The sequence below is a fragment of the Canis lupus genome, chromosome 27, assembly GCF_011100685.1.
Source record: "Canis lupus familiaris isolate Mischka breed German Shepherd chromosome 27, alternate assembly UU_Cfam_GSD_1.0, whole genome shotgun sequence".
Lineage (NCBI taxonomy): Eukaryota > Metazoa > Chordata > Mammalia > Carnivora > Canidae > Canis > Canis lupus.
The window spans coordinates 641420-1200663 of NC_049248.1; the positions used below are offsets into that span (position 1 = coordinate 641420).

The window sequence follows — 559244 nt, forward strand, 5'->3', positions numbered from 1 at the left end:
TTTGAAGGAACAAGATGCCATCAAAGCAGGAGCAAGAAACGACCTAGCCAACATACACATATACAATATACCAGGTACCTGGGACCAAATGCAACCGGGCAGCCACAGGCCTGTGCTCTCAGAGCTCAGTTGACAAGGCTCAGGGCATTGGCCTGCTACCTTCTTCATCCTTTCAGTCTCCCAGGGCCAGGCACCCATGGCCCCCTGAGAGCCCAGAGGCAATACTGAGCAGCAATCCTGCCGGGAAATTAGAGGCACCTGGAGAAGTTCATTACGGATTCCGGGCCTGGGGGGTGCAAGCAACTAAGGCACTGATAGGGAGGGGCCATGGAGGCAGCTGGGGATGTGACAAGGGAGGGAAGGGGGTGGGGGTATGAGTAGGCAGTCCCTCTCCTAGCCTTCCTTCCCCTTTGTGCCCCTTCAGGAGCCCCAGCTGTCAAGCTCCTGCTCCCCGAACCACCTCCCTCCACCTTGGCCTTGATTCCCAGCCAATCACCTGCAGCTGCACAGAGATGCTCGGGAGCCTCTGCAGGGACACCAAGGAATAAGTGCAATGGCAACCGTTTACTGAGAACTCACTACTGTGCCAGACACCAGCCCAAGACTTTTCTATATCCCATATATTTAAAATACAACTTTGAGGCAGGTATTCTCACTTTCCTTTATAGATAAAAAATAGGTAATCAGCAAGCTTGCTCTGGGGCCTGAGCTCAGGGAGAGCCACTAGCCGGCTTTCTTGGGGTGGCCACTAGTCCCCCTGCTTTCAAGCCCGGGAATGCTAACACCTTCACACTTAGGTTTCTGTGTGTCCTGAGAGCTTTCCTTGCTCATTCTGACTTTATACCTGATCAGTAGCTGTTCCCCTTCCTTTCCGTTACATAAGCAGGGATTAGGGCACCAAGCCGGTACCACTCACTGTGTGTAGAGGCAGTATTACCCCTTTTCTTGATGAGCCTCAGAGCAATCAGGTTATCTAGGGCCACAGAGCTGGGGAGGAACAGAGCTGAGAGAACAAGCTGCAAAGGCTGCATCCTAAACCCCGGGGATAAAGGCCTGCTGACCTCCCTCCGGCCACCCTGGGTGGCCTGCCCTGACCCCTCCAGTCCACAGGGCCCCTCTTCCCTCCAAATGCCCCAGCGCCCCTGGTTCGAGGCACACGCTGCATCAACGCATCCACCTGTTCTGAGCGCTCACTGCTGAGCCCTGTGTCTGTGCAAAGTGTGCTACTGAGCTAAGCTGGTGGCCCCTTCCAACTCCCGAGCCTGGCCTCTTCTCACTTTCCTCTCCCCAGCACTCTCCTTCCTGACTTTCCGTCAAAACCTGTCCTCTAGGATGCCTCAGAAACTCTCTTACATTTTTACAAAGAATAAAAATACATGGGGCGCCTGGCTGGCTCTGCGGGTAGAACATGCGACTTTGATCTCAGGGTCGTGAGTTCAAGGCCTCACATTGGGTTTAGAGATGACTTAAAAACAAAATCTTTGGAGCACCTGGATGGCTCAGCCAGTTGAGAAGCCGACCTGGTTTCAGCTCAGGTCACCATCTCAGGGTTGTAAATTGGGCTCCACACTCCGTGGGGAGTCTGCTGAAGGATCCTCCTTCTCCCTCTCCCTCTGCCCCTCCCCTACGCTAGCTCACTCACTCACTCATGCTCTCTCTCTAATAAATAAGTCTTTACAAAATAATTTAAAAATCTTTAAAACAAAGAAGAAAAAAACAACACATGAATGTGAAAACAACCTTGAAAAAGAAGCATAGGGGGATTGCCTGAACTGTAGTATGACCTACTTTGAAGCCATAACAATGAAAACCATGCGGTATGGCTGGAAGGACAAGCAGACGGATGGTGGGTGCCCCAGAAGGAGCAATCAGAGGGACCATGGAAACTCAGGTCATGATTAAGGAGGCCCCATGAATCTACAGGAAAGATGAATTGTTTCACAAGTGGTGTTTGGAAAGAAACTTGGCTCACCATATAGAGAAAATGAAAACAGTCTCCTTTGTAACACTACATATATAAATGTAGACTTGAGGTGAATTAAAGACCAAAATTCACAAAAAAACCCTGCAAATTTATAGACTAGAAAAAATGTAGGAGAAATCTTTAACCTATAGAGAAAGGACTTCTTTCCCCCCAGTTTTGTTTTTTAAGATTTTATTCATCCATTCATGAGAGACACAGAGAGAGAGAGAGAGAGACAGAGACACAGGCAGAGGGAGAAGCAGGCCCCATACAGGGAGCCCGGTGCGGGACTCCACCTGTGACCCCGGGGTCACGCCCTGCGCCGAAGGCAGGCGCTCAACTGCTGAGCCTCCTAGGCGGCCCAGGTTTGTAGGTTTTGACTCCCTCACGCCCATTATCACGGTACCAGCCACATAATTGGCCCCAAGAAACACTTGCCCACCATTGGGGAAAAATTTATGGGTAAAGATACCCTTTTCGTGCTATTCCTTTGTCCTCTACTCCTAGGTGACCTCCGGTGAAGTCCCCGGCTCTCTGTTAAGGTCCCCAGTACTTTCTGTTCAACCTGGAAAGAGCCAGGGAGTTGTCTCCCACACAAACCAGCCATGCAGTGCAGGTTTTCCCTCTAAGAGCTTGTGGTCTTTGAAGTGTGATCTGAGAGGCCAAGCGTTTCTCCCTCCCTTCACCGGTGCCCACGATGTAACCGCGAGAGATTCATTCACCTGCACTCACTACGTCACGTGCCCGACACCCTTTTTAGAGGCTTTTCCCTGAGCAGCAAAGAACACTGCTACAGGAAATCGAATGGCTCCTCCAGGAAGCTCTGAGACCTGAGACCCAAGAATCTGCCTCCATGCCTGCCCTGCTTCAGCATCAGCTGCTTTTAGCACTGTGGCTTTCAAACATTTTATTTTTTTAAAGATTTTATTTATTTATTTATTCATGAGAGACCCAGAGAGAGAGGCAGCGACACAGGCAGAGGGAGAAGCAGGCCCCATGCAGGGAGCCCGATGTGGGACTGGATCCCAGCATTCTGGGATCACGTCCTGGGCCAAAGGCAGGCGCTCATCCACTGAGCCACTCAGGTGCCCCTTAAATTGGATTGTTTATGAGTGTTTGTTTTTTGTGTTTTGGGGGGGTTTTGCTATTGAGTTGTATGAGTTCTTTATATATTTTGGATATTGACCCCTTATCAGATATAAGATTTGCAATTATTCTCTCTCTGTAGGTCACCTTTTCATTTTGTTGATGATTTCCTTTACTGTGCAGAAGATTTTCAGTGTGATGGAGTCCCACTTGCATGGTTTTGTTTGTTTTGTTTTGTTTTGCTTTTGTTGCCTTTATTTTTGGTGTCAGATACAAAAAGTCATTGCCAGGATCAACGTGAAGGAGCTTACTCTATATGTTTTCTTCCAGGAATTTTATGATATCAAGTCTTACATTCAAGTGTTTAAATCCATTTTTAGTCGACTTTTGTGCATGGGCTGATAGGGGTGTATTTTCATTCTCTTGCATGTGGAAATCCAGTTTTCCCTATACTTCATATTCCCTGCACTTTTTATTATCTTTTCCTCATTGAGTATTCTTGGCTCCTTTGTTGAAAATCAATTGATTACATGTGTGTGCATTTATTTCTGGGATCACTATTCTGTTCCACTGATGTATGTGTATTTATGCAAGTACCACATGGTTTTGATCACTATACATTCGTCATATAGTTTGAAATCAGAAAGCATGATAACTCTAGCTTTGCTCTTCTTTCTCAGGATTGCTTTGGCTATTCGGGTCTTTTGTGGTTCCATACAAATTTTAGGATTGTTTTTTCTATTTCTACAAAAGATGCCATTTTTGATAGAGATTTTGATTGAGATTTGATAGAATTTCGATAGCAATTGCATTGAATTTGTAGATTGCTTTGGGTAGCATGGCCATTTTAACAAAACTGATTTTTCTAATCCATGACCATAGAATAACTTTCCATTTATTCGGAATGTGCTTTCTTTCAATGTTCTATAGTTTTCAGTATATAGATCTTCTACCTCCTTGGTTAAATTTATTTCTAAGTATTTTACCCAATATTTTTACATTCTCAAAATGTAAAAAATAAAACCACAAATCTATAAAATAGAATAAATAAAGGAGAATATCTTTGTGACCTGTGGAGAAAAGGCATTTTTGAGTTATGCTTCAAAAGCAAAGACTATAAAAGGACGAAATGGATGAATCTGAGAAGTGTGCTTAATGCAGGATATGTGGACAGAGTTAACAGACCAAGAACAGATTGGAAGAAGATATTTATAATGTCTAAAACCAGTAAAGGGCCTAGCATCTAGAATATCTGAGGAACTCCTGCAAACTAATAAGAAAAAGACAAGGGACACCTGGTTGAGTGTCTGGCTTCGGCATAGGGCATGATCCCAGTCTGGGGATCAAGTCCCACATTGGGTTCCCTGCAAGGAGCCTGCTTCTCTCTCTGCCTGTGTCTCTGCCTCTCTCTCTGGGTCTCTCATGAATAAATAAATAAATTCTTAAAAAAAAAAAAAAGAAAGAAAGAAAAGGAAAAGACCCACAAGGGATATGTGGGCAAAGGAGCTAAACAGGTAAATTACCAAGGAGCATGGCCAGACAATGGTGTGTGCTCCCGTGCTCTGATCACATTTGCTCTTTCTGGGCACACGCTCTGTATTTTCTGGCTTCTTCCTCTGTAGCGATGCTGACATCATGACACAGGCACTCTCATAGGGGATATGAGTGGGAAGGCTGTGTGGCCTCTGCTCTGAGCCAGTTAGGAGTGAGCTCTGCACTCTATGCCTCTGCATCTTTGCCACTACAAGTGAAGAATTTGTGACAGCAGGGACCCTAGATGGAAAGCCGCTTGGATCCTAGCATCACCTTTTTGCACCAAAGGTGTCTCAAGAATTTTTTCTTGGCTGTGGGCTCTGGACCTCACCCCACCAAACCTCACCTATATTCCAAAACTGCATCAGTGGGATACAGGCTCCTGTCCATTTCTCCTCTCACAGGCATTCTTTGCTCTGGAGCTCCCTACCGGGATGGCTGTGACCTTCTCAGATCTGCTTCTAACGTCTGTCCAGTTCTTTCTCCCCTGTTTCCTTTTACAGGGCTCAGGCCTGCATTGTGATCTGAAGGTTTTCCCTGTCAAAGCTGGCTTCTTCCTCTCTCTCTCTCACAGACATTTTCTCCCTTGAAAAAAGTCTTGCTGCCCAGTTTTAGTGTCTGCTCACTAGAAGATACAAATTGATACTTCTATCCTGAACAAGGATGCTCAGACTCACTGCTTATCATGGAAATGGAAAAACAAAATAACAATGAGATATTATTTTGCATCTATTAGGCTGGCAAAATTAGCAACCTAGATCATGCAAGGTGTTGGTGAGGATGGAGGGATACAAGAGCAACAGACCCTGCTGGTGGGAATGCAGAGTGGGCGCCGCTGGGGAGAGTGACCTCTAGTACTTGGTCAAGTTACCCTTGCACCCACCCTCTGACCAGTAGTTCTGTTCCCAGGTAGCTCTCTAAAAAATATTCTCATCCATAGATACCTGGGTGGCTCAACTATTGAGCGTCTGCCTTGGCCTCAGGTTGTGATCCTGGAGCCCCGGGATGGAGTCCCACATCGGGCTCCCTGCATGGAGCCTGCTTCTCCTTCTGCCTGTGTCTCTGCCTCTCTCTTTGTGTCTCTCATGAATAAATAAATAAAATCTTAAAAAAATTTTCATTTACGCTCATAGGGACCATAGTTGAGGATGTTCCTTTGAGTGTTATTTGTCATGGCAGCAAGTTGGAAGCAATCTGGAGTTTTCATATATGGGGGAGCAGATGGGCAAAGTGCAGGGGCGCACAGTGGAGCACGCTGTGGCACTTAGAAGTGACACACATAGCAACACAGAGGAATCCTGAAAATACAGTACTGAGTGAAGAAAAAAATAAAATGAGATCTCTCATAATATGTACAAAACAAGAATATACTTTTTTTTATGAGACTTTATACAAACAAATGTTTATGATACATATATCACAAAGGCTGCCTCTGAGAGGCAGGTGAAGGGGAAAGGGGAAAAAGAGAGAAGAAATAAATGAGAAACAAGACAGGAGATGGACTGATGATGACTGTACTAAGAATAAGGCAGCATGATTTATCCAGGGCAGTGCACTTGAGACTTTTAAAAAAGAAACATAAAAGAAAAATATTCTTTATAAATTTAAATTTAAATTCAACTTAATTAACATATACTGTATTAGTAGTTTCAGGGGTAGAATTTAATGATTCTTCAGGTGCATATAACACCAAGTGCTCATCACATCCCCTCCTTAATGCCTGTCACCCAATTACACCACCCTCCCACCCCCTACCACTTCAGCAACCCTCAGTTTGTTTCCTAGAGTTCAGAGTCTCTTATGGTTTGTTTCCCTCTCAGTTTCCATCTTATTTTATTTTTCCTTCCCTTCCTCTATGTTTATCTATTTTGTTTCTTAAATTCCACATATGAGTGAAATCACATAGTATTTGTTTTTCAAGTTTACATAGTTAGCATGTCATTAGCTAGAGATCTGCTTTTTTTTTTTAAGATTTTATTTATTTATTCATGAGAGACACAGAGAGAGAGAAAGAGAGAGGCAGAGACACAGGCAGAGACACAGGTAGAGGGAGAAGCAGGCTCTATGCAGGGAGCCCGACGTGAGACTCAATCCCAGGACCCCAGGACCCTAGGATCTGAGCCAACGGCAAGCCGCTCAACCACTGAGCTACCCAGGCATCCCATGTCTTCCTCTCTGATTCCACAGGAGTTGGGAGCAGATGTTATTTTGCTATTTGGTTCATCTTCCCCAAACCAGTTTTCAACCCCAAGTTATCTTAACACAAGAACACCTTGAGGATCTGGATGTGATAGCCAGTAACCTCAATTTTCCAGACTCAGCTTTAAAAATGAAACAGTGTAAATGGGGCTCTGAACAGAGCTGTCAGCAAGCCACTCCCTACCAGGGTTGTGACCACACACAGGCTTGTGTGGGTATCTGAAGCTGGAGGGGCCCAGGGCTGGGCTCAGTTTTCTGGTGAGCCTGGATCTGGATGTATGATCTGGCCCAGGGCTAGAGCCTAGAAAGGTCAGGTCATAACAGGAATTAAGGGAGGCCCAATGCCACTCTGCCAGTTGATTGTCACCTAGTCTGTCAGAAATAGACAGTGAGGAGGGTCTTAAGGAACCCAGGCCTGAGAAGGGTAAGCTTTGCCCTTGACCTTGGAGCAAGATAATAACATAGTTTTGGATACAGGTGAGGTCTGGAGCCCAGAGCCAAGAAAGAATTCTTGAGATGTCTTTGGTGCAAAAAAGGTGGTTTTATTAAAGTCCAGGGACAGGACCTGTGGACAGGAAGAGCTGCTGCCCTGGGGTGATGAGTGGCTGATTATATACCTGGGAGTCAGGAGTAAGGAAAAAGGGAGATTTTCAAAAGAATTTCATATGCTAAAGAGGACCTACCAGGTATGAGAGGCTTTTTTTTTTTTTTTTTTTTTATTCATGAGAGACACAGAAGGAGAGAGAGGCAGAGACACAGGCAGAGGGAGAAGCAGGCTCCATGCAGGAAGCCTGATGTGGGACTCGAACCTGGATCCCAGGGTCACGCCCTGGGCCAAAGGCAGCCGCTCAACGCTAGGCCCCCCGGGGGTCCCCACATCTACCTTTGTAAATAGAGTATATCTCCAAAACACTCACATTCTGAGGGACTGGGAGGTTAGAGCTTCAACCTATGAAATCAAGGAGGACACAGTTCAGCCAATAACAGTGGCTTTCAGAAAGAATCCTATTCAAACAGCCTTGCTTCAGGATGTCTTTGAAAACACCACCCTCTTTCGGGGGCAATAAAGGGAACTTAGAAGGGGGGCTGTTTTTTGCGGAAGCAGCAGTGAGAAGCCTCAGGGAAAATGAATCTGAGATCAATGCCCTTTTAGCCCAAACCTCACTGGGTGTTGTGTTGGGGGCTTTTTGTTTTGTTTTGTTTTAGATTTTATTTATTTATTTATTTATTTATTTATTTATTTATTTATTTAAATTTATTTATGTTAGTCCTACAGAGAGAGAGAGAGAGAGGCAAAGACACAGACAGAGGGAGAAGCAGGCTCCATGCACCAGGAGCCTGACGTGGGATCCGATCCCGGGTCTCCAGGATCGCGCCCTGGGCCAGAGGCAGGCGCCAAACCGCTGCGCCACCCAGGGATCCCTTTATTTATTTATTTATTTATTTATTTGAGAGAGAGAGAGAGAAAGAGAGAGGGAGAGCGCATGCGCAGGAGGAGGGGGAGGGGACCAGGAGGGGGTGGGAGAAGCAGGCTCCCCGCAGGGCAGGAGGCCGGACTCAGAGGGGGCTCCATCCCTTGGGGCTCTATCCCAGAGGCAAGGAATTTGGGGACTGCATGGCCTAGATCCCACCCTGCAGGACAAAGGCAGTGGCCCCCACAGTGTTCAGGGTGAGATCTGGGCTCCTCACCCAGCTGCTCCTAGCCGCCCCCTTTGGCCCCGCACCTGCCATACTCCAGCTACATCCGGCTCCCCCTGCGCAGGCTGGTGCACCTGCAGCAGAGGCTTCCCCAGGCCACAGTGCTCTTTCTCCTCCTGTCACATCTTCTCTCTTTTTTTGACCTTCAGGCATCAAATTACCCAGTTCATGAGCCCCCATCTCTCTCTTGCCCTCCTAATGCCCTGTTTAGTCTTTTGCACAGCACCTAACACCACCTGATGTTTTTCTCGTCAACAGTTATTCCATCCGTGGAGCACCCGTGACTACCAACAAGCGTTTTCAGGACCAAGGCAAGAGCATGAATAAAACAAGTCCGTGGCCTCCTTGTGGAGATTATTTCCTAGCAAGGGGAGACACTCCAACACAAAGGAATAATTACATACCATGTCAGGTTGTGATAGGCGCTGTGGAGGAAATGCAGCCAGGCCCCAGGAAAGCATGGGGCTGAGGCAGAATAATAAGGGGGTGGCGGTCAGATTCAAGGTAAAAGAAGGTGCAGCTCATATAGAACTTTGTAGGCTATTGAAAAGGCCTTGGGAAACCACAGAGGATTTTAAAGAGTGGAGTGACACCATCTGACCTTTTATAAAAGAAGGAATAATATTGCAATAGCCTGTTGGGAGGCTATTGCAAGGACAGAGGGAAATGGTGGCAGGATCAGGGCACTGGGGGTGCAGGGGTGAGCCGAAGGGGTTGGTGGAGCTGCTGGCATGCTCGCACACTGCTGGTGGAAGTGCAAGATGGGACAGCCACTTTGAAAAACCGGCTGTTAGTAATAAAGCTGAACACTCCTCACCCTGTGACCCAGCAGTGCCACTCCTAGGTATTATCCTCAGTAGAAGTGAAAACACGTAGACACAAAGAGATTTGTAAGAGGGCAGCCCGGGTGGCTCAGCGGTTTAGCGCCGCCTTCAGCCCAGGGCGCGATCCTGGAGACCCGGGATCGAGTCCCACGTCGGGCTCCCTGCATGGAGCCTGCTTCTCCCTCTGCCCGTGTCTCTGCCTCCCTTTCTCTCTCTCTGTGTCTCTCATGAATAAATAAATAAAATCTTAAAAAAAAAAAAAAAGTTTTGTAAGAGAATGTTCGTAGCAGCGTCGCCGTGATCACCATGTTTGGGGATGCACGGAAGGGGGAGCGGACGCGCGCCTTCTGGAGACAGGAACACGCGAGTGCTGCCCAGGGCCGAAGAACATTTCACAGCACAGGGGGCCACGCTTGTGAAGATGACCAGGGGCATGGAAAGAATGAAATCCTGTTTAGAGTCCTGTTTAGGGAGGGAGAGAAGTCTGTCATCCATTATTCAAAGATTAGCAATCAAGCTGTGAGGGTAACAGGAGAGCTGAGTGGTGTTAGATAGAAGGATCACTAGTTATTTGCAATCAGTTAGAAATGAAACAACTCCTGATGAGGTTTGAGCCTGGGAACTGCTTCTTGGGGAGCATGATGTAGGCCTGGCTGGTCCACATATAGCACAAGAAACACACTTAATTAATAGTCCTAGAAATGTGCTCATGGTGCTAACGTATGGGTGCCAGAAGCGACAGAGCTTAGGTGGGCCAGCCTCCGCTGCCCACAGGAAGAGCACTGTCCTGGGTGCCGCACAGCTTATGCCCGCCCTGACTCCAGCAGTTACTCCAGCATCTTCCTTGGCAGGGAGACAATGTCCAGCTAGGACTGCCCAGGTGTCATCTGTTCCTGATCTCAGGTATCCTATGCCCCCTTCATAGAGGTCATCATTGGAAGAAATATATTTGCTAGAATGAACCTGTTCTTGCTCAAAATTTGTATTGTCCCCTTGACACCTCCTTCAGAGCCAAGTTAAACTGCATACAAGAAAACAGAAATTTCATTTATTATTATTTTTAGAAATTTCATTTAAAATTAGGTGCAAGATAAGGTTGGCCACTCTGGAAGTGGAAATTGGTGTGCTGCATCCATTCTTTATAGAATTGTGAAATTAGGGCCGCCTGGGTGGCTCAGCAGTTTAGCGCCTTCCTTCAGCCCAGGGCATGGTCCTGGAGACCCCAGATCGAGTCCCACATGCGGCTCCTTGCATGGAGCCTGCTTCTCCCTCTGCTTGAGTCTCTGCCTCTCTGTGTTTCTCATGAATAAATAAATGAATAAATAAAATCTTTAAAAAATAAAATCGCTTCTATTCACTGGTCAAGTGCAGCCACTTCCACGGTCCTGTGTGTGTTCACGACGTGCAGGAAGCGGACTTCGTGCTCGCGTCCCGCCCGCTGGAGTCAGGGCGCTGTCGGCGGCCGAGCCGTCGCGGGGCATCAGGCGCAGGGCGGCTGCAAGGCCCCGGGGAGCTCCGCGCGCCCCGCCGGACCACCCTACGAGCCGACGGCTCCCTCCGCGGCCGAGGGCGGGAGTCCACGGTACCCGCGGCGGAGGCGCCGGGCGGAGTCCGCGCCCGCAGCCCGCTCCCGGGGCCGGTCCCGGCAGCCCAGCCCGCGTCGGGGTTCCCAGGCAGGCGGGGGCGGGGCCGGCCCGGCGGGGGCGGGGCCGGCCCGGCGGGCGGGAAATAGAGGAAGTGGGCGAGCGGCGGCTGCGTACTCGGCTCGCCCCGGGACTGCCCGCCCGGCCCCGCGCCCGGCTCGCCGCCCTCGCCCCGCCGCGGGTCTCGCCTGCCGCCGCGGCTGCCGGGTGGTGAGTAGCCGTCTGCGCTGGGCCGCAGGTTCCGGAGCCCCCGCCTGCCGCGCGCGGCCTCGCCCCGCCCGGACCCTCCCCCCGACACGGTCGCGGGCCGCGGGCGCCGGGGATTGGGCGGAGGCGCGGCGCCAGGTCCCGCCCGCCCGGAGCGCCCGAGCCCCGCGGCCTCTCGCCCGCCCGCCGCCCGCCGCCCGCCGGGGCCGCCCCTCGGGTCCTCGCGGCACAGACGCCGCCGGAGGGGCTCCCCCGCGCGGGGGGCACTCGGGGTCCCCGGCAGGCAGGCTTCCCTCCCGCGTCCGCCGCGGCCGTCCCCCGGGGGCTGGAGAAGCGCGGGTCGCGGCGAGTCTTCGGACTGGCGGGGCCGTGTGGGCCGGGGGCGGGGGGCGGGGGCCTCGGGCCTCGGGCCTCGGGCCTCGGGCCGCCCCGCCTGCGGTCCGCGCACTGTCGCCGCGACTCCAGCGGCTGCCGGCCGACCTCTGACGGGAGAGAGCGGGGGAAGGGACGAGGCCGGGTCACAGCCTCACCTGGGCAGCGCCGGATCCGGAAGCTCCGCCCGACGCAGACCTTGGCCTCCGGCTCGGGGCACCCTCCCCGCTTACCCCCGCCCGGTGGGTCCAGGAGCCCGTTACACGCATGCGCTGGCCGGGGGCGAAGTCAGTGTTGAGTGACTTGGTGAGCTGACCCCACCGCTGCCCGCTGCCCGCTGCCCGCTGCCCGCGGGACCCTGGGAGAGCCCTGGAGCCCCAGCCAGCAGGTGGCCGGGCTGCGGGAGGGCGGGATGAGCCTGAGCGCAGCGGAGGCTTCTGGGATCGCACTGGTCTGGACAGGGTCGAGGGGCAGGGCGGGAGCCTGGGCCCCCACCTTTCCAGGCAGCTCCCTGATCCCACTGCCAAGCCTGCAGACCTTCGCTGTCTACAGTACCTCCCTTGGTGACGTTCCAGCCGGTCTCTCTGTGGAAGACAGCGGGGGGAGCTGCCTGCCCGGGATGCGGTTTGTCCACGTTCCATCTCCACCCATCCGAGGCGCGTGGCAGGCTGAGGAGGGGAAGGCTCTCCTGGGCGGGCCTTGCTCTGTACCATCTTGAGACCTTGAACCGGGGCCCTGAGAGTCCCCTGGGAGTCATCCGTGACTGTTCCTGGAAGATAATCTGATTTTGTAGCTAGAAGGAGAGTGGAGAGGGAGGGACTTCTGGCTTTAAAAGTTTAGGTGGGCAGAGCTCTGGTAAAGCATTGTTGGGGAGAGGACCACTGCCAGCCTCTCATCGCTGCTGTGCATGTGTGTGATCTGTCTGTCCCTCCTGCCCGGGGAAGGAGGAGGTCCCGGGGCAGGCCTTGTGCAGCACCTCAGAGGCACGGTGCAGAGGCAGCCTTCTCATGGGCCAGAGTACTGAGGTGCCCAGTGGCCGTGCTATGCTGGACACAGGGCAGTGTGGTTCCAGAGGGGAAGGGTGCTGTCTTGTGGGAGTGGAGCCTCACAATTGCCATTCATCGGGACATGGGCCTTGGTAGGTAGTGTGTGCTGCAAAGAGCTTCAGGATCATGGGGTGGGTTGCTGCTAGTTCTGTCTGAAGAGGTTAGGCTATCTTAAGTGGACTCCGAAAGATGAATAGAATCTTGCCAATTGGTTAAGATGGGAAAGTGCACACAGGACAGTGCAGGAATGCTGGGGTCAGGGGTGCCTAGATGGGAAAGAGGTATCTCTAGGTGGGAAAGGGGCACTGCATGCCCTGCTCTGAGGCCTTGCCTGGGGAAGTCCACAGCCTTAGCCAACCTGGGCAGACTCGTTGGAGGAACTGCAGGTTTCACCATTGACAACTGGGACTGGCCTGCCAGGAGCGCCGAGGCCATACAGAGGAGCAGGACATTGGATGATGGAGTCTTCCAGGGGCAGGAGTCTTGGCTTGTAGCAGGGCAATGAGTCACATCAAGGTGTTCTCTTTTTCCGTAGTGCAAGGGACCGTGTGTTCCTTAGTGGTATGCTAGCTCTGGATTCGCAGCTCCTGAGAAGACTCTAGAGTGTGGCCATTGGAAGTACTTTCTGTGGTTGTACTTCCGGTGACCATGACCATTTGTCAGTCTGGGGCTAAGGAGGGCAGGGCCAGCCTGGATGCCCCCTGAGGCCAGCAACCCACTCTACTGGGCCTCCTTGTGCGTAGGATCCGATGAGCAGCATCTTGGCTGCCACACCCGGCTGGCCACACCCTGGGCCATACATATCCTTGCCCAGAGCCACTAACTGGTCTGAAAAAGACAGCTAATTGAGAATGGTGGTAGCCTGCAGAGCTCACTGTGGGCCAGATGCCCACATAAGAACTTTATGTGCAGTAATTAGCTCATTTGGACATCACAGAAATCAGAAGCAAGGTTATCATCCCTGTTCTTCAGATGGGGAAACTGGGGTTTGGAGTGATTAAGTAACTTGCCCAGGGTCACAACTGAGGGAGTCAGACCCCCAAGTCCCAGCTCTAAGTGTTATATTGCACTAGCTGGATTTCCAGGCTACTCACTAGCCCATTTCCTGAATTCAGCCCATCTACCTCTGCACCTCGACACCCGTTAGACGTGAAGGGGTGAGGAGCAGAGAGGATGACTGTGGTCTTTCTGTGGACTCTCCTTCCCTTGTAGGCAGCTGGTGATGTGTGTGGGACTGGCTGAAGCTTCAGGGAGCAGTGCCCTGGACCCTCTGGGTGGGATTTTGGCTGGCAGGTTCCCCAGCCTCCCATCCCTGGGGCTCAATCCTTTCTGTGCCTTCCCCTCCTCTTCCCTTCCTGTCTGCAGAGGTCAAAATGGGGAAGTTTCAAATGAAAGGCAAACTCAGTCTGGATGAACCATAAAGCAATCATCGATTCTTGGTTGGCTTTGTGTCCAGGGCCCTGGAAGCCATGAACTTAGAAAATGAGGAAGTTTTTTTTTTTTTTAAGATTTATTTATTTATTTATTTATTTATTTATTTATTTATTTATTCATTCATTCATTCATTCATTCATTCATTCATTCATTCCTGAGAGACAGAGACAGAGAGAGAGAGAGGCAGAGACACAGGCAGAGGGAGAAGCAGGCTCCATTCAGGGAGCTCGACGTGGGACTCGATCCCGGGTCTCCAGGATCAAGCCCTGGGCCGAAGGCAGGTGCCGAACCGCTGAGCCACCCAGAGATCCCAGGAAGTGTTTTTTTTAAACTGCCCTCTCCTCTAGTAATCCTGTCCGGCTTGCTATTGGGTGTTGCAGGGGATGCCAGGAGGTGGGTTTTTATGACCCCCTCTGAGTTGTGGGCCAGGTTTGAAAGGGGACTGGTTGCTTTTAGGCACAACAGCTGGCTGGACCTGGACTGGCCCGTGTGGCCTGGCCGAGTCTGGCCTAGCGGAAGGGTGTGGGCTGAACAGCAGTGGGGCTGCGCCCTCTGAGGAGAGGCCTTCTGGGTCCAGGGTGTCAGGAGCACCGTGGAGATCTGGGCTTCTGCCTGGGCTGAATGGGGTCCCCAAGCCCGCCCTTAGTCAGTTCCTGCCATGCTGACTCGTGGGGCAGGTCAGCATTCCTCTGCTGACATGCTTGACAAAGCGCCTTTTGTCACAGTGAGGAGAGTGAGTGTGGTGGCCTGGGTGGAGGGCACGCCAGTCTTGAGAGCTCCAGATAGCCTAGTGGGGGGCGTCTGAGCTTTTATCTGAGGCCAGCAGTGATGTTGCTGTTTTTCTGTTCGTGGGCATCTGTGCATCTGTAGTTGGTTTAATTTGACGAACTGTCTCACTTTAATTCTCAGCCAAAGTGTGCAGTTGTGCAGATGTGAAACATCAGTGGTGAGGTGTTCCTCATGTATATGCTCACATCTAGCCATGTGTTCGGGCGGTCCGGGCCTGGGCCGTGTCCCGGGGGCTCCCGCCTGGATCTCCATGCCCTTGTGTGCACCCCCTGCCCCCCATCCCTGCCAAACCACAGCAAAGGGTAAGAATCCCACGAGGCAGGGAGTGTCCCTTTTTGCACGTAGGAGCAGTGAGATCCCATGGCAGGCTGAGCACCAGCTGTGCCCCTATATCTGTCCCCCTTCAGAGAGTCCCTCTGTGCCCTGGGAGTGCTGCTGGGCCCCAGGGACTTAGGGAGTTGGGGGCTTTTCTGGGGTCTCCATTTGTCTTTCCAGGGAGAGCCAGCTGGAGTCTAGGGGACTAGTGTTCAGTTAGGGCTTGGAGTACAGGAGCGGAGGAGGAGGTTGTCGCTGTCGCTGGGGGTGAGGTGGGGCAGGGTCCGGTGTGGGGGTGACACCAGATCCCCTCGGGTGGGAGTAAGTGCCGAATTGCTCTGCGGGCCCTGTGAGCCTCAAGCAGGCCTGAGGCCTGCATGTGGGAGGAGGCCAGCCGCCGAGCCCAGCGCCCACAGCCCCTCGGCATTAGTGTGGCTGTCCGCTGGGAGGCGCTTGCACCAGCCGGCAGCTCCTTGGAGATCGACAGGAGGAGGCCACCTTTGGGGATTCCTGAGCTTTAATTTTTTTTTTTTTAAGATTTTATTATTTATCAGAGAGAGAGAGAGCAGGAGTAGGGGGAACAGCAGAGGCAGAGGGAGGAGCAGGCTCCCACTGAGCAGGGAGCCCCACATGGGACTTGATCTCAGGACCCCCGGATCGTGACGTGAGCTAAAGGCAGCCACGTAATGGGCTGAGCCACCCGGGCGCCCATAGGTGCTAACTTCTGGTGAGGAAGGGCACTGTGTTTGGGACTGGCCTCCCACCTTCCAGGCCCAGCCACCTCTGTATGTGTGGTAGCAGGGGTTGGTGGGGAGGGGACAGAGGACCAAGGCCGGGCCCAGCAGCCCCTGGGGACCCCTAGCATCAAGGCAGGCCCTGCTATGGATGGGGAGGTAAAGGGCCCTTGACTGGAACCTCTTCAGAACTTTCCAGCAGATATTTCCTCACCCTGTCTTGGAGGGTGTGGGGTTGGCAGGCTGGCAGGCCCCTGGACTGGGCAACAGCACAGCATTGAGGGGAATGCCTCTCTAGCCCACCATGCTTCCTTTGCCCCCACCCCGAGTTCCCACCATGAGACCAGATGGCCCCCAGGCGTCCATCTGGTCTTAAAAGCTCCATTTCTCCCTGGAGTACCTCCTAGGATCCTTAGCAGTGTCCTACCTCCCAGACTCTTTCCTGGCTGCCTGGGGGGCTAAGTACAGGGCCCTTGTTGGTCACAACATCTCATTGGGATGGTGCTTATTAGTGTATAAAGTGATTGCACTGACTGCATTGACTGCATTTTCACACCCTGCACCCTTCCAAATGCAAGTTACTGCCCCTTTGCCCAGAGGAGGAAACAACCTGCTAGAACTCGGGAGGCTTGTGGCTTACCCACGGGAGCCGCTGATGTGCATACCTGTGGCCATCCTGTCCTCTTGCTCCATTCAGTTACCCCGCCAGCCAGCTCTGGCTCGGTCCCAGGGTGGCATGATCTGGGGTCTGACGGGGCCTTGGTAACAACTCTTTTCTTCTCCATGACTAAGCTCTAAGAGAAAGGCAGTTAGGGCTGTTGAGGGGAGAGGCTGTAGGACAGAGGCCAGCCTGGACATTTTGGAGCAGCCTCTGGGATGCCTATCTTGCTCCACCCATCGTGCACAGATCTTTCTGAGGCCCAGGGCCTAGGTGGGGGAGGGCAAGCAGGAGGCTCAAGGATGGAGGCCTCTGGTGTCCAGGATGGTGGGCTGTGGCAGACCTGAGTAGAACAGTGGACCTGTGTGATGGAATGGCCTAAGTTACCTGGCAGAGAGCCTCCTGCCTTTTTATAACGTCCTTCCTCAGGTTGCCTTTTGTTTTTTTAAAACCACTTTATTGAGATATTTCACATAACCTAAAGTTTACCCGTTTATTTTTTTAAATTTTTTTAAAAGATTTTATTTATTATTCATGAGAGACACAGAGAGAGGCAGATGTACTCGATCCCAGGACCACGCCCCGAGCCAAAGGCAGATGCTCAACTGCTGAGCCATCCAGGAGTCCCAAATTCACCACTTTATTTATTATTTTTTAAAGGTTTTATTTATTCATGAGAGACAGAGACACAGGTAGAGGGAGAAGCAGGCTCCCTGCGGGGAGCCTGATGTGGGACTCAGTATCAGGACCCAGGATCACACCCCGAACCAAAGGCAGATGCTCAACCACTGAGCCACCCAGGCGTCCCATATTTCTACTTTTTAAAAAAATAATTCTGGGTGATGCTGCTATGAACATTCACGATACAAGTTCTTCTGTGGGCATATGTTTTCATTTCTCTTAGATATGTGCCTAGGAGCAGAATTGCTAGGTCATTTGGTAACCGTGTGGAATTGTTTGAGGAACTGCCAAACTTTCCCAGAGAAGCTGCATCATTTTACATTCCCACCAGTGATGTGTGAGGGGTCCAGTGTCTCCACATCCTTGCTAATGCTTGCTATTATCCATCTTTTTTAGTCTAGCCATCCCTGTGGCTTTATTGTGGTTTTGATTAGTATTTTTGTAATGGCTAATAATGTTGAGCGTTTTTTCATGTGCTTATTGGCCATTTGTGTGTCTTCTCTGGATCCCATTCAAATCTTTTGCCCAATTTTTTTTTTTTAATTTTTTTTTTTAATTTATTTATGATAGTCACAGAGAGAGAGAGAGAGAGAGGCAGAGACACAGGCAGAGGGAGAAGCAGGCTCCATGCACCGGGAGCCCTGACGTGGGATTCGATCCCGGGTCTCCAGGATTGCGCCCTGGGCCAAAGGCAGGCGCCAAACCACTGCGCCACCCAGGGATCCCTTTTGCCCAATTTTTAATTGGGTTTTTTTTTTTTCTTTCTTTCTTTCTTTTTTTTTTTTTTTTTTAAGATTTTACTTATTTGAAAGAGAGAACGGGGTGGGTATGCCTGGGTGGCTCAGTTGGTTAAGTATTTGCCTTTGGCTCAAGTCATGATCCTGGGGTGCTGGGATTGAGCCCCGTGTCAGGTTCCCTGTTCAGTAGGGAGACTGCTTTTCTCCCTCTGCCCCACCCCCGCCCCCGCTCATGCATGCAGTCTTTCTCTCGCTTTCTTTCTATCTCAAATAAATAAATAATCTTTAAAAAAAGAGAGAGCACACATGAGTTGGAGGAGGGGAGCAGAGGGAGAAGGAGAAGCAGACTAATCCAAGTGCTGGCATTGTCCAGAAAAATTTAACAAGTTTATTTATAATTGCTATAAAGTTGAACTGCTGAGATGTGTTCACTGAAACATTTTGACTTGCATTAATTCTTTGTGTCCCAAATTTAAAAATTCATATACAAATGAAAACGGAAAAACTGCCAGTACCCTATTGTTCCACTTGCAGTCATAAACTTAGGTACCTATTGACCGCAGGAAAAGAGAATTTTTTTTTTTAATAATGAAATGTTTCCCATCATAGTGGATGGTTACAGACATTCTCCACATATGTGGCGAGCTAGCTGCATGTCTTCTGCCAAATTGTGACACATTTAGCATGGATAGCACACAGGTTGGCATCTTCGAAGAGGCCCACCAGGTAGCCCTCGGCTGCTTCCTGCAGAGAACCAGTAGCTGCACTCTGGAAGCGCAGATGTTTTGAAGTCCTGAATAATTTCTCACACCAGATGCTGGAAAGGAGGTTTATGGGTCAGAAGTTCAGGGGACTTCTGATAACATCTGACCTCTCGGGGTGCCACGGTACCAGGCCTTAACAGGAGGCTTCTTCACCCCTCTAGTCGAGGGTGTACTCTTGTGAGCAGCTTTTGTAGCCAGCTGCTCCCTGGTGCTCTCCTACCGGTGGGTTTGCGGGCAGTCTGCTCTGTAAGAGAGGCCTGCTCACCTACCCCTGCCTTTTCCTTCAGCTGGAGTTCTGGGAGCTAGAGGCGGTGCTGGTGTTGACGAGCATCTGTGGTGCAGCAGGGAACGAACACCTCCTTTTTTTCTTTTTTTTACGATTTTATTTTTATTTAATTTTTAAGATTATTTATTTATTTATTATTTTTTTAAAAATTTTTTTATTTTATTTTTTATTTATTTATGATAGGCACACAGTGAGAGAGAGAGAGGCAGAGACACAGGCAGAGGGAGAAGCAGGCTCCATGCACCGGGAGCCCGACGTGGGATTCGATCCCGGGTCTCCAGGATCGCGCCCTGGGTCAAAGGCAGGCACTAAACCGCTGCGCCACCCAGGGATCCCCGATTTTATTTATTTATTCATGAGAGACACACACACACACAGAGAGAGAGGCAGGGACACAGGCAGAGGGAGAAGCAGGTTCCATGCAGGGCGCCTGACGTGGGATTCGATCCCGGGTCTCCAGTATCAGGCCCTGGGCTGAAGGTGGCACTAAGCCACTGAGCCACCCAGGCTGCACCGATTTTATTTTTAAGTAGTCTCTATACCTAACATGGGGCTTGAATTTTTATAGCACTGAGATCAAGAGTTGCATGCTCTACCAACTGAGCCAGCCAGGTGCCCTGAGAGTTAATTTTCAAGAAGTCCAGTTTATTTGATTTTTTTTCTTGTATCACTTTTTTTTGGCGTCATTTCTAAGAAATTGCCTCACCCAAATCATGAAGTTTTATTCCTGTGTTCTAAGAATTTTATAGTTTTAGTTCTTGCATTAATTCTATGATCTGTTTTGAGTTAATTTTTGTATATGACATGAGGTAGGGGCTTGTGGATATCCCAGCCGGCCTGAACCATTTGTTGAAAAGACAAGTTTTTACCTTCCCGCTTTGTCAAGGAGCTGTCAACCATAAACATTAGCCTGTATTTATGGACTGTCATTATTCTATTGATCTTATATTTCCATATGAATCATGGGAACCATCTGTAACTTTTTGCAAAGAAAGCCAGCTGGGAGTTGGAGAGGAATTGCGTTCAGTCTGTAGGTCAGTTTTGGGGAGTATCACCATCTTAACCATAATTCTCCCAGTTTGTAAGCATCACGTGGCTTCTCATTTATTTTTTTTTTTAAGATTTTATTTATTTATTCATTAGAGACAGAGAGAGGCAGAGACACAAGCAGGCTCCTCACAGGGAGCCCAATGTAGGATTCCGGGATCATGCCCTGAGCCAAGGGCAGACGCTCAACCAACCTCCTGAGCCACCCAGGCGTCCCATGGCTTCTCATTTAGTTAGATATTTACTTTCAACAGTATTTCTAGCTTTCAGTGTACAAATTTTTTTTTTCAGTGTACAAATCTTATGCTACTTTTGTTACCTGTATTCCTAAGTGCTCTCTTTTTCTTGATGCTGTTATAAAGGTGATTATTTTAATTTCGTTTTTGGGTTGTTTATTGCTAGTGTAGAGAAGTACAAATAGATCTTACAATACTTATGTCCTGCAACCTTGCTGAATTCACTTGCTAGTTCCAGTAGTTTTTTTATTGGATTCCTTGGGCTTTTCTATATGTGAGATCATGTCAACTCAGTATGTTTTCAAGCTTCTCAGTTGATTCCAGTGTGGCCAGGGTTGAAGAGCCATGGGTTAGATCAGTGGTTCCCATGCCTTTGATAGGGAAGGGGGAGGGAACAGAGTCAGAGCACTTGAATTTCTAAGGACTTTTCCTCTGTGTTGTGGAGAAGAAGCTTAAGTAACCTACAACCTGGGATAATATTAAATTGAGTTAATGGGTAATCGTTATTTACCTAGATAATTTTAAAATAAGGCAGAATCTTGAAACATTGATTATTGGGTATAATCTTAAGGTTTTTTTTTTTTTTTTTTTTGAATGCTTTATCTTTGGCTAGTAATGGATGTGAGGAAGTATAAAAGGTGTGTGTGTGAGCAGGGTGGCAAGAGAAGTGGTGTTACGCTGGGTTCAGGAGCTGCACAAGTCTGCTAAAGCGCTCATGTGTGACAGACAGCTCTCAACTGCTAGTTCTCTGGGGAGCACAAGTCAATTACTTTGGTTAAAAGTGATACTTAATATGGATGCCAGAGAAAAACTTTGTGTATATGCTTTTCTTTTTCAAGCAAAAGTGTTATTTTTTTTCCCTCAAAATAGTATTTCTGAAACTTCTTGGTCTCTGGACTCTTTTACACAAAAAAATTATTAAGGACCCCCAAAAGTTTTTGATTAAGTGAGTTTTATCTATTATATTTTCTGTGTTTGAAATAAAAACTGAGAAACCTATTTATTTATTTCTAAAGATTTTATTTGAGAGAGAGAGAGAGAGAAAGAGAGCCTGGGCAGGGGGCAGAGGGAGAGGGAGAGGGAGACGCAGACTCCCTGTGAGCAGGGAGCCTGATGCGAGGCTGTCCCCAGGACCCTGGGGTCATGACCTGAGCCGAAGGCAGATGCTCAACCAGCTGAGCCACCCAGGCACCCCAGAACTGAAAACTTTTAAAGTATTTGTTGATTCATTTGAAAAGGTCAATGCTCATTGCTTGTTAACATGAATTTTTATAAATACTATATTTTATAAAAACACCACTTTTTGTGACAACAGCACTGTTTCATGTTTCTGCAAATCTGTTAAATGACTGAGTCTGAAAAGAAACTATGATATATGTCATAGCTTTGGCAAAGTTTGCTTATTTTGATGGTCTTGCTTTCTTGGTTTACTCACTGATGCCTTTCTGTCAAAATGAAACATTATTCTTTACTTTCGGTGTAATTCAACTGGATGGCAGAGATTCTGTAAAACAATAATTTTTGATACTTTATTAAATTATTGCTTAAAGGGAGAAAAAACCCACAAAGAACAAAGGCTCATCATTTATGAAAGAACTAAGGTTTTGTTAGTTTTATTAATAGAGAGCCAGCTCTGTTTCTCAGGTGCCCCATGATCCTATCTTAAATGCCCGGGGGCCTCTGAAAACACTTTTGATGTTGCCTTCCAAAAGTTGGACCCTAAATACAGAGATTTTTTTCAGAATATCTGTTACGCCTAAAACAGCCATTGAAATTTCTCAGAGTGCCCCTGGAAAATCACAAAGGTCATTCACCTTATAAAAAGAGAAATGCTATAAAATTAATTAGATTTGTTTAAAGTGCCACTCTTGTGAGGACTGCGTGAAAAGAATAGCTGTCAGATCAGAAGAGGTGCTCACTTGGGCTTTCCTTGGTTACGTTTGTGCAGATAAAATGTTAATGAATGAAAATATATTTCATAAAATGTTTGCTTTCTGGGAATGCCTTTCTGTCCATAATGTTTTTATTCTTAGGGGAAAGTGCTGAAATCTGTTATGAAATAGTTACATATTATACCCCAAAACAGAATTTGTCCTCCATTCTTTTTTTTTTTTTTTAAGATTTTATTTATTTATTGCATGAGGGACACACAGAGAGAGAGAGAGAGAGAGAGGCAGGGACACAGGCAGAGGGAGAAGCAGGTTCCATACAGGGAACCTGATGTGGGACTCGATCCCAGGACTCTAGGATCACGCCCCAGGCCGAAGGCAGGCGCTAAACCGCTGAGCCACCCAGGGATCCCCTCTCCTCCATTCTTATATTATCAGTTGGAGAAATTCATTAATCACAACCAGTAAGTGTCTGCCACCTGTAGATGATTTGTGGGGGGGGGGGGGGGGGGCGGAGGTTGTGTATATGTCTGTTGTGTATGTGTGTGTATCTCCAACAAAGGACAGAATCAGAGCCTTGTGAAAAAGGATGACGCCAGGTACCTTAAACTAGCAATACGTTAACACAGGTTTTTTTTTATTTTTTTAAGATCTTTATTTATTTATTTATTTTTTTAATTTTTTTTTTATTTATTTATGATAGTCACACAGAGAGAGAGAGAGAGGGGCAGAGACACAGGCAGAGGGAGAAGCAGGCTCCATGCACTGGAAGCCCGACGTGGGATTCGATCCCGGGTCTCCAGGATCGCGCCCCGGGCCAAAGGCAGGCGCTAAACCGCTGCACCACCCAGGGATCCCAACACACAGGCTTTTGAGCTAATGTGGCTTCAACAACTTTCCTACTACACCAGTGGGCGGAGTCAGGATTTTCAGGACATTTCTTCCTCTAGGTGAACTGCTGGCCTCAACCACTGCAGAACAGGGTGTCTGTCGGATTATGACACACCAGTGCGGGGAAACTGTGCTGTGGTGACTTGCTAGGAATATTGTGAATGTTTTCATAACCATTTTTTTTCTTTTTGAAGATTTTTTTTTCTAAGATTTTATTTATTTATTCATGATAGTCACACAGAGAGGGACAGAGAGGCAGAGACACAGGCAGAGGGAGAAGCAGGCTCCATGCAGGGAGCCCAACGTGGGATTCGATCCCGGGTCTCCAGGATCACGCCCCGGGCCAAAGGCAGGCGCCAAACCGCTGTGCCACCCAGGGATCCTTAAAGATTTTCTTTATTTGAGAGAGAGAGAGAGAGAGAGAGAGAGAGAGAGAGCACCAGCGCGTGAGCAGGGGGAGGGGCAGAGGGAGAAGAAAGCCCCTCCTGTGAGCAAGAAGCCCAACAAGGGGCCCCATCCCAGGACCCGGGACCATGACCCAAGCCGAAGGCAGTCGCTTACCAACTGAACCACCCAGGCAGGCGCCTCTCATTTCCATTTTCTAGGTACAGGCAGAAGGTCTCCTTCTTAAACTGTCTATAGTCTGTAACAGTTTAGTAGATTCTGCTTTGGGAAACTGAAATGAAAAATTTTATTTTATTTATTTATTTATTTATTTTTAAGATTTTATTTATTTATTCATGAGAGACATAGAGAGAGAGGTAGAGACACAGGCAGAGGGAGAAGCAGGCTCCATGCAGGGAACCCGATATGGGACTCGATCCTAGGACCCCAGGATCACGCCCTGGCCCAAAGGCAGGCGCTAAACCACTGAGCCACCCAGGGATCCCAAATTTTATTTTTATTTTTATTTTTTTTAAGATTTTTAAAATTTATTTACTCATGAGGGACAGAGAGAGAGAGAGAGAGACACACACACACACAGGCAGAGGGAGAAGCAGGCTCCACGCAGGGAGCCCGACATGGGACCCGATCCCGGGTCTCTGGGATCATGCCCTGGGCTGAAGGCGCCACTAAACTGCTGAGCCACCAGGGCTGCCCCTGAAATGAAAAATTTTAAAATGATACCTAGTTCTCTGCTGCCCTCCTGCTCCACCTCCCCCACCTGCCCCTACACCCTACCCTGGAATTCCTGTGAAGTCTCCCAAAATTGTGTGCTGCTATTCACATAGGTTCACTAAGAAGAATCTGTTCATTTATTTTATTTTTTTTTAAGATTTCATTTATTCATTTGACAGAGACCGAGCACACAAGTAGGGGGAGGGGCAGAGGGAGAGGGAGAAGCACACTCCCCACTGAGCAGGGAGCCTGATGTGAGACTCGATCCCAGGACCCTGGGATCACAACCTGAGCCGAAGGCAGACGCTCAACCACTGAGCCACTCAGGCACCCCAGAATCTGTCCGTTTAAAAAAATCTGTGGCAGGGTTCCTGGCGGGCTCAATCAGTACGGCATGCGACTCTTGGTCTCAGGGTTGTGAGTTCGAGCCCCACACTCGAACTCACACTCTACACCCAGGTGTAGAGATGACTTAAAAGTAAAATCTTTAGAAAAATTATAGTAAAACAGATACAATATAAAATTGATCATTTGAACCATTTTAAGTGTACAGTTCAGTGGCATTAATAAGAACTAATAATTCTCTAAAACAGGAATAATTCCTCATCTAAGTGGAACTGTGCAGTGTAGTGTACAACCATCACCGGCACCCATGTCCAGAATTTTTTCATCTTTCCAGCTGAAATTCCGTACCCCTTGAACAGTGGCTCCCCATTTCCTCCCCCCGCCCCCCAGCCCTTGGCAACCACCAATCTACTTTCTGTCTGAGAAGCTGACTACTCTAGGCACCATATATACGTGAAATTATATAACATCTCCCCGTTTGTAGCTGGCTTATTTTGCTTATTTCACGTAATGTCCTCAAGGTTCATACATGTTGTATCATGTGTCAGAATATTCTTTCCTTTGGAAAAAAAAAAAAGAATCTTCTTTCTTTTTGAAGCTGAATACTGTACCATCATATGGATAAAACCATGCTTTGTTTATCCATCCACCCATCTATGGACACTTGCTTAGCTTTTGTGAATCCTGCTGCTGTTCGTATCGGTGTACATATATCTGTTTGAATCCCTGCTTTCACTTCTTTTGTGTATATGCCCAGAAGCAGAGTAATACAGTATTGTATGAATTAAATCATATGGTAATTTTGTGTATGATTTGTTGAGAAACTGTTACCAAACTCAGGCTTGTCTGAGTTTGTGCACCTGATACACAGTAATCCAGTGTCTGAGGTTTGGAAGCAAAGGAAGGGCAATTATTATTATCAGAAGGGCACTCCAGAAAATCAGGGGATCATTCCCAAGGCTGCGTGGCACTATTGAGCCTAGGGATAGCATATATATTTGAGTGGAGGTTAAGGGGTTTCTTGAAACCTTAAGGGCATGGGTCTCAAAACAATCTGGAGGTAAGCAATATTCTGAACAGTGAGGCGCTATTTGGGACCTGGTACATCAAGACAGAGGTTATCATCTGGTCCCCATTAGGTTTCTACAATCCATGAGTAAACAGGGTGTAGGGATAAAAAGGTAAAGTTAATAACTGATGATGCATGAAACATAACTAGGGAACATAACAAAGTGGAGGTGAGTTAATAAAGCAATTAATACAACTATAGTTCTGCTTATGCTTTCAAAACAGGTCCAGGAACCAAGCGTTTGGCCTCAAAACTGCCATACTGTACTTTTTTTAAAACCAGGATATAATTGGACAAACTGATAAGCTTAACCAGGGCCTTACTTGGAATGTCATATTTCTGCATGATGCTCATGGAATCCGCTATGACAAACCACTTTTCACTCTATGGAGCCAGTGCCTTCAAAGCCCTTCCAGGAACCCTGCCTGGCCCCTGGCTTCTAGGGCCCTAGCTTACAGGGTGTTAGGAAGGTCACTTCCTGGCAGGCCAGGGAATTTAAGATACTTGGTGGGCCTGAATAAGAGAGGCAAGAGACTGAGTCTACACATGGACATAGCCAGACCGTATGTAATAGAACCCACCACCTGCAGCAGCCTGCCCAGGAAACTAACCCCTCCTTACGTGGTAGCTAGTTCAGGAAGGCAGCCTGCTAGAAATCACACGTCTGTCTCTGGTGACAATCCAGAAAGCTAAAAATAACTTCTCTAACAATTGGCCCCTAATGGCCCTCATTAATAACTGGTTTCCTACTGTTTGTCCTTGCTTCCAACTTAGGACCATCCAGAAAAGGCCAAATATGCACCCCTAACCAATCACTTTAGGGCACTTTAGGGCACACCTGAAGCCCCCTCCTTTTCTTCCCTGTAAGTCTTTGCATTCCTCTGCCTGCCTTTGAGAGTCTGCCAAATGCAAGTGACTGGATAAACAAACAGCCTTTGTTCCCAGTCGGTTGGGCTTCCTTTCTTTCCATAGGGGAATTCAGTCACATTGAAAGGAACTGCCTGTGAAACCTGCTGCAGTTGCTGAGGCTTGGTTTCCTGCCCTCAGGATCACAAATCAGGTGTTTAAAAGTCCCACCTGAGGGCATCCCCAGTGGCCCAGCGGTTTAGCGCCTTCAGCCCAGAGTGTGATCCTGGGGGCCGGGATTGAGTCCCGAGTCGGGCTCCCTGCATGGAGCCTGCTTCTCCCTCTGCCCGTGTCGCTGCCTCTCTCTCTCTCTCTCTCTGTGTCTCTCATGAATAAATAAAATCTTAAAAAAAAAAAAAGTCCCTCCCGAGATTACTCACAAAAGTCTCGGTTAAAAGTTGATTTTGTGGCCTTAGCAATTCAATATTTTGTGCTTTATATTTGTGTAAAAGAAACTTATGGAGGTTTAACTGGTCAGTGAACACTCTTGCTTCACTGATGTAAATTAAATTATCAGGCATGCGGAATGAGACCAGCCCTTACTTATGTCAAAAAACAATCTTTGAGATTATTATTATAGGCAGGAGGACTGTCAGGAAAAATCGTGACTTTGAAATGGGAAATAAAACCAACCTGAAGGTCTGACTAGTGCCCCCTTTTAGGTTTTCTTTGTTTTCTATTGTCTTTGAGTTATCGTATGTCTTTGTAAGTTGCAGAAAACTGATATAATGCAAATGGTTGTTCATAGAAATGCAAATGAACTGTCTAGTGGAATACCTTGTGATATTTAGTTTTGGGTCCATTTGTAAATTAATTTCAGCTTTCCCACTGCCTGTGGCTGGATCGTTGATTCCTTTGAGTGGTTTTAACATTTTACTGTTTCCTCCATTAAATGAGTTAAATAAACTTTCTTTTTTATTTTAAAGATTTTATTTATTTATTCATAGAGACAGAGAGAGAAGCAGAGACACAGGCAGAGGGAGAGGCAGGCTCCACGCAGAGAGCCTGACGTAGGACTCCATCCAGGGTCTCCTGGATCACGCCCTGGGCTGCAGGCGGCGCTAAACCGCTGCGCCACTGGGGCTGCCCAAATAAACTCTTTAATATGTGTTCGTTTAAGAAGGAAAAGAATAAGGAAATCAGCCTTCTTCAAACTCAGCATTTTTCTGAGGAGGACACCAAGGCCCAGAAAAGTGAACTCCCTTCCCTGCCCCTATCTTTTTCAGATAGCACTTTCTCTTCTGAATCCCCAGTCTGGGTCAGAAAAAAAACTATGTCTATTTTCGTAGATATACAGCTGACCTTTGAACAACATGGGTTTGAACTGTGCTGGTCCACTTATTTTTTTTTTTTTTTTAAGAATTTTTTAAATTTTTTTTTAATTTTTAAAAATTTTTTTATTTATTTATGATAGTCACAGAGAGAGAGAGAGGCAGAGACACAGGCAGAGGGAGAAGCAGGCTCCATGCACTGGGAGCCCGACGTGGGACTCGATCCCAGGTTTCCGGGATTGCGCCCTGGGCCAAAGGCAGGCGCCAAACCGCTGCGCCACCCAGGGATCCCTGCTGGTCCACTTAGATGTGGATTTTTTCCATACATAAACTTAGGCATTGATGAATACAGTGCAGTACTGTAAGCGTATCTTCCTGATTATTTTTTTAAGATTTTATTTATTTATTTATTCATGAGAGACACACAGAGAGAGAGAGAGAGAGAGGTAGAGGGAGAAGCAGGCTCCATGCAGGGAGCACAACGTGGGACTCGATCCCGGGTCTCCAGGATCAGGCCCTGGGCTGAAGGCAGCGCTAAACCACTGAGCCACCCGAGCTGCCCCCTGATTTTTTTTTTTTTTTTTTAGGATTTTATTTATTTATTTGACAGAGCATGATCAGGGGGAGCTGGAAAGGGAGAAGCAGGCTCTCCACTGAGCAGGGAGCCTGATTTGGGGCTCCATCCCAGGACCCTGGGATCATGACCTGAACTGAAGGCAGACACTTAACAGACTTGAGCCACCCAGGTGCCCTCCTGATGATTTTCTTGATGACATTTCCTTTTTTCTAGCTTACTTTAATTAAAAAATTTTTAAATTTATTTTATTATTTTTTTAAAGATTTTATTTATTGATTGATGAGAGACACACAGAGAGAGGCAGAGGCAGAGATATAGGCAGAGGGAGAAGCAGACGCCCTGCAAGGAGCCCGACGTGGAACTTGATCCCAGGACCCCAGGATCACAACCTGAGCCAAAGGCAGACTCTCAACAACTGAGCCACCCAGATGGCCCAATTTTTAAATTTTTTTAAAAGTTAGATTTAAGGCAGCCCCGTGGCGCGGCAGTTTAGTGCTGCCTACAGCCCGTTGTGTGATCTTGGAGACCCGGGATCGAGTCCTGCATCGGGCTCCCTGCATGGAGCCTGCTTCTCCCTCTGCCTGTGTCTCTGCCTCTCTCTCTCTGTGTCTCTCATGGGTAAATAAATAAAATCTTAAAAAAAAAATAATTTTTTTTAAAAGTTATATTTAAAAAAAAATTTTTTTTATTGGAGTTCGATTTGCCAACACATATAGTATAACACCCAGTGCTCATCCCATCAAGTGCCCCTCTCGGTGCCTGTCACCCAAGTCACCCCATCTCCCCTTCCATCTCCCCTTCCACTACCCCTTGTTCGTTTCCCAGAGTTAGGAGTCTCTCATGTTCTGTCACCCTCTGATATTTCCCACTCAGTTCTCCTCCTCTCCCCTATAATCTCTTTCAGTATTTTTAATATTCCCTGAATGAATGAGACCATATAATGTTTGTCCTCCGATTTACTTACTTCACTCAGCATAATACTCTCCAGTTCCATCCACGTCGAAGCAAATGGTGGGTATTCAGCCTTTCTGATGGCTGAGTAATATCCCATTGTATATGTAGACCACATCTTTATCCATTCATCTGTCAATGTAAAGGTTAGATTTATTCATTTTAGAGAGAGTGACAATGGGGTAAGAAACAGAGGGAGAGGAGAGAGAGAATCCCAAGCAGGATCCACACTCAGTACGGAACCCGATGTGGGGCTAGATCTCACAACCCTGAGATCATGACCTGAGCTGAAATCAAGAGTTGGACACTTAACCGACTGAGCCACTCAGGTGCCCCTGTAGCTTACTTTTTTATAGGAATACAATATATCATACATATAATAGGCAAAGTATGTGTTAATCAACTGTTTATGTTACCAGTAAGGCTTCTGGGGGATCCCTGGGTGGCACAGCGGTTTGGCGCCTGCCTTTGGCCCAGGGCGCGATCCTGGAGACCCGAGATCAAATCCCACATCGGGCATCCCGGTGCATGGAGCCTGCTTATCCCTCTGCCTATGTCTCTGCCTGTCTCTCTCTCTCTCTCTATCATAAATAAATGAAAATTGAAAAAAAAATAAGTTTAAAAAAAAAAAAAGGCTTCTGGTCAGCATAAGGCTATTAGTAGTTCAGTTTTGGGGGACTTAAAAGTTATATGTGGATTTTTGACTGCATAGGCATCAGTACCCCTAATCCCCACGGTGTTCAAGGGACAACTGTATATAGAAGACCTAGTTCTATCTATAAAAATGGATATAAATATATCTTATATATTTAGCTATAAAAAGATACAGTTATAAAATATAAATAGATTTAGATATAGTGAAAATAAAGGAAAACCTCACTCATGTAGAGTCAGGAGGCCAGCAGGGGGCACTCCAGGTGCAACCCTAGTAGGAGGAGAGGTATATGAAGGTCCATGCTTACTGTCCTGCCCCAGCAGGAGGACGGATGAGAGGACAAGTGAGCCCAGCCAGTGAGAGGCTGTCATAACTTAGAGAAGCCCCCAGTTTACTACAGTGGATTTTTTGTTTATAATGGCCCTTTCCCCTCCAAGCGTTCTTCTTGCAGAGGGCTTGTCTATGGTTTGCCTTAGCGGTTTAATTTTTTTAAGGTGAACATCTCATATGCACAGTTGACCTTAGAACAACATGGGGGTAGAGGTGCCAGCTCCCGCACTTCCAGCACTCCCCCATCAGAAACCTACATATAACTTTTGACTCCCCAGAAACTTAGCTGCTAATAGCCTACCATTGACTGGAAGCCTTCCTGATAACACAGTCAGTTAGCTTGGGCATCTCTGCAGCTGTTGAGGTGTTCCCTGCTCTCATTGGGCAGCCTCAGGCCTTAGCCTCAATTCTGAAATTTGAGGCGAAGTGCTGTCTTTACAGGGATGTCATGAAGAACAGAGAGAAGGCTGCAAGCAGAGGTGACCCTGGCACTGTGGCTGGTGTATTTGGATGTTGTTGGTACATGGTAGTTGCTGGCGTCCTGTGAGGAGTAATGATATTTGCCTTCCCTGCACCTTAGAGGCCTAGACTGATCAGGGTTGGGGAGAGAGGGTCTCCTAGGAATCAGCTGTGCAGAATGTCAAGTCCCAGGTTGCACCCATCACAGACACCTGAGACACCTGTCTCAGGGCTAGTGAAACCCTGGCTGTGAACATGCTAGGTAGCTGGAAAGCCTTGTCCAGAGGGAAGGCAGTGGCTTACGGCTTCCCCTTCTCATCTACCTAGCCATTTTCCCACTGGATCTTAGAAGTGAGAGGACATCAGTTCTTGGCTGCTTTGAGTTTTCCTTCTTACTGGCAACTCTGGTTAGGAATTGGGGTTCAGGGATGGAGCCATTGTTGACACAGAGCCTTTGAGGTTTTCAGTGGCTCTTCACTCCTGTATGCCGACAGCTGACCGGTGACTTACTGACTTTCTTCTTAAGTAACAAAGCAATGAAGCCAGAGGTAAACCAGATGCAGGCAGATACTCTGCCCTGGAGGTTTTTGCATCCCCTGAGGCCCTGCTCAGACGAGTGTGGGACTGCAGCCCCCTTTCCTAAAGACCTCCATTGGGCCACACTTCCCCAGGGTACTGTGGTAGTGACCCCAAGGACTGTGTGACCTGGGCACAGCCCAGCTAAGCCACAGTCAACTGTTGGCTCTGATCACCATGAGGCCTGTGCACACGCTGAATTTTTACATCTATTATCTCTGATTCTGGACTTAGTAGGAAAAACACCACACCGTGGTATTCATTGTAGTCCTGTTTGTTTATTTATTTATTTATTTATTTATTTATTTATTTATTTATTTATTATTTTTCATGTGACCCTGTAGTCCTGTTTTTAATGGTGAAAAAATTGAAACTGTCAGTGTCAAGTAATAGGGCTTTAATTGTATTTTGGTGTATATGTACGGGAGAACAGGGTTTTCAGTCTCAACACTGTTGACACATTGGGCTAGATAATTCTCTGTTCTGGGGCCTGCCCTGTTGCTCTGTAGGATGTTGAGCAGCAATCCCATTGGATGCCAGGAGCACACACTCCCGAGATAAACCAAAAATGCCTCCAGACATTGCACATGTTCCTTGGGGAGTGAAGTCATCCCTGGATGAGGACAAACCACTGCAAAACAAAACATTTTTTGAAAAATACCTATTGAAGCAGAAATGTGATCACAGTTTGAAAGTAGAAGACAGAGTCTACCTGAAGATGTAGGTGTATGCATTGTTAACCTTAAAATAAAACTGCCAGTTATTTTTACCAGCAAAAAATAGGTCTATTCAGCAATAGCAAAAAATTGCAATTTGGGACAAGCTAGCCAAGCCAAAGCCATAGACAAGTCCCTAGAACAAAAGAGAGGAACACTCTTACGGAGGAAAGGGAGAAGTTGGGAGGGCTGTTATAAACAAAATTTCATTGGATTAAACTGGGAATTTGAAGGATAGTGGCTTTTCATTGGCTGAGCTGTGACCGGCTCTCACTGGCTGGTGGGTACGGGGAAGCCAGCCTGCCTTCTTCCCTGGGAGGTAGTCAGGGGTGTGTGGCAGCAAAGTGGGTCTGCCCTTTGCAGCTGACAGGTGGCAGGGTGTGGGTGCTGGCCCCCTGCTGGCCTCCTAACTCCCATTCTAACCAAGGTTTCCTTTTATTAATGTTCCCATTTTCCCCTTTTGATCAAGATCTCTTTTTGAAAGCATTGCTGATCAAGAGTCAGGTTTTCCACATGAAGTGGTTTTGTTCCTCAGTGTGGAGAAGGACCTTCCCTGGTTGTCATGTCCTACTTGGGAGGGAAAGTGCATAGCAGTTGGAAACCACATAAGGCTACATTTGGTAACTAGGAGGGTTAGGACGGAGACCTCTCTGGCATTTCCCACCTCTAGTCTCTATCAAATTGTGAGCATTGGAGATCATCTTGAAGCACTGAACCAGCATCATGCTATTGGATACGTTGTTTTTAGAGTCTGCTGGACAACAAATTACAAAACTTAAAATAATTATATTTTAATTTCTGTTTGAGGAAGTAACATGAATTCCAAATTGTATGACAGTTTTAAGCCAGGACTCCACCTCTGAAAATAGCCAGCTGAAATATTTATTGGCACTCAATTCTGACATCTGGGAGAAAGGTTCTTTCTGCAGAACAGCAAAACTTAAGTGAGGTTTTAAAATAGTACTGTTATATCTCAAAACAACTGTTTGGGGCCAAATGTCTTATCGATAATCTAGCCTCTGAAGTTGCAAATTCAGAGACCTTTAATTTGGGTAAGAGTCCAGAGTCTGTTAATAGTATAGATGAGAGAAGGCTTTTGTGAATTGTGAATCTTCTTGACCCTCCAGAAAAAGCGAGTGAGAAATGAGTCACAGAATCATGATGAGGTTGTTTCCGAAAGGCCATAATCAAAAGAAGAGGTTCCCCATTTCGCAAGGGCTTGGGAAATGCAAACATGAGAAGACAGAGAAGCTGTAGTGAGATAAAGGCATACGAGCTTGCTCCAGACATCACGGAAAGCTGTCTCCTCCCCGTGTTGGCTGCTTCAATTCCAGGAGACCTTTCCTTCAGGTCAGCAGATGGTGTGCAGGTCCAGCCATGGTCTGGTGCTTTCTTTAGATGTGTCTTGTGAATCCAGGCATCTTTCCCCTAGAGTTTGATGGCATAAGAGTTGGTTAGCAGTCTCTGATAAGGTCAAGTCTTTCTGGAGGTGTCTTTTCCAATAGATAAAATCGTCCTGTTGCAAGATGTGATGCTTAAGGCTGTCCTCTCCTGGGAGCTCAGTGTGAGAAGATCGCTCTACCAACTTTAATACAGGCAATTAGGCCTTTACAATTTTGAAGTATATCTCCTTTTATCAACTGTGGGTTAGAGGAGGCAGGGGCCAAGTGCACTGGATGTGCTGTGAGTATCTCAAAGGGTGACAGTCCATGATTACCCATAAGGTAGATCTGAGATTTGGGAGGACTGGTGGCAGTGCTTTCAGCCAGGGCATTTGGAAGATCTTGCCAGCTGAGTCCCAATACTACTGTTAGTGTATTTGACTAACCCTGAGGATTCAGGAAGGTATGGATAATGAAAGTGTAAAACCAGTCAAACAGCACAGACTTGTCAAAGCACTTGATCAGTAAAATAGGTTCCCTGTTCACTTAAGTTTGAGAAGGCTCCTCAGATAAGGATAAGACCAGAAAGTAAGGAAGGAAGGACGGAAGGAGAGAGAGAGAGAGAGAGGGGAGGGCGGAGGGAGGGAGGGAGGGGAGGGAGGAGGGCAGGGAGGGAGGGAGGCGAGTGGAGGGAGGGGGAGGGAGGGGTAGGAGGGAGGGAGGGAGGGAGGGAGTGGAGGGAGGGAGTGGGGGGAGGGGAGTGGAGGAAGGGGAGGGAGGAGGGGGAGGAGGAGTGAGGGAGGGAGGAGCGAGAGGGAGGGCTGAGGGGAGCTGGAGAGGAGGGCGGGAGGATCTGAGGCTGACGGTATATGAGCCAGGTCGGCTCCGAGGAAGAGTGCCGAAGCCTTCCACTTCCTTTCATTCCTTCCTTCTTTTTTCTTTCTTTCTTTCTTTCTTTCTTTTTCTTTTTTTTGTTTTAAAGATTTATTTTATTTATTTGAGAGAGAAAGAGCACAAGCAGAGGGAGGCCTGACCTCACGACCCTGATGAGACCATGACCTGAGCCGAAACCAAGAATCAGACACTTAACTGGCTGAGCCCCCCAGGCGCCCCAAGGATAATCTTTTCTAACTGAATGTTAGCCACAGGAGAAGTGTTTGCCATTGTAAAAGGGAAAGCTTTGGTCACAAGCCTGTGACTGGAACATTTATTTATATCCATGAGATGGGGAAACTATATAAAGTCCATTTGTCTGAACAGCTTTCCCTGGATTGTACTTGGGACAGATGGGACCAGGGCAGTGGGCAGTTTTCTGCGGCCTTTATTAATGCTTTGCCGTCAGTACTGGTTCACGAATGTTGTCATTTTGTCAGTAGACCAACGGTTTAATGAATGTACGGTGGTAAATAGCAGAAATTTTAGAATTTCTGGTAAGGCTGGATTGTTCTTTCATCCAAACTGGAGTTCTTTTTTTATCAAACCATCTAATAATTATTACATTCACAATATTGTTTTTTCCTCTCTGGGTCAATTGGGTATCCGTGGTCAATTTTTTCAAATTTGCATTTGTGAGAATATCCTTTTGGAACACGACAGAGGTTTGACTACTGGTTTCCTTGAGAGTGTGGTTTTTGTTTTTGTTTTTTTGTAAAACCGTCAGCCAGGTGGTTTCCTTTGAATTCTATGGAGTTGAGTCTGGGAGTTGAGCCCAGGAACCTTAATAGCTGGAACAGCCAGTAAAAGCATGGCATCTAATAAATTGTGGACATAGGAGTCTTTTAAAATTGTATCTCCATTGGAGATAAGGACACTTTGTGGTTTTCATAATATTTCAAAGTCATGAACTGCTCCAGAAGCCTATGGACAATTGGAGTAAATGTTTGCAGGTTTATACCCTTGGCTAAGGTGCAAGCTTCAGTAAGGCGTGTAGCTCATCGTGCTGGGCTGACACGGCTGGGGGTAACAGTGCTGCTCAGTGACTTCAGGATTTGCAGTAACGCAGCCAGCATGATATTTACAATTTTCCTCTTTATCAACAGAGACACTGGGAATGCCCTGCATAGATCAATTACGGTGAAAAAAATCTGCTTTCAGTAGAAATGGATCTCAGTAGCATATGGGAGTTAGGGACAACAGGGTGCCGTGGGATAACAATGTTCTTTATTGCTCTGAGGTCCTGGACAGGCTTCCCTCCTTGGCCGCTGGGTTTTCTCACAGGTAAAACAGGGATATTCCCGGGTCTAGGGCAGGAAGTAATGAGGCCTGAGGCTGGTAATCTTCAGTTACAAGCTTAATGCCTTGAAGTGCTCGGGTGTCTTTGTTTATATGGTGTCGATTAATGCTGAGGAAGGTTTTGAGGAATCTCTTTGAATCTTGATGAGAGGTACACTGTGGATTCTGCTAATTATCAATTGAAGATTTTGCTCATAAGGAGGAAAGTAACTGATCCGATAGATAGGAGTAAATCTAAATAAATGATCAATGTCTCCAGACTCGGCTATAGCGCCATCGGAGAAGGAGCATCTAATTTTTTAAAATAAAAAAAATAATAAAAAGATGTCAAAGGATCATCTAATTTTTCTGGCTGGCTATTTTGATTACTACTGCCAAATTTTAGAATTACTTACCCCTTTGGGGAGAAAGAAATTCCAGTCTGGTACTTTTCTAAAAAATCTCAGCCCAGCAAGTGAAGGAGGGTGGAAGGAGAAAAGGTTGTGTATCTCTGAAAGGGTCCAGGCAAAGGAAATAGGTTCAGAAACAGGAACCTGTGGAGGCTTATGAGAGACCCTGCCTATCGGAAAAAGTGTTCCTGTACTCGGCAGTAGAGGCTGTGGGGTTGAGCACCGAGAGTAGAGCTCTCTTAGTGTGGACACAAGGATGTTAATTCCTGGTCCAGAGAGTGGTTTCTCCAAGCCAGTTAAGAGGGAGGATTGGGAAGAGCCCCTGTGGCTCCCTGGAGCCTCATCTTTGAGAAACAGGATCCCAGAAAGTCTGGCTTTGGGGCTAAAGCCCTTGGAGTGCTTGAGTTTGTAAGAGTCTTTTTTCTAGTGGCCTCTTTGCAACAAGAGCAGAAATGAGGTTTTGGGTTTGTTTAGAAACTGCATTTGCTGATGTTGCAAACTGAGAATTTTAGCAGTCTTCCTTTGAGGTGACTGACCTGGATGTGAGCCAGTGGCTCTGGCAAATTAACTGAATCTGGAGCAGATGTAGTTTCCATTCCATCTTAGTCCTTTTTAACTCAAGGAGAAAAACCAGCCCATTAACAAACAGATTTTTTTTTTTTTTTTTTAACAAACAGAGTTAAACGCTACCCAGGTAGATTCACATCAAAAGGAAGACCAGAACTTTCTTTAAAAACCTTGTAGAGTTGATTGTCATGGTTATGGACAGGTTCATCAGGCCTTCTGTGCAAGCCTAAATTTTGCTCCAGTCAACAGCTTAGGAGAAGCTACTGGAATTTCTCGTGAACATGTCCAATGAGTGTTTAGCACATTGCAAGTTAGGGCAAAACCACAGTAATTCACAAAGCAAAGGAGAGGACTGCTGGGGGAAGCTGGGAGGCTGCTGAAAGCAAAAAGCCCATTTTTAAGGAGGAAAGCAGGAGTCTGAGTATATTGGCCTCTCACTGGTGACTCGTGCTAGCCTCTCATTGGCTGGGTTGTTGCTGCACCAGAGGAAAGCCTTCCTTCTGCTGTGGTACTAGGTGGTAAAGTCGGGCCTTGCAGGCGCTGTCTCTCCCTGTTGGGTCTGACATTCATGGGGAGTTGGTTGGCTCCTGCTGGCCTTGACTCCATTCTAACCACGGTTTCCTTTTATTTTCACAGTATCAGAATCTGGAGAAAATCAATTAAATGTTTGTGTGAATTCTCTCCCCCCCCCCCCCCCCATTTTACAAAGATTTATTTATTTGAGAGAGAGCAAGTGGGCATGGGCATGCGTGGGGGCAGAGACGAAGGGAGAGAACCTTCCAGGGGACTCTGCTGCATGCAGAGCTGGCCACAGGGCTCCTTCTTTGGACCCTGAGATCGTGACCTGAGCAGAAACCAGGAGTGGGACACTTGACCGACTGAGCCACCTGGGCGCCCCACATGCGAATTATTTCTTGAGAGAATGAGGTGGAGGCCAGGGTTGTGTTCACTGCACCTCTACATTGGCATCAAACAACGTATCGACATGGTTTGGCTTCATGGTTTGGCCTATTTTCCTGAGGGACGTTTCTGGTTTGTTCCTTGTTCTGATTTTGATAATTGCTCCAGCTCTTGCCTCATGCCCTATGGAGGGCCTGTAGACCACCCATAATGCAGCGTTCTTGCTGGTTCCCTGTCTGTCCAAATACCTGTGAATGAGTCCTTAGCTCTGGGCCCCCTTTCCCCTCACTCAGCCAGGAGCAGGGTGGGGGCTCTTCCAGATTCCCAGCATGAGGGTGGGGGTGCAGCCTCTAGCTTCGCATGACCTGACGGCTGACAGGAGCACCCGAGACAGAGAGATGGGCAGATCTGAGAGTAACTGTGTCCCAGAGATGTGCGTGGCTGCTTAGTGGCAGAAGGCCTGTCTTCCATTGGTGCTGGTCTTGTTCTAGCTTCCTTTTCACGTGCATGTGGGAGCCTCACCCTTGCTTCCTACAGAGGAGTGCCTTGTCTATTCTTGTTTTCTTTTCTTTTTTTTTTTTTTTTAAATCTCTTCTGTGTTTAAGAACGAAGATAAAATTGCCAGATTTGGCTATTTTTACCCTACAAAGTGTTTGTTTCATTTGGTTCAACCTAATATTGTGTGTAAACACACATACACAGGCAAATACATTTTAAGATAGGATTGTATTGTTGAGACTGTTCTGCAGAAACCATTGTTCAGTCTGTCTTGAACATCTCTCTGTACTGATGCATGCGTAGCTCTCTCATCCTTTTCATGTAATGTATGTTCCACTTCATGGGCATAATCTTTTTGACCTCAATCCCCAATTGCCTTTTGTTGGTTAGTTGTTTATGATGGGTTATTTAGTTTCGAATATCTGCCATAAAGGAGCTTTAATCTTTTGTGTAATTGTCAAATATATAGTCTCTTTCCTTCTTTTTTCTTTCTCTCTTGGCCACCAAATGGTAAGAAAACATCTTGTTTTCAAAGCTTCTTTTTCTTTATATACATTTGATAAGAACTCTTTCTGTATGAACGCCATTGAAACCATGTGGCCTGTGGAGAGAACTGGCCTGTCTAGCTGTCTCTTACCCCCCAAACCTTATTCTCTCATCCCCTTAAGTCAGGATCAACACAGTGCACAGAGCACAGTGCACCTACTTCTCAGCAGAGTTGTGTGGAACAAAAGAGTTAATGTGAATGCTCTGAGGATAGTTGCGTGCTGAAGGAAGGGTTGTATAGTGGTTGTATTAGTGGTCATAGTAATAAAACAGTCCTTGAAAACTTCTCGGTGTACTTTATTGGGTAACTTTCTTCTTCTCCTTCTTCTTCCTCTCCTTCTTCTTAAGATTTTATTTATTTGAGAGAAAGCATAGTGGAGGGTGGGAAAGGGCAGAGGGAAACCCAAGCAGACGTGGCATTGAGCCTGAGCCTACTTGGGACTCCATTCTCACGACCCTGAGATCACAACCTGAGCCGAAACCAAGAGTCAGATGCTTAACCAACCGTGCCACCCAGGCGCCCCAGCTAACTTTATTCTTGTAGGAAATGCACTAATATAAGTATTCGCTTCAAAAGAATTCATAAGCTAGACTGCCCTGTTTGCCTGATCAGTGAGGTCTTATGACCGTGAGCTGCGGGTGGGAGGGCTGAACTCTGAGGTTGAGGACTGACCCTTGGAGCAATCAGTGCCTTGGCAAGTGTCTATAATGAGGAAAACCCCAAAGTGTTCTCACTCAGTTGCTGCCAGGTTCCATGCTGAGAAGGGAGCAGCCTGGGTGAGTGTGGTTGGGCTGGGTGGGGTGTGGCTTGGCTGCCGTGGCTGGAGACTGCCTCTGAGCCCGGCCCAGGATGGCTCCCTTCTTTTCTGAGGGTTCTGGAGGGGTTATCTCTGCAGGGAACAGCTGCATACCCTGTGTGTCTGTGTGTCCTTTTCCAGGCCGCTGACTTGGGACGTCCACAGAGCCAGAAGCAAGTCAGAGCCCTGCAAGGCTGCCCATGCCATGGAGTCTAAGGTCAGCCCTTGGGCTTCTTCTGGAGGAATGCTTTGGGAGGGGAGTGAGGATTGACTGGGACCAGCTTGTCCTTTGTGTGTGTGCTGTCAGTGTGGACCCAGCTGACCCCTCCTGTGGCAGTGCTGCAGAGAGGAGCCTCACATTCACAACTTACTGGAGCACAGTAAAGAAAAGAAAACAAAGACCTATCTTGTCTCCTTGGCTTCTTCCTTCCACCTTGTGCCTGGTCGTGCACTGGAAGGGCAAGGCAACTTTCTGATTCAGAACCATTTAGAAGCTTTAGAGTTTTTTGGGGTGATCACCCTGAGGTCTTATAGGTCACTGCCCTGGCTTCAACAGGATGATACCTAAATTGCCTTCTCTGTATTTACCTTTTAACTAGTTGGAAGAGAAAATTATAGCATATCATGTTAAAAGCTCTTTATTCATCTTCTTATAATAGAGTCTTTCTGCTTCTTTCTTTGCCAACTTCTGTAGAGGCCTCCAACACTAGGGGCTCTTCTGTGTCCACACTGTGTTAATCAACCTTTTCTCACTGGCCATTGTGGGAGGTATCTGCAGAAAATCTAAGGATTTGGTGGTTAGTAAACTTGGCCCACAGTTTCTGAATCCCTAAACATAGCAACATCTGGCACCTGGAAGGTTCTTAATGTGTAGTTGAATATTCTCCTGAAGGGTGGGAACCATGTGGTTTTCAGCTTGGTGGCTAGAGGGCCTGAGACATGGTGGGCTCAGCAGAGATGGTAGCTGCTTGGCCAAAAGACTTCAGCAGCTTCTCGTGTCCTGATGAAGGTCTGCTCTCTGTATCCAAACTTCCCTTCTGTTTGGTGCCGTTTAACCCTGCCCATTCTTGTCTTCTACGTGTCTACATTTCCCTTAGTTTTTCTTGTAGAGCAGGTCTACTGCTATACTATGGTTTATCATTCATTCAAGTAGGTTCCACACCCAGTGTGGAGCGCAACACAGAGCTTGAACTCATGACTCTGAGATCAAGACTTGAGCTGAGATCAAGAGTAGGACACTTAATGGACTGAGTCAGCCAGCCACTTAGCCAATTGAGCCACCCAGGAGCCCCTTGATCATTTCTCTTAACATACTTTTTTCTGTGATTTAAAAGGATAAATAGCTGTTAAATCCTTGCATCTTCTGAAACATCCATTTCAGCTTTTATCACTAGAAGATCAAAAAGGGTCATAGTTGGGCACTTGGGTGGCACAGTCAGTTGAGCATCCAACTTAGCTCAAGTCGTAAGATCCAGCCTTGTGTTGAGCTCTGTGCTCAGCAGGGAGTCTCCTTGAGATTCTCTCCCTCTCCCCCCACCCCTCCTACTTGTGCTTCCTCTCTCACAAATAAATAAATCTTTTTTTTTCAAGGGTCACGATTTTATATTTGGTTTGTCACAAGCTCTGTCTGTCCTTGAAATTCAATACTATCAACTCCTGAGCCTACTTTCTGATACCTAGTTTAGTCTGGTCTGTCCTTGACGTACTCATCTAACAGTGTCTGTCCAACTGGTACTGAACATTTGAGTTGTGTGGTAATTTAGCCCACACCCCTACCCCAGCCCTCCTTTCTTCTCTTCTAGCCAGGACATCTTCTTAAGGTAGAAATGAAAGATGTTCTTGAGTTTCTAAGCTGTCTTATGCCACCTGGCCTCGCCATACAGGAATCAGAAGTATTTGATACAGTAGAGCGTTTATGTGATATTTTCCCCCTTTTAAGAAATAATTCCAGAGAAGGAAAGGCTGAATAACAATACATAAGCTCCGTGTTTTATGCATTTCATTTATTTAAAACAATTTGTCCTCTAAAAACCATCCTAAAAGTTTCCTGAAATTTTTTTAATGAAAAATATTAAGGACTTAGAAGACAGAAATAAATGTGACAGCACCTTCATCATCTTCTACTTAGCTGCTCTTACAGTTGAGTAGGTATGTTTTACATTTATCTGGGCAGATCTCAGTATATCCCTAGTCTTGTGGATGATTCCCCCTTTCATTCTAGGTCTCTGATGGCTCTGCCACTGGTACAAGTACTCACCTTTGTTTGCCAAGAACACTGTCCCAAATTCAGTCAGTACCCCAGAAATGTCCCTCCTGGCTCCAGAGTACAGATGCTGAACTGAGTGGTGCTGGTGGATGGAGAGGTCGCGAGTGGAGATGGCCAGCCCCTCACGTTGGAGCAGGAGCCATCCTTCTATATTTGGACTGTAGTGAAAGGGCATATCCTCCTGAAGCAAACCAGCCTGCCCAAAGGCAGATGTTATCTGTGGTCACTACTGCCCAGTATTTATGGAAAATCTGCTAGTTGCACAATAGCATCTTGGCTGACAAAGGAGATTATGAAAAAGAGCTTCTGACTGCTGGATGCATAGCTGGTAGGGGGACTGAAGTTGCTGAAAAATACACGGGAGTTAGCAAAAGCATGTCGGTGTAAGGATGGCATCTAAATGATATTTGCCAACTTCCCTGAAGCAGCCTTTGGAACTTCCTCCTCCAAAAGCAAGGCATTGCAAATGTGGCATCTGCCTACTGGGTCCTCTTGTCCCCACAGGGTCATTCAGACATCTTGGGCCATGAGACTGTTTCAGGCCCAGCTGCCCCCAGCTCAGCTGCAGGCAGGGCCTCTGGCCCTGGACCAGGTTCCCTCACATTTCTCTGACTCCCTTTTTCTCTTAGGTGAGCAATGGCTCAGGCCCCCAGGATGAGCGTATCACCAATTTGCTAGTGTTTGGCTTCCTCCAAAACTGCTCCAACTATAACTTCCACGAAGAGTTGGAGCTGTTGGGCCGAGAACTGCCCGTGCCAGCTTACCTGAAGGAGGACTACGACGATGAGCTGCAGACAGATGGCAACCGGTGCAGCTACTTCCTGGATGGTGGGGCGAGAGGTAGGCATGTGGTGTGGCCTCCTCTGCCCCAGATATGGGCTTTGCTGTCTCCAGGAACATCGAGGGAACCAAAGTCCTGGAGGGGACCTTCGGGCTCAGTCTCCGCTTCCCTGAGTTCAATCCACTGTAGATATTTATGTCATATGGTGGTTTGGTCTGTACCTGAGGACTTCGGGGGAGCAGGCCCGCCCGAGTTTCCAGTCAGTTGAAATCCACTGTTTATGATGATTCTTTGTACAGTACCTTATGCTTTTACTTTCCTATGTATTGTGCTGTGATTATCCACAACACACCTAGGGTATTGAAGTGTTCTGAACCTAATTTCCAGGTGAGGACACTGAATGGGTAAATGACGAACCCCCAGATCAAACAACTGCAGGGCACAGTCGAGCCAGAACTTGGAGCCAGGCCTCTCTTCTTGAGCTGGGCTCCGTTGTCCTCCCAGGATCAGTTCTCCCAGCATATCATGGTTTCCAAGATTGCCTCACCTTTTCTCACCCTCCTCCCTGTGCTACCCCTTCCAACTTCCCATTCTACTCCTCTTTGCCATTGGTGCAGCCTCCACAGATGGAGGCCATCCTGAGCCGAAGGCTGGTGAAGCAGGACTGAGAAGCATGTGAGGATCAGCTCCCCCTAGATCTGGGCACATTGGAATTCCATGAGGAACACAGTCTTTGGGCCCGACTCCAGCTGTCTGAACCAGCAGGTTCTAGGGTGGAAAACTCCCGAGTGTTTATGAGCTATATGCCCTAGTTAGAATCACTGAGGATCTAGACGAAGGCCTCCCAGCCTAGCAGCGAGCTGAGTGCAGTCCTGCCTCCTGCCACCCAGAAATCTCCTGGCCTAGGAGATTGCTCTCCCCTCCAGTGGCCATAGGGGAGACCAACAGCTAATCTAGCCTTGGGATCTCCAACTCTATCCTAAATCGGATGGATGGGGATGTGGCAGGAGTTCCCTACCAGCCAGGGTGTGCCAAACATCTGTGCTTTAGAATCCAGCCATCGTATCTTCCGGGTGGCCCTAAACTTGAGTGAGAGCAACTAGTCACCTTTGGGAAGAGTTAGAGAGGGGATGAGGGGGAGGAATGACTTGGCTGTTAGAAGCTGCAAGGGTAACTACAAGCAGAGGCTGCCCCCTGGGCTGTCCTTTGCTCTTCTACACTGTTATTTGCCCTTAGGCTGCAAAACCTGGCTTGACTCAAATGGCATTTGCAAAAGTGATTATGGAGCTATTCACTTAACCTCACCTGTGGTAGAAAAGTGGCCTGTGGATTAAGTACCTGACAGGATTTGGCAGCAAAAGGCAAAATAGAGGCTGGGTACACCAGTGTCGCTGGTGAATTCATTTCCTCATCTGGCCGCTGATTCAGTCTGCCAGGATTCCTGAAGTTGCTGGAACAGGGTGGAAAAGCTTAGATCGGTGAGGCGGAGTCAGGACAGTGGGAGCTGTGTGGGCAGCGTGCCTACGCCGAGGACTCAGGAAAACCTTGGTGGCTGTGACTGCAGTTGAGCTGGCCTGTGGAGGGAGGGGTGCATCTCAGCTCTTTGGAAACAGGGAAGAGGGAATGGCCACAGCTTAAGCAAACACTTGCAACTGGAAAAACTGGGGCCTGTTAAAGGTGCTGTGAATAAAGTTGGGTTCGGAAGGAATAGGGCAAGTTAAGGCCCAAAGTGCTCTGAGACTCCATTGCAGCTTGTCCCTCCAGCAGGTGCGAGCCCATGAGGGAGTAGAGAAGTTACATCATAGCCAGACTCTGGGTCGTGGTTAGGACCGCAGTGGGGCAGGTGAAACACTGAGGGCACAGAATTTAAGGAGGCACTTGCTGCAGGGGCACAGCTGTACGCCTGACCCCCTCAGAGCCTCCTCAACTCTCACAACCCAGTGCCTCACTTGCCCAGAGTGTATGGAGAATGAGGAAGGGCCTGGAGGGTGGTGAGAGGGCGGCTCGGAGGTTGCTGTAGTGATCCAGAGGAGAGCTGATGGGGAACCCACACCCAGGTGGTGGCACTGGTGACGGTAGGACAGACAGTTGTGTCTGCACCTTGAGACAGTTGCTTGAGGATGGCTGCAAGCACTGGGGAGATTGAGATTTCTGTCCTGGGTAATTGAGAAGCCAGAGGGAAGGTGCAAACACAGAAGAAATACACAATTTAACGGAAGAAAAAACAACAGCTGACATTTATTGAGTGCTTACCAGGAGCTACATGCAGGATCCATTCATTAATTTGTGCAGTTGTTCTTGAGCACCTCCTGTGTGCCTTGCATTGTTTCCAGTGCCGCATATTTGACATTAAACAAAACATTTAAAAATCAGGAAGCTTACCTTCTGGCAAGGGAGTCAGACAAAGAACACAGGTAAGGCGAATGGCTTAGTCGCAAGTGTTGAGGAAGGAGGAGAGAGGCGGGGGGGGGGGGGGGGGGGGGGCTGGGCGGGGGCGGTGCATGCAGGGGTGTTGGTCTCAGACTCACTCAGTGGCACTCGAGTAGACAGACCTAAACAAGTGAGAGGAGGAGCCGAGCTCTGGTGGACTGGCGGACGGACGTGTGGCTCTAACCTGGTCTGACCGCAGAGGTGCCGCACTAACAGCTTCTGAGGCCCACACCTGTTCCATGATGGGGTCTAGAACTGGCGGCCCCGAGGGTTGGCCGAGGGTTGCCATCAGGTTCATGCCACAGCTGCCCATAGCCCCAGGCGCCCTGGCATCACTGTTCATTTCACAGACTCATGTTGACCCTGTGTGCAGGGAGAGGCCTGCTCCCCCAGTCTTCTGCTCACTTAGACCCTTCCTGGCCCCAGCACTTTGCCCCTGCTCCCCTGAGTGGCAGGGCCCAAGTCCTCATGCTGCAGCTCTAGTAGAACGGAGCATGAGCCCACTGTGAGAGCTGTGGAGACGAGCTGGCTCTGGTCCACAGCAGAAGCCCTTTCTTCTTCTGGCACGAGGTGGAGTGGGAGGAGGGCTCAGGTGGGAGCGTTGTCTGAATCTGCTGTGTCTCTGTGCCCCTGTCTGAATGTTTAGATTCCGAAAGTCAAGAAGAAATCATCCAGGATATCGCCAGGCAGCTCGCCCAAATAGGGGACAGGATGGATCACAGCATCCACCCAGGACTGGTGAATAACCTGGCAATGCAGTTTATGAATGTGAACCTATCGGAAGAAGTAAGTGAGAAAGTCCACCACTGCCTTTTCTGGGTTAGTCAGGAAGTGTGAGAACTTTTTCAGTGGTCAGGTTTTTAAAATATTTTAATTACAGTGTAGTTAACACAGTCTTAATAAGTTCCAGGTGTACAATCTAGTGATTTAGTGATAGACAGGACTCAGTGCTCATCACAGTAAGTGCACTCCTAATCCCCGTCACCTCTTTCATCCCCACCACCCCCAACTCCCTTCTGGTAACCAGCAGTTTGTTCTCTATAGTAAGAGTCTGTGTTTTGTGTTCTTTTTTTCCCCTTTGTTTATATGGCTTCTTAAATTCCACATGAGTGAAATCACATGGTATTTGTCTTTCTGTGGCTGGCTTATTTCACTTAGCATAGAACCCTGTAGCTCCATGCATGTTGTTGGAAACGGCAAGGTTTCAAATGGCTGAGTGATACTCCATTGTATAGATAGGCCATATCTTCTTTATCTGTTCATCAATTGGCGGACACACGGCTGTTTCCATAGTAGATAATGCTGCTATAAACATAGGGGTGCATATATCCCTTCGATTAGTGTTTTTATATTCTTGGGGTAAATATCCAGTAGTGCAGTTACTGGGTTGTATGGTAGTTCTTCTTAAAATTTTTTTTTTTTTTTTTTAATTTTTATTTATTTATGATAGTTACAGAGAGAGAGAGAGGCAGAGACACAGGCAGAGGGAGAAGCAGGCTCCATGCACCGGGAGCCTGACGTGGGATTCGATCCCGGGTCTCCAGGATCGCGCCCTGGGCCAAAGGCAGGCACCAAACCGCTGCGCCACCCAGGGATCCCTTATATTTTTATTTTTATTTTTTTTAATTTTTATTTATTTATGATAGTTACAGAGAGAGAGAGAGGCAGAGACACAGGCAGAGGGAGAAGCAGGCTCCATGCACCGGGAGCCTGACGTGGGATTCGATCCCGGGTCTCCAGGATCGCGTCTTCTTAAAATTTTTTGAGGAACCTCTATATTTTCCAGAGCAGCTGCATCACTTTGCATTCCCACCAGCAGTGCACAAAGGTTCCTTTTTCTCCACAACCTTGCCAACACCTGTTGTTTCCTGTTGCTGATTTTAGCCATTCTTACAGGTGTGAGATGATATCTCATTGTGGCTTTGATTTGCATTTTCCTGATGATGAGCATTTTTTCATGTGTCCGTTGGGCATCTGAACGTCTTTTTGGAGAAATGTCTATTCATGTCCTCTGCTCATTTTTTAATTGGATTGTTTGTTTTTTAGGGTTATGTAAGTTCTTTATATATTTTGGATACTGACCCTTTCTCAGGTATCTCATTTGCAAATATCTTCTCCCATTCCATAGGTTGTCTTTTAGTTTCCAGTTGTTAATTAAACCATCAAGTTCTGTCCTCTCTCTCCTCTCAGACAGATGTATGTCCAGTGAGGTGACTTAGTTCATGACTGCCTAAAAAGAATTGGAAATAGAATCATAGTATGGTTAATCGTCTTTGAGGAGAATTACTTAAAACTTGAGATTTAAGAAACCCGAACCTCAAGTCAGAGTCAAGATTTTGAATATATAAAGCCTCCAAAAAGATTAACAATGTTATGACTCCTCCAGAAATAACTTATTCTTTCTTCAGTTTTAGAGAGTTGAATAAAAATGTGAGTAGAGAATGTCAAGTCACCCTCGTGACAAAGAAAAGCGACATTTTATTTAGCCTGCTAGTCTTAACTTCATGGTTATAATCAATATACAAATACTAACAGAGCTTCTACCCCTTGCCGGGCACCATAAGGGTACTGTGTCCTTCCTTTAGAAACTTAGTGGGACAGAGAGCTGCCCCCAGGCTGTCAAGTCTGAGTCTACAGGAGTTCAGAGGAGACCATGGTTCTATCCTTTTGACTACCCACTGAAAATGCAAATGCCCCTCACCACATAGAAATATATTCATCCTCCAGGGTTCAGCCAGGTCAGCTTCCTGCCTGCAAGTAGGTGTATCCCTGCTCCAGGGATCACTCTCTGTCTGCTGTTCTCCAGTAGCTGTTGTAGATGTGGTCATGGTCTGCCTTAGGACGTCTCGCACAATGTTAACTGAATTTTGCATCTGAGTTGATGAGCTTGAAGGTCCTTCCAGGTCTGGTGGTCTATGGGGAGCTTCTCCCATGTAGGCAAGAAGGTGACATTTACCCCCTTCATCCCCCTCCCTGGAGCTGCGTCTAAGATATCTTGGGCAGTTAACTGTCCTTGACTTTAAGTACCTGAGAGGCAGGAAAGGACTCAGTCTTCTTTGGTTCCATGTCTAACGTGAATACACATGCTCAATAAGGATGTGTTTGCTGAATTAGTGTTCAACTGTAGGGAGTGAGTGAGCTCAGTCTCCCCTTTCCACTGTCTCTCAAAATTAACTTTCTCATTTCCTCCTCCAACCTCCTCAACTGGTTAATAAGTTCTTCTGTGTGAAATGAAAGCATGCGTCTTTCTACCTAACAGTGTACGGCTGTTTTCCTTTCAGAGGACAGTAGCAGAGTAAACCCAGTCCCATGTGACCCTGTTTTTACCCATGTAGGACAGAAGGAAGCATCTCGCTGCTGCGCTGGAGCAGGCCATGCAGACTTATCCTAAGGACATGGAAAAGGAGAAGACCATGCTGATGTTGGCCATGCTGTTGGCCAAAAAGGTGGCCGATCACACCCCATCCTTGCTCCGTGACGTCTTTCACACAACAGTGAACTTTATTAGCCAGAACCTGCTCACCTATGTGAGGAACTTAGTCAGAAATGTAAGAACCAGTGATGTCAGCTCCTTGGTGTCTCACTAAATCCTCTTGATCTCTGCCTCCTCTGCTGGTCTGGAAACCAGAACTCTCTGCTGCAGGGCTTCTTTCATCCTTTCTCCCTGTGCTTCTGGTGACCAAACCATAGGAAAGGCTATTAGGGATCCTCCTGCTCAGGTAGAAAGGCTAGGTTTTGTCTCTGTGGGAGACTTGTGTGGTAGAAGGTGATAAGGAGCACCTAATGCCCTTTTGAGCTCCGTCAACATTATTTTTTTTTTCATCAACATTATTTTTAAGACACATTACTATCAGAGCATACTTCATACTATATGAATACAAATCTTGAATCAAGTATTAAATCAAGAAATGTTAGAAGAGGGTAAGCTTGAACAAGTTCCTGGACAGCTTTCATCAACAACCATGTAAGATACGAGGGGAATAAATGGGCAAGATGTCAGTGTAATCTGCTTACCAAATACTAAAGGGATGAGGGGCGCCTGGGTGGCTCAGTTGGTTAAATGTCTGCCTTTGGCTCATGTCATGTTCCTGGGGTCCTGGGATCCAGCCCCGAGTTGGGCTCCCTGCTCAGCGGAGGAGCCTGCTTCTCCATCTGCCCCTACTTATGTGCGTGCTCTCTCTCTCTCTCTCATAAATAAATAAATAAATAAATAAATAAATAAATAAATAAATAAATAAATATTAAATATCTTTTTTATTTTTATTTTATTTTATTTATTTATTTATTTTTTTATGATAGTCAGAGAGAGAGAGAGAGGCAGAGACACAGGCAGAGGGAGAAGCAGGCTCCATGCACCGGGAGCCCAATGTGGGATTTGATCCCGGGTCTCCAGGATCGCGCCCTGGGCCAAAGGCAGGCGCCAAACCGCTGCGCCACCCAGGGATCCCTAAAATCTTTAAAAATATATACTGAGGGGTGAAATAATCTTCATTTCCTCAGACCCACTAAGATGCTTCTTGTCACCATAAGTGACTCAATAGATGTGAATATCCAGATCTCAGCACCATGAAAGCCTACGTTTTTGCACAAACTCCAGCTTTACTTCTAGTGATTGTGGCACCAGAGTCCTTAAGGTGTGAATTAGACTCGTTAATTCTGACTATTTTTCTTTTCTTGCTGTAGGAGATGGATTGAGTGGACACCTCTGCAAAAGCACAACTGGTTAAAACTTGATATGGTGACGACAGTACACCTGCCTCCAGCGGAGATGGAGCCATGGCCACTTAAAGTTTTTAGAGAAAATAGGCATAATAGCTATTTATTTCTTACTATTTTAAAGATGTTTTAAGCAGGTGATCCATTTAGAAATCTTTACATATAACATACTTGAATGAAAATGTCAGCTTGCACATATCTGAATGAGTTTTATAACCATCTTCTAAATCCAAATCCACTACACATTGTGCCTTTAAGTTATTTCAGCTGTATGGGTCTTCACTTGAAAATTAAATTTAAGAACAGATTGTAAGGCAGAAGAAAAAAACAAAATATTTTTTTTGTTTAAAAAATACCCCAGCTTTACTGTTTATTAAAATGTAATCTTGGGGCAGGCCTTCCAGCAGGCAAGATTGTGTTTGAGGAGAGAGCAAGCGCTGGATGCACATATCCTCACAGATGAAAATTTCCTCTCAAGATAGGGAACATCATAATACTAAGGAAGTAATAGTCTTCCCATTTAAAAACCAAACAGTACAAGAGGTTCTGGACTAAAGTTCTGTACTCAAACAATGGGAAAATCAGGCCTCAAAATGTCATTGTTTTTCAACTTGATTTCTTTTTATTTGAGTCAAGAAGGGCCTTAGGCAATTCAAAGGTGTGGAAGTGATTTAAGGCTCCAAGTCAATTGCAGTTTCCAAAATCAGGTAACTCAATGCACCTTTTTTTTCCAAGAAGTCAGAGCTTTGATAAAAATGTTAGACTGATGAACATACATCCCGTGGGAAAATACCTGTTAATAATCTTTTATATTCATTTTCCTCCCATATCCCTCAACTGATCCTTGCCCAAGAAGCTACATCTGAAGAAAACAGGCTTCTAGGCATAAAAGGTAAAAGAACAGTTAGACTTAAAAATTCAACAGTTGAGGTGATTCCCTTTCTTAGAGACACAGAATGGGAGTAAAAACACAAGTCAGTCACTTAGGAAGCGCCCAAATAAACCAGAGAGAGCTTACACCTAGAAACAGTGCAACACTGGTCTGTTCCCGGCAGTAAGCATTTCCTAGGATTCTGTTAAAACTATGGTGGCGGATGCTGGATCCCTATCACACACGCTGCTGTTCCACTTCGCAGGAGCAGTTGCTCCTGTGAATATGAGTGTGAACAAGAGTAATTCGGTACTAGGAAATACTGTTTTGTTGTCAGAAATACTTTTCTGTTCCATGAGGGTTTAATCAGAAGGGAAAAATGACTGCATAGCTCAGCATTACATACATAACACCCTAGGGCTGTGTCTCAGCCTGAGCATCTGCAGTAATGTTGAGAATACTAAAGGCTGGGAAGGCCACCATTTGGAAATAAATCTTCCAGTGACTCAACTGTTATGTTTCAGAGTGAAATTTTTTTTTGGAGGAGTCATAGTACAGTGGAAACAAATTGAATCACACATACATACATAGTCATCCACACACGTATCAAAACGTTCAGATTCTCACTAGGGAGAGATGCTTTCTTGCAAAAGGAACAGTTGAAGTACAAATAGTCAACTCTAGTGGAAAGAAAAGGGCGCCAAACAAATCATCCCAGACTATCTCTTATAATAACTTTTCACAGCATCCTTGCCTGCCATTGTTTTGCTTAAATTAACACAATAGACCACCATTTTAATGCAATTTATACACAAGTTTTGGTGTGAATTTTTTCCAGGCCAAGTTAGATTTTCCCAGCCATAAAGCAAAATGATCACCTCTTGTCCCCAACCAGCATTATGAAGAGTCCACTGTATCAAAAACAAGTGTTCCAGTCTTGGGTACATCCCAGCCACATATCCTGGAAGTTGGTGGATTTTACACTGGGAACATAATCCTTATGAACAGAATTGAAAATTTTTGATTCATTTTTAATTTAAGTACAGGATGTGCCTCATCCTGTTTTTTTTTTAAATATTTGAATTAAGCGATGGAAGCTCCTTAAAGAGAAACAGTTTTCTTCTCCAGGAGATGCTTGTCATATCTGAAAGTCAGGTAGACTATGCAGTCTATTCAGGTCACATCATTCTTGATCTCACCACTCAAGGTCTAGCACTAACTGCAGAGATGCTCAGGGCTGCCGAAAGAGTTACAGCACCACAGCCTGCTTTCTTTTTCCCGACAATTTCATTGTCACCTGGGAACCTGAATATGGAGTGTCCTTCGGATGTTATGATCATGTTTTCTGAACCTGAAGGCAAAGCAAATGAGTGTATTTTTTTCTTTTTTTTAAATGAGTGTATTCTTAAGACCACAAGGTTATCTGAAATAGTCCCTCTGAAGTCAAGGGCATAAGATTACCATATGAATAGAAAGAGGAGTCCATCAGTTCTCTTCAGATCTCACTTTATTTTATCCCCCAAGGTGTTCTCTCCCAACATGCTGCTTCTAACAGCACAATTCATAGATTTGAATTTGGTTTCTTTCCCCTGATGAAGAGTAGACTGGCCAAAAGGCAGATTAACAGGAGGGGAAAGGAGCCAAAATAGCCCACATAAATAAATTGACCAAATCAAGCTGTTAGTGAGGAGAGCTAATGGAAATTCTTACAGAAAAAGGAGATACGTGCACGTAAGTGAAATGTTTATGTTAATTAAGAAAATTACCATTTAATTCCAGTAATTTAGAGAAGAGAGCATTAGAACCAATACTAAGTTGAACTCCGTCAAGGAACAAGGTAGGAAGAGGCACTTTTAATGTGAAGGAAAAGAGAAACGAAAGAGTAGGATAGCAGGGAAAACAAAGGTCTAGGAAAAAATAATTCTATCTTTTCCTTTGGTGCTGGCCAAGGACCAAAGCTATGTCATACGATTGTCTCACTAGGAACCAGGTAGGAACCAGGAACCAAGTTATTCCAGACTCTGTAACAGGAAAGATTGTGCTTCAACTTCCTTTTATTCTTGGAACAAACTTAGTAAAATGTTGAGACTTCTTTTGTTCATAATAATACACTGATTAACCAATTTCTCCTAGGGGCGCAAAGAACACACTGAGCAAGATTACTATGAAGTCTCCCCTAAGAAGGTGAGGGGGGGCAAGGATCACGTTAGGCCAGTTGCTACTTTTTAACATATTACAAGGCCTTCCAAATATCCCTGAGAACGTTTCCAACCTGAGCTTACAGTTGGAGCAGCGGCCTGGCTAGAGCTATTGCAGTGTAAACATAAACATGTGGAGGACCCCAATGGTTTTAATTCACAGGAACATGGCAGGCCAGGCAGAGGCTAACTAGTCTTGTGTGAATAAAGGGAAGACAGGATGGATTGATATTTTAGTGACGTGACCATTTCCACTCTATGGAGCTGGATATATGAGATAACTAAGAAATAGTGGCTAAATTTTAAGAAATGGGTGTTCTATAGCCAAGGCTACTATGAACTACATTCCCCAGTATACTGAAGGTTTTTCACTGGAAAGTCCCCTTGTGTCAGCTTCTGAGCAAGATGTGCCTATGGTGGTGCCTGGCCAACTCTCCTAGGTCGGTGACCTCTTGGGTGCTGAGAGGCCAAACAACTCCTAGAGGTATCCCCCACCTACAACTCATGGCATAGGGGAAAAGGAAAATAAGGAACAGATGACAGGAGAGAAAGTGTCAAGGTGTTGCCTTCAAATCATTCGGAGGTTCCTGTGTCAGACTGCTTCACCCTTGTCTACAAGCAAAAATACTTATCTGACACGTTAACTGAAAGATGTGTACCAGCAGTAACTGCTAATTTTTTAGCCATAAGGCATCTCAATTCAATATTGAAGGGGAAAACATCTGGTATAATTAGAAGTTGAGAATAACCCTGGACATAATCTTCATTCTTGTTTCTGTAGAACATGCAAGACTAGAAACTTCAGACTAGACCACATGGAACCATTGTAGAAATCAAGAAAAATCTCTTTCAGTTCGGTGAGCTTGGCTGCCCTCCTGCAGTATACCATTGGCACAACCAGTTATAGGGAGCCTACCAATCTTGCTTGGCAGGGTCACAAAAATGGTAAAAACTGAAAAACACTAGACTTGGAGTCAGAAAAAATTCCCGACCTTGCGTTGGCCTCTCCTGTGCTAGAAGACCTTTGAAAAGTCGTTAAGCTCTGAGTAGGTTTCCTCACTCTGTAAACTGGGGATAAGGAATATGAATAAGAATCACAACTGTGATGGCACGTGAGGGCATACAAGAACCGTCCCTGGCAAGCTACATGTTCAACTATGTACTTGTTAAGGTTATATAGTGACCCATACTTTATAAGGAAAAGGATACCCTCATAGAAAAAATATGCACCCTAAAATCAGTGCCACAGCTGAACCTCCTCAGTGATGAATGGTGTAACAGGAGGTTATCACTAATAGCAGATCTCATTCCTTCAGAGAAGAAACACTTTTCTGGTACTGTGTTGCTGATGCTTTAGATGACATTCAGTAGCACCCCCTTATCCTTGCTAGTGGATGTCTGAAACTGCAGATTATAACCCTATATATGATTTTTCCTATTAGTATATCCCTGTGGTAAGGTTTAATTTATAAATTAGGTACAATAGAGATTAACAACAATAAAATAGAACAATTATACTGTAATGAGTCTCTCCCTCTCAGAATGTCCTCCTGTACTAATAATACTCACCTTGTCATGACATAAGGTGCCTATGCAATGAAATGGAGGGAGGTGGAGGACCAGGCATTGTGATGAGGCATTAGGCTACTAATGACCTTTTGAGGGTACATCAGAAAGAGGAGCATATGCTTCTGGACTGTGGTGGACCGCAGGTAACAACTGCAGGAGGCGACACTGCAGACAAGGGGCCTGCTGTCATGCTGGTGAGGAAACTGCTTCAGAGGCCAGAGCTGTTTCTATAAAGTAACCAAATAGTCTACAGGCTCTCTATGAAATACGATCACCACCTCAAGTTCTTTGAAAGATAAATCTGTAAAAATGACCTCAGAAATTAAAAGAAAAGACAAAATCTTACCTATAATACCTTTTATTTCTATGAAGCATCTCTTAAAATAATTTCAAAATTCTGTGGGCCGTGTCTATGTCATACCTTCAGGGAGAAATGGGTGTTCTATAGCCAAGGCATCACTTTTGTATTATTATCAGAGGGAATTAGCACAAAGGCTGCAGATATTAATTTCCACAAGAAATAAATGGTAGCTATGGTTCAAAAGACCCTTCCTCTGGGCTCCCTGCTCACTCTCCCAGAACAATGAGGGGGAGCAGCTGCATCTAATAGAGGAGATGGCACAGAGACGCGGGCGAGGGGAGGTGTCGAGAATGCCTTTTCATGGTCCATGCATGAACCAGATGGCCAACTGTTGCTTTCTGATTCCTAGAAAGCTTTCTAGAAGACAGTGATGATCACCAGAGGCCCCTGTAAGGCACGCTGTAGATACTGATTTCTTGGGGCCTAGAGTGATTATTTGAACAGGATAAAAAAGCACTTTTTAATTTTAGGTATTTTTCTCAAGAAATCTTCACTGGCTTTTGGACAAGTTTTCAGAAGTCATTACATTCAATAAAGCAATTAATAAGTGTTCTAGAGGACTTACACAAACTTGTCCCCAATAGTTCAAGAATGAGGAATGATAAACGGTATGTTCTTAATTCCACATCTGAGCTCCATAAGCAAGTTGGATTTATTCTGAATCTGCCTTTTACCTTAGATTCAGAAGTAATATAAGTTAGAAGGGGCGGAAGAAATGGTTTGCTGCCAGCCCCACCAAAAAGGAGGGGGGTGGGAGGTTGAGAAATACATTTTAATAGCCAAAAGGAGGAGCTGCTGTAAGAAGCAGTCCTTATCAGGGTATTCCCTTCCATTGCCAGAGGCAGATGGTAAGGAAGTGAAGGAGGAATGGGGACACTGACACATCCTATTACTCACGAACTAACAATTCTCTCTAGAGAAAGCCAATAGAAAAGAATATTAACCATTACCCTGCGAGATCCAATTGGCCAGATCACTTTGGGTTCATGTTAAATAGATGGGAAGATAAACGGGCATGTGGCAGCATCCTATTATACTCTTTGGATCTTTCCTTTTGTGGAGAACACAGACCCAAATATCCTAAGCCACAGATCGCCTTTTAGTAGCTCTGAAATAAAACTGGTTTCTATTTGTACTTAAATGCATGTAGCTAATGGGTTTGAGGATCCAGAGATTACAAGTGAACACTGGAAGGAAAATAAAAGAGAAAAAAAAATCAAGGTAACTCATCAGTTTGCTTTTACCTTACACAAACAGGAAAGTAGCAATTAGAACAGAGTAACCCCAGTGTCAGAGCCAACTGTCAGAGACCAAGGAGGAAAACAATCTTTACTACATTAATCCCATTTCCCCCACCTCACCTCTAGCTATCCTAATCAAAGTGCACCAAAACCCTTTAAATATCACTCCCTAAGACACTAAAACTCAGAACATAAAGATACAACTGCATGATGAAGCTGACCAAACACATTTTAGACCTTTCCTCGACCAACTTTTAAATAGTATTGCTTTAGGGAGAACATTTCATTTTTAAAAATAAATTGAAAAAAAAAAAAAAAAACATTTAAAACATCAAGTTTAAAAAAATAAAAATAAAAAAAATAAAACATCAAGTTTTGGTGATCAGGATAGTAAAGTAATTTTATTACAAATTTCAGGATCTAAAAAAGTAATTTGTTACATTTACTAAGATCTGAGATGACCTGTGTCAAGCATGTGTGTCCTGCACAGTGACACACTGATCCTCAGGCATGAGAAGACACACTCCCACCCCCTTTTAGGGATGGGATCGGCCTGATGAAAGAAAGTTATTCTGATTCTCAACTAGCACTTACTGATTAGAGTTATTTTGGTTTATCACTCTGGCATTTGGACTGTAAAGAGTTCTGGGAAGAAATCTTATTCCTGAACTCTGAAAGCCACACTAGAATCTCGAGGGTAGTAGGCTCAAGAAATTCAAGCTTCTCTTTTCCTACTTTTTATTTCAATGGTATTTGGGAGACTTTCTGTATTTAATAGGAGTTATGATTCAATTGGTCTGTAAGCCCAAGTATGAAAATCCTTATCACATGGCAAGAGACCGCAGAAAAGCTAGTTGACTCTTAAGAAGACTGAGGCCAGATTACAGATAGTGACCATCCAGCAACAGATGCTGCCAGCAAGTCACCATAAGCTCAGTAGCGTGGCCATTACACAAAAGGGCCAGAAGAGACCGCAATAGGCCATCTAAGTCATCCATCCCCCTGCTTGACAATGAGACAAACACCTGCTCCCTAGCAGTTACTTGCCCTTGCTTGCATTCACAGGCAGGGAACCCTAGGCCTCTTTTCTATTTATGTTTTTAAAGATGACCGAAGGCAACATCTTTACAAGGTGGAGCTGTAGGAAGCATGAGGGACTTAGCGGACACAGAGAAAGCACTCTCCCACGTGACTTTACAAAGAACCTGGGGGTGAAGAGGAGCAATCAGTACCTGAGAGGCAGATGAGACAGAAGGGGAGCACCCTCACACTACGGGCCTGAGAAGGTGGGCAAGAAAAGAAGAGCCACAGAGGAATGGCTGCGAAATACAGCATATTCATCAGGAAAGATGAAATCCCAAGGGCAGGAACGACTCAGTAGCTGAGGAGCCTGCAGCTAAGCCCTCTTGCCTGGGACTTTCTGTCCTAGGTTCTCCTAAGTTAACCCTTTCCCTTCTAAAGCTGGGGCTCTCCACAGGAACAATTTTGCCCCCAGGGGACATTTGGCAATGTCAGGAGACATTTCTGGTCGTCACAACTGAGGGCAGGGTGCTACTGCTATCTAGCGGGTAGAGGCCAGGGATGTTGCTGACCAACCTATAGTGCACAGGACAACCTCCTACAACAAAGAATTAATCATGATGTCATTAATGCCAAGGTTGAGAAACCCTGTTCTGGAAGGAGTACTTTACGTGGATTCCGAATTTGGCATTAGCCAAGGCCCTTGGAACTTACAATCAGACAAACATGGATGCCCTCTACCTGAAGCTCTATCATGTGGATCAATGTACTGCCTTATTAAGCAGAAGCCCCCCATTATCCAAGATTGTTCCACAAATGTCCAAATCAGCTGTTGGTGATTCAAATTCAGTCAGTACAGCTAAAATCTTCCATCTTCCATCTTTTTTGTCTTCTTTTGAAAAATCTGCTATTTCTTTCTTAGAGCCAGTGCTACTCCAACTGCCACTGCCAGGATGGCAATGGCAGCGGCCCCTCCAAACAGCAGTATAGACTTGCCCTCAAACAGTGGGATGGCCTTCTCTTCTCCAGCAGGGGAGGGGACTTCCCGAAGACCCTCTCTCCTCACATGTATCTCCTCTTCACTCAGCAGTGTTTCTGAGGGTTCCAGCACGGGGATCACTTCCTCTTCCAGTTGAACAGATTCAACCGTTGCTGCTTTTGTCTTCATCAAGTTCTCTTCTTCACCAAGTTCCACCAACAAAGTTGTAGCAGGGCTGACTTTCTCCACTGTCATCTCTTCTGTGTCAGGCTCCCTCATCTCCAGAAAGGAAGTGGCAGTGATATGCGGAAGCAAGGGAGCTGGTGCTTCGGGGAGTGCCTCCCGCAGCTCCTTGGCTGGCAAGACAACAGATGCCACAGCAGCCTCCTCCACACCTTCAGGAATTTCTTCTTTCTCCACATGAACAATGTCAGAATTAGAAGAGTTGTTCTCACTTTTCTCTCCAGCCCCGTTGCTATCTAAGCTTTTGACTTCTTCAGGATCCATTGCAATCTGCTGCCAGGACTCAGGACCTAGGGACACAGGGAGGCTTTCTGTATGCCAACTCTGGCTGGCAGACAGTGAAACAGGTAAGCTCTCCGACTGCCAAGAAGTGGTCACAGTAGGAGACTCTGGGGGACTGACTTGTCCAGAGTTGTCACTGGGCAGGATATAAATGTCGTTGCTATCCTCTGCAATGACTCCAGGATATTCTTCGTCCTCTGACTCAAGGTTAAAGACAGTGCCCTAGAAAAGGAAGAGGAGAGTCAATACAAAGAATGGAAACTACATTTAAAACAAATATAAATCTGAGGGTGCCTGGGTGGCTCAGTCAGTTGAGCATCTGACTCTTGGTTTCAGCTCAGGTAGTCATCTCCGGGCTATGGGATCCAGCCCTGTGTCAGGCTCCAAGCTCGGCACATAATCTGCTTGAGGTTCTCTCTCTCCCTCTCCCTCTGCCTCTCCTGCTTGCACACTCTCTCTTTCTCTAAAATAAATAAATAAATAAATAAATAAATAAATAAATAAATAAATAAATAAATATTTTAAAAAATAACTAAAGTAAAATAAATATAAATCTGGAAAAAAAGAATTCTCTCCTAGGGCAGCCCGGGTGGCTCAGCGGTTACCACCGCTTTCGGCCCAGGGTGTGATCCTGGAGACCCGGGATCGAGTCCCACATCGGGCTCCCTGCATGGAGCCTGCTTCTCCCTCTGCCTGTGTCTCTGCCTCTCTCTCTGTGTGTCTCTCATGAATAAATAAATAGAATCTTAAAAAAAAAAAAATTCTCTCCTAAACTGAAGTGCTAGGACTAAATACATTGTTTAAGCCTACCTAGTTTCTGGATTGAATGCATTTACTTGTAGATCACTGCAGAGGAAGAATTTTTAACAATCCATTCCTCTAACCAGTTTCCTTGAAACTAAAAAACCAAAATTTGATTTCCATATTTAACTCAATGTATTTATATTTGATGCAATAATTAATGCAAAGCAGCAGGGAAAACAGAGGCTCTCAAGGAATTTATCACTTAGTAGGGCAATGCTATCCCACAGTCCAAGTACTAGTAAGGGTTCAGATGGGGAGACGTGGACTTCTTTCAGTGAAGGTTGTAGCAGGCAAGCAGATGACAGAACTACTTGGAGAAACCAGCGTTTATACTAGGTTTCTGAAGGATGGGTCAGATTCCATGGGGAAAGCCATGCAGGAGACACAGCACCAGCAAAAGCACAGAAATATAAGAGGGAAAGAGTAACTCAGTTTAAGCAGTGCGCAGTGTACATGAAGAATAGAAAGTTCAGTTGGGGAAAGGACTGATCCTGGAAAACCTGACAGAAAGCTAAGAAATATGGACTTTATTCAATAGGAAATGGTTAGTCCATGAAATCTTGCAGCTGCACAATGACAGTCACAGCTCCACTTTAAAATTACTGGAGGGACGCCTGAGTAGCTCAGTGGTTGAGCAGCTACCTTTGGCTCAAGTCATGATCCCTGGGGTCCTGGGATCCAGTCCCACATCAGGCTCCCTGCAAGCAGCCTGCTTCTCCCTCTGCCTATGTCTCTGCCTCTCTGTGTCTCTCATGAGTAAATAAATAAAATATTTAAAGAAATAAAAAATAAATAAAATAAAATTACTGGAGAGTAGTAGCCTGAGGGATGCCAGAAATGCAGGACTCTTCTTTCTTTACACCAAAGTAATAAAAATAAATAATGGCAGTCTTCATTTTCACATTTAGCAGTTTAGTTCAACAGGATCCAGCAGGTGTTTATTGCTTATTAGGTACCATGTCAGGCACCAGCGTTATAAGGAAGAATGAGAGGAGACTCAATTTTTGTTCTTAAAAACTCACTGTCTAGATGTGAAGACTGACATATGAATAGCTAATTAATTTCCATGTGATTCAGAAAGCCTTAAGACAGAATACACACAGGACAGTATGGGACCCCAGAGGTTACAGTGTGATCAGGAAGGCAGGAAGAGGAGTGGCGCCTGGCTGGCTGGGTCGGTAGAGCATGTGACACTTGATCCTGAAGTCATGAGTTCAAGCCCCATGCTGGGTGTGGAGCCTACTTTAGAAAAATAAAGTATTTTCAAAAGGTGGGGGTGAGGGGCAGAACCAATGGAGTGTAATGTTCACAGGGACCTACTGAAAGTTTTACAAAAAATCTGGATGACTTTCAGAAATGCCACAGAGAATCTGAATAGGATTCTGTAAAGCAAATTAATTCCTATTTTCTTTTGTAATTATAGCTGCTATTTGTATGAAGTAGAATAACTATTCTTCAATCAAGACCAAAAACTTTGGTTTTTATTTTTTTAAGATTTTTATTTTATTTATTTATTCATGACACACACACACACACACACACACACACACACACACACACACAGAGGCAGAGACACAGGCAGAGGGAGAAGCAGGCTCCATGCAGGAGCCTGACGTGGGACTCGATCCCAGGTCTCCAGGATCACGCCCTGGGCTGCAGGCGGCGCTAAACTGCTGCGCCACCAGGGCTGCCCAAGACCAAAAACTTTCTGTACACATTAAGACTCTAATATAAATCAATAGTCCCTCTATCAATCCCACATACAAGGAAACCAGAAAAACAACTAAACAAATAACATGATCATAATGTCAACATTCTAACTGCCCCACATTCTACCTCAACCCTTCTTCAAGCTCCTAAAGAAGTCCCAGAGGTCATCAGGGATAGTCCATGAGTGAATATAACCAGGCAAAATAGTATAGTGATTAAAAATACAATATTTGTAGGAAAAGAAAAACTGGTTTAAATCCTAGCTCCAGAGTAAATCTGAATGCTTTGCTTAACTATACAAACCTCAATTTCTTCATAAATGGAAGATGACTGGCAAGATTGTTATATAAAATTTAGATAGTTTTTATAGTGCTTAGCATAGCACCTAGTACCTAATAAGCAATCAATAAATTATGCTGTGTTTTCATTATCACTGTTTTTGTTGCCATGGTTTTTTGGCTATTGTTTTTGGTGGTGTGGTGGTGGAACAAAGAGCTACTCTAAAATACCACCTAGACTAAAAATATTTTTTTTCCTCTGAAGATTTTATCTATCTATCCATGAGAGACATACACAGAGACAGAGAGAGAGAGGCAGAGACACAGAGAGAGGGAGAAGCAGGTTCCATGCAGGGAGCCCGATGTGGGTCTCTCATGAATTCAAAACAAAACAAAACAAAAAAGCTTGTTGCATCATATATCACAACGTCCCCCAATTCTGCTTTATGATAAAGTGCAAAGGTTTTAGAAAGTACATGATCTGGTCAATGCTTACCATCATATGACATAACCTTCAGCACTGGCTACTCTAGACTCTTGGTTCCTATCCTGCTAAACTTATTTCAGTTTTTCTGTTCCTTGAGTTCACCATTCTCTTCCTCACTTTCATGATATGCTGTGCCTGGATGCCTGGATGGCTCAGCGGTTGAGCATCTGCCTTTGGCTCAGGGTGTGATCCTGGATTCCCGGGTTTGAGTCCCACATCAGGCTCCTTGCGTGGAGCCTGCTTCTCCCTCTGCCTGTGTCTCTGACTGTGTGTGTCTCTCATGAATAAATAAATACAATCTTTAAAAATAAAAAATATATAAAAATTCTATTGTCTTTTTATTATTGAACTGTTAACATTTTTATCTTTTATTCTTAAACAAGACTACTACATATTTGGATATTAAAATAGATTGTTTAGGGGCAAGAATGCTTGTAAAAAGGGTTAGGCTAAAGGAAACAGGGGGTAAAGTACTAAAGTAACCAGTAGTCTATGCTAGCTAATAATCTTATTTTTAAATTTATTTTATTTTTAAAAATATTTTATTTTGAGAAAGAGAGCGTGCACGTGCAAGAGCAAATGGGATGGGGAAGGGCAGAAGAAGAGGGAGAGAGAATATCTTAAGCAGACTCCATGCCCAGTGTGCACAACGTGGGGCTTGATCTCACAACCCTAAGATCATGACCTGATCTGAAATCAAGAATTGGATGCTAGGGGATCCCTGGATGGCTCAGCAGTTTGGCCCCTGCCTTCGGCCCAGGGCGTGATCCTGGAGTCCCGGGATGGAGTCTCACATTGGGCTCCCTGCATGGAATCTGCTTGTGTCTCTGCCTTTCTCTCTCTCTGTCTCTCATGAATAAATAAATAAAATCTTAAAAAAAAAAAAGGGGATCCCTGGGTGGCGCAGCGGTTTAGCGCCTGCCTTTGGCCCGGGGCACGATCCTGGAGACCCGGGATCGAATCCCACGTCAGGCTCCCGGTGCACGGAGCCTGCTTCTCCCTCTGCCTGTGTCTCTGCCCCTCTCTCTCTCTCTGTGTGACTATCATAAATAAATAAAAAATTAAAAAAAAAAAAAAAGAAAAGAAAAGAAAAGAAAAAAGAATCAGATGCTCAACTGACTGAGCCATCCAGGCGCCCCTTATTTATTTTTAAAATGATCTGCCATTAATACTATTCCTCATTGGATTCCTCTCCCAGGCTTCAACTTCCCCCAAGTGAGACCTTCACAGCTATAGTATTATGTGATTTCATCTCTTTTAAACTCTCTTATTTCATCAGTTACAATGATAATGTAAAACCACTCAACAGTTCTGGGACTTGATCAATAACGCATGATAACAGAATCCCTTCACAACCAAACACAGCACATAAAGACTGTATACCCATCAATAGTAGAAGTCATTAGTTACAGATAGCTAGAAGATAATGCTTGTCCTACTGAAAAATACGAACTACAAATACCACTTCTACACCATTTCTCTATCTTATCCCTTTGTAAGTTTTTATTTTAGCTACATCATCATCATCCTTTCCATTTAATAATGAAGTACTAAAAACATCTCAAAATATTTATTCTTTTTTTTGTTTTAATTTATGATAGTCACACAGAGAGAGAGAGGCAGACCAAAGACAGAGACACAGGCAGAGGGAGAAGCAGGCTCCATGCACCGGGAGCCCGACGTGGGATTCGATCCCGGGTCTCCAGGATCGCGCCCTGGGCCAAAGGCAGGCGCTAAACCGCTGCGCCACCCAGGGATCCCTCAAAATATTTATTCTTACTGTCTCTTAATATACCAAAATATATTTTTCCCTTCCTCTTAACATTTTCTGTTATTACTCTAATATAAGCAATCATTATCTTTTACCAAAACTAATACAAAACACTCGGGTCTCCTTGATGTCATAATCCAATTTGGAGACAAAAGTTTCACTAGTCAGCTAAGCCAAAAACCTGGGAGTCCTACTTGATTTCTTCTATTCCTCACAGCAGTTTGCTTTTTTTTTGTTGTTGTTGTTTTTTAAGATTTTATTTATTTATTCAGGACAGACACAGAGAGAGAGAGAGAGAGAGAGAGAGAGAGGCAGAGACACAGGCAGAGGGAGAAGCAGGCTCCATGCAGGGAGCCCAAGGCGGGATTCCATCCCGAATTTCCAAGATCAGTCCCCGGGCTGAAGGCGGTGCCAAACGGCTGAGCTACCCCAGCTGCCCATCAATTTGCTTCTTATTGCTGGGAACTGTGCTACTTGGATGCCAGTGATAAAACACAAATCCCTAATCCCCAAAGGGTTTAAAATATAGTTTAAAACCTAGTAAAGGAGGGGTGCCCAAGCTGGTGCGGTCAATGGAGCATGTGACTCTTCATTTTGGGGTTAAGTTCAAGCTCCACATTGGGCGTAGAGATTACTTAAAAATAGGATCTTTAGGGCAGCCCTGGTGGCGCAGCGGTTTAGCGCAGCCTGCAGCCCAGGGCGTAATCCTGGAGACCCGGGATCGAGTCCCACGTCAGGCTTCCTGCACGGAGCTTGCTTCTCCCTCTGCGTGTGTGTTTGCCTCTCTCTCTCTCTCTCTCTCTGTGTCTCTAAGAATAAATAAATAAATGAATCCTAAAAAAAAAAAAAGATCTTTAAAAAATAAATAAATAAATAAATAAATAAATAAATAAATAATAAAACCTAGTGAAGGAGACAAATATGGAGTACTCTAGAAGCACGAAGAATAGAAACTTACTTGGGGACTCATGGAAAGCTTCTTAGAAGAGAGCAAAAGGATGCCTGGCTGGCTCATCAGTGGAGCATGCAACTCTTGATCTCAGGGCTGTGAGTTCAAGCCCCACGATGAGTGTAAAGATTACTTAAAAATAAAATTAAAAAAAAAAAAAGAGGAGAGAACAAGAGAGCTGTATCTTAAAAAATAAGAACTAAAAGACTAAAGAGATGAGAAAGATGCTCCATGGAGCAGGAAAGCATAAACAAAAGCGTGACACCAAAAAATATCACAGTATATTCAGGCCTATACTAGCTCTTCAGTATTCCAAAGCATAAGATGAAGAGTTAAAAAAAAAAAAAAAAAAAAAGATGAAGTTTGGGTGCCTGGCTGGCTCAGCTAAAAGAGCAGCTACTCTTGATCTTGGCATCATGAGTTTGAGCCCCATGGATGTAGAGATTACTAGAAAAAATTAAGTAAAATAAATTTCCTGTGAAGTTGTATTTACCTATCTCTTTGCCAGCACACAATTCCAATTAGTCATGCAAATCCTCTAACATTTCTTACAAAGAGACTTCTCTTTGCCACATAATTTATATACTCAAAGGTTTCTGTTTATTAAATCATCTCTTCAAGGAGCTCCATTTCCCCATTTGAAAACTAGAAAGAGGGCAGCCCGGGTGGCTCAGCGGTTTAGCGCCGCCTTCAGCCCAGGCCTGACTCTGGAGACCTGGGATGGAGTCCCACGTGGGGCTCCCTGCATGAACCCTGTTTCTGCCTCTGCTTCTGCCTCTGCCTCTCTGTGTGTCTCTCTCATGAATAAATAAATAAATTCTTAAAAAAATAAATAAAATTAAAAAATTCTTAAACTAGAAGGAAAGGCTCATATAAGGAATAATTTTACAAGGAGGGAAAAAAGATAGTAAAGTAGTAATAGTAATAGTATAAAGTAGCATGAGGTTCATAATTGTCCTTTATTGATTTGACTTTTAGTACATTTGTCTTATTTATCTGCTTTCTTAAAATCTCCAAATGAGAAACTAAATATGGCTCAGCAGCCTCAGTTCTCTACTCTCAAGCCCTGCAAAGTAGCTAAAAAAGAAGGGTAATGAGGCCTTGCTAAAGCTTAAATGTTAATGCATGGAAAACAAACTATCAATGTCTTTCTGAATGTAAAACAAGTATATGTTTCTACCTGATTAAAGGGGAATATTTTCCCCACACTCTTGCTGAGTTTGACAAAGATCTTGGTTTTACTGAAAAATGAATTCAACTTTCCCCCACCCTCAGTATGCCAACTCTTAGACAACATCACTAACTTAGAAGAGATGATCAGAACAGAATAGATGAAGCTAAGGTAGCAGCATCCAGCCATTAGAGAAAGGCTCAGTTTAATTTTTATAAACTAGAGTAAGTAGTGCTACATTTGAAATCTATTTCTAATTATCTGACTCCTGGAGAGCCTAGGTGGCTCAGTTGGTTAAGTGTCTGCCTTCAGTTCAGGTCATGATGCAGGGTCCTGGGATTGAGCCTCACTTCGGACTCCCTGCTTCTCCCTCTCCCTCTGCCCTTCTCCCTTGCTTGTGCTCACTTTGTCAAATGAATAAATAAAATATTTTTTTTAATAAATAAAATCTTAAAAAAATACCAAAAAACCCATCCGACTCCTTCAGTCACATGATATTTAGAATAATATATTATTTCTTCTTGGACACATTAAATGTTTTCCCAGGAAACCAAATATAAACTTTTTTAAAAAAGAGGTAAGGCCAATCTTTCCTTCCTTTTTTAAATTTCTTATTTAAATTCAATTTAATTAACATCTAGTATATTATTTATTTCACAGGTAGAATTTAGTGATTCATTAGATGCATATAATACCCAGTGCTGGGGATCCCCGGGTGGCTCAGCGGTTTAGCACCTGCCTTCGACCCAGAGCATGATCCTGGAGTCTCAGGATGGAATCCCACATTGGGCTCCTTGTATGGAGCCTGTTTCTTCCTCTGCCTGTGTCTCTGCCTCTCTCTCTCTCTCTCTCTCTGTGTCTCTCATGAATTAAAAAAAAAACAAGGGGATCCCTGGGTGGCGCAGCGGTTTGGCGCCTGCCTTTGGCCCAGGGCGCGATCCTGGAGACCCGGGATAGAATCCCACGTCGGCTCCCGGTGCATGGAGCCTGCTTCTCCCTCTGTCTGTGTCTCTGCCTCATTCTCTCTCTCTCTCTGTGACTATCACAGATAAATAAAAATTAAAAAAAAACAAAACAAAACTTTACTACCCAGTGCTCATTACATCAAGTGCCCATCACCCAGTTACCCCATCCCCCACCCCATTCCCTCCAGCAACTTTTTTTTTTTTTAAAGATTTAATTTATTTATTTGAGAGAGAGAGAGAATACAAGCGGGGGGGGGGGGGGGGATCAGCAGAGGAAGAGGGAGCAGACTCTCTGCTGAGCAGGGAGCCTGACTCGGGGCTTGATCCCAGGAGCCTGAGATCATGACCTGAGCCGAAGGCAGAAGGGGTTTCACTCACTGAGCTACCCAGGCAATCCCTCAGTTTGTGTTCTATAGTTAAGAGTATCTTATGGTTTGTCTCCCTCTCTGTTTTTGTCTTATTTTTCCCTCTCTTCCCCTAAGTTCACCTGTTTTGTTTTTTTTTTTAAAGATTTTATTTATTTATTTATGCATGAGAGACACACACACACACACACACACACAGGCAGAGACATAGAGGGAGAAGCAGACTCCATGCAGGGAGCCCGATGTGGGACTTGATCCCGGAACTCCATGATCATGCCCTGGGCCGAAAGCAGACGCTTAACTGCTGAGCCACCCAGGTATCCCAAGTTCATCTGTTTTATTTCTTAAGTTTCATATATGAGTGAAATCATATATTTGTCTTTCTCTAATTTATTTTGCTTAGCAAAATACCCTCTAGTTCCATCCATGTCGTTGTAAATGGTAAGATTTCATTCTTTTTCAAGGCTGAGTAATACCCCATTGTGTGTGCGCACACCCACACATATGCCCCACATCTTCTTATCTATTCATCTGTCAATGGACATCTGGGCTCTTTCCATATTTTGGTCATTGTGGATATTGCTGCTATAAACATTGGGGTGCATGTGCTCCTTTGGATCACTGTTTGTATCCTTTGTATAAATATCTAGTAGGGGATTTATTGCTGGATCATCTTTCCTTTCTTTCTTTCTTTTTTTTTTAAGATTTTATTTATTAATTCATGAGAGACACAGAGACAGAGACACAGGCAGAGAGAGAAGCAGGCTCCATGCAGGGAGCCCGACATGGGACTTGATCCCGGGATTCCAGGATCATGCCCTGAGCCAAAGGCAGACACTCAACCGCTGAGCCACCCAGGCGTCCCTCATCTTTCCTTTCCACTCCTATAGGCATTAGTCCAAATTTGTGTTAATCACAAAATAGGTGCCCCACATAAGAGGCAAGGCTTACGCTTGGCAAGGTTGCTCACTGTTCCCTACCCTGTACTAAATCCCGAAGCCTTCTTTTTTCATTCATGTAGATAATGGTGCTAACATTTTGAGAAGCAGAAAACATTTCACAAATATAACCAAAGATGTAAGACTTTTCCCTTAAAAACCGTGCATTCATACAAAGCATACATACCATTTTAGGGGAAATTTTACATTCCCTGAAACTTATCCATGGTTCCCAGCTAGAGACTCCTCATCTGGCTCTATCTGGGTCTGGCTTAAATTCTAACCCCTCTGGACTGAACCCAGTCCCCCTCTCTTATTTTCCTCTAATTCACAGCTCTGAGTCCAAGCTACACAAAATACTATGATTATACATTTTGTACCATACTTCTCACTAATTTTTTCCCAACTATTAATCATTCTCCAACTAGATTATAAACACTTCAAGGGGGATCCCTGGGTGGCGCAGCGGTTTGGTGCCTGCCTTTGGCCCAGAGCGCGATCCTGGAGACCCGGGATCGAATCCCACGTCGGGCTCCCGGTGCATGGAGCCTGCTTCTCCCTCTGCCTGTGTCTCTGCCTCTCTCTCTCTCTCTCTCTCTGTGACTATCATAAATGAAATTTAAAAAAAATAAAAATAGGGATCCCTGGGTGGCGCAGCGGTTTGGCGCCTGCCTTTGGCCCAGGGCACGATCCTGGAGACCCGGGATCGAATCCCACGTCGGGCTCCCGGTGCATGGAGCCTGCTTCTCCCTCTGCCTGTGTCTCTGCCTCTCTCTCTCTCTCTCTGTGTGACTATCATAAATAAATAAAAATTAAAAAAAAAAAAAATAAAAATAAAAATAAAAAAAATAAAAATAAAAAATAAATAAACACTTCAAGGGAAGAAAACATGCTTTAAACTTCTTTGCTATCCCCCTTGTAATGCCTGAACAGTGATGCTCAGCAAGTGTTTGACTAACAAGAAAACGGGTCCCATCTTTGGATATAAAAGAAGCACTGAACATTGGCTCTTTTGATTTTCTCAGGCACTGACAGGTACAGTTCTTTATTCATTTCTAGATTTCTAAGCATGACTGTACCTCAGTGTTTGTTGTCCAAGGTCACATACTGCTGGTGCTGAAGAGAATTCAAACTCCCCCTTCTGATTCAAGTTACCATGTTCTAGCTACCCAGAATGCCCTCCTCCTCAATTTTGCCCTTCTGAATCCTTCTAATTACTTTTTTAAAAAAGATTTTATTTATTTATTCATGAGAGACACACAGAGAGAGAGAGGCAGAGACACAAGGCAGAGGGAGAAGCAGGTTCCATGCAGGGAGCCCGATGTGGGACTCAATCCCGGGTCCCCAGGTCACGCCCTGAGCTGAAGGCAGCGGTAAACCACTGAGCCACCCGGGCTGCCCTTTCTCATTTCTTTTAAACTCTTAAATGAGAGGATCCCTGGGTGGCTCAACAGTTTAGGCCTGGCCTTCGGCCCAGGGCGTGATCCTGGAGTCCTGGGATCGACTGTATGGAGCCTGCTTCTGCCTCTGCCTATGTCTCTGCTCGCACTCGCGCGCTCTCTCTCTCTCTGTGTCTCTCATGCATAAATAAATAAAACCTTCAAAAAAAAAAACTCTTAAATGGGCAGCCCCGGTGGTGCAGCGGTTTGGCGCCGCCTGCAGCTTGGGGTGTGATCCTGGAGACCCAGGATCGAGTCCCACATCGGGCTCCCTGCATGGAGCCTGCTTCTCCCTCTGTCTGTGTCTCTGCCTCTCTTTCTCTGTGTCTATGAATAAATAAATAAAATCTTAAAAAAAAAAAAAAACCTCTTAAATGATTTATCTACTCTCTTTGTTCATAAAATATATAGTAAATTCTGTGTATGTCTTATATCACTAATTCTAAGTTCCTAGAGATTAAAGATATTTTTTTAAGCTTTATTTATTTATTTATTTATGATAGACATGGGAGGGCAGAGACACAGGCACAGGGAGAAGAAGCAGGCGCTAAACCGCTGAGCCACCCAGGGATCCCCAAGATATGTTTTTATAATATCTTCATTGTACTTTATTTTTTCTCAGCCCCATGCTATATGCCTTAGATTCCCACGCATATTATATTAATAGAATTATATATAATTAATATATTAATATATTATATAATCAATTATTCTGTTAATTATATTAACAGATTAATATTAATTTGGAGGAACTTGGACAAGCTGATCCACCTCATGAATCTGGGGTCTTTTCCACTGAGAAAAGCTGTCATTTCTTTTTGTGTGTGTGAATGCTGCCTTGGAATCACAAAGATGGAAAAAGACATGTACCATAACCTGCCGTTCTAGACCTGCAGGCCTCTCTGAAGAGGAAACACATCTGTTAGCCAACTTTTTCTACTATACACAGAGAAGAAAGTGGAGGTCTGAGCAGGACCAAACAGGTTCAGGACTGCCTTTTTTTTTTTTTTTTTTAATAACCAAGACTCAGTTAAGGATAAATCAGAAATGGCTCAAACACAAAATATTTGGAACATAACAAATAAAGAAAGTCCTGCTATTCTGAGTCATTGCCACTCTAAATTACCTAGGGTGGATCCTACAATTCATCCAACAAATGCTTAGCTGCTTTCCAACCTAAGTCTTTCACACTTAAAAAAAAAAAAAAAAAAAAAAAAAGATTTGTTCTATTTATTCATGAGAGACACAGAGAGAGAGAGGAAGAGACACAGGCAGAAGGAGAAGCAGGCTCCATGCAGGGAGCCCTTGAGGGACTTGATCCCAGGTCTCCAGGATCACACCCTGGGCTGAAGGCGGTGCTAAACCACTGAGCCACCTGGGCTGCCCTCTTTCACACTTCTTAAAGATGAGACTATACTTCCTTCCCGAAGCATTTCCTGATTAAGCTCTACAACCATCATTTTCTTTCTTGGAAATCTACAACACCCACTTAAAAAATCTGTACTTCACTATGCCTTTCTTGATACTTATTTTGAACAATTAAACACTTGGCTTCTCTATGTTTACGGTTGTGTTTAACTAGTAAACATATAATCAGCAAACTAATAAAATTTAAGAATTTTAAGATTAAAATCTCTGTTTCAAGGCGTCTATAATCTAGTTGGGGAGATTAGGTAACAGAGCAGCCCTCAAGCTTTGCTGTCCAATTAGATACACCTGTGAAAGTTTTAAGACGTCCTTATGCTGGAACACCTGGGTGGCTCAATCAGTTAAGCATTTGCCTTTGGCTCAGGTCATGATCCCAGGGTCCTGGAATTGAGCCCCACAGGGGGCTCTCTGTTTGGTGAGGAGACTGCTTCTCCGTCTCCCTCGGCCTGCTGCTCCACCAGCTTGTGCTCTCTCTCTCTCTCTCTCTCTCTCATTCTCTGTCAAATAAGTAAATAAAATCTTAAAAAACAACAACAAAGACTTCTTATGCTAAAGTTACAACCCATAACAATCAAATTAGAATCTTTGAAGGTGGAACCCAGGTATTGTATCTTGCTAAACGATCGGTATAACAGCTGTAATCAGTTTGGCTTCCTCACTATCCTACCCAAAGCCCAAACATACTCTAGCACAATGAAAAGAAAGAGGTAAAATAATTAAGACTATTGAGGGATGCCTGGGTGGCTCAGTGGTTGAGCGTCTGCCTTAGGCTCAGGGTGTGGTCCTGGAGTCCCAGGACTGAGTCCCTCAAGGAGCTTGCTTCTCCCTCTGCTTAAATTTGTGCCTCTCTGTGTGTCTCTCGTGAATTACAAAAAAAAAAAAAGACTACTGAGTGACTGTAAGGACATTCTGAGTTTGCTGATTCCTGATGAACCACCAATAACAGAGAATGACAGTAGGCCACAAGAATGAAAATAGCTACTCAGGGAACCATTTCTGTAACCTTGTTGAAAGAGTATACCTGGAAGTCCATGAGTAAGGAAGACCCAGTCACCAAAACCAGACCAATAATTAAATTAAAATTTCCTGTTGTATTTACCTACCTCTTTGCCAGAACACAATTCTAATTAGTCATGTAAATTTTCTAACACCTTCTTACAAGGGATTTCTCTTTGCCACATCATTTATATACTCAAAAGTTTACCTGTTTATTAAATCATTTCTTCAAGGAGCTTCATTGCGAAAAGAGAAATAAAGGCTCATATAAAGGATAATTATACAAGGAGGGGGAAAAGGTAGTGAAGAAGAGCAGTGATAGCATAAAGCAGCATGAAGTACATAATTGTCCATTATTGACTCTACTTTAGCACCCTTGTTTTATTTGCTTTCTCAAAATCTCCAAATAAGAAACTAAATGTGGCTCAGCAACTTTATAATCTTTTATCTTCAAATCTTGCAAAGTAGCTAAAAAGAAGGGTAATGAGGTATTGCTTAAGATTATAAATATATATTTTTTCATTATTGAAACTCAACATTTAAAAATTGGATTCTTTTTGCTAAGCTGGCAAGAGTGTTTACAGAATTATGCCATTGAATGAATCAATCACAGTCTATGACCCCAAGAAGCAAGTAAGACTACCCTATTTCCTCAAAGAAACTGCATTTGAGTTATGCGAAATAGTCAAAGAATATCAGTTACTCCAATATGACTAACTTAAAACTGCGTTGTTAGCCTTCCGTGAACATTTTCAAATTTTCTAAAAAAACTCAAAAAGCCACCCCCACCTTCCAACATTAAGAGATAAGGAAGGTAATTTCTCATGTTGTTTATTCTTAGTCTTAAAATCACATCTGCTTTCATTCTGTTCACACTCTACAAGTTCTGTAATTTGTTTCCATGCGGATGCTAAGACGCACAGTACAGCTGGATTCACAGAGCTGCCTTACAATTACAGAGCTCTTCAAACAGAAGGGTTATCCAAGGGTCAGAGCAGTCTCAAGCGCTCACTGATAAGAATTCTTGACAAGTTACTTATCTGAACTTCTAAAAACAGAAACTCATAGCAAGAACTGATTAAAAAAGCAAAAACAAAAATTAAAGAATCATAAAAGGCAAAAATTTTAATCCTTAGAAAGGAATTCTTAGTTGCTTTTTCTTTAGGGATGTAAGCCAAAACAAATCAATGGAAATTTCAAAAATTCCATCGTGAAGAAATAAGGAAAAAAAACAAGTAGAATTTAGGGTAAAATGACATTTTGCTTTTTTTTTTTTTTTTTTAAGATTGTATTTACTTATTCATGAGAGACAGAGAGAGAGGGGCAGAGACACAGGCAGAGGGAGAAGCAGACCCCATGCAGGGACCCTGATGTGGGATTTGATCCGGGACCCTGGGATCAGGCCCTGAGCCAAAGGCAGACGCTCTACTGCTGAGCCACCCAGGCATCCCAACATTTTGCTCTTATTTTTAACAGCTTAAAGCTAACAAGAGTTAAGAACACTCTTTGTTCCCTTGATCAATGAGTTTGTCAAATTACAACTTTATTTATTTATTTATTTTTTTTAAGATTTATTTTCTTTATTCATTCAGAGAGACCAAAGAGAGAGGCAGAGACACAGGCAGAGGGAGAAGCAGGCAGAGGGAGAAGCAGGCTCCATGCAGGGAGCCCGACGTGGGACTCGATCCCGGGTCTCCAGGATCACACCCCAGGCCGCAGGAGGCGCTAAACCACTGCGCCACGGGGGCTGCCCAAATTACAACTTTAGAATAATATACTCCCCAGAAGTCAATTCAGATTTAATTGCTTTTTGCCCTGTCATGGCCTTCCCCACCTTACAACTTATTTCTTACTTGGAATGTGACATTTTAATGAAGATTCACCAAAATATTTGTGCTCTTATGTAAAAAGCATTAAAGAAAGAATAGATGACCACTTAGACTTTCACTCCTGGGACAATTCATATAAAGCAAAAATATAAAATTAGAGGCCTCTCTCTTAACAATTATTGTTATTAGTGAAGAGTAGGCTTTCACTAAAAGATAAAGAGATTTTCTGGATGATATTTTGGGTAAAATTTAGCACATTAGGGGGAAGAACATCTACAAGTAGTGTTAGAGCCAGTCTAGCAATCTAAAATCATTGTTAGCACAAAATATTTATATTGTTGGAAATATCTTTTTAGTCTCACTGATAAACACAACGGAGGGACACCTGGGTGGCTCAGTGGTTGAGCATCTGCCTTCAGCTCAGGGTGTAATCATGGTCAGGGGATCGAGTCCCGTATCAGGCTCCCTGCAAGGAGCCTGCTTCTCCCTCTACCTCTCTATGTCTCTCATGAATAAATAAATAAAATCTTAAAAAAAAAAAAAAAAAAAACCCACAAAGGAGTAACTTGAAGTCACTCCCTTGAAGGGTTCAAAAACATAAAACCAACTATCAGAGTTTAATATGCACAAAGAACCAGAGAGCTAGACCTTTCTTTGAAAACAAAAAGAAAACAGAGGAAGCCAAGAGAGATTAAGTAACTTGCCCCAAGGTGTCTTAGCCTGAGAACTGCATGTCGGTAACAATGGATAAACCAAATGTGTACCAAGTGGCCTTCTCAGCATTTTACTGATATGAACCTAGTTAAATCTTATTATTATCCGTAATAAGCCATATTATTATTATTTCCATTTTAAAGATCAGGAAACAGAATCAACCAAAGAGGGCAACTGTTCAGTCACTGAACTGGATTTAAGCTCAGGCAGTTTACCTCCAGGGACCATGCTTTTATCAACTATGTTACACTAACTCTTAGGGAAGTCTCCAGATTGCCATATAGAGGTTTTCCCCTGAGTTTACAGCAAGAAATAAATAGAAAAGGTTATTCTTGTTGTTTTCTTCAAGCAAGTACACGAAGACATGCATGAAGCCCTTCCAAATAAAAAGGGAGAGAGAGAGAGAAGAAACTGAAATAAGGGGAGTATAAGGGGAGTATCTTTAAATAAATGTAAGATAAAATACAAATGTACTTTGGTTTTGGTGGTAGAACAAAATAAAAACAGCTTGCAGATCATTAAAAGAACCTTTTCAAAAATGTGCAGTACTGCTCTATTCTGCTTGTATTGACTGCATTTTGCTTCCCTTTTTGGGGGTTCACATCAGTTACAAATTATTCCACCACTTAAAGCAGTATTTTATCTTCAGGCTCAAGGCTGCTGACAAACTGAGCTCCTTTCCAGCTGAAGATGCTTTGGCAGAACTCCAAAGACCATATTTATTCCCTGGTAAACTCACCTTAGGGGACTCACCTCCCCTAAGATGTACCAACAAACCTTTATTATTACTTCTCAGCCTTTATACGATATCTATCTCTCAAGAATTCATTTTAAAAAATAAAAAGATAACTGCTCTTCTACATTCAGTCAAGCATATGCCTCTCAGATCACTATTAACCTAAAATGAGAAAATCCAAAGTAGGAAAGATATCCTACAGAATTTTCCACCAATTATGACAACCAAGACCCACAAAAAATATACTTTGGAATACAGTGCAGTGAATATTCACATTTGCATATAAAACATACAGGTTTCATGAAACAGTACTTAACCTCATTACACTAAAATTATTTCAGTTACAAAACCCACTTAGTGATTTTAGATCACAAACTATGTCACCTCCCAGAGTATAAAAATTCTGTTCTAACAAATTCTTACCTTAAAGTTCCCAAAAGATAACCTTCAAATATCCTTGATTATAAACAAAAACATTTTTTGTGGCTTTCTATTCTTAAAATATAAATGAGAAGTTTTAAGTCAGAGAAAAAAGGCAAAAACTAATTTTACTCAAAGTACTTAAATATTAAACATTATGGTAGACATCAGATGACATTTTCACCAATAATCTTGTATGTAATTTAAAACTCAATGTTTCATAGTAAGTATTTAATGTAGTACATAACATAGGAGAAAATAAGATTTAAGCCTTACCACAGTACTTGTGCTGCCCTTTTCAGGAGTCAGATTTACTTCTAATGTAGCAACATAATCCCAGGAAGTGAAAGACAGTGAAAAGAGGAGGGAGGGAACCAGGATGAGTCAGGGAGAATCATAATAGGACAACTAGGCTGTGCCCTAAGTGCGCTGCAGGGCAATTAAAAGACTCAAAGCACAAAGGAATCTTCAGACTCAGGAAGAGGAAAAAAAAATACACACTCTTAAAGACATATCTGAAAACCTGACATTTAAATATTTTCACAAAACACTGTTCTATCATTATTTTTGTGAGATGGCTATTCTTCCTGTTTTGTAATTGATAAAATTGAGGCTCAGAGAAGTTAAATGAATTCTCCCCCAAACACAAAGCTAATATTTGGTAGAGCTGAGGCCACAAATTGCCCTTGTGATTTCCAATCCTTGCAAACTCACCACTCTGCGGCAGAGTAAAAAATAAGGTGAAAAGAGAAAATAAACAAAAGCCCTATCTTCTAATTCTAATGCCAACGTAAACAAAAATAAATTCAGTTTTAGCTCTGAAAATCAGCTAATTGCTAATTACAGTTAAGATGTGTGTTCCTAATTGAATTTATTTCTAATTGCACCTCAAATAATCACTCCTTTCATCTTCTGACTACACTTGAACATATCTACTTGACAGCACAATAACATGCTACACATGATTATTTACAGTTTATAATTATATCTCCTCAGCCAGTTCTGAGCTCAAGAGTAGGGCCTGATTTTTTTTTTTTTTTAATATTTTATTTATTGGGACGCCTGGGTGGCTCAGCGATTGGGTGTCTGCCTTCGGCTCAGGGTGTGATCCTGGAGTCCTGGGATCGAGTCCCACATCAGGCTCCCTGCATGGAGCCTGCTTCTCCCTCTGCCTGGGTCTCTGCCTCTCTTTCTGTGTCTCTCATGAATAAGTAAATAAAATCTTTCTTTTTTTTTTTTTTAAGATTTTATTTATTTATTCATGAGAGACACAGAGAGAGAGAGGCAGAAACATAGGCAGAGGGAGAAGAGGCAGGCTCCATGCAAGGAGCCTGATGTGGGACTCAATCTTGGGAATCCAGGATCAGGCCCTGAGCCGAAGACAGACACTCAACCGCTGAGCCACCCAGGCGTCCCTAGGGCCTGGATTTTATTCAACTTTTGTATACTTAAAATCTAGAATGGTGCCTACCATAACATATGCAATCAAACAAGGTTTACTGCACAGTAAAAATTAATCTCTGAAGGGCTTAAACAGCATTACAGAAATTAATCTTCACAAACTCCTTATAAAATGGGCACTCAATGATTTCCTTAGAAACTAGAGTTTATAAATAATATGAAGAATATTCAAGAAAATGATTCAGGGATCCCTGGGTGGCGCAGCGGTTTAGCGCCTGCCTTTGGCCCAGGGCGCGATCCTGGAGACCCGGGATCGAATCCCACGTCGGGCTCCCGGTGCATAGAGCCTGCTTCTCCCTCTGCCTATGTCTCTGCCTCTCTCTCTCTCTGTGACTATCATAAATAAATAAAAATTAAAAAAAAAAAAAAAAAGAAAATGATTCATCTAAGGCCATACATTTAGACAGAAATAAACACCTCTAAGCCATTCTCCTCCTCGAGGAAAACCAAGAGAAAGAACAGGAGTTGGTGATGTGTATGAGCACTGCTCCACAGAACAGGCGCCCCAGCCTCTATATTCCATATAGATATTTCAAAGGAATTATACAAATGTATTTCACCCTCACATGATGGTGAGTCTCAGTAATAAGAAATGATTAGAGACGACTAAGCATCTTTTACATCTAAGGTACAAAAATTGTAACCATAGGACTTATGAGTCTGAAGAATCATGTCCATGGATAAAGTAACTAAAAACGAAATGAGATAAATCCTTGTCAAGTGTCAGCTTGAGGTCATTTTAACTTGTGGTTTGGGAAGCATGTAAGAAGCCTCCAAGTTGCCACTGCACCCTAACAACCACGAGTAAAGCTGCACAAACAGAAATCAGTAACTTCTCCTAGATCGTAAGAGAAGTGAGGTCATTGGCAAACTGCGGCCCCCAGGACCAGACTGACCGACAGGCAATACAGAGGATTACAACTTTACTAGAATACAAAATCAAAAGAGGCAACCACCCAGGAATCAGCGCTCAGGTAGGAGAACTGGAAGTGATGGATCACTGGAGTTTGGTAAGGACAAAACCGAGAGAGAAAACTTTGGAGGGACTTCTGGTTCTGATTCCACATGATTCCACTTGAAGTCGCCACTTCACCCTAACAAGTAAGAAACTGAACTAACTGAAAAATCCACAACTATTTTAGAATCTGTAAGATAGGTGATGGCATGGGGCAAACTGCTGCCCTCAGGACTGAGAGACAGACAGGCAGACATGGGGAGTCACAGCTTACCAGTGTGGGGACGAGCACTGAGGGAGGGAGACCTAAACCCAAGTGATGAACTATGCAGGCTCAGTATGGCCAATATGGAGTTTTTAACTCTAGGATACCCCATCATAGAAAGACCCCTATAATTTTGTGAGATTTACCTCCAGGAGCTCAACCCAGGGCTCTCAAAAAATACCAGAGGAAAAGCCCCTCGTGCTTCTGGAAAGGCGAGGAAAATAAACCATTCTGAAATACATCAGGGCACTCACTGTTTTTCTTAACAAGGACTGCCCTCCAGAGAAACTAATCAGAGCCTAACCAACACAGGGGTTGAGAAATACCCAGCTCAGCTCACACTAGCCATCTCACTCCACCTAACAGGAGAAGGAAAAACTGAGAAACACGTATGAAGTTCACAGTGCAGAGGCCATAGGCTCCGTAAAAAGAGTGACCTAATCATAGGGCTATACAATTTTCCTCTTTCCCCCAAGGCTTCTTCTTCTTTTAAAAGATTTTATTTTATTCATTTGCAAGAGAGAGAACACAAGCAGGGGAAGCAGCAGAGGGAGAAGCAGGCTCCTCGCTGAGCATGGAACCCAACACAGGGCTTCGATCCCAGGATCCTGGCATCATGACCTGAGCCAAAGGCAGATACTTAATTGACTGAGCCACCGGGGCACATCCCCTCCCAACATGGCTTCTTTATAGCAGCTCCTTTTACCCAGTACACCATGTCCAGCTATCAAGAAGAAATTACAAGGCATGTCTAAAGGCAAAAAACACAGTTTGAAGAGACGGAGCAAAAGCATCAGAACCAGACATTGAAGATGTTGAAATTATCACACATAATTTTTTTTTTAAGATTTTATTCATTTATTCATGAGAGACACACAGAGAGAGGCAGAGACATAGGCTGGGGAAGAAGCAGGCTTCCAGAAGGGAGCCTGATATGGGACTCGATCCCAGGACCCCAGGATCACGCCCAGAGCCAAAGGCAGATCCTCAACTGCTGAGCCACCCAGGCGTCCCTATCACACAAAGAATTTAAAGCAATTATGATGAATAAGCTAAGGACTCCTATGGGTAAAGTAGAGAGCATGCTGGAATAGATGGGCAACGTAAGTAGAGAGATACAAATACTAAGAAAGAACCATGAGATCAAAAAGATCTATGACAGAAATGAAGAATACCTATGATGGACTTATTATTAGACTAGATATGGATAAGGGAAGAATCTCTGAGCTTGAGTAGATCTCAATAGAAACATCCAAAACTGGGCAGCCCGGTGGCTCAGCGATTTAGTGCCACCTTCAGCCCAGGGCGTGATCCTGGAGACCAGGGATCGAGTCCAACGTCGGGCTTCCTGCATGGAGCCTGCTTCTCCCTCTGCCTGTGTCTCTGCCTCTCTCTCTCTCTATGTGTCTCTCACGAATAAATAAATAAAAATTTTAAAAAATTATAAAAGAAGCATCCAAAACTGAAAAGTAAAGACAACAAAAACAGGAAAAAAAGAACAGGCTATCCAAGGACTGCAGAACAACTACAGAAAGTGTAACATACACGTAATTGGAATACAGAAAGGAAAAGAAAGAAAGGAACACGAGAAATATTTAAAAGAATAATGAATGAGAGGAGGGCACCTGGGTGGCTCAGTGGTTGAGCATTTGCCTTCAGCTCAGGTTGTGATCCTGGGTCCTGGGATCGACTACCGCATTGAGCTCCCTGCATGGAGCCTGCTTCTCCCTCTGTCTGTCTGTCTCTCTCTCTCTCTGTCTCTCATGAATAAATAAATAAAATCTTAAAAAAAAAATGACCAAGAGCTTCCTCAAATTAATGTCAGACACCAAACACAGTTTCAGGAAGCTCAGAGAACATCAAGTAGAATAAATGTGAAAAAAACAAACAAACAAAAAAAAAACCTATACCTAGGCATATCATTTTCAAACTACAAAAAAGTCAGAGATAAAAAAAATCTTAAGCCAGAGTTAAAAGCATCTTACCAATAAAAGAACAAATATAAGAATTATATTGAACTTTTCCTCAGAAACCATGCAAGCAAGAACAGAGTGAACTAAAATATTTAAAGTGTTGAGAAAAAAAATCCCCACCAATTTAGACTTCTGTGCATGTGAAATTATCCCTCAAAAATGAAGGACAAGCAAAAATCTCAGACAAGCAAAAACTGAGGAAATGTGTTATTAGTAGACTTGCCTTGCAAGCAATGTTAAAAGAGTCTCAGAGTCTCACTAGAGAAGGAAAACAAGTATGTCAGAAACTTGGATCTCCATTAAGAAAGGAAGAGCATTCAGAGGGATAAGTGAAAGTAAAATAAAAATGTTTATTTTTCTTATTCTTAATTGATATACCTCATAATAGGTTGTTCAAAAAGATAATAGCAACTCAATTATGTATGCTTACATATATAGCATATATATGCACGTACATATATATACATACATACGCATGCTTATATAAGTGAAATAAGTGACAGCATTGACACAGAGATGAGAGAGAGGAATTAAGATTATTTTGTTATGATAAGGTACTCACATTACTCATGAAGCAGCACAGTGTTATTTGAAAGTGAACTTGGATTAGTTGTAAATGTATATTGCAAACTCTGGGGCAAGCACTAAAAAAAGTAAAAAGAGAAATGTAATGGATATGTTAAGAAAGGAAAGAATATGGAATCATATCACATGCTTAATTAAAACCACAAAAGGCAGAAAAAGAGTGGAAGACAAAATAGGAATAAAGAATAAGGGCAACAAGTGGAAAACACTTTTAACGAATATGACAGATATTAATCCAATTATCAATAATCACTTTGACCATCAATAATCTAAATGTACCAATTAAAAGACAGAACTTGTCAGATTGGATGAAAAAACAAGACCCAACAAGTGTTGTCTATAAGAAACTCTAAATATAAAGGGGTGCCTAGCTGGCTCAGTAGGTAGAGTATGCAACTCTTGATTTCAGGGTTTTAAGCTTGAGCCCCACATTGGGTGGAGAGATTACTTAAAAAATAAAATCTTAAAAAAAAAAAAAAAGTGAGACTACCTCTACCTATTAATTTAAACCGAGCAGACTTCAGAGTAAGAAAAGTTATTAGGAACAAAGAGGCACATTCCATAATGATAAAGGGGTTAAACATCCAAAAAGACATAATAATCTTTAATGTGCATACAACTAACAACAGAGTGTTAAATTATAGGAGACAAAAACTGATAGAAATGCAAGGAGAAATGAATGAATCCACTATTATAACTAGAGACTTCAACACTCTTCCATTAGAAATGGATCCAACAGGCAGAAAGTCACTAATGACATAGTTAAATTCAACAATACCAGCAATTAATTGGATACAACGGGCATCTATAAACTACCTCATCCAATAATAGCAGAATACACATTCCTCCCAAGCTCACATGGAATACTCACCGAGACCACATTCTGGGACATGAAACACACCTTTATGAATTTAAAAGAATAGAAATCATACAATGTCTATGCTCAGACCACAGTGGGATACAACTAAAAATCAGCAATGAAGATAGTTGGGAAATTCCAAAATACTTGGTTATTAAATTAAATAGTCTGAATAATATCTGGGTCAGAGAATAAATCTCAAGAGAAATTTTAGAATATTTTGAACTAAATGAAAATGAAAACATAACTTACAGGCAGCCCAGGTGGCTCAGCGGTTTAGCGCCACCTTCAGCCCAGGGTGTGATCCTGGGGACCCGGGATCAAGTCCCACGTCAGGCTCCCTGGATGGAGCCTGCTTCTCCCTCTGCCTGCATCTCTGTTTCTGTGTGTGTGTGTGTGTCTCATCAATAAATAAATAAAATCTTTAAAAAAAAAAAAAAGAAAACACAACTTACTAAACTTTGTATCAGGCAGTAAAAGCAATGCTTAGAGGGAAATTTATAGCATTAAGTATTAAATGCATATAGTAGAAAAGAAAGATTTTTTTTTTTTTTAAGATTTTATTGGGCAGCCTGGGTGGCTCAGTGGTTTAGCGCTGCCTTCAGCCCGGGGTGTGATCCTGGAGACCCAGGATCGAGTCCCACATCAGGCTCCCTGCATGGAGCCTGCCTTCTCCCTCTGCCTGTGTCTCTGCCTGTCTCTCTCTCCTCTCTCCTCTCTGTGTTTCTCATGAATAAATAAAATAAAGATTTTATGCAGGGAGCCCGATGTGGGACTCGATCCTGGGTCTCCAGGATCACACCCTAGGCTGAAGGTGGCACTACACCGGTGAGCCATCTGGGGTGCCCCAAAAAGACCTAAAATCAATCATCTAAACTTCCAACTTAGGAAACTCGAAAAGGAAGAGGCAATTGAATCCAAAGTAAACAGAAGAAAAGAAAAATAACAGAAATCAATGAAATTGAATATAGGAAATCAACAGAGAAAATCAATAAACCCAAAAGCTGATTTTTTAAGAAGATCAATAAATTCAATAGGAAAAAAGAGAAAACACAAATTATTAAAATCAAAAATGAAAGATGGGACACCACTATAGATCCCATGGACTTTAAAAGAATAATAAAGGAATATTGTACTCCATAATCACAAATTTGAAAACCTAGATGAGATGGATCCATTCTATAAAAACATAATCTACCAAAACTCAGACAAGAAAAAACAAACTGAATAAGCCTATATCTATTAAAGAAATTGAATCAATAATCAATAACCTTCTAAAATAGAAAGCACAGAAATGCCTGGGTGGCTCAGTATCTGACTCTTGATCTCAGCTCAACTCTTGATCTCAGGGTCATGAGTTCAAGCCCCACAGAAAAACAAAGAAACAAAAAACAGAAAGTACAGAAAACACCAGGTTCAAGACAGGTTCACAGGTGAATTACACCAAACATTTAAGAAAGAAATTGTAGTAATTCTCTATAATCTCTTTCATTTGTTTTTTTTTTTAAATATTTTATTTATTTATTCATGAGATACACAGAGAGAGAGAGAGAGGCAGAGACATAGGCAGAGGGAGAAACAGGCTCCAGGCAGGGAGTCCAATATAGGACTCCATTTCGGGACTCCAGGATCATGCCCTGAGTCAAAGGCAGATGCTCAACTGCTGAGCCACTCAGGCGTCCCTGCTTTTCAACATTGTACTGGAAGTCCTAGCTAATGCAGTAAGACAAGGAAATAAAATGTATACAGACTGGGAAGGAGTTGTTTAAAAAAAAAAGGAAAAAAAGACAACAGGTCCCAAACAGATTCACCTGAGCTAAACTCATGTCACCAACCAAGACTTAATACTTAACCTAACTGCAATTTCAACCTCCTTTAGGAAGGAATGTGATCGGGATCCCTGGGTGGCGCAGTGGTTTGGCGCCTGCCTTTGGCCCAGGGCACGATCCTGGAGATCCAGGATCGAATCCCACGTCGGGCTCCCGGTGCATGGAGCCTGCTTCTCCCTCTGCCTGTGTCTCTGCCTCTCTCTCTCTGTGACTATCATAAATAATAAATAAAAAAAAATTAAAAAAAAAAAAAAAAAGGAAGGAATGTGATCTTAACCAGTCAGTCTGGAATTTCCTAGTCAGTACTGGTAAGGTTCCTTTCATTGCCCTAAAAAAAGGTGACCTAGCCTGAAATAATCCTTTCTTTTGTTTATGATTTCCTTGTCCCACCTCCTTTCTATCTTTAAAAACTTTTCTTTTTCTGCAGCTCTTTGGAGCTCCTTTCTATTTGCTAGATGGGATGCTGCATGATTCATGAATCACTGAATAAAGCCAATTAGATCATTAAATTTAATTTAATCTTTGAATTTCTGTTATTTTACAGAAGAAATAAAATGGTCTTGTTCACAAATGACACAATCATCTATGTAATGAAAACCCAAAAGAATCCACAAAAATAACCTAAAACTAATAAGCAATGATAGCAAGATTGCAGAATACAAGGTTAATATACAAAAGTCAATCGCTTTCTTATATATTAGCAATGAACAAGTGGAACTTGAAATTAAATATAACAAAATGGGTACAAGATTTACATGAGAGAAACTATAAAACTCCAATAAAAGAAATAAAAAACTAAATAGAGATATTCCATGTCATGGATATAAAGACTCAATATGGTTAAGATGTCAGTTCTTCCCAACTTCATCTATGATTCAATGCAATCCCAATTAAACTCTCAGCAAATATTGATAAACTGATTCTAAAGTTTATATGGAGGGACTCCTGGATGGCTCAGCAGTTGAGCATCTGCCTTCAGCTCAGGACATGCTCCCAAGGTTCCAGGATTGAGCCCCACGTTGGAGTCCGGAATGGAGCCTGCTTCTCCTCCCTCTGCCTATGTCTCTGCCTCTATGTCTCTCATGAATAAATAAATAAAATATTTTTTAAAATAAATAAATAAAGTTTATATGGAGAAGCAAAAGACCAGGAATAACCAACACAATATGAAGAACAGAGTTGGAGCACTGACACCATCTAACTTCAAGACTTATATAAAGCTAGAGTAATCAAGACAGCATGGTATTGGTGAAAGAACAGACAAATAGATCAGTGGAACAGAATAGAGAGCCCAGAAACAGACCCACTTAAACACAGTCAACTGATTCTTGAGAATGGAGCAAAGGCAAACAATGGACAAAAAAGTTTTTTCAAACAATGGTGCTAGGACAATGCACAAAAACTAATCTAGACACAGACCTTATACCCTTTACATAAATTAACCTAAAATGGATCACATATTTTTTTTTCAGATTTTTTTTTAAAGATTTTATTTATTCATGAGAAACAGAGAGAGAGAGAGAGAGAGGCAGAGACACAGGCAGAGGGAGAAGCAGGCTCCACGCAGGAAGCCCGATGTGGGACTCGATCCCAGGTCTCCAGGATCAGGCCCTGGGCTGAAGGCAGTGCTAAACCGCTGGGCCAGCCGGGCTGCCCTGGATCACAGATTTTTTTTTTTTTTAAAGATTTATTTATTTATTTATGATAGACATAGAGAGAGAGAGACAGAGAGAGAGAGACAGAGAGAGAGAGAGAGGCAGAGACACAGGAGGAGAGAGAAGCAGGCTCCATGCCAGGAGCCCGACGTGGGACTCGATCCCGGGACTCCAGGATCGCGCCCTGGGCCAAAGGCAGGCGCTAAACCGCTAAGCCACCCAGGGATCCCCTGGATCACAGATCTTAATGTAAAACACAAAACTATAAAACTCCCAGTAAATAATATAGGAGAAAACCTAGATGAGCTTGGCCTTGGTGATGACTTTTTAGATACAACACTAAGACACAGTCAATGAAATAAATGACTCAGAAGCTGGACTTTATTAAGATTAAAAATGTCAGTCTATGACAATGTTGAAAGAATGTAAGCCACTGACTGGGAGAAAACAATTTCAAAAGACACATCTGAGGGGCACCTGGAGTGGCTCAGTCGGTTAAGCATCTGCCTTCAGCTAACGTTATGATCCCGGGATCCTAGGATCAAGCCTCACATCGGTCCCCCTGTTCAGTGTAGAGCCTGCTTCTCCCTCTCCCTCTGCTTGTCCCCTCTTTTTTTTTTTTTTTAAGATTTTTATTTATTCATAGAGACACAGCTAGAGAGAGAGAGGCAGAGACACAGGCAGACGGAGAAGCAGGCTCCATGCAGGGAGCCCGATGCGGGACTCGATCCCGGGTCTCCAGGATCATGCCCCAGGCTGCAGGTGGTGCAAAACCGCTGCGCCACCGGGGCTGCCCCTGCTTGTCCCCTCTGCTCTCTCTCTCTCTGACTCAAATAAATAAAATCTTAAAAAAAAAAAAAAAAAAAAGACACACCTGATAAAGGATTATTATCCAAAATATACAAAGAACTATTTAATAAGAAATCAACCTGATTTTAAAAATGGGCCAAACACCTTAGCCAATACCTCACCAAAGATGTACAGGGACACCTGGGTGGCTCAGTGGTGGAGCCTTGCCTTTGGCTCAGGGCATGATCCTGGGATTCTGGGATCGAGTCCCGCATCGGGCTCCCTGCATGGAGCCTGCTTCTCTCTCTGCCTGTGTCTCTGCCTCTCTCTCTGTGTCTCTCATGAATAAATAAAATCTTTTAAAACAACAAAAACGTACAAATGACAAATTAGCATATGAAAAGAAGCTCCACATCATATGACATCAGAGAAATGCAAATTAAAACAATGATGTGAAGTGGTGCAGCCACTCTTGTGAACTGGTGCAGCCACTCTGGAAAACTGTGTGGAGGTTCCTCAAAGAGTTAAAAATAGACCTGCCCTACGACCCAGCAATTGCACTGTTAGGGATTTACCCCAAAGATACAGATGCAATGAAACACCAGGACACCTGCACCCCGATGTTCATAGCAGCAATGTCCACAATAACCAAACTGTGGAAGGAGCCTCGGTGTCCATCGAAAGATGAATGGATAAAGAGGATGTGGTTTATGTATACAATGGAATATTACTCAGGCATTAGAAACGACAAATACCCACTATTTGCTTCAACATGGATGGAACTGGAGGGTATTATGCTGAGTGAAATAAGCCAATCAGAGAAGGACAAACATTATATGTTCTCATTCATTTGGGGAATATAAATAATAGTGGAAGGGAATATAAGGGAAGGGAGAAGAAATGTGTGGGAAATATCAGAAAGGGAAACAGAACATAAAGACTCCTAACTCTGGGAAACGAACTAGGCATGGTGGAAGGGGAGGAGGGCGGGGTGGGGTGGGGGTGAATGGGTGACGGGCACTGAGGGGGACACTTGACGGGATGAGCACTGGGTGTTATTCTGTATGTTGGCAAATTGAACACCAATAAAAAATAAATTTATTATAAAAAAATAAAAAATAAAACAATGAGATACCACTACACATCTAGTAAAATGGCCAAAATCTAACACCAACAACACCAAATGCTGGTGAGGCTATGAAGGAAAAAGAATACTCATTCACTGCCAGTGAGAATGCAAAATGATACAGCTTGGTAGTTTCTTACAAAACTAAACATACTGGGACGCCTGGGTGGCTCAGCAGTTTAGCACCTGCCTTGGGCCCAGGGCGTGATCCTGGAGACCTGGGATCAAGTCCCACATCGGGCTCCCTGCATGGAGCCTGCTTCTCCCTCTGCCTGTGCCTCTGCCTCTCTCTCTCCCTCTCTCTCTCTCCCCCTCTCCGTCTCTCATGAATAAATAAAATCTTAAAAAAAAACAAAAAACAAAAAACAAAAACTAAACATACTCTTACCAGACTGCACTCCTTGGTATTTATACAAAGAAGTTTAAAGCTCATGTCCACACAAAAACCTGCACACAGATGATTGTATCAGCTTAATTATAATCATCAAAACTTGGAAGCAATGAGATCTCCCTTCAGCAGGTGAATGGGTAAATAAACAGGTGATACATCGAGACAAAGGTGTGCTAAAAATCCAGGACTAAAAAGAGATGACCTATCACAAGCCATAAAATCAAGACATAAAAAAAAAAAAAAAAAAAAAAAAAAAAAAATCAAGACATAAAAAGAGGAAATTAAGTGAAAGAAGCCAGTCTGAAAAGGCTATATATCACATGGTCCCAACTATATAACATTCTGGAAAAGGAAAAATGATGGAGACAGTAAAAAAAATCAGTAGTTGTCAGAGGTAAGGTAGAAGAAGGGTCAAATAAGTGGAACACAAGATTTCTATAAAAGTGAAACTACTCTGTTTAATACTATAGTGGTGTATATAGGTCATCATAAATTTGTCCAAATTACAGAATATACACCAAGAGTAAACTGTAATTTAAACCATGGTCTTTGGGTAACAATGATGCATCCACATAAGTTCATCAGTTGTAACAAATGTACCTACCACTCTGGTAGGAGATGCTGTTAATGGGGAAGGCTATGCATGTGTGCAGGCAGGTAGTATATGAGAAATCTCTGTATCTTCCTTCGTTATTTCTAGGAACCTAAAACTGCTCTACAGTCTATTAAAAAAAATTCACACCAGTCACATACTTATAAGCCTCAAATAAGTGCTCTTCTCAATCCAGTACAATGGAAAAATCATCTCAAATATACTAAGACAAAAATGATCACTGAACATAAATCATAGAAAAAACAAAACTATCTGCAGAAATCCAAAAGGCATTTATGCCAGCCATTTCTTTTTATAATTCAGAGAACAAAATATTATTTTCCTCTCTGCATCTGCCCAGAGCCTTCATCCAACAGAGTATAGCTGCCATCACCTCCTCCTGCCTTTTGGTTTTCAAAACCAGTTCCAGTTTGACAGCTGAGCAGTTTGTTTTATCCTGACGTTGTGTTCAAGTGGCTGAAGACAAACACATTACCCATGGAAATCATACTTAGACTTTATATAACAGATATGCAACATCATGTAGACAAATTTTAAGACCTGTCAACAATGTTTAATACAAAGTACCTTAAAGATGATTCATGTTAAAAAAAAAAAAAAAAAAAGATGATTCATGTTGACACTTTGTATCAGAAGATATATTTTCACCAATTAGTCAAAAAAGCAATCTCTTGTTTTTTTTTTTGTTTTTTTTTTAATTTTTATTTATTTATGATAGTCACAGAGAGAGAGAGAGAGGCAGAGACACAGGCAGAGGGAGAAGCAGGCTCCATGCACCGGGAGCCTGACGTGGGATTCGATCCCGGGTCTCCAGGATTGCGCCCTGGGCCAAAGGCAGGCGCTAAACCGCTGCGCCACCCAGGGATCCCTCTTGGTTTTAAACACATGAAAAACTGTGTACTTAGACCTAAAAATGTGAAATACAGATTGGGCATTCAAAGTTAGAGATTAAAAACACATTAAAGGTATCCCTGGGTGGCGCAGCGGTTTAGCGCCTGCCTTTGGCCCAGGGTGCGATCCTGGAGACCCAGGATCGAATCCCACGTAGGGCTTCCGGTGCATGGAGCCTGCTTCTCCCTCTGCCTATGTCTCTGCCTCTCTCTCTCTCTCACTGTGTGCCTATCATAAATAAATAAAATAAAATAAAAACACATTAAAATCTTAAAAATTGGGCAGCCTCAGTGGCTCAGCGGTTTAGCGCCACCTTCAGCCCAGGGCGTGATCCTGGAGACCCAGGATCAAGTCCCACATTGGGCTCCCTGCATGGAGCCTGCTTCTTCCTCTGCCTGTGTCTCTGCTCCCCTCCCCCTTCCCCGAGTCTCTCATGAATAAATAAATAAAATCTTAAAAAAAATAAAATAAAATCTTAAAAATATTAACAAGCTAATTATTCCTATCGTTGTTCTTCTCTTTAGCACATACATTTCAGTTGAATAAAACAGATTCTTTCTCTGTAACAAATTATAATAACCAACAAACTTAAGATGTACTATATTATAATAAAACTGAAAATCGAGAAGGGAATGAATTACATTCCCTGTATTTTAATTCTTCCCTTGTTATAAAGCACCATGCAGGTGAGGAAGATTCTTGGGTGGAGCTACCATGAATACCAAAAGTGGCAATGAAAATGACAATGAGGAAAATGGGGGGCTGGTTCATGTACCTTCATCACCCTCCATCTACAGTGGAGACATGGAGGAGATTCTTTTGAATGCACAACATGAATCAGGACAGAGAAGTTCAAGGGGAAGTCCTTAGTGTGACAGTCCTTCCCCATAAAAAGATAGGCAGGTTATATGTTTAATGTAGAAATGCACAGCAGCACAGACCATAACTCTCAGTCAGAAGTTAGAAAAGAAAAGAAAGAAGTTGATGCTTTAAAGGAAAGTATAGACTGCATGTCTGACTGGTCCAGCAGGCCTGAAACCATCCTCCAGGGTTTCCACTTCAGTTTCCATTCTGTTTCTTGAATAGGAGGAAAAAGGAAACCAGGTAGAAAGGGAGTTTCTTTTCCCCCAAACACCATCAACAGATTATAATTTGGGCAACAATGCTATTGTCTACTTTTAGTGCCACCAGATTTAGAACTGCATAATTCATGGTATAAATCTTACTTTTGCAATATAATACCATGTCTTTCTTAAAACAAAATCAGGGAGCATCTGGGTGGCTCAGTTGGTAAGGCATCTGACTCTTGATTTCAGTTCAGGCCATAATCTCCACATCATGGGATCCAGCCCTGCATCGGACTCTGAGCTCAGCACAGAGTCAGCTTGTGAATCTCTCCCTTTCCCTCTACCCCTCCTGCCGTGCACGTGCATGCTCGCTCTCTCTCTAATAAATAAATAAATCTTAAAAACAAAAAGAACATAAACAAAAAGAACAAGGGGCACCTGGGTGGCTCATTCAGTTAAGCCTCCAACTCTTGGGATGCCTGGGTGGCTCAGTGGTTGAGCATCTGCCTTTGACTCAGGGCATGATCCTAGGGTCCTGGGATCAAGTCCCAATTCGGGCTCCCTGCCAGGGAGCCTGCTTCTCCCTCTACCTATGTCTCTGCCTCTTTCTGTGTGTCTCTCATGAATAAATAAATAAAATCTTAAAAAAAAAAAGCCTCCAACTCTTGATTTCAGTTCAAGCCCCATGGGGACTTTATGCTGGATGTAGAAGAGCCTGCTTGGGATTCTCTCTCTCCCTCTCCCCGTGCCCCTTACCCGCTCTCCCTCTCAGTCTCTAAAAAAAAAAAAAAAAAGGATAATAAATAAATAAAATAAAGTTAAAAAAAATGAAATCAGATTAGCAAATGATATAAAGGCTCTGTTATTTTGTTTTGTTTTTCTTTTTTTTTTTTTAATTTATTTATGATAGTCACAGAGAGAGAGAGAGAGGCAGAGACACAGGCAGAGGGAGAAGCAGGCTCCATGCACCGGGAGCCCGATGTGGGATTCGATCCCGGGTCTCCAGGATTGCGCCCTGGGCCAAAGGCAGGCGCCAAACCGCTGCGCCACCCAGGGATCCCCTGTTTTGTTTTTCAAGACAAAGGAAAGCTTCCCTAAGTTTGAATTTATAGTTATTAAAAAAAAAAAGAAAAGAGGAGCACTTTGCTAACTCAGTAGAGCATACAACTCTTGATGTTGGGGTCATAAGCTCAGGCTCCACCTTGGGGCTAGAGCTTACTTAAAAATACAAAAACAAAAACAAAGGACACATGAACACACAAATATGCCAGGCTATAAAAAACTATTTTAAGCCAAAAACTAGAAAGAAATGAAGAAATAATAACCAAAGTTAAAAGGGAGATAACAACTTCATACATTGTAAAGATTAAAAGAGAGAGAAAAAAAAAAAAGATTAAAAGAGAGGTTTTTTTGTTTGTTTGTTTGTTTGTTTGTTTGTTTTTAAAGAAAGGCAGTCTGGGAGCACCTGGGTTGGTTAAGCATCTGCCTTTGGCTCAGGTAGTCCTGGGATCGAGCCCTGAGTCAGGCTCTCTGCTCAGTGGAGTCTGTTTCTCCCTCTGCCGATCCCCTCAGCTCATGCTCTGTCTCATAAATAAATAAATAAATAAATAAATAAATAAATAAATAAATAAATAAATAAATAAATAAATGTTTAAAAAAAAAAAAGAAAGAAAAAGAAGAAATAAAGGCAGATTGCCACATGCAGCACCTCATCTGGATCTGTCTGGATTCTTAGAAGCTTGACTACCCTATGTTCTTCTATAAATGGACCAATAGAGCCTGTTTTGAGGTTGTAGCAGGGAAGTAAAACTACTCCTATACCTTTGATGGAAGAACAGTCCTCCTCTATCAGGGAAGGTTGTCCTCTTTGACCAAAGTTGTCCTCAAGAAGAATACACATGGAGTGCTGAAGGAGAAAGGATACCTGCTAGGCCAGCCAGATCAGTCAAATCAAACCTGGCAATCAGTGGGGTGACAGCTGTCATAGCCAGATCACCTTCATATCCAAAAGAGAGGATTTTTTTTTTTAAGAGAGGATATTTTTGAGACACTTAGAAATCTGAATGCTAACAGGATATCTAAGGATATGAAATCATTTTTAATTTTTTTGATGTAATAATGGTAGTGTGATTAAAAATAAAGAAAACCGGGCAGCCTGGGTGGCTCAGCAGTTTAGTGCCACCTTCGGCCCAGAGCATGATCCTGGAGACCCAGGATAGAGTCCCGCATTGGGCTCCCTGCATGGAGCCTGCATCTCCCTCTGCCTGTGTCTCTGCCTCTCTCTCTCCTTTCTGTATATTCTCATGAATAAATAAATAAAATCTTTAAAAAAATTAAAAATAAGAATTAAAAAAATAAAAATAAAAATAAAGAAAACCTTTATTAAAAAGAAAAAAAAAAAAAAAAAGAAAACCTTTATTTTTTAGTGATACATACTGAAAAAAAAAATTTTTTTTTTTACTTTTAAGTAGGCTCCATGCCCAGTGTAGAGGCTGATGAGGGGCCTGGACCCCTAACCCTGAGATCAACAACACCCAGGCCAAGATCAAGAGTCAGATGCTCAAAAAAAAAAAAAAAAAAAAAGAAAGAAAGAAAGAAAGAAAAAAAACGGAGTCAGATGCTCAAGCAACTGAGCCACTCAGACACTCCTGGATTTTTATTTTATTTTATTTTTTATTTTTTAAAGATTTTTATTTATTTATTCATGAGAGACACAGAGAGAGAGAGAGGCAGAGACATAGGCAGAGGGAGAAGCAGGCTCCATGCAGGGAGCCCGACATGGGACTTGATCCTGGGACTCCAGAATCACGCTCTGGTCTGAAGGCAGGTGCTAAACCACTGAGCCACCCAGGGATTCCCCTGAATTTTTTTTATTTTATTTTATTTATTTATTTATTTTTAAAGATTTTATTTATTTATTCATAGAGGCACAGAGAGAGAGAGAGAGACAGAGACACAGGCAGAGGGAGAAGCAGGCTCCATGCAACAAGCCTGATGTGGGACTCGATCCCGGGTCTCCAGGACCACACCCTGGGCTGCAGGCGGCACTAAACTGCTGGGCCACCAGGGCTGCCCTGAATTTTTTTTTTTTAATTCCAGTATACTAAATGTTCTATTAGGTTTAATTCCAGTATAATGTTACATTAGTTTAAGGTGTACAATATAGCGACTCAATTTTATATGGTACTCAGTGTTCATAAATTTATTCTTAATCTTCTTTACCTATTTTGCTCATCCCTCCATTTACCTTCCCTACCTACTGAAATATTTTTTAAATATTTTATTTATGTATTTGAGAGAGAGAGAGAGAGAAATAGCGAGAGGGACGCCTGGGTGGCTCAGCAGTTGAGTGTCTGCCTTCGGCTCAGGGTGTGATCCTGGGATCTAGTCCCCCATTGGTCTCCCTGCATGGAGCCTGCTTCTCCCTCTGCCTATACCTCTGCCTCTCTCTCTGCCTCTCTTTCTGTCTCTCATGAATAAATAAATAAAATCTTAAAAAATAAAGAAAATAAATAAATAAATAGCGAGAGAGAGCACGAGCAGGGTGGGGCAGAGGGAAAGGGAGAAGGAGACTCTGCTGAGCATGGAGCCCAATGAGGGGCTCGATCTCAGGACCCGGGGATCATGACCCGAGCTGAGGGCAGATCCCCAACTAACTGAGCCACCTGGGCACCCCTATACTCAAATTTTTTTTTAATTTTTTTTTAATTTTTATTTATTTATGATAGTCACAGAGAGAGAGAGAGAGAGGCAGAGACACAGGCAGAGGGAGAAGCAGGCTCCATGCACCGGGAGCCTGATGTGGGATTCGATCCCGGGTCTCCAGGATCGCGCCCTGGGCCAAAGGCAGGCGCTAAACCACTGCGCCACCCAGGGATCCCTATACTCAAATTTTTATACATAAAATTGTATGATACCTGAATTTTGCTTCAAAATAATATTAAAAAGAGACATTACTAGGGTGTGAATAAAGCATAACTGGCAATGAGTCAGTAACTGTTGGGGCTAAGTGATAAAAGTCATTATAACTTTAAAACATTTTTATAAATCTAAGCCTATTACAAAGTAATCTTATTTTGGGATCCCTGGGTGGCTCAGTGGTTTAGTACCTGTCTTTGGCCCAGGGTGTGACCCTGGAGACCCGGGACTGAGTCCCACATCGGGCTCCCTGCATGGAGCCTGCTTCTCCCTCTGCCTGTGTCTCTGCCTCTCTCTGTGTCTCTCATGAATAAATAAATAAAATCTTTAAAAAAAGTAATCTTATTTTCATAAATGATTTTAAAAGTTAAGAAGTCTGACAATATTAAGTATTAGGGAAGATGAAGAACAACAAAAATTTTTATTTTTATTTATTTATTTTTAAATATTTTATTTATTTGAGAGACAGAGCGAGTGAGAGAGAGAGCGCATGAGCAGAGGTAGAGGGAAAAACAGGCTCCCGCTGAGCAGGGAGCTTGACGCAGGGCTCGATCCTAGGACCCTAGGACCATAACCTGAGCTGAAGGCAGACATTTAATGGACTGAGCCACCCAGGCACCCTCCAAAATTTTTATATTTTTATATACTGCTGACAGAGTATAAGTTGGAAGACCACTTTGGAAAACACCTTGGCATTATCTTGTGAACTGAACACATCTATACCCTTGGACTCAGAAGTTCTACTCCCAAGTATATCACCAGAGAACAGCAATGTCTATAAGAGCAAAAAGGTGAAAATGTCTACTGATATGATTATAGAGAAATAAGTTGTTACATATCTACACAATTGAATACCAAACACCAACCAATATATCAACCCAGATCATGTATTCTCAATGCCGATCATTTTGAGAGGGAAAATAGTTTGGTGAGATGGGGGAAATCTTACAATCACTTGTGGCCCACCCTTCAAACAGCACCAGTACGTACATAAATAGATTTCTATCTGCAGTATTAAAATTTCATGGGGGAGGAAGGAGATGATTAGGATAAAAATGTCTAAAAAGGATCCTAAAAAATAAATAAACAGGATTCCTAAGGGAGTGATATAAAAAAAATTTTTGAAAAAAAAAAAAAAATTTTGAGAAACAATGACCAAGGAGAGTCTCAAGAATAAACAACATTAGGGATCCCTGGGTGGCGCAGCGGTTTGGCGCCTGCCTTTGGCCCAGGGCGTGATCCTGGAGACCCGAGATCGAATCCCACGTCAGGCTCCCGGTGCATGGAGCCTGCTTCTCCCTCTGCCTGTGTCTCTGCCTCATTCTCTCTCTCTCTCTGTGACTATCACAAATAAATAAAAATTTAAAAAAAAATTAAAAAAAAAAAAAAAAAAAGAATAAACAACATTGAGTGAAAAAAAAAAGAGTTTAGAAGAATACACACCGTATATTATTCACATAGAGCTCAGAACATATAAAATAATGTATTGTCTTGAGATACATATATATGTATGATTAAACTATAATAAAAAACCAAAACCCAAAACAGGAGTTATACTTGTGAAGTATGTAAGACCATGCTGAAATGTAGGAAGGGCATATGAAAAGATTCAAAAGTATTGGCTCTGTTCTTTCCTTCGACTGGAATGGCAAATATATAGGCATTCATTTTATTATTCCTTATCCTTTAATTATTTAAATATTTTTTGTTAGTACAAAATATTTCATAATTAGAACTAAGTAAAAGAACTATTTAAAAACACCTATCAATTTGCTGTAAGTAAAATCTTAATAGTGAAACCATATGAATAGTCTTGCCACTGATGATGCAATCAATGTTAGATAATATTAAATAATATTCATATTAAACCTATGTTGCTAAAAACAACCACAATGAGAAGCTTAACCTTTTTTTAAAGAAAAAAAAATATACATAACAGCTCATACCCAGCCACCTTGTTGAATGATGTACTCTGCTGCATAGTCCTCCAGATATGTTACACCAAACTGTAGCAATGCACTCAGAGGCTCTTGACCACGTCTTGTCAACTCCAAAAGCATTTGTTGTAGCAAAACCAGAGGCACCAAAATCTTCAATGCAAAGATGAGAGAGTAAAAAACAAACTGCAATTCTTATCATTCATTTTATGTGTTCAACTACTAGAAAATTATGACTTGGATGCAACATTATGGAATCTCATTTTTATTATAATAAAGGAATAAAATACTGACCCTTAACTATAATGTCTGTGAATAATATATGTAGATTTTATATCATAGGGTGGGAGAAATAATTATTTTATGAAAATAATTGGCTTGTGTATATGAAACATGTATAGAAAATTCACTGAAGGTTTTTTTTTTTTTTTGAAATGTTATTTATAATAGGGAAAGACTAGAAACAACACATCAGGGACTGGTTAAACAAATTTTGGCAACATATCATGTAGTTGTTAAAAAGAATTAGATTGTTTACTGCCCAATCACCAAGACATATTTTCAGTGAGGAAAGTGACAGGACAGTGTATATAATAATGGTAGTATTTGTGTTTAAAATACACATACACATACACACACACATTTGTATACTCATATAGTATCTCTGGAAAAATATACAAGAAACTGGTAATAGTGGTAGCCTAAGAAGAGAACAAAGTAATTGGCAACTGGGTGGGAAAAAATTTTCAATGTATACTTTTTTGGACTTACTGCATTTTGTATCATGTGCTTTTACTATCTATTTGAAAATAAGAACTTTCAGGGACACCTGGGTGGTTCAGTAGTTGAGCATCTGCCTTTGGCTCAGGTTATGATGCCAGGGTCCTGGGATCGAGTCCTGCATCGGGCTCCCAGAAGGGAGTCTGCTTCTCCCTCTGCCTATGTCTCTCTCTCTCTCTCTCTCTGTGTGGCTCATGAAAATATATAAAATCTTAAAAAAAAAAAAAGAAAAGAAAAGAAGAACTTTCGAAATTATCAGCTTTTATCTTATAAAACTTTAATATCTTTTATCTTATAAAAGTCACCAAAACCTAAATGGGGGGTGGGAGGGGTGGCGCCTGGGTGGCTCAGTCGGTTAAGCATCTGCCTTCATCTCTGGTCATGATCTCAGGGTCCTGGGATCCAGCCCCAGGTGGGGCTTCCTGCTCAGCAAGGAGTCTGCTCCTCCCCCTGCTTGTGCTCTATCTTTCCCTCAAATAAGTAAATAAATAAACAAATATAAAAACAAAACAAAACCTAAGGAGGTATTATTATCATTCTTAATAACCTTGTGGCTCAATATTTAAAAACTGTCAAAATTTATGACAGGGACACCTGAGAGTCCTTTGCCTTCCAGAAACAACTGCACATTGAAAAGAAGTAAGCATTTTCAACTAACCATCTGCATGCAATCTCTTTAGTCTAAAACATCAAGAGGTTTCCACATGCCTGGAAAAGGAAATGAAACCAATTCCAATTCCTTGTTACTGCCAAGGTAATAACTGAAGGATTACAAAATATTTGTGCAGGAGAGGACAAACAAAAAAGATAATGAGTTTAGAGTCTTACTAATATTATTGGCTTGTAAGTAAAAGCAGTCCTTAGGGAATCTGTATCAAAGTCTGAAAGAAAGAATGCAACAAACACGTATCTTCCATTTTTGATATTATAAAAGAACTCCAGTCCAAAATATATTTAAAAACGTTCTCAAAAACAAACAAACAAACAAACAAACAAAAAAACGTTCTCAACACGAACAGAGGGGTCTAGGCCTACAGAGAATATATTAGGCTTTCTTCATAATTAGAAAACCTGTCATACTATTAAAAACCAAAAAATCAAAAACAAAAAACCCTACCCCCAAAACATATCGTTCATCTACCCTCAGTATTCTTTCCTAGCAGGAGAGTAAGGTACAGCTTGTTGGTCAGTCCCGCTGACTCCTATCACAGTAATTTCAAAGGCCTAATTTCAAAACAATCTAATTTCCCATATTAATTTACTAATATGCAATATTTTAAAGTTATTCATGTTTAGCTCTATTACCTCTTAGGGAAATGAGTTGCAAACAGTTTTTTACTTGCTATCTAAAATAATACTTATTTTTATTTGTTCCAAATTTATCTCCTTCATGTATCAAAAAGTAGATGCCCGGGGCACCTGTGTGGCTCAGTGGTTGAGCATCTGTCTTGCACTCAGGGCAAGTGATCCCGGTGTTCTGATATGGAGTCCCACATCAGCTTCCCCGTGGGGAGCCTGCTTCTCCCTGGGCCTCTCTTTGTGTCTGTCATGAATACATAAATAAAATCTAAAAAAAAAAAAAGTAGATGCCATAGTTTTACTATATAATCATCTAGAGATAAATCTGTAATCCTCTTTCACGACCGTCTTAGTCTTTAATCATATTCCATCTCATTCACTATTTTCTTAGGCTGAAATTTACTAATCTTTTACCCTGTTCTTCATATGGCAATTCCTTTACTGCTTTGATCATGTAAGTTACCCCTTCCCAGATCTTCTCCATCTCAATTGTTATCTTTCTTGAAATGTTGTAACCAGAGTGCAGAAATTTCATTTTACAGAACTAACAAATTCTAATTGTAATATTCTTGGTGATATGTGTTCTGTCTCTTTTACTCATTTGACATTTATATTCAGGGACCTCTATGATGACATCCAGGCCCACTATCTTTTAAGTATAATTTAGACTGTCTATATAGTTAAACCCTTTGCCCTCTAATTTTTGTGATCACACATGAAACTTTGTAAGTTATTTCTAAAACTGATTCCATCAATTTGGCAGTGTACTATCCACAAGAATTTATCACCTTACACCAGATATTTTTTTGTACTCCCCCCCCCGCCAGTACTAGAAAAAAAAAAAAAAAAAAAAAAGCTTAAAAAAACAAAACAAAACAAAAAACTGGATCCCCAAGCATCCATTCCTAGAAGGTCCTCACTATTCATACTCCTAAGACTAAAAAGCAACGAGTCTTACTCTTTGAATTCCTCTCTGTAAGTCATTTCCTTACTGGATAATAGTAATCCCCACAACACATATAAATTACTTTTCTCTCCCACAACTTTTGTAAAGGAATGCTAAGTAATTTTGAGTAAGTATTCAAAAAGGAATACCTCCATTCATTGTCTCCCCATATTTACTATGTGGCACCTTCTTCCACTAAGTTAGACTTAGCACTATTATCCTATTATTAAAGAATGTATGAACTTGCTTGGTAAAAAAAATAAAGAATATTAACTTATAGCTCCGAGGATCTCCTCTCCAGTAGAATAGATATCTATGATGATAAAATACATATTTTGATCTATCATTTTACTATTTAGTAACTGTTTTATAACTTAACAATTGTAGTAAATGTCATAGCCCACAAATTTTATCTGTATTGATTGATTAGGTTTGAATGTTTGAGCATTATTTACTTCAAAATAAAATTTAAGACACAACCAGGCATTATTTATCACCCAGTGCTATGCAACAAGAAATATGGAACATTACCAATTAAGTATTCTTGCCAAAAAGATCAAACTTGAATATGATTAGGCTTCTAGATCTACCTGCCAATGAAAAGAAAAAATAGATACAGAGGAATATGACTGCAGTGATGCAGTCAATAAAATCCAGAAAGTAGGAAATTTTGGTACATATTTAAATTATTTTTCTAGGTATATACATTCCTACATTTAGACATGGACTTTTTTTTTTTTTTGGACTTCTCTTTTTAAAGGATCATAATAGGGGATCCCTGGGTGGCGCAGCGGTTTGGCGCCTGCCTTTGGCCCAGGGCGCGATCCTGGAGACCCGGGATCGAATCCCACATCGGGCTCCCGGTGCATGGAGCCTGCTTCTCCCTCTGCCTGTGTCTCTGCCACTCTCTCTTTCTCTCTCTGTGACTATCATAAATAAATAAAAATTAAAAAATAAAAAATAAAAAAATAAAGGATCATAATATTAATGTTTGTGACCAGCTTTTTTCCCCAGTTGATTTGATTTGATTTGATTTGATTTGAGTATTCTAGGGGCACCTGGGTGGCACAGTGGTTGAGTGTCTGCTTTTGGCTCAGGTTGTGATCCTGGAGTCCTGGGATCGAGTCCCACATCAGGCTCCCTGAAGGGAGCCTGCTTCTCCTTCTGCCTATGTCTCTGCCTCTCTCCGTGTATCTCTCATGAATAAGTAAACAAAATATTTTTTTAAAAAGAGTATTCTACTAAGACACTTTCAGAATCCCTATACAGATAAACTGATACTCAGTTTATCCCTAATGTGGCATGCTCTGTGGACATTTTTTTTTTCCTCTTCTCTCGGATGCGTGTTTCATTAGAGCCTTATTTACCTACCAGACAGTCATATTCTTTTCAGCCCTAGAGAACTTAGTAAGAGAGGAATATTGGATTCAGCAGAGCAAGTAATATTCTGAATGGCATGCCGCATTTATGTGAGATATTTATTCAAGCCACAGCTTTGGCCCTTGGTTCAGATAAGGGACTAAAATGAAGCAAAGAATGGAAAAATCAGATGAGTGAAGAGAGATAATGAAATCTGGGGTTTATTCAGATTTTTTTTCCTTTAGGACGACCCTAGGATCGTGGGGAGGAGAACATACATAAAATAAGGGAAGAAGGCTAGTAATATTAGGTACCTAAACATGTGTTGTTTGATATCCTAAGAAATACATCATAACCAAGCTCATTTTTATTTATAAAATAAATATATTTCAATATCTAAATAAGGGTGTGTTTTTTTTATTCCAAGAAAGGAAATGAAACAAACTATTTTATTTTTTTAAAGGTTTTATTTATTTATTCAGAAGAGACACACAAAGAGAGGCAGAGACATAGGCAGAGGGAGAAGCAGGCTCCATGCAGGGAGCCCCGTGGGGACTCGATCCTGGGACTCCAGGATCACATCCTAGGCTGAGGCAGGCTCAACTGCTGAGCCACCCAGGTGTCCCGAAACAAACTTTTTAAATAACTTATTTGCAGCTAAATAACACAGTAAAACCCCATAACGGTGACTACTTTGTTTTATTTTTACCTGTCTAAAGAATTAGATTTATTTAAATGAAACGAAAATGTAGTTTAAGGCAGCAGCTTATTCTTTTTCTTACTTAAATATTTTATTTAAATTCAATTTGTCAATATATAGAATAGTGACTATTTTGGAACAAGTTCTCATCTGTTAAATCTAATGCAGGGATCCCTGGGTGGCGCAGTGGTTTGGCGCCTGCCTTTGGCCCAGGGCGCGATCCTGGAGACCCGGGATCGAATCCCACATCAGGCTCCCGGTGTATGGAGCCTGCTTTTCCCTCTGCCTGTGTCTCTGCCTCTCTCTCTCTCTCTGTGACTATCATAAATAAAAAATAAATAAATAAATAAATAAATAAATAAATAAATAAATCTAATGTAATAGCCACTGTTTACTGAGTGGTTACTATGGTGCCACACAATGTGCTAAATAAGCATTTAACCTATATTACGTCATTTAAATCTAGTTAAATATATGAAGTTAGAATTATTAGATCCATTTCACATATGTGAAAATGAAGATTTAGAGGGTCACCTGGCTGGCTCAGTTGGAAGGTTGTGCAGCTTTTGATCTCAGGGTCATGAGTTAGAACCCCATGTTGGGTGTAGAGATTACTTAAATAAACAAAACTTAAAAAAAAATTAAGATTCAGAGAGCTTAACAAACTGTCCAAAGATATGATTCTAGTCTGTGGCAAAGCTGATATTTGAAACAAGTGCAATTACAAAGCCTATGATGCTTATTATTAAGCTATAATGCTTCCAAAGCCTGTATTATATAGTGATTAAAAACAATATATGTCAATTAGGTACGTAAAGTCACATGGTCTGTCTCATACTATTAACAGAATTCTAAGTAAAAGTCAAGGGGTGGTGGGATGGGTTAAATAGGTGATGGGGATTCAGGAGTGCACTTGTCATGATGAGTACTGAGTGATGTATGGAATTGTTGGATAAAATTAAAACTTAAATTCAGAGCAGAGGTGCCTATTTATAAAAATAATTCTGGGGTGCCTGGGTGGCTCAGTCAGTTAAGCGTCTGTCTTCAGCTCAGGTCATGATCCCAGGATCCTGGGATGGAGCCCCACGTCAGACTCCTTGCTCACAGGGAGTCTGCTTCTTCCTTTGCCTCTACAGGCTGTGCTCTCACAGGGAGTCTGCTTCTCCCTCTGCCTCTACGGGCTGTGCTCACCTTTTCTCTGTGCATCAAATAAGTAAATAAAATCTTTAAAAAAATAATAATTCTACTGAATTTTCTCATCCCTAGCACAAGATCACTAAGAGTCACACTTCTTCCTCAAATTGAGCTGAGCCTTCCTGTACTTACACTTTCTGCCTTTTCAAGTTGATAAATGGATAACACAGTCTGAGATCATGGATAAACAGTATGATACAGTGGAAAAAAAACTAAAGCTGGAATCAGAAGACCTGAGTTCTCAGCTCTAGTGTTGCTTCCAACATTTCCTAGTCAAGGTGTCCAGGACAATTGACTTTTTTCTCACTTGATCTAACTAAATAACAAGACAAAAGCTATAAAATCCATTCTGTTTTCTGTAAAGGATGGTTGTAATGATCCAATGAGATGTGACATGAGATACCTTGTAAACTATAAAACACAAATGGTATTCACTCATTTAAGAGAACCAGAACAACAACAACAAAAAAAGAGAAAAAAACAGAAGAAGCAGTCTCCCAAATGAAGCTCTTATTCTTTTTCACCCCAAGACATACACACAGGGTAGCAAACAACCATTTGGAGGTAAATGTCATGTCTAATACAGAGAAGTGAAGAAATGATGGAGAATTCAGAACAGAAAAGGAAGGAAGAATGGCATCCTATGGGACACATATTTCTGGGCCACCCATAATCTCACATCATTAATCAAAAAACCACTTTAATAAAAAACATCCACTTAACACAATTGGAGTTATGCATTAAATAATGAGCTCTAATAGTTTTTTCTTATATGATGTTAGCAATTTCTCCTGCACTTTAATCAACACACTAAAATCTTGTAAGAGAAAAGATAATTTGGTTAATACCTTATTCCAGCCGCTGGCATGAACTGTGGTCTCCAGAGTACATTCCCGATATGCCTGATATGTCACTGGCCTGTAGAGATTTTTTTTTAAGAGTCTGGGTCACAAAGAAGGAAAATTCTAAATTTCCAGATGAATAAAAATACAGTAACTATTCTGTGTTGAACTTTTTTGCTAAAGTACCAAAGAATATTCAGTATATTGATTTGTATGAGATGTGGCTTTTAACATTTGGTATGCATTTACTTCAAGCACTCCCTATAGGCTGAGAGGCATGCTATCAGCTTGGGAAAGCAGTTAATAACATAACAATAATGAAAATAATGTTTTTAAAATAAACTTAAAGTATTTGAAACTTATCCAATAGGATTTCCATGTTGCAGATAAACACACACTTGGGTTATTAAAAAAGATTAAATAGTTAACAAAAATGATCTCTTTATTAAAAGCACAATTTTAACTTTCTTAAAAGGCAAAAAATTTAAAACATTTAAAACTTAAAGAAATATGTCACTGAAAGACCTCTTAAACTGAGGATCTAAGGAGTTGGGCTAAAATAAGGCCAGTAAACGGAGCTCTATGTTTAACTTGGAGTCTTATGACATAAAATCCTGGAGGGCAAAGATAAGCTTTTCTGATTAATTCCAACTAAGTTCTAGTCACACCCAAAACTAAAAAACCACTGAGTGATGACAACAACACTCACTAATTTATTGAAGGATTTTGGGTACTATGTATAAGACTTGGTTTCATGTCTTAACAACAAATACTTAGTGCTAAGTAGCATATGAAAGCATCAATAGCCTGAATATCAGATTTAATAAAACTTACCCCTCACTTTTGTGGGCAAACTATTAACATATATGTAAAAAAGGGGAGGAGTCTTGCTTTTATAGGAATTTAAAATCCATTCCAAAGCCATTTTCTGCTTTGACTTGTGTCTGTGATCTCTTCAGCCTATGAATATTTATTTAATATGGAGGATAGCTACCACTTATTGGTGGCCTACTGTTCAGTTTTATATTTTTATATATTTATACTTTATATCACATACTATCATTTTACACATTAGGAAACTGAAGCTCAGAAAAGCTAAGAGTTTGGGACGCCTAGGTGGCTCAGTGGTTGAGTGCCTGCCTTTGGCCCAGGGCATGATCCTGGAGTCCCGGGATCGAGTTCCACATCGGGCTCCCTGCACGGAGCCTGCTCCTCTCTCTGCCTATGTCTCTGCCTCTCTCTCTGTGTCTCTCATGAATAAATAGAAAAAAGAAAAGAAAAGCTAAGAAGCTATCCCAAATCTACATAGCTGGCAACCAGCAATGCAGGAATTCATAACCAACTAGATCTGGGTCCACAGACCACACTACTCCTGTTTTATTTTATTTTTTTTACTACTCCTATTTTAAATTAGGATTCTGTAACATATCACAATAATGTCTTGATGCCACATGCGGCTAGTGATCATCTGAAATGTGGCTAGTGATATGCTGAAAGCAGACATACACACTAGATTTCTAAGACTTAGTAAGGAAAAAAGAATGCAAAATAGCTCATTAATATTTTCATACTGAGGACCTGTTAAAACTATAATATTCTGAATATATTGGGCCGAATAAAACATATTAAAAAAATCTTAATTTTTAATGTGGTTGTTAGAAGATTTTAAATTGCATATACGTGACTTGTATTTCATCTATTGTGTAGTGGTAGTCTACATACTTCAGGAACCAGTTCTGATGACACACATTATCCTTCTTTTACATAAGTCAATGTAAAATCAATACCACAGTGATGCAGAAAGGAGGTAAGGTATGTAGGATGACCTTTTTTTATAAGATGTTATATACTAACTTCCTGATATTACATTACCATTAAAGTAAGCTTAGAATTTTTAGAAGTCATGGGCTCAATAGGAGGAGGTAGTCATAAAACTTGAATTTCAGATACTACACAGTCTACCTATCCATATCCTCCCTCATGTTTACTTGTGTCTATCAGTCCCTTCACTTCCTCTCCTGAAATGTGTGATGCTGCTGTGGGTCACAGTAGTCCTTACTGGTAGTTTGTCTATCAGGCTAAAGTACTTTAGCATCTTTCAGAATGAAACATGATTTGAATCATTATATGTACACACATACATGCACATAAAAGATCCAGCAGACTAACACATTCAAAGGAAATCTAATACACAGAAAATCTAATACACAGATAGATCAGCCCTATCTAATGAGCTACCTGAACATAGCAAAGAAGAAAAAGGGGCAGGGGGAACTTCTTCACACTGCTAGTGCTTGGCTATGAAGAGTTCAGGATTATTTTCCCACTTAAACAAAACTGTTGGAAGGAGTAGGTGGTATTTTCCACCTTACAAACTATTCCTATCAACCTGTATAATACTTCTAGTTCACCATCAGTTACTTATTTCTAAGGTATTAGTGACAGAGCTTATTAACAACATTCAAAAGTAGATTACTGTGAAAAAAATTTATTCATAGAGAAGCCTGACTGTGATATACAACCAGAGGTACCAGTTTAAAAAATAATTTTGTCAGGAGTGCCTGGCTGGCTTATTAGTCAGTGGAATGCAGGACTCTTGATCTCAGGGTTATAAGTTCAAGCTCTGCGCTGGGTATAGAAATTACTTAAAAATTAAACCTTTAAATAAATAAATAAAAATTTTAAAAAAGAAATAATTATCTCAGCATTGAGGGTCTGGGAGGAAAATACCACCAAGTAGTCACCCGACTATAGATTTTTAAATATAATTTACTTTTCAGTGAAAAGATATCAACTTTTCCTATAAATTACTAAAAGGATGCCCAAAAAACACCTAATAACCTAAATGAATCTGTTCTTCAGAGAGCTTATAATATCCCAGTAAAGTTAAAATTAATAGATGGGGAAATTCAGATATCAAATGAAATGGTTTGCTTAAAACCACAAATAGTTTGTACCAAAATTGGAAACAGAATATTTGGTTTCTACTTCTCAGTTATTTTACTTCCAGTCCCAATAGCTCTTACAAGTTTTTTTCTTTTGGCAAAACAGTAGGTTTCTTCAAATCTTAATGGAACATCATTAAATATATATATATATATATATATGAAAATATAGCTCTTCTGATGTAAGAAGCATGGCACCCACTCATCCTGTCCCTCACCATCTCGGGTCCCCTATGCTTCACAGAACACTAAAAACCATTGCTGTACATCCAAATTTCCTTTTTAAGTTTTATTTTTAGCCACTCGCAATCTCTTCAGATTCATTTAAACTGTCCTATGTATACAGTTAAGAAAGTCCAAATACGATTTTCATTTCAGTATCCTATACATAATTTGGATTTTTATATTTGCTAATGTCACCAGGACACATAGAAACAAACCAAATTCTCCTTAAACTCAAACTTCTTCCCTCTAACAAATGGTTACATATGATATGAAAGTAAGGAATTACCTGTACCTACACCAGTAATTTGGCATCTGACCCTTTATAGTGAAGAAAACAGTCTTCATCCTGTTTTAGATGTCATTCTTCATTAAAACAAATTTTTTTCTAATTCATACCAATTCCTTAATGATTCTAAGTAAAGATTTAGAGGAAAAAAATTTTTAAGATTTACATTAAATGACTTGGTTCTATTTTAATGTGCTTTCACTTTGAGCTTCTTGCCTTTAGCTTGAACAGTCAAAACCACAGTTAGTAGAGAAGGTCCCACTATACGAATGTGGCAGCAATTCCAGACAGATGTGCGATCACAAAGTTTAGCAACATGTGAGATACCTAAAATACTGACATGATGTTAATTGCACATTGCAATGCATAAAACCATAACCATTATATTTATGTTGGCCCCTAGAGAGAATGATAGTAAAAAGTGGTCAGAACAAGTGAAATAGCTCCTATTTACATTTACAAAGCAGTGAAAACAGCTGCTGAAACCAAAGAGTTCAACAAGTAAACACAAATGATCAAATCCATGTCGGAACTGTTAAATCACCACTTTGATGTAAAAGCTGTCACTCAAAATACAAACAAAAAGCAAAGAAAGAAAAAGTAAAGTGAGAAGTGACATCGTTCACCTAAAACAAAGCCTTAATCAACCCAGTGCTGCAAGAGAAATCCAGAGACTACTTTAGAGAATCATGCTCCCACTCAGCAATGATAGTAACTCACTGGCTGAGGAGCATTTGCAATGCCTTTTGCAGAGGCTCTTTCAGTTCCTGTGATACTTTTTCTCCAAGATGAGCCAAGCAGTCTTCCACTGAGCTTTCTGGGTTGGCAGGGCTGAACACAGGAGAAGTATGACGGTCAAAGCCTGTGCTGGTGAAAGCTGAAGATAGGGTAAAAGAAAAACCTATTTTAATAAATAATATCAAGAATTGTGCTACAGGGACACTTGGCTGCCTCAGTTGGAAGAACATGGGATCTTGATCTCAGGGTCATGATTTCAAATCCCACACTGTGGAGTATAGAGATTACCGGGAAAAAAAACTTAAAATTTTTGGGGAAAAAAGTTGTGCTATTAAAACTCAGGGGATTGGGGTGCCTGAGTGGCTCAGCGGTTGAGCAGCTGCCCTTGATTCAGGGCATGATCCCAGTCTGGGGGTCAAATCCCACATCGGGCTCCCTGTGGGAAGCCTGCTTCTCCCTCAGCCTATATCTCTGTCTCTCTCTGTGTCTCTCATGAATATATAAAATATTTAGGAAAAAAAAGGTATTTAAAAATAACTCAGGGAATTAAGACATCTACTATTATAACCAACACTTATAAGCCACTTAAAAAGGTAGACAATCATTATGAGATATTAATCTTTCCTGGAACACAATGCTTAATAGGTCCTAGTTTAGAGATTTTTTTTTTTTTAAAGAAAGATTTTTATGGAAAACCTTAGTTTTAGGAGAACGAAAAGACAAAACTGACATGCTAAAATATACAAGCCAAGGGACGCCTGGGTCGCTCAGTCGATTAAGTATCCAACTCTTTTTTTTTTTTTTCTAAGAATCCAACTCTTGATTTTGGCTTAGGTTATGATCTCAGGGTCATGGGATAGAGCCTGTGGGTGTCAGGCTCCATGATCAATGTGGAATCTCTGTCTCCCTCTGCCCCTCCCCCGACTTACATGTGCTCTTGCTCTTGTTCTCTCTCTCACACAAATAAACTAAATCTTTGGACGCCTGGGTGGTAAGTGATTGAGGATATATGCCTTTGGCTCAGGGCGTGATCCTTGGTCCAGGGATCAAGCCCCACATGGGGCTCCACACAAGGAGCCTGCTTCTCCCTCCGCCTATATCTCTGCCTCTCTCTGTGTGTCTCTCATGAATAAATAAATCTTAAAAAAATAAAATAAAATACAAAATAAATTAAATCTTTAAAAAAAAATACACAGGGACACGTGGGTAGTTCAGCTGGTTGGGTGTCTGCCTTCAGTTCAGGTCATGATCCCAGGGCCCTGGGATCAAGCCCTGCAAGGGCTCCCTGCTCAGTGAGGAGTCTACTTCTCCCTCCTCCTCTGCCCCTCCTCCCCACTTGTGCTCACTGCTGTCTCTCCCTCAAAAATATTTTTTAAAAAATACACAAGCAAGGGCTCAGTGGTTGAAGAACTACCTTCCGCTCAGGTCGTGATCCAGGGGTCCAGGGATCAAGTCCCACATCGGGCTTCCCACAGGGAGCCTGCTTCTCCCTCAGCCTGTGTCTCTGTCTCTCTGTGTCTCTCATTAATAAATAAAATCTTAAAAAAAAAAAGAAATAAAAAATAATAAAAAAATAAAATACACAAGCCAATTTAGTATGTTACTACATACCAATTTCATGCAAGAATGATATATGGAAAGCAACTCTTGGCTCTATTATCCCACTCTTAGTATTTTTTTTTAATTTTAATTTTATTTTATTTATGATAGTCACACAGAGAGAGACAGAGAGAGAGGCAGAGACATAGGCAGAGGGAGAAGCAGGCTCCATGCCCCGGGAGCCCGATGTGGGATTCGATCCCGGGTCTCCAGGATCGCGCCCTGGGCCAAAGGCAGGCGCCAAACCGCTGCACCACCCAGGGATCCCAGTATTTTTTTTTTAAGATTTCATTTTTACCTTTATAGATATGGCACTTCTTCAACCAGATTCTAATCAGCTTATTCCATATGACAGGATGAGTCAATTACTTTCATTCCCTTTTTTAAAAAGCTTTTTATTAAGTTCCCCTCACCCCCCCTTGTGCTCTCTCTCAAATAAAATCTTAAAAAAAAAGTAAAAGTTTTTAATTTTAATTCCAATATAGGTAACATAGTATTACATTAATTTTAGGTATACAACACATGATTCAACAATTCCGTAATTCAATCCCTTTTTATCTTTTTTTTAAAAGATTTTATTTATTTGAGAGAGAGAGCAAGCAGGTACATGAGCAAGTGGAGGGACAAAGGAAGAGGGAGAAACAGACTCCTTGCTCAGCGGGGAGCCTGATGTGGGACTCAATCCCAGGACCCCAGGATCATGACCTGAGCTGAAGGCAGATGCTTAACGGAGCCACCCAAGCACCCCTCTTTCCCTTTTTAAAATGAACTTTCAGGGACACCTGGGTGGCTCAGCGGTTGAGCGTCTGCCTTTGGCCCAGGGCGCGATCCTAGAGTCCTGGGATCGAGTCCCACATTGGGCTCCCTGCATGGAGCCTGCTTCTCTCCCTCTGCCTGTGCCTCTGCTTCTCTCTCTGTGTTTCTCATGAATAAATAAGTAAAATATTTTTTAAAAAAATGAACTTTCAAACTTAATATTCCTGTACATGGATAAAATTTAAAACTATGAAGGTGATACAAGTATACAAGTTGTCTATGAAAGAGGCAACTACAGCTTCTCTCCTCAGCTCAAACTACAGCTTTTCATCTGCTTCCTTACTCCATGTTATAGTGCCATACTCTAACTGGGAGAAAAACAGGCAGAGTCATCATTGTTCCAAGGTACAAGTGAGATGTAGGGCACAGAATCCTAGTAAAGCAAGCAGCTAGCACCCACCCAAGAGTTACTAATAACCTCCATAATGTATTCACTGCATTAATCTAAAGTTTGCACCTAGAAGGCTACAAATTTTACTAAAGTGTGTATTTCTTTATAAAGTGTTTTCCTCCAAGAAAGATGCAAATGGCTACAAAGTTCACAATAATTTTGTGAGCAAACTTGAGAGCATCCATTTTAATAATCAGTCTAAGATAATACGGGGGTTTAATAAGTGATTGCATGTGATGCTTTGTTGCTTTTTTTTTTTTTTTTCATTTCTGCCTTCTGCTCATTTTACTATGTATAAGTGCTGTTATCAAAAGTGGACAAAGGTTGGGGTGCCTGAGTGGCTCAGTCAGTTTAGTGTCTGCCTTTAGCTCAGGTCATGATCCTGAGGTTCAGAGACTGAGTCCCCCATTGGGCTCCTTGCTCAGGGAGGAGTCTGCTTCTCCTTCTCCCTCTGCCTCTGCTTGTACTTTCTCTCTCTCAATCTCTCTCAGAGAAATAAATAAAACCTTAAAAAAAGAAAAAAATATTATCAGCATTATACATAACAGTCAAAAAGTAGAAACAACCTGAATGTCCATCAACTTTGTTTATCCATTTGAATGGATAAACAAAATATGGTATATTCACACTGGAGTATTCTTCCACTGTAAAATGGAATCAAGTACTGACACATGCTACCACATGGATGATCCTTGAAAACACCATGCTGAGTGAAATAAGCCAACCAAAAAAAAATAAATAAATAAATAAATAAAAAAAAAAAAAAAGAAATAAGCCAACCAGCAAAGACCACACAGTGTATGATTCCACTTACATACATATCCATAAAGGCAAACATAGAGACAGAAAGTTAGATTAGTGGCTGCCATGAACAGGGATGAGGACAAGGGTGATAAGAGCAGAAATGGAAAGTGACTGCTAACATGTACAGCATCTCTTCTTGGGATGTTAAAAATGTTCTAAATGTCGATTGTGGTAATGATTACACAATTCTGTGAATATACCAAAAACCACTCAACTGTATACTTTATTTTTTTTATAGATTTTTGTTTTTATTTATTCATGAAAGACACACAGAGAGAGGCAGAGACACAGGCAGAGGGAGAAGCAGCTCCATGCAGGGAGCCCGATGTGGGACTCAATCCCAGGACTCCAGGATAACACCCTGAGCCAAAGGCAGACGCTCAACCACTGAGCCACCCAGGTGTCCCTCAACTGTACACTTTAAATGGGTAAATGTGTGAAATACATCTTGATATAAAGCTGTACAAAAAAATCATTGGGCAAGATATTCAATGTAATTAATTATGGAAAGCAAAATAAGGAAAATCCAAATGCTCCCCGCAATTATAAGGGAATGATTGAATAAATATTCATTCAATATATGGAATTTCATGAAGTTAATAGAATAACTGTTTTTTTAAGCACTTATTTTATTATTGTTTTTTTAAGTAAGCTCTACACCCAACATGGGGCTTCAACTCACGACCCTGAGATCAAGAGTCAAATGCTCTACCAACTGAGTCAGCCGGGCACAGAGAATGAAAACTGTGTTTAAGGTTTATGATGTAATATTAAGTATAAAAGACATGCCTACAAAGTTACTTGTGTATTACTCTTACAGCTATCCATAGCATACATACATGCAAAAATGGAAGCACTTAGTTACAGTTCCCCTTTAATGTGAATATTAATTTTTAAAAATACCAATATAAATTAAACAACATGAAATGGAAACTACCTTAACATGACTGCTTAGTCTATTAAGTCCAGGAAAAGACCATCAGGTATAGTTTGGAAACATTTATAAACCTATCTTTCAGGAAAGAGAAAGGATACCTTGTGGTTGCACCCTTATAATACTATACCAATAAAGCTGTATAATGTTGAAAAAGCTCTACTGTAAATACCAAACCAACAATAAACCACATCAAACTCTGAGTCTACTAATTAACCAGAAAAATAAGAATAAACAGACCTTCAGAAATTTCTTTGTCCAGGGATTCTAGCTCTTCTTCAATTTCGGTTTTAACTTTTAATAAAACTTCTTGATCCAGGGGATGTGAAGCTATGAGGGAGAGAGAAGCCATTAGAATATGGGTAGCATTTTACCTATCTAAGTCAGAAAATGCAAATCAAAACTCATTACCAAGTCTACTGGGCTCGGAGATGTTTAAAGATGAGGAAGCTGAGGTTGGGTAGGTTAGACCACCACGAGAGAGGAGCTATGAACTCAACTCAGGTCAGTCTGAATATAAAATCATTAATCCAGGGGCACCTGGCTGGCTCAGTAGGTTAACTGTCTGTCTTCAGCTCAGGTCATGGAATCAAGATCCCAGGGTCCTGGGATCAAGCCTCCAGTCCAGCTCCCTGTTCAGGAGGGAGCCTATTTCTCCCTCTCTCTGTCCCTCTGCTTGTGCTTTCTCTGACTCTCAAATAAATAAATAAAATCTTTAAAAAACAAATCATTAATCCAGTCCTCCTCATTTTCTGTTTGGGAAACTAGGAAGGAAATATCTGAAACGTTTTTGGTGTAATAATAGTAAAAGAACCCATGGGGACGCCTGGTTGGCTCAGTGGTTTGAGCATCTGGCTTTGGCTCAGGTCGTGATTTCAAAGTTCTGGGATCGAGTTCCATATTGAGCCCCCAGCAGGAAGCCTCCTTCTCTTCTCTCTGCCTGTGTCTCTGCCCCTCTCTACATCTCTCATAAACAAATAGAAAATCTTAAAAAAAAGAACCATGAGAAGTTGTCTCAGTGATAAATGTCTTCGAAAATTGATATTCAAGGGCCCTTATCTTCACAACTTCATGTAAACTGCAGCTCAAGAGGAGGCCTGTTCCTCAAAAGATATATTTTCTAAATTAAGAGAACTATAAGAGCTGGCCACAAGCTATTATCATGTAGTAAGGTCTTGGCCTGTAGCATAGAACAGAGAACAAAGGGGAAGAACTCTGAAGGAGAAAATGAGACAAGATGCTTTAAAATCTACTAATTTCTCCTGCCACCGATATTTGGAGCAGAACCTCAACATTTCATCTAAAACACTGAATCCAAATAGGACACCCCAATACCTCTCACATTCAGAATATTTCCAGTGCTATTTCAATTATTTATTATCACTGTTTTGTACCATTGACAAGTTTTTCTTTATTTTTTAAAGATTTTATTTATTTATTCATGAGAGACACACACACACAGAGAGAGAGAGAGAGAGGCAGAGACACACAGAGGGAGGAAGCTGGCTCCACGCAGGGAGCCCGATGTAGGACTTGATCCCAGGACTCCAAGATCACACCATGGGCAAAGGCAGATGCTCAACCACTGAGCCACCCAGGGATCCCTCATTGACAAGTTTTAGAAAGAAATGGATCTGCCATTTATGTTTTCATTTTTCACAAGCCAATAAATGCTTGTAAAATGCTGAATTAAAAGATGGCCTTATTAATTTAGACCAAAAAACTTGATTTTTTTTAAGGATTTTATTTTTAAATAATCTACATCCAACGCGGGGCTCAAATTCACAACCCCAAGATAGAGTCCCTGTTCTACTGACTGAGCCAGCCATGCTCCCCTAAACCAAGAAAGTTGATCCCTCTGGCTTTAAAATAGCTTTGAAAAACAAAAGTTGAACGTTCCAACATTTCACAGATTTTCTGATTAGTTTTCAAATTTAAAGTTGATAATAGGGAATCCCTGGGTGGCTCGGCGGTTTGGTGCCTGCCTTTGGCCCAGGGCGTGATCCTGGAGCCCCGGGATCAAGTCCCACGTAGGGCTCCCGGCATGGAGCCTGCTTCTCCTTCCGCCTGTGTCTCTGCCCCCCTCTCTCTCTTTCTATGTCTATCATGAATAAATAAATAAAATCTTTAAAAAAAAAAAAAAAAAAAATAAAGTTGATAATAAATAAATAAATAAATAAATAAATAAATAAATAAATAAAGTTGATAAAAATAATTTTCCTTTAGGTAATATAAAACACTTTCCTTCTGAGCTGAGACTAACCAAAATAAATAAAGCTTAAAATAATTTTTTTGTAAAAAAAATAAAGTTCCTTAGGTATTTCTAGTTGAAGTATAATACAAAGGATCTCCTCAATGTCATTATTAATATATTTCCTTAATGACATTTCACTAATCATTTCTGCCTATTTCAATACCTTAGATGAAATTATGTACATAAAAACTTTAAAACATTACATAAACACAATCTCTTATGCAAAATTTGAAGACAATGTATCCTAGGAATAAGGTGATCTTCATAAATTTTCCTAAGCATAAAATCTTTTTTTTTTTAAAGATTATATTTATTTATTCACTAGAGACACAGAGAAAAAGAGGCAGAGATGCAGGCAGAGGGAGAAGTGGGCTCCATGCAGGGAGCCCAATGCAAGACTCAATCCCTGGACGAGGGATCACGCCCTGAGCCAAAGGCAGACGCTCAACCGTTAAGCCACCCAGGTGTCCCAAAAGTCTATCTTTAAAAGATAGGCTCCCCCCTAATTTTTTAAATTGTGGTAAAATACATGTAATATAAATTTTCCATCTTAACTATTTTTAAGTGTGCACTTCAGCTGTACTACTTACATTCATAATGCTGTGCTACCATCATCGCCATCCATTTCTAGAACTTTCTTACGTCCTTTTTTAAGGATTTAATTAATTAATTAATTTGAGAGAGAGAATGAGCACAGGGGGTGGGACACAGGGAGAGGGAGAGAATCCTCAGGCAGACTCCCCACTAAACATGGAACCTGGGATCCCTGGGTGGTGCAGCAGTTTGGCGCCTGCCTTTGGCCCAGGGCCTGATCCAGGAGACCCTGGATCGATTCCCACATCGGGCTCCTGGTGCATGGAGCCTGCTTCTCCCTCTGCCTGTGTCTCTGCCTCTCTCTCTCTCTATCATAAATAAAAAAAATAAAATAAAATAAACATGGAGCCTGACATAGGGCTCAATCCTAGGACCCTAAGATCATGACTTCAACCAAAATCAAGAGTCAGGTGCTTGCCAACTGAGCCACTCAGGCATTCCAAGAACTTTCTACATCTTGAAGAACTGAAACTCTAAACCCATTAAACAAGAACTCCCCATTTCTTCCTTCCCCTCCACCCCCCGACCTAGCTCCTGGCAAACTCTATTCTATCTTCTTTCTCTCCAATTTGACTACTCTATGTACATTTTTTAAAAAGATTTTCATATATTCATGAGAAATGCAGAGAGAGAGGCAGAGACACAGGCAGAGGGAGAAGCAGGCTCCCCGAGGGGAGCCTGATGCAGAACTTGATCCCAGGATGCCAGGGATCACACCCTCAGCCAAAGGCAGATGCTCAACCACTGAGCCACCCAGGCACCCCTACTCTATGTACTTTATGTAAGTGGAATCATACAGTACTTGTCTTTGGAGACTGGCTTATTTTGCTTAGAGACAGACTTTTAATAAATCTATTAAAAGTATTGTTAGGGGGGAGCCCGGGTGGCTCAGCGGTTTAGCGCCACCTTCAGCCCAGGGCACGGTCTTCGAGTCCTGGGATAGAGTCCGATGTTGGGCTCCCTGCATGGAGCCTGCTTCTCCCTCTGCCTGTGTCTCTGCCTCTCTCTTTCTCTCTCTGTGTCTCTCATGAATAAATAAAGTCTTTAAAAAAATAAATAAATAGGGATCCCTGGGTGGCGCAGCAGTTTAGCGCCTGCCTTTGGCCCAGGGCGCAATCCTGGAGACCCGGGATGGAATCCCACGTCAGGCTCCCGGTGCATGGAGCCTGCTTCTCCCTCTGCCTATGTCTCTGCCTCTCTGTGTGTGTGTGTGTGTGTGTGTGTGACTATCATAAATAAATAAAATTAAAAAAATAAATAAATAAAAGTAGTGTTAGATAATGAGAATTGATTTTCCTTTTATATTTTTTAAGATTTTGCTTATTTTAGAGAAAGAGCACGAGATAGGGGAGGAGCAGAGAGGGGACAAGCAGATTGAGCTGAACACAGAGCCTGACAAAGGGCTCGATCCAATGACCCTGAGATCATGATCTGATCCAAAATCAAGAGCCAAACTCTCAACCAACTGCGCCACGCAAATGCCCCTAATAGGTTTTCCTTTTAGAAGTAATTTGTAAACTTTTAGATGGCTCTACAACAACATTGAGTAATGTAACTACACTAGGTAAAGTGACCCACAGCACATATTGTGTGACATTATTAAAACAAGGCAAACACAGACTGGGGAAATTAACTTAAGGTCAATCTTACTTCTTTCAATGAAATTATCTCTCTCCTTCTGGTTTCCTGGAAGGCGGCTCAATAAAGTGGAAGATAAGCTTTGGCATCAAGATTCCAGCTCATCACTACATGTGGCCTTAGGAAAATAACCTTCTTAAGCTTCTCTCCTTATGTAAAGTGGGAAAATAATACCTACCTCAAAGAGATGTTGTCAAGGCTAATGAGATAAGTCCCATTACATTGAAAATGCTCAATAGGGAAGCCCAGGTGTCTCAGCGGGTTTAGCACCGCCTTCAGCCCAGGGCCTGATCCTGGAGACCCAGGATCGAGTCCCATGTCAGGCTCCCTGCATGGAGCCTACTTCTCCTTCTGCCTGTGTCTCTGTCTCTCTCTCTCTCTCTCTCTGTCTTTCATGAATGGATAAATAAAATCTTTTTAAAAATAAATAAACAGGGATCCTTGGGTGGCGCAGCGGTTTGGCGCCTGCCTTTGGCCCAGGGCGCGATCCTGAAGACCCGGGATCGAATTCCACGTCGGGCTCCGGGTGCATGGAGCCTGCTTCTCCCTCTGCCTGTGTCTCTGCCTCTCTCTCTCTCTCTCTGTGACTATCATAAGTAAATTAAAAAAAAAAAAAATTTAGGGCAGCCCTGGTGGCGCAGCGGTTTAGCGCCGCCTGCAGCCCAGGGTGTGATCCTGGAGGCCTGGGATAGAGTCCCACGTCGGCTCCTTGCATGGAGCCTGCTTCTCCCTCTGCCTGTGTCTCTGCCTATCTCTCTCTCTCTCTGTGTTTCTCATGAATAAATAAATCTTTAAAAAAAATAATAATAAAAATAAAAATATAAATAAAGAAATAAAGAAATAAAGAAATAAATAAAATAATCTCTTTCACCCAAAAACGTAAGAATTTTGACCAATCACTGAATTACACTGAATGAAAGTGTTTTTAAGAGAAACCCTTCTTGGGCACCTGGGTGGCTCAGTGGTTGAGCATCTGCCTTTGGCTCAGGATGCAATACCGGGGTCCTGGGATCAAGTTCCAAATCAGGCTCCCTGCAGAGAGACCACTTCTCCTTCTGCCTATGTCTCTGCCTCTCTCTGGGTCTTTCATGAGTAAATAAATAAAATCTTAAAAAAAAAAAGCGGGAGAGGGGGGAAGCGAGACGCCTGGGTGGTTCATCGGTTGGGCTCATCGGTTGGGCTCATCGGTCTTTGGCTCCGGGCATGATCCTGGGATCCAGGATCGAGTCCTACATCGGGCTCCTTGCAGGGAGCCTGCTTCTCCCTCTGCCTAGGTCTCTACCTCTCTTTCTCTCTGTGCCTCTCATGAATAAATAAAATCTTTAAAAAACATTTAAATTTTTAAATAAATAAATAAATAAATGGGAGGAAGCCCTTCTTTTACCTGCTGATAGTCCATCAATCACACTTCCAAGACAACTCAGAGTAGGGTAAAAAGAGTAGGCTGAAAGTTTTGGTCAGCATTTTGAGTTCCATAAAAACATTTCAAACTTGGGGATTCCTGGGTGGCTCAGCGGTTTAGCACCTGCCTTTGGCCCAGGGTGTGATCCTGGAGTCCCAGGATCCAGTCCCACATCAGGCTCCCTGCATGGAGCCTGCTTCTCCCTCTGCCTGTGTCTCTGCCTCTCTCTTTCTGTGTGTCCCTCATGAACGAATAAATAAATAAAAATCTTTAAAAAAAAAAATTTCAAACTTAACATCTGCTGGTTTGTTTTTGACTTGCCCTTAATCAAAAATACAGGGCACATAAAAAATAAAATACGGGCACTTAAACATTTGAGACTCTTAATTAGAATACAATCTGTTGAATCTTTTTTTAAAAATATTTTATTTATTTATTCATGAGAGACACACAGAGAGAGGCAGAGACATAGGCAGAGGGAGAAGCAGGCTCCATGTGGGAAGCCTGATGTGGAACTCAATTCCAGGACCCAGGGATCATGCCCTGAGTCAAAGGCAGATGCTCAACCACTGAGCCACCCAGGCATCCCAAATCTTTTTTTTTTTTTTTTAAGGTTTTATTTATTGATTCATGAGAGAGAGAAAGAGAGAGAGGCAGAGGGAGAAGCAGGCTCTATGCAGGGAACCCGACGTGGGACTTGATCCCGGTCTCCAGGATCACGCCCTGGGCTGAAGGCGGCGTTAAACCGCTGAGGCACCCAGGGCTCCCCATCAAATCTTTTCTCTTATAATGATTTATTTATTTACTTACTTACTTAGTTGAGGGGGAGGGGCGAAGGGAAAGGGAGAATCTCAAGCGACTCCCTGCTGAGCATAGAGCCCCACACAAGGCTCACTCGATCTCACAACCCTGAGATCATGACCTGAACTGAAATCAAGAGTCAGCTGCTTAATCAACTTAGCCACCCAGGTGCCCTGAATTTGTTTTTTAGTCTGACGTGAGAGGTAATTCCTCCATTTCTCTGCATTCTAGATTTTATCCTCAGAAGCAAGCTGGATCATCAGAGAAGTACGTACATGTAATGTAGGTCCACATACAATGTTAACTAATTGTTTTAACTGGGCTGCATTTTGGTGTCATTTCTTTAGCTTTAATCCAGAATCATATTAAGAGACAATGTTTTGAAAGCTATTTATGGTGACAGAATTGTGATAGAGAATATTATAAAAGAGGAATGTTAAGAATAAGACCTCAACTATTGGGATCTCTGGGTGGCGCAGCGGTTTGGCGCCCGCCTTTGGCCCAGGGCGCGATCCTGGAGATCCGGGATTGAATCCCACGTCGGGCTCCCTGCATGGAGCCTGCTTCTCCCTCTGCCTGTGTCTCTGCCTCTCTCTCTCTCTCTCTCTCTCTCTCTCTGTGACTATCATAAATAAATAAAAATTAAAAAAAAAAAAGACCTCAACTATTATCCTCCATGCTTATTTTTGAGAGTTTTAGTCAATGCCTGAATCAATTTTAGATTTGGGAAGATTACAAAAAAAAAAAAAAAAGATTTGGGAAGATCTGTAAAAAAAAGGCCATCCAGTTCCTCATTATATGAAGAACATGGGAATTAGAGAAGTTGAAATGACTTGCCCAGGCTCAAATAAATCCTATAAAAACAAAATTAGAAAGTAGATCTTCTCAGGGAATCTGGCTGGCTCAATCCATTGACTCTTGATCTTATGAGTTGTGAGTTTGAGCCCCACACTGAGTGTAGAGATTACTTAAAAATCTTTAAGAAATTAGATCTTCTGGACACCTGGGTGTAGAGATTACTTAAAAATCTTTAAGAAATTAGATCTTCTGGACACCTGGGTGGCTCAGTGGTTGAGCATCTGCCTTTGGCTCAGGGTGTGATTCCTGGAGTCCTGGGATCGAGTCCCGCATCAGGCTTCCTGTAGGTAGCCTGCTTCTCCCTCTGCCTGTGTCTCTGCCTCTCTCTGTTTCTCAGGAATAAATAAATAAAATCTTAAAAAAAAAATTAGATCTTCTGAAAAGTAAAATTATTACTGAATTCTAAAACATGGTAATCTTTTATATACAGTGAAAAATAAGGAATACATGAATGTTTTATCTGCCATTTGTCTCTTTTTGGAAAAATCTACATACCTAAAACTATACACACCTACATACCCAATCACACCACCACCAATACTACCACCATGCCACAAAGTAAACAAAAATAATGTCTTGGTTACCATATGCCTTACCCGCCAGATTAAAGAAAAGCAGCTGATTAAAGGAGTGTCTATTCTCATGAGACTAATGTGATGCTGATTACACACGACAAGTTGTCATACTTGATAATAAGCCATGTGGAAAACCTAAACCAGAAAAAGTCTACTGCTGTCAGGACACAAAAGGCTATTTATTTAGCTAACCAATGACCTAGACAGATTCAGTGATTTTCATTTAATCAATGCCCCCACCCCAGACTTTCAAAAGCAAAAAGCTACGCAGTAGCACCATGCAGCATAAATCCCCCACTATAAACCCAGAGAAAAATATTTCAAAGATAAACAGACTTTAGCACACCAAATCCCATCCACTTCAGTGTCAAATCAAGAGTCAAGTGAGTCAGCAATCATCATATTCCAGCCCTGAAATACACACAGGGCTTTCAAAGTGAGTATCAGATCAACAAGTTTAGAATAGTTCTATGGGCAGAGCAAAATACTTCCTACATCTATGGGTCTCTAAACTGAATGCACATTAAAATTACTGAGCAAATATATTAAAAATACAGATTCCCAAGCCCCATCATGAAGCATTTAGTTTAATAGGTCTAGAGTATGGCTCCATGATTTTATTTTGGGGGGATTTTTTTTAAGATTAAAAAAATCATTTTTAAGTAATCTCTATACCCAAACATGGGGCAGGACCGTACAAAGATCAAGTCGCATTCTCTACTGACTGACCTTGCCAGGTGCGCCCATGATCTTTTTTAAATAGCATTCAGGCGGGGATCCCTGGGTGGCGCAGTGGTTTAGCGCCTGCCTTTGGCCCAGGGCACGATCCTGGAGACCCGGGATCGAATCCCACGTCGGGCTCTCGGTGCATGGAGCCTGCTTCTCTCTCTGCCTGTGTCTCTGCCCCTCTCTCTCTCTCTCTGTGTGGCTATCATAAATAAATAAACTTATCTAAAATCTTAAAAAAAAAAAATAGCATTCAGGCAATTAGTCTTGACAAATACTGCTCTAGAAAACCCAAATAATTATAATCAAATTAAAAACATCTACCAAACATAAAAACAATATGGTTCCATTATTTACTCAATAGCAAAAACAAGTACCCCAAATGATACCATAGTAGACAGATGTTTAAAGGTAAAAAAAAAGAGCCTTTTGCCTCATTGCATCTGAGACAGCAAAGCAAGATGGGTCACCAGCAGCTCTACTGGAGCCATCCCAGGAAATTCGGCCAGGGTTCTCCTTCTTGCCATATCTGCTCAAACCTGTGAGGTCTGATCTGGAAATCCGGCCTCAATATGTGCCCCAGTATTTCCAACAGTACACAAAGGATAGAGGCTTCACTAAGCTGGATTAAGTGAACTTCCTTGAATAGGTCATCTAAGAGACCTACTTTAACTACAGAAATCTAACATCTGTACCTCATGCTAACTCATTGTTCATAAAAATACTTCAACTATGAATGTTTAAAAAACAAAAGTACAAAACAGCCAATCACAATGGTAGTTTTCAGGTTCCAGTGTTCCCACTCCCCAACATATCCTGCACAATGGAAGACAGATTTGAGACAGGACAGATTCCAAGGAGAAGAATGCAGGGAAATTTCATCATGCACCCACTCAAAATCTGGTTTCAGGATCAAATATCCATTCCTGATAGAAAAGCTGAGAAAGAATGAAACAGTACATATCTCTAGAAATAATGAACCCTGAATCAAAATCCGGGATGGGGTTATGAGAATCTGTCTTAAAAACTTGATTTGAGATGGCAATATCCTCCAAACTGGGTCTACAGATTCAATGCAACCCCTATCAAAATTCCAACTGTAGGGTACCTGGCTGGCTCAGGCCATGGTCTTGATCTTAGGATCTTAAGTTCAAACCCCACTAAGGGTGAAGAGATTACTTAAAAGAATTATCTTTAGGGCAGCCCCGGTGGCGCAGCGGTTTAGCGCCGCCTGCAGCCCGGGGTGTGATCCTAGAGACCCGGAATCGAGTCCCACATCGGTCTCGCTGCATGGAGCCTGCTTCTCCCTCTGCTTGTGTTTCTGTCTCTCTCTCTCTCTCTCTCTCTGTCTCTCTCTGTGTCTCTATGAATAAATAAATAAAATCTTAAAAAAAAAAAAAGGGGGGGGGGATCCCTGGGTGGCGCAGCAGTTTGGCGCCTGCCTTTGGCCCAGGGCGCGATCCTGGAGACCCCGGATCGAGTCCCACGTCGGGCTCCCGGTGCATGGAGCCTGCTTCTCCCTCTGCCTGTGTCTCTGCCTCTCTCTCTCTCTGTGTGACTATCATAAATAAACAAACAAAAAAAAAAATTAAAAGAAAAAAAAGTAACTGAAATACAGCCACACTCACTCATTCATGTATTATGTATGGTTACTTTGTGCTACACTGACAGAAACGGGTTACAACAGAGTGTGTACAGTATCGTCACAGCTCCATCATCGCAGCTCCACTGTTGCGTAGCGCTGTGTACCACAGTGACACAATTACAACCACAGGGCAATGCCACCCATATTGCCATACCACAATTTTTATTTACCCAACATGTCAAATCAAGAAAAAAAAAAGGTGGACTTTGTTCTTTTACGGCAAAATGGAATATACATTAGTTATCAAGTTAGATGGCAAAGTATTGTACTTACTAAGCAATGACATTAGAGCTCTGCTAGAAGCACATAATATCCGGATATTACCAGACTCATCAGAGTATTCCCAAGTCACAGGAAAGCAAGTCAGAAAAAATAGAAAATTTAAAATGGAACTTTTCATCATAGAATTACTTCATAAAAAAAAACATGAAAATGAGGCTGCAACCAAAGTAAGTTTCTATGTGGTTCAGCTGTTAGTCAAGCAAGGAAAGTCATTTACTGATGTCAAGTTAATTAAACTCTGTTCAGCTAAAGCAGCTAAAGATATGTGTCATAAAAAATAAGTTTAAGATTATTAGTCCTTTGGAAAAAAAAAAAAGATTATTAGTCTTTTGGAAAGAACACCTGCTCAATGAGTTGAGGACAATGGGAACAACATCAATAGTCCATTGAACTACAAGGCAAACAATTCTGAGTGGTTTTCTTCGGCTCTTTATAAACTGACAGTTGTCTAAACAGCTCAGCTGCTGTTTATTCAAGAGTCCATATCAAGTTTGAAGTGACTAAATAATTGGCATGCCTAACACAATAATTATGGGTGAGAATATTTTTTTTTTAAATGGGAAAACAGGGATCCCTGGGTGGTGCAACAGTTTGGCGCCTGCCTTTGGCCCGGGGCGCGGTCCTGGAGACCCGGGATCGAATCTCACATCGGGCTCCCGGTGCATGGAGCCTGCTTCTCCCTCTGCCTTTGTCTCTGCCTCTCTCTCTCTCTGTGTGACTATCATAAATAAATAAAAATAAAAATAAAAATAAAAATAAAAAAGAGCAAAAGTAGACACGCTCAACCGCTGAGCCACCCAGGCATTCCTAAATGAATAATTAAAAAAAAAAAAAGGTAAAATAGTTGCTCTCTGAGTTTGGTTATAAATTATAAATTAAATAACTGGTATCACATTTTCTTTTAGTAGTCTTTAAAAGTTATATTGATGTAATTTTATTAAAATAGTAACCTCCTTTGGGGTACTTAAAATATGACTTAATATTTAAAGACAAAACACACCAGGAGGTGCCTGGTGGTTCAATTGGTTAAGTGTCCAACTCTCAATTTCCGCTCAGGTCATGATCTCAGGATCCCATCTTGGAGCTTGCTCAAGATTCTCTTTCCCTCTTCTTCTGCCCCTGCCCTCCCAACCCACACTGTGTGCATGTGCTGTCTCTCAAAAAAACCCAAAAAACCAGAACACAGCAGGTAGTCACATTTAAGTATTTATTTTTTTTAATTCTTTTTTTTTTTTTAATTTTTATTTATTTATGATAGTCACAGAGAGAGAGAGAGGCAGAGACATAGGCAGAGGGAGAAGCAGGCTCCACACACCGGGAGCCTGACGTGGGATTCGATCCCGGGTCTCCAGGATCGTGCCCTGGGCCAAAGGCAGGCGCCAAACCGCTGCGCCACCCAGGGATCCCAGTATTTATTTTTTTAATTAAAAAAAAAATTGGGGGGGTGGACCTGGGTTTCTCAGTCGATTAAGCATCAGCCTTTGGCTTAGGTCCTGATCCCAGGGTCCTAGGATGAAGCCCTGCAACAAGCTTTCTGCTCAGCAAGGAGTCTGCTTCTCTGTCTCTATCTCTTTCCCTCTGCTCTCTCTCTCTTAAATAAAGAAATCTTTTTAAAAAATAGGGAAAAAAGAAAAAAATTTTTTTTAGATTTAATATATTTATTTGACAGAGAGAGCACAAGCAGGCAGAGTGGCAGGCAGATGGAGGAGAAGCAGGCTCCCCAAGGAGCAGGGAGCCCAATGTGGGGCTCAATCCCAAGACTCTGGGATCATGACCTGAGCTGAAGGCAGATGCTTAACCGACTGAGCCATCCAAGTGCCCCACATTTAAGTATTTAAATTAGGAATATGAAGACATCTTTTGTCATCCCTACTGTTAGAATGGCTACTAGATTCCATCATTTCTGAATTCTTAACTCTACCCTTTTTTGAACTAGAATGGAAGCAAATAGATTAGAACTAACTCCATAGCTGCAGTAGAAATCAATTGATAAGAATATTTATCATGGGAGGCACCTACATGGCTCAGCTGGTTAAGTGTCTGCCTTCAGCTCGGGTCATGATCCCCAGATCCTGGGACTGAGCCCCACATAGGGCTCCCTGCTCAGCAGAGGAGTCTGCTTCTCCCTCTTCCTATGCTCCCACTGTGTTCCCTCTCTCGCTCACTTTCTCTCTCAAATAAATAAAATCTTTTAAAAAATTTATGATGCTATTACATCTTAACAAATAAGATAAATTTAGACTCCAGTAACTGTTTTAACCTTCATTTGGTAAACTATTTACAGAAAAATATATACAACTTCACAATACAAAAAATTATGCTAAAAACTCTTAAGTCTATCAGATACAGGGTGTCTACATGGCTCAGTCAGTTAAGGTTGGACTCTTGATTTTGGCCCAGGTCATGATCTCAGGGTCATGGGATCAAGCCTCCTTTATCATGCAGAGTCTACTTAAGATTCTCTCAGTCTCCCTCTGCCCACCCCCCACCAACTCATGCACATGTGTACGCATATGCACACTCTCTAATAAATCTAGAAATTAAAATATTTTTTAAAAGTCTATCTGATAAATACATTGCTTAAATTTAATATCCTTGAGAAAAGTCAATTCAAGAAACTTAACTTTTAAAATAATTATGTAATTCTAATCTATGTTTTGTTAAGTATAAAATTTTGTTTTAAAGATTTTAGGGGATCTTGGGTGGCGCAGCGGTTTGGCACCTGCCTTTGGTCCAGGGCGCGATCCTGGAGACCCGGGATCGAATCCCATGTCGGGCTCCCTGCATGGAGCCTGCTTCTCCCTATGCCTGTGTCTCTGCCTCTCTCTCTCTCTCTCTCTGTGTGTGTGACTATCATGAATAAATAAATAAAATCTTTAAAAAAAAAATAAAGATTTTATTTGAGAGAGAGACAAAAAGAGAGCATGCACGTGGGTGCACAAGCGGGTAGGAGGTGCAAAGGGAGACAGACTCCTGAGGAGCAGGGAGCCAGATGCAGGACTCAATCCCAGGACCCAGAGATCATGACCTGAGCTGAAGGCAGATGCTTAACCGAATGAGCCACCCAGGTGCCCCTACTATGAAATTTCTTTTTATTTATTTATTTATAAGATTTTATTAATTTATTCATGAGAGACCCAGAAAGAGGCAGACACACAGGCAGATGGAGAGGCAGGCTTCCTGCGAGGAGTCTGATATGGGACTCATCCCAGGACCCCAGGATCACGACCTGAGCCAAAGACAGACACTCAACCACTGAGCCACCCAGGTGTCTCCCCAAGTATGAAATTTCTAAAGAAGGATAAAATTCTGTTTATTTACATGTACTTAGTACATTTTTACATGTACCAACAGCAATCATTTAAATCACCACACTCTTAAAAAGCATTATGCGTCTTTTCTGGGAATGGATTAGGGGGTGGGAATGGAAGGGATGAGGGGTTATTCTTTGATTTGACCTTATGAACCACAAAGTATTTAGATATATGTATTTTTATACGTGAAGTAATTATTACCACTTAATACAACCACCATAAGCCAAAGACAATACCTTGGAGTAAGGAAAGATTCTCTTGTAGCTTCCCCTGAGAGAGGAGTCCCAAGTAGCTGAGAACCACATATTTTGTTTCATAGTGAAATCCTAGAGGCACAGTAGTAGAGGACGCCATTGAGTTGGCTGGCAGAGCTCCAGAAGGTCTACTTACAGATGTGCAAACCTAAAAAACATAAAGGTATCTTTTCAGTTTAAAGTTTGTTACATGGGCAGCCCGGGTGGCTCAGTGGTTTAGCACCGCCTTCAGCCCAGGGCCTGATTCCCGGAGACCTGGGATCGAGTCCCACGTCAGGTTCCCTGTATAGATCCTGCTTCTCCCTCTGCCTGTTGTCTCTGCCTTTCTCTCTGTGTCTCTCATAAATGAAATAAACATATTTCAGACTTTTCTTCCCAATAATCTTTAAAAATTGTAACTTTAGTTTACTTACAAGTGAGAATTTATCAATTCAGATTTCAGATCAAAAGCAAATTTCCCCTTCTATATCTCCCTAGTTTCTGTTTTCACGTATGTGGCAAAAACACTAGCTATGTCTGTACCTCTCCTTCCACCCCAATATATGTTCTCTTATTTCTTTTATTGTTTTAAAGATTTCATTTATTTATTCATGAAAAAGAGAGGCAGAGGAAGAGGGAGAGGGAGAGGCAGGCTCCCCGTGGAGCAGGGAGCCTAATGCAGGGCTTAATCTCAGGACTCTGGAATCATGTTCTGAGCTGAAGGCAGATGCTTAACCAACTGAGCCACCCTGGTGTCCCCTCTTATTTCTTTTAAATAAAGCTTCCCAAGGGCACCTGACTGGCTCAGTTGGTAGAGCATGTGACTTGATCTCAGAGTTGTGAGTTCAAGCCCCATATTGAGTGTGGAAATTACTTTAAAAATCTTTAAAAAAATAAAAAAACAAAGCCTCCTAAATTCTAGCTAGATCCACAGCTACACAACTGCAGACCACATTTCCCAGTTCCCTAGGAGCTTACTGTGCCATACAATTAGCCTGAATCAGGGGAATACAAACAGAAGTTATGTGTGCAATCTGTGGGTCTCTCCTTAGAGACTCTCTCCTTCTTCCTATGGTTTGGAATGTGAATGTGGCAGAAAATCAGTTCTGACATGCAAACAAGGACACAATGTTAGGGGATGGTAAAGGAACAAGAGAGAAGGAACTGGGTTCCTGAATGACCACGTGCAGCAGAGTGGCCCTGCCAGGCTGGGCCAACCACTCGGGAATGCTATTGAAGGTGCCTCATTCTTTTTTTTTAAAGATTTTATTTATTTATTCATGAGAGAGAGGCAGAAACACAGGCAGAAACACAGGCGGAGGGAGAAGCAGGTGCCCTGCAGGGAGCCCGATGTGGGACTCGATCCCAGGACCCCGGGGATCATGCCCTGGGCTGAAGACAGGCGCTTAACCGCTGAGCCACCCAGGGATCCCAAGGCACTTCATTCTGAAATCTCTTCATAACGCACCCTAACTTGTACCCTAATTAATACAACTACAGCTTCTACCTTTTCACATGGACTTAGTAGCTATTTTACCTACCAAGTACCTAAATAGTTGTTTCAAACGTATTGTTTCCAAATAACTATTTTCTACTTAAACAATACTGCTTTAAGATCTCAAGAAATATCCAGTAAAAGAAAAAGAGGTTCAGATAACTAATAACATGAAAAAGAGGCAATGTTGGCAAAATTTAAGACCTATAAGCAAATTAAGAGAAATGTCTAAGAGTGATAAACAATGAAAAAATACATGCAGAATATAAAATACACAAAAGAAAATAGTGGCTGTATATAAACAGATAAAAAGAAACAACAAAAATATGCTTCAAATGGTTAAATACTGTCCTTAAAAAATGTATTTATGGGGACACCTGGGTGGCTCAGTGGTTGGGTGCCTGCCTTTGGTTCAGGGAGTGATCCCAGAGTTCCAGGATCAAGTCCCACATCGGGTTTCCTGCCTGGAGCCTGCTTCTCCCTCTGCCCATGTCTCTGTCTCCCTCTCTCTGTGTCTCTCAAGAATAAATAAATTTTTAAAAATGTACTTATGGTTGCGATTATCAGTATTTATTTAGGCTATCAAAAGGAATCCTAGGCGCAGCCTGGGTGGCTCAGCGGTTTGGCACCTTTGGCCCAGGGCGTGAGCCTGGAAACCCGGGATCGAGTCCCTCGTCAGGCTCCCTGCATGGAGCCTGCTTCTCCCTCTGCCTGTCTCTGTCTCTGTCTCTCTCTCTCTCTCTCTCTGTGTCTCTCATGAATAAATAAAAATCTTAAAAAAAAAAAAAAAAAAAAGGAATCCTAGCTCGACATTTAGAAGTCCCTATTGCTTCCTATCTTCAGGGAGGCTACCAAATTATTAAAAACAGTAGACCTCAGACTGCCCTGTTCAACTTTAAAAGTTTACTAACTTCAGAAAGTATTTCAAAATTATTAAAACATACTCCAAAGAAAGGGGAAAAGTGTCACAGCTTACATCACAGGAATGAAAGCCACACTCACTGTAATTACAGGATGTTTTATTCTGAAAAGCTCAAATATTTGATACTTTTACACTGTTACCATCTAATAGTGAGAAGACAATTTTAAATTTACAGATATGAAAAGGGATACCCACAGAGGTAAAATAAGTTTTCTGAGGCCTGTCAGGTACTAGCTAGTTGCAGTGCTGTAATGAATCTTCCCTTTTTGTTTTGTTTTTAAAATTTTTTTTTGCCTGCCTGCTTGCCATTTGAACCCAATTTCCTATGTAGGGAGCATCCAACATTGTGTCTGTCTTGATAGGAAACAAATCTCCAGCCCCCACTACAAAAGCTAAAATGAGCTATACTTTTTCTTTCCCATTGTTTTGTTTTGTGTGGCATGTAGGGTTTGGGATCTAGGTTCAGCCAAGGCAGAGACTCCTACTAGGATCTAGAATATGGAAGGACATTTAAACTAAAGATAATTCATGGAGAAGGCTGTGGTACTAGGTCAGCAGAGGCAGCAGGCATATCGGATAGCAGTGTTCTAACTCTTCTATTCCTTGGCCTGATCCTGGCCAACTCAGCAGCTGAGTCTCCCTTGGCTCCTGCCTGTTTCCCAAACCTAATTTTCCAGCTTTCCCATCCATTCTGTGAGCTACCCAATGCCCTTTTCCTGAGTTATTTTCCTGCTTAAATAAGCTAGAATGACTTTGTGTTATTGGCAACCAAGACCTAATTGGAACAAGGGCCACATTGGAACCTAATTTTCTTCAGACTTGTGAGGCAGTTCCCCAACAACTGTAATGCACTACTTTTATGTGAAGATTATGAAATTTATAGTTTAGAAAAATCTTCACGTTCTGCAAAATCCTCATATGGACCTAGTAATTACATCTACTGAAACAGAAGACAATGCCTTCTGATAACTGTGTGTTCATTCTACACACATTTCCTAAGATACAAGGTACTCTACAGACATTAGGCACAAAGACAGTAATTAAGATAAACCACCTGCCTTTCTGCAGTTTTTGACAAGTAAAGTAAAAATATGCAAATAAATCAAAATAAGGAAGTTCTGTAAGTCAGGATCCACGGAATAAGACAAGGCAACTCAAAAGAAGCAGGAAAGTCTCCCTGGAAAAGGGAAAAGGTAGGGAAAGGCTTTATAAAGTAAAATCTGAGCCAATCTGGAATATGAGTTAGGTTTTCATTAACTGAAAACCAGTGTACCATCTCAGCGTAGGGGGATGGAGCAGGGATGAGTTTTAGATGTAAAGACCAGGAAAAAGCACAGAAGTGTTTTGAAACGGACTCGAACATTAAAACTAAGGAATTTGACACGGCTAAATCCTAAGATTTAAGGAGGAGGATGAGGCTCAGCAGGTGTAAACAGCAGTCAACATTTGGCATGCTTTGTATACTGTGAGATTCTAGGAAACTTAGGTTTTATCCTATAAGCAAGGAATTATTTTAACCATTTCATGAATGAACCCCCTAAAACTGTATGTAGGGATCCCTCGGTGGTGCAGCGGTTTGGCGCCTGCCTTTGGCCCAGGAGCGATCCTGGAGACCTGGGATGGAGTCCCGCATCGGGCTCCCGGTACATGGAGCCTGCTTCTCCCTCTGCCTGTGTCTCTGCCTCTCTCTCATCTCTCTCTGTGTGACTATCATAAATTAAATAAATAAATAAATACATACATACATACATAAATAAATAAATAAAACTGTATGTAAATTCTGTGTGCATGAGCATTTTTTTCTGGAGAGAAAAATCACTCCATTTCTTTCATTAGATTCTCAAATTAGATCATGATGTAAAACAGGCTAAAAACTACTGTAGAACACTAGTAGGAACTATTGAAAGGCTTTAAGCAAAAGAAGCATTATCAACTGATTATATCCTAGAAAAATCATCCTAGAGGTAGTATAGAAGATTAAGAATAGAGAGTGGAGGGAAGGACACAAGTTAGGGGGAATATTGGAAAAATCTAAACAAGAGATATATGAAGGCATGAGTTAGAGCAAGAACACCAGAAAGAAGGGGATGAACAGGAAAATTAAGAACTTCAAAGATTTGTTAACTAACTCAGTAAGAGTTAACTCCAGGCAGCTGTTATGGAAAGTGGTGTTATTCCTATTTCTCAGAACAGATAATAAAGGAAGAATTGGTTTAGAAGAGGATAACGGGGGATCCCTGGGTGGCGCAGCGGTTTGGCGCCTGCCTTTGGCCCGGGGCGCGATCCTGGAGACCCGGGATCGAATCCCACGTCGGGCTCCCGGCGCATGGAGCCTGCTTCTATCCTCTGCCTGTGTCTCTGCCTCTCTCTCTCTCTCTCTCTCTCTCTCGCTCTGTGTGACTATCATAAATAAATAAAAATTAAAAAAAAAAAAAGAAGAGGATAACAGGTTCACTTTGGGGCATACATAACTTAAAAATACCTACGAGTTGTCCAAGTGAAGATGTACAGCAAGTAGTTAGACATAAAAGGCCTTATACTAAGAGGTCTGGACTGGAGATACAGAATTGTGCTCTGCATAGATACAAGTCAATGAAATTATCTAAGGAGATTGAATGGAGAGTTAGTGACCTCCAATGGGTAGGAAGTGTCAAAAGTGAGAAAGGGTATTACAGTTTGAAAAACCCATATTCAATAGATAGTTTCACATTGGAAAAGGGAACATTACCTACTGTTTTCATATTACAAAGTATAAACAATAAAGCTCAGTAAATCTTCAATCTTTTTTTTTTCTTCAATCTTCTCTGTATCAATGACTCAGTGCAGGGATGGGAGAGAAGAATAAATGCACCCATCACTCCCTACCCCACCACCAGAATAGAAGACAGAATTTTTTATGTATCAAAAAGAGACATGGTTTTAAAAAATATGTGGAGAAATACTGGCTTCATCTGAAAAAGAAACACCATTAGAATTCAGGGCAGGGCAGCCCTGGTGGCTTAGTGGTTTAGCGCCCCCTTCAGCCTGGGGTGTGATCCTGGAGACCCCGGATCGAGTCCCACATAGGCTCCCTGCATGGAGACCAGGGATAGAGTCCCACGTCAGCCTCCCTGCTTCTCCCTCTGCCTGTGTCTCTGCCTCTTTCTCTCTCATGAATAAATAAAATCTTTTTTTTTTTTTAATAAATAAAATCTTAAAAAAAAATAATTCAGGGCAAACTAACATTTCTGGAGTGGTCAAAAGTTGAGAAGCTGGCAGAGGCAACCTTTAAGTCTGGAATGGAAGAGTCAGAAAGGAAGCAAGAAAACCAGGAAAAAGAATGTTCACAGAAGTCAGGGAGGCACTTCAATAATAAGGTAGTGAAGAAATGTATGAAATGTAGCCACCAAAAAAATTAAAGTCTCAGGATAATGATCCCTAACAGGGCAGTTCCATTTGTTGGGCAGGGACAATGTCAGAAGACAGGGAGTTGAAGACTGAATGTGAAGTGAAAAGGGATAGAAAGTAGTTTTAGTCTATTCTTTCAAAGAAAGAGCCTGGTTGGATGGAAAGAAAAGAACAAAAGTCAGAGAGAGAGAGGTAAGTTTGAGAGTTCATTTGTTCTGTTGTTATGCACAACAAAAGAGTCTTAAGCATGTTTACACTCAGGGGTAAGAAGCCAATGAGATATAAATACAGAAAGCAAGGAATAAATTATGAAGTGAAGTTCCAAAAGAGAGGGGAGAACAGAGCAAATCAGTAACAAAATTTCAACTTTACAAAGTCTCAGAATAAAGAATGAGCAGGAATGAAGTAGTACTCCCATTTTGAATGCTTTAAATAAAAAAATTGATGTTCTCAAATTTGTTATATTCAAATTCCTGTACTTATAAAAAAATTTGTATCTGAAGACAATTTTAGTCATTCTCTGACCCACGTACCATAGAAAAAGCATAATTCACTGAATTTCCAAATTTGGTTTTTAGCCTAGTGCTCTTCAAATTTTTTTACAAATCCCAATTGCCCAACCATAAATGCAATCTTAATCATGGATTTCATAATTTTCCATCCTCCACACTCACTTTACTACCTGCGGTAAAGTTCTCAGCTCTAACACATATAACAGTACACATGTTGATATCCATACATCCATATATTTGATGCAGGATTATATTCTATTCAATCATTTTATCATTTCTCAATGATTCACACTAATGGAGAAGATGGTAATACAAATTCCAATCATTTAAGTTCAGTATAGTTTTTTTTTTTTTTTAAAGATTTTCATTTATTTATTCATGAGAGACACAGAGAGAGAGAGGCAAAGACACAGGCAGAGGGAGAAGCAGGCTCCTTGCAGGGAGCCTGATGCAGGACTCGATCCCGAGACTCCAGGATCATGCCCTGAGCCGAAGACAGGTGCTAAACCACTGAGCTACCCAGGATTCCCAAGTTCAGTGTAGTTTTTAGGCTTTAAATGTGTATTGGACAATCTAAGTATAAATATATCAGACCTAAATATGACAGACTTACAGTATTAAATATCTAACTTCTAATTTAGCTTTAGCTTCCAGTTAGCTATAGAGAAACAAAGCAGCTCATTCAGGCCTGTGGTTAGGTGGCAGGGTAGACAGACACCAGGAATGCTATTACGCACCTAGTGTGTTGGTATTATAGAACAAAGGGGGACACCTGGGTGGCTCAGCGCTTTAGCGCCTGCCTTTGGCCCAGGGCATGATCCTGGAGTCCTGGGATTGAGCCCGCACTGGGCTCCCTGCATGGAGCCTGCTTCTCCCTCTGCCTGTGTCTCTGCTCTCTGTGTGTCTCATGAATAAATAAATAAATAAAATCTTTAAAAAAAATTATAGAACAAAGGCATTGAGAATATGCAAAATATAAACTCCACTGCACTAGTACAGGGTCATGTACTCTAAGGGTTTTCTGAGAAGAGAGGGCATGCACTTCCTTTGCAACATTCTGTAGTGCAGTCAACAGACTTGCACAATGGGCTCTTGCGTTTTGAACAAATATAAATAAATTACATCTGCACAAGATCTCTATTTTGAAGCATTCTTCCACATGTTGTCATAGTAATCCTCTATGCTACAGGGAAAAGGTAAGTCTTAATTTTACTGATGGGAGAATCAAGAACAATTTATTTGCACAAAATCATACCGCTAGTTAACAGTGTAATCACTTGGTTAGGTACGTTGTCTTCAGTTCTGAACTCAAGGCATATTTACTGCATACCAGGCAATATGCTGGGTGAGAAGAATGCAGAGGTGAAAACACTAATAACAAGAGGAAGAAATGGTAGACAAAGTGTGTTTTTCAAAGGGACTACTGAAAGAAGCAAGTTTGTCAATTTTAAGAATGGGGCAAGGAGGGGCACCTGGGTGGCTCAGTCCCTTAAGCATCTGCTTTTGGCTGAGGTCATGATCCCAGGGTCCTGAAATTGAGCCTCAGGGAGCCTGCTTCTCCTTCTCCCCCTCCCTGCTGCTCCCCTACTGTACTCTCTGACAAATTAAAAAAAAAAAAATTAAAAATCTTTAAAAAGAATGGGGCAAGGGAAAAAAGGAAAAAGACAGATCGGATGAAAGGTAAACATGATCACTCAGATCTCTCCTGGAAGCAGGTAAAATGCTCAGGTTCACACCACTACTGCCTCACCAACACAGAGTGCATTTCTCCTGTAGGACATCTCAAGCTTCTTTTTAAATTATAAGAACATAGTTAATTTACTCTAAATCTTGTTTAGTAGCAGACTCTTTTAGAATTCAAATTAGGTATAAGTGCTCTTGTATCCTGAAGTTTAAATATAGTTTTAAATATAAAAACTCCTGGGCATCCCAGCTGGCTCAGCGGTTTAGCGCCACCTTCAGCCCAGGGGTGATCCTGGAGACCCGGGATCAAGTCCCACTCTGGCTCCCTGCGTGGAGCCTGCTTCTCCCTCTGCCTGTGTCTCTGCCTCTCTCTCTCCGTGTCCCTCATGAATAAATAAGTAATATATTTAAAAACAAACAAACAAAACTACTGGAGTGCCTGGCTAGCTCTGTCAGTGGAACATGCAACTCTTGATTTTGGTATTGTCGTGAGTTCAAACCTGGTGTTGGGCATAGAGCTTACTTAAAACTAATAAAAATTTAGAAAATAAATATAAAAACTAACTTTTGCACAAATCTAACAAGCCACTGACTATATCCGTTGTTACCAGCTGTTTCCTTCTCTGCCTTACACCTTTAGTTTGCTCCTCTATTAAGTTACAAGCAGGTGCCGGCCAAATGGACAGCAGGAGGAAGCTTGGAGTAATTTAATCCTATGTTTATACATTCATTTGGTGGTGTCTCCAAAACCAGGCAGAAATAAAACATCCTTCAGCAACAAATGTAACATTCACAACTTACAATAAATACTTTGCTTTATTTATTTTTAACCAGATTTCTATCATGAATACATCTGAATACATCATGAATACCAATGCAAATTCCAGGATGCCCGCACTGATGGTACTACAGGAATTAAAGCCTATTTTATGAACTATAACCAGAAGGTAGGTAGCAACTATTAAACTCTACTTTAAATTCTTATGGAAAGCAAATCTGCAACATGAGTTTTTTTAGTTGTTTCCCAAACTCGTCTGATCATAATCACCTTGGATGCTTGTGGAAAATAGACATTTCCAGGACCCACTTCAGGCACACTATTTACAATACCATAGCTTTATTGTATTCCTTAACTCCATTGAGCCAAAACAGAAATACATTACAATTTAACATGTTTTAATTATTTCAAGAAGCTTTGTTCTTAGACCATTTCCATCCACTAAAATTATAATAAGACTCATATACTCCAGTAATAGAGTTGAACAGATCCATAATCCATTTACAAAAAGAAAAATAAAAAATCCACAGATAACTCAATCACAAATCAAAACTCTGGAATTTTATTTTATTTTTTAAAAGATTTTATTTATTTATTCATGACAGAAATAGAGAGAGAGAGAGAGAGGCAGAGACACAGGCAGAGGGAGAAGCAGGCTCCCTATCCCGGCTCTCCAGGACCACACCAGGGCAGAAGGCGGGGCCAAACCACTGGGCCACCGGGGCTGCCCAAAACTCTGGAATTTTAAACATTAACAAAGTTTTTGGGTTACAAGATCTCAACTCTCAAGACTCACTGGTGGTTTAGTAGAGAGTTTGTTTCAAGTTCCACAAATTAAGTACAGTAACTTTCATTTTTAAAGATTCATACTTTATTAGCCCCTATTAGAATTCTAGGACTTTCTCTAAAATAAGAGAAGTAAAATTAAATAATCCTAATAAAAACTGTGAAATTTAAAAATCCACTTGACCAGGACACCTGGGTGGCTTAGCAGCTGAGTGTCTGCCTTTGGCTCAGGGCGTGATCACGGGGTCCTGGGATCGAGCCCCACATCAGGCTCCTTTCGTGAGGCCTGCTTCTCCCTCTGCCTGTGTCTCTGCCTCTCTATGTCTCGTGAATAAATAAAATCTTAAAAAAAAAAAAAATTTCACCCCACCCAGCTGAGAAATGCAACTGGGCAAACATGTCATTTTTAAAACTCAGCAGACACTAAATATTCTAGTGTAGACAGGCCCTTTCCTACTGAAACATGCTTAATTGAAATGCTCTAGTTCAATCTTGTTTTAAGAGCTGTCCCAAAATGTTTTCACTCAGCAGTTGGGATTCAAAGATAATGTACTTTATAGAGGAATGCTTCACTTTTCCCCTCTCCCCACAGGCACAGTCTTTCACAATAATTAGGCTTCCCATGTATATGTAGATAGCTTTATAAAAGGGAGGCATAAAATTCAATTGCTCTGTTCCACTCCCAGGTATATGCCAGAGACATGAAAACACATGTCTACATAAGACCTTGCACATGAATAGTTATAGCAGCATAATATTTAACAGCCAAATAGTGAAAATAACTGCCCATCAGCTGATGAATAAAGAAAATTCATACATCCATACTATGGCATATTGTGGCTATAAAAAGGACAGACAGATGCTACAACATGGATGAACCCTGATAACATCATGCTGAGTAAAAGAGGCCAGTCACAAAAGACCACATATTGCATAATTCTGTTTGTATGAAATATCCAGAATTGGTCAGTCCATAGAAAGTAAATCCGTGGTTGCCTAAGTAGGGGAGGTGAAGGAGACTGGGAATAAAAAATGACTAATGGGTACGGGGTTTTGTTTGAGGTTGATGAAAAGTGCGGCAGTGGTTGTACATTCTGTGAATATACTAAAACCAGTCCAAAAAAAAAAAAAGAGCCATTAAATTGTGATATCGGTGAGTTGTAAGTTATGTCTCAAGGGGACGCCTGGGTGGCTCAATGGTTGAGCGCCTGTCTTTGGCCCAGGGCATGATCCTGGAGACCTGGGATCAAGTCCCACATCGGGCTCCCTGCATGGAGCCTGCTTCTCTCTCTGCCTGTGTCTGCCCCTCTCTCTGTGTGTGTCTCTCATGAATAAATAAATAAAATCTTAGGGAAAAAAAAAAAGTTATGTCTCAAGATGTTAAAAAAAAAAACAGCTAGTCTGGTAACAGACCTCTCCCTTCAACGCTGTAATATATATTAAATAAGAATCTTGGTGATCATTTCTTTGGAATAAGATATGAATCAAAATGAAATTGAAAAATGATAAAAAGCAGGACAGCAAGATTGTTTAAAATTTGTTTTCTGGGATCCCTGGGTGGTGCAGCGGTTTAGCGCCTGCCTTTGGCCCAGGGCGCGATCCTGGAGACCCGGGATCGAATCCCATGTCAGGCTCCCGGTGCATGGAGTCTGCTTCTCCCTCTGCCTATGTCTCTGCCTCTCTCTCTCTCACTGTGTGGCTATCATAAATAAAATAAAATTAAAATTAAAAAAAAAATTTGTTTTCTATGTCTAAATTATTTCATAAGAGAGCAGCCCAGGTGGCTCAGTGGTTTAGTGCGGCCTTCAGCCCAGGGCCTGATCCTAGAGACCTGGGCCTGATCCTAGAGGCCCGGGATGGAGTCCCACATGGGGCTCCTTGCATGGAGCCTGCTTCTCTCTCTGCCTGTGTCTCTGCCTCTCTCTCTCTCTCTCTCTCTCAGTCTCTCATGGATAAAGAAATAAAATAATTTTTAAAAAATAAAGAAATAAAATATTTCATAAGTAGATTTTTAAAACAATGGATTATTGTTGCATATTACTTATCCTAAAAGTTTCGTGTATGAGATATTTAGTAGTGATTAATTGATGTGCTAGAGAGCAACATCTTTACAAAACTGGCTGGACTCAACTTTACATATCCTTCAACTCAATTCAATTCAACTAGTGAGGTACAAGCCTCCAAGAAAATGAATCACTTAAAAAAAAAAAAAAAACAACAACTGAAAGTTGTACCTGACCAAAGAATTTTCAGACCCCTTACCGGCCTATTATCAAATGGAGAACATTTCATAACGGCTTAAACAGTTTCAATTGGCAGGTGCAAATGCGCACGGCACACTTACCCAACTATGTATATGAGGTATAAATAGTTTACTACCTACAAAAACATGTGCTTAATTTTCTGGGAGATAAAAAAAGAAGGTACTAGAAGGGTGTGGCAACTCATCCAAGGTCACAACAAGTCAGGGCAGAGATCAGCATTCTGGTTTACACAAACCTCCAGAGGAAATCTTACCGACAATTTCGCAAAAAGACTTCGTTTGTTTTGCTTTACCATAGTAAAGCAAAAAAGGGGAGGGGGGGAGGCGGTTACCGTCAGTTCGGTTTAAAACTTCCAAAAAGACAGCGAGATCGCTATTTTAAATAAACAAATCCTGGTGCGGGGAGCGGGTAAGACAAAGGTCCCAGTGCCGAGTGTGTGAACGACTGGCCAGATCCTTCCGATTTCCAACCCAAGTTAAGCCTCAATTCGAAAACTCTAGGAGTCTTCCTTCCTAGCTGGTTATGAGGGGAAAACTTGGAATCTCGCTGGAAGAGCAAGAGGATAAATGTCAAAGGAAGAAACGCCTTAGTGAGAGCCGTACTTCCTCCGGGAATAAGGAGGCGGATTTTTCTGAGAAACAGACCACGGTCCCGACGGGCGTCAGAGCGGCCGTGAGCAAGGGCTGGCACCTCCGCGCCGCTCCGGGAAGGCACAGCGCGGACCCGCAGCGCCGACCGCCAGGCACTTAAGGGTCGCACGAAGCGCTCCCCTCCACCCGCGGCGCGCGCTGCGCCCCAGCCCGGCCCTGCACACGGGCGCCGGCTCTCCACGTGAAGGTCTCGGCGGCGAAGAGCGGCGGGGCCGGGCCGGGCCGAGGCGAGGCCGGGCTCCCCCGCTCCGGCTCCCCCGCCTCCGGCAGCCCTGCTCGGCCAGCGTCCGCGGCGGGGCCGCACAGGTCCGGGCGCGAACAAGGGGACCCCGAAGCTCTGAGGCCCCGGGCACGGGAGCGCCGCCCCACACGCACACCCTCTCTCAGTCACAGGCTCACGGACACTCACTCACGCGTCGTCGGAACCACCCGGGAGGCGGTGGTTCGGCAACCTCTGGACGGACACCTTCCTGCCCAGGGAAAACCGCCTGAAGAGCCGGACGAGGACCCGACTCTGCCTGCCCACAGCCTCACTCCCCTCACCTGGCCCTGGCCCCTTGCCCCAGAAGAGATGGAACGGGCGGCGGCGACGGCAGTCGTTTCCGACAGGGTCCCCCAGCGGCGGTAGCTGCTCCGACCCGCGGCCCTAATCTACCGCCGCCGCCATGTTGGAAGGTGAGGTCACCCCCGGCGTGCTTCCGTCACCGCCGGCGTCGGGGCGGGCCTGGAGCGTCCAAGAGGGGCGGCTCTGCTCCACTGAGCGGAAGCACGGGCCATAGAGGCCCGGAGGTCGCGTCGCGCAGACGTGACCCGGAAGAGCCGCCCTCCTAGCCGGCTCTTCCGGCGAGTGGCTCAAATCTATGGTTCGAGGGGGCGCGGGGGGCGACGGTCTTTGACGGCCGGAGGAAGGGCGGTGGGCTCTTGAGGAGGGGAGCCTTGGGGAGAGGAGCCGGCGGCCTCCGCGGAGAGGACCGCGGCTGCTCCCGCAGCGTGTTCGTGTGGATGTATGGAGCAAACAAGTGTTGAGGCTTACGTGTGTGCGAGCGAACGGCCTGGGGAGGTGTCAGCGTTCAAGAAAGCGGCTGAGTTCGCAGTCAGTTGTCGGGGAAGACGCTCCCTGAAATCTGGGGGAAATTTCTAGCAGTCGGGGGCGGTGGGGCCGGGAGGGCTCCGCGGGAGGGCCCTGCCTGAGCACGTGAGCCCCGGCACGAGCGCGGCGAGGGACGTCTGGCGGCGCCAGGTGCTCGCCCGGAGCAGGGTGCCTGGAGCGCGGCGCGCCTCGGGGTGCGCCTGACCCCGCCCTTCGGGGCGTCTGACGGCATCTCTCAGCCGTGCCTGAGCGGGACCCCGCGGCCTGAGGTACGGAGAGGACGCCGGGATCATGCATCTGGTTGTCACATCTTTCATTAGTCTTTTTTTTTTTAAGATTTTATTTATTCATGAGAGACACAGGCAGAGGGAGAAGCAGGCTCCACGCAGGGAGCCCGACGCGGGACTCGATCCCAGGACTCCGGGATCGCGCCCTGGGCCGAAGGCAGGCGCCAAACCGCTGCGCCACCCGGGGATCCCAGTCTTGTTTTTTAAATAACATTGACTTTTTCAAGCAAATTCACACAATGGAAATTATTCGGCAATAAAACAAAAAGGAATTGCTGGCATTGTGAAAAATTATCAAGGAAACCTCATTTAAAATAGAATCACTGGAGGTACCTGGCTGGCACAGTTGGAAGAGCATGCAGCCCTTGATCTCAGGGTCATGAGTTCCAGCCCTGGGTTGAGCCTAGAAATTACAAAAAAATATATGTTTTTAATAAAAAATAAGGGCAGCCCCAGTGGCGCAGCGGTTTGGCGCCGCCTTCAGCCCAGGGCCCGATCCCGGAGACCCAGGAGCCTGCTTCTCCCTCTGCCTGTGTCTCTGCCTCTCTCTTTCTCTCTCTCTCATTAATAAATAAATAAAATCTTTTGAAAAAAATAATAAATAAAACCGCCTTTAAGGACCACCTAGGTGGCTCAGTTGGTTAAGCGTCTTCTCTTGGCTCTGATCATGATCCTGGGCTTCTGGGATCCAGCCCTGCATGTGGCTCCCTGCTCAACCGGGAGCCTCCTTTTCCCTCTCCCTCGGCCTGCCTCTCCCCGTGCTTGTGCTGTCAAGTAAATGGAATCTTTAAAAAAGAAAAGCCAGAAGGGGGAGCTCTTATGCCCTATCAATCTGTCAATTGCGGATCCAATGATAAGACGTAGTGGAGGGTGGACAGGCCTGGCTGGCTTAGTCCTTAGAGCCTGCAACTCTATCTGGCGATTTTGAGGTCCATCCTCACACTGGGGATGGAGATGACAAAAATACAATTTCTAGGGCAGCCCCGGTGGCCCAGCGGTTTAGTGCCGCCTTCAACCAAGGTGTGATCCTGGAGACTCGGGATCGAGTCCCACGTCGGCCTCCCTGCATGGAGCCTGCTTCTCCCTCTGCCTGCGTCTCTGCCTCTCTGTGTGTGTCTGTCATGAATAAGACAGACACACACACACACAGAGAGGGGCAGAGACATAGGCAGAAGGAGAAGCAGGCTCCATGCAGGGAGCTGATGCACAACTGGCTCCTGGGACTCCAGGATCACACCCTGGGCCCAAGGCAGGCAGGTGCTAACTGCTGAGCCACCCAGGCATCCCTAAAAATAAATTAAAAATAAAATTTAAAGGGGTGTCTGAGTGGCTCAGTCGGTTAGACATCTGACTATTGATTTCAGCTCAGGTCTTGATCTCAGGGGCATGAGTTCAAGCCCCATGTTGGGCTCCACTCCAGATGTGGCACCTACTTAAAAAAAAAAAAAGGTGGGACGCTTGGGTGGTTCAGTGGTTGAGCGTTTGCCTTTGGCTCAGGTCATGATGCCGGAGTCCTGGGATCAAGTCCCCCATCAGGCTCCCTACAGGGAGCCTGCTTCTCTCTCTGCCTTTGTCTCTGCTTCTCTCTGTGTCTCTCATGAATAAATAAATAAATAACTCTAAAATGATAAAAAGAGAGATTTAAAAACAAAATTTAAGAGGGCATCTACAGGGGTAACTGCATGTCTCAGTTGGTTAAGTGTCTGCCTTTGGCTCCAGTCATGATCTCAGGGTCCTGGAATGGAGCCCCACATAGGGGTTCCCTGTTCCACGGGGCACCTGCTTCTTCCTCTCCCTTGTCCTTCCCCCTGCTCTTGTGTTCTCTCTCAAAGAAACAAAATCTTTAAAAATAGTAATAATAAATAAAGGGGCACCTGCATGACCTAGTTGGTTAAAGCATCTGACTCTTGGTTTCGGCTGGGGTTATGGGATAGATCCTTGAGTCTGTTTCTGAGCTCAGTGCAGTCTCTGCTTGGAATTCTTTCCCCCTCTCTCTGCCCCTGCCCCTGCGCTCACATCCGTGCTCTCTCTGAAAATAAATAAATCTTTTAAAAAAATAAAAAATAAAATAAAATTTTTAAAAAAAGAAGAGAGGATACCTTGCAAGTCCATATTACCTTATTACGCCAGGAGGAGGAGGATAGATTTTTCACTTCCTCCAGCAACAAACCAGCCAATGAGAAATCACACAACTTAGCTAATGAAAATCCACTATACTTGGAACTCCCAGTTTACTCAATGGATTTTTTGCTTATAACATCCCATTCCTCTATAATAGAGAGCAGTCCTCTCCTTTGTTCTCTTGAATGTCCTGAATTGCAATTCTCTGCTATTCTGAATAAACCCATCTTTACTAACAAAAAAATCCTGACACTTATTTTTAAGGTTAACATTACATGCGACAATATGGATTAATCTCAAAACATTGTGTTGAGTGAAAGAAGCCAGACACAGGGGATCCCTGGGTGGCGCAGCGGTTTGGCGCCTGCCTTTGGCCCAGGGCGCGATCCTGGAGGCCCGGGATCGAATCCCACGTCGGGCTCCCGGTGCATGGAGCCTGCTTCTCCCTCTGCCTGTGTCTCTGCCTCTCTCTCTCTGTCTGTGACTATCATAAAAAATAAATAAATAAAATAAATAAAAAAAAAAAAAAAAAAAAGAAGCCAGACACAAAAATGTACAAATTATGTGATTCCGTTTATATGAATTTCAGGAATAGGTAAAATTTAGTTAATGGTTATAGAAATCAGCACACTGTTTCCTCGAGGTAGAAAGTGTGGGATTAACTAGAAAGGAACTTTCTAGGATAATGGAAATAGTCTGTATCTTGATTGGGGTGGTAATCCCACATATATCAGAACTCATCTGATTGTAGACCTATGGAGATTTTTTGTTTTTGTTTAAGATTTTATTTATTTGAGAGAGATCGAGTGAGAGAGCACAAGCAGAGGTGGGGGAAGGGCAGAAGGAGAAGCAGACTCCTCTCTGAGCAGAGAGCTCTACGTAGGGCTCTGTCCCGGAACTCTGGGATCACGACCTGAGCTAAAGGCAGATGCCCAACTGACTAAGCCACCCAGGGGCCCTGGTCTATGCAGTTTATTGTTTTAGTTCTTGTTTTTTAAGTCACATGAAATAATTCTCCATGGTTATGTTACCAATTTGCTGTGTGGTTAGGTTCAGTTTTGCTTTTTTCCCTTTTTAATTTTATTTTTTGAATGCATACTCTAAGGATAGAACATAGGTCAATGAAACAAAATTGAAAGTCCAGAATGGGCAATTGATTTTTAACAGAGGTATCAAAAGACAATTCAGTCCAGAAAGGGTTGGTCTTTTCAACAAATGGTGTTAAATCATATAGTCCGCCGAGTGAAGGAAGTCAGTCGGAGAAGGACAAACATTATATGTTCTCATTCATTTGGGGAATATAAATAATAGTGAAAGGGAATATAAGGGAAGGGAGAAGAAATGTGTGGGAAATATCAGAAAAGGAGACAGAACGTAAAGACTGCTAACTCTGGGAAACGAACTAGGGGTGGTAGAAGGGGAGGAGGGCGGGGGGTGGGAGTGAATGGGTGACGGGCACTGGGGGTTATTCTGTATGTTAGTAAATTGAACACCAATAAAAAATTAAAAAAATAATAAAATAAAATAAATCATATAGTCCTTACACAGAAATTATTTTATTTTAATCACAGCAGTCTATGGGTTTTGGGTTTGTTTGACAGATCTTCTACTGATCTTATTATAAAATCTAAACTCTTAAAAAAAATAATAAGTAGGGGCACCTGGGTGGTTCAGTTGGCTAAGTGTCTGCCTTGGCTCAGGTCATGGTCCCAGGAATCCAGTCCTAGTTGGACTCCCTACTTGGTGGGGAGTCTGCTTCTCCCTCTCCCTCTGCCTCTCCCCTGGCTTGTGCATGTTCTCTCTCTCTCAAATAAATAAATAAGCAAATAAAATCTTTTAAAAAGTAAAAATAGGGACGCCTGGGTGGCTCAGTGATTGAGCGTCTGCCTTTGGCTCAGGGCATGATCAGGGCGTGACCCTGGGATCCAGGATCCAGTCCCATGTCAGGCTCCCCACAGAGAGCCTGCTTCTCCTTCTGCCTATGTCTCTCTCTCTCTGTGTCTTTCTTGAATAAATAAATCTTTAAAAAAATAAAAATTAGGGATCCCTGGGTGGCGCAGCGGTTTGGCGCCTGCCTTTGGCCCAGGGCGCGATCCTGGAGACCCGGGATCGAATCCCACGTCGGGCTCCCGGTGCATGGAGCCTGCTTCTCCCTCTGCCTGTGTCTCTGCCTCATTCTCTCTCTCTCTCTGTGACTATCACAAATAAATAAAAATTAAAAAAATAAAAATAAAAAATTAAAATTAAAATTAAAAATAGAATCTAAACTCTAGACTCTGGTTGTTTTATTCATTCTCATTCATCAGCTAGTTATTGAATTCCTACTATGTTCCAGGCAGTGTGCAGTGATATGGTCTCATGAAACTGACATTTTATTTTTTTTTTAAAATATTTTATTTATTTATTCATGAGAGACTGAGAGAGAGAGAGAGAGGCAGAGACACAGGCAGAGAGAGAAGCAGGCTCCGTGCAGGGAAGCCCAATGTGGGACTTGATCCCCGGACTCCAGGATCACGTGGGCCAAAGGCAGGTGCTAAACCGCTGAGCCACCGAGGGATACGCACCCCCCCCCCGTTTTTTTTTTTTTTTTAAGGTTTTATTTATTTATTCATGAGACACACAGAGACAGAGACACAGGCTCCATTCAGGGAGCCCAATGTGGGACTCCATCCCAGGACTCTGGGATCACGCCTGAGCCGAAGGTAGACGTTCAGCCACTGAGCCACTCAGGCGTCCCAATGAAGCTGACATTTTCTTAGAAAACCAGACAAAAACCTAAAAACAAAAAGAAAAAAAAATTTAATTGTGACCTGTCCTGAAGTAAACAAGTGGTTGGAATAGAAAGGAAGGTGAAAGTGATGGGGAACAAGGGTAGCAGGGGACAAAGCACTGCAGAGATCCCACAAACGACTCCACCCCCACCCAGGGTGGGGTATGTGTGACATTCCTCAAGAAGCTTCCAATTGTCTTAATGTTAATGCCTTGTTAGAGGGAAAAGCAATCTTTAACTTGACAATGGCAAGGCCTCCAGTACCTAGTAGGTCCTCCTTAGCATGTGAAAATCCTTTTGAAACCTCCCTTTCCCTTACTTCCCCAACTCTGCAGGTATATAATCAGCCACCCCTCCGTCCGTTGTGCTTTAATAAAGCCACCATTTTGCACCAAAGACGTCTCAACAATTCTTTCTTGGTCGTTGGCTCCGGACCTCACCTATATTCCAAAATTTCATCAAAAGGGTGCTTTTGAAAAGCTCTCTCTAAAGAGGTGATATTTTAAGTTGGGACCTGAAAGAATAAAAAGCTAAATGTTAAGTGGAGGAAAAGAATCCAGGCATAAAGCTTGATGTTTCCCAGGAACTGAAAAGTAAAGCTGATGAGGTGGCGAGCAAGGGAAGAGGAGCTGAGGTCAAACAAGTAAGCAAGGCCCGGGGTGCGCGGGGGGTGGGGGTGGGGGGGTGGGGCAGCACTCGCCCGGACCACGTGAGGTGTAGTACTCATAAGCAGAAGGAAGCCATGGCGGATTGTAAATTGGGAAATGGCTAGATGCCAGCTAGGTTTTAAACCACTCTTTCTGTTGTGTGGGAAATTGGTTGGAAATGGGTAGGAAGCACACGCACCTCAGTTTCACTGTTTTCTGGTATCATTTGTTTATTCTTTTTAAAATTAATTATTCAAGGGACACTTGGTTGCCTCAGACAGTAGAGCATGTGACTCTCTTGGTCTTGGGGTTGTGAGTTCGAGCCCTGTATTGGGTGCAGAGATTACTTAAAATCTAAAAACAAAAAAACAAAAACCCACCCAATTCTTGAACAAAGACAGAGATGATTTAAGTTTTTTAAAATTTGTTTTTAGTAAAATAAAGCCAAGGCTTGATCCCCCCTCCCTGAGATTGAGTCGGGCGTTTAAGTTCAAGCGTTAGTTTATTATGCTGATTCTTTTTTAAATTAATTTATTTATTCATGAGAGATAGAGAGAGAGGGAGAGGCAGAGACAGAGATACAGGCAGAGGGAGAAGCAGGCTCCATGCAGGAAGCTGGATGTGGGACTCCATCCTAGGACCCCGGGATCACGCCCTGGGCCAAAAGCACACGCTCAGCCGCTGAGCCACCCAGACATCCCTGAAATTACTTCAAAATAAAAAGTTGATATTAAAAAAATGTATGTACCCTTTGACCTATAATTCTATTACTAGGAGTCTATCCTAAAAATAAAGAAGCTTTCAAAAGTTCTTTGCATTTGGGGAAAAAATGATATTTGAAGCAAACAAGTCTGGGGGAATTTTTACCCTAATTTTTTGAATAATTCCCTTTGAGGGGCACCTGGGTGGCTAATCAGTACCCCTCAAAATTGTCCAGATCATCAAATAGAAGATGGGATGCCAGGCCGGCTGAGTCAGAAGAGCAGAGTGGAGTTTAGCCCACCATTGGGTGTAATTACTTAAATAAATAAAGATTTTTTAAAAAAGGAAGGAAAGGTTGAGTAACTGTCAGACGCAAGAAATTTAGCAGACATGACAATTAAATAAAATGCAGTATTCTGGATGGGATTGTGGGATAGAAAACGAGCATTAGGTTAAAACCAAGGAAATGTGAATAATTACGAAATTGAGTCAATACATCAATATTGTTTAATTAGTTGGGACAATGTGCCATGCTAATATATATCAACAATATGGGACTCTGTGTGTCCAGGGAGAAAGATCTATGAAAACTCTCGGCTCTATCTGCTTTTTTTTTTTTTTTTGCAAATATAAAACTTCTAAAAATAAAATCTATTAATTAATAAAATACTCCTGAACTTGTTTTCATTAAGGCCAAGAAAGCAAAATTGTAGATTCTGACGTTGGAGTAAATAGTTAAACTTAAAAAAAAAAAACAAAAACAAAAAAAACGCAAGAGCTATCCGGCTAAGAAAATGCACACAATTCGGCTAATTTCAGACGCCAGAACTCCTGAACCCTCCCTCGTACTGAGTAATAAGCTGTTGGGGAAACAGCTCAGGAGTCACGAGCCAGCGGCCGAAGCCACCAGAACCCGGCGGGAAGCGGCAGCCTGCGCAGGCGCCCAGCCGGGGCGGGGCGGGACTTCCGGGGCCTGCTCTCCTCCCACTGGCTGAGGAAGCCCACGGGGCGGGGCCGCTAGGTCACCTGGAAGGAACCGGAAGCCGGAACCCTAAGCCAAAGGAAGCCGACGCCTCCGCAGGGTTTTCTTTTCCTGCTCTCTGCTGTCGCCTTCCAGGCTGAGCTCGAGCCAGCGGCCTTCCGGCCTAGCACAGCTTTCGCCATGGCCCTCAGCGATGCCGACGTGCAGAAGCAGGTGAGGACCTGCGGTTGGGTCTGGCGAAGTCGCAGCGCGGGGCTGGGGTGGCGGATGGAACCGGGCTCGGGGCCGCCCAGAGGCCGTAGGAGGGTCCGCACCGCCGGCGTCCGGGGCCTGGCGGGCGGTCTGCAGGAGCGGGGGTACCGCAGCTCCGGGGTCTTCCTCAGCGGGCGCCGTGTGCGTCGCCTCCTTGGCTGTGCTGCCTCTGGGCTCCCCCAGGCCTTTCGTATTTTCCCGGGGTACTCGCTGTGCTTGTTAAGGCGGAGAATTGAAAAACACGGAGTGAAACGCAACCCGAATGCAAGGATTGAAAGCCTTTTTTTCGCTTGCTTTTTAACCCTGAGAGAAAGGTTCACAGTACTACAGAGAGTGCTGACGGGGGAGAGTTGTTTCCAATGTTGTTTTGAGGTCATTTATTGGACTGTTAATCATCATTTTGGAAGAACCTCCTCTGTCATAATTGTAATGGTTGGTCTCTCACTAGGTGTGTACGTTAATGTTTATTAGTAATAATGCAGAATTCCACTTCGGTTTATGAACACCAGCGCCGGTGTTTGGCACAAAGTAAATAAGTCAAGGGTAATGGGAAAGATTCTGGAAGTAGTGAACGTCATTTTTGCAAGGGTATGATCAGTCTTGGGAAATTTTAGGTGTTTTCTAGTTTTGCTTTTTAATGTGCCATAGCTTCACCTTTGCAGGCATTAAGGAAGTTAGACTTCGAAGGACTCCCAGTATAATACATCGTCGATAGGCTTGTAACTAACATGGAAGAAAGTGATTTCCGTTTCCCCTGCTAGAGATACTCTGAAACCAGCGTCCTTGAATTTAGTAGTCATGTTGCCAGTATATTTTTTCCGAAGAGGAAGCTTAATGCCTGCAATTTAGTCTTTACATAGTTTAGAGAACTAGGTTTATTTCTTTTTGAAGTACGAGGAAAATCTGTCTAAAGCCCACTCACTGGCTTATGAATCTTATTAAACGAGCAATAAAACTTTTTTCCTTGGATATTTCCATATCCTAGAAAATGACTGCATTTTATTTTTAGTCTACTATGCTCTAGGAATACTGGAATATTACTCAATCGGTGGCCTTGTGCTGATAATCACAAAGGGGAAATCATGTGACAAAAATAGCACTGATGCAGAAGATTGAGAAATCTTATAGTATTACAAAACAGTGGGTTTCTTACATTTATCACTGATGCTTCTGATTTTTACTCTAGGAAAAACCTGGTGCAGTGGAAAAATGCAGTGTCCTCCACATCTTCTAGCAGTCACAATGCTGATTCTTTTTCCACTTCCTCCTTCATCATCCCCCTCACACCTTTGTTATAATAAATTGAAGAATAAAGCTTCCCCCAGGAAAAATCATAATAACAAAAGTGGTGTATTTCATTGGAATCTAGACCAAAACCATTTTTCCTTTCAATAGAATTGAAAGATGGAGGAATCTATGGTCTCTACCCCTCCACACTACATGTAAGCTCCATAAGGCAGTGTGTTTTGTTCCCTGTATTCTTAGCAGTGAATAGACCAGGCACCAGGCACATAATAAGTGCTTGTAAATTGTGGATTCCCTGATTTCTTCCCCATTGTATGAAAATATTTCTATATATTTGCTTTTTGGTCTGGGGAGTATAGTTATTTACTTCATCAAATTTTTGGAGGAATCTGACTTCAAAAACTTAAAATCCAGTAGGGTTAGCAGGAAAAAGAACAGTATTTTTTATTTATTTATTTATTTATTTATTTATTTTTTTGTACAGGCCAGATTTTTCTGCCTTAGGGGTGGAGTTAAATGTCTTGAAGGGCTTGACTATTTTTCTTGTTGGAACTCTTGAAGAAAGAATATGGTCATGTTGGCTGTAAACAGGCTTCTCTGGCCTGGGTTAAAATGAGTGTGTTTTGCTCCAGGCTGTTCTGATCTAGTCAAATCCAGTAGTAGAGGGTCCAGCAGGAGTGATAAAAGCAGATAATGCAGGTTTGAATCAGCGTTCACCTCTATAGGCCTACTGTGCCTTGTAGCATTTATATAAACAACCTGTTTTGATTACTGTATTTAAACTATTTTTAGAATTCCAGCCTGAGTTCAGTAAGGTTTCAAACTGAACCTGTGGAGATACCATTCCTTACTATGAACACACACACAGATCTGGGGGACTAATCCTTTTAGCAAGGTCACAGTGATTTGCTATACAGGGCATCTCTGGACTAGGTACTCCAAATATTTCAAGGCATGAGATTTTATTTTATTTTTATTTATTTTATTTTTATTTATTTATGATAGTCACACAGAGAGGGAGAGAGGCAGAGACATAGGCAGAGGGAGAAGAAGGCTCCATGCACCGGGAGCCCGACGTGGGATTCGATCCCGGGTCTCCAGGATCGTGCCCTGGGCCAAAGGCAGGCACCAAACCGCTGCGCCACCCAGGGATCCCAAGGCATGAGATTTTATAAGTATTGTATTACCTATGAAATAGGCTTTGATTATCATAATTATTTGGGTTACTCAAGCATAGGGTAGTTGCTGAGAATTTTGACAAAAAATGGGACGCCTGGGTGGCTCAGTGGTTAAAGTGTCTGCCTTTGGCTCAGGGCGTGATCCTGGGGTCCAGGGATTGAGTCCCACATTGGGTTTCCTGCGTGGAGCCTGCTTCTCCCTCTGCCTGTGTCTCTGCCTCTCTCTCTGTTTCATGAATAAATAAATAAAATCTTAAAAAAAAGAATTTTGACAAAAAAGTCCCCCCTTTTAAAACCATACTGTTTTTTCTTTAAGACTTTGATGCTGTGAGGTTGTATTATTAATGCCCTTTTTATTTTTATTTTTTAAAATATTTGTTAGGGAGGGAGAGAGCATGCATGCATGTTCAAGGGAGAGGGAGAAGCAGGCTCTCTGCCGAGGAGATGAGGATTGCAGGATCATGGCCTAAGCTGAAGGCACTTTGCTAACTGAGCCACCCAGGCACCCCTATCAATTCCCTTTAAAAAAAAATACATAAAACTCATACCAAAACTTACTCATTTTAACCATTTTTTAAAGATTTTTTTTTTTTTTAAGATTTTATTTAATCATGAGAGACACAGAGAGCGAGAGGCAGAGACACAGGCAGAGGGAGAAGCAGGTCCCATGCAGGGAGCCTGATGTGGGACTTGATCCCGGATCCCCAGGATCATGCCCCGGGCTGAAGGCGGTGCCAAACCTCTAAGCCACCCAGGCTGCCCCATTTTTTAAAGATTAATTTTATTTATTTATTTATTTATTTATTTATTTATGAGAGACAGATAGGCAGAAGCACAGGCAGAGGGAGAAGCATATTGTTGAGCATATTCACATTATTGTAAAACAAATCCTAACTCTTTTGTACATCTGTACAGGAGATATATCTTTGTGGTACATGAAGAAGCTGGGAATTGTTTTCAGATTGTTAAACCTTAAAAAGTTCTTGGGTATCTCAAGAAGCTTAAAATACATACCAACAAGTTCTCATTCATTCACAAACGTTTATTAAGCACCCACTATAGTGGGAGTTGTTCCATGTTCTGGGGCTATGGTGATGTAAAAGAGAAGATCTCAGTATTCATGGAGCTTACCCTAAGTGGTAGAATTGATATACCGCAAGGAATTAGGGGCACCTGGGTTGCTCAGTTAAGCATCCGACTCTTGATTTTGGCTCAGGTTGTCATCTCAGGGTGGTAAGATACAACCCTGCTTCCAGCTCCAAGCTCGGCATGGAGTTTACTTGAGATTCTCTCTCCCTCTGCCCCTCACCCTGCATGTGCACTCTTTCTCTCTCAAATAAATGAATAAAATCTTTTAAAAAATAAGCACAATGATTAATAACTTAGAGGTTATTGATATCTTTAAAATCATCTCTTTTTTTTTTAATTCATCATTTCTTTCAGATAGAGCCCCTATGAAATGAAACTACCAGTGAGTTTGATTTGAGCTGTATTACTTGTATATTCACTTGGGCATTTTACATCTTCCATTAGAGACAGTATTTCATTTATGAGTCAGAAAAAAAGAAAACTTCATTTATGAGTCTAAAATTGGATTAATGACCCTAAGCCCCATTCAGAAGACTTCGGTGGAGGGGTGCCTGGGTAGCTCATTCAGTTAGGTGGCTGCCTTTGGCTCAGGTAATGATCCCAGGGTCCTGGGATCAAGCCCTGCATTGGGCTCTCTGCTCAGCAGGGAGCATGCTTCTCCACTGCTTAAGCACTCTCTCAAATAAACAGATAAGTAAGACAGACTTCAGTGGACTTTATCCTCTGATCTAAAGCCTTTTAACAGGAACGCCTGGGTGGCTCAGTGGTTGAGCGTCTGCCTTCGGCTCAGGTTGTGATCCCCGGGTCCTAGAATGGAGTCCTGCATCAGGCTCCCTGCATGGAGCCTGCTTCTCCCTCTGCCTATGTCTCTGCCTCTCTCTCTGTGTCTCTCATGAATGAATAAATAAAATCTTAAAAAAAAAAAAATAAAGCCTTTTAACAGGTACCACATCTTACAGTTTAGTTGCGGATAGGGACAAGTAAGCAAGGAGTTAGGAATATGCATTTAGGTAGAAGAGGTGCAGAGTGCGCATTAGTGAGAAGTTCAGAAAAGATTTTCCACAGGAGGTGACAGTTAAGCAAGCTGAATCCTGAGAAGTTAGCTAGGTGAAGGGAGAAGAGTGAGTATTCCAAGTGGAAAGCACAGCATATTTTTTTTAAAGATTTATTTATTCATGAGAGACATAGGCAGAGGGATCACGCCCAGAGCCAAAGGCAGAACCTCAACCACTGAGCCATCCAGGCACAGCATATTTGAAATCATGAAGGTGAGGAAGACAATGGTGAATTCAAGGAACAGAAAAACTGAAATAAGTTTAGCAGGATAGGAACTAAGAGTCTAGAGTAGCCAGTGCTGAAAGTTATGTCATATGATGGTAAGCATTGACCAGATCATGTACTTTCTAAAACCTTTGCGCTTTATCATAAAGCTGAGTTGGGGGACGAGTGTGATACATGATGCAGCAGGCTGTTTTGTTTGTTTTGAATTCATGAGAGATCCCAAAAATATAGATCTTTTAGAAAGAAAGGCAGAGACATAGGAGAGAGGGAGAAGCAGACTCCTCTCAGGGAGCCCGATGTGGTACTCGATCCCTGGACCCGGGATCACACTGTGAGCTGAAGAGCAGATGCTCAACTGCTGAGCCACCCAGGTGTCCCTGAAACAGGCATTTTAAAATATAAATATAGGGATCCCTGGGTGGCGCAGCGGTTTAGCGCCTGCCTTTGGCCCAGGGCGTGATCCTGGAGACCCGGGATCGAATCCCACGTCGGGCTCCCGGTGCATGGAGCCTGCTTCTCCCTCTGCCTGTGTCTCTGCCTTTCTCTCTCTCTCTGTGTGACTGTAATAAATAAATTAAAAAATTAAAAAAAAAATAAAATAAAATATAAATATATATATTTTATTTGTGTTTGTGTGTTTTTTTTTTTTTTTTTCATGAGAAACACAGAAAGAGAGAGGCAGAGACACAGGTAGAGGGAGAAGCAGGCTCCATGCAGGGAGCCCGACATGGGACTCAATCCCAGGTCTCCAGGATCAGGCCCTGGGCTGAAGGCAGCGCTAAACCGCTGAGCCACCCGGGCTGCCCAAAACAGGCATTTTTAAAGGATCTTTCTGGTTGTAGTGTAAAGTTGATTAGAGAGGAAATAACACTGAGGGCATGGAGACAAATTTGGAAGCTGTTGTAATAATTCATCTGAGAGATGGTGGTGGCAAAGACTAGGATGGTGGCTATAAAGATGGAGAGATGTGGACAAATTAAAGAACTATTCGAATAGAGGATTGAGGGGCACCTGGGTGGCTTAGTCAGTTAAGCATCTGCCTTTGCTCAGGTCTTGATCCCAGGGTTATAGGATCGAGCCCTTTATCTGTCTCCTAGCTCAAGAGGAAGCCTGTTTCTCCCTTTGCCTGCTGCTCCCGCTGCTCATGCTCATTCTAACTCTCTCTCTCTCTCAAATAAATCTTGGGAAAAAAAAGAGTTGATAGGATTTGGTGGTTGACTGGATGTGAGGACTGAGGTATGAGAGTCAAAGATGTGGGTGTAATCCTCAAGACAGAGACTAGAATGGGCATAGCAAGGGAGGTGGGGAGCCCCGGTGGCTCAGCGGTTTAGCGCCACCTTCAGTCCAGGGTGTGATCCTGGAGACCTGGGATCGAGTCCCATGTCAGGCTCCCTGCATGGAGCCTGCCTCTCCTTCTGCCTGTGTCTCTGTCTCTCTCTGTCTCTCATGAATAAATAAATAAAAATCTTTTTTAAAAAATGGGCAGAGGGGAGGAGAGTGATGAGCAGTTCATTATTGAGTGTGTTGGATTTTTAGATTGTTGTGAGTAGGCTATCTTAAAAAAAAAAAAGCAGTCAAGGAAGCAGAGAAGAGGGTGGCCCTCAGAGAGAACAAGGAAGTCATGGAAGCAAAGAGAGGAGGTTGATTTTATACAAGTAATGTCAGTGAAGTAGAGGGGATAGAAGTCAGATTGAAGTACATTGAGAGTAGGAGGTAAGAAAGTCGAAAAAGTTTGGAGCACCTGGCTGGCTCAGTCAGAGTATGCGACTCTTGATCTTGGGGTTAGGAGTCTGAACTCCACGTTGGGTGTAGAGATGACTTAAAAATAAAAAGTAAAAATCTTAACAGAAATATAGATCTTTTAAAAAGAAAGCTGAGAAATTAGAGACCTGTTTTATTACAGATGGAGAAGAGAAAAAAAAGAGGATGCTAACTGAAAGGTATATGAAGTAAAGGAGGTTATATATCCAGTCTTCCCTGCCCCCTTGACTCCAAGTTCTTTGAGAGTAGGATAATGTTGGGTTATACTGAATATTGCATCTGATCCATTTGGTGGAGCAACTTCCAGGTTGTAAGATAACTGAAAGCAGAGATTATTTCATTTATCCTGTACACAATGCCTGGCACATAATATGCATTTAGTAAATGGTTGAATGAATCAAAAAAGATCTATATATATTTTCTTGTTATATTAAAAAATGAAATAACCTTTTCTTCTTTCTTATAGATTAAGCATATGATGGCTTTTATTGAACAAGAAGCCAACGAGAAAGCAGAGGAAATAGATGCGAAGGTGAGATTCCATCTTCTAAGTTTATTTTTTTATTTTTTATTTTTTATTTTTTTTAAATTTTTATTTATTTATGATAGTCACAGAGAGAGAAAGAGAGGCAGAGACACAGGCAGAGAGAAGCAGGCTCCATGCACCGGGAGCCCGATGTGGGAATCGATCCTGGGTCTCCAGGATCGCGCCCTGGGCCAAAGGCAGGCGCCAAACGGCTGCGCCACCCAGGGATCCCTCCATCTTCTAAGTTTAAAAAGTTATCAAAATTTCATGTTGTTTGGCTTTGATAACAATAATTAGTAAAATTGCTTAATAGCACATTGCATAGTACTGCTAAGGATGTGACTTATCTTTAATGTTAAAAATAAATTTTCCTTTCTAAACATTCTGATTGCCAATAAGTATCCTGAAATTTTATGGTAGAGAGTAGACAGGTAATAGATTAATTTTCTCATGGAATCTGGAATCCAGACTTTCAGCATCTATGACTAATTATGATAGTTGGTTAGGGGAGAGTATAGTATGTTTATGTTGTTATATTTTTTTTTTTAAGATTTTATTTATTCATGAGAGGCAGAGACATAGGCAGAGGGAGAAGCAGGCCTGTGGGAAGCCTGATCTGGGACTCAGTTCTGCTCCAAGGCAGACAATCAACCACTGAGCCACCCAGGCGTCCCTTAAGATTTTTTTTTATAAAAGTAAAGGCTAAAAAAAAAAAAAAAAGTAAAGGCTATCAGGTGAGAGTATGGAAGCAAGAACTTCATTTTTCCTTCAATGACTCCAAAAGCAAGAAAGGAGAGAAAGTTCATTTTTATTTTATTTTATTTATTTATTTTTTTTAATTTCTATTTATTTATGATAGTCCACGCAGAGAGAGAGAGAGGCAGAGACACAGGCAGAAGGAGAAGCAGGCTCCATGCACCGGGAGCCTGACGTGGAATTCGATCCCGGGTCTCCAGGATCGTGCCCTGGGCCAAAGGCAGGCGCTAAACCGCTGCACCACCCAGGGATCCCAAGTTCGTTTTTAAAAACCTGTGTTGACAGGGGCACCTGGGTGGCTCAGGCAGTTGAGTGTCTGCCTTCGGCCTGGGTCGTGATCTCAGGGTCCTGAGATCCGGCCCCATGTTGGCCTGCCTGCTCAGCAAGGGGTCTGCCTCTCCCTATGCCCACTGCTTGTGCCATCTATCTCTGTCAAGTGAATACATATGATCTTAAAAATACATATAAAAAATAAGGGACCTCAGTGGTTGGGTGTTTTTGCCTTTGGCTCAGGGCGTGATCCTGGTCTGGGAGCCTGCTTCTCCCTCTCCCTATATCTATCTGTGTCTCATGAATAAATAAATAAAATATTTTTTAATAAAATAATTTAATAAAAAAATTAAAACCCATGTTGACAGTACAGTTGTCCTCAGGATAGTGGCCTAGGAAGCAGGTGGTGCTCCAGGTGCCAGGGTGGGACAGAATGAGGTTGGTGTTGCAGGAGGTGCAGGAGAAAGGCCCCTGGCAGGTTCTGCAGGAGGAGTCACATTGTTTACAAGCTCCCCCCTCTGAATGGTATCCTGAAGGGAAGTCAAGGGCACAGTGGTCCTCCATCGACAGGTTGCGGGCATTCTCGCAGTTCAGGCAGATGCTGCTGCTGTCATGGAGATGAGCCGCACAGTGCTGGCTCGGACAATGACAGTCGGCAGGATTGTCACTGTGTACCCAGACAGCTCTGAGAGCTCCAATGCAGCATGCCCCCATTCACAGTGCTCCTGAGCTCTGATGTAAAGAGTAAAAAATAAAATCTTAAAAAAAAATCTTTTAAGGAAAAGACTGTTTTGTCTATCACTAACACATAACAGCTGATAGAGTATTGTTTAATTTTGTTTGATGAGGGCAGCCCAGGTGGCTCAGTGGTTTAGCGCTGCCTTCAGCCCAGGGTGCGATCCTGGAGACTTGGGATCAAGTCTCGTATCGGGCTCCGTGCATGGAGCCTGCTTCTCCCTCTGCCTGTGTCTCTGCCTCTCTCTCTCTCTCTCATGAATAAATAAAATCTTTAAAAAAATTTTTTTTTGTTTGATGATCATGATCAGTTTCTTATTTTTTTTTTTAATTTTTTAAAGATTTTTATTTATTTATTCATAGAGACAGAGAGAGAGGGGGGCAGAGACACAGGCAGAGTGAGAAGCAGGCTCCATGCAGGGAGCCTGACATGGGACTCGATTCCAGGTCTCCAGGATCAGGCCCTGGGCGGAAAGCGGTGTTAAACCCAGGCTGCCTTCATGATCAGTTTCTTGTCTCATTAGTGCCTTTATTTCCCTCTGAGACAAATGTAGAAATTCTGTTTTATCTGATAAATGCATTCCTATTTCAAATACTCTTACCTTGTTTAACAGTCATCTTTATTTCCCATGCTAGGTATAGAAAAAAGCTGTTAGGCATTTCATTTATTTATGTATTTATTTTTATTTTTATTTATTTATTTATGATAGTCACAGAGAGAGAGAGGCAGAGACATAGGCAGAGGGAGAAGCAGGCTCCATGCACCGGGAGCCCGATGTGGGATTCGATCCCGGGTCTCCAGGATCACGCCCTGGGCCAAAAGCAGGCGCTAAACCGCTGCGCCACCCAGGGATCCCAAAATGGTATTTTTAAAATGTAGATCAGTTACTATAAACTTTTCTATTAAATATATTCTAGGCCAGGGGTGCCTGGATGGCTCAGTCGGTTAAGTGTCTGGCTCAAGTCCTGATCCCAGGGTCCTGGAATCGAGCCTTGCATTGCATTGGGCTCCCTGCTCAGCAGGAAGTCGACTTCTCCCTCTCCCCTCTGCCCCTCCCTCTTGCTTGTGTGCATGTGTGCTCTCAAATAAATACAATCTTAGAAAGCATATATGTATTTATTCTAGGTTGTCATTCAAAGCCTTTCTATATTTGATTTATATTTAATAATAATTTTTCTTACCGAGTGCCCAAAAATGTTGGAGGTTTAACCCAGGGATCCCGGAGGTTTAACCTTCATTTATATTTACATAAAGTAAAAGCCATCCTTACTGAATTCTGAGGAGGTTTAAGGATTTTGAACATGGTGACTAGGCAAGGGACACTTTGGGCTAATACTCTAGGTTTTCTGTGTTCTGTGCGCATTTGGTGCTATCATTGAGAAAACAAGAGGTACAGAAGATGACCTTAACACAGTAACAGTTGGAACCATGACAGGCATGTTGTATATATGTACCGGTGGTCTTCGAGGGGTAGCATGAAGTGGTCTAGCAGGACTAATGCTTGCTAGCCTCTGCACACTGTATAATAACTGGGAGCACATGAAAGCCTCCTTGTTCCAACAGTCACTCTGAAGATTTTAATAGCTTATGAATGGAGGAGACGTTAGTAGTCATCCAGGTCAATTTATGTGTCAGCCTAGAGTTAAAATAACTAAATAATAAAATCTTCTAAAAAAAAATTCTCTGGTCCCTTAGCATAATAGCCCTTTTTAAAAATATAAAATAAAAATTGGAAATTGTGATGAAGATTCATAGATAGGGGCACCTGGCTGGCTCAGTTGGTAGAGCATATGACCTTTTTTTTTTTTTTTTTTAAGCATATGACTCTTGATCTCAGGGTCATGAGTTCTAGCCCTGTGTTGGGCATAGAGCTTCTTTAAAAAAAATAAATTCATGGATGGTTGACCAGGACCAGCACTCCTTCCAGCCATTGAATTAAAGCTAAAACTCTCCGGTAGCTGAGTAATGTGGTTCTCCACTACTCCCTGAACTGGAAAACTACCTGCTACCAGAATTCAGGTCATGATTGTCGTCATCTGATATCACCAGATTTATTTAATGATCTGAAACTGTAATGTTGCTTTGTACTCCAAGTGAAAGGTAAAAATAGAAAAAAAATATTTTTTTAAGATTTTATTTATTTATTCATAGGCACAGAGAGAGAGGGGCAGAGACACAGAGGGAGAAGCAGGCTCCATGCAGGGAGCCCGATGTGGGACTCGTTCCCGGGTCTCCAGGATCACACCCCAGGCTACAGGCGGCACCAAACCACTGCATCACCGGGGCTGCCCTAGAAAAAAATTTTTTAAAAACTGCTCAGTAATTTGCACTGATAAAACAGCTTACACATATGTAACTTATTTTAAAAGGGCTATTAGATTTATTTATTTGGCCTATGAGGAAAGATAGATTGATTGATTGATTGATTGATTGATTTTAAAGAGAGGCACAGGGAGGAAGAGAATCTTAAGCAGGCTCCACATTCAGCCTGGTGCCCAACATGGGGCTCGATCTCACAACCCTGAGATCAAGATCTGCGCTGAAATCAAGTCAGATGGCTTAATCACTGAGCTACCCAGGCACCCGAAAAATACTATTTTTAATTCTTTTATAAGGGAGGACTAAGACTGAAATTACTTGACCAAATTTTTTTAGGCAGTAACCCAAATCTTCTAAACTCAATTCTATAGTCCCTCTAGTACGCAAGTGGATTAAATTTAGAATACATAATTTTTTTCACGTATTGAATCTTCTGAATATTTCCTATATAACTTTGTGGATGGGTACTCTTATCTTTTTTATTTTTTATGATTTTTTATTTTAGGTAGGCTCCACACCCAACTCATGACCATGGGATCAAGAGCAGCACACTCTACCAGCTAAGCCAGCCAGGTACCCCTGGTACCATTATCCTTGGTCAAATTTTCGGTTTTCTGGTTCATCATTTATGATGAAAATCACTAGTTATCCCTTTTGAGTAAATCAGAAATGATTTTTGAAGATAAGTCATAATAAACTTACTGTTTTTGATATGGAATATGGGGCTACCAGCTGTTTAAAATAAAACTCAAAATCTGGTGTAATGAATTAGTAATAATTCCTTGATAGGCAGAGGAAGAGTTCAACATTGAGAAAGGTCGTCTTGTGCAAACCCAAAGACTGAAGATTATGGAATACTATGAGAAGAAAGAAAAGCAGATTGAGCAGCAGAAGAAAATGTAAGTAGATCCTGGTCACAGTATTCACTAAGGAAACTTTAAAAAGTCAGTGGGACAGAGCAGGTGCTTTGGAGTCAGGCAGCTATGGGTTCAAGTCTTACTTGGACCACTTAAATACTTGTCTGACCTGGGACAAGTTGCTTAATTTCTTTTTCTTCATTTGTGAAAATGGAAGTATCACAGGATTATTGAAAAAAAGTTAGAATAACTGACGTAAAGATTTTATTTTCTCTTTGAAAATAAGTTGGTAAAAAAAAAGTTGGTAGAAATTACTGAATGTATTTCATTCAGGTTCTCTGGAGTATATACAAAGAGAAATATCTATACATACGTAGGAAGTATATGTATTGTGTATTTCTTTCACTGCAGTTTTTTTTATAATGCTCTACTGTAACTATTTTTCCATATCTTTTGCAGTCAGATGTCTAATTTGATGAATCAAGCAAGGCTCAAAGTCCTCAGAGCAAGAGATGACCTTATTACAGTGAGTAATTATTCTCTATTATAAAATTGTTCATTCACTTGCCTGTTACAGAGAATTCATTAGTTAAGAAGTTGAATGAGTTTTAGAGATAAAACATTTCATCTGCGAAATCATTATACTAGGTATCATAATAAATACAAAGTGAAGGGCGCCTGAGTGGCTCAGTTGGTTGTGTCTGACTCTTGATTTCGGCTCAGGCCATGATCTCAGGGTTGTGAGATCGAGTGCCATGTTGGGCTCTGCTGGGCTTGGGGCCTGCTTGGGATTCTCTCTCTCTCTCTCCTCCTCTCTCTCCCTCCCTCTCCTCTTGCTCCCCCCACCACCCCAAGGGGAAAGAAAAGTCTGCTTTGCCATATTAGTTTGAGTAAATTATTATATCTGAGCCTCAGTTTCCTCTTTGGTATCTATTAATTATGATACTTGGTTCAGAGGGCTGAGGTGTTTTTTATATTTATATATATATACTTTTGAAATTATTTAAAAATCAAATTTATATTTGGGCTCCATGCTGGGTTTGGAGCCTACTCTAAAAACTCCACGGTCAGCCCCGGTGGCTCAGCGGTTTAGCGCCACCTTCAGCCCAGAGCGTGATCCTTGAGACCCAGGATCGAGTCCCCACGTCGGGCTCCCTGCATAGAGCCTGTTTCTTTCTTCCTCTGCCTGTATTTCTCATGAGCAAATAAATAAAATCTTAAAAAAAAAAAAAAAAAGGAAACCTGGAGTCAAAATGACAACTGTGACAGCTACTGGGTAGTTGCTGTTATTTGTACAATTCAAGAGTTAAGAGACCTGTAACTTAAATATCTCAGCAGCATTCCTCAAGATGAGTGCCAAGGTTATAACACATATTGTTAAGTGTTGTAATTTGACCAGTCAATAGGTTTTGTGTCTGCCTTATCTAATTTTTTTTAATTATTTTTTTTTAAGATTTTATTTATTCATGAGACACAGAGAGAGAAAGGCAGAGATTTTTATGCTGCCCTTTTTTGGGGGGGAATGAGATTTAATAATATTAAAAGCAGAAAAGATAATCTAATCATCATGTAAAAGGTCATCTAATACACTATGGAAACACCTTTGGTAATTTCTACACCCAGTGTGGGGTGTGAGCTTCCAGCCCTGAGATCAAGAGCCAGCCAGGTGCCCTTGATGTGATTTTTTTCACCTACTTAAGTTGTATTTTATTTTTCCAACTTTTTTTTTTTAAGATTTATTTATTCATGAAAAATACAAAGAGAGGCAGAGACACAGGCAAAAGGAGAAGCAGGCTCCCTATGGGGAACTCGATGTGGACTTGATCCTAGGATCCTGGGATGAGGCCCTGAGCCAAAGGCAGATGCTGAACCATGGAGCCACCCAAGCATCCCTAACTTTTTTTTTAATCAGATTTTTTTAAAGATTTTATTTATTTATTCATGAGAAATGGAGAGAGAGAGGAAGAGGGAGAAGCAGGCTCTGCACAGGGAGCCGGTCGTGGGACTCGATCCCGGGTCTGTGGGATCATGCCCCGGGCTGAAGCAGCACCAAACCGCTGAGCCACCCGGGCTACCCCTTAAATCAGATTTATACCCAGTGTGGGGCTTTCGAGTCTCATGTTCTACCAACTGAGCCAGCCACATGCCCTATTTTTTTAACTTTTAAAAAATTTAATTTGAAATATTTATTGAATATATTCTTGTAAGCTGTTTTAAATCTTTTTAAAAATCCTTATAAATACAGGGGTGCTTGGATGGCTCAGTTAGTTAAATGTCTGCCTTTGGCTCAGTCATGATCTTAGGGTCCTGGGATTGAGCCCCATATTGGGCTCTGCACTGGGCGTGGAGATTCTCTCCCTCTTGCCCCACCCCCACCCCCTTACTCTCCCCCTCTCAAAAAACCAAAATATAATTATCCAAATTATCCATCATTTTCTTTAGGAGATGGGTTAGGGGAATTGGATTACATTTTATAACTTTGAAATACAAAGTAGCAGTTCAGATCATAGCATACCATCTCCCCCAAATTTCATAGACCTGTCAGTAGCCCAAGAGTTTATTTCCGGAATTGTTACAAACAAAATTCTCTTTCAATACTGGCATCATCTTTCAGTTTTCATTCTATTTTCATTTTATAATTTAGCTTAAGTATACTCTACCCCTAACATGGGGCTTGAACTCACAACCGCAAGATCAAGAGTTGCATGCTCTACCAACTGGGCTGGTCAGGTGCCCCAAGAAGCGTCATATTTAATAGATTGCTAAGGAAACATGAGGAAAAAGCAGTCATGTTGGAGGAGACTAAGAAGCCAAGGGAACAGAAAATTTGAACAAAATGATAATCTAATAGAGCATCTAATGTTTCCAAGAAGGGGGCAGCCCTTCAGTGGCTCAGTGGTTTAGCACCGCCATTGGCTCAGGGCATGATCCTGGGGTCCTGGGATGGAGTCCCACATCGGGTTCCCTGTGTGGAGCCTGCTTCTCCCTCTGCCTGTGTCTCTGCCTCTCTCTCGGTGTCTCTCATGAATAAATAAAATCTTTTAAATAAATAAATTCTTTTGCTGTTGTGGTTTAGTCTGCTTTGTGCAGAATGTATTTGAGAATGACTGTTGGTTATGGGGAAGATTTTGAGGCTCTACTTTCTCTTGAGCCCTCAGGGACTAGAAACATTTTAAAGCTAATCAGACTCAGTATAGTGGAAAGGGTAATAACCTTACAGTTTCTTTAGTAGATTCCTTTATTAGCAGTTACAATAGTAATGCCTCTGTCAGCTAAGTGCTTGAAAGGAAAAGCTGGCTGAGGATCAGTAAGTGGAAATAAAGCCAACCTGATACAACCATTGAGATTATTGCACCATGGGAAAAATGTGAAAAAGAAAGTGATGATCTCCTAATAATTACATATTTAGAAGAAAAATAATGTCCTTTTGGACATTTTGTTAACTGTTTTGGCTTTTTTTTTTTTTTTTTTTAAGATTTTATTTATTTATTCATGAGAGACAGAGAGGCAGAGAAACAGGCAGAGAGAGAAGCAGGCTCCATGCTGGGAAGCCCAATGTGGGACTCAATCCCGGGACTCCAGGATCACGCCCTGGGCCGAAGGCAGGTGCTAAACGCTGAACCACCCAGGGATCCCCATCTTTTTACTTTTTATTAAAAGCTTTTTATAAATAAATAAATAATAAGGAAAGGAAAGGATGAAAGCTTTTTTTTTTTTTAAGGGCAGCCCGGGTGGCTCAGCGGTTTAGCACCGCCTTCAGTCCAGGGCAGGATCCTGGAGACCCGGGATCGAGTCCCATGTCAGTCTCCCTGTATGGAGCCTGCTTCTCCCTCTGCCTGTGTCTCTGCCTCTCTCTCTGTGTGTGTCTCTCTCATGAATTTTTTATAAAAATTTTTTTTTAATTGGCTCTAAAGTGAGTACTTCTGATATTTAAAAATATCTTGGTATGTTTGTACTTAGTAGATGTCAAATAGATGTTTGCTTGAAATTAGATGCCTGAGTGAGTGTCAGAGTGCCTTCCCGTAGGCATGGGAGTGAGAGCTCACTACACATGCTGTGTCCTGCACAGCAGTGATTCTCAGATGGGTGAGGATCAATGGTAACTCTAAGAACCAAATAAAGGGCTTTTCCATATTGAGGGCTATTTCTTCCTCTCCACCCTTTCTCCCCAAACTCGAATTGGCATCTAGGTGAGCATGTGTCTCTCCTTCCTCCTTAAAGTACCAAAAACCATAGCTTTCCAAAGATCATACTAAGTAGAATAGACTGTGTAGAACAGTTTGAGTCAGAGGCATTATCTCTGCCTTTTAAAAGACCTGACTCGGGCAGCCCGGGTGGCTCAGTGGTTTAGTGCCGTCTTCAGCCCAGGGCATGATCCTGGAGACCCAGGATTGAGTTCCACGTCGGGCTCCCTGCATGGAGCCTGCTTCTCCCTCTGCCTGTGTCTCTGCCACACACACCACCCCCCCCCATGTCTCTCATGAATAAATAAAATCTTTAAATAAAAGACCTGACGACTCTTTTCACCAATAAGCCAATAAATGGTGAGTAATTTTCACTGTGTTCTCTCATCCATAAGCGATGTTTCCTGATAATCCTTTTTAATTTTTTGTTTTAGCTATTTTTACTATAGAAGTTTTTTTTTTAGGATTTTATTTATTCATGAGAGACACAGAGAGAGAGGCAGAGACACAGGCAGAGGGAGAAAGAAGCAGGCTCCACACAGGAAGTCCCAGGACTCCAGGGATCATGCCTTGAGCTGAAGAAAATTGAAATCATTGGTGGCTGGGGGGATGAGGTGAATAGGTGATGGGGATCAAGGAGAGCACTTTTGTGATGAGCACCAGGTGATGTAAGGAAGTGTTAAATCACTATATTGTGCCCCAAAACTAATATTATACTGTATGTTAACTAACTGGAATTTAAATAGAAGTTTTAGGGGTGTTTGGGTGGCACAGTCAATTGAGTGTCTTATTCTTGGCCCCAGGTCTTGATCTCAGGGTCATGCATGGGATTTGAGCCCCGGCTTCAGCCTCTGTGTTCAGTGTCAAATCTGCTTATCCCTCTCCCTCTGCTATTCCTTCTGTTCTCTTTTTCTCTAGAATAATAAAATCTTTAAAAAACTTTAAAGAGGGGATCCCTGGGTGGCTCAGCGGTTTGGCGCCTGCCTTCAGCCCAGGGCATGATCCTGGAGTCCCGGGATCGAGTCCCATAACAGGTTCCCTGCATGGAGCCTGCTTCTCCCTCTGTGTGTCTGCCTCTCTGTCTCTCTGTCTCTCATGAATAAATAAATAAAATCTTTAACAAAAAAAAAAAAGAAAATTGAAATCATTGATAATCTAGCATTCCAGAGGTAAACATTGTTGACACTTCATTCTCCATCCATATGTTTTTTTCTTAAAAAAAAAAAAAAGGAATTATCTTGCACAGCAGTCTTTTTTGCACAGCAGTCTTAATAGCTTTTTATTTAAATCTATGTCCTCAAAAAAAATAAATCTATGTAATGTAGCTCTTTCCATGTTAGTTAATTTTGTAGGTTTTTGGACTGATTGATAATCTGGGCCAGTTGAGCATGAACTCCCTGGAAGCTGTGATGTTGCTTCCTGCTTCCTTGTATCAATGTAGAGTACTTAACACAGCATTTGGTATATGGTGTATTTTGGAATGTGTGTTGAATGAAAACGGTGATGCAATGTGAAGCCATTGGGCATGAACCAGGACCATCCTCACAGTGGGTTCTAAGCCAGTTAACCCAGCTGTGTGGATAACTTTTTTCTTTATACCCCTTGTAGGACCTACTAAATGAAGCAAAACAGAGACTCAGCAAAGTGGTAAAAGATACAACCAGGTACCAAGTGCTGCTGGATGGACTGGTCCTCCAGGTAATTTATGGGTTTGACCTACTACGGGTAGCCACAGTTCTCACAAAATTGACAAGATGTGTTAAAGACCAGCTCTGTTTTGTTCCTATTTTTCATCTTCCTGCACTTTTTTTTTTTTTTTTCTCTTACTAGTCCTTTAGAACTTAGAAGTCAAATTTGCTTACAGTCTCTCAGCCTTAAACTTGCCTAATTTGAGGAGCATCTGGCTGACTGAGTTGGTTAAGCATCTGGCTCTTGATTTCGGCTCCGGTTGTGATCTCAGGGTTGTGAGACCAGCCACGTGTTGGGTTCTGTGCTGGGCAGGGAGTCTGCTCAAGATTCTCTCTCTCCTTCCCCTTTCCTCTCACTCTAAAAACAAACACAAATGAAAAAACTTACTTTGACTTCACCACTAAAATACTTGCTTTAGTTTTGTGGATTCAGACCAAAGACAATATACGTTTTAAATGTTTGCTGCTTGCTTGTGAATTCTTACGTTACTTAGGTTAATTATAATAACATTTATTTGGTTTCCAATTCAGTTGATTTTTTTTTTTTTCAATTCAGTTGATGTTAAGAGAAGATTTCCATATAAATTTTTTTCTGCCATTGGAGCACTGGATATACTTCTCTGTTTGTGATATAAAAGCTTCTTTCCATGTTCTCATACTATGTATTCTTTTTCCAAACTACATGAAAGAATTATAAAAATATTTTATTTTGGGGTAGCCTGGGTGGCTCAGGAGTTTAGCGCCATCTTCAGCCCAGGGTGTGATCCCGGAGACCCGGGATCAAGTCCCACGTCTGGCTCCCTGCATGGAGCCTGCTTCTCCCTCTGCCTATGTCTGTGCCTCTCTCTCTGTGTGTCTCTCATTAATAAATAATTAAAATCTTTTAAAAAAAATTATTCTGATGTTGAATTTTATAAATTGGGTTTCCTACTAATTGCATCTGATTGTGTCTTACAGGGTTTGTACCAATTGTTGGAGCCCCGAATGATTGTTCGTTGCAGGAAACAGGATTTCCCTCTGGTAAAGGTAAAGAGCTTAAAGAAGAAAACAGTTTTGTTTTCTTTTTTAAAAAAATATATTAAAACATTAGAGATGAAATGTGTGCTTTCATAGAGGATAGCTCAACCACGGAAATTAGAGGTATCTTGAACACATTACAGGTGGTAACTTAAGTGTACCTAAGCCTCTGATGTCTTTTCTTAAAGAGGTCAAGTTGCACCTTTGGAGTTAGTACCCTCCTCCCTTTTTGGAAGCTCTATCGTGCCATAATCTTTTGAAAATTCATCAATAAAAACAGCACTACTCGCTTGGAGCAAAGATGAGCAATACCATCTAAAAAAGACAAGCTACTCCCAGACTGGCAGGGCTTGGCTATAACCTAATGCATTCTGTAACTGGGGAAAGAAAGCGGGTACGAGAAAAAAGAATGTGGGTTTCAGCAGTGCAAACAAAACTGCAGGGGTTCCCTGGGTGGCTCAGCAATTTAACATCTGTCTTCGGCCCAGGGCGTGATCCTGGGGTCCCGGGATTGAGTCCCACACTGGGCTCCCTGCATGGAGCCGGCTTCTCCCTCTGCTTGTGTCTCTGCCTCTCTCTGTGTCTCTCATGAATAAATAAATAAACTATTTGGAAAAAAAACAAAACAAAACAGAACTGCAGTCCCAGAGGCAAATACTGAGGTGTTAGTCCATATCCTAAGAGAGAAGATGTTGGGTCTGGGAAATGGCCCCTGGTGCCATGGAAAGTCCTTAAAGGCTGTAGCATTAGGTGGGTGCTCTAGACCAAAGGGCCCTTGAATCAGAATGAACTCCCCTAGCTTTCATTCTGTATCATCGAATTGCCTTTAACAAAAAAAAAAAAAAAAACAAGCAGGAGGAGTGGTAGGGAGAGGGAGAAGCAGGTCCCCCTGCTGAAGAGGAAGCTAATGGGGAGGGGGGATCAAATTGCTCTTAAGGTTAGAATTCTTCCCTGCGGGCCGCCTGGCTCACTCAGTCAGAAGAGCATGTGACTCTTGATCTCATGGTTGTGAATTGGAGCCCCATTTGGGTGTAGAGGGTACTTAAATAAATAAAACTTGGTCATGATCTAGGGGTCATGGAATTGAGTCCTTCAGTGAGGAGCCTGCTTCTCCCTCTCCCTCCCTCTGCCTGCCATTCCTCCTGCTTATGCTCTCTCTCTCCCTCTGTCAAATAAAGAAAATCTTTATTTTTTTTTTTTAAGATTTTATTTATTCATAGAGACACAGAGAGAGAGGCAGAGAGGCAGACACACAGGCAGAGGGAGAAGTAGGCACCATGCAGGGCCTGATGTGGAACTCGATCCAGGGTCTCCAGGATCACGCCCTGGGCTGCAGGCGGCGCTAAACCGCTGCACCACCGGGGCTGCCCAAGAAAATCTTTAAATAAATAAACAAAATTCTTCCATGCAGCCTGCTTTCAGGCAAAGATTGAGTACTTAGTCCCTTAGCAATTATATATCTTACTATAAATTAATGTAATATGTAATGTAATCGCATTCTTAACTATAATTTGTCTCCCAAGTAACTTGTCCCCTAAGAAAGAAAATATGCCAGCTGGAGAACACAGGTGCCCATTCCCCTCACTCTCCACTATAAATTAATAAATTGTGAGTCTCATTTATAACCCATGCCAGTAACCTAAATCTACGTTTGTGCTGTGTCATTTATGAAGCCACAAAGCAGAGCTAGACATACCAGAGAGCTCCCCAAGGTGATGAGCACTCTATGTAGGCAGGTCTGAGTTGTCAACTGAAGTTCCTATAAGAAAATACTATTTACACATTTACTCATGCACAGTTATTTATTTAGATAGGACTTTCCACTAATTATGTTTTACCACACTAATTACAGTATAGCATTTTGTTTTCCTAGTAGGGATATTCTAGGGCACCTGTGTGGCTCAGTCAGTTAAGCATCTGCTTTCAGCTCAGGTCATAATCTCAGGTCCTGGGATCGAGCTCTGCTCTGCAGGGAGTCTGCTTCTCTCTCTGTCAAGTAAAATCTTTTTTTTTTTTTTTTTAAGATTTTATTTATTTATTCATGAGAGACACACAGAAAGGCAGAGGGAGAAGCAGGCTCCACGCAGGGAGCCTGACAGACTCAATCCCGGGACTCCAGGATCATGCCCTGGGCCAAAGGCGGTGCTATACTGCTGCGCCACCAGGGCTGCCTTGTCAAATAAAATCTTAAAAAAAAAAGTTGCTTGTACAGTTGGCTGATTTTATTTGGATACCTGTAGTTTTTCCTAAAACCTTTCATTATTTTCTGTTTTTCTAGGCTGCAGTGCAAAAAGCAATTCCTATGTATAAAATTGCCACCAAAAAAGATGTTGATGTCCAAATTGATCAGGAATCCTACCTGCCTGAGGAAATGTAAGGCATATTCCTGCTCTTACCATCTAAACTTCTTTCAATACGAGAATGGCCTTATTCTGGGTCTTGTTGAGAGTTTTCTGAGTCACTCTTCTCCATAAGAGTACAAGTGTGACTGTGTGCCACTTGTGACTCTTGCTGTTTTTCCTGGCAGTCCTGTGTTCTCCCTTGTTAACCAGCCAGACAGACATACTTTGAAAGTCTGAAAAGAGCTAGCATCCTCTGGTCACTTAATTTATTCTGCAGGGGCAGCACTAGTTCTTTGCCCAGAATTCAAAGCTGGGTCTAGATCTCTGTGTTAGATGGTGAGGAAGATAATTGAGTTTCTTAGAAATAAGACAAGTAGTCACGTATGATAGTGATTACTATATAGACTAATAGAACCTAATAGTTAGGTTCCTTAGATACAGAATTGCGAATGTGAGTGGTACTTCTGCCGTGAGGAAATGACAGGACATTTCTTAAAGATCCCTGGTAAGCTCGATGCAGCTGAGATCGGCAGTAGGCACTCTTGACAGGGTTAGAGCCAAGATCGCTTCTTCTGTGTCTGATGCCGCGTAGGCACGCATTGACCAACCTTGCAGAAAGTCCTTGGGACATGCGATCCTAGTCGAAAGCACCAGACCTAGGTTTGAGTCTTGAGTTGGCTTTTATTAGCTGTGGGACCTGGAGACTGAATTCCGTCATGTTTAAAATGGAATCAGCATTTTTTTTTCCATGAAGTGAAGAAAGGAGATGAGATCATACATAAATGTGAAAATGCTTTTATACACTGAGAAGGTATGTAAGCTAGTGAACAAAGCTTTGGTATTATCATTAGATTTAGATCTCTCTACTCGGCCACACTAGCAAATCTAAGCTTGCTAGTCTTAGACTAATTGTTTCATCTCACGGAGCCTTGATTTCCTCATCTCTAAAGTGAGATAATAGCACAGAATTCTTGGAAGTTTCAATGAGATCCTGTCTACATAGCACTTCCATGTGATACCTGGTACCTGCAATATACACAGTAACTCAGCTGTCAGTCATCGTTGTGGAGATCGAGCAGATGGGATATAAAACACTTAGTTCAGCATCTGTCTGGTAAAGAATGAGTTTCAGGGCAGCCTGGTAGTGCAGCGGTTTGGCGCCGCCTGCAGCCCGGGGTGTGATCCTGGAGTCCCAGGATCTAGTCCCACGTCAGGCTCCCTGCATGGAGCCTGCCTCTCCCTCTGCCTGTCTCTGCCTCTCTCTCTCTCTCTCCTCCCTGTGCATTCTCATGAAAAAATAAATAAAAACTAAAAAAAAAAAAAAATCCTCAGCAGGGCCTGAGGCTTGAGGCTTCATCCTCCCCACACTCCCCATGGTGATCAAATGTACTAATATTTCTGAATGGGAACATTCACTCTGCAAGGGATAAACGCATAAAGGTTCGTTAGTCACTTGCTGCCAGATGACTAGAGGTCAGTTTAGCTTTTAGAGATACACAAATTAACTTTTGTTCTGACAGCTTATTGAATTTCAGAATTGTAGATAAGGAGCTATAGACTTCTTCCGGTGCTGATTTAAAGTAGAATTTTAAATATTGTGGTTTTATTCATTTAAGTGATCATTTTATTCAGTCTGTTTCAGCCTGTTTACTTGTTTGTAAAATGGTGAGGATACCCACCAAGACTCCCATAGGGCTCCTGGGAACACAGAAGCCGTGATCAGCCCTGGGTTTTATGTGGAGCGAGCGCCTGGCACACAGGCGACATTCTCACATGTGGTGGTCTTCCTGCCCTTTCTCCCTCCGTGAGAACAGTGTTGTATCACAGACAGTGGGGTGAGGATTTCAGCAAAGAGCCAGCCACGTCCTTATGAAGGATATAGTCTGTTTAGAGAAATCAAAAACATGAAACATGCCAGGGGGAGGGAGGATAGATTAAGAAAATAATATTAACATCATCATCCATTAAAGTTTTCCAGAGAAAATTTGTAAAACTTTTTCCTAGGCTTTGTCACATAGCCTGCTTATTTCAAGAAATATTTGATAAAATTCTCGTGGAGCAAAAGAATTTCATTCCCGGAGGCTCCCTGTAATAGAATTTGACTTATCTGCCTTAAGGCTCGAAGTGCTAGGAACTTTGGAACGGGAATGCCAGGAGTGAGGTATGCTGGGGCCAGGACTTCCTCAGGGCGAGTTTGGCAAGATTACGGCGGTACCTTTAATCAGCTACACAGTACAGTCGTGAATATGGCCTTATCAGTACCCCTGGTAATTGGCAGGATTCTTTAGGTAACATTCAGATGGGACTTGATTGATTTGCAAACTAGGACTTTTCATTTTGTTGGGGAGATACAGGTGTTATAACATAAAATCAGATTGGCACGTAGCAGTCACTTGGTAAATGATAATCATTGTCAACATGCATACCTTAAATCTTCAGAAGCTTTCTGAATTTGTTTGAAGCTTTTTGCATAGGTTTTTGAACCCTGTAGAGTGTTTAGACCCTCCACACACCAAAATGGCTTTCTTCTCAGGGAAGAAGGTAAATGTACCATTTGTCCGTCTTCCTCCAATCTATAAAAATTGTTGTTTCCTGTGTTCTTTGTAGAGCTGGTGGAGTGGAGATCTATAATGGGGATCGTAAAATAAAGGTTTCCAATACTCTAGAAAGCCGGCTGGACCTCATAGCCCAGCAGGTGAGTATGGGAATACATCTCCTGTTACTTCAAAGTGGTGCAGAGAACATATGTCCGTTTGCTGGTATTTGGGGTTTGGCACTCTACATCTTGTGGCGTTTTCTTGAGAAGAATGGGGAGTAGGCACGCAGTGGCCTTTACTGCAGTGCTACCGTAACTGGAGCCTGGACTTGGGGTCGAACAAGGGTTTTGTTTCTTGAGGATTCTAATGTATACATTTTACTGCATGTGGAGGTGCTGATCAGAGTTGTTTCTCCGGTAATGATGAGAACTAAAGTACATATTGTTTAAAGGCATCTGCACAGGGCTGCTGGCTCTTCAGATATTTCCAGGTTTGTACAAATGAACTGTAGGAAACAACCCAGGAAAATTCAGGTGTCTCAAAATGCTGGGCCTCTTTCAGCAGTGGTAGGCTGCTGCTGGGGCAGCTGGCTTGTCTTAGAGTGAAAGCACTTGGACCTTCAGCCCTCAACCTGTGTCCCCATTAGAGTGGCCACTACCTGCACATGAATAAAGCAAAAATAAGTAAAATTAAGAATTGAGTCCCATGGTTGCACTAGCTGCATGTTGGATGCACAGTAACCACACGTGGCCAGTGGCCTCTCTATTGGACAGTACAGCCTTAGAAATTTGAAGTTAAATCATAAGGGTTTTTCAGTTGCCATAATGAACAAGTGCCTCAGCACAAATTTGTGTGTGTGTTGTCCTTGGTGCGTAGTAGACACTCAGTAACTGTTGAAAGAAAGAACATAGGTGATACTAAGGGATCATCTCTTCTCCCTACATTACAGTTTAACTGAAGCCTTGAACAATAATGGCTTTAGTTTGAGGTTTTTTTTCTTCATCCCCTTTAAGCATTAGTCAGTCATAACCACAGATTAGCTATTGGTTAAGTTTATTGCCAGGGATTCTGTTACAGTTTTTTTTGGATAAGTAAAGGTACAGACTTGATGCCCTTAGCTTTATGATTTCCTTCCTGGCTACATAGGGGTCAGTGGCTTGCCACTTGTAGTTAAGATACACAGTTTTGGGGCACCTGGGGGCTCAGTCGGTTAAGCATCTGACTGCTGATTTCCGCTCAGGCCATAATGGCAGGGTTCTGGGATCGAGTGCCACATTGGACCCCATGCTGAGTGGGAAGTCTGCTTGAGATTTTCTCTTCTCCCTCTGCCCCCTGCCCCACCCCGTGCGTACTCCCTCTTTCTCTCTCTCTAAAATAAATGAAATCTTTTTTTTTTTTTTAAGATTTTATTTATTTATTCATGAGAGACACAGAGCAAGAGTGAGAGCGCGCGAGAGAGACAGAGACACAGGCAGAGGGAGAAGCAGGCTCCAGGCAGGGAGCCTGATGCTGGACTCGATCCCCGGTCTCCAGGATCATGCCCTGGACTGAAGGTGGCGCTAAACCACTGAGCCACCCGGGCTGCCCTTTTTTTTTTTTTTTTTTTAAGAGATTTTATTTATTTATTCATGAGAGAGACACAGGCAGAGGGAGAAGCAGGCTCCATGCAGGGAACCCGACGTGGGACTCGATCCCTGGTCTCCAGGATCATGCCCTGGACTGAAGGTGGCGTTAAACCGCCGAGCCACCTGGGCTGCCCTAAAATAAATAAAATCTTAAAAAAAAAAAAAAAAAAAAGATGTGCAGTGCTTTCCAAATTCTCCAGTTAATAACACTTACTCATTAAAAAACTTATTTCTTCACAGATGATGCCAGAAGTACGGGGAGCCTTATTTGGTGCAAATGCCAACAGGAAGTTTTTGGACTAAACCTTTGGGAGCGGTAGAGTTCATCCACTGCTCTCCTGCTGTGGCATGGAAGTTTCTGACATTTGAAGAAACGAGATATCTGTGTGGCTTCCTCTTCCCTGTTCTCATAGTCTGTATTTGTCAGTGGATACTCTGTGTAACTAATGCCCTTATCCTAATTGTTGACAATAGAGAAAGTTTCACTTCATATAATCAGGAAAGTTCCTTTTTAGCTTATCTAAAAGTAGCACAACTTTCATCGGCTTGTGTAGTGTGAAGGTGAGGGTATCAGATGGTGGTCACAGGGGCTTCACCAAGTCTCCGCTCTTCCTCCAGTCTTCCAGTTCTTGAGCCTAGAGGGGATGTGTACGGTGATCTCTGACATGAAGTCTTTGCTCTTAGGCTTAAAGTGCATGGGGGCCGTGCATTCCTCCCAGCAGTAGTCGCTTCACCGCTAACCTGTTTGGGCCTAGAAGTGTTCCTCATCTGTAAATGTGATTTAAAACCTAAGCCATGAATATGTCTTATTTATTAAAACAAAAGGTTTACGTGGATGTCATTGTGATTTATTATATGCAAGGCACTGCAAGTCTCTGGTTTGCGAGGGTGAAGTTCTTACGGAGGTATCTAGAAAAGCAGCATTTTCCTAATCCCTGTAGCCTTTGCTGGTTGACAGCTGTCACTACTTGAAACCATTAGCCCTCTGTCCTCTGGCATTTCCTGCTCATTTTTACCAGACCCTTCTCCAGTAGTTGTCCACCCAGCCCAGGTGATCTTTTGTGCACACCACACACAGGTGTTCAGGATCATCTGTCCTCTGGAGGGTTTTTGACAGCTTTAGTGAAGAAATCATTTTAGTAGCTTCTATGACAGAGAAGAGCATCGAGGGCTCACTGGGGGAAGAGGGGCCACTGTGGTCAGGCCCAAACGCCTCCACAAAGGTCCTTCTCTTCATCTCCTTGCTCCTTAGTTCTTCCCCACTGACTACTAAGAACCCGGGGCGGGGCAGAGTGGGAGTCCAACCCGGGTCTGTCTCTATAGCCTGCACTCTCACTTGGTCCTCTGGGTAGAGAAAATGGCTCCTGAGCCGCACCACCTCACAGACCTAATGCTAGAGCTGAGGTAGGGATGCAGGTGAATACCAGCTCCGGCACAGGCCTAGTTACTCAGGCCCAGGCCCTCACCTTGCCAGTGTCTCCACAGCAGCTTGGGGAGGAACGGGGACACATGGGGACCGGGCTGCAGGGTGATGCCATGATGGAAACCCTGCAGAGTCGGAAGAGAAAGCACCCCTGTGGCCATCCCGGTGGCTCCAAGCAGCCCTGCCAAGAGCCCATGGTGGGAAACTGTGTCTGCCCGTTTTGACATAGGTCGGTTCTGAGAGGGATGGGACAGTAGAGGGCAAACCATTCACTGCAGCCCATCGGCTTCTCCCACTGATGACAAACATGAGATTTTAAAATCCATTTTATTTAAAACCGTGCTGCGTGGACGTTCTGTGCGAGCCATGCTGCAGTGGGAGGGGCGGGGCCGGGAGTGGCCTTGACTTGGCCCAGACCATCACTTAGACCCCCAGCAGCCATCCTCAATTTGAAAAGATTTGTTTGGCTTCAGACCAGGTACTGACTCAGGGCTTTCATGGTCCCCTTGAACTTCTGAGCCTCCTTTTCCCCAAAATCAGTGCAAGAACTAAGTTATTTAACTCAGAATTAACAAAAAACTAAATCCTCAAACCACAAGTATGTAGAGTTTGAGTGTGAAGTAAAAATGCAAAATGTAGAACAGCCCTTCTATCTTTACTACGTGTTAAGGACCTACAGTTAATACAAACCACCCATGGACTATTTTTGTTGGTGACAAGCAGGCAGCTGGAGGCTTCTGAGGCTCCCAGGGAGCTGTGGCCTCAAAGAAAATGAACGTGGATACCACGAAGGGCTGTGGGACCAGACCCAGCTCGCTTGTTAGGGTGAGAGTGTTTCTTCAGAGGCTGAGGTAGCACTACGAGGACAAAGTAGGAATGGGCCATCCTGCTCGACCCTCTGAGTAGAACAGGCTCTGGCAGCAAGGGGCCTGGGCTCCCGCCACCTCTACTCAAAACACTTTAAGATCCGCTCCCCAATACCAATGAAGTAGACCCCTTGGGCAATCCCGAAGAGAGGGGCGATGACGAGGGCCCGGCAGCCTGCTCCCTTCATGAAGGCAGATGGTCCCTCCTGAATCCAAAGTTTCCTGTGGAGAGAAGAGGCCTGTTAGCCGATTGGCCAGAGCGCACGGTGAACGGTATTGTGATATGCTCCCCTCTGACATTTGCGTGTCTCCCATGGAAGAGATGTCAGTTTGCACAGCAAGAGCACGCTCCCAGACGTGAGAAGCCTTGTCCCATCCGTCATGTGCAGTTTGGTTACTAAGCAGCTGTGTCCAGGCCATGGGAAGTCGGGGTTCCAGCTGGACTCTGGGAGAAAGATGCTGTAGGGATGTGAAGGAAGAGAAGCTCCCAGTACATCCTGTTTCTGTTGAGAGGTGAGTGGAAGGAACGGATTTCAAGGAAATCCAGAGCTCAGTGTGGTGGGGTGGAGGGGACCAGGGGACCGTTCCCACCTCAGCCTCCAAAGAGCTGCTGCGGTGCTCACCTGGCGCAGTTGGTGATCCCACTGTAGGTGTCCTCTCCTAGGCCTTTTTTCAGTGTTTGGATTCGAGTTTTCAAAACTAAAAAGTTAAAAAAAAGAGGTGAATGTTTCCAACATGAAGTTGTTGCCTGTTAGAGCCAGTATCCACAGAACCAAATCCCGAGGCGGGATCTGCTGCTGTGTGGCCCGTGATAGAAGGTCTTCCTCTCTTTGGGCCTCATTCATAAAACGAATCAGAAATGACACAATCCGGGGCAGCCCCGGTGGCTCAGCGGTTTAGCGCTGCCTGCAGCTCAGGGCGTGATCCTGGGGACCCGGGATCGAGTCCCACGTCGGGCTCCCTGCATGGAGCCTGCTTCTCCCTCTGCTTGTGTCTCTGCCTCTCTCTCTCCTCTCTGTGTATTCTCATGAATAAATAAATAAAATCTTTTAAAAAAAAAAAAAAAGAAATGACACAATCCTTCAGGTCACTCAGGCTGCAGAAGGGGCCGCTGGGTGTGATAGATGAGCTGGGTGCAGCACTAAAGTTAGAGGCTGCGGGCTCTGCTCAGGCCCCTCAACCACCACCATTAGCCTCAGGGTTGAAACCCTCCAGTGGGGGAGGAAAAGCTAATGAGACCACCTAGAAGGGGAGGAGACTCATCAGGGGTAAGAGAGTGAGCGAGGGTCCCCTGGGCCCCTGTGTCTGGCGGACCCTTGGTGAGCCTCTGCCAGTGGCCACAGGTGGTGACCCACAGGGGTTTTGTGGTTGGAGCTTAGTATGTATCCCAGACAGCTGTCCGGTGACCTCATCTGTGACGTGAGTCGACCCTGGAAGCCCTCCATCTCTGATGCACTTACCATCCAGAGGCGTTACTGCAACAGCAGCTACAGAACCTGCAACGCAGCCTGACATAAAGGAATGAGCAAAGGAAGCCTTCCCAGTCCTCTCGTTGAAACCAAGGTTGTTCAGATTTGCAAACAGTGGGAAGTAGATGATGGAGAAGGGAATGTCTCTGCAGGAGAGGAAGAGGGCACCCTGAGCCTGCTGCTGCGGGGCACCCCGCAAGGCCCCTAAGTGCCAGGGCCTGGCTGATGGTCACATAAGCCTGCATTTACTGCTCCTTCCCTGGCCCTGTGATGGTGTAGAGTGACAGGCGGCAGGCAGTGGCCTAAGGGGACTGCTGGGGCTGCCCCTGCCTCACTCCGCGCCCCCAGCACCTGCAGGCCCCAGGTGCAGAGACTGGGGGCACACTGTGAGGACAGGTGGGCTAAGGTGGGAGCCAGCGGGTTGAGCCAGTGACTGGTGACAAGCTATATAAGCTAAGTGTTGGGAGCAGGGAGCGAGCAGGAAGGTGAAGTTCATTTATCTACTGACCAGGTGATGGGAGAAAACTAGCACCTGGCCTGGGACACTCCTGATCCACTTTAAGGATTTTGGCTAGATAGCAAAGTCAAACGAGGGGTCTCTGCGCTCGTTCATTCATAAATGGTCAAAGTCCTCTTTAGGCAGAGCATCCTTAGGTGCCTCTGGGCCACAGAACATCAGTGCTCCTATGGTCTGGCTGCGGGAGGAGGGGCCTCCAGGTGGTCTCCCGGGTGCCCATCCTCGCAGTTCTGCCCAGTTCTGGACCAAAGAGGAAGCACGGAAGTCATTTGCTTTCTGGGGTTTGAGTGTTGTAGGAAGGATGTGAGGACAGAAGGGGCAGCAGGGCCCCGCCCTCTGTGCCCTGTCCTCGTTCCCCAGGGCCCTTCCATGTCCCATGTTCAGGAGGAAAGCCTCACCTGAGGAGAGTGGCACCCAGACCCTTGTAGAGACCAGCCAGGCCCTGGGTGCAGAGTAGCTCCCAGGCAATAAGGGTGGCAGACGGGCGCTTGTGGGTGGAAGCCGAACCTGCAGTGTAGGAGCTGGAGGAGGAAGGTGCTGAGGCCGAGCCCTGACAAACTGCTGAAAGGGAGAGGACAGAGCCCATCACAACCCAGGCCCCAGCAGGCCTGCACAGCACTTCCCCGGGAATGTGCCTCCCGCCTCCCAGCCCTGCGGCTCAGGGGGGACACTGACACCCCTCCTAGATTTCTGAGGATCGTCCTAATTTTATCTTTAAGTCATCTCTACACCTAACATGGGGCTCGAACTTAGGATCCCAAGATCGAGAGTCACGTACTCCACCCACTGAGCCAGCCAGGTGCCCCAGATTGTCTTCATTTTAGAACATTTGTTTTTAGCTCTAAGGCAATGTTTTTAAGATTGGTGTCTTCTAGTATGTCATGGGGCACTTCCCAAGGCCTGTGCAGCCCCCATAATAGGGAACTAGAGCAACACCTGCTCCAGCCCCCAGTTTCTTATCCTCTTGTTAGAGCTGTGTTCTTGATCTGGGTCTAAACCATGTCTAAACCACCTCTGAGCCTACTCACATAGCTTCGTCTGCTGGCACTTGGGGCGTCGCAGTCCTACTTTTGCCTACTGAATAAAGTGTGCCTCCCGCCTCCCAGCCCATAGTCCATTTATGGGCAGCCGTTTATGTATTTTGTATTTTGTATCATTTTGTAGAGCCTGAGTTTTCATTTTAGTTGAATAATTCAGAACCCATCACTTAATATGTTCAACACCTAAGAAATATTTCAAGTACAGCATTTCTGCTGTGGGTGAGTCCCATCAATGACCGCAGGATTCAATGCACGGAAATTGTGTGAATATAATTCTCACCACTTTGAGAAGCTTTGTCTAGACTCTAAGCCCTTGCTCAAAGGAAGTGATTTCATGTCCCCATTTTGTGTGGTAGCCAGGAGGGCAATAGCTCACGCTGAGCAGCTGGTGATGGCAATAGCGTCCTAGCAACAGTGAGCCGGGTCGTTCACCAGTGAACGCAGTTCTCCCCATTACTTGCTCTAGATGGACGTCATTCAACCATTCACTCATAGCCCATCTTTCTCTTCTTTTTACATGATTTAGGAATACTAACACTTAACCCGAGTCAAAAAACAAAATGTTTCAGAGCATTTACTCTTTGTGTATCACAACACAGGGGCTTCCCAGGGCCCAAGCCTTATTCTTGCTGCAGTTTGATGTACTTCAGGTGATTCTGACCCAACCTAGAAAGCTGGTTGAGTTCTAACATGACGTGAGTGCAATCGTGGGCTGGAGGACCTGGCCAGGTGCTGCCTTAGGCACACCACACGTTGGCTTATTTAATGTAGGTACTGCAATTACCTCCAAAGAGAAGCCCCCATCCCACCTCATGGGGCTGGCCTCCCTTCTGCTAGGCTGCTCCCCATGGTTCTTAATACATGCTTTGGTTCCTATAGCATTCTGTATTTGAGAGGACCAGGACCAGGATTTAGGAAAGGAACAAAAAATTCTCTTCCAGAGAAAACAAAAAGAACAGAAATGGTTCTCCTGTCCTTTATTATTCCTTCCCTCTACAGGCCAGCCTTCCAGAGCATACTATGGTATCCACTGAAGTGTTTGTGAGCAGGCTGCTGGCACCTCAAGCCTAAAGGTCACCATGATGTAATAGAGGTATTGGGGTGTTTTCTGTCCCTGTGGATCAAGTTTCTCATTTCTGCTATTTGTTCTAGAACTGGGAGTGTTGAAATCTAGAATAGTAACCATAAAATAAAAAGACTTATAGGGGCATCAGGCTGGCTCAGTTGGAGTATGCAACTCTTGATCTCAGGGTTGTGAGTCTGAGCCCCACATTGGGTGTACAGATTAGTTTTAAAATTTTTCAAATCTTTTTTTTTTTTTTTAATTTTCAAATCTTAAAAAAAAAAAAAGACTCCTACTGACTGGAAAGCTGACTAAATCATACAGTTTAGAAATGAGTGCAGAATGTAGAGAAATGTATTGTGATCACAGCCCTTTGTTAATCCCATGTGAAGTCAGGATCGGCCTCACCCAAGCGCCCAGCATCCTGCAGCTGAATCTTGAGCATTTCCATGGGACAGGTAACCACCACCTGGCACATTCCAGCTCCACATCCGGCCAGCATCTCCATCTTCAGATTCCGCTGCAGCCTGTGGGACCATGAGTTAGGCTCCTTCAGTGACAGGCCAGCCCTGCCACCCTACCCTGGCCCACCCACCAAAGTCCCAAGGACCTCTTTTTTTTTTTTTTTTTTTTTTGGTTAGGACCTTCTGTGCAAGGTGTTTAGCCTCATTCAGATTGGCTGTTGCTCACCCGGTGGGGTGAGTCATCACCTGGTGCTTAGACTCAGCCTCCTTAAAACATGAAACTGAATTTAAAGCAGGCTGCCAGGGAGGTAGCACCTTCATCAAGGTTGAAACTACCTATTGCAGGGATTGGATTGTCCCTGACCCCTTGAACAGTATCTCAAGGGCAACGGGGGTGGGGGTGGGTGGGGGGGGGGGCTTAGCGGTTTGGTGCCGCCTTTGGCCCAAGGCCTGATCCTGGGGATCCGGGATCAAGTCCCATGTTGGGCTCCCTGCATGGGGCCTGCTTCTCCCTCTGCCTGTGTCTCTGCCTCTCTCTCTCTCTCTCTCTCTCTCTCTCTCTCATGAATAAATACATTAAAAAAAAAAAAAACCCACATAGAAACAGACACACAGAGTAAGGGAACAGAATTGGAAACCCAGAAATAGAGACACTCAACTAATAGGTGATGAGGGAGCTGAGAACACTGAGTGGACAAATGACAGTCTTCTCGATAAATTGTGCTGAGAAATCATTCACCCGGAAAAGAGTGAAAGTAGACCCCCCAGCTTAGACAACTCACAAAAATGAACTCAAATGGATTAGAGACTTAAATGTAAGGCCTGAAACCATAGAACTCCTAGAAGAAAACATGGGGTAGCTCTTTAACACTGGTCACCTAAAGCACAAGAACACGAGCGAAGAGACAAGCGCGGCCACTTCAAACTGAAAAGCTCCTGCAGAGCAAAGGAAAGCACCAACAGAATGAAATGGCAGCCTGTGTGGGGGGAGATCCTTGTACATCACACGTCTGACAAGAGGTTGATACCCAATAGATAAAGAACTCATACAACTCAATAGTAAAAACAAAACTCACCACAAATAATCCAATTAAAAAAACAGGCAAAGGACCAGAAAAGATATTTTCCAGGGAAGATATTCCAATGACCAACAGATACATGAAATATGCTCAATATCACCAACCATCAGGGAAATGCACATCCAAACCACAGTGAGATAGCACCTCACACCTGTCAGAATGGCTGGTATTGGGACACCTGGGTGGCTCAGCAGTTGAGCGTCTGCCTTCAGCTCAGAACACGATCCCGGAGTCCCAGGATCGAGTCTCGTATTGAGGTCCCCACGGGGAGCTTGCTTCTCCCTCTGCCTATGTCTTTGGCTCTCTCTCTCTCTCTCTGTCTCTCATGGACAAATAAATAAATCTTAAAAAAAAAAAAAAAAGAATGGCTGGTATCTAAATGACACAATAAGTCGCCTCGGTGGTACAGTCAGGTAAGCAGTGGACCCTTGGTTTCAGCTCAGGTCATGATGTCAGGGTCCTGCGTTCAAGCCCAGCACTGGGCATCATGCTCAGTGGGGAGTCCACTGGAGATTCTTTCTCTTTCTCTTATTCTCTTTGTCTCTCCACACCACCCCACTGTCTCTCTCTCACAAATAAACACTTTTTTTTTTTTTTAAGGATGATAAATGCTGGCAAGGCTGTCACGAAAGGGGAAGCTTGTGCACTGTTGGTGGAAAAGTAAATTGGTGAAGCCACTATGGGAAACAGTAGGGAGTTTCCTCAAAAAATTAAAAACAGGGATCCCTGGTGGCGCAGCGGTTTGGCCTGCCTTTGGCCCAGGGCGCAATCCTGGAGACCCGGGATCGAATCCCACGTCGGGCTCCCGGTGTATGGAGCCTGCTTCTCCCTCTGCCTGTGTCTCTGCCTCTCTCTCTCTCTCTCTCTCTCTCTCTCTGTGTGTGACTATCATAAATAAAAAAAAAAAAATTAAAAAAAAAATTAAAAACAGAACTCCCCTACAATCCAGCAATTCCATTTACTGGGTGTGCATCCAAAGGAGATGCAATCGGTGAGCTATCTGCACCCCCACATTCACTACACCATTGTTCACAACAGCCAAAACTTGGAGACAGCCTGTGTGTTGATGGGCAGTTGGATGGATACAGAAAACGTGTATATACACCATACAATATTACTCAGCCATAAAGCAGAAGGAAATCCTGCCATTTGAGACATGGATGGACTTTGAGGGCATTATGCTAAGAGAAATAAGTCAGAGAAAAACAAATAGTGATCTCACTGACATGCAGAATCCAGATAAAATCAAAGTCACAGAAAAAGAGATTTGTGGTTATCAAGCCCTCCCTGGGACAGGAATTAGGGGAAGGTGCTCTGTAGGCACAAAGTTCCAGTTATAAGGTAAGCACTGGGATGGAATGCAGCATGATGACAATGGGTCACACTGCTCTACACTACATTTGATAGTTGCCAAGAGAACAGATCCTAAAGGTTCTCATCTCAAGGAGGAAACAACTCTTTGGGTAACTACATGAAGTGATGGACGTTAACTAAACTCGTCGTAGGTATCCCTGGGTAGTGCAGCGGTTTGGCGCCTGCCTTTGGCCCAGGGCGCGATCCTGGAGACCCGGGATCGAGTCCCACATCGAGCTCCCGGTGCATGGAGCCTGCTTCTCCCTCTGCCTATGTCTCTGCCTCTCTCTCTCTCTCTCTGTGTGACTATCATAAATAAATAAAAAAATTAAAAAAAATAAAACTCGTCGTGGTAAATTGTGTATCAAGTCATTATACGATGCATAACTATACACTGTATGAACTTACACAGTGTTGTGCTGCAGGGATATCTCAATAAAAAATGAAAGAAACATGTTCATCAGCTGTTGGTGAATGTACGTCTAGTCTATAATGGTCTGTCTGTCACGTAGAACTTTCACATTATAGCAGCTCATTCTCTCCTTTCACTTTCCACTTGCCAAAACGTACACTAACCTTCCACCATTTGTGTGCACATATTCATATACATACAGACAGGTAAATGGCACAGTCCTCCCCCTGTCCTGTCCCCCACAGTGTGTGGGATTTCTACCCCACGGCCCCTGCCTGGACATACTCATCCTCCATTAGCAGCTGCCGAAAGAAATCATTGGCTGCCAGCTTGATCGCCTTCTCTGGAGTGACCAAGGTTAAGTTCACTGCAGCCCCTGGAAGGAAAAAACGAGGACGGGTTAAGGCCATCTCAAAGGTAACACTTCTTGGGTTACCTGGCTAGTGCACTCAGTGGAGCCTGTAACTCTTGATTTCAGGGTTGTGAGTTCGAGCCCCATGTTTGGTGTAGAGTTTACTTAAAGATAAATTACTTAAAATTCACAATTCTTTGAGTCTGCCACTCATGTAGACAACCTATTCTCAGACCTAGCCAGGCAGGTTTCTGGGAGTAATTGGGGTCTAGTCGGGGAGGGATGTTGAGGAGGGCTTTTTGGCCTATTTTATAGAAATATGGAAGGCTTTTTCATCTTCCTACTTTCTCTCCTCCCTCCACATTTCCTCTTCTTAGGCCTGTGTTTCCTTTATGGGCTCATTGCTGCAGTTATTAGGAAGTTCTTTTTGTCCTTGTGCATCTTGCCCATCTCCCACAGTAAGTGAACAGTTCCCAAATCAGGCCCCAATAATCAGGTCTGAGGGGACGGGGGGCCAGTCTCCATTCCTCTGTGCTTTACTAGCCAGTCCCACTGGCAATTTTTGAGCCACAGCAGTTTTTATTTCATTCTATTTCTCAGGGGCACTAGAATTTCAGCTCCTTCTTAACTGAAGGAACTTTGCACCCATTTTCAAGCCCTAATCATGGCTATTTATGCGCCCTGGATGGGGCCACTGCAGGGGGCTCAGATAGCACTGGCTAGCGTCAGGGAAGAGCCACACAGTAACTCCCTGTAAGGAGCTCAAAACCCTTTCCACCTCTTCCCTGTCAGCCTCTTCCCCTTCTGCTTTCAGGGGCTGATACCCTGACAACCCTGAAGGGGCGGGGGGGGGGGGGGGGGGGGGGTGTGTGTGCAGAAGACCACTTGCTTCCAGCATGACTCAGACAGTAACAGTACCAGAATGGAAACCGGGACTTGATGCCGCCCCAAAACCTCACCATAACTGCTTCTGTCTCCACCAAGGAACAAGAGGGCTTGTGAAAAGCACATGTCGCTTTGGATCACCTGGTAGCCCAGGCCCCACCCCAGGAGTTCCCTGGGCAAAAGAAATACCATTTCCCAATGTTCTATAAGCCAGGGTACCATGGGCTGTACCCTCTTTTCTCATCTGGCCCAAGCAGGCCTCCCCCCAGGACACATGATAAGCCCACCTCGGTACATGCCCAAGAAGCCCTCTGCCCTGGCAGTTTTCATCAGGCAGTCCATCCTGGAAGCAGAGGGCACAAAAGGCAGTCAGTGGTGAGCGGTGGCTGTTGCATCAGCCCCCCACCCCAACCTGGTGCCCTAACCCTGCGGGCACACCCCCACCCCACTCCACCCCACAATGTCCGCACTCCTAGATAGAAACTGGAAGGGATGAGGCCCCACATCCCTCCCCAGGGTCCCCCCTCCCTATGCACCCCAGCCCCTCCCCAGTACATACATTCCTTTGTAGATGTCTTTTCCATGCTGGTTCTGCAGCCGAGTCTTGGCCAAGTCGATGGGGAACACACAGGTCACCCCAACAAGCCCTGCCACACCTCCATTGATGAGTTTTGCTGTGACACTAGGCGGCGAGGAGGAGGGGGCCACGGAATGACTGAGGAATGAGAGACGCAGGGGTTTGGAGGGGGCTGACTCAGCAGGCGGCGCCCAGCCAGGCGGGTGGGAGTGGGAGGGGCGAGGAACAGGAAGAGCTGCCCCTCCTGGGGCTTCAGCTCCACAGTAGAGACCCCCACCGAGGGCAGCACCTCCTAAGGCCAGCCTGGGGCTCCCTCCGCCCCCCTCCCCCGGGACCAGTTACAGAGACAGGTGAGGGCCTGGGGGCAGGGGGTTTGGCCTGGCCTCCGGGCATCGCGCTCACGGGGTGGAGCATCGTGTCCTGACTCTCCCCGGGGAATACATCCTCAGGCTAGGATGCCGGAAAGGCTTTTGGGAAGGAGGCCCAGAGTGCCAACTCTGTGCCCTGGGGCCCTCCAGGTGCGGGCAGTCCTCGGCTCTCCTCAGAGCCTCCACCCAGGGCCTGCTGTCTGGCGGGTCCCTGCCTTCAGAGCCACGTGTGGAGGAGTCGTCCACAGGCTGCTATTTTATTTCCGGCTGAAGTTCAGGCAGGGCAGGATTTGAATCCGGCTCCGCCGCTCACTTAAACAAGCTCCCTCCCTTGTCTGGCCCTTAGTTTTTCCCCTCTGGAAACTGGCCTCAAAGGATTTTGTGAGGATCAAAAAGTTAACGCACGTGGTAAACGGTAGCTATTATCTATAATAAGAGAACACGCATTTTTGTCAGTGAGGGCTTGTGGTCGTCACAAGATCGCCGGCTCAGGTGCTGAGACCGTCTGATTCCGGCACAAGTGAGAGAAAGCCACGCTCCACGCTCCACGCTCCACGCGACCTGCGACCTGCGCCGGGGCCCCGGCCAGAAGGTCAAGCCTCCTCAGTCTCCTTGGAACCCAGTGATATTTTCTTGTCTTTTCAAGCCAGGGGCACATTGTGGGCAAAATATTTGCAGGTAGATTAGCTGGAAATAGTTAAGAACAGATCATAGAGTCTCTCACACCCGAACGAACGAGCAACTTTGTGCAAACAGAGGTGTGACTGGAATTTTGCCACCCGAGAAGATGCAGTTCAAACGATTAGAAATTTTACGTGTGTATTTTGTTTACGAGGGGAAACGGAGTCTGGCTGGCTTCTCACCCGGCCTCAGGGGTCTGGAGGAGCAGGCGGCTGCTGCGCCGTCACCACAGCACCCGGCCCGGCGGCCCCGGCAGTTACCTCGAGTCCTGAGCGGACATTCTCGGCCGAGGCGGCTGCGTCCCGGGCTCAGCGCAGAGGCGACAGGGCCCGCGGCGGCTGCGGGTGTCACAGCTAGAAGCAAAGATTTTAAGAAAAGTTGCTACGGACTAGGAACCCCTCTCACGGGGTCCGGAACTGTGATAAAGCACTTGAAATGTTCTGAGGTCACTTTTTGGCTCTTAAAATGTGTTTTCTAGACTTGCTATGATCCTGTACAAAGACTAGACTCTTGAAGTCTCTGCACTTATTTATAATGGACACGGAAGGAAAGCACCACGGGGTGTCAAAAAGTCAAAGCTGCATTATTATTAATTATCATCATCATCATCATCACAGCTTCTGGGGAGGAGTCCTGGTTGCCGGGGCAGGGTCAGGAAGAGCTCTCCTGCTGCTCCCAGCCGCCTCTGCCCTCCAGGCTCCCTTCAAGCTGCTTTAGGGTCCCCCTCCACTTCCAGGCTCCTCATTGGTCCCTGAGGCTGCCAGTAATTTTCTGTTGTCTGCCACTATTTTGTTTGGGGGAAGAAAAGAGAGAGACCAATCTTTCTCTTGGTATGTATTGATCCATTCAGAAAAAAATTGACTGAGTGCCAGGCACTGACTGTTCCAGGTCTGGGGATACAGCAGTGACCCAAAGAGTACAATCCTAGTTCTTAAGGGCTTAGATTCTACAGGAGGAGAGAGACAATAAGTGAAATAAGTGAATCCTAGGGAAATTCTTCTTATTATTTTTAAAGATTTTATTTATTTGAGAGAGAGAGAGAGATTGAGAGCACAAGCAGGGGGAGGGGCAGAAGGAGCACGGCCTCCACTAAGCAGGGAGCCTGACCTGGGGCTTGATCCCAGGACCTGAGATCATGACCTGAGCCACCTGGGTGCCCCCCTAAAGAAATTAAATAGTGATAAATACTCTAGAGAAAAGAAAATTTGGAAGGGAAGGAAGATAGGAAATGCCAGTGAGGTAGGGGTTTGGTGGCTTGACCAAGAAAGGATTCTTTTTTTTTTTTTTAAGATTTTATTTATTTATTCACGATAGACATAGAGAGAAAGAGAGAGAGAGAGAGGCAGAGACACAGGCAGAGGGAGAAGCAGGCTCCATGCCAGGAGCCTGACGTGGGACTCGATCCCAGGACTCCAGGATCGCGCCCTGGGCCAAAGGCAGGCACCAAACCGCTGAGCCACCCAGGGATTCCCAGGATTCATTTTTTTTTAAAATATTTTTTATAGATTTTATTTATTCATAAGAGACAGAGAGAGAGACAGACAGACAGACAGACAGACACACAGGCAGAGGGAGAAGCAGGCTCCATGCAGGGAGCCTGACGTGGAACTCAATCTGGGGACCCCAGGATCACACCCTGGGCCAAAGGCAGGTGCTAAACCGCTGAGCCATCCAGGGATCCCGGGGAAAGTGGTTTAATTATGGATGTATGTTGAAGACAGGCCAACAGGATTGCCCGATGAGACACTCAAGGAGTAAATTGTTGGTCTGAGAAACTGAAAGAATGGTTTTATGGACCTAGAACATGTAAAAATTGGATCTGTTGGAGAAATAGGAAGCTGGTTTGCAGAGAAAGAAGCAGAAAACTGAAGCAAGCACATCTGGAAGAAAAACAGAAGATGGAGAAAGTCTGTTGTTGTTTAAAATCCCAGGTTCCAGTGACAGAACGGAATCTTTGGATTCTGTGACAGTCAACTGTCCTGTCAATCAACTGGGTCATTATTGCTGAACTTGCTAGAATGTATATCTGATACACCCACCCAAAGGGGCTTAATTATCCCCAAACTAGCAAATGGACGGAGGATTTGCAAATTACAGAATCCCTAATGCATGGATTCAGCAGAGAGAGAGCAGGGCCCAGGCTGGGGGGCTAGGGGCTTGTGCCATGCTACCAGTCATCTCTGAAGGCTCCAGCCCTGTCCTCCAAGAGCTGGAGCTTTAGGAAACTTGGGGTCAGGAAATTAAAATGTGCCCCCTGTTCTTTGAAACACTTATGGTTAGGAGAGAAAGATTCATTGTGATTCCAGGTGGCCACCTTAAAAATGAATAGGAAACAAATAAAATCCTTAAAAAAGGGGGGGTTCCTGGGTGGCTCAGTGGGTGAGCATCTGCCTTCGGCCCAGGATGTGATCCTGGAGTCCCGGGATGGAGTCCCGCATTGGGCTCCCTGCACGGAACCTGCTTCTCCCTCTGCCTGTGTCTCTGGCTCTCTGTGTCTCTCATGAATAAATAAATAAAATCCTTAAAAAAAAAAAAAAAAAAAAAAAAAAGGAAACAGCACATGTATAAAACCCTGTCAGTCTGAAATCAGAGATTCAAATAATTGAGAATCTTGCAGCCATATTCCCTGCTTTTTCTAGAACTAAATTACTAGTTTATAAATTGTGGTTCACTGGTTTTGGAACAGGGGTATTTAAGAGAAGCGAGAGAAATTAGGGACACCCCAGTCGCTGGGTCATTAGCACTTGCATGAGGCAAGTGTGATAATGGGATGTGATAATCTCTCCAACCTTCAAGGGCATTCACCTGTTGCCATGTCATGTACTTGGCATTGCAGGTTTCCACCTTTACCCCCCACCCCAAGACTGGGCCAGGCCACTGGAAGTCCCAGGCCCAGCAGTTCCCTTGAACAGACTTAATATTCAAAGACCATGCCGACAAGACAACATTTCTGGCACCGGTGAATGCATTAGCAACTGGAGTCAACAAAGAGGAAACTGACAATCAGCCAGTGAAGGTTTTAAAGGGGTTGTCACCATAAAATCCCACACTTGGCATCAGGGTCCAGATTTGCTGAATCCCTAAGTGACAGCCCAAGTGTCAGTCACTCTACAAATGCTCGTGGAGTGCCTACTGTGTGCCTGCAGTTCCAGGCAGCAGGGATATAGTTGAGAGCAAAACCAAGGTTCCCATTTTCTCAGTCTAGGTTTCCTGGCTCTAGCCCTGCTGGAAGGCTTGCAGAGTGATACAGCACCTCCTCCTCACCTCCTCACGCCCTCCTTCTTTCCATGTGGGACCTGAAGGGTCCCTGGACAGGGAAATTCTTCCAGCAAGCCAGGCCCTGAGGCAGCCATTTGCCTGACCAAGGAGGTCCCTACTTTGCCAAAGAATTTAGTATACAAATGGACACTCACTAAATTATCTCTCTTTTTTTTTTTTTTTTAAAGATTTTTATTTATTTATTTTGAGAGAGAGAATACAAGCAGTAGAGAGGCAGAGGGAGAAGCAGACTCCTCACCGAGTAGGGAGCCTGATGTGGGGCTCGATCCCAGGACCCCAGAATCATGACTCGAGCCGAAGGCAGATGCTTCACCAACTGAGCTACCCAGGCACCCCATAGCTCTCCTTTTTTTAAAGTTTATTTATTTTTTAGTGATCTCTATATTCAATGTAGGACTCGAAATCAGGACCCCAAGGTCAAGAGTTGTGGGCTCCTCTGACTGAGTCAGCCAGGTGCCCCTAAATTATTTAGTCTTTTTTTTTTATTTTTATTTATTTATGATAGTCACACAGAGAGAGAGAGAGAGAGAGAGAGAGAGGCAGAGACACAGGCAGAGGGAGAGGCAGGCTCCATGCACCGGGAGCCCGACGTGGGATTCGATCCCGGGTCTCCAGGATCGCGCCCTGGGCCAAAGGCAGGCGCCAAACCGCTGCGCCACCCAGGGATCCCTAAATTATTTAGTCTTATCACTTAAGGAGTGTTCTAGGACTACTGAACAATAATATTTCTTTTTTTTCTAAATAGAATTTAGAAAAATAGAGTATTTGGGAGTACTGCAGTAGTAATACTAATTCTTTAAGCACTGATACACAGAATTATGAGGATCTGCACCTGGAACTCTTTGGGACCAAGGAGGGTAAGGGCTGAATATATAAAAAAGCAAAAAAAAAAAAAAAAAAAACCACACACACAAAACCCCACAACTTTATCTGGATAACAGAGGCTCCCTGTCATTGCCTCTGGATGCAATATCTGGTCATGACATTGAGTTATCACATTGGGAAGATAAATGCATTTATAACTTGACATGTGATTATTGAACCATATTAGAAAGAAGAAACTTAGGGCTGCCTGGCTGACTCAGTCGGTAAAGCACTCAATTCTTGATCTTGGAGCTGTTGAGTTCAAGCCCTATGTTGGTGGTAGAGGTTACATTGAGAAAAATTTTTAAAAAGGAGGAAATTTGGATGTATAGCAAATGCTATGTGTTTGCATGTCCTCAGGCATCAAAGGGTGGTATGCAGTGGTACAACTGTTGGATCTCTTCACTGTCCCATTTCCAGGAGCCACCCCCGTCTCCCACACCACTCACCTGGTGGGGACTGCCATATTTTTTTTTAATAAAGATTTTATTTATTTATTTATTCATGAGAGACACAGAGAGAAGCAGAGACACAGGTTGAGGGAGAAGCAGGCTCCATGTGGGGAGCCTGACGTGGGACTGGAGGATCATGCCCTGAACCTAAGGCAGATGTTAAACCTCTGAGCCACCCAGGCGTCCTTGGGAGAGAACTTTTTAAAGAAAAAAGAACCTGGACTTGGCGACTGTGGAGCTGGTGACGGCCTCAAACCTGAGGCGCTGAGGGACCGAAATTTTCGGAAAGGGAGCTGCCCAGAGGCTCTGGCAGAGAAGCCAAGACTCTGGGAAGTCAGCGGGGAGGCACCCCTCGCTTGGCAGGCGGGACACCATTTTGCCAGTGAGTGGACCAGACTAGTTCTTGGACCCCTTAGATGGCTATTTCCAGAAGCATCTCTGCCCTGAGTGCATGTGTGTATGTGTGTGTATACACAAGGGGTGGTGTGTCCTGTTCCCCACCCTACTGCAAGCTCTGTTTTGCAAACAAGAAGCTGGCTAAGGATAATCTTGGGCAAAGAGCAGACAGGTCCTGGTGGGTTCGGGAGGGAGTCCACCTGGCAGTGCCCAGCTGGCCCACCTACCCTGTCTTGTCCAGATGCACTGCGCCTAATGGCAAAACTGTCACCCATCCTAGGAGACAGCCAATTAACAGATGCTTGGGTAGTGATTGGTTTTGTTGTTGTTGTTGTTAATAATGAACCATTATACTACTTCTTAAAGTATTGAAAGTACTAGAAAAAAATTAGAAAATTTGAAAAGCACAGAAAACGATTGCTTTTTAAAGATCTTACCTATTGGGCAGCCAGGGTGGCTCAGCGGTTTAGCGCCGCCTTTAGCCCAGGGTGTGATCCTGGAGACCCGGGATCGAGTCCCACGTTGGGCTCCCTGCATGGAGCCTGCTTCTCCCTCTGCCTGTCTCTGCCTCTCTCTCTCTCTCTCTCTCTCTCTCTCTCTGTGTGTGTGTCTCTCATGAATAAATAAATAAAATCTTTTTTTTTTTTTTTTTAAATCTTATTTACTTGACAGAGAGAGAGTGCAAGTAGGCAGAGTGGCAGGCAGAGGGAGAAGCAGGCTCACCACTGAGCAGGGAGCCCAATGCGGGGCCCGATCCCAGGACTCCGGGATCATGACCTGAGCTGAAGGCAGACACTTAACCAACTGAGCCACCCAGGCACCTACAGTAATTCAATTTTATTGTATTTTACAAAATTATTGGTCCATAATGGGCAGGGCTAAATAAGTCCATCATGGGTAGATAAAAGCTATCCTAAGTCTCTTACAGGCAAACAAGCCGCTGCTTGATCACTTGGGCGTCACCTACAGTCTAGGGCACCTGACAGCCTCCTCACTCTGCCTCCCCTCAAATCCAAGCTTTACCAACATGGCCAAGTAAACAGAAGGGCAAGTCTGGGCCCAACTGCCGGTCTGCCACTTTCCCATCTAAAGGGCATTGCTAACTTCCCACCACTCTTAGGACAGATTCCCAACCCTTTGCCCTGACCTAAACCCGACTTTCCTACTTGACCGTGTCTCCCAAATCACTCCCTCACCTACTCTCCCTGCCAGCCATCGGGAACTCTCGCTTCCTGGAACACATCACAGTCTCTTGTGTCCGAGGCTTGCACATGCTGTCCTGTTGCCTAGGACACTCTTTCCTCATCTCTACCTGAAGAATTACAAATTGTTTTTTGGGCTTCCTCCCCTAAGCCCTTCTTAAGCCTCTGAAATCTTGGCGATGAGTCCTCTTCTGTGATTCTACTTAATACCCAGATATAGCACATTCCGCGTTGTATTATAGTGGTTTGCTTGCTGGACTCCACCCCCAATCAGAAGAAGTTACTGGAAGAGGCAAGACAGTCCTAGGGTTTTACCCCTGGAGCCTGGTGCAGAGACATTCAAAAGAGATGTTGGAATCAATGAACCACGAGGGTGATTACCCCCTTTAACTTTGCTGTCAATCTTGTCATTCTCTTCAGCTGCCCTCATTTCTTCACACTGAGACACTCAGGGAAGAGGACCATTCTCTCTTCACCTTCTCTAATTAGCAGGGCAGGTGGGAGTTCTTCAGGGCTGAGCCCCCTTACACTAGCAGTGCCTGGGATATCCTATTATCAGGGAGTGGCCACTTCCTTCTGCCTACCTCTTTCCTACTGTGTGCAGCAACTGAAATGAGACCCTTTCCCACTGGCTGCTTTGACCTCTTTCCCAACTGTTTGCTAGACGATCTTTCCTTACCAACTCTAAGCTTGATGCAGACAAGACACTTACCTGCTTTTAGTAAGGAACCTCCCACCTTCTCTGGATGCCAAGACAGGCCAGATCACTGCTGAGTTGCAGGAAGGGTTGGTTTACAATCCTCTTTTGTTATGGGCCCTCTCTCTTCATGCCCACACAGCCCTTACACCTGGGGCAGGATGGGAGGGAAGGTGGTCACGAATCCATCCTCCTCTACGCCAGGTCCCCAGCCTCTCTCCCACCTCCCACACTGCAGACTGGATTTGAATGGAGCCTCCGTGAGGCCACTGTGCAGCCTAGCCAAGCCCAGTCCTACCTCCTCAGGTGGCAAGCAGGTGGCTGTTTACTTGATTGTGGTATGACTGGGACAAAAATTCAAGCTGCCAAGGCGTTGTTCAAAGCAGCCTGAGGGCGAGGGTGACAGGACATTCACCACCCACTCAGCGACCTGGAAGTCCAAGGGGAGGACAAACACTGGAAAATCAATGCAATGCAAACATGTCTGCCAGACTTTTGGGGCCAGAAGGTAACATCTGCTTCTCAGATTCACAGTCTCTTCCAGCTACAGGGATTGCCTGTTGCAGTGATTCTGTCTGTGCTCTGCCATCGGGAGGCTGCAGTGTGGATGGGGCAGTCATGGCACTCACAGATGTTCTGGCAGAGCTGTGAGCTCAGGGCTGCAGCAGAGGATCTCTTCCAGCTTATAGAGCTGGAAAGGGTTCAGGAAGTAGTCATGGGTTTTGGGCTTGAAGACTGAGGGCAGAGGTAGAATTGAACTCCAGCTTCTCTTTAGTGGCAATTGTGTAATTTGGGGGAAGGGACGAGTCAGTAGCGGGGAGAATAAAGCTGGTAACATGTTGGGTCCCAAAGGTAGAGGACTTTTTTCCCAGCCAAGAATTTGGAAGAGATGAATTAGCACAGGACAGACTTTGATGTCAGAGACCCAGGTTCAAATTCCAGCTTCCAAGTTAATAACTACCTCACTTTAGGCAAGTTATTTAAATGCCTTTCTTCATCAAAGGGAGGATTGAGGGGTACCTGGGTCGCTCAGTGGTTAAGTTTCTGCCTTCGGCCCAGGTCATGATCCTGGAGTCCTGGGATCGAGTCCCCATCGGGCTCCCCGCATGGAGCCTGCTTCTCCCTCTGCCTGTGTCTCTGCCCCCACCACCACCGTGTCTCTCATGAATAAATAGAATCTTAAAAAAACAACAACAAAAAAAGGGGGATTGAAATATCCACTTCATAGGACTGCCATGGGGCAGTAGAGCACAATGCCTGAGAATGGGATTTGATGTAAGCCCGCTTTTGAACTGGTTTGAATTCCAGTTTACTATTTACTAGCTGAGTGACCTTAAGCAAATTACTTCTCTGGGCCTGTGTCCTCATCTATGAAATGAGACTCATACTTAGATGTAGAGCATTCAATACATTTAGTACATTCAGCATTAAGTGTCTGGCACATAATAAGTGTTCGCTATGTGAGAACCTATTCCTCTCCCTTTGGTGGGCAATGGAAAGCTGATCCAGGATGTGGAGGAGGGGCCTACAGGGCACAGTTCAGGTTTATGGCAACACCAAGTGGTTTGGACAGGCTGAGAGATCACAGTAAGTCAGGCAAGAAATAAAATGAGAACCTGCATGCAGGGGGATGTGAGATTTCTGTGAAGAACCTATAGGGCTTGGCAGCCAGTTAAACATGCCAGGGACAAATATTGTCTGAAACATGGATCAGGGGATCCCTGGGTGGCTCAGTAGTTTGGCGCCTGATTTCTGCCCAGGGCATGATCCTGGAGTCCCGGGATCGAGTCCCACATTGGCTCCCTGCATGGAGCCTGCTTCTCCCTCTGCCTGTGTCTCTGCCTCTCTCTCTGTGTCTCTCATGAATAAATAAATAAAATCTTTAAAAAAAAATGAAACATGGATCAGCAGGAAAAGATGTATTATCATCCCAACTAGGAGCATCAGGAGTGGGTAAGTAAGGAGAGTAGAGGGAAGAAAGGTTTGGCTGGCTGTGGAGTTTCAAGTGGCAGTCACAAAACAGGAAGCAATGTGTACAAGAAAGAGTGCTATAAAAAAGAAAAAGAAAAAAGAAAGAAAGAAAGAGTGCTATCACCTCACACCTGTGAGGGTGGTATTATCAAAAAACAGAAAACACGTGTGGGCGAGGATGTGGAGAAACTGGAACTCTTGTGCATTGCTGCTGGGAACGTAAAATGGGGCAGTGGCTATGGAAATCGATATAGCAGTTCCTCAAAGAGTTAAAAAAAAACAGAATTACCATATGATCCAGCAATTCCATTTTTGGGTATATACCCAGAACTGAAAGCAGTACCTAAAACACATATCTGCACACTCATGTCCATCGCAACATTATTTACAATAGCTAAAAAGTGAAACAATCCAAATGTCCTTTAATGGATGAATGGATAAACAAAATGTGGTATATACACACAATAGAATGTTCTTTAGCCTCCAAAAGGAATAAAATTCTGCTACATGCCACAACATGGATGAACCTTGAAAACATGCTAAGTGAAATAAACCAGACAAAGAAGTACAGATGTGTGATTCCACTTACCTGAGGTACCTAGAATAGTTAAATTCATAGACTCAGAAAAGTCGTTACCAGGGGTTGGGGGAGAAAGGTGATAGGGGAGTTAGTTTAATGGGTACAAAGCTTCACTATGAGATAAAAAACTTCTGGAGATGGATAGTAGTAACGGCTGCACGATGACATGAATGTACTTAATGCAACTGAAGTAACAGGTAGCAGAATTTTATTCCTTTTGGAGGCTAAAAAAATTCCATTCCCAAATAAATAAAATCTAAACAAAAAACAAAAAAAAACCCCACACCACCCGAAACTGAGTGGGGGCACCTGGGTGGCTCAGTTAAGCATCTGTCTTTGGCTGAGGTCATGATCCCAGGGTCCTGGGATCGAGCCTCACATCAGGTTCCCTGCTCGGTGGGGAGTCTGCTTTTCCTTCTCCGTCTCCCTCTGCTGTTCTCCCTGCTTGTGATCTTTCTCTAATAAATAAATAAAATCTTTAAAAAAATGGTTAAAATGGTATGTATGTATTTTTATCATGATAAAAAGGAAGAGAGAGATGAGCAATGAAGCTAGTATATTACATTTAAACATAAATGGATGACATTGGAGGGAAATGATGTGAAAAATAAGATGTAAGATGTAGGAAATAAAATTGCAAATCACTTTGGTAAAAATTTAAAACAGTGGCAAATAAAAATCATAGAACAATGGCCACAGGGCCACATGGCGTCCATGTCCAGCAGAAACTTTGGAAAGGGTAACCAGAGCATGGCAAAAAGTCTGAATTGAAGATGTAGGTCGACCGCATAGAGGGGCAACTGAGGTTGCAGGTGAAGATAACAATCACCTAGAGAAGGTACATGAAGAGGAGAGAGAGGAGGGGAAAGGAGGCGAGCACACCTACGGGAATTGAGAGCAGGTAACCACGAGGGCTGGCCCTGTGAGCACCCGTGAGAACCAGTTCTAAGTCAGGATTGATCCAACTATCAGTCAGAGGCCAGGCAGAGGATGCAAGGGCTGTGAAAGGGGTCTGGCAGAGGCTCTGTGGAAGTCATGAGTTCTAGAAAGGTGGGGAAGAAGCCACATTGCAGTAGAGAAAAAAATGCTAAAGTTTAGATGGGGCCCCTGGATGGCTCAGTCAGAACACCATGCCACTCTTGATCTTGGGGTTGAGTTTGAGCCCCATGTGCAAATATTATTAAAAATAAACTTAAGGGGTGCCTGGGTGGCTCAGTTAGTTAAGCCTTCAGCCTGGGTCATGATCCCGGGGTTCTGGGATGGAGCCTACACTGGGGCTCTGCTCAGCGGGAAGCCTGCTTCTCTTTCTCTTCTCCCTCTGCCTGTTGCTCTGCCTACTTGTGCTGTCAAATAAATTCTCTCTCTCTTTTTTTAAACAAAGTATTTTTTTTAACAAAGTATTTTTTTAAACTTTTTTTTTGGGATCCCTGGGTGGCGCAGCGGTTTGGCGCCTGCCTTTGGCCCAGGGCGCGATCCTGGAGACCCGGGAATCGAATCCCACGTCAGGCTCCCGCTGCATGGAGCCTGCTTCTCCCTCTGCCTGTGTCTGTCTCTCTCTCTCTCTCTCTGTGACTATCATAAAAAAAAAAAAAAAAAAAAGTCACACTTTTTTTAACTTAAAGTATTAAAGTCACACTCGATCCCAGGTCACACAGAGAGAGAGAGAGAGAGAGGCAGAGACACAGGCAGAGGGAGAAGCAGACTCCATGCACCTGGAGCCCGACATGGGATTCGATCCCGGGTCTCCAGGATCGCGCCCTGGGCCAAAGGCAGGCGCCAAACCGCTGCACCACCCAGGGATCCCATAAATAAATTCTTAACAAAACAAAACACCTTTAAAGTCTGAATGAAGAGAGATAAATATGTAATATTTAAATGAGGAAACTGGAACATTTACAGGTAGGGAAGAAAGGAGGAGAGACTAATTGATAGCATGTGATCAGCATGCACATAGGAGAGGCTGTAAATGCAAAGCACAAGGGAAAGTCACCTTTGGTGAGAGGACATTACTGGTAGGAAAGTAAAAAAAATGAAGGTCTGGAAAAGCACAAAGTTAGAGGACCATGCAAGGTGGTCTCCCTCTTTAAATAACAAGGTCAGGGGGCAGCCAGAGTGGCTCAGTGGTTTAGTGCTGCCTTTGGCCTAGGGCCTGATCCTGGAGACTCCAGATCGGGTTCCCTGCATGGAACCTGCTTCTACTTCTGCCTGTTTCTCTGCCTTTCTGTGTCTCTCATGAATAAGTAAATAAAATCTTAAAAACAAAACAAAAAACAACAACAAAAACAAGGTCAGATCATTAGCGTTGGAATACAAGGATGGGTTTAAGACCTTACTGCTTTCATTTTTTTTTTTTTTTTAAGATTTTATTTATTTGTTCATGGGAGACAGAGAGAGAGAGAGGCTGAGACACAGGCAGAGGGAAAAGCAGGCTCCATGCTGGAAGCCCGATGTGGGACTCGATCCCAGGACTCCAGAATCACACCCTGGTCCCAAGTCAGCAGCTAAACCCCTGAGCCACCCAGGGAGGGATCCCCCCTTACTGCTTTAAAGAGCAATGAGCCTGTTAAGCAAGCAGAATCTCAGGACCCAGCTCAGATCCAGTGAACCAGGATCTGATCTTTTTTTTTATTTAAGATTTTTTATTTATTTATGAGAATGCACAGAGAGGAGAGAGAGAGAGGCAGAGACGCAGGCAGAGGGAGAAGCAGGCTCCATGCACCGGGAGCCCGATGTGGGATTCGATCCCGGGTCTCCAGGATCGCGCCCTGGGCCAAAGGCAGGCGCCAAACCGCTGCGCCACCCAGGGATCCCCAGGATCTGATCTTAACAAGATTCTCCAGCTGTTAAAGTCTGCAAGCCATTGGTTTTAGAGAGTGGTTTACAATGTTGACTGTGCGATAGAATTACCAGGAAAGCTTTGTAAATCCTGATGCTCAGGCTGTACCCCAGACCAATGAAAAAGTCTCTGGGGTAGTGTTAAAGCATCTGATTTATTTTTAAATGATTTTTTAAAATTTTTATTCATTTATGATAGTCACACAGAGAGAGAGAGAGAGAGGCAGAGACACAGGTAGAGGGAGAAGCAAGCTCCATGCAGGGAGCCCGACGTGGGACTCCATCCCAGGACTCCAGGATCACACCCTGGGCTGAAGGTGGCGCGCTAAACCGCTGGGCCACCAGGGCTGCCCCATCTGATTTTTTTTTTTAAAGCCCAGGTGTCTTATTTTGTCTCGCTTCTTTTAAGATTTTAAGTAATCTCTACACCTTAGGGCTTGAACTCACAACTCAAGAGATCAAGAGTTGAATACTCCACTGACTGAGCCAGCTGGGTGCCCCAAAGCCCAGATTTTTAAATCCTAAATGAGCAGCTTACACTGGTTAACCATTGGTTAGAGCACTGCAAAGCCAAACATAACTCACTAAAATTTGCTAAATAAGTCACAACAGCAGCTGTGGGAGAGGTCACAGGCAGTACACAGGATTTGCTGAACAGAAGGGAGGGTCTTGATGTGACTGGATGGCCACAACGGTTGGTTAAGTTTGGACTGCTCCTCCCCAAACACCCAACACGCAGAAGATGGGAGAAGATACAGAAACTTGGAGTGAGGTCTGATGGAGGAGCATGGGAGAAGAGGCAAGGTGTCTCAGTCCTCAAGGCAGGACTGGGATGGAGCAAGGTGGGCAGTGAAGGACTTTCTCAATTTTGCAGCTATTCTTGGTCTGCAATCCTCCCCCAGGCTTGGATTAGAGAAACATCCTTCACCTTTATCCATGTTAACCAGCAGAGTGTGGGATGAGTTTTAGTTTATAAGAATGCAAGGATGTGCATCCAGTTTGAATGAACAGCCTGCTCAGATGAGCTGTGGCCAACAGCATCTGTGTAAATGCCAGGGCCATTCCCATAGGTCAGTGTTCTCAAACTTCAGCTTGTATCACACCCACCAGGAAGGCTTATTACAACAGACTGCTGACACCCACATCGGTCTGCATCAGTAGGTCTGGCATCGGAGCCAGAATTTGCATTTCTAACAAATTCCCTGGTGATACTTGTGGTCCAGAGACTACTCTCAGAACCAGCACAGTAGGTTATGTGACCACAAGAAGATAGTCGAGACTCAGACCATGGCCTCTCCCAAAGCACACTCCAGTTTCTGCAGACCTATGCTGTCTCTAGGAAACATCCTCTCGGTACCACACTGGACAGGATGACTAGTGGTAGTTTGCTTTGTCTTCATCCCTAGAGTGTAGCCTAGTGGGAGCAGAACCAGGGGGAAAGGGGAAATAGGGACTCAAGCTGCATCAAGGACTCAGAAAAAAACAGGCAAAGAGATCACTGAATGGCAAGAGGCTGCAGATTGCAGGCCCAAATTGATGAGGGGCCAGGTCTGCACAGCCAGGTCTGTCCCAACCAAGGCTGACACACCCCACCTTCTTGCAGGGAGGGAATAAAAAAAAATAGCTTTCTACTACTTTACACATGTTCTTTCTAACACTTTAGTCAAATTTTTCTATATTGTTTTTCCTTACTATGAACTCTGAGCATTGGAAGCTATATTTTCCTCTTTGCCACTATTAGTAATTAGGCAAAGTAACTAGGCAAACAGCTGGTATTTAATACTTACTGAGAACTTGAGTCCGAGTTAATCAGTCTTCATCTTTGTTCTTGGGGCACATACAGGCCAGGCTTCGCTTGGACATCTTTGCCTTCCTACTGCAGACTCAATTCCTCCCCAGAGCAAAAACCTTGAATCCAATCCAAGGAACTGACTCCACTGCTTTAAAAAAATTCTAACTAGCGTTAGCTGGACAGAATAGAGCTACTCCTTGTCATTTGTTGTCCAGAACGGGGTTCAAATCCAAAACTGTAGAAGCAGGTAGTGCTTTTCCAAACCTGAAGACTTCTCAAGGGGATCTGAATTTCTATGCATGTCATGAAAGCGGAAAGGGGTTGGGATTCCAGCACATAATAGCCAAATCTGGGGGTTTTCCAGCTGCTTTCTTGGCTAGTACTTCACAGTCCATCTCACACTGAAGGTTTTGCTAAAACTGCCTAAGGAAACTAGGAGTGAGCACTGGCAGCAGAGAGGGGACTGGAACAGATGCACAATTGTTCATTAAAAAACCCCAGGGAAAAGCAGGAGGCCAGGGAAACAGATCCGCAGGCCCATCTACAGAACACCCAATGAGGGAAGGGACACTCAAGAGCTCTGTCTCATTCCCAGTTGGCCTAGAATCCAGCTGCACCGCCCCCCCCGCCCCCCAGAGAAGGTCCAGTAGCATTTCTTCCAAAAGCAACCCTTGCGTAACAATTTAATGACACAGGCCATTCACCTCTCTAGGAAGATTACAGGCTGAAGGTCGACCTCCAAGAGTCCAACCCTGGGTTATTTTCTCAGTTCTGTTAAAACCTCTCAGAGAATGTTATTTTATGGCAAAACGGAATCCTTAGAAGAGCTACTTGTTTATAAAATTAAGATCCCTTTCCTTCCCCAATGACAGGAGTTGGTTTAGAGACAGAAGACATTACTGTTTAATAAGAGAAGCACTTTGGATGTTTCCAAATGTCAAAGAGCAAAGTTCCACAGAGTCTTGAGACTAATCCTCGTTGACAATTTGTGACTTCCTTTTCCCTAAATCTTGCCCTGCCAGCTTTCTTTTCATGCTCCAATTTGAAGCAAGCAGCTCACCGAGTAGGGGGATTGTTGTGTAAGCTGTTACCCATGGGGCTTAACAAGTGTTAATGTCAAATAATAGTTTCAAAAATAGAAGTGGATTAACACTGTCCACTGTACCAAGTTTTGGAACACAACTGATCTGTGGAAGATACTTTGTTTTGGTTCCAAGGAGATAAATCTGGGAACACCCTAAAGGGCACTCAGCTAAGAACTAAGTTCCTATAACAAAATTAGCTGAAATAGTAAAAAAAAAATTTGGTTTTTGTTTAGTGAGGAATTCATGCCACAATAGGAGTGGTTGCAGCTGGGAATCCAGAAGTCAGAAATCAATTTTTTCATGCATTTTAAGGATGTGATACTAGTATGCACTGGGAATAGAGCTGATGCCGACCATGCTGGTGTCACAACTGCCAGGACAATCAAGGAAGCCAGGCCAGAGCAGAGTCCACCGGCCCTTGCCCCACCAGCACAAAAGGAGACACTGAAACACCATCTTACCAGTATCCTGTCAAATCTGGGGTTTACTAATGATTTTAATTTAAAATTGATTCAAAAATTTTTTACTTCAAATATTATATGGAAATGCAACTACTAAACTAGAACATGTGACTGACATTTTTTAGAAAAAATGTTTTTTAAGATTTTATTTATTTATGAGAGAGAGAGAGGCAGAGACACAGGCAGAGGGAGAGAAGCAAGCTCCATGCAGGGAGCCCAACGTGGGACTCGATCCCGGGGGTCTCCAGAATCACATCCTGGGCTGAAGGTGGCGCTAAACCGCTAAGCCACTCGGGCTGCCCCCAAAAATGTTTCTTATGGAAGAATGATGAAAAATAGTTTTAAAACAGCAAGATGGAAGTCTTGAGAACCTATCAGTCAATAATAATATCAATAGGGACAATTTAGGGGTGCCTGGGTGGCTCAGTTAAGCATCCAACTAGTGATTTTGGCTCAAGTCATGATCTCATGGGTTGTGAGATTGAGCTTTGTGCTCAGGGGAGGTCTGGTGGTGATTCTTTCTCTCCCTATAACAAATCTTTAAAAAAGGGACAATCTAATACCACACAGTTGGGAGGTCAGGAGGGATCTGTCACTGCCCTAGAAACTGATAAACCTGAGTGAACACAGATCTGGAAATTAGTATTATTTGTGGTAGAATATTTTTACAGAATATTACAAGGCTGATTAAGGATAAAGCAGGCCAGAAATTTTGGTGTCTTAGAACTTCAGCCAACTGATAAGATGGCTACTTTCTGCTTCTTTTTTTTCTTCAAGTAAGCTCTACACCGGAGATGGAGCTCAAACTCCCCAACATCAGGAGACACAGGAGACACGTTCTCCAACTGAGCCAGCCGGGTGCCCCTAGTCTCCCTCTCTCCTTTAACAAAAGCCCTCCTAAGAAATGGAAATAAAAACCGAATAAATTGGGCAGGTAGGAAGGAGATGCTTACCTAGTCTCATAGCTCTCACTTTTCATGAGACAGAGAGGGGGTGGCGCAGAGACACGGGCAGAGAGAGAAGCAGGCTCCATGCAGGGAGCCTGAAGCAGAACTCGATCCCGGGACTCGAGGATCACCACCTGAGCTGAAGGCAGACACTCAACTGCTGAGCCACCCAGGTGTCCCTCATAGCTCCCACTTCTGGCCACTTGTAATGGATCCAGGCTACCGCTGCCCGGTGTCCCCTCATTAAAAGCCAAAATCTTTACCTACTGGACCCCAAGTCCATCCTAGATTTTGGAAGGAGAGTAAAAGTGGTGTATGGAGCCCCAGTGAGTTAAAGGTATGTACCAAGGGCTGGGAATATGTGGGTGGTATTGGGAGTGGGTGCAAGGAGGTGGGTGTTGGCAAGGCGAGCTGGGGAGTATTTTATCCCAGATGTTGTTTGGAAGTGCCAATCGGTTTTGGTACTGTTCTGAGGTTCTCCGCAGAGCATGTACCCCCATCACCTGCACAGGGCACACTCCCCTGCCTGCCCTGACACCACCCACCCACCCTGATGAAGCCAGTTGAGCAGGACCAGCATTTTGTAAGTGGTGGTGCTGAGGCCTAGTTCAAACCTTTGTTCTGATGATAAAAGTGACACATGGACACACACAACTCACGCATAGCAGAGCCTTGCTATTTTAAGAATGTACTTTATACAAAATAACCAGTTCATATGGAAATAAATCTACAGACCTCTGAGGATCAAAAAGCTTTTTAAAAAGTTCTTTTAAAAAATTATCCAACACACAGTATCGAACTAACTACTGAGGTAAGTGTCGCTCTCAGTGAAACAGGGAATCAGCAGACCACGACAAAATATACACAATATAAAAATAAATAGCATTCCCCTTTCCAGTACTGGCCAGGAAAGTTCACACGGCTTTTGCAGCAGAAGGAAAGAATCCCTGACACTGTGTGGTGGAGACTGGCCTGGGCTCCCAGGAGAGTGAGGTACCCGAGTCCCAGCTAGGCAAACAGGGTCACACAAAGGATATTCAATGGGGTTCAGCATTTCAATAATTTACTCAATATCCACACCCCCTGTTCCCAACCCCATCCCACCCTTTTTCAAAACCCATGCAGGAAGTCAGTTGGTTATTAGCCATTTCTACATATCAAAGTTCAGTCAGTCCCGTGGTATACAGTGAGAAACATTGACTATCTGGGGCGACAGCCCTCCTAGATTTCTGTTTCGCAAAGGCCTACAAAGCAGAGACAGATGAACACCTAACCTGGAGACAAAGCTTGTGTCACAGCTTCACGTGAGAGATGGGATGCAGAAATGTCCACTCAAGTTCTGTTAACTTAATTAACAGAATTAAAAGCAGGGCAAGGCTTGGTGTCCTAAGGTTCCAAATTAAAGAGAGAGTCCAACCCACCAAGACAGGAAAAGGGGTTTCTTCTTATGCAGCAAGTCTCAATCATATTTGTAGTTCCTAGACAGTGATGTGAGCCCAGGAATAAAAGCCTCTGCGTGCTCAACACAATGCCCAGTATTCTCCCAGGAGTGGTGAACAGAAAGCTCTCAGCAGGAACACTGCATTCCAGAAACCCCCAAAGGAGAACTGTCCTGGACTCACACACACATGAGCTGACTTCCTCCATGGAGGTCGCTGCAGACTGAGCAGGGGTGAATGGGCGGACAGATAACCATAGGGGGAACAGCAACCATGCTAGAAAACTCTAAGCCTTTCATTTCTTTGAAAATAGTTGTTCTGAAAGTATGTCAGCATTCTGACACTATGTAACTGTCCTTGGGACTGCTGGGTTAAGACTTCCTGTGAAATTTCAAATTAGGTCTTGAGAGTAGTACAGTAGTATTTATAAATTTGAACTTCCATTAAAGAGAAAAAAAGGAAGAAAAATTCAACCAAGTCGTATGGGTCGGGAGCTTGTTTCTGACATCTGTGATGACAGCAACACTGGGATTTTGTGTGTTTTGGACAGCACTTAGCATTCTCTTTGACTCCAGTAGGAATCACCATAAATAAGAATACAGCAGACAAATGCCATGGGGGAATGACACCTGATGGTTAGTCATGAGAAGCACTTTCAAGGTCTGAGTGCCATGATGAATCGACACTGAAAGCTAAGGTCTGAGTGAACTAAGGTGCACACACACACTACAGGTCTTCAGGTTTTCAATAAACATAAAACTAAAGATGAGCATGAGTTTTGCCTTTTTGAGAGCAGTCTGACTTGGGCTCATGGAGAATAAAGAAACATGAATAAGAAGCTCACGTGCACTGCCAGAACGTGTCCGACGTGATTAAGGAGGGGCAGAGTGGCTTTTAATTTTATTTTTAGAAAGTGGGATAGAAGAAGTTTTATGAAAAAGAATCTGCACATTTTGGCCTTACTTACTACTCTTCACATGCATCTACCACAATAAATTTCAGCCAACAGCTACTTTTTAAACAAACAGACTCTGAGGGGAAAAAAAAACCCCAAACCAGAAACCTTCCAAAAAGCTTTACTTTTTTCTGGGTCGTTTATGTCTCTTGGATCTTAGGGGAAAAAAAGATTCTAACTTAATAACGACTCTAACAAAGGCTAGCCACATCTGTTAAATCAAACAGGTGTCAGGGTTTCCTCATTACTCGTGGCTCCCAGCTAACCCTGCTGGGGACTCCTGAGAGCTGGCACATGGACAAGGTGGCAGTGACCCACCCTGTCAAAGTCCTTCTAGGCCGACAGCACATCATTTTTAGGACCTCCTCACACACTACTTGCTAGTTATACAGTGATTTGCTAACCATCATCCCCTCATGGAGAAGATGGCAAATGCATGTGCATCTGCTTAAGACACTTCACAAGTGCCAGAACAGAAAGACGGGAGAGAAGAAAAGGTGCTGTTGGGGGTTGGGAAGAGCAGATCCGTGGCTCACAGCAGCTCAACGTCACATGTGTTCCTGCAATCTTGTAGCTCCTGACGACTTTTAGCAGATCTGCACTTCAAAGACCAGTAAAAGTTCAGGATGTAGCAGACAAGGGCTGAAGCGCTGGTACCTGTAATGCATGACCCAACTCCCACATGGGATGCAACAAGGCTGCCACATTTGCTGCTGCCCTCGTTCCCAGAGTTATGGTAAGATACAGTAGTTCAACCCTTGATATTGTTCTTCCTTAATATTTCCTCACATCTCTACATCCTAAAGAAGGGAGGTTAAGGATAAAAGAATCTACAGATTTCTTCCTAATATTGTTCACAGCTTCTGTCTAGCGACAGTAACGGACTAAGAGGCTGGGAGAGTGAGGAGAAAAGGTTACCTCGAGCAGAGTGGGACAGGTCAGCCCAACTATTGCTTATGGTCCACTCCTCCCCAGGCCCCAGGGTCATTCAGCACAAAGCAAGGCCTCCAACCTCAGCACCAGGGGAACAGAACCTGTCGCTGTGATCCTAGTTAGGCAGCAGCTAAAGGCCTCTCACTCAAACCAACTTTCATGGGAGAAGAGAAAGGCTGTCAGCAGCGAGATGCTCTGGGTCCAGACCAGCTCTAACCAGACCCGAGCCAGCCGTAAAGACCAGTTGGTCTCTCCTCCCTGCTTCTATGCAGACATAAAACCAGAAGTAGTAATGCATCGGCCATGTTAACTCACACTAGCTCAAGAGCTGAACCATCAAATCTGTTCTTCCTGCAGGGACAGCGCTGACCCCTTCATTCTTCCAAACCAGATTATGCCAGTGATAGTTTCTAACAAGAATTCGGACCAAATGAGAACACAACCTCAAAACTCACTCCACTTAAAAAGCACACCAAATTTAAAACTGAAAAAATTCACATTTTTGTGCATTTTATCTTAAAGGCTCCTGCCTGAGCCTTAAGCCACAATGCCAGGTCAATTAGCATTCCCTTATTTGTATGAATTTCCTTTACACCGGAGCTGGTGTCTTGGGTTCCATCTGTTTAACATGGATGTTTCTAATTTGTTTCTTTTCCTAATAGCATAGGCTTAGCAAACTTTAAACATGATAGTTCCACGTTTCATCAAGGACTGGAATTGGAGAGAAAGATTCTAATGGACCCTCACAAGGCTGAATTTGTAAGAAACTAGGGCAGATTGATATTATATGGAAGCTTATCTACTATCCCAAAGGCATGCTTAATATATGCTATTCTTTACAAAAATCTGTAATCTCAGGGCATTTTTCCTTAGTTTTTTGTTTTCTTTGTGGGATATTAAAAACTTTAAAACATAGGAGTCCTAACTTTGGTGGTATCTCAGCTAAAATCAAATATAGAATGCTAAACAGGACAATCCAGTGTAATTCACTTCTAAAACTGTAACAAAGTAATTTAATACTGTAAAATTGTTTCCTATCATAGATATGACAAATGATTTCCAAGAACTCGTTCCTGAAAGCTATTTTAAATCACCATGACTTATTTTACTATGATTCACTTAAAATGAATTCAAACTATATATATTGAAATTCCTAAATTCAAACTGTAAATCTATAGAATACATTTTTCCTATTCAAAACTGTGCAATTTCTTTATTGATACTAACATATACAAACCTGAGTAGTCACTTCCACAAAATGTGATTCGTGCCAGAAAGCTTTGTGTGATGTCTACCAGTTCACAGTCCTGGCAGGTCTGTGAAGAGGACGATTCATTTTATATTCTAATAAGCAAAACACTAGTGATCCGAATTCCTGATACTGGTTTACACCTATCTGGTAGGGCTGATGGCAAATCAGGAAGGGCACCGCTCTCTGAAATCCAGGGATTGGGCCACTGGATGAGAGAGCAGCCTGCCTTCTAGGCTGATGCCTCTGGTAGGCTGTGTGAGAGCACTCTGCCTCCAAACTCAGAAACTCAACAATCAGGGGGCAGTGCAATGGCACCCTCTCGTGCTGCTTAGAAAGGAGGCCTTCAACTCACAAGGGACTGCTGGCCACTGAGGAAACAGTGACATTTTACAAGAGTAAACTTTTCCTACCCTCTTCTCCAGCTCCCAAAAGTATTCAGTGTGACATGATTGTAAACAGATAAGGATCACTCTAGTGCTGCATGCCCACCACAGTTAGGACTTCCATTTCTTCCACATCCCCACCCACCCTTCCCACTTATTTACAATACATTCACCACCAACAACAAAAATTATTTTTAAAAGGCAACATGAAAATTCTGTAAACTGGACCCAGCTCCAAACACATTAATACTACGAGTAGTCCTTTCCCCAAATATATACCTGAGTTAGCTGCTCATGAAAGTTTACAAGCACCACTCCATTCTTAAGTATGACCCCCCCTCCCCCAAGGTTAAGATAATTTTCCCTGAACAAGAGTCTCAGGACTTAGACAAGCCATTACTAATTTCAGTTCAATTTGTTCTCGACTATTGGCCATACGAGAGATCCCCAACCAAGGACCCCTGTAAATTGGTGTTAGTCTAAGAAGTATGCTTCCAAGGCTCTGGGAAAGGCTTCAGCTCTTGGATGGCAGGACGTGATGCACTGTGAAGGGGTGTGGCAGGCTAACAGGAACAGAGATGGGCAGGGATCATTTCCCTAAATTCTCCATGTTCCAGTCTTCATGTGCAGCTTTCTGTTTCCTTGGGGTTTATTTCGTCCTTGGACTAACTCTGAGAGAAGCAATAAAGACAATTTAAACAAAATTAACAACGGTGCTATTTATTTTTAATTAATTAATTAATTAATTAATTAATTTTTAAGCTGTGCTGTTTAAAAAAATTAAATAAGCCAAAGTGCTGTACAGGTTCCTCTCCATCTGGGAAAATGGCTTGGTTTTGTTTCAGCTGTCACACTTAACTTCCAGAGAGTGGGCTCTGGCCCTCCTCACTCAGGAGCTGTAGGGACTCCCTGCACATTAGGGAACAATACTGATGCTCTTAATGATAATGACTTCACTGCGGTCAAGGAAGAGATGAAATGAGATACTGTGCATAGAGAACCATAGCACAGTGCCTCGCAGAAAAGCAGCACTTGAAGGTAGTTACTATTATATAAAATCCTGACTGGTCTCTCTTCAGATGAAATAGATGAAGAAGGGTAAAAAATACTAAAGCTATCACATCAAAATAAAAGTTAGTGGCCAGTTTGGAAAAAGGAGCCTTGAACAATCCCCAAACAGCTGGTTACCAGACGAAAAGAAAATAGGAACATGAAGCTACTTCTGAGACGGTCTTCTCTCTCTCTCTCTCTTTTTTTTTTAAAGATTCCCATGAGGCTGTCTTCTCTGGACTCTCCCCATTGTTGAATCAACTGAGAGCACAGGGCCTGGGTGGCTCTTTTTACTTGGTTGCCAGGAGGGCATGATGTACTAGATTCTAGTTCAAGTTCCTATATTAACAGGACATCTTAAAAAATATATATTTTTCAGAATCACAATAAACTCATAATGAAGTATTTCCTGCCATCTGGAAGAATAACAGGAATTCTAATTTTGGATTTTTACCTGATCAAGAGGAAGTGTTGGGGGCTTATGTGGTGTCAGCTCTTCCTGTGATGTTGCTGGTGTTGGGGTCTTTGGGAACGAGGACTGTGACTGGACTGGATGCATTTGCATTCTATAGCCACAAGTAAGAACAGTTAAGAATTAATGAAGACATATTAATTAGAAAGGAAAGAGATCCTTTAATCATGAAAATCTCAGGGCGATAGTGCCTTAATTATCTAGGTAATCAAACTTGGAATCAACACAGGGACAAAGTACTACAAGTCTGATGCAATCATGTGACACCGCCTAAACAGTGTTCTTGACAAGTGTTTAAATGGACTCCAAACATAGGGAACAATGAGAAAAATCCAGAATCTGGGACATCTTACATGAGAACTAGCCTCAAATGTTTGAAAAACAAAACAAAACGATGACAGAATACATGTTGTAAATTAAGAGACTAAAGGACAGAGAAACCAAATATAAATACATTAACCTTAAGTGAATCCTGGATGGGAAAAAAACCCAAAATAAGATAAAACAAAGAAGCACAGCCATAAGAGACATTTTGGGGACAAATGGAGAAATTAAATAAGGGCTCTATATTAAACACTATTACTGTTATTTTCCTTCCATGGAATAACAGTTTCAGATTGTGCTCCAGGAGAATGACATAACTTGCAGCTGAAGTATATAGGAAGAAGGGGTCATGAAGTCTGCAACTTACTTCCCAATGGTTTGAAACAAAACATCAACATAAGTGATGAAGCATAAAACAAATATGGCAGAACAGTAAATGGGGAAGAAGTTTTGGAGGTAAGGTCTCAGGCTGGCATTGAAGAGCAGCACATTTGTTTTTAAGTTGGATGGTACTGGCTTTATGATTAGGGGTTCATGACTTTGGTGTAAAACAAGTTCATTTAACTGTTTTTATATATTATTAACTTGAAAATCTTCTGGATCACTGATCACCTCACGGAGCCTTAAAAACATCACTATTTGGGATCCCTGGGTGGCGCAGCGGTTTGGCGCCTGCCTTTGGCCCAGGGCGTGATCCTGGAGACCCGGGATCGAATCCCATGTCGGGCTCCCAGTGCATGGAGCCTGCTTCTCCCTCTGCCTGTGTCTCTGCCTCTCTCTCTCTCTGTGTGACTATCAAAAATAAATAAATAAATAAATAAATAAATAAATAAATAAATAAATAAATAAAATAAAAAAAAACAACAAAAAAACATCACTATTTGCAAGAATTCTCATGCGGACTGAATATGATTTGTTTTAATTCTGGATAAACCTAGTTTCTTTATTCAGTAGTGTTAGAGGAAGGAATGAAAGGCAAGGGATAAAACCTGAACATTACACATGATCTCCCATAACCTCAGGTTTGAAAGACCTATTTTACCTTGATCAGAGTATCTGAACTTAGCAGCAATGCTGATGCCTCTGCCTATGGCTCTTGAACTGTGGCTATCAAGTTTCCAGTGTCAAGATCTAACCAGTCATTTATGTATTTGTCTTTTTAAATTTTATTTTATTTTAAAAGATTTTATTTATTATTTATTTATTTATTTATTTATTTACTTATTATTCATTCATTCATTCATTCATTCATTCATGAGAGACACAGAAAGAGAGAGAGAGACAGGCAGAGACATAGGTACAGGGAGAAGGAGGATCCATGCAGGGAGCCTGATGTGAGACTCGATCTTGGGACTCCAGGATCATACCCTGGGCCGAATTCGGTGCTAAACCGCTGAGACATCCAGGCGTCCCTGTATTTATCTTTTTTTTTTTTTTTTTTTAAATTATGCATGCACATGAGAGAGCGAGTGAGAGCGAGCAAGCAAGAGCAGGGAGGAGAGGGAGAAGCAGGCTTCTTGCTGAGCAGGATGTGGGGCTCAATCCCAGGACCCTGAGATCATGACTTGAGTCAAAGGCAGATGCTTCACTGACTAAGCCACACAGGCACCCAGCCAATTCACTTCCATGAGGGAACACAATGCCAAAGATAAAATCAGACTCAAAGGCTGAAACATTTCCAGTACGTCTCCAATTATCAATGATTCACACACTTTCCTTGGAACTACACCACTAAAGGTTATCACCTTCGTTCCCTAAAGCCATTTTTCTTTCTAAAACTAACATGTATTCTATTCTCAGAAAAAAGAAACAAAATCCAAGAAACTACTGAATGCAATCTTACCCTGAAGGCCTATACATTTCCTGGAAAGGTCCCCTTATTCCACTTCCAGTGCCAATCTGTTCCATCATTACAGCTTGAAAGTGACCCAGGCCCTCCTCCTGGCAGCGATAGATAGGGCCCTCCTGAGAGAGGCCATTGGGCTGGGCAGCCACTGGATGATGAGGTGGGTGAGGAGCCACAGGGGAAGAGTAAGGCCTAGGCTGGAAATGACTGGCTGGCCGCTGAGGTGTGTAAGGAGGCCCTGTCTGTAGCATCACACCATGGGGTTGGAAAGTAGATGAACCGAATCCCATTCCTGAACTCAGAGGTGGAGGAGGAGTTCCATAAAGGTACTCGCTGGTTGACAATGAGCTCTGCCGCTTGGTAGCTGCATTATGGTTGTCCAGGTCTAAAAATTCTTTTGGACTCTCTGGCCTCTCCATCGATTCATCCAGCTTCTCTTCCTCTGGACCAGGATTCTGCCCATCAGTTGAGACTACTTTAGCAGCCACCACATCCATTTGGGTTGGGGAAGTTAAGGCAGCATTCAGTGTCTCACAGCCTTGCAGATTAGCCAAGGTACTCTTATCTGAGAAGAGGGGCCTTGGTGGGGGAGGTGGATTAGGTGGGAGCCCACTTGGGCTTCCTGGGGGATGAATATGTCTTTGCCAGTCAGAAAAGCCCTGCGGACACGGATAATAAGGAGTTCGCTGATAGTGATGGTAGGAAGGCTGAGGCGGTGACTGGTAGGAATACCTCATTCCTTGGTGGGGACGATACCGGGGAAAGACTCCAGAATGAGAGTTATTAGATTGAAAGCCCCTAGGGGGAAAATGCTGAGGATGGGATATTGGGGGTTTACTTCCCATCATGGGGCCCAAACCTTGCAGACCTGGACTGATGTGGTAATGTGTGGCTGAATTTGGGTATTCCAGGCCAGGCATGTATAAGGGAGAAAACTGGCTTACGGTGCCCCCCAGCAAATTGGGGTCTGTGTTGGGAGGTGTAGCAGGGTTCTGTCCTGTACATGGCATGGTTTCCTGTAGCGTTTTGCCTCTGGGGCAGAGTGGCTTTTCTGAATCACTACCACCAAGGCCCTTCCCCTCTGATCCACAAGGGGATGCTTCAACAATCACTCCATTTTCAGCTAGAACCCCTCTATCTGCCAGAGTGGAGAGGTCTTGCATACATCCTTGAGTGGCTGGGCTGGTATAGTTGCTCTCTGGGGGCCAGGCATTCTTGCTCTTTGTTGCTTTACAGTTTTCTCCAGATTCTGAGGAGTCGCTTTTGAGCTCTGGGCCCTCTGTTTCCCTTTCCTGTGGCGAGCTCTGCCTGGTACAGTCGGTCTGCAAGGGAGGTGTAGGGTGAGGTAGTTGTTTGAGGTAAATTCCCTCTGAAGCACCAATGTTTGGTGGTTTCTGCTCAAGCCCAGGCAAGGGATCTGCTGTAGGAAAAACACAGATCCAAGTAATAATTCAGTAGCTGAAATTACAATACTGATGGGGATGACAGTGAAAAGAACATGAAAGCAATCAGATAAGGACAGGTGGGGTTGAGGTGGATATGTGGTCATTCAAGCTTCAGCCAAAAATTTTGAAGGTCTGTGAAAGGGATCATGTCGTCGAGGCCCTTGTAAACTCCACCTTATAGACCAAGAGATAATACCTAGCACCTCTACAGCTAACTCATAAAGTCTGCCAAAGAATGGAAATATCCCTGTCTCTCTCTTGCTGTGCTGTCACAGTCAGATTAGTAAATGAGTGGGAGATAATTCAAGTAGATGCACGTCATATATGGAGATACAATAAGAAAGACAAGTACATGATGGAAAAGTTTCAAGAAAGCTAGATCCCTGACTTCTGCCCCTCAAACAATAAGTTCCACAGCAGCAAGGACTTTATTTTGTTCCCCACCACTGTTTGTACTTGCACAAAATAGGGAATAAAGATTTCTTGAATGAAAGAAAATATTTAACTTGTCTAGATGTCTTGAAAACAAGATGGCTACAGAATAAAACTCAAAAGCCACCTTTAACTATTATAGAAATTTACTACACCCAAATAAATTAATTTACCAGGCTCAAATGCTTAATTATAAACTCAGAATTCTTTATCTTGTTGTTCTGTCAAACCAGAAATATGCTATTATTACATCCTTTCAAGTAGAACAGAGTTGTTGCTCAGGTGTGAACAAAATACAATTCTGGGGGATGCCTGGGTGGCTCAGTGGTTGAGTGTCTTGCCTTTGGTTCAGGGCGTAGTCCTGGGGTCCTGGGATGGAGTCCTGCATTGGACTCCCTGTAAGGAGCCTGCTTCTCTCTCTGCCTGTGTCTCTGCCTCTCTCTCTCTGTGTGTCTCTCATGAATAAATAAAATCTTAAAAAAAAAAAAAAAATTCTGGTAACAGATCTTAAAGACAAGATTAAGTATTCACAACAACTTTTAAAGACCTACTAAAAATCTCAGTCAACTAATGAACTAATGCTGGCTTGAAAAATCAAAGGTGGGCAGCCCCGGTGGCTCAGCAGTTTAGTGCCACCTTCAGCCTGGGGTGTGACCCTGGAGACCCGGGATCGAGTCCCACGTTGGGTTCCCTGTATGGAGCCTACTTCCCTCTCTCTCTCTCTCTCTCTCTGCCATGAATAAATAAATAAAATCTTAAAAAAAAAAAAAAAAAAAACCCAAAGGTATAAGCTATACAATGAAATTTAAATCAACACTTTTCATTTTGTCAACATAAAACGTGGCAACTAACAAATAGCCTTATCCACATTTTCACCAGAGGGTTTATTCTGAAGCTTGAGTTCCAGACACCATTTAAAATCAGTATTAGACAATTGTGTTAGAGCTAGTGTTCACAAGTGGGCCTTCCCTTGAAAGAAACACTTTTAAAAAGTAAGTCTGAATTGGGGAATATGGCAGAGTAGGAGGATCTTAAGCTCATCTCGTCTCATGGTAACAACTAGGTAACTAGATAATACCAGGATCAGCAGAAAGCAACCTAAAGGCTGGCAGAACAGACTCTCCACAGCTAAATGTAGAGCAGTGGCCACATCCAGGAGGGTAGGAAGGACAGAGGCGTTGTTGGGAGCCAAATGGATCCCCAGGCTGTCCACAGCAGGGAGGGATGCAGTGGGCATATAGATGGGAGAGGGGCAGATGCCCAAACCAGAAACCCCAGGCACGGAACCTGTGTGGGGAAGGTGAATTCCTGTTACATTTGGGTTTGAAAACCAGAGGGACCCAAGAATCTGGGGCTTATTGGTACCTGAAACTTTAAAAATCAGTGGGCTCAGCTCTGGGAAATCCAGGAGACTAGAGTCCCTGGCCTTAAAAAGACAGCAGCCCTACTGAGATAGAGCATAGAAGCAACAGTGTGAAAAAATATCTGACTTTTATGGAAAGGAGATTCATTTACTCATAGTGTATACTGGAGGGGAAGGAATCTTTGGGAGACCACTCAAAGAACAAAAGTGGGCAGGCACCATTTTCCTCCCTTGCTTCCTAGCCTAGATAGATGGACACCCGTGGGAACCAGCGCAGTGCTAACACTTGTCACAGAGCTATCAGTGTGCCCTGCCCTGGCATTCTCCTGCAGAAATACCCCTCCACCCAAGCCTGGGCAGAAGTTTCCTGGGCAGCTGCAGCTCTCTCCTCCAGCAGACTGGTGAGGAGCTTCCTGGCAGTTATGGGTCCTGTTTTGCATTTTTCTGTTGACTTGGCCCCCTCAATATGCCCTTGGCTGGAGCCCACCCAAAGAGATGCCAAGAGCCTGGGAAGATGCAAGCAGCTAGGACAAGGACAAGCACTACTTCAAAGAGATTCCTGCCCTGCTTGGATACAGGAGAAGATAACCACACATACCAGTCTCACTGAGGCTCCCACAGTGGGCTGGGGGTAGACAAGCTGTTTGGACTGAAGGCCAACCCTACCAATGAAAGCTTCTCAGAGGACAACACACAGAAAGTGTCCAGCAGTTTGGTTCTACTGCACCTCTGATAAATGCCTGGCCTAACTCAACCCAAGCTTGGGTGGCCCAAGACTGACCCACTAACAATGCAGGGACTAAACAGGCAACAGGCAAATAGAGCCACTGTAGACAACTGGATTGAAGGCAAATGTGTCTCAGTTGCAAGACTCAGCTACTCTACAGTATGGTGCACACAACACGCTGAAGCCAGTTATACATAAGAGAAATCCCATAAAACCATAAGCTCATTTTTCAGCAGAAACTTTGTAGGCCACAGGAAATGATATAATATATCCAAAGTGCTAAAAGAAAAAAACACCAGTAGCCAAGAATATTCTATTCAGGAACGCTATCATTAACTAGAAGGAGAGTCTTCTCAGGCAAAGAAAAATTAAGGGAATTCATCATCACTAACCAGACCTATGAGAAATCTTAAAAGGGACTTTGAGTGGAAAGGAAAGATCATATGCAGGAGTAAGAAAAGAAGGAAGCACAAAAGCAGGGAAGTTAAGTATATCTATAAAAGTCAGTTAAAGTGATTCACAAAACAAAAGGATAAAAAGTACGACACCATTTGCCTAAAACCTGGTGGGGAGGCATGGTGGAAGTAAAGAATGGGTTCAAATTTAAGTGACAATCAACTTAACATAGACTACTACATGCAAAAGATGGGGTATATATATATACCTAATAGCAACCACACATCAAAAACCAGTAGTTGATATACAAAAAATACAGAGAAAGGAATCCAAGTGTATCACTACAGAAAGCCACCAAACCTGACAAAAGAGAGCCAAGAGAAGAAACAGAGAACTAAAAAAAGAAACCAAAAAAAAAAAAAACCCAAAAAAAAACCCAAAACAAAACCTTAAAACAAGTAACAATGGTAATACGAACTTATCTATAAATAATTCTCTGAAAAAAAAAAATTACTCTGGATGTAAATGGACTAAATGTTCCAATCAAAATATATGGTGCGGGATCCCTGGGTGGCGCAGCGGTTTAGCGCCTGCCTTTGGCCCAGGGCGCGATCCTGGAGACCCAGGATCGAATCCCACATCGGGCTCCCAGTGCATGGAGCCTGCTTCTCCCTCTGCCTGTGTCTCTACCTCTCTCTCTCTCTCTCTCTCTCACTGTGTGCCTATCATAAAAAAAATATATATATATATATATATATATATATGGTGCTACAATTGATTAAAAAGAAAAAAAAAAGGCTCATCTATAATGCTGCCTACAAGAGACTCATTTCAGACCAAAAAGACACATGCAGGGCAGCCTGGGTGGCTCAGTGGTTTAGCTCTGCCTTCAGCCCAGGGCGTGATCCTGGAGACCCGGGATTGAGTCCCATGTCGGGCTCCCTGCATGGAGCCTGCTTCTCCCTCTGTCTGTGTCTCTGCCTCCACCCACCCCCCCCCTCCGTGAATAAATAAATAAAATCTTAAAAAGATTTAAAAACACATTCAGATTGAAAGTGAAGGGACGGAGAAGCATTTAATCATGCAAATGGATGTCAAAAGAAACACAAGGTAGCAATACCTATTTCAGACAAAACAGAATGTAACAAAGACTGTAATAAGAGACAAAGAAGGACACTACATAATCAAAAGGCAAGATCCCATAAGAAGATATAACAATTGTAAATATTTATGCACCCAACACTGGAACACTGAAATACAAAAAGCAGCCAATGACAAACATAAAGGAAATAATAAGAATACAATAATAATAGGGGACTTTCACACCCTACTTATATCAATGGACAGAGCATCCAACAGAAAATCAACAAGGAAGAGAGAGAGAGGCAGAGAACCCTGGAGTTCTGGGATCGAGTTCCACATCGGGCTCTTGTGTGGAGCCTGCTTCTCCCAGCGCCTGTGTCTCTCTCTCTTGCTGTGCCTCTCATGAATAAATAAATAAAATCTTTAAAAACAAACAAAAAAACATTTTTTTAAAAAACAAAAAAAAAAAATTTATTTTTAAGTGATCTCTACAACCAACATGGGACTTGAATTCACAACCCCAAGATAAAGAGTTGCATATTCTACTGATTGAGCCAGCCAGGCGCCCATTTACAGTTTCACCAAAAATAATAAAATACCTAGAAGTAAACTTAACAAAGGAGGCAAAAAAGGTTGATACTCTGAAAACTATAAAACACTGATAAAAAAAATTAAAGACAAGATAATCAATGGAAAGATATGCCATTAAAAAAAAAAAAAAAAAAAAAAGGGAAGTCAGCCCAAGTGGCTCAGTGGTTTAGCGCTGACTTCGGCCCAGGGCGTGATCCTGGAGACCCGGGATTGAGTCCCATGTCAGGCTCCCTGCATGGAGCCTGCTTCTCCCTCTGCCTGTGTCTCTGCCTCTCTATATGTCTCTCATGAATAGATAAATAAAATCTTAAAAAAAAAGGGTGGGGGGCAGAAGACATGAACAGACATTTCTTCAAAGAAGGCATTTAAATAGCCAACAGACACATGAAAAGATGCTTATCATCAAGGAAATGCTAATTAAAACCACAATGAGGTATCACCTCACAGCCCACAGAATGGCTAAAATCAACAACACAAGAAACAAATGTTGGTGAGGATGTAGAAAAAAAAACATTGGGCACTGTTGGGAGGAAAGCAAACTGGTGTAGCCAATTCTAGAAAATCGTATGGAGGTTCCTCAAAAAATTAAAAATAGAATTACCATATGATCCATTAATTCCACTACTGGGTATTTGTCCAAAGAATAGGAGAACAATAATTTGAAAGGTATATGCACCCTATGTTTACTACAGCACTAGAGTTTACTTAGCTATCTACAATAGCCAGGATATGGAAGCAACCCATGTGTCCACTGAAAGATGAATGGATCAAGAAGTGGTTATGAATAAATAATGGAGTATTGACCATAAAAAATGAAATATTGCTATTTACAACAACATGGATGGAAGATATAATGCTAAGTGAAATAAATCAGGAGAAAAACAAATACTATATGATTTCACTCATATGGGGAATTTAAAAAACGAACAAAGAAAAAGACCAACAGAAAAACGGACTCTTAATTATAGAGAACTGATGGTTACCAGAGAGGAGGTGGGTGGGGAAATGGGTGAAATAGGTGATGGGAATTAAGAGCACACTTATCAAAAAAAAAGAAAAAAAGAAAAAAGAAAAAAGAAAAAAAGAGCACACTTATCATGAAGAGCACAGAGTAATGTAGGGATTTGTTGAATCACAATATTGTACACCTGAAACTAATATAACACTGTATATAGTATTATATACAATTATAGTTGGGGCTGGATCCCACAACTCTGAGATCATGACCTGAGCTGAAATCAAGAGTCAGACGCTTAAATGACTGAGCCACTCAGGTGCCCCTCTCCAGTCATATGTTGAAGAAAATAACATAAGACGGGGTGGACATCTATTCTAGAAACACGCACTAATTACACAAAATATGCTTTTCATCTTCTAAATTTTCAGGTTAATCTCTTAAATGATATTTCTAAGAAATCCCTTCTAGATATGCTAGGTCTAACCACTCTTCATTCTGAGTAGCTATAGATATGTGTCCAAAGAATAGAAGGATGGAAATAATCAGGTTTTAAGTGCTGAAAACTTATTTCATAATGATAAAGTTTAAGACTGTCATTCTTCAAGATAGTTTGAGGATGCAGTGGTTGAGAGCATGGGTGCTAGACTGAGTGGGTCTGGGTAAAAATCTCGGCTCCACCACTTACTAGCAACGTGAAGCCAAGCAACCTAATGCTTTGTGCCTTGGATTTTCCATCTTTATAAACAAGAATAATAAAATAGCCACGTCTATAAGTCTCAAAAAAACTGCATGGTACAGGAAGGACCACATTTGTGTAACCATCACTACTACCTTTCAGATCTTTGGCCCAATCCAAGTGAGTAGTTCAAGAAGCTAGAAGTAAGTTTGACAGTCTTTGTAAAAAAGATTCCTTTTGAATTAAGAGTTTTCATGTTAGACATCAGACAAAAGTGTTGGTGTAAATTACCTCGGTCATTCTCAGGCTCTTGTGTTTCACTGTTCTCCTGTGTCCTCCCAGGGTTCCTCAAGGTAGGCTTGGGGGCTGACACACTTACTGATGCTGAGTGAGCTACCTGTGGAAAAGGGCCAGGTAAATGGGGGGGTGTAGGCTGTCTGGGGTGGTAAGGCACACCTGGTGGGCAAACTCGGGAAGAAAGTTGCTGCATGGCAATCATCTCTGGGCTGTCCATCATGGAGTCCCCTCCTTGTACCCCTCGCAGAGCCTGGGAGGGTGCTCCAAAAAGAGAACTTGGCGTTGGGGCCAGAGGTGGCTGTAACCGATGTCCACCAGATTTACAGGGTGGTCGCATATACCCTGAAGAAGCAACTCCATGAGGTAGAAAGCTTGATTGTTCAGTCCACTGGTTTGTGGGGAGAGGAGGTCTCATCACTCGAGAATCCATCATATGACCAAGAGTACGAGGCTGGTGAGAGGGTCCTGGCCCCATGGGGGGCTTCTCATCTGTGCCCAAGGTTCCTGGATTTGTAGCACCATGGTTCCCATTCCAGACAGCAGTGTGTACTCGATTCAGGTACTTGTATGATCGGTACATGTGACTGGGAGGAATTTCTGAGCTTTCAGTAAAGTCTGGGGGTCGAGTTGGAGCCCCACCATGCCTAGGAGGAATAAATCCTGACTGGAATTGAGTAGGGGGATAAATATTTCCATCCTGACTGGGGCCACCCATTTGCCTAAGCTGTAAGGATCCAGGATGTGATCCCATGTTAGTAAGGTGTGTCAGCCCCCCACACATTTGCTTCTCTTCTGGTGTCCCTAGCCTGGGTCCTCGGTGGTTGTTAATTCCAACTGGAGGCTGGCAACAAGAAAAGAAAAAAAAGCAGAGTTAAAATAAAATCTTAAAAAAAAAAAAAAAAAAAAAAGGACAGAAGACATGAACAGACATTTCTTCAAAGAAGACATTTAAATAGCCAATGGACACATGAAAAGATGCTTATCATCAAGGAAATGCAAATCAAAACCACAATGACCCATAAAATAAGGCATATCTTATAATGTGTTTAATCTATAGTAATAAACTCTATAGAATGAAAGATGATGAATTAACTTTAACCTGGTAGGAGACTGTACTTCTGAAGTTTATCTGTGAAACCTTCTGCATTTGTATATTGTGAGTAGGTTACTTACCTGCATGGCAAAAGGCTGATGCTGCTGTATAGGTTCTCCAGGGTGTGGTTCTGGGACCCTAGAGGAGACATATAAATTGGCAGGATCTGATCCTCGAAGAGGGCCAAATGTTCCTGGTACTGCTGGCTTCTGGAGGGTGTTGAGTAAAGGCAAGGGGAGACAAAAACAAAAACAAAAACAATAAAAACCAACCAACCAACCAACGAAACAAAAACCCAAAGAAAAGGGAGAGCACAGAAGACGTTAGATAGAAAATAGGATGTTCCTACAGAATGGTAGCATATGGCCTTACCCAACACTGGGGCTAGTTCCAGAGCCCAAAGCAATCTCTTGCTGCAGGACAGAAAAACTGTGTTTCTTAATCTCTTTTTCATTATTGCCTCTTGCCCCAAATGCTTTTTTTTTTTTTAAAGATTTTATTTATTTATTCATCAGAGAGAGAGAGAGAGAGAGAGAGAGAGAAAGGCAGAGACACACGCAGAGGGAGAAGCAAGTTCCATGCAGGGAGCCCGACATGGGACTCGATCCGGGGTCTCCAGGATCACACCCTGGGCTGAAGGCGGAGCTAAACCGCTGAGCCACCCGGGCTGGCCCCCAATGCCTTTTTTTTTTTTTAATTTTTTATTTATTTATGATAGTCACACAGAGAGAGAGAGAGAGAGAGAGGCAGAGGGAGAAGCAGGCTCCATGCACCAGTAGCCCGACGTGGGATTCGATCCCAGGTCTCCAGGATCGCGCCCTGGGCCAAAGGCAGGCGCCAAACCGCTGCGCCACCCAGGGATCCCCCCCAATGCCTTTTAAGCCAATTTTTCCCCAACTGCCTCCCAACATGAATTTAATTTAAAAAAAATTTTTTTTAATTTATTATTTATGATAGTCAGAGAGAGAGAGGCAGAGACATAGGCAGAGGGAGAAGCAGGCTCCATGCACCGGGAGCCCGACGTGGGATTCAATCCCGGGTCTCCGGGATCGCGCCCTGGGCCAAAGGCAGGTGCCAAACCGCCGCGCCACCCAGGGATCCCCCAACATGAAATTTTAATGCTGCAGATATGCTGTGTATTTTATATGCTGTATGTATTTCTGTGCTTTGTACATGAAAAGAGTTTTATAGATCCCAATTTTTGCCCATCTTGAGAGTGCATCAGATTGATTAATAGAAAGATTTAAAATTAGAGGAAGAATGAATAAAGAAAGGACAGAAGAGGGAAGAAGAAATCATTCACATACAGAAAAGTTACTTTGGAAGATGAGCAATTACAAAGGTTTCACTTTTCTTTGAATTATCAACTAGGAGAAACCACAATAGAATTTTAAGCTATTCCTTACCATCTGGTTTAAAAGGGGTGCCTGGTTGGGCATCCCACCATAATGTAGGGGACGAGAAAAGCCTCGGGTATTTGAAGTGCCCACCTCCCGAGGGAGTTGTGAGGAACTGCTGCTATGATTATCCCCAGAAGAAGAAGCTCGCCGTGCAGGTGGCAATGACTTTCCTCCATTCTCCACTGGCTGTTGCTTCTTGCTGGGCCCTTCCAAATCCCTGGAGCGGGTCCAGACATGGCTTCCACTGCTTCGTCCAGCCCGGCTACGTCTCTTCTCTCGCTTTTCATCCTCTCTGATCCAGAATTCTTCATCTGTGTCTCCGTCATCACCAGGAAAATGCTTCATCATTGCCCGATGGAAACACCTCTCTAAATTATCAGACATCTTGGTATATTCTATGGGAAGATACAAGGATTAACTTCCAGGTACAGGTCTTAGAGGACATAAAAGACATTTCTCTTACCAACAAACAATAATAAAGATGCTATTTGGCTAAATTCTTAAGCTTAATTCAACTCGAGTGTTATTATGTTGTGTGGCTATGGACACAAGATGAAGACACTGTTTTTGTCTTAAAAGGCTCTAGGACTATTACCTTAAACCAACACATTTAATTCTTCAAGGCTAAATCGAAGAATTATTAAATACAGTCACTGAAGCTACTTAGTTGTTTTTAAAAATTTTTATTCATTCATTCATTCATTCATTTATTTTTTATTTATGATAGTCACACACAGAGAGAGAGAGAGAGAGAGGCAGAAACACAGGCAGAGGGAGAAGCAGTCTCCATGCACCGGGAGCCCGACGTGGGACTCGATCCCAGGTCTCTAGGATCGCGCCCTGGGCCAAAGGCAGGCGCTAAACCACTGCGCCACCCAGGGATCCCTATTTATTTATTTTTAAAAATTATTCATGAGAGACACACAGAGAGGCAGAGACACAGGCAGGGGGAAAAGCAGGGTCCTTGCAAGGAGCCTGATGTGGGACTCGATCCCAGGACTGAGATCACACCCTGAGCCAAAGGCAGACTCTCAACCGCTGAGCCTCTCAGACATCCAAATTCTGTTTATTTTTAAAGACTTATTTATTTAAGAGGGAGAAATTAGGGGGAGGGGTGGTTAGGAAAGGGAGAGAGACAATCTTTTTCTTTTTAATATTTTATTTATTCATGAGACACACACAGATAGAGAAAGAGGCACACAGGCAGAGGGAGAAGCGGGCTCCATGCAGGGATCCTGATGTGGTCTCCAGGATGAGGCCCTGGGCTGAAGGAAGCGCTAAACCATTGAGCCACCTGGGCTGCCTGGAGAGATAGAATCTTAAACAGTCACTCTGCTGAACACATGGCCAACGTGGGGCTTGAACTCATGACTCTGAGATTATGACCTGAGGAGAAACCGAGAGCCGGATGCTTAACTGACTGAGTCACCCAGGTGTCCCAAATCTCCTTAGTTTTGAAGCTAAAGCATTTGACCTACTGCATAAATGACTCCAAGTTTCTATACTTGGAGCCATACATTCTTTGTTATTGGAGATCTACTCAGTGGACTTCTGAAGAGGATTTAAGAATATAGGTTCAGGGCGATCCCTGGGTGGCTCAGCAGTTTAGCGCCTGCCTTCGGCCCTGGGCGTGATCCTGGAGTCCAGGGATCAAGTCCCACAGGTTGGGCTCCCTGCATGGAGTCTGCTTCTCCCTCTGCCTCTCACTCTCTCTCTGTGTCTTTCATGAATAAATAAATAAAATCTTAAAAAAAAAATAACACAGGTTCAGTCTTGGGGATCCCTGGGTGGCTCAGCGGTTTAGTGCCTGCCTTCAGCCCAGGGCATGATCCTGGAGTCCCAGGATAGAGTCCTGTATCAGGATCCCTGCGTGGAGCCTGCTTCTCTGTGTCTCTGCCTCTCTCTGTGTGTCTCTCATGAATAAATAAAATCTTAAAAAAAAAAAAAAAAAGAATATATAGGGTCGATCTTGTCAACGGTTAGTGGTCTGTGTTAAGGAAGCACAGTACAAACTAAACCCAGACTGGTCTCTAAGATAATGAAAAATAACCTGAGACCAGTTAGCTACAAGATACATTCTTTTGTCATATAGGATAGGAGTGGTTCAGGCATATACTGTGTAAGTGGTTAGAATGGCCAATCCCACAGCTTTAAATTACATTTTGTTTATAGTCCCAATGAAAGGTCTGAATCATTTCTAAAAGAGATGCACTTCTATTTTTGTGTATTTCTAAAAAAGAAGGTATTCTGTTCTGGACTGAAATGGTGTTAATAAATGTATCCTCAGCAAACTCCTTCCCCACTTACCACTACTTTCTCCATTATATTTTCGACAATTTCTGAACATAGTCTTCATGTCATTCACAAACTCCTCCTTGGTACAGTATAAACCTCCATTCAGTTTCTTCTCCATGCTTGAAATATCCATGGGGACCTAAAATAGGACACACTAAATTACAACATGCTGGAGAAAAAACATCTCATAGTCCTTATGAGGCAAAGGAATTATGTCATTATGAGATGCTCAGGAGCCTGGCATATAATCCAGCAACCCTGATTCTCAAGAGCAACAAGTAAACTTTTAAAAAAAATTTTTTTAAATTTTAAAAAGATTTTATTTATTTATTCATGAGAGACACAGAGAGAGAGAGAGAGAGAGAGGCAGAGACACAGGCAGAGGGAGAAACAGGCTCCATGCAGGGAGCCTGACGTGGGACTCGATCCCGGGTCTCCCAGGATCACGCCCTGGACTGAAGGCGGCACTAAACCGCTGAGCCACCTGGGCTGCCCGATTTTTTAAAAATTTTGCAATAGGTAAACTTAAAACAAAAAACACAACAAAAAAATCAAGAAAGAAACAAATACCACAGTAGGTATAACTGCAAAGGTAGCCTATACCTTAATAATCTGGTAATAGTTTGGGGCATACGACTCATCCACAGGTTCTAAAAAGGGCCAGGAATCCTTGTGAGCCTTTACCACATCTAGAACTGAAGTCAAAGAGAGCTTAAATTAACACACTCACACAGGAGTACTTCAGTCAGAAATAGTAACAGTTGAGAATGGGAACTGACCTTTATACATGGCAGTGAAATCATCATCCAACTCAAAGCTGTGAATCACAAAATAAGAAATAGTAACTTTGACCACCTTCTTTCCTGATCTCTTAATTCAAGCACAGATACATAGCTAATTTATACCAAGGTTTGGATCAGTCAATAAACTGTTTTTAAGCTAAGTCTGTAACACTGATAATCTCTAGAAAATATTATGAAGGCAGAGGTTAGCAAGCCTAATAAGCACACAAAGGGAGTATCATAAGACAAACAAACAAACAAACCCAAAGGGAGTATCATTTTTGTTATCTGTAAAATGATGGGGTGGACTTAGATGATCCACAACTTAATTTATGATTCTATAATGTTGGTTATTTAAGTGCACATTATTTCCTGGGTTTTATTTTAACCTAATGAATATTTTTGTAATCTAAAGAATAATAATACAAAAAAGGCATACAGAAGAATGAGAAGATCAGGAACACTGAATATTACACAGGGTTGTTTTAAGAATTACATAAGAAGAGTGCTTAACACAATGCCAGAATGTTTCTGGTTGCTACGGTTAGTATCATCAAATACTCACATGTCTTTAGTCTTTTTTTCTTCTCTCATGGGGGAATAAGGGTCCAGATGGGAAAGTTCTGGGGGGAGCTCCTTCCCTTGGGCTAGCAGCCATGCCCTTTCTTCTCTGAGCTTTCTTCTCTTTGCTCGATCTGCAATGAACACAGCGCATTATGGTATGTGAGGTTAAGCACTCTTTAGAGGATTAGACTAGATGTTTGTTAATCAATTTTGAGAGGAGAAACAAAGATCACTTATAAAGTTATTTTTATTTCTTTTGGTAATTAGGATGATTCTATAGATCGAATGCACTATGAAAAGTATAAACATGTGGAACCCATTTTCTTTATGCATATTAAGCTCAAGGACTAGGGAGGGATGATGGTGGTAGGGTAGGTACTGGGATGGAGAGGGAGAGGAAGAGCAAGGCTGAAGAAAAACAGAAGAAAAAGGAAAAAATAGAAGACTGAATGATTAGCCTTCTTTGAATACTTGAGGTCTTTCCAATCTTTCTCTCAGAAAAGCAACATCCCACTTCTAAGGACCAGACTCTCACTCAATCCAAACATATACAGGATTTTATATGCATCTAAGCAATCAAGGTTTTGCATTTACAAAGGCATCCTAGCACACCAATTGTCTTTGCTCTTCAATCCACCCCCTCCACTGGCAGCTGGCCCCTACCAAGCCAGGGGTAGTAATAAATCTGGCTGGGAACAAGGGAAAGATGCCAGCTGGAATTGGAAAGGAGCTGAAAGACAGGGATGATTTTTTTCTGGCTCGCAGCCATAGCCATGAGAAACACACTTGGCATTCCACTACTAGTCTGATGAGACACCAAGTGCCAGCAGGAAACCGGAAGGTCAGGAGTAAAGAAAAGAGGCAGGGAGATAAAGAAGACTGTCAGACAGAAAGACATAAAAATGGAAGGGAAAAGCCAGGACACATCTTGTATTTTCTTCCTGGAGGGACAGACGTGGAGTCCATGAGTATGATATGATCCTGCTAAGTGTTTTCTCTGTCTAGTTCTATTTGACTTGTGCTTTTGTTCTTATGTTATTCACTTATAAACGTAAATCTGTATCTGCTTTAGGCAAAGGCCCTTTGCTATCAATGACTATAATACTGTTTTTTTAAAAATATGATTTCAAGATAAAAGAAAAGGGTAATTACTGGATATCAATGAACCTAAACAACTGGCAATCTTAACATTTTTGCTTTAGTAACTTTAATACAGTACTTCACAGCTTAATAATCCACGTTCTAGTTGGCTGCATTTTTTTGCATTTTACAAATAATAGTATAATGACAATTCTTTCGACATGCCTTCTTATGCACAAGTATGAGCTCTTTGGGATGCACATCTAGCAGTGGAATTGCCAGAGAATTGCTTTCCAAACAGGTACAGCTTTCTTTCAACAGCAATTTGAGTGATCTCACACTCACTTGGTATTAAAACAAGTATTTATGCCAAACTGGTAAGTACTGATAAGGAATTGTGATGTTTTCATTTGCATTTTCCTGACTGGAGTGATAATGAACATATTTTCATGTTACTGACGGTTTGGTGTCCTCTTGTGTGAATGTCCTGCTTACATAGTTGGCCCGTTTCCTTTGGGTTGCTCCATTTCTAATGGATTTACAGAAGTGCTGTAAATAATCTGGAAAATTAGTCTCTGTTAATTATGTGTTAAAATTCTACTTTGACTCCTCTTTCCATTTTGCTTACAGTGTTTATGTCATATGTTAAGTTTTAAACAATTCATGTAGTCAAACATCAATCTCCCTTCCTTTATAGTTTACGCCTTTTGTACTTAATACATTTTTTTTTAAAAGATTTTATTTATTTATTCATGAGAGACAGAGAGAGAGAGGCAGGCAGAGACATAGGCAGAGGGAGAACCAGGCTCCATGCAGGGAGCCCGATGTGGGACTTGATCCTAGGTCTCCTGGATCACGCCCTGGACTGAAGGCCACCCAGGCGTCCCTACTTAATACATTCTCAGTGTGGAGTCTGCTCAAGATTCTATCCTCCTCTCCATCTGCCTCCCCCCCCACTCCGTTGCACTTGCGCACTTTCTCGCTCCCTAAAATAAATAAAAATCCTTAAAAAACCCCCCCAAAACCCATTAGCCCCTCCCCCTTTTTTTCCCAAGAATTCAGGAAAAGTTTATTGTTATAACTATTTTATAGCCTGTAAAAATTCTCTCCACATTTTCCCTAGGATAACTATCATTTGTGAGCTTGCTGGGCGCTAGGGAATACTTGTTTTTTATTTAATCCTTCTAACAAGGTCTGCACAGTCCTACCTGATGTGACAGACCACTGGTTACCTCTATGAACTCATTTCCTGCCCATTTTTCCCCTTGCTTTTTGCATTGGTGCATACTGGCCTTTCTCCCACATGTTCCCTCCTCAGTACCTGTGCGCCTGCTATTTCCTCTGCCTGTGATGCCCTTCCCCCATCAGATGTTCCATATGGCACTTTCATTCACTTCACTTCTCTAAATGTCACATATTCAAAGAAGGCTATCTTGACAAGTTTTTTTAAAAATTGTTTTTAAGATTTATTTGACAGAGAGAGACAGAGTGCATGCGCACAAACGGGGAGTGGCAGGCAGAGGGAGAGTGGAAAAGCAGGCTCCCCTCCAAGTAGGGAGCAGGGAGCCAGATGTGGGGCTGGATCCAAGGACCACCACCCAAGCCGGAAGCAGCCAAGTGACTGACTGAGACACCCAGGTGCCCCCTGAGAGGTTTATTTAAATGCCATCTACATCACATCATTCTTTATCTCTAAACCTATTTTATTTTTCTTTAGATCTTTCACCACCATCTATGATTCTACAATATTCATTTATTCTGTCATCCCACCATTGGAAGTAAACCCCATGAAAGGATTAACTTCTTTTGTTTAATATCTATATTCTTAGAACAACACCTGGTGCAGAATGGGTGCTCAAAAATATCTGCTGACTTAAAGAAAAATCTAACACAGGTATTATTAATCTTATAGGTACAGAAACCAAGCCATAAAAATAAGTTTTGAACCTGTCTGTAAAAAACAGTAAGGTAAGACTAGTGTAGCAAATGAAAACATCACTGAAAATTACAGAATCTCCTCAAAATCTATAAAGAAATAAAAGCCACAGTTACTGTCTTGAGGAATTTAAATCTACCATTGGAAATTGAAGCATCTTAGAAGTAGGATATACTACATATCGTCCCATAGGCTAGATTTGCAGATTTTTTTTTTTTAAAGATTTTATTTATTCATGAGAGACACAGAGAGGCAGAGACATAGGCAGAGGGAGAAGGAAGCTCTGTGCAAGGAGCCTGATGTGGGACTCGATCCCAGGACCACGACCTGAGCCAAAAGCAGATGCTCAACCACTGAGCTACCCAGGTGCCCTTAGATTTGCAGATTAAATACACTAAGGGTTTTATAATGAATAAGTGATCACAGTAGGAATGGGAGGGGAAAAAGCACATAATAAGGCCAGACTCCTTTAAATTTATAGCCAAAATTTATTTAAATACTGAAACACTACATTAAAAAGCCAAATCCGGGATCCCTGGGTGGCGCAGCGGTTTGGCGCCTGCCTTTGGCCCAGGGCGTGATCCTGGAGACCCAGGATCGAATCCCACGTCGGGCTCCCGGTGCATGGAGCCTGCTTCTCCCTCTACCTGTGTCTCTGCCTCTCTCTCTCTCTCTGTGACTATCATAAATAAATAAAAAAAAAGTAAAAAAAAAAAAAAAAAAAAAGTAAAAAGCCAAATCCTGGTTAAGTGGATTTAAAAAAAATTTTTAAATTCAGCAAATTTACTTGAAAGAAATCTGTATTCAACTAACCCGAATGATCTTTGACCATGGGATTTATCAGGTTCAGCTTATAAATATAACTGCTATCTCATACATATAGGAACTATTATCGTCTTTTGTAATAACTGGAAATCAAAGAAAAATCTCATTATACCAAGACCAAAACTTAGATCCAAGTCTGAGAAAAGGATCTGTCCTAATAAAATCAATTTGTACAATGCCATACTTGAAATCTCTAACACTTTTCTTTAGCTTATTTCAATTATGCTTAAAATGATTTCTATGAAACTTGTCATTAATACCCTAATATTTTTTTCTATTTTACATGAAGGATGATGTACATCGAGGAGGGCAAGTGGTAAAGCTGAAAGGAACACCAAACATAACCAATACAAGTGCTGCAGAAGGAATGCACATGCAATGAGATCAGATCCAGATGAATAAACAAGAGTACAATTAAGATATTTAATAGAAACTGCCGGAAGCAGCACAGACAAGGATAGAACCTGGTCTGGTTTGGTTTTGGCCAGAGGAGGGAGGGCTGTTACCCCCACCACATGTGCTGCGCAGAAGCCACATACCTTCCACTGCCTTGACTTTTTCCTCCAGCTCTCGCTTCCTCTCCTCCTTTAACATCTGCTCCTGCTCCTTCTTCTGCACTGCCAGAAGAATCTGACGTTCTTCTTCCTCCTCTTTGCGCTTCTGCTTTTCTATTCTGGTAAGTACAGGGGTCTCCTGCAAAAAGCCAAGTAAGTGTATAGAGTCAATACACAGTAACGTAAGAGCAGTTTTTTGGCCCTAAGATTCATTTTTTACTAATTTCAACTACTCAAAAAATAACATTAGATAGGCAGGGGATTTATATCATAACCACAATTACATTTATTCAACAGATGACTTTATCATCTGTAGAATGACCATAAGGAGGTACAAAACTAACATTAAAAGATAATGGCAATTTGAAGTAAGGTAAAAAGTTTTGGTCCAAATGGTTTACATAATTTGTAGTGTCTTTGGGAGATAATCCTGTGAATATGTTGGACCAGAGAAGAGAAACTGCGGCCCTCCAGAGAAAAGAAACTGTGGACCTTCAGAGACACTATTCTTACAAATTTAATATTTGATACAAGTGACATCTTAGAAAGTACTCTCATCTAAACAATTTAAAATGGATGAAAGAACATAGGGTCACAGTTTCAATGCATAGGACTTTGAAACCCTTAACATTTATATGTTACAAAGAAGATAAATGAATAAAATTGGGAGTTTGGTGGTAGGGGTCATCATTTTGCCTTAAGATACAGAAAAGAGAAAGGCAGCTGCACAGAAATTCATAAAATTACTCAAACTGGCTAACATTTTCCCTTTTTAAAAAAAATTTTCCGTTGTTTTTATTTTTTATTTTATTTTATTATTTTTTAAAGATTTTATTTATTTATTCATGAGAGACACAGAGAGAGACAGAGACGCAGGAAGAGGGAGAAGCAGGCTCCATGCAGGGACCCCGACGTGGGACTCGATCCTGGGTCTCCAGGATCACGCCCGGGGCTGAAGGCAGCACTAAACCACTGAGCCACCCGGGCTGCCCCAATTTTCCCGTTTTTAACACAAACAACATTAACATCAAGATTTCAGTTGGTCACTGGGAAAGTGATTGCCTAAGAAATCTAATAAAGGATAAAGGAAAATAGGACCATTACCATAATAATCCACTAGTTTATACTCTGCATATTTTCCAATGTAACTTTTTTTTTTTTTTAAAGATTTATTTATTCATTAGAGACACAGAAAAAGAGAGGCAGAGACACAGAGGGAGAAGCAGGCTCCAAGCAGGGAGCCGGATGTGGGACTCAATCCAGGGACTCCAGGATCACCCCTGCATCACACCCTGGGCCGAAAGGCAGGTGCTCAACCGCTGAGCCACCCAGGCGTCCCCTCCAATATAACTAGTTCTGAGCCATTTTGTAGTGAAGACTGTGCTGAAATTGTTTTATTTTCCTTTCTTCCCTGGACTTTTGTGCTGATGTGAAAGCTAGAACTTTTATTTTTTATTTTATTTTTTTTAAAGATTTTATTTATTTATTCGAGAGAGAGAGAAAGGCAGAGAGAGAGAGAGAGAGAGGAGAGGGAGGGAGGGAGGGAGGGAGGGAGGGAGGGAGAGGGGCAGAGACAGGCAGAGGGAGAAGCAGGCTCCATGCAGGGAGCCTGAGTGGAACTCAATCCCAGGTCTCCCAGGATTACATCCTGGGCTGAAGGTGGCGCTAAACCGCTGAGCCACCGAGGCTGCCCAAAAGCTAGAACTTTTAAAAATTGTTATTGAAAAGGTATTAACTGTTGCCTGCATAGAGAACATGTATAAGTTGCAGAGACAGAAAAATAAATCTGGTATCAACAAAGGGAGAATTCGCAATACCCTAACAGTAAAGATAACATTAATTATCCCATTTTAGATAAACCTTAATCAGGAATGTGAAACTTTTCTTCACACAGCTTTTTAGAAGGAAGTAGATCTAAGAATCTGTTGTATTGGTAAATTTTCAAAAGTTTTACACCGTGGAAATTACAGAAGTAGTCTTAAAAAGGAGAGAAGAGACAGATACAGACTGACAAGTAACAAGTCATTTCTAAGTCTTCACTAAACACTCAATCTGGTCCTGGAAACCAAGTTAAGGTTCTCATTGGATTTAGGATTTGGAAGTGGTCTTGCCTTGATAGTAGACCTTCCCAAAGTCACTTGACCTTTTGAATTCTTTCAGGCTGAGTTTATTATTTTTTAAGATTTTATTTATTTCTTCATGAGAGACATAGGGAGAGAGGCAGAGGCAGAGACATAGGCAGAAGGGGAAGCAGGCTCCCTGGGGAGCTGGATGTGGGACTTGATCCCAGGACCCCAGGATCATGCCCTTAGCCAAAGGCAGATGCTCAACCACTGAATGACCCAGGCGCCCCAAGCCTGAGTTTATTTATTTATTTATTTTTCCCATCTCCAAGCCTGAGTTTAAAAGAGTTGGTTACTATAAAGTTAAAATCTGAAATAAGAAAGGAGATGAAAATTAAAAAAAAAAAACAACAATCCTCAAACATTCAAATATAAGAAGCAAAAGCCATTATCATACAGCAGACACTATAAAACTAAAGAAAGTTCCTAAAATCTTTATCCTATAACCAGAGCAGGCAGTTTAGATATGCTAGATATTGTTTCTGAAATGGGGAGGCTATATATACATATATTAAGGAAAATTCTTCTGAAGAATGTGTCTCTAGCTATTGACTCCTAACTGCTAGGTAAGCACCTTCTCTATTACACAAGCACCCTTCACCCACAAGTCCTTCATTATTCCAACTTTTTGGTGACAACTTTACCCAGCTCAGAAGTTATGATGGAGCTACATAACAAGCCAAAGCCAACCAAAACAAACTGCCTTTGCCCCTTTCTATTGTACAATGACGAAGCAGATACCCTCAACAATTTATAGAATGGGAGGGGAGGAGGTAGAGAGGACTAAGCCTGGTCAAAGGAATTATTTCATCCCAATAAAACTGTAGTCCTTTCTATATATATGTCAGATTTAACAAAGAGAGAAAACACAGGTATATGGGCCAGAAGTTATTTACATATACATAGTAATATATGTCAATTCTGCCCCTCATTCCAAAGGAAAGCAGGTGAGAACATGTGAAATATTCTTCCTTCAACCAGTACAAGGAGATATTAAATGGAGTCAGCATTTTAATAAGGACTAAAGAAATTCAAGCTAATGACTTATGAATGGAAGTATTAAGTAACCAGAGTCATCTGTAAATAAACATGGGAGATGTTTCATATTCAAAGTCAATGGAAGGGAGGAAAAGGAATAAAATAGATAATTAAATCTTAAGAACATTATATAATTATTTTTGCAAGAAATATGACAATTTATTATTCTTAATATGTAAATACGTCTTACAAATCAATTAACAACAGGGGCACCCGAGTGGCTCAGTCAGTTAAGTATCCAACTAGATTTCACCTTAGGTCATGATCTCAGAGTTGTGAGATTGAGTCCCGCATTGGGCTCCAAGCTGGGTGTGGATCCTGCTTGGGATTCTCCCTTTCCCTCTGTCCACCCCCCACAACTGCCACTTTGTCTCAAAAAAAGCCCAACACAGATTAACAATAGCCTCCCCCAAAATAGATTTAACATGATTACAAAATTCAAAGATAAAAATCACATCAATGATCAAACAGAAAAGTAAATTAGCCTTTTCATTTACAAAATAGTGAAAGATACAAGTGATACATTCATAAAGATATGGTAAAGCGAGCTATCAATCTGTTGTGGCACAGGTCTTCTGGAGGACAATTTGTATATATATTAAGAACCGTCAACAGAGTAATTACCTTTCTACGACTTTATTGTAAAAGTAAGATAGGCAAGCAAAGATTATTTCTCTAAGTTTGAGTCAACATTATTTAAAATGGTGAAAACTTGTAAGTATGCTAAATGTTTAATAATAGGTGAAATTACAGTCATCACTGTAAAATCAACAGAAGTAGTTCTTTTTCTTTTTTTTTTTTTTTTTTTTTTTTTTTTTTTTTTTTTTTTTTTTTTTTTTTTTAATTTTTATTTATTTATGATAATCACAGAGAGAGAGAGAGAGGCAGAGTCACAGGCAGAGGGAGAAGCAGGCTCCATGCACCGGGAGCCTGACGTGGGATTCGATCCCGGGTCTCCAGGATCGCGCCCTGGGCTAAAGGCAGGCGCCAAACCGCTGCGCCACCCAGGGATCCCAGTAGTTCTTTTTCTAAAAAAAGATTTACCTATTTTTAGAAAGGGAGAGGGAGAGAGTGTGTGAGTGTGTGCATGAGTGGGAGGAGTAGATAGAGAGGGAGAGAGAATCTCAAATAGACTCCGCACTGAGTCTGCTCAACTCCCAGTCCAGCTGGAGTATGAGATCATAACCCAAGCCAAAATCAAGAGTTGCATGCTCAAACCACTGAGCCAAGGTGACCCAATAGAAGTTCTAGTTCTGAGGAATTTTTAACGAAATATGAATATGTTCACAAGGTTAAATGAAAAAACACAAGTGACAAAATAATATTCAGTGAGCTACTGTTTTGTAAGAAGTGCATAGAGAAAGGGCCTGAAGCAAACAGGTAAAAGTGCAGGAGTGAGGATTTGGGAATTGTGAGATTACTATGCCTTCCACAGTATTTTAATATAGTCCTCCAAGTTTTCTACAAGAACATGTAAATTCTTTTGGACTTGTAGAACAACTCCTTCCCAGGTAAACTGGGGAAATGAACTAGTATGACCTATTCTAAAATGAGCTGGTATTTAACTCTTTCCTCCCTCTGCTATGTGTTCCCTGTTAAAAGTCTAAGGATTACATTATAGATGTAAAAAACTGTTAAATCAGGGCCCCATATCATTTAAAAATAAGTAAAACTCTCATATAGCTTTTTGCTAAAACTCCAAGTGAAATTCATATAAAATTAACATTTTGAAGTGTATTAACTCAGTGGCATTTAGTACATCCACAATGTTGTGGATGCACCACCTACACTAGGTTGCAAAACATTTTTAGCACCCCACAAGAAAACATTGAACCCATTAACCAGCCAGTCCTTATTCCCTACTCCTCTACCTCTTGGCAATCACCAACCTGCTCTTTGTGGATTTACTTGCTCTGGATATTTCACAGAAATGGAGTCAAACACTATGTAGCCATTTAAGTTGCTTTTTTCCCCAATATGTTAATTTTTATGCTAAGCACGTAAGATAGGATGATTAACTTAAATTTGTAGCATCTTAAAAAAACTTAACAATAGCAAAAAACTAATCTGATTCAAAAAATGGGCAGAGGACCTGAATAGACATTTTTCCAAAGACACACAGATGGCCAACAGGTACATGAAATGGTGCTCAACATTTCTAATCGTCAAGGAAATGGAAATCAAAACCACAGTGAGATGATATTGCTTCACACCTGCTAGACTGGCTATCATTAAAAAGACAAGAAATAACAAGTGCTGGCAAGGATGTGGACAAAAGGAAAGCTTCATGCACTGTTGGTGGGAATGTAAATTGATGCGTGGTTCTCTTTCATCATGTGTTATAATTTCAGTGGTTCTTATCTGATGTGAATTCTCAACAATTATTATTTTATATAAATTGCATCATACACATCTGAAAAAAATCCATATTTTTGGATCCACTGCACATCAGTGGTTCTTATCTGATGTGAATTCTCAACAATTATTATTTTATATAAATTGCATCATACACATCTGGTAAAAAATCCATATTTTTGGATCCATTGCACACCAAGAATCTGCTTTAAAAGTTACTGTTCTCATTTTCAGAAGTACCTTACTCAAGTCAGTGTTAACGGAAGTACTACTAAAAGATAGGATACATTGCCTGGAGACACTCTTGGTAGGGGTTTTAAACTTTAATAGTTTAAAGAACAAATACAACCAAATGAACAAAAAACAAAAACTGAACAGTTAAAAAATTTTTACACTGTTTGACATTGCAATTCTTTTTTCCTTTAAAAGGAGTCAGTTGTAAACTGAGTGGTATTTAAATCCTTTATAGGTATGAAAGAGGCCTGCTAGAATCAAGGAGGGATTTTAAAGAGAAGCTAATTAGAAACACTACTTTGAAATCCTCTAAAGTATTATAAATAGAATCTGGTTGAAGCTGTGCTCAAGACTTTCCTTCCGTGCTCCATTCTCACCCAGGGCAGGTTACCAGACACCCTGGCACCCTTGCCAACTTTAGTAGCACACTTGAGACTATACCACCACAAAGAGCTCCTTAGCAACAGCAATGTCCAAAGTCTCCTGACAAAAATAACCAATGCAGTCCTAATTCCAAAGTTCAGAAAGACTACCTCCCTTCGCTAATATTTTCCCCAGGAGTCACAATTAAAAGACTTTTTGAGGCAAAAAGATCAGACTCCTGGGTGACCAATATAGATAGATACACTGCCTATAAAGTCTTTAATGGCCTAAAGATTTTCTGCTGCTTAAATAGAAGCAGAAAACTCATGGCACATCCAAGTTTTCTCCAGGATAATTGGGTATCATAGCAGAAATCCAGGTTCTCTGCAATACCACACTTAGTTCTATTGAAAAATAAAAACAGCAGAAAAAAAGAGAAACCCTGCTAAGACTAACTAAAAACTTTCAGTGTCTGAGCTAAGCTTTGCTTAGAGCCACAAAAGAACCTTTTGCTCTGTATTCAAATTACTACGTAGCCTGAAATGTACACTATGGCATTTAGGACTCAGCCCAGCACAACTAACAGAAAATAGCAAAGAGAACTTTCAAGGAGGTGTTAACTCTCAAGGAATTGAACAAAGTGGAGAGGACAAAACAAAAAGAACTAGAAAACCATCTGAGAACTATGGCTGGAGACCAATTACCAAAGGCCATTCCAAATCTAAAGACTGCAAAGGAAACGAGACTGGGGAGATTGCAACAAGTCATGGCAGAACGGTCAATCCAAAGGCAATTAAGTGTTGGGCAATATATCTATGGCCAAGAACACATCTATGAGCTAAAAAAGAGAAATAAAGGATAAATGCAAATGTATTTAAGTAGATACAAATTTATAAACTAATTTTTTCCTTTTGTAGGCCTGGGTTAATGACAAGCTCTCTCTAATATAAGACCGTGTTGTCACTCCAATTTAGGAGTCATGAAAACAATTTAGGAGCACTAACAAGGCTCCACACTTTCCAAGACTACTGAACTATGTAATCAATGAAACGTAATGCTAAATGAGGAGTTAAAAGGCTGAAAAGTACATAGAATAGGAGAGTGAGATTAGCAACAACAAAGAAAAACCTCTAGGAAAAGTAAGAGTGAGGAAACGGAGGTCTTGGGGGACGTCCTGGAGGACCCAGGGGAGTGAGCACGAGATGCCTTCTGGAAGCTTCACCCAAAGGGAAGTGGGAGCCGGAGAATTCACTAGCGAGACACTTCCACTGTGACCGCCTTGCCTCCCCCTTCATCCTGGCTCCTTCCTTCAGTTCCCTCTCCTCTCTGACATTCAGCATCCAATATATATATCATCACCTGCAATTTAGTTCCTTTGGCCTCATTCCATTACCACTTTGCCAATTTTTAAATCTCAGTAAATGGATCAATTTTGCCCCTTCCTACAAGTGTGATGCTAATAAAGTCATTTATGCTAAAGGAGGTTACAAAATGAAAATACCCAAACACAGTTGGCTCCTGGATGCTGGAAAACCCTTTTATTTAATATATTAGTGTTGACCCAAATATTGTGCCTTCATTAGATCTCCACTCCCACCTGAGGCCTTACCCACCTTCAAAGGATAGGGGAACATCCAACGTGAACTCCTAATATTTTCTTGCCCCACCAAAAGTTTGTGTCTTTAACTTGGGAGAAATGGGAGCAACTCTACTCCCTGGCAAGACTCTGCATTGGAGGCACTTCATCTTACACCAGACTTACTTCATTCATGGACATCTTTCATGTCCATGCTATATCTCCAATTTTTTTTGGTAAATATTTTATTTATTTATTCATGAGACACACACACAGAGAGGCAGAGGGAGAGAGGGAGAACCAGGCTCCCTGCAAGGAGCCCGATGTGGGACTCGTTTCCCGACCCCAGGATCACGCCCTGAGCCAAAGGCAGATGTTCAACCATTGAGCCACCCAGGCACCCCTACATCTCCCATTTTTATTTATTTATTTTTTTCATCTCCCATTTTTAAAAAAGGAACCTGCCATGAGCTCTCTCTCCTCAATCCTGCTTCCCCTTTATTTTTTCATGATTTGTTTTCTTTCACCGTCTTATTTCTCAAAACCACAATAGGATAATCCATGAGAACTTTAATTCACTACTCATCCTCTTGCAACCTGACCCTCATGCCAACCATTCTCTAATGACCTTTCCTGCCACATGTCCACCTCCATCATCTCCTCCATTTCAGACCTGCAGTTACAATAGTAGGGATTCTACTGCTTTTTCCTGCTGGAAGTACACTGCTCACTGACTTCTTACTTTCCAGTTTTTCCTTAAAAAGTCATTTATCATGGTGTAACCAGAGAGGTACCTTGTTCAACCAAAGATCTAATGACACAACTCACTTATTACTGGCCTGCCTACTAAAGATGTAAGCCAGATAGGGGACTCCAAAATCTGATCGTTTCAGCATTTTCTTCCACTGCATATTACAACATATCTTATATGCCAGACACAAATTCAAATACACACTGTTCTTTGACCACATTATATATTATCCTGCCTCTATGCTTTATTTTTATTTTTTTAAAAAGACTTTATTTATTTATTCATGAGAGACACGCAGAGAGAGAGAGAGAGAGAGAGAGAGAGAGCGAGAGCGCAAGAGAGGTGCAGAGACACAGGCAGAGGGAGAAGCAGGCTCCATACTGGGAGTCCGATGTGGGACTTGATCCTGGAACCCCAGGATCACGCCCTGGGCACAAGGCAGGCGCTAAACTGCTGAGCCACCCAGGGATCCCCTATGCTTTATGTTACTCTTCCACCACCACTGTCCACCACCAAAATCACCAAAATCTTAGTTATCCTGCAAGGTTCAGGAGAAATGTAGCTCTGCTTGTCCCAACACTTCTTTCTTTGCCCACCACTCATTTCTACCATCTTAGCATTCATGAACTTCTACTACATATAGATCTATTATAGTACTTATCTTTCTCATCTACATTAAATTTGGGTATGTTTATCATCCCAGGACATTAACTATAAGATAGAAAAGAACACAATTTCATGTCATACTTTTTAATCCTTCCCTTTCGAAAAATGCACCTTACGTTTAAGAATGCTCCATAAAGGTCTGAGATTTAAAAATTGAGGCAAAGGTAAATTACCAAGTAGGAATAAAAGGAGTACCTGAAATAAAATGGAGCAATCCTTTTGACCACTGAAAACTCCTCTCTACTCTCACACACACTCACCTCTTGCTTGATGGATTTGATGGACAGGTGGTCAGACATCCACCTAGGTTGCAACTGTGCTTTTATGCGCTGTGGACGCTTTCCCTATGGTTAGAAGTGAGGAAAAGAAAGGAAAAAGACAGATTAGGGTGTTCTCAGCTACTGCTGCTGCTGCCAGGAGAAGAGTGGCCTTTAAGGCACACAGGTGATGAGAGCCAAAGGTATCCTTTGGACAGTCAGTAAAATTGACTCATCTCCACCAGGTAATAAGCCAGTTTCTTCTCTTAGAAAAATAAACCAAAACCCTTATAGACACCAAGGGTCTGTCAATCTTTATCACTGGCAGAAAACTCCCTTAACTATTTAGACATTAGAAAAAAGTTTTGTTTCAAATTATTAAGGGATAGCCCACCTTCTGCTGGAGGGAATGGCTCTGAAAGGGGGCATTTTGAGCAGCTGGAGGTAGAACTCCCTTTTACAAGACAGTTCAGTGGCAGTAGTGAGAAGTGAGAGTACCTGCCCAGGCTGAGAACCCAAGTAGCAAGACACAAGTAGGGAAAAGACTCAGTGACTAGAAATCAGAAAGCTTGTCTGAGAAGATGAGAGCCTTGAGAAAATTTAAGAGCTTGAAGGCAATCACTATAGGACGTTTCAAGGAAGGAGTTTTGAAAATGATCTAAGACCAGGCGATTATTTAAAGTCAGCGTAAGTTTCGGGCTTTTTGTGGAATAAGCCCCATAGCTCTACCACTGTAACCTATATGGAGGTGGTCAGCACAGGCTTTGTAGTGGAGTAATTCTGTGGCTTCAATACCAGTATCAGCATTATCCAAGGTTTGGTTTTGGCATCCCTTAATTCAAAGTCTTGAGACTTGAAGAATCAATGAGGTAAAGGCACAAAGGATAGGGGAAAAAAAAAAGAATGACAAAAGTGTGGTTTTAAAAACATAAATATACTGCAAAGCAATTGTGGTAGATTTAAAAAAGAAGCTTTGAAAGCAGTTGTGTTAGAATGACTAGGCCCCAGGACAAACGTAATCCAATCATCAAAGTGTGTCATGACTCTTTTCATCCACAATAGCTACCACAGCAGTTTCCTCAAATATGCCGATGAGCAGCTCCTTTATGAGCTTCAACCCAAGAGGACGAGCTCTTCACTTTAAATAAATGTGGAAATTTACCATGGAACTCACTCTCCAAGGAACTGTGCCAGTTTCCCATACTAGCAGCAATAGAGGCCAATACGAACTTGACCCCACCACACTCTGCCAACCAGATACAAGTTACTAATGGGGAATGCTGTAGTCTTGATACAGAAGATGAATTTGTTTTCCTCCAACTTTATCCTCTTGTGTGAATTATTACTCTTTGTCAAGTTATTTGTTAAAGACCTAACGTTTGTAAGCCGTCTGAAAATTACTGCCTGTAACATCAGCAACAAATACTTTTACTAGCTTATATCCTCCTTCAAACCTCCCATAAAAGCTTAACTTGCATACAGTAAAAGCAGGCTTTCGGATTCTTTTATTATTTCATTGTTTAGGGGACTGTCACTATCTCCCAAGATTTATCTATTTGGACTCTCTTTGCACTTGCATTTCTTTTGGTGAGAAATGAGAATTTCATTTTCTGCTGAGGTTTCTAATCAATTATCTACAGTCATCATGGAAAGAATCAAGGGTCTATGGGTAGCTAAGTACTGTACCAGGTACACTGACATGGTTTCTTTCGTTTATTTCCCATAAAAACTTCCGTGAAGTTAGAGCTTTCATTATACTAATAAAAATTTCATTTTAATTCAGAGGGGCGCTTGGGTGTCTCAGTTAGATGAGCATCCAACTCTTGGTTCAGGCTCGGGTCATGATCTCAGGGTCGTGAGACAGCCCCAAGTTGGGCTCTCTGTTCAATGTGCCTGTCCTTCTCCTTCTCCCTCTGCTCCTCCCCCGACACACACTCTCTAAAGTTAATATTTTTTTTAAAAAGATTTTATTTATTTATTCATGAGAGACACAGAGAGAGAGAGAGAGAGAGAGAGAGAGAGAGAGAGGGAGAAGCAGGCTCCATGCAGGGAGTCTGATGTGGGACTCAATCCCAGGACTCCAGGTCATGCCCTGAGTCAAAAAAAAATCTTAGGTTGAATACTGTAGTAAAAAAGCGAAGATTATAGATAGTAGCATCTGGCTGAGTCAGTTGGTAGAATATGTGACTCTTGATCTTGGGGTCATGAGTTTGAGCCCCATGTTGGGTGTAGATATTACTTAAAAAAAAAAAAAATAAAAAAAAAGGCAGGGCACCTAAGTGACTCAGTCAGTTAAGTGCCCAACTCTTGATCTCAGCTCAGGTCATGATCTCAGGGTCCTAAAATGGAGTTCTACAGCAGGCTCCATGCTCAGTGGAGAGTCTGCTTAGGATTCTCTCTCCCTCTCCCACTGCCCCCTCCCAACTCACACTCTCTCTCTCTCTAAAATATATAAATCATTGTTTTTAAAGGGGGCAGAAATTATTTAAAAAATGTTTAAGCAGATTAGGTATGTGTTGTACAGGTGATTTAATGTACAATCATTAGTTTTATGAATAAAGTCATACACAAGGTCATGTATATAAAGTTATAAAAACCATCTCTACAGGGACGCCGGGGTGGCTCACCAGTTTAGTTTCTGCCTTTAGCCCAGGGCGTGATCCTGGTGTTCCAGGATGGGAGTCCCACATCGGGCTCCCTGCATGGAGCCTGCTTCTCCCTCTGCCTGTGTCTCTGTCTCTCTCTCTGTGTCTCTCATGAATAGAGAAAATAAAATCTTAAAAAACAAATAACCATCTCTATAAAAGTTGCTTTAAAGAAAATCAGATTATGTGCTTTGATTCCTGGGAAAACTGGCATGATGGGTTGCAGATCACAAAAACAGAAGTATAATTATAGTATACGGAATTAAGTATGCTTTGGGGATCCCTGGGTGGCTCAGCAGTTTAGCACCTGTCTTTGGCCCAGTGTGTGATCCTGGAGTCCCGGGACTGAGTCCCACAACGGGCTCCCTGCATGGAGCCTGCTTCTTCCTCTGCCTCTCTGTCTCTCTCATGAATAAATAAAATCTTAAAAAAAAAAAAAAAAAAGTATGCTAGTGGGGAAATGCAGATATTTTTGCTCATCCATGAAAATGTAATTCTTGAAGCACTATTTGTAAGATCCTATTAGAGAATGATGGCTTTCTACAATTATCCTTTCAAAGCATCAACCTACTTAAAAGTTATAAATAGCACTAGATACACAACAAATTAATACAACTTGTTTTATTTTTCCCTGAAGGTACTGCAATTAATTTATACTTTCTCTTCAGATTTCATTGGGAGGTGGTCAAATTTTCCTGTCTTCTACTAACATGTACAACAATCAAAAGTATTAAAATTACTGAAATGAAATAACCAAAGTAAATGATCAGTGAGCATCCACTATAGAAAAGTCATTACATTAGGTGTTGTGGGTTTCAAAAGGTAAGACTGGCGTGTAATCCAGCCCAGGTGGCTCAGCGCTTTAGCGCCGCCTTCAGCCCAGGGCATGATCCTGGGGACCCAGGATAGAGTCCCACATCGGGCTCCCTGCATGGAGCCTGCTTCTCCCTCTGCCTGTGTCTCTGCCTCTCTCTTTCATGAATAAGTAAATAAAATCTTAAAAAAAAAAAAAAAAAAAAAAAAAAGACTGGTGCCTAATCCAAAAAAGATTAAACAACTCAGAGTGGAATTAAGTAATGAGAAAACATGTTAGGGAAGAAAATCCTAAAATTGGGAGATGTAGGGGACAGCTTATGGAGAGTAGCATTCAAATGAGTAGGGAAGTAGAAGGGGAAAGATGCATGTGTGAGGGTGCTTAGGTGTGAAAATACAGAATGTGGGTTTATGAAACTATCAGGTGCTAAAGTTGGAGAAAGCAGCATTCATACACTGCTCACATGTGAAGCTGGGCGGAGCCAGCACTGGAGCTACAAAGACAAACACTCTCAGAGCTTGCTGCTTCATGGGAGAGAGGGTCTCCCACCACCAAAGCAGCATTTATATAGAAGTATGCACATGCTGATAGGACATATACCTGGGGGCTCATGGAACCTTTCCTGAGGAATGTTATGGGAGAAGAAAGCTGGTTGCAGACTGTGAAAAGCCATTCTAAATACTGGGGAGTGGGAGGCACTGAGGACTTTGTGGGTAAGGAGAATATCCACAGTTAAGAAGAATAGGTGGTGTGAAGTCCCACTTTAACACTCCAGGTTAAAATGAGGGATTATACCACTTCCAAGAGACAGGGGAAATACACTCAAAAACTAATGAATCATCATGCAGCTTTATAGCTAATACAGAGGGGAAGAATCACCTATTTGCATACCTTCTGGGCAATCATGTTGCAGATCTCAGGCAGGAAGTCTTCACTGAGGAGCTTATAGAGCTGCCGTTCTCGAAGGGAGGTCCTCTCCCGAAAACTCTCAGTAACCTGTCTCCATTCTTCTTCTGTTTGGCACAGGAGCCACCAAGTGCCTTGACCTGGCCCTTGGGACCCATAGAATGAAAAGGATGCATTCATTAGATAGATCCCACTAGGATCTTTTTTCTTATTAATTCTCAATTTCATTTATATCCTGGGTCATGATGAAAACCAGGGAATCAAAAAAAAGAAAAAAGGATTTTAAAGTTCATAATGTATAATTTTGATTTTCCTGTTACTAACACCATTTACCCCTAAAAGTTAAGAAACTCTAATGGGAATACACTATATAACTATTGTGACTTTTATAATTACAGATTTTAATAACCTAGAAATGCTTAAATATACTTACTTTTTATTAAAATGGTTTTGATTTGAGCTTCTGCAGAGTCTTCCTTGACTCATTTATGTTCATTTACTGTAAACAGATACTACCACCCCTCCCAGTTTTATGCAATTTGGATCACAGAACTGAAATATAGGTTAGGAAACCAACAGATTTCCTTATACAGCATTTTACATTAAAAAAGACAGCTCTTTGAGAACTCGCTCATTCATTCAAATGTTTGGTGTCCATTCCACTGTGCCAGGTTAGAGGGCACAAGTGAAGATCTCCAGTTATCCATGAGATGGAGAGATGGGCACAGGAGAATTGTGATGAAGAGAACTGAGGAAGGGCATGGAGACCAGTGAGGCTATACTGCATTCATCTTAACTGCTCTGCAGAACTCGGGAAAATGAGTTACCATCATAATATAAATCAATCATATTTACTTAGTCTTTTCTAAATTCCAACAAAAGTCATTACCATTTTTTGTCTGTGGCTCAGATGCCAAGGAGTTTTCTTCCTGCTTTTCACTGAAACACAGGGAAAGGAGACACCAATTAAAACAAAGACGTGTCTAAAATTGTTCTGTGCTCCCCTTACAAGTTAGACCCAATTAATGTAATATAAGGAGTGTGTACATCTGTAGAGGATAAAATTAAGGGGAAGAATAACTGAGTAATGGCACACCTTGATGTATGTGTGCTGGTATAGAGGGGAAAGACTGATATATATGAACCCTATGTAATGAGAACATCCTATATAACAGGAAAATACTAAGTTTTTTAAAACATTTTTTTTTTGGGAAATCAAACAGAGGAGTTAAGTGTTAACAATTAAATCCCTCCTCCTCGCTCCAAACTAGGGAATCTAATGTCCTCCTCCCTGATCAGGGCTATACTGAAGGTAAGGCATATTCAATTTCATCTTCTATAAGGCAGAGATTAAGAACACAGGCTCAAATGTCAGACTGCCCCTATTAAGGCTTGCTTCTTACCATGTGGCCTTGGAAAATTAATTAACTTTACTGTAAAATGAGCTAAAAATAATGCCTACAATACAGGTATGTTGAAGATTAAATTGTAAAGTACAAATGTGTTCAGCGCAATAGTGTGAAGTATCATTGTTCTTTGTAACCCTGAAACATGTAGGTCATTCTCTGTGGATATTTGTTTTCAATTACTGTTCCATAGAATGTCCTGTGAAAATGAAAATGTTCTGTAGTGTCACTGTCCAACATGGCAGCCATGAGCCACATGTGGCAAAGTACCCGAAATGTGGCATGACCGAGGAACCAAATTTTAATTTTTATTTAATTAAAAAATATTTATCTATTTTTAAAATTCTATTTACTTATTCTTGAGAGACACAGAGAAGCAGAGACACAGGTAGAGGAAGAAGCAGGATCCATGCAGGGAGCCCAATGTGGGACTCCATCCTAGCACTCTGGAATCATGCCCTGAGCCAAAGGCAGATGCCCAACCGCTGAGCCACCCAGGCATCCCTAATAAAAAATATTTAAATACTGTACTGGATACAGAGTTTTAAAGAATAAAATCACCAGTAGAGGGTAGTACAAGTCCACATACGCTTGTTAAAATGATTCCATATCCCATTGCTAAGGCATCCTAATTGTTAGTACTTAACAGGCAAATGGAGACCGTTATAAAACAGTTTTCTGAATCTATAAGAAACTGTAGATTGTCAACAAAATTCTGCAACAGGTGTCCTGTGTATTGAACATGATTATAGAGTGTTTCTCACAAAACTGATTTCTGGAAAGTTAAGTGGAACACTGATTCTTAGATTTAAAACAAACAAATCCTGATTGATTCATTTATAATCTGATGGCTAGAAATCAATACTTCTTAGTAGTTAATCAGCAACAACAAGAAATCTGGCCTGCTTTATACATTTAGATTATTTAGTAGTTCTACAAGTTAGAAGAAAAAATCAGTCTGTTCTTTTACTAGAAATTTTAAGAATATAATCTAACTTGATAAATCTAATGATAAATCTGATCCTTACAGAAAGTGTATTTACAGTTTGGGTCAGGTTTTCAAAATTCCTTTTTTTTTCTTTAAAGATAATTTAGTTATTCATGAGAGACACACACAGAGAGGCAGAGACATAGGCAGAGGGAGGAGAAGCAGGCTCCATGCAGATAGCCCAATGTGGGACTTGATCCTGGGACTCTGGGATCTTGCGCCAAGCCAAAGGCAGACGCTTAACCTCTGAGCCACACAGGTGTCCCAGGTTTTTAAAATTCTTATATTAAGATTAATGTGGCGGAATTTCCTAAAAGATCATTATGCATAAAATAAAATTTCCCAAATGTAACAGAAACTTTTTCCTTGCTAAAATTAAATATAAAATAAAGAGTATAAAAATGTTTAAAATCTTATCTGTTCCATATTGTAAGAAATTGTATTCTAAACATACTAATGCATATTTGCTACTAAAATCTCCTTATAGGGAAAGAATTAACTCCTAAACTTGTATGTAATCCTGGTAAAATGCTGAATATTAGTCAGTGGTTAATTAGAATAACTTGCTCTATATTCCTCTGAAAAAATGTGTGGTACAACCAATTTTAAAAGTTAATACATACTGAGCACTTCCAGTGGGTCATGCAGTTTTCAGTCTGTTACACTGCCATATTTATTATCTTGTTCAACCTAATCTTTATTTTTACTAGTATCCCTATTGTCCAATAAAAGAATAGGCTTAGAGAGGGTAGGTCATAGAGATAGGGCTTCACTGATTGCACATTAGCTCATTTCAGGAGGATTTGGACCCAGGTTTCCATAATCTAAGTCCCATATTCTTCAAATGGCATAAGGGAGAATCAGGGATGAAAGGAAAAGTGAAATTAAGGCCCCTTCTAATAAGCATGTGGGTTTATGACTGGCACAGACTAACACAGATATCTTACCTCACTATAATCTCCTCCTGAAGTTTCTTACGTTTTGGGGGTCTTCCTCTTCTTTTTCCTGTTTTCCCAGGAACAATGGAGACACTTTTTTGTCCTTCACTTTCCCTAAAAAATAGTATATTAAATCAAAATGTTCTGTAATAGAATTGATGTGTTACATATGCTTTTAAAACTATTAGCTACAGTTTTTCTAGTCATGAGTTCACCAAAAAAGGATTAAATGCAGTGGTCACTGGGAAAGAGCAGGATGACTCTCTATCTTCTCTCCTCTTTTATTAGAATGTGCAGTCAAACACTGACACTTTATAATATTAAAATCTGAGTATGAACTAACACTTCCCTAATAGTTAACAGTGCTCCCAGGAATAATGAAGTTTAAATAAAACAAGACAATAGTGTCATTCTGTGGTTCTTCCTCACCTAGGAAGCATCGAATAAGGGTCACATTTCAGGCATCCTTTAAGGCCTTCCTGGTCCTACACTGATGTAGCAGATCATTAATTCTAGTAGAAAAATGGAGTTCTCAACCCATTACAAAAGGACAACTGCCACTGGGAAGTGACTGTACTACTGGCGTCTTGCTGTAGAGAGTGGCCTGTGTTATGGCAGTGAAACTCCACAGGCACCTCAAATCAAGAACCTCATCACAAACAGCAGTATCTTTCACCACTAATAGCAGAAGCTGTGTTATGAATTCCTTTTAATTTTTGTATGCAGTAACTCCTTGCCAACTCTTGACAGGCACATTGTTACATCTAATCCTTCATAAGAAAAAAAATGTGTGCTGCAGAATTCTGATGTATTCATTTTTTAGAAAGATTTTTAATTTATTCATTAATGAGAGACAGAGAGAGAGAGAGAGAGAGAGAGGCAGAGACACAGGCAGAGGGAGAAGCAGGCTCCATGCAGGGAGCCCGATGTGGGACTGGATCCCGGGACTACAGGATCTCACGCCCTGGGCCGAAGGCAGGCACTAAACTGCTGAGCCATCCAGGGATCCCCAAGACGTATTCCTTTTTTTTCACATTTTATACAGTAGCTATCACAGTGCTGGCCTCAAAGATTATACCTGCTCAACGTGAGTTCTCCATTGGATTTTCCTTGAACCGGGTCCTCCTTATACATTCGTGTTCCATAGAAATACCAATAGAGTGCTCCGGAACTGTCTTCGCCCAATGGTTCCACACGGAGACTGTCTGCATCCAGACCCTTGGTAGAAGAATAGGGAAAAGAGGTTTAGGGAAATAAGAAACAAAACAGGGGACAACTAAAACGAGGATTCAAAATTTACAGTCAGCTATACCTCATATTCTAAAATGCCTAAGCATCTTATGTAAAAATCAGGGCATATGAAACACAGAAAGAATGGGAAGCAGTACCTTCTTTGAAGTAGGATATGGAAATATTTCTAACATTTCCTATTCCTATCACTGCCCACATTTCACCAACAAAACAACAAAAAGGAATTTTTGTAAACATATTATATATTTGGTTTGGACTTAAGTGTGCATCCACAAAAGAAAAGACAATCACAACAGAGTAGAATCCAATCTTGTAAAAGCTTTGTCCCACATGAGCCTCTATTGAAAGTCCATCGTAACCTACAGTAACCTCTTATTATAACTGAGATCCAGCAATACAGCTTGCAATTTACCCCAGGGTCTGACCTATTTTGGCCTTCACACTGCTATTCAAGAACTTGAGTTCAGATAAGACTATGCTTAAATTGCACAATGATTTTATACCATGTCCATGAGCAGGGCTGAACTGAGAAGTCATCAACACATTTAATCATTTCTGACTGAACAGGATTAGAAACTGACCTCCCTATGAGTGAAAAGCAATAATAGCCCATGCCCTCCCTCTGAGATAGACTTCTAAAACAGATAACAGTAGAATAAAGGGGGGGAAGATCTCTACATCTTCCTTCTCTAACATATGTTTTGTAACATGTGTGTATGTATGTATGTACATATGTATCTAGTAGGGATGAACCTCACTCACATATCATATAAAGTCTTTGTAGTTTTCAATAAATATTACCATCATGCTAAATCAAATTTCAGATCTTGGGAAATAAAATTCAGTGGCTAATTTAGTTGCCAATTTTGGCTGTTGACAGAATAAATAGGTGCCTCTGACTGTCCTTTGTCAGCTGGAACTCAGCCATGTAAGGGAAGACAAAACCAAATTAGGAATTAAACCAAAATAATGCACAGTCATCTATCTAAATGTATGGTTTGGATTCATTTGGCTACATTTTCATTGTCAATTAAGAGTCCCAAGACTAGTAACAAGAGCCAAACTCTGGCTTTTCCTAACATCTTCAAATTTTATATCCTGATTGCTGGCTTTTTGTACTCTAGGAAAAGGGCTTTCTAGTTAAGCACCTTGAGAAGATCAAACACATCATCTGCATCTAGCCGATAATCACAGAGGCGGTGCAGGATTTCCACACGAGTTCGAAGGGGCAGGTCTTGGAAACTGGCTTCTCTCAGAGGGTTGGGTTTCCCTTCTTCAAGCTCCCAGCGGTAGTTGATGATGTCCTCTAAGTAACTGTGGAATGTCTGAGGCCTACCAAATGGCCCCAAACACAAACATATATTAATATAAAATACAGAGGATGAGTGGGAAAGGTGGAGAGAACTGATGGTTTGACAGCTGACAAATCTTAAATAGAAAGCAGGAAATAAAAAAGCAGTAATAGAAAGGATCTGAAAGCTCCTTACTGAAGCCTCATGTTGTTATAATACCTACCTGGACCGTATGTTGTGAAATTCCAAAAGATAAATATGTTAAGAGGGTTTCCTCACAGAATAGGTTACTTTACCTTAAGCCACCAACAGCATGTTCTGATGAATAGATAAAAGTTTATGAATGGATAGCATTTCAAAATTAGGTCCACAATTGAGATAGCAAACAAAAAAACTCAATGTTTGCCTAGCCTAATTAGTTATATTTCAGGTTAAGAAGGAAAGGCTGAAAAAAGCTGTCTCGATTATAAGCAGCTACTCCAATACACACAACTATAATTTTATATCCCGTTACATAAACTCTAAGGCTTATTAAAAAATACTGTATTCTACATTTTGAAAAGTTTTCTATAGGAAACATTTGAGACAGTTTGATGTCAACTTAAATTTTTCTGATTAGTAGGACTAGCAATTCTACAACTTCATTTTGATTGGTACCCAAAAGTGCCTTGTATATAATATAATAAAGAGCTGTTTAGTTGTTAGATGGTTATTCTATCTTTCAACTATTAATGAATCTGGATACAATTTCACCTACTGTGTGATTTAATTTTTTTTCCCCCTCACTAAGCAAGGAACTCTAAAGAAGCTATATATTATATATGTCAATGTAATTTTAAAACGAGGCATGAACCATGTTGACTGACAATCTGTGGTAGTTATAGTTGTAGAAAAGTCAGAGGAAATATTCATGAAATAAAGTCAAAGGGGCTTAGGCAAATAAGAAATTAAACATTTTGCTTTTCAAAGAGAGAAAAAACGATTTCCTCACTATTGATACATCAACTGGGGAAAATGTGAACATGTGAGCTTATCAAAATGCAACATAATACCTCTGAATATCAAGGCTCTCACAAATGTGATCTAATTGCAGCATTCACATTCAAAGAATGAGCACTAGCATATGAATACCTGCCTGGAACCTTAGAGGGTTTGGACTAGCTGCTTCTCTCCATTGCCGGTGAAGCTGGTGCTGCCCCCTTCAGGAAGGAGAGCTGGGCAAAAAGTAGTTCAAACAGGTAGTCAAAAGCATATAGTGTGGCAATGGTGAACTTGAAAATAAAACGGGGGGGGGGGGGGGGGGGGGAGGCAGCCCGGGTGGCTCAGGGGTTTGGCACCGCCTTCAGCCCAGGGTGTGAACCTGGAGACCCAGGATGGAGTTCCGCATCAGGCACCCTGCATGGAGCCTGCTTCTCCCTCTGCCTGTACCTGTGTCTCTCTGTGTCTCTCATGAATAAATAAATAAAATCTTAAAAAAAAAAAAAAAAGGTATTGCTCCCTATGAGGAGAAAAAAAAAAAGAAAACAGAGTATGTTTTTAAAATTGTTTTTTAGTAGCAAGGAGTATGAAGAGGACAATCGCTCGTTGGTAATAAATCCCTTTACCACAGGCTTCCTAGAATTTCTAATGTGCATCAAATTGCCCCAAACAACAAGGCATGCTTTTCCGGCAGTAAAATATGGAATCTATGATATTGAGATAATTTTTAGAATGGCAGTTTTGCTGGGAGATGTGGCAGTAAACAGGATGGGCCAGGCTAGGGACAGAGAAAGTTCTAGTTCCAGTGTGAGGCAAAGACGACCAGCATACCAGTCCTGCAAACACTGAATGTGTACAAACAGTGCTGTTCTTTGTGCCTACAATCTGTCTGAAAGCCTCTTCTTGTCTCAGAGAAGTGCATGTTTGAGATTCCTTTCCAATAGCACTATTATCCTACTCAGTTTAAATTACATTGCTTTTGCTAAAGATTTTCTTAAGATATCTCCATACCACCTTACCAAGAGATACTTTAGGGCTTAGAATTTGAGATAATTCATTTTTCTTGCATAGCTATATCCCTGACTTTAAGCATTAGAAATTCAAATGGGGAAAAAACTTCTAAGGGCATTTGAAATAAAAATTTTTGGCTGCAGGAAGCCAAAAATCAGGCTAACATCTTCTACTTGGTGGTTCTTAATCTTCTATATGACATAAAGCTCTTTAAGAATCTGATTAAGACCATATACTCTCTCAGCCTGAAATAAGAACACACACAATTCTGTGTACACTTTCAGATTTTGCTACTTGAAGGAAGAGGAGTATAGGGGCACTATGCTGCTGACGACTGCTGGAACATTCCTGACATTCATCTATGCAACTCAGTGCAATTCTCTCTTAATGACTTAAACATCTCTCATCTTTCTGAAATTATTCTTAATTACAATGAAATGTCTCAATAGAATGTGGTTAACAGAAAGATCAAACTAACCAAAGGTTATGAACACAACCCGTTTCACTTTGTTTCTTGTCTGAAAAAGTTCCAAATTCTCTTAAATATCACTCTTTTCCTTATTATAACTTGTGCACGAAAGAGAGAATATGTGATTATCACCTTTCCAGACTCCCAAAATTAGCTATTTCTTAAAACCCCAGCAATATGCTTCAGATAGTACATGCTTCTGCTGGTAAGGCCAATGTTAACAAGGCCGACCTCAGTAAAATACATTAACACGAGTCTCAGCTGCCTGGGCTGCCTGGAGCAGGCAGAGCTCTTGAGGATAACAACAAAGTTTAATATCTCCAACCTACGTTAAATGATGCAGATGAAAGAAGATTCTTGGGTTCTTTGAGGCATTTGTTTGTTCTTGGAGACAGTCTACTTGCAGGGGAACAATTAAGATATGTCAACATGCATAGCACAATGGAGACCTAAATGAAGAAATTACATTCCTTCTACTGGCTACAACTGTTCGTAAAGCAGATGAAATACATGGAAACAGTTAAACCACATGAGTACACGAGCACTGAAGTGAGAGAAAGGTTTGGGTTCCAAGTAAAGCACAAGTTAAAAAAAAAAAAAAAGCAACAAGTAAAAGGCTTTATAAAGACATCTCAAAGTGTTTATTTTTTTTAAAGATTTTATTTATCTATTCATGACAAATACAAACACACACACACACACACACACACACACACACACACAGAGGCAGAGACACAGGCAGAGGGAGAAGCAGGCTCCATGCAGGGAGGACATGGGACTTGATCCCAGGTCTCCAGGATCAGGCCCTGGGCTGAAGACAGGGCTAAGCTGCTGAGTCACCAGGGCTGCCCCCAAAGTGTTTATTCTAGGTCAGAAAAAGACCCAGAACAAAAAAATTTTAATAGCATGATTTCTTTAGAGCCATATAGTGGCTCCTGTGCCCAACATATTCTAAAATCAATATAACAACCAGGACAACAATCAACGTAACAACCAGGATACGTTAAAAATCAGGGTAATTTTAAGTTAAAGGAAAATAGGACTAAAATACAAAATATATCTTTTAGCAGAGAAACATGTATATAATATAGATTTTATAGATGTTCATGAATGTTTATTTTGGTAACAGGAAAGTAACAAAAGTCAACTGGAAATCAATATGTAATCATCCTTAAAAAGATGAAATACTTTTTTAAATGGAAGCCACATGGGACCCTAAATGCTACTGGCATAAAGTAGGAAAACTTTAGTGCCAGGTGTAAGATGTGAAAAAGTACAAGAAGAATTCTGAATAGTTGGGGTGCCTCAGTGGCTCTGTCCACTGAGTGGTGGACTTTTAATTTCAGCTCAGGTCATGATCTCATGGTTGTGAAATTGAACCCTGCATGAGGCTTGTGAAGTCTGTCGGAGATTCTCTCTCCCTGCTAGTGCTCACATGTTCTCTCTTAAATAAATCTTAAAAAAAAAAAAAAAAAAAAAAAAAAACCTGAATAGCTTCTGATTAATTTAAGGATGTATACACTGCTAGCTCCAGAACCACTACAATACACATACACACAAAACCAACAGAGAAAATGAAGTGAAGTACTAACAAAAACAACCCCAAAAGAAAGCACTTACAGGTCAAAAGAGGAACAAAATCAGAAGGAACAAGAAAAGATGCTCAACACCATCCATCAGTCATTTGAAAACATAAACCAAACGAAATATCACTTCACACCCATGAGGAGAATGAAAACTAAAAGAAAGATAATAACAAGACGAGGATGTGGAGAAATTGGAACCCCTATACACTGTCAGTGGGAATGTGAAATGGTATAGCCACTCTGGAAAGTCTGGCAAGTTACTCAAAAAGTTAAACACAGAATAACCACATGACTGAACCATTCCACTCCTAGGTATACACTTAAGAGAAATGAAAACAGGGATCCCTGGGTGGCGCAGCGGTTTGGCGCCTGCCTTTGGCCCAGGGCGTGATCCTGGAGACCCGGGATCGAATCCCACATCGGGCTTCCGGTGCATGGAGCCTGCTTCTCCCTCTGCCTATGTCTCTGCCTCTCTCTCTTTCTCTCTCTGTGACTATCATAAATAAATAAAAATTAAAAAAAAAAAAAGAGAGAAATGAAAACATACATCCATACAAAAATGTATACACAAAGGTGTATATATATATATATATATATAGCATAATTTACAATAGCCAAAAAACCGAAACAGTGGAAATGTCCACGAACTGAAGGATAAATAAAACATCTATCTAAACAAGAGAATATTTCTCAGCCATAAAAAGAAATGAAGTATTTGATTCATGCTACAACACAGATGAGCCTTGAACACACACTAGGTAAGACGCCAGACACAAAAAGGAAAATATTGTATGATTACCCTTATAACAGATATCTAAAACAGGAAAAAATATAGAAATAGATCAGTGTTTGCCTAGGATTAGAGACTGGAGGAAATGGTGATTGACTAACACAGGTATGAGCTATCTTTTGGGAATGATAAAAATGCTCTGGATAGTGGTGATGATTACACAGTTTTGTGACTATACTAAAAACTAATGAATTGTACATTTATACAAAAAAAAAAAAAAAACCCACAACACTCAGAGGAACAAGTAGAAAACCAACCTTACCAAAAATTGCATTAGATGTAAATGGATTAAATATCCCAACTAAAAGGTAGAAATTACCAGACTGAGTAGAAAAAAAAAAAAAAACAAGACCAACTATAGGATATCATCAATAGATACAACTTAAATATAAAAAGATAAACAGAAGGACAGAAAATGATGTATTAGGCAGAATAAGCATTAATAACAAAGTAGTTTAAAGAAGACAAAAGGTCAATTCACCAGGAATACATAACAAAGCTACAGGCATGCATTAACAACAGAACCTCAGAATTCACAGAAAAAATCATGACAGAAGGGAGAAACAATCCACAAATATAGACAGATATTTTTAACATCTTTCTCATTAATTAATATAGCAAGTAGACAAAAGCAGTACCAAGAACACAGATCTCAAAATTACTATAACATGATCTAATTGACATTTACAGAATACTATACCCAAAAACTGCAGTATTTTCTTCTCAATTGCATATGAAATGTTCACTATGCTAAACCATAACCTGGGACTTAAAATAAAAGCAAAGTTACAGCTAATTTAAATACCTGTACTGAAAGGGCAAAAAGTCTCAAAAACAGTATTGTGATTGAAGAAAAAGAAGAGCAAGCTATAATGCCAAAGTAAATAGAAGGAACTAAAAATAAATCAATAAAATGGAAAACAAGCAACAGGTCAAATAAAACATTGGTTCTTTAATAAATGTTTGAAAAGTTGATAAACTGTTGTTGTCTTGTGATGCAAGACACAGCCACCACGGGTTTGGCCAATTTATGAAAACTGAATATACAGCCTTAAAATAGAATGTGGACTTAAATACCCAGAAGCACCCCCCATTGTAAGATTTGTAACAAAAATTGATATGAATGGACTTAATAGTTCTAATGGAGTGGTGGACCCAAGAGCCATATCAGTGCTAGCAAAATGGCAGAATTCACAAAGCATCTAAGTTGTCCTGCAAAAGCTCTGGCACCTAATAATGTCTAAAGAAAGTATTTTTTTCCCCAAGTTTTCATGTTTAGACTGCCTGAAGGTCAGCAATTAAACAAAGAGAAACCACAGGCCCTTCCCCAGCCCCATTTGATTTAGGCAGTCATTTTCCACAGTAGTACATTTGCTAGATATCTTATAGACCTCAAAAGTACTGGAAAGGAAGCTCCCATTCAAAGGCAATTCATCTTAAGATACTGTAAACAATACTAATTTTTTGTCCATTTGAAATATATAAGTTGTGCTATAACAACAACAACAACAACAACAACAACAAAGCAAAGTTGATAAACCTGCAGAATAAAGAGGGAGAGAAAAACAAGTTAGAATATCAGGAATGAAAAGTGGAGATATCACTGCAAATCAAACAGACGTTAAAAGGATAGGAAATGGGATGCCTGGGTGGCTCAGCGGTTGAGCATCTGCCTTTGAGGCTCTGGGTGTGATCCTGGAGTCCCGGGATCAAGTCCCACATCAGGCTCCCTGCATGGAGCCTGCTTCTCACTCTGCCTGTGTCTCTCATGAATTAATAAATATGATCTTAAAAAAAAAAAAAAAAAATGATAGTAGAATATTATGAACAGCATCATGGAAATAAATTTTAAAACTCAGATAAAATAGACAAATTCCTAAAAAAATGCAAAATAACTTACCAAAAAGGACTTAAGAAATAGAACACCTGAACAGCCTTCATGTATTAAAGAAAGTGAATCAATAATAATCAAAAGCTGGAGGGAGGAGGAGGGAGGAGGAGGGAGGAGGAGGAGAAGAAGATGATGATCATCTCATGGGTGGTGAGATACAGCCCTGCAGCAGGCTCCAAGCTTAGCAGGGTGTTTGCTTGAGATTCTCTCCCTCAGCTCCTTTCCTCCACTCTCACTTTCCAAAATAAGAAAGTAAAGCTTATAAAAACATGGTTAATGCACAAAAACCAATTGCATTTTATATAGAAGAGAAACAAACAGAAAATAAAAATTGGGGGGGCCATCGGATGGCTCACAGTTGGTTAAGTGCCCAACTCTTGGTTTCCTCTAAGGTCATGATCTCATAGGTGGAGAGATGAGCCCCATGTTGGGCTCTGCACTGAGGACAGAGTATGCTTTAAGTTTCTTTCCCTTTGCACCTCCTCCCAACTCATGTGCCAGCACCCGCATGCTTTTACAATAAATAAATACATAAATAAATAACAATTTTTATGTAATTCCACTTACAAAATCATCAAAAATATAAACTACTTGGAAGCAAATGGAAAGTATTTTCACAGTGAAACCTACAAAACATTACTGAAATTAAAGAAGATAAACAAATGGAGAAACCTATGTATCATGTTCAAGGACAGGGGGATTCAATGTTGCTAAAAATGTCTACTGGTCTCTAGCAAGATGCCTTTTTCCTCCCAAGAAATTAACGTGCTGTTTTAAAATTTATATGGAAATGCAAAAACTTAGAACAGTCAAAACAATGAAAAAACACCCCTGCTCAAAGTTAGAGAATTCACTAATTTCAAGAAAATCTGGTATTTGTATAAATATAAGACATACAGATCAAAGGAATATGGCAGAGTCCAGAAATGTGTTGAATATATATATATGATACTCATAAGGGAAAAAAAAAGGAATATCAACTTTCTACTTCACATCCAATACAAATATTAACTCAAAATGTATCATAAGGGCAGCCCTGGTGGCGCATCAGTTTAGCGCCGCCTGCAGCCCAGGGTGTGATCCTGAAGACCAGGGATTAAGTCCCAGGTCAGGCTCCCTGGCTCCCTGCATGGAGCCTGCCTCTCTCTCTGCTTCTCTGTCTCTATGAATAAATAAAATCTTTGGGAAAAAAAAAAAAAAAAAAAAAAGCATCATCATGTCAACTGCAAAAAGCTAAAATTAAAAGAACACCTAGAAGAAAAAAATTCTTGATATAGGTAGGTCCTGATTTCTTAGGAAAGAAAAAGTATGAAACATACTAGAAAAAAACTGATAAATTAGACTTTAACAAAACAAAAACTTTCCATTTCTCAAAAATACACTGTAAAACAAATGGAAAGGCAAGCCAGGAGAAAATATTCATAACTCATTATATATCTAGCCATCAGGGAAGTGCAAATTAAAACCACAAAGAGCTACTACATTATACATGTTAGACTCAGTAAAATTAAAAACTGGTTAAAGTTAAAAACAAATGTTGTGGCACAACGGACTGTTCATATGTTGTTAGTAGGAATATAGACGTTTCACAAATACTTAGATAATAGTCTGGCAGTTTCTTAACTATACTCTTATGACCCAGCAATTCCCAAGAAAAATGAAAATATATGCTCACAAAAATATCTGTATGCAAATGTTCATAGCTGATTTAGAGATCCAAACTGGAAGCAACATACAAGTCCATCAATTAGTGGACAGATAAATTGTGATATATTTCTTCACTGGAATACAATTTAAGACTCGCTTGCCCAAAAAAACAAACTACTGATAAAAACAGCAGTATCAATGAATATCACATGAACACAAAAGTACATACTGTATGACCCCATTCATATAAAATTCTGGAAAGAGTTAAAATAAAACAATCTACAGTGACAAATATCAGGACAGTGATTGTGTGGGCTGCAATGTAGAGGAGTAGGAAAGATTTAATGGCAAAGGGTACCTTCTGCAGGGATGGAAATGTCCTATTATCTTCAAGAAGATGATATCATGAAAAAAAAAAAAGAAGATATCATGGTGTATTCATTTGTCCAAAAAAAAAAAAAAAGTCTGTACACTTAAATTGTGTGAATTTTATTGTATCTAAATAATATCTTAATAAAGATGAGTTTAAACAAAATCATTTCACAGAAGTACTTTAAGTACTGTAATTTCCAAAAAGATATATATTTCTATAGAGGGCAGATGGGACTCCCAAATACTAAATGTTTAAGAGTCTTTAGAGAAGCTATTATAGAATGTTAGGTACGTAATTTATACTGAGAAGTAAAATTTATGATTTTATGAGTTTCTCCTTTGAGGGAAGCCACAAGAAAGTGAAAAAAGACCACACTGAAGCACAGATTAGTCAAGGTAACCAAATAAGCACTTTCCTAAAAGTGATAAAAGGGAAATAAATCATTTGGTGTTAAACATCATCACAATGAATATTTAATAGAGGATATTTTTATAGGGCTTAAACCACTGCTCAAGACACCGTTTGATGCAATCCTATCTCCACTTTGACAGTTAAGAGCAAACCAGAAGTTCCTGATTTCCAATCCCATGCTCAATTAGGTTAGGTTACTTGCCAATGAAGAAAAAAAAAAAGTGCTGCTGAGAGAAACCAGCTGATGAGTCACTTTAAATGCCTACAGTATTCTTATTGATACAGGCCCATAAAACCAATTGGCTAGGATTGCAATTCCAAGGAGAATAACACAGGTATGGAGTGTTTCGAAAGCCAAAAAGTATGTTACCAACACAAAGTCTGTTACTCTCCTTTTAAGTTTACATAAGGAGGGGGTAAATCAGCAAAGAAACTGCAAAGACAAAACAAAGAACCCATCTGCCATCAAGTTTAAGAAAACAGAAAATTGGGGACACCTGTGTGGCTCAGTGGTTGAGCGTCTGCCTTCCGCTCAGGTCGTGATTCCGAGATCAGGGATCAAGTACCACACATTGGGCTCCCTGCATGGAGCCTGCTTCTCCCTCAGCCTGTGTCCCTGCCTCTCTCTCATGAATAAGTAAATAAAATATTAAACAAAAACAAAAAACCCCAGAAAATTAGCAGTTTCTTAGATTAGTGGATCTTCAACGATGGTCAGCATCATCTGAAACTTGTAATGTATGCAAGTTCTCAGCCTCATCCCAACCTACTGAATTAGTGGCAGGGCCAGCAAGCTGTCTTTTAACAAGTCCTCTGATCGATTCTAATACTCCCTGAGCATTGGGAATTACTACGTTACAGGTTATTATCATTTATGCTTATCCCTAAGCTATAGGAGTCTCCCTTCCTCAGGTAGAATCACTTTCCTTTCTTTTTTTTTTTAGAATCACTTTCCTAAACTGTATTAATCATTGCCTTGATTTTTCTTTTTCTTTTTTAACCAAACTTATTTTTGAGAGAACTGTAAGAGAGTGCGAGAGAAGCAGATTCCCTGCCGAGCACAGAACCCAAGGTAGGGTTCAATCCCGGGACCCTGAGATCATGACCTCAGCCCAAACCAAGAGTTGGCTTAAGGGACTATGCCACCCAGGGGCCCTTCCTTTTCTTTATGTGTTTCCCAAATATATCTATCCTCATTTAGTTTTCCTTGTTTTACCTTTACAGAAACAAAATCACTGGTCCATATATTTCTATGAATTGCTTTATTTGCTCAACATTTTTTTCTGGCCTGATTTATCCATGGTTACGTGGATGTGTTGTGGCTGTGATATGGCCGACCCTCCACTGCTAGAGGCTTCTGCAGTTCCAAACCATGTGAGCTTTCCCAACATGGTTGCTTACTTTATAAAAGCAGTAAGAGTCTCTACAGCATCTGATAGTGAAATGGAGTCCCATGCAGTATAAAATAGCAAGGGAAGTGACATCCTATCAGTGTTCCCAAATTCTATTGGTTAGGAGCATATCCTACCCAAAGGCGAGGGAGGGGAAGGGATCATACAAAGGCATAGAGGATCCCACAGAATTCCAGCGACCCTCCTGGGAGTCCAACTGCTACATCCAGCACCCATTCAGAGGTAGTAGGCCTATCTTTGCGATTTCACATACCAAAGTTTTGAGTTACCTGAGGTCCAAGCAGATGATCCCCTTTCTGACTTATCAACAGTAGCCTAATGCTACATTACTCATTTCATTATGTAGGCATTTTATCATCTCAAATCATCACTGTAAGAAAGGTGAGTAAAGACATTTTGAGAGAGCGCATGTGTTGTGTGTGCATATTCACACACTTTTTATCACAGTAGACTGTTATAATTGCTCTATTTTATTGTTACTGTTGAGTCTCTTACTGTGCTTAAAGGATTTATTTAAATTTGTTTTTACTGTGCCTAATTTGTTAAACTTTATCATAAGTACATAAAGAAAAAATAGCATATATATATATATATATATACAGAGAGAGAGAGAGAGAGAGAGAGCGCGTGCGCTCAATAGGTTCAATACTGTTGAGTTTCAGGCATCTATGGGGGGTCTTGGAACATATCCCCTGCAGATGATGGACATGACCATTCTTCCTTGGTAACAAAATTTAAAAAATTCCTGAAAAACTTTTGAACTGAGACTTTATTCTAAATGTCCCTCAGGCACAATAAATTTCTAAAAAATATAAATCATACCAGGCCAAACCGAAGACTTGCAACTGAATCCCACTGTGCTACCCAGAAAATGTTTAAACATCTGTGAGAGCAAACATCACAACAGTGCATGACGGAACATGAAATGAGAGTCCAGTAATTTAGATACAGTTTTGCTACTCTGTCTCCTCACAGGTTAAAAAAAAAAAAAAAACACTGTACTAAATGATTATAAGTTCCTTTTACTTCTAAGACACTAATTCTGAATTGCAAATTAGTTTGAAATTTGAAAAACCTCTTAAAGGAAAGGTCCACAGATACAAGTCAGGTGGTTCATGATCCTGGCTGAGAAAATACCAACTTTTAACCAGTCTATAACTGAAACTTTACATTCTGTTCAATTACGAATGTAGGGGAGGAAAAAATAGTAGTATGTGTATTTTTTTGTCGAAAGAAATCAGGTATTTTCATATCACATTACAGACACCATAAATATCTCAAAATAATCATTTAGAATCATGAATACTTAAGAAGATAGTAATCTTAAGATATAAAGTGGGCTGCTAGAGTAGGTTAATGAGTTAACAAAAAAACACATTACTGTATCAAAAATTTGAGAGAAAAAAAAATTTGAGAGAGAGAGAATGTGTTCAAGTGGGGTGAAGAGCAGAGGGAGAAGCAGACCACTCGCTGAGTGGGGAGCACAATGTGGGTTTCAATCCTGGCACTCTGGGATCAGGACCTGAGCCCAAGGCAGACACTTAACTGACTGAGCCGCCCAGGTGCTCCAAAATCCTCTTTTGTTCATAGCAAAGAACTGTGGGTAAGAGCTGGAGATCTAGGATTACACTGCTAGGGAACAAATTTGTCCTCTATTAATTACCAGCTGTATAATCTTGGACAAGTTATTTAACCTTTCTGTGCCTCAAATATCTCAACCTTAAAAGATGAGAAATGAATTTATTTTAGGTTATTATAAGGATTAAATAAGAGTTCTTGAAAAACATTTACGGCGGGGCCGAGGATAGTAAGGATAAACAGAAAAGTATAATTTTATAAGGAAGGGCACAAATCTCAGTTTGACAAGAACAAATGGGGATTCCATAAGCCAGTTTAAAGACTAGACTGAGTTAATGGAAACTAGAATAGTAATCTTTAAGTTTTCTGAAAACAGGCTGGCAAACTGTGTACTTTATTTATTTTTAAAGTTTTATTTATTTATTCATGAGAGACACAGAGAGAGGCAGAGACACAGAGGGAGAAGCAGGCTCCCTGTTGGGAGCCTGATGCAGGACTCAATTCCAGGACCTTGGGATCACGACCTGAGCCAAAGACAGATCTCAACCACTGAGCCACCCAGGTTTAAAGGTGCAGACCCGGGCAGACTCGGTGGCTTAGCAGTTTAGCGCCGCCTTCGCCTTCGGCCCAGGGTGTGATCCTGGAGACTGGGGATCGAGTCCCGCATCGGGCTCCCTGCATGGAGTCTGCTTCTCCCCCTGCCTGTGTCTCTGCCTCTCTCTCCTTCTGTGTCTCTCATGAATAAATAAAATTTAAAAAAAAAAAAGGTAACATTGGAAAACTGCTGGAATTAATGTCTACCTTCCACTCAGCATGTGTAGAAACTATGAGAATGTTTCTACATTTACTGACATAATAAATTGATACTTATTAGTAGCTCAAGACTGTTCTATGGCTTCTTACAAATTATTTCATTTACTCTTCATGATAACTTTAGTGGGTACTATTATCTTTCTGAGGTGAGGAAAGTTAGGCACAAAGAAATCAAGTAACTGCCTTAGCTCCCCACAACAGGTAAATCTTGGAACCAAAAAAGTCAAGCATTCCTTTGTCCAAATTTCTCTTTCTATAGGATGAGATGAAGGTAAAACTTCAGAAAGTATGCATTGACTCTAAATGCTAGTGGATTCCACTTGTGGGACAAAATGACTATCACTTTGGTCAATTCCTTTCAATGGAAAAAGTAAAATCCATTGTAGTAGTCTTTCTTGTCTGGGTGCTCATCATACAGATGTGTTCAGAATGTGAATAATCATTGAGCTGTGTAACTACAGAATATACAATTATCTTTGTATATATTACACATCAATAACAAGTTTTTAATTTTTAAAAAATATTTCATTTTATCATGAGAGACAGAGAGAGAGAGAGAAGCAGAGACAGAGGCAGAGGGAGAAGCAGGCTCCATGCAAGGAGCCCGATGTGGGACTCGATCCTGAGACTCCAGCATTATGTCCTGAGCCGAAGGCAGGCACTAAACCATTGAGCCACCCAGGCATCCCAATAACAAGTTTTTAAAAGATTTTTTAAAATTTGAGAGAGAGAGAGAGAGAGAGAGAGCACAAGCAGGGGGGAGGGGCAGAGGAAGAGGGAGAAACAGACTCCCCACTGACCAGGGAGCTCATGTAAGGCTTGATCCCAGGATTCCAGGATCATGATCTGAGCCCAAGGTAGACATTTAACCAACTGAGCCACCCAGGTACCCCAACAATAACAAGTTTTCAAAAGGCAGAGGTCAGAGCCTCACTCCAGAACAGTTAATTCTAAATCTTGTGCCTGTTAGTTCCCAAATTTATTTGGCCATCCAGAAATATTTTTTATTTCACCTGTATTTAAAACAAACAAAAATTACCGATTATGTTTTCCATAATACTCCACTATCTTACAGGTGTGTTTAGCAGAATGTGCTTTGAAAAATGCTGAAAATCTGGGGCACCTGGGTGGCTCAGTGTTTGAGCACCTGCCTTTGGTTCAGGTCGTGATCCTGGGGTCCTGGGATCAAGTCCAGCATCAGGCTCCCCATAGGAAGCCTGCTTCTCCCTCTCTATGTGTCATGAATGAATGAATGAATAAAATCTTTAAAAACAAACAAACAAAACTGCTTACCTACTTGCCCCAGCATTTAACAGCAGGTTCTGCTTTTTAAGGAAGAACTCCATCACTACTGGTAAGGCCTGTGCTGCCACACCCCACACCCAAGGATAGTCAATATTGAAAACACTGAGCTCCCTGGGCTCTTTTTCCTTCCATTCATCTGAGACTCTCATATCTTCCTTCAATAGCAGAAAAGTCAAAGAAATACCTGCTGGCAAGAGGCAAGGGGAAATACTCCGTTCTCTCTTCTCCACTACAAGTATTTGAAACTTTTTATTTGACTGAGGTCACTTTTTATTTTAAAGAAATTAATCCCTCACTTCACAAGGAATCATGTAGGAGTAACTGACAAAGTTGTGATAAGGAGGAAATGTATTTATAAAAGCTGCTATGATTCAGCATTGTGGAAGGGGAGCATGCACTGTCCTCTGTACAGTCTACAAAGGTAAAAACTGTGAAGAGGACGTAGAAGGAACAGATGACAGAATGAAACTGGGCAACTGCATGTGATGAGAGCCAAAACAATTTTGATGAGAAAAATACATTCTGAAATATATAAATGCAATTTTTACCTCTAGGTATACTATGTGAAAAATAAACCTAGTTAGTACAGCTCATCCTGTACCCCATGTTTAGGAAGGGAATGGGGACTCCCACTCTATACTGTATTTGATTTTTTAAAAAAAAAACTTGAATTTTTGAAATTTTATTAAGTTTTTAATTTTAATTCCAGCATAGTTAAAATACAGTGTCATATCAGTTTCAGTTTCCCATGTAAAATATAGTAATTCAATAATTGTACACATTACTCAGTGCTCATCACAGTAAGTATACTCTTACTCCCCTTCACCTATTTCACCCACTGCTCACGTATCTCCCCAGTCTGGCAACCATCAGTTTGTTCTCTATAGTAAAGAGTGTTTCTTGGTTTATTTTCTCCGTTTTTTCGTTTCTTTGTTTTGTTCCTCATAGTATCTGTCCTTCTCTGACTGAATTGTTTCATTTAGCATTACACCTTCTGACTTGATCCATGTCATTGCAAACAGCAATATTTCATTGTTTTGTTTTTCCATTGAGGCATTTTATTTGCATGTATATATTACATCCCTAGAAAAAAGAATCTCGGGATTTCCTTTCCTGTGTGTTTTTCTCTTGCTTCTTCATGGTCCATGATGCTAGTTGAGGTTGTCAAGACAATGAAACCAAATTGGCAGGACGGGAGCAGGTTACTCTGCCATTTTTCTAGATCTTTCAGTTGTACATCAAATCTGGGGCTGATACTCCACACGTGTTTTACCTGCCTCTGACGTCACAACAATTTACCCAGCTCTATAATCAATGATTTCAAATATGCCAATGTAACCATGCTTCATCATCACGATGAGAAACTGAACAATGATTTTGAATCATGTCCTAATAAGAACGTGGATCTCCTTTGAGCATTGTTAATGCTCTTGAGAGCATTGCCAGGACATTCATGCACACCATTATGGTGGCATGGAATGATGACAGAAATAGAGAGTTCATTCTTTTTTTAATAGCTGATATTCCATTGTATGTATACACACATCTTTTTTATCCATTCACTTATTGATGGATACATGGGCTGATTCCAAAATATGGCTATTTAGTTAATGCTGCAATAAACACAGGGGTGTATATATCCTTTACAATTTGTGTTTTTGCATTCTTTGGGTAAATACCCAGTAGTGCGATTATTACATCAAAGGGTAGTTCTAATTTAAGCTTTGGGGAGCCTCCATAGTGTTTTCCACAGTGGCTGCACCAGTCTGCATTCCCACCAACAGTATAAGAGGGTTCCTTTTTTCCACATCCTCACCAACACTTGTTTCTTCAAAAATCTTCTTTATTATACTGCAAAAATTCCTTAATTTTATGGTAAGAAGAAAAACCACAAAAGGGACCAAGTTACAGGCCTAAAATCCAGATTTTATTATTCAATAAAGTTAATTTATTTTAATTTAATTTACTGAAATTTATCTTTCATTTTTTTGTACTTTATCTTGCTATTATTCATCTTCTAACTAGGTACATGACCTGATAAACGGTCTAGGTATGTTTCCTTCCCTATAAAATGAGATCTTATTAATCTAGGAGATGACCTCATACCATCTCTTCTTTACTTTACAAGGGGAATGCAAAAAATGAATGAACACAAGTGAAAATATAATGAACGATGGGAAAAGGTGGCATCTAAATAAAAAATATTCTGCAAAATATCCACTATTTCCAAACTAATTACTTTTATAGGAAACATTATCAAAGTAAGTATATACTCATTCTACAATTTATGGTAGAGACTAATGGTAAGTATGGGAGGAATAAAATTAAATGATGAACAAGTTGGTTACAGCCATTTACTCCCATTTACAATAAATCAAAACCTCTCACTGATAATTCACACACACATATTTATGATTCTTTTTTTTTCATATTTATGATTCTTATATTTTTATGTGAAATAGATATAATTTATATATGTATATATAATTCAAATATACACGTAGGCTTATAGGATCCTTTAAAACTAAATATGATTACCCAAAAGTCAATTGTTTTTTGTCCACACACACACACACACAAAAAAAATCAAAGTAACCACACAATTTATTAAATATTAATAACTAAATGTAATTAGATGCAAGCATACATCTTACCATTATTATTTAGTTTTGTTCTGGAAAATATGGTCAATATGATAAAAGCATGTATAGCAGGCAGCCTTTAGGAGGCCCAGAATGACTTCTGCCTCCTGGTATTCACACCCTCATAAAATCACCTTTTCTTTTTTTTTCAAGATTTTATTTATTTATTCATAAAGAAAGAAAGAGAGAGAGAGAGAGAGAGAGAGAAAGAGACCCAGGCAGATAGGGAGAAGCAGGCTCCATGCAGGGAGCCTGACATGGGACTGGATCCCAGGTCTCCAGGATCACGCCCTGGACCGAAGGCGGCGCTAAGCTGCTGAGCCACGCAGGCTGCCCATAAAAATCACGTTATAAGAATGACAGACTGTCTATACCTTGTTTCTAATCAACATAATATGGCAAAAGGATTTCACTCCCATGATTATATCATGTAAGATTCTCTCCTGGCAGACAAGAGCTTTTTTCCTGCTGACTTTGAAGAAACAAACAGCTACACAGTAAGAGGCAAAGTGGTAAAGAGATTGTCAGTTACCTGTGGGAGCTAACAGCAGCTCCCAGTCAACAGCCGGCAAGAAATAAGGGCCTCAGTCCTACTACTGCAAGGAAATGACTCTGCTGTCACCCTGAATGAACGTGGATTGCTCCCCAGGTAAGCCTCTAGAATAGAACATAGCCTGGCTGATGCCCTGATTATAGCCCTGTAGGAAACTGAGCAGAAGATCCAGATGAGCCTCACATAGACTTGGAGAACCTTGTTACGCAGCAACAGAAAACAAATACACGGATACTTGCCCCACTCAACGTCCTGGGTACCTTGATGGCAGTCTCTAAGCAATCCTATGTTAAACACACCCAGCTAAACTGAAGCCAGATTCTTTTTTTTCTCCCTAAAGATTTTATATTTATTTATTCAAGAGAGACACAGAGAGATGCAGAAACATAGGCAGAGTGAGAAGCAGGTTCCCTGCGGGGAGCCCAATGTGGGACTAAATCAGAGGACCTCAGGATCACAATCTGAGCCAAAGGCAGACACACTCAACCACTGAGCCACCCAGGTGTCCCTATATCCCACACTTTTTTCTTTCTAAAGATTTTATTTATTTACTCATGACACACACACACACACACACACACACACACACACAGAAAAAGAGAAAGAGAGAGAGGCAGAGACATAGGCAGAGGGAGAAGGAGGCTCCATGTAGGGAGCCCCATGTGGGACTGGATTCTGGGACTCCAGGATCACGCCCTGGGCTGAAGGCAGGTGCTAAACCACTGAGCAACCCACGGATCCCCAGCCCCTACATTTTAAACTTAGCCTACAAAGCCTATTAGGCTCCAATTTCTTTTGTGCTTATTGAATTCCCTTAGCTGAAATGTGTGCAGGAGATAGTCAAGTAAAATAAAAAAAAGGTAAGGCAGGCCACATGAACACAACAGAGGATGAGAGACAAGCAGCTTCTGCAAGGGAGAGTAATTAGGAATGTGAAGTACTGAGGCAGACCAGACCCTGTTTGCCCTCCAGATGGTGGTTGTCTTCATAGGTAAACCATTAGATATTTTCTAAGTGTTATAAATTGGGATTTGAAAGGTGAAATCTCATTTTAGATATTGGCAACAAATTAGTATCTAACACCTAGGGACCAGGAAGGACCATGCCACTCAGATCATGTTTCTGAGCCATGTGGGATCTTCTACTCTATAATCTCTAGGCTCTACTCTAGGGTTCTCACTCCTTCTACCTGCAAATAGTTGGTGGTTTCATTCATTCATTCATTCACTCACTCACTCACTCACTCACTTATTATGCCTTATAAAATATGAGGACTGGCCTAAGTAAGCCCAAGTATGAAGGCTCAGTTCATGTGTCATTTACTCACAGGAGGTTATATGCTGTTTACATTCTGTATTTTTACTTTAGAACGTTTACCACAGTGATTATATAATTTGTAATTACATAACTATTGCTGTAATTACTAGTGGACCTTCACTGCATAAGAATACTTACTATAAATACCATGAAGGCCATGAGAATGTCTGTTCTACCAGTACCTGCTGCCCAGCAAATAGTGAGTAATGTTCAGATGAAGGTTTAGGCAGATACCTTCATGCCATGAAGATTCAAGGCTAAAATGGAACAACCTTTGTGTTGGGCAGCCTGGCAAATTTACTTTAAAAATCTTAAAAGGAAAAAAAAAAAAAAAAAAAAAAAAAAAAATCTTAAAAGGATGGGCAGCCCAGGTGGCTCAGCGGTTTAGCGCCACCTTCAGCCCAGGATGTGATCCTAGAGACTGGGGATCAAGTCCCATATCAGGCTCCCTGCATGGAGCCTGCTTCTCCATGTCTCTGTGTCTCTGCCTCTCTCTCACTCTCTCATGAGTAAATAATTAAAATCTTAAAAAAAAAAAAATCTTAAAAGGACATTTCTTCTGAGTAGTCACAGTTCCAGAAATTTCAACTAAGGAGATCATTCACTTGGTGTGCAAACTTTTATGTCCAAAGCTATGCATTGTAGCCTGTTTACAACAGTTAAAAGCTAGGCACAAATGTCTAGCTATCAAATTGATTTGACAATTATGTTTAAAGGAAAGCTTGTTTAAGAAAAATAAGTTATAATGAAAAGATGCAAGATACAAAATGTAAAATTACATCACAGTATTAAAACTGTGCTTCAAAGCCATTGCCCTATAAAAGAATTGAAGAACTTAATTACCATATTCAAGTAGCAAAACAGTAGATGGATTCTTCACCTTTCATCTATTCTTTGTCTAGTAAAACCATCTGGGTATTCTTGGGAAAAAGTCATTATATTAGCACAATGAGTCTGGGAGGAATAACTCTCCTTTGAGGGTTACCAACTTCCACCCTGAAGAAGATGGCGTTTCATCAATCTCTTACTCATCTTGTAATGACAAGTTTACTGCACATTAGTATTGGGCCTAGTTTCCCAGCCCTAACAGATATCTAAGAGTAAATTTAATAGAACAGAAGTATTTGAGATACCACTTTTACCTGTATGAAAAATATAATCCATAACACCCCAAACCCCTGCCTTGCATGTCACTGGAGGGCTGAAAACTGGAAAACCATTTTGTCTCAGCTTTCTAAGAGTGAGCTCTATATAGTTCCGCCCTATACAGAAATGTAGTAGCAGAGAAAATGGATGTCAAGTTAGGGTCAAAACAAGGAATGAGTCCTTATCGAAAAGATCCTTTATTTGTTGACACATAAAATTTTGCTCTAAATGTCTATACATCTCAAATGTATTGGAGAGCAGTTTACTTGGGAGTTATGGTGTGAAGGAGCCTAGAAGCTCCATATTAAAATTATGCTACTGGGCAGCTCTGGTAACTCAGCGGTTTAGCGCAGCCTTCAGCCCAGGAATTGTGATTGTGGAGACCCAGGATTGAGTTCCACATTGGGCTCCCTGCATGAAGCCTGTTTCTCCCTCTGCCTGTGTCTCTGCCTCTCTCTGTGTCTCTCGTGAATAAATAAATAAAATCTTTAAAAATAAATAAATAAACTAAAATTATGCTACTGGTTATATGAACAACATAAGATACCCAGGTGGTAGAAATGTAGTAAAATCTAGTTTTAATTTGTTAGGTATTTTATTTTTTAAAGATTTTATTTATTTATTCATGAGAGACACACACAGGGTGGGGATGGGGGTGGGGGGTGGGGGTGGGCAGAGACACAGGCAGAGGGAGAAGCAGCTCCATGAAGGGAGCCTGACGTGGGACTTGATCTGGGGTCTCCAGGATCATACCCTGGACCGAAGGTGGCACTAAACTGCTGAGCCACCTGGGCTGCCCCAGTTAGGCATTTTACAAATACTGCAAGAAGCTATATTTCTGTAAAAATCACAAAGAAGGGCATAAACTAAAAGAAGTCTACACTTGATTATGTTAACTGGTGGATCCAAGACTAAGGAAAATAGACTTGTCAGATTGAAATAAACTCAAGGATTATAATAAAACTGAACTGCAGAAGGAGTCACACACAGAGCTGAGGAATCCATTTGTAAATACCACTAACGATCAGTTCTAGTTTGTTACAGGAGAGATGAAACATCACTGCACCTCGTCAATTAGTTCTTTCTACATAAAATATGTAGTAAAATCAGGATTACTCACGTGATATCCCTTCGTTGATAGCAGCCCTGAAGCAGGCAGGCGATCAGGTCACTGATAAACTCTACATCATCTCTGTGAAGAGCTGCTTCTAACTCCTATGGAGGAGGAGAGAGAGAGATTAGAAAGATTTCTTAAAATCCACCTGTCCCTCCTTCCTACCACCCACACTATCAATATCACTCTCCAACCCGCTATAGGGTCAGTGTAGCCAAACTGCTTGCCTTTCCTCTCATAGTTACTGCTGGAAGAGCAGAGTTCAACTTTTGTTTTTCCATTGGGTTTATTTCTCCCATTGCTCCATTCCATTTCTCTGCATACCAGAAAAATCATACATATATCTCTTTTTGTAAGTCAATGGTAGCTGCATAATTATCAAAGAGCTTAACTTATATAAATATGCTATAATGCCTTCTACGTTAATGACAAGAAAGTCACAAATATGTGATTAAAAAGTATTCTTCATCCCCCTAACAGTTTATAACAGGTAAATCAATTGCTTTATAGAATCACTATGTTTATTGAAGAAAAGCACTGGTAAATGAGCAATATAGTTAAGAATTCTTATTTTGAGGAGGCTACACTTAAGTGACTAATGACAGGAGATTGCTAGAACTGAGCTGAATCTTACATCATCTAGAGAGAAGTGAGGTAATGTCTATGTTAATGGTTTAATCCTAGGTGAGATGTATTTGCTTTCCTTGGGACTCAAGCAGACAATGCCAAAGATCTAGCATTCTGAACAAGACTAAATTGACAAGGAGCTGCTGGGACAAAGTGATGGTGGGAAATTTTAGGAGATCCTGTTTCTCCTTTCAAACTCCCATAATAAACCAGTATTTCCTAAGATGATGGAATTTGTTCTAAGTCCTCAGCTCTTGAGAAAAAAAGTTTGACAGCACTGTTTCAACCAGAATGCTTGCATTCTGCATGCAAGCTATTTTCCAAGGTCTGCTCTGCTTTTACTAATCATCACCAGATCTATAAACACAGAAAAAAACCAAGCTTTGAAGGCTCTCGTATTAATGGTTCTGAAAGCATGAGGTGTGTGTGCATAAGAAACAATTTCTGACCTAAATACCAATTACACAGCAGTGCATACTTAACAGGGGATTCTGCCGCTACTATAAAAACATTATCGTTTTGCTAATAATTGTAATAAAATTATGTAAATTATTTTAATGGTTTCATTTATTTTTTTTTTAATTCTCAAGTTTGTAAACACTCCCTCTAAAACCTTCATAATATAGAGGTACCTTGGTGGCACAGTCAAGCATCTAACTCTTGGTTTTGGCTTGGGTTGTGATCGCAGGGTGGTGAGACAGAGCCCTGTAGTGGGATCTGTGAACAGGAGTCTACTTGAGATTCTCTCCCTCTCTCAAATAAATATTTTTTTTTTTAAAGTAAAATAAAACCTTCATAGGACAAAAAACTGCTCAGCAAACTAATGGACACAAATAAGCAAAATAGAAACTACCATGAGGTGGTTCACCAGAAAAGGTTCATCTAGCCTGTGCTGCCTTAAAACACAGGTGAATGAAACTCAAAATTCAAAGACTGCAAGGCTGAGGCTTGCAAATGTTTTGCTTGCCTTAATTATAAACCTGGGAATTATATCTATAGCAATGGTTCTTATTCTTCTATTAGCTTATTAATTACTGTTGGAAGAGTTCTCTTCTACATTCTAGTTACTGATCAACCAAAAAACAAGAAACTCTCCCAACCAGAGATAACTGGGATCTGAACTATAATTAGCCAGAATTCACTCATTCAACCAATATTTACTAGGCACCCACCCTGTGTAAGATAATATAGTACTTCCTAAGCACTGAGGAGCTTAGTTTGGAGAGATGAGTACAAAAACAGATAGACAAACCAACCAATTAGCACTATTAGGTACACAAAAGGTGCTATGGGTGCAATGGGAATTGAGAAGAAAAGGACTACTTGTGGCTGTGGGAAGCCTAAAACACTGCATGAAGATGGTAGTACCTGCAGTGGGAAAATTGTGGCTGGGTGGCAATGGGGGGAGAAACAGAGCATGAGCAGGTGCAGATGACACAGGGAGCAAGGCCACCAAGAAGACAGCTGCTTCATTTTAACTATTCTGTAGATTATATGAGGGGAAGTAATGTGAGTACTGGATACTGAGCTAATGAGTTTGGTGTTTCTTTGGAAAACAATGGAGACTCATTACAATTATTTTTATTGAGGAAAAGACACAGTGATACTTCTCTAGCTGTTGTGTATTTAAGAGGGATTCTAGTGGCAGAGGGTGCGAGGTGAGGTTAACCACAAGCAAGAGCCTGGGATAAAGATTCTGAAGGACTTAAATGAGAGAAATAGCAGCAACGGGGAAAAACACGAATTCAAGATCAGATAGAAATAAATGTGATGCAACAGCAAGGGAAGATTTGAATGGTTCATATTTTATGTTTGGTCACTGGGCAAGACTCCAAAGCAAATTGCAATTATAACAGAAGCCGAACTCTTGAAACACAAAGTCCCAGGCCATCTCATTTGATAGAGAAGCCAGAATTACTGAATCATAGGCTGGAAGATATATTACAGATTATACTATTTCAACTCTCTCAATTGAAGGATAAATAAACTAGGCCCAGGAAGGTTAACTGGCATCTCCTGTTGTACTTAGCAAAACAGTGCCAGGACCAAGTGAAACCCCAACCACTCCATCCAGGGCTCTTCCCACAGAGTAAGCTGCTTCCTACTGGCCCATGTGCTCTATGCTAGAAAGCCTGATGGCTTTAACAGCTCTAATAACCCACTTCCACCACTCCCAACCAAGCCCTCAAATGTACCATTCTGCCTAAGCAGAAAGAAATCCCTCCTCCAAAGCCATACTGTAACAGGTCCTTTACATGAAAAACTTTTATCTATAAAATCTTCCTAGCTGAGTTCCACTTTGCTGGTTTCTCCAGCAACATCTTCAACACTGTATGGTCACAAATTGTTACACACTCCTGCTGAGGTTCTGTCCTCATCAGTGTAAATTAAAGAGTACGACGTGTTTCTTGATTAAAAGTGCTATAGTCAGATGCTTTTTAGTGTTTTTAAAGAAAAGCACCAAATTAAACTATGATAAAGTCCACATTTGAAGAGATAAGAACTGGGAAGGCTTTACTAAGTAAAGGCTAAACTAAGTAAAAGTTTGTCATAAATCTCTGTGAAGGTATGCCAGGATTCCTAGAAGCAGGATACATGTCGATCACTTTTATTCAGTAGTAAATAATTTTTTATTTATTTATTTTTGAAGATTTTATTTATTCATGAGATGGGGGGGGGGGGGGGGAGACAGGCAGAGGGAGGAGAAGTGGGCTCCATCCTGGGACTCACGAATCACGCCCTAAGCCAAAGGCAGACACTCAATCACTGAGGCACCCAGGCGTCCTAGTAGTAATTTAAAACGGTAATTTTATAAAACAGTCACACTACAAAGCAAAATGTAAAATCTGCATTAATTTTTATGCTGAAACTCCAAAAAAAGAAAACAAAAAGGGAAAAAAATGTCACTCCTAAAAGAGCAGTTAAAGTTCTATTATGAATTCCCTTTCTTTTCTATGCACTTCCCCCACCCACAGGCATTCCCTTCTCCCTTAGGTGTGAATGCTTGATAAGAATATGTTTCTGTTTCTATCAGAGTGAGTCATTTGGGCCTTACAGAAGAATGTCATTTCTGGCAATAAATCTATTTAGAATGTGAGGATATAACATGAAATTTCTGGTTACAGTGTTTTCCAAACAATATCAACTGCCAATATCCTTTTATTACTGCTCCCAGAGAGTCATCAAATAGAATTACTGACAAATTAGAATGAAGCAAGGTATTCCAGGACAAAATAAAAACTGAGACCTACAAAGATTAAGAGTGATATGGCAAAAAAAAAAAAAAAAAAAAGAGTGATATGGCCAAAAGATATGATGTTCTTAAACCCACACTCTACTTACATTAGGTTATTTATTTTCAAGTTAACTAACATCTTGTTAACCTGTGGCAGTTAGCAGAGATCAAAATTAGTAAGTCAATTTACAATTAGTAAATGTAAGAACAGCTTATCTTAAAATACATGCCCAATAGTTAAAATTATTAATTTGTATAACACATCTCTATTTTCTTCAATAAATCAAGGGAAAATTTTTTAAAAGATTTATTTATTTATTAGAGAGAGAGAGAGAGAGAGAGACAGAGACAGAGACACAGGAGGAGGAAGAAGCAGGCTCCATGCCAGGAGCCCGACGCAGGACTCGATCCCGGGACTCCAGGATTGCGCCCTGGGCCAAAGGCAAGCGCCAAACCGCTGAGCCACCCAGGGATTCCCAATCAAGGGAAATTTTTATTCCCTATTTGTATTTTTAAAAATTCCCATAGGTGCTGGGAAGTAGAAGACTGAATGAGAGAGCAACATTGATACTGATGATGTTCTAACTCTGATGGATGCTATTTTCACAGATGGTATCACTTATAAATGAATAAAGCAAAAACATTCGTAGACCAATGATGATAGAATGTGTCATGAACTAAAAACACGGATTAATAAAATCTGTGAATCTGAAATTTAAAAAAGAAAAAGAAGGAAAGACAAAATTGTTTCACTATATTTTCTGCCTGCCTCAGTAAACAGGCTTCCTTGGTGATTCAACCATAGTTTTCTTACTTAACATCATCAGCAGAAACTAGGGAGTAACATCCTTATCTTAATTCGAAAAAAGAATATTAAGTGCTCTTGTTCAATACTCAACTGTGATGGGCAGGCTAAAGGGCATTGGTAAAAAATTCTCCGCAGTGAACCTAGGTTTCCTTTTCTTAGCACAGCCATGATCTAATGAGTTAACAACTGGGGAAAGCGGTTACACAGAAAGGCAGAGTTTCAGGGATGTTGGATCAGCTCTTCCAAGGAGAACTGAGCAGGCTTGAATTGCTCCTCAAATGACACAAGTATCGAGAGGAACTCTGATATTTACAAATAAAATTCAACACCTCGCCCTTGCCTACCACCATTTTACTCATGGAATACAGTAAACTCAGAAATCAGTAAGAAAATGGGCTCAAAATATAAAACTGCTTTTCAAATGTACTTCTATATTGTGCTTCATAAATCAGCAGCTATCTACATAACCCACCAAAAAATATGCAGGGTTCATGGTGACTTGTAAGGTGACAAAGTTATCAGTGAAGTTTTCCCCTCTAGCTCAGCAGAACTGAAAATGCAGAATTGGTAAAGATTACAATGAAGAATAGGTGATAAATCCCCTGGAGGGCAAGCTTCTCCCACCTTTCTCCTTCCCCTTAGTTACAGTTAACACCAGCAGTTGGTACTACATGGATAAACCAAGGCACACTAATATAGGCCTCAGTTTTCACCCTATGGTGAAACAAAGATTAAGAATGCTATAGAATGACAGCAAAGAAGATGGGTAACAGGAAAGCAATTTTAATCCTGCTGAACAGAATAACTTGCTTATCAGTTAATTTTTCACTTTAGTGGGTATAGTAAAAAAGAAAAAGTTCTGGAGTTCTGTTTCACAACAGTGTGAATATACTTAACACTACTGAATTGTGCACTTAAAAATGGCTAAGATGACAAGTTTTATATTACGTTTTTTACCACAATTCAGAAAAAAATTGTCGCACTAAAAGTAACTACCACCAAGGATTTTGTAATGATTATTATGAGGCAATGCTTATAAAAGCCAGTGGAGCCTGGCACACCGTAAATATTCCACAACATGCTAATATTACAATTATTTCATCTTGATTACAATGAAAGTGTGTGTGTGTGGGGGGGAAGCAAAGACTGAAGAGATAGAAAGTGGTCTTTTCAAAATTCAGGTTTCTTAACAGAAATTAAAATCCTTTTAATACACAGCCTACCATGTTCATAAGCCAATAAAAACCCAACAGTTCTCCAAGGAATTATTTGGAAACCCAGGTTATTCAAAGCTTTGCTACTTAGGCCTTCAAACCCAGAGCTTAGAGTCTTAGAAGCAAGGGAATAAATAAGGACTACCCTCCTAAAATACCCCTCCCCCCACACACACTTTCTCTCCTCCCCTTTTGTATTTCCTTTTCACTGTGGGCACTGAGCTGTGAGCACAGAAATCTGAACTTTGCCAAAATGCTCTGGGACTGAAGAGGAAGGGGTGGGGGAGCAGATAGCTCGGCCAATCGTTTAGGAGAAGGGGGACCTGGTCCTATGGCTCCTCTGTAGCTTCAGAGAGTAGCTGGAGGGAGTAACAGGATTTGTCCTCTTTGCAGCTGGCGTCACAGTTCATTAGGGACAAGTCTGTTTAACATCCTTCCACCTCCTCTACCCTCAAGAACAGGCGGTGGCTGCTCAGAGAAGAACTCAGGACTGAGTGAGGGCAACAGCTTCAAACCCTGATTGGCAATGAGAAAGAAATAGGGCCTTTAGCATAGGTGATGGAAAAACACTTGTTAACAATTCTTTACCTTAAAAACTCCCACTTGGGGCAGCCCGGGTGGCTCACCAGTTAGCACTGCCTTCAGCCAGGGGTGTGACCCCAGGATCCAGTCCCGTGTCAGGCTCCCTGCAGGGAGCCTGCTTCCCTCTCTGCCTCTCTCTCTCTCTCTCTCTCTCTCTCTCTCTGTGTCTCTCATGAATAAATAAACAAAATCTTAAAAAAAAAAAAAAAGTCCCACTTGCCTAATAAACTAAGATGATTTCTAGACTGGAGACAAATGACACAGAAAGAACATTACCAATTCCATTAATGTATAACAACTATTCACTTAATATCTTTTCTTAAATAACATTAAAGGTAGCTTTCTATTGTTTGACACACTTCTAATCTCCAGGAATTTTCTTTGATCTTTTACTAAGGAAGGTGGTAAAGACAGACAAACTTTCTTTTCTTTAACGTCCAAGAATCAGGACCACAGATTTGTACTACTGTTATTTGGGCACAGTAATTCCTTTGAGTTTACTTTAAGGAGGCAAAAAAGGCCTCAGGATAAAAGAATCATAGATGCTGTATTTGATTTTAGAAGGTTACAAATCCTCCTAATTTGCACAAGGACCAACTGCAATGTGGTGTCTCAGGCAAAGACCAGGGCTTCTGTATAGGACCCAGAATGGCGCTTACACAAAGGAGATGCAAAGCAGGCCTTCCTGAAGGAGTCTCCCAGCTGCTTTCCAAGAGAGAATGCCTGGAGTGTGAGCGCAGAATACATGAAGAAGTCAGCACACGCGCCTCCAGAAGGCATCCCTGACTCTGGCAGCTGATGCTTTCTAACTTGGTATAAATTAATTTAATCCCAAAGGCCTGCCCCATGCCAATTTAGACTGTAAAGTATAAATCAGCTCGAGTGGGTATAATGGTGAGGGACCTGAAACTGGCTATTAAAACACTTTCAGTTGGCCAAGCGATTTATCCCAGGAGTCCCCAAAGGCCAGCAGGTCTGTATTGCTGCTTTGCTGCAACCATATCATTCCTCTCAACCATCCATGAAACAGCTGTGTCACTGACTATGCTGCTGGGTAACAGAAACGAAACCAAAATAGCTTCTCCCCACAAATGACTGCTACCCTAAAATATTAGGCAAACTAGAAAATACTAATTATACCAATAAATGGGTAAATCTAGAAAAGCAAGATTTTCCGAAAAGGCATAAATTATCAAAGCTGGTTCTAGCATTAAAAAAAAAAAAAGGCTCAGGAAGTTTCATGGATATTCTCCCTTAAGAAAACATCCATGATTATATAAACAATTCCTGAGCACTGAAAAAGTTGGAAAGCTCAGTATGTTCCGAGGCTAGAATACTGGACAGGAATAGCCATGCAAACAAGAAATCTGGAAAAGCAGGTTCTTGACAGACCATACACAACCTCAGATATCAGGTCAAGCAGTCTAGATTTCACTGCTTTCCACCCAGGAAATGTATAGCTCTAGAGTTCCACAGTGCATGGCCAGAATATATCAGTTTAAAATGGCACAGCTTCTAGAGAGTCAGGTTTACTTTTATTTATTTCTTTGTTTGTTTTCACTGTTTAAGTTGTTGTTGAAGATACTTTTAACTTAAACATTTGCATGAATTTAAGACAGGGGATTTCATCAGAGAATTTACGTTTGGAGCTACTTAGGACTATCGCTCTATGTAAAATTATGCAGTCCTCATTCTCTGTCATTAGAACTTACTACTGGATTAGTTCGGAATTATTATAGGTATTTCAGGGAAACCACTAAAGAACAGGGAATGCTTTTGAACAGGCGGCAGTAGGGAAAGAATAGTCAAACCTAGAAGGTTATCTAGATGTGGTCTGCAGGACACATTGTTAGGAAGAGAGATTAGAGGGTGAGATTTCTGATCTAGTCCAGGGAAGAATCGATGGGGCCAATACTAGAAAGATGATCACCCAGGGGGATCCCTGGGTGGCGCAGCGGTTTAGCGCCTGCCTTTGGCCCAGGGCGCGATCCTGGAGACCCGGGATCGAATCCCACATCGGGCTCCCGGTGCATGGAGCCTGCTTCTCCCTCTGCCTGTGTCTCTGCCTCTCTCTCTCTCACTGTGTGCCTATCATAAATAAATTAAAAAAAAAAAAGATGACAGGGGAAATACACAAGAGAAGGTGACAGGAGAGGATTTCAGAAGCAGACTCATTAAGATTTTGCAATTAATTGTATGTGGCTTTAAAAAGGACAAAAAAAATTTTAGGTAACAAGTTCTAATCCTCCCCATCCCTAAAAAAATATTATGGTCTTTTAAGTTGGTAAACAGAATTAAGGACAATAAAGGTTGAAAGGTAAATGGAAGATTGGGGCAGTGGGAAGAAACAACAAAGACTTGATGTTTGAAATAAGATCCTAGAAGGTTTAGAGTGGGAAATAATTTTGTAATGTCATAAATCCTTGGGATCCCTGGGTGGCGCAGTGGTTTGGCGCCTGCCTTTGGCCCAGGGCGCGATCCTGGAGACCCAGGATCGAATCCCACATCGGGCTCCCGGTGCATGGAGCCTGCTTCTCCCTCTGCCTGTGTCTCTGCCTCTCTCTCTCTCTCTCTCTCTCTCTCTGTGACTATCATAAAAAAAATAAAAAAAATAAAAATAAAAAAATAAAAAATAAATCCTATTGTTCCCATCTGATTGTGTCCTAGTCTATGTGAGAGTGGCAAAAACATACACATAGAGAAAAATGTCTAATGTGTCAGGGAGGTAGGGGTCTCTCTGAATCAATTCAAGCAGTTCAACATATAATGGGCATGTGACAGTGGGATGTCACATAGTGGAAAGGCATCCCTAGCATCTGAAGACATACTGCATGCCAGGCTCTGTGTTATGTGCTGGGGATGCAAAAGGAGAGTAAGAACCCTACCTTCAAGTAGCATAAAATCTAGAAGTGGGGTGTTGTGGGGGACAAACAAAAAATAAATTCCATTTAGAAAAACAACTGGCACAGCAGAGTGGTGCGGAGATAAGTGAGCAAAATGCTGCTCTGGCAATTAGTTAGCAAAGACTAGAAGATGAGAAGGATCCAATCAGTTCACACAAGGGCAGTAGGAACAGTGGAGGTTCTCAGTAAAATGCAGGTTTCCTCAAAGAATGAAATGCTGGGGCAGCCCACGTGGCTCAGTGGTTTAGCACCACCTTCAATCCAGGGCCTGATCCTGGAGACCCGGGATCAAGTCCCATGTCAGACTCCCTGCATGGAGCCTGCTTCTCCCTCTGCTGTGTCTGTGCCGCTCTCTCAACATTCTCTCATGAATAAATAAAAAAGAATGAAATACTGATAATGAAAACATAATAGTGACCTGTGCCAAAACCCCTGGTACTGCACAGTGCCTCCACAGAGCAAGTGGTCACAGAACATTCACAGAGAAAATGGAAAGAAAATTAGCTATTGGGAACAACTTGTCTAAAAGATGACTGTGTGACTGAAGATTTTCGGAAATGCCTGAAATTCTATCAAGAAATCTGTAAAGGCAGGACAAAACTAGGAATGAGCGGGCTGTGACTGTAACTAAGAAAATAGTATTGAGGGATGCCTGGGTGGCTCAGCAGTTGAGCGTCTGTCTTTAGCTCAGGGCGTGTTCCTGGAGATCCAGGATCCAGTCCTGCATTGGGTCCCTGCGTAAAGCCTGCTTCTCCCTCTGCCTGTGTCTCTGCCTCTCTCTCTCTGTCTCTCATGAATAAATAAAATCTTTTTAAAAAAGGAAAAGAGTATTGAAATCTTGTTGGAAAAAAAAGGAGGGGGGGATGGAATGTTACAACCAAAAGAGGATATCTATAATGGGAAAGAGGTCTCAAGATAAAGAATTTGGCAGTGTTTATCTAGCCCTATCCTGAGGGAGAGATACTGATGAAACTCGGTATCTAGGGCAGGAATATTTCATCAGGCCTGTAAGAAATTATCCCCTCAAGATGAATTCATTCTCTTTTGATTCTCAGCTTCTTGATTAGCAACAGTGAGTACGTCTTGGTATTAGGAAGGTGGTGTGTGTTGAATGGCAGGTGTTAATATAATGACCATGGAACGATATCTACTGAATTTTAAATAAGCAAAATGCCATTCGGTGACTCTGGATCTACTGAAATTGTTAAGTTTTTAAGCCTACAAATTGAGAACCAGAACCGGTCAACTTGAAAGTACTCACAATGGAGCAAGACATAGATTAAATAGGAACGAGAGTGCACAGATGATGTTTAGAAAAGGAATACCTTAGAAGCGAAGTTGACAAATAAGTATGATTTTGGTGGGCTGAGGCAAAGATTTTTCAGCAAAATTCTTACAAAAGATTTATCTTGAATGTGAATACTTACTAAATTTTTTCTATTAAAAGACACTCCCTCGTTTTACTTTTGGGTAACAGCAATTTAGGAAAGAGAAAATCGCCTGAATCAACCTCAATCAATGCCAGTTTCGGATTCGTACAGATGTCATTTGATGGAATTTATCTAATTTTTTGATTTACCTTAAAAGGAGACAAAAAACCTTTACAACAACTCTAAAACTCTGGAGCCATGAACTCAACTCCAAGTGTTAAAATGTAATTATAGAAATCAGTTTACATAGAGACCACATGTGTTTATGTTTAATGATCATGAATATATACCTAGAGAACAACTGCAAAACCAAACTATCCTACTATTAACTAAGTAATTGTGACTTGGAATAATACCTTCAGAAAATCTATCAAAAACTGATTCAGAGACTTAAGATTGAAGGGAGGTTGAAAAATTATACTTTTCAGTTCTTCAAAAGTGGTGCTAATGATGATGAAATTCTTTCTAGAAATAAGAATGGAAAAAATCAATTATTTCTAAATTTAAAAATCCAAATGTTTATAGAAAAATCCCTGAGATAGGGGCAGCCCAGTGGCTCGGTGGTTTAGCGCCGCCTTCAGTCCAGGGTCTGATCCTGGAGTCCTGGGATGGAGTCCCACGTTGAGCTCCCGGCATGGAGCCTGCTTCTCCCTCTGTGTCTCTGTGTCTCTGTGTCTGTCTCTCTCTCTGTGTATGTGTCTCTCATAAATAAATGGAATCTTAAAAAAGAAAGAAAAATCCCTAAGATAAATTTTCCAAATAGAACTTTGACTATTTCACCTCTCTTATTAAAAGTTTCATACACTATGGTAAGTTAATATTCCCAAAGTTTTATTGAATCATCTCGTTGGAAAACGGGGTATTGCCTAAATTGAAACACCCATGGCTACTTATACATGTTAATACTACTATGAAAGTGACTGAACCTGGGACGCCTGGGTGGCTCAGTGGCTGAGCGTCTTCCTTTGGCTCAGGGCGTGATCCCGGGATCCAGGATCAAGTCCATCAGGCTCCCTGCATGGAGTCTGCCTCTCCCTCTGCCTGTGTCTCTGCTTCTCTCTGTGTGTGTCTCTCATTAGTAAATAAATAAAATCATTTTAAAAGAAAGAAGAAAGAAAGAAAGAAAGAAAGAAAGAAAGAAAGAAAGAAAGAAAGAAAGAAAGAGAGAGAGAAAGAAAGAAAGAAAGAAACTGAACCAGAATCATATCTCATGCCCTTTCCAACTGTAGCAAAGGGAATCACACCATTTATTTATTTATTTATTTATTTATTTATATTTATTTATTTATTTATTTATTTATTTATTTATTTATTTATTTATTTTTGATAGTCACAGAGAGAGAGAGAGAGAGAGAGGCAGAGACACAGGCAGAAGGAGAAGCAGGCTCCATGCACCGGGAGCCCGATGTGGGACTCGATCCCGGGTCTCCAGGATCATGCCCCGGGCCAAAGGCAGGCGCCAAACCGCTGCGCCACCCAGGGATCCCCCGCTGCGCCACCCAGGGATCCCCGAATCACACCTTTTATAAAGGAAAAGACTGTAAGAGTCTGGAAAGGAGAAAAGGAATGGAAAATAGCATTTTACTTCTAAAACATAGCCTAACTGGTTCACTCTATTATTTATTCAACTTCTAAACAGATAAGAATTACTACCTATACCCTACCCTATTATCCACCCCCAACCAATACCCTATTAATACATATAACCAAATATTAAAATACAACCAAATATTAATACATATCCTTCTAGTTCTTTGGGCCCCAGTCTAGAAGGCATCTTTGTAACTTCCAGATCCAATCTCCATATATATGATGGATAAATAAATTGATGAAAATAGTATGATCCTCTGTGTCATCAGGTGTTTCGGTGATGTAGCATTATTTTTTTTAAAGATTTGATTTATTTATTCATGAGAGACATGCAGAGAGAGGCAGAGACCTACACAGAGGAAAAAGCAGGCTCCATGCAGGGAGCCCAATGTGGGACTTTATCCAGGACCTGGGGATCATGCACTGAGCCAAAGGCAGACGCTCAGGCTTGCCCTTCCCTATATATTTCCCTTTTCATCTGCCCTCCTCCTCCTCCACATAAGAATTGTTTCGTGATCAAGTTGAATAATAAAACAATCCAATGTTCTCCAATTAGGTTTTATCAATATCTATAGTGGGTAATGTCAACTTTATGGCGGGAAGGAGTTGAAAGGTTAACAAGAAAAAACTGGTAAGGGTCCTTGAGTATTAGAAGACTTTGGATTTCACGGAGGAATTTGATACAAACAATTTGGAGGATATAGGTAGATTATGGATACAAAAAGGAAAGGACAAAACCAAGAAATAGAAAAAACAAAACCAAGAAATAGGATTACCACGTAGTTCTAACAAAAATATTAGATACGTTGCAGAGTATTACAAAATGCTTATGGCATTTATATGGACAAGAGATTGGTATCTCTAGGACAGGCCAGGACATTAAAAAACAAAATAAGGGGATCCCTAGGTGGCTGAGCGGTTTGGTCCAGGGTGTGATCCTGGAGTCCCAGGATGAAGTCCCACATTGGGCTCCTTGCAAGGAGCCTGCTTCTCCCTCTGCCTGTGTCCCTGCCCACCGCCCGCCCCCCATGAATAAATGAATAAAAATCTTAAAAAAAAAAAAAAAAACTATCGGAAAGCACTGATTCATACACTGACAGGACTTTTTTATTCCTCAAAAGCATAATAAACCAAAAAACATGTGGTGACTGCCAAAATTAACTGAAATTGGGCCATGGTAAAAAGGAATCAGAAAGATATTCTCTGTCAAACCTCTACTTTCAAGTATAAGCAACAGAATTAACCAACTACAATATATTCACTTCTTTGACAACTTAAGAATTGGGAATTTTAAGGGGTACCTGGGTGGCTCAGTTGGATAAGCATGACTCTTGGTTTCAGCTCAGGTGGTAATCTCAGGGTTGTGAAATCGAGCCCAAAAATCTCTGTGCAAAATATTATCATCAATATTAGTGGTGCGAACAAATCTTTACTCTCAACATTCTACTGTAATCAAGTCACATCTAATGAATGGATTCTGAGCCCTCATCATTCTGGATCTAAAAGCAGCATTTAAATTAGTTGGGGTTATTGGGACGCTACAGCCCAATAACTGTGGCTCAGTGGTTGAGCATCTGCCTTGGGCTTAGGGTGTGATCCAGGGTCCTGGGAATTTAGTCCCGCATCCGGCTCCCTGCAAGGAGCCTGTTTCTCCCCTCTGCCTATGTCTCTGCCTCTCGTGAATGAATAAATAAATAAAATATTTAAAATATAAATAAATTAGTTGGTTATTTCCTCTAGCTTAAAAGTTTTGTCTCTTGGCTTCAAAAGACTCACCTCACTGGTTTTCCTTTTCAATTTTCTTGGCTGATTTCCCCCCTTTCTTCTTGTACTCTGTATGTTGGTAAAAACGTCTTGGGGTTCAGTCTTTGAATCTATCTCTTCACTGTCCTTTTGGCCTACATTCACTGCCTTTATGAGCTCCTCCAGCCATGACTTTAAATACTATCCATTACGCTAATCATGCTCTCTCATTTGTACCTCCATTCCTCTCTCCTCAGAATCCCAAAGTTGGCTCATCCAATAGAGTCCCTGTACCTAACGCAGTGGTGACACTGAGAGTCAAATAGGCATAATGAACTTAATATGATCAAAGCTGAATTTTCAATTTTACCTCCTTAAACCTGCTTCTACTCTTACATTCCCAACCACAGTAAATGGAATCTTCTTCTAGCAGGAAATTCTGAGTTATCCTTGACTCTTCTCTTTTTCTTCCATTTCACATCCAAACCTTTAACAGATTTTGTTGATTCTGCCTTCAACTGAGATTTAGAAACTGCTCTCTCCTCACTGCCTTCTCCACTACCCTCCATTTAAGCATCAACAATTTAGTAGCATACAAGCTCAACTATCAGCTTCTTTCCTTATGTGTTCATACTAATAGCTTACTAAACTTGAGTCAGAACATGTCACTCCTGTGCAAAAGCCTTCTTCAGAATAAAATCCAAAGTTTGTACCACAGCCTTCACAACCTTCCCTGGTAATACCTTCCTGCTGAACCTCTATTATTTCTTACTGCTCTTGTCCTAGCTCACTCCCCTCAGCATACCAGCCTCTTACCTGTTCCTCAAAGATCCTCAGAATGCTCCTGCCCTTTCTCGGACTTTAAGACCGCTACCCCTATTATCTACATGGCTTGCCCTGTTACCCAGTTCCTGCACATCCTCATAATTCTCTATTCCCTTTATTATACTTTATTTTCCTAATTCACTTATCACCTATCTATTATATATATTTATTTTCTTTCTTCCACTGCTGCCATGCAAATCCTTTGAGGAACTTTGTGCCCACTTCCCAAAACTGTACCCGCCCACTAACTCCACTACTGTGGAGTACTTAGAAACATTTTTTGAAATAAGTTAGCCAGTTTCCAGAAGCCAAGATTCTAAACTTAAGGCCATGGTCCAGTAAAAGAAGCCCTAAATCCTAACTTTTATAAAGGATAATCAAAGATATGAATATTGAGAAGAATATTATGAAAATAAAGGATCTGAAACGTTTTACACCTACTCTGCTTTGATCTGAAGTCATTTAACAATTACCTAGATTTGTGAAAACTATTACTCCAAAAATTAAATTTGTAAGTATTCACTAATAAAGCAAATACATTGTTGGTTTCAGGAAGAACTAACCACACCTATGGGTTTAAGACACAAGCTATAGGGATCCCTGGGTGGCGCAGCGGTTTAGCGCCTGCCTTTGGCTCAGGGCGTGATCCTGGAGACCTGGGATCGAATCCCACGTCGGGCTCCCGGTGCATGGAGCCTGCTTCTCCCTCTGCCTGTGTCTCTGCCTCTCTCTCTCTCTCTCTGTGACTATCATAAATAAATAAAAATAAAAATTAAAAAAAAGACACAAGCTATAGAGAAGCACTTCTTGGCATCTAAGCAGTGTTGGAAAGCCATAGATAATGAATAAGAACTTGCTTTAAAGTATTCATAATTTCACATTTCCCTCTCAATCTCCACTGCCACTGCTCTAATAACAGATTTTGCACTTCTCACCTAAACTTCCATATAGTCTTCCACATCCAACATAGATTCATCTACCCTGTTGCCATATTAAATTTGCTCCAATTATTGTCATATCACTTATATAGAAGCCTCCAAGGACTCCGCACAATTCACCAAACTGGGCATACACTCAAACTCCTAAGCTTATCATTCAAAATTATTCTGAAAGGACCTCAGTATACCTTTTCAATATTCTCCCATTAAGCTAGAGATCTTGTAGAGAACTAGTTAAGTGCTTTAAAACACTTTGTACTTACCAGATGTATCTAGAAATTACTTAAAAGCTGTAGTAAGTACAGTCCTGTTTCAGGCATTTAAACACAAGGCCATTCATTCCTTAGTGCTAAATATTTGTTATTTTTCAGAAATGGTGAGTACTTCCCAATCTCTACTCCTGTCATTTGTGTGTGTGTGTGTGTGTGTGTGTGTTAGAGTAAATAAACATGCCCCTTTTGCTGCCACCCGATCCAATCACATGAGACAAACACAGCAAACATCTGGAAGGAAGGCTGCTTTTCTGCATTTTCTGGTGCACAGAGGCTTGACTGTGAGAAAGTCCGGCCTAAGTTTTAAGTCCGCCTGAAGTCCCTAAAAGATTTCTGCTAATTGGAGACTGCTAATTGCTTTCACCTGGACAAATTGGTCTACTGATCATGAAAGGCCCCAAACTCTCATACCCAGGAGTTTCAAGATAGAGAGGCTAAGTCTCTTAAAATATGGTAAGTTAAAATGAGAGCCCTAACCCAAAATAAAAAGTATGGGACTATGGAAAGAAGTGGAGAGTAAAGTATAGGAAATCTGATTTATTTTTCTGCCTCAAGCACCTATCTGCTAGGAGTGCTTGAAAAGAGAAAGGGGATGGAAAAATACTGTCTCAACAGAGAATATTTAAAATACGAGCAAGGAAATTATGTTTTTTCAAAAACGCAACATTGTTTTAGGGGATCGGTAAGAATCAAAACTAATGTTAGGAAGCTATCTGGCAAGGGAAGTTGCTTTGGAAGAAAAGAAAAGCCTTCCTCATTCAGGATAAACAATTTTCTATTTCTGTAGGTAAGTAACAAGGGGCACCAGCACAAGCAACTCAGTCATTGCAACCACTGGTGCTTCTCTGATGCTGGGAATTAGGGAAGCAACTAACAAGTCTCAGAATGTGACCAGCGGAGACTAAACCTAACCTGTCAACCACATCCTGCTAGTTTCTGTGAAGATGAAACACTGCTAACCCCAGAAGAAACCTAGAAATGATGATGTCCTGGGCAGGAATATTTGGTGCAAACATGAGAGGCTTTTTCCCCCTCAAAACAAAGTTAGGATTTGTGAGAGAATCCTGGAATGTGAAATAAAGGTGTAGCAATGCAGACAGTGTTTAAAACAGTGTTTAAACAGTGATTCAACTATCAAGCCATAGGTTAAGGTACTAAAGAGTCATGGGCATAGGACTAGAAACAAGAGACACTCCATAAAATCTAAGACCGTCTCTATCCGGACTGGTCAACCTAAAGCTTTAAAGTTAAACGAAAGGGGGGCAAAAATTCACTGGGCAAGAAACTGAACCCCCAAATCAGAACACCTGATTGGGGAATACATTAATCACACATGAACAACCTTCACTCCCTTTCAAGGGTCCAAAATGAAGGAGGACGAAACATCAGAGGAGACTCCAAGTTACAAGTGTAAATAGATCAGTGTCATAAATGAGGCCCTGAGGATACTAGACTGCCTTCTGTGCTGGAGGAAGAGGGAGTGTCTAAAAACATAAATGAATCTATAAATGCATGCTGACCTAAGTGACTTTGGAAATGAGTGGGATCTTTAAGATTAAAAGGCAAGACACTATATTCTAGCTGATAAAGCTGTTTCTCATGAGGAAATGGATTAAACAATTCTTACACTGCTATATATGTATACTGGGATTGAACAATTAAACAAATGAATAGCAAATGGTGGGAGCCAGGTTTCTCACTGTCAGAGAGGGAATTTACAGATGAGCAAGGGGAAGAGGCTAAAATGATCCCTGGAGCAAAGGCTTTACTCTTACTACAAGGATAGCTGCATACAGAAATATTTAAACATATGTGTATATACACAGGTTACTATGCCCACATATATCTCCTTGCTCTGTCAACTGAGAGGGCCCAGATAAAAAATAACTCAGTAGCAAAGGGCACGTCTAGCACTCAGATCTTGATTTCTAATACATTGTTCAACAAAAGAAATTAGAGTTCCTTGAAGAAATGACAGATTTTAGAGCTGGGGTAGGAAATATACACAATGAGCCTGGCACATCTTCTAGTGTCTGAAAATAATGAAGTACTCTAAACCAAACCAAACCAAAACCACCCCAATGCCAAAGGAAAGAGCTTCCAATGGCCATATCCAGAGCAATCTGAATAGGAAATTACTGGATCATAAAAGTATAAAAACACATAAAATGAAGTATAAAACAAAGTATGGATTCAAACTGATATAAATTTTAAAAATAATAAATAAGCCAAATAAAAACCTATATTGCTAGGTAATAATTTGTGGTTTAATGGAGTGTAACATGGAGGAGGAACATTCTCTTCTTTCCTCACTTGACTATCTGAGAGGGCTGCATCAGAAGAGAAATGAGTAAGCAGAGTTAGGTGAAGGGTGAGAACACAGCTTATAGAAAGAACATCTAAGGAGTTCTTGGAAAGGTACGGGATACTGACTATATAGCATGCAGACTATCCCTATAGCGATAACCATCTAGTGTGAAAGAGAGAGCAAACTACACATGGACCTCCCTTGTATTAAACATGGAGATTATGAACACGTGGGGCCTAGTGATAGAGGGTTTTGTTTGTTTGGGGGTAAATCTGTTTCCCATTGGGTCTGTATTTGAGCCCCCAGGTAAATAAAGCCTGAGAAACAATGGAATAGCACTAGCTAAGGTGTTATTAGCATAAATACAGGCGACCCTTCATAAAGTCAACAAATGTACATATTCTTCTTAGGTTATTACAGTGTGAGGTGCTTCTCAAGAATTTGCTTCAAGAAAACATTGCATTAGGTTGCGTATTGGAAAACCTACATGTGAAGTCAGGTTTCCTGCACTGAAGACTTTTGAAAAGTGTGGAAGATGCACAAAGGACTTAAGTCACAAAAATTATTAAGAGTTTGAAAAGTCACAATCAAGAGGCAGCTATAGGAACGCCCCTCTATTGGATGCTGTTAATTAAGCAGTTGTTTAATTAAGCCAATTAGAGGTGAACTTAAAAAAAGGAGGTGGAAACAGCTATATAAAAAAATTATAAAATGAACACAGCTTGAACTTATCACCAAGCCCTGAGGCACCATCAAGAGTCAGACATTTAATTGGCAGGCACTCTGGCAGCTATAATTATTTTGATAGTATGTGGCTTTCATTTCTCTTTTCCCTAACTCTTCCTTTTTAAATGTATTTTTGCATCTCTGCTGTGAATCCTTTTTCTAAAATATAAGCTCTAAGATGATGATGACTATGGGGATTTTTAGGAGTCTGGGTCATAGCACTCTGCTGGATTTTACCAGATTTGGCAATATCCCACAGAAAACTAAAATGAAAACTATACTTCTTAGAGTCTGTGCTTAAAATAGAAGTTCTACCCTATCTATCATATGACAAGAGCTAATATAAAAACATCATCATCAAACAATCATACTCCTTAGTGTAGGGAAACATGTTTCTAAGATAGATAAAACGGTTAAGTCTCCAGTTAGCATCCTTGGTCAGATGATTCATATACTTTTGTATACTATGTAATGGAGAAGTAATTGTGCCTAGAGTGAGAGAGGATGGTTCTCCTACTTTTTTCATGTTTACATTTGTTTCTTTTAAAACAAATGGATAGTGATGTATAGTTTATGACATTTTCACAAAGCTCCAGGTCACTATTATTCAAATACACTAGTTTTCTCTGACATTTTTAGAGCTTCTAAAAAGTGAGATGTGTTGTTCCTTTGAAAGATGTTTTAAAACTAAGTACTGAACTGCGTGTTGGCAAATTGAATTTATTTTTTTAAAGATTTCATTTATTTATTCATGAGAGACACAGAGAGAGACAGACAGAGACACAGAGACAGAGACACAGGCAGAGGGAGAAGCAGGCTCCATGCAGGGAGCCCGACGTGGGACTAGATCCCGGGTCTCCAGGATCACGCCCTAGGCTGAGGATGGTGCTAAACCGCTGAGCCACCCAGGCTGCCCAGCAAATTTAATTTAAATAAAAAACAAACAAACAAAAAACCCAAAAACTAAGTGCCGAAAACTGGATTAGGCAGGTAAAGAACAATACAAACCATAAACTCAAGAAATCTGTTCTTTAATAAAAGAATGTATACAAACTACTACATCTTTTAATCAGTGCTTTCAAAAGATATCTGATAATAATGGCCTTGTAGCTTTAATTCTGTGATCAGGATGCACCTAAGCACTAATTAGGCTTTTCTGGTTTTTTTAAAGCTTTTTATTCTGAAATAATTATAGACTTATAGAAAGTTGCAAAAAAAAAAAAAAAAAAAAAAAACTATACCCAGAGGTCCTTGTACTCTTCACCCAGTTTCTTCCAATGTTCCAATGGTAAAATCTTGCATAACTATATCATAAAAGCTGATCCAAACCAGGAAATCGACATTGGTACCATTTCACTCACTACATTCAGCTCATTGTTTTTGCATGTACTCATTTGTGTATACATACCTACACACATACCACATAGTTTATGCCTTCTAATCACTGCACATTATTCCAGAATACTAGTTTATTTAACCACGCTGAAGGACTTAAGTTACTTCCACATGGAGGACTATAACAAAACTGCTACATATGTTGATATAGAGATTTTCTCTGGAATAAATGTCCAAGAGTGCAATAACAGGGTCACATGACAAATGGATGTTTAGATTTGTTCTTTGTTGTTGTTGTTTAAAGAAGTGTTTTTGGAGCACTCATGTGCAAAGTACTGTTCTAGGTGATGAGAAGAGAGGGAACAAAATCTCTGCCCTCATGGAACTTATGCTTCAGTGACTTATGTCCTGGAAAAAAACAAGATGCAGATTAAAAAAAATTATGAAACTATAAAATCCTACAAATGAAATGGGATTACAAATGAATTACCCAAATATCACATGTAAGGGAAGAAAACTGGGCTAGATCCCAAGATCCAACTAATACAGAATGGGCTGGACAAAGCGAGTAAAATCAAACTAAAAATTTGTATTAATTATAAATTCTAATTAAATAACTTGATCAGATAGGGAGCAAATGGTATTACCAAGGATTAAAAATATAAACATGTATTATATGAACTGTTACACTACTCTTATGCCAGCACTGTGCTAGAAAAATTTTTGCTTATTTGTTTTTTATATGGAAGAGTGCCACTTACAATCTGCTTTCCATGTTGTGATAATAGCATGGACCTCAGATGTAGAAGATTAAATAGTTATCTATATCACAGTGATCTTTTTTTTTTAGTATTTATTGTAAGAGAAGAATTTAATTCAGCTCATATCCATACTGCTATTATAATAAATGGACTTCTACCCCAAGTTTAGGACAGAACAAGCTGGTTATCACTAGCCAAAGACAGTATTTGAAAGGTTGTCACAAGGCACCTGGGTGGCTCCGTGGTTGAGCATCTGCCTTTGGCTCAGGTTGTGATCCCAGGCTCCTTGGGATCGAGTCCCACATCGCACTCCCTGCATGGAGCCTGCTTCTCCCTCTGCCTGTGTCTCTGCCTCTCTCTGTGTCTCTCATGAATAAATAAAATATTTAGGGGGATTCCTGGGTGGCTCAGCAGTTTGGCACCTGCCTTCTACTCAGGGCATGATCCTGGAGACCGGGATCAAGTCCCACGTCGAGCTCCCTGCATGGAGTCTGCTTCTGTCTCTGTCTCTGTCTCTGTCTCTCTCTCTCTCTCTGTCTCCCTCGTGAATAAATAAAATCTTGAAAAAAAAATAAATAAATAAAATATTTAAAGTGTGCGTGTGTGTATATATATAAATAAATAAAAGAAAGGTTGTCACTTTGTTTTTAACATGGGACATTTCAAAAAACTTCCTCAGGAAAATAGAAATTTCAAAATTATACCTTTTGATGCACAAGCGCCTTATTTTCTGTTTCAAAAAAAAAAGGAAATTTGTAGTTTTCATTGTGGAACAAGCAATTATTAACACAACAGTCTTTATTTATTTATTTTTTAAAACACAACAGTCTTTAAAGGCTCCTTGCAGATCATAACTCAATCTGTACTTCTTTACTTTCAGGGTTTTTGTTTTTTTTTAAAGATTTTATTTATTTATTCATAAGAGACACACATAGAGAGGCAGAGACACAGGCAGAGGGAGAAGCAGGCTCCCTTGTAAGGAACCCGATGTGGGACTCAATAGACTCAATCCTAGATCCTGGGATCAAGCCCTGAGCTAAAGGCAGACACTCAACCGCTGAGCCACCCAGGCTTCCCTTTACTTTCAGTTTTAAGTAACAAAATATTAGGATATTTAAAAAACAAAATAACTTTGAAAAAAGCAAATTGATTCCAACAAATTTAATATTCTATATTGCTGTCATACACCTCTTAGGAGAATGGCTGAGTAGAATTTGAAAAAGAAAAGAGGAACTAGAATGGTCAGATAATAAAGCATATTATAAAACCTTCATAAAAGTGTGATAAAAAGGATTATATTGGCATGAGACAAAGTAGGAGAGAATGGAAAATGTAAAAGCAAAGTCAGCAATATGTAAGAATTTAGAATAAAAGTGGCATTTTTATCCATGGTAAACAGACAATTCAATGCAATGCAGTAACTGGTTAAGAATTTCAGGGAAGGGTTTGGATTTCTACCATGTATCATGGAGATTAAAGAGTTAAATACTTATATGCCAACCATGAAAATTACAAGAAAATATGGGTATCACATATATCCTGAGGTCATGGAGGAAAATGCAGTAAGATTACCAAGTGATACTAACAGCTCACTTGAATTAGTGATGATGAATTTAAGCAAGACCAGTTAAGTATGGTTATATATATTTTTTTGTTGTCACATTCAGTTTTGCAGCAGGTCCAGACATATACAGAGTAAGAAGAGTTGGCTTTAATCAAGATTGGACAGAAGTGTTAGAGAAAAAAACAAAAAGAATTTTGGCATGCAGATTCCAACATGCACCAGTTCCTCCCAAATTATCCCTGCCTCCTGGTACTCAAGCCTTGTATCACACTCTCCTTAAATGTGAGCAGGATCTGTGACTGGCTCCTAACCAACAAAACAAAGCAATGGTTACAAAAGGACACCTCCAAGACTACATTTCCATTGTTCTGTTGGTCTCCTTCAGAGATTCTCTCACTAGATGCCATGGATAAAGTAAGCAGCCTTGCTGGAAGGCTCATGAGGCAAGGAATTAAGGGGCAGCCTCCAGCCAGCAAAAAAAAACAGACTTCGGGATGCCTGGTTGGTTTGGGTGGTAGCACATGCAACTCTTGACCTGGGGGTTATAAATTCGAGCCCCACACTGGGTACAGAGTTCACTTTATTTTTTTTTTAATTTTTATTTTTCTGCATCCTGGTGATCACATTTATTGAAAGAGTTGGAAAAAAATTAAAATGCCCTTTAGCTTAAGAATTTTTGAGTTATCTGCAAATCAACTCAATTCAGGAGTGGAAGAATCCTTGGTCATTTCTTTATCAAAATGAACGCAGGTTTCTCTTTTGGATGTCTTCTACATTTAAAGAGGCAATCATACAAAATCTCCTATATTCCATACACGATAAATTCTTTGTTTCAGTCAACTCTTAATGGAGGAGCAACTAGTACAACACCATCTCCCCAGACAAAAAGCATCGGAATATTCCGTTTTGTTGATTTATATATCTCTTCATATGTTTCTTCATCAATTTCTATAGTAGTCACAGTTTCTTCCACATCTCCCAATATCATATTTAAATGCTGATCATATGCATGTAATCTGCCTCAAAGCTCTCGGTCATTTCTCATTTTCACATAAATTCGCTCATCCAGGCTGAGCCTGATGAGATCCAGGGGTTGGTAGTTTGTTGCTGGTCCACGTCGTCCGCCATCTTTCAAACCCCCAGAGTTCACTTTAAAAAGGTAAAACATCAATGCATATAAACCCTGGGGAGATGAAGATTGATGGAGGAAGCTAGTAATACAGCCAGAGAGAGAGGTTTTGCAGGTGTTGGTCAAGGGCAAGGTCTAGGTGTTTTTTCATTGTGTCAGACTTAGAAATTTTGCTTATGACTGATGATGGTGAGCTATGGAGGGCACTGTGTTTCAGGACTTAGAAGGATGTAAATCATTCTACTATTCCCTCACTGAGAAAGTTACTATGGAAAACAGCTGAACTAAAGGGTATACTTAGTGAGACAAATGGCTTCTATTCTGGTAAAAGCTCCTTGTCTTGCTCTAGACAGGGACCATGACTTGAGTAGCATTAGTCTAGAAAATGAGGGATGGCCTAGAAGTCTTAAAGTGACTGACACAAACATGAATAAAGGGTCAAATGGACCAGTTCAAATAAGCCAACTGAAAAGACAGCAAGAGTTTTGAGGAAAGGATGGAAGTAGGTCTTGCCCAGGAACATGGTAGAGTTTTGAGAATTCTCTCCTTTCCTCCTCCCAAGGAGTATGTAGTATGAAGACAGGAAAAAAAGGGAGAACTATTTAGCATCCTTGGCTCCCTAAATGTCATCAGCACTCTCCAGTTATTGTTAAAACCAAACCATGTTCCCTTAAGGGCAGCAGTGCTGTATGCTCTTGAGAATTATTGCTCTAGACACTAAGAGGGTGGTTCAACTTTCTTCTGCATCTTTAAGGATATATACATAAGCACAAAAATTGATTGATGAGATTTATTTATTTATTTATTTATTTATTTATTTATTTATTTATTTGAGACACACACAGAGAGAGAGAGAGGCAGAGACACAAGCAGAGAGAAAAGCAGGCTCCTCATCAGGTTGCCCGATGCAGAACTCGATCCCGGATCCCAGGATCATGTCCTGAGCCAAAGGCAGATGCTCAGCCACCGAGCCACTCCAGCATCCTGAGCACTAAAATTTAAACATCAGTAGATATGATCACTTTTAGATACAACTATAAATAACAAAGGAAAAGGATAATATAACTGATTTTATTAAAGATAAATAAATGAGTAACATGAGGGCTACAGGTGACAGTTTTCTTAAAACTTGCTATTTTCAGGTGCCTGGGTGGCTCAGCCTGTTATAGTGTCTGCCATTGGCTCAGGTTATGATCCCAGGGTCCTGAAATCAAGCCCCATGTGGATGAGCTACCTGCTCAGCAGGAGTCTGCTTCTCTCTATCCCTCTGCCCCTCCCCTTGCTCATGCACTCAAATAATTTTTTTAAATGATGATTTCCAAAATTTAAAAACTAATCACAAATCATTCTGGACCAGCTATCCGGTGTTTAACACATTACCATAAAACTTAGTGGCTTCAAATAACAAACATGTATCATCTCAGTTTTGGGGATCAGGAATTTGGAGGCAGGGATCCCTGGGTGGCGCAGCAGTTTGACGCCTGCCTTTGGCCCAGGACGTGATCCTGGAGACCTGGGATCGAGTCCCACATCGGGCTCCCGGTACATGGAGCCTGCTTCTCCCTCTGCCTGTGTCTCTGCCTCTCTCTCTCTCTCTCTCTGTGTGTGTGTGTGTGTGTGTGTGTGTGTGTGTCTATCATAAATAAATAAAAATTAAAAAAAAAAAAGGAATTTGGAGGCAGTCTGGCATGGACTATTCTAGCTCAAGGTCCTTCATAAGCTTGTCATCAGGTGTTGGCTTGGGTTTCAGTCATTTGGATGACTGGCTGGGGCTAGGGAATCCACATTTCCAAGATGGCTGGCAGGTTGATGTTGGGTTTTGGCTAAAGTCAGGTCCTCCTCATATGGGTCTCTCTACAAAGCTGCTTGAGCATTCTTGTACCACATGATTATCACTCACAAAACATGATCCAAGAAACCAAAGAAAAAGTCATAATGTCCTTTATGTCCTAGCCTCAGAAGTTAACAAACTGCATTACTCTCCCTTCCACAGTATTTTATAGGTTAGGTAAGTGGTCCTGATTTAGAGAGGGACGGGACAAGGACCACTGGGGAACATCTTGGAGGTTGGCTACTTTTCTAAGCAGAAGCTATTAAAAGCCACTAATAGTAAGTTTGTCTCTCAAATCCAGCAGTAACCTCAAGTTTTCTGCCTCTCAGCTAAAATCACACCTTAGCCCTGCTCAGATGGTTGGGGGGTGAAGGAGGGGGAGAAAGCCTATTTTAAAAATTTTCATGTAAATTGCAGGTATCAACACTTCTTTCTTAGTTGATAAAAGTAGCTCTAACCCCCCAACAAAAAGAATACAAAATTTACTAAGTATATTGCCTGTTGGACCATATTTTCAGCATTCTTATTCTTCTAACTAAAAAGAAGCTAGGAATTTCACTGAAATTCATATTTACCTAACAATAAGAAAAGAGAACAGAAGTTGGCCTTTCCTTAGAGTATAAATTTAAGTATAAACTTTCTATTTTTTCCTTTTAAAAAGTACTTCACATGTTGTTACAAAATATGAAATATATAGTGTTACAACTGATGACAGTATTAGCAAACTCATATTGTACTCTTAGTAGAGAACAATATGGAATATTGTGTTGAGCACAATGTGGAAACACTGTGTTAAACTCTATATGCATTACCATAACTTGTCCACCTTAGAAATAAAGTAAAAGAAAAAAGAGATACCCTCCTGAGATCACAATTCCATTAAATAGCAAAGCCAGAAATTTACAAGCTTGATGCCTGGCACCTACATATGTGTACTTAATGCCAACCCTCTACTAGCCCAGATTAGAGATAGATCTCTTAGATGGGCTCAGCTTACACAATTCTGAGGATATAAAATTTCAGGTAGACCAAAAAACTCACCAAACTTTAGATTCATGATCAAGCAAACGTTTCTAAAAACAAAATATAATTCTTATGCCAGTCATCTTGCTATTCTTTCTAGTAAAAAAGTAGAGTTAATGCAAACGTGGATAATACAGCAATGCCCAAATTTTATGGAACATTCTCCTAAATGGTACCAACTCTTTTTAAGATAAACTGGCAACATTTATTAAATTTTCAAATATATGTATCACTTTCATAAATATGTGCATATGTACTTTTTATAACCAGCATGAAAAGATGTAAATATGTACCACAGGCAAAATTATGGTATATCCATACAATGTACTGTATGGAACTAGGGGGAAGACTTCTATATTTATTCACTGAATAAACATTTGTGTATACCCCATTTCATAAATAGGAAATTGACCTGGTGGCAAATGGTAAAGACTATTTTCATAAACCTTATAATTTTAGGATCCTTCAGAGAATAAGGTGTTTGTTCATAAAGCAATGATAAGATCACTTAGGGAGGGAGTGAAATACAAGAAGAGCACTTATCACACCCTTGTAAATTCTTTTAAACAACTTCCTTAACAACCAAAGCCTAATAAACATCTCAAAACTTAATGTCCCCCCCAAAACAATATATAGCGTCCATACCACAAATATTCCTCTCCAAATCTTGCCCATCTTAGTAAAGGATGCTTTTTATTGTTTCAGTCACTCAGGATACAATCTTTAAGTATCATAAACTCTTCTCTCTCACATTCCACATCCAATCCAACGGGAAAACCTATTATCTCTACCTTTAGAAGATCAAACACTTAATTGATTCTTACTACCTCTAACCTACACCACCTAGTTTTCTTCTTCCTCTCCCTCTTAGGCCTGACATCTTTAAAACGGATCCTTTTAATGACTTCCATCACAGTCAGAATGATACTCATACTTACATCATGGCTTAGAATGATCTTAGAAAATTGTGGCCTTCCAATAATTTCAGGTCTTAACTCCCAACTATTTCCCCTTGACTTACATCAGGCTCACTGGACTCACTGTTAGTCTACTAACATGCCAAGCTTGCACCTGGCCTTATGGCCTTCCATGCTTGTTTCCTCAACTCAAACCGTCCATTATCTCCAGACATTTGCATTACCAACTCTCCTTCTTTCAGAACTATTCAAAAGACAGGAACGGGGTGTCACACTGTTATATACATGTAGGGTAGGAACTCTATTTCATTGCTGTATTCCTACTATATATTTTTATGGAAATAATCATGGTAACATGAGAATAACTGAAAAAGTAAGTCTTGCTGAGATGACATTTAATCTGAGACCAAAAGAATGTGAAGCAACCAGCATAAAAAAGGATGAGAACGAGCTTTTACAGTCGAGGAAGTGAACTGAGTCTTGTACGGGAGGAGTGGAGTAAGCCCAATGAAAGAAATGCAGTTTGATGAAAAAGGCAGAGGAGAAATTGTGTAGGGCCTTATAAAACTGAGGCAGGAAGTTTCTGTCTTCTTTGACAAGAAATGGGAAAGCTTTTAAGCAAATGACAGGAACTGAATGTGTTTTAAAATTAGTCAGGCTGGGACACCTGGGTGGCTCGGCGGTTGAGCGTCTGCCTTTGGCTCAGGGCATGATCCTGCAGTCCTGAGATTGAGTCCCGCATCGGGCTCCTTTGGCTCAGGGCATGATCCTGCAGTCCTGATTGAGTCCCGCATCAGGCTCCCTACAGGGAGCCTGCTTCTCCCTCTGCTTCTCTGTGTCTCTCATGAATGAATAAATAAAATCTTTAATAAAATAAAATTACTCAGGCTGCTGGTGGTACACAGACTAGATGGCACAAAGAAAAGTAAGGAGATCACTTAGAACAGAACTACAATAATCCAGTTATGGTATGATGGTGGTTTGGACTAAAGTCATAGCAGGGCAAGGGATGAATAGAAGTGGACAGATTCTAGATTTTTTTTAAAAAGATTATTTAAGAGAGAGAGGGAGAGGGAGAAGCACTCAAGCTAACAGTGAGGAAGGGCAGAGGAAAGGGAGTGAGGGAGAGAGTCTCAAGCAGACTCCATGTTAAGCACGGAGTCTGATGCAGGGCTTGATCTCATGATCCTGAAAATCGAGATTTGGATACTTAACTGACTTTGCCACCCAGGTGCCCCTGCCAGAATCAAGACTGACCCTGATAGCAAAATCAACAGAACTGCTATAGGTAGAACAGTGTGAGGCAAAGGAAAAGCAGGAAGCTATAAAAAGATTCAGGATGTGGTATGGAAAAAATTTCAGTGAATAATGATATAATTTATTATAATGGATAAAACTGGATTAGAGTTTGGGGAAATCAAGCTGACATAAAGTAATTTACTAGAAGGAAGGAAATGTATGCTTATAGGTGATAGTTATATATGTACCAAGCATTTTTGGCAAGATACATATGACCAGAGGTTAATTAGGTCTTTTTCACTGTATAAGCTTTATACCATTTCAATGTCTTAAGAAAGAAATTCATTAATATATCTGTATTAAAAATTAATTTTTCAGCTTTACTGAGTTATAACTGACAGAACTTTAAGATATTTGAAGTGTACAATGTGATCTGATACACATAAACATTGTGACAGGATTTCCCCCACTGACTCAATGAATACACCCATCACACATCTAGGGGTGAGAACATTTAAGCTCTACTGTTAGCAAATTTCATATTTAGGGGTGAGAACATTTAAGCTCTACTCTTAGCAAATTTCAATTATACAATATAGACTGTCACAACTATAGTCGCTGTGCTATACATTACATCCTCAGAATTTATCTTCTAACTAAAAGTTATACCCTTTTAACCCTCCCTAGCCTCCCCATCTCAGCAACTGCTTTTCTACTGTGTTTCTGGGACTTCAATTTTTTTTTTTTTTAATATAAAGATTCCATGGGATCCCTGGGTGGCGCAGCGGTTTGGCGCCTGCCTTTGGCCCAGGGCGCGATCCTGGAGACCCGGGATCGAATCCCACGTCGGGCTCCCGGTGCATGGAGCCTGCTTCTCCCTCTGCCTGTGTCTCTGCCTCTCTCTCTCTCTCTCTCTCTCTCTCTCTCTCTCTCTGTGAGACTATCATAATAAATAAAAATTAAAAAAAAAAAAAGATTCCACATATAAGTGGTAACATGCAGTACTTGTCTTTCTCTGGCTTATTTCACTTAGCATAATGCTCTCCAGGTTCATCTATGCTATTCCAAATGACAAGATTTTCTTCTTTTTAAAAGCTGAACTATATTCGTGTGTGTGTGTGTGTGTGTGTGTGTGTGTGTGCACGCGCGTGCACGTGCCAGGTTGGGGGGGGGGAATCCATTTCCACCCAGGTGTCCCTCATTCTTTCCTTTATGCCAATACAGTTTTCCAAAATAATCTGTTGGAGAGACTATCCTATTTACTATTGTATATGCTAAGCTCCTTTGTTTAAAATAAATTAACTGGGACTCCTAGGTGGCTCAGCGGTTGATCCCTCCGTCCCAGAATCAAGTCCCACATCAGGCTCCCTGCATGGGGCCTGCTCTCCCTCTGCCTACATCTCTGCCTTTCTCTCTGTGTATGTCTCATGAATAAATAAACAAAATCTTAAAAAAATAAAATAAAATACATTAACTATATGTGTGGGCTTATTTCTGGGCTCTCTATTCTGTTCCATTGATCTATGTGTCTATTTGTATGCCAATTCCATACTGTTTAGGCTACTATAGCTTTATAATAGTCTAAATATAGTTTGAAATCAAGAAGTATGATGCCTTTAGCTTTGTTCTTCTTTCTCAAGACTCCTTTGGATATTTGGGGTATTCTGAGGTTCCATACAACTTTTAGGGTTGTTTGTTCAATTCCTGTGAAAAATGCAACTGGAATTTTGACAGGGATTGTATGCAATCTATAGTTCTCTTTGGAGCATCTGGGTTGCTCAAGTTGGTTAAGCAGCTGCTCAGGTTGTGATCCCAGGGTGCTGGGACCAAGTTCCACATCGGGCTCCCTGATTAGCGGGGAATCTGCTTTCCCTCTCCTTCTTTCCCTCTCATGTGTGCTTTTTGTCTCACTCTCCTTCTCTTTCTCTCTCAAAGAAATACAATCTTAAAAAAAGAAAAAAGATCTTGCTAAAAAAAAAATATACACACACCCACACAGTTATCTTTGGTTAATATGGACAGTTTAACAATACTAATTCTTCCAATCCATGGGCATGAATATCTTCCTATTTATTTGTTTCTTCAGTTTCTTCTATCAGTCTTATATTTTCATGATATAGATTTTCCACCTCCTTGGTTAAATTTATTCTGAAGTACCTTTTTTTTTTGATACTATTGTAAATGAGATTGTCTTCCTTACTTCTCTTCCTGATAGTTCACTGTTAATATACAGAAATGCAACTGATTTTTGTATACTGATTTTGTTCCCTGGAACGTAACTGAATTCATTTATTATTTCTAACAGTTTTTTGGTGGAGTCTTTAGAATTTTCTATTATTTGGTATCATGTCATCTATATATAGAATCAATTTTAGTTCTTCCTTTCTGATTTGGGTGTTTTTTCTTATCCTTGCCTAACTGCTCTGGCTAGAATTTCTACTATGTCGAATTTTTTTCAAAACTGAATTTAAATGTATACATATACTTTTAAAGATTTTATTTGAGAGAGCGCACAAATGGGGGTGGGGGGTAGGGGAGAAGCAAACTTCCCACGGATCAGGGAGCCTGACACAAAGCCTGATTCCAGAGCCCCGAGATCATGACCTGAGCTGAAGACAGTCACTTAACAACCAACAGAACCATCCAGGTGCCCCTAAATATTTTTTAAGCAAAAAATTTATACCATTCTTTTCCTACAAAGAATCTAAATTGCTTGCATATACATTTAAAACCTAAGACTATACAAATTCCATGTAAGAAAATAGTAAGAAATTCAGGCCACTAAGAGAGTAAATGTTCAAAGAATACGGTTTCATATTATTCTCATTCCTTAAAAGGGGATTGATGTTTCTCACACAAATCCCTATATCTGAGGGTACCATCAGTTTATTAATGTTCATTTACCTTGCATGTGCTGAAGATGCAGTGCTGAGGCACAGTCCTTGTCTTCAAGGAACCCTAACAGCAATGTGTTTATGTGCATGCATAACTGAAATGAAGAACCACTGAAAACAGTGCGGCTCTAGATTGGTGTGACTGACAATGCAGGCAAGGAAAACTTACCAAGACCACTGCAACTGTACAGGTAAAAGATGCTTAGGTACTGAACAAGAAAAAGATCAAATGTTAGGAAGAAAGTACTGATTACTAACTAAATGTGTGAGACTATGAAAAATGAAGAACTAAGGAAAACCCCTAAAACTCTGTCATAATTAGAGGATGGTGGTGCCAGTTCAATTCAGGGGAAACAGGTAGAATGGTAGCTTTGAGAGTTTCAGGGAAAATGAATTCACTGGTTAAACACGTTGAGTCTGAGGTATCTGAAGAACAAACAGGTCTGAGGGCATCCATAAGGACTGTAAAGCACAAGGGATGAGGAGTTTGTCTTCAAGCAATGGTCTTTTGCTATAGTTTCAGAGATTTTACTCCCTAGGGCAGACAAAAAAATATATATTAACATTAAAATGGTAGGTCAAAGAAAAGGAATTCAAAAAGGAGAAAAGGCAGGCTGAAGAGGTGTTAGTAGAGGGGCATCTGGGAAGCTAGGATGGATGGAATCAAAGTTTTAGAATTCAAAATGAAAAACAATTTATTTGACATTAGGAGTCAACAGTCCTAGAAAAGAGATGACTCATGCTGGAGAGAGGAAGACAGCAATGGATGGGGGCAGAAAATCAATACTAGAGCCATTTAGTTCCAAAGTATAAATATATTATTAATAACATTAGCTGTCCCTTATTGAAAACCTACTATGCACAATGAGATACCATCTCACACCAGTGAAAATGGGTAAAATTAACAAGACAGGAAACAATAACTGTTGGAGAGGATGTGAGAAAGGGGAACCCTCTTGTACTGTTGTCTGGAACGCAAACTGCTACAGCCACTCTGGAAAACAGGAGAGAGGTTCCTCAAGAAGTTGAAAATAGAGCTACCCTATGACACAGCAATTGCACTACTGGGGATGTACCCCAAATATACAGATGTAGTGAAACAATGGGACACCTGCACCCCAGTGTTCATAGCAGCCATGTTCACAAAAGCCAAAATGTTGGAAGGAGCCACGATGTCCTTCAACAGATCAATGGATAAAGAGAGACACAGAGAGAGGGGGGCAGAGACAGGCAGAAGGTGGAAACGGGCTCCCTGCAGGGAGTCCAACGCAGGACTAGATCCCAGGACCCTGGAGTCAAAGGCAGATGCTCAACCACTGAGCCACCCAGGTGTCCCAGCAAATTAAAGTAAAATATTTAACTAATTTAATTTACATGTACATTTAATCCTCAGCAATACTATGAGGTAGGTAACTTTATTAAACATTTTTACCATTGCAAATAAAAAAGACATTTGCCAGGACAAACCAAAGGTCACACCTCTAGCAAATAGAGAAGCTTACTTCTATCGGACAACAAAGTCACTTTCCATTACACCAATTCCTTAAATGCATCATACACAATTATATTAATTACATTATTAAGAATTAAACGTTGGAAATTACATTAACTAATTATATTATCTAACTTGATTTTTCATACTAGTACATCTCAAGTGCTTAATTATTTGCCAAAAGTAGTCGTGTCTAACCAGTTTTTTTAAGATTCTATTTATTTATTTGTTTGTTGTTTGTTTGTTTATTTATTTATTTATTTATTTTTGGGCGATATTATTTATTCATGAGAGACACAGGCAGTGGGAGAAGCAGGCTCCACGCAGGGAGCCTGACACGGCACTCGATCCCGGGACTCCAGGATCACGCCCTGGGCCGAAGGCAGGCACCACCTGGATCCACCCTGGAACCACCCAGGGATCCCCCTAACCAGTTTTTTTTTTTTTTGTCATGAACATGTACTATCTCTTATTTGTCTTCTGACCCCATTACAGCAAAAGCACAACTGACTGTGAACTGATTTGATATGAAAAGGAAGTTTCACCCAAAATATAGATGTTATTGCACAGCCTACTCATTTCCTGGTCTTTGTTTTGTTTTTAAAATTTTATGTATTTATTCACGAGAGACACAGAGAGAGAGGTAGAGACATAGGCAGGGAGAGAAGCAGGCTTACCACAAGGAACCTGATGCGGGACTCGATTCCTGGACCCTGGGATGATGACCTGAGCCAAAGGCAGACGCTCAATCACTGAGCCACCCAGGCATCCCTCATTTCCTGGTCTTGGAATGTCTATTTTTACACTCTTCCCCATGAAATAATTTGTAAGAATAGTTTATATCAACTCCCTAAAATTAAAACTCTCAGAAAATAAGTTATCCAGAATGCTCTTAAAAGTGTTAGGATATAATTTTTCTGATGATGGGTCTATGTCCCTGTTTACACATATGGCTAATTAAACACTTGAAATGTGGCTCATGTGACTGAGGCACTAATGTTAAAACTGTATTTGGTTTTAAGTAATGTAAAATTACATAGCCACATTTGGCTAGTGGCTACTATTCTGAACCACGTAGCTCTAGAACAATGGTTCTCAACCTTGCCTGTGCAATAAAAACACAGAGGGGGAACTTTCTAAAACCTAAATGCTTAGTCATTAGCCTATTTGTTTTTAAAGGTCTCCAAAAATGAGATTCAGGCAAAATACTTTTTTAAACGTGGCTAATTTTTAAATGCAGCCAAAGTAGAAAACCATTGCTCTAGAAGTTCTTCTCAAACTTGAGTGCACATAGAAATTACTGGGGCACTAAGTGCAGATTATGTGGTGTCTGGGAGTCTCAGTTGGTTAAGTGTCCCACTCCTGATTTCAGCTCAGCTCATGATCTCAGGGCTGTGAGCTTCCCTGCTTGGGATTCTGTCTCCCTCTCCCTCTATCCCTCCATTCTCCCTCCCTCTTTTTCTCTCTCTCAAAAAAAAAAAAAATCACTTTCTGAACAACAAATTTTGACATTCTTGTTCATTTAAGGGTACCTGAGTATATTTGTTGAATATTTCTTTTAGTGTATCATCCTCCTGGGAGGTATTGCTACTATCCTGACATTATTAATACAGTAAATTCAAGTGCCTTCTTACTGGAAGTTTTCACTAACTCTAATTTTGTGTAGAAGAGTAACTTCTCTTTCTAGTTAAACTATTTCAGAGTAGTTCTAAGCACAGTTTAGAGGACATTATTATTATTTCTCATTTTATATAACTTCTCCTATGGGAAATCTTATGGTAGTGATAGTGGTAGTTCAAAGTTATTTTTATGCAGTCCTTACCAGCCTAACAGCCTAGAAGACTTGCTTGTTTTTGTATCACCTGGTACATTAGATGCCAGCTAAGAAACTAATACTACCTGTTTCAGCTAGCAAGGATTTCACCGCCTGCAATAAACCATGGAAGTAAACTGAGGAGAAACCACCAACTGTGCCTAAAAGAGAATGATAAGAAAGCAATGGAGCGGACTCAATTCCATGAGAAAGGACCTCTTCAGAGGCAGCGGTGCACTGTCAGACCCTATAAGAATAAACAACAGCAGAGTGTGTCTATGTGTGCTTATAAAAATCCAAGTACCCAGATGATTTTGAGAGCTTGTTTGGAGGTTCTAGCAGGGGAGCGCAGCTACTCGTATACCCTTGACCGAAGAACGGTCCTCCTCTATCGGGGATTTTGAAACATAAAGGATTTGCCCAATCTTTTAGTAGATCATAAGAGAAGGTGAACTTCCTAAACCACCTTACCTTTATTATTTTTTTTTCTTCCACCTTACCTTTAATCTCACTTTCTTTACATTAAGGCTTTTTGTTCTTTTATGCCACATTTCAACATGGTTTTCTTGTCTGAATCTTTGTGCCTTTATCAACTTTTATACATTTGCTTCTGTAGTCAGCGTGTCAGCCAAGAGCCTATTTTAGAGATTGCACACCTAAATAGCACCAGGGGAGAGCAGGAACACTAAGAAGGTGAAGCAGGCTAGACTAGGAAGAACACTGGGAGAAGTGGGAAGTCAAGCAGTCACTAAAGAGAACAGAGATGCAGAGAAGTACTAGGAAGAGCTGTGCCCCTGGGAGAAGACCTCCTTCACTGTGAAGCCAGGAAGTGGAGCTGCTGAAAAGTTACTTTACCTATGACTCTTCCCCTCTCTTCTGGATCAAAATCAGAAATAAGGAAACCGTTGCGACTGAATATGATCTTCTCTCCTCCCCACTGCCTTTCCACCATTTGGACTAAGGCTCTCAGGGAATCTTTATAAGATACCTGTTGGTTAAAGGGACCTTTTCTTTTTTCTTTCATTCTCTTCCACGATTAATTTCAAAAATAATAAACCATTTAAAATAGGATCACAGGGGTCCCTGGATGGCTCAATCAGTAGAGCATGCAACTCTTGATCTTGGAGTTTTAAGTTTTAAGCCAAGCATCATTTTAATAGGGAAATTACCCTGTGAAACACTAACAAATGGTAAAATTAAGCATGTAAAACTGACCAAAAAGCATGCCCATTCTAACATAATGCCCAAATTTCTCCCTGCTGTTTTTTCATGTATTACAGATATCAGGATTTGTAGAATGGCTACAGGGAGACTTTATTGGTTTTGTTAAAAAAAAAAAAAAAATGCTAGATGGGCAGCCCGGAGGCTCAGCGGTTAAGCGCCAACTTTGGCCCAGGGTATGGTCCTGGAGACCTGGGATCAAGTCCCACATCAGGCTCCCTGCATGGAATGGAGCCTGCTTCTCCCTCGGCCTGTGTCTGTAACCCTCTCTCTCTGTGTCTCTCATGAATAAATAAATAAAATCTCAAAAAAAAAAAAATAAAAAAGCCTTTAAAAAATAAAAGTAAATGAGAAAAAAAGGAATTTTTCAAATTAAAACACACACATACACACTTGAACAAAATACCAGCAAAATTCCATAAACAAGTATGATTCATTAACTCATTAAGCAAAAATGTTAATGATTCTATGGAATCATGTAAATCATTGTTATTATCTAGTAATTTTTTAAACACTGTTTCTACCTTCTATAAACAAATACACAAAAACATGACTATAGGGCAGTCTGGGTGGCTCAGCGGTTTAGTGCCGCCTTTGGCCCAGGGCATGATCCTGGAGACCCGGGATCAAGTCCCATGTCAGGCTCCTTGCATGGAGCTGGCTTCTCCCTCTGCCGTGTGTGTGTGTGTGTGTGTGTGTGTGTGTGTGTGTGTGTGTCTCCCTCCCTCTCTGTTTCTCATGCATAAGTAAAATCTTAAAGAAAAAAGGAAAAAAGAAAACATGACTATCCTATGCAAAGAATAATATGAGGTAATTATCACATGATATTAAAATCTCTTACCTGAAGTTATACAATCAATACAGTACCAACCTAAGAATAGACACAGATCAATGGAATGAATAGGTATGTGTGTAGTATTTCAAATCAGTAGAAAAAGATTAGTAAATGGTCTGGCATAATTAGTTAATTGTCTGGAAAATGTTAGGTTCCTATTTAACACCACGTATCAAAATAAAATTCCTATGGATTAAATAAATTAATTAAAATAATAAAACTAACAACACTGAAATGAGAAAGGTCTTTTCTAAGCCTGCTGCTAAACTGTAAAATAAGTAAACTGTAAAAGTCAAATAACCAGTAAAAAACATTGTATGACAGGACAAATGGCTAATATATAGAGGAGCTTTCAACCCAATATGAAAAAAATTCCATACGCAATAGAAAAGGGCCAAGGACAATCACAAAAAAGGTGCTAGGATAAACACTGCTGTTATTCATCATCATAAGTATTAATTTCAGAAAAAAAAGTTGTTTTGCCTATTAAAATGGCAAAACAGTAGCTTCTATTATTGATAGTTTCCCCCACATTTCTGACATTAAGAAAATGTTACTTTTATGAACAAAAATTATTAACATGACTACTGAGGTAGACTATCTAAATATACTAAAAGGAACACTGGAGGTCTTATAAAGAAAGCTGGGGTTTAGCACCAAGTACTGCAGTGACTAAGCTCTGTGACTTTATTTTTCCTTTACATTTGTTTTTAATTTAAGTTCGATTTGCCAGAATATTGTATAACGCCCAGTGCTCATCCCATCAAGTGCCCTCCTCAGTGCTGGTCACCAGTTACCCCGTCCCTCCGCCCACCTCCCCTTCCATTACCCTTTGTTTCCCAGAGTTAGGAGTCTCTCCTGGTTTATCTCCCTCTCTAATTTTGTATGACTTTATTAAGTCACTTCTGACTGTCTAATAAATCTGTTTTTGTTCAAAGCCATATCATTTAATTACCAACTCTTTTTAGAATGCTCATTATAAAATAAAGACATTAATTTGTTAAGCAAAATTTTATAGAAATATATGTCAGTGTGTGGCCTGTGGACCTAATTCATCTTATAAGGTTTATTACTTATTTATTAAAAATGCAAACTGAAAAAAATTCAAATTGAAGGTCTCCTACTGGATATCTATTACGAGGCCCAGTGACTTGTACTTTTAACAAACTTGCGTCACCAGGGTTCACATGAACATCAAGGTACACAGCATTAAAGGGGGACCGAGTTCTGAAATTTTACACAGAACGCACTCAAGTAGAACATACTCTGTTCTGTTGTTTTTTTGTTTTTTTTTTTTCCCCAACTGTCCTTCCCTCTTCCTTTAATTAACTCCTGTGTACAGTTTTAAAGAGATCAGAGAGGGGATCCCTGGGTGGCTCAGCGGTTTGGCGCCTGCCTTTGGCCCAGGGCACGATCCTGGAGTTCTGGGATCGAGTCCCGAGTTGGGCTCCCAGTGTGGAGCCTGTTTCTCCCTCTGCCTGTGTCTCTGCCTCTCTCTCTCTCTCTCTCTCTGTGTGTCTATCATGAATAAATAAATAAATAAATCTTTAAAGAGATCAGAGAAATCTGATTCTGGGTAGATGTTCACTGCAAATAAGGTCAACAGGCCTGCCAACCCCTGTCTGCAGAAAAATAGATTTAGAGCATGTAAATTTTTCCTTTCCTTTTACTAGACAAAGTAAAACAGATGGCCTAGTGGGATATCCTTTGAGAACTTTTCTATTATACCTAAAATATATTCTACAAAATTTTTACCTCAAGGTGAAATGTCAATCACACTTTTGTAGTTTTGTTTCCTAAAGCACTGTAACCAAACAGTTAACCATCATCTGTCTTATTAATCTTGTTTCCATGTACAGTTCTTCAACCTAGAAACAGATCATCTATTATGACTGAAATATAATCCATTCATAGAGCTGGGACTGAGCAATCTATCTGACTTATCCTCTGGCAACATCCTCAAACACAAGAACATTCACTCATTCAGAAAAGAGGGGGTGGTCACAGAGTAAGACACAGGGACACCATTAAACCCTAGGGTGAATCTCCCTAGACAAATTTTCTAAAGATTTCATCAGGTTTCAGTAAATGATACATTTGCTAATACAAATAGTGGTAATTGGTTTAAAATAACTGTACTGCAGCACAAGTATTTAATAAAAATAAAATAAAGTTCAGTGGCTTTGTATAACAAGAGTATATCCAAGTACACTATCATACTTGTACCTATCATATCCTCATTTTTTGTTAGCAGGAAATGTCTAAATCATCCAGCATCATCCCAGACTCTCAACAACAGCCAGTACTTGCTATCTCAAAAACAAAAACAAAAACAAAAAACAAAAAACAAAAACAAAAAAAACCCCCACCACTTTCATATGTTTTAATAAAACCTGATAACCTGAGTAACTATGGAACTAGCAACAGAGATATTTCTTGGACATAAGAGTTACTGAGTAAATGTGCCAGAAAACAAAGTGTACAATGATTATGTAATTGTCATTTTGGGTAGCATTATTTTTTTAAGGCTTACCCAAGATACAAACATAGTAGATAGTGGCCAAGAAGACAAGCATAAAAACCTGCCCACTAAATCTTCTATCCTCAGAAATTAATGTCTGAGGAATTATACAGGCTACAGCTACCCTAGGCTTCTCAATCCCAGACTGAGAGGGGAACGGTAGGGATGCTGAAGAGATATTACTCCATTCCTATTAAATCTGTTGACAGAAATAGCTGAAATAAAAATTTTCTTATTTTTCTTACAGATCTGCTATATAACATTCCCATTCACCGATATCAAGGAAAGCTACATTCTATATAGTACCAAGTGCCAGGTGAATCACCAACAAAGAAGGTCATAGGGATGAGGAGGACAAAGATTATCAGCATGGTATATAATGCAAAGGATAAGGACAGATCCGATTCGATTAAAATGTCGGTTCCATCAATTGCTAGCTGTATAACCTAGAGTGTTCATTTCTCTAGAGCACTTTCAGTCTTTTACTTGGAAGTTTTTGTGCCCAAAAAACAGGGGGAGAGGAACACCTGGGTGGCTTCTGCGTTCAGCTCAGGGTGAAATCCTGGAGTCCTGGGATCAAGTTTCACATCAGGCTTCCTGCATGGAGCCTGCTTCTCCCTCTGCCTGTCTCTGCTTCTCTGTGTCTGTCATGAATAAATAAATAAAATCTTTAAAAAAAAAAACAAAAACGGGGGGAAAAAGACTTCAATTTTTTTTAGCCAAAGAGCAAACAGGACAAGTCATCAAAGACACAACAAAGGCAGGTGTATCTTATGACACCAAGTTTGGGAGCAAGCTACTGACAAACTGCTGAAGTTGTAAAACCTGAGGAACAGTGTCTGTTTTTCCTTTAAAAAAAAAAATGCTAAGGGTTGCCTGGGGGGCTCAGCTGGTTGTATCTGACTTCAGCTCAGGTCATAATCTCGGGGTCCTGGGATTGAGCCCTGCACCTAGCTTGTATGTTCAGCAGGGAGAGTGCTTCTCCCTCTCCCTCTGTCCCTCTTCTCTCTCTCCGTCTCTCTTTAGCTCATGCTTTCTCTCTCTCAAAATCTTTAAAAAAATAAGCTAAAAATTTAAAAATGCGGGACACCTTTGTGGCTTAGTGACTGAGTGTCTGCTTTTGGCTCATGGCATGATCAGGGGTCCTGAGATCGAGTCCCACATCAGACTCCTTGCAAGGAGACTGCTTCTCTCTCTGCCTCTGTCTCTGCCTCTCTCTCTGTGTCGCTCATAAATAAAAATAAATGAAATCTTTAAAAGGGGGGGGGGGGCAGCCCGGGTAGCTTAGCCGTTAAGCGCCGCCTTCAGCCCAGGGCCTGATCTTGGACCCAGGATCAAGTCCCATGTCAGGCCCCCTGCATGGAGCCTGCTTCTCCCTTTGCCTGTGTCTCTGCCTCTCTCTCTCTCTCTCTCTCTCTCTCTCTCTGTCTCATGAATAAATAAAATCTTTAAAAAGGTAAAAATGCTATAAATATTTATAGACATTTATAGACATACAAACACAGTTTACATAAATTTAAAAAGCGACCATACTATTCATTCTGGGAACTTTTTCCTTTTTTCTTGATTTTCTATGTCAATAACTGATGTACCAATGTTACAAGTACGGATTCCTTCCGCTTTTCTCAATGCACATAAAATACATGATTTGTAAATATGGAGATAAATAAATATGAGGATTAGCTTTATCTTAATAGATTAACATTACTCTCTGCATATTGCTTTTCTCATTATCTTGTGCAAATCCCCCCATGTCAAGGGACATAACTCCAATTCATTCTTTTAAAGACTATCTAATATTCCATGGTGCGGAGATAACATATTCATCTACTCCCTGATGGATGGGCTCTTGTTTTGTTTTCTATTTTTTTGCCACTTAGACACATGCAAAGTCCCACTTGCATAGGCCCTTGGTGTTGTTTTGCATTCATGGGCTAAAATTCTAGGAGTGGCAACAAAGTTTTCCTCTAAACTTAAGAACAAGGCAAGGGGGCAGCCCAGGTGGCTCAGCTGTTTAGGGCCGCCTTCGGTACAGGGTGTGATCCTGGAGACCCGGGATCGAGACCCACATCGGGCTCCCTGCATGGAGCCTGCTTCCCCTCTGCCTGTGTCTCTGCCTCTCTCTCTCTCTCTGTATTCTCATGAATAAATAAATAAAATCTTAAAAAAAAAAAAAAAAAGAACAAGGCAAGGATGCCTACTTCTACCACTTCTATTCAGCACAGTACTGGAAGTTCTAGCCATAGCAACTAGACAAAAATAAATAAATAAATGTCATTCAAACTGTAAAGGAAGAAATAAAATTATTTGTTTACAGATGATATGATCTATGTAGAAAACTCTACAGACTGTATTTTTAAAAATTCAACAAAGCATTAGGACACAAAGTCAAATAAAATTCAGTTGCATTTCTATACACAATGATCAAAAAGAAATTATAAAAATAATTCCAATTAAAATGGCATTAAAAGGGATAAAATATTTAGGATCTAACAATCAACAAAATGAAAGACTTCTACAATAAAAACTGCAAAACTGCTGAAAGAAATGAAAGAAGACATAAATGAAAACATAGCCCTTGTTTATGGACTGAAAGACTTAAGATGTCAATACTACCAAAAGCAATCCACAATCTGAATGTAATCCCTATCAAAAAATCCCCATGGGGATCCCTGGGTGGCGCAGCGGTTTGGCGCCTGCCTTTGGCCCAGGGCCCGATCCTGGAGACCCGGGGATCGAATCCCATGTTGGGCTCCCGGTGCATGGAGCCTGCTTCTCTCTCTGCCTATGTCTCTGCCTCTCTCTCACTCTCTCTCTCTGTGTAACTATCATAAATTAAATAAATAAATAAATAAAATTAAAAAAAAAATCCCCATGGGATCCGTGGTTGGCTAAATCAGTTAAGTGTCTGACTTTGGCTAAGATCATGATCTCAGGGGCTGAGAGCTGTGGGGCTCCGAGCTCAGCAGGGAGTATGCTCGTCCTTCTCCCTCCTCCCACTTGTACTTTGTCTCTCTCAAATAAGTACATAAATAAATATATATAAATAAATAAAATAATTTTTTTAAATCCCCATGATTTTCTTCTGCAGAAAGAGAAAAACCCTAAATTAATCCTAAAAATCCTAAAGTTTACATGGAATCTCAGGAGATCCCAAACAAAGACAGGTGAAAAAAAAGCAAACCTGGAGGACTCATACTTCCTTACCTCAGAATTTACTACAAAGCACAGTTATCAAAACACTGTGGTAATAGCATAAAGGAAGACATATGATCATCTGAATAGATGCAGAAAAAGCATTTGACAAACTACAACATCCATTTATGATTTAAAAACTCCCAACAAAGTAGAATTAGAGGAACTATACCTCACCATAATAAGGCCATATATGAAAAACCCACAGCTAACATCATACCCTGATGAAAAACAGAACTTTTCCTCTAAGATCAGGAACAAGACAAGGATATCCACCACCTTTACCACTTTTATTCAATATAGTACTAGAAGTCCTAGCCCCAGCAGTTAAACAAAAAAGAGAAACAAAAAGAATTCAATCTGATAAGGAAGAAGTAAAACTTTTACTATTTGCATATATTATGTGATATACAGAAAACAGGAGACTCCACCAAAAAAATACTAGAAATAATAAGTAGCTTCAGTAGTCTCAAGATACAAAAATAAAGAAATCTCCTGAATTTCTATACATTAACACTGAGTAGCAGAAAGAGAAATTAAGAAAAAACTCCCATTTACAATTACACCAAAGTACCTCAAAATAAACTTAAGCAAGGAGGTGAAAAACCCGTACCCTGAAAACTACAAAACGTGATAATGGAAAATGAGAATGACACAAACAAATGGAAAGATAACCCATGCTGGAGAACCAGTATCGTTAAAATGTCCATAATCAAAAAAAAAAAAAAATGTCCATAATCCACAGATTTAATACAATCCCTATCAAAATACCAATAACATTTTTCACAGAACCAGAACAAGTAATAATAACGTTTGTATGGAAACACAAAAGAGCTGAATAGCCAAAGCAATCTTGAGAACAAAGAACAAAACTGGAGGTATCACAATCTCAGATTTCAAGATATACTACAAAGCTGTAATAACCAAAACAGTAAGATACTGGCTCAAAAGTATATACCCAGATCAATGGGACAGAAGAGAGAACCCACAAATAAATCAAGGATGACATGGTCAATTACTTGAGGACAAAAGGGCAAGAATACACAATGGGACTGTGGGAATACACAGTCTCTGATGGGAAAACTAGACATCTAGCTACATGCAAAAAAGAATTAACTTAGACCACTTCTTACACCTTGCACAAAATAACCTCAAAACAGACTAAAGACCTAAATGTGAGATTTCTAACCATAAAAATAATTTTCTAGATAGGTCTCCTCAGGTAAGGGAAACAAAAACAAACTATAGAGACTATATCAAAATAAAAAGCTTTCGCAGAGCAGAGGAAACCATCAACAAAACAAAAAAGTCTACTGAATGGGAGATGATACTTACAAATGACATATCCAATACAAAGGACATATCCAATAAAAGGTTAATATCCAAAATACATAAAACGAGCTTATACAAATCAACACCAAAAAATAATAATAATCCATTTTAAAAAATGGGTAGAGGAGCTGAATAGACATTTTTACAAAGATCTCCAAATAGCCAGCAGACACATGACAAGATGCTTCACATCACTTATCATCAGGGAAATGCAAATCAAAACCACAGTAAGATGTCACCTCACACCCGTCAGAATGGCTAAAATAAAAAACACAAGAAAATAACAAGTGTTGGTGGGGATGCAAATTGGTGCACTGAGTTAAACAGTAGGGAGGTTCCTCAAAAAATTAAGAATAGAATTACTCATATGATTTAGTCATTCCATTACAGGATATCTACCTCAAAAAAAAAGAAAAACAGCAATTCGAGAATATTTATGCACCCTTATGCTTACTGCAGCATATTTACAACAGCCAAGATAAAGAAGTAACCTAAATGCCCACCCATAGTTGAATGTTTAAAGAAGATGTAGTATATATAAACACGAATGTTACTCAACCATAAAAAAGAAAGGACCAAGAGTGTATAATGCTAGGTGAAGCCAGAAATACCTTATGATTTTACTCTTATGGATTGTTTAAGAAACAAATGAACAAAGAAAAAAGATAACAACACCAAAAACAAACTCCGTTAAATACAGATAACAAACTAGTGGTTGCCAAACTAGTGGTGAATTATATTGTACACCTGAATCTAAAACTGTATGTTAATGATCATACTTAAAAGAGAGAGACTGACCAATGGAATACAATTGAGAATCCAAAAATAAATCTTTGCACATTTCAGTCAAATAATTTTTGACAATGGGACCAAAAACAATAGTTAATAGGAAAAGGTCAATTTTTAAAAAAAAATTTATAGAGGAGAGAGAACACAAAGGGGGCGAGGTGGGGGAGAGTCCAATGTGGACTATAAATCCCAGAACCGAAGCCATATGCTTAACCGATTGAGCCACCCAGGCGCCCCAGGGCAGTCTTTTCTACCAATGGTGCTGGGAAAACTGGATACCCACATGCAAAACAATGAACCCTTACACTTCACACCATATACAAAACTTAACTAAAAATGGATCAGAGATCTAATAAATGTAAAACCTAAAAGTATAAAACTCTTAAAGGTAAACAGGGCAAAAATCTTCATAACAATGATTTCCTGCATAAGACAACAAAAGGTACAGGCAACAAAAGATAAAACAGACAACACAGACTTCATGAAAACTTGGAAGTTTATACACATCAAAAGACATTGACAACAGAGTAAAAAAAAAAAAATGGCAATTCACAAATGGGAAAATACTTATAAATCATGTATCTGATAAAGGGTAATATCCAGAATATATAGAGAACTCCTGGGATGCCTGGGTGGCTCAGCAGTTGAGCGTCTGCCTACAGCCCAGGGCAGGATCCTGGAGTCCCAGGATCAAGTTCCATGTCGGGATCCCTGCATGGAGCCTGCTTCTCCCTCTGCCTGTGTCTCTGCCTCTCTCCGTGTGTGTCTCTCAGGAATAAATAAATAAAATCTTAAAAGAGAGAGAGAGAGAGAGAAAGAGAAAGAGAGAACAAAAACCAACAAAAACCCAAAAAGTTGTTTTAAAAATGGCAGAAGGGCAGCCCCGGTGGCACAACGGTTTGGCGCCGCCTGCAGCCCAGGGTGTGATCCTGGAGACCCAGGATCAAGTCCCACATCGGGCTCCCTGCATGGAGCCTGCTTCTCCCTCTGCCCGTGTCTCTGCCCCTCTGTCTCTGTGTCTATGAATAAATAAATAAAATCTTAAAAAAAAAAAAATGGCAGAAAAAAGGAGGGTGTGTGTTCCCGACTGGCTCAACTGGTAGAACATGTGACTCTGAATCTTGCGGTTGTAAGTTTGAGCCTCACTTTGGGCACAGAAATTACTTAAAAATAAAATTTCACAAATAAATAGGCAAAGGCTTGAATAGACATTTCTTCAAAACAGATACACAAATGGCCAATAAACACATAAAAAATTACCTAATAGCAGGAATCATGACAGAAATGCAAATCAAAACTACAATGAGATTATCACCTCACAACCATTAGGATGACTACTGTTAGAAAAGAACACATTGGTAAACACGTGAAGAAACTAGAACCCTTGCACATCACTGAAGGGAATAACAAATGAAAGACATACTGAGAAATACAATGTGGTGGATCTTCAAAAAGTTAAAAATAGAATCACCATTATAAACAGGCAATTCCTCTTCTGGTTATATACTCCAAAGAACTGAGGGCAGGGTCTCAATGAGATGTTTGTACATCCATGTTTGTAGCAGCATTATTCACAACAGCTAAAATGAGGAAGCAAACCAAGCGGCCATCAACAGATGATAAGCAAAATGTGATATATACATAAAACCAAATGTTTTTCAGCCTTAAAAGGGTATGCTACGACATGGATGAAAAGGAGATCATTGTGCTAAATGAAATAAGCCAGTCACAAAAAGACAAAGACTATGATTCCACTTATATGAGGTACTGAGAGTAGTCAAAATCTTGAAAGTAGAATGGTAGTTGCCAGGACTGGGGGACGGCAGGCGGGGGGGGACGGGACTGGGGGGACGGGACTGGGGTGGAAAGTTACCATTTAACAAGGTATAGGAGTTCCAATTTTACAAGACAAAAAGAGTGTTCTTAGGATGGATATTATAATGATGATTATACAATATTATGAATATATTTAATACAAATGAAATAAAACCATAATGAAATATGACATACACAGACACACATACACACCCAACCTAGGCGCTGCATTTTTGGGACAAAAAAAGGTATAAAATTTATGTAGTTTTTAGTATTAATAGCTGTCAGATCATTTTTCAAAAAGGCAGTATCAATCTCATTTTCCATCAGCAATATATAAAGAAGAGTACCCTTTAATCTTCTAATACAGTACTTCCCCCATATTTGAGGAGTTTGCATTTCAAGACCCCCAGTGGATTCCTGAAACCGCAGAGTACCAAAACCTATATATACTTATATACAGGCCTATGATGATGTTTAATTCATAAACAAGGTACAGTAAGCAACTGATAAAAACTAAAAAAGGAAAAATTTTAGCAATATACTATAGTAAACTATGTGAATGTGGTCTCTTGTTCTCTCTTAAAATATCTTACTGTGCTGAACTCAACCTTCCTGAGATGTGAGATGATAAAATGCCTACAAGATGACATGAAGAAAAGTGACTTACACAGGCATTGTGACACAGCATTATGCTACTACCAACCTCCTTAAAAAAAAAAAATCTATTTAGTTAAGTAATCTCTACACCCAATATGGGGCTTGAACTCATGACCTTAAGATCAAGAGTTCCATGCTCTTCTGACTGAGTCCGCCCAGCACCAACCTTCTAAAGTTAGAAGGATCATCTGCTTCCGGACATCTGATTTGACTGCATAACTGAAACCACAGAAGGTGAAAGTAAAGAAGGACTACTTTAGTAGTAGATATTACCAATCTTCTAAGTTTTGCCAGCCAGAGGAGCATTTTAGACAACTGTTGGCCATTTAGATTTGTTCTTCTATGACTTGTCTTTTCATATCCTTTGCCCATTATTCCCTTGAGAGGTATGTGTATTAAAAGTATTGACTCCTTGTCATCTGCTTTGCCCATTTTTCTCTTAAACCTCGTGTTTGTCCGGTGACTTAATGTTATCTTTTGCTCTACAAATGTAATTTTTAAAAACTTTATTGGGGGGGGGGCACCTAGGTGGCTTAGTAGTTGAGCATCTTTGTTTGGCTCAGGTCATAATCCTGAGGTCCTGCTTCTCCCTCTGCATCTCTCATGAATAAATAAAATCTTTTAAAATTTTTTTTATTTTTACGAGGGGGGAGTACCTGGGGCGGCTCAATCAGCTAAAGTATCTGCCTTTGGCTCGGGTCATGATCCAAGTGTCCTGGGATCGAGCCCCGTGTTGGGCTCTCTGCTCAGCAGGTATCCTGCGTGTCTCTCTCTCTCTCTCTCTCTCTCTCTCTCTCCTGCTCCCCTTGGTTGTGTACTCTCTGGTTGTGTACTCTCTTTCTCTCTCCAATAAATAAATAAAATCTTAAAATGAAGAAAAATTTTATGGGGCCCTTGGGTGGTTCAGTCAGTTAAGCATCCACCTTTGGCTCAGGTCATGATCTCTGGGTACTGAGATTAGAGCTCCAGGTCAGGCTCCCTGTCTCAGCAGAGAATCTACTTCCCTCTCTCCTTCTGCCCGTATCCCACCTTTTATGCTCTCTCCGTCATTATTAATTAATTCATTAATTTTTAAAGTAAAATTTTTTTTAAATCTATTTTTTTAATATCAGGACACCTGAATAGCTTAGTCAGTTGAGCATCTAGCTCGTGGTTTTGGTTCAGGTCATGATCTCAGGGGTCCTAGAATAGCCCTGCAGCAGGCTTGCTCAGTGGGGAGTCCGCTTGGAGATTCTCTTCCTCTGCCCCTCCCCCCCATAGGCTCCCACTTTCTCTCTCAAGTAAATGGATAAATCTTCTTTAAAAAGTTTTTAATGATATACTATTTGTCCTTTTATTGCTCAGAACTGAGGATGCCCAACTATGGTCTGCTCCTTATTATAAAGATTTACTGAAACATAGCCTTATCCAATTATTTATACAGTCCAGTAATTCTAACAAAAACTAGCTCTTTACAAAAACTCACCAACGCCTGCCTTAGAATGAAGAAAAGAAAATGAAGTGCCTGACAGGTCTCCCTCCACAGAATATAAGCTCCAAGAGGATTTCTGTGTATTTTATTTATTGCTATATTCTGTCTAAAAGAGTATCTGGCAAACAGTACATATTAAATTTTTAGAATTAATACAAGGTCTCCATGCTTTCATATTCTTAACTTGGAATACAGCTAAATATTAGTGATATTTGAGCAGTACTATTATATATGGAAAAACCTTTTTATCAGCAATGTATAATTTTATAGTTTTACTGTGAAAATCAATGAGAAATAATACACTGCAGGTTCATAGCTGAAAAATACTCCAATAAGTATATATCCTAGGAGAAATCATGTGGGCTCACTTTGATGTTAAAAGTGACAGCACTCAGGGAATCCCTGGTTAGTGGTTAAGCATCTGTCTGCCTTCGGCCCAGGATGCAATCTTGGAGTCCCAGGATCGAGTCCCACATCAGGCTCCCGGCATGGAGCCTGCCTCTCCCTCTGCCTGTGTCTCCGCCTCTCTCTTCTCTTCTCTGTCTCTCATGAATAGATAAATAAAATCTTTTAAAAAATAAAAATAAAAGTCACAGCACTCAAGACACTTTACTGTTCATTATAAACTGTTTTTCAGGTGACAAGTCTAATTAAGGTGACTCTATTTCCAACATAAAATACCTAAAGAGGAGGGGCAACATTTTCCCTACTAAACTCAATGATTAGTGACACTATAGAACTTTGGGTTCTAGGCTTGTCTTGTCTACAGTAAACAGGCTCATTATAGAATTCAAACTTTTTAACACATGTCATCGGGGGTATTTTTTCCTCATTATTTTGCTTCCAAGAGTAACTTTACAATGCACTGTGAGATTACTCCATGTTTTACTCAACCTGGTAAAGGAAAGAAAAATATTTAAACCCAAAATATAACACATATTCCTCTCAACCTTCTGTTCACGTTAAAGTTTTTATAATAAAGTACTGAGAAGAAATATTCCAGAATCCGATAAAATTCTCAGAAGCTTCATTACATTACAGTCTGACTACTATTACCTCACAAAATAAACACTGTCCTTTTAAACTCTTAAGTTACAGTAAGCAACATTCATCTTTCCAATTCATGGTAACTGGTTACCATTCACACTATATCCATAGGCCTAATTATATTTTTCCTTTTACTTTTTTAGATATTTTCAATAACTTGCATAACTCCTACTAACAAGCAATAATTGTTAGCAAGCACCTTGCACTACAAGTTTGATAGAATTTAAAACCTTTTTATTCCTAATTGCTCAGATATTTCTATTGATAGTGAAATGTGACATCAGAAAAAAGGACACCTTGATAAGTTACAGCATTTCCGTAAAGAAGTCTTATAAATATAGGAACTCCCATTTACTACATCTATCTCTAATCGATCTCTAATAATCTGCCACTTGGAAACAGGCAGTGTAGTAATGAAAGAACAGAAAATGGACAAGAAATAACAAAGAAAAGGAGACTAAAAATCTATTTCCATATCTTCAATAATTCAGATAAAAAGTAATGGGGGAAAAAAACCCTCTCAACATTACATCATGTCCAGAAAGTGTATGTATGTGATTACAGTTGCAATAAGCTGGAATTTAAAATAAAAGATTGAAGTAGCAGTAAGTAGATGAAAGGGGACCCCTTTAACACTTGCTCCTGTAGTCCAGCAACTCTCAGCAGTTGGCTGGAGACTAAGCTGGATGATCCTGTGGAGCTCCAACAAAGGGACGAAACAAACTCGAGTCCCCGGGGCCCCCCTCCCGACAACGCGTGAAACAACTTGATAAATGATTGCTGTGTCAGGGGACGAAGAGATGGAGACGTCTGGGAGCAGAAGGGGGAATTTATCTAATTAGAAGGCCAAGGGAGGCAGGATGGCAGACAGGAACAAGACCACCTTTTACACAAACATTCAGCCCGAGAATCTTGAAGTAAATACTACAAACCCCAACAGAATCCCTAAGAATTGAAGTCACAGACAGTATAAGAGACTGTTTACAATCTAATTCCTCGCAAGTCACTAGGATTGTGGGGGGATAGTTTTCACCTTCATAGAGCCCATTTTCTAGCCTTAAGTCCAAGCTTAAAAAAGCAATGCTCTCATGTTACTTCATTCATTTTGGGATGACATGAAATCCAAACTCCATCTCCCCCACTCCCAGTCTATGCCTAAAGGATGCAGATTCAGAAGCCAGAAGCCAAAGAGCCCAAAGTGTAGCTCCATCTAAGGAAACATTAATTATCCTAAAACAAAAACAGGAGGAGTTCACATCTGGGGCCCAAAACTTAAATTCTCCTCCTTCCCCTCCTCTAGAGTGTGTGCACAGCTATTTATACAACCTCTTCCTGACAGAGGACAGATACTGGTCCCACAGGACATCCCTGTTTGGGGAAAGCTCGGTGGTGACAAACTCAGTCAACAATGAGTAGGCATAGAAGGCATCTCAATTTGAGAAAAGGATTGTCAGAATCAGTAGTGATACAAACATAGGTTTTTCAAAATCAGTAACCCAAAGAGTAGTTAACTCAAAAGGGATATTAATTATTCAAAAGGCACATAGCTTACACATCTGATGAAAGACCATTAAACAAGGTTACTAAAACACGTGTCAAAGGTAGGAACAAACAAACAGCATATAAAGAATTCTTAATTGACTCAAGTCTTAAGCCACTCCAAATTTTTGTGTGATAAACTAGGAATAGGTAATGTTGCTATAATCAAAGTACTGTACATCACTGTATATAATGCTTTACCTAACAGCCTGAATTCAACTCTGACTGTAATTAAGTATAATTAAAATTAACAGCAAGTTATATTCTAAGAAAGTGAAGAAATTGGGGAATTCAACTTTTCTGATGCCCCTGTAGGATTTATAGACTATGTCCCAAAACAGGTTATTTCAGAACATACAACATAGTAATTAATGGTCAGAGATACTGTATAATCTAAGGGGATAGGACAACCATGAGAAAATAATCATTTAAGTGGGGTAAGCTGGAGAGTCTTGCTCCTGTTAGTTTAATTTTTCTTGAGGGTGGTGGTAAACGGAGATCCAGTAAGCCCATTCTAGGCTAAATGTATTTAGAGCCTGTCCAGAATTTTCACTGGATTAGACAAAAATGGATGTCCTGTGACCAATCCCACTTGCTAACTCCCCCTCAAACCCGCCTTTGTCAAGATACCTAAGTCTAATCGGGGTCCTAAGACTTCCTAAATTTAGAGAAGAGGGGATGCCTGCACCATGAATCTCATTTTGTGATAAACTAATTCACAGAACTACACTCTTGAAGTTATACAATCCCTCTCCAAATTGTACCTTGCTTTACAATCTTGTTGCAGAGGTCTAGGTCTTATAAATAAGTAAATCCTTGTTTTGGGCAATCTGTCTTAATCACAGAATTTGAAAAGATTTATGGGTTCAAATTCATCTGATATATGAGAATGCAAGCTGATGGCATGCAAAAATGTTTCTTTTGGCCTGTAGTTCTGTTTTTATTTATTTGATCATGTAATGTTAAAAAAAAATCTGGGAGAGTTTACATAAAGTCTGGATACTTCTCTTGAAAAATGAAATCTGGTTCTGGGGACGCGTGGGTAGCTCAGTGGTTGAATGTCTGCCTTTGGCTCAGGATGTGATCCTGGTGTTCCAGGATGGGAGTCCCACATCGGGCTCCCTGCATGAAGCCTGCTTCTCCCTCTTGCCTGTGTCTCTGCCTCTCTCTGTGTGTCTCTCATGAGTAAATAAATAAAATCTTTAAGAAAGAAATCTGGTTCTGATTCACAGTTCTTCATGACAAGATTCAGCTGGAGCTAATAATGAATGGGGCTGCCCTCCTTTACAATGGACAGGCAGTCTCCTGTTCATCAACTGTACATCAGGCACACTCCCTCACTGAACATCTGCCCGGCCCCATAGGTATCTGCGTTTTGATGTCCAGTTCTACAATAACAGTGAATGGCAATTTAGTCTTTATTTGGGCAATGCCTCATATGCGTCATTTCCAGGCTAAACATTCATGGTTCTTTTTTCCATCAGTTCCAGATAACGCTCTTCTCCTCTCCTCTTCAAGTTCCCCTTGACTTTGACACTATCCTTTCACCCTGCAGCATCTAGGATTTAAGGAATATTCTCTGACTAGTTCAGGAAAGAGGACTAACATTCTCTTTGTTCTGAACAGGGATAGGTAAAGGATCCTATCACCCTAAATGGCTACAAAAGATGCTGATAAAGAAAAAATATATAAGCAAACCATAAGGAAGCCAGAAAAGCAAGAAACACTAACAGTTCAGCCAGGAAAAAAAAGTTCTAATCCATGCTTAGGGAGTATTTATTTCTAGGCTGCTGGAATAGGTGAATGCTCACTAAACAAAGTTAGACCAGTATTTGTCCCTAAAAATTTTCTATTGCTACCATTTAATACAGGGTTCCATGCCCCCAGGCCAACCCTGCAAAAAACAAACAAAAAGGTCTTTAGGATCCCTGCATCATAATTTCTAGGGCCCAACCCCAAATCCTAATTACCTGGGGTAGAGCTTCAAAAGCTGTACTTTAAACAAGTAATCTAGTGGTTCCAAACATACTCAAGTCTGAAAAATAAGTTCTAGTACAGCAGCCTAGAAAGGCTCAACTGACTGAGCCACCCAAGGGCCCCTTGATAATATTTTCCTAATCATCCCAAACCATAAAATTTTAATCTCATAGATAAACTGTGTAGCAGTTTATGTATGTGGCTCTTTGGAGGGCCATAAACCACTGTAATAAGCTAAGTTTTTTTTTCACTTTACACCCCCAAAAAAACAATTTTCAACCCCTTTAGGGAAATATCATCCCCTTCAGAATGCATTTAATAGTGTCTGAAGATTAACAATAACAAAGTAAGGGGCCCGCATGGCTCAGTGGGAGAAACATTTGACTTCGGATGTCTGGGCTGATGCCAGGGTGGGGAGTTCACGCTCCACACGGGCCTGTAGAGATTACAAACAAACTTTTAAAAATTACAATGCAATTGCAAGGAGAGAATACCAGTCTAATGCTTAACCTCAGTGAATTTTAACTTCTCTGACCAAATCACCACGGGATTTGAATTGATATGTACTACTGACAAGTTTAAAATACCTTCATCAATTCCACATATAAACTTTCCCCAAATTGAGTAATATATACTAGCAACATTCCTATTAGAATCTATTGACTAGTACTGAAAAGGCCTTCACACACATACGTACTTTAACCAGTAAGCAATAGCAGTAGTATGAGGTCAAAGAATTAACCCTCCAGTTTGCCAAGGACCTAAGTTCTCCACCCCAAAGCGAGTGTAGCACTTTGGCAATCAGAAGCACCAGGAAAAACACTACGTAGTGTGTGTCATGTTTACAGATACCACTAAAGCATCCAACTGTCACCAAGACCAATATGTAAAAAGTCTATGAAAGCTATAATTAAAAATATAGGTATAAACAAGGATAGGGACACACTGGGGCCGTCATATACTGCTGGTGGTAATATGAAATACATAGCCACTTTGGAAAAGTCTGGCAGTTCTTCAAGAGAAATGAAAACCTATGTTCACACATATTCATAAATATGAATTATAAGGTAGGCAGCATTACTTGTAACAGCCAAAAGTGGAAGCAGCCTAAATGTCTATCAGCTGATGAATGGATACACAAAATGTGGTAAATCCATACAATGGAATACTAACTGGCAATCAAGGAATGAAATATTAAGACTTGTAAGACATGGATAAACCTTAAAAACATTATACTAAGTGAAAGAAGTCAGTTACAAAAGGCTGTATTTTGAATGATTCCATTTACAGGAAATGTCCAGAACAGGCAAATCCAGAGACAGAGGTAGCTTCCTGGTATCCACATAATGGGGTGGAGAAGAGAGAAGAGTAGAGAGTGATTACCAAAGGTTTGGGTTCTTCTTAACGGGTGGCAAATGAATGTTCTAAAACTGATTGGGGTGCTTACTGGTTTGCAAAGCTCTGTGAATATACTAAAACCACCGAATTGTATCCTTTAAATGAGTGAATTGCATGGGTGTGAGTATCTCAATGAACTGTTACAGAGCAAGAGGAGCAGTGTGGAGGGTAGTCTTTGAAAAAAATACCAGGAAATGGGTTGTGGTTCTATCTGTGGTTGTTTTTCACGTTGAAGTAATGCTCCAATGATACCATTCAAATGGATATGTGGTTTTTTAATGCTCATATTTTAATTTATTGAGCTCAAGTTGAGCTGTAGTATATAAAAAGCAAAGTACTGATGGCAGTTATTCAAAATCTATATACAAATAATTTCATGCTGTTAGAGATGAACAAATTCAAACAAAGGCAAAGATGTTTTAAAAGATGTTCTAGACCATAAATTTACCTGAGAACAGGAAACATGTCTGTATAATTTTGGTGTCAAGCACTATGCTTGAAATGTTACACATACACTGTTTGTAATCTTCCCAACAACCTTGTAAAGGAAGTATTATAGTATCTTCATTTAAAATAGCTCAAAAAAAATAAAATAGCTCAAAACCAAATATCCTCAAAACCAAAAGAGTCAATTAGTTCAACTAATTTAAGCTTCAGTTTCCTGATCTGTGAAAGAAATAACAATGCTATCTATATGAGAGTTGCTATAAAAACTGAAATAAGGTATATTAAGAGCCTGACATTAAACAGATCTACAATTCAAAAAGCTAGCAACATGTATATAAATGATCAGGGTTATGATCAATGCTCAAAGATCGATACCATCATGTTCACCAGGGTTCTATTTAAGTTGCTGTAAGCACATAACTGTGGAACATTAACAACAAACTGTGTAAACAAAGGTCACTGTATTAGTCAAATAAACTAACAGAGGTAATGTGGCATATACTTAATGATGTTCATGATCATAATTCTCCTAAATAATTAAACAGTGGGTAGTCATGGTGTATTAACTACAACTTACACAAAGTAATTGTTTCCAGGGTCATTTGAGAGTCAAGCAGTGAACTCTTTTTAAAACTAGCAAAAGACCTGCAGCCACAGCCCATAGGAATGATGCAGGTTTGCTCTTTGCCTTCCCACTGGATGTTTTTGAAGAAGCTTTGGCTGGATGTAGAGAAACAAGTCAAGCTGCACAAAGTACAATTTAGGGTTCGGGTGGAACACTTCTTTCTCCAGCATTAAAATCTGACAGGGGGGATCCTTGGGTGGCGCAGCGGTTTGGCGCCTGCCTTTGGCCTAGGGCGCGATCCTGGAGACCCAGGATCGAATCCCACGTCGGGATCCTGGTGCATGGAGCCTGCTTCTCCCTCTGCCTGTGTCTCTGCCCCTCTCTCTCTCTCTCTGTGACTGTCATAAATAAATTAAATATTAAAAAAATAAATAAAATAAAATAAAATCTGACAGGGCATCCTAGACTAGAGAGGAAGCTGGCAGGAGAGGATATCAATCACAGCCCAAGAGGCGGGAACACTGGGGTATGTGTTTGGGTGGGGACAGGGGAGAGAGTTAGAGATAACTGAGTGCGATAAAGTACAAAAGCTGATAGAATATAAATTAGCTGATATGACATCTTAGAGAATTAGGGGGGGAAATAAGTGACACACAGAATGATGGCCAAAGGACATGTGGAAATAGTAGCAAGGAAAGGGTGCAGGAAGGTAAGTTCCCTCCTGCATACACACATCTGCAAATGTTTATCAGGAACCTGTGTGTTTACCATTTTCCTAAACAATTATAAACACAGATTATGTGCATTTATAATGCACAGGGACAGTAAGTTTGAAAAGTTTAATAGAACTAGTCTATGAAAGATAAAAATGCATATAAAATGGCAAGAAACATAGCAGTAACTAGCAGTTGTCTGACATAAAGTAAAGAGCCAGAAATAATCTTTTAAAAAGCTAGATAGCACAGTACCCATGACACCCAATCCTAAGTGTGGAGCTACTGAAGTGGGCAAAGACATACACAGTTCAACAGAATGAAATTAATCTTGGTTCTACACTGCAGTGCAGGCATTAGGATGTACAACTACAATTATATTTTAGAGGGACACCTGGGTGGCTCTGTGGTTGAGCAACTGCCTTAGGCTCAGGGCGTGATCCCAGGGTCCTGGGATGGAGTCTGGCATTGGGCTCCCCACAGGGAGCCTGCTTCTCCCTCTATCTGGGTCTCTGCCTCTCTCTGTGTCTCTCATGAATAAATAAAATATTTTAAAAGATTATATTTTAGAAGGCAGCCCGGGTAGCTCAATGGTTTAGCGCCACCTTCAGCCCAGGGTGTGATCCTGGAGACCCGGGATCGAGTCCCACGTTGGGTTCCCTACATGGAGCCTGCTTCTCCCTCTGCCTGTGTCTCTGCCTCTCTCTGTGTGTGTCTCTCACAAATAAATGGATAAAATAAAAAAATAAAATAAAATAAAATAAATGGATAAAATCTTAAAAAAAAAACAACAACTATATTTTAGATAAAATATATCCCGACACACTATATTGGGAAGGGCATAAAAGAATACATAGTGTATGATTCTATTTGTTTTCTGAGACAAATCTCATCTGTAGTGACAGAAATCAGATCAGTGATTGCATAGGGCAGGGTGTGTGGGGGGGGTATATTTGTATATAGGAGCAGATAGGACTCAGGAGCATGAATGACTCTGGGGGAATGAATATGATCTGTATTTTGTTTGGGGTGGTGGTTACAAAGGTATATACTGTTGTTGAAACACAACTGTATTTTAAGTATAAATCTGTGTAATGTATGTATACTAAAAGTTGATTATGTTTTTAAAAGGCTGGAAAAGTATATTATCAAATTTTCTTCTGAAAATGCATAAATTAAAAGTTTAGGTCATTAAGTGATACAGTACTGAACTCTGCAATATACAGAAATCTCAGCTATCTCAAAGCTGTGCTTCCGTGGAAATTCCAGAGAGCCACAATTTTACCTTTCACCTAAACAGAGACTGTAGCAATAAAACTCTGGCATCTTAACATTTTTTTTCTTACTCTCTGTAAAACTTGAGCAGCAAATTAATCAATACTAGTACTTTCACTGTTATTCTGTTGTGAGAACACATGTGACAACAATGTCAATGTGACATATGTATTAAAAAACTAAAAAGATTCATACCTTTCATACTTGTAGGAAATTAATATGGAAATCATAAATGTGCACATTTGATAAACACTGGTATTTTATTTTTTTAAAAGGTACTTGAAACAATCTAAGACTCCAAACCTTAGAACAGTAATTGGGTAAGTCCACTGCATTCACAGTATGACCATGATGTGAATCCAAGCGGCTCAGGTTTAGAGCACAAGACCTTAACTGTACTAGCTTTACTAAGTTTATCATTCAGAGCATTAATGGAGGGAGGATTTTATCAATATTTGAAAACCAAAGAAACAAACACAAAAAAAATGGTTAAGGAGGGGGATCCCTGGGTGGCTCAGCGGTTTAGCACCTGCCTTTGGCCCAGAATGTGATCTTGGAGTCCCAGGATTAAGTCCCGTATCGGGCTCCCTGCATGGAGCCTGCTTCTCCCTCTGCCTGTGTCTCTACCTCTCTCTGTGTCTCTCATGAATAAATAAATAAAATCTTTAAAAAATGAATAAGTAAAATCTTTAAAAAAATAAAATAAAATGTTATTTATTTGAAAGAGAGACGGCATGCACACAAGCAGGTGGAGGGTAGAGAGAGGGAGACGCAGGCTCCCCGCTGAGCAGGGAGCCTGATTTTGGGGGTGAGGGGCCTCAATCTCAAGACCCTGGGATCATGATCTGAGCTGAAGGCAGACACTTAACTAAGCCACCCAGGCAGCCCAACATACAAAATATGAAAGAAACTATGGGCTATGTCATATTGCCAGTGCTCTAATGAATTATATCCAAAATGCCAGCCATGTACCAATTCACATCTGAATTATTCTGTTAAATGATGGAAGTCTATTTGAAATATATGGCAGAAAGTAGTTTCCCTAATGTTCCTACTTGAGTAGGATACTGAATGAAAACGCTAAGCCAAAAGGGCAGGGTAAGACGCTGGATGAAGGGAAGAAGAAAAACAATAAAGTTCGTAACTTGGACTAAAAGCCAAATAAATGTGTTAATATGATTCCAGGTAGGGATCCCTGGGTGGCGCAGCAGTTTAGCGCCTGCCTTTGGCCCAGGGCGCGATCCTGGAGACCCGGGATCAAATCCCACGTCAGGCTCCCGGTGCATGGAGCCTGCTTCTCCCTCTGCCTGTGTCTCTGCCTCTCTCTCTCTCTCTCTCTCTCTGTGACTATCATAAATAAATTAAAAAAAAAATATGATTCCAGGTAAAAGAAAACAATTCTCACTTATTCAAATACTTGGGTGCCTACTGCTAGCTACTCTGGATGCCAACACAAATGGTTTGTAAGTGAATGAAATCACAGTCTTAGACACATTTCCACCCTCCAAATAAGAAACAATTTAATTAAAAAAAAAAAAAAAAACATTTTAACACTGTGTATGGGCAACTTTTACTTTATAAACCTCACTTCAGGAACACATCATTGGTTAGAAATAGGTGCCTTGGGACATCTGGGTGGCTCAGTGGTTTGGCACCTATCTTTGGCCCAGGACATGATCCTGGAGTCCCAGGATCAAGTCCCACATCGGACTCCCTGCATGGAGCCCGCTTCTCCCTTTCCCTATGTCTCTGCATCGCTCTCTCCCATGTCTCTCATGAATAAAGAAATAAAATCTTTAAAAAAAAAAAAAAAAAGAAATAGGTGCCTTAAAAATGGAAGCACCCCCCACTAGGTATGTCAACTAAGAAAGGCAAAAGGTAAATTACATATAGACTCTGGCACACACTAGCTATAATCCACCCCAACAACTTTTCTCCCATCCTAGAAAGCTTGTGAAAAGAGGCCAAGGAAAACCTTGTGTCTACTCAACTTAATTTTTAGGTGTATCATTTGTCAATTAAGGTAATTCACATTTAGAACAAAGTACTTGAAATATACTTCAAAATTCTGTCATCATTGAGAACTCCGTCCTTCTAGAGATCTTGAGTGATTCTTGAATCCATCTTCCAAATGCATGTGAAATTAGGACTAGGTTTAAACCATACACTGGGGCAGCCCCAGTGGCCCAGCGGTTTAGCGCCGCCTTCAGCCCGGGATGTGATCCTGGAGACGCGGGATCCAGTCCCACGTCAGGCTCTCTGCATGGAGCCTGCTTCTCCCTCTGCCTCTCTCTCTCTCTCTCTCTCTCTCTCTCTCTCTCTCTCTCTCTCGTCTCTCATGAATAAATAAAATCTTTAAAAAATATAAAAAAATAAATAAACCATACACTGAATACCAAAAGAAAAGCTAGATTTAAGGTACCGCAACAAACAGGATTCTCTGACACCAAACATGTTTCTCCTGCTGCTCAGAGCTACAGATCTGAGAAATGCTAAAGGAGTAAACAAGTGAAGCAAGTATAGAAGTAGTAAGTTTGACTAAATAGGGCAATCACAACAAGACAAGCTAACGTGTTAAGAACAATTATAAGCAAAATATAAGCAAAAACAGGCACTATGACCTCAGAAGTATAACTCTAGATCTTAAAGGGTATTTGCCTGGAAACAAATCTTGCAAAAGAAGAACTCATATCCTCTGCTAGGAGTATACAACTTACCCTTTCTCCTTCACACTCTAGCTCCCAAAGTCAAAACTATAAACTTGCTTGTTTTCCCACAAGAATAATTTTCTGATTCTGATCAGGAGTTTGCAGGAGTTCCACATCATCACAGATACCACTCATCTAAAACCAGCCTCAAAACTAACTATGAAGTCTGTAAAAGATCTAAGGCTCTGGAAAAGGTGTTTTCCAACAAAGTCAAAGAAAGGTTTGTGTGCCCCAAGAGAGGGTGTGGAGACAGAGGTTAGACAATCTCCACCTCTGAGCAGTTTTGAAGGTGGTGTACAGTGCTTCCTGAAGAAAACTGCAAAATGGTAATCACAAATCAAACTGGAGCCTATCTGCAAAAAGAGAACATCCCGTTCAAAACACAGAATGTAAGCGCACACCTAAGTAGATTGGCTATATCCATATTGCCATGAGACAGGGAGGCAGCACTGGATGATGTCTCCTAAGAAGGTGAATACAGTTCCTACCGTCACTTGCACCAAGAAGTCCATCAAGTGTTTACTCATGAAGACACAACATACCACAAATGGAGACTCAAATCATTTTTGATCTTCATGGATAACTTCAAAGAGCTTTTAAAGGCATACTGAGGGACTCTCAGACACAATTTTTCCAGTCTCAGAAGTCCTAATTTACCTTTAGCAGAGCCTCCAGAAAAAAGGATTCTCCTAGGACACCTGGGTGGCTCAGTGGTTAAGCATCTGCCTTTGGCTCAGGGCATGATCCCAGGGTCCTAGGGTCCTGGGATCGAGTCCCGTACTGGACTCCCTGCAGGGAGCCTGCTTATCCCTCTCCCTATGTTTCTGCCTCTCTCTCCATGTCTCTCATGCATAAATAAAATCTTAAAAAAAAAAAAAAAGATTTCTCCTACCTTTTTTCTGACCCCATCTGTTGAAGGTCACACAAAATTGAAACTGCCCTCATATCCCTCCACCAATGCGAAAATTCGTGAGTACTACAGAATTTTGAACTGGAAGCCAAAGGCTTCTTTATTACTAAGAATGAGAGCTAAGCCAAACCCAACCCTGCTTTAGACACACATGTGCATTACACACACACACAAAACAAAAGTAGCTGAAGAGTGAATGTGAGGGATAGAAGATTCAATGATGACAAATGCCTATTACCTTATTTGAGGGAAGGAGACTGAATACACCGAAATTATACTTCTCCAGTTATAGCTAGTTATAATAAATAGGTAAGAATACCAGAATTGGGGGTGGCTCAATTAAGTGTCCAACTCTTGGTTTTAGCTCAGGACATGATCTCATGGTTGCGAGACTGAGCCCCACTCAGGCTCCTTGCTCTGCATAGAATCTGCTGGAGATTTTTTCTCCCTCTCCCTCTGCCATCCCATTGCTCATGCGCAAGTTCTCTATCTAAAATAAATCTAGGGCAGCCCGGGGGGGGGGGGGGGGGGGCTGTTTAGTGCCGCCTTCAGCCCAAGGCCTGATCCTGGAGACCAGGGATCAAGTTCCACATCAGGCTCCCTGCTTCTCCCTCTGCCTGTGTCTCTGCCTCTCTCTCTCTCTCTCATGAATAAACAAATAAAATTTTAAATAAGTAAATAAATAAAAATTAATTTTAAAAAAATAGAATACTGTAACTACAACCACAGTTCTAGATCATCATTTATTTGACATGCATAAGAAATGGGGCAAGTTATCAAAATATTAGCTATTACAACCAAAAACATCACTTAAAAAGAAAAACAAAAACAGGTACATAACCTCGAGCACAGAAATTCCACTATAAATTTGATCCTAAGTCATACACACACACACACACACACACACACACAGAGATTTCAGCACTGTTTAAAATTTTTTTTTAATTTTTTATTTATTTATGATAGTCACAGAGAGAGAGAGAGAGGCGCAGAGACACAGGCAGAGGGAGAAGCAGGCTCCATGCACCGGGAGCCCGACGTGGGATTCGATCCCGGGTCTCCAGGATCGCGCCCTGGGCCAAAGGCAGGCGCCAAACCGCTGCGCCACCCAGGGATCCCTCAGCACTGTTTAAAACTGGGAAAAGGCTAGATGCTCAACAATAGGGAGGTGATTAAATAAATGATGGCATAGCCACATCTGATTTTAATGACAGTATTACAAATCTGCATGTAAAATAAAAAGGGAAATAAAAGAAAAAATAAAAAGAAATGGTCATTTATTTTATTTACCTATTTTTAAATTGAAGTATAGTTGACACAAAATGTTACATTAGTCAGTAATTCAACTCAGTAATTCAACAATTCTAGTTATGCTGTGCTTGCAAGTATAGCTATCACCTGGCACCCAAAGCTATTACAATACCACTGACTTCATTATATTTTACTTTTAAAAAGGACACAAAATGTTACATCACATAGGGATCCCTGGGTGGCGCAGCGGTTTAGCGCCTGCCTTTGGCCCAGGGCGTGATCCTGGAGACCCGGGATTGAATCCCACGTCGGGCTCCCGGTGCATGGAGCCTGCTTCTCCCTCTGCCTGTGTCTCTGCCTCTCTCTCTCTCTCTCTCTGTGTGCCTATCATAAATTAAAAAAAAAAAAAAAAAAAAATGTTACATCACATAATGTTGTATTTTAAAACTATGTGTCTGCATATATATATATAGAGACCTACGGAGGCTCAAAATAACTATCATTTTTCCTTTTTGCTCATCTCAATTTTCTTTCTTTCTTTTTTTTTTAAGATTTTATTTATTCATGCGAGACACAGAGAGAGAGAGACGCAGAGACACAGGCAGAGGTAGAAGCAGGCTCCACGCAGGGAGCCCAACGTGGTACTCAATCCCGGGTCTCAAGTATCACACCCTGGGCCAAAGGCGGCGCCAAACTGCTGAACCACCTGGGCTGCCCTCATCTTAATTTTCTAAAAATTTTTACAATTATCTTTTTTTTTTACAAAAATGGTACTATTTAAAAAAAATGGTACTATTTTGAATTGTGACATTTACTTAAGTTTTCTTTTCGATAAAAATTTAGAATAGGAAACAAGGTACCAAAGATCTGGATTTTACTAAATGAAAAGAGAAGACTTCTCTCAGGACCTATGTGATCCAAGTCTTCAATTCTTTGTATCTTGTCTCTGTAGCAAGCATTTCCATGTCTATTCAACCTGACAATGACTTTCAACAAACCCTGATTTTATAATCTAAGTCCATTACATCACATTCTTGTACTCAAGGGAGGCCCAGATGGATCTTTCACACCGGATTGGGCACCAGGAACTGATGGCCTCGTTCCAAAGTGCAAAGCCACCATCTGTAGCCTTCTGTTAATCCTCTCCATCTCATGTGTCCTGTCCCTGATTCTTATTGTATACCCATTGCACAAGGAATCCAGATCTGCCTTCCAGGTGTCTCTTCTCATAAGGCAGGTAGAAAGAGAATATTTTTTAAATTTATATATGTATTTTTTTGTTGTTGAAGTTTGATTTGCCAACATATAGTTTAACACCCAGTGCTCATCCCATCAAGTGCCCTCCTCAGTGCCTATCACCCTGTAAAAAGAGAATATTAAAGTAACCCTCAAAGCAATACCTTCACATTATTCTTTTAAACCAAAAATATTACTTTGTGCCTAGTGCCAAAAACTATGGAAAGTACTACAGGGGTATAATACAGAGAACCTAAAGAGTTCAACTGATAAAACAGAACTCATAAACACAAAACAATGAGAAAATGTTCAAGGCTCACCCTACTATTTAATGCTAGGCTTGGTGATCTTGGATCTAACCCCAACTCAATCCACTACTTTATTGTATAACCTTGGGCAATGTCCTCATCTGTAAACTATGAGTCCAAACCTAATTATCTCTCACATTCTTTCCAGCTCTTACTTTCTGAAGCTCTAGAAACAATAGATCAGGAAAAGGAAAGACGAATGTTGGCTTCCAGAATGTGTTACAAATTACCTATGAGCAAACAAGGAAGATTTAAAAACCAAGTGAACCTGGAAAGGGAAGAAAGTCTCCAGTCAATAAGAAACCTATTCTCATTACATAATCACAAAGTAAACAAAACTACACTCTTCTCCCTTGCATTAGAGAAATCCTGCAGACTATTGTCAGTAAAGGGGAACAATAGCTTAGAAAAACATTTACATACTTACTCAATGTCTACTATATGTAAATAAGCTCTTTACTAGGCACAGTTAAAATTACAAAAATGCATAATATAGTCCCTGCTTTTAGGAAAGTTTATTTCATTCATTCATTCCATGAATATTTACTGAGCACTTACTATATGCACAATTTCATGTCTTGGGGGATCGAGAGTGAATAGGATAGACCACATCCTTGTCCAAATGAACACTCAGTCTTAGGGGGGAAACAGTCAAGGAAGTATACAAAAACAACTGCAAAAAAAGAAAATTGTAAAGAGCAATACGACAGAATGACAAGAGGAAATATAGGGGTAACTACTTTAAACCAGTGATCACAATCAACAGAATGTTAACAATTACCAAAGCTCAGTGATGGGAATTATTCTCTCTATAATGTTTACTTTAGAGCACCTGGGTGGCTCAGTTGGTGAGCATCTGCCTTTGGCTCAGATCATGATCTCAGGGTCCTGGGATTGAATCCCAAATCAGGCTCCCTGCCTGGAGCCCGATTCTTCTTCCTCTGCCTGTGTCTCTCTCTATACCTCATGAATAAATAAATAAAATCTTTTTAAAATTTACTTTAAATTTCCAAAACAAGCCATAGATAGGTAAGATGACCATGGAAGGTTTCAGTGAGATGACATCTGAGCTAAGACTTGAACACTAGTAACAGGGCATGTTCTTCCATGCCTTCAGGATAGAGGAGACAGCTGCTGCAAGGCCCGAAGGAGATCCGAGCTTTTATGAGAAAAAAAGCTGATGTGACTAGACCAAGTGCTAGAGAGAAACAGTTCAAGGCAAGGCTGTGAATGAAGAAAACTTTTTCAGGGAATTTATTAAGCAATGGTAAGGAATTTACAATTTATTCTAAATGCATGAAGCTACTGGAGGATTTTAAGTAGGAATGAAAATACTAAATATATTTGATTTTGATTTTTCATATTGAAAAGCAATATAAGTTAGGTGCTAAATCAGGTAACCCAAAATATATTTGTTTAATAATTGGATGAATTTAAAAATTTTTTTAAAGATTTTATTTATTTGACAGAGAAGAGAAAGTGAGCACAAGCAGGGGGGCACCAGAGGGAGAGGAAGAAGCAGGCTCCTCATTGAGCATGTAACCCAATGTGGGACTCAGGGATCATGACCTGAGCTTAAAACAGACACTTAACCAACTGAGCCACCCAGGTGCCCTGGATGAATTCAAATTTGAGGTATCTTTATCTCCTTAATTACTTTGTTAAAGCTGAAATTGAAATTGGTTTCTAATTCCAAGCACATTAATCCAGGACACTTAATTCAAGTACCTGAAAAAGATGGCTCAGAAGCATCCTGGGGGAACACCTAGGTGGCTCAACAGTTGAGCGTCTGCCTTCGCTCAGGTTGTGATCCTGGGGTCCTGGGATGGAGTCCCACATCGGGTTCCTTGCTGGAAGCCTCTTCTCCCTCTATGTCTTTGTCTGTCTTTGTCTATGTGTGTCCTCATGAATAAATAAAATCTTAAAAAAAAAAAAAAAAGACGACGAAGACGAAGACGAAGACGAAGACGAAAGACGAAAGACGAAAGACGAAAGACGAAAGACGAAAGACGAAAGACGAAAGACGAAAGACGAAAGACGAAGACGAAGACGAAAGACGAAAGAAGAATGGCAGGGGCACCTGGGTGGTTTAATCAGTTAAGTATCTGCCTTTGTGACTCAGGTCATGATCCCAAGGTCCTGGGATTGAGCCCCAGCATTGGGTTCCTGGCTTGGTGGGACGCCTGCTTCTCCCTCTCCCTGCTACTAATCCTGCTTGTGCACAAGCTCACTCACTCTCTCTGTCAAACAAACAAACAAACAAACAAATAAATATAATCTTTTAAAAAGGAAAAAGAATGTCATTCTGGCTACTTTGACAGCTGTCACATAAAGAGGTAAATTAAGGCTTAAGACAAATGAATGACTTGCCCAAATCACATAGATAAGAGGAAAAACAGGTAAACTGGAAAATGAAGTCCAGTTCTTGATTTCTTGTCCAGTGTTTACTGTCCAAAGCATCATAAAAAAAAGCAAACATAAAAGTAACTTAGAACCTATAAAGACAGAAAACAAAGTAGTGGTGGTTGCCAGAGGCTGGGGGCAGGAGGAAATGAAAAGTGACCTTTTAATGGGTATAGAGTTTCCTTTTGCAGTGATAAAAACGTCTTGGAACTAGACAGAGATGATAGATGAACAACATATTAAAATTACTAAATGCCATTTACTTGTACATTTTAAAATGGTTATTGGGTTAATTTTACCTCACTATATAATGATTTATAAGTAACATGTATTTGGTTATTCAGATAACAAAAATATATTTTTCAGATATGTCTGCTCTTCATCCACAGTTCCTGAAAAGCTTCAGATCCAATAAGGTGGCATGGGTGTCTTGTTACTAATGAAGGTGACTTTTGGACCCCACCCAAGGGCAGGAACTCCCTGCCAGGAGGCAAAATCAGGTGATGAAGAGATTGCAACTTTCAGCCCCACCCCAGCCCCCACCGCCAGAAAAGGGAAAGGGGCTCAGACTGAATCAAACAATGGCCAATCATGACCAAGCAATGAAGCTTCCATTTAAAACCCAAAAGGACTGGGTTCAGGGGTGCCTGGATGGCTTAATCATTTAAGGGGCAAACTCTTGATTTCGGCTCAGGTCATGACCTAGAGGTTGTGAGAAATAGCGCCACATCAAGCCTGCTTGGGATTCTCTCTCCCCTTCCCCACTACTGTGCACTCTCTAAAAAAATAAACAAAACAAAACAAAACAAAAAAACGAAAATGACTGGGTTCAGAGCTTCCAGACTGGTGAACACCTGGAGATGTGGGGAACATGGCATGACTGGATAAAGTATAGAAGCTCTGTGCCTGTTTCCTTATACCTTGCCTTATGTATCTCTCCAACTTGGCAATGATCTGTATCCTTTAACATATCGTTTAATAAACCGGTCAATGTGTTACCCTGAGTTCTATGAGCTGCTCTAACACATGAACAGAACCTAAGGAGAGAAGATCCTGGGAACCTCTGGTGTACAGCCAGTTGGTAAGAAGTAGAGATAACAACCTGGACTTGCAACAGGCATCTGAAGTCCAAGGTGGAAGCTGTTGGAAACTCCAACCCATAGCCAGGTCAGAGGCACAAGGTAACAACAGCCTGGGGCTCACAACTGGCATATGAAGCAGAAGATGGGGAGGAGTCTTATAGGACTGAGCTCTTAACCTGTGATCTGATGCCATCTCCAGGTAGAGAGTGTCAGAATTGGGTTGAATTCTCAGACAACCCCTCTGCCACATTGGAATTAGATCTGGGAACTCAAAAATTGAGCTGGTGTCAAGAGAGGATACCTCCATTTTAAAAGTGAACTTAAAGAGAGCAAATGTGATGACAAGATTGCATAAGTCATCAAAGCAGAGTTTTGCAGGTCCACGTTCTTATCAAAACTTAAAATAGGGGTGCCTGGGTGAATAGTTGGTTGGGTGTTTGACTTTTGGTTTCAGCTCAGGTCATGATCTCAGGGTCCTGGGATGGAGCCCCAGGTGGGACTCTGTGCTCAGCATGGAGTCTGCCTGAGATTCTTTCCCTCTCCCTCTGCACCTCTTGCTCATGCTGTCTCTCTGAAATATATTAATAAATATTTTTTTAAAAAACCCTCAAAATAAAGTGAATTAGTTTAAGTCTGGCAATATTGGTATTTTGAGGTAGAGGATTATTTTGTTCTGAGGAGCTGTCCTACACATTAAAGGATATTTGACAATATCACTGGCTTCTACCCATTGGATACCAGTGGCCTCCCTGCCAACTTGTGACAACTAAAAATGTCTCCAGATACTGCCTTAGTCCTCTGAGGGGTAAAGAACCCCTTGTTGGGAATCACTGTTAGACAACTGCTTAACTTTTTTGCATCTTAATTTCCCCAACCATCAATTGCACATCTGTAAAATGAGGTTGAAAGGTGTTATCTTATTCAAAGTCTCTTCCAATTTTGCAATTCTAGTCCATAGTTTGTTCATCATCTATTTATAATCCAATGCAGCACACTTCTCTTTTACCAACCTTACTCTGTGTCTTACCAGACTGTTGCAAGCATATGATGAAATGACCAAGGAAATGTCTTTACACTGAAATCTCAAGGACAGTAAACCTGGCTTTGATGAGGATTCACCTCAAATTTCTATCTAAAAGAAGTACTGGTATAAAAACTTTTCCCTTAAGAGCCAAGAACACTGTTAATAAATGAATGCTCAAGTTGTCAGAGGACTAGTTTCTGAACCTACGTTTTTGTCCATTTGTATTTGATATGCCTATTAAATAAATAAGTTACCTCTCCTGAACTTGACTGAAACATCTGCATCTTCATCTTAACAGAGTTTTCAAAGACTTTAGGTTTCTCAATTTTCATAGAATACCCCAGGTTTATGGGCAATAAAGGGTTAATTTAATTGGTTCCATGTATGCTCAAAGAATTACAAGCAACTTCATTTAATTATTAAGTAGCCAATTGGGTAATCTCTATGGCTGATTAGTACTCTAATGAAATAATGTCTTCCAGTTCAAAGCTGTCATTCCAATCAGGAAATGGCTCTGCAGCGAAAAGATAGAGCTGACAGTATCTCCAAACACTCATGCCATGAATTTGGGGAAAGGGAAATGAACCCATTTTGTATTTCACCCTTTGTACTCAAAGATTTTTAAAGTTCCTGTATTGACATTATAAAGCACTCCAATCAAAAATAGCAGAATACACGTTCTTCTCAAGTGCACATAGAACATTTAATAAGAGAAACCAGATTCTGGGCCATTAAAACAAATCTCCATGAATTTAAAAAGGATGCTAGTCATATAAAGTTATCTTGTCTGACCAAACTGGAATTAAATCAGACATCAACAGAAAGTACTGGAAAAAAATCTCAAATATCTGAAAACTAAGTAACATACTTCTAAGTAACCCACAGATACAGGAGAAATCACAAGGGAAACAATGAAAACCAGAATGTTTTTCCCTAGAGTGAGGAATAAGACACAGTTGTCTGCTCTGGCCACTTCTGTTAGACATTTTATGGGAAGTTCTAGACAGTGCAATATGGCAAGAAAAAGAAATGAGGTATCCAGAACGGCAAAAAGAAGCAAAGTGTCCTATTCACGGGTAATAATGATCACCTATGTAAAAAAAAGCTGCTAAAAGAGATGAGTTTGGAAAGATTACAGAATCCTGGGAGTGCCTGACTGGCTCAGTTGCTGGAGTGTGCACCTAATGATCTTGGGTTTTTAAGTTCAAGCTCCATATTTGGTGGAGAGATTACTTGAAAATCTTAAAAAAAAAAAAAAAAAGGTTACAGAATATAAAACCAATATACAAAACTCACATATTTTTATATACTAGCAAAGAACAGAATTTTGAAAAATGTACAAAAGCATAAAAACGTACGAAATGCTTCACAATAAACCTACCAAAAGACAAAAGAGACCTAAACAGTGAAAAATACTGTTTTTCTGTGAGAAATTAAAGAAAACCTAAACAAATGGAGAGAGATACATTTTCATGGGCCAGAAGATTATAAATACTACTACTGAAATCACTTTCCACAATTGATGTATACATTCAACACAATCCCAATCAAAATCAAGGCAGGCTTTTTTAATAGAAACTGATAAACTAACTCTCAAATTTATATATAAATGCAAAAAATATAAAATAACCAAAACAAGGGATTCCTGGTGGCTCAGCAGTTGAGCGCTTGCCTTTGGCTCAGGGCATGATCCCAGGGTCCCGAGATTGAGTCCCACCATTGGGTTCCGCATTGAGCTCCCCCCTGCATGGAGCCTGCTTGCTTCTCTCTGTGTCTCTCACAAGTAAATAAAATCTTTGGGCATCCTGTGTGGCTCAGCAGTTTAGCACTGCTTTCAGCCCAGGGCATGATCCTGGAGACCCAGGATCAAATCCCACATCAGGCTCCCTGCATGGAGCGGCTTCTCCCTCTCCCTCTGCCTGTGTGTGTGTGTGTCTCTCTCTCTCTCTCTCTCTCTCTCTCTCAAATAAATAAATAAAATCTTTAAAAATAAAATAACCAAAACAACTGAAAATGAACAGCAGAGTAAAAATTACTAACATTAGTTAAGACTTATTACAAAACTACTACAGTTATTATAGTTTATTACAAAGCTACAAACAATGTTGTATAGGCCTACAAATAAATTGAAAATAACCTTAAACTTTCAGCGGTTGAGCGCTGCCTTCAGCCCAGGATCGAGTACCATATCTGGTTCCCTGCATTGAGCCTGCTTCTCTCTCTGCCTGTGTTTCTGCCTCTCTTTCTGTGTCTCTCATGAATAAATAAATTTTTAAAAATCTAAAAAAAAAAAAGAAAAAAGAAAATGAAAATGAAAATAACATGAACAGTCCAGAAATTAGTTTATACACACACACACACACACACACACACACACACACACAGGTGACTGATCTTTGACAGAAGTACATAGACAATTCAGCAGGTAAAGGATGGCCTATTCAACAAATAGTGTTAGAAAACATGCAAAATAAAATAAAATAATAATAATAATAATAATAATACATAAAAACCTCTCCCAAAACCAAAAATTTTAAGACTTTAAAAAAAATTTTTAAAGATTTTATTTACTAGGAGGACAGGGGAGGAAAAGTGAGTGAGAGCAAAAGAGCAAGGGAAGGGAAAAGCAGACTCCCTGCTGAGCCAAAGGCAGACAGATATTTAACCCACTGAGCCATCCAGGCACCCCTAAACCCAGAAACTTTGATCAAAATCTCACACCATATGCAAAATATCGACTCGAAATGGTTCACAGACCTAAAAATAAAACCTAAAACAATAAAACTTCTAAAAGGAAATATACGAGAAAACCTTTGTGACTCTGAGTAAGGACGATGTCTTAGATATGATAATAAAAGCACAACTATAAAAGAATAAATTGATAAATTAGAATTCATCAAAACTTAAAATTCTGAAAAGAAAACCTACAGGCGGAGAAAAAATGTATATAAAAATCGTATTTCTGATGGGACTTATATCCATAATATATAAGTAACTTAATAAACTATCCAGTTTTCTAAATGGGCAAGAGAGCTTAGAAATTCCACAAAAATATGTGAATAGCTATCAAATACATAAAAAGTTGCTGGACATCACTAGCATTAGAGAGATATAAATCAAAGCCACAATGAAATACAACTTCATACCTAAAATGACAGACAATGACAAGTACTGATGATAATGTGGAGACACTGGAACTCATACATTGCTGTTGAGATAAATTGGTACAGCCACTTTGGTAAACAAGTTTGGCAGTTTATTTAAAAAGTTAAACATAACTCCAATCCTACTCCTAGGTACATAACCCAAAGAAAATACATGACCACGCAAATACTTACTAGCAAATACAGCTATTATTCATAACAGCCAAAAAGTAGAAACAACCCAAATGCCCACCATCTGATAAAATGGATCCATACAACAGAATGCTGTTCAGCCAGAAAGTATTCAAAAAAACAATAAATGAAGACATGTTTAAACATAGGAGTCGACCTAAAAAGAAAAAATTCCCAATGGCAAAATCAAGAACAATTTGAGCAAGGAAAAAAAAAATAGTATTAGATTAAAACCCACAGACTAAATGGAATACCCATGAGTCTATACTGATCACAATAACAGACTAATAAGCAGAAATAGTAACTAAATGTGATGTGGCATGCAGGATTTAAACCTGAAACAAAAAGACACTAGGGGAAAACTGCTGGTGTCTGAATAAAGTTTGGTGTCCAAATAAAGTTTGTAGTTAATAATATTGTAATAAAATTAATAGCTTAGTCTTGACAAATGTGCCATGGCTGTATAAGATTAAACATTAGGGAAGTTGGGTAAAGGGTATAGAGCAGGAGTCAGCAAGCTATAGACCATAGGCCAAATTCAATCTGCCAACTGTTTTTATAAATAAAAATGTTTTTAAAAATTTTATCTATTTATTTACTCATGAGAGACACACACACACACAGAGGCAGAGACACAGGCAGAGAGAGAAGCAGGTTCCACACAGGGAGCCCAATGTGGGACTCCATCCCAGTACTCTAGGATCACGCCCTGGGCCGAAGGCAGACGCTCAACCGCAGATGCTCAACCGCTGAGCCACCCAGGCGTCCCTATAAATAAAATTTTACTGGGGGATCCCTGGGTGGCTCAGCGGTTTAGCTCCTGCCTTGGGCCCAGGGTGTGATCCTGGAGTTCCAGGATCAAGTCGCACATCGGGCTCCCTGCATGGAGCCTGCTTCTCCCTCTGCCTGTGTCTCTGCCTCTCTCTCTTTCTGTGTCTCTCGTGGATAAATAAATAAAATCTTTTAAAAAAAATTTTTTTTACTGGAACACAGCAATGCTCATTCACTCAGTATCTATGGCTACATTGATGGAACTGAGTACTTCAAGAAAGATCACCTTTCTTTCACCTTTCACAAGCCTGAAATATTTTCTACCCAGTTCTTTACAGGAGAAGTTTGCTGACCCCCCCCCACCCCCAATTCACATGAACTCTCTGTATTGTCAATACAACTTTTCTGTAAATCTAAAATGATTCTAAAATTAAATTTTCTAAGTTAAAAGTTCACCTACCATACAATCTAACCATTCTACTTCTAAGTATTTACTCAAGAAAAATGAAAGCACTTATCCAAAGAACAGCACATAAATGTTCATTAATAGGTGAACTGGATAAGCAAATTATGGTACATCCACAAAGTGGAACAATAATCAGCAATAAAAAGAAATGAACTATTGACACATTCTACAACATGAATGAATCAAATCTCTAATTATGCGGAGTGGATGTAGAGCAATCCCCCCAAAAAGTACATACTGCAGGATTCCATTTATATCAAACTTTGGGAAATGCAAACTAATATACAGTGGCAGAAAACAGAGTGTTACCTGGGAAAAGAGCAGTAGTAAAGATTAAAAAGGATTACAAGGAACTCTTGGGGATCATGGATATGTTCACTCTTTTGATTGAGATGATGATGTACAAGTGTCTACATAGGCCAAAACTTATCAAATTGTACATATAGGTGTATATACATGCAGTTTATTGTATATCAATTATACATCCATCAATAAAGTTTTAAAAGAAAATTGATAAAATACTCTTCTAATCTTCCAATCTCAAGCAGTGGTATGGAGAAACAAACTAATCCATCAACAAAATCTCTTTAACTGCCAAGTTCTGTAATCCACTCTTTCCTTCCTCCAGAATATATGTTGTTTAGAGAAGATGAGGGTCTTATTTTTTTATAGATTTATTTATTAGAAAGAGTACGCACACACACACACACACGCACAATGGGGGGCAGAAGGAAGGGGGAGGAGAACCGTAAACAGGCTCCACGTCCAGTATGGAGCCCAACCTGGGGCTTGACTGATCCAGGATCTTGAGACCATGATCTGAGCCAAAAACCAAGAGTTGGATGCTTAACCAACTGAACCACCCAAGCACCCCGCACCACCCCACCCCCCCCCGAGAAGAGGGTTTTAACTCCTAGCTCGTGATTAATAATTACACAGGTAATTACACAGATTATAATTACACAGGTAAGCTCGTTATTTACAGAACAAACTTCCTCTCCCTATCATCTGCTTTTAGAACAACCCCTTTGCTATCTCTGGTCTTCCCAGATTTACTGTCTTTCTTTATGCATCTAATCCCAGGAGAAAAGAAAATGGCAGCCAGCGCAGCAATCAGAATGTAGTTTTCTATCCTAGAGAATAAAAAAAAAAGGAGTTGGGAGTTGGAACAGGCATACCTCCAAGACACTGCAGGTTCAACCCCAGGCTATCACAATAATGCATGTATCCCAATAAAGTGAGTCAAAGGAACTTTTTGATTTCCAGGTGCATAAAAAAGTTATGTTTATGCTATACCCCAGTCTATTAAGTATACAATAATATCACATCTTAAAAAACAATGTACACAACATAATTTAAAAATATTTTATTGCTATTTATTTTATTGCTTATTTTATGCTAACCATCATCCAAGATTTCAGCAAGTTATCTTTTTGCTGGTGGAGGGTCTTGCCTCCATGTTGAACAGGCTGCTGACTGATCAGGGTGGTGGCTGAAGGTTGAGGTGGCTGTGGCAATTCATTAGACAACAGTGAAATATGCCAAACTGAATGACTCTTCCTTAACAAACTTATTTCTTTGTAGCTTGAGATGCTGTTTGATAGCATTTTACCCACAGAACTTCTTTCAAAAATAAATCCTGCTGCATTATCAACTAAGTTTATATTGTCATTTCAACAATCTTCACTGCATCTTCACCCAGAGTAGATCCCATCTTAAGAAACCACTTTCTTTACTCCTCTGTAAGAAGCGACTCCTTATCCATTCCAGTTTTATCATGAGATTGTAGCAATTCAATCATATCTTCAGGCTCTACTTCTAATTATAATTCTCCTGCTCTTTCCACCACATCTGCAGCTCTTCCTCCACTGAAGTTCTGAACACTCAAAGTCATCCATGCCAAGACTGGAAACTTCTTCCAAGCTCCTGTTCAGGTTATTTAGACCTCTTCCCATAAAGCACAGATGTTCTTAATGGCATCTAGAATGGTGAATCCTTTCCAGAAGGTTTTCAACTTACTTTGTCCAGATGCATGAAAGAAACCGCTATTTATAGCAGCTGTAGCCTTATAAAATGTTATTTCTTAAATAAGACGACTTAAAAGTTGAAATGCTTCTCCAACCACAGGCTGCAGAATAGACCTTGTGTTACCAGGCAGGAAAAGGACACTCCATCAAAGCTCTTAACTCACTGAGCAGCCAATTTTGAAAGGAATCTTTTGTTTTTCTGAGCAGTAGATCTCAACTGTGGGTTTAAAATATTTAAACCATATTGTAAACAGATGTGCTGTCATCCAGGCTTTGTTGTTCTAATTACAGAGCACAGGTAGAAGAGATTTAACATAGTTCTTAAGGGGCCTGGGACTTTCGGGATGGTAAATGAGCACTGGCTTCAAAACAAAGTCGACAGCTGCATTAGCCCCTAACAGGAGAGTCGGCCTGCCTTTCCTCAGAAGCTTCCTTTTCAAGCCTGATTGACTCCTCCTCTCCAGCTATGAAAGTCCTAGATGGCATCTTCTTCCAACAGAAGATGCACTGAAAAGTTGTTATTCTCTTGTTAAGGTAGCCTCACTTATTAATAATCTCAGCTGGATAACATTCTGGATAACTTGCTGCAGCTTTTACATCAGCAATTGCTCCTCTACCTTGCATTTTTGTACTATGCAGGCAGCTTCTTTCCTTAAACTTCATAAACCAACCTGTGCTAGCTTCAAACTCTTCTGCAGCTTCCTCATCTCTCTCAGCCTTCACACAGAACTGAAAGGTTAGGGCACTGCCCAGGATTAGGCCTTGGCTCAAGGGAATGTTGTGGCTGGTTTGATCCTCTAGCCAGAGGACTGAAACAACTAAAATGTTCTCCATATCACCAATGGGATTGTTCTGCTTTCTTATTCACTGGAGTAGCACTTTTATTTTCCCTCAAAACATTTCCTCTGCATTTACAACTTGACTGTTCTGTACAAGAAACAGTTTTCAGTTTATCTTGGCTTTCAACATACCTTTCCTTACTAAGCTTAATCATTTCTAGCTTTTGTTTTAAAGTGAGAGACGTGGGACTCTTTCTTCCTTTCACTTGAAACCTTAAAGGCTGCTCTAGGGTTATTAATTGGCCTAACTTTAATAGTGTTGTATCTTGGGACACCTGGGTGGCATAGTGGTTGAGCATCTGCCTCCGGCTCAGGGCGTGATACTGGTCCAGGGATCAAGTCCCACATCAGGCTCCCTGCAAAGAGCCTGCTTCTTCCTCTATCTCTCTGCCTCCCTCTGTGTGTGTCTCATGAATAAATAAATAAAATCTTTTTAAAAAGTTATATATATATATATGTGTGTGTGTGTGTGTGTGTGTATATATATATATATATAGTTGTATTTCACGGAATAGGAAGGCCTGGAGGTATAGATAAGGAAACAACCAGTCGGTGATGCAGCAGAACCCACACATTTATCCATTAAGTTTGCCACCTTAGGGCAGTCCCGGTGGCGCAGCGGTTTAGCACCGCCTGCAGCCCAGGGCGTGATCCTGGAGACCCTGGATCGAGTCCCACGTCAGGCTCACTGTATGATGCCTGCTTCTCCCTCTGCCTGTGTCTCTGCCTCTCTCTCTCTCTCTGTCTCTATGAATAAAAAATAAATTAAAAAGTTTGCCACCTTAGGGGCACCTGGCTGGCTTAGCTGGGCATCTGCCTTTAGCTTGGGTCATGGTCCCAGGGTCCTGAGATTGGGAACCATGTCAGGCTCCCTGTTCAGTGAGGAGTTTACTTCTCTCTTCACCCTCTGCCTTTCTGCCCACTTGTGCACGCATGTGTGCACTCTCTCTCTCAAATAAATAATCTTAAAAAAAAAAAATAAGTCTGCCATCTTATACAGGCACAGTTCACAGAACCCCAAGACAATTACAGAAGCAACATCTAAGATCACAGATCACCATAACAAATAAACTAATGAAAGAGTTTGAAATATTGCAAGAATTACCAAAATATGACAAAAAGACACAAAGTGAGCAAATGATGCTGGAAAAATGGAGTGGCCTTACTTTACCACAAACCTTCAATTTGTAAGAAACACAGGATCTACAAAGTGCAATAAAACAAGGTATGCCTGTAGTCTCTAGCTACTTTTACTTCATACAGCTCCCCAGGGCCCCATAAACGTCAATACCACTAAGTTACTTTCCATGTTACTGTCCATCAGACACTATTACTACTTACCTACTCCACCACACCTCAATAATGGTTACCTGTCCTAAAGTTCTCCCCTTCCCACACCCCTTTCTTTACTTTTATTATATACAAACCCCTCTTCCTCAGTCACTCAACCTGAGTTTGACATAAAAATTAAGGGTAACCCTAAGGATTACTTTGAAACTGCATTCAAGGGGAAAAGATCTGGATTTTTTTCATCTCCAAAGATAATAAATTTTTATAGAAAATTACGTAAATGAAAAAAAAATTACGGGGATCCCTGGGTGGCGCAGCGGTTTAGCGCCCGTCTTTGGCCCAGGGCGTGATCCTGGAGACCCGGGATCGAGTCCCATGTCGGGCTCCCGGTGCATGGAGCCTGCTTCTCTCTCTGCCTCTCTCTCTGCCTCTCTCTCTCTCTCTCTCTCTCTCTCTGTGACTATCATAAATAAATAAAAATTAAAAAAAAAAAAAAAAAAAAAAATTACGTAAATGAAACATCTGATACCCAAGTCACACTAAAATGTGTTTATTTTAGACATCATCCCTGAATGTACTATGAAATTGCAGACATTGTTAATGCCTTCTGGAAGTTTAAAGGAAAATGAGGAAGTTCATACAAACATGGAAACCGGGATCCCTGAGTGGCTCAGCGGTTTAGCACCTGCCTTCAGCCCAGGGTGTGATCCTGGAGACCGGGATCGAGTCCCACGTCGTGCTCCCTGCATGGAGCCTGCTTCTCCCTCTGCCTGTGTCTCTGCCTCTCTGAGTCTATCATGAATAAATAAAATCTTTAAAAACAAACAAACATGGAAACCAAATTTGAATTTTTTATTTTTAAAAAATATTTTAGAACTTAATATAAAGTGTATCCAGGGATCCCTGGGTGGCGCAGCGGTTTGGCGCCTGCCTTTGGCCCAGGGCGCGATCCTAGAGACCCGGGATCGAATCCCACATCGGGCTGCCGGTGCATGGAGCCTGCTTCTCCCTCTGCCTGTGTCTCTGCCTCTCTCTCTCTCTCTGTATCTGTCATAAATAAATAAAATATTTTAAAAATAAATAAATAAATAAATAAAGTGTATCCAACTATGACATGTTAACTTGAGAATTACGATAAGCCTAATAATGAAAAAATAATTGCCACATGAGCATTAGCATGCCAGCATTAAATGCGGAGCCTCAAATTTAAAGACATGCTAAAAAATGTATTTCTTAAATTTTAAAATTTCTGAAGAAATGTTCTCTTAATTCAAACACTGGAAATTCAGAAAGGATGACTATATGAAAATTCATCTATTTTAGTAAAATCCACAATTTTCCACTCATGGTATACTCATTCACAAATATACTTATGTTGATCCTCCTACCTCAAATCACCATTTACCTCCACAATCCAAACCCTAAGCATCTTTCAGAAATACCTTGTCAGTGGAAGTCTGGGATCTTAGAACCATAAAATGTTAGAGCTAAATGACAGCTTGCTTCAAATGAGAAAACTGAGTTTCATAGCAAGAAAGGGATCCGCCAAGATCAGAAAGCTAAAACTGAGAGGCCCAGGATCCAAATCTGGTTTTCTACCTGCTGAGTCTTTTGATACACCATTTAAATAGGCCTCCCTGTTTTCTGAACTTGACCAGCTCAGATTTCTGAGCACTGCGCCTCTCATACTTTCATGTGCACAGAAGTCACCTGGAAACTTTTGTTTAAATGCAGGGTCTGATTCTGCACATCAAGGAAGAGGTCTGAGATTCTGCACTTTTAACAAGTTCCCAGATGCTGCTGAAGCTGCGAGTCGAAGGATCACAGATGGAGAACAGTCTGATAGCATTTGATTCCATCCTATCCGATCTAGGCTTTCTATTTACTACATTATTTATGACTCCCAAATCTGTATTAAATTTCCCAAAGCCCAACTTTTCTCATTAAAATATTGCTTGGTGACGCTTACTCAATGTTTGGTAAATAATGGCTAATTTGAGTACAACTTTTAGGTCAGCACTATATGGGTGTTTCATGTTTTACAGCATTTAATTCTCACTTTAACTCAATGAGTATGTACTTTCATCCCCTTTATAAAGATGAGAAAACTGGATATAAGAGCATTAAGTATCCTATAAAATACACACGTAATGAGTCTAGCAACAGGAAACCCAGTTAGCTTCTACATTCTGTATTCTTAATCACATCACTTTCAATAAATGTTAACCATTCTCAATCAACGTTAACTGTTACTTTTCCCCAGCCAAGAACTCGCTCCTGAACTCCAGATCCCCATTCATAATACTTTCATGTCCCACCTAAACCTCAAACTAACATGTCTCACACTTACACTACCTTCACCCCAGACTCAATCTTCTTTCCATTTACCCCATTTCAATGAAGAGTAACAACATCTAGGCAGTCACCAAGCCAAGATCCTGGGACTCACAACAGACCAGTGATTCTTCAATTTTGTCAGACCAAATGTTCCCTTCTTTATAATGTAAATTATGTAACACCCCCCTCTTTATTATCCTGATGTGAAATACATAGGTAATAAAACCTTCCTCCATCTGTAAATATAATCAATATACTACTCCAACTGTAATCACAGGGAGACATAAAATGAAATATGTAAATTTTTTTCAAAATGTAAATGAGCATGATCTAACTAGAAGCAGTAATAGATTTTTTTAAGATTGTATTTATTTATTCATGAGAGATACAGAGAGAGTCAGAGACATTGGCAGAGGGAGAGGTAGCCTCCCTGTAGGGGAGTCGCATGCAAGACTGGATCCCAGACCCCGGGATCACACGCTGAGCCAAAGGCAGATGCTCAACTGCTGAGCCACCCAGGTGTCCTTTTTTTTTCCCCCCCTAAGTAAGCTCTACACTCAATGTGGGGCTCAAACTCATCATGATCTCAAGATCAAGAATCATATGCTCTACCACCTGAACCAGCCATCTTGCCCCAGATGTTTGTTCTTAAACACAGAACCTAAAAGTATAAATGCAGACTGACCCAGTGTTCTAGTATAAGCAACTGAAATATGGCGAGTGATCGACAAGATGATGCAGATATAGAATTTTCCAAAATGGTTGGGGGATCCCTGGGTGGCTCAGCGGTTTAGCGCCTGCCTTTGGCTCAGAGCGTGATCCCGGAGTCCTGGGATCGAGTCCCATGTAGGGCTCCCTGCATGGAGCCTGCTTCTCCCCCTGCCTGTGTCTCTGCCCCTCTCTGTCTCTCTCATGAATGAATAAATAAGATCTTTAAATATATATATAAATTTTATATATATATATATATATATAATGATGAAAGACATTTTTTGTGACACAAGGATGGAAGATCCAAATATTAGATTAAATATGGAAATATTAGATAATACTGTAAAACTAATATAAACTTTTTAAAATACTAATATAAAATTATGAAACTTTTCCATTTTCTTTAGAAGCATTAATGGTATTATGGTTGTACAAAGGATGTTATTTTTTATGTTGTTCTTAAGTAACATACAGTCAAGTATTTAAGAATAAAATGTCATGATGCGTGAAGGACAAAAATGTATGTTTATATACAACTGTGTATGTGTATATAAAGAGAAGATAAAGAGTAGATAAACTAATATAGTCAAATGACTATACTTGTACTATGCTTTCAAATTTTCTGTAGGTTTGAAACCTTTAAGTAAAATAAAAACTAGTATAAAAAATAGATTCATATAATCAAATGACCAGTCTACGAAGTACCAAAGTAATTGATTAGTTCCTCTTCTCCACTAACAAACCTTTAAAATATAATTTAGGCACACCCTAAACAGCTTTAGATCAAGTGTTCAATCTATACATTGCAAAAACCCTGAGTCACACAATGAAGTAAAGATAAAGCATTGTGAAGCCAGGGAAGCCCACAGCCTGCTACTCTCCGTAGCAGGAGCTCTCTAAGGCTGCAAGGCCTCCGCTTGCTACTACTGATGGTCAGCTTCGAGCTTCTGCTTCTCTTCTATATTCTGTGCACGTGGTTACAAGGCGGCAGAACATAAACTACCTGGACAGTCGAAAGGCCTAGTCTTTTCATCCACTTCTGCCATTAACTAGCCAAATAAACTTGGCAAGTTACTTAATCCAAATTTGCTTGGTCTGCATCACCTTGGATGAGAAATGATTACCAAAGTATTTTCTAGCTCTGAAAACTTTTTAAAAAATTAATTTATTTACTTATTTATTTGAGAGAGACACAAAGACAGAGCGAGCACGTGTGCCCAAGTAGGGGCAGAGGGAAAAGGAAAAGCAAGCTCCTCACTGAGCAGGGAGCCCGATATGGGACTCTATCCCAGGACCCTGAGACCATGACCTGAGCTGAAGGCAAGACACTTAACTGACTGACCCACCCAGGCACCCCCAGTCTCTCTTAATTGAATATTTTATTAATTACAGTTTCATATACAGGCCGAAGAAAGGAGAGAGACATTTGTGGTTGTATTTATTTTAAAGATTTTCTTAAGTAATCTCTATACTCAACACAGGGCTCAAATCTACAACCCCAACATCAAGAGTCCCATGCTCCACTGACTAAGCCAACCAGATGCCCCCAGAGAGACAGACTGTTGCAATCTTTGGTTAGACAAAGTTTTTAAAATTTATTTATTCATGAGAGACACACAGAGAGAGAGGCAGAAACACAGGCAGAGGGAGAAGCAGACTCCTTGCAGGGAGCCCACTGCAGGACTCGATCCCTGGCCCTGGGATCAACCCTGAGGTGAAGGCAGACGCTCAACCTCTGAGCCACCCAGGCATCCCTAGACAAAGATTTCTTAAAACAATGCCAAAGGCATAATCCAAAAAGGAAAAACTGGACAAATAGGACTTCTCAAATTTAAAATTTTCTGTTCTTCAAAAAACACTCTTAAGAGAATGAAAACACAAGCCATAGACTGGGAGAAAATATTTGCTAAATTTCTATCTGATAAAGAACTTACATTGCTAGAGGGATTGGGGGATGGGCAAAATAGGTAAAAGGAATTAAGAAGTGTAAGTCACAAGGATGGAAAGTACCGCACGTGGGATCCCTGGGTGGCACAGCGGTTTGGCGCCTGCCTTTGGCCCAGGGTGCGATCCTGGAGACCCGGGATCGAATCCCACGTCGGGCTCCCGGTGCATGGAGCCTGCTTCTCCCTCTGCCTGTGTCTCTGCCTCTCTCTCTCTCTCTCTCTCTCTCTCTCTGTGACTATAATAAATAAAAATTAAAAAAAAAAAAAAAAAAAGTACAGCACAGTCCTTTCACAAAGATGGCGCGGGCAGAAGGAAGCCCCTGCCCCTCCCAAAGCCAAAGCCAAAGCAAAGGCTTTGAAAGCTAAGAAAGCAGTGCTGAAAGGCGTGCACAGTCACAAAAAAAAAAGAAGATCCGCAGGTCACCTACATTCCGACGACCCAAGACCCTGCGTCTCCGAAGGCAGCCCAAATATCCTCGAAAGAGCGCCCCCAGGAGAAACAAGCTTGATCACTATGCCATCATTAAGTTCCCCTTAACTACTGAGTCAGCCATGAAGAAAACAGAAGACAACAACACACTTGTGTTCATTGTGGATGTCAAGGCCAATAAGCACCAGATCAAACAGGCTGTGAAGAAGCTCTATGACATTGATGTGGCCAAGGTCAACACCTTGATCAGGCCTGACGGAGAGAAGAAAGCATACATTCGACTGGCTCCTGACTATGATGCTTTGGATGTTGCCAACAAAATTGGGATCATCTAAACTGAGTCCAGCTGGCTATAAATATAAATATAAATATAAATATAAATATAAATATAAATATAAATTTTTTCACCATAAAAAAAAAGGAAAGTACAGTACAGTGAATATACTCAAAATACTGTAATACGGTTTTATGGTGACTACACTTAATAGTGGGGAGCACTGAATAATGTACAAAACTATCAAATCAGTACGTTGTGTACATACTGTGAAGCTAATTTAATATTGTAGGCCAACTATGCTCCAATAATAAAAATAATTTTAAAAAAGAACATACTGAAAATACATGAAACACTATCAAAACTCACTATTAAGAGAATAACTCGATTTTTAAAATCTGCACAAGATTTTAAGAGATACTTGGCCAACTATTTGTGTGGCAAATAAGCAGATGAAAAGATACTCAGTATAATTAGTCATTAGCTAAATGTTAAAAAAAAAAAATCAAACCACAATGAGGTATCATCACACCTGATTAAGTTGGATTAAACAACACTGACAGTCACAAACACTGGATACAGAGGAACTAAAACACAGCACTGGTGAGCATACCAGAACTACAAAAGTGTTTTCAGAAGGTATACACTTACCATAGGACTCAACAATCCTATTCCTAGGTATTCACATCGATATATGTGAATGCTTATGCAACTTTATTCATGATCACAAAAACTAGAATCAATTCAAACATTCTTCCACTGGAGAATGAATAAACTGGTTTATCTCCTCAAAATGAAATATTATTTGGCAATAAAAAGGAATGAAGTGTTGATAACATACAACAATGTGGATGGATCTCAAACACATCATGCCAAGTAAAAGACACCAGCTTCAACAGACTGTAGCATATCACTTATATAACAGAGCCAAATTGTAGGGCTAGAAAACAAGTATGTGATCATCAAGGACTAGAGGAAAGGATTAATTATAAGGGAATATAAGGCAAATTTTGTCAGTGATGTGGCTGTTCTACACACAGATTGTGGTAGTGGTTATACAACTATGAAAAATCACAGAAATGTGCACAAATGCGGATGGAGGAGGATTTTAATATACCTAACCTATACATCAATCAAAATAATTTTAAAAAGGCATTTTGTTTGGAAAATAATTTGTTTTTTTAATAAACTTAAATGTATACTTATATATGCTCCATCAATTCTATTGCTAAGTATTTACTCCAGAGAATTAAAAACATGTCCACACAAAGTCATATATGTGAATATAGTGAGCACTTTTATTCACAATTGCCAAAACCTGGAAACAACCCAAATGTCCATCAGTAAGAAAATGGATAAACTGAGATTCAGCCACATGACAGAATATTATTTAAGCAATTTTAAAAATTAACCACTAAAATAAAAATTAACCACTGATACACACAATTGGCTATATCTTAAAATCATTATGCTGACTAAAAGAAGTTAGATATAAGAGAACACAAACTGTATGATTATATGAAATTCTAGAAAAGGCAAAATAATCTATAGTAACAGAAAGCAGATCAGCAATTTTCTGACACCAGAGTAGAGGTGGGGGTCAATTGCCAAGGGCTGTGAGAAAAAACTCTGGAGATAAAAATGTTCTGCATCTTGGGACTCCTAGGTGGTTGAGCATCTGCGTTTGGCTCAGGCTGTGAGATTCAATCCTGGGATCGAGTCCCACATAGGGTTCCCCCACAGGGAGCCTGCTTCTCTCTCTGCCTATGTCTCTGCCTCTCTCATGAATAAATTAATAAAATCTCAAAAAGAAAAAAAAAAAGTTCTGCATCTTGACTGAAATGGTAGCCACAGCGTGGATGCATTTATCAAACCTCAAACTAGACACTTGTAGAGGATGCCCTTCATTGTATTTATAATTCAATAAGATTTATTCAAAAAATTTGTAAATGACCAATCTGCATATAAAATAATCCCATTCACAATAACATCAAAAAAAAAAAAACCAAAATATTTCCAAATATTTTTAACGAAGCAGCACAGAATTTACATTTGGAAAATTACAAAACATTGGTCAAATAAATTAAATATATAAATAAAAGGGAAAGCATCTCATGTTCAAGGATTAGTAGACTTAATATTGTTAAAATAGAGGGATCCCCGGGTGGCTCAGTGGTTTGGCGCCTGCCTTTGGCCCAGGGCGTGATCCTGGAGTCCCGGGTTCGAGTCCTTCCTCGGGCTCCCAGCATGGAGCCTGCTTCTCCCTCTGCCCCTGTACTGCCTCTGCCCCTCCCCTCTCTCTTTATGTCTGTCATGAATAAATAAATCTTTAAAAAAAAATTTGTTAAAATAGTAGTATCCCGCAAATTGATCTACAGATTCAAAGCATAGGTATCTGACTGATATCTCTACCCTAGTTGCTTTCTTGGTAGAAATTGACAACTTGATTCTAAAGGGACCCAAGCATAGCCAAAACAATCCTGAGATAGAATAAAGGAAGGGGACTCACAGCTCCAGATTTCAACTCATTACAAAGCATCATGAATTAAGAATGTAGAATGGGCACAAGGACAGACAGTTCAATGAAACACAATTAAGAGTTTAAAAATAAACCCACATACCCATGGTCAACTTATTCTCAACAAGGGTGCTAAGGCAACTCCACAGGGAAAGAACAGTCTTTTCAACAAATTGTGCTGGGACAACTGGATAGCCATATGAGAAAGAATGAAGTGGGACCCTTAACCTTGTATCACATATAAAAAGTAATACAAAGTGGATCAAAGACCTAAATACTATATACTATAGATTATTAAAACTCTTAGAATAAGCATAGAGGTAAATGTTCATGACCTTGGATTTGGCAAAGGATTCTTAGATATGACACCAATAGCATGAGCAATAAAAGAAAAAATAAATTTCAAACTTTTGTTCTTCAAAGGACATCGTCAAGAAAGTGAAAAGGCAACCCCCAGAATGGGAGAAAATATTTGCATCTCATAAAACTGATAAGGAACTTCTATTTAAGATATATATTAAGAAGTTATTATAATTCTCAGGGCCCCTGGCTGACTCAGTCAGCAGAGTATTTAACTTTTGATCTTGGGTTCAGGAGTTCCAGCCCCATGTTAGTAGAGAGCGCTTACGTTTAAAAAAGAGCTTACCTCTTTAAAAAAAAAAGAAAAGAGAAAAGAAAAAAAGGAAAGAAGGAAAGAAGAAAGAAAGAAAAAAAGGAAAGAAGAAAGAAAGAAAAAAGGAAAGAAGAAAGGAAAAGAAAAGAAAAGAGAAAAAAGAAAAGAAAAGAAAAGAGAAAAAGAGAAAAAAGAGAAAAGAGAGAAGAGAAGAGAAAAGAGAGAAGAGAAGAGAAGAGAAGAGAAGAGAAGAGAAGAGAAGAGAAAAGAAAAGAAAAGAAAAGAAAAGAAAAGAAAAGAAAAGAAAAGAAAAGAAAGAAAAGAAAAGGAAAAAAGAAGGCAAGCAAGCAAGCAAGCTGGGAGCCTAACATGGAGCTTCACTTCATGACTCTGAGAGAAAGACCTGAGCTGAGATCAAGAGTCAAGACGTTTAACTGACTGTGCCACTCAGGTGCCCAACAACCCAATTTTAAAATGGGTAAAGGGGCAGCCCGGGTGGCTCAGGGGTTTAGTGCCGCCTTCGGCCCAGGGCCTGATCCTGGAGACCTCGGATCGAGTCCCAGGTCAGGCTCCCTGTGTGAAGCCTGCTTCTCCCTCTGCCTGTCTCTCTCTCTCTCTGTCTCTCATGAATAAATGAAATCTTAAAAAATAAATAAATAAATATAAATAAAATGGGTAAAGGATCTGAATTGATATTTCTCCAAGAAAGATATAAAAATGGCCAATAAGCAAATGATAGTCAACGGCATTAGTCATGAGGGAAATGCAATTCAAGACCATACTGAGATACTACTTCATACCAACCAGATGTAGACTAGAGTCAAATAACAAGATAAAAAGTGTTGGCAAGGATGTGGAGAAATTAGAATCTTCATATATTGCTGGTGGGAAAAGAAAATGATGCAGCCTCTTCGGTAAACAGGCAGTTTCTCAAAAGATCAAATATGTTTACCATATGACCCAGCAACTCCACTCCTGGTATATACCCAAGAAAAACGAAGACCTATAACACAAAAACTTGTATACCACTGTTCATAGCAGCATATTCATAACTGCCAAGAAGTAGAAATAACCTAAATACCCATCAACAGATAAATAAAATATATTATCTCCATACAATGGAATTTTTATTCAGCTATAAAAAAGGATAAAGTACTGATACTCACTACAACACAGATAAGCCTTGAAAAAAACTTACACTAGGGCAGCCCGGGTGGCTCAGCGGTTTAGTGCCACCTTCAGCCCAGGATGTGATCCTAGAGACGGGGGATCGAGTCCCATGTCAGGCTCCCTGCATGGAGCCTGCTTCTCCCTCTGCCTGGGTGTCTACCTCTCTCTCTCATTAATAAATAAATAAAATCTTAAAAAAAAAAAAAGAAAAAGAAAAAACTTACACTAGTGAAAAGAAACAGTGACATCAGACCACATTCTATATGATTCCATTAATTATGGAAACTTAGAAATAGGGTAAATATAGAAACAGTTGATCAGGGATCCCTGGGTGGCGCAGCGGTTTGGCGCCTGCCTTTGGCCCAGGGCGCAATCCTGGAGACCCGGGATCGAATCCCACGTCGGGCTCCCGGTGCATGGAGCCTGCTTCTCCCTCTGCCTGTGTCTCTGCCTCTCTCTCTCTCTCTCTCTCTCTCTCTCTCTCTCTGGCTATCATAAATAAATAGAAATTAAAAAAAAAAAAAAAAAAGAAACAGTTGATCAGTCGTTGCTTAAGCCTGGGGGAGGAAGATAGGAAGGTAGAAGTGGTGATAGCAAAGGGGGGGGGGGGTTCTTTTTGAGGTAAAAAAAAATATTTTAAAATTCACTGTGGCGATAGTTGCACTCATCTGTAAATATACTAAAAAACTTAATTTTACACTTCAAATGGGTGAATTATGTGGTACTGAATTTTATAGCTTAATGAAGCTACTCAAGTGTGCTCAGTGTTCACTATAATCCACACAAACTCAGCACATTGTTTTTCCTTTTTAAACAATTCTTTTTTTTTTTTACAATTCTAATATAATTTGATTTTAAAATAAACATGGGAAGAGGCACCTACCTGGGTGGCTCAGTTGGTTAAGCCTCGGACTCTTTATTTTTCCTCAGGTCATGATCTCAGTAATGTGAGATCCAGCCTAGCATCTGGCTCTGTGCTGGGTCTGTAGAGCCAGCTTAAGAGTCTCTCTCCCTTCTCCCTGTGCCTCTCCCCTTCCCCCACATGCGTTTTTTTTTTTTTCTCTCTCTCTCTTTCGAAAGAAAAAGAAAAGAAGAAAAAGAAAGAAAAAGAAAAAGAAGGAAAGAAAGAAAGTCACAAAAACATCCTTAGTTCCTTTCTCCCAAATGATTCTCAGTTACATTATCATAATTCAAAATCTAAATTGACGGGATGCCTGGGTAGCTCAGTGCTTGGGCATCTGCCTTCTGCTCAGGGCGTGATCCTGGGATCAGGTCCCACACTGGGCTCCCTTCATGGAGCCTGCTTCTCCCTCTGCCTGTGTCTCTGCCCCTCTCTCTGTGGGTCTCTCATGAATAAATAAGTACTTTTTTAAAAAATAAAACTAATGGGTGAAATTCTGATGAGAATGTTTCCATAGTATTCCCCCACTAAATATGTAATTAAGGGGAAAACAGTAGCTCCACAGTGGTAAGACCTGGCAGATACCATCTTAAACCAAGTGATCAAATTGGGACCAACTGGCATCACCATAACTCCTGAGATGATGCACAAAGGACACCGCACCACTTCTTTAGCATTCCAGCCAAAAATACAGTACACCTCAACCTAATAATAAGGGTACATTCAATGAACCCAAATTGAGCAACAATCAATAAAATGTACTCTTCCCAAAAGGTCAAGGTCATGAAAGACAAGCTTAAAAAACATTCCAGATTAAAGGAGCCTAAAGAACAATAACTGAATGTAATGCATGATCTTAGATTAAAAACCTGAATCACAAAAAGAATTTCTAAAGTAATACTATATTAAAAATGTATAGTAATATATACATTATATATATTGATGTTATTGGGTAGGTTGGTAATATCTGATGTATTATCTACCAATCTTACTATTAACTTCCTTTTTTTTTTTTTTTAAAGATTTTATTTATTTATTCATGATAGTCACAGAGAGAGAGAGAGAGAGAGAGAGGCAGAGACACAGGCAGAGGGAGAAGCAGGCTCCATGCACCGGGAGCCCGACGTGGGACTCGATCCCGGGTCTCCAGGATCGTGCCCTGGGCCAAAGGCAGGCGCCAAACCGCTGCGCCACCCAGGGATCCCCATCTTCCTAATTTTGATAACTGTACTATGGTTATGTGAGAGATAAAGGGGTATCAAGGACTCTTGGAAAGTGAAGGAGGAAAATTATATAGCTAGAAATAGTGGATGGATGGATGGATGTATGAATGGAAATGGACAGAGGAGGAATGGTGGGGAGAAGACATGATAATAAAGCAAATGGGGAACCTAGGTGAAGTGGCTCAGGAATTCTTTGTACAAGTCTTTTTTTTTTTTTTTTTTTTTTTTAAGATTTTACTTATTTATTCATGAGAGACAGAGACAGAGACACAGGCATAGGGAGAAGCAGGCTCCATGCAGGGAACCTGATGTGGAATTCGATCCTGGGACTCCAGGATCACGCCCTGGACCGAAGGCAGGTGCCAAACCACTGAGCCACCCAGAGATCCCTTCTCTGTACAAGTCTTATAGCTTTCCTAGAAGTTTGACGTTATTTAAAAATTAAAGAAATGTTTTAAAAGTGCCAGCCAGCTGTTACAGGAGAATGGGAAAATAACAAAAGTAATTCTTAATAGATAGTGACACACTGTGCACATATTTTGAGTATTAAGAGAAAAACTGATTTCTCTCACATCTAAAATGTCTTTTTCCCTGAGGTACCTGGTAGGCTCAGAAGGTAGAATATGTGACTCTTGACCTCAGGGTTGTGAGTTCGAGGCCCATGGTGGGTATAGGGATTACTTAAAAAATTAATAAATAAAAATTTTAAGTGTCATTTTTCCAAACTCTATGCTCTTACATTTTTGCTTAAGACTCCTTTTTAATGCCATGATATTAACAAGAATTTATTTTCACCCACCTCCTAACAGGCCTCTAAAAGAACCTGCTCTGACTACCAATTTTCCTCATCAACACTACCACTCATTTCCTTCACTAATAAAGGTCTTGGCATTTTACTGAAGTCAAACGTTCTGGGTTCAGGTCTGACTTCTGCCACCTGCTGGTTATGTGACTGGGCAAATCACTTCACCTCTGTGTGCCTCCAATTCTTCATCTACAGGCTGAGATAAAAGGTGATGTCTACCTCATAGGGGAATTAAATAGAAAAATACCAATCAATAGCAAAAAAAAAAAAAATTAATAAAAGTGGGCAGAGGAGGTCAGTAGACATCTTTCCAAAGACACACAAATGGCCAAAAGATACATGAAAAGGTGCTCAAAATCACTAATCACCAGGGAAATGTAAATCAAAACTACAATGTTACCTGATACCAGTTAGAATGGCTATCAACAAAAAAACAAGAAACAAAGTTATTAGGGAAGATGTGAAAAAAAGAAAACACTTGTGCACTGCTGGTGGGAGTGTAAACTGGTGCACAGCCCCTATGTAAAACAGTAGGGCAGTTCCTCAAAAAATTAAAAATGGAACTACCCCATGAACCAGCAATTCCACTTCTGAATATATCCAAAGGAAAATGCACCTCATGTCCACTGCAGCAAGATTCACAACAGCCAAGGCAGGAAAGCAATCTAAGGATCCATCAATGAACGAATAAAGAAAATCTGATGAGAATATTATTCAGCAATTTAAAAAAAAGAAGGATCTTGCCATTTGCAAGAACATGGATAGACCATGAAGGCAGTATACTCCAAGAAATAAGTCAGAGAAAGACAAATAGTGCATGATCTCATTTATGTGTGGAATCTTTAAAAAAAAGATAAAAACAACTCCCATCAACTCAGATACAAAGAACAGATTGGTGGTTGCTAGCGGCAGAGTAGGGGGTGGAAAATATGGTGGCCAAAAAGACACAAATTTCCAGTATAGGAGCATCTGGGTGGCTCAGTGGTTGAGCGTCTGCCTTCAGCTCAGGTCGTGATCCCAGAGTCCCAGGGAGTCTCACATAGGGCTCCCTGCAGGGAGCCTGCTTCTCCCTCTGCTTGTGTCTCTGCCTCTCTCTCTCTCTCTCTCTGTGTCTCTCATGAATAAATAAAATCTTTAAAAAACAAAAATAAATTTCCAGTTATAAAATAAGTTAGTCCTGGAGATGTTATATAGAGCATGGTAACTACAGTATACAATACTGTATATCTGAAAGTTGGTAAGAGAGTAGGTCTTTAAAAGTTCTCATCATGGGCAGCCTGGGTGGCTCAGCGGTTTAGTGCCACCTTCAGCCCAGGGCGTGATCCTGGAGACCTGGGATTGAGTACCAGGTCGGGCTCCCTGCATGGAGCCTGCTTCTCCCTCCGCCTCTGCCTCTGCCTCTGCCTCTGCGTGTGTGTGTGTGTGTGTGTGTGTGTGTGTGTGTCTCATGGATAAGTAAGTAAAATCTTAAAAAAAAAAAAAAGTTCTCATCACAAGGAAAAAAAAAAAACCCTGTAACTATATGTGGTGATGGATATTAACTAGACTTATTGTGGTGATCACATGACAATATATGCAATAGCAGATCATTATGTTATATATCTGAAACTAACAATGTTATATGTCCATTATATCTCAATTTTAAAAAAGAATAGGTAAGCTGATGCATGAGAAACACTTAAAGCACTGCCTAGAGCACCCAGTGTGGGCACCACATTCATGTTCGCTTTGATCATAAAACAGACACAAAAAATGACTGAAGAAAACTCAAAACTTAAGCCTTCAAATGGAAAGTAATAACAAAAATCTAATGATCACAAACAGTAACTTTGGGGGACCTGGCTGGCTCAGTCAGAAGATGCTTGTGACTCTTGATCTCAGAGTCAGGAATTCAAGCCTCACATTGGGTGTGGAGATTATTAAGAGATTATTAAGATTTTTTTTAAGAGAGGCAGAGACCTAGAAAGAGGGGAGAAGCAGGCTCCCCGCAGGGAGCCCGATGGGAGATTCGATCCCAGGACCCGGAGATCACGACCCAAGCCAAAGTTCAATGCTCAACCACTGAGCCAAGACATGCCTCAAAAAATTTTTAAATAAAAAAAATCTCTTGGGAAAAAGTTTTTTTTCTAAGATTTTATTTATTTGAGAGAGATTGAGAGTGAGCAAGTAAACAAGTAGGGGCAGAAGCAGAGGGAGAGGGAGAAGCAGGCTCCCCACTGAGCAGGAAGCCTGACAAGGGCCTTCATCCCAGGACCCCAGGATCAGGAGCTGAGCCAAAGGCAGACACTTAATGGACTGAGCCACCGAGGCACCCCGGGAAAAAAATTTCTGTTCATGGTTGTTATGAACCATTAACTAAAAATAATTTCAATGCCCCACAAAAGACTGGTTAAAATAAATCTGAGTGCCAATACTCTGAAGTTTACTTAAAAGTCATAATGCAGGAAATGAAAGGGCATTCTATATCATGTAATACTGTTAACTAAATAAAACAGGATCCTGTGGAGTATGTAAAACTATGATCCTACCTTTGTAAATATTTAATGTATGCACATAAAGAAAAGTAAGGAAGGTGTTATAGTCTCTTTGGAGTACAAGGAATGCGGACCCCCTAACAAGCTTGAGGGTTCCTGCAGGATATATACCAATAGACTGGAGCTGGAGCCCTCCTCTAATGCCGGGTCTCTGTCAGTTTCTGCTCCCTCATATCCATGATTTTGGCTTGTATCATGGCTTATCATGGTGCTAGTTTTAGCTTCTTTTCCACTCTAACTCGAAAATCCTTACATTTCCTAGGTTACACTCTCAAGAATAGGGATTTGGCTGACCCGGTTCACCTTTTCTTGCAAGACATATTAGATTACTATTAAGGATATAGATTTACTTGACCCAGGAGGAGGGAGAAGGGATCAGAAGCTGCTAGAACTGCCCAATAACCTCCAAATTTTTTTGGACAGCCAGCGGGGAGAGAAGACAAACAAAAAACCCCTTCTGTTGAAATGTAACTTTCACTGGACACGGGGCATGGCACGTGTTATTAGGACTTATCATTAATATCCATCTTATTGGTAATAAGCAAATGCCCATAAAAGGATCACAGAGTTGTATTAAGTAGCAGTCTTACAGATCATTAAATACTTATCAACAGAGAGAAACTAAGAACTGAAGTATTCCAAACATTCAATCGTTTAAGCAAGAGTAAATATAAAATTCGAAAGAAAAAGGATACATTCCCATGTATAGATTTTCATTTTAACGAAACAGGAAACTAAAATACAGAACAACTGACAATCTTAGGGTGGGGTAACTACCAACCCCTGTCCCAACAATCAGAGGGAGAAATAGAGAGGACTGATAGTATAAAACATGGGGTAGAATTTGGAAATAGGCTGGCTTTTCTTTAAAAACAAAAACTTTCTTAAAAAAGGTACTGCAATCGACTCCCTTGGTACAACATTAAAATGTTAACCACGGAAGAACTAAGATTTCTTCTTGTGATGGTTATATGTTATTCCTGAAAAAAGTTTTAAATTTCCTTTTTTCCCCACCATTCCCTTAAGCTTCCTAGAGCATTCTTTTCCTCTATCATTCCAGGAGAAAGCAGTTTTAGCCTCACTCTTCCTATTCAAACAGGCTTCTCTGAAGTCATCTTCGACCCCTTCACATCACCAACTCAAAGGCTGTTTTCTACTGTAATTTTCTATACTTCTCTGCATCACTCCAGACCTTGGAGCTGCAGAACCATCCTGTCACCATGGGAAACACCACTGCCCAACTGCTAAACTATACTCTTCAGAGCTGCCACACCTGCCAGGAACCACATTCCTCCAGGTTCCACTACAGGCTGGTCCAAAGTCTTTAAAAGTTGCTGTTGGTATGGTGTTCTTTACTTGCAACCAAAAACATACGTAACTGATTTTGCCTTCTTTATGCATCCGACATTGGTGGTCATCTAGTCCCACCTATTCAACAGCGCGAATGATCAAAGTCCTTTCGTACAATGTGCTACCTTCAGCATTCCACACTCTTCATTCCAATAGTTAAACTCTGTCTTCCTTCACTCTCTTCTATCCCAGCTTCCAACACCAGATTTATTCTAAAATTTAGTACACAGGACATTCTAAGTCTAAAATTTTGTCATTCTTGTCTAAAACTTCACACTGAAGTGTGAAGCACTGAAGGTGATGAAAATCTAGTGTTATGAAGACACAAGGATCCTCAATGTCAATTAGAACATTTTGCTCCCAATCCCAAATGTCCTGTAAAGAGGCCTCCTTTTATAACACGATGGAAAATGAGGGGAGAAAAGCCTTTCAGAAACAGAAACAATGTGTGTGGGGGGGGGGGGGGAATAGTAAACACTTGTGTAGGATACTAACCCAAATCACTGAGTCTAAGAGTAGGGAAAAATCCAAAGTTAGATCCCTTAATTTCTTTTTTTAGACCCCTTAATTATGTCAACAGGTGAAAATTTTCTTTAAATCATCTTTCCCCCATTTAACAGTGTCTCCTGAACAAAGAACTTCAGGACACCAATTATAAAAATGGTCTCCCACACCTAAAAGAATATGCAAACACAACCTTTCAGGGAGACAGTGGAGACACAATGGGGAATGAGGGAAAGAAAAGATTTGCTAAAGAAGTAGATCTGTTAATTTAACACATTTTCTGTGAAGCAAATCAACTGTCCTTAGTGCCATTGTTGCTGAAACAATGAACACTCAAGGAAGGGGTGTTCATTAAAAAGAACTGGTCAGGTGAAAAAAACACTCCTGTAGCCAACTAGACTGCGTAACAGCATTCGCAATTGTAAGAACTTATGCCATTCTTGGGAATTATTAGTTGGACATGATTTAAAGGTTCAACATTAAAAACATGAAGTGGTTAGTGTAATTGTGACCCTTTCCTCTCTTTTCATTTATTTTTAGAGGTTATGGGCGGGGGGAGGGGCACAGAAGGATGCACACAGTCTGCTATGACAACCATTCACACATTTAATTCAGGTGGCCACATGCCTTGGTGACATACTGCCAAATCAGGCAGTCAGTTACTGCAGCAAATCCACCCTTGGGAAAAAGTAGAGCAACACTGCTCCTAAAAGTCTGGGCTAGAGAATCAGAGCGAAAAACTGACCATTACAGTGTGAAACTTATAAGAACACAACATCGCTTAAAGCAAATCAAATCGTCAAAGTCACATGAGATCAGAGACTTCAAACAGGAGAATCAAATACTGCATTTCATGTATTTTCACATAAGCCATATTCTATTTTAAAGGTGTGAATAAAGAAGAGCAAAAAGAGCACTTAACAAAATTATTCTGAGGGGTCATTCGCCCTCCTGGAGAAAACTGCTTTTGGCTGCCAAAGTGACTGACTTCACCCCAACTTATTTATACAGATTCTGGAGATTAATACCCTGATTCAGACCAGAAATTCCACCTTCCTCCACCACAGCCCAAAACAAAACCTAGGACATCAGTAGACTAGCACAACAATGGAGTAGGAGAGGGAAAAAAAAAAAAAAAAAGTATGGTCAGGCTTTAGTTCCCAGCCAAGAGAAATAAAGAACAAAAAATAAGGTGCTGGATCTCTGCAGGGACCAAATACCATGGCAAAGATGGACGCTGAGATGGTCACTCTATGTGTAAAAGCACCTTGGGAAGCCAAAGATAATGGATACCATCTCCCTTGAAGTTCTGTAGTATTTCTTTTCAAAAAAGCTTACTGCTAAATCACCATCAAAATACAACTTTTCCAATCCTGGAGCCCCTGTGTGGCTCAGTCGGTTAAGTGTCTGCCTTCAGCTCAAGTCATGATCCCAGGAGCCTGGGATGAAGCCTTGCACTGGGCTCCCTACTCAATGAGGAACCTGCTTCTCTGTTTCCCTCTCCCTCTGCCTCTCCCCCTGGTTGTGCTTGGGCACGTGCTTTCTCTCTCTTAAATAAATAAAATCTTTTAAAAACAATTTCTTTTCCAAACCAAAATGAAAACCCACTTGATCCATAAACTATTAGTGCCATACTTGCCTACAGGGAAAATCCAAAGAGAGAAATCATGAAGATACTTAGAGTGACCTCAAGAAAGGTTATTAGTGTGTTCTAAGGTGAAAATTCTGATGGAATAATAAACTTTATATAGCAACATACCCCATACGTCTCAGATGGGCAAGCATATGCATGCACGCACACCCCGCCCCCCCCCCCCCCAACTTAGATCTCACTTAACTTTTGACCTGGTCATAACTAGTCTACCACTGCACAAAGCTCAGGAAATCTGTTAAGAAGAACCTGTGCCTGACCGGCAATGGCAGTGCAGAAGCCAGCCTGAGACTATCACACAACACCCCTCTTCCCCAACAGTGCCAGGCAGCCAGGCCTTGACTAAGGGAGACCTTTCTTTCAGGGACCCAGTTAGATCCAAGACACCTCCTAACTGCCCTCAAACCACTTCCACCCTTAAATGACTCCCCAATATAGAAAAATATTAACAAAACATCTGCTTCCCAGTTTTCTAACACATGTAATTACTACTAACGTGCACATCTGAGAGCAACTTTAACTTCCTTCAATTTTTATAAACAAATATACTAAAGGTTTGCATTTAGGGGAAGAAAATTACTATAGAAGGAAAAACTCATCATCTTCACAGTGTACCTTTTATACAATGACCAACACTGGAAAGTCTTCCCCACTTATACCTTAAAGCAGTAAATCTCAGACACAGTGATCTCTGGACCCACCCCCTGAGGAGAAATTTGCCGATTTTATTTGTCACAACTGGGGATGCTACTGGCACACACGGAGGGTAGAGGCCAGAGATGCTTCCAGACAGCTTAAAATGCATGTGGCAGCTTTTCCACAAGACTTACCTAGTCTAAAATATCAATAGTGCTGAGGCTAAGAAACCCCACACCTTAAAGAAACCCACAGAATCCGGAACTCAATATTATTATTTAACAATTCATTAATCAGTTATAAAAAAAATCAGTTATAAGAATTACTGAAAAAACTTTTCCAAAGTTTCTCAATATAAATTAATATAGATTAGAGGATAATGGGGATCCCTGGGTGGCGCAGCGGTTTAGCGCCTGCCTTTGGCCCAGGGCGCGATCCTGGAGACCTGGGATCGAGTCCCACGTCGGGCTCCCGGTGCATGGAGCCTGCTTCTCCCTCTGCCTGTGTCTCTGCCTCTCTCTCACTGTGTGCCTATCATAAATAAATAAAATTTAAAAAAATTAAAAAAAAAAAAGATTAGAGGATAATGTAAAGAATGTATAATAAAAGCATTCAAGGAACAGCATCTACTGAAACATGAAAATACAGAAGGACAACATGCTATCTATAAAGTTCATACCAAATGAAAAGCAAGCCATTGGCCTGAAGCTATAACTGGATTTCATTCAACGTTCCAAATATGAATGATGTTAAATAAAAGTGGGGAGGGAAGTCTGGTGGCTCGGTGGTTGAGTGTCTGCCTTTGGCTCAGGGCGTCACCCGGGGTCCTGGGATCAAGTCCCACATCAGGCTCCCTGCAAGGAGCCTGCTTCTCCCTCTGCCTATGTCTCTGCCTCTGTGTCTCTCATGAATAAATAAATTATTTTTTAAAAAATAAATAAAAAATAAAAGTGAGGAAACAAAAGTGAAGGGAAAATAACCTAATTCAGGACCTCCTTCATCCTCCAGAATTTCTCACAGGCTCACAATACAAAATCTCAGCTCAGTCTGAGGACCTTGGAGGTCAATCAAGTACTAAAATCTACCTTCAATCTATCTAGCATGTCTGCAGACAAGATTTCCACAGAAAGACAAGTTCATATAATTCACAAACATGTCAAGCATGGATTTGCAGCTGTCATGTGGTACAAAGTTAATCTGTAAAGCATGCCTAACACAGGTCACCACATTGATCCTAGTAAGTGAGGTCGATGATATTCTGAATCACTTACTAGTGCTATGCATGCTAAGAACCATTCCTAGAACAACAGGACTTAAGAATCGTCTAGACTGGGCAGCCCCGGTGGCGCAGCAGTATAGCGCCGCCTGCAGCCCAGGGCGTGATCCTGGAGACCCTGGATCGAGTCCCACGTCAGGCTCTCTGTATGATGCCTGCTTCTCTCTCTGCCTGTGTCTCTGCCTCTCTCACTCTCTCTGTCTCTATGAATAAATTAATAAAATCTTAAAAAAAAAAATCATCTAGTCTAAAAATTCCCATTTTATGTATGGGGCATCTGAAACCTAAAATCTGCCTAAGGTCGTAACTCAAGTAAACGACAGAGGTAAGCCCACAATCCAGGCTCCTGACTTTCTGCTTGATTCCTTTTGAAAATACATTCAATCACATCAACTAGATCTAAAACCATATAGTTAGAACCTGTGTGGTTCTGTCCCCTAGGCTCTGTCCACACTGAATTTTTACCTAAACTTTGCACCTGCAGTTTTCCAGCATTCTGCTAATGCTCCTCATTCTTACTTATAGCCAGAATCGAGCACTAAACCTCTCCTGATCAAAGGGCAGAGAGTCCATTTGTACCAACTGCTGCCAAGGTATATTTTAGGCTATCCTAACTTTGTTCCAGAAAATTAAGGAACACTACACTCAACTTCCGTCATAAAGCAAGCCAGAGGGTAACACAGGCTGTCCTTCGGAAACGAGAGGGTACTGTCCTTTCTACGACTGTAGTAGCTCCCAACTACCCCTTTGGAGCTTCACATGGTTGGCAAAAAGAAAAAAAGAAGCCTTCGCTTTCAGAATGTTGGTTTAAAGGGGATCCAGGGCAGCCCGGGTGGCTCAGCGGTTTAGCGCCTGCCTTCAACCCAGGGCGTGATCCTGGAGACCCGAGATCCAGTCCCACGTCGGGCTCCCTGCATGGAGCCTGCTTCTCCCTCTGCCTGTGTCTCTGTCTCTCTGTCTCTCATGAATAAATAAATAAATAAATTAATTAATTAATTAATTAAATGGGATCCAGTATTCACTTTCAGAGAGAGAGAAAAAATTTTTTAATATTTATTTATTCATGAGACACACAGAGGGAGAGAGGCAGAGGCATGGGCAGAGGGAGAGGGAGAAGCAGGCTCCACACAGGGAACCCAATGTGGGATTCGATCCAGGACCACAGGATCACGCCCTGAGCAGAAGGCAGATTCTTAACCGCTGAGCCACCCAGGCATCCCCAAGAGAGAGAAAATTTAAATAATTTCCACACCCAACATGGGGCTGAACTCACAACCCTGAGATCAAGAGCCAAGCCAGGTGCCCCTCACTTTTGGAAACAGATATACTCTGACAGAACATTCTCCTCTTTCAGAATTTCTTTTTTTTTTTTTTCTTTCAGAATTTCAAATTGCATATTGCATTTGCCCCCTCTGTAAGTCACATCTGTGTTTGTGTCTCTGCTTTACCTCTCAGAGAAGGAACAGATCTTGAATCTTTACAAAATGTTTATCATCTGGTGTCTTACATTAAATAGAATAGTGTTGGGTTGCCTGGGTGGCTCAGTCGGCTAAGCATCTACCTTCCTTCCACTCAGGTCAGGATGCCGGGATCCTGGGATCAAGTCCTCCATAATGCTCCCTGCTCAGCCAGGATCTCCCTTTCTCTCAACTCTTATCCTCTACTCATTCTCTCTCTCTCTTTCATAAGTAAAATCTGGGGGATCCCTGGGTGGCTCAGCGGTTTGGCGCCTGCCTTCGGCCCCAGGGAGTGATCCTGGAGTCCCGGGATCCAGTCCCACATCGGGCTCCCTGCATGGAGCCTGCTTCTCCCTCTGCCTGTGTCTCTGCCTCTCTCTCTCTGTGTGTCTCTCATGAATAAATACATAAAATCTTAAAAAAAAAAAAAAAAAGTAAAATCTTCACAAACTACTACTCATTTTTAAATCATTTTAAATCATTTATCTCCTTTGATCCTGCTCAAATGCCATATTCTCAGTGAGACTATGCCTAACCAGCCTATTTTAAATTACAACCCAATCCCTCAATTGGCCCTCCCTATGCCTCCATGCTGCTTTGTTTAATATCCTCTGACATACTACACTTAACAATTCATTTACTGTCTGTCTCCTTCCACTGAAAAGAGGGGAGGTATTTTTGTGTTATGTTCACATCTGTACCTCCATTACCTAATACACTGTGCCTAGCACATAGTAGATGCTTAGTATATACTTGCTGAAAGAAATGGAATCATGAACTTGACTCTCTGTACTTAGTTCAGCAGAAGTTTTAATAGATCTTCTGTATCCCACATTACTAAAAATAAAAAAACTCAAGATTTGCACTATGGAATCTTGGTCATTACTTACAGGTCTAGCCCTTCATTTTAGATAATGAAATAGGAACAATGTGATATAGTAGCAACAGCATAAAATTTGTTATCAAATAACCTAAGACCCAGGTGAGAAATCAACTCAGCCTCTCTCAATTTCCAATTTCCTCATCTCTAAAATAAGGGTAACTCCTACCTCATAAAGTCGGTTACAGATAGCTAAGGATTAAATGAGATAACATTTGAGGACACCTGGCTGGCTCAGCAGGTAGAGCATGTGACTCTTGATCTCAGGGTCATGAGTTCAAGCCCCAGGTCAGGTGTAGAGCTAACTAACTAAATAAAAACCAACACACTCAGCGGTGCCTGGGCAGCTCAGCTGGTTAAGCTGCTGCCTGTGGCTCAGGTCATGATCTCAGGGTCCTGTTGAGTGAGCCCTGTGTTGGGCTCCCTGCTTGGAGAAGAGTCTGCTTCTCCCTCTGCCTCTACCCTAGCCCCATCCACAGTTCATGTGCATGCTCCTGCATGCTCGTGCACACTCATACTCTCACCCTCTCTCAAATCGATGGATTGAATCTTTAAAAAAAAAAAAAAAAAAAAAAAAGAAACCACAATCTAGGCACCAGGGTGGCTCAGTTGGTTAAGCAGCTTCCTTCAGCTCAGGTCATGATCCCAGGATCCTGGGATCAAGCCCCATGGGAGGCTCCCTGCTCAGCAGGGAGTCTGCTTCTCCCTCTCTTCCCTGCTCGTGCTGTCACTCTCTCACACGTGCTCTCAAATAAATAAGTAAAATATTATTTTAAAAAATAAAAATTTCAAGTTTCCCAACTCCTAGTCCAGTGTATCATCTTGTGCCATAAAACCAGGCTTCTGGTTCCCCTATTCAAGGTTAACTTATTCTTTCATCTAGTTCAGGGCTTTTTAACCTTTGTATGTTTGGGGACCTCTTTCACATAAAAGTAACAGGCCCTCTCTTCCAGCAAAGTGCATATATGTACAGCAACACAAAATCTAGAGCCCATCCATAGGCCCAGGCTTAAGAACTCCTGATATGACTGATGTGCTAATAAGTTACTCTCAGCAATTCTTATTTTCTTACTTTCATGCTTAATAATTTATGCCTTGGAGTGCCTGGCTGGCTCTGTCAGTAGAACACGCAACTCTTGATCTCAGGGACACGAGTTCAAGCCCCATGTTGGGTGGAGAGATTACTTTAAAAACTAAAAATAAATAAAAATAATTTATGCCTTGGTGATCTTAAGGGATTGGATCCAAGGAGAAACACAAAGAGTAGAATCCAGGGATCTGAATTAAAGATACTGCCCCCAGATCATCATGCTCGTTAGATGAGCGTCTATCTACACACAGCCATAACCAAGAAGGAGATCCAAGGCAAGTAAAGGATTCAGTAATCAACAGCAAGAAGCCCAGGGAAGAAAAGTAGACAGGACAATCAGATTATTTTTGCTATGCTGCTAAAACACAAACCATCCATCCAATTAATTCTACATGACCATTTTCAAAGAGCCATTTAGAGGCACCAGTCTCTTCTCTAGAGAGAAATATTCCCAAAATGTTTGTGATGAGATTTCTCACCAGACCCCCATCCCCATCATGATTAACTCCAGACCAGACTGTTCAAAATTATTCTATACTCCCTTCCCTTACTTTGATCAAGACACTACATTCACTGTGAGGAGCACCTGGTAGGGGGGGGGAAAAAATCAGCATTAATATCATTGGGGAGGTTAACTTACCATGTGTCATTTCTCAAATTGGGATAAAACTTAACTAGCCTAGAAAACTAAAATGTAAAACAAAACAAAACAAACAAAACACTTAACCAGCCTAACTCACTGGAATGTTAAACATTTGTAAAATACTTGATTTAAATGAAATCATTCTGAAATAGTAAGAGAATCTTCTGACGCCAAGGAGGCAAGTTATGAACTTCTTTGGTAATCTCCCAGTTCAAAGTTAAGCACCTAGTAGAGTAGGCGTGCTTGATAACACTAACTACTGAATTCAGTGTCATTAACCTACTCTTGTCCAGGTATAGTTCAATCTCCTCATCTGAAAAATAAAAACACATATACATTGTAAGCATATTTGGGAATTTCTAAATATGTTAACAGTTAATAGCTTTCACCCCTGAGTGGAGGGATACAATGTTAACAGTTAACAGCTTTTATCTCTTAGTGGTGGAATTATGGGTGATTTTAATTCTCTTACCTACATTGTGCTACAATTTTCAAGGTTTATATAATGTCAATACGGTTTTTAAAACCAGATATTTTGAACTTAAAGGATTATCTACAGACTCACAGATTTTCTATCTGATAATTACAGAATCCCTAAAGAAATTCTGTACATTCAAGGTTGATTAACAGAGTAAAAAGGTTTTTTTATAAGCAAAAATAAAACTATCCATTTTGGGGGGACCAGTTCTGTAAGTGGGAGGTCTTGACCTCTTGCAGAATTGCAGCATGAATCTTCCCAGCCCTTCACTCACCTATCTAAGAGATTACTGCACTCTAGATAAATACAAGCCAAGTCCTTGAAGATTCTGCTTCCTAAATTTTCTATAAACCCATGAGTTCAGCTTGGTGGTCAAGGATAAAACAAGATATTTCCCCATAGCTGAAAACTGGTTTCCTAAAAAAGCTCGTTTATAACTTCTATCACTTGGTATATTATTCATCATTTTTGCCTTTTAAAGTTGCAGCAAATTAAGATAGTAGGCCTTTCCAGTTGGCCTAACAAGTACAACTCAGCATCAGAATTGCTTTTTTGCTTGTTTAAGAAGGGTCTTCCATTGTTATCATACACTCTAACCAAGGGGTTGTTTCTCCTGTCAGGACAATAAACTGTTAGATTAAAAAATTAGCTAAGCCAAAAAAAAAAAAAAATCACTTATCTATACTCGAACTAGAAACTGATGTTTTTCAGGGGCGCCTGGCTGGCTCCGTCAGTGGACCATGGGACTCTTGATTTCCGGGTTTTAAGTCTGAGCCCCACCTTAGTGCAAGACCACATACATACATACATACGATGTTTTCCATGAATTCCGCACTGTCAGGAGTCAAATTTGTTAGAAGCCTAAAAACGACTAATTTTAATTTCTGATAACTATTAAAAACTTTAAGTTACAATTTGCATTGACCATCTCAAAACACACCTGCCATGAGAGGATCACACGTTAACTGGGTAAGTTAAAAAGTCACTATCATTTGTTACCTACCTACTGAACTTGTAATAAAACAGTGTGGACATACAAATGTGCATATGGATTCCAAATATTTGTTCTTGTTGCATGTATTTCAAACAGCACGCAGTTTAAAAACAACAGTGTCACTTCCAAGAACCACTCGAATCAAAAGAAAGGACAGTCATCTCAAACAGCCCAAATTATTCACCTGTAACAATGATTTTTCCACTTCTATTTTTTTTTTATTTTTATTTATTTATGATAGCCAGAGAGAGAGAGAGAGAGAGAGAGAGAGAGAGAGGGAGAGAGGCAGAGACACAGGCAGAGGGAGAAGCAGGCTCCATGCACCGGGAGCCCGACGTGGGACTCGATCCAGGTCTCCAGGATCGCGCCCTGGGCCAAAGGCAGGCGCCAAACAGCTGCGCCACCCAGGGATCCCTTTCCACTTCTATTATACACACAAAATTGACCTCTTTGATCAGCTTACATCTCCTTCTTTTTTTTTTTTTTTTTTCTTTAAAGATTTTACGTATTTATTCATGAGAGCCACAGAGAGAGAGCGAGCCAGGGACATAGGCAGAGGGAGAAGCAGGCTCCTAGCTGGGAGCCCAATGTGGGACTCGATCCCAGCTTTCCGGGATCAGGCCCTGAGCCAAAGGCAGACAATCACTGAGCCACCCAGGATTCCTGATTAATTTACATTTCCTTAAGGAATTATACCAGCTAATACTTAAAAACCACAAGTTTCTTTCTTAGAATATAAGACAAGTTCGAGATTACGTATCTGCAACAATTTAAGGCAAAATTAGTCATTTCTATTTTTCCATCAACAAAATGGGAGTATATGGATTTTGGAAGATGAGTTTTTCCACAGTATTTTTAGAACGGGTCCTTAAGCCATCTTATTATCTTGCAAAGAAGAAAATGGGCCAAGGGGCAAGTTTACCAGCACCCAAGATGGCACAGTCACAGGCAACACCTCCCACAACAGCCACCATTTTGAGCAGCAGGACAAAGTTGAACTACTTGCGATTTTATAACAACCAAAAGAAAACCCTACTACCGGGATAACTGTTAAGCATCTCTTGAATTTAAGCATTCTCAAAGCTGTCGTTTTCGCGGCCCCGTTTGTCCAGCAGTATAAACAGCTGTCCTGCTTATATTTTCGGTAAGGACCGCGCTCGCAACAATCACTCCCAAACTTCGGGAGCGGGCGCTGCGGTGGTACTCAGGACGCCCAAGCTCCCTCCTCTTCCTCCCAACACAAGCCTGCGGTTTCCTCGCGTTGTTTTAATCGGCTTCAGGAACGGAGACTCGCCTGAAAGCCGCAGCGCGGTCCCAGGCTATCAGCCTACACTCCGCCTCGTCCTCCCAGCGTTCCTCTTTTGATCTTTCTATTTTCCCAGTCCTATGAACTCCGCAACAAGAGCGGGCTCCAGCCCTCGGATCGTGCGAGAAGCGAATGATATTTCCGCAAACACCACTTAGTCTAAAAATAAAGGTGAGGCAGAAACCCTGGGAATACACGAATCAAAATCACTCTGAAAATGGCAGAAAGTAGGGTGGGTGGGGGTGGGGAGGCAACAACAACGATTTGCTCCCGCGAAAGAGTAATCCTTGTGTCGAGCGCTCCACCGGCCACCTCGCGGGCAGGACCCCGGGGAGAACTGGCCGCCGCTTCCATTCACCTTTGTCCGCCGCAAAAGGTGCTGGGTCCCCCACACGTCCGCGCCGCCGCGGCGAGCAGGCGGCCCAACCTGCCAGCCAATCAAATGTCGCACGCCGCCTTCCAAAAATAAAAATAAATAAAAATACGCGGACGGAGGGCGGGTGCGGCGCGGGGCGGCGCGGGGCGGGCTGGCGGCCCCCGCGTCCGCCCCGCGCGCACTCCCGCCCCGGTCCCGCCGCAGGACCCCGGCCCTCGTCCGCTCACCACAAAGCCCGGGTCCGGGGGCACCCTCGGCCTGGCCAGAAGAGCCCTCCCTCCCCTCCCACCCGCCGCCGGAGGGATAATGGTGGCCGGACCCGCCGCGAGCCGCCGAGGGCCGCGCGCCGCACGAGAGGCGCAGCCGGGAATAACGGAGCGCTCAACTTTCCGCGCCGCCGCCGGGCCCCGCGTCCGCCCGCCCCCCAAGGGAACCCAGGCGGCCGGGAGCCCGGGTGCGCGCGCCGCTCCCGGCCCCGCAGACCCCGGCCGCCGCGCCGAGCACCCGGGGCGGCCGAGCCCGCTCGCCCTCCAACGGCACCGGGCGGGCCCCGCACCCGGCCCCCGCCCCGGCCCCACACCCGCCCCGGCCCCCGGCCCCACACCCGGCCCCACCCGCCCCGGCCCCGGCCGGACTCGTACAAAAGCGCAGCCCCCGCTCCGCCTCGCCCCGGAGGGCGCCGCTGGGCACGGCCGCCTCGAGCAGCGTCCCGCGGCCGGACGCCGGCGACGGGCGGCCCCGCGCGCCTCGTGCCCCAGCTCCGAGCCCTCGCCGCTGCCGCCCGCCCGCCGGAGCCCCCGCCGCAGCCCCCGCCGCAGCCCCCGCCGCAGCCCCCGCCGCCCCCGCGCGGCGCCCCGCGGCCGCTCACCTCGATCTCGAAGTCGGGCAGGCGGAAAGCGGTGCGGAAGAGCGAGCAGAAGTGCGCGATGGCCGGGACTTCCCACCAGGAGCGGAGCTCGCCCAGCCCGGCCGCGCCGCCCTCCTCCGGGCACATCTCCCCGGCGCGGCGGCGGCGGCGGCGGCGGCGGCGGCGGCGGCGGCGGCGGCGGCCGCGACCCCCGAGAGCCCCGGCGGCCCCACGCTGCCCGCGCGCCTCGCCCGCTCGGACTCCCGCCGCGGCGCCGCGCCTCAGCTCCTCGGGCGGGGGCGGGGGCGGGGCGGGGCGGGGCGGCTCGGCGGGCGCAGGAGCTGAGGGCGGGCGTCCCGGGCGGGGGCCCGACTCACTGAGGCGGCGGCGGCGGCGGCTGCGGCTGCCGGCGGGGCCCGCGCGCTCGCCCCATCCCGCGGCTGCGGCTGCGGCCGCCCCCAGCGCGGTACAATATAATCATCCCACCGCCGGGGAAAACAGATGGGGCCGGGGCGGGGGCGGGGCCGGGGGCGGGGCCGGGGGCGGGGCCGGGGGCGGGGCCGGGCCGGGCCGGGCCGGGGCCGGGGCCGCGCGCGGGCCGAGGGAGGGGCCGCCACGAGGAGGGGCGGGGCTGCCTCGCCACAACAACAACCCCCGCCCCGCGCCCCACCCCCCGCCCGGACAGCTGCACCGGGAGAGCGGGGGAGGGGAGGGGAGGGGAGGGGAGGGCAGCGGGCGCCCCGAGGAGCGAGGGGCGGGCCGCGAAGGGAGCGAGCCGGCCCGCGGGCTGCCCCGGGGCCCCCCTCGCTGCGCGGGTGCTCGGGGCCGAGGCCTTCACCGACCTGAGCCACAGGGACGCGAGGGCCTTTCCCGCCCCCCACTCTGCCCTAGTGGTCGCGTCCTTTTAAAGGGCCCGCCGGGCGGTGCCTGCGGCGGGGCAGACCCGGGGCCGCGCACGTGCGAGAGTTCGGGCGCCGGTCGTGCCGCGGCGGCGCCGGGAACCGGAGGTCGTGCGCCCCAGAAGTAGGCGGCCGGGAGGGATAAAGTGATTTCCACACGTTCTCGGACACTTTGATTCCCTCCAGGAACGGTGTTCCAAGGAGCTCCAAAGTGGCTCTCTTCTCCCGGGGGGGGGGGGGGGCTGGTTGAGCTGGGGCCCAGGGCGCTGGAGGCTGGAGCGCGGCGGGAAGGGTGGGGTCGGGGGAGGCGCCAATCAGCAGCCGTGCGCCCGAGCGGCCCCCCGGAGGATGGACACGTGCGACCGCCCTGAGAAGCCGGGCCCAGAGCCGCGGGCCGCGCAAGGGCCGCCTGCAGGAGAGCGCACAATGCCGTTAGCGGGGTGGGGGATGGGGGATGGGAGACGCGGAGCGCGCCAGGTCCCCGGGGAGGGCGGATGCTGGCGCCGGCCCGGGGTGCGCCCTGGAGCGGGGGTGCGGGCGCGGGGGCTTCCGAAGTACTGAATTGTGCGGTGCGGTACAAGTCGGCCAAGTCCGAAGGGAGAAAAACACTTCCGAACACTTGAGACCGGCTGGAAGTGTGGGCAAACTACAGTGAACCCCCAGGTGGAGGCACTGGCCAGTGCGAGGAGGTTTTCAGTCCTGGATTCATCTCCATCTCTGAGGGCCTTGGCCGGGCCCTGCACCCGCCTCTCGGTCTGGAGACACCACCCCCGACGCCTCCCTAAAGTACTCCGGTACTCACGGAAGCAGGCACGGTTATCATCCTCTTCTACCTCGAGCAGGGTCTGCGCTAGATTGTGGAGTGGGCTGTCTGCAGGTTCTCCCTCAGCTCTCCCTCACTTGATTCTGGTGCCTTTAATAACCTGTTGTGTTTCCATAAAGCAGCATTTAAAGGGGGAGGGGGAGCCAACTTCTTAAACTTAATTGCATCTTTTATGAGTCAAAATACTTCTAACACTGGCTCCCCCACACCCCTCCTGGCTTAGAAACGGCCCCAGAGTTTGGTTTCTTTATTTCCTCGAACTTTTTAATGACTTAAAATTCATCCTCAAATTCTACTGTATGCTTTCTTTTCTTTTCCCTTTTTAATTTAAATTCAATTACATGCTTTCATCTTTGGCAAAAATAAGTGTTTATCTAGATGCTCCCAAAGAGCAAAGGCTACAGTTTTGTGTGTTTATAAAGCTCTTCTGTGGATATCCTATTAATAGATGAGATATGAAAGGGGACAGGAGCCCCTCGAATTAATCACATAACCTGAATTAGATGTTTTCGGACTTTCTCCTCCCGTCTTTCCTCATTTCCTCACAGATCGGTTTGATTTTCCAGAACTTTTCCTTCTCTCTTTTTAAACATTACTGCTTTTCTTCATGTTCATTTCTAATCCATTATATCCTGACTGTTCTTTCCCCCAGTTCCTTTTTGCTGGGTCTCCATCTGTCTTCTCATTTTTGCCTGTATCTGTTACCATGATTTAACCTCTTTTATCTTGCCTCTCAATTGTCACCACCAGCCAGGGAGGAATAATAGTGCCCAGAATATCGACACCACCAGGAAGCAGAAAGGAGACAAGTTGTGGTTACTGCCGAGTGTTGGAGTCCTGGTTACAACCCCCCTTGGTTGGAAGGCTACTCTATTGTCCTCTTCCCTCCCCCACACCACTGCCCAGTCCTGGTCATCAACAAAACTGTCCTGGATCTGGAGGTGCCCCCTGGTGGTGATTAGAGAGTCCTCTTTCTTTCTCTTTGAGCACCTTTTTCTTGCTCTGCCTTACTTGCCCTGTGCTGCCTTTTTTTCTTCTGAGGATCCCATCTCAGTGTTCATATGGACCAGCACTCCAGCTTTACATCTGCCTCTCCTTCCCTTTCCTTTTCTTTAAGACCTCCTTCTCTAATTCTGGTTCAGTGCCTGGTTGCTCCCTCACTGTGCTCTCCAGCCACCCCAGCTCTCACCAACAGCCTAGAACCCATTTTGGCCCTGGAGCTAAGAAGTCTTATATGTCTCTGGTCCGGCCGAAAGGATGGTCTGGGAGTTCCCCGAGTTCGGACGAGGGCCTCACGTTTGAGTCTTTGACTCTGCTCTGAACATTTGTCCCACTTGCCCCTGGGACTTCCCTACCTCGGAGTTATTCTCTGGACCGGCTTTTGGGCAGATCTCCTGGAGTCTAGATTACGACCTCTGTACCCATATGTTGGTCACTGGCCCTCCCTTATTTCTCTCTTTCTTTCAGAGTGGTATCTCACTCCAGGCTTTTTCCAGGTTGGCCCATTCTTCCACCCTCTAAACACTGTCTCATCTTCCTTAAAAAAAATGCACACAGCTCATACTTTCCCTTTCGCTCTCTTGCCTCTTTTCCATTTGTGAGTTGTGCCATTAACCTCAGATTCACCACAGCCTTCAGTTCCTTATCCTCTCCTAATCAAATGTTTTCGATTTTAAAAACCCCACAATAATTAGTTTGGCTAATCTGTTTTGTTAATTCATTGATGCTGCAAAAAATATTTCTATTTCTCCTTGCAAATATGCATTTATTTCAGTTCTGATGGAATCTTTATAGATTCCTGGAGGATCATCTGGGAAACTAACCACCGTTGTATAACACTGCTTCTTTGGGAAATACATTGCAAATTCCAAATGATCAGCTAAAAACATTTATTTGAACCTTGGAAGGTATGTGAGAAATAAAAGTGTGGCTTCTCCCATAACCACTGCTAACTAGGACTATAATCCAAATGTTCCAGTGTCCTCTCTAATGATTACACTGTTTCTGTCTTTCTACTTGAACTGCCTTTCTTTTCTTTTTGCCTAACCAACTTAACCTGGATTCTCCTTGTTTCAGTCCCAGAATCCAATTGGAGCAAGAGTAGAGTAAAACCTTACTTTGTCACTTTAGTTGCCTGTGTATAACTGAAGACCAGTTACCTCATAAATCCTTGCCACACCCTCACATACACCCTTCCTTTCTCATTACAGAGCTGCATTCCATAAAGTACCTATTCCCAAAGAGGGCTGTAAGCCAGACAACTTTAAAATTTTAGAAGTTGTAGAAAGTAAATTAGGTTAGTAGTCAGGAAATAGGAATTGTCTGTTAGAACTAAGTCTCTTATTCTCTCTGTATTTCGTCTGTGAGACAAAGGGCTTAAGCTAAATGGTCTCTGTGTTCTGTGGCTTTGCCTTTAGAATAGAGCCACTATTTTAAAGTGGGTAGCTCCCACCCCATCCCCACCCCATCTATCCAATGACTTCTCCCAACAAACTGGTTCCCTTACCCACCTGAATTTGCTGCCACCTCCTCCTTTTTCTTTTCTTTTTTTTTTTTTTAAAGATTTTATGTATTCATTCATGAGAGAGAGAGAGGCAGAGACACAGGCAGAGGGAGAAGCAGGCTCCATGCAGGGAGCCTGATATGGGAGGACTTGATCCTGGGTCTCCAGAATCATGCCCTGGGCCAAGGGGGCGTTGCCCAACCTCCTTTGTCATCACACCTTTTTAATCGTCTAGAAAGACTTAGAACTCAACCTCTTAGATCATGACCCACTCAAAACTCACTTTCTCCTAAAGCTTTCCCAAAACACCCTCACTTGGGTGTCTCTCCATGTACCCTTACACAAGAAATCACAGTTTGTATGATTCACTTATCAAGTACTCCTTTGGGTCATCTACTATTTATTTTGAAGTGCTACTTAAATTAAAAGATTTATAATTAGAGCTATCTTCTCAACCACATTACACTTTTTGGCGGGGAGGGGAACTGTCCCTAATATCTCAGCAATCCAATGATTAATTTGATTACATAATGACAATGCAAGAGATAGCATGACGCCATAAGACATTCAGAACTTCTTTAAATGCCTGTTGTGGATTCTTTTCCTTCCTTCTTTCCTCTGCCTTTCTGCTCTCTCTTCTTGGAACTCATTCACTCGGCATTAAAGATCAGTTTTTTATCAATACACATCTTCAGTCTAGCTTCTCCCCTGAGTTACAGTGTCATTTCCCCAGATGCCAGTCGCATGCTTCTCATTACCTTAAACTCAACATGTGGTGAGGAAGGAAAATAACAACCATGACAGACAGCTAGCACAACACTGTTCTATCCACCTCAAACACCCTTCCTGACTTTGTAATTCTTTTAATAAAACAACTATATTCCCAGACTCCTGGGTTCACTTTTTTTTTTTCATGGCACTTTCCTTTTTCCTTTCCTCTTAGCTAATAATTACTGTCTTCTTGGTTCTTCCTTCACGATGTCTCTTGTATCCCTTTTCTTTTGATACCCTCACTTTCCACCCTAAGCCAGGTCCTTTTCGTCTTACTGTATTAGATAGAAGCTTCCTGGTTTTCTTTCCTCTAGTTCCCCTCCACCTCTGACTTACTCTGTCTTGCCAGATATAGTAAAACAATACATCAGTTTGAAAAAGATTAATTTTAACAGTAAATTATTTGTTATATTTATTATAATTATTATGAGAAATAAATTAGTTCTTGAAAATATAATTATATTTTCTTAAACACAGTGTCTCCAACATATTATAATTTCAACATATAGGGGGATCCCTGGGTGGCGCAGCGGTTTAAAGCCTGCCTTTGGCCCAGGGTGCGATCCTGGAGACCAGGGATCGAGTCCCACATCGGGCTCCTTGCATGGAGCCTGCTTCTCCCTCTGCCTGTGTCTCTGCCTCTCTCTCTCTCTCTGTGTGACTATCATAAATAAATAAAATTTAAAAAAAATAATAATTTCAACATATAATCGATACAAAAAACATCAATGAATGATTTTACATTTTTTTTTATACCAAATCTTTGAAATCTGCCATGTGTTTTACACTTGAATGCACATCTCAGTTAGGACTAGCCATATTTTAGTGCTCAATCTGCCACATGTGGCTAGCAGCTATTGTATTGGGCCTTATGGATCTACACTACTCACTCTGTCCCTCTAAATCATTGGTTCTTTCCTATCCAAACTCTGCTTCTCCATATAGACCTCAGGGAGGCATCCCTAGCCACTCTAGCCTACTGCAACCTCTTCCAACTTCTCTCTTTCATGAATGCTTTGTTTCACTGAGTAAATCTCAGCTCTTCCACGGGGAACAGTCCATAGGGCTCCTTTATTGCTGTCCTCCACCTGCTCCCTTAGAGCAGTCTACAGATAATTGATCATAAATGAATGTTTGTGAAATAAGTGTTTATTACTAATAAGTTCATAGGAAACACTAGTTACCCTCTCTACATATATCTTTTTTTTCATAAAAGTCTGTGACAGAACACAAATTATAATTTTTAAAGTGTCAACATGCTTGCTATTATGTAATCTAGTTAACCACTTAATTTTAAGATTACTCTCAAGCCTTTCATATGAACTTAATTGTTTTTAAGATTTTATTTATTTATTCATGAGAGAGACACACCGAGAGAGTCAGAGACACAGGCAAAGGGAGAAGCAGGCTCCATGCAGGAAGCCCAATGTGGGGCTTGATCCCAGGACCCCGGGATCACGACCTGAGCTGAAGGCAGATGTTCAACCACTGAGCCACCCAGGCAACCATAAACTTAATTTTCTACTTCCACTTAATTTCTCCAACTTCTAGTGATTTAATATTTGAGATTGATCTTCCCAGTTCTAATTTTTCCCTTTCACTGAATCAGGGTTTTGGTTTCTGCCTATTTTCATAAGGTAATCAAGTTCATTTTGTGTGGCACCAAGCTAAGTACTGTACAAATGAAGCTGCCAGGTGTATGTTCACAGTTTTTGCTGGAGGCTAGGAACATTGCCCTGGGACATAGGGCACACATGGGCAGTAAATGAACAAAAGGCAAGTTATAAAGGGATTAAATAAAATTGCCCTTGATCATGTCAGTGATGCTACCATTGCTTATCTTTTTGCTTCCTTCCTCTCTTGACAGCCTTCCAGCTCTGTCCCAACTCTCCTTCCTAACTGCCATGGAACCCGTGGTTACCTTTATCCGCCTTGGAAAGCTCGTCTGTGTTGGATATCCTGTAAAGCAGGTTTCAGAAGTGAGGCATGGGGGGAGAGAGAACCCAAAAAGATAGGCAACTGGTTGGGGAAGAAGATGACAGAAACAATAAGAGATAATTTATTGAGAGAGAAAGTTTACATTTAAAAAAAAGCATATTGAGATAGGCAAAAGTCACTATAAGGATTCACTGTGAATAGAGCAACAGGTTCAGAACTTCTTTAGCTAAGCAGCAAGTATCATGAGGAGTACCGGGTGATGTATGGAAGGGTTGAATCACTGTATTGTACACCTGGAACTAGTATTGCACTGTATCTTAACTAACTGGAATTTAAATAAAAACTGAAAGAAAAAAAAAAGAAATTCTTCTGCTAACCATACTGTACTCTGTATAAATGTCTCCTTACCACTCACCCACATTTCCAGCAATTTCTCTCAGCATTTCTGTAGTTAATTACTCTTCCTAAAGCCTAGGTTGAGGTGGAAACATGCTCAGAGTAACTTGGTTGTCCTTTCTACCTGTCCACACCTTTCCTCAGAGCTCCTTAGGATGGGGCCTCTCATTACCATAAACTGAGACTTGCAGCCTCTGTGTCCTTCCATTGCTCTGCTCCGCAATAAGAGCTCTGAGGCCACCTGAGACCAGGGCTATGTGAGCAGCTCTCGCTCCCTCTCTCTCTCTCTCTCTCTCTTTTTTTTTTTTTTAACCTTAAGACTGGTAATTTGTTATAGCCATGAAACTGAGGTATCAGGCTTGAAACTCTCCTGACCCTGGTTGAGAGAGGCTGCTGGCATTCACAGTTTCAGCCCTGAACATGGAGGCTGTGGCTCTCTGGAGCATTGCTTCTGCTGCTCCGGCTGCAAGAAGCTCAGAACAGAGCCAGGGGCTAGCAAATACTATCTTAATGCCACATGCAGCCATAAAGGAAACAATTACAAATGTTAGCACTCAGTGGGTGAGAATAGAAAGGAGCTGAGGTGCCTTTCTACCATGGGCCCCCTTTTTGATTTTAGAACTCAGATTTTATTGCCTGCTAAAGAATTCTTCAATTCTGTTCTAGAAACTGAAACTAAGAATCAGCTCTCTTGCTGCCTCTGGTTGCTTAGTCCATGTGTATGCTGTTCTGTTCCAAAATTCCTCTCTGAATTCCTGGAGTGTCCATCCCTGGCCTATCTTATTGTGGCATCTCCCCTTGTTCTTGACACCAGGTCAAATAGCTTTGTAGCATCTCAATTCTTAGTGCCATTCAGAAGCTGGTGAATCTTAATGAGTTCTTTTCTTAATCTCTTTTCAAAGGGACTACAATCCTTAATTTCTTTAACTTTCTTTTTAATTATTTTAGCTCCTGTGTTATTCCTTTGGCCTCAAACCATCTCTACTCAGTTTAAAGGTCACATTATTTTGGTTGACAAAGTGCCCAGGGTTGTGTACAATCTGGCCTCACACTCCTTAGCTGGGCCAGAGTTGTCTCTCCAAATTGATTCATTCAATATAGAAATACACATTTAGGTAAAAAATTCGGTCTCTGGCCTTGAGGTTCTAATGCAGTTGATAGGATTATTCATATTCTATACACTGTTAGTATACCATATAATATTAAAGTCATAAAGAGGTATAAGAAATAATGTAGTGCATTTGGCTCCTTTTAGGAAGGAGTTCAGAGAAGAAAATATTTAGTGTGAGATGGAGTATTTGGAGGAGGAGGAAGATGGATTTTGAACTGAAACACAAGTGACTATCTTCATTTAGAGCTTAAGATCTTGAGTGAAATTCTATTGAATTCAAAACCAACTAAAAAAAACAATCAAGTTAGAATAATTTTTAACTTGAAGAGATATTTTGTGGAGAAAGCAGTATAGTATAAAGGTAAGAGCAGTGTTTTAGGATTCAAAAGACCTGGATTCTGGCTATAACTTTAGTACCTGGCATCTATGTGAGCCTGAGTATCACACTGCATTTTCTCAAATAATAATAATAGCACACACTCACTCCATTTACCTCCATGACTGATATGTGAACCAAAGGAGATAATTACTTAAACTATAAACAGCCATATACATATAAAAATTTACTGTTTTTATTATTTTTAAACCTACTTAATTCAAAAGTGCTATATTTCCTTAAAAACATGAACTTTTTCACTTTATCTGGACAGGTCCTGAGCAAGTTCTTTTCTCTGATGATTTATGTTCCACATCCATAGATTTAAGACAGGTGAGAAGGACTATAAAATATATATTTAACAACAACAACAACAACAACAACAACAAAAATATATATATATATTTAACATTTGAACAAATATAATCTTTGAAAACAGGAGCTATGGGGACACCTGGGTGGCTCAGCAGTTTAGCGCCGGCCTTCGGCTGGGGGCGTGATCCTGGAGTCTCGGGATAGAGTCTCACGTCAGGCTCCCCGCATAGAGCCTGCTTCTCCCTCTGCCTGTGTCTCTGCCTCTCTGTGTCTCTCATGAATAAATAAATAAAATCTGAAAAAAAAAAAAAATAGGAACTATGTATTCTCTGGGATCTCTCATTAGGTACCAAGTATCTATTTTATTATTTCATTGGTTTTATTGATTTGATTGCTAAGTATCAATTAAGGCTATAAAGTTGGGCTTAGAAAATGAAATAAGCTGAGAGGTGTCCCATAATAGCAGTGAAGTCTCCCTCTGGTAGAGTATGCCTTAACCTATTAGCTTAATTCATACAGCATTTTTTGAGTACCTATCAGCTTTAATAAGAAAATGGAAAAAAAAGAAAAAAGAAAAAAAAAAGTGGAAAATAGGGGCACCTGGATGGCTCAGTGGTTAAGCATGTGACTCTTGATCTCTGGGTTCTGAGTTCAAGCCCCATGTTGGGTGTAGAGATTAACTAAAAAAAAAAAAAAAAAAAAAAAAAAAAACTTAAAAAAAATAAAAGCAGAACATGGAAATTAACTTTCCTTGCTTATTATCTTTATTTTTGAACTTAGAATAAAAAGCAAACATTTTTTTATAGTCTAGACTAACTTTTGATAACTATGGTAAACACTGAAGAGCAGACTATTACTCTGTTAAAGCTAATTTCATTCTTTAATAATAATTTTTATTTTTTTTATTTTTTATTTTTTTATTTATGATAGTCACACACAGAGAGAGAGAGAGGCAGAGACATAGGCAGAGAGAGAGGCAGGCTCCATGCACCGGGAGCCCGATGTGGGATTCGATCCTGGGTCTCCAGGATCGCGCCCTGGGCCAAAGGCAGGCGCCAAACCGCTGCGCCACGCAGGGATCCCTTTAATAATAATTTTTTAAAAAGCCAAACAAAACCCAAACTTTCTACTTTTCATGAATAAAACTGTGAAATTAACATTGTTTTCTAATTTGATTTCTCTAGGCACTATTCAATAAGTATTTATTGAGCAGCTACAATGTTCTAAGGATTGTTTTAAGAGTTGAGGACCTAGAAGTCCCTGCGAACTTCAAATCTATTATGTTTATGGAATCATTTTTAAAGTTAATCAAGCCTCCTTCACAACCGCCTCCCTCATTCAACAACTGAAACAGAGCCTTTATGGTTGTTGCCTGTGTATAGTTGAAAACGTAAAAGGGGAGACCTGTTGGCAAACAAGGAAAACTATGGGAGCACCTTGTGATAACTGCAGTTGTTGTTATATGACTCAGTTATGATTAAGCTGTTGGATTTATTATTTTTTTTAAAAGATTTTATTTATTTATTCATGAGAGACACAGATAGAGAGAGAGGCAGAGACACAGGCAGAGGCAGAAGTAGGCTCCACGCAGGAAGCCGGATGCAGGACTCGATCCTGGGACTCCAGGATCACGACCTGGGCTGAAGGCAGGCACCAAACCGCTGAGCCACTCAGGGATCCCAAGCTGTTGTATTTAACTATGCCAAAGAGCAAGACATTTTTGGTAATACATAGTGCACAAGTTGGCTTTAATTCTGTCCTATGCCACTAAAACATTAGCCAATACGATGGCCTCAAAAAACATTCTGATCTAATGGTATGTCCCTGCCAGACCACACCACAGGAGTTAGCAAGCTTCTTAGTTAACATAGAAAAGACAAATCTCTAGGTACAATATTTAATGCTAAGCCTGGGAACTCGGAAAAGTTCCCAGCTCTCAGCCTTGGCCTTTAGAGCACTTGCAATGTGCCCATTGGAAACCCAACTTCCAACCAAGCTTTTAACTAAAGGCTGGATGATAAGCTGTGATAAATAGATTGATATCATCAATCCATTTGCAGGGGAACAAGTGTCTGTGCCTCAAAACCCATAACACATGGCCAAGAGTCATACTGCTTGTTGGCAATTCTCCCTGAGGCCAAGATAGAGGTGAAAGAACCATCCATGGCTAATTAGGGGGTGCTGGTGGGATGGTTGGTGATGGTCAGCAGTGGTGGAAGAGTGAAAAATCATATAACAAATGAAAAAGCATTATTATCACTCTAAGTTGTGACTGAAACCCAGTGGCTGGGCATGTGAAAAAGGCCTGCACAACAACTGAGCATTTCTTGCCCTTTCTTGGGGAAGAGCAGGATGTGGGCCTGGTATCTCCATGTCTCCCATTCTATTTCCTTTCTGCACAAGAGTCCTTTAATTCTAACAAATAGAAAGGAACCTTGTACCAATTGTTCACTTGAAGCTGCACTGAGATCTGGGCATTGGTGTAAGTGAGCTTCAGACTGCAGGTTACAGAAACTTAAGCATTGAGGGAGATCTGCTCTTTGTCGTGCTCTCTGTAGGTAACTATGGGAGCTATAAACAGAATACTCTAGGATACCAGATGACTTTCATCCCCATTGGCTTTCCGACTCAGTTGACTCTATTTGAGATAAAAGGATGATTCCCAACTGCTAGAAACTCTGTCAACCCAAATGGGATATGAAATGTCCAGCTGTGTCCTTTCAGGTCTTCCCATCTCATCATCTGAAATAAAGACTCTGCCTGGGCCATTAGTGAGGAGCCAAGGAGAATAGAATTAGACAAGCTGGATATAGATGTAAAGAGCACAAATGAGATTCTAGATATGCTTATGCATGATAAGGACGGGCTTTGAAAACAATAAAGTGGAAGAAAAAAATAGAATTAAGGTGTTGGTGAGAGATTATGGCAACATGGAACCCTGGAGGGAGGGAACGTGAGTTAGAAGTGCATGGTAGCTTCATGGTCCAGACATGCCTTATAGACCCTCTGGGATAGCCCACCACCCACCCGGGCATGCTGACAGCCTTCATCGGATCATTTCCCACCTACAGGGATGAGGAGAGGATCACTGCATCATCAGCCAGACAGTTCTGGTTTTTATCAATTCTTATCACTCAAAGAAGTGAAATCTACCTCTCTGTAGATTTTATTTTTTTATTTTTTTTATTTTTTTTCTCTCTGTAGATTTTAGTCAATAATTCTTAATTCAGGAGCAAGACAAAAATACATTACTCTCTAGTCTACCTAAGAGAAGGCTCTAGCCATTGCCACTCTAAGATTTCTCTTTTCTCCAAGTAAATACTCCCAGTTCATGGAGTCCGTATTTATTTGTTCATTTATTTAGAGGAGGACTCAGATCTAGATTGTTCATTATTGTATTCCTAGCACCCAGAGCAGTGCTCTAGTATAGTAAAGTAAACCCAAACCAAAACGAAAACAAAATCATTTACTAAGGGCCTTTTCCTTGCCATGCATGGCGTTTGGCTCTAGATTCAGATTTATGAAGTTCAATAAACTAGGGTCTCTGCACTTTGGCAGATAATCTAGAGAGGAAGGCAGACAAATCAAGTGTTACAATTTTAAGTGTAGGCCCAATGTGGTATGGAGCACACACCAAATATATCCAAACTAAAATGGAACACCAGAGAATTCTTCCTGGACAAGGAGATAACTTGGGTGAAGCTTGAAGGATGGAGTGCCAGCTGGATAGAGCAGGGGAAGCAGAGAGACACAGTGGTGTGAAATAGCCAACGGGCTCAGCTGGATTGAAGTGAAGCATTTTGGTTGGTTGTGGTAGGAGGACAGAGGTGAAACCTGGGTCTTTCGTGCTAAGTTCAGAGTTGAAGCCTTATGCTAAAGCATTTGGAGAAGCTATTGAAAGATCTTAAGGAAGAGACTGACATAAACTGATTTTTATATATATTTTTTAAATATTTTATTTATTTATTCATTTATTCACAAGAGAGAGAGGCAGAAACACAGGCAGAAACACAGGCAGAGGGAGAAGCAGGCTCCATGCAGGGAGCCCGACATGGGACTCAATCCCGGGTCTCCAGGATTAGGCCCTGGGCTAAAGGTGGCACTAAACTGCTGAGCCACCTGGGCTACCCAGTAAATAAAATCTTTAAAAAAAAAAAAATGTCAAAGCTGATTTTTTTTTTCCCCTTAAGAACTGAAGTGTCCTGTGATTTAAAAAAAAAAAATTTTTTTTTTGTTCCATTTTAGAATGAATATATGATGGTATGGGGCACCTGGGTGGCTCAGTCAGTTAAGCATCTGCCTTAGCTCAGGTCATGATCTGAGAGTCCTGGAATTGAGCCCAGCATCAGGTTCCCTGCTCAATGGGGAGCCTGCTTCTCCCTCTCCCTCTGCTATTCTGTCCTGCTTCTGCTCCCTTTCTCTCAAATAAATAAAATCTTTTCAAAAAGTGAAAAATAAAAACTAACTGTAATCATAAAGGAAATATTATCGGTCTCTTTTTACGTTGTATAACAACTGATGTCCCCTGACATTCTTTGTGCATTTCTCAAGTATTTTGTTATAATTATGTGTTAACTTTAATAAGGAAAAAGATAGTAAACTTAAATTTTAATAGAAAAAGAAGAAATACATACTAATTATGGAGAATTTACAAATACAGTAAACAAGGGGGACCTGGCTGGCTTAGTCAGAGGAGTGTGCAACTCTTGATCTCAAGAGTAAGCTCAAGCCCAATGTTGGGTGTAGAGATTACTTAGGAAATAAATAAAACTATATATACATTTTGAAGTATATACAATAAAATTAATAATGCCTAAAATGTGCTAAACATTATAAAACTTAAGAAATAAAAAAAAAAGCACCCTACAGAAAAAGAAAATAACTGCCTGTGAAACCATTACCTACAGACTGCTGTTCACATTTTTCTATTCATCCTTCTAGGCTTGTTTCTTGTGTATAACCTTTATAATCAGGAGGAAAAACATCTCTCTCCACTCCAACTGCCCCTTCCCTGTCCCACTCTCACTGTCCTGCCTGGTGCTCACCTCTTTTTCATGGATACCCATAATTGTTTCCTTGTCCCCAGGGTCTTCTTTCCGGCCACCCTTCCTCACTGTTTTCCAAGTATCTGGGCTTGTGACTTCCCACCATTTTTTTTTTTAAAAGATCTTATTTATTCATCAGAGACACAGAGAGAGGAGAAGCAGGCTCTATGAAGGTGCCTGATGTGGGACTGGATCTCGGAACTCTGGGACCACGTCCTGAGCCAAACGCAGATGCCCAACCACTGAGCCATCAGGTGTCCTGTGACTTCCCTGCTTTAAAAGATTTTCTGGGACCCCTGGCTGGCTCAGTCAGAAAAGCATATGAGACTTATCCCAACCAACTTACCTAGATAACTTTCAATCATCCTGAAAACCTACGAATTCGGCCTCAGATTTAAAGAGAGAACAGCTGGAACCCTACAGAGAGAAGAGTTCACACTTCTAACAAGTACAACTTGTTTTAGCTACTCTGCACTGAGCAAAATGACTAGAAAGAAGAACTCAACACAAAAGAAAGAATCAGAAATTGTACTCTCTCCCACAGAGTTACAGAATTTGGATTACAATTCGATGTCAGAAAGCCAATTCAGAAGCATAATTATAAAGCTACTGGTGGCTTTGGAAAAAAGCATAAAGGATTCAAGAGACTTCATGACTGCAGAATTTAGATCTAATTGGGCTGAAAATAAAAATCAATTAAATGAGATACAATCCAAACTGGAAGTCCTAACAACGAGGGTTAATGAGGTAGAAGAATGAGTGAGTGACATAAAAGACAAGTTGATAGCAAGGAAGGAAGCTGAGGAAAAAGAGAAAAACAATTAAAAGATCATGAGGAAAGGTTGAGGGAAATAAATGACAGCCTCAGAAGGAAAAAATCTATGTTTAATTGGGGTTCCAGAGGGCGCCGAAAGGGACAGAGGACCAGAAAGTGTATTTGAACAAATCATAGCTGAGAGCTTCCCTAACTTGGGGAGGGAAACAGTCATTCAGATCCAGGAGAGAGAGAGATAACCCCCCTAAAATCAATAAAAACTGTTCAACACCCTGATATTTAATAGTGAAACTTGCAAATTCCAAAGATAAAGAGTAGATCCTTAAAGGAGCAAGAGACAAGAGATCCCTAACTTATATGGGGAGAAATATTAGATTAACAGGCAGCCCTGGTGGGGCAGCGGTTTGGTGCTGCCTGCAGCCCGGAGTGTGATCCTGGAGATCCGGGATCGAGTCCCACATCGGGCTCCCTGCATGGAGCCTGCTTCTCCTTCTGCCTGTGTCTCTGCCTCTCTCTCTCTCTCTCTGTCTCAATAAATAAATAAAATCTTTAAAAATATATTAACAGCAGACCTCTCCACAGAGACCTGGCAGGCCAGAAAGGGCTGGCACGATATATTCAGGGTCCTAAATGAGAAGGACCTGCAGCCAAGAATACTCTATCCGGCAAGGCTTTCATTCAGAATAGAAGGAGAGATAAAGAGCTTCCAAGATCGGTAGAAACTGAAAGAATATGTGACCACCAAACCAGCTCTGCAAGAAATATTAAGGGGGACTCTGTAAAAGAAAGAGGAAGTCCAAAGAAATAATCCACAAAAACAGGGACTGAATAGGTATTATGATGACACTAAATTCATATCTTTCAATAGTTACTCTGAACATGAATGGGCTAAATGATCCCATCAAAAGGCACAGGGTTTCATACTGGATAAAAAAGCAAGACCCATCTATTAGCTATCTACAAGAGACTCATTTTAGACCTAAGGACACCTACAGCCTGAAAATAAAAGGTTGGAGAACCATTTATCATTCAAATGGTCCTCAAAAGAAAGCAGGGGTAGCCATCCTTATATCAGATAAATTAAAGTTTATCCCAAAGACTATAGTAAGAGATGAAGATGGACACTATCATACTTAAAGGATCTATCCAACAAGAGGACTTACAATCATTAATAGTTATGCCCCTACTGTGCGAGCTACCAAGTATATCAATCAATTAATAACCAAAGATAAGACATACTTAGATAATAATACACTTATACTGGGAGACTTCAACATGGCACTTTCTGTAAACGACAGATTTTCAAAGAACAACATCTCCAAAGGAACAAGAGCTTTAAATGATACACTGGACCAGATGGATTTCACAGATATTTACAGAATTTTACATCCAAGCGCAGCTGAATATACATTCTTCTCAAGTGCACATGGAACTTTCTCCAGAATAGACCACATACTGGGTCACAAATCAGGTCTCAACCATACCAAAAGATTGGGATTGTCCTCTGCATATTTTCAGACCATAATGCTTTGAAACTAGAACTAAATCACAAGAAGAAATTTGGAAGGAATTCAAACACGTGGTGGTTAAAGACCATCCTGCTAAAAGAGGAAAGGGTCAACCAGGAAATTAGAGAAGAATGAAATAGATTCATGGAAACTAATGAGAATGAAGATACAACCGTTCAAAAACCGTTCAAAAGGACTGCAAAAGCAGTCCTGAGAGAGAAATACATCGCAATACAAGCATCCCTCAAAAAACTGGAAAGAGGGCAGCCCAGGTGGCTCAGCGGCTTACTGCTGCCTTCAGCCCAGGGCATGATCCTGGAGACCCAGGATGGAGTCCCACGTCCGGCTCCCTGCATGGAGCCTACTTCTCCCTCTGCCTGTGTCTCTGCCTCTCTCTCTGTATCTCTCATGAATAAATAAATAAAATCTTTAAAAAAAAAAAAACTGGAAAGTACTCAAATACACAAGCTAACCTTGCACCTAAAGGAACTGGAGAAAGAACAGCAAATAAAACCTACACCCATCAGAAGAAGAGAGTTAATAAAGATTCTAGCAGAACTCAATGAAATAGAGCCCAGAAGAACTGGGGAACAGATCAACAAAACCAGGAGTTGGTTCTTGAATTACTAAGCTAGATAAACCATTAGTCAGTCTTATTAAAAACAAAAGAGAAAAGACTCAAATTAATAAAATCACAACTGACAAAGGAGAGATCACCACCAATACCAAGGAAATACAAACGATTTTAAAAACTTATTATGAACAGCTATACGCCAATAAATTAGGGAATCTAGAAGAAATGGACGCATTTCTGGAAAACCACAAACTACCAAAACTGGAACAGGAAGAAATAGAAAACCTGAACAGGCCAATAACAGGGAGGAAATTGAAGTAGTTATCGAAAACCTCCCAAGACACAAAAGTCCAGGGCCAGATGGCTTCCCAGGGGAATTCTATCAAACATTTATAGAAGAAACAATACCTATTCTACTAAAGCTGTTCCAAAAGATAGAGAGAGATGGAATACTTCCAAACTCGTTCTATGAGGCCAGTATCACCTTAATTCCAAAACCACACAAAGACCCCACCAAAAAGGAAAATTATAGACCGATAGTCCCGATGAACACAGATGCAAAAATTCTCAACAAGATACTAGCCAATAGGATCCACAGTACATTAACAAGATTATTCACCATGATCAAGTGGGATTTATCCCCGAGATGCAAGGCTGGTTCAACACTTGTATAGCAATCACTGTGATAGATCATATCAACAAGAGAAAAAACAAGAACCATATGATCCTCTCAATAGAGATGCAGAGAAAGCATTTGACAAAATACAGCATCCATTCCTGATCAAAACTCTTCAGAGTGTAGGGATAGAGGGAACACTCCTCAGCATCTTAAAGGCCATCTATGAAAAGCCCACAGCAAATATCATTCTCAATGGGGAAACAGTGGGAGCCTTTCCCCTAAGATCAGGAACACGACAGGGATGTCCACTCTCACCACTGCTATTCAACATAGTACTAGAAGTCCTAGCCTCAGCAAACAGGCAACAAAAAGAAATAAAAGGCATTCAAATTGGCAAAGAAGTCACATTCTCCCTCCTTGCAGATGACATGATACTGTACATAGAAAATCCAAAAGACTCTACCCCAAGATTGCTAGAACTCATACAGCAATTCGGCAGTGTGGCAGGATACAAAATCAATGCCCAGAAATCAATGGCATTTCTATACACTAACAATGAGACTGAAGAAAGAGAAATTAAGGAGTCAATCCCATTTACAATTGCACCCAAAAGCATAAGATACCTAGGAATAAACCTAACCAAAGAGGTTATACCCTAAAAACTACAGAACACTTCTAGAAGAAATTGAGGAAGACACAAAGAGATGGGAAAATATTCCATGCTCATGGATTAGAAGAATTAATATTGTGGAAATGTCAATTCTACCCAGGGCAATTTACACATTTAATGCAATCCCTATCAAAATACCATGGACTTTATTCAGAGAGTTGGAACAAATCATCTTAAGATTTGTGTGGAATCAGAAAAGACCCCGAATAGCCAGTGGAATATTGAAAACCATAGCTGGGGGCATCACAATGCCAGATTTCAGGTTGTACTACAAAGCTGTGGTCATCAAGACAGTGTGGTCCTGGCACAAAAAAAGACACATAGATCAATGGAACAGAATAGAGAATCCAGAAGTGGACCATCAACTCTATGGTCAACTAATATTCGATAAAGGAGGAAAGACTATCCACTGGAAGAAAGACAGTCTCTTCAATAAATGGTGCTGGGAAAATTGGACATCCACATGCAGAAGAATGAAACTAGGCCACTCTCTTACACCAGACACAAAGATAAACTCAAAATGGATGAAAGATCTAAATGTGAGACAAGAATCCATCAAAATCCTAGAAGATAACACAGGCAACACCCTTTTTGAACTTGGCTGCAGCAACTTCTTGCAGGATACATCTGTGAAGGCAAGGGAAACAAAAGTAAAAATGAATCATTGGGACTTAATCAGGATAAAAAGCCTCTGCACAGCGAAAGATACAGTCAACAAAACTAAAAAGACAACCTACAGAATGAGAGAAGATATTTGCAAATGACATATCAGATAAAGGGCTAGTTTCCAAGATCTATAAAGAACTTATTAAACTCAACAGCAAAGAAACAAACAATCCAATCATGAAATGGGCAGAAGACATGAAGAGAAATCTCACAGAGGAAGACATAGACATGGCCAACACGCACATGAGAAAATGCTCTGCATCACTTGCCATCAGGGAAATACAAATCAAAAGCACAATGAGATACCACCTCACACCAGTGAGAATGGGGAAAATTAACAAGACAGGAAACAACAAATGTTGGAGAGGATGTGGAAAAAAGGGAATCCTCTTGCACTGTTGGTGGGAATGTGAACTGGTGCAGCCACTCTGGAAAACTGTGTGGAAGTTCCTCAAAGAGTTAAAAATAGACCTGCCCTACGACCCAGCAATTGCACTGTTGGGGATTTTTCCCAAAGATTCAGATGCAATGAAACGCCAGGACACCTGCACTCCGATGTTTCTAGCAGCAATGTCCACAGTAGCCAAACCGTGGAAGGAGCCTCGGTGTCCATCGAAAGATGAATGGATAAAGAAGATGTGGTTTATGTATACAAGGGAATATTACTCAGCCATTAGAAACGACGAACAACTACCATTTGCTTCGACGTGGATGGAACTGGAGGGTATTATGTTGAATGAAAAATAAGTCAATCGGAGAAGGACAAACATTATATGGTCTCATTCATTTGGGGAATATAAAAAATAGTGAAAGGGAATAAAGGGGAAAGGAGAGAAAATGAGTGGGAAATACCAGAGAGGAGACAGAACATGAGAGACTCCTAACTCTGGGAAATGAACAAGGGGTAGTGGAAGGGGAGGTGGGTGTGGGGTTGGGTGACTGGGTGATGGGCACTGAGGGGGGCACTTGACGGGATGAGCACTGGGTGATATGCTATATGTTGGCAAATTGAATTCCAATTAAAAAGAAAAGAAAAGAAAAGAAAAGAATATGCCTCTTGATCTCCCGGTTGTGAGTTTGAGCCCCATGTTGGGTGCAAAGATTATTTAAATAAATAAAACTAAAAAAAAAAAAAAATGTTTCCTTACTCTCCATTGACTGCAGGAGAAAATCCAAACTCTTTAGTCTGGCACGCAAGCTGATGCAACCTTCCTGTCTAGACTCTCACCTTCTCCAAGAGTCCTCCTTTTTTCCACTGTCCCTTAGCAATACACACTTGGCTGCCTCTGTGTGTCTGCTGACCCTGATTCCTGGAATCCTCTTCTTTCTCAATACTTGGTGAGATCATCTCAAGAGTCTTCCTCCAAGATTTGGTGTTGACCCCCACCCCCACACCTCCGCAATACTTAGCCTTTGTGCACACCTCTAGCAGGTTCTCATTTTATTGTATGGTTGTCATGTGTGCATATTCATCCTCACTGAATCATAGTGTATCCCAAATGTATGTCATCATCTCCGTACCTCTAGCACCTAGATGGTGCTTGATGCATGGTATCTTTGTAGCTGAATGAATGAAGGAATGCCTACGTGTGTGTCTTTCACTTAGCTAATCAACTAGTATTTTCAAAGTGTCTACTATGTATTCATCATGTGCAAGGCACATGTGGAGCTGTCAAAAGGCTTTAAAATTTTGAATTTTAATACCACAAAGATTTCTTTGAGTGCTAATTGTTTGCTGTGGAAACATCAAAGAAGTAAAACACACAGTTTCCAACCTCAAAAGATACTTTTAATCTTTGTAGGGAGATACAACTTTGGTCCATGAAACAAATCCAAATAATACAAGCAAGTTCTATTAGATGTAGAGACAAGTGGAAGAAACCTACCCAAGTGTCATGGAAATGGCACTAAACTAAGATTGGGGTTCTTGGTTGTTTCCCCCCATCTATCATTTACTAGCTGTATAACCCTGGATGGGTCACTTCACTATCTCCTTGAATCTATTTTCTCATTTGGTAAAATATATGTTTTGATTTTTTTTTTTTTTATGACTAAGTTTCCTTCTAACTCTTTGATTCTGTAATTAAGTGCTATGAGATGACTGGAAAGGGAGCATTAACCATGATTTAGAGTTGTTAGAAGGAAGTTCATGCTGAAGGTGAAATCGAAGCTGAACTTGAGTGAGATTTTGGACAGCCAGAGAAGAGGCAGAAAGGCATTTAAGATATGGGGAACAACATAAACAAAGAGACAGGCAGAGACAGGATTGAGCAAGCATGCTTGTAGGGTAGACTAGACCAGGCTCTCTGGTGGAGAATGATTATTAGAGAGGGTTGAGAAACAGCCTGGGTAGGTTGCCTAGGGCCAGGAAGGACTTAAGAGAGCACAGGAACCAGTGAAGCTATTTTGGGATACTCGAAAAAGGCAGGACAGAGGTAATAGGGATCAAAATTAGCTTTGCAGCAGTGAGAAAAGCAATGGTTGAAGAGAAATTTCAAAGATAAAATCAGAAAGCTGGTGAGGCTATCCAGTCTGAAGGAAAGGGATGAGTCAAAGTCACATCTCACATTTTAAACCAGAGAAAGTGAATACACCAGGCTCTAACCCAGGCACCAACACCTCTAGAGAGAGGCTAGAATGCCCCCAGCAGCCTATACTGTCTGCCCCCTCTGGTGACTTTAGGGTTGAGGGCTGCTCTAGGATCTTCTACACACCAAATTTCTGGGGACTTTGCTAAGAACAACTCAGACCCAGTTTTCCTTTTTTAATAAAGATTTTTAGGGATGCCTGGGTGGCTCAGCGTTGGGCATCTGCCTTTAGCTCAGGGCGGGATCCCAGTCGGGGGATGGAGTCCCGCATCAGGCTCCCTGCATGGAGCCTGCTTCTCTCTGTGCCTGTGTATCTGCCTCTCTGTGTCTCTCATAAATAAATAAAATCCTTAAAAAAATAAAATAAATATAAATAAATAAATAAATAAATAAATAAATAAATAAAATCCTTAAAAAAAAAAAAAAAAAAAAAGGGCAGGCCCCGTGGCCCAGCAGTTTAACGCCACCTTCGGCCTGGGGTGTGATCCTGGAGACCGAGAATCAAGTCGCAGGTCAGGCTCCCTACATGGAGCCTGCTTCTTTCTCACTCTGCTTGTGTGTCTGCCTCTCTCTCTCTCTCTCTCTCTGTCTGTCATGAATAAATAAATAAATCTTAAAAAAAAAAAAAAAAGATTTTTAGTGTGCCTGAATGTCCTTTGAATCTATCAGATGTTCTGAAATTTCCAAATTTCATCTTAATGACAAACTACAGGAGTGTCTGGCTGGCTTAATCTATAGAGCATGTAACTCTTTTTCTTTCTTTCTTTCTTTTTTTTTTTTAAGATTTTATTTATTTATTCATGAGAGACACAGAGAGGCAGAGACACAGGCACAGAGAGAAGCAGGCTCCATGCAGGGAGCCTGATGTGGGACTCTATCCCAGGACTTCAGGACCACGTCTTGAGTGGAAGGCAGACACCCAACCGCTGAGCCACCCAGGCATCTCATGGGTATAACTCTTGATCTTGGGGTCATGAGTGCAAGCTCCACATTGTGCATAGAGTCTACTTTAAAAAAGAAAAAAAGGGGTACCTGGGTGGCCCAGTGAGTTAAGCATTTGATGTCGGCTCTGGTCATGATCTTGTGGCCCCGGGTTGAGCGCGGAATCTGGCTCCTCACTCATTCAGGAGTCCATGTCTCCCTTGGTCCTCCCCCGACTTGTGCATGTGCATGTGTGCATGCATTTGTGTGTTCTCTCTCTCAATTAAAGAAATAAAATCTTAAAAAAAAAAAGAAAAGAAAAAGAAACTATGATGTCCTCCAGTCCCTTAAGAAATTAAAAGTTAGGGATCCCTGGGTGGCGCAGTGGTTTGGCGCCTGCCTTTGGCCCAGGGCGCGATCCTGGAGATCCGGGATCGAATCCCACGTCGGGCTCCCGGTGCATGGAGCCTGCTTCTCCCTCTGCCTGTGTCTCTGCCTCTCTCTCTCTCTCTCTGTGACTATCATAAATAAATAAAAATGTAAAACAAGAAAAAAAAAGAAAAGAAATTAAAAGTTATATTAAATCAGTATCAAAATTTAAAGATTGGGAAGAATGTGAACATCAATTTTGTATATGGGACGCCTGGGCGGCCTAGCAGTTGAGCATCTCCCTTTGGCCCGGGATATGATCCTGGAGTCCTGGGATCAAGTCCCAAGTCGGGCTCCCTGCAGGGAGCCTGCTTTTCCCTCTGTGTCTCTGCCTCTCTCTCTGTGTCTGTCATGAATAAATAAATAAAATCTTTAAACAAATAAAATAAAATATGCTGAAGGAAGATATTGTGTTGTTTTTACTTATTAATATGTATTCATTCTTTAATACTTATTTGTCAAAAATTGTTCTATGATACTGTAAGCTATGAAAAGAAAGATAAAGTTCCCTATTTTTAGGAAACTTCCAATCTAGGGGAGGAGAAGAAAGGTAAGCAAACAATTATACTGTAATTTTATTGGTCCTGATCAGGAATGAGCAGTGGCAGGCAGCCATCAGCATTCTGAGCCTGAAGGTGCAGGAGGTAGTGACAGCATTAATGAAGACCCAGAGAGGTACCACAGCAGGGAAAGAGCAGAGTAAGAAAAAAACCTTCCCATCTCTCCCTGTGCCCACCTTCTGGTCCTTGGTGGTGCCTCTAAGGGGTGGGAGCCCAAGTGATAAGGTCTTCAGAGGTCAGCCTGTTGGGTCACTTAACAGGATAGAGAAGAGTCAGAGGATGAATGGCAGGGGGAAGTTGTTAAGAGAATAACCAGCCCAACAACGTGCTAGTCTATAATAGAGGCATAGAGAATTAGAAATCATGAGAGGCAGGACTGAGACCCCACCAGCAAGGGACTGGGTAGCCAAGACCTCCAACTTAAGCCCAAAGCAGGAAACAAGGTCTTTGTGAGCAGAGACACAAGTTGCTGTGATGGTGTATCTGTGACAACTAGGTTCAGGAGGGAAGTTGGCCACAAGTAACAACAGCAAGAACAATTACTTAAACGATATAAGATGTATTTCCCAAAAAGGAAGCTAGTCCAAAGGAAGATAGGTACGGAGGCTTTACAATCATCAGGGATTCAAGTTCTTTCTATGGACTCTGCCATCCTCAACACAGTTTCTGTCTCATGATTCCCACAGCTATCCCTCTGTGTTCCAATCAGCAGAAAGAAAGGCTGAAAATGGTCACGCTCCCTCCTTTTAAGGACACTTTCAGGAAGTTGCACACACCACATTGGCTTACATCCTATTGGCCAGAAATTAATCATAGGACCACACCCAGCCACAAGGAGGACTGGAGATAACCTCTCTATTCTGAGTATTCCTTCTTCCAACCAAAAATCAGAGGTTTCATTGAAGGGAAGAAGGAAGAGAATAAATGTTAGGAAACAATTTGTAATCTCTGCGGAAGGAAGGGATAGAAGCATAGTGATTCCTAACAGATGCCTTGCCTGAATGGTAAATGTTTTTGTTTTTTTAAAGATTTTATTTATTTACTCATGAGAGACGCAGATTGAGAGAGAGGCAGAGACACAGGCAGAGGGAGAAGCAGGCTCCATGCAGGGAGCCCGATGTGGGACTCGTTCTCTGGACTCCAGGATCAGGCCCTGGGCCGAAGGGAGGCGTTCAACCACTGAGCCACCCGGGCTGCCCATATTTATTCATTTGAGAGAGAGAGAGAGAGAGAGAGAGAGAAAGTGCGAGCCTGCGAGCTCTGTCACACACACACACACACACACACACACACACACACTTGCAAGAGTGGGGGGAGGGGCAGAGGCACAAGCAGACTGCTTAGCTTAGCAGGGCCCTGGATCATGACCTAAGCCAAAGGCAGACACCTAAGCGACTGAGCCACCCTATTGCCCCCTGGAAGATGTACTTAATAAAAACAGAAAATTAATTTTCTGTTCACAAGGCAACAAGATATGGTAGGAAAGTTGGAGAATTGGGAATTAGAATGCTAAGTTCTAGTTCCCCATTCGTTATTCACTAAGCAAGAGACCTTAAGCAAATCAGTTCACTTTCTGAATCTTGGTTTCTTCATGTGCAAAATGACACAGTTGGACTATATTCCTTTTAAAGGTTTCCCCTTCTATAGATGTCAGAAAGTTGTTTTCTGTCTAAGTTGGTACTAAGATGAGCAGAGGCTGGGGCGCCTGTGTGGCTCAGTTGGTTAAGTGTCTGCCTTCAGCTCTGATCATGATCCTGGGGGCCTGGGATCAAGCTCCACATTGAGCTCCCCGCTCAGCTGGGAGTCTGCCTCTCCTTCTGCCACACCCCCTGCTTGTGCTCTTTCTCTCTCTTTCTGTGACAAATAAATAAATAAAAATCTTTTAAAAAATGATTAGCAGAGGTTGAAAAATAAAAGTGTAGTTAGGGTAGGGTGAAGGATCTTAATGGTTGCTCTCCTAATTTTAATTAATTTAGATGATACATGTTCAGATTTTTTTTTTGGTTATTTGCTCTTCAAATATTCTAGAAACAGGGCAGCCCCAGTGGCTCAGTGGTTGGCACCGCCTTCAGCCCAGGGTGTGATTCTGGGGACCTGGGATCGAGTCCCACGTCAGGCTCCCTGCATGGAGCCTGCTTCTCCCTCTGCCTGTGTCTCTGCCTTGCTCTCTCTCTCTCTCTATCCGTCATGAATAGATAAATAAAATCTTTAAAAAAATATTCTAGAAACAGTCCATTCATAATATTTCGGGAATTTATACATTCAAATGAAAATATATCTGTATGTTTTGTCAAAATATTACTCAAAGGAACATTTTGAAAATCATACTGAATTTTTAAGATATTACATTGATACCTTAACAAAAGACCCCTCTTTAAAATGATTGACAAAAATGAAAGAATAGAATTTGTAAGAGCATCTGTTGGGTATTATTTTCTTTTCAAATTGGACTCCTTCTATACACTCAGAGCAGATCTGAGTGTATACTAAACTCTCAAAGTAGGTAAGTATATTTCTGACACATCCCACTGTTCTACTTTCTTTTAAACACTCTTTATTTTCCAAGCCCTCAATATCCTCAATTTGTTCTATTTCCACCCTGGGTGAGAGGGACACTATATTACAAGGCAATTCATACTATAATAGTAGCAACTTCTTGTATTATCCCTTCATTTCCATTTTAAAAGTGTAGCTCCTTGAAAGGACAACGCCTTACCCTCAAAATGAGTTTCTATTCTATAGTGAATAGAATTGCAGGCTTCTTGTCACTCATCAGTATCTGAGAATTGTTTGTGTTTGTGGAGGGAAGGGACAGTATCCCTCAAATCCCACTGTTCTGGTCACCATCTGCTGTCCATCAGAAACCCAGCATTTTGAAGATTTTTGGCCTAGTTCTAGGAATAGCCTTGCTATTTTAGACTGAATGGTATTTATTAGAATATAGCAAGCTTTTTGTACATATACTTTGCATATTACTATTTTTGTATTTCAATTATATCTGAAAGTGTGAAATAGGTAATCAAAATGAAACAACAGACCATAAAGGATCAATCCTCTTTTCTGAAGGAGCAAAGCAAAATTACATGGTTCTAGACAATTCTAAGAATAGATTACTTTACGTTAGTAAATTTCTAATATGTAGAGAATGCAACACCCACCCACCTGCACACACTCAGAATTCATAAACTGAGAATATGAAGTGTGTCAAAAAGAGCACCTGGGTGGCTCAGTCAGTCAAACATTTGACTCAGTTTTGGCTTAAGTCATGATCTCAGGGTGGTGAGACAGAGCTCCACATCCTATTCTGTGCTCAGTGGGGAGGCTGCTTGAGATTCTCACTCTCTCTCACTCTCCCTCTGCCTCTCCCCCCCTCAAATAAATAATAAGTGTTTAAGAAAAAGAAGTATGAAAAAAAAAAAAAAGAAAAAGAAGTATGTCAATGGAAGTTAGACTTGATGTTCTAATGAAAAACTATTGAAATTGAGCTTCCCTGTTGCATAAAACCAAGTCAGGAAAATGCTAGAAAATGAAGGGAGGTACTTAAAAGTGGGGCACACATCATTGGTGAGGAAAACAAAGTAGGATATAGTCATGAATATGTGGCTTTCCTAGACCACCTCTACGTAAGCATGTTATAGAGGATATAAAGGCATGGCTGGGAGACCAGCTGCTTAGGACAACCAACCAGAGCTCACACACAAGACTTTGTGGTCGATAAACTAAGGAACTGGGCACAGGGAAGAAAGAGGGGCTCTTTCTCTTCCCTACAATGTACAGGAGACTCCCTGTTTCTTCTCACTCTACTCCACATTCTTCACTAAAGCCAGATTCAAAAGGAAAGCCTAAATTTTCAGTTCAGTTGATTTTCTGTTCCTACAGGACTTGAGACCACAGGCTGAAACCTGACTTTCTGGTTCCCTGAGAACAACCATCAAGCAGGAGAGAACATATGGTAGTAAACTTGAGGAATTTACTTCTGCCAAGATTAGAATGGAACTGAAATTATGTCAAGAATTTGGGGATGTCCTCCAGTGAGTAAACGGTTAGGTCCATCAGGCCCAAAGCAATTTGATTCAATTCAGTTCAATTCAATTAATTCTTCTCAAAAAAACATAAGCACCTATTATGTGCTAGGAACTGTATTAATTTAAAGGAACACAGGGGTATAACAGTTATGGACAATGTCCTCAAAGAGCTTGGAAAAATCAGTAGAAGACAGATACATACTTTTTTTTTAAAGATTCTTTTTTTTTTAAATTTTTAAAATTTATTTATGATAGTCACACAGAGAAAGAGAGAGAGGCAGAGACATAGGCAGAGGGAGAAGCAGGCTCCATGCACCGGGAGCCCAACTTGGGATTCGATCCTGGGTCTCCGGGATCGCGCCCTGGGCCAAAGGCAGGCGCTAAACCACTGCGCCATCCAGGGATCCCTAAAGATTCTTATTTATTTATTCATGAGAGAGAGAGAGAGGAAGAGGAAGAGACAGAGGCAGAGGGAGAAGCAGGCTCCATACAGGGAGCCCCATGGGGACCTGGGACTCCAAGATCACACCCTGGCCTGAAGGCAAGTACTCAACTGCTGAGCCACCCAGACATCCCCAGATACATAATTGAAATGAACTACAAAGGATTCTCAGTAGTAAGGCAAGTAGAAGATGTATGCTGTATCAAGAAATGAGTCTAGTAAGCAATAATAAAGGCATTTCACTAAGTGCACTACTTGGAAATAATGGGGTATTCTCATCCCAGAGTGGCTTTGTGGTTAGTGACATGATAGAGAAACAAATAACTTCATATGTCCCTGATTTGAATTCATAGACCACCATCTGAATTCCTCGAAGTCACTCAGACTCCTACACCAGATAGCCTGGAAACAAATGTCTTCCAGGTGATCTAGACTGTGGCTGTGGACTAGAAATACTTTATTAAAGAATAGCTCTGAACTGGACAAACTCTTTGAGTTGCAGCAGGCCTTCTATCCAGGATTGTAGTTGATGGCAGGTAAGGGCTGGTTCATACTGGAGAGATATGCTGGGGTCCCATAGAGTGTACAGGCTTTGGAGCAGCTTGCCTGGGTTGAAACTCAGTTTCACCACTTACCTACCTGCTGTGTAAGCAGAGCAAGTCACTTGACCCCTCTGTGCTTCCAATTCCTCAAGACCCACGATGAGTGTCTCAAGTACCTTTAAGGCCCATGATGAAAGGGGAGGAAAGAACTTTTTAAATGCCTCCTATGTGCTGCATATATGAAGGGTATTATGTTCCTTTATACATAAGAAGAAATTAAGGCTCAAAGAGGTTAAATAATTTTTTCAAGAATACACAATCAGCAGAATGGGCAAAACTAGAGCAGAAAGATGAATGGTTTCCTCAGGCGGGTAGAGTGGTGAGGGGAGAAGTTTGGGGAAAAGGAGAATGACTGCTAATGGGTATGAGATTTCTTGTAGGGATGATGAAAATGTTCTATAATTGATTACAGCAATGGTTACATAACGCTGTGAATGTAATAAAACCATTTAATTGCACAGTTTAAATACATGATTTGTATAGTATATAAATTAAGTCTCAATAAAGTGATTTTTAAAAAAGCACAGCCAAGAAGCATCAGTGTCTGATTCAGACTTGGGCCAGGAGGATGACTTTAAGGCCAGCTCTTTTTATTACGTCACACCATCTCTCACACAGAACCTGGTGCATCCTTCTCACATAGGACACTATGTACACACACACAAAATCCAGGGATGGGAGGTAAGGGACTGTCCTTAGGTGCCTAAGGAGGGACGCCTGGGTGGCTCAGTGGTTGAGCATCTGCCTTTGGCTCAGGTCAAGATCCTTTAAATCTTTAACAAAAAAAAAAAAGAAAGAAAGAAAGAAAGAAAAATAATCACCACTTAAAAATTCTTCTTTACACTTCTATTTTCCAAAAGTTTCACAAATAAACAGAACTTTTACAATAAGAAAATATTATTTGTAAGTGTAAAATTAAAAGAATAGCTCTAGTTTTTCAATTTTCTACTTTTCTAAGTTTTTTTAGATAAGCATGTGTTGGGGATCCCCTGGTGGCTCGGTGGTGTGGTGCCTGCTTTTGGCCCAGGGCATGACCCTGGAGTCCTGGGATCAAGTCCCAAGTCGGGCTTCCTGCATGGAGCCTGCTTTTCCCTCTGCCAGTGCCTCTGCCTCTCTCTTTGTGTCTGTCATGAATAAATAAATAAAATCTTAAAAAAAAAAAAAAAGATAAGCATGTGTTTTTCTTATAATAAAATATTTTATTTTGTTTTTTTTTTTCCTAAAGATTTTATTTATTTATTCATGAAAGGCACAGACAGAGAGAGAGGCAGAGACACAGGCAGAGGGAGAAGCAGGTTCCATGCAGGGACCCCGATGTGGGACTTGATCCCAGATCCTGGGATCATGCCCTGAGCCGCAGGCAGACGCCGAATCGCTGAGCTACCCAGGCATCCCTCTAGAACCTCTAGAACCTTTTTTTTTTTTTAGAACCTTTTTTTATAGTTGCTGTTGTTGTGTTTTTTATAAACACAATAATATGTGTTTTTTATTTATGTACTTTAGAGAGAGATCATGCCTGCAAAGAGTACGAGTGAGGTGGGGCAGAGGAAGAGGGAGAAAATCCTCAAGCAGACTCCCTGCTGAGCACTAAGCCTGACATGGGGCTCCGTTCCAGGACCCTGATATCATGACCTGAGACAAAATCAAGTCAGATACTTAACCAACTGAGCCACCCAGGCACCCCTATGGTTATATTATTTTTTATACTTTGGTCTCTAGTCCTTTTCAAATTAGCCTTTGTGAATGGTGTGAGGTAGGGGGTCAGATTCATTTTTTCTCCTAATTGTTCCAGCACCCTTTGTTAAAAATAATATCCTAATAGGATTGCTTTGGCACCTTCATTGAAAATCAAATAACTGCATATATGTGGGTCTAGTTTTGAGTTTTCTTTTTCTGTTTTTGTTACATTTGATTATCCTTATGTCTAGCCCCATTTTTAACTGAATTTTATAACTGGTCAGTTCAACATAATTTCTCTGGGCCTCAGTTCCTCATTTATACAATGAACTATTGTAGTTGCCTAATTTGTGAGGCCTCTTATATCTATAAAATCCTACAGTTCTTGGTTCTCAGCACCGCACTGTTCTATTTGTGCCAATCGTTTTTTATATTGATTCTATAGCTTGCTGGTTTTGAAAGAAGTTTAGGAATGTAAAGATCTGCATGAATTCCCTTTCTTTCCCGTAACTCTGGTGTCTCATTTCTGCCTCAAAATTTCAGAAAAGTGATTTGCGTTACTTAATGTTGACTAGAACTAGTAACAGAATCTGCTGTGTCTGCTGGTTTCTCTGGTAGAAGTATCTTATAAATGAAGACACCTACCAAAAGTTAGGACCGGGGAGCCCAGGTGGCTCAGCGGTTTGGCGCCGCCTTCAGCCCAGGGCCTGATCCTGGAGACCCGGGTTTGCGTCCCACGTCGGGCTCCCTGCGTGGAGCCTGCTTCTCCTTCTGCCTGTGTCTCTGCCTCTCTCTCTCTATCTATCTATCTCTGTCTCTCATGAATAAATAAATAAAATCTTAAATTTTTTATTTTTATTTATTTATTTATTTATTTTTTAAGTTAGGACCAGGGCACCCCCGGTGGCGCAGCGGTTTAGCGCCGCCTGCAGCCCGGGGCGTGATCCTGGAGACCCAGGATCGAGTCCCACATCGGGCTCCCTGCATGGAGCCTGCTTCTCCCTCTGCCTGCGTCTCTGCCTCTCTCTCACTCTATGTCTATAATAAATAAATAAATCTTAATTTTTCTTAAGAAAAAAAAGTTAGGACCAGCTATGACAATTGGGTATTCTATAAATAATGTAACTGCATACTTTATCTTGCAAATGAGGGCACTTTTGATATTGAAAGGCAGAATAATAATAATATAATCTTATACATACATATTATAACATATATAATTAATATATAATAAAATATAATTAATATAATAAATATGAAGTTACTATAGTGAAATATATAATTAATATACAACATAATTATTCCTGTATAATTATAAGATTGTATTATTATTATTATTTTGTCTCTGAGGGGGCCACCATTCCTGAAAGTACTATAATAACCTGGTTGATGTGTGGAGTGGACAGAACAAGCTCCTTTTCCATCTCCGTTCTCCAAAAATCTATTTAATATGTCCATGGATAGAGGATGTATCAGATATTAAAGTGATAGGAACAGATACTACACTTGATCTAAGCCAAAGGCTGAGAAGTGATGAAATGGGTAATTATTAATAACTGTGCCAGAACAACAGGTGTAAACCAAGAGTGCCCTGGAATGTATAGTAGCCCTGTCAATAAATCTCTTAGAACTCAAAGTCATTCATTCAATAGCCATTTTTCAGATGCCTAAGTGTCATGGTCTGTATTAGGTGCTGGAGAGTCTAAGACAGATAAACTGAAATTCCTGCCCTGAAGAGTTTTCTGTATAGCTAGGGAAGCAGATAAAAAAAATCAGGCAATTATTGTGAAGTGTTAAGTTCCATGATGGATATCAGCCCAGGGTAAGGCAGGCAGGAAAGACACCTGAGCTAAGTATGTATGTATGTATGTATGTATGTATTTATTTATTTAGATTTTATTTATTTATGAGAGACACAGAGAGAGGCAGAGATGTAGGCAGAGGGAGAAGCAGACTTCCTGCAGGGAGCCTGATGTGGGACTCCATCACAGGACCATGGTATCGTGACCTGAGCCGGAGGCAGTTGCTCAACCGCTGAACCACTCAGGTGCCCCAGTTTTTATTTTATTTTTTAAAGATTTATTTATTTATTTGAGAGGGGAGGTGCAACAGAGGGAGAGAATCTTTAAACAGACTTTCTGATGATCACAGAGCCCCCACATCAAGGGCTTGATCTCCTGACCCTGAGAACATGACCTGATCCAAAACCAAGAGTTGGATGCTTAACTGACTGAGCCACCCAGGGGTCCCTTGAGCTACGTTTTTAAACAACAAAGTGTTACCAAAGGGTTTGCTGAAGGTGGCAGAGGGTATGTTGTTGAAGGCTTTCAGGTACCAGCTAAGCAATTGGGACAATGAAATAACAGTATTAATAGCAAGTTAGATTTGCATAGCCTTTTAGAGAATTATCAAAAATTGGGTTGCTTGCCCAGAAGAAAATAGAGAAGCAACAGTGTCAGCATAGCCAGAGGAAATGAGAATAACAATCCATAAAAGAGATGAGCACTCAGCTCCTCTTGCAATTTCCACGGAGGCCAATCAACAGCTGCTCCCAAGGGCCCTGTTCTCCACCTACCTCTCTTTCTGCATTCCCCCTGGATGACCTCATCCACTCCCAAAGTTTCAAAGGATAGTTAGTTGTTGATGCCTCCTAAATGGGTATGCTAGTCCTGGGCTTTCTGCTGAACTGCAGGTCTGAATATTCCCTGCTCATTGACTTAAATTTAACATATGTACTAACATTTCCCTCCCTCCTCAAATCTGCTTTCTTCTCTGGTGTTCTATATTTTACAGAATGACCTCTCTGTCTACTCTGTTTGTTTTTTTTTGTTTTTTCTTTTTTAAACAGGAGAAAATAAAATCTATTTGTTTTTTAAGTTTTTATTTTTATTTATTTTTTGTTTTTTGCTTTTTAAGTTTTTAATTCCAGTACAGTTAACATGCAGTGTATTTCGGGTGTACAATATAGTGATTCAGGGATCCCTGGGTAGCGCAGCGGTTTGGCGCCTGCCTTTGGCCCAGGGTGCGATCCTGGAGACCCGGGATCGAATCCCACATCAGGCTCCCAGTGCATGGAGCCTGCTTCTCCCTCTGCCTGTGTCTCTGCCTCTCTCTCTCTCTCTCTGTGACTATCATAAATAAATAAAAATTAAAAAAAAAACAATATAGTGATTCAGAATCCTATACATTACTCAGTGTTCATCAAAATAAGTGTACTGTTAATCCCCTCTACCGGGACGCCTGAGTGGCTCAAGGGTTGAGCATCTGCCTTTGGCTCAGGTTGTCATCCTGGGGTCCTGGGATCGAGTCCCACATGGGGCTGCCCACAGGGAGCCTGCTTCTACCTCTGCCTCTCTGTGTGTGTCTCTCATGGGTAAGTAAAATCTTTAAAAAAAAATCCCTTCTTCCTATTTCACCTGTCCCCCCCCCCCCCCCCACCTTCCCTCTGGTAACCACCAGTTTGTTCTCTATAGGTAAGAGTCTGTTTCTTGATTTGTCTCTTTTTATCCTTTGTTCGTTTGTTTTATTTTTTTAATTCCACATATTAGTGAAATCATATAGTATTTGTCTTTGACTTACTTCGCTTAGCATTATACTTTCTAGCTCCATCTATGCTGTTGCAAAGATTTCATTTTTTTTAAAGATTTTATTTATTTATTCATGAGAAACACAGAGAGAGAGGCAGAGACACAAGCAGAGGGAGAAGCAGGCTCCTCAAAGGGAACCCAATGTGGGACTTGACACTGGATCCCGGGATCACACCCTCAGCCAAAGGGGCTCAACCATTGAGCCACCCAGGCATCCTGTCTCAGTGCTTTTCAAGCCCTATTTAAATTCTCTTGATTGTAAGATCCCCTTCCCCACCTTTATTTAGCCTCAGCCAAAAAGGAGAACTGAAGCTTTCATTAAGTTACTCTGGCCCTTTATTAAAGGCTTGCTTGAGAGACAGTTGGGATTTGGCTTGCATTCTTTTCCAGCCACCTGAATGGCAGGTTGAATGGGTTTAATGGATCTAAGAGGATGACAGGGAAGGCCGGTGACTAATGCATTTAGCCACCTTATTTCCAGAACAATCACCTGAGTGAAAACCTTCTTGTCATCCTTGATCAACCTTGTTAAAGGGAGTTAGGCTGGTATCAGTCCAGTGCAGAATATGTGCTTGTACATACATGATATTGAGAAATCAGAGCCTTGTTTTACAATATCCCTCCCAGGTTTTGCTTCATGGTAATGATTCTCATTCTCCATGATCTGTCATCAACACTGGCGACTTTTGATCACCTTCTCCCTGAAACTCCAATATCCTTTAATTTCAGTGACCTAACCGTGTATCATTACTTCAAAGGCAAAACAAAGTTAAGAACTCTACTCTCACCACAGGGATCCTGGCTGGCTCAGTCAGGAGAGTATGCAACTCTTGATCGTGGGATCTGGAATTCAAGCCCCATGTTTGGTATAGAGATTACTTAAAAAAAAATTTTTTTTTTTTTTTAAATTAAGACATGTGGAGTCAAACTGCTGGGGTTTGACTCTGGGCTCTGTGCCTTGTTGAGTGGGCTCAGGCAAAGCTCTCTGACTCTCAGAGAGCTTAAGTGATAGTACTTACATCATCAAGTTATTGTGAGAATTAAATGAGTGAATAAATTTTAAACACTTAGAATAGTACCTAGAAAATGATAGGCACTTAATTCATTGTCATTGCTTTATATTTGAATTCTCTCTGTTGCCTTCTTTGGCTCCTCTTCCAATTCCCTAAATGTGACTCAAAATTTGTCTATTTACCTTTTCTCCTCTACATAATTTCTCTCTCTCTCTCTCTCTCTCTCTCTCTCTCTTTCTCTTTCTCTCTCTCCTTTTTAGGTATGTAATCCTTCCTGTGGAAGGGATTGTATGGGAAGAACTGTGGACTCCACACTGGTTCTGATTTTTCTCCTGAGCTCCAGCCATACTTTCAGTGCCTACCAGATACCGACTTGGTTGTCTCGATAGCACCAAAATCAACACTCCCAGATCCTGACTCATCGTCTCAGGGAAACATATTCTTTGATGTCTTCCAAGACTTCCATGTCCATCCAAGTAGTTAATGAGCCCTTTATAATCTTTTATCTATATCCCTTCCATTTCTAATGCAATCCCCCAATTTCAGCCTATCTGACCTCATACTTTTCCAATTGCTTTAGGTTTCTTTTACCTGCACATCACCATCAATTAATCACAGATTGTACAAAAAATGTCCCAAGATTTTTCTTTTCAGGAAAACTCAGGACCTCTCTCTTATCTAATATATAAAATCCAAATCCATAACTCAGCATTTAAGGTTTTCCTGGCTCTGGCTCCTAACCGTCTCCCCTTTCTCCCCCTCTACTTCTACACACACCCATGTTCTAGACACCTTCACTTCCTCAGCCTATGTGTCTTTACTCACATCACTCAGCTTAAGATGGCTCTCCACCCAACTTTGGCTATTGAAATCCTAAATCCTACTTATCCTTCAAAACCTTATGTACATACTACTTCTTCAAGGAGGCCTTTCCTGACTACTCAGTTCCCTTAAGCTCTGTCAGACTTTCCACTATTTTTATTATACTTATCACATGCTGTCCTATAATTATTTATTTCCATGGCTTGACTCCCCAGATAGATTGCAAACATTCTGTGGGTAGAGATCCTATTCTGCATATATCTGTGCATCAGACTTGCCTGGTTCAATACCTTTCATATAGTAGAATTTTTTTTTTTTTTGAGATTTTATTTTTGAGTAATCTCTACACCCAATATGGTGCTTGAACTCACAAACTCAAGATCAAGAGCTGCACATTCCACCAACTGAGCCAGCCAGGCGTCCCCATTTATTCTTTTTTTTTTTTTTTTTCATGAGAGACACAGAGAGAGTGGCAGAGACATAGAGGGAGAAGCAGGCTCCCTGCACGGAGCCTGATGTGGGACTCAATCCCTAGGCCCCGGATCATGTCCTGAGCCAAAGATAGACACTCAACTGCTAAGCCCCCCGGGGGGGCCCTTATAGTAGACTCTTAATGTGAATGGATGGATAAAATCATAGGTCTACTTGTATCTGTGTATAATTTTTCCAAAAGATTTGGTGGTAACAACTGCTGCCATCAAGTCATAATCTAAACCAGAAAATACATTTGGCGAATAATTAAATTTCCTTGGCTCATTAAATCTTGTAATTTGGGAAGTGGCTTCAGTGATGTGGTCATTTTTCTGATAAGCCCCAAACCCAGACCATCAGTTCATGAAAAGTCAACATGTGGAAATGTTTATCAGCCACTAAATGCCAGAACAGAGTGGTTTTGGTGCTGCCAACAAGCAATCAATCAGAATATTTAATTCTTTATATCTGGGCCTGGAAGCTCATATAGGAATCGTGAGAAATATAAAAACAGTATAAGATGTTACTATTTCATGGAGGCTTTTGATCTGATTATGAGACAAAATCAGCATACTTGAAATAATTTAAAAATAAATAAGGCTAATGTGCATAGTATTGGATATAAGTGTCACAGGAATTTAGAGAAAGGAAAGATAAAAATAATACTACTTACCATGAGTGCATAGTATTTGACAATCTATTATCATTTATTCCATATAATTTCCCCCAAATCTTATGAGCTAAGCATTAGTATTCTCATTTTACAAATGCAAAAACCAAGATATTAGGTAATTTGTCCAAGGTCTAGAAATATAGCTAGAAAATATTATCATTTACCAGCTGGATTTCAAAACTATGTATCAGTGCTTCCATCTGGACTTCCAAAGCCCATTTCTGAAATTACAAATTATTTGTCTACACAAAACCTCAGTAGTTTTTTTTTTTTTTTAAAGATTTTATTTATTCATTCATGAGAGACACAGAGAGAGAAGCAGAGACACAAGCAGAGGGAGAAGCAGGCTCCATGCAGGGAGCTCCATGTGGGACTTGATCCCAGGACTCCAGGATCACGCCCTGAGCCAAAGGCAGACCTCAACCGCTGAGCCACCTAAACTTCCCAAAACTCAGTAGTTCTTAAGTAGTTCCCAGCTTCTATATATGGCATTTAAAGCCTGACACAGGGGGATCCCTGGGTGGCGCAGCGGTTTAGTGCCTGCCTTTGGCCCAGGGCACGATCCTGGAGACCCGGGATCGAGTCCCACGTCGGGCTCCCGGTGCATGGAGCCTGCTTCTCCCTCTGCCTGTGTCTCTGCCTCTCTCTCTCTGTGTGTGTGACTATCATAAATAAAAAATTAAAAAAAAAAAAAGCCTGACACAATGTGTCTACAGTAACCTATCCTTTCAGCCTGATGGCCAATTACTCCTCCCCTTGCACTCTGGAAATGGGACATCTCAGACTCTGCCTCTTTGTAGAAATCCCATGGTTTAGGACTTTGTGTCTTATTTGTAAAAGCTTCAGATGCCTGGTTGGCTCAGTCAGTAGAGAATGTGACTCTTCATCTAAGGATTGTGAGTTTGAACCCCACATTGGGTATAAAAAAAGAAAAAATGTCTTTAAAATGTAGAGTTTATTACAAGAATTTGAAGAAATCTCACAAACCTCACAGCCAAAATCTGGTCAAGCTTCAAATGGATTTGGAACCTGGACCTGTAAAATGCTGGCCTTCCCTGTAGCCCCTGGTCCCATCTTCTCTTCTCTAAATATTTATTTTCTTCTTTCTCTTCTCCTGCAGGGTGGGCACATGGTAGAGGATCGCTGCTCCACATTTCCAAGTTCAACGTTTTCAGTTGCAAGGGTAGGGACTTACCAACACCGATGAACCTTGACTTCAATTCACAAATAGGAAGACTGAATGGTAGCTTGGGTCAAATGTCATCCATGGCTTGGGAAACTAGGGTCTCATCAATACAAACATGGCTGTTGCAACCCTTCCCTATGTCGGGGACACATGCTGGTTAGGAGGAGCATTTCTTTTCCTTTTTTTTTTTTTTTTTTTTTTTTTAGGAGGAGCATTTCTTGAAAAAAGGCAACTAAAACTTAATTGCACCCAACAGATGTACTGCATTCTGCCTTCCTACCTCACCCTAGAAAAATCCTGACCCTCCTTCCAATCCCAGATCAAAGGCCATTCAAAAAATACTTTTTTCCTTAGAAATACCCATGTAGGGGATCCCTGGGTGGCTCAGTGGTTTGGTGCCTGCCTTTGGCCCAGGGCGCGATCCTGGAGTCCCGGGATCAAGTCCCACGTTGGGCTCCTGGCATGGAGCCTGCTTCTCCCTCCTCCTGTGTCTCTGCCTCTCTCTCTCTCTCTCTCTGTCTATCATAAACAAATAAACAAATAAATCTTAAAAAAAAAATACCCATGTAAAATGTATGCTGTGTGTTTTGCCTGGCTGTATGACCTCTCCTGTCGCACAGTTCCTTGCACGTAACAAATGGTCAATAATTGCCGTTGAAGTGAGTTAAGCAAAGGCAGTAAAAGTGTTTATGGCAAGCGGTGTTTGGTCTGGGCATTAAAGTCGGGACGTGATTCTCATCAATGTGGGAGGGGTCACCATAGCTGAGGGAAATAATGAGCCAGAGCTCAGGAGTATGAGAGCAGAAAAGAGGCCACTCTGAGTGGAGAGTGGTGTGGTCCCTGGGATCATCAGGGAGGGGAAGTAAGGCCCGTGAGGAGCCTTGACAGGTGGGTGTGCAGGGGAATTATACTTCATGCCACAGGCAACTGAGAGGCAGTACAGGAACAGAGAATGGCTTGCTGAAAGCAGAGAGTGGTAGAGGAACATCAGCCTGGTGCACACAGCAGAGCAAGAAGCAGCCAGTGTGGAGAAGGAAAGAGAAAGAGGAAGGAGAAAGGTGCAGAACCAACACAAGTTTGGAAGACTGTGTGTCTGGGACTAGGCCATAAGCTGGTAAGGACCATGGCTAAAGGAACAGGAAGGAAAGATCTAAAAGAGATTTTCAAGAAACAAACTGTAGAATGAGGTCTGTCATATTTGGAAGGCAGCTATGCTCACCACTATACCACCAACACAGTGCCAGGTCTGTCATATTTGCTGCCACTCTCACGGATCTCATTTCTATACATCAACAGCACTGTAAGGTACTCTCTCCCTGAGTTTAAGTGACATGACTATAATCACAGAGATAATGAGTAGAAGAGCCTAGATTTGAAACCATTCCTGTCTGAGTCTAAAGCAGCCACTCCTTCCACCATGCCACACTGCCTGGTTATACTTACAGCATTTTCTTAGAACTGGTGATGTAAGCCAGCATGTCTGAGCACAGGGCATCTATGTCAAGCTCCTGAAACCTTACCTCTACCCTGCAGAACAGTCTCCAGAAAATGATCAGGCTAGGTCTGCAAGGACAAGATGGAGGCAATTATGTAAACTGCCTCACCTTTCTGGGCCTTGAATCCTTCATCCATGAGAGGGGCAAAAATGTGGGATGTCACTTCTAAGCTCAGACTACAAGCCCAGTCCACATCCTTACTAAACCTAATGAGCAATCCTGAGCCAGAATCACCACCTAAGCCACATCTGGATTCCTAACCCTAAGAAACTGGGGGGAAAATATTTATTCTATGCTGCTACATTTTGGGCAATTTGTTACTCAGCAATAGATAGCTGATATATCCTGTGAGCTGACAAGATTCACAAGGACCTGGTCTGATGACAAGGGCTATGGTTTTGGTCTGTCAGCCCACTTTCTCCTAAATGGTAGCACATGGTAGAAGAAAGAGGCCCAGGGTGGACCCAGGACTCAAACCAGGCAGTCTGACCCCAGAGGAAAAGGCAAGGGTGGTTAATGCTAGTGAACAGCCAGAGCCATGTCCTTTTGGCTGACTGCAGAGGAAAGAAGCTAGGAAGGATATCCTTAAGAAACCATTGTGGGTTTTGTTCATCAGCAATGATGAGGGCTCCTTCTTCTGGAAGACTTCACAAGCTACTGATATTCTTTCCAGCATTAGTTTCTGGAACAGCACAGAGAAAGCTTTAGAAAAGCACCCGCTTCACTCTGTGAAGTTTTCTGATATATTTTCCAGATTAACAAAGACAAGTTATCTCAAGTCAGCTTCCTAGGCCATGTAACTTTGGTGGTTCCTTTGCTATTTAAGGGAACTCTATTTTTTTCTTAAGATTTTATTTATTGGGGGAAGCCCAGGTGGCTCAGCAGTTTAGTGCCACCTTCAACCCAGGGTGTGATCCTGGAGACTCAGGATTGAGTCCCATGTCAGGCTCCCTGCATGGAGCCTGCTTCTCCCTCTGCCTGTGTCTCTGCCTCTCTCTCTGTGTCTCTCATGAATAAATAAATAAAATCTTTTAAAAAATAAATAATAAATAAATAATAAAAAAATAAAAAGATTTTATTTATTGGGATGCCTGGGTGGCTCAGCGGTTTAGCTCTGCTTTTGGCTCAGGGGGTGATCCTGAAGTTTAGGAATCGAGTCCCGCATCAGGCTCCCTGAGGGATGCCTGCTTCTCCCTCTGCCTGTGTCTCTACCTCTCTCTCTGTGTCTCTCATGAATAAATAAATACAATCTTTTTTTTTTTTCAAAAAAAAAAGATTTATTGTATTTATTTAAGAGAAAGATAGAGCACAAATAGGGAGGAGAGGGAGAAGCAGACTCTCCACTGTGTAGGGAGCCCAATGTAGGGCTCCATCCCAGGACCTTGAGACCGTGCATGACCTGAGCTAAAGGCAGACTCTTAACCGACAGAGACACCCAAATTCCCCTAAATAAAATCTTTAAAAAATAAATAAAATAAATAAAACAACTTAAAATACAAACAAATAAAATACCTACTGGGTCAGATACTTCTTGATCATGTTTATTTCCTTTCCTTACACATTAGAGTGTTCACAGAAAAAATTAAGAGTAACTACTCACCCCTTCTTTTTTTTTTACTCACCCCTTCTTAATACACAAATCACCCTGTCCTTTCTAATGAAAACTTGGAGTTTCCTAATAAGAGACCTCATAGGTTAAAGTGTCCAAAATTATTAATCAGAGGCAGAAACCAGTAAATTATTAGATATTGTCTTGTTTTTCTTGCAGACATTTGGCCTTTGAAGATGATATCAGAGTGTTATCTGAACAAGTAAAAAAAAAAGGAAAGAAAAGAAAAGAAAGAAAGAAAGATAGAAAGAAAGAATAAGAAAAGAAAAAGCTATTAACCAGGTTCCAGACAAGTAATCAAATAGTAGGAACAAGCAAGAGATCAGCCAGTCGGGGGAGAGCAGATTTACATCAGAGTAAAGGGGAATTTGCTCTCCACTTTATGCTCCCTAGCTATTTCTAGTCTCTCCAGGTAGCATCCAGTGCTCACCTGCAGGGTGCTTTGGGAGCACAGGTAAGCCATGCACTTGAAGGCTAAGGTTCAGGCAGGCCCGGGAAAAGCCTCCCAGTCACCAAGGTGCGCTGGTGCCTCTCAGGTGACTCAGAGCTCTCCTTTAAACTGAACTTAACAAATATAAAAATCAATTTAATCATAAAAATTGTGAATCTCAGCTTAAATCGACTTAGAGTTTTACCTGGGATCTAACGTACAGCATGGTGACTATAGTTAATAAGACCAAGTTAATAATGACTCACCAATGATTGTTCTGCAGGTCAGGAAAAGGATTCTAGTTCCCCTATTACAGGTGAGTTTTCCTGGTGAAGTTATTCTGTCTTCTAGCCACAATGGCCTGAGCACTTCAACAGATTTTATCTTCCTTTTTGATCTTTTTTTTTTTTATTTAGGCTCCAGGTCCAGTGTGGACCCCAATGTGGGGCTTAAACTCACAACCCCAAGATCAAGACATGAGCTGAGATCAAGAGTCAGATATTTAGGGGCGCCTGGGAGACTCCCTTGGTTTAGTGTCTACCTTCAGCTCAGGTCGTGATCCCCCGTGGTCGTGGGATTGAGTCCTGCATTGGGCTCCCTGCAGGGAACCTGCTTCTCCCTCTGCCCCTGCCCCAGCTCATGCTCTCCCTCACTGGCATTCTCTCTCTCAAATAAATAAATGAATATCTTAAAAAATTATAAAAAGTCAGAGCTGCCCAGATACCACTTAACCTTGCTTTTTGAACCCTCAGTTACTAAGACTCAAAGTCACCTTTATCCAAGCTAGAAAATGGGTAAGATCCCTTCTGCGTGATTTTTAATTTGCTAGGATGAAAGCAAAGAGGAGTAAAGAGAACTGAAAATAGAGAGAGGATCTGGTTCAGGTAAACAGTACCCCCAGACTTAGTTATTGACCCCACAACAAGTTATTGTGAAGCGTTTGGCCACCACTGCACAGTGGCAGTCCATGTAACGCTCTGGTCTATAGAACGCAGAGCAAGAGTTATGGGAAATGACCTTGTCTTAGTCTGTTCAGGCTGCTCTAACAAATAGATCACAGACTGGGTGGCTTATAAACAACAAAAAATGTATGTCTCACAGTTCTAGAAACTACGAAGTCCCAGGTCAAGGTGCCAGTGGATTCAGTATCTGTTGAGAGTCCACTTCCCCGGTCGCCTTCTCCCTGTGTCCTCACTTGGCAGGAAGGGAGAGAACTCTCTAGGGGCATCAGTCCCTTTCATGAGGGCTCCACCCTCATGACCAAATTACTCCTGCAAGGCCCCACCTCCTGATACCATTGCGTCCGAGGTTAGGATTTCAATATAGACATTTTGGTGGACTTACATTCAGTTTGTAACAGACTCCATCTTTAAAATCATACAAAGTTCTCCCTACTTAATTTCAATAGACAAAATCATGTGCTAGTGCAAGGCAAGCACCACAGAGGCTATAAAGATGAAAAGACACAGTCCTTGCCCTCCAGGACAAGGAAAATCCAGTTCACTTACAGAGATAGCCTTGTCAGCAACATTCTAAAAACAAAGAGGACAAAAGTGGGAACCAAGCAGAGAAAAAAACCAACGTGCCAAAGAAGCCCAGAGGAAGAGAGGGTTCAGTCACTCCTAGGAAAGGCATGTGCCAGGGCCTCAAAGAATAAGTAGGATCTGGATAGGCAGAAGCAGCCAGGGATCCGCAGAAGCAAAACCACAGAGGCATAACATGCCAGAGGAACCTGGGAGACTCCAGGAATTGGCAAATGCCTTTTCAATACCCCCATCTGCTTGTAATACCAGGATAATTAGAACAGTTGACTGCCATAGCCATTCCCAAGTAACTGAAGAATTACTGCCCTGACTCGAGAGGATAGGAGCTGGAAATGGGCAAAAACAGAGAAGCCAAGCTTTCGTGTGAACACAGAAGTCATAGGTGGATCATGACATCAAGCAGACATACAACTTCTAGAGAGATTCACCAGGTAAAGTTTCTCCGTGTCAAAGCTGAATGAGACTAGGGGCACTTGGGTGGCTCTGTTGGTTAAGTGTATGCCTTCGGCTCAGGTGGTGGTCTGGGGGTCCTAGGACTGAGCCCCAAGTCCAGCTCCTTGCTCAATGGAAAATCTACTTGTCCCTCTCACTCTCCTTCTCCCCCTACCCTTTCCCCTGCTCGGGCTCTCAAATAAATAAATTAATATCTTAAAGGGAAAAAAAAAAAAGGTAAATGAGCCTGAAGAGGTAACCTGACCAGCAGATGATGAGATATCCCTCATCTTTTCCCTAGGCTTCGAAGAAGTTCCTTAAACCAGCGCTTCCCAGATTTTTCCATCACAGTGTACCTACTTGCCAAGCCTTATCTGCCCTGCCTCTTATGGCACTAAGGAACTACGTGTCCCAGGCTCCCTTGCCCTCTAGCCAATGGGAGGCACCATGGAAACCTGGAGAGTGAGAAGAAGGAAGAAGCCAGAGTGTTCCTCCTCCTACAAAAGCCCAATGCCCCACAAAGACAGAGTCTCCCACATGACTCCATTGCTAGCTGGATGTCTCACTTCATGGTCCCAGCATCCTTCCCCAGGAGGCTCCCCCTTCTCCTGGCCAAACACCAGCCATCATGCCAACTCTGGGAGCCTGGGAACATCACCCAGTCCCCATGTCCTTCTAACACTAGCAGGGGCCATGGTTTCTGCACATTTCTCAATTGACTCATTATCCCTTGTTTGACTCCTTGGTTCTTACAATGCTCGTGAAACCAGCTTCTTGCACTGGAGTGCCCTTTTTCCTGATTGGATGCAGATTGATAAAGCAGAGAGGTCTGCTGCAGAGGGGCAATTTCTGTGCTATATCATGGTTTGCTTAAAAAGCCATGTAAATTTTGTTTATATCTCAGAATCTGTTTATTTTAATATGAAAATAATGTTTCCCAGAAATTGCACCATGAATCTGAAGCTCCAGAAAGATGTCTAACATTTGTCTGTGGCACTATTTTCCGACCCCTTAGCGTATTGATAGGGAGCTCCTGGATCATCCCTGGCCATCTGTGTTATTCTCCTTAAGCTACCACAACAAAATTCCACAGACTGGGGACTTAAATAATAGAAATTCATTTTCTCACCATTCCGTAGCTTAAAAGTCCAAGATCAAGGTGCCAGTAGGGTCAGTTCCTATGATACCCTTCTTCTTGGCTTGTGGATGACCACCTTCTCTCTGTGTCTTCCCATGGCATTTTCAGTGAGCGCATGTTTCCCAGTGTCTTTTCCTCCTTTTACAAGGACACAAGTCCTATTGGCTTAGGGCCCCACTCTTATGACTTTATTTGACCTTAATTACTTCCTTAAAGGCCCTATCTCCAAATACTGTCACACTGGGACTTAGGGCTTCAACACGTGAATTTTGAAAAATTCATGCCACCTTGTAACCTTGTAACCTTTTGGCAGAACTGCAAAGAATTCATCTCCATTATGAAGATGATTATTCCAACATTTCACAATTCCAGTACCCAGAGCCATTGTCTCCCCAAGGTCACTACTAAAAATGAAATTGCTGCCTAGGAGCCTTAGAATATCACCTCTAGTGTTCTCCTATTAGCCATTAGCAAATTACCACGCCAAAAGAGTCACCCTGGGAAGAGAAAGGTTCAAGGGTGTGGGAGTAGGGAGGATGGGAGTGAGTGTGGAGCTGTTTGAGCAACAGCCAGCTGTTTGAGGCTAGGTTGAGCTGGGGATGGGAGAGTGAAATATTCTTTTCTCTTTTTTCTTCTCCAAATTTTTTTCTCTTATTTTTCTCCTCAGTCAACTCCTGCTATGGGGCAAGTCCCACGTCTGCTTGCTCTGGGCACATGGTCATTGCTACACACCTGGCTGGGTCCATCTCTTTCCACCCAGCAAATGGTTATGGGCTGAGAGAGTACTTCAGTGCAGGGACAGCTGACTGGGGAAGCACTGGGGTCCACAGTACAATGAACCGGAACTTAGAGTCTTATGGAGGAACTCAGCTCTCTCCTAGTAGGGCTGTTTGCAGGTGGGTGGGAAGGGGTGGGGGTTAGGGGTCATTTAATTCAGAAGTTCAGAAAGTCAAGGCATTCCCATTCTTTTGTATTTTTTTAAAGAAGTTGCATCAAGTAAAATATGTGGATTTCACGTTTTAGCCAAAAAATAAAAAGGGAAAGGAACTACCATTGATGAAGCCTGAACACGATGCTAGGTGCCTTAATTATTTAATAATCCCCATAATGTTAGGAGATATTACCTCCCCACCTGCCAGCTGAAGACACTGAGGTCCCGGAAGGTAAGAAGCAAGTGGGGAGAGAGCCAGGACATGCGGGCAGTCTGACGCACGACCCATGCTCTTACTTACTTACACTGTGACACAAACCCAAATCTGAATCCACACACTACTTCTGTTTGCTGACTGGGCATAAAGAGGTTTAGTACCATCACCAAGGATTCTCAGCTGGTTAATGGTAGCACATAAACTGGAAAAAAAGAATCAGTTCTTATTATTCCCAACTTGCCATCAAACTCTAAAATGCAGCTCATCTTCCTTATGATTGAAACCACTTTTGGGATGCCTGGGTGGCTCAGTGGTTGAGCACCTCCCTTCAGCCCGGGGTGTGATCCTGGAGTCCTGGGATCGAGTCCCATATTGGGCTCCCTGCATGGAGCCTGCTTCTCGCTCTGCCTTTGTCTCTACTTCTCCCTCTGTGTCTCTCATGAATACAGAAAATCTTAAAAAAAAAAAAAAAAGCCATTTATTCTGTATCTTTACTTTTTTTCTTTTTTTGCAAAACTGCAGTTAAAGTTTTACCATCAGGCTTCTTTGGTTGTAAGCAACAGAAATGGATTCTGGCTAAGGTGAGGGGAAAAGGAAGGGGAGAAGGCAGGGGTGTTGGAAGGACAGCTTGCAGAATCAAAGGAAGAGGGCAGCCTGGGTGGCTCAGCAGTTTAATGCCGTCTGCAGCCCCGGGCATGATCCTGGAGTCCCAGGATCGAGTCCCACATCGGCTCCCTGCATGGAGCCTGCTTCTCCCTCTGCCTGTGTCTCTGCCTCTTTCTCTCTGTGTCTCTCATGAATGAATAAATAAAATCTTAAAAAAAAAAAAAAAAAGAATCAAAGGAAGAATTAAACTACCAGGCTCTGGAAGGACAGGAACTTGTGTGTATTTTAGGCTCTGGTTGCAACTTACCTTCAGCCCCTGCGTTTCTGCTCAATATTTAAATTTCAAGGAGAGAACACCTGATTGGCTTGGGATGGGTTAACTGCCCTTCTGCTTGGAAGGGCCTCTGAGACTGACAGTCCCTCTGAAGTGAGAGGAAATGGGGGTAGTGGAGTGGGACTGTTCCTCTAAAGAAGGATGCTGGGCAAATAAAAAGAAAATCCCAGGGGTGCAGTATTGTGAGTAAATACAGTGGGAACGAAGAGAGGGTGGCCAGCCAAGGAGACCAGAGGAGGCCTGAAAACAAGCTCACAGCTGCAAGTTGTTTGTAACTGAACTTGCGAAGCATGGAACAAACACCCTCACCATTTTGTGGGGATTCTGTGGGCCCCAAGAAGAGAGGCAGTAACTATCTTTGCTTCTATCCCTTGGGGAGAAGTTTGGTTCAGTGATTGCTGGTGGAGATTGGACAGCTTAAGGCCATGGCTTTGCCTCTGGCTGCAAACAAGGATCAAGGTGACCATGGAATGGGGTAAAGACAAGGCCAATGTTCCCCTTGGTCATGAGTGGCTCAGAACAAACATGCATCTGCTGGCTCACCTCTGATTTCTCCAGCCTCTGACTGGCACCAAAGGTATGGGGGTGACCCAGAAGCCCCTGTTATGTTCACCTTAAAACTTAGAGATACTGAAACTGTGCTGTCAATTGAGCAGCTGGAGCTACTTGCAACTTGGCTAGAACAAATCGAGATATGCTGTAGGGGTAAAGTACAGAAAAAAGAGCTTGAAATACCTATTAACAACTTTAAAATATTTACTATATGTTGAAATGATAACATTCTGGATATATCGAATTTAAGAAAACATTAAAATTAATTTCGCCTGATTATTTTTTTAGCATGGCTAGTAGAAAACTTCAAATTGCATATGTGAGGGTGCCTGGCTGGTCCGTTGGCAGAGTGTGTGACTCTTGATCTCGGGGTGGTGGATTTCAAGCCCCACATTGAAAAATAAAATCTTTAAAAGAGAAATAAATAAATAAACTGCGTATGTGGTTCACATTCTATTTCCGCTCAACAGCCCAGCACTCTAATACTGAAGCTTGGCTTCATAATGCAGGTTTGGTTTTTATTAATCTCTGTAGACTCCTTGCCTTGCACAGAGCAGGTGCTCAATAAATTTTTGTTGGACAAATTAATAAATTATTAAATTTATTCAAAGCCGTGTTTATGCCATATGTAGAGTTCTTTTCTGGACAGATAATGAGAATGAAAAACTCATACAATCAGTACTTATCTTTTGATCATTCAATGCTAGTATGAGGGTTAAACCCTTCCCTGAGTATCAAGGCTAGAGGCTGGCGGACTCTGTGCCCCTTGCTTTCATCCCCCTGTGGCCCTTTTTTATTATCTCTTTGAACTCTCTCTGCATCGACCAAAAGACAATCCCGTCAAGGTTTAGAGGCTTCGCTGAAATGTGTGTTGTGTGGCAAATAAAGATTTTTATGGAAACGAAAAGTCTCCATAAATGAGGCTGTTGAATTATCAAGATAGATGGGGTTGTTTCCAAATCACTCTGAGGCCTGGAGAGACTGATTCCATGAACAGCCCAAGGCCACATGGCTGTCCTTGGTAGAGGTAGAACTAAACTCTCAGACTCTTATCTGAGATCATCTTCAATTTCACAGAGGAGATCGGGGTTGTCTGGCAGGAGCCCTTTTGGCCATCCTCCCTGCAACATGCGTGATATCTGTGTCCTCTCTTTCCTGCCTCACTCAGAGAAAGAAGGGATATCCTTACTCTTTTCCAAAGCTCATCTTGCCACCTGTGCCCCATGCCCAACCCTTCCCTCCCATTTAGGGGCTTGTTTCTACTCTCCACCACAGCTTTCCTATCAAGATGCCACAACCTCCCTGCCCTGCAAACCATTACTCTTCCCTAGCCCTGTGATCCTGCCCCTCCCGCCCTCTCCTCACCCTCTGTGAGCACAGTCCACCCCTCCTCTGCATATCCTAACTTCATCCTCTGCTGATATGACCCTTAAGGCTCCAATTTCACCTTGTCCCCTCTCCCGACCCTGCTCTCCAACTTCCTATTAGTCATTTCTGCTTGGATATGCCACAGGGACCTAAAGTTCAACGTGCCTAAACCAAACTCATAGAATTCTCCCCCAGACCTACTGCCTTTCATAGAGCCCTGTTTCATTTGCTCACAGATGCTAGATGACAGCCTCTTCTCTTTCATCTTCCCATTTAGCTGTCCTCCTTCAGCCCCTTTTCTGCTGGCGGCTTTGACTTTCTTTTGCCTCTTCCAGAATCCATTTACCCATCGCACACTTGGTACACTGAGTGCTAGGCGTTGTGCGAGGCTCTGGGGCTGCCACAGTGAACCAGACAGATGAGTTCCCTGCCCTCGCAGGTGTGTTGTGCCTGAATAGAGGTCACAGATGAGTCAGCAGGCAACTGTAATCCAGAGCAAGTGCTTTGTTAGGGGGTGCCCAGAGCACTGTGAAAACTTGAGTAGAGGTATCTAACCTTCTGTGGCTAGTGAAGGCAATAGGAAGACAGTAAGTTAGAACTGTAGGAATTATCCAGGGAGAGCAGAATTTAAGAGTGTTACCAGCATAAGTGAAGGAGCAGAGCCAAACAAAGAAACAAACAAACCAGCAGGACACAATGGTGAACTAAGGGTGCTCACTAGGATCCAAGCTTAAGGTCCAGGTGGGGAGTACATCTGAAGAAAAGCTGGCCAGATCACATCAAGCTTGTTGGGTGAGTTAAAGAGTTTGGAATTCATTCCAAGAACAATCCTAAACATTCCAAGAGTTGAGGGCAAGGGGAGGGGCTTAACAGGATTTGTGTGTGAACAGGGCCACTCTGGTCTCTCCTTCTTGTGGCAAATAGCCAGGAGGGAGGCCAGAGCAGACAGCAGCTCCTGCTGGAGACTGCAGCCCTAATCTAGGGAGGAGGCAATGGTAAATGGTGGCTGTAACTAGAGCAAGCGGCACACATTCATTCATTCCTAACCTTGATTGACTTTCTTGAGCACATGCTAGGTTGCAGGCACTGGAGGAGATGCCAAGATGACGCAGTCTTTCTGTACTGAGGAAGCTCATTGTCTGGTAAGAGAAATGATCATTTGTCAACTAAATAAAGGATTACAATGCAGTGTGATAGGTGCTATGACAGAGGTGAGGACAAATGATTACAGGAGTCAGAGGTGGGTGGCTAGGAGGGCTTCTAGGGGCGGCTTCCCCCTGAGAGCCACAGTTCTTTCCCTCCAAAGGGAATCTCTGCCTCCCAACCCTGGAAGAGGATGTTCTTACTTCACTCAGAAAGGAAATATGGGGACACCTGGGTGGCTTAGAGGTTGAGCACCTGCCTTCAGCCCAGGACGTGGTGATCCTGGGGTCCCGGGATCGAGTCCCACATTGGGCTCCCTGCATGGAGCCTGCTTCTCCCTCTGCCTGTGTCTCTGCCTCTCTCTCTCTCAGGTGTCCCAAACTGTGACTCTTGATCTCAGAGTCATGAATTGAGGCCCCACATTGGAGGTAGTGTTTATTTAATTAAAACAAAATTTTTCAGGGTGGTTCAGCCAAAGTGTCTACCTTTGGCTCTGATCATGATTTTGGGATCCTGGGATTGAGCCCCATGTAGGGCTCCCTGCTCAGCTGGGAGTCTGCTTCTCCCTCTGCCTTTGTCTCCCTCCACCTCCTGCTCTTGCTCTATCTCTTGAATAAATAAATAAATAAATAACATTGTTAAAAAATTTTTTAATGAGGATAATATTTATTTATTCATATTTTTAAAAATTTTTATTTATAAAAAAATTTTATTTATTTATTCATGAGAGACACACACAGAGAGAGGCAGAGACACAAGCAGAGGCAGAAGCAGGCCCCATACAGGGAGCCTGATGTGGGACTCGATCCCAGGACTCCAGGATCACGCCCCAAGCCAAAAGCAGGCGCCCAACTGCTGAGCCACCCAGGCATCCCAATGAGGATAATTTTTAAATTTTATTATTTCATTGGACTCTTATAAAAATCTTTTGTAGCTGGAAAATAAGCCTTCCCTTTTTCTTCTTGCAGACAGCAGCCAAGGAAAAGGAGGGCTTTTGGTTAAGAATTTATTGCTGTCTCAGTGGGAAAAATTAGAGAGGGAGACAAACCCTGAAAGACTCCTAACTCTGGGAAATGAAGAAAGGGCTGTGGAAGAGGAGGTGGCGGTGGCGGGGGGGGGGGGGGGTGTAATGGGTGATGGGCACTGAGGAGGGCACTTGATGGGATGAACAGTGGGTGTTATACTGTATGTTGGCAAATCGAACTTCAATAAAAACAAGCAAAGAAAAGTAAAATAATAAGTTCTCTTTATTTTTTTTATTTTTATTTTTTATTTATTTATGATAGTCACAGAGAGAGAGAGAGAGGCAGAGACACAACAGAGGGAGAAGCAGGCTCCATGCAGGGAGCCAGATGTGGGACTCAATCCCTGTTGTCATCCCTGTTGACATCTCGATCCCTGTTGACATCCCTGTATGACAACTCGATCCCTGTTGTCATATATATATATATACATATATATTAAAGATTTTATTTATTTACTCATGAGAGACACACAGAGAGAGGCAGAGACACGACAGAGGGAGAAAGGGAGAAGCAGGCTCCCTGCAGGGAGCCAGATGTGTGACTGGATCCCTGGACCCCAGGATCATGCCCTGAACCAAAGGCAGACCCTCAACCACTGAGCCACCCATGCATTCCTGTTGTCATATATTTTACTTCTATCTGAAATAAACTCCACACTACATTGTTATAACTTTTGCTTAAATAGTTACTTTTTTTTTTTTAATTTTTATTTATTTGTGATAGTCACAGAGAGAGAGAGAGAATGAGGCAGAGACACAGGCAGAGGGAGAAGCAGGCTCCATGCACTGGGAGCCCGACGTGGGATTCAATCCCGGGTCTCCAGGATCGCGCCCTGGGCAGGCAGGCACCAAACCGCTGCGCCACCCAGGGATCCCATAAGTTCTCTTTAAAAAAAAGAATTTAAAAAATAAATAAATAAGAATTAAGAAAAAGAATTTATTATAGTCTTATACAAGAGCCATAGTCTTCAGGGCCTTTTTTTTTTTGTACAGCTAAGGGAGGTGTATCTGGGATGTGTGGCCCAGCCCAGGGCCTGTGTCTTGTTACCAGATGGTCTGAAAAGGAGAGGGCAAGGGGGTGTGTGGGCGAGGAAGCACAGGAAGTACACACTGCCTGGCATGATAACAAGACCGGGCTGGCTCTGAGGAGGGAGCTGCCTCCTGACATTTTGGCTACACTCTCTCTACCAAGGGTTTCTCCTCAAGCCGCATGCGAGCACATGCTTGATGCATCAGTTGCCTTGCTGGGGATGAGGGGAGAGTGCCCGGACTCACACTGACAGCAAGACTGGGAGGAGCCCAGACGCAGACTGACACCCACCTGGGACCTCACTGGGAGATTTAGAGCCTGGAATGAGCTGAGCAGGATTTGCAGGGTTAAGTCACTGATCATCCAGGGTAGTGGAGGGAAGGGGTGTTCCTCCCTGGGATGGGATCAAGCCTCAGGCAGGGGTGGGGTTTTGTATGAGGTGGGATGGGGAGGGGGTGGTGGAACACGCAGGTATTTTGGCAAAAAGGAGTAAGGCTGGGGATTCGGGGCCAGGCGAGATGGCGGGGAGGGGGCGGGGGCTTGTATTTGGGGGATGCATAGGAGGCGGATTTCTGATTGTGAATTGAGATTTAAAATGCTTGAAAGCTGGGTGGGTCAGCGGCTGACCTTTGGCCCAGAACGTGATCCCAGAATGCTGGGATCCAGTCCCACATCGGGCTCCCTGCATGGGGCCTGCTTCTCCCTCTGCCTGTGTCGCTGCCTCTCTCTCTGGGTCTCTCATGAATAAATAAATAAATAAAATCTTTAAAAAAATAAAATGTTTGAAAGCCACAGTGCTAAAAGCAGCTGATGCTGAAGCAGGGCAGGCATGGAGGCAGATTCTTGGGTCTCAGGTCTCAGAGCTTCCTGGAGGAGCCATTCGATTTCCTGTAGCAGTGTTCTTTGCTGCTCAGGGAAAAGCCTCTAAAAAGGGTGTCGGGCACGTGACGTAGTGAGTGCAGGTGAATGAATCTCTCGCGGTTACATCGTGGGCACCGGTGAAGGGAGGGAGAAACGCTTGGCCTCTCAGATCACACTTCAAAGACCACAAGCTCTTAGAGGGAAAACCTGCACTGCATGGCTGGTTTGTGTGGGAGACAACTCCCTGGCTCTTTCCAGGTTGAACAGAAAGTACTGGGGACCTTAACAGAGAGCCGGGGACTTCACCGGAGGTCACCTAGGAGTAGAGGACAAAGGAATAGCACGAAAAGGGTATCTTTACCCATAAATTTTTCCCCAATGGTGGGCAAGTGTTTCTTGGGGCCAATTATGTGGCTGGTACCGTGATAATGGGCGTGAGGGAGTCAAAACCTACAAACCTGGGCCGCCTAGGAGGCTCAGCAGTTGAGCGCCTGCCTTCGGCGCAGGGCGTGACCCCGGGGTCACAGGTGGAGTCCCGCACCGGGCTCCCTGTATGGGGCCTGCTTCTCCCTCTGCCTCTCTATGTCTATCATGAATAAATAAGTAAGATCTCTTTTTTAAAAAAAATTAAAACAAACAAGCCTGAGTGCTCAAGGTGTCTAAGGTGGCGCGCACATGTACACACGGTGGCCGCACACTCACACAGGCAGGGAAAGGGACCGCCGAGAGGTGAGGAGGGGACCCTTCCTCCAGTTAGGAGGACGGCTACGGGCTGGGACGGGACGGGGCAGGTCTGCGGCGCCACGGACAAGCGCGGCACACTGTCTGGGGCTTTCCACCTGACGACGGTTCATCTGGTTGTAGTTAGCGTCGGTTAGGTGTCCACCTCCAGCATCCGTGATACGGTGAGGACACTCTGGGAAAACCTACCAGTTTAGTGATAGCAGCAAAGAGGGGAATGAAATGAGTGTATTTACCTGGGAAATCCCATGATTTATGAGATCTCAAGGAAGCAGTGTCTCCCAGTAATGTTAGGAGCCTGGGAGCGCAGACTTCTAGTTTTCTTGACTGGCTCTGTCCTTGACATATAGTGTGACCTTAGGACCTTCATCCTGCCTCATTCCCTTCATTTGCTGCTACTGCCCTGGCAGCTCGGGGAGCCTCTCCTTTGGGCGGACCTGCTCCCCGCCTCCCTCCACAGAGGCTGTGTCCAGGGCTCTGCCTTCACCCACACGGCCCTCCCCTCCACACACACACTGTGAGGTGTCCTCTCTCCCCCTGGAAATGAGGCTGTTTCCCGAAAGCCAAGGAAGAGGACACTGTGGGTACTCACCCATCATATACCCTGTGTTGGGGAGCTATTTATTTTATTTTATTTTTCTGGACATGTGCTACTGCGAGCATCACAGCATGTTTTACCCACATTGGACCACAGCTGTCCAGAAGCTAGAGGAAACTTCTCTTCTGGCCTGAACCCACAACCCACACAATGTCCTGTGCAATAAATACCAATCAGATTATTAATGAAATTTATTGCCCATTTTGTAAAGTGGTGACCACAGTTGCCTACCAAGCAATTTTAGATCATTAGGGAGAAAAGAGTCATATAAACATAAATTATTAACTTACAAAACATTTCCTTTGAACAAAACCTGTGAATATTTTCCCTCTTGTGGTTTTCTGATTCACATGAATAAGCTTTACTATAATTTACACATAGCCTCGAATATAATATACTCAGAAAGTTTCGAGGAACCATAGCACCTAAACCTGACATTAGGATTTCGTTTCCAAAATGAAAAATACTATTTTTTTTTCTGATTAAAGTAACTTCTATTGGATTGGGTCAAAGTTAGTAGAAGTTTTCCTAGAAAAGAAACAGGGGAATCCTGGGTGGCTCAGTGGCCCGGGGCGTGATCCTGGAGTCTTGGGATTGAGTCCCTGTCGGGCTTCCTGTATGGAGCCTGCTTCTCCTCTGTCTGTGTCTCTGCCTCTCTCTATATATACGTGTCTCTCATGAATAAATAAATAAGATCTTAAAAAAAAAAAAGAAAAGAAACACAGTTTCTTTGTGTTCTGGAACCTGTTTTGAGTGCTGGTTTTTACATGATACAAATGGTATACTTCATATTTTCTCTACTATATTTTTCCAACATGGTTTCAGGGAATAATTTATACACTGTACATATTCTGTTCTTTGGTGTTAAAAAGTGCCATTTATCGAGCTCAAAGTATGTGCCTTGCATTTCACATTTATTGGACCATTGATCTGTCCCAATAATCCAGGGAGAGAGGTTTCTTTTTTTTTTAAGGCAAGCGCCAAACTGCTGAGCCACCCAGGGATCCCCCGGGGAGGGAGGTTTATTGATGGTATGTTTGTGTCCCATGTGAATTCTTATCAAAAGGCCCCACTTACCAAAAGGCTCTTTACCAGGTGAGCAAGATGACCACCAGGCACCAGGTGAATGTCAGGGAGCTTCCTTCTCCATTACCCCAGGGCTTATACTTTGGGCTCAGGAGCAAAAGGTCATGGTGTCAGGAAAATGAAGATCATGTATGGATGATCTCAATAACATGAACTTCTTACCAAGGCAGACCTGACCCCCCACCTCTGCTGTGAGCTCAATTTGCAGTAGACCAACACTTCGTTATGGTGCTAGTCATTGGGGAGACCAGCCAGCTATCTGGTGACAACTTTATTACATTGGACCCCTTCTGTCATCAAATGGTTGCCTCTATTTTGTCCTTATCAGAATAAGCTCTTATCCTAGATTGTGTTTGCTTTCCTTGATTCTGCTGACATAAAAATTGTGAAGTTAGGGGTGCCTGGCTGGCTCAGTTGGTAGAGCATGCAATTCTTGATCTCAGGGCTGTAAGTTCAAGTCCCACATTGAGTGTAGAGATTACTTAAAATCTTAAAAAGAATTGTGAAGATAATGAATGCCTTAACCATCTCCAAGGTGTCCCACAAACATTGTTTTACAGTGAAAGATAAAAGTAATACACTGGAAAAAAAAAAAAGAAAAAAGAAAGCAATACACTGCTGTCATAAGATTCAGTAGTCTTACCATGTACTCCATTGTCAAGAAGTCATAAAACAGTGGTGTGCATGGACTACCAGAGACATATAGCACTTTCAGAGATTGGTGTGTTATATTGCAGGATGTAACTTATGCTCTGAATCAATGACCAGCACAAGGATTGGTCCCTTCTACAGCCAAAATACACAGAGCTGAGGCACCTGGCTGGCTCAGTTGGTACAAAATGTGACTCTTGATCTCAGGGTCATGGGTTCAAGCCTCACATTGCTTGTAGAGATTACTTTTTAAAAAATGCAAAATATATGGAGCTAAGAACCAGGAAACGAAAGTGGGCAAAATTATACCCAGTGACCCATTCACAATTTTTTTTTGCTTCCTATCCCCACGTATCTGTTCTTTGCTGGTTTAGGGGTTTTAGCACCCATGGAAAGAAAGCTTCCACAGGAGATATATTGAAATATAAGCTAATAGAGCTTCCTGATGTTTTTGTCTCTTTGTGTCATTAAACAAACAGGAAGAAGAGGGAGTTGGAGTGTTGACTGGGTCATTGATCCTTCCTTCCTTCAAGGGAAGTAGGATTGCTGCTAGACAATATAGATAGGGAGGAGGATGTCTTCCACCTCTTAGGAAGTATTAAGTAGGAAGAGAGCTACATACATACATACCCAATACATGTGGATATTGGGTTAGGTTGGGATAGGACTTAGGTCATGCTTTGGTTGTCCACTTCCAAACCTCCATCCTACCCATGAGTCTTTCCAGTGAAGGAGTCCTAGTGGAATAAAGGATCCTGCTTCCCACCATGGAAGGCTGAACCAGCATTCCCTCTTCCCATAGGGAACATCATCTATTTTAGCCCAATTCTTTGAATCTGGGAGGAGTGCCATAAAGATAAATAAATGGTTACTGATAATTCATAGAAATGGAACCAAGTGTCCCCTAGAGACTTTCTGGGGTTATCAGCCAGACTGTTTCTGAAGTGGGTCTTGGCTAGGGTTCATGCGTGTATGAATAGATTTGGGTTTTGCCCATTTTCCTGGAGATCACCTTTCAGTTAATTCCTTCTCTTCTTAAGTTATCTATAGTTGGTTCTGTTGTCTTCAGTCAACAGCATTGATGGGTACAGAGGGGAAACAAGCACAAACACGAATCTACCTTTTGTGTCATGATTCAGGCTACACATGCTTTTTTCTTCCTTCTAGCACTGTTTTCTTTAGTTCACTTTTGAACAGATAGGGGATAGAGGGGCACCTGGCTGGCTCAGTGGTTGAGCAGCTGACTTTGGCTCAGGGTGTGATCCCGGGGGCCTGGGATCAAGTCCCACATCAGGCTCCCTGCAGGGAACCTGCTTCTCCCTCTGCCTGTGTTTCTGCCTCTCTCTCTCTGTGTCTCTCATGAATAAAGAAAATCTTAAAAAAAAAAAAAAAAAAGAGAGAGAGAGAGCAGAGAAGAAGCAAAACCTCAAGGGATGATAAAACATATCAATAACAAGATATTTAACATGTCTAGTTACATCTTTCACTCAAACTGAGCTATAGATCCTAAACACCTCAAAACCATAGCAGAAACAACAGAGAGACAGGAAGGAACTGTAGGCTAAGAGCTGAATTTATCTTACCTCACTGGAAAATGGAGCAAGGCTTTGGTTTTTTTATTCCACATGAAAGGAGCTTGGGGGTTGCCACTTCATCCTAGCAATAAGTGAAAAGCTAAACAGACTGAAAAAAATCAACATATTTTCTTGGATCTGTAAAAGAGGAGGACACAGGGCAAACTGCTGCCCCCAAGATTGGAAAGACAGACAAACAAACACAGGAAGTCATGGCTTCCCAGAGCAGAGACACAAAGCAGAAACTGGAAACCAGTGCTGGGGTAAGAAAACCTAAAGTATAATTGACGAATTGCTGGAGGCTCATGTGGACAAGTCTGAGAGTTAAAAACTCCAGGGGACCTAGTAATGAGGGTTCCCTGACAATGTTATGAGACTTGCCTCCCAGAACTCTTCCAGATTCCCATAGTAAGGAAAGAAAATCCCCTTGGGCTTCCAGAAGGGGTGGAGATGAAAGGAACCATTTTGAAATAGCCAGAACATTCTGTTCTTCTTAAGGAGGACCACTATCAGGGGAAACTAGTTAATCTAAACCTAACCTGCTGTGGTGTTACTAGAGTCTAACTGACCTGGAGAAAGGAAATAAAGCTTTAACCTCCTCTAGCCGTTCTATCCCACTCACAAGGGGATAGGCGTCACAAGGAGAATCTTGTGAAGGTCACAGTGTAGGCACAGGCTGATTGAAAGTCTGACCTAATCATAGGATTATAGGTTGCTTCCTCTCCCTCCATGCCCCACCAACTCATGGCTACAGGCCTATTTACAGCAGTTCCTTTTGCCCACTATTTGTCCGGCTATCAAGAAAAAAATTACAAGACGTACCCCAAAGCAAAAAACACAATTTGAAAAGCAAGCATCAGAACCAGATATGGCAGGGATGTTGGAATTCTCAGATTAGGGTGTTTTTTTTTTTTTTTTTTAAGATTTTATTTATTCATGAAAGGCACAGGAAGAGAGCCAGAGACATAGGCAGAGGGAGAAGCAGGCCCCTTGCAGGGAGCCTGATGTGGGACTCGATCCTGGGATTCCAAAATCACGCCCTGAGCTGAGGGCAGATGCTCAACCACTGAGCCCCCAGGCGTCTCTCATATCAGGAATTTAAAAGAACTATGATCAATATGTTAAGAGCTTTAGCACCACCTTCAGCTAGGGCGTGATCCTGGAGACCCCAAGTCTTTTATTTATTTATTTATTTTTAAATATTTTATTTATTTATTCATGAGAGACACAGAGAGAGGCAGAGACACAGGCAGAGGGAGAAGCAGGCTCCATGCAGGGAGCCCGACCCACGTCTTTTTTTAAAGATTTTATTGGGAATCCCTGGGTGGCCCAGCGGTTTGGCGCCTGCCTTTGGCCCAGGGCGCGATCCTGGAGACCCGGGATCGAATCCCACATCGGGCTCCCGGTGCATGGAGCCTGCTTCTCCCTCTGCCTGTGTCTCTGCCTCTCTCTCTCTCTCTGTGTGACTATCATAAATAAATAAAAATTAAAAAAAAGAATATCTCATTTAAAGGTTTTATTTATTTATTCATTCATTCATTCATTCCTTCCTTCCTTCATTCATTCATGAGAGACGAGATAGAGAGAGAGAGAGAGAGAGAGAGAGGCAGAGACACAGGCAGAGGGAGAAGCAGGCTCCCTGTAGGGAGCAGGATGTGGGACTTGATCCCTGAACTCCAAGATCTTGCCCTGGGCCGAAGGTAGATGCTTAACTGCTGAGCCATCCAGGCGTCCCCCAATTTTTTTTTAAGAAGATTCCTTTGAAGAAAGTTTTTTGCTTTTATCCTTCTCCTGCTCCCTGTGTTCTCCTTCCTGTCACCTTTTTCTTTTTTAAGATCTTATTTTTGGGGTGCCTGGGTGAGGGGGCTCACCTGGTTAAGCAACTACCTTCTGCTCAGATCATGATCTCAGAGCCCATATCAGTCTCTCAGCTGAGCAGGGAGTCTGCTTCTCCCTCTGCTCCTCCCCACTGCTCATGCAGTGTTCTCTCTCTCTCAAATAAATAAATAAAACATTTTTTAAAAGAAAATTTTAATTTTGGGTAATCTCTACACTCAACATGGGGCTCTGTTGTGCCCAAGATTGCGAATCCGAGAAACCACCAAGGAGCCGACACCGATGCAAACACATGAGGGTTTATTTACAAGCTCGAGCTTGGGTCCAAGTATACCCGACTTGGGAGCAGGACTTGGACCCCGAAGTGGGTTACAGCTGGGTTTTTTATAGGCTGGTCTAGGGGATTTTCTACCATGGGCGTGGGCTCTGTTGTCTTTCTGATATGGGATTCTCTGCCGAGGGCAATTCTGAGCTCTGTTGTCTTTCTGATCTGGGATTACCTGCCAAGGACATTGAGGACATTCTGCAGTTTTTCCCATAAGTTCAGCTCTTATTCACAGGGGCCTAAGATGGCTGTACTTGTGCTAATGCTAAACTTTAGGTGGGACGGCCTTAATTTTTCTCGGCCTCCGCAGCTCCAACTCATGACCCCAAGATCAAGAGGTGCACGTGACACCGACTGAGCGAGCCAGGCACCCCCTCCTTTCCATCATCTTAATCTCTTTTCTCTCCATTTGCACTGTCATCATGCATGTACTCTTCTCCTTCCTTCTCCATCCCCTCTCCAATGGCAAGATCCTGGCTTCTCTGGCTAATAGATTTTGATAATATTCACCACAAGTGCGCATTATATTGGTAAACATTTGTGAGTGTGTATTTCCTGAACAAGTGCTATTTGGGGAAAAGTGAGCAGTTTGCCTTTTTCCAAACAATGTGCCTCTTTTCAGAACCATGCAAAGACTGCTGGAGGAAGAGCTGCCTTCCCATCCTTTCCCCAGAATTAGAATAATTCTGGATTGTAACCACTGTGTGTACAGAAGAAAAAAGTCATGCAATGGTAAACAGGGTTTAGAAATGCTAGTGTCACTCTTGCTTGAAGGTTTCCTTGGAGCTATGATCAAAGCTCAAATGTAGGCACAGGGAGGATGGGCAATGACAGAGGAAAGGGAGGGGAAGGAGAAGGCAAAAGGGAGACCCAGGAGATGCAGGAAGAAGAAAAAGAGTGGGGCACCTGGGTGGTGCAGTTGGTTAAGCCTCTGACTCTTGATTTTGGCTCAAGTCCTAATCTCAGGGTCCTGGGATCAAGCCCTGAGATGGCCTATGCTTACTGGGGAGTCTGCTTGAGATATTCTCACTCTTTCCCTTCGCCCCTCTCCCCACTCATGCTCACACTATCTCTAAAATAAGTAAATAAAACCTTTAAAGAAAAAAAAGAAAGAAAGAAAAGGGAAAACTTCTCTAGCAGAACCCACAAAGGAGAAAGAAGCATTTAAAGTAACTGGTTTCTGGGGTAACTGGTTGTCTCAGTGAGTAGAGCCTGTGACTCTAGATCTCCTGGTTGTGAGTTCAAGCCTCACCTTGGGTATAGAAATTACTTTAAAAAAAAAAAAAATCTTGTAGCACCTGGGTGGTTTAGTCAGTCAAGTGTCTGTTTTCAGCTGAAGTCATGATCCCAGGGTCCTGGAATCAAGCCCTGCATTGGGGCAGGGGTGTATCCCTGCTCAGTGGGGAGTCTGCTTCTCTTTCTTCCTCTTCCTATCCCCCCACTCTTGCTGTCTTTCTCTCAAATAAATGGGTAAAATATCTTAAAAAATAAAAAATCTGCTGAGTGAAGTAAGTCAGTCGGAGAAGGACAAACATTATATGTTCTCATTCATGTGGGGAATATAAATAATAGTGAAAGGGAATATAAGGGAAGGGAGAAGAAATGTGTGGGAAATATCAGAAAGGGAGACAGAACATAAAGACTCCTAACTCTGGGAAACGAACTAGGGGTGGTAGAAGGGGAGGAGGGCGGGGGGTGGGAGTGATTGGGTGACGGGCACTGGGGGTTATTCTGTATGTTGGTAAATTGAACACCAATAAAAATAATAATAATAATTAAAAAAATAAATAAATAAAAAATCTTAAAAAATGATCTGTCATGATAATAATGGCTTACATTATAGATTATAATTTATAAGCTGTTTTCTTTTTTTTTAATAAGCTGTTTTCAATTACACATTTTTATCTAATCATACATTTCCCTCAAGGTTGGTATTATTATCATCACTTTATAGTTTAGGAAGCTGAGGCTTACATTTGGAGGCCTTGAGACTCATCTAAGCTCTCCTACTCCTAACTGGTCGATGATTTTATTCTGTCCATCACATGGCACTGCCTCTTTAGGGTGTACAGATTGTGCCAGAGACATTTTTCACCTTAGAGGAAAAGAAGAACCATTGAGGAAGAACCTTGGACAGAAACAAAAGGGAAAAAGGTATCTGTCCTCAAGCCCAGGGTGTCTGAAGGGAAATCTTTGCTCCTCTGGGTGATGCTCACAAAGGGGACTTCTGTATGGATGGTCCCTGGTTGGTCTTCTAACTTTGGGTTTCTTTCCTTGTCCTGAAGATGTGTGAGACCAGATAAACTCTAGACTTTGTTCTTCACGAGTGAGAAATATGAAGACAGCATTTTTTGAAAGTTTACTGAAACTTTCCCTTAACAGAAAATCCAGTGCTTTTTAATATAGTTCTTAATTTATTTCATAATTCATGTATATTTAAACTTGATCTTCCCCATATCTGTGAGTATTTCTCACACAATTCAACAAAGAAAGGGTAGTTGAAATTTTATCCACATTAGAACCCATCAGACACTTTCTGTGTTTTATTTTTTAAAGATTCATTTTACTGGGTACCTGGGTGGTTGTCATTTGGACATCTGCCTTGGCTTGGGTCATATTTCCGGGGTCCTGGAGTTGAGACCCACATAGGGCTCTCTGCTCAGCGGGGAACCTGCTTCTCCTTCTCCCTCTGCTTGCCACTTGCCCAGCTGTGCTCTTCCTCTGTCAAATAAATAAACAAAATTTTTAAAAGATTATTTATTTATTTATTTATTTATTTATTTATTTATTTATTTATTTATTCAAGAGAAAGGCAGAGATACAGGCAGAGGGAGAAATAGGTTCCCTATGGGGAGCCGAACGTGGGACTCAATTTGGGGACCTGGGATCATGACCTGAGCTAAGGCAGACATCCAACTGCTGGGCCACCCAGGAGCCCCAATAAAATCTTTTTTTAAAAGATTCATTTATTGGGCAGCCCCAGTGGCCCAGCGGTTTAGTGCCACCTTCCACCCAGGGCATGATCCTGGAGACCCGGGATCGAGTCCCCCGTCAGGCTCCCTGCATGGAGTCTGCTTCTCCCTCTGCCTGTGTCTCTGCCTCTGTGTGTGTCTGTGTCTCATGAATAAATAAATAAATAAAATATTTTTAAAAATTCACTTATTTATTTGAGAGCGAGAGAGAACGTGTGCACACACATGAGTGGGGGGAGAGGTAGAGGGAGAGAGAGGGAGAGAGAGAACCTTAAGCAGATTCCCCACTGAGCATGGAGCCTAAGGCAGGGCTTGACCCCACAAAACCAAGATTGTGACCTTGAGACCATGACCAGAGCTGAAACCAAGAGTCAGTTGCTCAACCAACTGAGCCACCCAGGTGCCTCTGATTTTATCCCTCAGTGCATGCTTCTTTTCTTTTTAAGTAATCTCTACACTCAGTGTGGGGCTTGAACTCACAACCCTGAGATCAAGAGTCACATGTTCTTCCAGGTAGGCCAGCCAGGCACCCCAGTAGAGCTCCTGTGTTTTATTTTAAAGCAATTTTTACAAATATGGTGTCTCAGTTATGTCTCGCCACAACCCTGGGAGGTAGTGCTTATGTTCCCCATTACACAGGTGAGAAAACCAAGGCTCAGAGGAATAGTCCCTTGCCCAAAGACACACAGCTAGTAAGTCATTGAACTAGGGCCTGAGACCAATCCTTAGATCTCCAAATCCAGGAGACTTCAGCTCACATTTAGAAGGGCACCTCAGGGTGCCTGGGTGGCTCAGGCAGTCGAGCATCTACCTTTGGCTCAGGTCACGATCTCTAGGTCCTGGGATAGAACAAGAAGTCTGCTTCTCCCTTTCTCTCTCTGCCCTTCCCCCCTCAAATAAATAAAATCTTAAAAAAAAAAAAAAAAGAAAGGCACCTCAATGGATAGGCTAAGGAAGGTGGGAGGCAGAGAATATTTTCTTTGCTTTAGGGATGTTTTCACTAAATCCCATTCTCAATCCCATAGCTCAGAGTATCCTATAGCTCAGAGGGATAAAGATGGGAAGAGGATGCCATTTTAGAGAATGTTCTTCAGAAACGCATCAGATTGGGGCACCCAGGTAGCTCAGTCAGTTGAACGTCTGCCTTGGCTCAGCTCATGATCCCAAGGGTCCTGGGATCCAGCCCCACCAAGCCTGGAATCGGGCTCCCTGCTCAACGGGGAGTCTGCTGTTCCCTCTACCTCTCCCCCTCCCCTTACTCATGCATGCTCTCTCTCTCTCTCAAAATAAAGTCTTTAAAAAAAAACCTTCAAATCTATTTTTGTTTTACTTATTCAAAAGGCATGCCCCATGTTTTAAATTCATATTTTCCCAAAAGATATTTTATTTTATTTTATTTTACCTATTTATTTATTTATTTATTTATTTATTTATTTATTTATTTATTTATTTTTTAATTTATGATAGTCACACAGAGAGAGAGAGAGAGAGAGAGGCAAAGACACAGGCAGAGGGAGAAGAAGGCTCCATGCACCGGGAGCCCGACATGGGATTCGATCCCGGGTCTCCAGGATCACACCCTGGGCCAAAGGCAGGCGCCAGACCGCTGCGCCACCCAGGGATCCCCCAAAGGTATTTTATTTATTTATTTATTTATTTATTTATTTATTTATTTATTTATTTTAAATTTTTATTTATTTATGATAGTCACACACATAGAGAGAGAGAGAGGCAGAGACATAGGCAGAGGGAGAAGCAGGCTCCATGCACCGGGAGCCCGACGTGGGACTCGATCTCAGGTCTCCAGGATCGCACCCTGGGCCAAAGGCAGGCGCTAAACCACTGCGCCACCCAGGGATCCCCAAAAGATATTTTAAAACCAATTCAATATTAGTAATCAAATCTTTTTAAATTGATAAAAATCTCTGGTTATTGATTTATTTTCTAAAACAAAATAAAGGATGAGCACTGGCTGTTATTCTGTATGTTGGCAAATTGAACACCAATAAAAAATAAATTTATTATAAAAAAATAAAACAAAATAAAATAAGAGCTCTTATTGTCAGTTCAGGAAAACAACTGAAATCACTTAAGTGTTTCCTAAAACTATTGAAGGAGAATATTAAATATTCTCTAATTGCTATTTTCAAATAGAAAATAAATGTTTTGAGGGGTGGCTGGCCAGCTCAGTTGGTAGAGCATGAGACTCTCGGGGTGTGAATTCAAGACCCACGCTAGGTGTAGAGATTACTTAAATAAAAAACATAAGAAGGGATGCCCGGGTGGCTCAGTGGTTTATTGCCGCCTTCAGCCCAGGGCCTGATCCTGGAGATCCGGGATCGAGTCCCACGTCAGGCTCCCTGCGAGGAGCCTGCTTCTCTCTCTCTGCCTGTGTCTCTGCCTCCCTCTCTCTGTGTCTCTCGTGAATAAATAAATAAATAACTTAAAGAAATCAAAATGTGTTGAGATGAGGCGAGTGACTTCTATCCTTGAACCAGCCCCAAGCACCTGAACAATGCTAACTGATCAGGACTTCTGTGATTTGTACTTCTGTAAGGAGGCAAGAGGGAGGAATGTCAAGGTCTTTGAAGTTACAAAAGCTGCTACACTCAGTTCTGCTGTGTGTTTTTGCAAAACGATACATCTTTGGACAAAATGCTGGGATTTAAGTCACTATACAAATAGCACTTTCACAGAAATTCCTATTTTGAGGCTGGATTTCAGTGCACAGTTACACATCAACTCTAAGAAAGTGGTTTTTTGTGTATTCTGGTATTGTTTTTGTTCGTGGGTGTATTTAAATATCCTTTATTTGGGTTGATGGCAGCCAGAGGGGTTCTGAAATTCCCACTTGCTAGTGAGATAAACATTAGTTATTGTCACCCCAATCATCTTGACGGTGTGACAGATCCAGTGAAGGGCAGACCTTGCTGGAGTTCAGCCTTACACTGGGGGGATTCGTTGTGTCAAGGATATTTTAATTGGCTGTCTGCATTGTGTGGACTCATTAAATAATTGCTAAGCTTTTCCTTCATTTTGTGCTACACCAACCTGGTGACCAGAAACGGCGTTAGGGAGAGAGATGCTGGGAGCAGGGGCTGAGGCATAAGAAACCACCCGGGTGGGGGGGTAGGGGGGTAGGGTGGGAAACAGAAGCCGCCCCCCGCCCCAGGTGGGAGAAAAGAAGGGCAGCAGAGGGGTTCAGGTTGGAGGGGGCACTGGACAGTCCCTCGGAATTCAGGGTTCCGAGCAGACAGGGAAGAAGTGTAAATGGACAAATGAGATCAAGACAGGCGGAGAAAAGCTTCAATAGAGGCAGATAGTCACAGTGAGCTGCCCGCCAGGAGCAGGGGAGAAGAGACTAGAGGGGTTGCGGGAAGGGATGACTCAAGTCCAAAGGGCTCTGGGGAAATGAGAAGGACTGCGGGGAGGGGCCCACTTTACTCCTGCAATGGGAATGAGACACAAAAGCTGGAAATGCTGAGCCTGGTCCATCAGAGACCAAATGAGGGCAATGACTGGTCACCACCTTATACCGGGGTTAGGACACTAACGATGAGAACTGAGGACCGGAGCAGCTCGGCTGGGCAAACAGGCCAAGGTCTTTTTAGTGTGAGGCTGCCTGGCCCTGAAGCAAATGGGCCCTGATTCCAAAGATAGCACTTAACTAAAGGAACAATAAGGGGCAGCCCCGGTGGCTCAGCGGTTTAGCGCCTGCCCTCCGCCCAGGGCCTGATCCTGGAGACCTGGGATCGAGTCCTGCATCGGGCTCCCTGCATGGGGCCTGCTTCTCCCTCTGCCTGTGTCTCTGCCTCTCTCTCTCTGTGTCTCTCATGAATTAATAAAATCTTTAACAATAACAACAACAAAACAATAGAGGTGGATATGATACAGTATTTATCGATTGATCCATTGACGGGCACTCAGGTTGTTTCCATATCTTGGCTATCATCAATAACATAGCAATAAACATCGGCGTACATAAAAGTAAATAAATAAGGAACAAGTCGTACACCCAGACTAAGTCATACTGGGCAGCAGCTAGCAACAAGAGATAAGGGCATGTATTGAAAGATAAATCACAAACCAAGAGTATGATTCCCGCTGACATGCACGTACGTCCAAGTGGGACAGTAGGCCTCTTGACTGACTCCAGATACTTTTATTGTTTACTTGGAAAGAAAGAAGGCGTGGAAAGTTGTGGTAAAGATGACCTGGAAGGAGAGACAGTAGACACAGGAGTCTCCCTACATTTGAGAGATCGTCCATAAGAAGGGAGAGAATGAAGGTATCTGGAACTGTCTGTGGGAATTGAGATTAATCTCAAGTGGAGTACCCTGCCTCAGCTGGGAATGGATGGAGCATAGCTCTGAGAAGGCCCATCTTTTTGTGCAGTGGGTAGAAACTAGAAATTACATGTTGCAACTGATAATAACACTATTTTGGGTCTTGCCTGGGGATCTCACAACACTTTTAAGGAGCACATCTGTTATCCTTGGGAGATAGGCCAATAGCATCGTCCACAGGGAACCAAGGGCTGCTGGTCTAGCCACACGATGAATCATTTTATGGCCCAGAATTGGAACTCTGACTTAGAGCTGGCCTGGGTTCTGGAACATGCTGCCTCCTATTGTTTTAGAACTTCAGCTCCATAGCTAGCTGCAGGTCGAGCCAGGTAGACCCGACGTCTGCTCACCTCATTGTCACTTCTCAGAGATGCCTTCCCTTAACACCCCCCACCCCCACCGGCTTGTGCTATCTACATTGGGGTTCGTGAACTTTAAGGTTTACCCCTCCACCAGACTGCAAGTACACTGGAGGAGGGGCCTGCCTCATCCTATTTGTTTACTGCCATGTCCTTAACACCGGTATTTTGAGAATCACTTCACTGTGGTTCCCTCTAGCTCCAACCTGGCATTTGAAACTCCCTGTTAAGGGGAATCCCTGGATGGCTCAGCGGTTTGGTGCCTGCCTTTGGCCCAGGGTGTTATCCTGGGGCCCTGGGATTGAGTCCCACATCGGGCTCCCTACATGGAGCCTGCTTCTCCCTCTGCCTGTGCCTCTGCCTCTCTCTCTCTGTGTGTCTCTCATGAATAAATAAATAAAATCTTAAAAAAAAAAAAAAAATGAAACTCCCTGTTAAGTAGGTGGGGTTGCCAGGAAGGTGCTGGAACATATCCCTGCATTTCCTAGGTAGGTCAGCTGGTGACCGCTTGATCCCACAGCCCCTGTGGTATGTGTGATTGGACTGGCATTGAACTGTTGGGTGAGACAAGCGCCAGAACCCACACCCAAGACTCCAGGTGCTCTGCTGCAAGCCTGGTGCTTAGAGGTGGTGCAGGGGGCAGACCCAGAGGGGAGGGAGGGACACAGGTGACTATATCCATCAGCCACGTGGCCTTGCCAGGCTCCAGGGAGCCAGGGAACAAACTTGGGGCGTTGCCAAGGAGGGTGAGTGTCACCCTTCCTCCCGCTCCCCCACCAGCAGCAGCCCCTGCCCTGTGGGAATGACTCACTGAAAATCCCTCTCCAGGGCCCAGGAGAGTTTTCAGCTTTTCCCTGTTCCCTTGGAGGAAGGTCTACCGAACTGCAGCTGGGGCCTGCAGCTGGGGCTTGTGGCTCCAGAGCTCCACCAGGTCCTCCCACCCCCTAAATAAGGGGAACAATGGCAGGGAGCAGATGTTTGCCTCCAAGCAGCTCAGGGTGGAGGCAGCAGCTCCCACTCCCGCCTCTGTGTAGGAGTCAGCCATAGGAAGGTGATGCCTCCCAGTGGGTGGAAAGGGGGGGGGTTGGGGGTTGGGCAGGGTAGGTGAAAGGAAAGAGATCGAAGGCCTGGATGGTGCCCCGATGGTGCTCACGGCGGGGGGGGGGGGGGGGGGGGGGTGTTTCCTATGTGCCAGAGCTGGGCGTCCTGGTTCTGTGTTCCAGCAGCTCCCTCACCCCGAGTTACATGTCACAGCACCCTTGTGAACCGAGACTTTCCAGCCTTGCCCAGTGCACAGGCCAGCCGACGCCTTCTTTGGCATTAGGCCCCATCTGCATGGGCCTTGCCTCCTGGAGGAGCCTGGATGACTCACTGATGCTCCAGCGCTGAGGGCCTCCTGTATGGCAGCCCCATATGCCTGGCCACAGAGCAGTTCTGCCTGAGACCATCCCTAGCACCCTTGTTTTCTTTAATTTTTTTTTTAAAGATTTTATTTATTCATGAGAGACACAGAGAGAGAGGCAGAAACACAGGCCCAGAGTGAAGCAGGCCCCATGCAGGAACCCGAGATCTGTGGGTCTCCAGGATCAAGCCCTGAGCTGAAGGCAGCCAGGCGTCCCTAGCATCCTTGTTTTCTTTATCTTGACTTCACTTATCTCAGGTCACAAGTAGAGAGTGACAAGGCCAGAGACCCTCTCTTGTGTTTGGTGTGCCTCTGACCGCCCCGCCAGGAGCCTCTTTTGATTTTATGGATTTCGAGTGAGAACCACTGTACAAGCCAAGGAAGGCCACCAGTCATGGACCCCTGGAACCAGTGGATCCCCCAAACCAATGATAGGAGTTTGAGGAGGCAGGGGTGTGGCTCCTTTGGTGGATCAAAAGCAGAGGAAGAAAGATTTCCTTGGGGACCTGGGAGAAGCAGGTTGCTAGTTGTTGTCCATGGCAAATAGACCACTGCCCTCCTCTGGATAGAATCAGAGGTACCCCATCCTCCTCTACACCCCCCCCCCCCATCCCTACTATGGAGCATTTTTATTTTTTCTTGGTAGAACGGGAAGCACCTTTCAAGCTTATTTGTGAACCTTCCAATCACAGCACCATTGGGCATCCGAGTCCCAAGAATCACTTTTGTGTTTTTCCAGGAGAGGGAAATGAGATCACTTGTCAAGAAATGTACATTTTCTCAGAAGACCTTGATGCCACGGAAGCAGCAAGGCACAAAACCATAAATGACGGACGGCTGAAGCACATGGGCTCAGAGCTTAAGGTCAGTGGGGGTGTGTTCCACGGGACTAGAGAGTGACCCCAGACAGACTCCCTCTTGAATGACATTTTGATTCTAAGCCTTCAAAATCCCCTCTTGGAGAGTGATGATCTGCCCCACTGGTACTGAGGTTCGGGTCACCCTCCTCACTGCAGGTTGGTGGCGTTCTGAGATTTCCAGGCCATGCAGCAGCCTTAGACTTACCAGGTCCTGTAACCCATGATCTGCCCTGCCATTGACTCGCTATTACCCAGCCTCTCTGAGCCTCGGGGTCACTAATGTGTGCCCAGAAGCTACAACAGATAATTTATTTATTTTTTAAAAATATTTTATTTATCCATTCATGATAGACATAGAGAGAGAGAGAGGCAGAGATACAGGCAGAGGGAGAAGCAGGCTCCATGCAGGGAGCCCGACGTAGGACTTGATCCCGGGTCTCCAGGATCGCGCCCCCGGCCAAAGGCAGGCGCCAAACCGCTGAGCCACCCAGGGATCCCCATACAACAGATAATTTAATAACTAAGTGAAATCATGTAAATATGAACGGCTCCAATAGATCCTAGGAGCTCTAATATTACTTCCCCTCCTCTTCAGTTTCCGGGAAAGGAAAGCGGGCGGTGGGTCAATAACGTCGGAGTCCTCCCTGGCTCCCTGGCCCAAGGCAAAGCCCCTGACCACGGTCCTGACGTTGGCAACACCAGCTCCTTCTTCCTGAACGTTTGCCTGGTTCTGCCGCGAGGCTGGAGTAGACAGTTTCAACCTCCCAGGAACTCCGCAGTACTCTCTGTCTGTGCAGGTCAGGAAACTGAGGCTCAGAATGATGGAACAGTTGATCCAAGTTCACAGAACGACAGAGGATAGCAAGGCTGGACTTGAAGCCGTCCATGCCCCGTGTTAACTCCTAGACCATGTCGCCTGCCCTTCACCCACCGCTGCAGCAGAAAGGCCCCCTCATTCCTGCGCTTGACTCCAGAAAAACCTTGGCCTTATCTTCTCAGGGAGGCCTGGCGGAGCACCCAAACGACCACCAAAATGGTTTAGGGTAAAGATCAGGACCTGGCCTGAAAAACAGGAGGCCGCGCCGGGCTCTGTCTGGCTGGGATGGTCAGGGCCTGCGCGGAAATCCTGCAAGTGGTTATGGTGGGGGAGGGCCTGGCCAGGTGGGAGTGGGGCTGTTCACGGAGGTGGGCGGCAGCGGGGCGGGCACTTCCAAGCTTCAGACCCGGGCTGTTCCGGTAAACAAGTGCAACCCTCAGCTCCCTGGAGGGCCCAGGAGCAAATGTGCGCATCTCTGCCTCTTTGCCAGCAGCTGTTTGCAGGAGGCCGCGGCCCCGCCGTCTCCACTGCGCTCCTCCAGGCTTTCCCCGCCCGGCTCCAGCCTCAGGAAGTGGCGCCGCGGAGAACCGCTCCTCCAGCCTCGCCTCCTGCGGAGAGTGTCCTCCCCGGGAGCGTTTCCTGACCTAATTAAGCCGGGTAATGAGTAGCTAAGAGGAAGGGCATAAAAGCCCTAGGCGGCTTAGAGCCGGGACACTTTATGACGGGGGCATCTGCAGCTGGTGACACTCTTAGGAAAGTTATTTCTCATAATCCTGGGAAGTGGCACACTGTTGCCACAGCAGAGCGAGCCCTGAGGTAAGGACGGGGAGTTATGTCACCTAGGGGGACCGGCCACAGGGTCCTGAGAGGCGCTGCCTGGTGGGGTGATGCTGTGTGTCAGGGAAAGGGCTGATCCCGGCCTCCCGCCCCAGTGCTCCTGGCTCGGCCTCAGGCTGGGGTGTCCTTGGTGACCGTGTGTGACTCCCTGGGGCCTGGGTTTTATGTTTCATTTGAATGATAGGACTGTGCACTGTGGGCAGTTTCCTAGCCTGGTGTCCGGCTCTGAGGAAGGAAATCTGAGCCAGACGTTGATCCCCACTCCCCTTCGGCCCTCTTTTAAGGTGCTCAAAATTGCATCCTGGAAAATACCGAGTGTCCCAGAAGCCCTGGCCTAGAGGACCAGGAAGACTGACAGCAGCTGGCCTAACTGGGTCCCTCAAAGGCCAGAAGTTGACTGTTTCTACCCCCAGCCTCTGCCCCAAGAACTCGAGACCCACCCCAACGCCTCACGCACAGCCTACTACCAATTCACCTTCTGCTCTTGCACTGTGTCTGTTTTGTTCATTTGTTTAAATCATTTCACATTCACTCTTGAGTTGGCCACCCCCCACCCCACCCCCACCCCTGCTGCTGTGTGTTGGGGAGGAGCACCCAGTCAGGGCCTGGGCTCTGGAGTGGGTTCCATCACTAAAGCCCCTGAGTGAGCTTGCTGGCAACAACATGTGACCTCTCAGCCATCATTCTCCCACGTGTAAAATGAGGGTCTTGGTGCTGCCTTGCCTCCAATATGCTTTGAGCCCACAATCTTCACCCCGTGAGCAGTGGGAAACATAATGTGTGATGGGGGAACACAAGGCTAGCTGAGGACAAGGCACGAGCCTAGAGCAGCACATTGACAAGTCCTTGAAAGAGGCAGAGGGACTCTACGGACTCAGCTGCCTCGATGTTCATGCTTTGCTAAGGGCAGGAGACAATCCTAGCCTGACCCCTATGACCCTGAGAGTCTACTTTAACATATAAAAATTCCTTCAGAAATTTCCTTTATGTCCAAACCCCCAATATACGTGTTGGCAATCATCCCCCAAGCACATGGCCCACCGACATACATCTGAAGGGTCTCATGACTCAGGTTTTATTAGACGGTAATAAGTGACCTTTTCCCAATGAAAGCCAGCCCCCTCAAGGTCCTGGAAACCTTGCTTCCAAAATTCCTTAGAGAGTACACGATGCTGAAACCCCTCCCAACTCCCAGGTCTATAATCTGCCACAGGCCCCGGGGCAGCAGTCCTTCCTACCCACGGGTCCTGTCCCCTGTGCTTTAATAAAACCACCATTTTGCACCAAAGATGTCTCAAGAATTCTTTCTTGGTCGTCAGCTCTGGACCTCACCTATATTTCAAAACTTCATCAATGTACATTTTCACACGGAGGGGCAACTTGCTCCTGTTACCAGCAGGGAAGAGCTATACCCCATAAATGTTCCTGAAGATGGAAGGGCCCAGTCTCCCACACCCCACAGTCACTATTTTGATATATTCTAATTTTTTGTTCTTTTTTTAAAATTTAAAATAGACTCCATGCCCAGTGTGGGGCTCGAACTTACAACCCAAGATCAAGAGTTGCACACTGTACCAACCGAGCCAGGAGGGCACCCCTTGATCCTTTCCAGTTTTCTAAAGAAGACTTGTTTCAGGCCATGTCATTGGAGTCCCATTTGCTCCATTGTGTTCTTGGTGGCCAGAGCCCAGGGCCTGGGGCCACAGGGAGTTTACATAGTCTCTTCTTTCTGTCATCTGTCTTCCCTCTCTCCCCTCTGCTGCTCTCATAATTCATCTACCCTCTTGGCCTGCTTCTCTTTCTTTTTAACCCAGTTTTATTGAGATAAAATTGACATGTAATAGTGTATGAGTTTAAGATATACAACATAATGCTTTGCTATAGGTATACATTGCAAAATGCTTCTCCTTCTAAGTGAGAATAGTCAGATCACAAATAACCTGGCTTTCCCCATCTTTCCCTCTTGCTATAGTGGAAGGAGACTTGGTGGCCAGATGCCTGACCAGGGAGGGCGGGCCTGAGTTGCACCCCCCTCCCTGCGAGGACGGCCAGGGCTCTCAGAATTCCAAGAGGGAGTCCCTGGACTTCACAAGACGGGAGAGCAGGCCTGGAAGCTTCCACCCCATGACCTGCCCACCCTCCACTGGGTGGCCACGCCCAGAAGCCTCTGGCATCCTCCAGCCCTGCAGCAGCTGGGCAGTCCCTGGGAGCCAACTCCCTCTGAATGTGTAATTCTGGCTTAAAAGAGAAAGGGGGAAAGATCCTGTGATTTCCCAGGACACAGACAACTGAAACCTGATACTCTTGTCAAGGGAGTCCTTTCACTGAGAGAAGGCAGGGAGAGAAAGGGAGAGAGAGGAAGAAAGAGCAGGAAGAAGGAAGGAAGATGTGGGAGAGGCCAGCAGGCAGCACAGCATAGCTGAAGTGTGAGGACTCCGTGTGCCACCTGCCCTGGTCCTCGGCCTGACACTGACCCTTGAGGGGAGCCAAAAGAAAAAGTCTACCCTGTGTGAGAGCTGCGGTGGCAGTGGCTTCTGCGGGCCTGCCATCCTGTCTGCTCCTCGGGAGCCTCTGTTCCTCCTCTGGACAACTGGCAGCTCCTCCTCACCTTCCCTGCCTTTTGTGTGAAGGGGTCAAATAATGCAGTGGATAAAAATGCACAAAGGCTTCAGTACAGACCAATAAGAGGCAAATTCCTTCCTTCATCCAGCAAATACTCATCAATTAGCTGGACGAGTGAAAGAAATGCTATTCCATATGGTCAAATGAGTGGTCAGGGAGGAAAATGGTTCCAGCCCGACTTGGAAGGGACCCAGGTGCTCACCCTTGTCAGCTACAAAGAATTGCGGGGTTATTAAGCTAAATCACAGAAATTTGGGGAAGTTATTCTGTGACCAGCTCTGTTGTAAGTGCAGTTTGGGAGGCACCCACTTTGTATATGGCAAAGCATCTGTACATGAGGCCTTGTGTGCTGTCTAGCTGGGACAGCAAGCCTTCCAGCCCAAACAAGTGGGGAACAATATACAAAGAGGTCCAGTATGGGCTTCTGGGAAGGCCAAATGTGTGATAGGGCCCATGGACGGTCCCATAAGCTGGTTCTTTTGTATCTTACAAAGAAGGCTTCTTGTAGGTAAAATATTCCTGATGTCACTCTGAGCTGGCAGTGTTTCCTGAGCTTCCATGGTGTGCCAGGCCCTTATGATGCCAATGTGAACGCAGCACACTCACCACCCTGGTGGAGCTCACCTACAACGATTGACTCCAATTTCATCCATGCACTTTTGCATTTTATAGTTCATTCATTCTTTTATGTGCCACCCATGCTTAAAAAGGAATTAAGGCAGTTTATAAGCAAGGGCAGCATACCATAAAACCCATAGCAGATTGATGGGTGAGGTCCAAGCTGTAAAGGAAGCTGGGGCAAGAGAATCATGACACCAAAAAAACCTAGGTTCAGGGAAGGGTGGAATTGAGCCTAAAAAGCTCTGATCAGACACCTGGGTGGCTCAGTGGTTGAGTGTCTGCCTTTGGCTCAGGTCATGATCCTGGGGTCCTGCGAGCGAGTCCCCCATTGGGCTCCTTGCGAGGAGCCTGCTTCTCCTCTGCCTGTATCTCTGCCTCTCCCTATGTCTCTCATGAATAAATAAATAAAATCTTTAAAAAAATAAAATCAGCTCTGAGCTGCCTGGTGCTGGTGTCAAGGGAAATGGTGTACCTGATAAAAAGGAAGTGTAGCTTGTTGCAGCTCCCTTCTTTGGGGAACTAACATTCAGGCTCACTTACCACCACTGTCCCATGCACACTCGGCTGTGATCGGGTACATGTAGTTCTGCAGAAGCATAGAGCATTTGGCACCTTTGCACATGTGTTCTCCCATCTGGAATGTTTGGCCTCCTTAACCTGAGTGAAGACCATTGGCTGTGCCTCAAGATCCGGCACAGACATTACTTCCTCTGCTCAGTGTCCTGTGTTCAGGACCACATGCCTTCCCTGGGTCTGAGGTCCTCCTACTCTGCTCTGTCACAGCCGCTGCAGGGCACTGTAGCTGGTCCTCTTTTCTCTCCCTACCATCTGGTGAGCTTCTCCAGAGCAGGAGCATCTCCAGGTTCCCAAGGTGCAGGTGCCTGGTGCAGAGTAGCCAACAATTATTTGCTATCAACATTTTTTTTTTTTTGCACTTAATTACAATGCCAAGCGCCGTGCTAATTTTCTTGCATGTATTTAACTCTTACAATTACCCTGTCACATAGGTGCTATTATTGGGTCCATTTTTCAGATGAAGAAACAGATTAAGTGACTCTCCTGTGGGTGCATAGTGTAGAGCCAGTCTTCTAACTCAGGCTGGTCTGACTTCGAAGCCATTGGAGAGTATGAAGCATTTTACATTCATGGCCTTTTGTTAGAATTATTTTTATCTTTAATTAGATTGTGAAGGAAAGAGGGAAAGTCTTCTCTCTCCCACAGTGCCTAGCACAGTGCTTTCTGTATAGTAGGAACCTGTGAAAGCTTTTCTGGCAGCGACAGTTTGTAACAAAGACAAGTGGAGAATTACCCTGCTGGTGTGTGGTGCAGTAAGATGGAACTTTACATCGTCCTAATTAGCCAGTTGGTTTAATCATATTTGTGGTGCTCGCAGGCCTCAGTACTTACAGCTGGAAGGGACCTTAGCACTCATCAACTCTAACTCCCACATTTCACAGCCAACGAAACAGTTGCTGAGATGAAATGGCTCGTCTAAAAGCACACATCTCATTAGTTACAAAGCAAGGGCGAGAGCAGAGCTGACTGCCACAGTCCCGAGTCATTCTCCAGTCTGATTCACAAATTCACCCCCTTATTCAAATAAGGTGAGGCCCAAATCCCGCAGTAGGACGTTTACTCGGGGACAGCGCCCCTAGCGGGAGGGACGGGTCAGCGGCTGGCACCTGCCGGGCCTCTCCGCCCCTTCGACCGGCCGCCAGGGCTTCCCTCCCCCGCCCGCCGCATTTGTTAGGGGCCGCTCATTGCCTTCTCCAGGACTAGGTCTTCATTCTCAGGTTGTGAGAGCCTCTCTTGCTTGAAAGAAAGGTATCGGCGAGCATCGATCCTTCTGACATGTACTGACCCCCCTTCTCTGAGCACAGCCTTGGCACAGACTCCTACAAGGTTCTCCATCAGGGCCTATTTTGCCCCCAGAGGACATTTGGCAGTGTCTGGAGACATTTGATGATCATAACTGGGGGGAGGGGCTGCCACTGGCATCTAGTGGGTAGAGGCCAGGGATGCTGCTGAAAATCCTTCAATGCACAGGACAAGCCTCCACAACAAAAAATTATATGGCCCCAAATGTCAGTAGGGCCGAGGCTACGAAGCCCTGCTCCCCAAGGAGGGAAAATCTGTCCATGGACTTACTCCTGGAGAAGTATCACCTGCCTCCTCCCACCCCATGCAGTGGATCTTGGATCTACATGGACCTCTTCAGAGTCCCTTGATTTGGGACCTGCCATTTCCACCATTTCCACTGTCCACTTTCCATTCGGTGTTTCCATTTTCTCTCCCACAGAATATATAAATTTTATCAAGCATCAACTGGGGCCTCAGCAGAATGCTTGGTGTTTTAGGTGGGTTTCTTTAACTTTGCCTTGTCACCTCACTTCACCTGAAAAATATGGAGTAATTAAATTTGTGAGGTATATTATTTCTGTTTTACTGATGAGACAACAGGCTGAGAGGGGTTATGTGACTTGTCCAAGGTCACACCGCCATTCACTGTTTCAAAACCAGGTCCCGGGATCCCTGGGTGGCTCAGCGGTTTGGCGCCTGCCTTTGGCCCAGGGCGTGATCCTGGAGACCCGGGATCGAATCCCATGTCGGGCTCCCGGTGCATGGAGCCTGCTTCTCCCTCTGCCTGTGTCTCTGCCTCTCTCTCTCTCTCTCTCTCTATTGTAAATAAATAATAAAAAAATTAAAAAAAAAAAAAAAAAACCAGGTCCCAACTCTCCAGCCTCATCCTCCTGCTATGTTCCACAAAACAGCATTGGGCTGTGCAGACAAATCTGAAACACTCGGTACAAATGGAAGCCAGGTTCTTTTTTCCTGAGAAATATCCGCTTCCTGCTTGTCCATAAAAAAGTAAGGAGAGACCTCTGAGGTATATGTCAAGTATACTTCAATTATAATTTTTTACTTTTTAAAAAGACTTTATTTATTTATTCATGAGAGACACAGAGAGAGGCAGAGACACAGGCAGAGGGAGAAGCAGGCTCCCTGTGGGGAGCCCGATGCAGGACTCGATCCCAGGACCTGGGCCAAAGGCATATGCTCAACTGCTGAGCCACCCAGGTGCCCCCATAATTTTTTAAAAGAGCTCTGAAGAAGTAGGAAAGCTTGGAGGAGAAGACAAGCTGGTACACTCTCTTCCCAGTTTCAGTGGCTTAAGCTTCTGAGGACCCAGGTGAGCCAGCAGTAACCCAAATTTAAACTCTAAATTGCCAAGGAGTCCTCTGGGGGCGTTCTCACTAGCCTGCTCCCAGCACCACCCAGCTCCCTTCCCTTGGAGGAGGCGCCCTGGGGTTCCTCTCCGGTCTCCCCCACCCACTGAGGTCTTCAGTAATGCCTGCCATTGGCACTGGGGACTTATTAAAACAGCACCAACTCAGAGCTTCTGACTACCAAACCTAGAGTCTGTTGTGACAACCTTTATTTTGGTGATAAGAATAAATGTGTGTGTGCGCGCGCGCGCCTGCGTGTATGTATATGTATGTGTGTGTGTGTGAGAGAGAGAGAGAGAGAGAGAGAGACAGAGAAAGAGAGAGAGAGAGCACCACGAAGGCAGGCTACCAGAAAGGTGGCCTTTATTCAGGTTTATTCGGCCTCCTGGCCTCTGTGAGCGGCTTCAGGCTGCCCTCCAACCCAAGGATCTGCCTCCCTTGCAGTCTAGAATGGAGCTGGGCCCTTCCTGGGTCTGCTCAGATTAACCCCTTCCTTCTAACTTTCCTGTGCCTGGCAGAGGGGCTCTGGGCCAAGTGGCCAGACATTCACTGGCTCCAGGGCTTTGGATGCCATAAACCCATTTTCCTTGGGGACCCTGAGCTCCACGAATTTACTTTCAGAGAGCACAACTGTTTTGTTTGAAATGGCTCCGGGAGGAGGGAGAGCCCAGGTCTCTGTACACATGTTCCTCATTTGCCATTGGTGGGGAGCAAGGGGTGAGGGGGGCCAGGGAGGCGGGTGCTGGGGGTGTGCTGGGGAGGAGGCCACAGGAGGGGAGAGTGGGCTGCAGCTGCTGCTGCTGGGAAGTTTGGCTTGGGGAGGAATGGAGGGAGAGAATGCTAGGAAGAAGGGGTGGGGCTGGGGACAGGGGCGGCATCACGAGGGAGGAGGGAGCAGGTGGTCACTTGTTTATCTGCTCAGCTGTTTTGTGTCCGGGAGCCTGAGAGAGACACAGAGGCAGCTGGGAGGAGAGAAAGAACCCGGCCAGGGGTCCTCTTGGTCCTCCTGCCTTAGCCACAGGTTCTGAAACCGAAGCAGAACCACCAACCACCGGAGAGTGATTCATGGGGGCAGAGCCTGCCCTCCCCCTGCTCAGAAGGGTTTCTCTGGGGCCCAGATGCCGGCTTCTGCTGTGCAAACAGGCTGGCAGTGCCCTCCTGGCCTTGGCGCTGTGGTCATGGTCACAACGGGGCGGCGTTCCTGCTGGGTGACTCCCGGCACGAACCCTGGACATATCCCTGGGCCTCAGTGTGCCGTGCTCCCCTGTGTGATTTGGCACAGCCCTCAGGGCCAGACCGGCCTGCTCCTTAGCCTCAGCTCCTAGCCTTAGTATCAGCCTGACCCTGGTGGAAACGGGATAGCTGATTCCCACCCCTGCTCTGGTCTCCCTTCACTGATTTCAAGGCAGCCCGGTTGGGATTTCCCTCCTCACTGGCCCAAGACCGCATTGGTCCCCTTCTTGCCTCAGTGGTCCTCTCATTTACATGCTAAATCTTTGGGCAGCCAAGCTGGGCTGCGACTTCATCTGCCCTGACATCTTTTGATCAGGTGAATAAACACACCGCCTCTCTGGGCACCTGAGGATCCAGAGAAATTTGCTTTAATGACACTGTGCGGTTCAGGAGCTTGCCTGTTCCCGCCCCCTTGGCTCTTTCTCCACCTTATTATTTTCGTGTTGTTTGTTTGTTTAAATGAGAACATCTACTGGAACTTCCGTAGATGACTCCCTCTCCCTCCTCCCCTGCAGGCGAGTCTGATGCTGGAGGACTTTTTCTGCCCCACCCCCACCCCTTGGTGCACAAAGCCAGGGCATCTGGTTGACAAAGGGTGTGCTTCTCTGGTACTGAGCCTGGTGGCTGGGGACAGTGCAGGAAGCGCAGATGCCTTTTGCATGCGTCTCCGATGCAGTCAGTGGCCGCCAGCTCCTTTAAGGAGCCCAAAACAACCACCTCGTGAGCCCACAAGTCCCAGCTTGCTGCTCTCTGAGCGCGAGGCCCCTCGGAACTGTATGGTGCCTGCAGGGTGAAGGATGGCAAGGGCCCGTGGGAGGGTTGACTGATTTGGGAAAGAACAGTGAGACTCTCCTGGGAGAGGCTGGCAGAGTGGGACGGGCTGGAGCGTGGAGTCAGCTTTCAGTCTAGTTAGTACCTGCTTTGCTACTAAGCTAGTTAGGTGGTCCAGGGCCAGACTCTTCCCGGCTCTGGGCCTGGCTGTGTAAGGATTGGAGCCTCTGATCTCAGAGTCCTTTTGGACTTAGCAAATGCTCTTGCTTTTAGAATGCTAATTTCTTTGCCTATAGCCCATTTCCTTCTCCAGAGGCCAGGTAACCCAATAAAGTGGCCTGTTAATGGTGGTTGGTGACACAGCCACCAGCTCCAATGACTGCTTGCTTTCCAGAGCATGGAACCCAGATGCTCCGTCTGCAGCCCCCATTAAAACTTTCATCATGGGCAGCCCAGGTGGCTCGGCAATTTAGCACCGCCTTCAGCCTGGGGCCTTATCATGGAGCCTGGGCTCCCTGCATGGAGCCTGCTTCTCCCTCTGCCAATGTCTCTGCCTTGCTCTTGTGCTCTCTCTCTCTCTTTGTGTCTCTCATGAATAAATAAATACAATTTTAAAAAGATAATAATAATAATTAATTAAAAAGGAAATGCTTTGTCAAGTGTATTTGCAGTCATAGCAATAATAGTATCAGGACGCGGGGCGGGGGGGGGGGGGGGGCGCTAAGTGGTTGAGCATCTGGCTTTGGCTCAGGTCCGTGATCCCAGGGTCCTGGGATCGAGTACTGCATTGGACTCCCCACATGGAGCCTGCTTCTCCCTCTGCCTGTGTCTGCCTCTCTGTGTCTTTTGTGAATAAATAAATAAAATCTTTAAAAAATAATATTACTAGCTATTGTTTACTAAGTGCCTACTATAGTTTACATATATTATCTTATTGGGTTCTTTTATGAGAGAGGTGCTATTAAAATCTCCATTTTAGGTGAGGAAATTTTCACTCAAAGATCAGTACGTTTTTGGTGGAGGAAATCTTTAACTCCCAGGCCAGCAGCAGCATTTTTTTAAAGATTTTATTTATTCATGAGAGACACAGAGAGAGGCAGAGACACAGGCAGAGGGAGAAGCAGGCTCCCTGCAGGGAGCCCAATGTGGGACTTGATCCTAGGACCCTGAGATCACAACCTGAGCCAAAGGCAGATGCTCAACAACTGAGTCACCCAGGTGTCCCCAGCACCAGCATTTTAGGGAAATTTCAAGCTGTCTTGGCTGTCCTGGCTAATCCTCTATTTATAGGAGGTATTTGCCTCAGCGTCTGTGATGCAAATGCCCAAAGACCCAGATCCCATTGGTCCCCACTCCAGCCTTTTGCAACATGTTGTGAGGAACCCCAGCAGCACAAATTTGGCTGCTGAACTTCTTGGGATCTGGCTTTTGAGGTTTTATTTATTTATTTTTTATTTTTTATTTTTAAATTTTTTTCTTTTTAAATGTATTTATTCATGATAGTCACACGGAGAGAGAGAGAGAGGCAGAGACACAGGCAGAGGGAGAAGCAGGCTCCAAGCACCGGGAGCCCGATGTGGGATTCGATCCCGGGCCTCCAGGATCGCGCCCTGGGCCAAAGGCAGGCGCCAAACCGCTGTGCCACCTAGGGATCCCGGCTTTTGAGGTTTTAAGTCCCTCCATCCTCTGTGCTGCTGGTCACTGGTCAGGCTTGATGACCCTCTGCCTCAGAGGGATGTCAGTATAGGGCTTTCTGGTCGGTACAGGGAGCTGGCTTCTTGAGTCCACTTTGTTATTGCTTGTTTCAGTCAAATTGAAAATGTTTTGGAATATCTGTTGTATGCAAAATCCTACATTAATGGGGGTTTTCGTGGGGGATAGACAGCCAGGCGTGGTTCTTCTTAAGGAGCTTATCATCTCCAAAAATATTCTTCAAAAAAAAATACTCTTCAAATCTGTATTTTTGTCCCACTTTCCATATTAGCTATGTGATAATTTTCTCAAGTTCTGTAGAATTGTTCACTGGCATTTTATGGAATATATGGTAAGTCTGTTAATTGACTTGGGGAATGTCAACCTCATTTTTGATCTTTATAGTCAGGAATGACTTTCTACTCTGTCAAATGGTTGTAACTTCAGGGCTCAGTTTTTTGTTTTTTTTTTTTCTTCTTTTTTCAGGGCTCAGTTTTGTTGCCCATTGCCTTAGTATGCTATTTATTTTATCCAGCTTTAATGAGATACAATTGACTCATGACATTGTGTAAGCTTAAAGTGTACAGTGTGTTGACTGATACATTCATATTATACTGTGCTGTTGACTTTGTTCCTTTTCTCACCAGGAGAGATGCCCAGGAGTGGCTTCTGCGGTTCTGTATAGGGTCTAGCTCTTTCAGGGGCCGCCTTTATGGGAGACACATTTACCTTCACTCCAAGTCACCAACTAGGAATCCTGCCTGGTTGTCCAGCCCCAGAACCAGCTCCTCCTGATCTGGTTCTAGGGGCCTCAGCAGTCTCCAAGCTCTTTCAAGCCTCAGCTTCCAGGCTGAAACACTGGGGAGCCCAACAGTTGGGCAGAACACCAAGGGAGGGGACCAGGTGGGCAGAACTTGGACAACAGAGGCCCCAGTGTCAGGTCTCCATCCTATGGTCATCTTCATTTAGTTTATAGATAGACTTTGTGTTGTAAAAGGCTTTCCCCCACATTATCTAAAAGATTTTATTTATTTGAGAGAAAGAGAGCATGAGTGGGGCAAGGGGTGTGGGAAGAGCAGAGGCAGAGGGAGAAGCAGACTCCCCACTGAACGTGGAACCCAATGTGGGGCTTGATTCTAGGACCCCAGGATCACAACCTGAGCCCAAATCAAGAGTCAGATGCTCAACCACTGAGCCACCCAGGTGTCCTGTCTCTGAATCATTTTAAAGTAAATTAAAAACTGACTTTTCTCCTTCAAATATACCTCCAGAAAGTAAGGATACTGTCCTATACAGTCATAATAATACATCACACTTAACAAAATGAAAATAATTATCTAATTAAATCTAATATCAAGGCCATATTCAAGTTTCCCCATTTGCCCCCAAATATCTTTTGCAGTTGTTTTTTTCAAACCAGGACACAAAGATCATCCATTGCATTTTGTTGTTATTTCTCTCAAATCTATTTTAATTCAGAACAATCGATTCACCTTTGATAGCACTGTTGATTCTTGAAGAAATAGGTACTGACCTGTTTATCTCATATGCTATTCTAGACCATGAATTTGTCTAATTATTTCCCCATTGTGTTATTTAATTTGTTCCTTTATCTGTATATTTCCTATAAGCTGAAAGTTAGATCTAAAAGGTTTGGTTAGTAAGGCACCAGGGTGGCTCAGTTGGTTAAGTATCTACCTTAGGCTTAGGTCATGATCTCAGGGTCCTGGGATCCAGCCCTGCATTGGGCTCCCTGCTCAGTGCGGAGCCTGCTTCTTCCTGTCCTCCCTGCTCATGTTCTCTCTCTCTCAATCTGTCTTTCTCTCTCTCTCAAATAAATAAATAAATAAATAAATAAATAAATAAATAAATAAAATCTTAAAGAATAAAAAAATTGGGGCAGCCCGGGTGGCTCAGCAGTTTGGTGCTGCCTTCACTCTGGGGTATGATCCTGGGGACCTGGGATCGAGTCCCACGTTAGGCTCCCTGCATGGAGCCTGCTTCTCCCTCTGCCTGTGTCTGTGCCTTTCTCTCTCTGTGTCATGAATAAATAAATAAAATCTTGAAAAAAAATTTTTTAAATAAAAGGTTTGGTTAGATTCTGATAAAAACTTCTTGGCAAGGGGATCCCTGGGTGGCTCAGCGGTTTGGTGCCTGCCTTCAGCCCAGGGCATGATCCTGGAGCCCCGGGTTCGAGTCCCACATGGGGCTTCCTGCGTGGAGCCTGCTTCTCCCTCTGCCTGTGTCTCTGCCCCTCTCTCTCTCTGTCTCTCATGAATAAATAAATAAAACCTTTAAAAAAAAATAAAAGTTGCCTTTAAAAAAAAAAAGACTTCTTGGCAAAAACATCTTAGGTACTGCCTCTGGTTTTATCTTAATTATGGAAGCTGTCATCAGGAGGTGATTTCCAGGGTGGAGGATAGGCAAGAAAGAGGCAGAATGTGGGGTAAAGGGAGTCTGGGCCTTCCCTCAGGTGGTTACTATAACAAATCTCAGAATGGGTGCCATGGCAGAAGGGTCCACTTTGACTGATTAGGAGCTTGAGAGGCAGGCTCAGGCTCAGGACTCTTGTGCACAAGTCCCACTGCCAGAAAGCAGTTGTTCAGAGCCATGACAGTGGCTCAAGGCCCTTCCCCAGAGCTTGCCTTACTACTATTAGGGCCCCTTCTTGTGGCTCTGAGTGGCTGAGGTGAAGCATAATGTAAGGAGAAAGGGCAGACTTTGGAGGCAGAGTGAGTACTGCAATTTTTCAACTTTTTGGTCTTAGGCAAGTCACTTGAACTCCTAGAGCCTTGGTTTCCTCGTCTGTGACATGGGCCCCTTAATGATCTTGCTTATCAGAGTAGTTTTAGGGATTAGCACTCTGAGGAGGGATACCTGGCACATGGTGGGTGCTCAGTAGACAAAAGCTACCATCAGTGAATACAGCTTTGGGCACAGCCATGGGCCCGTGGCCAGGAATGGGGCTGCCCCCTTAGCATCCCAACAATAGGGTACTGAATACTATTCCCCCAGGTGTTGGGGTGGAGTGAGGCTTGAAGCAGCTGTAGCCCTTCCTGACATAAGGGACTATTAATTCTCTAATTAAAACAAGCCAGTGGGTGGAGGCTGGCAGCAAACAAAGCCGTTTCATAGGTCTTCAGAGTTGGCCACCAGTATGTGGTGTGCCGGGTAACCCTCTTTGCCTGCTTGTTAATTTAATCCAGGACTGCTGGTTGGAAGTACATCTGCTGTAACGAAGTCTGTGCATTTGTCCTTTGTTCCCTTGGTTAACCTCAGAATCTTCTGTAATACAGTTTTCAGGTCTTATCATTTGCACATAAAATCTGGAGTTAAGATGAGGAAAAGCTCAACCTCTTGAGATTTATTTATTTATTGATTGATTTATTTTTAAAGATTTTATTTATTTATTCACGAGAGACAGAGAGAAAGAGGCAGAGACACAGGTCACACAGAGGGAGAAGCAGGCTCTATGCAGGGAGCCCGATGTGGGACTTGATCCCGGGACTCCAGGATCATGCCCTGCGCAGAAGGCAGGTGCTAAACCACTGAGCCACCCAGGGATTCCCCCCCTTGAGACTTAAAAACAATACCAACATAGGGGTGCCTGGGTGACTCAGCTGGTTAAGTGCCCGACTCCAGATTTTGGTTCAGGTCACAATTTCCGGGTTGTGGAACTGAGCCCCATATCAGCTCCACACTCAGCACAGCGTCTGCTTGAGATTCTTTCCCTCTGCCCCTCCTGCTGCATGGGCATACTCTCTCAAATAAATAAATAAATCTTTATTTTTTAAAAATATTTTATTTATGGGACTCCTGAGTGGCTCAGCGTTTGGGCGTCTGTCTTGGGCTCAGGGCGTGGTCCTGGAATTCCGGGATGAGTCCTGCATCAGGCTCCCTGCATGGAGCCTGCTTCTCCCTCTGCCTGTCTCTGCCTCTCTCTCTGTGTCACTCATGAATAAATAAATAATATCTTTTGAAAAAATATATTATTTATTTATTTATTTGAGAGAGAGAGAGAGAGCACAAGCAGGGGGAGCAGCAGGCAGGAGAGGAAGAAGCAGACTCTCCACTGAGCAGAGAGCCTGACATGGGGCTCAATCCCAGGATCCCAGGATCATGACCTGAGCTGGAGGTAGATACTTAACTGAGTCACCCAGGCGCCCCCATAAATAAATCTTTAAAAACAAAAAGCAAAACAAAACAAAAAACCAATACCAATATAAACTGGTTAGATATAGCTTTCTTTTTTTTAATTTTTTTTTTATTTTTTTATTTTTTTTTAATTTATGATAGGCACACAGTGAGAGAGAGAGAGGCAGAGACACAGGCAGAGGGAGAAGCAGGCTCCATGCACCGGGAGCCCGACGTGGGATTCGATCCCGGGTCTCCAGGATCGCGCCCTGGGCCAAAGGCAGGCGCTAAACCGCTGCGCCACCCAGGGATCCCTAGATATAGCTTTCTACATGAGAAACCCACCCCAAAATATGATTAACGAATTGAGCAAATGATGGAAAGCAGGGAAATATCCCAGTTGGCTACAGGACTTATGATTAGAATGTTATACTTTAGTCGGGACGCTTTTGGTCTCAAATAACAGAACGCATAAGTAGAAGTGGCTGTAACGGTAAGGGCGTATCTTATCTCATGTAACTGGAAGTCCAGCAGGAGATGTCTGGATGATCTGGCCACTCAACAACATCAAGGCTCTGTTTCAGCTTCTCTGTGATTATCTTGGCTCTGTCCTCATGATCACAAGGTGGCTGCTATAGCACCAAGCGTTACATACCGTTGTGACAATAAACAAAGATGGCAAAAGAGGGAAATCTGCTCCCAGAATCCCTCAGCCAATGTCAATATCCCCTTATGTCTCTGGTTAGAGAGACTTAGGAGTCATATGCCCACTCCTAAGTCAATTACTGTCAAAGAAGCCAGAATCTCCAGCATGGGTCAGGCCAGTCATATTTCATTCCCTTAGGCTGGGTCCACCTGAAAATATTGCCACTCTAAATAAAATAGTGAGGAACAAAGAAGGAATTGGGTAGACAACCATCAGTGTCTACTTTAGTAACTAAAGAAAGTCATCCTCAGATTGGCTCTGTCAAGAGCTCCCTGGGAAGTGTATCTGCATCAAGTCCAGCAAATTTAAGCCAAAAACCAAGATTGAGAAATGCCATCTTTATATGTAAGAAGAGGAAGATTCCAAAGAGATAGCAAGAAAAGAAGCAAACCCTGGGCTTTCTTTTGCCACATCAGGTACAAACCCTAATTATGAAGTTTCAAAATAAGACACATGGCTTTTTTTCAGAGGAGGTTGCTCAAGTAAAAAGAGCAGCTCCTTTTTGGTAAGAACCAAAAATGATCTTTGTAAACAACAAAACAGCCACAACGGCTCTGCCATCTGCCAAGAGTTGTACAGCCAGGTGCCTGGGGGCATAGGGCAAATATTTGGGGCCATGGTCTTGGGCCCCCTCCTGGGCCCCCTCAACTGATTTCATGAGGAACTGGCAAGTACACATTTGTTTGAAAGAAGCAGCTTCTAGTTTTGCCTTGTATAAAGGAGGGTCCAATTTTGCTTGATCTCCTGAATTTTTGAGAGGTTCAAAAAATTTTCAAATGTTTTAAATCTGGTGGACCAAGGGCAGCCCGGGTGGCTCAGCAGTTTAGCGCCTTCAGCCCAGGGTGTGATCCTGGAGACCTGGGATCGAGTCCCACATCGGGCTCCGTGCATGGAGCCTGCTTCTCCCTCTGCCTGTGTCTCTGCCAATCTCTCTCTTTCTTAATCTCTCTCTCTCTGTGTCTCTCATGAATAAATAAATAAAATCTTAAAAAAAAAATCTGGTGGACCAAGCATAACATCTGTGGGTTATGTTTCGACCTGCAGGTAAGTGGGCATAAAAGATATTATTGGGGTCATGGAAATGTTCTCAAATGTGTTGAAGATAATGCTTGTACAGTTTTAACTTGGTAAATTTACTAAAAATCATTCAATTGTACAGCTGAAATTGATGAATCATGTAAAATATGCCTTAAGAAAGAATAAAAAGATTTTTAACCTCAGACTGTAGGCCTGCTGCCTATGGACTGGAATATTTATTCCTAAACCCTGCTTTTGGCTTTGTAAAAGCACCAACCCTGCTGATAGCTGAGGATTGACAACACCAATTTGTGAGGAAGGGAGTAAGGCCTTATAGTGACTATGTGGGCCTTGGAGTCACTGGAGTCCAAGTCTACCTTCTCTGGTTACTGGCCATGTGACCTTAGACAAGTTAATTCTCTGTGCTAGCTACTGTCTTGAGACTGAGTTTTCTCATCTCTACAATGGACTGGTAATCTTAATACCTAAAAGATTAAATAAAATAGTGTGATATGGGGCAGCCCCGATGGCCCAGCAGTTTGGCACTGCCTTTTAGCCCGGGGTATGATCCTGGAGACCTAGGATCGAGTCCCACGTCGGGCTCCCGGTGCATGGAGCCTGCTTCTCCCTCTGCCTGTGTCTCTGCCTCTGTGTGTGTGTGTGTGTGTGTCTGTCATGAATAAATAAATAAGATCTTTCTTTAAAAAAATTTTTTTAAATTTTTATTTATTTATGATACACACACAGAGAGAGAGAGAGAGAGAGAGAGAGAAAGCAGAGACACAGGCAGAGGGAGAAGCAGGCTCCATGCACCGGGAGCCCGACGTGGGATTCGATCCCGGGTCTCCAGGATCGCGCCCTGGGCCAAAGGCAGGCGCCAAACCGCTGCGCCACCCAGGGATCCCTAAAAATTTTTTTTTTAAGAAATAGTGTGATACGTGTGAAACATCTGGCATAATGGAAGTCTTCAGGTACCAGTATGAGATGAGGATTTCTTGCCACAGAGCATACCTACCCATTCTGAGCCTGGACTGTGGTCTCTCCTTGTCCTTCGTGAGAGATGGGTTATACTCGCGGCTGCTTCCGCTGTGTGCAGTGGGTTGGAAAGACCATTGCTAACGCTCCCCCTCCCTGGAAGGAGGGCTCGGCCCCACGCCTCAGAGGTTCACACAGCTCACAAATTTGCGACCCACATTTTCAGCATAAAGAGATTAGATTCGGGACTTCCCAGGACCTCCAGGCGCCGTGGGCACGCACCCTGGGAGAGAGAGCCCTCCAAGGCAGTGTTCCTGCAGAAGTGCAGGGGTGGGCTTCTTTTCCTTGGGAATCCGAGGAGGGCTGATTTCCATCCTCTGTCCCTGTAGTCGGAGCAGGTTACTGTGGCCCAATCCCGACGGACGGGTTGTGTCCTCGGCGGTCACACACCCTAGCGGGCCAGTGAGGCGCTGCGAGCCTCCGCCGTGGGCCTGCCGTGCCGGGCGGAGGAGGCCTGCGCTTGTCTCCTTCGTCTGATCTGGCCCCGTCACGGCCGCTCCACCCCAAAGGGGCCACAGGACACTCCCTTTCTCCATGCAAGTGAGTTCTGCTCTACTTGGTTTAGACGGTTTTCAGAGGTTCCCGACGTCTCACCCGAAAGAAGGCGCTTGGGCCGTGGCAGCCCCCCCCCCCCGCCCCCCGGGCGGCTCCCCGCGCCTCGCACAGGTAAACCCGCGGGGAGAACACAGGGGCCTCTCGGGAGGGCGTCAGGGCCCGGGACAGCCGAGGGCCACTCAGGACCCTGCGCCCCGAAAACAGGAGAGAAACCCGCGGGAGGCTGAGCGTCGGGGCCAGCCCTCGGCTCCGCGTGCGCCCCCCTCTGTCCGTCCGTCCGTCCGTCCGTCCGTCCGTCGCTCCAGGCCCCGCCTCCTGCCCACCTCCTGCCAACCTGCCGCGTGGTGGAGGGAGCCGGAGCCCCAGTCGAGGCAGCACGGGCGTGGGTGCGGGCCGGGCCGGGCCGGGCCGGGAGCCCTCCCCGGAGGGGGCGGGGCCCAGACGGTGTCGGTCGGTCCGCGGCCCGGTCCGTGCGCCTCAGGTGGCGCCGCGGTGAGCACAGCCAGGCCCGCGCTGCGGCGGTGATCTGGGAGGCCCGGAGAGGAGACCGCAGCTCTCAGGGATGGCCTTAAAGACAGAGGAAGGACCCGCAGCTCTCGAGTCGTCGAGTGGTGAGTGACGGAGGCCCCCACCCTGCGGCGGGAGGCGGGAGGCGGGAGGCGGGAGGCGGGAGGCGGGAGCCGCGGCCCGGGCTGACGGCCCGGCCCGAGCATCTCCTCGTTCGGATCCCCCGACGCAGGGGCTCGGGACTCGCTTCCCTGTGGCCCCGAGGGCTCCGTGCGCCCCGGGAGTCGGGAGTCGGCCCGGCCCCCGCGCCAGAGTTACAGGCTCCTGGGGCTGAGACCCGAGCACAGCCCAGACTCCTTTAACCTCCACCGGGCAGTGAATGCTTCCAGACTCCATCAGGCAACAGCTAGGTTGCAGCAAGGGCCTCGTCCGTCAGCTTCTAGGGCCTTACCTTCACGATGCTTGGCCCACAGGGACATTTAACAAAGGACAAGAATGACATCTCTGATATTTTGCAGAGGGTGCTCTGATCTGAACGTGCTCTGCTGGGACGCCTGGGTGGCTCAGTGGTTGAGCGTCTGCCTTTGGCTCAAGGCGTGACCCTGGGGTCCTGGGATCAAGTCCCGCATCGGGCTCCCTGCATGGAGCCTGCTTCTTCCTTGTCCTGTGTCTCTGCCTCTCTTTCTGTGTCTCTCATGAATAAATAAATAAAATCTTAAAAAAAAAATGAACTTGCTCTGCTGATTCTGACAGCTTTGCTATCTCCTCACTGTCTCTTCCTTCAGGGGCAAAGATGGATTGGTGTTAGTATTTCTTACTCAATAGTACTCTGGGATGAATTGCATCCCCCCAAAATTCACACGTTGATGAGGATACGGCCTTTATTTATTTTTTAAAAGATTAAAAAAATGTATTCATGAGAGACACACACAGAGAGAGACAGGGACACAGGCAGAGGGAGAAGCAGGCTCCATGCAGGGAGCCTTGGGACTTGATCCCAGGATCCCAAATCAGGCCCTGGGCTGAAGACAGCCCTAAACTGCTGAGCCACCTGGGCTGCCCAGGGTACGGCTTTTAAAGAAGTTAAAATGAGGCTATTAGAGTGGGCCTTATCCTAGTCTGATGCGTGTCCATTTTTTTTTAAGGTTTATTTATTTATTTGAGAAAGAGAGAAAGAGAGAAAATGACAGGAGGGGCAGTGGGAGAGCGAGGGAGACTCTCAAGCAGACTCCCTGCTGACCACAGAGCCCAACATGGGCTCAACCCCACCACCTGAGACAGTGACTCAAGCCAAAACCAAGAGTCAGAAATTTAAGCAACTGCACCACACAGGCTCCCCTGGTGTTCTTCCAAGAAGAGGAGATTTGACACCAGGGGTGCACACACGCACACAGAGGTAAGGCCCCGTGAGGACACAGAGAGAGGAAGCCACCTGCAAGCCAAGGAAAGAAACTCTGAAGAAACCAGATGGACTGACACTTTGATCTCGGACATGCAACCTCCAGAATTGTGAGGAAATAAATTTTTCCTGTTCAAGCACCTGGGGCCGTGGCACTTGGCTGTTTTGTTATGGCCGTCCCAGCAAAGCTAGAGAAGTAGAGAAGTTGAGCGCCCCCAGAAGGGAAGTATCTTCTGTCACAGACTAAGCACCCAGGCTTTCTGGAAATCCCCTACAGTTATGTATCACATGCGTGGGAGTTCCCAAAGGGGCCCTACGTTCCCACTGTGTCTTGGTCTTACTCTTTCTATATTCCCTACATGCACAAATATAGGGTCCCTGTCTCCATCAAGAATTCTTCCCTTGCCCCCAAAAAAGAATTCTTTCCCTGATCCTGGACTGTCCAAGCTCTTTTCCAGTCTCTCACATTCTGCCCTGCTTCCTGTAAGCACCCCTGTGACAGGTGTCACCTCACATTATAAGGGAGAACAAGGCGCAAGCCATATGTGGTTGAGAACATTGTCCCAGGGCTTGGTTCTCTTTGCTTGGTTCCATGCATGGGTGGTCTGTTTTAAGCTGTTGTGGCCAGCAAGATAGGTAGCCATAGGGGCAGGCGGAGGTGAGTTCCTAGGCACCAGCCAGGAAGCTGCACGTCGGGGTGGGCATATGGAGATGTGAATCTAAACAATTCATGGGGGATCCCTGGGTGGCGCAGCGGTTTGGCGCCTGCCTTTGGCCCGGGGCGCGATCCTGGAGACCCGGGATCGAATCCCACATCGGGCTCCCAGTGCATGGAGCCTGCTTCTCCCTCTGCCTGTGTCTCTGCCTCATTCTCTCTCTCTCTCTGTGACTATCATAAATAAATAAAAATTAAAAAAAATAAATAAACAATTCATGGGAAAAGACAGGGGAGACATAAATGTGCAGAAGACCAAAAGGCACCTAATGAGTGGAGCCCTAGTAGGGCCATTTGGACACCTGCCTGTTTGTTGAAGAGATCCAACAAGCGGCCTAGGGCCCAGGGGCCTGGGTAGGCAGGCTCCCTCTGCAGCACAGCCACAGAGGCCTGTCAGACTGTTCCCCCCTTTGCTCCTGCAGGTGCCTAGAAAAGCTGCTTTCTCACCCGAATCCCTGTTTCCCAGGTCTGCCGTGGATGATTCTTTGCCAACTTTTGCCCAACCAGAGGGTGTGAGCTAAGTACACTAGAAGACTTAGCTCCTTTAGTTTTAGATAAAACTCCTTTCAAGTTTTATTTTTTTATTTTTAAATATTTTATTTATTTATTCATGAGAGACACAGACCGAGAGAGAAGCAGGCTCCATGCAGAGAGCCCGACGCGGGACTCGATCCCGGGTCTCCAGGATCATGCCCTGTGCTGAAGGTGGCGCTAAACTGCTGAGCCACCCGGGCTGCCCTCCTTTCAAGTTTTAAAAAACGCTTTGCAGTTAATAATTGCAGGCACTTCTTGGTTTACTTGTATTCTGGAATAGTGTTTTCTAGTAGGTCCTGAACTTACATAGAACAGCACTTTTGAGGATGGTGTAGATGGCCACATGGCGCAGTGCCACCCGCAGCGTGTTATCGGGGCAGCACCCACCGGACGCTCTGTAGAGGGCATCCTGCCCCTTCCCTTTATCACCGCCACGCTTGCCTAACCTCGCCAGGTATACTAGTGCTATGTTCGTGCTTGTCCAACACTGAAAACTTCCTGTTGGTCAGGCCTTGGGACTTAGTGGCCACTTGGAAGGATAAATTTAGGAGCCTCTCTACCTTCTGGAATGCCTCTACTCTTTCCCCCATCAACTCTGCCACTCATGTCAGGCACTTACAGGACGATGGTGTTACAGAGGCGAGGGCACGTGACGGTCTTCAACCTTAAGGGTGCGTCAGAATCTGGGGGGCTGGTTAAGGCACAGGTACCTGGGCACCACCCCCGGGGGTTCTGTCTGTAGGTCTGGGGAGAGTCTGAGGGTTCACATTTCTGCTTAGTTTATTATTCTAACTAGCTTATGCTGATGATCGTGGCTCAGGGCTAGGACAAAGGACTAGGATATCTCTTCGAGTGTGTGTAGCGTTTGATTTTTCCCTGCTTGCCTGAACACTCTCTTGAGAATGTGAGGGAAGCCTGGATCAGGGTCCTAAACAGGACTTGACAAAATAGAACCAACAGTGACTCTTTGGACCTAGTTTGTCCTACAATGTAGTTGGGCCTGAGCCTGATTTTTCATGAGCCTCTTCTTGACTCATGCTCTAAATTTCGCTGTGGGAGGGGAAATTACAAAGAAGGAAGAGATTTTCCAAACACCCATTAAGAAACATTATTTTTTAAAATATTGAATGGTCCATTCGTTTTTGTTGCTGATGCAACAAATTCCCACATACATAGCAACTAAGAGAGCACAAATTTATTTTCTCACAATTCTGTAGGTCAGAAGTCCAGGGGGGCTAAGCTGAGTCCTCTGTGTAAACTCTCCCAAGACCCCAAATCCAAGTGTTGGCAAGTCTGTTCCTCGCTGGAGGCTCAGGGGAATAGCTGGCTTCTAAACATGTTCACATTGGGTACCTCACTGGCTCAGTGGGTGGAGTGCGAGACTCTGGGTCTCAGGTTGTGAGGGCAAGCTTCATGATGGGTGTAGAGATTACTTAAAAATAGTGCCTATAAAAAAAGAAGGGGGGCTGCTCAGCTAGTGATCTCAGGGTCATGAGATAGAGCCTTGCATCAGGCTCGGGGCTCAGCACATGGTTTGTTTGAGATTCTCTCTCCCCCTGCCCCTCTTGCTTGTGCTCTCTCTCTCTCTCAAATAAATAAATAAATAAATCTAAAAAGAAAAAAGCAGGAAATTGCAATTCAGGTCCTAAGTTAGTCCCTCTGACCTGGATGGTGTTCAAGCTCTGACTCAAAGCAGTTGCTTCTTTCAAGGCTTTGGGTGGCCTCTGGCTTCTTGGGCAGCGTCTCCCTCCTTCATCTGTTCTCTGAGTTGTCTTCAGTTGTCTGAAGAGGCTTTGTAAGCTGATCCATCTTCACCGAAAATAGCAAACTCAGCTTACTGCAGGGCCGGGGTGCTCAAGGCATATACCGTCTGCCTCTTGTTTTAAGCCACTTTTCTACCCACTCCATGCCCTTGTCTCCACTCCTCTCCATTATCCCCTGGAGAGGCCTCAACTTCCAGCCCCAGTGTTGGATACAAAGGACTGAAGTATCCTGAAGCACTCCTCAGGGGCGGCTCACCAGCAATGAGCCCCTCCCCCACCCCAAAACTTGAGAATCACCTGCTGCAAAAGGTTCCTAGGGGGAAGTCACTGCAGGTTCAGATTCAGACAGTCATCTATGAGGGAAAGGAGCATTGCTCTGGAAGCCAGTTTCAAGGGCTGTGGAAAAGCAGACTAAGAAACAAAGACAGGGACTGGGCCGCAGAGAAGATCAGAAAAGGACAAGCAAGTGAGATGGATGCAAATCTACTTTAATCCACTGGAATGGATTTCTTTGTAATCTCTCAGTGCCCCAGATAGGTAAGGGCTTCTGGATGGAAGGTAACATGCACCATTACCTCTCTACATCCCATGATAGTCTTTCCTGACTTTCCTTTGCTGCTACTCAGCTCCATCCTTCTTCCAGCTCCTTCAACTTTCCACCTCAGGACCTTTGCTCTACTCTTGGCCTGCAACGCTTCTTCCTCTGGCTAATTTCTATCCATTGTTCAGATTTATTTGAAATGACCTTCCTAGTGGGAAACTGTCTTGTACCCCCTGCTCTGGGTTGGGCCTCCCTTCTCTGCTGTTCTTGTCCTTCCATACCCTAACTGGAATTATTTTCAGACTTAACTGATCATTTCTTCACTTTGTCTTTCTATGGACGGCAAACTTCATGAGTGCGGGGACCATACCCATTACACTGCCTGGCATACAGCTAACATACATAAATATACAAATATACATAAATATAATAACATACAGTAAATACAGTTGAATGAATGAGAAGGAAAACAGAAACAAATAATTCATCATTCCTTTGTTGGTGATCACTTAATAAATGCCAGGTACTGGAAATATCAAAATGAAATTCAACAGAACCGTCCACAATCAGTAAACCCTCAGCTGAGCACATTCTTGGAAAGAAGAGTCAGATGTGAGCAGGAGCAGGAAAAGTGAGTGAGGAGAGAAGGTCCAGGCCACGGAGGCAGAGCACTTTACATTTGCTTTGAGTTCCCGCCTTTGGATTTTGGGCAGTACGTTCCTGGCCTACTTTTGTCCCCAGATAACCACAAGAAGTAAAAGTCTTCTTGGTCACCCTTAGTGACTGACCCCAGGAATCTGGTCCCCTTCTCCATGCTGGCTTGCCCTCAAAATTTCTTATCAACTTTCCCTGGTTCTTGCATCACCTTGTTCTCCCCAGCCCTGGTGGGGTTTTTATTATGCACTGGAGCCCACCCAGGTGGCGCCTTCCCTCCAGCTTGCTTCAGCTCATCACCCTGACAAAAACTGCATTTAAAGATTCATTATTTCATTTGCATATAAAAGGTAATCCTTTCTGCCCCTGGGCAATTTGTTTTTTGTATCCCATCTTTAAAAATATTTAAGAGCCCTGTATTTGCATTTTAACACAGACTCTGCAGGTTCCATGTTTGGAGGTGGAGTCATCCCAAATCTCTCCATTTGCGTTTGGAGGTAAAGAACTGTTGCCTAGGAAGTAACTCTGCCATGGAGCAATTCCAGCTGCAAACTGACGTTCCTAGGTAGTTGGTTGTAGTGAGGGTGGCACAGGGGCACACACACAAGCCCCAAGCCTGGATCTGGAGCTCAAGGTACTGAGCTTGCCCTAACCACCAGCACGACTGAGAGGCTGTGGGGGAGTATGAGGGGGTCTTTGGTCAGTCTTGAAAAAAAGTTCTGAAGGTGGGGGTATTCTAAGCCCGATTTGGGGAACGTTTTGAAGACTGAGATGGCCCTCTTCGCCGTTTTGACCCATCTCCTCCACTTGAACTGGTGTTCAGGGTAATTTGCTCTCAGCTCAGAATTTCTGGTGTGTCACTGTCCACAGACTGCGCTCCTCCAATGGACCCTAGTCTCTCCCCATGAAACAGGGCTGCAAGCACATTTTCATCAGCATCTGGAGAGGGGAGTGAGAAGAGGGTGGGGGACTTAGAGGACAGGAGCCCACATCCATCGCTGGTTTTCTAGGCTCCACCTGTGCCTGGGTGTCTGTCCCCAGAGGAAGCTGCAGACGAGGAGGCATTCCTGTCACTTCGTGCCCTGGGAGCAGAGGCCTCAGGCATTGCCCTCTGAGCTCCAGTGCCACACTGGAAGCCTCGTCCTGAGAGAGTCCCTGGGGTCAGTGGTAAGCACTGGGGCTCTTGGAGATGGATGGAGGATGCAGTGATGGGGGCAGAGGAGAGGGAGTGCTTTTCTCCCCTTCTCTCTACTTTTCTTTTCTCTGCAGTTCAGCAACCATCAGGCACCTTTAAATATGCCTCAGAGTAAACCTTTATATTTGGGTCTCTGCTCAGGTTGCCTTTGCTGACCTCTGAACCATCATTGGGGAGCAGTCTGGATGGGCCCCGTGTGGCAGGATGAGGAAAGCACAAGTTCATGTCATCTCCTCTTCTCATGTCTCCTTCCTTCTTCCTCTGGATGCTGCTCAGGGTCACGTCTGATGCCACCCCCTTTATGAGGCTGTCACCAACTCCCCTCCTTGACCCCCAAAGAATTTGGACCTTTTATGTGAGTAGATAATGCCATATATTGCTATTTAACTTTTCCATGTGGACCTGTCTCCTGAGATGCAGTGGCTTTTTACCTCTGGCTGTACATAAGAATCATTAGAGAAGCTTTTTAAAAAATACTAGTACCCAAGTCCCAAGCCCAAGGATTACAATTTAATTGGTCTGGGATGGGGCTTAGATGTGGGTGGCTTGTAAAAGTTTTCCAGGTAAATCTAATGTGCAGTCAAGGTTAAGAATTGGAGAACTGGGACCAGCATTCTGTAGGGCTTTCTTTGGTCTGTGTGGGTGTTGACCACTGACCTTAGGAAAGCAAGTGGCCTGCCTGCTGATAGTGGCCCCTGGGCAGTCTTGGGGGAAAGCGCAAACAGAAGCATCCAGTAAGAAGGTAGTGAGGGCATGTGCGGTGGGCGCTATCAGCTCATTCTCCAGATGTGTGATGTGTATGTGGTCTCCTGGCTCCTCTTGGGGGAGGAGACTGAGGTCCACATCCCTCCTAGTGATCCTTTGTGTGCCTTATTTATTTTTCACACACTTTCTGTTTTCTTCCCCTAGAGGGCTTTAAACAAAGGGCAGATGTAGTACAGTGATCGTAGCTCAGCCACTGACTTCGTGACCTGGACGGAGTTTATTAACTTGCCCAGACTACAAGTGCCTCACCTGTCAAATGGAGGCAAACGGCTTGCTTGCCTCCGAGTCACCATGAGTATTACAAGGAGAGATCCCTGTCCTGGGCTGAAACCCCTCCCCACCATCAGTTGGCAAAGGCTCAGTGTACAGTGCTCTCACTGATTTTACCTGGTCCCACCTCTGGGTAGCTGCAGAACTGACTAGATGGGTCAGCTATTGAAATCTCGGGGCCTCTGTGTCCACATCTTCTCCAGTAGGGATGATAATAGGTCCTCTGGAGATTTGGAAGATGGAAGGAGGTAAAGGGCAGAGCACAAGAGGCAGCCAGGGAGCATGGTTCCTTTTTCTCCATGTGCCCTTCTCTCTATGCCTCTGTCTCTCTCTGTGTCTCCTTGCGCAGGTGACTCTGTGACCTCCCTGAATAGTCACAGATGGGGAGGCTCTGGATGGAGCTTTGGGGAAGAAAAATCTTAAAAAAAAAAAAAAAAGATTTATTTATTTATTCATGAGAGACACAGAGAGAGGCAGACACACAGGCAGAGGGAGTAGCAGGCTCCATGCAGAGAGCCCAATGTGGGACTCGATCCTGGATCCTGGGATCATGCCTTGAGCCAAAGGCAGATGCTCAACCGCTGAGCCACCCCGGCATCCTGAAGATGTATATTAGACAATCATGGAAATATATAGAAAGGAAATTATAAGTTGAGGTACATACTGCGGAAGAAAAGAAGAGGATAGTATGAAGAGTGTACCAGAGGAACTGTATTTAGATTGCAGACTGTTCCCTGGGAGTTTCCCTGAGGGAAAGCATTTACTGTGGGGCCTGCAGGGTGGGCAGGAGTTGGCTTGGTAGAGGAAGGGAAAGCCCGTTCAGGTAAAAGGAGTCACCTTGAAAACTCTTCAAAGAATAAGGCTTCACCACAAGTGAAATGCTACAGGAAGGTGGGTCAGTGGGCAAAAGGGAGCAGGTGGGGCAAGAGAGTGGAGAGATCAGGGTCAGATAAAACATGGCCTAGCAGGTCAAGAAAATGAGTTTGAGTTCTACTATTAGTGTACTGGGTAGATTTTGAAAGGTTTTCAGCAGGAAGGGACAGAGGAACATGCTAAGATTTTGTGAGTTTAGATCCAGAGAATAAATAGAAAGGGACAATAGTGGAAGCTACTGGAGTAGAACAGGTCAAAGATGCTGGGGCCTCGTGCTGGGGACGGTGGAGACAGGAGATGAGCGTGACGGGTGCTGGGCAGGGTCTGGTGAAAGCTTGGTGTGGGAGAGGTGGATGCCTTCAGCCAGCTCCTCATCTACAGGGAGAATCAAATTTCTGACAGAAGCAATTAAGTGGATGGAGGTGCCACGTAATGAGGAGGGTAAAGCTAGAAGAGGATTGGGTTTCATGGGGAGATGAGGTAAAAAAGCCAGTATGAGCGAAGTTGAGTTTGAGATATCAGAGTTTGCTCCGTTACTCTGTCATGACATCAAGAGAGACATGAGCCTAAGGGCTTCTCTCTATACGGTTTCCTTGGTCAGTGTTTGCATCCCAACAAGAAGGACGATAAAAACAAATATTTGCTGAGCACCTACCATATGCCAGCACTCTAGTACTGAGATTCAGCAAGGAGCCAGGTAACATGGAAGGAAGAAGAAGCTCTGGGGATGTGGTTGGTGCACAGCATGGCGACTCTAGTTAACAATACTGTCTCACATACTCGAAAGTTGGTAAGAGGTAAATCTTTAAGAAATAAAGAAAAAAAGAAAAAATGGGTGCCTGGGTGGCTCAGTGGTGGAGCATCTGTCTGCAGCTCAGGGTGTGATCCTGGAGTCCCGGGATTGAGTCCCACATCGGGCTCCCTGCAGGGAGCCTGTTTCTCCCTCTGCCTGTCTCTGCCTCTCTCTGTGTGTCTCATGAATAAATAAAATCTTAAAAAAAAAAAGTTGGTAAGAAGTAAATCTTGATGGGCAGCCCGGGTGGCTCAGCGGTTTGGCACCTGCCTTCAGCCCAGGGCGTGATCCTAGAGTCCCGGGATCGAGTCCCACGTCGGGCTCCCTGTATGGAGCCTGCTTCTCCCTCTCCCTGTGTGTCTACCTCTCTCTGTGTCTCTCATGAATAAGTAAATAAAATCTTAGAAAAAAAAAAAGTAAATCTTGGGCATTCTTACCACACGCACACTCAATGGTAACTGCGCGAGATGATAGATGTGTCAACTAACCTGATTATAGCAAGTACTTCACAATACACACACGTATCAAGTCATCATGCTGTACAAATTAAACTTACAAATGTTACTTGCCAGTTATCTCTGAATAGAGCTGGAAAAAGCAAGTACATTTAGAAAAAGATACCACGGTTGCCAGCACAGGCTGGTGGAGAACATGGTCCTTGAAGTCTGTCTGCCTGGCATAAACTATTTCATTGAGTCTGGGAAGCTGTGCCTTGGAAGCTGTTATATGGACAAGTTGTCCACCTCTCACAGCTGTCCCGAGAACCACATGAAACAGTGCAGGTAACACATCTGAGCATAGTGTTTGGCACACAGTAAGTGCTAAATAAATGTTCACGAGCTTTGAACTTGTGTCCTAAATGTTGAGATCTCATGAATGGAGACTCTAGACACTGAGCAAATGATTTCAAGAGCCATGGACCGTTGGATCACTCAGTCTTCACTTCTCAGAATTTGCCTCTTAGAGTCTTTTTTTTTTTTTTTTTAAAGGTTTTATTTATTTATTCATGAGAGAGACACACACACAGAAAGGCAGAGAGACAGGGCAGCCCTGGTGGCTCAGTGGTTTAGCGCTGCCTTTAGCCCAGGGCCTGATCCTGGGGACCTGGGATCGAGTCCCACATCGGGCTCCCTGCATGGGGCCTGCTTCTCCCTCTGACTGTGTCTCTGCCTCTCTCTCTCACTGCATCTCTCATGAATAAATAAATAAAATCTTAAAAAAAAAAAAAAAAAAAAGAGAGGCAGAGACACAGGCAGAGGGAGAAGCAGGCTCCCTGCAGGGAGCCCGATGCAGGACTCGATTCCCAGACTCCAGGATCATGCCCTGGGCCGAAGGCAGGCGCCAAACCCCTGAGCCACCCAGGGATCCCCCTGCCTCTTAGAATCTTGACATGGCTCATCTGCAGTTCTCCAGTCTCTGGTGAGTGACAATCTGCTGAGCTCTGCTGGACGTAATGCCCGTGGTTTGTGTGTGACTCCACTCATCTCTCCACTCCACAAGGTCACCTGACCGGCAGGCGCAGCGGCAGGGGAAAACAGGAAGGAGGTGGTCTGACTGGTGCCATGCACTCAAGCCCAGGTTCAGGAGTCAGAATGCTCCACAGGGCTGACCCCTACCCCGCAGGCATGTTGTGCTCTCCAGAGGCAGTGCTCTGAGCTGAACCGTTTAGGGTCTTCCTCTGTATCCCTAAGAACTGTTAATACTGGGATCCCTGGGTGGCGCAGCGGTTTGGCGCCTGCCTTTGGCCCAGGGCGCGATCCTGGAGACCCCGGATCGAATCCCACGTCAGGCTCCCGGTGCATGGAGCCTGCTTCTCCCTCTGCCTGTGTCTCTGCCTCTCTCTCTCTCTCTCTCTCTCTATGTGACTATCATAAATAAATAAAATAAAATAAAATAAAAAATTAAAAAAAAAGAACTGTTAATACTGCTCCTCTTGATTCTTTCTGTGTTCACCATGACCTGCAGGCTTACTGCTGTGGAAGACTTAGGTCTCTCCCAGTTCCCCCCCTTGCTTCTATCACCACACCCACATTTTTTTATGTCCTATCATCCCAATATATTAATAGGATCCTGTCTGCTCTATGTTTGGTGCTGTATTCATGATCTCGTGTCGACATGGCTGAGCTGTCTAGCCATGTCTAGCCACTATGATGACTTTCCCTTGTCACCACAATTTATATTTCATAGAATTAGTAATTGTGTTTTGTTTTAGTTTTCCACTTTTAAAAAGATTTATTTATTTATTTATTTATTTATTTATTTGAGAGAGAGGCAGAGATGCAGGCAGAGGGAGAGGTAGGCTCCATGTAGGGAGCCCAATGTGGGACTTGATCCTGGGACCCCAGGATCACGTCCTGAGCAGAAGGCAGACGCTCAACTGCTGAGCCACCCAGGCATCCCTTGTTTTAGTTTTCTGTCTTTTCCCCTTATTCATCCTCAAATTCTCTTTTCCAAAACTCCTAATACAATCAAACATCTTAGGCTTTCTACGAATTTCGTCTTGCCAAAATGCTTTCCCAGAGGCTCTTTTCACCAGCTCCAGCTGCTCTGCGACTGGCTGGCCCTGGGTGCATACACAGGTTCGGGCTCGGGCTCTTCCACCACGAATTTGGGAACTTCCTGTGTGCCTTTCTTGTGTTGGATCCTCTGTTTTCTGGATCCCCTGAATTCCTTTTTTCTGGTTCACCCTCTTGTCTTAGATACCTTGGAGGTCTTTCCTTCGTCCTGGGATTCTGCACTCTCCCTGCGATGACCTTGGTGTGGTTCATTTTCAGTCATCTGGTGGGCCTCCCAAGTACCCTTTCAGTCTAGACATGCATGTCTTTCCATTCTAATGTATTCTCTTGGATTATTTCTTTGGTTTCTCTCCATTCTGTTTTCTCTTTCTGGAAAATGACGTTTTCATACCTTTGATTTTTTTTGGCTGTTCATCCTTTAAAAAAAAAAAACTCTTTTCCCTTCAATTTTTCTTTTCTTTTTTTTTTTTTAAGATTTTATTTATTTATTCATAGAGACAGGGAGAGAGAGGCAGAGACACAGGCAGAGGGAGAAGCAGGCATCATACAGAGAGCTCGACGCAGGACTCAATCCAGGGTCTCCAGGATCACGCCCTGGGCTGCAGGCGGTGCTAAACCGCTGCGCCACCGGGGCTGCCCCAATTTTTCTTTTCACTGTCTTTTTGTCCTACCTTCTGGAAGACATTAATTTTATCATTCAACTTTTCTGTAGGTTTTCATTTTCACTCTCCATTATTTGTGCCAACTTAGTTTTCACTCTTTGGCTATCCCTTCTTTATAGCATCCTGTTCTTGTTTCATGGATACAATATCTTCTTTTACCTCTCCGACACTAATAATATTAGATGGAGTTTTCCTCTGTCTCCTATTCTGTTTCTTCCAAGATGCCTTTTGCTCTGTCATAAAATAACATGCCTCAGGGATCCCTGGGTGGCGCAGCGGTTTGGCGCCTGCCTTTGGCCCAGGGTGCGATCCTGGAGACCCGGGATCGAATCCCACATTGGGCTCCCGGTGCATGGAGCCTGCTTCTCCCTCTGCTTGTGTCTCTGCCTCTCTCTCTCTCTCTGTGACTATCATAAATAAATAATATAAAAAAAATAAAAAAATAAAAAAAAATAACATGCCTCAAACGTAGGGGCTCCTTGATATCTGCTTATATTTAAGAGTGGGGTAATGAGAGGATGCTACAAGCCCTGTGTATATGGGGGAGTGGTGGTTGCAGGCCATACCTTCTGGTACAAAGTAATCTGGTAAATCTTTGTCAGTATCTTTAGGGCTATTCTCAGGGGCTGGTGAGAGCCCTGGGGAAGTCTTTTCCCTTTTCTTCATCAGGTGGTTGCTGATGTCTGGGAGACTAGTAGGGGAAAATTTTTGTTAAGTGTGCAAAATTTCAATATTATCTTCATTTTTAGTAGGGTATGCCATCCTTAGCTAGGCCAGAAACTGTTTTACTCTTCCCTCCAAGCAAATTTGCAGTACTCTGCTAAAGAGAGTATGGAAAGATGTCTGTGGCTCTAGGGGTTTAGTCTTTGTATTTAAATGGTCTAGTATGGGGGCACCTGACTGGCTCAGTCAGTGGGACTTATCAGTCTTGATCTAGGGATCAAGGGCTCAAGCTCCACATTAGGTATAGAGATTACTTAAAAAAAAACACAAAAAAACTTTTTTTTAAGGTTTTATTTATTTATTTGACAGAGAGAGAGAGAGCACAAGGAGGGGGAGTGGCAGAGAGAGAGGGAGAGAAAAGCAGACTCCCCACTGAGCAAGGACCCCCCAATGTGGGACTCAATCCCAGAACCCTGCCTGACCTGAGCTGAAGGCGGATGCTTAATGGACTGAGTCACCCAGGTGCCCCTCCAAAAATAAAATCTTGAGGGGTGACTGGGTGGTGCAGTTGGTTAAGCATCTGACTCTTAATTTCTGTTCAGGTCATGATTTGGGGGTTATAAGATCAAGTCCCGTATGGTGCTCCATGCTGAATATGGAATCTGTTTAAGATTCTCTCTCTCTCTCTTCTCTTCTCTTGCTTGTGCTCTCCCTCTCCCTCTCAGGAAAAAAAGAAAGAAAGAAAGAAATATTTTCATGTGTATCATTTAACACACACACAAACTTACTTGGTAAAAAACTTAGTAAGAACATGTTATTCTTCCCTTCTGCAGATAAGGGCATTAAGCTCATAGATGTTACTAATTTTTTTCAAAATCACACAGCAATTACTTGAAAGAGCTATTTTTTTGCTTCCTGATAATCTTTGGCTATTAAAAGCATAAGGTGGGCAGCCCTGGTGGCGCAGCGGTTTGGCGCCGCCTGCAGCCCAGGGCGTGATCCTGGAGACCCTGAATCGAGTCCCGCGTTGGGCTCTCTGCGTGGAGCCTGCTTCTCCCTCTGCCTGTGTCTCTGCCTCTCTCTCTCTGTGTGTCTCTATGAATAAATAAATAAAATCTTTAAATAAATAAATAAATAAATAAATAAATACGTAAGTTCCCAGTATCTAGAAAAATCATATTATGCCTGATAATATCTGTTCCTGTGTCCCACCTTTACGATTGGGCTCTCCTCCAGGGATCTGCCCTTCTGTCTTTTTTTTTTTTTTTTTTTTTTTTAAGAATTTATTTATTTCCAAGCGGTTTGCAGGTCTTGCTGGTCAGTCTCCTGGGTTTGACCCTACTTCGGTTCATTGTCTCTGATCCTGTGTCCTGGTGTGCTCCCAGCCACTTTGCTCTCTGGTTCTCAACGTCTGGGCCCTCCACTCCCCTGGCCCAAGTAGCTGCCTGATGCAGAACTCCAGCCTCAAGACCTCCAGCCCTCCCCGGCTTTCTGTAGTTCCTGGCTAGGTCAGGAGCAGGTGTCCATCCTTTGACATGTGAACGTTAGTTCTCACTTTTAACCAAAGCTTTTGGAAAGAAAAGCCTTATCTTTAGCTCTAATCTGGTATCTTAAAAAAATCCTCTAATGATTTATGTTCAAAATTGGTGATTTCTCCCTTCTTACCCTTCTGTCAGTCAATTTTGTCTTTAGTACTTGTATGTTTCCTCTGATTTCACTGACTTGTAGAAACATTAATCTTGACCTTGTGAGGAGGGAAATTCTAGTTTCTCTGTATTTTCACTTTTGGTTTTCTCCTTGTTTATGAAACAGATGATCTTTTTACTTTTTGGAGAAGATGATGACAAGGGGCCTCATGGTTCTAGAAGTTTAGGAACTGCAGAAGCAGAAGTGCTGGAGGGTTTGTGGGTATCTCTGAGGCAGAAGGCCTTGAGAGAGGGCTGGGAAGGAGAGAGGCACAGGGCAGGTCTCTGGGGAAGGCGTGTGTCACATAAGTGACTGGTACCGTCTCATATTCTTTTTTTTTTTTTTTTAGATTTTATTTATTTATTCATGAGAGATGCAGAGAGAGAGGCAGAGACACAGGCAGAGGGAGAAGCAGGCTCCATGCAGGGAGCCCAATGTGGGACTCGATCCCGGCCGGGCCTCCAGGATCACGCCCTGGGCTGAAGGCGGCGCTAAACTGCTGAGCCGCCCGGGGTGCCCATGGCTACTATTTCTTGAGAACTTACCAGGCACTTTGCAAACGTGCTCATCGTGGACCTGTGTAGTCATTGCTTTATGACCTCCATCTTCAGATTAGGAAACTGAAGTATCAAGAGTTTAAATACCATGGCTAAATACCACGGCCAAGGCCTGGGGAACCTGGGTGGCTCGGGTGGGTGGGCAGCTGCCTTTGGCTTGGATCATGATCCTGAGGTCCTGGGATCAAGTTCTGAGTCAGGCTTCCTGCTCAGGGGGCAGCCTGCTTCTCCTGTTCTCCCCTTGCTCATGCTGTCTCTAATAAATAAATAAAATCTTTATAAAAAAAAAATGGCCAAAACCACACAGCTGCGAATGGCCTGGCCTGGATATGAAGGTAGGCCAGACTCCAGCTTCTGGATATCAGGGCTCGAGTCCATTCCACTCTTCCTCTGGACCCTTTATGCTGCTTGCTTTCTTGCCTGTCCTCCCTACCCACATCACTCCTGCTTTACATCTCCCTACTTCCTCAAATAACTTAGATTTTCCCCCTAACACATTTACCTTCTCTCTCTCTCTTTTTTTTTAAAGATTTTATTTATTTATTCATGAGAGACATAGAGAGAGAGAGAGGCAGAGACACAGGCAGAGGGAGAGGCAGAGGGAGAGGCAGAGGGAGAGGCAGGATCCATGCAGGGAGCCCGACGCGGGACTCGATCCTGGGTTCCCAGGATCATACCCCAGGCTGAAGGCGCCGCTAAACCTCTGAGCCGCCCGGGCTGCCTCATTTACCTTCTCTTATATCTACCTTTTCACCCTCTGTCTAGAGGGTTGCCCCACGAATCACATTTGGAGGAGGGGTGTACTTCCCAAAGTGTGTAAGGAGACTTTGGACTCTTTTTGTGGTGCTTATTGTTTAAAACTATGCTCTAGACCCTACAAAGATACCTCAAACACAAACATACATATCCTCCCCCCAAATCTATTAAGCCTGCACGTGCACATGAACTCACACAAACACGCCTATAACTGCCTCAGAAACACATAGCCCCACACACGTACACACATGCACACACACAGAGATGTACATGACTTCCACACAAATACATGCAAACACACACATAGACCACCCACAAGTTCACACACGCACACACAGGTGTAAGCCCATATTCCCAAGCTTACTTGCTGCTTTGGCTCTGCTGGACTCTGTCCTCCTGGCCAACGTGTTTCTCAGGCCTCCAAAGAGAGACCAAGAGGAAGTGAAACCTGCCCCGACAGGAAGTGAAAACAGGATGGTGAGCTTTTCTGGTGCCTCTGACACAGCTGTTGGGGGCACTCAGCAAACAGTGCGCAGTTTTTGGAGCTGCTCTGAGGTAACGAGGGTCCCCTGGGGTGGGGGTCTAGCCATGGGGTGGCTGGGACGCCAGGCCCCTGGGCTTTGCTTACCTGGTGGCAGCCCTCCCTGCCCCCGCCCGCAGCAGCCAGTCCCTTCTAGGGGAGGAAGAAGGTAGCCTGGCTGCAGGGCAGGCTTTTGAAAATGGCTGTGGGCCCCAGGACGTTCTCGCAGAGTCACAGATGTACACGGTCTGTTGCCTTGTTCTTACTCCAGGAACAAATGATCGAGTTTTCATGCAGCATCTTTTAAAAGTAAAAGGAAATTAATGAGAGAGATGAAGCAAGTATGGTGGTAATTGTCATGGGGATTGTTTTTCCTGATGCTCAGCCAGCTGGGCTGGGACCTGCAGGCAGGGAAAAGCCCCTAGATGCTGGGCCACACAACTACTTCTGGGGTCTGTGGAGAGGACAGAGGTGGAGATGGTAGAGCACAGTGGCCTCTGCTCTGTGTAGTAAAAAGGGAGGGAAAAAATAATAATAAAAAAATAAAAAGGGAGGGCAAGGGGGCCGGGGCCATTGTTTGCAGGATACAGCATGGGGTGGACAGGATGGTGACATAAATGTCGCTCTCCTCTTGCCCTCGATGTCTCAGCCGTTGCAAACACTGTAGTCCAAAGAGAGATTTGAAGCCTTCGTGAAGTTGCAGTGTTCTTCAGGAGTCCAACTCTCTGATTAGAAGAGTACAGCCCCTACCATAGCTGTGGTACCAGAGCAAATAGTATCCAGTTCCTTCTGAAAATTCCCTCTTGGGAGTTTGATGGACCTTATTTAGGATAATTGAATGTTGGCCTTGGAAAGAATCTGTAATGTATTTCAATGATTAGCAAGCTTTTCATCTTTTTCATATCCCTGCAGCTCTATTTACTTAATATCTTTCTTTTTTTTTTTTTTTTTGAAAAAAAGATTTTATTTATTTATTCGTCAGAGAGAGAGAGCATGCACAAGCAAGGGAAGTGTCAGGCAGAGGGAGAGGGAGAAGCAGGCTTCCTGCTGAGGATCATGACAGGAGCTGAAGGCAGACACTTAACTGACTAAGCCACCAGGCACCCCTACTTAATATCTTTCTTTAAGTGAACTTGTTTTTAAAATTTTTTTATTCATCCTAAACAGTGATATCTTGTATTACTGATGATACATGTGTCACACTTTGAGGGCCACTGATTTAGTGGAATTCACCTTTCCACAGGTGAGAAAACTGAGACCTCTAGACATTAAGCAGTTTGCCCAAGGTCTCACAGTTAAAGACATACTAATTTGGGACTGATCCTGAGGTCTTCCAATTTATAGCTTTGATTCTTTCCAGGATACTGTATTATATTTTCAAGTATGCAGAAATAATTCCTTTTTTAAAAAACATTTATTTAAGTAATCTCTACACCCAACATGGGGCTCAAACAACCCCGAGATCGAGTCGCATGCTCCTCTGACTAAGTCATCCAGGCACCCCATAATTCTTAAATGAAATTCAAATAAATGACCCAGGTAAAGTCCTAACACAGAGCCTGGCATGAGGAGACCCTATACAAGCAAATTTCTTTCCTTCTGTCTTAAATCCTTGCTCTTGCCAACCTGGACTAGCTGCTTTCTAGAAGCTATTAGCATTGCTTAGAGTTAATGTTCTGAAATGTCAAGATAATATTATCTTGGTGTGGCCATTGAGCAATTGGACTATGCTAGGAGCTAAACAAACCTCATCAACCGAGTTGCAGGTCTTCCATTCTGGCCCAGTTTCTTGTATTATTTGTTTACTTTTTTCTTCTATTTTTTCTTTTTCCTTCTGATATGTCTGTTATTTGGGTATTGGACTTCCTGAGCCAATAATCATCTCATTTGTTTCTCTCTTATTTTGTCCGAATTTCTAAAAGATTATCTTCAATTCCATCTTGTAATATTGCTAGTAAATTTTTTAAATATCAGCTTTTGTATTTTTAAAACTTTTTTTTAAAGATTTTATTTATTTATTCATGAGAGACACAGAGAGAGAGAGGCTGAGACACAGGCAGAAGGAGAAGCAGGCTCCCTGTAGGGAGCCCGATGTGGTACTTGATCCCAGGACCTGAGCCAAAGGCAGATGCTCAACCACTGAGCCACCCAGGCATCCCAGGAAGAGAGAATCTTAGGCAGATTGCATGGTGAGCACAGAGCCCAACTGGAGCCAAAACCAAGAGTCAGACATTCAACTGACTATTCCACCCAGGCACCCTTCAGAACTTTTGTATTTTCAATTTCTAAAAGCTCTTTCTCATTCCATTATTTTTAAAATTTTTTTAATTTTTAAATTTTATTTATTTATTTTAGAAAATCAGTTTTTTTTTTAAGACTTTATTTATTTATTTATTCAAGAAAGACACACACAGAGAGAGGCAGAGACACAGGCAGAGGGAGAAGCAGGCTCCACGCAGGGACCCCGACGTGGAACTCGATCCTGGGACTCCAGGATCATGCCGTTGGCCAAAGGCAGGCGCCAAATCGCTGAGCCACCCAGGGTTTCCCTAATTTTTAAATTTAAAAAACATGTTTATGTAATCTCTACAACCATTGCAGAACTTGAACTGACAACCCCAAGACCAAGAGTTGCATGCTCCACTCACTGAACCAGCCAGCTATAATATAAAAAATTATAGGGGTGCCTGGGTCGCTCAGTTGGTTGGGAGTCTGCCTTTTGCTAAGGTCATGATCTCAGGGTCCTGGGATGGGAGCCCCATGTCGGGCTTCCTGCTCAGCAGGGAACCTGCTTCTCCCTTTCCCTCTGCTCCTTCCCCCTGCTCATGAGTGCTCTCTCTCCCAAATAAATAAATAAAATATGGTAATCTGAGAACAGAGTAGGAGAAGGAAAATCAGAGTTTGACATTGGAATTGTAGATTTTCAGTGACCCTTCTTTAGATATGTTGTTTCCAAGTCTGTGCAATTTCCTCTTCCAGGCATCCCAATGTCTGTGGGTGGCCCATCAGGGCGGCCAGCCCTGCTCTCTCTGCTTCTGATGGTGGCAACATCTGTTTTCTGCTCAACCATGTCCATAGATGAAGCACGAACCCAGCTATTGATGCGAGAGAGGATGATGCAGCTGGGGGGGCAGTTGGTGCTGACCCAACAGGAAGAGCTGGCCAACGAGAGGCTCATGGCCCTCAAGAAGGCTGAGGTGGCACAGGCCATGAAGACCCACCAGTTCCCCCCAAGCATGCACTTTTTCCAGGCCAAGAATCTCATTGAGAAAAGTGAGGTGTTTAACATCCTGAAGAAGATGCCAAAAGGTGGAGTTTTGGAGAGGGTGGTGTGGGGTGCTGGGAAGATAGGGGGAGCTAAACTGGCAGCCAGTGTTGTTATTGTTCTAAATGGAGCAGTGAGGAGCATGTGGCTGCCTCAGTCCGCAGAGCGTGGGACTCTTGATCTTGGGGTCATGAGTTCAAGCACCATGTTGCATGTGGGGCCTACATAAAAAAAAATAATAAAACTAAAAATAAATGAACGGAGCAGCGAGAACCCGACTTGGCTACTCTGCATCTTTGTTCTTGCTTGACAAGCTAGAGAGGAGGTGGTCCAGGGTGGCTGCTGGTTTATCCTGGAAACCCAAAGCCCTGCTTCCAAGGGGACTCTGCCTCAGAGACGGTAAGGTGTGGGTGCTGGGCATTACTGTCTTCACAGACAAAGCTGATGTGTCCACCCCTAAGGGAGTACTGGAGCCCATAGGACCTATTCTCCTTTCATGTCTTTTCTTGCATCTGACTCTTCTACCAGTTTTGGGGGGTCAGGTACCAAACAGGGTATGGTATGAACGAGCATCCTGGATAAACACATTTCTAGTAGGGTTTGTCTATAGTATATGAACATTTCTATGAATAGTAAAATAATTACAATCCTGCACACACAAATAACAGTTTGCAGGGACGCCTGCAAACGTGACTTAGTTGGTAATGTCTGCCTTGGGTTCAGGTCGTGATCTCAGGGTCCTGCGGTGGAGCCCAGCATTAGGCTTCCTGCTCAGTGAGGAGTCTGCTTCTCCCTTGTCTTCTGCTCTTCCCCCTGGCTTGTGCCCTCTCTCAAATAAATAAATAAAATCTTAAAAACCAAAACAAACACAAATAGTAGTTTGCAGCTTATAAGGACTTTTTTTTTTTTAAGATTTATTTATTGGGGATCCCTGGGTGGTGCAGTAGTTTGGCGCCTGCCTTTGGCCCAGGGCGCGATCCTGGAGACCCGGGCTCCCGGTGCATGGAGCCTGCTTCTCCCTCTGCCTGTGTCTCTGCCTCTCTCTCTCTGTGTGACTATCATAAATAAATAAAGAAAAAAAATATTAAAAAAAATAAGATTTATTTATTTATTTTAGAGAGAGAGAGAGAGAGAATGTGAGTGTAGTGAATAGAGGGGCAGACAGTGGGAGAGAATCCCAAGCAGACTCCCCACTGAGCACAGAGCCCATATGTGGGGTTCCATCTCAGGACCTCATGAGATCACAACCTAAGCTAAAACCAAGAGTTGGACACTTAACAAATGAGCCACCTGAGTGCCCCAAGGACTTTTCTATACCTCTTTATTTTAATGCTATAAATAAGTAGAGATTTAGAAAAGAAACGCAAATTGGTGAAATAATATCCCCACTTGATGGAGAACATAAGGTTTAGCGAGGGTGACATGCCAAAGCTCACACAGCTGGAACCCCTAAGTGGCCAGTGTCAAGGCCAGGTGCTAAGACAGAGCAAGAAGAGCAGAGGGACAGTGGATAGTGTGCCTTGAGGAGTTCTGCAGTCAAAATTGGTGTCAGGTCTGAAAGAAGCATAGGGCATCAGTGGGAATCCTGACGGCCGGAAGCTGCCTAGATGAGACCAGAAGCAGGGAATGCAAAGCCGGTATGTGGGGCACTGGGGAGCAGGCTGAGAGGATCTGGACCAGGTCAAGGGAGGGGCTGAGGCTCCTTCCTGTTACATCCCTTTATGGGGATGTTGGGTGGTGAGATGGAGCCCAGCTTGAACCCCAGTCTAATGATTCCAAGCCTGATGCTCCCCCACCTCCTCAGGTTGCCTCTCTTGAATGAGGTCTAGTGAGGGAAGCTCCCTTCCTAAAGTGGCGCAGAAAAGGCTGTAGCCATCCCAGGGAGACAAAGGTATCTCTAGGCTTAGAAGCTCCTTGCACTGGAGTGGAGAAGGTGCATTATGAGTGTTTCCAAGGAACTCCACCAGACAGACATCCTGTGCTTCTCACTGCTTGCCCATCTATACTGTCCTCAGGAGCCCTAGGCCCTGGAATCTGGACTTCACCTCTTTTGCCTCATCCCCACCCCTGCCTTTCTTCCCTTTCCAGGGGCTGCCTTACACATCCATGACTTCAGTATCCTGAGCATGAACTGGCTGGTGAAAAATGTCACTTACAGGCCCCACTGCCATTTCTGTATCACCCCAAGGGGGGCGCTGAAGTTCAAATTTGCTTATCCAGCACCCCCAACCCCTATGCCAGCAGAGTGCTCAGAGTGGGTTTTGCTGGAGAAATATCGAAAGGAGCTGCAGAATGTCACTGAGTTTGACAACAGGTGAGTGTGGTTCAGAAAGAATAAATCATGTGCTCATTATAGGTAGTGGATGGAAGCGTGTGCGTCTTCCTCGCTACAGATCCATAGATGCAAATCTGGTGTTTTCTTTAAACTTTACAGGATGCTTTTTTTTTTTTTTTAAGATTTTTATTTATTCATGAGAGACACACAGAGAGAGGCAGAGACACAGGCAGAGGGAGACGCAGGCTCCATGCAGGGAGTCTGATGTGGGACTCGATCCCATGTCTCCAGGATCAGGCCCTGGGCTGAAGGTGGCGCTAAACCACTGAGCCACCTGCTGCCCTTTACAGGATACATTGCTTCATAAAAGCATTCAAATAGTAAGTTCCTGGCTCATTTAAATCCAATTTGATCTGCAAGAGGTATTAACAATACTACTATTGTTGCATCAAATGAGATTTGTCCAGATGCTTAATACCAGAAAGATGAAAAGTTCCCAGCTCCTGGAATAATGACAGTGCATTGGTGGGTGAAACACCTTGAAATCATGATAGAGTGACTTCCTAACACACTTGTAGAGTAATATTATAAGTAATAAACTATTTTAATCACAGAACCATCTACGGAGTGCCTTTACAAGGTTACTTCCCTTTATGAATAAGAAATGTGAAGCTCTGTACATGGCTAATCGGGGCAAGGCCTGGGTCTTGTGGTGCCCGGTCCAGAGTTATTTCCATCCTACCTACTGTATTAGCCTGCTGGGGCTGCCATCACAGCATTCTACAGATCGGGTGGCTTAAACAATAGAAATTGATTTGCTCACTGGTCTGGAAGCTAACAATCCAAGATGAAGACACTGGCAAGCTTGGTCTCTCCCCTGAGGCCTCTGTCCTTGGCTTGCAGACTGTGTCCTCCCATAGCCTTCCGTGTGTGTGCACTCCTTGTGTCCCTGACACCAGTCCCATTCTGTGTGGGCCCCACACCTCATTTAACCTTAATTACCACCAGAAAGGCCTTTTCTTCAAATACAGTCACATTGAGGGTGAAGATTTCAATGTATGGATTTTTTTTTTTTTTTGGATTTTCTTTTTTTAAGATTTTACTTATTTATTCATGAGAGAGATAGAGAAAGAAAGAGAGGCAGAGACACAGGCAGAGGGAGAAGCAGGCTCCATGCAGGGAGCCTGACGTGGGACTTGATCCCGGGTCTCCAGGATCACACCCTGGGCCAAAGGCAGGTGCTCAACTGCTGAGCCACCCAGGCATCCCATCAATGTATGGATTTTAGGGGGATACAATTCAGTGCATAACACCCCCTAAAGAGAACTTGGTCCGACAGTGGGGTCGAGCTGGGTAAGCATGTGGAGAGGGGCAGGAAAGCCTGGTCGGTGGGAGCATCCCGCCTTGAGCTGGGTCCTGAGAGGCACACGGCGGATCTCAGGGAGGGGGCCCCCATCAGAGAGCTCCATGCTTCCCCTGGCCTCTCATCACTGCTCCTACAAGGCATTTGGGTTTGCTCCTGGCAGGAGAGGCAAGGTGGGCAGGAATCCTGCAGGTAGGTACCTGAAGGCTGTGGCTTGAAACACACTTCCTCAATTTTTCCCTTTGTGTCCTGGACAGACTGCTGAAGAATTTCACTCTGATGACTGAGAACCCTGAGGTGGCTTACGCAAACCAAGCTATTGTCTGGTCCAAGTTTCAAAGCATCTTCTTCACAATTTCTGGCCTTGTCTACTATGCGCCAGTGTTTAGAGACTATGTCTTCCAGGCCCTGGAGGAGTTCTACCAGGACAATGTGCTCTACCTGGAGCTCAGAGCCATGCTGTTCCCGGTGAGTCCACCCTTCTCCTCTGCTCTGGTTCGACTTTCAGATCTTACCCTGTAGGTCTTCACTGGCTCCCCATCCTATTGCTATAGGATTGGATGCTGGTTTTATCCTGAATGGGAAATGTGTCTTTCCAGGGCCCCCATGAGCAAGGAAACCTTGCTCTGTACTGTCTGGCCCCTATGATACCGTGAACATCCCCCTCACTGCCCTTTACCCCCTTCTCTCATGACCCCTACTTCTTACCTTCTCCCAGATACACATTATTGCCTGCTGGCTGCTTGGGGTTCCCTGGCCTTGAACTCTGAGCAGTGTCTCATGCCTGGACCTTCCTTATCTGTCTTCTTTCATAACAAAATGTAGTTTCGGGGATCCCTGGGTGGCTCAGCCTGCCTTCGGCCTAGGGCATAATCCTGGAGACCTGGGATCGAGTCCCACGTCAGGTTCCCTGCGAGGAACCTGCTTCTCCCTCTGCCTGTGTCTCTGCTTCTCTCTCTCTCTCTCTCTCTCTCTCTCTGTATCTCTCATGAATAAATAAATAAAATCTTTAAAAAAAAATTTAGTTTCCCAGAGTCCCTCAGGACTATGCTCTTGGTCCTGGGACAGCTGATGGGTTTGGCAAATGGATCACCCTGGTAGCACTGGGGAGAATGGACTGCAATGAGAAGGTTGCCCAGTGAGAGAGGTGGGGACGGAGGCTGGGAGAGCAGGGGAATAGCAGGTGTGAGATGACAAAGCTAGGAGACAGAAGCAACGAGGAGATGTGCAGTGTGCTGGAGGAGGACTCCAGAGGTCTTACTGACCAACCATGTGGGGGTGAAGACTTTGGATGGCATTTGGCTTGAGTTGATTGACTTGAGTTGGGTAGTGACCTTGATGGAGATAGGGGATGTAAGAAGAGGAGCAGGATGGGAAGGAGAATAGAAAGTTTGGTTTTGAACCTGTAGAGTTGGAGGTGTCTAGGAGACAACCCTATGAAGATGTCCAGGAAGTGGCTGCATACATGACTTTGGAACCCACAGGAGAGTTCTAGCCTGGAAACAGATGTTTGACATTTGTCTGCAGAAAGGTAATCCTTAAAACTGTCAGAGGGAGGAGGTTCCCACCAAAGCAATCAGTTGAAAAGAGGAGCAGGCCAAGAAGGGGACCCTGCAAACAGAAATAAGATGGAAAGTTCATGAAGCAGGCTGAGAAGGAGTGTTATCAAAGCAGGAGAGAACTAAGATGGCCTCCACTTTAGAGGATGCCTTGTTAGAGCAGCCCAGGTGATCAGATGTTCCTGGCCCATTCCTTTGGGATGTCTGTTGGACAGAACTTCCCTAAGGACTATTTGTGGGAGGGATTTGGGTGCTGTGGGAGTGGGCAGGATTTCTGAATGTTTCATTTGGTGGGCTCACAGAGAGTTTGAGCTGCTTGAAGATTTTAAGTGGCTTGGGGTACGTGACCTTTATGTAGAGCTCTCCCGGATATTGTATCTTAACTAGTCTGCTCATTCATTGAAATATTCATTGAGCATACCAACGCCTTGGTGACTGACCTCTAAGTTTGTGGTAAGGTCTACAGGCTGGCATTATTTTGGCTTTGTTACCATATTCCATGGTCTTTACAGGCTCAGAAATTTTATTGTTTGTACACTCAGAAGTGATAGTGCTCCAGAGGACTGAAACACATTGACCAAATTCATAAGAGACAGAAGTATAAATAAGAAAGTCAGAATGCTGGTTTCCAGAGAAAACTATCAATTAGACCAGACACTTAAGCATCTTGATTGGAAAGTTCTCCCGAGAGAACTTCAAGATTTGAAGGCAAATCTTAGACTTTCCTGAAGCCAGGTTATAGCCAGAAGGATGTTGGTGAGCCAGAGCCCAGTAATAAGCCTGTCACTGGGATCCCTGGGTGGCGCAGCGGTTTGGCGCCTGCCTTTGGCCCAGGGTGCGATCCTGGAGACCCGGGATCGAATCCCATGTCGGAGTCCCGGTGCATGGAGCCTGCTTCTCCCTCTGCCTGTGTCTCTGCCTCTCTCTCTCACTGTGTGCCTATCATAAATTAAAAAAAAAAAAAAAAAAATTAAGGCTGTCACTAAGCTCTGAGAATCTAAGGGGGTCCATAACAGTGTTCTTAATCTTTGGAAAATCTGATGAAAATTATTATCCTTTTCCCAGGGTGGGTAAAGTGCTAGAATAAATTGACTTTATTGGAAAGTGTTTCCACATGTATCCATTACTTATCTATGAAACATAGCAATGTACAGAGATTCTGATATTTGTGTATTTGTGCATTCTAAAAAAAACTTTTAAAAATATTTTATTCATTTATTCATGAGAGAAACAGAGAGAGAGAGAGAGAGAGAGAGAGAGAGAGAGGCAGACCATGCAGGGAGCTGGATGTGGGACTGGATCCCGGGACTCCAGGATCACGCCCTGGGCCAAAGGCAGGCGCCAAACCGCTGAGTCTCCCAGGGATCCCCCAGTTTGTTTTTTTCTTTTTTTTTAAGATTTTATTTAAAAAAAAAAGATTTTATTTATTTATTTGACGAGAGAGAGAGAGAGAGAGAGAGAAATTGAGAGAGCACAATCAAGTGGAGCAGCAGAGGGAGGGGGGAAGCAGACTCTCCACTGCTTGGGGAGCCTAATGTGGGGCTCCATTCAGGCCCCTGGGACCATGACTTGAGCTGAAGGCAGACTGAGCCTCCCAGGCACTCCCCAAATTTTTAAATTCTTTTTTTTTTTTTAGATTTTATTTATTCATGAGAGACACACAGAGAGAGGCAGAGACACAGGCAGAGGGAGAAGCAGGCTCCATGTAGGGAGCCCAATGTGGGACTCAATCCCGGGACTCCAGGATCACTCCCTGAGCCGAAGGCAGGTGCTCAACCACTGAGCCACCCAGGCGTCCCAATTTTTAAATTCTTGTTGGGATCCCTGAACTGATTTTATTACCCCCAGTTTGATCTAAAGTGTTCAAGGACCCTGTAATGAAGGATACACCTGTCCCAAGAACCAGTAATTCCAGTTTGTGGATCAGGGCTCCCCTTTCCTTCATAAAGCTTCCTCCTGGCCAATTCTCAGGACTGACCCACCTTTCCCCTTAGATATGTTAATCCCCACCTGAGGTTAGCTTAAGGCCCGGCCCTGGGGGTTCCTGAAGAGGTGGCTCCCAGATAAGGGTGCCTATCTGCCCTGGGGTCTGACGTTTGTGTGGTTGTGAAAGCTCTGAGTATAGTTCCTGGGAAGTGGGAGTGAGGGTGACCTTTGTGCCCACCGTAGAGCTTTCAGCAGTTTTGTGAGCAGAATAAATAAGACCTGGACACAAACGATCCTTTTACAGGAAGAGAGGGTCCATCCACCTATTAAGAGAAGACTTTCAAAAAGAGATGAGCTGGCAGTGGGCCTGGCCTATGTGAGGTATAAAAAATTTCACTTCCCAGAACAATTTATTCCCCTGTTTCAGCCTGTTTATTCTCCAAGTCTGGGCTCCAGCCCCTCTAAGTCTGTCCTCCTCTCTGGGTCCCACAGAAGCTGGTTTGTACGTCAGACAACCCCTCCCTCCCGCCTCCCCCACCCCCGCCCGAGTGCACATCTCTCGTCTTTGTCTCCTGGTGATGCAGATTTCCAGCACCAGGCATTTGTTGCCTCCTTATTTTTGTCAGATCGTGAGGTATTTCAGACGGACACGACACCTTGCGTTGCCAAGGGGCACCAAGAGTGATAGTCATGCTTGGTGGTGGTGGCCCTCAAACTTGGCTGCTGTATGAATAATCTGGAGGTGCTCTTTAAAATTCAGGTTTAAACCCCCACCTCCCAGAATCCTAGTTCTGTGCTCTTGGGGAGGGCCAGGAAGCCGCAAAATCCACTAGCTTTCCCCCCTCCTCTCACTGATTCTAATGCAGATGGTCCGACGCCGAGCACTGGCAGCGAGGGCCTTCTCTGCCTTGACCTTTACGAAGCACTCGGGCTGCGTAGCAAGCTTGCGCCGTACAGGCAGGAAACTGAGGCTAGAGGGGCCGAGGGCTCGCTCAAGATCACACTGGTGGTAAGGAGTGATGGGTAGAGGCCAGGTTGCTGGATTTTGTGAGCACTGAGGCAGCCCTGCCCCACCTCGGAGGAGCTCCCGGAGGGGGCACCGGCTTCGAGTCTCCTCCGTCTCTAGGGCAGAGCCCCAGGGGTGGCCGCTCGGCCCTGCTCAGGGCTCGCTCCCCGTGGGGCCTTCGGCGCGGGGCGGGCGCGGGGGAGGCGGCCCATCCATCGGGGCAGGGCCCTGGGCGCCCGAGGGCCGGAGGGGAGACGAGGGGGCATCGCGGAGGCTTCGGCTGTGGTGAGCGCGGTGACCCTCCTCCTGAGCCGGTGGGGAAGCATTTAGGGGAAGATGCGGAGAACTGGAGGGAGAGCAGTTGTTTCCCGCTTGCTCCCTGCTCTTTCCCTGCGGGGCTGTTTTCTCCTTGCCCCGCGGAGTGGCTCCGGAGTGGCTCCGAGATTCAGCTCCGGGACTTAGCTCCGAGCCCCTGCCTTGCTCCTAACCTCTCCTCCACCCTGCTCACCCCCCCGCCATCCTAGAAGGCGGAAGGCTGCTGGGATTTGGGATTCTGGAGAGGCCGAGGGGGATGGGATTTGACCATTTGTTCTGCTCTGACCCCGGAACAAAGGCCTCTTGCAACGGAGAGTCTCTGCCTTACTGCCCCCCATTAGCCAGAGTAGGGGGAGCCACCGCACATTAACAACTAAAAACCGCCTGCACGGGAATTCTTTTGCTGAGCCGCACAGCCTCCCCCTTCTTGCTTGTGGGGCTAATTCAGGGCCTGGGATGATGTTGATGGACTATCCTGGCTGCTCAGCCTCCTATTGTGTTACTAATGCTTGATAACAAAGGCTACTTGCCTTTAGCAACAGTTGCTAGGCGGGTCTTATCTCCTGGGCTCCAGGCCCTTCCCCCACGGTCGCGATCTGAGGCCCAGACTGGGTCCTGGCCAGTCTTCAGACTGGAGCTCTTGTAAGACCCCAGAGGATTATCAACAGGAGCTTGGCCTGCTGGCACTAACGGACAGGGGGTCTTAGGAGAGAGACAGGGTGGTGCACCCGAGATGGTCGTGCCCAGACGTTTTCTTGGACGCTGCTACTTGTGTAACAAACCCTACCGTTGCTTGGCCTACCCACTCCCTACCACCAGGGTTTTTCCTGGATTCTTGGCAGATCCTCCACTGAAAATTCCACCTGGCTTGTTGCTGAAGTCTCTTGTTACTGGTGTAACTCTGCAAGAACACAGACAATCGAGGTTGGGATAACTCTCTTAGCTGCTCCCCATCATAATAGCATTTATCCTGCTCTGCAGTAATCATGCTGTTTACTTGCCTGTCAAGTCCACAAAAATGGTAGATCTTAACCCTAGCTGGACATTGTACATTAGAAGCACCCGGGAGATTCAAACAAACAAACAAACAAACAAACAAACAAACAAACAAATAATGGATTGTGTTCTACCCCAGAGATTCTGATTTAATTCGTCTAGGGTGAGACCCAGGCATTTCCATCTCCTCAGGTGATTCTAATGTGCAGCCAGAGCTGGGACACTGGGACCTGAGTCACTAGAAGACGGAGCTGCTCTGATGACAGGAGACACCCAGGGTCAGCAAGATTCTGAACGTCCTGTTGGGAAGTAGGACTGAGTTTCTTAGCCTTTCTCAGCCTTGTAATCTCCATCTGTAAAATAAGAACTACATGGTAGTGTAGTTTTGAAGATTAAATGAGATTGTGATATAAAGCTCTTGGCATATACCAGGCACATAATAGATGCTCAGTTAGTGCATGCTAAATGCATGGTGCTCTAGTGGTGAAAACTAGTTATATTGATTTATGTAAATAGCCAACTTCATAGTTTCACAATTAAACTATAATTTAAAATGGAGATAATCTATATTGAATCCAATGTGTTTTCAACTCAAAAGGGCTTATTACATGGATATAGCAGCTTTTGTATCACATAGTCTTAGAGAAACCTCCTACTTGTACTTACTGATTGCTAAATTCTAGGATATTAACTCATCGTCCTAGGATAACTGCAGATTTTGAGTTGTTTTTCTACATCTAGTCTTAATAATAAGATTGGTAATAGGGACGGCCCAGATGGCTCAGTGGTTTAGTGCTGCCTTCAGCCCAGGGCCTGATCTTGGAGACCCGGGATCGAGTCCCATGTCAGGCTCCCTGCATGGAGCCTGCTTCTCCCTCTGCCTGTGTCTCTGCCTCTCTCTCTCTGTGTCTCTCATTAATAAATAAATAAAATCTTAAAAAAAATAAGATTGGTAATATTATTAATAGCTATCATTTTTTTAAGTTTTAATTTTTTAAAGATTTTATTTATTTATTTATTTATTTATTTATTTATTTATTTATTACAGAGAGAGAGAGAGAGAGAGAGAGAGAATGAGCTTGAGTACAAGCAGGGTGAGAGGCAGAGGGAGGAGACTCCCGCTGGGCAGAGAGCTGGATACTGGACTCTGCAGAACTCCATCCTGGAACCCTGGGAACATGACCTGAGCCAAAGGCAGATGCCTAACTGATTGAGCCACCCAGGGGACCTTAAGTTTTAATTTTTAAAAGTAATCTCTGCACTCAGTGGGGACTTGAACTCATAACCCCGAGATCAAGAGTTGCAGGCTCTTCTGGCTGAGTCAGCCAGGTGCCCCAATAGTTATAATTTCTGAGTGCTTTCCAATTTTTTCTTTTTCTTTTTCTTTTTCTTTTTTTTTTTTTTTTGCCTTCTAAATATTAACTCATTTGATCCTTGCATCGATCCTGTGCTGTGAGGTATGATTGCCTGGGACAGAACATATCTCCACCGGGAGCCTGACCCAGAAGGCTGTCCAGAACCCTCTAGCCAACTGAGTACTTTACTTGAATGCCTGGCTTCCTAGCAAGTTTCTGACCTATAGTGGAGTGGCTGTAAGGCTGTGAGGCGTTGCAGGTCTCCCCCTGAAACAAGTCTCTTGTTCCTTGAAATCGGGGTGCTTGTGCACATTCAGATCCTGCCCTAGGTGCTTCCATAAAGCCTGCAGTTTCTTGGCCAGAGGCCAGAAGCCCAGGAGTACAAGATATGGGCAGCCCCTGTGGTGATTTACTGAGGTACCAAAAGACTAGGGCTCTGGCATCTGCAGCCCCAGGGGCCAGATTCCTTCTTCACAACCTTCCATGCTATGGGAACTGGCAGTGGGATTGGAACCCTGCAAGGCAGGGGTCCCAGATTCTCCTTCAATAAGTACTGGAATGACAGAATTGATGGCTTGGAAGTGCGGCCATATGCAAGCCCCCATCAGGTTTCTGGTTGTGTCATTTGCATATCTGCACAGACTTGTTTAATATGCCAAGGATCTTCTTTTAGGCAGAATTGTCATTTGTTGATTTTTTTTAAGGTTCTTTTGTTCCCTCAGTTCTGCTAGCACTACTCTATTGGCTACCCCTCTGATATCCATCTATTCATCCCTTCTTTAAAACTGCTGCCTGGGGCTTAGTAATGAAGAGTAAACTCTTCTCTAGTTAATGCTTATTTGTGGAGCTCCTGCACTAGGGCTATAGGAGGAGGTGGTGGGAAGATCCAAAGGACCTGGATCCTGCCGACAGTGGTTTACAATCCAGTTGGTGTGTCTGGGCAGGGAACTCAATAATGACATAGCAGTCAAAGCATGGGGAAGAATTCTGGTCTTCCCTTCTGCAAATCACCTAGAAAATGCCAAGAAAACTTCAAGTACCAGTTCTGGGTTTGTTTAATGCAACTGTTCTCGAATTTTTACACTCAAAAATTTTGGAGGATCCTAAAGAGCTTTTGTTTGTATGGATTATATCTATGATATCCTGTATAACCTAGCTTGTATTAGAAACTAAAACTGAGAAGATTTCAAAACTCAAGGCTATGCAAGCACACAATCCATTATTTGTCAGAGCAATATTGTCACAAGCGATGCAACTTCTGAAAAATTCTGTACCCTTATGCGAGGAGAATGAAAAAGACAAATAAGATCTTAAACTTTTCGGGGATCCCTGGGTGGCGCAGCAGTTTGGCGCCTGCCTTTGGCCCAGGGCGCGATCCTGGAGACCCGGGATCGAATTCCATGTCGGGCTCCCAGTGCATGGAGCCTGCTTCTCCCTCTGCCTATGTCTCTGCCTCTCTCTCTCTGTGTGTGTGACTATCATAAATAAATAAAAAAATTAAAAAAAAAAGATCTTAAACTTTTCATGAAGAGAGTTTCTGATTTTGCAGACTGCCTGGAAAAGTAGGGGACCCACAGGGGTTCCCTGGCCACACTTGGAGGACTGCTGGGGTACAGCGTATAGGTTCTGTAGGCATCAAAGTTGTGAAGATTCTAGTGGAGCATCTGGAAGTCTGTAAGCCTTGATCAGTGGCAGGAAGAGTTCTTTTAAAAATCCTTGGTAAAGTAGGAGAGGATGACAGCAAACTTTTCTTTACCCTCTTAAGGTTCTTGTTTTGGGGCCTGCAAATCAAACTGACAAAAGCTTCATTAACAGGAGAAAAGGCGGACAAATCGCATTTGATGTTATTATTTAATTTTTAAGTGCTTGGAAGCCTTTGTGTAGAAAAAAGTGAAGCCCTCCAAAAATGGATAGATCAAGTGCTTATACACTATTTTAACCAGTGTTGATAAATTGTGGAGAAACAGCGATATAGAGGGAAAGGGGTTTGGGTTTCTGGGGTAGTAAATTGTGGTAAGGGAGCTATGTGGGGGAAGCTCACACAAGATAAGGGCTACATTACACCCATCTCCATGCTGACCTTGTGTCTCCAGTGATAAGCCTTGTTCTCCTGGTGCAGGGAGATGGGAGAGGGAGCATCTTCATGAGAGTTAATACCTTGCTTTTAGGCAGATAGGAGGAAGTCGCAGAGCTCTGTCTATGTTTATGCTTGATTGCCTTCTACTCATAATAATCCTTATGCAAAAGTAGCATATTTTAGGGTGGCATGTTCTAATCTCCTTCAGTAAAAATAATAATAGTAGCAGGCTATACTAGATTGATACTGAGTTAGCAATACTAAGGATTCTCTCCTCTGGAAAGTTCTGACAGCTTTAACTTTCAGTAAGCCTGAGCATGTCCACTCCTAGGCTAAGCAGCTAGGGAAGATCCACCTGCTGAGAGTGAGCCCAGTTGAGGGGCTGAGGCAGCCTTGTGGGGGACTGCATGAGACATCAGGCTTCAGTGGGCAGCAGCAGAGGAAACCAAAGAGCCAAGGCCAATGAGGCCAAGAGAAGGGGTTGGAAATAGCTGTTCATTCATTCCACTTCCCCCAACCTGGGTTGTAGGACAGGACCCTCGGAGGTGAAAGAGCAAAAAGGCTGCTCTATTGGCCTGGGGAGAAGAGGGTGCTGGGAAGGCTGCCCTGGAACAAAAGGCAGCACCTCCAGGGCACAGCTGGGAGGGAAAGGGCAGGAGCCCTGGGCTGGCAAGAGTGAGCAAGTGATTGGCTGGCAATGAGAAAAGGTTCCTGGAGACCACTGCGTCCTGGGATGCTGGGATGCAAGAGCTGACCCCAGTCAGGAGAAAGGATTTATCTACTTTAGGTGATGAGAGAGCTCATGACTTCCATTCTGCCTTGCCCTTCAGCCTCTGCTCCCTGAATCCCAGCAGCTCTGGCTCTGTGTGGAACCATTGCTCCCCATGCCAGGATTAGCAATGCTTTAGCCAGAGGGGCCAGTGCAGAGCTGGCCCAGCTTCAATGCCATTTCCCTCAAAAAGCTTTTCGGGGATCCCTGGGTGGCTCAGTGGTTTAGCGCCTGCCTTCAGCCCAGGGCATGATCCTGGGGTCCTGGGATCGAGTCCCACATCAGGCTCCCTGCATGGAGCCTGCTTCTCCCTCTACTTGTGTCTCTGCCTCTCTCTCTCTGTGTGTCTCTCATAAATAAATAAATAAATAAATAAATAAATAAATAAATAAATAAATAAATAAAGTTTTTCTGACCCTATCCCCCTTTTCCTCTCAGGTCCCATAAACCTCTATTTAGCACTTAATTCTTCTGGCTTTGTATCACAAAAATGAATGGAGCCTGTCTTTGGAAACTCCTTAAGGGCAGGTGTCTTGTCTTACTAGCACTGGCTACCCTTCCAGAGCCTAGCCTGTTTTCTTACACAAGGCAGGGTTTTTTTGTTTTGTTTTGTTTTGTTTTGTTTTTAAGATTTTACTTATTTATTCATGAGAGAGACAGAGACACAGGCAGAGGGAGAAGCAGGCTCCCTGTGGGGAGCGCAATGTGGGGCTCAATCCCAGGACCCCAGGGTCATGACCTGAGTTGAAGGCAGATGCTCAACCACTGAGCCACCCAGGGGCCCCACACCATAGGGTTTTCTTTTTGTTTGTTAGTTTGTTTTATTTTGTTTTTTTGTTTTTTCACACCATAGGTTTTTAACTGAGAGTCATAGAAATAACTTCTGCATATTATTTCTTTGCATCTTCCTTTGTCTCACAATCTCTTTGGAAACTCCCATATCCTGTCCTCACCCTGAACTGCCACTTTGGCTGGGCTGAGAGCTGACCAAGTGGCTGAGAGCTGACCTCGTGATGGGGGAGGAGACGGGAGCTGCAGAGGATGCTGCAGGGGATACTACAGGGGATGTACCCACTCTTTTCCTGTCTCTCACAAAGGACACTTGTTCATTCTTGTTGCCTTACCCACAGTCCCTTACTGGCTCTTCGCACTCTGCCCCTAACCATGTCCACTTCAGGGGACATCCCACCTAGGGGTGGTAAAGTGAGGAGATGAAGTGGGTCCTTGGCCTCCTCTTTTTGGCTGTTTCCTATCCCCAGCTGACCTGTTCTGCATTCATTACACAAATGCCTATTGGGCGCTCACCATAGAGCTCCCTTAGAGCTCACCATGTGCTAGGCACTGCTTTAGGTACAAGGACCCAGTAATGAATGAATCAATCAGGCGGACACCCAGCTTTTGGGTGTTCAAGAGCATTCTCCCACATAGGACTAGGACTTCTGATAAATATCAGAGGTTGTTGAAGGCTCTGGACAAGGAAATTGTAAAGTCCGATCTGGCTTTAGATATTTTTGGCCATGAGAATGAAGTTCGCTCACCTCCAATGTCTGATCATGACCATGCTTCCTTCTCAGGTGTATGAACTGAATGGGACCGTCCATAGCCGAGAGTGGTCAGTGAGGACTTATAGAGAAGTGGCTTATATGTTTGCGAAAAAGCATCCTGGGTTCATTGGAATCAAACTCATTTATACGGATCACAGGTGAGAGAGAACATAGCTGAAGCTGCAGGATTTGGGAGAATGGGGTGCAGGCAGAGCCACTAGACTGGGAAGGGAGGGGAGGAGAATGGGAGGCTAGGGGACTGGTGTCAGAGACCTACCCCTGCTGCCAAAGAGCCATGGGCTTGGCAGATATGTTTGTGCATGTGTGCAAACACGTACCTCTAAAGTCATTTCCAGTTTGAATCCACCCCCCCAGGCTGAAATGAAGAACTTTGGTAATTTTCCAGAAAATTCTAGGTTCTGACCCCATGTTGGCCTGGATGACTCAGTTATGGATATGTTTTTGCTTATATGTTCAGATAACTGGCTCATTTCTTTGTTTCAATTTGCCTTTGGGGTTCTGCCTAATGTCAGCCATGTGCTGTGGATGGCTGTGGATGGCTTTGTGCAAGGCCTTGACTGATGACCCAGCCCTGAGGGACAGCTACCTCAGAGTCTGTGTGTGGACGCCCAGCAGGAGCATGGATGTGGGACTTGGTGGTGTGAACAAGGGCCCACTCTTTCCCCCAAGCAAGCGCAGAAAGCTTTATCGCTTAACTTCCCTTCTGATTTTACCAAGGCAGGCTCTCTCCTCCTGTCAAAGGGTGGCCAGTCTAAGGCCTGTGATACACAGGGCTGGGGATGTGGAGCAATCATATGGGGATCAACACTGAGTCAGGGCTTGGGGAAGGGCAGCTCCTCCATTTGCTCAGCTAACTCTAGAGGCTGGGCTCTTGGAGAGCAGTCAGACACCTCCTGCCCCATCCCTGCTGAGGCCCCTCCACTCCTTGTGAGGGCTTGAGGCTTGCTGAGTAGAGGCCTACACCTGTGTGCTAGTCAGCCAGGAGGGGGCTTGTAAGCTGGGCCCCCTGGGTCCCCTCAGAGGCTCCCTGGGGGTCAATAGCAAGAGGATGTGAGGGCTAGGCAGCAGGTGGTAAATGCTCCTGTGTTCCCTTAGAGCTCTGAAGGAGAGGGAATGAGCAGGTATGGAGGAGGGGGTGGGAGGAATCTAAGCCCACAGAACTGAGGAACAAGTGAGTCATCTGCTGTGCAGAGATCTTTGTTCTGTCACAGAGTTGTACCAGACTTTTCCCTTTGGTGCTTCTGTTGTGCTGCTTGCCTCGTCCCTATCCTGGACTTGAGCAGAGGGAGTGTGGAGAGAAGACAGACAGTTTGGTTTTGTGATTTCTGTAGTGCTTTGCTGATTTAATTGGAGGCAGAGGACTTATAGGTGCCAGGTCCAGCTGACCTGACAGGGACTTGGGTGATCTGTTGCATTTCAGGCTCTGCAGGGCACCCACTTCAGGAAACCATCCTCTCAGGGATGCAGGGCAATTTTTGAACGAGGCCTCTTTGCTTCATCCAAATGTAGATAAATGAAACTTATCCCATGAATCTCTCTTCCTCGTTTTGCTTTTCAGACACTATGGGTTCCTCTGTAGCCAGCCAGAGTCCTGGATAGGGTTCGGTTTGGGTGATGTATTTCTTTCTTTTTTTTTTTTTAAGAGACAAATATTAGGATTGGTTTATTTATTTATTTATGAGAGACACACAGAGAGAGAGAGAGAGAGAGAGAGGCAGAGACACAGGCAGAGGGAGAAGCAGGCTCCATGCAGGGAACCTGACGTGGGACTCGATCCCAGGTCTCCAGGATCACGCCACGGGCCAAAGCGGTGCTAAACCGCTGAGCCACCCGGGCTGCCCATGGGTGATGTATTTCTCAGATGTAGCCACTGGTAGGGATCCCAGTAGCCCGGGCAGCACAGGGTCATGTGGGCAGTGGGGCGAGGGTGTGGGAAGTGTTTGCTGTGTACCCTGGACCAGCTCAGCCCCAGGCACTAGTGGAGCCACTTGGGGGTGCCCAGCAGTGCCAACGCCAAATCATGCTGTTGCCCCCACTTCTCTCTGTCTCTCGCAGATTTAAAAATGTGTCCTTCATCATGAAATCCGTGCAAACAGCCATGGCGCTTCGAACCATGTTCCCCAGGATGGTGGCAGGGTTTGACCTGGTAATGGACTGTGCATGATGAAGCTGAGAGCGGGGCCCAGGAGCTGCTCTTCCTGCAGGACTTGGCAGCTCCCACCAAACCCTTTGTAGAGGCACAGGCCTGGCCAGAGCTTAGCACTGACCTTCTCTGGGGGCCAGCAGGATGAAGACAGCTCCAAGAAGGGGAGCAGAAAGGGCCAGGAGGCTGAAAGGGGGAGTTCCAGAATAAGGAAGGAATTCGAGGAGCTTGGGCAGTAATGGTGGGCTTAGTCCCATTCCCCTGCCATCCGCCCTCTTTCTACCTACCTACAGGGGGCTCTTTAAACTGTGGCACATGGAGGGGGTCGGCGGCGGCAGGGGGTCTGGAAGCAGAGATGGGGATAGCCCTGGGCAAAACTGTCAAGGATATAGAGTTGTACCTTGCCCCTCCATCCCATTTGCTTCCTCAGCTACTTCCGAAGCTGCGCATCCATAGGTGGTGCCCTGACCCTCCACCAAATCAAAGCCATAGCCAAGCTCCGACAGCCAGGGCACACTTCCCAGGTGATAACCCATCAATCTCATGAAGGAAGCTAAATTAGTTGGAGCTAACTGGCTCAAAGGCCATCCTGACTCCCTCTTATGGAAACTACTTTTTACCTGAGCCTGTGCTTAAGCTCTTGTTTTCAGACCATCCACAGTAGCATAAGAGTGGATTTTATTTTCTTCTTCTTTTTTTTTTTTTTTTTTAAGATTTTATTTAATTATCTGACCCAGAGAGAGAGCACAGGGAGGGGTGAAGGACAGAGGGAGAGGGAGAAGCAGCCTCCCTGGTGAGCAGGGAACCCCATGTAGGACTTGATCCCAGGACCCTGGGATCATGACCTGAGCTGAAGGCAGACATTTAAATGACTGAGCCTCCTAGTTGCACCATAGGAATGGACAAAGGAGGCTGACTAAGCACCTCTAGTATAGAGCTTCCAGATCAGTCCCTAGAAGGACTGTAATGGACAAGTCCTGGAAGGAATTTGGGGTTGGAAGGGGGATAGTAGTTGTTCAAAGGGATCTACTTGCAAGGTCCAACTCATTATTAAGTCTGCACTCCATTCTACTACATTGAATATCCGTATTTGGCTTACTATAAAAATGTGTCATTGTCCCCTTCCCCAGCAAATTAAAATAGGCATTCTGAAGGAAATACACTTTTTATCCTAAGGTACTCTACTCGTGGCACATAGCTACAAATCCCGGGGTGTGTGTGGGTATGTGTCATTTAATTTGCAAAGCATAATTTTGTTGTAGTTACAGCTGAGGCACGGACCAAGCAGATGGCTCCATGTCCCCTCTTCTCTGTCCTGCAGGTGGGGCATGAAGACACTGGCTACTCCTTGTTTGACTACAAGGAGGCTTTGATGATTCCCACCTTGCATGGTGTTAAACTGCCTTACTTTTTCCATGCTGGAGAGACAGGTGAGCCATATGGAGACAAGCAAAACAGAGGAGGTGATAGATAGGAGGGGTCCTTATCATCACTCAAGAGAACTGATAGGATCCTGGGGCAGTATTGATATTGTTGAGAGTCGTTTTATTGTATTTGTCCATTTTGTATGGACAAATTATATGGGAATTATTTCACTTAATCCTGATGACAAGCCCCTGGAGAAGGAATAACAATATCTGGCACGTTAAATATATTATTACTGGGGATCCCTGGGTGGCTCAGCAGTTTAGCGCCTGCCTTTGGCTCAGGGCGTGATCTTGGAGTCCCGGGATCGAGTCCCGCGTGGGGCTCCCAGCATGGAGCCTGCTTCTCCCTCTGCCTGTGTCTCTGCCTCTCTCTCTCTCTATGTCTATCATGAACAAATAAATAAATAAATTGTTAAAAAAAAATATATATATATTATTACTAATTCTCACTCCAGTTCTGCTGGGAAGGTGTTTTTATCTCCATTTTATTTTATTTTATTTTGAAGATATATTTATTTATTTGAGGGAAGAGAGAGGAGGGGCAGAGGGAGAGGGAGAATCTCAAACAGACTCCCCATTGAACACTGAGCCAGACACCAGGCTTGATCTCAGGACCCTGAAATCATGACCTGAGCTGAAGTCAAGAGTTGGACTTTTAACCAACTGAGCCACCCAGGTGCCCCCCTCCTCATTTTATTGCCCAAGTCTCCAAATACAGTGGTTGGTCCAAGGGTAAGGAGCTAGTTATTAGTGGAGCTTGAGTTTGAGCCCTTTCTGATGTCTATTTTATAATGAATGAATTGTGCCTAGGAGATTAATTCACCTGTCTTAAGTCATACATGGGTTAGGTGGCAGAAGATGGACTAGGACCAGGCCTGCTCTAGCAATTAGGAAGCTTTGTCCACACTCATCAGTGCTGAAGGGGTGACCCCACCCAGCTCAAGCAGACCCCACTGCTATTGTTTCTGAAATGCCATTGGCTTAGCCACCCCTTTGTTTCCCAAAGCTCACTTCATAGGCTCGTGGGTCATCTCTCAGACCTTCCCATATCCCAGTCCTTAAAATGTGTAAACCCTAAGCAAAAGGAATCCCAGATCATGGCTGTAATTTCAGGTCAAAATGAAGATGTTGGGTGCTTAGATCAGGAGGAAAGCTTATTGCTGCATCCCACCTGGCGTCCCTGCATACCTGAGGCACCTGTCATCCTTAGAAGACCAAAGAGAAGGACACCTGGGTGGCTCAGCAGTTGAGCCTTTGCCTTTGGCTCAGGGCATGATCCCGGAGTCCCGGGATCAAGTCCCACATTGGGTTCCCTGCATGGAGCCTGCTTCTTCCTCTGCCTGTGTCTCTGGCTCTCTGTGTCTCTCATGAATAAATAAATAAAATCTTAAACAAAAAAAAAAAAAGAAGAAGAAGAAGAAGACCAAGAAGATAAGTGGAGAGCATTGGGGGGGCTTGAATTTCACAACCAGGTTGAAATCTTGCCTTATCACACCATCTCTCAGATGAAGGATCTGTGTACATTAATCTCCTTTTTCCTGACATTTCAAGTCAATTTAGATCAAAGGTGTTCTACAGGTTTGAAGAATTGTTTGTGGGGGTTAGGGTAAGGGGGTAGGGGTAGGGGTTACTAACCTTGAAGAGCTTGTGGTCTGGTTGGGAAAATCGTACTTAGCTGTGTGAAATCATCTCAACAGTATGAAACAGCATAATAGGATCTAACCACATTCTAAGATCCATGGCCCTAGGAGAAGATTTTGCCAGGAGCTGAGTATTTAATACCCAAGACTAATGTTCTTATTTTTTATTTTTATTTTTTTTAAGAATTATTTATTTATTCATGAGAGACACAGAGAGAGAGAGGCAGAGACACAGGCAGAGGGAGAAGCAGGCTCCATGCAGGGAGCCCGACATGGGATTTGATCCCGGGTCTTCAGGATCATGCCCTGGACCAAAGGCAGGCACTAAACTGCTGAGCCACCCAGGGATCCCCTGTTCTTATTTTTTAAAAGGAAGAAATCTTTGAAATTTTTAGATAGGAAACCAGTGAAAATCCACCCTAACCATGAAAAACATGCCCTAACCAACAGTGGGAATTGTTGGGTTTTATTCCTAACAGAAAAGTGAATTTTCATATTTTACCTGTAGATTGATAAGGATGCTTTTGGCTGCCGGGAATGGAATACATTTAATAGGTTTTGCAACAAGGTCATCTCTTATTTATTTTTAAATTTTTATTTATCCATTTGAGAGAGAGCATGAGCAGGGATGGGAGGCAGAGGGAGAGGGAGCTCAGCTTCCGCTGAGCAGCAAGTTCAACATGGGGCTTCATCCCAGGACTCTGAGATCATAACCTGAGCTGAAGGCAGACACTTAACCAACTATGCCCTAAAGTCATTTATTTTACATAGTAAGTGACCTCTGCTGTTTTCATCAAATCCAGGGTTTCACCTTACTTGGTTGTCATATAGTCAAATTACATTCAGGTTTAACTATTCCAGCGAAGCAAAAGATAAGATATTTCCCCCAGGACATCTCCTTTTATCAGAGAGGAAGCCCAAGAGCTCCCCACCAATAACCTTCCAGGCCAGCATTAAGACTATCCTAGAAAAAAAAAAAAAAAAGACTATCCTAGCTGCAAGGGAAGCTGGGAGAGTCAAGACCTGTTATTTTCATGCTCCAAAGCAAGTCCTGCCTACAAGGGAGATACAGTGGGATGGCTGATGAACTAGGTAGCCAACAGTATCTGCCACCTCTTCGTGTTGGTCACTGATCTTGCAATTGATACTGTTGAAAATATAAGTTGAGGGGCAGCCCCAGTGGCACAGTGGTTTAGCGCGTTGAGCGCTGCCTGAGGCCAGGGGCCTGATCCTGGAGACCCGGGATCCAGTCCCACGTCGGGCTCCCTGCATGGAGCCTGCTTCTCCCTCTGACTGTGTCTTTGCCTCTCTCTCCTCTCCCTCCTCTCTCTCTCTCTCTCATGAATAAATAAAATGTTAAAAAAAAAAGAAAACATAAGTTGAGTAAGTATACATAAGTACTAATATTGACAGTTTGCAACATATTATTGTAAAGATAAACAAAATTCCCAGAAAATAGCTCCGGAAACGAAAAATGGAAAGACTGGGGCAGCCCCGGTGGCGGTGGCTTAGCGGTTTAGCGCGCCTGCAGCCCGGGGCCTGATCCTGGAGACCCGGGATTGAGTCCCACGTCGGGCTCCCTGCATGGAGCCTGCTTCTCCCTCTGCCTGTGTCTCTGCCTCTCTCTCTCTCTGTGTCTCTATGAATAAATAAATAAAATCTTTAAAAAAACAAAAAATGGAAAGACTATAGACTGTGGAGTCCTATAGACCAAGATTTGTTTTTTTGTTTTTTTGTTTTTGAAGATTTTATTTATTCATGATAGAGAGAGAGAGAGAGGCAGAGACACAGGCAGAGGGAGAAGCAGGCTCCATGCTGAGAGCCCGATGCGGGACTCAATCCGATGCGGGACTCAATCCGGGGCCTCCAGGATTGCGCCCCAGGCCAAACGCATGCGCTAAACCGCTGAGCCACCCAGGGATCCCCTAGACCAAGATTTGAAACCGAGTTCTACTACTTAACCAAATATGCTCCTTCAATTTATAAAGTCTGTATAAGTTTCACCTTTCTCATGTGTTATATACATACATAAAGGCTTGTCATAGGGATCCCTGTGATAGGGATCCTATCATAAATAAATAAAAATTAAAAAAAAAAAAGGCTTGTCATACTTCTCATTAGCATTGTTATAAGGAAAGTATGTGTGTGTGTGTGTGTGTGTGAATGTTCTTTTTCTTTTTCTTTTTTTTAAGATTTTATTTATTCAAGAGAGACCCAGAGAGAGTGAGAGGCAGAGACACAGACAGAGGGAGAAGCAGGCTCCATGCAGGGAGCCCGATGTGGGACTTGATAGTCATGTCCTGGGCCAAAGGCAGGTGCTAAACCACTGAACCACCCAGGGATCCCCTAATGTTCTTTTTCTTGCTTTAGAGTCTGGAGCCTTTATCTGAGGATGGTCTACAGGTCAGATCCATCTGATTGAAGACTATCTCTTTTTCCCCAGATTGGCTGGGTACTTCCATAGATAGAAACCTTCTGGATGCTCTAATACTGAACTCTACCAGGATTGGCCATGGATTTGCTTTGACCAAACACCCAGCAGTCTGGGCTGACTCCCGGAAGAAGAACATTCCCATAGAAGTCTGTCCCATCTCCAATCAGGTAAGTGAGATCCATGTGACCAACCCAGTACAATCTTCCCCTCCAGTCTCAATCTCTGTTCTGTTTCCCAAACTTTTTCCTGTATAATTTCTTGCTCCTTAACTCACTTGTTTTCTGTATTCTTCCACTGTCTCACTCTCGTTAGTAAGTTATTTAAGAATGGCCCTTTGCCTAACCCATTCATGACATTGAGGCAGCAATGAGGGTCCCCAATGGGGTGGAATTTTGGGCAGAGCCATAGACAAAGCTAAAGGGACAGTGAGGAAGGCCAGTGAAGTGGGAGGGGCCATAGGATACCGCTGCTTCCACAGTTGCTTGGGGTTCTTTGTGCACCAGCCTCTCTTGCTGTGTTTAGGAGAGCTGCTCTGAGCCAGACCAAGAAGAGACCAAATGTTTGTGGTGGTGAAGAAACTTGGAGAAAATTAGGAAGAGTATGAGGACTGGCTCTATTCTTTGTGTTGTACCCAGAAGTCATTCCAGTGTTCAGTGGTGATAAGGATAAGGAGCTGGTTATGCTACATGGTCTTACCTCACATGACAACTCTTTTTATTGGTCAAAGTTTGTCTTCCTCATTTGCCTATTATTGGGCAGGTTCTGAAACTGGTGTCGGACTTGCGAAACCACCCTGCTGCTGTCCTGATGGCCACTGGGTATCCCATGGTGATCAGCTCTGATGACCCAGCTATCTTTGGTGCCAAAGGCTTATCCTATGATTTCTATGAGGCCTTCATGGGCATTGGGGGAATGGAGGCTGATCTGAGGACACTCAAACAGCTGGCCATGAACTCCATCAAGTGAGTATCCTATGTACTTCCCAGATCTCCACTCCCTTTTCCACTCTACAATTTGCATTTATCTCTCTTAGAGTTTTAGGGATAGAAGCCTGGAAGATTTCTGTGGGTTTTCTTCACATCCTCTCTCTTTCATTATTGTTCTTGGACTGAGGAAAAATATGCTCTGCAAGCATCTGAGATCCCCTCACTGTTCCCTAACCCTTTCTCCTGGGGCTGACCTAGGTGCCTTTTCTCCTACAGGTTCAGCACCTTGTTGGATATTGATAAAAAGGCTGCCATGAAAACCTGGGAGGAGAGATGGGATAAGTTTGTGGCCGACCTGGCCAGGTGGCCAAAGTGAGAAGATAGCCATTTATTACCATATTCCTCTGCTTTCCTCTGCAAGCTGTTTTCACCTTTGGTCAGTCAGTCTTGAACCCACTCCAGTATGGTTTCTATCTCCATTTCTTTATCAAAACTGCCTCATGAAGGTCATCAATGGCCTCCACATTGCTTGACTCTCAGAAACACTTAAACAGTCTACCAAACTCATCTTTTTAAAATATTATTTTCTCTCAACCTCAGGCCATCAATTTTCTTGGTTTCCTCCTTTCTCTCTGGCCATTCCTTCCAGGGTCCCTTTTCCAGAGGGTCTTCTCTATCAGATCTCTGTGTTGAAATTCTTCAGGGCTCAGTTTTGCTGCTTTTTGCTTTTCTGTTCACATCTCTGCTTCTCTCCTCTACTTTTCTCTCTACTCAATAGTCTTTTTCTAGGTAGTCTCATCCATTCCTTTGCTTTTAAATATCATTTATTTGCTGATGATCCCCAGTTTATTCACTTGGATGGTTCACAGGAATCTCAGAAACCTATGTGCAATTCTGAACTTTCAATCTCTTTCCTTTCAATCCTTTCCTGGTCTTTCTCATCTTGGTAAATGGCACCTCCATCCCATCCCACTGAGTTGCTCTAAGTATAATTTCTCAGCAAAATTCTTGATACTGCTTTCTTCCCTGTTCCCTACATCAAAATGTACCTTGAATTCTGCACACCTCTCTATCTGTATTGCTGTTGGCTGAGTTCAAGCCGCTATCACTTCTTGTCTAAGTTATAATAGCCTCTTAGTTGATCTCTCCTTTCTTCTCTTTGCCTACTTCATTACATTTTTCACAGAGCAATGACTTTTTAAAAATTAATTCAGATTACTCCATTGTTTACTACTCAGTGCACTTAGAAAAACTCAAATGTTTCAACAGGGCATATAGCATCCTCTGTAACCTGGATTCCTTCCAGCAGCATCCCACCCTAGGCTCCCCTAGAGCACCAGATTCTGGCCACATTGGTCCTTTGTTCCTCAAATATCTCAAACTCTATGCTGCATCAGGGTCTTTTCTCATTCTCATTGCCTGGGAGAGTCTTTCTTTCCACTTTTGTCTAACTGACTCCTGTTCACCCTTCAAGCTTCACTTTTAATGTCCCTGTGTCAGAAAAGTTTCCTAGACCCCTAACCTGTTAATATCTCTCATGGCACCTTGCTTTTTTTCTTCAAGGAAGGAAATACCATAATAATATGGTATTATCTTACCATAATTTGTAATTACGTATTTATTTCTGTGTTTATAGTCTTCACTTCCACCAGACTGTAAGCTCCCTGTGGGCAAGTACTGATGATTGTGAATCCAGAGCCTTGCTCCATGCCCCAAACCTAGTCAGTACTCAATAAAGGATATGTTGAACGAATGGATATAACCTGTATGTTTTGAGCTGGTTGCTGAAGCAGGAGAGAACAGAACAGAGTCTCCCCCAAAGAAAAGACCTCCCGTGATCAAATTCTGGCTTCTGACCTGGTTTTCAGGAGAAGTAAGGCAAGAAGCCAGCCCTGTCTTCACTTGACTAAAGGAAGTGTAGGAGGATCAAAGAATTCATTAGAAGTCCCCAGAGGATTCAAGTGTCTGCTCATTCATCACTCATCACCTGCACCTGAGCTCAAAGGCCGCAGCCAACCCTCTCTCCATTAGTAGTTTATCACTATTTGGTTCATGACACTGGAAAAACTCTTGGTGATTAGAGGTCCTCAACCACAGGCTGGTACCCAGATGGAACAAGATGACCTTTCAGCTCCTGTCCAATTCTGACAGTCTTTGATTTATTGCCTTAACCAACCCCAGTAGATAGTATATAGGTCCCAACTCTGCCAACTTATGTTTAATAAATGGTGAAAATGGAACTGAGCAGAATGGACTTCTGTAGCAAGTTGTCATGATTATAGGCATCTTCCAGGAGTGTAAGGGCTCTGGCCTGGACTTTGTGTGATCTCTGATTTGGCAAATTAAACCAGCTGCTAGTCTTGTCTGCATGCCTTGTTCAATAGGCTGAGCCCTAGCAGAGAACTAGAAACATCAACAGAATCAGATGCTAAGATATGACTATCTGGGAAACAGGCTGTAGCCATCTTGGAACTAAGTAATATTTCTGCCAGGAGTGGAGTCGTTAAAACTGATTTCACTTATTTCTCCTGTAGGACTTCCCAGAAGGTACCCTGACATATGTTTTTTTGGAAAAACTTATGTGTTAATTGAATTTTTATAAATGAAATCATGCTGCACCTGGGGGCTTGCTATTTATTTCAAGGAAATCTGAAGCAAAGCCTTCTGTAAAACATTTTTGTAATTCGAATTATGTAGTCTATATTTATTTCTTGGAGTAAGGTTAAATGCTTTTTCCCTCTTTGTCAGGTAAATTGTCTGATCTGGAAAAACCTAATAGCCTGAGACACCAAGAGTCCTTGACTTGCCAGTCTTATTTTACAAGTCCCCATTATTTGGCCCATGATGAATTCCCTGGTCCAGCCCCCTCCTTCTGGATCCTGGAGTTTTTTTTTTTTTTTTTTTTTTTTTTTTTTGGGATCCTGGAGCTTTTTGTCAGCTGGCATAGCTCCCAGGGAAGGGCAGGGAGACTTCTCAAAATTCAAACCAAGGGAATGTTGTTGGAGATGCAAATCATCCTGTTTCTCAGCAGGTGAGAATTTGGGATCCAGCCTTAGGAAAAACCATGGAACATTTTTCTTATGATCTGAAATAATGTGAAACCTTCAGAAAAGTTGCAAGACTAGTACAAAGTACTCTAATGTTAGACTCTTTGTCTAGGTTCTCCAATTATTGACATTTTATGACTTGCAGTATCATCCTTTGTATATATATCTGCATCTTTCTTTTTTTTTAAGATTTTATTTATTTATTCATAGAGACAGAGAGAGAGAGAGAGAGGCAGAGACACAGCCAGAGGGAGAAGCAGGCTCCATGCAGGGAGCCTGATGTGGGACTCGATCTGGAGTCTCCAGGATCACGCCCTGGCTGCAGGTGGTGCTAAACCTGGGCTGCCCTCTGTATCTCTTTCAATGTCTGCAAGATAGATCCTTTTTTTTTTTTTTAACCATTCAAGACTTAAGATGCAGCCATTATGCCCCATTACTCCTAAATGCTCTAGTATACATTTACTAAAGGCAGTGCTATTCTTCTGTGTAACCATCCAAATCAGGAAATTAACATTGATAAAACACTACCATCTGGCCCTAGCCCTTCCAGGCATATTTCTTTTCTGGCCCCAGAACCTAATCCAGGATCACATGTTACATTTAGTTACACTCTCTGTTGTTTCTTTTACTCTGGAACAGTTCCCAGTCTTTCCTTGTCTTTTGTGACCCTGACATTTTTGAAGAGTCCAGACCAGTTATTTGGGAGAATATCCCTCATTTCAGGTCCATGTACTGTTGCCTTGTGAAGAGATTCCAGGTCATACATTTTCAGGGGAATGCCTCAGGAGTGATGCTTTTTTTTTTTTTTTTTTTAATATTTTATTTATTTATTCGAGAGATAGAGAGAGAGAGAGAGAGAGAGAGAAGCAGAGACACAGGCAGAGGGAGAAGCAGGCTCCATGCACCAGGAGCCCGACGTGGGATTCGATCCCGGGTCTCCAGGATCGTGCCCTGGGCCAAAGGCAGGCGCTAAACCGCTGCGCCACCCAGGGATCCCAGGAGTGATGCTTTGTCCTTCTCAGTGCCTCACATCAGGAGCCACATGGCTCAGGGCCTGCTGAAGGCAGTCTGCACCAGCAAACAACAAACAATTGTAAAAATTTCAGCCTGCTGGTAAACCAATGGTGGTTTGAAACTGGTCTTTGTAGGAACTTTTTTCTAAATTTTTTTTTTTTTAAGGACGCCTGGGTGGCTCAGCGGTTGGGCGTCTGCCTTTGGCCTGGGGCGTGATCCTGGAGACCCAGGAACAAGTCCCGCATCGGCTCTCTGCATGGAGCCTGCTTCTCCTTCTGCCTGTGTCTCTGCCTGCCTCTCTCTCTGTGTCTCTCATAAATAAATAAATAAAATATTAAAAAAATATATATATATTTTTTTAGTGTAAGCTCTCGGTTCCAAGTGGCACTCAAACTCACAACCTTGAGATCAAGAATTGCATGCTCTACCAACTGCACTAGCTAGGCAGCTGAGACATCATGGGAGTTTTTACACTACAGAAATCAACAAATTTTACAAATTTGTAGCACCCCCCCCCCTCGCGCTGTTCCAGCCAGTTTTTTTTTTTTTAAGATTTTATTTATTTATTCTTGAGACACACACACACACACACACAGAGAGAGAGAGAGAGGCAGAGACACAGGCAGAGGGAGAAAGAGGCTCCATGCAGGGAGCCCGATGTGGGACTCCATCCCGAAACTCCAGAATCACACCCTGGGCCTAAGGCAGGCACCAAACCGCTGAGTCACTAGGGCTGCCCCCAGCCAGTTGTTAAACATTTATCAGCATACCAATGTATACAATGTCAATCTGACCCATTATGATGATGTTCCCATTAATGACTTTGTCAAGGAAATGTCTGCCAGGATTTGGAACTGTAATATTTTCCACTTTGTGACTATAAATATTTAATGAAGAAACACTTTATGTAAAAATCTTATTCCTCATCAAATCTTTAACCCATTAGTTTTTGTAGCCGCTGAAGATTATTGCCTGAATATACTATTATTATAATCATTATTGTTCTTATGTCTAACCCTGTTATTTACTTGAGAGAGAGAAGGAAGCAAGGGAGAGCAAGAGCCAGGGAGAGGGAGAAGCAAGCTCCCTGCTCACTGAACAGGGAGCCCATGGAGGGCTCGATCTTAGGACCCTGGGATCATGACCCCAGCTGAGGGCAGATGCTTGACCAACTGAGCCACCCAGGTACCATCAATCATTACTATTCTAGTTACTTATTGATGTGTAACAAATTATCCTGAAACTTAATGGTTTAAGAAATAACATAAATTTATTGTGTCCTATAGGTTTTGTAGGCCAGGGATTTGGGAAGGGACCAGGTAGGCAATTCTAGTTTGGTCTCTCTCTTGAGGTTACGGTTGAAATGGTGGTGGAGCTGGAGCAGTCAGGAGCTGGCCAGGTATCTCCTTGTCTCTATACAATCTCAGGGCTCAGCGTAGGTCCTCACAATGGCCAATGTGAACTTCCTTGCAGTATGGTGGCCAAAGTAAGTGTTCAGGTAATAAAGCAGAAATGCTGTTGTCTTTTCTAATTTGACCTTGGAAGTCACATGGTATCACTTCTGCCAACCTCAGTTGGTCATCTCTCTCTGTTCTAAGCCCTCCTACTTTCAAGAGAAGGGGAGAGAGACCCCACTTTTCAATGGAAAACTCAAAGTCACATGTAAGAAGAACATGTAGGATTAGAGATCCTGGTAAAAAATATTTTAGGGGGGTGCCTGGGTGGCTCAGCCGATTAAGCATCAGCCTTTGGCTCAGGTCATGATCTCAGGGTCCTGGGATCAAGTACTGTGTGGAGCTCCCTTCTCAGTGGGAAGCCTGCTTCTTCCTCTCCATCAGACTGCTGCTACCCCTGCTTGTGCTCACTCTCTCTGTCAAATAAATACAATCTTAAGGGAAAAAAAGAAACAAAAAAGAAAACAAAAACATCTAAAAAAATATTTTAGAAAATATAATCACCGGGACACCTGGGTGGCTCAACAGTTAAGCGCCTGCCTTTGGCTCAAGGGGTGATCCTGGAGACCCGGGATCGAGTCCCACATCAGATTCCCAGCATGGGGCCTCCTTCTCCCTCTGCCTGTGTCTCTGTCTCTCTCTCTCTGGGTCTCTATGAATAAATAAATAAATAAAATATTTTTAAAAAAAAAGATAGGATGCTGCCTGATTCTGTGAATCACTGAATAAAGCCAATTAGATATCTTCATAGCCACTCAACTGAATTTCTGTTACTGGCATATAATAAGACACACACAAAAATATTTATAATATTTTATATTATATATTATTTAATATTTATAATATTAAAATACATGTATATATATTTCCAAATTTATCTGTGGGTATTACTCTTTTTTTTTTTTAAGATTTATTTATTTATTTATTTATTTATTTATTTATTTATTTATTCAGAGAGAGCAAGAGAGAGGTAGAGACAGAGGCAGAGGGTGAAGCAGGTTCCACGCGGGAAGCCCGACGTGGGACTCAATCCCAGATCTCCAGGATCACACCCCGGGCTGCAGGCGGCGCTAAACCGCTGCGCCACCAGGGCTGCCCTATGGGTATTACTCTTAATTGTAGGGTCAAGAATTCAAGCCTCATGTTGGGCCTACAGTTTACTTCAAAAAAGCAAACAAACATGAGTTTGCACTCCTATCTCCAATTCTGTTCAATACCATGGATTTATTCCAGCCTCAGGCCTTGTCATGTCTAACCCTGTTATTATTCATGAAGTGAGAAACCTGGCCCCCACCATTCTCCAGGTATCTCCATAGTTACTGATTCCCTGTGTGTGTAGTCCATCTTCACCCCCACCCCCACCTCAGCTGATCCTGCAGGTCCCTCTGGTCCCAGAGGCCTCAAGGGAAGGGAGGGGAACCAACAAACAAGAGGGAAGGAAAGAACAGAAAAAGATTTGGGGGCGGCACCAGAAGGAGTTGTGGCGGTAGCAGCTGGAAAGGACCATGGCCAACAGTGAACACCTTCATTGCCATCAAGCCTGATGGAGTCCAGCGCAACTTCGTGGGAGAGATCATCAAGCGTTTCAAGCAAAAGGGATTCTGCCTCACTGCTATGAAATTAATCCAGGCTTCTGAAGACCTTCTCAAGGAGCACTATATTGACTTGAAGGACCGTCCATTCTTTGCCGGCCTGGTGAAGTACATGCAATCAGGGCCTGTGGTTGCCATGGTGTTGGAGGGCCTGAATGTGGTAAAGACAGGCCTAGTGATGCTTGGGGAGACCAACCCTGTGGACTCCAAACCTGGGACCATCCGTGGGGACTTCTGCATCCAAGTTGACAGGAACATTATCCATGGCAGTGATTCTGTGGAGAGTGCGGAGAAGGAGATTGGCTTGTGGATCCAGCCTGAAGAGCTGGTGGATTACAAGAGCTGTGCTAAGAACTGGATTTATGGGGAAAAAAAAGAAAAAAGAACTGGATTTATGAATGACAAGTGATGAGGGAGCAGACCTCAGTGCTTTGTCCGTTCCATTCCCTCTCCCTCCTATGAGCAAGGGGCCAGGCTCTTGCAAATCCAGTTATTTTTGAGAACTTCCTTATAACCTGGAGGGGACCTCTTGGAGCTGGGAGTGCTCCCTGTACAGTGGGCCACCATCAGATTAAAAGGTTTCATCAAAAAAAAAAAAAAAAAAAAAGATTTGGAAGGAGAAAAACTCATGGACTCTTCAGAGTTTGAAGAGATCTCTAAATAGAAAGTGATTGGGCAGCCCCGGTGGCCCAGCAGTTTAGCTCCTGCCTTCAGCCCAGGACATGATCCTGAGGCCCCAGGATTAAGTCCAACATCGGACTCCGTGCACGGAGCCTGTTTCTCCTTCTGCCTGTGTCTCTGCCTCTTTCTCTTTCTCTCTGTGTCTCTCATGAATAAATAAATAAAATCTTTTAAATAAATAAATATATAAATAAATAAGAAGGGATTCCCTGTGGTGTCACTGAAGCCCCTTCCAAGTACCTGCAGGTACCTCTTCTAAGACCAGTTGTACTCGTGGTTTAAAATTCTTTTCTCTTGGGCAGCCCGGATGGCTCAGCAGTTTAGTGCTGCCTTCCGCCCAGGATGTAATCCTGGAGTCCCGGGATCGAGTCCCACATCAGGCTCCCTGCATGGAGCCTGCTTCTCCCTCTGCCTGTGTCTCTGCCTCTCTCTCTCTCTCTCTCTCTCTCTCTCTTTGTGTGTGTGTGTGTGTCTCTTATGAATGAATAAAATAAAATCTTAAAAAAAAAAGACTTAAAAATTACTTTTCTCTAAGAGGGTCTTTCAAATATGTATAAGCCTCAGAGTCCCACAAAATCTGGATCTGGGTCTTGCTCTGGGTCAGCTCCTCATTTGGAATGAGGAAAACAAGGAGAAGATATATCAGGTTGAGAAGACTAGCAAAACTGAGATAAACGTTATAGGGTCTCAGCATGGAAGGGATCCTGAAAGCTATCTAAACCATCACCACTTCTGGAACAGCTGCCCAAATAATCAGTAAGAGCCACCCGCTTACTTTTTAAAGCTCATCAGAATAGGATTCTGAGGCAGATTACAATCTGCCTCAGCCGCCCTGTCCAGAATCCCAGAACATCCCTCTTCCCAAGACCAGGATATTGAGTGACTGATTGATGGATTCCTTGCCTCTCACAAGAACTATCACTGGAGGATTGGATGTATATATATAACTGTATCTTTAGGCCAACATTAAGTTAGAGTGCTAGATTATTTTTTTAAGACTTTTATTTATTCACAAGAGACACGGTGGGGGGGGGGGGGCTGCAGAGACACAGGCAGAGGGAGAAGCAGGTTCCATGCAGGGAGCCTGATGTGGGACTTGATCCCAGGTCTCCAGGATCACGCCCTGGGCTGCCCAGAGTGCTAGATTATATATATTATTTTCACATACGTACTATGTTCTTTATATAGCAGTTCCCCTGTAAGTAACTTTTTCTTTGTCCAGGAAGGGTGTAAATAGAAGGTATGGGGGCTGGCAGGGCTGTTGGGGGCTGGGAGTGTGGTGGGTCCAGGGAGCACTTTTCGACTGACTTTGCCAGAGAAACCTCCATATAGCACTCTGCCTGCATGTCATGGTGCCGCCAGGGCAGAATTGCCAAGTTTCATTTTGTCCCGGCCTTTAGCAAAAGCTTCCTCCTTCAGGGTGGCCTGGGTCTAGTCTTCCGAAAGTCTTTGCCTGGGGACTGGCCAGAGACCAAATGTGAGGGGGGTGAGGTCTGTCCTGGTCCGGCCCGACCTTCCTGGGGCTAAGCCCCTTCCCGGGCAGGGGAGGGTGGAAGCCTGGTGTTTGGATTCCTAGAATATTGGAGCTGGGAGAGGCCAGAAGATGATCTTATCTAACTGAGGACCCAGCTAAGGCCCAGAGGGGGCACACACCTCCGTCCAGGTCAGCAGTGGGTAACAGCGGGTTTCCAGGCTCCTGCTGCAACGCTGGTGTGAAGCAAGTGTCAGGGGCGGGTCTCCTCGGGCTCGCGGTGAGCCTAGAGCAGAGGGTGGAGTTGGGGCAGCCGCAGCCCTACGGAGCCCCTCACGCGCTCCGCCTGATGGGGACAGACCCGCCAGCCCCCCTGGGAGCGGCGATCCCCGCCCCCGGGACAAGCTGACCCTGCCGCGACCCGGGCCCTGCTCCGCGGTTCCGAGCCCGAGCCCGAGCCCGAGCCCGAGCCCGAGCCCGGAACCGGCTGGGCTTCTGTCCCCTCGAGGGGCTCAGGGCCTTCCCTTTGTCGGGGTCGCCGGGCAGGGCGCGGGGCCCGCCAGTCCGCCCGCCGCCCGCCGCCCGCCGCCCCGGCCCGCACACGGCTGTGGCCGTCCCAGGCCCCGCGGCTGCCACGTAGGGGGGACCGCCCGGGCCAGGAGCGCGTGGACCGCACGTGGCCATCAGCGGCGCGACCCGGCGGGAAGGGGCGTCCCTCCACCTGCGGCGGGCGGCGGGCTGCGGGCTGCGGGGGGCGGACTGCGGGAGGCGGGCTGCGGGCTGCGGGGGGGCGGACTGCGGGAGGCGGGCTGCGGGCTGCGGGGGGCGGGCGGACGCCTGCGGGCGGCGGGCTGCGGGCTGCGGCGCGCTGCTGACCCCTGGCGGCCGGCCGCGGGCCTCGCGCTGCGGGTCGCGGGGCTCTGGGGCCTCCGAGCGGCGGGCGGAGGGACGGCGGCTCAGCAGCAGCACCGCGGGGCGGCGAAGGCGCGGCGCGAGCAAACCGGTACCCTTCCGCCGGGACAGACGAAGCAAACGCCCCCGGGCCGCCCCCCGACCGGGCGCCTGGCTGCAGTCAGGGGAGTCCGGAACCCGTGACGCGGGCTCTGAGTTTGGCCCCACGCCGGGTGTAGAGATGCCCTGAATAAAACCTAACAAAATCCACCCTCGGCCTTCTAACCCTGGGGTGACTCCCGGCAGGCGGAGGCTCTTCCCCTCTCCAGGGACTCTGCGGACCCACGTGGAGCCTGCGCCCGGCCTCGGACTCAAAGGCCTCATTTCTTATCCCTCGAGGCGCTGGGCCGTGGGTTTTCTCGGCGACCCTTGTAGCACTCTGCCCTCCCCTGCTCTTCAGCTTAGCACCGCAGGCAGACACCATGGCCTATAGGAAGGCGGTAGAGCGGCAGCCCCGGTGGCGGTGGCGCAGCGGCTGGGCGACGCCTGCAGCCCGGGGTGTGATCCTGGGGCCCGGGATCGAGTCCCGCGTCGGGCTCCCTGCATGGAGCCTGCTTCTCCCTCTGCCTGCATCTCTGCCTCTCTCTCTCTCTCTCTCATGAATAAATAAATAAAAATCTTAAAAAAAAAAAAATGAAGGCAGTAGAAACAGTGGATAAAGGGGAAGGGTGTATCATCCTTCGGAAAATCAGACCCTGAGTTAATGCTGGACGGAAGCCCGTGGTGAGGGCGAGCTGGGAGATGGGACCGCGTGGTGTCTTCTCTTCCGCTCTGCTTCAGGAGTGATCGGCAGGCTCATGTTATCCCATGGCTATGTTACCCTGTCATCCTTTGGGGCTGGATCCCAGGATCCTGAGATCATGACCTCAGCCGATCATGAATAAATAATATTCATTACCATTTATCTCATGAATAAATAAATAAAATCTTTTTAAAAAAAGTATAACTAGGCAAGAACTTTGCCATAGTATTACTCTCAGTGGAATGGACTGGATGCTTACTAAATTTTTGGTTTGTTTTTTGTTTTTTGTTTTTTTTCTTTGTAAAGATTTTATTTATTTATTCATGAGAGACAGAGAGAGAGAGAGAGAGGCAGAGACACAGGCAGAGGGAGAAGCAGGCTCCATGCAGGAAGCCTGATGTGGGACTCCATCCTGGGTCTCCAGGATCACGCCCTGGGCCAAAGGCAGGTGCTAAACCGCTGATCCACCCAGGGATCCCTTACTAACTTTTTGAATTAATTGTATTTCCAGAAAACCCATAAGCCATATGTATTTGGAAATAAAAATAAGGTGCAGGTGGTTGAGCAACTCTTGGTTTCAGGTAGGAGGGTGTGATCTCAGGGTCATGGGATCAGGCCCTGCATCAGGCTCTGTGCTCAGCTTGGAGTCAGTTTACCCTCTGTCCCTCCCCACCACATTCGTATGTGTGCCCACATGCTCTCTTTCTTTCTCAAATAAATAAACCTAAAAAACAGAAACACAATGAATTTCTGTATGTTGATTTTGTATTCTGTGACTTACAGAATTAATTTATCAGTTCTAGTAATTTTTTGGTGGAGTTTTTAGTATTTTCTATATATAGTGTCATATCATCTGTATATAGTGAAAGTTTTACTTTTTCCTTACCAGTTTGGATGCCTTTTATTTCTTTTTGTTGTCTGATTGCTGTGGCTAGGACTTCCAGTACTATGTTGAATGAAAGTGGTGAGGGATATCCTTGTATTGCTCCTGATCTTAGGGGAAAAACTCAGTTTTTCACCATTGAGAACGATGTTCACTGTGGGTTTTTCACATGTGGCCTTTGGTATGTTGAGGTATGGTCCCTCTAAACCTACTTTGTTGAGGGTTTTTATCATGAATGGATGTTGTACTTTGTCAAATGCTTTTTCTGCATCTCTTGAAATGATCATGGTTTTTAGCCATTCTCTTATTGATGTGATGTATCACATTGATGGATTTGTGAACATTGAACCATCCTTGCATCAAAGGATAAATTCCACTCAGTTGTGGTGATCTTTTTAATGTATTATTGGATTCAATTTGCTAGTATTTTGTTGAGGAGTTTTGCATCTATATTCATCAGGGATATTCATCAGATCTATATTCATCTGTTCTTTCTTTCTTTCTTATAGTGTCTTTATCTGATTTTGGTATCAGGGTAATTAATGCTGCTCATAGAATGAATTTGGAAGCTATCCTCCGCTTCTATTTTCTAGAATAATTTGAGAAGTCTAGCAAATACCTTTATAACCATTACTTTAAATTCTATATCAGCCATATTACTTATATGTTTCATTTAGCTTTTTGCCATGATTTTGTCTTGTCCTTTCCTTTGGGACATAGTCCTGTGTTTCCTCATTTTATCTAACTCTCTGTGCCTGTTTGTATGTGTTAGGAAAGTCAGCTACATCTTCCGCTCTTGGAAGTCGTGGCCTTGTGGAGAAGAGGTCTTGTAGTGCCCTGTGGTGCAGTGTCCCCTGTTCACTAGAGCCCGGTGCTTCAGGGGTGTCTGCTGTGTGCGTTATGTGCACCTCGAGCAGTGGCTGGTTTGTCACATCCACAATGGTTCTCTTTTCCTGTTGTGAACAGGTGTTGTTAGTTAGTGGGTCAGTCTGGGGCCACCAGGGGCTTGAGTTGCATCAGACCAGGCACTTGTCAGAGCTGCAGGTGCTCTCCGTGTCTTGTCCTCTGAGAAGCTTGCCTTGTGGGCATGGCCTGCCGTCAGACCAGATGTCTGCCCCTAGCCCACTGCTGGGCTGTGGTCAAACTTGTGTGTGTGGTTTTCTTCTTCTCTGCTGTGGGTAGTGGTCATTTTGGAGTGGGGCTGGCCTATTAGGGCTGCTTGCATGCTGCCATGCTTGTGGTGCAGCTTTGGATGGACTCCTGCCAAGTATGTGTTGGAGGGGACAGTTTTGTAGGACAATGTGGGGACAGGGCATGCTGCCAGCCAGGTCCTAGCCAGTCAGCTGCTGGAGGGGACCTACAGCTGCTAAGGAAAGCTCCTGCCTCAGCTAGGTTGGAGGGGGTGAGTCTGCAGAAGGGCATGGGGGTGGGGCACACAGTGCTTGCTAGGTTAGGTAGAGAATGTTGTTGGCATTGTGCTGGTTCCCACAGGTGTCCATGTGTCTAGGCAGAGGCTGGGGAAGGAAATGGTGCCTGTCCACTCTTTGTTCTTGGAGAGATCTCCCAAGGATCCCTGCCCCTCCAGCACACACTCTGAGGTTAGTAAATATATTTTCCCATAAACTCCAGGCATTTTTCAAACTGCTGCTTCTGTGCTGCATCTCAGTGGGGCTGTTTGTTGTGCTGTCTCTTAATGGCAAGGATTCTACCCTCCTGGCTCTCCCAGAGCCAACCCCACTGATTTTGACAGTTCAGATTTTAAGCCCCCCTAACTGTTGGGACCCTCTGGTTTTCAAAGCCAAATGTTATGGAGATTCACCTTCCTCATGCAGGTCCCCTGTGCCTGGGATGCTTGGCCTGGGGACCTGCTTCTCTCCCTTCTGTGCCTGCAGATGGTCCCCGGGTCTGCTTCGCTGACCATGTCTCTACCCTCCTTACCTTCTTTGATGTGGCTTCTTCTCTGCATTTAGCTGTGAGGAATATATGCTGCCAGGCTTTGGGTTCTTTTCTGGGTTATTTATGCTGATATGGATGCTATCTAGTTCTGTCCATGGAAGAAAGTGAGCCCAGGGATATTCCTTAACATGTTTCTCTGGCCTGCATATTACCTGTAGAGTCTTTTTTTTTTTTTTTTTTTTTTTTTAAAGTAATCTCTACACCCAAGGTGGGGACCCGAGATCGAGAGTCACATGTGCTACTGACAGAGCCAGCCAGGGACCCCAGAATTAGAATCTTGATAAGATTTAGGTGTGATTCTTCCCATGGGACTGTTTCATTCCTACCTCCTACCAATGAGGAGCAACCAGTCTGGACAGTCCATGACCTGTGCAGGGCTGGAGATGCAGCGGCAGTAACCAGATGGAGATCACACTGAGTCAGGGCTTGGGGAGGGGCAGCTCCTGCATTGGGTAAGCTTACTCAAGAGTCTGGGCTTTTGGAGGGCAGTTGGACTCCTCCCCACCACATCCCCCCTGAGTCCCCTCCACTCCTTGTGAGGGCTTGGGGCTTGCCGAGTAGAGGCCTGCACCTGTGTGCTAGTCAGCCAGGAGAGAGCTTGCAGGCTGGGCCCCCCTGGATCCCCTCAGAGGCTCCCTGGGGGGTCAGTAGCAGGAGAGTGTGAGGGCTGGGCAGCAAGTGGTAAATGCTCCCCTTAGGGCTCTGTAAGAGAAGGAATGGACAAGGAGCCTTATTTGGAGAATCCTGGCACAGCCCTGACACAGAAGTACAGTGCAGCTTGGGGACCCAGATCTGAGGAGCTGAAAAGGCCTAAGAGGGGCTGGTTTGAGTGCAGTGGTTTCACAATTAATTGATCACAGCCAGTTACAGATTTCTTTGTTCCTTCTTCACTCCCACTGCTTCACTTGAATAGGCCAAAGGGGCAGGGAGGGGCAGGGCAAGCCCAGGAAGGGCAGGTAGCAGGAAGTCAGGGGAAGGGCCACAGTCTTTGAGCAGGGAGGTAGATCCCTGGGGCTGCTAGGAACTCAGCCCAGGGATTCATTTGGACATCACATGCTTCCAAGATGTTTGGACCCTCTCTTCTCTTGTTTTCTTCCTTTTTCTTCACTCATCTCTGTTTGGTTTTCAGCATTTCCTTACCAGTCTTCTCTTGCTTCTTTTTCTCTTCTCTTCCTCTCCAGCTTCCCCTTTCTTTCTTTTTTTTTTTTTTTTTAATTTTTATTTATTTATGATAGTCACAGAGAGAGAGAGAGAGGCAAAGACACAGGCAGAGAGAGAAGCAGGCTCCATGCACCGGGAGCCCGACATGGGACTCGATCCCGGGTCTCCAGGAACGCGCCCTGGGCCAAAGGCAGGCACCAAAGCGCTGCGCCACCCAGGGATCCCCAGCTTCCCCTTTCACTCACCTCCCCGCCCAACTCCCATTCAGAAATCCACCTGCATTTCACATGGACACTTTGTATAGAGCACAGGTGTGGTGGGGAGGACCAGGCCAGGTGTGCCAGGCTGCCAGCCGCCAGCTCATTGCCTGAGTTTTAAGGAGCCCTCTCCTCATTGCCTGGTCTTGGAGCTCCATATTCAGGACAGCTTAACCGTCACACATGCCCTGGCTCACCTGGCCTCTCAGGCTGCAGTTCCCTGGAGCAGGTGGTGAGGGAGTGGGAGAGAGGGTGGACACAGGACAGGAACAAGAGCACCTGGCAAAGGCACACTGCAGTGGCAGTTCTGGGAGAAGGAGAATCTGAGCAGGAGCATTGGGCTGTGAGTAGAACTCATCAGTGTGGCCAGATGGCTCCCTGTGTTCTTCATTTTATTCTATGGCTGGGACAAGATGTCAGAAAGTCACCCTTCCACCCCTGTAGCCAAGGGTAAGGAAGGCAAAGATATGGGGATGCAGATGGGAGGTGGGCTCAATGACACCGTACTTTAGCCTGGGAGGTTTTAAAGTTTTTCTGTAAATGTTATCTGGTTACAAATTAGAGTCACATAATCTGAATGAGACTAGGTCATTATTTTTCTGACCAGGACTGCCACCCCCAGCCACAGCACAGGGCCCAGGGAAGCTCAGACAGGTCCTGGAAAGTGCTTTCTCTTCCAGAGCTCAGCCATACTGAAGGTCTGTCACCCTCACCCCAGGATTAACACAGCCACACCTGCTGTCTGATGGGTTCCAAGCAGGGAAGACTGATGGGCTAGAGAACATGAAGGAATGAAACTGAGCAGGAGCCTGTGGGGTGCTGATGTTTCAAACCCCTGGGTCCCTCTTTGGACCTTTGCTTTGCTCCTGTCATTGTGTCCTTGTGTCTTTGTGTGTGTGTGTGTGTGTGTCCTAGTGTCTTGAGCGCTGAATTGCTTCAACTTCCCATGACCCTGTTGTCCAGGTCTTGAGTCAGAGCTCTAATTGTGGTGCAAAAGATGTCATTCTTTGCTTCTAGAGGTCTGGAGGGGCCGGGAGCTGGCCTAGGCTGCTGGAGCCACCTGACTGCACAGGTGGCCAGTAATTCTGCTAATTGCCAGGGTTTGGGAAGGCAAATAGGGGTTGCTAGTCTGGAGCAAGTGGGGACACAGGCTCTAAGGATAAGTCCATAAATGCTCCTTGATTTCCTGCTTAAATCTTACTCCACTGAAAAATAGACATGGGACAGACAGAATAAATATCAGATTCATTACTGTCAACAGCTTGTTGGGACAGGACACAACAGATGTTGGAGAGGATGTGGAGAAAGGGGAACCCTCTTGCACTGTTGGTGGGAATGTGCACTGGTGCAGCCACTCTGGAAGACAGTGTGGAGGTTCCTCAAGAAGTTAAAAATAGAACTACCCTAAAAATAGCAATTCCACTACTAGGTATTTACCCAAAGGATACAAAAATACAGATTCAAAGGTGTACATGTACCCTTATGTTTATAGCAGCATTATCAACCATAGCCAAACTATGGAGAGAGCCCAGATGTCCACCAACTGATGAATGGATAAAGAAGACGTGGTCTATATATATAATGGAATATGTATGACTCAGCCACTAAAAGAATGCAATCTTGCCATTTGCAGCAACATAAATGGAGGTAGAGTGTATCATGTGAAGTGAAATAAGTCAATTGGAGAAAGACAAATACCATATGATTTTACTCATATGTGGAATTTAGGAAATGAACAGATGAACAGGTAGGAAGGGAAAAAAGAGAGAAGGAGAGAGGGAGAGGCAAACCATAAGAGACTCTTACTGATAGAGAACAAACCAAGGATTGATGGAGGGAGGTGGGTGGGGAATGGGGTAATGGGGGATGGATGGGTGAGCACTTGTTATGATGAGCACTGGGTGTTATACATAAGGGATGAATCACTAAATTCTGCTCCTGAAGCTAATATTACACTATATGTTAACTCACTAAAATTTACTTATTTATTTATTTTTTAAAAGATTTTATTTATTTATTTATGAGAGAGAGAGAAAGAGAGAGAGAGAGGCAGAGACATAGGCAGAGGGAGAAGCAGGCCCCATGCAGGGAGCCCAACGTGGGACTTGATCCCTAGTCTCCAGGATCACGCCCTGGGCTAAACCACTGAGCCACTGGGCTGCCCAACTCACTAGAATTTAAATAAAAATTTGGAAGAAAAAAAAGCTTGTTGTAGAACATGGCTCATTTGGGAGACAAAATGGGCTTACTAGCCCTCTACCCTTGAAACACACGAATCCAGAAGTCATTGGCACAGGTGTAAAAGGCAGCCTTCCTCACTACAGGGGCAGACTGGAACAGCAGGTCGCATTGATGGGCTGGTTCCCTAAAGGGAGAAAGGACAGAGCCACATGTGCCTCCTTCTTTCTGACAAGCCTACTCATCAAGTAAATTAAGTGTTCTGTGTCTGAGGTGGAGAGAAGCTAGTAGCGTTGTTAATAGAAGTTGTATTTTCAGGGGTGCCTGGGTGGCTCAGTCAGTTAAGCATCTGACTCTTGATTTCAGCTCAGCTCAGTGTTGTGACATCAAGCTCCACTTTGGGGTTCAGGCTGGGTATGGAGCCTCAAGATTTTCGCTTTCCTAATCTCCATCTGCTCCTCCCCCCACCTCCTTTTCTGAGGAAGAAAAAAAAAAGTTGTATTTTCAGGGAAACATGAGAAGGGAATAAGTATCACTCCCCAACAAAGATGAATTGTAACCTATTCTCAAAATTCTCCCTCAGCAAGACTAGGTGAGGCCTCTGGAAAGCTCTGTATGTGTCCCTTTACTGACCACTGCCCAGGTCCACCCACCTCCCTGCTGTCTGCTCCCCATCCTCCACTGGCTTTCTTCCAGCCACAGCACTCCCACCCTTCCTCTGGGGACCCATTAATTCTCCGGGTTTTTTTCTTTTGTCGGTCTCCTAGTGTGAGACATAAAATGCCAATTTCCTTTATTACCTTTTTATGTGGAAAAGGAAACCCCCATTTTTATAACCAGGCACAAAGCTGAATTTCCCAAACTTCTTTGCCCCTAGGTGTGGCCATGTGGTTAAGTTTTGGCCAGTGAGGTATATGCAGATGTTGTGTACAGGCACACCTGGGAGACATTGGGAGTTCAGTTCCAGATGACTGAAACAAAGGGAATATTACAATAAAGCAAGTCAAGTATATCTTTTGGTTTCCAGTGCATTTAAAGTTATGTTTATACTATAGTCTACTAAGAGTAATAGTATCATGTCTAAAAAAACTCAATATATCTTAGTTAAAAAATACTATATTGCTAAAAATGTTCACCATCATCTGAGCGTTGAGCAAGTCATAATCACTGATCACAGATCACTGTAACAAATATAATAATGAAAAATTTTGAAATATTTCAAGAATTAACAAAATGTGGACAGCCCCGGTGACTCAGCGGTTTAGCGCCGCCTTCAGGCCAGGGTGTGATCCTGGAGACCTACGTTGGGCTCCCTGCATGGAGTCGCTTCGCCCTCTGCCTGTGTCTCTGCCTCTCTCTCTCTCTGTGTCTCTCATGAATAAATAAATAAAATCTTAAAAAAAAAAGGAATTACCAAAATGTGATATGGAGATATGAAGTGAGCAAATGTTGGAAAAGTGTCACTGGGAGACTTGCTCAATGCAGGGTCACCACCGAACTTCAATTTGGAAAAAAATGCATTATCCATGAAGTGCAACAGAACGAGGTATGTCTGCATAAAACTTCTGGGAATTGTATCTATTCCCAGGCGTGAATATCCTTTTTGGTCTTTTTTCATGATGCCTGGAATGTGAACACAATGTCCAAGCCTGAGAAGTGGAAGCTGTGTCATGAAGACAGCAAAGGAGCAAAATAGGAGCCTGGATATTTAATAAGTTGGTGGAGTCACAATACCAAGCCTTATTGTTCTTTCCTAACTTTGTGTATGTGAAAGAAACAAATTCATATCTTATCTAAGCCACTAGTCTTTGGAGGTTTCTGTTATAGTCAATCTTAGTCCTAACACAAAGTATGTATATAGGTAGGGATGAGCAGGCTTATGCACACAGGTGCACATACAAACATGTGAGCAAGGTTATAGTGATAGTAGGAGCATGGACATTCATTCATTTGCCTATTAATATTTTTCTTTATATTTTAAAAAGATTTTATTTATTTATTCATAGAGACACACACAGAGAGAGAGAGAGGCAGAGACACAGACAGAGGGAGAAGCAGGCTCTATGCAGGTAGCCTGACATGGGTCCTGGGTCTCCAGGACCTGGGTCTCCAGGACCACACCCCAGGCTGCAGGTGGCACTAAACTGCTGTGCCACTGGGCCTGCCCTTTTTCTTTATTTTTTAAAAAAGATTTTATTTATTTATTTGAGAGAGAGAACATGAGCAGGGGGAGGGGCAGATGGAGAGGGAGAAACAGACTCCCTACAAAGCAGGGAGCCCAATGCGGGACTTGATCCCAGGACTCCAGGATCATCATCCTAGCTGAAGGCAGACCCCAACCAAATGAGCCATCCAGACACCCCTGCCTACTTATACTAATTGAGCACCCATCAAGTGCAAGTCACCAGGATAGGACCAATAAGGAAGATGAAGACAGATCAGAGAGGATTTTTCCAGTTATAGATGGTTCTTAATCTTTTCTGGCTTAAGAAGCCCTAGAGAATCTTTTTTTTTTTTTCTTTAAGATTTTATTTATTTATGAGAGACACATACAGAGAGAGAGAGAGAGAGAGAGAGAGAGAGAGAGAGGCAGAGACACTCTGCCAAGGGAGAAGCAGGCTCCATGCTGGGAGCCTGATGTGGGACTCAATCCCAGGTCTCCAGGATCAGGCCCTGGGCTAAAGGCGGTGCTAAACCGCTGCGCCACCTGGGCTGCCCAGCCCTAGAGAATCTAAGGAAAACTTTTCCATATTTAAACACACACGTTGGGCAGCCCGGGTGGCCCAGGGGTTTAGCGCTGCCTTCAGCCCAGGGCGTGATCCTGGAGACCCAGAATCGAGTCCCCTGTCGGGCTCCCTGCATGCAGCCTGCTTCTCCCTCTGCCTCTTTCTCTCTCTGTGTCTCTAATAAATAAATAAAATCTTAAACAAAAAAGTGAGTTATTAAGTCCAGCTAGACTCAATAGAAACGGAAAAACCCCACCTTTTTAGAAGAGGACTGTCAAATAAATTGTGGATGTATTTTAAAATGACTACACCAAGAAATCTTCTACCTATTAAAGCAATTTCTAGGTAGTTTGATAACAGGAGGTGATTGAGAACATTTCGATCTTGGAAAGCCATTTCTCCTGGCAGGGTTTATGTGTTGGGCTACTGTATCGTGGTCAGTGCGAATCGCTCTGCCAGATGCTGCTCAGTTGCAGGTGGACTGACAAAATTAAGGTCTTGGCTTCACAGTTGAGGATCTAAGGGTATTGCTAACCTGTGAGGCGGCAGAGTCTCCGTCCATTTTTGACCGCAGTCTCGCTTCCTCTCACCTAGTGCTAAGAATATTGCAGGTTCAGCCATTTTTAGTGCGACTATATCCAGGGGACAGGTCAAAGGGTCTCAGGGGAGGGGCCTCTTAACCATTTCAAACGGTGGAACAGCTGTGCTCAAAAGCAAAGATGTGTGCTTACTTAGCTATGTGACCCTCTTTCGGGACAATTATTTTCTACCTTGTATTATAGTCCTGCCTCAGCCTCCCTGCTAAGTGAGTTTGCAGGCTTATGTGTGTGTCTGGTCTCCCCAGGAGTTAGCACAGAGCTGGGCAGGGAGGACGATCATATCGAATATTCACTGAAAGTCTATACAAGGAGGGCTCCTCGATATCCTCCGAGGATTCCTTGACTGACTGGGGTCCAGGGCACTTCAACGTCAGAAGAAGGCTTGGCTCCTCGGCCGCCCCCGCCCCTTGCAAATAAGTATTAGTGCGTCCACAGTCTCCGGCTCCCCTGACAGCCGCGGCGGTGAGGGAGCGGAGGTTCCCGGAAGTCCGCAGGTGCAGGGGCCGTGCACACCGCCCCGCTCGCCGCAGGCCTCCGCGCGCTACGACGAGGGACCGTGCCGGCAGCTCTTCCCCCAGCAGGAACCCCACCCTCAGCCCGCGGGGCACGAACCTTCCGTATCCTGCCGGGTCCCGGCCCCGGGTCCCGGCCCCGGGTCCCGGCCCCAGGCCCCGGCCCCTGTGCCCCCCACGCCCTGCGCCCCGCTGCCCCGCGCCGCACCGGGCCGCGGGTCACCGACGTGGGACTACAACCCCCAGATGCCTCGGCGCCGCCCGGCCGCGCGCTCTCCGGCCGCTGATTGGCTGTGCGCTCGGGGCGGGGCCGCGGGCCGGGGGCGCTGTCTGCACGTGCGCGCGGCGGGCGGCTGGATGGCTGTGCTCCGCGGCCTCGGGGCGGCCCGCGCGGCGCCGGGGCTGTGGTGGCGGGCGGCGCGGGCGTCGGCGGGGCTGGGGGGCCGCTGCCCCGGGAGAGGCCGCGCGGTGGACGCCGCACAGGTGGGGACTGCCAGGTTCCGGCCGGGCTGGCCCTCGGGCCGGGGAGGGAGGGGCGCGGGCCTGCGCCGCCGGGCGAGGCCGCGGACCTCGGTGCCCGGGTCGCTGCCGCGCGCGCCGCTCTGCGCCGCCGTCGGGGGCGAGGCGTTACTGGAGCCGGGCTGCGGGCACCACGCGCCCGGGGCGCCCCGGGGCTGAGCCGTGGCCGCGCCGCGCCGGCCGTCCGCAGAGCGCTCGGCGGCTTCTGTGCCCGTCTCCCGCTCGGGTTGTGAGCCCCGCGCTGCTTCATGATTATCCGGGCGGAGCCTCTCGGCCTTCACTTCCAGCTGCGTCTGAAAGAAATTTGGGAAGCGGCGATGGACTCCCCTCTGGGAGCCCGGAGACGAATGTGGGTTTCGTGCTCGTGGGCCAGCCCGTGCTGAGCACCGCTGCCTGGAAGGCCTGAGGGGCGAGGAACAGAACAGTGGAGGGTCCCTGATTTGTGCAGGTGCCTCAGTGATGATGATTCTCTCGACAGCTTTGGACGTAAATGTAACCCTGCAGTAAGGAAGCTGAGGCTTGGAGTCAGGTTTTTCTTTCTTTCTTTTTTTTAATTTAATTTTATTTATTTTTTTATTTATTTATGATAGTCACACACAGAGAGAGAGAGAGAGAGAGAGAGGCAGAGACACAGGCAGAGGGAGAAGCAGGCTCCACGCAGGGAGCCCGACGTGGGACTCGATCCCGGGTCTCCAGGATCGCGCCCTGGGCCAAAGGCAGGCGCTAAACCGCTGAGCCACCCGGGGATCCCTGGAGTCAGGTTTTTAAGTACTTTTCTTAGTAAGGCCAAACAGCTGGCGGACGACCGCGGGGACTCTAAGCCAGTGGGCAGATCTGTCACCCTCACTTGCCCCTGGGCCATTGGCTTTTTTTTTTTTTTAAAGGATAACTTCCTTTTCTAAAACCACAATTTCTGTATGTAATGATAATTTTTAAAAAAGATTTTATTTATTTATTCATGACAGACACAGAGAGAGAGAGAGAGAGAGGCAGAGACACAGGCAGAGGGAGAAGCAGGCCCCATGCAGGGAGCCCGACGCGGGACTCGATCCCGGGTCTCCAGGATCACGCCCTGGGCTGAAGGCAGGCGCCAAACCGCTGAGCCACCGGGCTGCCCTGTAATGATAATTTTTAAAAAGAAGATTTTATTTATTCATGAGAGAGACAGAGAAGCAGAGACACAGGCAGAGGGAGAAATAGGATCCCTGAAGGGAAGCTGATGCGGAACTCCTTCCAGGACTCTGGGATCATGACCTGAGCTGAAGGCAGATGGTCAACCACTGAGCCACCCAGGCATCCCAATAATGATAATATTGTACATTTTAAAAAAAGATTTATTTATTCATGAGAGACCCACAGAGAGGCAGAGACATAGGCAGAGGGAGAAGCAGGCTTCTCGCAGGGAGCCCGATGTGGGACTCCATCCAGGATCCTGGGATCACACGCTGAGCTGAAGGCAGATGGTAATTTTTATAGTGCTTTCACAGTGACCCCTCGATAATTTTAAATAACTACTTATTTCTAAAAACACATAGTACTTACTTTGTGCCAGACACTTCACAATTATTATTTTGTACAATTTTCATAACAACTCTGTGAGATAAGTACTGTTATTCCATTTTTACAGTTGAAGGAACTGAAGCAAGGAGAGGTTAAGCACCTTGCCCATGGGCATAGAGCTGGTCAGAGGTAGAATCTGGAATCCAGAGCTCTCTGGAGCTAGCTAGAGTGCTGGCTCTCACTGTTATTATTTTGCATATAGAACAGCTAAGATTCAGAGAAGTTAGGTGACTTGACCAGTGTTGCAGAGCTAAAAGTGACCACACTGGAAGCATAGAATGAGAATATGTTGTTAGAAGGACTTTTGCTGTCATTTATAACTATTGCATTGATTGCATCATCTTTGCAAGGTCCTGAGATATTTCCAAGTGACTTTCTTTTTTTTTGTTTTTTTTTGTTTTTTTTTTTTTGTTTTTTTTCCAAGTGACTTTCTGATAGAGTAGAAAAAAGGGGAAGAAAGGGATGTAGCATAGCGCAACATTTTGGAGTACTAACTTTATTTTTAAGATTTTATTTATTCATGAGAAAGAGAGAGAGAGGCAGAGACACAGGCAGAGGGAAAAGCACGCTCCACGCAGGGAGCCTGATGTGGGACTTGATCTCGGGACTTCAGGATCATGTCCTGGGCCAAAGGCAGGCACCAAACCGCTGAGCCACCCAGGCATCCTGAGATATTTTATTTTTTAAAACTGTATAAGTTAAAAAAAAAACAAAAACTATATAATTTTCAAAAATCAAAAAACAGAATAATATATGAACCCAATTTCAGTAGTTATTGACATTTTGCCACATTTGCTTTGCTTGTCTTCTTCCCCTCCCTTTTATTCCCAGCTATAAGATTTTAAAATGAATGGCAGATTTCTTGTCACTTAACCCCTAAATTCTTTTGTGGGTACCTCTAAGAAAATGACATTTTAAACATAACTAAATGCTGTTATCATACCTAACAGTATTAGTAATTTCTGAATATAACTTAAAATCATGTCATTTATTTATTTTTTTAAAGATTTATTTATTCTGAGAGAGAGAGAGAGAGGCAGAGACACACAGGCAGAGGGAGAAGCAGGATCCTTGCAGGGAGCCCGATGCAGGACCTGATCCCGGATCCTAGGATCACGCCCTAAGCCGAAGGCAGACGCCCAACCGCTGAACCACCCAGCCATCCCAAAATCCTGTCCTTAAAATTTCCCTGATTGTCTCAAAATTATGGGCAGATAAGTTTTACATGTAAGCTTTCATTTTTTTTTTTAATTTTTATTTATTTATGATAGTCACACACACACACACACACACAGAGGCAGAGACATAGGCAGAGGGAGAAGCAGGCTCCATGCACCGGGAGCCCGATGTGGGATTCGATCCCGGGTCTCCAGGATCACGCCCCGGGCCAAAGGCAGGCGCTAACCCAGGGATCCCACAAGTAAGCTTTCAGTAGCAAGTCCATACACTACAAGAAAAAAGTCAGGTCGTGCTCTAGAACAACATAGTTTTTACCTCCAGGGACCTGTCTTCTAAGAGTCACTAACTGTTTGCCCTTGGGAACGGATTTGGTGGTCAGGTAATGCTGCAGGGGAAAGTTCTCTTATGTTGGCTGAACCCTTCATTCATCCTTTGAGTCCTTCAATCAGTAAGTCAACCTTTGTTAAGTACCTGTGAGACCGTAAGGGCTGCACTAGGGGTGGGAGTTTAAGGGAAGATCACACCCCTCCTCCCTCTGGTCCTGGGCAGTGATTCTCTTTGAGAAGAATAAAATGATGACATCAGAAAAGAGCCATAGATTCTTTCCCCAGGAAAAATGGAAATTGAGTTTTCAGGGTTTTTTTTGGCCACTCTAATACCTATCCATGGGCCCCCGGTTAGGACCCCCATTCTAGCAGGCTTTGTTGAGGAAGAGGGGGGTCCTCCAGGGATCCTTGTGGGCCGTCTGGTGCATGAGCACACCGAATACATAGAGAAACCCAATCTCACATGGCTGGGGGCTGGTGGGAGGTGGAACAGTGTGCTCCAACACAGACACCTCAGTACCTCTTGTGTCCCTTCCTTACTCTCGGGTGCTGCCGTGGGGGTCATGGAGTGAGCTCCGACTTTGTCACAAGCCGAGTTTAAGGCCGACTCTGGGTGAAGCGCTTGTGAACTTGGTCACCTTTGAGTTTGGTTTCTTATTCATCCAGTCACATTGCCCAGTGAATCCATATTGAGCATTATGTACAAACCAGGCCCTCTTTGCTAGGTATTGTCAATTGGAGATAATGACACCCACACCCAGAGGATTGGTACAAAGATTAAGTTAGCATACCTTTGTGATTTGTCCAGCTCAGAGCTCCGTATGGCTATGCCTCTGGAGTACGACCAGCAACAGTCTCTGGAGCCAAGAGTTTAGGTATTTCCCTCGTGGCATGTGAGATTTGACAAGTGTCTGCTGGAGGTCAGAATTTCTTTCCTGCTTATTTGAGTTGCTTGCCCTTCTAGTTTTCAGGGTCCCTTTTCACCTCTGACTTGGCACTGAAGCTGCCTTTGTTGAAGGCTGGAAGGTCTCGTGCATAGGCCAGCATGAAGGAGCTGAAAGACAGCCTCCTTGGGTGGTCTTCCCTGCTCAGGGGAGTGGAGATGGGGGTTATTACTTGATAGGCGCTTCATTTCCTAGTTTTCTTGTTCTGGAAACTTATCCCTTGGAAACTTATACCTCGGCTTCCTTGATCCCACACCCTTTGGATTTTCCTCCTCACACTGTTGCTCCTCACTCTTTTGCTGGTGACTTTTAGGTGGCCCTTCCTTAAATGGCGATATTCTTCCTGGTTCTCTGCAAGTCTTGCTTCAGCTCTCACTCTGCTTGTGCTTCTCAGGCTCTTCTCTAAGCAGAGAGTTTCTGGATTTTCCTTTCCAGGACCTCCTTCTATTCAGTGCCAATATCTTCACTTGCGTGTGTGACAGCTCCAAAGTGGGATGTATCTTCTGCTGTCCCCGACCTCCCAGCTGCCCCTCCAGAGTGTCTTGGGCCAGTGAGTAATACCAGCATCCACTCTCCCAGGGTCTCAAAAGTATCTCAAAAGTATGGGAGTCCCTGTGGCCCCTCTCTCCCTCAGCCCTGCATCCTATTGCTACCAGGTCCTGGCTGTTCTGCTTCCGAGTTCTTTTTTTATTTTTTTATTTTTATTTTTATTTTATTTTATTTTATTTTTTAAAGATTTATTTATTTATTCATTCAGAGAGAGAGAGAGAGAGGCAGAGACACAGGCAGAGGGAGAAGCAGGCTCCATGCAGGAAGCCCGATGTGGGACTCGATCCCAGGTCTCCAGGATCACAACCCGGGCTGCAGGCGGTGCTAAACCGCTGCGCCACCAGGGCTACCCTTTTTTTATTTTTTTAAATTGTATTTATTTATTCATGAGAGACACACAGAGAGAGAGAGAGGCAGAAACACAGGTAGAGGGAGAAGCAGGCTCCATTCAGGGAGCCGGATGTGGGACTCCATCCCGGGTCTCCACGATCACATCCTGGGCTGCAGGCGGCGCTAAATCTCTGCGCCACCAGGGCTGCCCTTGTTTTTTTGTTTTTAAATTTTATTTATTCATTTATGAGAGACACACACACACATACACACAGAGAGAGAGAGAGAGAGAGAGAGAGAGAGAGAGGCAGGCAGAGACACAGGCAGAGGGAGAAGCAGGCTTCATGCATGGAGCCCGAAGTGGGACTCAATCCCGGGTCTCCAGGATCATGAGCTGGGCTGAAGGCGGCACTAAACCGCTGAGCCACCAGGGCTGCTCTGCTTCCGAGTTTAACCTGTTCTCTCCCTTCCTACAGTTCTTGTTGCCACTACCTCATTAAAGCCACCATCATCTCTGTCTTAGATTGTAGCCAGTCCCAACTGGTCTCTTTCAACTTGACTTTCTTCGGTTCACTCAGTCTTCACTTTGCAGCCAAGATTTTCTTGTGGTGCTGGTCTGATATGAGGCCACTTGTTTTGGACTCCTTAAATTGGCCTACGAGACCTAGTCTGGCTAGTCTTCACCACCGCTATGGGTTTAGGTACCCCTCATGCAGGCTCTCAGGTGCCTTACTTTCCCTCATGTCCTGATGTAGCACTCAGTGCAGACTGTGCTGTGACTGCTGGTTGAGTTGTCTTCCCTATTGAACCGTGTAGGCAGTCTGCCTGCTTGTCTAGTCTGGTGCTAAATGTCTAAATAGATATTTATTAAATAAAGCATGTATTTAACTCTTTTGCCTCGCTCAAAATTCTCTTCTAAGAAACTACCTTTGTCTAATTCTGGTTATTTACTCAGAGCTTAAGGACTCAGAATTGATTTGCACTTGTGAAAATGCTGCAGTTTTCATGGGTTTAAGTGTTTCCTGGACTGGTTGCTTTTTCTTTGACCCTAGCTGAAAAATGCAGAGCCTGGAGCACTTGTTCCTCACAGACAGAGCCCTGTTTGTAGAGTTGGTGTGTGCAATAGCAATGGTTTGGCTTAGTAGGCACCAACAACAGGAAAATAGCAAACAGGTTCAGTTGGATTTTTTTTGACATTTGAAAAACATCTTATATGTTAATAATAAATGGAATGAATTTTTAGTTGTATTTATTTTTTAAACTTTTCCTAAAAGATTTATTCATTTATTTGAGGAAGGATGGAGGAAGTGTGAGGAGAGATTGGGGGAGAGGAAGGGGAGAGCAGAGAGAATCTCCAGCAGACTCTGCAGAGTGTGGAGCCCATTGTGGGGCTGATCCCAGGACCCTGAGGTAAGACCCACACAGAAACTGAAAGCCAGACGCTTATCTGGTTGAGCCACCTAGGTGCCTCTAAAATTTTTTCCTGATTTTTATTGATTAATCTCTTCCCCTAACGTGGGGCTTGAACTCACTACCTTAAGATCAAGAGTTACTTGACCAAGCTAGCCAGGTGCCCCTGGGAATAATTTTTTTTTTTTTTTTTTTTTTTATAGAAAGGATGGTGTTGGGGCAGCCCCGGTGGCTCAGCGGTTTAGCACCGCCTTCAGCCCAGGGTGTGATCCTGGAGACCTGGGATCGAGTCCCACATTGGGCTCCCTGCATGGAGCCGCCTTCTCCCTCTGCCTGTGCCTTTGCCTCTCTCTCTGTGTGTCTCATGATTAAATAAATAAATCTTAAAAAAAATAAAATAAAAAGGATGGTGTTAAAAGGGTGCCTGGGTGGCTCAAGTCAGTTAAGCATCTGCCTTCAGTTCAGGTTATGGTCTCAGGGTCCCGGGATAGAGCCCTGAGTTGAGCTCCACACTCATCAGTAGAGAGTCTACTTCTCCCAACCACCCCTCTCCCCCCTCTGGCTAGTGTGCATGCTCTTAAGTAAGTAAGTAAATAAAGTAAATAAATAAATATGGCCTTTTTTTTTTTTAAAGAACAATGTTTAGAGCACCTGGCTCGATCTGGGATCTTTAGCCCCATGTTGGGGGGAGAGAGTACTAAAAAAAAAATAATAAAACTTAAAAAAACAAAAGACAATGGTCAACTTTAGAAGTCCCAAGAAATGCAGATTGAGAGGAGATACCATTTTTTTGAATTTAAATCTTTACATTAAAAGATGTTTGCTAAACAAAAAAAAAAAAAAAAAAAGATGTTTGCTAATTAAACTCTTCGATGCAAGTGAAAATCAACATAGGCAAGGATAAAGTGAGTTACCAGTGACCATGTAAGTTGACACATGTTTTTGGAGAACAATTTCTCAATAGGTGTTATATTATTAAAATGTTTACACTCTCTTGTCTTGTTACTCCTGATTTTAAGACTAGCTTAAGGGAAAAAGCAGTAAGCATGAAGAAGTTCCTTATAGCATTATTTGTAGTAACAAAAATGTAGGGCAACATAAGTGTCCAAAGGAGGGGAAATATAATATTAGTGGAATATTCACTCAGAATTATGTAGTTAGAAATGATGTTTAGAAGGTAGAGCTATGTGGGCAGCCTGGGTGGCTCAGTGGTTTAGCGCTGCTTTCAGCCCAGGGCCTGATCCTGGAGACCTGGGATCAAGTCCCCTGTCGGCCTCCCTGCATGGAGCCTGCTTCTCCCTCTGCCTGTGTCTCTGCCTCTCTCTCTGTGTCCCTCATAAATAAATAAAATCTTAAAAAAAAAAAAAAGAAGATAGAGCTATGTATATTGATATGGAAAGATAACTAAGAGATACCATCTTAAAAAAGGTCAGATGGAAAAGAAAGTACAGTATAATGCCATTTGTATTAGTTAATATAAGAAATTATGACTATACAGTTCTGGAGATATATAAGAGGAAACAGCACTGGGTAGAAGGAGGCAAGACATTTAAAATTTTTTTTATATCATCTGTAGCAGTTGAGGTTTTTTTAAAACTCCGTATGTTGTTATAGTAAAACAAAATTGTAAAAGATGATTATGAAGGCTGTTGTAAAGATAAAAATATTTGAATGTCAAACAACAAGCTGCAAAATTGGACATATAGTTGTCTATGTGACAAAAGAATAGAAAAAGAAGAGATAAGATCAGTAATGTTAAAGTCCTAGGATTTTTTTGTTTGTTTGTTTGTTTTTTAAAGATTTTATTTATTTATTCATGAGAGACAGAGAGAAAGGCAGAGACACAGGCAGAGGGAGAAGCAGGCTCCATGCAGGGAGCCTGATGTGGGACTCGATCCTGGGACCCCAGGATCATATCCTGGGCTGAAGGCAGGTACTAAACTGCTGGGCCACCCAGAGATCCCCCCTAGGATGTTTTTGAATTTCTCTATTTTCCAGTTAGAAGTTCTTTTATATTATGTGAAGATAGTTTTTTTTTTTTTTTTTTTTTTTTAAGATTTTATTTATTTACTTGGAGAGTCAGAGCATGAGCAGAGGGGAGAGGCAGAGAGAGCGAGCTTGGGATCATGACCTGATTTGAAGGCAGATGCTTAACTGACTGAACCACCCAGGCACCCAATGTGAAAATAGTTTCAACCAAATAGTTATATGCTTAAAAATCATGAAGAGGGACTAATTATTATAGATGGATTTGCCCTATCAGAAATTGCATGTCCTCATGTGAGGGTCTTTTCCTTCTTCCCTTTTGCCTCTGGACTCAGGCTGTAGTGATTCTCTTCCTTCTGTGCAGAGCCCACCCACTTTCGGATTCTTGTTGGACATCGATGGAGTGCTGGTGCGGGGTCACAGAGTGATTCCCGCTGCTCTGGAAGCCTTCCGCAGGCTGGTGAACTCTCGTGGGCAGCTGCGGGTGCCCGTGGTCTTTGTCACAAATGCTGGGAACATCTTACAACACAGCAAAGCCCAGGAGCTGTCAGCTCTGCTGGGATTTGAGGTAAGAGGCACTGGAGACATGGAAGCCCAAGGAGCTGGTTGCCAGTGGAACCCCCATTCCAACTCTGATTAAGGTGCTTTTCCTGGGTTGGGGTACAGTGTCAATAAGCTCTAGGGCATTGCCAGATGGGTCAGTATTAGAAGATAACTTGAAGTTCAGCCCTAGCCTCATGGGTAGAGCCTTACAGCAAGGGCATTTTTTATATATTAATTCACATTGAGCACAAAAATTCTGCCCATGGATTTGGCAGTTTCAGTCTGCTGTCTTTGTATCCATTTTTTTCTGGGTTCAGTGTTGTCTCTTGGATTATCAGCCATTGGAAAGCGAGGGTCACATTTTTCTAAATCTATATGCCAGGTGGGACTCTGAAGTAATAGCCTTTGTTTCTCATAATGAAGAGGTATATATCTGAGTGAGCATTGTCCCCCGGAAGCAGTCCCTCTTCATTCACTTGCAGTTCCACGTGGCATATCCACGTTGACACATCCTTTGTTCAGAGTGGGTTGAGTTCAAGAGTCCTTCAGAACCAAGAGAGTAAAGTGGCTGATTGACTGGGTAACGCTGCCTGGGGGTGAATGCAGAACAAAGGAGTACAACTGGCTCCCTTCTGTGGTTTCCCGGAGAGAGTTCCGAAAACATTTTGAGTATTGGCTGCATCGTTGGAGTTAGTACTATAAATGTTATAAAAGCTAAGTCTTTGAGTAGAATTGAAACCAGAAAAAAAAAAAAAAGTCAGAGGCCGAGTTCTGTGACTGACAAAGAACATGAATGTAAACCTTGAGGTCTTCAGATGGAGGAACCAAGCAGGACTGGATTGGCAAGTGGTCAGATCCCACCACCAACCGCATTTCCTGCTTTGGTTTTTCTGGCAAGAGCCAAATTAGCTTCTTATACCTGTTTGGGTAGTGTCTAGAAGTGCTGGGTGTCAAAAAGGGCTCCGCCCCTTTTTTCTGGGCAGTTTTTTCCCTTCCTAGGTGAAAGAAGCCATCATGTCCCCATTATTTTCCTTTAACTACTCTGTCCTCTGCTATCCTCTGTGTTTTGGCTGTCCCCACAGGTGGAGCCGGACCAAGTCATTCTCTCTCACAGCCCCATGAAGCTCTTCTCGCAGTATCACAGCAAGCGAATGCTGGTGTCTGGGCAGGGGCCTGTGGTGGAGAATGCCCGAGTGTATCCTTTTGGTGCTTGTTCTGGCTGGTGAGGAAGGCGCAGGACTGGAGTTCTCCTCCCATGGATGAGGGGGAAACCAGAGTGGGGTGTTTCTGGCTGCATAGTATGGGGGCTCAAAGGATACGTAGTGGGCTCTTTGGAGAGGGAGGATGGCTCCTAGGTGTGGCGGGCCCTGGTGCCACAGTTTGCAAAAAGCCAGCCCACAGAACCTACTGGGGAGCTTAAAATACAGATTCTTAGTTCACTAGGTTGAGATAAAAATCAGCAGTCTGTATGTTAAAAGAGAAAAGTAGGTGATTCTCTAATTAGGTTTGAGAACCACTACTCCAGCACTGTTCCTCAGGGTGCTCAGTCAACTTATCAGCTAATATTAATTTACAGTGAACCTTTTGGGTATGTGCACACTCAAGAGGCAAGAAGAGTTGGTCCTTGTTCTCAAGCAGCTTTTTCATTTGCTCATTTGGCAGACCTGTGTTGAGCACTTCTTGTATACCAGCCCCATGCTTCATGCTGTTCAAGGACAAGAGGGACTGAGAACAGCCCACGGGACTCTCTTCATCAAAGGGTTTATATTGGAGGAGGCAGGAATAACATACCCACAAAGGTTAAAGGAGTATTTAAAATGGCATATGATTGGAGTGCCTGAGTGGCACAGTTGGTTGAGTGTCCCAAGTCTTGTTTTCAGCTCAGGCTGGGATCTCAGAGTTGTGAGATTGAGGCCTTGAGTCGGACTCTATACTGGATACAGAATCTTTAAGATTCTTTCTCCCTGTCCCTCTACGCCCCGCCTCTATTCCCTCTCTAAGAAAAAGAAAAGATTCCCAAGCCTTGACCCAGCAGTGATTTGCATTAAAAAAAAAAAAAAAAGATGCCATGTGATTGAAAGCTTGAGAGCACAGTCTGAGAGTCCCAGGTGTTGGGAAGGGACCACCCGGGGAGCGGCTATGATGGTGGCTTTGTGAAGGGGTGTGGCTCTGCCACAGGAGATACTTAGGTTTTCTGTGCAGGGAAGGAGCTAAGGAGGCTGGAGAGAGAAGGAAAGGGTAGGATCCCTGAGGCAGGAGACTGGATTGGGATAGGGTGGGGAATAAGAGAATAGGAGGAGCGGTGCCTCAGAAGTAAAGGCGAGGGGCCAGTGAGTTTACTTAGGCAGGGGGTGAACTAGTTTGGTTGGGACTGTGTTGGTTCTCCTCCCCTTAAAGGCATCTTGCCTCAGAACCGTCCAGCTTTGCTTCCCTGACCTAGCTGTAGATTGGGCTTCGAGAATGTGGTTACTGTGGATGAGCTGCGGATGGCCTTTCCTGTGCTTGACATGGTTGATCTCCAGCGGCGGCCGAAGTCCACGGTAATAAGGAATGTGCTCCTGGGTGTCTCATGTTTAGTTTTGTCCTCTTGTTCTCCACATGGGTTCCTCTTACCAACCTCGCAACCTCTCCCACTGAGAACTACATCTTGTTCACCATAGAGAGGCACATCTGACCAAGGATTTTGTTCCCCAGATATACAAGGATGGCCCAGGAGAGCAACAAGTTCCTAAGGGCTTTCCTTTCTGCATTGTTTGTAATTAGCTGAGAATCCTTTTCAAAGCCCTGGCACCTCCAATGAGGAGTTTTCTATTTTACCAGCTGGATTTCTGACTGTTGCTTGGGGAATCATTAACCTTTGTGGAATTAATCATTGTTGCTCCTTTATTCTGAAGCTTGCTATGGAGAGCTGTCCTTATGAGAAATAGCTTATTCGTAAAAGTAACTGGCAATTCTGAGTATGCCCATGTTCCTTTTTAGGTTTGGCTCATAATTGAACCACTGGTTGAATTTCTTAGTCATGGGCCTCTGATTGATCTTTTAGAGTATGACTGCCTGGCTCTTGATGGCTCTTGGCCGCCCTTCCTCGTGTGAACTCTCTGTCACATGGCCTGCAGTTTAAATCAGGTCACTATCAGGATGTGGGGAAATGCAGTTATAAACAGACAAGCTTTTATTTGTTTTTTTTTTTTGTTTTGTTTTTTTTTTTGCTTTTATTTGTTTATGTAGCTTTAGTCCTCCTTCCTCTAGAGCTTTTGGATTGAATGGAGCACTTCATCTCTTTTCAAAGCTTCTTCCTAGGACCATGCAAATCATGTGGGGAACCAGAATGTCAGACTTGGAACAGATCTTAGAGTATCTCAGAGACTGAGCCTCACACAGGGGAAGTGATCTACCCCAGATCACACAGCTTGTTAGTGGTAGAGCCAAGATTAATAGTTTAGGGAAGGAATGGACTCTGGGAGAGTGGTAAAGGCTCTTGCCTCTTCATCTCATATTAAGAGAAATGGTCCATCATGCCCTGATGGCCTCCCCTGTCTCCATAGGCTCTCCTTCCTCTTAGCTGCCTGACTCTAGACTCTTGCTTGGCCTATATCTCACCTCCTGTCCCCTCTGGAGAGGGGCTACTGACCAGCCCTTCCTCCTGGCTGACCTCCTTATGTGGGTTCCCTCAGTGTGTTCCATGAAAGCCCTGCTTATTCTCTCTTCACTTTTGTTTGTGAATTTTCTTCCTCAGTCCTATCTGGCTTCTCTTTGTCTTGGGCTAGACCATGGGGGGTGGTCTTTGATCTTTCTAGTATGTCTTTTTTCCTGCTACCCCTTGAAACTGGCTATGTGGTTGTCTGGTAGTGGACAATGACCGTGGCATTGATGGGCCTTTTCTTTGTTTCTTGGCAGCCCCTTCCAAGGAATGACTTCCCTGCCATTGAAGGTAATGAGGGCCTCTGCTGGTGCAGATGTGGCTCTGGGCGGTCCTTCTTTCAGCCTTCCAGGTTGTTCTTGTGCAGCTGTTTGCCTGTAAACTGCCAGGGTGGCTGTGGGTGTTGGATATCAGGTCACCGGGGTTCTAGTCTCAGATCTACCACTCAGTACCTCTAAGATAATTGTTTTTAATTTTTCCTTCCCCCCATATCACTTGCCTTATTATTCCAGGAAAATTGTAAGTGTAGAAAACTGTAGCATGGAAAGGCTCCCAGAGGTAACATAGACCAGTATTTCTCAGCTCCATTCAACCCAGTTCCCCCTTGTGTAACAAAACTATTGTAATGTCCCCTTAACTGCCCTGCAATGAAATTCACAGATAATACAACTTTTGTGTATACATGTATTAAAAATTAACTAGTTAAATGTAAAGCCCTAATTGTAATAGGAGAAATAAAAGGAAAACTTTTTAGTAAGGTAATGTGTATTTTAATATGTAAACGATTATTCAGGAAAACATAATGTAGTAAAATGGTTATACCAAACATGGAATCACCATGTTACAGCTACAAATGCAGACTGATGTAAGTATGTTTATAGGTGTGTTTTATTGGTGACTCAGAAATTAGGGGCTGCATTGTCATTGGTGAAGTGATTTTCCAAAATAGGTAACATTGGTAAAATCTTGAAAAGATAAAGTGCAGTCTTCTCTTGACTTACGTACATGATAGTTACATTTTTAGAAAAATTGGTATTTATTAAAACGCTACTTTGTATTTACATGTAGAATGAAATTAGAGTTTAAGCTCAAATAATTATAAATAGGTTATTCACCCATATGAATGTCAGATGGGGCAGTCAGATGTTAATAGAGGGGGCAGTTTCTGATTGTTCCAGACCATCCTGAGCATGTAGCATTCCTGGTCCCCTCCTACCATCCTTGCCACTGTCAGTCATCATGACAAGATACATCCTCCAGTTTCTAGAACACCTCCCTAGGGGGCAGTGTTCCCTCATTGAGACCACTGGTTTGGTTCAGTCACTGGTCTTGTAGCTGATGCTGGCAGCTACCACGTATTGAGTGTTATGTGTCCATCATGAGTTAAGTGCTGTATTATATCTCATTTTTACCCTGAACAGTCATAGGTGTCCTCATGATGTAGCTGAGCTGAGGTTAGGGAAGGTAAGTAGCTTGCCCACAGTCACAGAGGAAAACGGACAGTCAGGTTTGGAATCCAGGTCTTTGTCATTCCAGATCCCCCTCTCCTAGCTGTTAGGTGCACTGGCCCCTGGTGCTCTGAGAAGTAGCTGAGGAAGGTGAGCCCTTTGCCAGGAATTTGTGGGTGAGATGGTTAGGAGAACATGAGTCCGCAGGAGGACGCAGGCCAGTGACTTGGCTGCTGGTTTTCTTTGTTTCAACCTCTTCTGTGAAGCATAAATAAAAATGGAATCCCTTAGGAAGTGCCTTACCAGGTCCTGGGCTCTGTTTACCTCAAGTGAATGAGTGAGTGGATCTTTGAAGGCTGGTTCTGGGAACTGTACCCTTGCATGGGTGTGTTCTGTGGGGGACAAACTTATGGTTGGGTGGCACCAGCTGGTATCAGCTTGCTTCGTGAGGGCCTTTCTCCTGCCTGCCCTGTAACCCTCACCTCTATGCTTTTGCTCTATAAAGGGGTGCTCCTCCTTGGGGAGCCAGTCCGCTGGGAGACAAGCCTGCAGCTGATCATAGATGTCCTTCTCAGCAATGGGAACCCTGGGACTGGTCTGGCAACGGCTCCCTATCCCCATCTCCCTGTCCTGGCCAGCAACATGGATCTCCTTTGGATGGCTGAAGCCAAGATGCCCAGGTAAGGACACAGGGTCTCTGGTCTTGACCGTGGTGGCCACTGTCAGCTGCTGCCTGGGCAATCCTCTTGACACTTTCTTACCATCATTCTGGTACTCTGGGCCATCAGACCCCTGCCTGGGTTGGCCCTGTATTTGCCACAGAGACTTGGCCTTTGGGAGGATTTTCAAGGGGTCACTTTGCATACTAATTAGTAAGTGAAAAGTATAGCTTACTGATCACTGAAGATATGTCGAAATGATCTTTAACACCTGACTTTTGCCGAAGATATGTCGAAATGATCTTTAACACCTGACTTTTGCCCTCCAGAATCTTTTGTTGTTGTTGTTTAAAATTTTATTTATTTATAGCATGAACAGGAGGGGTGGAGGGAGAGGGAGAGAGACACTCCATGCTGAGCCTAGAGTACAATGTGGGGCTCGATCCCATGACCCCAAGATCATGACCTGAGCTGAAACCAAGAGTCAGATACTCAACCAGCTGAGCCACCCAGGTGCCCCTGCCCTTCATAATCTTAACGGAACATTTTTTTTTTTTTTTTAACGGAACTTTTTTTTTTTTTTTTTAGATGTTTAATTTTTTTAAAGTAATCTCTGCCCCCATTGGGGGCTCAAACTCAGAGCCCTGAGATCAGGTGTTGCGTGCTCCATTGGCTGAGCCTGCTGGGTGATGCCAGAACATGATATTTTTTGTCTGTGGAACCCAAATGATGAATGACTTCTGAGGCCAAGCAGTACAGCTGCTCTTTCCCTTCTCCTTGTAGCACTAGTTCCTTCCCATTTTGTCTCCTCCTGCCCTTAATATGTAGGAGTAGGGGAGCAGTAATTGTTCTGACAATTATGTGGGCTGGAGAACTGAGACCCAGTGGGTAAGTGACTTTCTCATAGGCACATGGATATTGAACAGGCCCCCATGCCCTGCTCAGCTGTGTAGACCTCCTCTGTGTGTCTGACCCTAAGCACAGTCTAGGCAGCTCTTTTCCTAGCTCTCGAGGGCCTTGCTGGAAGGGCAGCTGTGGCTGCTGTGTACTATTTGGCTGCTCTTATCTGCGGGGCCAAAGTCCAGAGTTTTCTTTCCCTGCTACTGATTCCCAGTGGACTGTGTGAATGATCCATCAACAGAGGGCAGCAGGCCCAATGCTGCCTCAAGTCACATGACTCAGTAACTCCAAAGAGATGGTGTTATGGTGTTTTCTTGTTACTTTATTTTTTTTAACTCCATAATTATTATTATTATTATTATTTATAAATTTATATTTTATTGGTGTTCAGTTTGCCAACATATAGAATAACACCCAGTGCTCATCCCATCAAGTGCCCCCCTCAGTGCCCGTCACCCAGTCATCCCCAACCCCCGTCCACCTCCCTTTCTACCACCCCTAGTTCGTTTCCCAGGGTTAGAGGAGTCTCTCATGTTCTGTCTCCTTTCTAATATTTCCCACTCATTTTTTCTCCTTTCCCCTTTATTTTTTTATTTTATTTTATTTTTTTTAAAGATTTTATTTATTTATTCATGAAAGACATACACAGAGAGGGGGGCGGGAGGGAGGGAGGCAGAGACATAGGCAGAGGGAAAAGCAGGCTCCATGCAGGGAGCCCGACGTGGGACTCGATCCCGGGACTCCAGGATCACGCCCTGGGCCGAAGGCAGGCACCAAACCACTGAGCCACCCAGGGATCCCCTCCTTTCCCCTTTATTCCCTTTCACTATCTTTTATATTCCCCAAATGAATGAGACCATATAATGTTTGTCCTTCTCCGATTGACTTACTTCACTCAGCATAATACCCTCCAGTTCCATCCATGTCGGAGCAAATGGTGGGTATTTGTCATTTCTAATGGCTGAGTAATATTCCATTGTATACGTATACTACATCTTCTTTATCCATTCATCTTTCGATGGACACTGAGGCTCCTTCCACAGTTTGGCTATTGTGGACATTGCTGCTATGAACATTGGGGTGCAGGTGTCCCGGCGTTTCACTGCATCTGTTTTTTTTTTTTTTTTTTTTTTTTTTAAGAAACTGTGTGTATGGGCTAGGACTCAGGAGCTCTGCTGGGCAGCGCGAAGGAGCTTCTCCTCCCGCTGCTTCCGTATCCTCTCCTTGAATTCTTCTAGCTCCCGACGTTGGTCCTCCTTCTCAGGTGGCCACAGCTCCCTCTTGCACTGTATGACATAGTCCTCAAACCACTCAGCCTGATTGGCAATCCAGAACATAGTGACAGGGAAGGTGAGGTAGAGTGTCATCCGAAACACCTCCAGCTTCACCTCCATCTCGCTTCTCCTCCTGCATCTGTATCTTTGGGGTAAATCCCCAGCAGTGCAATTGCTGGGTCATAGGGCGGATCTATTTTTAACTCTTTGAGGAACCTCCACAGAGTTTTCCAGAGTGGCTGCACCAGTTCACATTCCCACCAACAGTGCAAGAGGGCTCCCCTTTCTCTGCATCCTCTCCAACATTTGTGGTTTCCTGCCTTGTTAATTTTCCCCATTCTCACTGGTGTGAGGTGGGATCTCATTGTGGTTTTGATTTGTATTTCCCTGATGGCAAGTGATGCGGAGCATTTTCTCATGTGCTTGTCCGTGTCTATGTCTTCCTCTGTGAAATTTCTCTTCATGTCTTTTGCCCATTTCATGACTGGATTGTTTGTTTCTTTGCTGTTGAGTTTAATAAGTTCTTTTTTTTTTTTTTATAAGTTTACTTTCCTTCTTTTTTTTTTAATTTATTTTATTTTATTTTATTTATTTATGATAGGCACACAGTGAGAGAGAGAGAGAGAGGCAGAGACATAGGCAGAGGGAGAAGCAGGCTCCATGCACCGGGAGCCCGATGTGGGATTCGACCCGGGTCTCCAGGATCGCGCCCTGGGCCAAAGGCAGGCCCAGGGCCTGTCTTTTAGTTTTGTTGACTGTTTCTTTTGCTCTCTTGTTACTTTAAAGGGTATATTTCTGGGCAGCCCAGGTGGCTTAGCGGTTTAGCCACCTTCAGCCGAGGGCATGATCCTGGAGACCCGGGATCAGGTCCCATGTCGGGCTCCCTGCAGGGAGCCTGCTTCTCCCTTTGCCTGTGTCTCTGCCTCTCTCTCTCTCTCTGTGTGTCTCTCATGAATAAATAAATACAAATCTTAAAAGAAAAAAAAAGGTACATTTCTGCAGTTGGAGGTCAGATATTTTTTCCGAACTGTTCTTCCTACAGTTAGGGTGTGCTGACACTAAGTGGGAGTTTGGTTATGTAGGCTGGAATGGAATAGCGAGGCACAAATTTCAATTTATAAATCAGATTTGAGATTAACTTTCATTCACTCATTTAAGAATTGAAAATAGAATTTGTTATATAAATAAGTGATACGGAAATGTAACCATAATGTGTTGGACAGTATCAATTAGGATTTGGTTTAGCAGCCTGGGATGAAAACTCAAAAGGAGGGATCCCTGGGTGGCGCAGCGGTTTGGCGCCTGCCTTTGGCCCGGGGCGCGATCCTGGAGACCCGGGATCGAGTCCCACATCGGGCTCCCGGTGCATGGAGCCTGCTTCTCCCTCTGCCTGTGTCTCTGCCTCTCTGTCTCTCTCTGTGTGACTATCATGAATAAATAAATAAAATCTTTAAAAAAAAAAAAAAAAAGAAAAGAAAACTCAAAAGGAAAGTGTCTTAAACAAGGTAGAAGTTTCTTTCTTTTTCATGTAAAAGAAGCATGGGGTAGGCAGTCCAGGGCTCTGTGGATGTCACACCTGTCTGAGACACAGACTCCTCCTGTCTTCCTGCTGTGCACGTCTTAGCCCTTCACAGCATAGTCCCAAAGGGCTGCCTGAGCTCCAGCTGCCAGACCAACATTCCAGGCAGCAGAGAGGAGGGTGGGGATGGAAAAGAGTACTCGCTCCCTGATTTTACACGTCCTAGAAGTTTAGCCTGGCGAGGCTGCACACCTAGCTACAGTGGAAGGGAGTACTTGTTTGTACACCTGGTTGTCATATGGTGAGCTAAAAACTGGCACTGAGAAAGAAGGGGAGAAGGGCAGCCAATAGTGTGCCACACATTTAAAGTGGAATTTAAACTTAGGTTTGTGGAGTCTGACCACCTGGGTTGTGATCCTAGCTCTACCACCTTTGGAAAGTTACATAATGTCTGTATGCCTCAGTTTGCTCACTTGTAAATGAGAATGATGACAGCTCTCATGGGGTTGTCTTCTGAGAGTTAAATGTGATGTGCTATCTATAGTGCTCAACAAGTGTTAGCAGATAACAAGAGGTCATAAAAGTAGGGTAATAAGTGTAATTCTTACTAGACATAATTATCTGTCACCAGATAAAGGGTGCTGGAGTGAAAGGTTGGTGTATAGGGTCCTGCTTGGAACTGGGGAGGGGAGGCCTGAGCAGCTGAGGTCTCTTCTCTGGCAGGTTTGGCCATGGCACCTTTCTGCTGTGCCTGGAAACCATTTACCGGAAAGTGACAGGCAAAGAGCTGAGATATGAGGGCCTGATGGGCAAACCGAGTGTCCTCACGTATCAGTATGCAGAGGACCTCATCCGGCAGCAGGCAGAGAGGCGGGGCTGGGTGGCCCCCATCCAGAAGCTCTATGCTATCGGGTAAGTGCTGTTCCATCTCATCGTTTTTGGACTTCCCTGCCCTTCCTCCCTCCATCCTCATCCACTGTTCCCCTGTATCGGATATATGCTAGCCCCACAACTATCCTCTGCTCTCTCTGCCTGGTGACACTGAATTGGGTCTTGTTCTCTTTCTTTTTCCGGTATGGCTGTCTCTGCCAGCGACAACCCTATGTCTGATGTCTACGGTGCCAACCTGTTCCACAAGTACCTGCAGATGGTGAAGCGTGATGGGGCCGAAGAGCGAGGGGCTGGTGGCTTGTGGAAGCCGCGGCCCTCAGCAACCCAGAGCTGTGCCTCTATCCTGGTGTGCACTGGTGTGTACAGTCCCAAGGGCCCAGAAGCCACTAGGCCTGCTCAGGATGCAGAGGAGGCTCCGTTCCACGGCCACCGGGACTTCAGCTTCAGTCCAGGGCTCATGGAAGCATCCCACATCGTGAATGATGTGAACGAGGCTATACAGCTGGTTTTCCACAAGGAGGGTTGGGCTTTGTAGTGAGGGCTGTCCGTCGGAGACAGGGGCAGGCGGGATGAGCTCCAGGGGAGTCCTGTTGACTAGCTTCTGGCCTGGGTCACTGGGTGTCAGGTCAGGGTTGCTTCCGTGACACTCTGTGGCCCCACAATGGATATTACTGGTGCCTTGGAAGAAGACACTGGCTTTTTCTCCTGCTGGGCAGTCGCCCCAGAATTGTACCCGGGTAACGTTTTGGGTAGAACAGCCAGGATTTTCTGGCCCTGTTCCTGTCTGCTTCTCCTGGCAGTCTGACCTCAGGCCAGTCGCTTTAACTCTGTGCCTCAGTTTCTTTTTTCATTTCGGTAGGGACTTCTGAAAAAAGGGGAAGTGGTGTGAAATAACGTGGAAATTTCTGCAGAGCCTGGCCTGCACTGAAGGCACCACTGCATGCCAGCAGTGTGTCACTAACACTAAAATACTGCTTTTTACTGTATTTTAGCTTATTGCCCAGAGACTTTTAGGCTTATTTTTTAAACTAAAATAATCATAATAAATATTCATTATGCTGTCTATCGTGAAGCGCTTCTGGAATGTACTAAAATATCCTGTGGGGGCTGGATAGTGGGTGAGCAATGTGGGTGACCCCAAAGCAAAGACATTGGTGCCATTTTGCTCCATAAAGTGCTGATTGATAACTCCTTTCCTACCTCGGCTCTCCTTCCCACCACCAAACCACCGCTGGCCTGCGAAGCCCGAGTCTGTCTAGGAATTAGTTATGACAGGCTTTGGCATGTACTTGACAACTCTGATACGGAAAAGAAAGGATCTTGTAAATGGTTTGTTCTGAAAGAAGGAACTTTTTTCCTTTAGTGATCCTGGAAAGTATGTTTCTTCTCTTCCTCCCTCTAGGGGCAGTCTAGTCACACTTTTCTGTGATCTGTGTTGCCCATGACCCCATGTTTACCAGATCCCCTGCTCCTTGCCCTCCTGTTACTCTAGCAGACACAAGCTGGTGACTCCCTCCTGTCTTCTCAAAATACTGTTACTCGACGGTATCTGACTGCCTTCCTGACCTCTTTGGATGCCTGGTAGTCATTTAGAAGGGAGAGAACATAGGAGATTGGGAAGGAGTGGCCACTGAAACAGGAGGGGAATTGTGAGTGGGTGTTTGGGAAACTGAGTGAACATGTTTCACAAAGGAGGGAGTGATGAGCTATGCTTACTCCGTAAGTATCAGCTTGGCTGTGTCCAAAGCCAAATGTAGCTCAACCCTACTGCTAGCACCCTGAGCAGCCTGGCTCCCGCTGAAGCTCTTCCCCCCCCACCCCCTCCCACAGTAGACAGTAGCACTGAAGACAGTAGGCTGAAGGCTTGGGCTCATCCTTGTCTTCTCTAGTCAGTGCATCAGCATATCCTGCAGCTTTGCCTTCAGAATGTACAGAGCATGAGCACTTTCCAGCCTTCAATGTTTCCCTGCTCCAGGCAGCTGGCTTCTCTGGCTCACATTGTTGTCCAGTCTGGACCTCCCTGTCTTATCTCCTCCTCCCTCTCTGAGGCTCTCTGCTCAGTGGCCCAGAAGCCAGATCCCAAGTTGGACTTCTTTTCTGATCAAAACTCTTCTGTGACTTCTTGTCTTACCCAGAAGAAGAACGCACATTCTTTTCTGCAGCACAGATGCCTTTACATCCTGTTCTCTCATTTACCCCTGTTGTACCAGCCCCCCTGGCTCCCTTGCCAGTCCGGCATACCCATTCTTGTCCCAGGACCTCTGGACTTGCAGTTCCTTCTACCCTACTTTCATTGTCCACATCATGGTTCACTCCTTTCCTTTCCCCCTCCCCACATGACTTTTTTTTTTTTTAAGATTTTATTTATTTATTCATAAGAGACATAGAGAGAGGCAGAGACATAGGCAGGGAGAGAAGCAGGGTCCACACAAGGAGCCTGATGTGGGACTTGATTCCAGGATCCTGGGATCATGACCTGAGCTACCCAGGTGCCCCCCTCATCACTTCTTAAATGTCTCATGTATACGTCATCTCAAAGAGACTCCCTCAACTTCCTATAATAAGTAGTACTCTATCCCTCTTAACTGCTTAATTTTTTCTATAGTCCTTATCACCTCATGGTCTATATTTACTTTTTTATTCTGTGTCTTCTATTAAAATACAAGCTCCATGGACTTTGTCCGTGTTGATTCACTCATGTGTCCCCCATATGCCTGGCACTTAGTAGGTTCTCAGACCCCTGAAGCCCTCCCATAGTGTCCTTGAAACAAACATGATTTTTTTTCTTTTCCCTTGGACATTATGGCAAAAATGAAAAGACTATGGGTCTTGGAGTCAGGCAGACCTAGAATCAAATCCTAGCTGTCACTCACTAGCTATGTGGCCTTGGGTAATTTCCTTCACTTCTCCAAGTTTCCATTTTCTCATCTGTAAAATTGGCACTGGCAATGTGTATTTCATAAAAGAGCTATTTTAAGTACAGTACTGTATCATTTAAGATTTTGTTCAGCAGCTTGTTAAAGAAATCTAACTACAGTGGCTTGAATAAATAGGTGGTTATTTTTCTAACCAATAGGAAGTTCAGAGAAGGCATTTCAGGTTGGGGAAACAGCTCAAGGCTGTCATCAAGGAGCCAAGTGCTTGGCCTACCATCCTTACTATGTGTGTGTCTAGTTGCAAGATGACATCATTACACCCTTTGCCTCTCATCCACATTCCAAGGAGGAAGGAGGACAAGGTGAAGACAAAGCAAGTGGAGCTGAATTCCTTCATTTATTTATTTTTTAAAAAAATTATTTATTTGAGGGACACAGCACAGAGTTGCGGGAGTCTGGGGGAGAGGGAGAGAGAGAAGCAGACTCCCCACTGAACAGGGAGCCCGACATGGGGCTTAATCCCAGGACCCTGGGATCATGACCTGAGCCAAAGCCAGATGCTTAACCGACCGAGCCACCCAGGCACTTTGAGCTGGATTCCTTTAAAAGAACTTTTCCAGACTTTGGTTCTGTCTGATTGACTACAGGTGGATCAGACAGGTGGCAGTAGCTACAAGGAGGCAGGGACAGGATGCAGTATTGCTCAAAAACAATCAGGGTCTGTTTATAAGGAAGAATGGATGGTGGATAGGCAACTAGTAGTACAACTCTAGCACTTGAGACCTTAGAAGGCATTTAACTGTATTTCTGCCAAGTGCTTTGAGGAAATGGGTAAGCCCTGGCCTCCGAAGCACCTTGTCTTAACAGTCATCTGAGCTGCTGGGCTGGGTAACAGTCTTGCTAGCTTACATTTGTGCATCACTTAACCTTTTCCAAAGCATTTTAAGTTAGATGCCATTCATCCTTCTTTGTTGGAGCTTCCCAAAGCCTCTAATGGAGAATTCTTATCTCATTTTTATAAATGAAGGCACTGAGGCAGAGACTATTCATTCTTTCATTTCCAAAATATTTATGGAAGGTCTGCTGAGTGCCATAGCAGTGACCAGTCACTGTCTATGATACCTGCCCTCATAGAGTTCACCCTTCACTGGGATGTGTCCAAAGTCAGTTAACAAGTGGAAGGGCTGAGTTTGCAGTTCAGTCTCCTAAGCCCAGTGGTTTCCCTGAGACATGCACCATACTCTTCCCCACCCTTAGCACGCTGCCCTTTTCCAGGCAGGTAAAAAGCACTGCTTTTTATCCTGGAGCAGCTACTGTTGTATGTATGGCTCATGTGAGTTCTCCTTGGGCCAAATAGGTCAAGCTTACCAAATGGAATGACAGGTGAGTGCAGAAATGAGTTGGAAAATAAAGCCACTTATGACTATGTGGGGAGGAATCTTGCCAGAGTCCAGATTACTTCACTGCACATTAAAATAACAGAGTGCCAACATCTCTGTGCCTGTCTCTGGCTTTTCCCTTTGGTTGCCTGTCATTCTGACTCTGTGGCCATTTCCTTCTTGTGTTTGGGTTTCCTAAAGATACCACAAGTTATTCCAGACTGGGTGCTGAAGAGCAAGGGCATGCAACGGTACCTAAGCACATGTATGTCAGAGGGCAGGGCCAGCCACTCAGCTCCAGTGCATCTTGTCCTTTAGGGGCGTTGTCTAGACTGTGGAACCAGAACTCACAACCAACTGCTTCATTTGCTCAGTCCCAAACTGAATGAAAATGTTGCCTTTTTGTGTTTTCATAGAGCCAAGTGAACACAAAAAGGACTTTCTAAGTCAATCTGAACAGCAAGTAGGCCCATGTTTTTAATAAAATTATTAGCATGGTACAGAACTATTCCATGGGGTGTTCAGATTGAACAGAGAATTACCTTGGGTCTCCTCAGTCATCACCTAGGAGCCAGAACATAGGGGCACTTCCTTGTGTTCCCTTTGGTGGCAGCAGCTCCTGGCCTCCTGAGGACACCTCTAGGCTGCCGGAAGCAGGTGCATCTAGCAAGTTGGTAATCAGGACTCCCAGCAGAGCTAGGGTTGCCATAGCAACCGGATGCTGCCTTGAGGGTGGAATTTTAAAATATCTCAGCTATAATAGTGTTTTTCCCCCCCAGTCACTGTCACTTCCCCAGTGCTGCATGGTGCTGCTGAGGCTGGGGCCATCTTGGGACGCCTGTTTCTCTGCCTGGGGCTTTTGGCAGCTTCAGGGGTTGGAGGTGGGAGGATTGTCTCAGGGTGTGAACTGCTGGGAAGCTGACAGCTTTAGCTTTTGCTTCCAGGTTCCTCTAGCTCTTGGTTCCAAAAGCCTTCTGTCATTTTCTTTTGGGAGGTTTAGAAGAGGGGTCTAGCTTGAAACTCTCCCCACCTCCTCCCACTCTGATTTGAGCATTCTGGCATACACTCCTACCAGATCGGCCTTAGCATTTCTGTGGACCTCTCTTTGGAGAGGGAAGGGGCGTGTCTCTTCTTGTCTTCTTGTCTTCCTCTTGTAACTTCATTTATTTACTTAGAAAATGATTGTTGAGCACCTACCTACTAAGCCCAAAGATAAGAAGTGAGAAACTGCCCTGGTCTTGAAGGAACTCACTGTTTTGACACTGGACTTGGACCCTATCCAACTCAAAACATTTTTATAAACTTGTTAAGACAGTGTTCTGTTGGCAGAAGGATACAAACCAATGGAACAATGGATGAATCGATAAAATGTGTATGGTTATATATACACATATAATGTATACATATATACAGTGGAATATTCAGCTATTAAAAAGAAGGAAATCTTGGATTTACAGCAACATGGATGGGCCTTGAGGGCATGATGCTAAGTGAAATGAGTTATTGAAAGATAAATACTGTATGATCTCACTTATATGTGGAGTCTAAACAAAAACGAAAAAAAAAAAACCACTCTGGGGCTCACAGATTGGTGGTTGTCAGATGGGGGTTGGGGTGGACAAAATGGGTGAAGAGGCCAAGAGGTACAAGATTCTAGTTATAAAATTAGTAAGTTGTGGGGATGTAATGTACAACATGGTGCCTGTATTTAATACTGTATTAAAGGGCACCTGGGTGATGCAGTTGGTTGGGTGGCCCACTCTTTGTTCCGGCTCTGGTCATAATCTCAGGGTTGTGGGGCACCTGGGTGGCTCAGTCATTAAACATCTGCCTAGAGCTCAAGTCATGATCCCATGATGGGGGGCCTGGGATGGAGCCCCACATCGTGCTCCCTGCTCAGCAGGGAACCTGCTTCTCCCCCCTCCTGCTGTTGCCCCCACTTGTGCTCTCTGGTTCTCTCTGTCAAATAAGGAAAATCTTAGAAAAAATTAATCTCAAGGTTGTGAGATCGAATCCCACATTGGGCTCTGTGTTCAGTGTGGTGTCTGCTTGGGATTTTCTCCCTCTCCTACCACCCCCCCGCCCCCCCCCCCCGCTCATGCTCTTTCTCTCTAAAAATAAATCTTTTTTTAAATTTCTTATTTATTTATGATAGTCACACACACACACACACACACACACACACACACACACACACACAGAGGCAGAGACACAGGTAGAGGGAGAAGCAGGCTCCATGCACCTGGAGCCCGACGTGGGATTCGATCCCGGGTCTCCAGGATTGTGCCCTGGGCCAAAGGCAGGCGCTAAACCGCTGCGCCACCCAGGGATCCCTAAAAATAAATCTTAAAAAAAAAATGCTGTATTACATATTTGAAAATTGCTAAGAGTACTTAAAAGTTCTTTACAAGACAAAAATGTTTTGTTAACTATGGAGATGGATGTTAACTAGACTTATTGTGGTGATCATTTTGTAATATATACAAATACCAAATCATTATGTTGTACACCTCAAGCTAATATAATGTTATATGTAAATTATCCCTCATTTAAAAAAAAGATTATTTTTTTAAGTACTCTCCACATCCAATGTGGGGCTTGAACATACAACCTTGAGATCAAGAGTTGCATACTCCACCAACTGAGCCAGCCAGGTACCCTAATTATACCTCAATTAAAAAAAATATGTTATATGTAAATCATACCTCAATTTCTTTAAAAAGTGTAAAACCAATGAAACAATGGATAAATTTTAACCTTTAAATTATACTGTATGCTGGGATGCCTGGATGGCTCAGTGGTTGAGCATCTGACTTCAGCTCAGGATGTGATCCCTGGACTGGGGATTGAGTCCCATATCGGGCTCCCTGTGGGGAGCCTGCTTCTCCTTCTGTCTGTGTCTCTGCCTCTCTCTCTCTCTGTGTCTCTCATGAATAAATAAATAAAATCTTTAAAAAATGGTACTTTATGCCTCCTTGCTGTATGATCATACAGCATCACAAACTCAGATAACTCAATAATCTCACTCAAATTACTTATTTAATGTCTACTTTTCCTCCTAGACTGGAAACTCTACTAAAGTTTGCAGAAAGGACTATGTTTCAAGGCACTTAGAATACAGGAACTAATATTCAGTTTAACAATTGCAATAAAGCATGGTAAAGATATATAGAAGCATGTGTTGAATGTTAAGAGGTCAAAGGTAGAAGTAAAGCTTTTCAGTAAAGCTAGAACTCTGAACATAGTAAAATCAGATGAAATTTGTGGTCCATTAAATGGAAAAATTAGTAATTGTAAAAAAGTGGTAATTCTATATCCTTAAAGATTTTATTTTATTTTTTTAAAGATTTTATTAATTTATTCATGAGACTCATAGAGAGAGAGAGAGAGAGACAGGCAGAGGGAGAAGCAGGCTCCATGCAAGGAGCCCGACGTGGGACTCGATCCCAGGACTCCAGGATCACGCCTTGGGCCAAAGACCACTGAGCCACCCAGGGATCCCCCTCCTTAAAGATTTTAAACTCAACACATAAATGCACATTCATTCACGAATCTTTTCATATAGTTAATGCTATATATATTTGACATGGGTCCTACTGAATTTGGATCTTCTTGCATAAGCCATGCCTATAATGATCCATCATGTATCATTTCCACTATGGTTTCTAAAAAAAGAAATACATATATGAAATATATGAAACTATATTATAATATGGTTTAACTAAATTAATGTTGGGATTCCTGGCTGGCTTAGTCAGTAGAGCATATGACTTTTGATCTCGGGGTTGTGAGTTCGAGCCTCATGTTGGGTATATAGGTTACTTAAAAATAATATCTTAAAAGAATGTTTATTGCTCATTTCATAGTCTGATGTGGGTTGGGTGGCTATTCTTGGCCTTTCTCCTCCAAGTAGTGAGTCAGGGAACCAGGCACCTTCCATTTTGATGCTGTAGTCTTCAACATATGATTTGCAAGGTCTCTGTGGAAGAGGGAAAGAGAATGGATGGATGACTGTGAAGGGATTTATGGCCAGAGCGGGAAGTGGTACACATCACTTCTGTCCACATCCATTGGCTAGGCACATGGTTCCAATGCAACTACAAAGAGGATGGAAAATGTTATCTTCCTTTGTGCCTAGAAAAAGGAAATGAGATCATTTAGCATCTACCCTGTCTTTGTTGCCATATTACTATTTACTGAAGATTCTGTTTTGCTAAATTTTTGTTTAAATTAATAAATATTGGAAGTTGTTTACTGAATTGATTATAAATGCTTTTCTCCTTTAATCTGTTAATGTGGTAAGTTATGGTAATACATTTTGTTTTCATCTTTTCATCTTCTTTGCATTCTCGTGATAAAACCTAATTGGTTATGTAGCATGTTGCTGTCTGCTATTAGCAAGCGTTTGTTCAGGAGCTCTCTATTTTCATAAATGAGATTGGTCTTTATAACTGTTTCCTACTGTCTTTGTTCAGTTTTGATACTGATTACAGTAGCCTCATAAAATGAATGGTGGTCCATTCTATCTTTTCCTATTTTTTGTAGCAGCTTGTTTATTTTATTTTTTTTTTAATTTTTATTTATTTATGATAGTCAGAGAGAGAGAGAGAGAGGCAGAGACATAGGCAGAGGGAGAAGCAGGCTCCACGCATTGGGAGCCTGATGTGGGATTCAATCCCGGGTCTCCAGGATCACGCCCTGGGCCAAAGGCAGGCGCCAAACCGCTGCACCACCCAGGGATCCCTGTAGCAGCTTGTTTAGAATAGGATTATCAGCTTCTTGAGTATTGGTGGAACACACAGATAATTATCTGGACCTGGGAAATTTTGTGGGGAATGCTTTTAATTACTGATTCATTTTCTTTAATAATTAAATATATACTCAGATTTTGCCACCTCTGACAGTTTAGGAAGGTCATATTTTTCTAGGGCATTTATGACTTTTCTCTAAGTCTT

The 559244-nt window shown here is 43.1% G+C and overlaps 9 protein-coding genes, 2 long non-coding RNA genes, 1 other non-coding gene and 3 pseudogenes across 49 annotated transcripts; 8 read left to right on the plus strand and 7 right to left on the minus strand.

Moving 5' to 3' along the window:
* The first annotated feature begins 11049 nt into the window (after positions 1 to 11049).
* Positions 11050 to 50892, plus strand: BID (BH3 interacting domain death agonist). Of its 6 annotated transcripts, none has more exons than XM_038576251.1 (6): positions 11050 to 11156; positions 39459 to 39534; positions 42213 to 42423; positions 45441 to 45580; positions 48130 to 48342; positions 49478 to 50891. In XM_038576251.1, the coding sequence occupies exons 2-6, from the start codon at positions 39523 to 39525 to the stop codon at positions 49487 to 49489; spliced, it is 588 nt and encodes a 195-aa protein (XP_038432179.1). In that variant the 5' UTR covers positions 11050 to 11156; positions 39459 to 39522; the 3' UTR covers positions 49490 to 50891. The 6 variants fall into 6 exon arrangements, with proteins under 6 accessions (XP_038432179.1, XP_038432178.1, XP_038432176.1 ...); XM_038576250.1 differs by lacking the exon at positions 11050 to 11156 and adding an exon at positions 11632 to 11913 and having other exon boundaries at positions 49478 to 50892; XM_038576248.1 differs by lacking the exon at positions 11050 to 11156 and adding an exon at positions 11632 to 11831 and having other exon boundaries at positions 49478 to 50892.
* Positions 50893 to 54490: 3598 nt separating this feature from the next.
* BCL2L13 (BCL2 like 13) lies at positions 54491 to 138968 on the minus strand. Of its 14 annotated transcripts, none has more exons than XM_038576228.1 (7): positions 138789 to 138962; positions 125772 to 125937; positions 111687 to 111776; positions 106885 to 107041; positions 102715 to 102808; positions 95598 to 95741; positions 54491 to 58496 (listed from the first exon to the last, which is right to left on the minus strand). In XM_038576228.1, the coding sequence occupies exons 2-7, from the start codon at positions 125887 to 125889 to the stop codon at positions 57678 to 57680; spliced, it is 1422 nt and encodes a 473-aa protein (XP_038432156.1). In that variant the 5' UTR covers positions 125890 to 125937; positions 138789 to 138962; the 3' UTR covers positions 54491 to 57677. The 14 variants fall into 14 exon arrangements, 13 of the variants coding, with proteins under 13 accessions (XP_038432156.1, XP_038432158.1, XP_038432157.1 ...); XM_038576230.1 differs by having other exon boundaries at positions 102715 to 102784; positions 138789 to 138960; XM_038576229.1 differs by lacking the exon at positions 138789 to 138962 and adding an exon at positions 138655 to 138785.
* On the plus strand, positions 120750 to 120925 carry LOC119866447 (annotated as a pseudogene).
* LOC119866448 lies at positions 138478 to 146617 on the plus strand. The gene is made up of 3 exons (XR_005379694.1): positions 138478 to 138920; positions 144849 to 145156; positions 146555 to 146617. It is a non-coding gene; the product is annotated as an uncharacterized LOC119866448 (long non-coding RNA).
* Positions 146618 to 146891: 274 nt separating this feature from the next.
* ATP6V1E1 (ATPase H+ transporting V1 subunit E1) lies at positions 146892 to 173343 on the plus strand. The gene is made up of 9 exons (XM_038576252.1): positions 146892 to 147057; positions 154117 to 154182; positions 159047 to 159156; positions 159574 to 159640; positions 164907 to 164996; positions 165944 to 166012; positions 168282 to 168376; positions 170953 to 171040; positions 172748 to 173343. The coding sequence occupies exons 1-9, from the start codon at positions 147025 to 147027 to the stop codon at positions 172808 to 172810; spliced, it is 681 nt and encodes a 226-aa protein (XP_038432180.1). The 5' UTR covers positions 146892 to 147024; the 3' UTR covers positions 172811 to 173343.
* Positions 173344 to 174242: 899 nt separating this feature from the next.
* On the minus strand, positions 174243 to 199684 carry SLC25A18 (solute carrier family 25 member 18). 4 transcript variants are annotated; one of them, XM_038576243.1, is made up of 12 exons: positions 199120 to 199681; positions 192245 to 192376; positions 191962 to 192097; positions 185317 to 185409; positions 183990 to 184145; positions 183718 to 183773; positions 182479 to 182569; positions 179294 to 179412; positions 177181 to 177340; positions 176257 to 176411; positions 175420 to 175495; positions 174243 to 175018 (listed from the first exon to the last, which is right to left on the minus strand). In XM_038576243.1, the coding sequence occupies exons 4-12, from the start codon at positions 185334 to 185336 to the stop codon at positions 174877 to 174879; spliced, it is 975 nt and encodes a 324-aa protein (XP_038432171.1). In that variant the 5' UTR covers positions 185337 to 185409; positions 191962 to 192097; positions 192245 to 192376; positions 199120 to 199681; the 3' UTR covers positions 174243 to 174876. The 4 variants fall into 4 exon arrangements, with proteins under 4 accessions (XP_038432171.1, XP_038432169.1, XP_038432172.1 ...); XM_038576241.1 differs by having other exon boundaries at positions 177181 to 177343; positions 199120 to 199679; XM_038576244.1 differs by lacking the exon at positions 176257 to 176411 and having other exon boundaries at positions 177181 to 177343; positions 199120 to 199684.
* A 2605-nt stretch (positions 199685 to 202289) lies between these two features.
* Positions 202290 to 376153, minus strand: CECR2 (CECR2 histone acetyl-lysine reader). Of its 7 annotated transcripts, none has more exons than XM_038576257.1 (19): positions 376028 to 376153; positions 269414 to 269508; positions 248228 to 248411; positions 246907 to 247046; positions 245838 to 245942; positions 243386 to 243435; positions 242482 to 242642; positions 238135 to 238218; positions 228754 to 228907; positions 224375 to 224504; positions 223807 to 223844; positions 223631 to 223722; positions 223040 to 223166; positions 220823 to 221127; positions 219413 to 219541; positions 218234 to 219080; positions 210269 to 211691; positions 208084 to 208195; positions 202290 to 207250 (listed from the first exon to the last, which is right to left on the minus strand). In XM_038576257.1, the coding sequence occupies exons 1-19, from the start codon at positions 376151 to 376153 to the stop codon at positions 207245 to 207247; spliced, it is 4308 nt and encodes a 1435-aa protein (XP_038432185.1). In that variant the 3' UTR covers positions 202290 to 207244. The 7 variants fall into 7 exon arrangements, with proteins under 7 accessions (XP_038432185.1, XP_038432187.1, XP_038432186.1 ...); XM_038576259.1 differs by having other exon boundaries at positions 210269 to 211688; positions 218399 to 219080; positions 220739 to 221127; XM_038576258.1 differs by having other exon boundaries at positions 218399 to 219080; positions 220739 to 221127.
* Positions 291765 to 294930, minus strand: LOC119866446 (annotated as a pseudogene).
* A 31433-nt stretch (positions 376154 to 407586) lies between the features above and the next one.
* On the minus strand, positions 407587 to 407774 carry LOC119866459. Its single transcript, XR_005380216.1, has one exon. It is a non-coding gene; the product is annotated as a U2 spliceosomal RNA (small nuclear RNA).
* A 16823-nt stretch (positions 407775 to 424597) lies between these two features.
* LOC119866334 lies at positions 424598 to 443071 on the minus strand. Of its 5 annotated transcripts, none has more exons than XM_038576104.1 (5): positions 442943 to 443069; positions 442609 to 442703; positions 438092 to 438238; positions 425696 to 425787; positions 424646 to 425098 (listed from the first exon to the last, which is right to left on the minus strand). In XM_038576104.1, the coding sequence occupies exons 1-5, from the start codon at positions 443052 to 443054 to the stop codon at positions 424936 to 424938; spliced, it is 609 nt and encodes a 202-aa protein (XP_038432032.1). In that variant the 5' UTR covers positions 443055 to 443069; the 3' UTR covers positions 424646 to 424935. The 5 variants fall into 5 exon arrangements, 4 of the variants coding, with proteins under 4 accessions (XP_038432034.1, XP_038432035.1, XP_038432032.1 ...); XM_038576105.1 differs by having other exon boundaries at positions 424647 to 425131; XR_005379616.1 differs by lacking the exon at positions 442943 to 443069 and adding an exon at positions 437492 to 437612 and having other exon boundaries at positions 424650 to 425131; positions 442577 to 442936.
* A 34-nt stretch (positions 443072 to 443105) lies between these two features.
* Positions 443106 to 448388, plus strand: LOC102155534. Of its 4 annotated transcripts, none has more exons than XR_005379619.1 (5): positions 443106 to 443164; positions 445336 to 445460; positions 446254 to 446499; positions 446767 to 447089; positions 447395 to 448388. It is a non-coding gene; the product is annotated as an uncharacterized LOC102155534 (long non-coding RNA). The 4 variants fall into 4 exon arrangements; XR_005379620.1 differs by having other exon boundaries at positions 443151 to 443258; positions 446052 to 446499; XR_005379618.1 differs by having other exon boundaries at positions 443151 to 443258.
* A 33583-nt stretch (positions 448389 to 481971) lies between these two features.
* On the plus strand, positions 481972 to 512028 carry ADA2 (adenosine deaminase 2). 4 transcript variants are annotated; one of them, XM_038576261.1, is made up of 10 exons: positions 481975 to 482127; positions 485072 to 485401; positions 487446 to 487671; positions 489253 to 489463; positions 500573 to 500700; positions 502619 to 502709; positions 504028 to 504136; positions 508217 to 508374; positions 508967 to 509169; positions 511002 to 511691. In XM_038576261.1, the coding sequence occupies exons 2-10, from the start codon at positions 485080 to 485082 to the stop codon at positions 511162 to 511164; spliced, it is 1611 nt and encodes a 536-aa protein (XP_038432189.1). In that variant the 5' UTR covers positions 481975 to 482127; positions 485072 to 485079; the 3' UTR covers positions 511165 to 511691. The 4 variants fall into 4 exon arrangements, with proteins under 4 accessions (XP_038432192.1, XP_038432189.1, XP_038432190.1 ...); XM_038576262.1 differs by lacking the exon at positions 511002 to 511691 and adding an exon at positions 509410 to 510890; XM_038576264.1 differs by lacking the exon at positions 485072 to 485401 and having other exon boundaries at positions 481972 to 482127; positions 511002 to 512028.
* A 2529-nt stretch (positions 512029 to 514557) lies between these two features.
* Positions 514558 to 517287, plus strand: LOC100683376 (annotated as a pseudogene).
* A 2478-nt stretch (positions 517288 to 519765) lies between these two features.
* HDHD5 (haloacid dehalogenase like hydrolase domain containing 5) lies at positions 519766 to 551106 on the plus strand. Its single transcript, XM_038577891.1, has 9 exons — positions 519766 to 519800; positions 530300 to 530840; positions 539525 to 539728; positions 540786 to 540898; positions 542150 to 542243; positions 543601 to 543634; positions 545297 to 545471; positions 549867 to 550055; positions 550236 to 551106. Exons 1-9 carry the CDS (start codon positions 519766 to 519768, stop codon positions 550567 to 550569), a joined length of 1719 nt encoding a protein of 572 aa, XP_038433819.1. The 3' UTR covers positions 550570 to 551106.
* On the minus strand, positions 547500 to 547759 carry LOC100685574 (protein PET100 homolog, mitochondrial-like). The gene has a single exon (XM_038576266.1). The coding sequence runs from the start codon at positions 547742 to 547744 to the stop codon at positions 547514 to 547516; it is 231 nt and encodes a 76-aa protein (XP_038432194.1). The 5' UTR covers positions 547745 to 547759; the 3' UTR covers positions 547500 to 547513.
* Positions 551107 to 559244: the final 8138 nt, after the last annotated feature.

Excerpts from the sequence above, each read along its gene's own strand:
- BID (XM_038576246.1), top strand. The coding sequence starts at position 33,241 with ATGAGAAGACAGAGAAGCTGTAGTGAGATAAAGGCATACGAGCTTGCT. Across the intron at positions 39,535-42,212 it reads CCCATGCCATGGAGTCTAAG|GTGAGCAATGGCTCAGGCCC; the intron begins GTCAGCCCTTGG and ends TTTTTCTCTTAG. Across the intron at positions 42,424-45,440 it reads CCTGGATGGTGGGGCGAGAG|ATTCCGAAAGTCAAGAAGAA; the intron begins GTAGGCATGTGG and ends CTGAATGTTTAG.
- BCL2L13 (XM_038576228.1), bottom strand. The coding sequence starts at position 125,889 with ATGGCGTCCTCTACTACTGTGCCTCTAGGATTTCACTATGAAACAAAA. Across the intron at positions 111,777-125,771 it reads GAATCTTTCCTTACTCCAAG|CTTCACATCCCCTGGATCAA; the intron begins GTATTGTCTTTG and ends TCTCCCTCATAG. Across the intron at positions 95,742-102,714 it reads ATGCCAGCGGCTGGAATAAG|ATTTTGGTGCCTCTGGTTTT; the intron begins GTATTAACCAAA and ends TTTGCATTGAAG.
- ATP6V1E1 (XM_038576252.1), top strand. The coding sequence starts at position 147,025 with ATGGCCCTCAGCGATGCCGACGTGCAGAAGCAG. Across the intron at positions 154,183-159,046 it reads CAGAGGAAATAGATGCGAAG|GCAGAGGAAGAGTTCAACAT; the intron begins GTGAGATTCCAT and ends ATTCCTTGATAG. Across the intron at positions 164,997-165,943 it reads TGGATGGACTGGTCCTCCAG|GGTTTGTACCAATTGTTGGA; the intron begins GTAATTTATGGG and ends TGTGTCTTACAG.
- SLC25A18 (XM_038576241.1), bottom strand. The coding sequence starts at position 185,336 with ATGTCCGCTCAGGACTCGAG. Across the intron at positions 184,146-185,316 it reads ATGTCCGCTCAGGACTCGAG|TCATTCCGTGGCCCCCTCCT; the intron begins GTAACTGCCGGG and ends CTCATTCCTCAG. Across the intron at positions 179,413-182,478 it reads CAGCTGCTAATGGAGGATGA|GCTGCAGCGGAATCTGAAGA; the intron begins GTATGTCCAGGC and ends ATGGTCCCACAG.
- CECR2 (XM_038576253.1), bottom strand. The coding sequence starts at position 376,153 with ATGTGCCCGGAGGAGGGCGGCGCGGCCGGGCTGGGCGAGCTCCGCTCC. Across the intron at positions 269,509-376,027 it reads TGCCCGACTTCGAGATCGAG|GAGTTAGAAGCAGCTCTTCA; the intron begins GTGAGCGGCCGC and ends CCTCCTCCATAG. Across the intron at positions 223,723-223,806 it reads TTTCACTGCCATGTATAAAG|TTCTAGATGTGGTAAAGGCT; the intron begins GTCAGTTCCCAT and ends CTTTGACTTCAG.
- LOC119866334 (XM_038576104.1), bottom strand. The coding sequence starts at position 443,054 with ATGATTCATCGTGTGGCTAGACCAGCAGCCCTTGGTTCCCTGTGGACG. Across the intron at positions 438,239-442,608 it reads GCCTACTGTCCCACTTGGAC|AGGAAGAGCACAGCTGGGCA; the intron begins GTACGTGCATGT and ends TTTATTTGACAG. Across the intron at positions 425,099-425,695 it reads GCTCAAGAAAGTCAATCAAG|GCACAACACACCTGCGAGGG; the intron begins GTTAGGAATGAA and ends ACCTCTATTCAG.
- ADA2 (XM_038576261.1), top strand. The coding sequence starts at position 485,080 with ATGTCTGTGGGTGGCCCATCAGGGCGGCCAGCCCTGCTCTCTCTGCTT. Across the intron at positions 487,672-489,252 it reads GTCACTGAGTTTGACAACAG|ACTGCTGAAGAATTTCACTC; the intron begins GTGAGTGTGGTT and ends TGTCCTGGACAG. Across the intron at positions 500,701-502,618 it reads CTCATTTATACGGATCACAG|ATTTAAAAATGTGTCCTTCA; the intron begins GTGAGAGAGAAC and ends TGTCTCTCGCAG.
- HDHD5 (XM_038577891.1), top strand. The coding sequence starts at position 519,766 with ATGGCCTATAGGAAGGCGGTAGAGCGGCAGCCCCG. Across the intron at positions 530,841-539,524 it reads GCGCGGTGGACGCCGCACAG|AGCCCACCCACTTTCGGATT; the intron begins GTGGGGACTGCC and ends CCTTCTGTGCAG. Across the intron at positions 540,899-542,149 it reads GTGGTGGAGAATGCCCGAGT|ATTGGGCTTCGAGAATGTGG; the intron begins GTATCCTTTTGG and ends ACCTAGCTGTAG.
- LOC100685574 (XM_038576266.1), bottom strand. The coding sequence starts at position 547,744 with ATGGAGGTGAAGCTGGAGGTGTTTCGGATGACACTCTACCTCACCTTC.